The sequence below is a fragment of the Cyprinodon tularosa genome, unplaced genomic scaffold, assembly GCF_016077235.1.
Source record: "Cyprinodon tularosa strain WSP-4 unplaced genomic scaffold, ASM1607723v1 ctg772, whole genome shotgun sequence".
NCBI classification, from domain to species: Eukaryota; Metazoa; Chordata; class Actinopteri; order Cyprinodontiformes; family Cyprinodontidae; genus Cyprinodon; species Cyprinodon tularosa.
In genome coordinates this window covers 1-452,069 of record NW_024039532.1, presented here as the reverse complement: position 1 = coordinate 452,069, position 452,069 = coordinate 1, and the positions used below count along the sequence as shown (strand labels likewise).

Below are 452,069 nucleotides of genomic sequence, written 5' to 3'. Positions count from 1 at the left end.
TGGTTTGTCTGGATTTACCAAGCTCAAAACTGAGATTTTTTGTCTTTTTTATTACAAACAGGAAGCAAAAAAAAAAAAAATGCTGTATTTTAGTTTTACCCCACCAATGAATATAGCCTCTCATATTCAAAAATCCATAAATCACTAAAATGCTTTACGGTAAAATGTCAGCAAGCAACAAAGTGCCTTTGACTAATTAGTCTGGCCACTCTACCATGAAGCCTTTATTTGTAAAGTTTTGTATGGTCAACCTTCCTCTTAATATAGCCAAAAGAAACCAAATAGAAACTAAGGAGGGGTTCTAGTATTCTTTAATGGGGACTGGGATAGACAAAACAACTCTCTCTGGTCAGGCGTAAAAAGTGTTTTTGCAGATATTGACTGCAAAAGTTTTTTTTTTAATAAAATGTAATTTTTATCTACAGTCTAGTTCTAACTTTGTCTTAATTTCCTGATTTTTCTATAATATGGCTGTGATGGTAAGACCTTACAATTCTACATTGTTTCCTTTTAGTGTGAGACAAAGGGCATATTTCTATCTATTCCATTTTATTCTATTCTATTCTATTGGGTTCTATTCTATTCTATTAAATTCAGTTTATTTCTATAGCGCCAATTCACAATTCATGTCATCTTAAGGCAATTTACAGTTCACCAGATCATACAGTCAATCTGATTCAAAGTTTTCTATCCAAGGAAAACCAGTTGATTGTATTGACTCATTGACTTGAAGGAAATCCCTGACACTAAGCATGCTTTTAGCGACAGTGGAGAGGAAAAACTTCCACTTAACAGGAAGAAACCTCCAGCAGAACCAGGCTCAGTGTGAGCGGCCATCTGCCGAGGCCGATTGGGGTTCAAGGAGACAGAAGCAGAGATACAAAAAGCAACTGTAAAATGCCCCGTCCAGGAAACACACAGCCAGGCAGACGAGCTCCAAGCCAACTCCCATGTCAGAGGATAGAGAGAGCACATCCAGCCAATCGCAGTCAGAGAAAAAGGACTACACTGGAAAACAGACCGATCTCCAACATCTATAAACAAAGGTGTTGATGGCAGCAGCACAGTTGATATTTCTCTCCAGGATGGTGTCTATTGTATTCTGTTCTATACATTGGCAAAAATCAATGTTTAACTTAAACTCACACATGTCCAGTGTACATTTATATTTTTACCCTTATTGTATGCAAACAAATAAAGTTCAGATGGCTAGATGTAACACAGTAGGACTTCAGTCGCAGAACAAGTTTAAGGAGGAGCTGAGAAAATTAGATGCACCGTGGCTGAATTTTGAGAGTTGAAGAAAAGCTATTGAATACATAATATAATTATTATGATAGAATATTATAAATATTTGAAATTTAAAAATTTGCCAAAATGTGAGGTAGTGTAAACACTTTCATGTGGTAGGGAATGTTTTAGAAGATTTTGTTGTTTGCAATGACTGTTTCAATAGCTGAACACAAACATACATCTTCATAAGCTAAGTGAGCATGTTTTTAGTCACCTGAAAAATGCTAAGTCTAAAGCAAAGTATAATAGAACCAGAATCCATTGATTGTTTTTATTTGTTTTTATCATTCTAAATGATCTAGACCAAAGGTCATCTCTGCACAATGTCTTCATTTTAAGTTATGTTATTTGCCTGCAGGCAAGTTGTATGATTTATGCAAAAGTGGCAGGTACACTTGTTGGGTTAATTAATTGTACATAAGTTATTCTACTTTAATCATATTATACTTACACATTTTGTTATCTCTATCTTACTCATATTACAAAGAGTGTTAAAACATTTAGTTTTGTTTGCTGTGTCATTAATGTTTTTTAAGTCTGTGCAGGAGGGATGTTGACTGCGACTGCTGTTAACAGATGTCGTTAAGGGTGTGGAGGAGAATGGAGAACTGTGCAACTAGATAAGGAGAGGGGTTCTCCTTATCCTCTGATGTTGTATGATGTTGTACGAAAATTCTGGTTTCAACTGGGTTCTGTTCCCTCCCCCTTTAGCGGTTGAAACCACATTGTAATCAGGGCGTTTCTTCAATAAAGGGCTTGGAGAGCAGATACTGCTTCAGAGTGGGTTTGAAGTTGTAACTGAATGCAGTTTCTGATCCCCTCTCCTTGCAAGTAAAATATATTAAATTCTCTGTGTCATTCTTTGTGCAGGTTGCTGAATAAGGTGTTTGGTGTTTAAACCTAACATTAATTGGTCCTTCGAGCCGGATTGCAAGATACCCGACGACCCCCAGCAGGTGAGTGAGATCCAGATAAGCCTGCGGCCGCAGCAAAGAGACCCTTTACGGGACTGGTCTCTCCCTTACAAGCTGGGGTCCGACGGTTGAAGCATTTCGAGGACGCAGAGAATTGTGAGTAGTTTTTCTTTTAATAAGGAGTGAGTGAATTATTGGAAGAAAAATATATAAAATATAAAAAATTTATAAAAATATAATAATATAAAAAAAAAGAAAAAAAGATCGAAGTGAAGGGCGTGGGGTCACGAGATTCCCCTTTTGAAGTCCTCTCAGCGTGGGGTCACGAGATTCCCCTTTGCAAACAGTTTAAACCTCGTGAAGGACGGCGGTGTCCTCTATCTTAAATAGTTAAATTCCGCATGGGGTAACGAGGTCCCCCTTTTGTACTAAAACCCTGACAATTCTAGACTCTATCAGGTAAAATAGAAATTTTAAAACAGTTAAAGTCCGCGGGAGGGCAGGCTCCCCTAGTTTGTAAGGGCAGGCTCCCCGAGTTGTAAACTAGTTAAATTCTGCATAGGATAGCGGCGTCCTCTGTGTTTAAAATAAGTAAACAGAAATAAAGTAAAAGTTAACTGCGCAGTGAGTGTGTGTGTGTGTGTGTGTGTGCGTGTGTAAGGAAATATAGATATCACTAGATATCTGTATTTCATACCAAAAAGACAAGGGTTAAATGGTGAGCTTTTGTGGATGTTTGTAGACAAGAAAACTCCACCTGTAAGGGTTGAAGTGAGTTTTACCACAAAAAGTCGTTGATCACCATCTTGTCTGAAGCCCCAGTGTTTAGAACACGACAGGTGTTGAAAACCCACTGGGCCCAAATTTAGTTCAAAATGGGAAAGGGGCAAAGTAAAGAAAGCAGGAGTGTTGGTGGAATGTGCAGATTCTCCCTGTAACACACCAATATTTCCTGTTAAAAAGGCACCCCCATCAACAGGATGGCGAATGGTTCAGGACTTACAAGCAGTGAACAATGCAGTAATACAGAGATCACCATGTGTTGCAGACCCTCACACATTATTGAATTCCCTAAATCCTCAAGCTAAATATTTCACAGTAGTGGACATTAGCAATGCTTTTTTCTCTGTTCCAGTACATAAAGACAGTCGGTACGGGTTTGCTTTCACCTTTAAAGGGAAACGATATACATATACGCGTTTACCCCAGGGATACTGTGAAAGTCCTACGATATATTCCCAAGTGATCTCTTCCAGCTTGTCCTCCTTTGAACCACCTAGACAAAGCCAACTATTAACATATGTTGATGACATTTTGATAGCATCTGAGACTAAAGAAGGTTGTGAAATTGATACAATCGCATTACTGAAACATTTGGCAGATGAAGGCCATAAAGTTAGCAAAAACAAGCTACAATTTTGCCAAAAACGTGTAAAATACTTAGGACATCAATTAAGTGCTGGCGGCAGAACCATAATGGAAGAAAGAAAAGCAGCAATACTGCATGCGCCTAAGCCACTTACAAAGAAACAAATGATGTCCTTCTTAGGACTCACTAATTATTGCAGAAGCTGGGTACCAAATTATGCAGAAATAACTGCACCGTTAAACTTACTTATGTATAAAGAGGAACTGAAAATGTCAGACAACCTAAAATGGACATCTGAAGCAGAAGCGGCCTTCTGTAACATTAAGCAGGCTATGGTGAGCAGTTGCACGTTAGCACTCCCAGACTATGAAAAAGAATTTGTACAAATGGTGGACTGTAAAGGTCATTTTATGACCTCGGTCTTAACTCAAATGCATGGGAATAAATTACGGCCAATAGCATACTATTCTACTAAATTAGATGCTGTAGCATGTGCACTTCCACACTGTGTGCGAGCAGTGATAGCTGCTTCATTGGCAGTAACGTCCAGTGCTGACATAGTATTATTCCATCCACTGACATTAAAAGTTCCCCACTCGGTGTCTGCTTTGCTTTTACAAACTAAAATGACTTTTCTATCCCCAGCCAGACACCTCTCATGCATGTCTTTACTTCTGTCACAGCCGCATTTGAAAATAGAACGCTGCACGGTGCTGAACCCAGCAACACTTATCCCCACACCAGATGATGGGGAATCTCATGATTGTGAGGCTCTGGCTGAACAAACTGCTAAAAGTAGGCCAGATTTGAAAGACACTCCTTTGTCAGAAGGAGAAACATTATTTGTTGATGGATCCTCTAAAAAAGATGAAAAAGGGAAAACAAGAACTGGTTATGCTGTAGTGACACATACCGCTGTGCTAAAAGCGGAAGCTTTACCACAACATTACTCTGCACAAGCAGCAGAACTGATTGCTCTTACTGAAGCATGCAAATTGATGAAAGACAAAATAGTAACTATCTGGACAGATAGTCAATATGCTTATGCTACAACACATACCTTTGCACAACATTGGAAAAACAGAGGCATGATAACATCAACCGGGAAACTAGTGACCCATGCCAATTTACTGAAAGAACTTTTACAAGCAGTACAGCTGCCAAAGCAGCTGGCAATATGCAAATGTGCGGCCCACACATCGGGAAAAGATGCTGTTTCAAAAGGGAATTCCTTTGCAGATAAAATAGCAAAAGAAGCTGCTTTAAAAGAAATAACAGTATTAACATTAACAGACAATTCACTAAAAGACGACATCTTACAAGACATGCAGCAGCAAGCTCCTAAACAGGAACAAGAACAATGGAAAAGCAAAGGAGCACGATTAAAGGAGGGGATTTACACCTGACCAGAAAATAAACCAATCCTTCCAAAAAACTTATACAAATGGGCAGCTATGTTGACCCATGGTAAAACTCATGTGTCAACCGGAGGGATGGTAGGATTGGTAAACCAAACATATACGACCTATGGTTTTAATGCTTATTCAAAAATTTTTGTAGAGCATGCTTAATATGTGCAAAGCACAATGCTCAGGGGAACCTAAGGCCTAAAAGAGGACAATTCCCAAAGCCAAACTACCCCTTTCAACATATACATATGGATTTTATAGAACTAAGCCCTAGTGAAGGTAAAAAGTTCTGTTTAGTAATAGTTGACTCGTTTTCTAAATGGGTAGAACTGTTTCCTACAAAACATCCAGATGCACTAACAGTCGCAAAAGCATTATGCAAAGACATAATTCCCCGTTATGGGATTCCAGAGAAAATTTATAGTGATAATGGCACACATTTTGTAAATCAGATAATAACCAAAATAGGACAAGCCTTTCACATAGACTTGAAAAACCACTGTGCTTACCATCCACAAAGCGCAGGCCTTGTGGAAAGAACGAACGGATTCGTTAAAAACCGACTTAGGAAATGTATGGAAGAAACGGGAAGATCATGGACTCAATGTTTGGATTTAGTTAAACTACACATAAATATTACAAGTACGCCCGGGTTGACCCCTTATGAAACAATATTTGGCAGACCATATAGACTTCCCTATTTTAATAATAGCTGGGAAACAGATGATGAAAGTACTCTAGCAGACTACATGAGAAAGATGCTGGAGCAACAAAAGCAACAGCTGAACCAAACTGACAGTGTCCCACCCTCTGTGTCTCCACAGGAAAACCAATTAGTTGAACCAGGTGATTGGGTCCTCATAAAGAGCATAAAGAGGAAACATTGGTATTCACCTAAGTGGGAAGGACCCTATCAGGTTTTGTTGACCACTCCAATTGCATTAAAAATAGCTGAAAGAAGCACATGGATCCACTTGTCACACTGCAAGAAAGTGATAGATAGATAGATAGATCAGATGAGTAATGTGTAAAATCACTTTCTTAATTATTCTGTGGAACCTTACCGTACTGCTTAGCACTCTAGTAATTCTACTGTGGTACCTGTTATAGAATACGCATTTGGTCTCCTTCACCGACCTTCAGAGGAAGTCCATCGTACAAAGGGGGTTGTATTTTTTAGCATACAACCATCTCAAACTGGTGAAGGTTCAACAACTCTGCCGAGAGGTCATAGGAAGTAGACCACTGTGTAAAAGATTACCCATAGGAAACTTTTTGAAGTTTGAACCTAGATGATGTTGCAACTTTTCATATTAGTTTTGTTTTTAGCTCTCACTCAGGGCAAGGATTCTTGTTGCCCCCATGAGCCAGCTATTTGTAAAAGGGACGTCTATCTCTGCTATAACTCTACTAGAGTAATCAGTGTAGTGACTATTCCTTTTCAAACATTCTCGCAAAGATTTAAAATTGACCCGGGAGATTGGCGAGGTTATGATTTCTACCTATATCCCCGTGTAGTTCAAAGAACTCAAAAGAGTTGGGGAGACGTTTTCAGAACCACTGGACAGTGGAAAAAAGGATCGTATGGATGGACATCTTTAGCTAAGAAATGGATGAGTAGAATATCAGGGTTCACTGTTAACCATGCCTCCAAAGTTTTCACTATGACAATAAACTCCACAGCAGAACCCCTTGAGAAGGAAGGCTGTTCTTCCTCATTTATATGTGCACGGTCTAGTGAAACCGATCCGTGTTGGACATTGTATCTGTGCTCTGCAAATGTTACACAAGAAGAAAATGAGATACAAGGGATTCTTACTTCTGCCCAAGGTGAACAGATAAAAATTCAAAATATTAATGACCCGCTTAAAACGGATGAACTGTTTCAAGTCACCACTGGAATCTCTGGGCAAACAAATAACTGGCTTTTAATGGCAGAACAAGCAGCTAAAACAGTGTCTAATGATTGTCTTGTGTGTATGGGAGCCAGACCGCTGTTAAGTGTGGTTCCTGCCACCATAACTCCTCAATGTCTTCTAAATATAATGAATTATACAGTTCCAACTGATAATTGCACCTATTGGGATAAGATCTATCCCCTGACCACAGATGAGAAGAAAAAAACAATCTTTTTGAAGAAAGTGGCTGTGGCAAATTTCACCTGTGTAAACAGGACCAGAGTGGGCCCAAAATTGGGTACACTAAATGAAAAACAATGTGCAAGTATTTTACTGGTATCCACCTTTTTTAAACCTCAATCCCGCAGTGACATCTGGTGGTGGTGTGGAGATGACAGATTGTTTGACAGACTTCCATGCAACACCACTGGATTGTGTGCTGCAGTCACCTTGATTTTACCTGTTTCTATTACTTCACTCACAATGGATGAATTGTTAACGACTGTAAACAGTATTTTACCACATACATGGCATACTAGAAGAAGGAGGGCATCTGAAAATGCGTGGAGTCCAGATGACCCTACTTATATTGACAGTATTGGAGTACCCAGAGGTGTTCCAGATGAGTATAAACTAGTGAATCAAGTTTCTGCAGGATTTGAATCTTTCTTATGCTGGTGGTGTACTATAAATAAAAATGTAGACAGGATCAACTACATCCATTATAACGTCCAGAGGCTGGGAAATAAAACAGAACAAGGCTTCTCCGCCGTCCATGAACAATTGTCAGCTACCACTCTGATGGCTTTCCAGAACCGTATTGCTGTTGACATGTTGTTAGCTGAAAAAGGTGGTGTGTGCTCTATTTTTGGAGATCAGTGTTGCACCTTTATTCCCAACAACACTGCTGCAGATGGCAGCCTCACAAAGGCCCTTGAAGGCCTTCGCTCTCTTAACAGCAAAATGAAAGACCATTCTGGAGTTGACACAAAAATGTGGGATGGATCTGGAGACATTTTTGGTAAATACAAACAACTGGTACTTTCTATTTTGATGTCTGTAGCTATATTTGCCGCCATCCTGACCTTATGTGGATGTTGTTGTATTCCATGTATTAGAGCGCTGCTAAATAGACTAATTACCACTGCAATACAACCCATGAAAACAGAAATGTATGCCCTTATGTCCACTGAGGAACACCTATCGGATGATGAAGACAGCGAAGAGGATGAATTCTCTTTACACTTTCCTGACTTTTATCCTAATCCCAACGACAATAACCCACCAGTTTAAAGTACCTCTGAGTGTACCCTTTACAGCTAAAAAAAGAAAAAAGAATGATTTCTTAGTTGAAAATCTGAAAAGAAGTAACTATTGAATGATAAAAATAAATAGCTTAAAGTGAATAAACAGGAGGGAAATGTTGGGTTAATTAATTGTACATAAGTTATTCTACTTTAATCATATTATACTTACACATTTTGTTATCTCTATCTTACTCATATTACAAAGAGTGTTAAAACATTTAGTTTTGTTTGCTGTGTCATTAATGTTTTTTAAGTCTGTGCAGGAGGGATGTTGACTGCGACTGCTGTTAACAGATGTCGTTAAGGGTGTGGAGGAGAATGGAGAACTGTGCAACTAGATAAGGAGAGGGGTTCTCCTTATCCTCTGATGTTGTATGATGTTGTACGAAAATTCTGGTTTCAACTGGGTTCTGTTCCCTCCCCCTTTAGCGGTTGAAACCACATTGTAATCAGGGCGTTTCTTCAATAAAGGGCTTGGAGAGCACATACTGCTTCAGAGTGGGTTTGAAGTTGTAACTGAATGCAGTTTCTGATCCCCTCTCCTTGCAAGTAAAATATACTAAATTCTCTGTGTCATTCTTTGTGCAGGTTGCTGAATAAGGTGTTTGGTGTTTAAACCTAACAACACTGCTGCAGGGTTTTCTATGCAAACCTGCAAGAGCAGAGCAGGCTGCATAAAACAGGCAGTATGAAGGCAAATATGTATAACTACAACATAATTTTCACTAATGGGGAAAAAGCCTCAAAATTATTTCATAACAATAAAAAGGAGATCCACTGCAGTTGCCTAGACAACCCTTATAATCATAGGATTCAACAGCAAAACATTTTTTGTGCACACAAATAAATAAATGTTTAATCTAACATTTATTACAGTACATAAGGGTTAACTTTATAAATAATATGTTATCATTTGTATTTGTGAAGTACTGTAACAGTTAAATGCATTGTAAAAAACTCAAAATACTTAGTTTTTTCAAGTGAACATTACTTTTTTTGGAGTTGAGAAAACTTGCAAAAACTGCAACAGCCCTCCTGAACACCTACTGCAGTTCTCTGTACTTATTTTTTAAAAGCAATCTTAAATCAACATTATTTGCATTTCTGTATAAGCACACTCAGATAAAAAAGAAATGAAAACCATAATAACCAGATTAACATCATTTTACAGTAACATGCAGTAAGTCATTAAGAATCCGAACTGAGGGATATTATGTAGTATCTTTACAGTCAGTCAGTGGTGGACGAAGTATTGAAGTAAAAGTATTGCTACTCATAGTTAATTCTTTCTCAACTACAAGTAAAAGTTACTCAGTCAATTTACTAAAGTTAAAGTGTTGAAGGACTCACTTTTGAAAATACTTAAGTATGCAAAAGTACACGGATATTCAATAGTGCAATATACATAATCTAATATCAGTATTTTTCTGTATAATTCTCAGATTATTTTTAAAGAACTTCCTGAAACCACCTCATATACTGATGCCTAGAACCACTCTATGCTACAAATTCTACACCACTTCTAAAGAACTTCAGCATGAAAATGCCACAAAAAATAAGGACAGATATTTTGATTATTAATTCTTATTTGAAAATAAAACAAAAATAAAACTGGAGAGTCTTGATTCTCCTCACACTTTCTCTATGGAACAGAGGTTTAAGGTTGAATCTATTAGAAACAGCAACTCTGATTTCAGAGCTCATCCTTCTGAGCAAATTGGCCACATGGCATCAGCTAACGCCTTGATAAAATTATAAACTACTAATAATATCTGCCCTGAATTTCTAACATTTGTGGAATTTCGTGCACATTTCTGAACCAGTGTTGTGCAAATCTAGCCCTAATGCTATTTTCCATGTTGAAATTGCATTTTTATAGAGAAAAACAACAAAAGCAGATTGCAAATCTAAACTCAGCCAGCAGGAACAAGGAACTAGCAGTTTCCCTGAAATGTAGTGGACTATAAAGTACAACATTTGACTTTGAAATGTAGTGGAGTGAAACTTATAAGTACATCCACCAAAAAATTACTCAATTAAAGTAAAGATACTCAATAAAGGTACTTACAGTAAGTACAGTAACCAAGTGAATGTACTTTACTTTCCACCATAGCAGCCAGCTGATTTATCTTCATTTTTTAACATTATTTTTCTGGTTTTATTTTATATTACATTATTTGCTACATCTGATAGTTTTTTCTAAATCAAAACTGATTTTTTCTTTTTAATTAATTTGTGATTTATTGACATAAAACTATGCATATTTCTCAGGATTCAAAATGGTAAACAGAAAACCTTTCAAATTAGGGGACTAATCCTTAAATAAGGATAGTTTGTCCTTTTTTCAACCAAACTGCATTTTCATTATCATATCTCTGTGTCAGTCCATTGCATTCTTAAAGAAATATGCTGAGCTCCCTCCTACATCCAGTGTGACAAAAAAGGATGCTAAGAAGTGCCAGCTTCAGATATGAACAGATTGCGGCTAATTAAATGTGGGGGCTATGCATGAAACATACAAACTACCAACACCGAGGGTAACGTGCATGAAACATAACAATAGTGACTTAAAGCTGAGATGAAAAGCTGCCTTGATATGCACTCAAGACTGTCACATATTGATAAAAGGTTTATAAAAACGTGTATGTTTATGTCTGTATATACATACACGACATACATGACACATAAACAAGAGCATGCAAAAGCAAAACAAAAACACAGAACGTAAAGAAAGTAAAAATACAAATAGCTCAAACAAATTTCGTACCATACCTCTGAGAATCCAGCAAGTCTTTGGGTCTGATGATGGCCTTGATAAGGGCATCCGGACGCACCGACTTCTGAGGTGATGTCTTTGGGCTGGAGTCTGATTCCCCACTCTCCTCATCCCCCATAGCTTTAACATAGCTGCTACTCCGCATTCGACGACAAGGGATCTCATCATCCTTCCCACCGCTGGGATAACCAGCCCACTCATCATGAGGTACCTGTGGGATGAATAAAGAGACTGAAGTTGGTTTGTTTCCCATTTCCCTAACACACAAGGATATTTGCGGTGCCCTTATTACTGAAAACAAATCCTTACAGTCTATTTTAATTTTTTTATTGGAAAAAACTATCCTACTAAAATCCTTTCACAACATAGAATAGAGATGTTTGCCCTGATTGCGTGTAAAACAAAATATTGTTTTGCATTATATTTAACTATGTCAATGTCTTCTGAACTTAAGATGAGTAAAAATGTAAAGAAAAACTGTTTTACAGCAGAATTCCATTCTGAGAAAAAGTTGTATCTAAGAATGATTTTTTTTTTTTACCTATTATTGTCATAATCTTTCTTTATTTTGGTATTTATATTTTGCTGTCTTGTTCAGCCATTGGTTCAGCCATTTCTAGTTCAGTAACACCCCACCCCAATCTCTACCCAGCTGCTCCCAGTTTTTAATCTACCACTTTCTCATTGTTCAGTGATCAACTCCTTAGTTTAACTATCTCTCAGTATATTGCTCTTGTTCAGATCACTCTGTTAATACTCATCTCTGTTGCTCCAGTCACTTATCATTTTCTATTTCCTCTTGGACCTTAGTTTTTGGGACTAAACTGTTGATTCCATGTTGCTGATGCAGCCAAAGTGCACACACTGGCAAAACAAACAACAAAAAATATATACTACCAAAAATATATACAACTCATCATGCTTGGGACCTTTCAAACCAGAGAAGAACACTTTAACTCATTAAGCCAGCACACATCTCAGTGTCTGGTGGGACCGAACTGATGTTTTTTTTTTTTTTTTTATATAGTATTGTTTCATAAGCTGAATGCTTTTGTTATGCAATTTATTTTGCCTTACAAAATATCAAATCTGTGTTGAATATATGAAAACTCAATTAGACATCAAACGAGCCACAAATTCATACTATATAACATAGGTATTTCACAGACCAAGAGTGGCTATAGTCATATTTTGTCCACCTATATCATTATCATGCAGAAATAACTTAGAGTCATTCATACAGAATGAAAACTTAATGAGAACAACATTCTTTTAGGTCCTATTACTTCAAGACTTCAAATCAAAGTTCTCTTATTGTCTTGCAAATGTTTCATACCAAGTAACGGCTGGACCTGTGTGATTAATAATAATAATAATAATACATTTTATTTCAAGCGCCTTTCAAAACACTCAAGGTCACTGTACATATAAAAACAATAAATGGTAGAAAGCAGTCGTCATAATTAAAAGAAACAACACAAATTACACAGAGGAAAGTAATATAAAATCATAATGAAAAGGCAATCTTGAACATGTGGGTTTTGAGTTTGGATTTGAATACGGGTAAAGACTCGGTTTTGCAGATGTCAGAGGGGAGAGAGTTCCAGAGTGTGGGCGCAGAACGTGAAAAAGCTCTGCTCCCCATGGTTTTAAGACGGGCTGAAGGAACAACTAAGTGAGTGGTAGAAGAAGATCTAAGAGTGCGGGAGGGAGTAGAAATTTGAAGTAAATCAGAAAGGTATGGAGGGGAGAGATTGTGAATAACTTTAAAAGTAAGTAGGAGGATTTTGAACTGAATTCTATACTTCACAGGTAGCCAGTGGAGCTGCTGCAGGACTGGGGTGATGTGATGAAAAGAAGGGGTTCTAGAAATGATGCGGGCTGCTGAGTTTTGTACTGACTGAAGCCTGTGAATGGATTTTTGAGGAAGACCAAAAAGAAGAGAATTACAGTAATCAATGCGGGAAGTGACCAGACTATGAACAAGAGTGCAGGTGGAGCTAGTGGAGAGAGAGGGGCGAAGGCGATTGATATTGCGTAAGTGAAAGTAAGCGGAATGGGTAAGGTTGTTAATGTGAGAGGAGAAGGACAAGGTACTATCAAGGATGACACCCAGACTCTTGACCTGAGGTGAGGGGGAAATTATGGAGTTGTCAAATGAAAGGGAGAAACTGTCAGCTTTGGATAAAGTAGATTTTGTTCCCACTAAGAGGATTTCGGACTTGTCATTATTCAGTTTAAGAAAGTTGGAGGTGAACCAGGATTTTATTTCGGTTAAGCAGGAGATTAATGAAGGAGGTGGGAGTGAAGAGTTTGGTTTACAGGAAAGATAGAGCTGGGTGTCATCCGCATAACAGTGAAAATTGATGTTGAATTTCCTAAAGATATTGCCAAGGGGGAGAATGTAGATGATAAAAAGTAGGGGTCTTAGAACAGAGCCTTGGGGAACACCGGTGGTAACTGGAGAGGAGTTGGAACGATATGACTTAATCTGAACAAACTGAGTGCGGCCAGAAAGATAGGATTGAAACCAGGCTAGGGGAGTGTGAGTGATGCCAATTGTATAAAGTCAATGGAGTAGGGTAGAGTGTGAAACTGTGTCGAAGGCTGCACTTAGATCAAGAAGAATGAGAATGGAAATTAGACCAGAGTCAGCTGCTATTAAAAGATCATTGATTATTTTTAAGAGGGCGGTTTCAGTGCTATGACGGGGACGGAAGCCAGACTGGAACTGTTCATAAAGGTTGTTGTGAGTTAAGTGAGAATGAAGTTGAGAAGCGACTGTTTTTTCCAATATTTTTGAAATAAAAGGTAAATTTGAAATTGGCCTGAGATTATTGTAATTGTTGGGATCTAGTCCAGGTTTCTTCACAATAGGAGTGATAATAGCAGTTTTGAAAAGAGATGGAACAATTCCAGAACCAAGAGAGGAGTGGATGATGGCAGTTATGAAGGGGAGGAGAGCGTGAAGGCAGGATTTAACCAGGGCAGACGGGATGGGATCAAGTGGGCAGGTGGAAGATTTAGATTTGTTGATAAAATCAGAAATATCGGAGAGGGTAGGGAGATAAAAGCTGCAAAAAGGCTGGCAGGGTGAAGGGGTTATAGGGGAAGGGGGTGACAGGATAGGAGGCAGGCACTGGTGAATTATCTTGATTTTATCATTGAAAAACTGCATAATCGAATTGCAGGCGTCGGTTGAGCATAGGTGGGGAGGAAGAGAAGCTGGGGATTTCAAAATATTGTTAAACACCAAAAACAGAGTCCGAGAATTACTTTCGTGTGAGGAGATCAGGTTGGAATAGTAAGTGGATTTAGTTATAGTGATTAGTTCTTTATATTGAGTTATCTGAGTTATATACATTTCACTGTGAATTGTTAAACCGGTTTTCTTTTTAAGTCTTTCAAGTTGACGGCACTTAGCCTTCATGGTCCGGAGTTCAGGGGTAAACCAGGGGGCGGAGTGGGAAAAGGTGACAGTCCGGGATTTTGTTGGGGCAAGGAGGTTCAAAATATCATTTAAGCAGTTATTGTATTGAGATGTCAGTTCATCCGGTGAGGAAGAAGAATCCAGGATTAAAGTTCTTAGGATGTGTGAAGAGAGAGTGTCCAAGTTAATGTTCTTAATGTTCCGGTATGAAAGGAGCCGTGGGGTCTTTGCTGTGAAGAGACAGGGGGAAATGCTGAATAAAAGGAGGAAATGATCAGATATGTGAAGATCCTCAGCTGAACAGTTAGAGGGGGTAAGACCAGAGCAACAAATTAGGTCAAGAGTATGACCTTTAGAGTGAGTTGGAAAATTGGAAAACTGATCAAAACCAAAATTGTCCAGACAAGATAGGAAATCTCTGCATTAACATGAAATTAACATGCATCTTATCTAAAAACATGCAAATCTTTGCATTGTATGATTTTAAACTTGAAGCTCATGCAAAGTAATACCTTTGCATGCAGGCCACCCTTGGTAGACAATATATGCATATGTTAAACTGACTGAGAAGAAGTGTGTGAAGGACTTAGCATGCATTTGTGGAGGAAAAAAAAGGAAAACAAGACATTGTCTGAAAAAGAAGACCGTAACTCTAAAGATTTCCTGGCAAACTACTAGCCAGAATACCATCTTAACAGGCTGCTGTAGAACAATATGGCATTCTTTCTAGTTTCTGATAATTAATTAGGCATTGCCTTATGAGATGTGTCAAACCTGGGATATTTTCTTGAATCCAACCTGGATTTAAACCTCCACACAACTTTAACCCTGACCAGTCAGGTATGCTCCTTGGTCTTGATGGGGTTGCTGGTTAACACATTTTCACCATTAAACATCTTAGGCCTTCACAGACTAACAGACTACAAACAATACACTTACTATACTGATCCTACACTTAAGCTAGCTCTGTTTAAATTTGAGGGGACCTAAACACTTGTTTAATAACTAATTTCAAGGTTCTTAACACCTGTGATGCTAATTAGTGTACACACCTTGATTTACACATACCCCTCTGGTCACATTATTTTCTTTTATAAGGGTACCATCATTTTTTGCCCAGGCCTGTTTTTAAAAATCATTCTATTTAACCCTTTAAAGCCCGATCCAAGAATAAAAAAAAACAGAAAATTACTTTTTTTTGGTTTGAAGTCCTTATTTGGCCTTTTAACAAAATATGTTAAAAGAAAAAACAGAAATAAATTTTTGGTATTAATAATTCATTACTATGCGATAAGTCAAGATAATTTTTTTGTGTAGTCTTCTGCCCTCTGTTATCAGGTAAATCTGATTGTGTACAACAGAATTTTGAGCAAAGTTTTTACTATTAAATTATGCAAAAGGTGTCAGACGCAAAAAATTTCAGAAACCGTATGTATCAAATATGATACATTTGGCATTACAGGGTTAAATAAGGGAAACCTAAAATCTTGTCCATGTGCATATGGAGGTAATCCAGTCCACTTTATTGCTTTAACACATTTCTTCAGCATGACATTTTTCATAGGGTTGCAGTACCTAAACCAATATAAAAATTATAATGAATCAAACACACTCTAATTCTAGAAAATCTAAAATTAAAAGTAAAAATATGTGGAGAACCACACAGCTCATGCAATGATAGAAACCAAAGAATAAATGAAGGATTGGATTTTATTTTGGAATCTGAATTAGAATAACCAAATTTAACCAAACTGGTTTACAATGTTTAACTTGCTAAATAAAATACATCGACCCTTGTGGAGGCAATACTTGATCTTAATCTAGAATAGAATAGATTAAAACTATACTTCTCAATGAAACGAATCCCTCCTGCTGACCTGCACACATACATTTCCTTCATTAATGAACAAAAGCTGAAACATCCCAAACAATTTCTGCAGCTGATCATTATACAAAATGCCATCTATTTTGTCCAGAGTACAAGCTGCTGAAAAGGTGAATTCAATTATTTTTCTGGGTATCATTTCTGATAGATGACTCTCAGACAGGAATAATAGCAACCATCTTTGCTCATGCTTTTGCAGCTTTCACTCCTGCCATCAATACTAGCCATGCGGTATACAAGTTGCACTTTTCCTCCAGTCGTTAGAACAGGTGATTAAATATCCAGAAGTGAGCATCACTATTTTCCCATTTACCATGAGGACTGGCAAGTCTTCCCTTTGCTCCTATTTGCACTTGCTTCCTTTCTCACATGTACATGTCACAAGTACATTTTTCACTGGGCATTCACGAGATGAAGCTGGTCTTAATTTTTAAACCATGGGACAAGGAGGACGATAAAATATTTTGAATGTAGGTGCACTACATGTAGCACCAAAGGAGATTAATGTGCATTAGCATTATGTATGTTTTTATTGTGGAAATCAATTACAAAAGAGCTCATTTCAATGGCAACAAAGTGTGCTGAGAATACAAAGTGAGTCATGATCACAAAGGAGGAAAAAAACATCTGAGTTTTTAATTCTACATGCCATTACACCACGTGTAGTAATGTTTTATAGAATTTTAATGGGTTTCTATAATGACAGTGGTGGTGCAGCTTATTAAAAGTGGGAGACCAACTTACACATTTACAATGAACCAGTGATGTTTGTTTGTTTGGGATTCCATTAAATAACACTGCATGAAAAGTGAGATTTTCGTCCCCGTAAACCCCCGTAAACTCCCGCAGATCTGCCTGATTTTCGTCAGTTTCCGACAATTTGCAACCCGTGCTTGTCCGCGTTTGTCGTGCCACAAATTGTCGGAAACGTACCGTGACGTATGTGGAGAGCGATCAGCTGTACTAATGGCCCTAATTAGCATATGAATGCAGCAAACCCGCGCGGCTGGCCAGGTCTGGCTTGAATAACCTACTCAGTATTGGCTGAAACCACTATTCTCAAACAAATGAAATCGCTCGTGATTGGCAGCAAAACCACACGTGGCCACGCCAGGCTTTAATTTTTGTTACTGAGTATTGGACGGAACCGCTTCTTTTTAAACAAGTAAAGTCGCTCGTGATTGGTTGGCATATATATATATATTTACATATATATATTTATTCATATATATATATATATATATTTATTTATTCATTCATATATTTATTCATTCATATATTTATTCATTCATATGCTGTGTATTTATGTTATCCTACACTACTACACAATTATTATGCTACCATCAAGGACATAAATTAATTTGTACAGGAAATGAACATTTGCCAGGAAGCTGTTTATGCAAAGAAAGAGCTTTATTAAAACACACACAACTATATACAACGCGTATCCAAACACATGCGTTTCTAAAAATTAAAAGTCCGTGAACGGTCCGTTTGCTTCCTCGGGGTTGGAGGTAACGGGCAGCATTCCCTCCGAGGCAGGTCCGATGTGCAGACGCCTACTGTGCGTGGCTCTGTACTTCGGCATCGCTTCTAACCGGGACTGCAGCTTAACACAGAGTTCAGAGGGATCCGGCCTACGAAATGGTGGCGACCGTACAATCCATCCAGAGACACCGCTGACGACGGCGGACTTCCAGAGTTCCACTTCCTCATCTGCTAGCACACTCTCCCTCGCTTTCAGCAGCTGAAAAAAAAAAAACAATGAATGAGCGCACTGCGTATGGACACAACACATCTATTAATGCACCTGAAAAATAGTCACCAAATAAAGTCTTACCCTCTTTCTTCTGGCCCGACTCCGAGCAGATTGCCTCCGCACGCAGCGTGTTGGCTGGCTGCGTATATCTGAAGCTCCTGCGTACCGTCTGAAAATACGTCTTACAGGCAGCTGGAAAACAATTAAATGAGAGTGGTATAAATAAAAAATCAAACGCAAGTCACAGTAACAAGGAAGGAGAAAACATTAAAACAAGTCACTTACACACAATGTCGTCTTTATCATCATCGTGCAAATCTGGACTTGCTGATTATGGCTCCGAGCAAAAAGGAGGTCTGTGAAAACAAAATGTAAAGCTATGATCGGTATCCATTACCTTTTACCGCAGAATGAAAGCATATTCTTACCCTTGCTCCGGTTCATAGCGCCTGCAATTAGTCTCCGAGTTGTTAAGACGGCGTACTGCTTCCTGTAAATCACAAAAAATGCACTTTAATAAAGCTTGTTCTTGCAAGGCTAGGCTAGATAGGCTAATAGCTAGGCTGCTATTAGCCATAGCTCAGGCTAGGCCGCTTTTAGCTTAGCAGGCAGTAATCGAACATATATTTACCGCTAGCATCTCTTCTTTGAGTTCGTCTTGTTCGATGCAGAGTCGCCATCGCGTCCAAGAAGAGTTTTACCCCGAAATCCCACATACTCCGTCTGCGCTCCGCTCCGCTCCGCCCCGCTGCGCTCCAGACCGCCTGCACAAAGCAAAGCCTACAGCCGCCGCTGTGGCTCCGTCCCCTCCTCTCTGAGTTCCTTGGAGATCGTAGAGGGCATGCGCCAGATGAACCAGGGTTTCCGCGGATCATTAAAAATAATTACAATTCATAATTCTTTTTTTAATCAAGGCCTTAATTGGCACTAAAATTAATTAAATATGTTTATCGTTGCATTTATGATTCTTTAATAAAAATGCTTCTAAAAACAATTTCGTCAGATATTATATCGCTATTAATTTGCGTGGAACTGTTTATAAAGCCGTATGTTCGGAAAGGAAGCTCGAGGCGGAGAAAAAGCTAGAGAATATATATACGTATATATGTGTGTGTGTGTGTGTGTGTGTTTACATACATACAGGAGTCATGGAACTCTGCTTGCAGCTCCTTCATATTTCATGTACACTAATAACTTGTGTACATGGTTCTTGTTGATGGCATTAAAATCATTTCTAATAGCATTAAAATAGCATTAAATTAGAGTCACTCATTCCTGTATGAACCCTGTGAGCGCTTAATTTAATATGACATATTAAAAAAATCCCACCATCATCCAGCATATGTTCAGTTTCTGCCCAAATATATATATATATATTTTTGTAGATTTTTGTAACAGAGATAAGGATAATTCAAAACTGCTTTTTTTTTTTTATGAACTTGTTCTCTACAACTTAGCATCTCTTTTCATTCCTGTAATAAGAAGTTTCTTTTAACTGGATTTGATTAAACTTTAAGTCCCTCGGTATAAAATAAATATTTTAATGGAGATGAGAAATCTGCTTCCTGGTTGGTGAATAACCAATAGTTTGGATCCAATCATTTAAATAAACGGTGTTAGTTTTTTTTTTTTTTTTTTTAGATATTTATAAGAATTGTGCTATAATTTCTAGTCACCAATCTGTTGCTGCTATATTTTAATTTGACGAACCGGAATTTGTCGATGTTCTTTTTCCTGTTTGGTGCAATTGCAATTGCGGATCTTGACCTGGCCGGACCTTATGACCACAGTGTACCAATCTTCTGATGGCTACTTCCAACAGGATAATGCGCCATGTTATAAAGTGAATCATCTCAGACTCATTTCTTGAAACTTTTCCACTTAAGTAATTGTGAATTGAGCATATTGACAGACAATATTTTATTTTTTATCTTAAATGCAAATTTTTTTTAAAATAATTACTGCTCTAAAAGTATTGCTCTGTCAGCTAAAGATCTGTTTTGGTCTCTATACTTTAATTAAATAAATCAATTCAAGCTAAAATGTGAGAGGCTATACTAAGCCTGATCTCTTTGTATCAGAGATTTTCTTCCTTAGAAAGATGTCACTTGGGGTAAAACCCCCCCTGCAAGCCTGGTTTGCATTTGTATAGCTCACAGCATGTTCATTTACATGTTAAAGCCTCCCCTAGAATTCCATGGGGGGGAGGCATGGGGGGAACACTGCCTAAGAAATTCCACGTCAATTTCTGACAATTTACGGGAGTTTTCGACGAAGCCTGCAAATTGCCGTAAACTGCCGCTAACCTGAAGTTCCACGACAATCTACAGTGCCGTATATTGACGAAAATCCCACTTTTCATGCAGTGTAAACTGGTTGTTGCACTCATTCTCACACATTTATTATTCTATTAGCCAAACGTACAGAGTAATTTTCTGCAAGAGCTGAGTCATGATTTTAGGTTTTCAAAGGACACAAAGACACAGATACAGTTAAAACAAGACATTCACTGGACATATATTGTACATGAAGACACAGAATTATAATTTTTCTTTGTGTCTTATATTATATAAAACAGAAATCTCTCCTTTTTGGTCAGTTAGGATTAAAAAAAGCTAACTTTATTTACTATATCCAAAAAGTAATAAGTTCAAATTCATTAGTTTCAAAACAATGAGCTAAGTATGCCTTTAAAACATTCAACAAAGCCTAATGTACAGTAGGATGTCATGGTATTGTTTTTTGATTGTCAGGTAGAAATAATATGATCAGGTGAACTGGATTTTATGGTGTCACAAGCTACAAATCAGAGTTTCTCATTTTAAAACCTCTGTTGATGTTCGAACCAGAAATGGCCACCTGGATTTATGTCATTTACGTCCCTTGTTTTGACCATGTTTCAAACAATCAGGAACCCCCCTGCAGTGCCGTCAGTAAGAATTGGTGCCTCTCTTTTACCTATTATGCAAGTGACCGTAAGTGACCAGAAAATGATAAACTAAGCCTGCCAAACTTCTATTGTTGCCCAACATCCACACACATTTCTAGAATATCTACGGTAAAAATAGAATGGGATGCAGATCTTTTAGTTATCAGGCTCCTCTCCTGTGGAACCAACTACCAGTTTTAGTCCGTGAGGCAGACACCCTGTCTACTTTCAAGGCTAGGCTTAAAACTTTCCTTTTTGATAAAGCTAATAGTTTGAGCGACTCAGGTTATCCTGAGCTATCTCTATAGTTATGCTGCCATAGGTTTAGACTTTTCGAGGACATAGCGACCCCCATTTCATCATTCTGCTTCATTCTCTCTCTATTCTCCTATTCTGCAGAATCTGTTAGTTCAATCTCTAACGTCATGCCCTCTCTGCTTTTCCTCAGAGTAGCTTTGCCTCGTCTGTTTGGCTGTGACGCCATCCTGGAGAGAAACATCAGCTGTGCTGCTTCCATCAACACCCTTGTTTATAGATGCTGGAGATCGGCCTGTTTTCCAGTGTGGTCCTGTTTCTCTGACCGTGACTGGCTGGATGTGCTCTCTTCGTCCTCTGGCATGGGAGCTGGCTCGTAGCTCGTCTGCCTGACTGTGTGTTTCCTGGACTGGGCCGCCTTTGGCAGCTGCTTTTTGTGTCTCTGCTTTTGTCTCCATGAACCCCAGTCGGCCTCAGCATATGGCCACTCACACTGAGCCTGGTTCTGCTGGAGGTTTCTTCCTGTTAAAAGGAAGTTTTTCCTCTCCAGTTTCGCTACAAGCATGCTTAGTGTGAGGGATTGTATTTGAGTCAATGAGTCAATGCAATCAACTGGTTTTCCTTAGATAGAAAACTTTGAATCAATTTGACTGTATGATCTGGTTGAACTGTAAAGTGCCTTGAGATGACATTTGTTGTGAATTTGGCACTATATAAATAAACTGAATTGGATTGAAATTGAATTTTAACAGAAAAAGTCAGATTCCTGTGTGGTTCTTTGAGAAATCTTCTCAGCTTGGAAGATCAGACATGGCAGCATCATGATATCTGATTTACTTCTCAAAATAGATACATACCATGAAATTAGATATAATGTAGTGGGTATCACATGGCTTCAGACAAATGATCACTACTTTTCACTCCCCGTTGATCAAGTGAATCCGGCACCCCACAGGAAGTCTGCAGCATCTTTGTTTTCTCTCACACCCAAAACAAATCCCATGATGTTTTGCGAGGAGATCTCTCACAAAACATTCTGGGACATATCTATTTGTTTATTGACAATGGTTGCACACTACTTTTCAAGGTGCATGTGGGAAATTTTGAATCCACTCCTTTTTCATCCGCTAGACATTCGAACACTCAATTAAAATGGCGTAACCACTATATACCTCTCTATATAGGGCTTAGGGCGGATGTTCAGACACAGATGTGTGTAAACCAGGCATACTACAACTATACAGTAGCATGAGAGCAACTGTTCTGTTTCTCAGTTCTGCCTAGCTGTGTGTTTCCGGGACGCAGCCGCCTGTGGAGCCTGTTAACAGTTGTATCTCTATATCTTTCTGTATGTCCTCTTCTGTCTCCTTGGACCCCAGGCGGCCTCGGCATATGGCCGCTCACGCTAAGCCTGGTTGTGCTGAAGGTTTCTCCCTGTTAAAAGGGAGTTTTTCCTCTCCACTGTCACTACAAGTATCATTAGTGTGAGGGATTGCCTTAGAGTCAATGAGTTGATGCAATAAATAGGTTTTCCTTGGATAGAAAACTGAATCAATTTGACTGTATGATCTGGTGAACTGTAAAGTGCCTTGAGATGACATGTGTTTTAAATTGGCGATATATATGAAGAAACTAATTGAATTGAATTAACAGGCAAAATTGGAAAATGTTCCAGAAAACACTTGTGGATGGAAAAGGTCTTTAAAAAATAGGTTATATATAGTGTGCAAAACTTTAAAAATACTGAAAGTATTTACAATACTTAATGCTTAATATAATATCCTGGCACTGAGCAAACAGAAATAATGTTTGTAATTCTGACTGATCTAAACATCAAAAGGTCAGGCTGTAAAGTTAGACCGTATAAAGAAAAGGTTTCTCTGTGTTCTTATGCAATTCGTATTGTCTAGAATTTTCTTCTTATTATTATTTTAGATAATTTGGCTAGGTCATGCAGTCATTATTAAATTGTCAGTAGCAATTGGAACTTTTTGAAGGAATTCTTTCCTAATACCATATTTATTTATCACTTGAATATCCTGAATAGCTGATTAGCCCTGAAGCCCAAAATTTCCCCATTGTTGGACAATAAAGGGATTTTCTAAGCAATTTGAGTCCTTCTTCTTTTAGGACACATGCTGAATTCTATAACCCTAGACCTCAGCCACTTTTAAAAGGATCATTTTAGTCATGTAAAATCCTAACTGATAATAAAAAGATGCAACAAATGTATCTCTCTAGTAAAAAATTATAATAATGTCATTTTTTTCCTCTCTGTCAGTGACTAAATCCCTGTTTACAAGTTCACAGCAAAATGGGCGGCAGTAGAGACTCTTGCAAATGTCAGGAGGAGTGTGGCTACATTCAAATGTCACTGATGTCTCAGACTCCTCACTGCTGATACAAAAGTAGAATAAAATGGCACCATCTATAAGAAAAAAAAACAAGTATACAGAGCTGCTCTTTTACTTTACATGTTTAGATTATTTAGATTTAGCAGTCACCCACTCTGTTTTCAATTAACTATTTCTAATATATACAGATTTGTTTGAATAGCTTCAGCAGGAAAATATTATTTAAAGTTAGAGGTATTCTACCGTCATTATATTTATGTGATTAACAAAAAAATATCCCTGCTTTTTTTAAAGGTAAAATAAAATAAGGGTGTCACTAGGACATCAATCAATAAACATGATTTACCCTTAAGCTAAGGTAAAGAGTTTAACTGAAATACTGCTCTATTGCATTGCTAAACATCCATCCATCCGTCCATCCATCCGTCCGTCCGTCCGTCCGTCCGTCCGTCCACCCTCTTCTACTTTTTCTGGGCTTTTTCCAGGCTCGGGTAGTGGAGGCAGCAGTCTACCTTGAGAACCACCCTTCCCAGTCCACACACACCTCCTCCAGATGCTCTGCGGGGAACCAAGGCGACACCAGGCCAGCTCAGAGACAAAATTCCTCCAGCGTGTCCTGAGCCGTCCACGAAGCCTCCTCCCAATAGCATATGCCTAGAACACGTCCCGAGGGAGACGTCCAGGAGGCATCCGAAATAGATTTAAGAACCACCTCAGCTAGCTCCTTTCTACGTGGAGGAGCAAGGACTCTACTCTGAGCTTCTTCCGGGTAACTGAGCTCCTCACATGATCTCGAAGGGTGCGCCCAGTCACCCTGCGAAGGAGACTCATTTTAGCCGCTTGTATTCGCGATCATGTCATTTTGGTCGTTTGTTCTTCGTCATGTTCTTTTGGTCATGACCATAGGTGAGCGTGGGAACGTAGATCCATCGGTACATCGAGAGCTTTGCCCCCCGACTCAGCTAATCTTTTTTTAATCCCTTGTTCTGCAAAAATTAAACAATTATGAATCAAATACTGAATTAATGCCAAAGGTAACTGGTAAATGTGTAGACGTGTACTTTTATACTTTAATTTTTAACATGGATTGGGATCCAAACTCAAACAGACCCTAATAAGAGTCATTCATCTCCCCTTCTGAGTGAGACACACACCATCTACCAAACGGAGTCGATGGGTTAATTAAGTCTTGGAGGGATTTGATATTTTTAGACATCTAATTAATGAGCAGAACACCAGAGGACAGACACAGGCTGTGGTGACATTTGTTTAATTTGGATTTACTGATAAAGTGTGTAAATTGAGGGGTGTCTCCTTGTACCCATAATAAAAGAAACAGAAAGCAGTGCAGGAAGCATGTGCTGACTGCTGTGAAAACACATATATCACCCAATTATTCTGAAAGGACCAGAACAAGAGGGTCCATTAAAAGTTTTCACATTATTACAGTTTTAGATTGGTTCCAAACTATTTCAAGATATTGAAAATTATGCTCTGAATGAATTTGAACATCTCTGTTTGCTCAGATTCAAAAGCTGAATACCTCTTTAACAATGACCAGCCACTTTGATGTGTTGCAGTCAGGTTTCTATTTTTGTGTTTGTGTTTCCGGTTTTGCCAATATAGCTCTGGGAATAGATGTCACAGAGGTAGATGATAGGCCAACATATTTGCTTTCACAAGCAGACCGTTATGACTGTTGCCATAAGGTTGGTAGTTGTATATGAAATTATATGAAAGAAAGAAGAGATAGAATTAAGGGCAAGAGATAGAGAAAGGAAAGAGCACATGAAAAGAGAATAAATAACAGCAAAAATAGACAACACAGAAGATATTGTGTAACTCTTAGAAGTCTGCTTCCACATTTATTAGAGTCGAGAGCAACAGAAAACAGAGAACATAACAACAGCAACATAAAGAAAAGCTTTAAAAGCAGCGGGTATCCCTTAGATATCCATGGGTGTGGAAGACAAAACCTATGGTGATTAAACAATATTATTCAGGGTGGTATATTTCTGTAATTGCAGCTTAATATTTAGTATTAGTGCGTATCTAGGTACCAAACTCCCATGGTATCTATGCATGGACATGCTCCTGTAAAAAGGATTTACAAACCTGCAGAAGAATAATATGCTTAATAGCAGGTGTGGGCGGCCTCAGACTTGACCTACAGGACCCAGGATTGATAAAGAGGCCTGGAAAAGGGCAGACAAGAGCAACCAGAGCCTGACCCCAAGCAACAAAACTATTGGCAAAAATATTTGATTCCTCTCTCATTACTTTGGCAAATAATGATTTATGATCAAATAATGATCCACAGAGTTTGTTGTTGTGGAAGAAAGGAAGAAACACAGTTACAGACTTGCAGGTAAATTCATTTATTCCCATGTTATGGAGGGGGAATGTTATGTGTGATAGCATCTAGTAGACTAGAAATTTCTTTAATCCAATAATCTGTCATATTTTACATTAGAATGGGATTTACAAGAATCTTCATCTTCACCCTCAGGGTTAAGCCCCTGTTTTCCTAAAATCCTAGATCCTCCCCTGGTTCTTCCTATATCAACATGAGAAAGCTCTAACTATACATGTCTGTGGAGGCTGTATGAAACTTCACAGAGAAAGTGTGAAACTCTATATTTAACAGTCGATTTTTAACAATAGCGAATGCCTTATTCTTTTTAATTGCCTGGATATATTTCAAGAACTGTAAGACATCTCACGGGGGGAAGAATTATTTTAATGAAGCTACTCTTGAGGAACCCCTTGCAGCTCTGCTGCTGCTTCAAGCATTTTAGCAATTACATAACCCCTGTTTCCCATTCACAGCACGACTGGATAGATTGGGGAAGTAAGTGGTGTACAGAAGGTCCAACTTGAGCGCTTGGATTTGTGAACATAGGGAATATGGTCAGTGGACATGTTGTGTCTGGTAATATAAAATCTTACCTGGGATCTTACAGTGCAGAAATACGTTTCAAAGGGCACAGAGGGAGTGAGGATCTGGTAGGGGGTATAGTAAAAGTATGAAAAATCGTTTGGGACAGAAAATAGATGGATAACAGAAATAGAAGCTCTTAAAGCCTCAGCCCTTCAACTTGCAGTTTGATTCTTTCCAAAAGACACATTGGATGTTGAAGGAGGTGTCCTTTTTTCCTCTCTTTTACTCTAAATACAGATCAAGCACTTATCTCTTCTGTTAAATGAATTCACTCAGTCAACATAAAGAGGTTTGAACATTGATCTTATTCACTGACATTTAATGTTATCAGATCTTACTTTGGAAATATTTAGCAGTTGTGTTAAAAGGAAAGATCTGCATCTTGGACTTTAGGTTTAAATGTTACCCTTGAATCTATATAATTTTTTCATGTTATAACAGCAAACGTATTTTGGGAGTAAATAACAGATCAAAATAGAATTGTGCATGATTTAGGAGGAAAGGAAATTATACATACTTTCAAAATTTTTTTGACACATAAAAATGTGTGATAAATAACCAGTATGTGTGATACTGGTTATTTTGTTATAGATCTGATAATAAATAAATACCGGGCAAATATAGAAGATATTGATATCAATACTGATGCCTTGAATATTTAAGTTTCACATGTTATCCAAATTCTGACCTTGAAATGTTTTTGTTGTTTTTCTTTTGTTGAGCAATTGGACGAAGTTTATAGATGACTAATTACATAACAGTGGAAGGGATGTCCCCTTTAGGGCTGAGACAAAGTAGCATCCCGTTTTTTGCACTTTCTGATAAAACAGCAGCAGTGCTTCATAAAAGAATAAATCCAAAACTAAACTGTCAATTTCACCACGATAGTTTCAATCCGATACTTAAGATACTAACTTATTAATATTTTTTATTAATTAATTAATTATATTAATATTAATATAAAAACTGAACTTTTTACCTATTCTTTTTTGTAACATAGCTTATGCTTAATCAGATCATATACAGTAGAAGGTTTGTATGGAAATCTGTTTTTTATCTTAGATTAAGCTTATAATTTTGACTAGGTGATTTAACACATTAAACTTCCCATTCAGTTTTAGCTCTGGCAGTAGGACTAGGTAGTTTAGGGCATAGGTTTGGTGAATGCTGAACCTGAGGAGCCTCGTATGGGCGCTGTTGAAGGAGTTAGGGTCCTGTCTGAAGTGCTGGCTAATGGCAAAGGGTTAAATTCTGAAATATTGGAAGAATTTTATGAACAGGGTTCACAGGTTGAGGTACACTATATTGCCAAAAGTATTTGCTCACCTGCCTTGACTCACATATGAGCTTAAGTGACATCCCGTTCCTAATCCATAGGGTTCAATATGACGTCGGTCCACCCTTTGCAGCTAGAACAGCTTCAACTCTTCTGGGAAGGCTGTCCACAAGGTTTAGGAGTGTGTTTATGGGAATTTTTGACCATTCTTCCAGAAGCGCATTTGTGAGGTCGCACACTGATGTTGGACGAGAAGGCCTGGCTCTCAGTCTCCGCTCTAATTCATCCCAAAGGTGTTCTATCGGGTTGAGGTCAGGACTCTGTGCAGGCCAGTCAAGTTCATCCACACCAGACTCTGTCATCCATGTCTTTATGGACCTTGCTTTGTGCACTGGTGCACAGTCATGTTGGAAGAGGAAGGGGCCAGCTCCAAACTGTTCCCACAAAGTTGGGAGCATGGAATTGTCCAAAATGTCTTGGTATGCTGAAGCATTCAGAGTTCCTTTCACTGGAACTAAGGGGCCAAGCCCAGCTCCTGAAAAACAACCTCACACCATAATCCCCCCTCCACCAAACTTTACACTTGGCACAATGCAGTCAGACAAGTACCGTTCTCCTGGCAACCGCCAAACCCAGACCCGTCCATCAGATTGCCAGATGGAGAAGCGCGATTCGTCACTCCAGAGAACGCGTCTCCACTGCTCTAGAGTCCAGTGGCGGCGTGCTTTACACCACCGCATCCGACGCTTTGCATTGCACTTGGTGATGTATGGCTTGGATGCAGCTGCTCGACCATGGAAACCCATTCCATGAAGCTCTCTGCGCACTGTTCTTGAGCTAATCTGAAGGCCACATGAAGTTTGGAGGTCTGTAGTGATTGACTCTGCAGAAAGTTGGCGACCTCTTCGCACTATGCGCTTCAGCATCCGCTGACCCCGCTCCGTCAGTTTACGTGGCCTACCACTTCGTGGCTGAGTTGCTGTCGTTCCCAAACACTTCCATTTTCTTATAATACAGCTGACAGTTGACTGTGGAATATTTAGGAGCGAGGAAATTTCACGAATGGATTTGTTGCACAGGTGGCATCCTATCACAGTTCCACGCTGGAATTCACTGAGCTCCTGAGAGCGACCCATTCTTTCACAAATGTTTGTAAAAACAGTCTGCATGCCTAGGTGCTTGAATTTATACACCTGTGGCCATGGAAGTGATTGGAACACCTGATTCCAATAATTTGGATGGGTGAGCAAATACTTTTGGCAATATAGTGTATGTGCAGCCCCCCAGAAGCCCTCAGCCAAAACAATTAACTTGTCTGCCCCTGCTGTGCAGTCACCACAGGCCCTGTCCAGTGCTGAACCTGTTTTAACCTGGGGTGGTACTGTCCAATGCTGAAATGGCTGGCGCCTTGTCTGCCCCTGCTGTGCAGTCACCACAGGCCCTGTCCAGTGCTGAACCTGTTTTAACCTGGGGTGGTACTGTCCAATGCTGAAATGGCTGGCGCCTTGTCTGCCCCTGCTGTGCAGTCACCACAGGCCCTGTCCAGTGCTGAACCTGTTTTAACCTGGGGTGGTACTGTCCAATGCTGAAATGGCTGGCGCCTTGTCTGCCCCTGCTGTGCAGTCACCACAGGCCCTGTCCAGTGCTGAACCTGATTTAACCTGGAGTGGTACTGTCCATTGCTGAAATGGCTGGCGCCTTGTCTGCCCCTGCTGTGCAGTCACCACAGGCCCTGTCCAGTGCTGAACCTGTTTTAACCTGGGGTGGTACTGTCCAATGCTGAAATGGCTGGCGCATTGTCTGCCCCTGCTGTGCAGTCACCACAGGCCCTGTCCAGTGCTGAACCTGTTTTAACCTGGGGTGGTACTGTCCAATGCTGAAATGGCTGGCGCCTTGTCTGCCCGTGCTGTGCAGTCACCACAGGCCCTGTCCAGTGCTGAACCTGTTTTAACCTGGGGTGGTACTGTCCAATGCTGAAATGGCTGGCGCCTTGTCTGCCCCTGCTGTGCAGTCACCACAGGCCCTGTCCAGTGCTGAACCTGATTTAACCTGGAGTGGTACTGTCCATTGCTGAAATGGCTGGCGCCTTGTCTGCCCCTGCTGTGCAGTCACCACAAGCCCTGTCCAGTGCTGAACCTGTTTTAACCTGGGGTGGTACTGTCCAATGCTGAAATGGCTGGCGCATTGTCTGCCCCTGCTGTGCAGTCACCACAGGCCCTGTCCAGTGCTGAACCTGATTTAACCTGGAGTGGTACTGTCCATTGCTGAAATGGCTGGCGCCTTGTCTGCCACTGCTGTGCAGTCACCACAGGCCCTGTCCAGTGCTGAACCTGAGGAGCCTCATATGGCCGCTGTTGAAGGAGTTAGGGTCCTGTCTGAAGTGCTGGCTAAAGGCAAAGGGTTCAATTCTGAAATATTGGAAAGAATCTGATGGACAGGTTTCACAGGTTGAATTATGTGCAGCCCACCAGAAGCCCTCAGCCAAAACAATTAACTTGTCTGAGGTTAACTTGAGGTTATGTGCAGGTTTAGTTTTCCACTATACATTTTCGATGTAAACCAATAATTAAGATTTAAATATGCATGTTCTTCCTTTAGTTTGTTGTGTTCTCTAGATAGTCTGTGCAAACCTTAAAATGGGATATATAAGTACAGTAATAGCTACATTTGGCATCAAAGGATATCAGAATAAAATATGTGGAGAAAATATTTATGAAACATTTCTTCAGTCTATGAACTCAAACGCTGACGCAATGGAGCAGAAATTAGTAATTTTGTGTTTCTTAGGAGCCTGACTTGAAAATAAAATTGAAAACATGTGCACTTGAGGGTAACATATCTTAGTCACTGGAAGCCAATGACAATTTAGAGTTGTTAACTCATCATGATGAAAACTGTTACAGGTGCTTTAGCCTGAAACTTCTTTCAGCTGAGATCTGCTCTCATCATCCACAGCACCTTGCTGACCTATGCATTACATCTTAAAACATCCATGGGTTCCTTCCCTTACAAATTTGTTTTCATTGCACTCATTTTTCTTTATTGTATGGTTATCAAAATGCTCCAGTGTGATTTTGGTGATTTTGAATAATTTGGCATATTTTGGAGAGGTTTGGAGACACTGATGACTGCAGAAGTTAAAAATCCCATATCTGTAGAACTGTGATACCTAGAAGTCTAAATATAAAACAATGACACATGCCTGTTCTCAAGCATGTCTTTGTTACTGCTATTCAAAAAAATACCTATCATTTTTGAGAAGAAAAAAAACAAGTTTGATTCATGTTAGAAATTATGCAGTTTAGGCTGTTTTTAGTCACATGGTTTTATTGTTCTATTTCATAGTTATATATTCAGAAAATAGAAGATTTTAGCTTTCAAATGATGTATCACACATGTAATTTGGGCTTACAGTTCCTTAGTTATTTGCTTTTCTATTTGGTTATGCACAAAGGTGAGGATTACTTAAAATTAGGTGGATGTTAAGAAGATACCACAGTTTAAACATGTGCAGTGTTAATTTTTACTAAATATGTCAATATTTACAAAATATCTTCTCATTTAAGTGTGATGAAAACAGCTGCAATAAATAACAGGAGAAATTAGATTATTTAACATATCCTGCACCAATAAACTACCAAAGAAAACAGATTTTAAGAGGGAATAAAATTAGAAAACAAATAAATAAATGATGTGATCAATGATTAGCATTTTATACGTCTCCCCTGCTTAGCCTTGTCTTTTTGAAGGATGAAGATGGGATCATTTATCTGCATAAAATTGGTTATGTAGAAGATAGCTGCATGTGAAATCATGCTTGTTTCTGATTTGTAAACTCAGGACATTGTGAAAGTATCTCCATCTGTATGACTGCCCTTTTCACTTCTTATTCACACCTGGAGCTCACTTGAAATATGTAAATATTATGATCACTATAATTACAATTTTGACAAGCCCAACTTTTTTGGTGCCTCATTCAGTACTTGATACTCCAGGCACAGTGTTTGATGCTGTTGCTAGGTAAAATGAACTGTATAAAGTGGAAGTGGAAGTGGAAGCCAGGCCTAATACTGGGAAAAAATAAATATTTCACAGAAAGAAAACATATTGAGTATCTTGAAATCTTAAAGTTGACCTTGAAGTTGATAAAAGTGGATTCATGACATTTTGAACTTGGCTTATATGGATTTAATTTAGATCTGGCTTTGTTCTTTTTTTCATATTGGAATAGAGGAGTAGTAGCACCTTTTTCCCACTTAATGTCTGGGTTCCTGTGTGTTAGTGAGTGCGAGTTATGCATCTCTACCAGAGAGGATCTTTGTGCAGAACCTGGGTAGCCTACACAGGTGAAGATAGTCTTTCTAATCAGAGTGCTGGGCTTAAGACAGCAGCAGAGCCTTCACTCAGCGCTGGTTTCTTGTCTCAAACTCAACGCTATTTCTGACATTTGAATTAAAAAAGCTTCCTGGATGGGAAGCGAAAGTGTATTGTAGCATCCTTCAACTTGATGACAGGGTGTTAATTTCTTTGGCTCAGGTAGACTATGTTAGAATTAAATTACCTTATTAGAAAACCTGCTTAAAAGGGTAAGAGAGCCAAATCTTATGACCACAGTCTAACATAGGAGGCAGCCAAGTATAATATACATTTACAATAAACTTTTTATTTTATTAGATTTTTTAAAATTACAAATCACGGAGCAGTGGATCATGACTTGGATGTGAATGACAAACACCTTTGAAAATGGTTAGAGAACCCCCTGTTCTTACAATGGCCGTTTATTTTTCCAGGTCAGTCTTTCTTTTTGCAGTTTAGCAAGCATTTTATATCACTCTAGCATTTCACCTTTGGCAAATTAACTTGGCAGTTAATTGGCTAATTAAATCTCAGTATAAAGCGCTATCAGCAAAACTATTGCAAGTCTAATCCTCTCTTTCTGAAGCAGCAATAAACGGACCCTCTTTTGTGCAAGCAACTAATGACCAGGGGATAAGATTTGTCTGCAAAAACGTTTTGGATTTTTTTTTTATTTTTACTTCATTTCGTTTATTAAAATCCAGTGAAATGTGAAGATGCACAGAAAATTATCAGTGTGGAAAATTATATAAAACATATTTCATTTTTAACCTAACGTGTTAAAAGGCTTAATATTCATGCAACTTCACATATTTTAAAGCACATCCCCAGCATTTTTAATGGGGTTATGTCCGGGGCCAGTGTAAAGGCTTAGTGCTCATTTTATCTACTGTAAAATCAGTTTTAATATATCTTTAGGATGATGATCCTGCTCTAAAGCCCAATTGTTCCTTGGTATCAACAAGGAAATTAATCAGGAATTTTAGAAACAACCCACTAGACTGCCCTGAAATGACAAATGCTGGAACACCAGTTTCACAGTTCGCAGTGAGTGAAACAATTGATCAACATGGAGTTAGACGGTGCTAACAAGCATGCTTCAAAACCGACACCTTTAAGCTCAACTGAACCTTGCAGTTGTTCAAAAGGAAAACGATATTCTGCAGACAATTTTTTTTTTTCAGTATTTCTAGTTCATATAAGCATCTTTTTCCCACTGTGACTAATTGGTTTAAAAGTCTAATTATAAGCTGAAAAAATAAGGATAAAGTACCTGCACTGTATTTTTCTTTTCCGTAGCACCTTCAAAGGCACTTTTACTTTTCAAAACATATGCACAAACCCTAACCCTCGGTATGTCACCTCTCTATGTTGCAATCTCATACTCTGGTACCACTTCAGAAGTTTTTCATTTATGTGTCATCAGCCAAGGACGCAAACAAGGTGACTAGCATATCATCAAGCCATCTGGTGTGCAATAAAAAGAAATAACACTTGCTCACTCACTAACACAGGGACAAGCATTTAGTACACACATCCTCTGAGTGCAATTCATGTTGATAAAGTTTAGACAGCTGAGGGTAATCCCAATATGATGACAGCAGGACATGAATACTTCTCAATGTGACCCCTCAGTTTTGTGCAGCGACTTCCCAGGATATCAGTCTCCTCTTTAAGCAGTGCTCTATTTTAAAGATCAACGGTAAACAAAAGGGAGCAAAAACTGACAACTCATTTGCTTCTTTTCTGCCTCCTTTTGCATTCTGGAGTATATGAGCATCAGAGAGGCACAAACCTCAGCAGTATGCATCTCTAACTGCCTTCTGGTTCAATACATCTTCTGTGAGAGGTCCCTGAGTGGGCATTGATTCTCCTCCAGGGAGGGAAAATGTGTCTCAACCTTTGTGGATTGGATTGATAATGTTAAGCTAAATATAGCCCTGCGGCAAGGAGCAAGAGCTAAGGTTTATTTTTAGAAATGTTTTTATAGTGCTGCAACTTGGACAATACTTTAGCTGGATAAACAAATGGATGGAAGTAAGTAAGGAAGGTAGAATGGCAACTCTGTTCAAGAGTTGGATTATACTGAGTATAATTTTTTACAAATTGGATTAAAAAGTACTTAATGTTTCTGTTTCAGAATAATGGATTTTGAATTATAATAATATATATGCCATGGTTCATAGAGTTTTGACTTTGCAGATCATACCCTCTAGCTATAGAATGGGGTCTTTTCTTATTTCACTCAAGGAATTATTTTGTCTGCAGACATTTTGCAAACTTAAAGTTTAAAATTTGAGTTATGAAAAAATATGTAAGTCGTGATACTGCTGGAAAATGTGCTGACTCCTTCTGCATTTACTTCCACACACCTACATGCAGGGTATGAGCTGTATAATTATGCTCATAACTGTAATCCATGCAAGAACAAAGGTACAAATGTACACTGATAGGTGCTGTTTTGATCTTCCCTGTGGTCAAGATAACACATGCTGTGTTATTGGACAGGATCACATTGGACTATCTAGAACAAATTTCAATGCGGCTAAGAAAATAATTTTTTTCTTTTCTTTTTCTCAATAAAGTGATCCGTAAAAGGTTTCTGAGACACTTGATGTACATACACACAATTGGTGTGTATACAAATGCACTCTCTGACGCAGAGAGAAAGATAACCATATTTTCTTCAGTTACTTTTTTAAAAACAGGGCAATGCCATTCACACCAGAAAAATAAGAATAAGAATAATGAACCAGCAAAATAAAAAAAAACATCTTAAAATGTCAGTTTAGAGAGGTTAAAAAAAGAAAAACAGGAAGTATATGATGCTACATCTAGACCACATCCATTTGCAGTATGCGTTTCTGTGTTGAGCCGTAATTATTTATAAGCGGAGCTCAAACCATTACTATGGAGGAGAAACTGGGAGGTCACTAAAAACAGCTCAATATTTTAGTAGTGTTCAATTTTATTACAAGCTAGACCTGCACAGATATTGACCTTTTAAAAGCTGCCATTTAATAGTTGTATTACCTATTAGCAAAATAAATAGTTTATACGTACTCTGAAGCAGTTAGAAGTTAAAACTTATATTATCTATGAGGGACTCATAAATAATCTAATGTGTAATATGCTCCTCTTCATGTTTATTCCTAATTAATCTGACAAATCTTAAATAACATATTTGATTTAGTTTAAAGAAATGAATCACTTTCTATATTTTTGTAAAATCAGTCTAAACAAACTTTTATCATATTTTTTTTATGTTCTTTAGTTCTGAAGTTGAAGTTTTCCTTTTTCCAGATTCATTTACAAAGCTTGTCTCAATTTGCCTGCGGAGTGGGATAGTTTGTAGCACCATTTCCTTTTAGCAAAAAGGTTTGATTCCTGTGATTGTTAGGTTAACTGAACATCTCTAAATTGTCCCTAAGAGTGACTGTGTGTATGGTTGTGTGACTTTGTGTTGTCCTGTGATTGGTTGGTGTCCTGTCCAGAGTGTACCACACATTTCACCCATGGGCTGCTGTAGATAGGCACCAGCTCCACCATTACCCTGACAGATTAAGCTGGAGATTTCTCAGGATACCTCAGTTTTTACATCTTTATTGTCCATGCTGCTATTCTATAGTAGTCACACCAATCACAGTGAATGGCACCATGTTTGTTTAGTCTACCAAATCAAAGGTTTACCAAGAACAATAAATGTTATGTCTGCAAAAATAAAATCAACTGTAATGCTTGAGTAGAGGTGTTACATTGTTATAGGTACTACATATCTAGAGGAAAACAGCAATGGGGCGGTAAAGTGGATCAAACTTACCTGTAGATAGTGACAGGGTCTCAAGCTGGGTTTAAGGTCAGTGGGTGTCATAGGCTTCTCCAGGTTGAGTGATGACTTCCTGTAGGCTTCCTTGGCTTGGCTGACGGTTAATGTTGACCAGGAGCTCCTTTTCATGAATTTGCCCTCAGGGGCCATGCTAATGCTCTCGCAGGCTGAGCATTTGACGTCGTTGTTGCTCTTGGAAGTCTTTAGCGACAGGTCCCCCGCCATGTGACTGTGCATTGAATCTGGGTAACAGTGGCTGATGTGGTCAATAGGATGCCGTGACATGATGCTCGGTGTCCTGTAGGTGCTGTCACTATCGAGATTGTCGTCCGAACTCCACCAACCCGCATGACGCTGCTTTCCTCCACCATCAGATTTACGGTCTTTGCTCTTGCTGCGTTTGCTGTGTTTGTGGTGGCCTTGGTGGTGGTGATGGTGGTGGTGCGAGCCATCCCTGTGTGAGTCACTTTTGGTACCATTCATCTTGGAAGATCCCTCTAAGGAGTGGGACTTTGTGAAAAGTTTCTGTACTGAGTGAACTAAGTGGCGAATTCGGCCGGGGCTTTCATTGCGATGTTCAGTAGTTGTAGTTGTTGTGGAGGTTCGTTGGTACTGCAAAGTGTGGAAGCCATCTCTGTGCAGTGGTATTTGCTTTTCAAACTGATCCAAAAGATTTGCAGGGATCCTGTTCATTTTGCCACTGCCACCATGTGAGGAGGAGCCACCGTCATCCCGAGAATCCCTACCACCAGAACTGTTTCCACCTCCATCTCTTGAAGCACTGCCATAATGCATACGAGGAAAAGTGCTACTGGATATTGAGTGATCAGTGGTTGATAGGGACACCGGCATCATCATGCATTCAGAGTGGATGGAGCTCCGGGGGGAGCAGCGGTGATGACTCTCAAGGGCACAACTGTCAGTGGGGCTAAGGAGGTAGGTGGGTGACCGCGGGTCTCCATGGTGAAGATGGTGATCCAGCGAGTGGTCACATTCGGCCAAACCACATGCATGAGGTGAAGTAGGTGACGTAAGCTGGAGATGGGCAGGGCGGCCACCAGAGAGACCCTTCATGTTCCTGGGTAGAGGGGAGTAAGTGTCCTCATCGAAATACTGTGATGGTGACCACGAATACTGCTGGTCTGTGAAAGAAGGAGATAGAAAACAAAGGAAATGAGTAAAAAACATTTATTCACAGCAGAACAATGGGATCTTATCACGTATACATTGAGCATTATCAACAACTTTTCCTCATTTCAACCAGTGGGCACCACCGAAAAGTCCATAACTGTGGACATGAAATCCACAGGCTGTAAGGACAAAACCTCAGGAATTTTATAACACCTTTCAAATCACATCTGTGGTGGCATAATCCTGCTACGAGCAAGAAAACTATGGCAGTTATAAAAGGGAAGGGCAGAAGCCTGCAATGCCAATTTTTCAATGCAAAGTGAAATAATAGCCTATCACTTCACTGTATCGGCATCATCTGTCAAAGCCTGGAAGAATGCACTTCGAGGCATACGGCCAGATAGGAGTCCTTGCAAAGCAATCACCAAATCTACTATCCTTCACTTTCCCTGGGTGTCCTGTTGTTTTAGATGGAAAACTAACTCTGTGTGATCTGCCATCAAGGGCAAACATGCTATAATAACATTTGTTTAATTATAAGAAATGTTTAAGTTACCATTGAATCCTATTGGAATCTTCTTGCTATGATGTTAGAATATACACACTTTAATTCGGGATTAAAAAAGATCAAAACCCATTACTTCAGTTCTTCATGGAGGATTTTATATCACGTGAATGGTTTTCAAATCATTTTATACCACAACATAAAACTATTTGTATTTTATTGTGTTTTTTGAGTAAGAACACCAATACATTCACCATCTTCCTACAATTTCCTTAAACAAAATTCAGAAAGTACAATTAGAAGTAATCTAGATAGATTCCAACTGTGTGGAAATAATAATAATAATACATTTTTATTATTCAGAATTTTATAAACATTAATAATAAATCTAGAGTACTTAGAACTGCAGTTTTTCTGTGGTCTCAGGGTTGTTAGAGAACAACAGAGACCAAAACTGCTCATGAGAAAAGGCAAGGATTATAAAGAACATCAGAAGCTTAGGACATATTCATAAACACTGTCCATCATTTTAAAATGGAAAGAATGCTTCTAATCTTCCGACCTGCCAGTACAAGGCTACCCATCTGAAGTGTCACGTTGGGCAGGGGGATCATTAAACATAGAAGCAGCTCAGTTGGGAAAATCTGTCAAAGTTTCAGGCAGAAGTAACCCTACACATACAGCTATAAATGAATGTTATAGATCAGACCTTATTTGTGTATTTTTATCTGTGTGAAGAAAGCAAAAACGGTTAGAAAATGATATTCAGAGATGCAGGTTTTCCAGTCTGAGAGGCAATTCAATCTCCAGACAATCAAAGCTAATATCTAACAAAGGTAGCCCTACAACATATTGATTTAGTGTGGTTAATTATGAATGCAGCTGCTCAGTGGAACAGTTGGCAGCACTGCTGCCTTGCAGCAAGAAAGTTCAGGGTTTGATTCACGGCTCTTTCTGCTTAGAGTTTGCATGTTCTCCCTGAGCATGCGTGGGTTCTTTCTGGGTACTCCAGCTTCCTCCCACAGTCCAAAAACAAGGCTGTTAGGTTAATTGGCTTCTCTTAATTCTCCTTAGGTGTGAGTGTGTGCATGAATGGTTGTTTTGCTGGAGATAGGCACCCGCACCCCTCGCAACCCTGCTTGGGATAAATGTGACGCAAAATGGAATGGATGGATGATTACAAATTCAGGCTATATTTTTATTTCCGTTTTAAAAAAACACCCATAGATTCCAATCCTTTTAACTATTATGGACTGTTTAAAGCTGGGCTAACACATACAATGTTAATGAAGTAGGAAAAGTTATATGGTTGCCACATAACAAAATGTTGAGGTAGTATGAATACTTTACAAGGGGTTGTGGAGTTTTGTGGTAGTAACATGTTTTGAAAGCCTTTTTACCTTGTTCTTATGAAAACGGGAAGAAACAGGATAAAAAAGCTAAGCTTATTTGCCTCGGAAAGATATGCCTCATAAAAACCATCGACACTCAGGCTGTAACCTCATAAACTGAAGGAGAGTTTTTATGAGCCATGCGTGGGAGGGGTTCTGAAAGGAGACCGACTTTAGACAAAATTGTAGCACTTTTAGACCACAAAAATTACCCTCACTACCAGCTCCAACAAGCCCAAGGCTGAAAATTCAAATAAAACCAGAGAAGAAAAGGTCAACCCTCAAATCTTAGTGTTATATTAGAGCCAAATAGCATGTAAATATTTGCTGCTTTTAATGCCCTACAGCCAAACATTTATAAAGAGAAATATGTAAGCTTTTATACTGTCTTATCTTTAGCCTTCTCCAGAACAACAATGTTTCTCATTACCTTTCCAGTCATGTTGAATTACAGTACCACCAAGTCATTTAAACCCATTATGTGGCACCACCGCCGAATGCAGTGTTGAGAGGGCCCCACACGTCTTAGCCATTTCCTTGAGACCGAGCTGACCCTGGTCTTTTGTCAGTGTTTGCCACTTCCTGTACTTTGAATGTTGGCCTCAGATGAGGTCACCATAACCAGAACATGTGCTCCCCGTATTTTCCCGTTTTGTGTCTACATACAAAGGAGTAAAAGCTTTACTGCAGAATGAAAGCTATAAAAATGGTGAATGTGGCTCCTCTGGGCCATGTCACTGCTTCACAGTTTTGTGGATTGAAGATTTATCTGTTGGTTATGTTAGGTCTGACAGGATCTCAGATCAAAGCCGGTGTTTTATCATAAAGTTTTTTTTTTTTTTACAAAAACATGACCGTGGTAAAGAGCATTCTTTTTGTCAGTCAAGTGGGGCTGGATTCATTCAGGTATAGACTAGTTTTCAATGCAGTCATTGAATCTGCAGTGCAGTGTATCTATTCCTACTGTTCTCCAGCTGTGATCAAAACAAACAGATGTATTTACCAATCTTATGAGGATCACTATTTGGCAGCCTTTATAAATTTAATCCAGAGCACTCTGGCGAGACATGTTGACTCAAGAGGGACTGGATTACTAAAGGCACTCTGCATAAACTTAAACGCATTTAAAAATATTATGAATTAATGCATTTAAACAGGGCAAATCCTGAGAACATTTCAGCTCTGACTCAGACCTGCTCAATGTTTCAACCAAAAGGGTGATGGGATATTACTGATTCATATAATGTTTAATTCCTGCCTTATGTTAAGTCACTCTCTTACTCTAAGGCCTTACTTTGACAGCTATCTACTCGCTAAATAAATCATCTCCCTACACAGTTGGGGGATTTTCTGGTAATATACAAAAGATGTCTACCATCTTTTTCGTTTGTTTTACTTTATTATAGCTTTTTTTTTTTTTTTGGCTGCTTCACATTTTGACATTACTGACAAAACATGTATTTAGAAAGATTTTAAGGATTTGTTTATATTTGCATAATGGAGACGTAGAAATTGAGCTCTATCATAGATTGGCATATAAAAAAACAAAGAGGAGGGCAGTCATGACTAGCAAACAGCTGAGGTCAGAGGTTTACAAGATTACAATAATGGGGATTGGCATAAATTAAAATTTAGATTTTATTTTTTTAGATTTTGTTTTTGTTTTGTTGCTTACAGTGAATTTATAATACAACATGAAACTGCAAAAAAAAAAAAAAACCTAGAAGAACTTCACACAGAAGTACGGTAAACATTTCTCATGTCAGGACATTTCTCATGTCCACACTAACTAAGGTACCAAATACTAGTTATTTCTGCGTTCAGTTTGCCAGAAAACTGGCCTGATCTTAGAACCCTGAAAAATAATTGGAGTACCAGGGTGTAATATTGTACAGAAGCCTGGAGCTGTCGTACTCGACTTTTTTTTTTCCTTTGACTTCTCGAGAAAACAACATAACTATCTCGTTATCACGGTTAAACCATTAATTGTTTTCTCAAGATAACAAGATAATTGTCTCATTATCATGAGAAAACAGTTATTGATTTCTTGAGATAACGAGATGATTGATGAGTAATGAATGAGGCTGGCCAACAGCATTCCATCTATGCCTGCAGTATCCATAGTTGAGCAGTTGTGGTACTGTGTGGGCGCAAATAATCCGTTTTTTTCCCCCTTGTTCTTTTCAGTCATTGTCAGGTCATGGTGAATGATGGATTACATATCTTTTAAGATATGTAAATAAATACATACAATACTTTTCAAACAAATATATAATGGTTCAAATGCTTTCTTAATTAATAATGTTTAAAGTGTGGTGTGCATCTTTTTGTATCCACAGAACACATTGTTCAAAATCATGTATTTGTCACAGTTTTGGTTCTGATTCAGTTTTCTTTTTGAGTTTTCAGTCTCACTTTAAGTCGTGTTTTTCTTTGTTTTCTAGTTTTATTGGTTTTATTTCCATTTCGTGTTATACTAGTTATTTTTGATTGTATTTGAGTTCTTAGGTATTTCTTGTTTGCCCTCTTGTGTCGGTCTACTTTCCCTAGCTCTTTTGTAGACTCCTATGTTCACACGTGTTCTCAGCACATGAGCAGATTAGCCTGCTCTTGGTTTCTCTCTCCCATATATGCACCTCCTGCTCAGTCACTGTTGCTGGTTTGTTGTCATTTCTTTACCCCCTTCTTGTTCTGGGTATTCCTGGTTTTCACCATTTTTGGATTGTGTGGATTTATGTTTTTGTATTTTTGCTTCTGTTGAACCTTTTTGAAAAATAAATCTGCAAGTAACATCCTTTAGCTTCAGTCTGTCAGGAATCCAGTTTTTGTGTTTCCTTTCCTCCTCCACCAGGTGGTGCCCCGTCCTCATTGGGTCTCCCTGCACACCTGCAGCTCATTGCCTCATTACCTGTGGAGTGTTCTTAAGCTGCTGACTGCCACTACCTCGACGCCAGAGTGTTTGCCAATACTGGGCACTCTAGCCATGCTTAGCTTAGCAGAGACTAACCTGGGTTTTTGTTTTTGATTCTCTAGCCAAGCTGAGTTTTTCTGAGTCAAACCTAGTTTTTGTCAACCTGAGTCTTAACTTTGTTTTTGTCTCTCGGCAGGAGGTCATCCTGCAAACTGGATTTGTTCTGACCTTCTCTCTCTGGAAGGTTCAACTGAGCTTCTAACTGAGCTGGGGTTCCAAACAGGAAGTTTGGATCCACTTTCCCCAAGAGGTCGTTTGAGCTTCACACCAAGCAAAGGTTTCTTCTGCACCACAGCCCGTTCTAGTACTGCAGGAAATCTGAGTGGCAGTCAGCTTCTCCATTCACCAAGGAACAACCGCAGTCTGAGTTACCCAGTCCGCCCATCACCAAACAGGTCAATCTCTGGTACAATCCCCACAGGCTGGATTCCTTAAAGGACACCTTTTCCTGGAGAAGTGAGTCTGCACCCTTTTCCTCCTATTCAAAAACAAAGATTAAATTTTCCCACTGAGCCTGAACTAACCGCAGTGTCTTCCCAGGGGCGGATCTAGAAAAATATTCATGGGGTGGCAAGAGGGGGGCAGGAATTTTTTAGGGGTGGCAGCATATGGCATTTGTTTACACTGAATTTAATCACAGTTATCACAGTTTGGTGAGAATAGTATGTACAGTACTAGTGTTTCATGTGAAACAGTTCATATTAATAATACATCGTACAATGAGATCTCACTTAATAGGAGAGAGAAGAATGATAACACTACTTCTAGAGGGGCCTTATGACAGGAAAGGTATTAAGGTAAGACACAGGTGCTGAGTAGTAGATGTGTGAGATTGACTGTCAGAGAAGCAGCTTTACAGCATTTGCACAAGAAGAAACTATAGAAAGAAAAAGTTACTGATCAGAGATCTATGGACTGAGCTGGAATAAAGTGAGCAGAACTACACAGTAGAAATAAATGGGTCAAGGCACCAACCAAGGTACCGGACATCTATGTAATGTTTACTCTGAACACACATTTACCCCATTTGTTCCTCAGTTACTTGACATACAGCAGTTAAGGCAACATGAAAGGGACATTTCATGCATGTAAATATGCTGTAGATAGAGCTGTATATGGAGGACCAACTCTGCCATATTTAAAAATAAATACAGAAATAGATAAATGCTCAATAAATAAATAAGCATACAATTAATTGCCACCAAAAATACAATCAACAAATAAATGTAATTAGATATTATATTATAATGGCAGGCAGAAATGTTAAAAGGGCAGGCAGAAAGAAATAGCGGCGAAGAAATAACCAGGGTAAAAAAATACAAAGGAAGAATAAAACAGACAAAAATATGATAACATGCACATAAATAAATACTTAAAAATATAAGTAATTAAAAAATGAAGTTGAAGATAATAAATGACAAAAAAATAAATAAGGTAAATATTAAAAAGGCAAAGAAATAAAGAAGCCAATTAAAAGAGTTATATACCTTTATGACTAGCTGTATAATTTAATTTCTACTTGCATTTATTTGTTGTTTGTATTTTTGGTGGCAATTAATTGAATGCTTATTTATTTTTTAAGCATTTATTTATTTCTGTATTTATTTTTAAATATGGCAGAGTTGGTGCTCCATACTGCTGTATCAACAAAAAGGCAGGTTCTGTATGTTACATCAAAATCTCCACAAATCTGAAAAGAAGCAACATAAAAATAAATTTTGCTTGTGAGTAGGTTCATACAGGTCATTTCTGGATAGTTTCATATTATATATACAAAACAGAAACAACAACACTGCTTCATATTAAGCAGGATTTACACCAGTATCACATTTTTAACTTTTAACACTTTTGGTTTTATTAAAGGAAATATCAGATTTTCTCAGGTGCCAAAACAAAACATAGCAGCTCTGTAAAGGCTCACCAGAGAGCAAAACATAAAGTTAACATGACTATAACAGCTGAATGCAGCGATTTCCATGTTGCTCAGCAAAACGCTTCACAACTTTATTTAGATCCAAAGCCTTTGTGCGTTTTGATTTGAGTTCAACCAAACTTGATCGTCTCTTTTTTGTCATAGTTGACCGCAAATATGTCTTTATGAGGCTGAGACGTCAGGCCTAACTTACATCATAGTTAGAGGAATAACGTTCTGCAACCTGATTTTTATCATCTGTAAATCAGCATTGCAGCTATGCTAGCAACATTGTGCTTTCATTATGATTTTATTTCTCTATAGATAGTTGATCAGTTTTTACCTGTTTCATCCCGTGTCTCCTCTCCCCATCACCCCTGGCTCCCTCGCTTTGCCCCATTCGGTTTCAAAACAATCAGTCTCAGTCGCTCTCGCGTCATCTCGTGCTGCATTCACTGCAGTCCGATATTGGAAATTAGCGGTCGTAATTCTCAAATTATCCATAATTTATAAGCCTCGCCACCCCTACCACCAACTGGGGTGGCAGCAGGGGTGGCAAGGCTGTCATTTAGGGTGGCATTTGCCACCCTATGCCACCCCAGTAGATCCGCCTATGTGTCTTCCCCTCACCTTCCAGTTCCGGTTTGACAGTGTTCACTGCACTGCACCCATATCATTCTACTCTGAGCAGCACTGGTTTCATCACATTATTCCTAAATAAACCTGTTAAAACTTTTCCCTGGTCTCTCTGTTTGGTCTTCTACATCTTGGGGTCAGATCTTTAAATCAAATCATGACACAGCCTCCATTTGGGTCCTCCTTCAAACCTCCACCCAACCGTGACAGTACAAACCAGCCAGAAATGGAAACAGCAGAGCACATCCAGGAGGAAGCTAAACTGAGCTTTTTTAAGGATTTGAGTCCTGTGAGTTGAAAGAGGTTTGTGAGAGACAATCTGAGCTCCTTGCTGCTATATAAATAACTGGGCTGTTCTAGGAGATTGAATGGAACTAACACGCTGCTGCAGCCCAGTTCCTCAACCAACCTCCTCCACCAAGACCACCACTGACCTCCTTACCTGTTTCTCCCTTTGTCATCTCCATCCCTGCTTATCCTCCTTCTCCTAGTGCTAAACCTCTTGTACCACCTGCCCTCTGCAAGCACAGGAAACGCCACCAGCAAAAAGTGTAACGGCCTCCCCAGTGGGTCAGCCTGACACTGTCCCTTCCTCTCCAGTGGGTCAATCTTAGCCTGCCACTGTCTCCCCTAAGCGTCAGCGTCAGCTAGCCTCTATCCACCAACAAACCAGGTCAGTCCTCCCTGTGGTCTCAGCTGGCACCTTGATGACTCCCAGCTGTCACCACATCTTAGGGTTGTTAAAAAATTTATTTCTCCCAGCCATTCTCCATCCATTCTTTTAGACCTTTTCCCTTTCCTTCCAGCTCATCAGCTCCATGCCAGCCAGCCTTTCCTGAGTCATGACCCCTTTACAGGCCAGTTTCTGGGCTAGATTCCTTTAGCAGGCCAGCTCCTGAGCCAGCCCTCCCTTCTCCTGACTTAGACCCCTCTAGTTTTCCCTCTCCAGGCTCAGTCCCCTCTAGTGGCCCCTCTTCAGATTTAGACCATATTTCTGTTCCCTGTCCAGAGCCCCCTGAGCCCCCTCTGTGCCGTCCAGAGACCCCTGAGCCTGCTGATGAACTGGTCCCTGATTTTAAACTCAGTGAGAATTTCTTCTCAATGCCCGTTAGCATGCGCTCCTCTCCTCCAAGGCCCCTCAGCGGGTGTTCCTTCTCTCCCTCCTTCCTGGTTCCCCCTCCACTGGGTGGAATGTTTTTTGTTTTTGGACATTTTAGCTCTGGGGGTACTGTCATGGTTTTGATTCTGTTTTAAGTTTTCTTTTTGAGTTTTCAGTCCTACTTTCATCCATGTTTTTCTTTGTTTTCTAGTTTCATTGGCTTTAATTCCATTTTGTGTTATTCTAGTTATTTTTGATTATTTTCTTTTGGTTTGTTGTTATTTCTTTGCCCCCTTCTTGTTGTGAGTATTCCTGGGTTTCAGCATTTTTGTATTGTGTGGATTTACGTTTTTGGATTTTTTTCTTCTGTTAAACCTTTTTGGATAATAAATCTGCAAGTAACATCCTTCAGCTTCAGTCTGCATTTGGGTCCTCCTTCAAACTTCCACCCCACCGTGACAGTTTAAAAAATATATATATTCTCCATTATATGTTTCTGTCTCATGAAAAGTGTATACAGAAATTAGTCAAGAAAAGCCATGTATAGAACAGAGCAAAGTTCATACTTGGTGCAGCTCTAAATTAGAAATATAAAACTATCAATTGTGTATTGTGCATTGACTATGTCAAAGCATGTAGGTATTGAAGTTATAGCATGATTGTAAAAACTGTTCCTAGGTATATAAAACCTCAGTACTCTGTTTCTGAGGCCCAAAAGCAGCAACTAGAAAACCTAGTGTCCTTGGTGTTAGGATTATTATTATTGATGATGTATGAGTCTGTTAAACCCTAATAATACCTTCTTCTTATGTGTTAATACTACTACTATCTAACGTGACAGCTGTTCTGTCCAGACATGAAGTTATCGTCATTATGTATGTAAAAAAGATTTGGAAATAAAATGAGAGTATACAGAGTGAATGGATGATTCTTAACAGCGAGCTATCTGTCATGGAGCATGCGGAATGGCCTTAATCTAAAAGAGCAAGGAATTATTTTGATATGGCTGGAGCCAGGGATATATCCACATTTGCAAATGTTTATGATATAATGTGACACACCCTGATGCTGGAGTTGTATAACTGTTTTGTATAACTTCTTTAACAGTGATTCCGGGCTGACTACAACAAAACGCGAGCCTGCTGCCATCTGTAGCCTAAGCAATTGCTCTGGTCTGAGTAAGATTACAATTTCCGTTGTAATTTCGATCTAAAATATGTTATGTCTCATGGCTACATAATAGATATACATTATGAAGTGATATTTAGGGGAGTGGCAGCCTAGTGGTTAGGGCATAGAGCTTGGAATCCTGAGGTTCTGAGTTCGAGGCCCACTCACACAGACTGCCACTCTGGGTCTCTGAACAAAGACCCTTTAACCCCACACTGCTCCCTGGGCGCCACACAATGGCAGCCCACTGCTCCCCAAGGGATTGGATAAATGCAGAGAGTGAATTTCTCCAATGTGCGATCAATACATTTAAATTAATTAATTAATTAATTATTATGGGAAGTGTATTGACCTTCACTAGTTGCTTCTTGTGCACCATGGTACAGTTTTTAAAGCAGCAAGTTTGCACAATCTCAATGGAGCAGTGGTAAAAGTCTGCAGCTCCCGCCTTTGGCTGAGACTACTGTAGATTTCAGAGAGTGGAAATGTTTCTAGTCCCTCTTCACAATCACCATAGCATTGGAGCTCCATTGAAAATCCGCATCTATCCACACTGAAATGAGATGCACACAACCTGTTCTGTGCAGTGTTTGCAGTTTACCCCTACTGTACCCAATATGTGGGTTGACTCTAAGGGATAGAATAGAGCTCCGACTGCAAGCCTACACCCAACTAAATGTAAAGGCAGAGAGAACAGTGGATTACAATTTTTCCAGTTCCTCTTTATGTCATCCTAGAGTGCAAGTGATTAGTTTCCAAGAACTGTTCGCAGTATGTTGATATTGGTGATATTTATTGGCTAAATAATGGGGTGTTTAGAAATTTTTATGATTGCAAACCCTCTCAAGCAGGAGATTTTGCTCATTCATCATGTTCTTCCACCCTTGCCCTGCAGATGCATGGTGCAGAGATATCAGAGATCTGAATGCTAAAATTATATAATTCGGCTGAGCTGACGGGTAACTACAAACCATCCTTGAGCTATGTCCTTTGCATCATCAGCAAACGAGTTAACAGTGTTGCTAGGATGGTTGCTGGTATAGCCATTGATGTATATAGTTTACGATAGAGTACTAAGTACACATCCCTGTGGAGAACTTGTAAAGCTGCAGAGATATACAGTAGGGTGCAACTCTCTGAACCAGGTAAAACAGACAGTCCAAAACAATTTATCTATTTAAGATCTGATCTAAAAATTGTCATAAAAATCTTTTTATAGTAATTATACAAAAAAAGTATATATAAAAAAAAATAAAGACAAAGAGACCCTCATGGTTTTACCCTGTGTTCTAACTACCAACTACCAACTATCAGTTTTAGTCCGTGAGGCAGACACTCTGTCTACTTTTAAGACTAGGCTTAAAACTTTCCTTTTTGATAAAGCTTATAGTTAGGGTGGCTAAGGTTATCCTGAGCTCTCTCTCTATATTTATGCTGCTATAGGCTTAGACTTTTGGAGGACATAGGGACCCCCATTTCATCATTCTGCTTCATTCTCTCTCTGTTCTCCTATTCTGCAGAATCTGTTAGTTCAATCTCTAACCTTCTGCTCTCTCTGCTTTTCCTCAGAGTAGCTTTGCCTCGTCTGTTCCTGTTTGGCTGTGACGTCATCCAGGAAAGAAACATCAGCTGTGCTGCTTCCATCAACACCCTTGTTTGTAGATGTTGGAGATCGGCCTGTCTTCAGGTGTGGTCCTGTTTCTCTGGCCGTGGCTGGGTGGATGTGCTCTCTTCATCCTCTGGCATGGGAGCTGCCTTGGAGCTCGTCTGCCTGGCTGTGTGTTTCCTGGACGGGGCCGCCTTTTACAGCTGCTTGTATCTCTGCTTCTGTCTCCTTGAACCCCAGTCGGCCTCGGCAGATGGCCGCTCACACTGAGCCTGGTTCTGCTGGAGGTTTCTTCCTGTTAAAAGGGAGTTTTTCCTCTCCACTGTCGCTACAAGCATGCTTAGTGTGAGGGATTGTATTTGAGTCAATGAGTCAATGCAATCAACTGGTTTTCCTTAGATAGAAAACTTTGTATCAATTTGACTGTATGATCTGGTTGAACTGTAAAGTGTCTTGAGATGACATGTGTTGTGAATTTGGCGCTATATAAATAAACTGAATTGAATTGAATTGTTCTTTCAATGGTATTGATTTTTACTTATAAACTAAATCTGTCTGAGAGTTTTCAAAGCCTCAGGGGCTAAACTGTGACAAACCTGCCACACACCTGACATAAGGTGTGCAGTGGGAGCCAACTGTGTAAGAGGAAGATGCTCATTTATTAAGGGCTTCTGTTTGGGGCTGCCGCTCTGCTCACATGCAGGTTGAAGTAAAGGTCGTTTTGCTCCTCTTAACACATTAGCATTTAAATAGCATTATATCTTCACTGAGTATCACTGACAGCTCCCACTCTTACCTTGGCTGAGACTCTAACTGGAGTTGAAAACAAAGTTAAAAGATAATAAAGCGCTGCACTAGACTGAGAGATCAAAGGCATGCGACCTTCAGACTTGGCAGGGATAGCTTTGCACCTAACTACGCCACCTTACTGCTGTTTATGAGAAGATTTAGATAAAGGTACAGTAATAGTGACTCCTGGCATTGAGGCAAGGCACCAGGTGTTTGTCAGTAAGAGAATGTGTCAATCCTTTGTTGGCTGGCACCGAATATCCAAAACGCCACAGGTTTCAATGGGAAAAAAACCCAAATATATATAATAATGGAGAACTTCATAGCAGTAAAAAAACATCTATTTAGATATATTTCCATTGAAATCACCAGATGTGGAAAGCTGTATGTCCACAGTTCTGGATTTATTTTAGAAACTAAAAGGAAGGAATATGTCACCTTAAGCCTTAAATTAGAAATGTCCCGAGCTTTCAGATTGGAAGAGTTAACAACTAAAGTAATGATTCTGTCAGCTCTGACCAATATTAGCACTGACATCCAGAATGTTTTGGGGAGATATCCTTCTCACTTGTCCACCCAGGTGACAGAACACAGCACATCATGCACATATGTCAAGTTTGACACATAAGGTTAAACTGCTGTCACAGTGCCTCTCTGGCTAATGTGATTTTCAACCAACAAGGAGAACAACTGGAATCTAATCTGATGTTAGAGGTTGTTATTTTTCTCTTGGGGCGAACAGCCCCTTGACAACCAAAAGGGAGAACAAGACAGTGATCATTTCTTGAAAGGTGATTGACAATATACTGGAAATGGCAACAAATGTTGTCATGCTGCATTTGTGACATATTTGCATGGCTTTAAACAGCTATCAGAGCTAAACGCTATTTAAACCTTGATTTCTTCTGTTTGCGGAGAGGCTGATTGTTATACAGAAGGGAATTTATGTCAAAACAAGGTTTTAGTGACACGCTGTTTGTAACTATAGTTAATACACTTCAAAATGTAGTTGTCTGTCAAGAGACATATGCACACTTCAGTCATTTGCATTAGAATAATCCAAAGAAAAAGACATGAAAAGTCTTCTATATACAACACATCAGTATGTATCAAAAGGGTTAATTTTTTAACCATGAAAGAACTTCTTTTGTTACCCAAGCCTATTTTTTTTTGTTTTAGACTCAGACTCAGACATACTTTAATAATCCCCAGTGGTAAAAGTGGTATATATATATATATATATATATATATGTTTGTATATATGGAGCATGTAAAAAAAAAGTAACAAAAGTATAATATCTTAGTATAATATCTGAAAGTTTGAAAGAAATCAAACTCTCAGATATTATACTGTTCTAATAAAAAAATCCTCCTTTTTATTAAATTCGGCTAAATTTTATATTATATTATTTCTATAATCTTTTTTCTGTTGTAAACACCATAATTTCCACATTGTGGGACAATAAAGGGATTTTCTGTTGTTTTCTATTCTATTCTATATATAAAAAAAACTGTTGGAATAAAAGATTTAAGTCTAGTATGTCTTATTTTTTGTGTTTAGCTAGTGTCTTGGTAAGCATGTGAAAAAAAAAAAGATTTCATATTTTTAGAGTTTATAAAGAATATTTTTTGTTGCCTACAATCACATTTAGCCTGTTTTTTTTTTTTTTTTGCCCATGTTGCAACAAGTTTGGACATCATTGCTTTGAACAGATTGAAAGGTCTCCCTGCTCACAATTCCAGCCAGTAAAATGACAATATGACAGTTTGACTCTACACTACTTTCAAGAGTGCCTGTTGTGCTCTTAAAGGTCTCTCAAAACAGAGCTCTATGAAGAGAAAATAGAGCTGAAAGCTGATGTTTTGTCTAGTAACAGAGGAAGTTTGACCTGCAGGAATTGTACTCAACCTAGAGAAGGATAGGTTTAATATAGAGCCATTAAAAATAAATAAATAAAAAAACTACAGAAACACATTTTAGATAAGAGGTAGTGTGAATTGTAAGACTGAGGGTGAGAAAGGATTTCTAAGGGTGAGCAGAGTGACTCCTAAGAATAAAAATAGGTAATAAAGCAGACAAGGGGAAAACAGAAAAATAGTTCTAAAGTTTTGAATTCAATTCATTTATATAGCGTCAATTCACAACACGTCATCTCTAGGCATGTTACAATTCAACCAGATCATGCAGGCAGACAGGTTCAAAGTTTTCTATCTAAGGAAAACCAGCTGATTACATAGACCCATTGACTCAGAGGCAATCCCTCACACCAAGCATACTTATAGCGACAGTGGAGAGGAAAACTTCCTTTTAACAGGAAGAAACCTCCAGCAGAACCAGACTCAGTGTGAGCATCCATCTGAGAGGCCGACAAGGGGTTCAAGGAGACAAAAGCAGAGATACAAAAGGAATCTGTCGACGAGCTCCACAGGCGTCCCAGGAAATACACAGCCAGGCAGATGAGCCAGCTCCCATGTCAATTCATTACAAAAAAAAACATTTAAGCCTCTAAAGTAATATATAATGCATTCATTATAGTGTTGTGCCACAGGCAGATGGTCTTTTTCTCATAAATGTATAATTAATAGATACTTTGCTGTTTAAACCATGAATGCATCTTTCCTAAAATCAATTCAAGAGGAAACAAACAGGCTTTTGAACTGTAAGAAAATGTATTACAAATGTATTACATTATTAGGATAAAGAAACAACTGACCAAGAGGAAATGTTCTAACAATATAAATGCAAAAACATGCACTTTTTTTTACTATACATTTGAAGATTTGAGAATTTTTTTAAAGTTATTCCAATATTTTCAAAGATTGCTTCTAGTCTAAAGCAATTCACATTAGTTGTAGTTTTCTGTTCTGTATTGCCTGGTTTGGTGATCTGGTCTGTTTCAGGTTACTTTCTTTTCTGCTCTGCAAACCTAGAGTGAGTATCTAATATCACACTTGTTTTGGGTTAGATTTTCGGCTTCATCAGAAAGACTGTTTACTCTTTTTCACTCTTTTAGTCCCTTCTTTTGGTTCTGTCTGCCATCTCCCTAAATGTTGTTCATCATAAACAGTGTCTGATTGCAAGTCCTCTTGGCTGGGATTTTGCTTCCATAAACAAGGGTGTCATACTCTACAAAGTAAAATATGGACTCTGGTCTTTATTTGCACGCTCCTTTGACACCACCTCCAGGCGACATTAGCACCATCACTTTATATGCTTACTGTTGTACCAGTCTGCATGTGATACTGTAATGCTAACACACATTGTAAGCACTGGAAAGAGAACACTGCCGTTCCCATTCTTGCTTGGCAATCAAACATTACATCCCACGGTGTTTCTCACAGTAGGTTCGAAGTATGTGGTAGAGCATGGAGGAATAGATTAAAGCAAAGAGGACCTAGCAGAGGCAAGTGGGAAGTGTCTAGAGTCAACATCAATGCTTAAGAGGAGACATTTATACGTGGAGCTGCATTTACAGGGGGGAGTTGATAGATATAACACCTTCAAGAGTAGAACTAAATTAGCAGATATGAATAGTCCTCTCTATCACTCTCTGCACTAATCTATTCACATTTTATAAGGCAACTTACAGTCTTTTGAACAACAATTGTATTTTTCTTCTTTAGCACGCAATTTGACATATGCTGAGGTGAGTTGAATGCCTCCATAAAGTATTTAGGAGAAAAAAGATTACAGCGGCTCGATAAAGAAAAGCTGCTGAGCTTCGAAATACTTATCGTAAGTCAGCCAACGTTGGAGTGTGTTATCTGTGCTATGCTCAGCACTCCTCCTTACTCTCCTCTCTGTCTGCCAGTCAAAAAGGGGATGGAACGATATAGTGATGAAAAGTTTGAAAACAATCTCTTTAGAGTTACAAATTTTAAGGCTACTATGTGCCCTAACTTCTTAGGGCTGGAAAACTTTTGACCTCAATATTTGGTATGATAATTTTATCCCACACATCTTAGCGCTGCCAAAAACGATGTGCTATCTTCATGTTCTGTGTGATTCAACCAACAGTCTAAACCGCCTAATTCCTTTAAAGCCCTCTTTCCCATCAAAGCAAATGCAGAAACAAACCGGAAGTCCAACAATGCCTCTGCTCCCCCCACGCAAACCCTGGTTCAAACAAACTGCTCTATGGCGGGGCGGGGGTTTGCATTTACATGATACAATTGTAAATCTGGCAGAGCGATCTAGCTATGAATAAATCATGCTGAATGGGAAATTCTGCCCCAGGAAAAGCCCCACAAGTGTGTGTGAGCGAAAGGAAGAGAGAAAATCCCGTCTTATGCAACAACCCGGACTGCATTCTCATGCAACTTGTTAGAGGATGCCTCAGAACTGCTGTTGCCTTAGCAACGCCCTCTGAAGTTCACATCTTCCACTGTATTTGCACCAGCTCAGGATTCCGACAAAAGATCTGAGATAAATTGAGATTCTCACCCTGCAGCCGGTTTAAATCTAAATTCAGTGGCTTTATAAAGGGCTATTACCATAAAGCTAGTTTTTGTCAGTAATTTAAAATTGAGATATAAGTAATACACACAGAAAAAAATATTTCAAGTATTATATTATTTCCAAGTATGAATATTTTAGACAGTAAAAGGAAGGAAATTGAATAAAAAAATGTAACCCTAATGTAATGTACTTAGCAGCATATGTATTCAACAGGTGCTTTCATACAGTAAAACATTTTCTGACCAGCATAGGCCTTTTGCTATTGTACCTGATTAAAGATTTCCTTAAAATATAAGAGACAATAATTATTTTTTGGGAAAAAATCAATGTGCAGCCCCCCTACCTGCAGCCCATTCCTCCAAGCTTTGAACATGCTTGCTGTCACAATCATATCAATGTAGTGCTTATCTCTGTTGCAAGGGCACTATGTTCCTATTACAACTTACGACTATGTGTCTTACTAATAATTTGAGATAATCCCATGAATTCAATTAGTTTAGTTGACTGTTTAATTTCCACTTTAAGCTTTCAATTGTTTGACGTAGTTCCAAAGCTGCAGACTCTGGAGTTGGAAAATCTGAACTTTCTCAGCTCATTACAAAGTGTCAACGAATCAGAGAAGTAGATCCAGAAGTGAGCTATGCACCCCGGCCCTGGTTTCTCCTTCTTCAGAATTGTATATTCCCCTTCAGCCCCGACGAGTGGCAGTGGTAAAACCCTGAGGGCCTGGTCATTTTCGAGCCAGCTGTAACTTGGATTCCTATTGCTACCGCTAAGCTATAGGTGGTAACAACTGAAAAAATATATATTTAAAGTTGGGATCATAAGCTTGATGAACTGACTGTCTGGATGACGTTTTGAGAAGTATCTTCTGAGAAATTAAAACTGAGAAATAACTGTATAATATATTTTATTTAACTTTATTCATTCACCTTTAAATTAATTAACTTATTCATTTAATATGTTTACAATGTTTGTCTTAATTGCTTAATTAGTCATTCCGATGCCTATCTCTTTCTTTGTATACTTTTATTTTCTTATCTGTTTTATTTTTTCTGGGGTATAATGTTTGAAAATGTTTGCCCAAAATCTGGATAATCCTAAACTCCATTTAAGTAAATAGCTATGTGGTTATTTTCAGATGCCTGACAAAAATACTACAGTATGTGCAAAAGTTCTATGCTAAAGAGCAGCAACGATGGCAGGCTGTTTTGACATATATTAGAAGTGCTGCTGTTCCATTTGTTGATCTCTAAAATAAGAGTCTTCCTGGTCAAAACTACATTCCTACTAGTCAGAACTGTACATATAGATATCCTAAATCAGATTTTTGCCAGCAAAAATTTAATTTTAGGCTGAAAAACTATAAATGTACAAGTAAGTAAAAACTTTCAGATACCTTGAAATCTTTACAAATTTTAAGTGGTCCTTTTGACATTTATTAGCTGGAAAATAATCCAGATGTCTCAAATGCATTTCTTCCTAGTCAAAATGACATTTCAGATATCCTAAATGTGATTCTTATTAGTACAAAGGTCGGCACATTTCCCATTCACGTGTATTGGGCTTTTACTTACAGATATCTTAAATAACATTCTTCCTATTTAAAACTGAATTCTGACGAGGATGAATTCTAATTTCAGATTTCAATAATAGAGTTACTGCTAGTCAGAATTACTATTTCAGATATTAAATAATGAATTTAACATTACAGATATCCAGAAATCCAATTATTGACAGCAAAAATATATTTCTACTAGTAGAAATATAATTAGAGATATCAACTATTGATATATGACTATTTAAATTGGAATTTCAGATATCAAAACTTTAGTAATGCCTAAATAATATGCAGTTTTAGGTACTAAAAAACATGTTTTGAAATACATTCAAAATAACAATGAGGCTCTATCTTTTGATATCTGAAATAGTAATTTTGACTAGCAGTAACTCACTCTTATTTTGACTAGGAAGAAATGCATTTGAGACATCTGGATTACACATTCAGTCAAGCTAATAAATGTCAAAACAGCCTGCCATAAGCACTAAAACATTCATTAATTTATTCCATAACCATCTTCATACTTTTTCCCCACTCATCACAGCAATTAAAGGCAAAAACAGGGTTGCTCCTCCAAATAAATGAAAGACACACCTTTACAGACCTTTTGTTTAATTATTACTCAGTATTTCATTTATTTCAAATACAACTCAATACATTTCTTAAATCAAAACTACTCAAATACAGTTGAAGTTTGGCTTTTATAAATTGTGAGGATAGCAAAAAATATCAACTGTGAGTTATTCAGTTATTTCAGTGTGATGCTTTGTTTTGCGTTCTTATTCACTCAGGATGTAACAATCTAAGGTGCTGCATTTGAAAGTGACTAAACCTCTTCTCTTGTTTTTGAAGATGTCCAAAAGTTTTTTTTCTGATCTGAAAATGGGTGGAAAGTATCAGGCTTTCAGATGGAACAATCACGTTAAAAGGACCATTGTGGTCACTATTGGTGCCATTAAGATTAAAAGGGCGGCTATTTCTACCCTTTTTCAGTTCAATTGTTAGCTGAGGATACAAACTTGTCACTTCCAATGCCAATATATCAGTCATGTCTCAAGGCATGATTGTCCTCACTACAGTTTTTAAGCCTGATACTGTTGAGAGCAGAAAAAAGAAACATTATGACTTCAATTTAAGCACCGCGAATCCAGCTTAATGATGTTCTTGATAATGTCTGTTTTTTTAAAGATTTTATTTCAAACATATTCCTTTGTACTTTTTTTTTTTTTATGCGCTATTTTTAGGTTTATAAGGGTTTGTTCAAATTTCACAAAAAAACAAAGATTTTTCACCACAAAGTTATTTTTGTGTGTGAACCAAAATGATTATGCAAAGAAAGAAAGATTGAATATCTATATCTAGATATTACTACATGAATTAAAATCTGCAAGAAAACATAATGTTAACTAAAATGTCGTTTTGAGTTACTGTTTTGTGTACTGTAAGTAAAGATTGAGTTGCGTTTAAAGATTTCTCATTACATTACTGATCTTCAAACAAGGTACACTCTACAAAAAGCAAGATTAAAGACCTACCCTTCCTAACATAATCTTCATCTCTGCAGCCCAGTAATCGGAGGGCTGGTGAGGCCAATGCTATTTTTCTGGGATGGAGATTGGAGCGATAATGACAGTTCAGATCCTTGCCTTTTATTCCTCTAAAGTCAAATAGCACACCAGAGAAAAAATTTCAATCAGAGTGTTAAAAGATTTTCTGATCCTAATCTAACCAAAATCAGATTCGCAAATATTAGGCCTATTAGCAACATTTAAAGGTTGCTACTGATAAGCGTAATTGATTAAATAACCTGTGAATGATCTGTGTGCCATCAGAGTTCAATACACAGATGAACACAAAAAAACAGGTTGACATGAAAATAGGAAACTCCCAGGTGGCTCTGTGGGGTAAAAGGACATCAGACTGTGAATGGATTTATGCAAGATAGCATAAAGGTGATGAGGACTTTCCAATAACTTCCATTCACTTTGCATTCATTGCTATTGGCCTTTACCCCAACCAATAACAATATATATCTTACCCTAAATCTTTGGGGAGAGGTGGCCTAGTGTTTCGGGCATACAGCTTGGAATCCTGAGGTTCCGAGTTTGAGCCCCACTCCCACAGACTGCCACTGTGGGCCTCTGAGTGAGACTGTTAACTCCCCGGGCGCACCATGGTGGCATCCCACTGCTCCCCAAGGGGAGGGGTTAATGCAGAGGAACATTTTCCAATGCGAGATCAATAAAGTTCAATTATTTTTTCTTATTTATTACAATATTAACTCAAATCACAGCGAAGTCCTTAAACTGACCCCCCCAAAAAATTTACCTCATGGGATGAGTGGTCTCTCTCTCTTGATGCAGTGAGATTGGTTAAGTTTTCTAACTGAGGAAAAACAGCTGATTGCATCAAATCATTGGGCCATATTCAACACATTTTTCATATTCATTTTGTAAATTTCTCGTACTTTTTCTCCCACTGTGGGTTCCTACGAATGCACTACATAAGATACAACAAATTATCTGAACTGCAGTAAATGTCATAAACATGATGCATTCCACCTGTGCATAAGTGAGCGTGTTCATAAGAATTGCAAATCTTCATAGATACTGCCTAGATAATGATACAGATATATGGCTTAACGGCAGTCAATGTAAACTACTGGTGGAGTCAACAGGTGCAGCATATGATGTAACTCTCATACGATGCAAAAATATAAAGATGTTAACTGCAAAACTCTAATTGTCATGATCTTGACACTGGTAACTCATTTCACCTGCCTAACTCCACAATTTTGTCATTACCGTTCATTTTATCCAACTGCTCCAACTTCTATTTAGCCAGCCCTCTAACCATTCACCAGGGCCACTGATGGTGTACAACAATGTTTAGTGTGTTGTTTACATCTAATGCAAAACTTTTTGCCAGGCTTAAATAGGACTGGGTAAAGAAAGCCTTTATTTGAAGATGAATACAACTTTTTTGTGTTTTATACTGGTACAGCTGGTGACTTTGGAACCAACCAGTTCGTCTAATTATATAACTTTTTTTTTTAATGTCTGTTTAGATTGGGTTTTTTTCAATACATACGCTATTCCATAATGTGGCACCCCTTATAGATATTTTGAGAGGCGTTGTTTACACCGGAGGAAACCTGGAACTATAATAAAAAAAACTTTGTTGTCTTTATGTGTTCACCCATAATGTCTTCTTATTTCATAAATTTTTCATCACATGGGTCACATATTTAAAGAGGCAATTATTTTGGTATAACTGTCATGATCTGGCCTGTTTGCTCTCCCTTAATTGGTTATTTCTTTCACCTGTCGTTTTCCCTCCCTGCCTCAATTATCATTTATTGCTCTCACCTGTTTCCTTTGGTTTGTATTCTGTTTAGCCAGAGCATTTGGGGCCAGATCATTATTTGTTTTTCTGTTAGTCTGTCCAGTTCTGTTTAATTGATACCGGTTCTTGTCGTGGATCCTGGCGGCCAGTGGAAAGAGGGGAAAAAGAGTTTTGTGTCTGTCTCGTCGCCTGATCGTCCACTGTTCCTCCCCTCTAGGTTTATGGCTCTGTACGCAGGTAAGTTCAGTTTTTATCCAAGTAAGCCTGGCTCCAAGCTGGAGACCGGTTTAAAGGTCCTGCATTCAGTTCTGGTTCCACGTCCTGTCTCAGCTACCCTCTTACACTGAGCCCCCCGTCTGCACCTGATCCTGTCTGCTCTCCCTAAATACTGGGTCCTTCTGTCCTCGCTTCATGACAATAACAGTAGCAATAAATAAGAGAAAAATGGTTTTTGTTTCCTCTCCTGTGGAACCAACCAGCTTTAGTCCATGAGGCAGACACTCTATGTACTTTTATAGGTAGGCTGAAAACTATAGGCTTAGACTGCTGGAGGAAATAGGGGCCCCGTTTTTCATCATTCTGCTTTATTCTATTTTTATTCTCCCGTGCTGCAGAATTTGTAACTTCAATCGCTAAAGTTATGCTCTCTCTGGTTTGTCTCATAGTAGCTTCATCTGGTCTGTTCCTGTTTGGCTGTGACTCCATCCTTGAGAAAAATATCAGCTGCGCTGCTGCCATCAATACCTCTGTTTATAGATGTTCAAGTTCGGCCTGTTTTTCAGTGTAGTCCTGTTTCTCTGACTGTGACTGGCTGGATCTGCTCTCTTCATTCTCTGACATAGGAGCTAGCTCTGCCTGGCTGTGTGTTTCCTGAAGCTGGTTTACAGCTGCCTTTTGTTTCTCTGCTTCTGTCTCCTTGAACCCCGGTTGGCCTCGGCAGATGGCCGCTCACACTGAGCCTGGTTCTGCCAGATGTTTCCTCCTGTTAAAAGGGAGTTTTTCCTCTCAACTGTAGCTACAAAGGATTTAGTGTGAGGGATTGCCTTTGAGTCAATGAGTCGATGCCAGTGGCGGCTGGTGAAAAATATTTTTGGTGGGGCTGATATAGCCTAGTGTATGTCTCCAACTAATCCGGAATAAGAATTCAAATAAACAATTGGACAATACATACAATTTAACAGTAATGATTTAATTTACTATATAATAACAGTAACAGTGATGATTTGGGTCACTGTGACGGGGTTCTTTGGCCTCCAAGAATCCAGTCTCAGTCGGGTTACCGGTGTTGGTGATTTATTGAGCTCAAAAACTCAAAACAGGGTGCAAAAGAAACTAAACATATACAAGATACTCTGGGCCTCAGCCTCCCTCCAGTTACCAGCAATATAACAAAGAAACAGAAAACAAAAATTGCCGCTTTTCTTCCCACAGCCCTCATTAAATAGTTTAAGCCCCTCACCTCAGGCTCTCTTATTTCTCATTTCTTCTCATTAATCAGTTTTGTCCATATATTACCTCCACAAACAATTGATGTACAAAAACAAACAAATAATTTTTACAACTTAATTCTTTTACACAGATTCATTGACTTATTCAATTACACCAAACTGGGTTTGAACCCAGCAAAGACGCAGCCAGACTGAAGATGACAAGTCCCCATAGCATAAACACGTACACACCCACACACCCACACACCCACACACACACACACACACACACACACACACACACACACACACACACACACACACACACACACACACACACACACACACACACACGGCTAACCCCACTGAAATATTAAGTGTGCACCCTCAATATGCCAGCAGGTAACCAGGAAGAGCTTGTGTGTTTTAAGTTAATGGAGCTACTGGTCTCAGCGCGAGTGTATTGGTCCTCACAAACACAGTATAACAGGAATGTGTGTGTGGCGCGCAAAGTTAGAGAGGTTGTTTTAAGCGACGAGGTGGATTCGTCACAGTCACAATAACCATGACATGAAATGTTCATATCCTACAACAGGGATGTTCTTCTGGCAAACGGGTAGATAAATAAGGATCTCACCGAATTTGGTGGAAGCTGCATCTCGTTCGTTACATTCGCCATCTTCCCTTTAATTGTCTGCACCTGCGCTTGGGTTCAGAAGCCTGTTAAAGTGCAGTATTTTCAGAGCCCCAAGACCATAAAGTTCCGAGACGCTGATTGGCCATTAAATTCACCCAGCAATAGTACATGATTGACAGATTCTCTGCAAATGTGGGTCAGTCTGATCACAGCCCCCAGAACAGAGACGGTAGGAGTCTGTCTGTGGAAATCCCCAAATTAATGACAGTAGATAGGGAAATGTAGTTTATATAATTTGTTTTGCTTATAGGTACACACTCTAGAGAGTAAAACTGACATTTATGAGTTAATTTCTAAAAATATATTTTACGTTTCTCTCTTCTTATCAGGGAGGGCGGTGCCCCAGCGCCCCCTATGGGCCGGCCGCCACTGGTCGATGCAATTAACTGTTTTTCCTTAGATAGAAAACTGAATCAATTTGACTGTATGATCTGGTAGAGTTGTAAAGTGCCTTGATATGACATGTTTTTTGAATTGGGGCTATATGAATAAACTGAATTGAATTGAAAAAGGGCTAAAATATACACACAACTGTATACAATCTAAAGATTACTACATTTTAAAAGTTTAACAATACAGTATCAGAATAAAAAGACAGCTAAAAAATGAAAACAAACTATGTAAAAAATCTGTTACGGTTAACGCTAGAAATCTATAAGTTCAGCAAAAAAGAAAGAGAAGGGGAGTGTTGGTCCAGTGGTTAGAGCAGTGCGCTTGTGCTCTGAGAAGGTTGCAAGTACCGGGTTCGATCCACACAGCCGTCCCTGTGCAAGACCCTTAACCCCGCATAGTGGAAACCACTGCTCCCCAAGGGGATGGGTTAATTGCAGATATTTAAAATCAATAAAAGTTCAATAAAAAAAATTAAACAGCTGTCAGTTTTTACAGAAAGAATAGATTAACTGAAAATAGCGTGTAGAAAAAAAGATGTGCGTTCTTCATTTTTTTAAGCACACTTGCTTTCATCATATAAATGCTAAATCAGCTTTAACAATCAACATCAGTGCAAAATGATTCCATTGGGCCCCTTACATTCATCAGGCAGTTAGTTACTAAAACACATAATTTAGGCAATAATTCAAACGAGACAAATGGATGATTGAGCCATTGGCTTCATAAATCCATCAGGGTGAGCTGCAATATGATGAGAGGAAACGCAGAAAACATGGATATCTACTGCAGGAGTGGATTAGGAATGCTGGGAGGAACACGCAGTAACAGAGGAAACACATTGACAGCAGGTGTTCCAATTGATTGATGACAGGCCAACCAAGTTGCCCATTTTCAGCTGATATCCCTACTTCACGCTATTTTTACTCTCACCCCCAGAGGTCTCCTGGCAGCCTCTTCCACTGAATCTTGTCAATATGCCATTTTTGAGTCTCCGTGAGGTGAGCTGGTGTAATTCATCATGTCAGACTGCCTAACACACGTGTAGTTATGAGAGAGAATCTGTGTGTTGTCAGCTTGAGAATGACAGGTATACTGAGGGAAAGTGGTTTAAAGATGTTTCATCATTCAGCAAAGGTACCGTAAGGTTTTCTCACCAATATGTTGTTTAAAAAGTAAATACAGACATTGAGCGTATTGGCCCACAAGTAGAGTATGACCTTTCCCATGAAAAAATAATCTTTCCATCAATAAGGAGTCATTGATCATTCCCCTTTGTATTGTTTTCTGTATTTTTTTTTAGACTTTTCTCTTTAACTCTTTGACAATGTTTTTAGATTGTTATCCATTATGGAACACTTATGTACATACTTTTTCAGTTTTCTGACAGATTTCTATGCTGTTTCTATTCTACGCTGACATTTTGTTACAAAGGCTCACAGTGACTTAGGAAACATGCTCACAACATAATCCCTATTTTATATTGAAAACAGCTTTTTTTATTTTTTATTTTATAAATGTGCTATTTTCTTTTTAAAACCAGCTCCATAATGTTGCCAACATAAAACACTTAATTTTGTAATGGTAGCGGGGAAAACTTTTTGGCATGCTTTCTAACCTCTAATACAAGTAACAAACAGCCTAGTTTGACCTTGCATAAAGAAACTGAATCCAACTGAATCCTAAATCATCCACCACACACTATAAACACACTGTGAAGAAAAGAAAATAAGTTTATATCTTCAAATGCTTATGTCAGCTATTTTTACCTGTTAGATGTGTTTATGTTTCATTATTTGTTAAAGCAATACATACCAAATGGATTTCTTTAACACAATTAAGCCTCCCTTATTCATAGATCATCAGCCACTACTTTCTAGTATGTTTATGTTTTTGCATTTGCTTCTCTGTATTTGTTATTATTACATAATTTATCTTTTGTAGTGCTTTTCTTTGCATGTTTTGTGTGTTATTTTTTGCATTTTTTTTGTGCATGCTCGTCTAATTTTTGTGTTCGCAGTGCCTTTGCATCTCTCAGCCACTGTTCAAAAGCAGTGATTTAGTTGAGACATACAGGTATAGTTGCATAAATGTTACTATATAAAAAGATGTAGGGTTTATAACACCAGGATGACACAAATGCATCGACATTTTGAAATAAAATTTTCTTTTTATCTTTTTAAACTAGGCACAATTGTCCTTTTCTTATGATAAGTAACTTTATGATATATAAAAAAAAAAACTAAATTCCATTACAGTAACCTTAAGTTTGTAGTTTTCAAATGACAAAATGTGAAAAAGTTCAAGGCATATGCACAGTTTTGTAAGTCACTATAACAGCTCTGTTATTGCTCTGCACTTGTTCCTGATCGATGTCCAATTTCGGTCCAGCAAGTCTGATATTTCAAGATGTGCACACTGACTGCAAATAAGAACTTAAAAGATCACTTTATGAACACTGGGGATTTCAAATAAAAGAGGAACAAAACTGTTTCCTGAGCCATTTCATCCTTGTTCATTTCTTTTCCTCTTGTTCTTGTCAGCTAGATTACACAAGTCTAGGAAAACATGAATTACAAAGAGTTCAATATTTGCAGGTAGACTCAGAGTCAACAGATTGTTGCGTTAGGGAAATCTGTGAGAATATGTGATCCCACTGTAAATGGGAACAGGTGGCTCTGAAAAATGTGACCCATTGGAGGAAAACAGAAGTATAAATTAACATGGTACAGGGTGAGACAAACATGCAGCCAAGCATGCATAAGATGGATTACTGCTGTTCTGCATGAATTAACATATGATATATGAAACATGCTGTGAATCTGTTTCACTCAATGGTCAATTATATACAATTTAATACCTAATTATGTTTCACCTGTCATACTTTCCACTGTACAAATGTGAACAGGGTGAGGTTGTGACTTAATTGATGCTTGTTCAGTTTACTGGTAATGCCATGGGTTTTGTCACTAGATAAAGTCAATAGATAATAACTAATTACCTTGTGTTATTAATGCTGCACACTCTCAGAGAGAACAGGGCATCACTCACTAAGTCCTATAAGGCTCCTTAGAACAAAACCCTGATAACAAACAAGATTAAGAGGGATGAATGTGCAGCAACTGACTCTAAATCAGCTACATTTGTAGCAGCCAAGGCGTAAAGTGCTACCGCTGAATACAGAGATGTCTGAAGTTAGAAGTAAAATGATGCTAATAAATGTTCATTTTTTCCCTCTAGGACTGAAATATAACTTTAGGGTTACATGATATATCTGGATAAAGTCAGTGCTAAATGTGAAAGTATCTTTACTGTAGAAGTCTATTGCTTCTTTCAATTATTCATTTCAAACTCTAAATACTTGTTGTTTTACTTAAGAGGTAAAAATACTTTTTTGGACTGTGGGAGAAGTGAACAGAACCTCAAACGTTTGTATGCCGTCTGCAACTACAGCCTCAATGGTTATGTTAATCCTAGCAGCATTGTGGTGGGTTTGGTGTGAGCGCCAGTCTACAGTAACAGCGTAAAGACGACAACCTAGAATACATTATCACACTTAAGGTCCGGTAAGATTTGTCTAGTGAAACAAACATGCAGGGTTTTATTTTTTTTACTCTGGGAGGAAGCATTTTTAGAAAACCCGTGTTTGCTTTGGATAAGCATAAAAAGACCACTAAGAAAGGAAAAGCTACATGTCAGGAATTGAAACATGTTGCAGCAAGGTAACAGGGCGTTATTTGTTAGCTTGAACTGCATCCACAGCAAATTTTTTTTAATTAAATCTTACTTTTTTCAAAAAGACGTTTATTTTAAAGCTTTTCACTTATTTTGAAGCGCCAATGAGTGTGGTGGAGTTGTAAGTGATATTGCAAATTAGACTTTAAATGTTTAGCTGCAGGGCGGACATAAATCTGTGTTAGATACTTGGAAACAGCTAAACAGTTTGGACATTTAGCTTCATAGACTGAAAACTTAGGGAGTATTTTTTGAGAGACCACCTTTTAAGTGCACTACTGCCCAGTAGTGACCCCTGCAGCCAAATAGTAAATGTGCAGCTACCTATGCCTTTTGAATAAAAATGTAGGAAAGTTTGATAAGTCATATCCTGAGATAAATCTGTTCCAAAACGTCATGCTACATAAAAAAAAACAAAAAACAAATTTTGCTTCATTTTTTACTACAGAAGTAGCCATTCAAAAATGCCCCAACTTCCTTGGTGAGCCCTTGGCTGGTCCCCTACAATTCCTTTTTAAACATCAATATTTGTGCTAAAATATTCTTTGTCTTAATTTGTGGATATTAAAATCTAAAGAGAAATGCTTTTTCCTGGTCAGACCCTGTAATTCAGTGAAAGGGTGGAGTCAGAGTAAAAAGAATATGCATGCCCAGGAGAAGGCATGTGTCTGGAAGTTTGAGGGGATTTTGCTGGGATCTGTAGGGAAGTGGGCTGTCATTCAGCTGGTGTTTGACTGGGAAGGGCCATTATGAATGGCTGCAACTGTAAAGGTTTCATAATCACCTCTTAAGACTCTAGATTCTTATAGGTGAGAGCACAGCAAACACTATTAACCCTTCAATCCTGAATGTTTGTCAGCCCATTGCTTCTTATCATACACAGCCTGACCAACATGTCACAAGGTTATGTTAATTGATCAAACACATTCACAACCTACAAAAGGCAACCCACATGCATCTTCTAAGAGGCAACTGAACAAAGACAGCCAGTCGGAAACATTCTGACATGTTATACATGACTCATGCCTCTTTGTCTGCTTAGTCTGTAAATCAGCTTAAAAAAAAAAAAAAACTGTTTCAATACATTTCTTTTAAAGCTGATTCCCAAACAAGCCTCTTTGTCAACTAATGTGGGAAGAACAGGATATTTCAAAAGGGAAGGAATGAAGCCAGGAGAAACTGAGAAGTTTTAGCTTGAATGAACAGAGTTTTACTATAAGTTATGCTGAAAGTACTGACACCTTGAGCAGTTGTTGCAGAAAACATTGCTATTTCATTAGATATCACCATTTAGAGTCTATAAGAATGGAAACATGGAGGAGTATGAAATATTTTCAGTATGGCATGGTCCCACCTCTGGGGGTATCTTTATCCTGAGTTATTATTTGTCATCATCATCATTATTTTATTATATTCAATTTACTTATAGTTCTCACTGAAAATAAAATCATTACTCAAAGGAGGCACGGTCACAAAAGACGGTACATTTACAGCAACTGAATACAACAATGTCTCAAGAAACAAAATATCTATTAATGACAGATGTGGCAATTGTATTGTAAGTTTATCAAGTGAACGGCTAAACCATACAGAAAAGAAACCTGAGCAACATCATCAATATAAAAAACAATCATATTAACATTAAATTAGAGTTAAACTTCTAAAGCTATCCAGCAAAAGCAATTTCTACTTTCTTTTTTACAGGATATATGCTGCAAGATACATGATTATATATTTAACCCCCTTCAGTGTTTTGAACAAATATTTGTAAAACTGGAAAAGGAAAGACTGGAAATAGACCAGTATAATTTTTTTAACACAATTAAGGAATTAAGCAACTGTTCTGCATTTACTAGCCCCTTTGCCTTACAGCAATAAGGTCCTGGGTTTCCTTCTGTAGGTTGTTTGCATTTTCTGTATGCTTGTGTGGAATCTCCCTGGGTACCCTGGCTTCCTTCCATAGTACTGTACATAAACAATACTGTTAAGTTAATTTGCATTTCTAAATTACCTTAGGTGTGTGTGAGTGTGTAGGTGTGTGTGTTCGTGCATGATTGTGTGTCTCTTTGTTGCCCTGTGATAGACTGGTGACCTGTCCAGGGTGTGCGTTTGATTTCCCCATAGACTGCCGGAAATAGGAACCAGTCCCCCATGACCCAGCCGGCTACAGCAACAGTGTTGCAACTCAGTGCATTTAAACACAGATGTGGTGAAGAGAACCTGGTCAAGTTCAAACTAAACATACTGACCAAAATGGGAGAATTCAGATATACAGAAATATCTGCTGTTGTGCAGAGGTAGTCAGAAGAGAAGAGCCAGATTGGTTTAGACGCATAAAAATGACAAGTAGCTCAACCAACCACTCATGATATGAAGAAATATGATCTGTAAAAATTTTAAGTTTAATAGATGTTTTGTCATGCTTTGAATCTAGATCAAGGAGGAGAGTAGGATTCATTGTTTGCATCATCATCATCGTCATGGCTAATGTGTTTAATACAGTAGCAGGCATTCAAAATGGCCCTAGCCAGTCAAACGCCAGCAGAATGCCAGCCCATTTCCCTCCAACACCCAGCAAAATCCCCTCGAAATTCGAGCCACTGGAGTCACTCCATCTTGCATATTTTTTTTTACTCTGACTCCACCCTTTCACTGAATTACACGGTCTGTAATGACCCTGTAATACAGGGTCAGCAAACATGAATGGTGCAAACAACAACAATAAAGGCCAACTTATACCTCTGACGCATCTGCAGATTTGACGGTTGCCTCTTCACTGGAAATTGCTGTGCGTCCCTAGAAAATTCCAGTCCGACATTTCAGAGCATACCAGCAAAACTGATTCCGCCTCTTAAGTCCAGAACTTGAGGGGGGTTAAAATAACAGCAGTCTACCAGTAAAAGCACCAAAACCAGAGCCATGTCTCAGTGAGGTAGAGAAAATCTCATCATAAGAGGTAAAGAAATCCTTCAGAATAAAAGTTTTATTAACAGCGATCTGGCAATAACTAGGCCAATCCTGGCTGGAGTTGGGATGGGGTTGTCGCACTGAGGTAGTGTACCCATCTCAGTGGCTTGCATGTCTTCACAACATGCTTGGTGAGCTGTTTCTCTGACTGTGACTCGCTGAATGTGCCCTCTTCATCCTCTGACATGGGAGCTGACTCGGAGCTCGTCAGCCTGGCTGTGTGTTTCGTGGATGGGGCCTTCTTTTATAGTTTCCTTTTGTATCTCTGCTTCTGAACCCCAGTCGACCTCGGCAGATGGCTGCTCACATTGAGCCTAGTTCTGCAGGAGGTTTCTTCCAGTGGAGTTTTACCTCTCCACTGCCGCTACAAGCATGCTTAGAGTGAGGGATTGCATTCGAGTCAATGAGTCGATGCAATCAACTGGTTTTCCTTAGATAGAAAACTTTGAATCATTTTCACTGTATGATCTGATGAACTGTAAAGTGCATAAAAAAAATCTGATAACATCAGGAAAAACTCACATTGGGAGCCAGAGAGGAGGAAGCAACTAAAAACAACAAGGAACCAGTAAACAGTGACTGAACATGAGGTGTATAAAAGGGGGACCAAACAAAGACCAGGCTAATCAGTAGATTGGGAGCAGGTGTGGACAGAGGAGCCTAGAAGGGAGCTATGGAAAAAGAGACTTACAAAAGAGGACACGCCGCATTGAAGCAGTCATTTCTGCAAAAGGATTCCCGACCATGTATTGAGTACATAACTGTATAGAATTATTTGAAGGTTGACTTTTTTTGTATTAAGAACAGTTTTATTTTATTGGTCGTATGAAATATGCTCTTTTCATGAGATAGGAATTTTGGGTTTTCATGAGCTTTATGCTAAAATCATCCATATTAAAACAATAAAAGACCTAAAATATACTTCAGTTAGTGTGCAATTAATCTAAAATATATGAATGTTCAAGTTTAATCATTTCATTAATGAAAATAATTAACTTTATCACAATATGCTAATATTTTGAGAAGGACATGTGGTTCTTAATGTATTTCCATTTTGCAACGGACAGAAAATGGAAGACCCATAATTCAACCAGATGCAAAAAACGTTAAAACAGTTTATTAAAATATGAAACTGCTGCAGGTCAAGATGGATTCACCAGAGTCAACAACCATAACTTCTGAAAGGAGATTGGACAGTTGTGTGACAGGGCAGTAACAGAGGGCAATGTTTCCAATGTTGAATTCTGGTTCATTAACCTTCTTGGAGTTTGATGACAAACTTTGACAGTTTCTGAAGAAATGGATGTGACGTCACTAATGAATCTCTGAGGATTCTTGAAACTGTCCAGGTTGCTTTGGAGGAATTCTTCCTTCCTTGGCAGGTAATCATTGGTCCAGGGGAATGCACAGGGTCAGATCCATGAGAGCAGAGACAGGCAGAATGATCAAAGGGACAAACCAGATTATGGAATCCGAGCGTCGGTCCAGAGTCAGAGTTACGGAAACAATACAGAGGAGAATCCTGGAGCAAGGTCAGGGCACAGAAAACAGGTCAGAGATCCAAAAACACACTGTGAAAAGTCTGATTGATTTCAGGCAGGCTCAGAGAATTAGGTGGCAGAATCAGGTCAGAAACAGGCAGAGAGACAGGTAAAAGGAATGCTTAGCAATGGCTTGTAATAATGTGGCACTAGTGAGAGCTGGTTAGATAGTCAGGCAAGCAGGTGAATCTGATGGAGGCTGTTTGAAACAGGGCAGAGCAGATGGGTGTGTTGAATCTTAATTCAGACCAGCAGTAATGCCAGGAACCATGACTAATATATCAATAAACCATAAAAATACCATGTAAAACTTTGCTTGAGAAAAAGCTACAAAATGCATGAAGCACAGAGTTTAATGACAATTTAATTGGAGACTGCATTTGGTTGTCGACCAGAATATTAGCAAAGGTTTAATTATGCAAACTCTAATTTTGTCACTGTGTCAATTTCCTTGGCATCTTTTAATCATTCTATCCAATTTTTCTGTCCTTTGAGCATATGTGGGTTATGTTCCTACTAGCACTTAGCTCGCAAGAGCAATGATGTCTGGGCCGAGGGGAAATCTCTGTGACTTGCAGAGCTCATTTTGTGTTCACTGAGGTTAAGAGCTAATAGAGCTTTCACTGGGTAGTGACCAAAGTATTACAATCCCAAGATCTCTGACAATGGATATATAGGTACCCACGCACACAAATATTATTAAGAAAAAAATCATGTTTACTTTCATAAGATCAGACCAGATAGAAAATGAGCTCCGTTTTGTGCAGGCCGATGTGATTTTAAGACAGAAAATTCTTTCCCTAGAGCCGCTGAGTCATAGCATGATAATGCGATTTTGGAACAAGCACATGAACTAGAGAGCAAACAACATGAAATGACGGATAGTGTTTGGGCAGATTCCAACTGTGCAGAAAAATATAATGCTGTAATACTAATATTGTAAGATGTGTGCTTTATTCATTATCCCTCACGTCATGGCCATTCAATGTCAGCATCTGTCAAAGGCCACCTATGAAGGACTGAGATTCACTGTTCAATAAAGGGACAGTTTCTCTGTCCCCACAAACTGTTAAAACCCATTGAGTTGTAAACATATAGCCCAAATAAACTGATGAGCGCTGTGCCATGTCAGGAGTCTACTTGCAGATCAAATGTTAACTTGGTTAAATCCTCACGATATCTCTTTGACAGCTGCATATCAGTCTCATATCATCCAAATTCATTCACCTTTGCACTACCAACACACTCTTTATACAGAAACACGGGATAAGATTGATTGATTATGAAAATATATTTTTAATATCATACAAAGATAATCTGAGTACGGTAAATATAAAATTCAACTAAACTCAGTTTTTGAAAAAAAGCTATAAAAACCCACCCTGAAAAATGTGGAAATGTTTGGTTGTCCCTTGATGAAAAACAAGTCAGGTATGATGAAGATGTTTTCCATGTTTTGATAAGGGCTCTTTCCGTGGTATGCATGAGTACTCAAGCTTTAGACGTGTAGACCTTCAGTGACTTGGTTATAACGTGGGCATTTCTTAATATGGTTTACATATGTGGCAGCAGTAACCCTTGAACTGACTGGTGAGACTATCTCACCTGTTTAGCCAAGCCAATAAGTCCCCCTATCGACCCCCTTTCAGAGACATAGAAAGGTATTGGGTATTGCAGACTAACAAAGAACCCAAACAACTGCCCTTAAGGGATGGACCCGGTCGTCCGGTTCATTTTGCATGTTTTCAAAGGCAAAATAAGACTTTCTTTTTGATCCACTCTATTAAGCCTCAAACTAAACGCTATTTCTGCCATTTTGAATTGAAAAATCCTCCTAGACGGGTAACGAAATGTCTTCAAACTTTGAAACAAAGTCCAGGGGATTGTTTTTTTTTACTTTTTTTTTTTCCTCCAATAAAAACTATTGTATACACTGAGGGTATACAAAACTAATGAAGTTGCTTACAGCTTCCAACAGTGTAATGGACATAACCATTTAAAGTGCAGCAGTGATCATCACTCCAAGGATGCATTGAACATGTCCAAGAATCACAAAAGAATCTAGAGCAACCTCTAAAATTATTTAGTTTAAAGTCATAGTTTAAGATTCAACAATAAGAGAGGAAAAATGTGGCACTGGGGGACAGGGGAAGTTGAAAAGCGCATCTGAAAAACAAACAAAGCTAAAAAAAAAAAAAAACAGAAAATGCAAAACTCTGTTCTGATGACTTGTGTAATAACATTCTTTTAATGTTTTAGCTGACATTAAAGAAAAATACTACCAAATAAAAGGGTGGTATGATGGTCTGGGCTGCTTTGTACGACGGAGTATTAGGGCCACACATGAAGAGAAAAAATATTTTTGCCATGACGAGATTAAACTCGACATGTCGACTTTAAAGTCGACATGCCGACATTAAACTCCACATTTCGAGAATAAAGTTGAAATGTCATGTTGAGTTTAATCTCGACGTGTCGACAATAAAGTTGAAATTAGTTCGAGAGAGCCAACCGCTGCACAGGTTACATGCACAGAATCCAGAATCAGACATGCCTTGTGTAGATGATTTGGTCAAATTGTACTTTCTGTGATGATTATACAGTTATACAGTTGCAGCACGTCAAAGACTACATTCACTCTTAAAAAGCAGACTGCAGCTGTGGAGCGCGGTTGCTCTATTCTCCAAACTTTGGAATGTCGAGATTAAAGTCACCACGATATATCAACTTTATTCTCGAAATGGCAAGTTTAAAGTCGACACGTCGAGATTAAACTCAACAAGACATTTCAACTTTATTCTCGAAATGGCGAGTTTAAAGTCGACATGTCAACTTTAAAGTCGACATGTCGAGTTTAATCTCGTCATCGCAAAAATATTTTTTCTCTTCATGTGTGGCCCTAATACTCCGTCGTAGCTTTTCTACTTCGGGTCTTGAAGATGATGATGAGGAGTTACTTTGGCTGCTCCCTTGTTCGGGGGTTACCACATCAACTTGATTATAAAGCTAGCAGTTTTTTTTTTTTACTTAAATTACTTCATAATCAGGACATTCAGTTCAGGACCTGAACAATTCGATAATCAATGTAAACCTGACCCCTGTATGATCTTAAGCACCAGCACACTTGGGTTATGCACCAGGACAACAATCAAACAAGGTGAATATTTTTTCACACCAAAAAAACTGACATGGAAAGTCCGACAAGTGCAGCTAGAATTACTCATGATTTATGAATGCTGCCGTCTGGCAGTAGCCATCGCTCTCAAACTCTTCATATTAATTTCTCTGAGCAGTGGCAGTATAGCAACATAGTGCTGGTGATTCAGAGGCAACACTGTGAATCATCTGATATCCATCACCTGTATGCCGCTTGGCTGGCCAAGAGGAGCAACTTGAGAGATTTCACCAATAAAATCAAGGGAAGAAACTTTGATTATAATCAAAAACGTTACTAGAACGTAAACACGGCAAATTTATTATCGTCTATAATCAAAAGCATTTTTAAGGTGTCATAATTTCAGGGAGCAGTGATTCTTTTTTTAGAGTGACAAGTTACTCAATAGGAAGATTAAATGAAGTGACGGTAGTTCTGGGTAATCCAGTGAGTTTATGTCCTGTAAGTCTAAATGGTTATTGCTGCAAATGTAAAGAGTTCATGGGTGAGACACCAGGCTTAAATTTTCACCTTATCCCAAAGCATGTGCGTTTAAAGAGAAAAGGGAAAAAAAAGTTTGGGAGCAGTAAGAAAACGGTGAAAAGCACACAGAGAAAAGGTTTGGATTTTTAATAAGATACTCTGAGAGAAGCAGAGTCCTGAGGGAGAAGACCAGAGCTCTGGTGGAGAAGGCAGAGCCAAGTTAAGGACACTCATATTAAATAGAAGACAAAATTATGGGAAATTGAACTAAAAGAAAGAAGATTGGTAAGTGCACAGTACAAGTTTGAGGATGTTTAAACTTCTATTAATAATAGCCAAGCTAAAAGAAGGGAAGAAAAAAAGAAAGAAAAAAGTCGAAAAGCTAACAAGGTATCATAATGATCAAGGAACATTTCCTCTTTAGAGATAAATTTCATTCCAGATTAAAATGTTAATGACCATTCAAAGCTGACCCTGTATTTGACCCTGTGCTCTGGGTAAAATCAAGAATAAATGTTTTAACTTAGGTCATTATTATCTAATTCACTGTCACATTCCTCTCCTTTATTGCTTTGACAGCTGCTATTCCTGTATCTGATTATACACATTGCACATATTGTTTCAAATGGACGTCCTATAACAGTCCATTTTTCTAACAGTTTATTGTAGGAGTGGAACTCTTTCTCAAAATGTTCTTACAAGTTTCAGCTTCACTGTTTACTTCACTGAGACTTTCTATAACAGACCAGCCTGTATAAGGCATTAATGTGAACAGAAAGCAATATGCAGTTTTTAGATTTTTTGTTTTTACAATTTAATACATAGAATTTATGTATTAAATAGAATTTATACATAAATACGATTAGTAGCAAATTATTTTATTGCAGAAATAATCTAATCAGTAAATGGTTTTCGTCACAAACGGTAATGTTGCAAAAGCTAATGTTGCAAAAGTTCTCTGGATAGATCGGACCAAAACTGAACCTTGTGAAATACACAGAAAATGACAAATATATCAAATGTATTTATTTATTCTAATCATTTTTTTGTGTTTCAAACCTCAAACATGAGGCTTTAAAATACCAGAGACTGGAGCAGAGGCACCTTGCAGCGGGAAAGCAACTTGAAACAGTCACAACAACGATGGAGCAGGATCAAGGCAAAATGTATTACAGTGATGCACTTGGTCGAAATATGATTTGGATTTTGCAGCAAGACATGTTTACAGATGCTTTCCACTAAGTCTGACAGAGCTTAGAAATTTTGCAAAGAAAATGTAAAATAATTCAAAGTACAATGCACCAAGTTAAGCAAAAATGACTCAAAAATACTTTAAGTAAGTGCTACAGTTAAAGATAGTTTAAGTTTTGCTTCTCAAGGCAAAATAAATCTCTGAAAAAGACATTGATAAGTTCTTCCCTATTTATTAGCATGCATTACTTCATCCAGTTCATGTGCATAAATCTCAGCAATATTACTTGTATATCATCATATTCTGGTAGATATAATCCTGGTTTCCTCTTTTTTTCAATGCTTCCATTAGAAAGAATCTTAAGAAATTCCAAATGATCAGGATGTGGACTGATTTTTCTTACAGCTGTTATTTGAATTTTAGGTTGTGGTTATAAAACGATCATGAAATGTAGACCTAGGCTATTTATAAGTTGAAATCCAACTTTTAGAAAAGCAAGTTATCTTCAAACTCCCTTGAATGAAGTTACTGGATTTTCTGATATTATGGTCTTCATTAAAACAGGCGAAAAGAAGCTGTTGCCATTTTAAGTGTAACAATTAAATTTGTTGGGCAGCAAAATTCCATCATACTTTCTCATGAATTCTCAAGGCAAGACAAACAGACCTTACCTGTGTTGCAGATAAAAAATCCATCTTTAAGAAAAATATAATGTCATTGGATCAAATCTTGACATATTAGTAAAAAATACTGTAGAAAAAGAAAAACAACAATGGGAATTGATGGCCTCATGACATTTACTATCCAAACCAACATAATTTCCCAGAACTTATTCTAATGGCATACAGTATATATATGTAATCTAATAAAATTAAACGTACAAAAATTATATAAAGATTGATGGTCCCATTTACATCAGAGGTATGTTAACATGGGCACAAGATATCATCCTTTACATAAAATGGCACAAAAGTCAATAAAATGACTAGCAGTGATTAAGTTTTGGTTAGAGTACCAAAAAAAAAAATGTAGATTTGTAGACTTCTCTTGGAGTTGCCCTTAAAGGCACCAAAAACCTTTATTGTTTTTATTTTAACCACAGAAATATGAGTTTTCTTTGCATTGTCCCCTGGCATTCCCTTGCATTCTCTTTGAAGATATGCTTTTGCCCCCATCACATCTATGTCTTTGCAAGGAATTAGATAGGAGATAAAGACCTTCAATTGGGACTCAAATTTTGCAGGGCACCATAGATGGAAGTGTTGGAGTTTCTTATTTTATTGCTTTTATCAGATATAACTGAGAGAGAGTGGTGGAGTGAAAAAGATAAAAGGCAGCTTTTATTTTAACTTCGGGTAAGACTGTAGGAAGCTCATCCACAGAATCTTTGGCTCCTCATTACTCCAACCACTGATTTGGCACTTCTGGTGACTCAGAGGCAGACAGATCGATGGCAGTATAGTGTGAGAAACTGAGAGGTGTTCCATTTCGGTCCTCGGAACGGCTACATTCCCACACATTTGTCATGCCTGTACTCAAACTCAAGCCAGAGTAGATGGCATAAAACATCTAAGGCAGTGCCAGCCACCTGCCGTAACATTTTCATCATGGATTTCTTTATTATGCTTGCCTGATAAGATTTTATGTCAAATTTGTGGAAAGCTCCCCCAAAGCCATTAAAATCAACCTCAAATGCAGTAAGGGGTAGTATTAAGTGTGAAAGTGTTAGAGGCAGAGAGAAAAGAGAGTTGAGTGACCATAAGTGGCACTTTTGGGATTTTATGTATGTGTGTCACTCAAGAGAACTGCTGGTGAAGAAAGCAGACAGAGCAACTTTGGTTACTTGTAATAAAGTCAAAGGATTGACTGCCTGCTCCAATCCTTTGCTTCTGGCTGGTGTAAGGAAAAAAACAGCTTAGGGTTTTATATAGCATGATATCTAAATACCCCCGCACACACACACAGAGTCAGCTGCAGGCATTTTTTGTTGCAATTTTCTCTCCACTCACTCCATCCCATGTACTCTCTTTAGTGACAGAAAGCTACAGCTTTGCCTTCACCACAAATACTAAGCTGCTAAAACAATCTGTTGGCCTCCCAGAGCTGAGAACAGCACTGACTATGATGCTGCATTGTTTCCTGTGAACGAAGTATAGGATGAAGCAAAGTCAGAACCGCCGGAAAAGGCCAGGGAGGCTGTCATCCATATTCTAACCATCTGCCATACATGTCTAATATATACAGTAGTAGCCATTCAGAATTTCCCCACTTTAACTCATGGGCCTTTGGCTGGTCCCCTACAGGTCTCTGCTGGATCTAAAAAGTTTCCCAACAGTAAAATCTGGGAAACTCAGAGTTTTCCGTTTCATGAGGAGATTTTTTTCATACTATGTGTCTGTTAGAGTACTAACATTCTCCACAGAGCTAATCTGGGCATGAGCATAATGACCTCAATAAACTCGGAGAGTTCTCTTTCTTGGCTCTACTGAAAGCCAATCATGTTTCTTTTCCTGATTCCTGAGAGTTCTATCATAGTTCTTTGCTAGAAATAAAATATATCTGATATTAATATCGGATGATAGCCGAAAAACTAATATCTGATTATATTGGCCTGCATCTAAAATCTCAGCTATAAAAGCTCTGCTTCCCTTCATTCCCTTCAGGTTAGTATCACACGGGTCAGTTATTCTTGTATCTTTAGTTGTTAACTATTGTTATCTGTTTTAGCAATATCCATTGATCAAGTCTTTTCTAGCATTCTACAGTACAAAATAAGTAAGCATGTATTATTTTTGCTGATATCGTATCAGGTCAACATGGGCGTTGATCAGTCACTAAAGCATAGATACCTGTATCAAATTAGATGTAAAGAAGTCATATCGGGACATCCCAATAAATGGAAAATCCCCACTAATCAACAGATTGTGGAAAAATTGCTGAAAAAATATTTTTGTGCCTACGAAAAGCCTTTGAAAAAGTTGTAAAAAGCTATGTTTCCTGCATCCTCATTTATCACGCATTACCCAAAACCATAGTGTCTGATCTCCAAACCCAAGTTTGTCTACCGGTTTTGGATGTAGCACTGATTTATGCTGGAAATCTCCATCAGCCCATCCTCTGTCTTTCAACCACAATCTGATGATGAAAAAGAAAGGGCCAAACAGGAGGTTGAAACAAAACTTTGCACTTGGTGTCATTCTGATCCGTTTAAGCCGTCAGAAAATCTACAATCTAATCTTTTATACAATCAAATAGAATCTAAAAAAATAATGGCTGCAATATTATGACTTGCTTTAAAGTAAATTAGCCTGCAAAAAGACATGAGGAGGTGCCTCTTTTTGTAAGTTATTTTTTTCTCTCTTGATATAATAGAGACAATTTTTAATGATCACTAACCTGATAGCTGACCTAATTGCTCATTTAACTCACCTCCCTAACTCTGTCAGGTTACCAATTATCACTCATCTTATCCACCTGCTTCTACTCCTTTATATATGGCTCAGCGCAGCAATCGGGGCCAGATCTTTTACTCTGATGCTGAGATGACTTGCAGATCAAGTTTGCTGAGTTTGACTTTGATGCCATAATTCATGTCCTCGGAGGTCAGTGGTGAGAGAGGTTTTTCAAAGAGTTCCTGATAATATCAGTTTTAGCGTACCATAGTTTTTCTGTTATCATGCCTTGTTCTGCCTCTCAACTACTGAGCTTGCCTGTTCCCATCCGAAAGTTCTGCCTGAACCCTCTGTCGAACTCTTGGAACCCTGAACCTGCCTGAACTCTCTGTTGGACTCCTGGAACCCCGGATCTGCCTGTTCCTGTTCTGATTGGAACCCCTGACCAGGCTACGGACACCTGGACCTTTGACCTTCCTGTTCTGAACTGTTTCCCTGACCTGGCTCGGATTCATGCTTGTTCACTGGGGCTGCGGCATCTGGTTTACTCTTGGCAGCATCCACCGCATCTTGCTGGCAGTCCATCGGCTGGATCCTACCTCGCCCTAAGGAGTTGTACTGTTAAACCAGGTAAGTGACTCACATGAATAATCCCCTGCCGTCAGATTATCGTGGTCACTTACCAGTGTTTCTCCTTAACCAGAGTTGCCAGTGACGGGCGGTGCCCCACCTACCCCTGCTGCCGCAGCAAATCCACAGTATTGCGTTCCTATTTTAATAAACATTTTGAATCTTCCCATTGTCTGTCTCACCTTGAACATTGGGTCCTACAGTAGGTTCTGAGCCTATGACAAAATGATTCTCTTTATCTTTTGTTTGCAATTTTATTTAGGCATGGGGTGCACTAGCAATAATATTTTTTAGTATTATATTTATTCCTTTTAATATTTACTAGCATTATGTCTATCTCCATGACTTTGAACCTCAACGTACTTTTACCACCACTGTCAAACTGCCTGCAGAACACACAGAACCAAACCGGTTTGTATTTCTCAACATTTGTGCCACAGTCTTGGTAGATTACATGCAACATGCCTACTTATTGCATGTACAAAAATAAAAATTGTACATGCAATTTAGCCCCCTTTTTAAAATCTTTGAAGGTCAAGCCCTTAGAGTGTTGTTCCGACTCTCTTACAGTGTTAACTGTTTAACATGATCAAAATTGTTGCTTTAACTTAATCTAGTGTGGATAGATAGATAGACACTTCAAGAAAGGTTGAATTTAATTCCCAAGGTGTTGACTGGACACTTCCAAATTTGCTGAGTATGTGCTGATTCACATCATCAGTACTCAGATTTCTTACAGCAAACACTGATGTAGGCCAGCAACATCATATTTACCTAGTTCAAGTACAATGTAAATGGTTTCCTAAAAATGTTAAATTCATGAGACCCAGTTTAATAAAAGACAAGTTTTCGGGAAATGTGTGGGATGTTAATTAGGACCTAAAAATATTAACTTTAACTCCAAGATGCAGCTTGGTCTCTCAGGGATATAACCAGACACCAGGCCTGCACAAACAACTACACAATATTGACAAAAACAAAAAATAGCAATTTAGAAAAAGAGAAGTAGGTGAAGCATGTAAAAGAAGAGTGACTTTTTATCTTAAGATGTCATCATTTTACCTTCGAAATAATGATGAATGCAGCTATAAATCCTATTTCAATGAAAAAAAAACTAAACAAGCCTGGATTGGTGTCCATACTGCGAAGAACATAGTGAGTGACAACCCTTAATATATTTTAGATGTAAACTAATGTCTTTAGTGTTTAGTATATATTCAATCCTGTTCTCTTTAAAAACCCTGATACATAATTAAAAAGACTCCATCATCATTAAATTTCAGTTAATAAAAATCCAAACAAAAATTCCCAACACAAGCTCATGCTCAGCCCCCTATTTTTCCTCTTTCCTTTGCGCCCCATTGCATTCCAAATTCATTACCTCCCTCTGCCCTTCTCTTCTCTCTAATCTTCTTTTTCTTCTCTTAGTGAAGTTCAGGGGCTTTGTGAAGGTCTGGTTAATGATGAAATGCTCTTTGCCTCATTTGATGCCAATAAAGGATCTGTTATGCCTCAGTGTTGCATCAGTAGCAGGATGGGTGTCTAATTATGTATAAAAACAGCTTCTTTTCTTGCCACCACATAAGTAATGTAAAACGACTGACAAAAAATTCCTGCCCTTAACTGAATCTTTTACTGCTTGTCTTCAAAGGTTAAAGCTCTTACGTTCATAAGTTAGGAGTTGAAAATCAGGTAATGTCAGCCAAAGAAAGCAGTTTATCTTACTTTATTATAGTTAGGAAGTCTTAGTTTTTCAGATCAACATTTACCATATAAATCTGTTGTACATGATAAATGCTTTTCTTCTCCAATATTTGTGGTCATTTCTTCCAAAATTGTGAAGCAATTTTTTTTAGCCACGATAATTTTTTTTCCAGCAGTCCAAGGAAATGCTGTCATCAGATATAAACAATTCTTTTGGCCTCATTGCATAGAGTCACCGCATAATGAGTGACCTGAAAATAAAGTAATTCTGTATGTTTACTGAGCCATGCGTCTGTGCAAAATGTGCATTGTTTGGAAAGAAACCTCTTGAAAAAAAGCAATGAAGAGATCAGTTGACAAAAACAGTCACTATATTCTAGAGCAGGGGTTACCAATAAAAAATCAAAGAGTCCAAATAAAGAAAAATCATCAACCAGTAAAGGTCAAGAGACATCTTTAATTATAATCCGTTACTTTAAACTTAATTTAGAACTGAAATAAAATGATGTGTTCATTCACACATGTTATACATTGACCTTTTATTAACAAAAAAAAATAACAAACAAAAAAAAAATAGAACAGGTTTTCAAATAGAGAAGAACAATCATTCAGTTTGGTATATAGACAATTTCCTGATTCACATATTTTATAAAACACCTGAACTAACCATTTGTTTTGTTTTTTTCTTTCTTTGTTCTGGCTTAATGAGAGCAGTGGGCTTTAGGCTGCCCTGCAAGGCTTTAATCCTGGGTTTGAATGGGGACAAAGCCATTCTCAAGCACATATCAAAGTGCTCATATTAAGCCTGGATCAATATTTATTTTTGATTATGTTCATGGTGGAGAATCCTGCTTCACAGCAGCAGGTTGATCCAAACATACTCAAAATGTGTAGGGTCATCTCTGAGAATACCATTTCACTTTTCTTTCACCAGTTCACCACGGTTCTTCCAGCAGTCCACACTTTCTCTGTTCTCTTTGTCTCATCGTCTTTTCCTTATTTCCCATCGCCTGGCTTGCCACAGGTTTGCCTACTGTGTCTAAAAGTAGCTTGCAGCACCCAGACTGACACAGCTCATTGGCTAATATGTATCACGTGTATCCTGGTCCCAGAAGCTCCGGAGCTTTACCATATTACCAGGAGAAGAAGTGCAAGTGAAGTTACAGTAGACACTTTTGTCGGACAACATGCAGTAATTTATAAATGTTTTAAATCAGGTTGTTTCCTGATTAGCCAGCAGGTGGGTCTGGACCCTGGTCTGCTATTCCTTGATCTCTGTTCTAGAGTTTTGATGTTCTTTAAAGAATAAAAAAACATTTGCATTCCCTAGATTAATCTAAATTATAATGAAACATGTATCTATTTTTATACTAATCTGTGAATACATGCATAAACAGATGAAAATATAGACCAATGGGTTGAAAACATGAAGGTTCAATTCCTAAGAATTTTATATAGGATCGAAAATGAGGTCACACGCTCTCAAAAGAATAACGATTTTAATTAAATAAATATGATGTGAATATCCTTAACCAATAAGTTAATCTTCATCTCATAGCACAACTTAAAACACTTTTATCACTGCTAAAATGTAAATATAAGTTAAAGTCAATTTTTTTCTTGAATTGAGGTGCTGAGACATTTTGTCAGTGGAATAAGACAATTTAAATTTAAAATAAGAAAATAAAACATCTGCAGGCTTTCTTTTCAAGTGCATAATATCATATTTAAAGAGTAAAAATTGTCATTTTATTGGTACATCATCTTCATACTATAATTAGGGATGAATACACTTATTTTAAGTAATTTTTACTCATTTTCAGTACGTTCTTTTTGCAAGACATAATTTTTTGAACACAGCACAATAAAACTGCATCTTAAAAATACTTTGAGATCTGACTCCCAGTCACCATAACACATTTTCCAAGTAAAATAATCTATACATGCACACACGGCCTGTACGGTACGCAGAGGCGATTCTAGAGTCTGTGGGGGCCCCAAGCAAAAAATCCTAGGGGGCCCTCCTGACCAGTGTTCATCACCATTATGTTAGGCTATAAATAATCTGACACCAAAGAAAAATGTATTAAATAAAACTTTTTTTATTCCAAATGTTCTAAACATGAACAACCTTGTTATGTTGGAAAATATAAAAGAATAAAAGTAAAGAATAAACTAATAAATTAAAATAAATGTATAATAAAAAAAAAAAAGTAAATTACTTTAAAACCCCAATATAAACTTTGTACAAAACATAAAGTATAGTAAGTGTAGTGAAATTATTGGGGTCCTAGTGTTAATTTTAGCAGCCATTTTTAAAAATTTGTTTTAGTCTTAGTCCAGTTTCAGCATCGTTTGTTAGTTTTTATCACATTTAGTCGACATCATCGCATTTAGTCTAGTTTTAGTCGACTTAAGTCAGAGCATTTTAGTCTTTATTTTAGTCCAAGAAAACATAATTTTATTAGTTTAGTTTTAGTCAACAAAAACTGTCAACATTTTAGTCTAGTTTTAGTCAGGACATAATTTTAACCTTTTACTTTTTTGTCAGCAGATAACGTTTAAGATTTCCTAAAATTATTTCAACATTTTCTCTCATCTTTTTAATAAAAAACACAATTTTAAGGAACACATGCAGACATGGAAGATGTTCTGACAATATTTGCATATTTATTTTGAACACTGTTAAGGTTCAAAGACACAAACACAAATGCTTGCATTAAAACAAATAAAACACACCTGGCAAAGGAAACAAATAAATAAAATAAAGTGTCTTATGAACTTTACACAAGTGCTGGCTGTTTAAAGCTAGTTCACATTGAATAATAAAATAAATAGATTTGAGGTCAATGTTGTTAAAAAAGTGCTTTCCTTCCAGCTTTAGCTGGCCTGTCATTGTTTCTGGGTGGCTGGTAGGTTGTTGTTGTTGTTGGTGTATCTTCAATCTGGAACAGAAATTAATACAATGTTAGGATAGATGCACAGCATAACACGAATTCCAAGTGTATAAGTATCATATAGGTCTCTTTTTTTCCTTAACAAAAACTAAGTCTCTATAAAAACTACATTTGACCATCCATTTCAAACTCATACAAACAACCTAACTATCATTTAATGCAGGAATAAATTGCAGACATTTTGCATGTGCATGGTGTGCATGCATTTTGGTTGTATTAATATTGATGCCAATTCAAATCAAATGTCCTTGTAATAGTAATATGCAGATAAACAGAGCAGCATTTTATGTCACCAAATAAAGACATCCCTGCAGTGGTTCCCCTAGCAATGACTATTTTGTATATGAAAATCTAGGTTAAAGTTGCTCTGAATTATGTGTGGCATATTATTTTTATTTTGTCTTATCCTGATAAATAGTTTCAGTTCCTTTTAGCATTTAGCATACATGTGTAGCTGCCGAGGTGTTTTCTGTTAACTATAGTTCACTTGCAGCTCCTAGATTACCTAAAACGTCTGTCTGCTTTAATCAAACTTGCAATTTAACTGAAACTATAGTTGCCCTGCCAGTATAACATATCCAAGTTAGCATAAATTTAACTTTACATACAATGCTATCAACAAGTGGCTACCGTCGCTACGTGCTAACAAGCTAACGTAAAGTAGCCAGCCTGGATACTAAATGCTATGAAAGTTAGCCAACATCAGTTAGTTTATCATTGGGATATTATAGCCGTTGATTTAATGTTACATTATAAACAATCACCACCAATCTTTCTGGTAACTTACCGTAATGTCTTTGTGGTGACCTGCGACGTGTCTCTTCAGGTTTGTTGTGTTTTTTCCAGCTATCATGTGGCCATATTCCTTCCCTTCCACTAAAATCAAGCATTTGGGTTTGTTCTCCACTTAAAAGCGAAAATGTGTCCATATAGCACGTCTCCTCTTTCTCCCGAGTCCCGGAGTAGGCTACTCTGTGCCCGCTCCGGGTTTGAAAGTGGGTGTGTGGGAGCTGACGAGGAGGAGGAGGAGGAGGAGGAGACGAGACAGGATTTGAAAAAAACCGAAAATAATAATATATAATTTTCGTCTCGTCTTTGTTCGTGAACTAAAATGTCCATAGATTTTAGTCCAGTCTTTATTTACCGAACTGCATTTTCGTCTCGTCTTTATTAGTCCACGAAAATGATTTCTGATTTACTCCCAGTTATTGTTTATTAGTGGGGATTTTCGTCTCGTCTCGTCTAGTTTTCGTTTGGTGAAAAATGTGCGTTGACGAAAATATTTTCGTTTAGTTTTCGTTAACGAAATTAACACTAGGTCCTATAGGGCTTGGTCGTCGTGACGTAGGCACTTCGCGTCGCCGCCATGTTGAATGCGTCTTTTACCGCGGCTCAGACTACTGCCTATGACTACTGGGTACTGTACTCCCTCTCAGCCGTGTTTTAATTTGATTAATTTCACCTTAACTTGATTTCAACCATGGTAAACCGTTGCTGTATTGTGGGCTGTAACAGCTCAACGCATGATCGCCATGGAAACATAGAAAATGGGTTAACTTTCCACCGCTTTCCTGAATGGACGCGTAACCATGGAGACCAAGCGTCAGAGATAAAGAGTCGCCGGCTTGCTTGGATCGCGGCTGTAAGACGACCGAACATAACTTTCCACAGTATTCCAATGTCATTGAGAGTGTGTTCCCTGCATTTTCATTCTGGTAAGTTAAAGATGCACGGTTTTATTTTATAGCCTACTTTGTTTCTTTCCTTCAAAGTTGGGACCTTTTACGGGAAAATAAAAAAAACGGCAGTGGGAAAAGGCTCAAATACGTGAGAAACCCGGAGGGTTGGCAGTTAACGTTACTAACTACACCTTTGAAACACACAGCAGCTAGTTAAAAGTACATTGCATGCGTGAATGGTTGTTAGCATTAGCGGTTAGCAGTTGCTAAACTAGCAGGTTCCAGAGCCCGTCTGATCACAGCTTACCTTTGTATGGATTACTGTGTTCCCACTGTTTGCTGGCTTTATGATCTGCAGCTCCTGAACCCATCCATTCATGAACTGCACATGAGACTCCAAGGACTTGTAGCTTCGGAACTGTTTTGAAGTATAGGCGCTCACTCATCGGCGCTCCACTCATTGTTTGGAACTTCATATGGATCCAAATTATTAATAATGCTGATTTTGTCACCATACCGGTCCCTGGCTTCTCTATTTAATGTGTCCCGGTAAATTCCAGATCTTTTTCGGGATTTTAACATCTTTTTTCTCTCTACTTCTGTCTCTTCTTTCAACAACAACGTTGTGTCAGAGCTATGTTTTACGTTTGCGTAGCCGTCAATATGACCGCGACGTCCCACAATGCAACGTGGATCCCGAGCCCTATACTGCTTCCAGAATTGCTGCTTACAGGCCTTGGCTTGTGCAAATGCAGACACTAAGTCCTCCAGATCCAAAGACCTTCGCACGCTATACTCTATAGAAATAAGCGCCAGTCCTGAAAGTCTCTCTTGAGACATGGAAAATGAATCATTTTCCTTCAGCTTAGTTACATTATTGCTTTCCAAATTACTGAACAATAGGCCTACAACGTCACCCATTCGCTAGGCTACGATCATTTTTATTAAGGGATGTCATCCACCTGGGCTGGGCTGGGCTGGATTTTGACTGGCCAAAGCCAATGTCAATCAACATTCCATCCAATCGGAATTTTTTAAATGCAGTTGTGCATCTCCTCAGTCACTATAGCGTTGCGACTTCATGCTCGCCTGTTGCTGTTTATCTACCGGATGTACAGTAGCTGGCTCTCGGGGGCCCCCCAGCGGCTCGGGGCTCCAAGCAGTTGCTTGGTTTGCCTGTTGACAAGGTGCGCCTCTGACGGTACGTCTCACTGGCTCCCCTTTTCCTCTGCATGTCTTTGTAAGAAGGTCAAACGGACACAGTTATCATGCTCAATTTGGTTACGTCTTAATCCAATCAAGCAAAGCAGAGGCAGCCCCATTGATTCTTAAAACCCAGAATAATACTTATTGGGTTTAGAGGCACATGGCTGATTGCTGGACAAGGTTAAGCTCATAGAGAAATATCACATTTGCAACTGAGACTATCAGGAAACAGCTTTAAGTTGTATTTATTTGCTTTCACCTGCTTTAGTCAAAGGCAATTTCTGGTCAAGTTCAGTCAAACACAGCACAGATTCAAAACAAATCCCCTCCTTAAAATGGAAGAAGAAAAGACTTTGGAATAAAACTGAAAGAAAAAACATATGGGAATGGTGGTGCAGAATGAGGCCGTGTCAGAAGTATAAGAGCCTTTAATCTAGTGGCAAACTCAAGAGCTTTGCAGCTTTCCGGCTTTGAAACGTATTATGAGAATGTGTACACAAACCGAAGCATTGAACTAGATATAAAACTGAAACATTTGCAGTTTGTGACAACTCTGAAGATGTGTTCTTCAGCCTTTATGCTGTCAGTGAGCATGCATACAGCAGTATGCTTAACTTTTATCACTTTGCAAGGATAAACTTAAATCTATTTTCTTAGGATTTTGGGTGATAGCCAAACAGAATGCAGTGCATCAAACAAAAATGGAAGGAAAATTATGTATGATTTAAAAATTTTCTTTGCAACATCAAAAATTCTACCTCTATCTGACAGCTATTTTCCAACCTTGTGACAGATACTCAATTAGATTTTTGTTTTTTTACAGGTAGGCCATCTTAAGACCTAGAGATGATTTGGTCTAAAGCTACTCTACAGCTCTGAATGTATGTTCATGTTGTCTCCCTGCATCCCAGTCTCAAAGCCCTTTTCATTTCCCACGTTTTCCTCCAGGATTGCCCGCTATTTTTCTTTCGTCATCCACCATTCAGCCCTGACCAGCATCAATGTCCCTACTGAATAACAGCCTCCACAGAATAATGCCTACAGCACCATGTTTCACCCCAGAGCCATATGTTCAAGTTGACTGTTGGTTTTTAAACAGCACTTCTCATTGCTTTTTATTCTTGTCATTCTTCCCTGAAGGCCAGATTGTTGGAGTACATGAGTAATAGTTGCCATGTCGATACTCTCGCCCACCTAAAACATGGAACTGTTTTGCAGCTCCCCCAGAGTTATCATAGGCCTTACAAAAGCTATTTTTAAAAATAATAAGCTGATAGCTTTCCCTGCCAGGTAATGCATGAACACGTCTTGAAAGGTTTGATTTCTGAGAAACATTTTTTATTGTGAGACTTTTTACTGAACCTTGCTCTGCTGAAACCACAGACATGATTTTATAACCTTAATATTTTCTAAATCTCTGCCCTTATTCAGCCCCTGACCTATTTTTTTTTTTGTAAGTCCTCATAATGCTGTTTAAAAGATGTTGTTGTTTTTCATACTTTTCAAACTTTTTGGGGGGATGTTTTCCTACTTTAAACAACATTTAACACTGAAATAAATTAGGTGTTTATGCATCCATGTTATAAATTGACTTTTTAAATAAAAATATGAAAAATAGAATTTTTTTCCATTTTAAAATCTAAATTGTTTTTCAAGTAGAGAACAACAATTTTTCAGTATGGTATATAGACAATTTCCTGATTCACATATTTTATAAAACACGTGAACTGACCGTTTTTGTTTGTTTTTTTCTTTTTTCTGGCTTAATGAGAGCAGCGGGCTTTTGTCAACAATGGGTGGTGAGGTTGCTTAGGACCCAGATGCAGAGACAAGGGAAGCAGGGATGAGTTCTGAGAGGTTTAATTGTTGACCAAAAAGCAGCAGAGGCAGAAATCCAGAAATCCAACTCAAAATATAAAACAAACCAAAATCATGGAGACATCAGGGTAAAGACGAGTCTGAGGAGCCAGGGAGAGACGAGCAGAGTAGAAAACACAGCTACAAGAAGGAACCAGCACTGAGTGACTGCAGAGGTGGAGTATTTAAGGACAACCAAACAAAAGGATGGACTAACGAGCTGAATGGGGAGCAGGTGTGGGTGGAACTGGCAAGAGGGAATCCAAGGGAAAAGAAAACAATCACAAGGGGGCAACAGAGAGTAACTAAAGAATGCTTGAAGATCATGGAAAATAACAAAACAACTGATAACAGAAAACTCAGAGTCAACAAATTTTCTTCTCCTTCTTTCCCATTGCCTGGCTTGCCAAAGGTTTGCCTGCTGTGTCTAAAAGCAGCAGCAGCAGCAACCCAGACTGACAGCAGCTCATTGGCTTACCACACTAGAAAAAAATCAAAAACTAGATAAGTAATTTTTTTCTTATAATAAGTGCATTTGTTCTTGAATTGAGGAGGTAAAAGAGACATTTAGCCAATGTAACAAGACAATTTACACTTAAAAAAGGATAACAATTGGTTTGTCTTATTTTAAGTGCGTATTATCTAATTATCTTATTGTAAGAGTTAAAATACTCATTCCATTGGCAAACTATCTAATTTACCTACTAAATTTAAGGGTAAATACAATAAATTTAAGAACATTTTACTTATATTTAGATTGTTTTTCTTGTGCATACAAACAGGGGAAGCGGCGCAAGTGAAGTTTAGAAGTCATCGGACAACATGCAGTAATTTATAAATGTTTTAAATCAGGTTGGGTCTGGATAAGCCAGCAGGTGGGTCCTGATCCGGACCCTGGTCCACTTATCTCTGAATATAAGTTTATAATGCAATAAAATGTCAAAAAAGTTTAGAATCTCCTTAATTACATTTTGTCCAGCTATACCACATGCACATTGCTGTTAAACTCTGTCTTTAATGAACCAAAAAGCAGTGGGATGGAGTCTAAGATGACGAAGGGAGAACTGCAAAAAGTGTCGCCCTCGCTCTGCTTCCCACTCTACCCTAGCTGCAAACGACAAGCAGGCGGATGACGGTTACATGAGCTTTTGTGGAATGGTGAGGCCCACTGACCTTCTGCTTCACCACACAGCGAACACTGATTCTAAACAAGGACCAAAAACAAGAGATAACGGGAGATTAATAGAGGCGACACATATGTGAATGACTGAGCATGTGTGCAAGAACAAACACGAGTGCCTCCACACACTGTGGGAAAATATCAGCTGTTATTCATGATTCAGCCTCTCTCTCCTCTGCTCTCTGTCAACAACAGAGGGGGAATGAACAAAGAGCAAGCAGCTACAAACTATTTTTTTTTTCATTCTTGAAGTGTGGTACCCATGTGCAACATATTGGAAAACTAGCTACCATGCATAATATGAGCATCAGCCACATGCAGTAGCATAAAAGGACAAAAGGATGCAGAGACAAGAATCAAAAGGAAAGGATGATTAATCATGTTTTTATCCATTCAACACTGTAATGATTCTTAGATGGAAGAGGTGAAACTAAGAAGACAAGCCAGAATAAGGCAAAATATTTATATAATGAACACGTCTGTTACCGATTTCCTTGTTTTTTTGTGGGAGCTGGCTTCCCATAAAAAAATGTAGTTCAGAAATTACCTGCTATACCTCAAGCTCTCTTTATCACTATTCTTTTGTAAAATATTGCTCTTTACACTGTGATTTTGAGAATATCCAAAGCAGTAAATTCACAATAAACCATCAGCACTTGAATATGGTGCATAGCAGTGCAGGAAGCTTCCAGAAAGTGTCCCATCATTGCTTTAAACAAACACAATTATTAAAGGGGTTTTGATGTTCCGTTGTGCTGGCAGTGGGCGTAATGAGCTGAAGAGTGATGAAAATGATTGTTATTTCCTCCGGCCTTGTGTTCTGCAGATGCCCTCATCCCTCCCAGAAAAACAGCTTTGGTGTGTCAGTTTTTGTCTCTCATCCCTAATGCGACCAAAAAGAGAGGCCATGTTGTGTTTAATGCCAAGACTCTCCTTCATCTAATCAATGCTAATTAGGAGCTTAATTAGACCAGAAGCAACCTTGGCTTGACATGTTTTGGTAAAAACACTGAGAAACTGTTTGCTTTTGTTGTTTTTTTTTCATCTTTGAGGGCACAGACACAAGAAAACATGGCTGAAAAATGCGTCAAGCTCTAAGGTGCAGCAATTCCTCCCAGGTTTTTCCCTGAGATGACCTCAGTCAGTCAGAACAGCTTGCAGAGAGAAGTGGTTGAATGAAGGTGTGCTTTTTCAACAGCTGTTTTAAAGGCTTGTTCTTGCTATCAGTGTGGGCTGGTTGTAAAGTGTCACAGCCACGCAGCCATCTCATCATTTAACTGCCTCTGGTACTTCCCTGGGAACCATGTTTTTTGGCCAAGACAATTCCCTGCTAATGTTTGCCATTGTCTAAAAACTATTGCTAATAAATAAAATGTTTACCTATAGGTACAGTAGTAGCCATTCAAAGTTTTCCCACTTTCCTTGTTGGGCCCTTGGCTGGTGCCCTAAGATTCCTGTTTTAAACTTTAATCTTTGTACTAAGATATTCTTTCTGTCAGGATTTGTGGACATTAAGATCTACAGAGAAGCATCATCTCCCGGTCTGACCCTGTAATTCAATGAAAGGGTGGAGTCAAGAGTAAAAAAATGTGCACACCCAGGAGAAGGCCAGTGGCTGGAAGTTGGAGGGGATTTTGCTGCCATTCAGCTGGCTTTGACTAAGAAGGGCCATTTTGAATGGCTGCTACTGTATATTTAACCATAGATAAGGGATTTAAGTCAGAACATTTCTTTGGCTGCCTGATAATAACTAAATTTCTGGTGTGTTCTACTGCATCAAATTCACAACAGCTGTCTGTAGCAGCCAAATTAATAATTGCATAAAAACAAATTAGAACCATTTTGTCCATCATATTTGATAAAGTTAAATCACATCGGAACGACATTTGAAAATACGAAGAAATATACCAGAAAGGGGCAGATAAATCAGTCAAAATGTGTCCACTCTATTCCCTATCATTGTAAGTAAACATCAGCAGGCCTTATCCTAACTGATTGCCCATAAAAAGCTATCTCATTACCAATGACCTGTACGAGAATGATCACATCATGGCTAAAAGCAAAACACTTTTATTAAGACCTTCAACAACCTTATTGATGCTCAATTCTAGTGGCACTGCTTAAGAATACCATAATACAGAAGTGAAAAGGACAACATCAATATTTTACCATAAACCAACAACATCTAGGTGCTCCTCATTAAAATTTCAAAAGGATAGTATTTGAAGGGCAATCTAATGGGCAGCTTTAAAACCTGGATGGAGCAGAAACTGTTTATGGATAAAACCAGAAAGCAATATCGGTTACTACATTGACCTGTATGGGCATTTACTCCACAGGACTTCCTTGTAGAAAAAAAGCCTTTTGAGTTTAATGCAATGTTTGCTTCAGAACATTTGACAAATTTTGCTTTTGTCAGTGAGCCTTAGGGCAGCTGAGGCTACTATGTAGCTTCATCAGTGTGTGAATGTGTGCATGAATGGGTGAATAAATGAGTGTAGTGTACTGTAATCAGTGCTATTTAAGTACACGTCATTTACCATGTAGATGAAATACTGTAAGAAAATATATGCTAACTCTTTTGACTCAATGAGTTTGCATGTTCATAGATTTTCTCTGGATTCTCCTGCTTCCTGCCACATTCCAAAAAACTGTCTCTGTTACCCCTTCAATCAGCAAACTTTCCAACAGATCAGCAGGAGCCCTGTGAAACCCTGCAAGAAAGTAGCCGGATGTCAATCAATACACAGTGTTGAAAGGAAAAGTGGCACTTTACATAACTCTTAAAAACATCAAACCAAACTAATATTTGGAAATAAGAAACATCATCATCATAATTTCCATTGTTCCATCAGTACAATGAGAACTAAGACTCTGCACACTGTTTCTTCAGCATGGATTAGACTGCAGTAGTGCTTGATATTGCCCACATTGAGTTGTATGGGGCAATTTACATTAAACAAAGAGAAATCTTCTTATGCAACTTGCTATTGTTTTTAAAATCACATTTGATTAGTCTTCAATTAAATCCAGTTGAATTAAAAGTTTATTTAATTGTATTGTATTGCATTGGAAAAATGACTTCACAGGATGAATTGAGAACTTACAGGTGCTGGTCATAAAATTAGAATATCATGAAAAAGTAGATTGATTTCAGTAATTCCATTTAAAAAGTGAAACTTGTATATTATATTCATACATTACATACAAACTCATATATTTCAGATGTTTATTTTGTTTAATTTTGATGATTACAAATGACAACAAATGAAAATCTCAAATTCATCATATCAGAAAATTAGAATATTGTGAAAAGGTTCAAAATTGATGGCCTCTGGTGCCACACTCTAATCAGCTAATTAACTCAAACCACCTGCAAAAGCCTTTAAATGGTCTTTCAGTCTAGTTCTATAGGCTACACAATCATGGGGAAGACTGCTGACTTGACAGTTGTCCAAAAGACGACCATCGACACCTTGCACAAGGAGAGCAAGACACAAAAGGTCATCGCTAAAGAGGCTGGCTGTTCACAGAGCTCAGTGTCCAAGCACATTAATAGAGAGGCGAAGGGAAGGAAAAGATGTGGTCGAAAAAAGTGTACAAGCAAGAGAGATAACCGCACCCTGGAGAGGATTGTGAAACAAAACCCATTCAAAAATGTGGGGGAGATTCACAAAGAGTGGACTGCAGCTGGAGTGAGTGCTTCAAGAACCACCACACACAGACGTATGAAAGACATGGGTTTCTGCTGTCGCATTCCTTGTGTCAAGCCACTCTTGAACCACAGACAGCGTCAGAAGCGTCTTGCCTGGGCTAAAGAGAAACAGGACTGGACTGCTGGTGAGTGGTCCAAAGTCATGTTCTCTGATGAAAGTAAATTTTGCATTTCCTTTGGAAATCAAGGTCCCAGAGTCTGGAGGAAAAGAAGAGAGGCACTTCATCCACGTTGCTTGAAGTCCAGTGTAAAGTTTCCACAGTCAGTGATGGTTTGGGGTGCCATGTCATCTGCTGGTGTTGGTCCATTGTGTTTTCTGAGGTCCAGGGTCAACGCAGCCACATACCAGGAAGTTTTAGAGCACTTCATGCTTCCTGCAGCTGACCAACTTTTTGGAGATGCAGATTTCATTTTCCAACAGGACTTGGCACCTGCACACAGTGCCAAAGCTACCAGTACCTGGTTGAAGGACCATGGTATCCCTGTTCTTAATTGGCCAGCAAACTCTCCTGACCTTAACCCCATAGAAAATCTATGGGGTATTGTGAAGAAGAAGATGCAATACACCAGACCCAACAATTCAGAAGAGCTAAAAGCCACTATTAGAGCAACCTGGGCTATCATAACACCTGAGCAGTGCCACAGACTGATCGACTCCATGCCACGCCGCATTGCTGCAGTAATACAGGCCAAAGGAGGCCCAACTAAATACTGAGTGCTGTACATGCTCATACTTTTCATGTTCATACTTTTCAGTTGGCCAACATTTCTATAAATCCTTTGTTTTTATTGGTCTTCAGTAATATTCTAATTTTCTGATATGATGAATTTGAGATTTTCATTTGTTGTCATTTGTAATCATCAAAATTAAACAAACTAAACATCTGAAATATATGAGTTTGTATGTAATGTATGAATATAATATACAAGTTTCACTTTTTAAATGGAATTACTGAAATCATTCTACTTTTTCATGATATTCTAATTTTATGACCAGCACCTGTAAGTGGGAGATTGAACTTTCAATACAATTTGAAGGAGTTTATTCTGGAGCGATGTTGACAATGTCAGTGTCTAAACGTGGATGTTTTTGTTTGAAAATGTTTTTTATTAAAGGTTTTCAATGCGTCGTCACCCTTATTTACTCATAACTTATTATGCAAACTCCTGTTCTCGTTGATTTTGGTTTTTCAATGCCATCTGGTGTGAATTAAGATCAATGGACCTTTAAAAATACTGGTTGAAGATTATGAGCATGGTTCAATGATAGAAAGAAACCTAACAGTCTGGATTTTATTGGGCGTTTTTAGCTGCTTAAAGGCTTCACACTGTGAGGTTGAAGACTGAAGTGGCACAGGTGCAGCAGCAGGCAAAAGAGGCCTAGAGAGAATTTACTGGTTTAATTAGCACTTTCACTTCCCAATCCCCAAAGTGTAATTCCACAGAGTTGAAGCAATTGGCTCTGTTAGTTTGTCCTGACCGTTGAAATTTTAAGGGGTCTTGAATTTCCCTGCATGGAGCAAATATTGATTTTACTCAGGCTGTTCTTACAGTAGACTATGAAGATGGGGGCCTGGGGCAATTTTCATTAGCTTGCCAGTTAAATTTAGGCGGAAAGTTAATAAATTGGTGGTAATTTAATATGTAGAACAGAATAGAATAGAATAGAATGGAAAATCACTTTATTGTTCCCCTAGGGAAAATTTTGGTGTTTACAGTAGGAAAATGATAATAGAAAAATTGTCACACAAATGTGGACCTTAGAGAAATGTAGAAGAATAACATAATAGTGAAGAGTTAAAAGATAAACAATAAAATACTGTACTGCAAAGTGTTTTAATAATATAAAAATTGTGCACCTCAAGAATAAATAATCAATATATAGCTATGAATATCTTTTTTACAGTAATGGATATTTGAAAATTGTAGCAACATCAGAGATGTGCAAAATGACAGAAGCATGTTATTTAACTGACTAAGGTAGAAAATGTGCAAAATCAGCATGAATGTAACAACTTATTGAGGTTGTTGGGAACAGTGCTGGTTATAGTCTTACAGCTGCTGGGAGGAAGGATCTGTGATAACACTCCCTGGTACATTTAGGGGTGCAGCAGTCTGTCACTGAAGGAGCTCTCCTGATCTGCAACAGCTTCATGCAGGGGGTGGGAGACATAATCGAACAGGGATGTTAATTTAGTTAGGATCCTTTTGTTTCCCACCTCTTGCACTGAGTCCAGAGGGCATCCAATCACAGAGCTGGCCTTCCTGATCAGCTTATCCAGCAACTGTCTCTCAGCTACAGATAAGCCACTGCTCCAACAGACAGCTCCATAGAAGATGGCTGGTGCCACAACAGACTCATTGAGGGTCTTTAGGAGCGCCCCCTGCACTCCGAAAGACCTCAGTCTCCTCAGCAGAAAGAGTCTGCTCTGACCTTTCTTATACAGAGCCTCGGTGTATATCATGAAAGACTAAAAAATCTTTTTGGTATCTTTCATTTTGTTTTAAAAGGTAATAACTCATTAAATGTATGTCCTGACCACAAGTCGTCCATAAAAAGGCCCTCAAATGCAGTTTGAGAGTGTCATCCTAAAATGCAAAGTTCAATGTAAAATGCAAATCAAGCATTCAGTTCATGTAATAATATTGTGACTGTTCATATGTTGCATCTAGCAGGGTAGTTCCACAATATTTCATTTAATGTTAATTTTATCCACAGATCAATTTTGTTGCATCCCGAAAAAACAAAGTAAACATGTGAAGTTTTCTTTTTCTAGTATTTTATCTTCTATTACATTTTCTGTGTGCCAAAAAGACGAGGATCCATTACGACGAAAAATCACATTTGCAGTTAAAAATCAAATATTTATCCCAAACGAGTGACTAAAAACGCAGATCTCATTCTCCATTAAGACAAAAACACTATAAGGAATTGTTCAACCAAATCAAATCAGTGACTTTAACCTTCTGCAGAGCTTGTAATTCATTTTAGGAAGCTCAAGGAGTAGTTTTATGGCTCTCGATAAAATTATCAGTCAATAAATGCAATATAATAGTCATATTAAGCATGAAGATTGAATGAAAACTTTATTCTGACTTGTAAAAGAACTCATAAAGATATGTTTGTAAAGATCTGTCTGTGCAGACGATTTCATATCAGCCAATCTCTAAACATAACATAGGCTGTACACATTCTTAAACCTGATCTGATAATTAATTCATCTATAATTAAAGTCCTGATTTCCATATCAGCACCGCTTGATCACACCTTCTCTGGTAGCTGATCTTTTTAACTTAACTTTGCCTTCTCTCTCTTACTTGCAGTCATATGATGAGATTCAGGTGTTAATTAGGTAGCGTTATGTTTCACCACTCACTTTTTTTTTTTTTTTTTGCAAGAATGCAGCTTTTCTAAAGAAAGAAACATATGGTTACATAAGATAGTGTTGAAACCTGAGCTATAAACCCTATTCAGCAAGAAACATTAGATGTTAGAGCATTAAGAAAGGTCAGTCATGTAAGTAAATAAACAAACATTGAAAAGCAAACAGATCTAACTTGTTCCTTCTTGTTCAGATACACTGAGAATATGAGATAAAAGCTTAATAAAGGTTCAGTTAAATGTGCTTAAAATGAGTTGAATAAAGATAAATATAGTAAGATAATTTTTTTATCCTACTGTTTGATTTCAAAATTAAGCAGTCACATTAATGGCAAACATTACCATTTTAAGAGAGAGAATCTGTGAGAGAGAATCTGTGAGGGAAGAGAAAGATGAAGGTGATTGGATAAAAGAAGAGCCAGAAAACACCAATTCTGGAGGCTGCCATACACAGGAGCCACCATGCCTCCTAACAACCATCAGAAGGCAATGAGGGCACAGTGCCTTGCCCAAGGACACAATGACAGAGACAGCCAGAGCTGGGGTTTGAATGGGCAACCCCTACAGGGTGCACTCCTCCATCAGACTCCACCTTCATCCCATACCCAGCAAACACATGTGTGTGGGCCCCACATGGGATTTACTTGGTCAATGGGGGATCCAAGTGGGCATGGGCTGTAAATGGGCATCCAAAGTGGGACCCACTTGGGTGATCAATGTAGGACCGATATGAGCCAGCCCAGATGGGCAATACTCTATGGGCACCAGATGGGTAACAACTGGGAAATAAGTGTTGGTATAGCTGACTTAAATATAATTTTTAAAAATGTTTTAATTTGAAAATAATTAATGGAATAGGCCCTAATGTCTAATAAATTATGCAGGGGCGCCATAATTTAAGATATTAAAACAGCTATGCTTAAATCAATATTTGATTAATAAAAGTATAGAATATAATAGTGATCCACATAAAAAACATATTGTAAATTGTAAGATGCTTCTAGGAAAAAAATTATAATTCAAAACTGAGTTAAAGATATTTTATATCTAGAGGTATTTTTTTTATGCGCGCGATATTTCTGGAAATATCGCGAGTTGTTTTCAACCCCCTCCCCTCTGGAAGATTCTTTTCGCGCCTTTGGACGGAGTGAACGTTAAGAGAGCTGGTATTTTTCCTGGACAAAGTGGAATAAAAGAACAAGTTTTCTGCTGTAAAGGTAAGTTGTTTTTTTTTTTATTTCTCTTGAATCTATGTATATCAGAAATTATTGAAACGTGCTAAGGTTGTAAAGAAAGGTATTTTTATTTTTTATTTTTTAACCTATTAAAAAAAGGGAGGATTCGTAGTCAGAACATGCACGAATTTGTTAGGTCCAGGCTTATCCATAAATGCTTTTTCATGTCTGAGCATTAAAGTTTGTGCTGGTTACCTCCTAGAAAATTGTGATTTTCCCCTTGAAAAATATAATCATGGAGTCTCTTTTTATTTGGCATCTTCTTCAATCTGTTCCTTATTTTCATCCATAAATGTCTATCCGTTGCACTCAAACACATCACCATTAAGCCTAGCAACAATAAAAGAAAAAAAAAAAATCCATCCCTCGTTTCCGTTTATGGATGGGGTCGAGTCGCGCAGGTGGCAGGGATTATTAAATCTAGCAAAATGGCGGGAGCTGATCGGGCCAGTTTATGCGCTGCTGTGAATGTTGCCTACGAACAAAGTATCGCGCACCTGCTGGATCAGATACACTACAACAGCGTTAGTAGTGAAGAGGTAAATTCACTGAACAGCTAGATGGGTATGAGTACTAAGGAAATGATAGATCAGAGTGTTTTTCAGTGGCACATTGTGGGCTGTTTAATGGTCTTAGAGAAATGTTAAATGTAAGATCAGAAATACCTATTAAGCCGTCTGTCCAAAAACCTCTAGAGATGGATTTAGTAGGGTTATTTTAAATCTGTTGAACGATTGATTTGGTATTCAACATAGATATAAATGATGCAAGAGATAAACAGTAAATAGACAAAATGCATTCCCATAAAACACACACACATATATATATATATATATATATATATATATATATATATATATATATATATATATATATATATATATATATATATATATATATATATATATATATATTTTTTTTTTAAATAAATACATTTAACAGATTAAAATTGCATTCCCAGAAAAAAAAAATAAATAAAAAAAAATATATATATATTTTTTTTAAATACATTTAACAGATTAAAATTGTTTCTAAGATCTGTCTATGTATTCCAGTTTGAAACGCTGATTTTTTTGAGGAATACAGTGTTCTAAGTTAATTTAAAAAAAATTAAGGACTAAGGAGGTGGCTGTACCATAGAAAATGCATATCAGGCTGTATAATTTATCCAGTAGAGCAGAATGTAGTCCAGACTGTTTAATATTTAATGTGCATTTTATCACCTTTGCTTATAATTTTATACCCATATGTTAGAAATGAATAGGTTGTTATAAAGAACCGAATGGGACAAAGAATTTTCTGTATTGTTCTTTTCAATAGCAATGTTGACTTTTCCTGGAAAGCAGTGGTAATTTGCTTGTGAGATGGTGTTGTTGAAAGTTCCAAGCCTGTTTGACTTAAAGACAGGATGCGGGGGTTTAGAACAGCTAATGAAAGGACAAAGAAAATCTTTAGAAAAAAAAATGAAAAGAAACCCTGAGCTGGAGGAAGAAAAATTAATTGATGCACTGGACAGCTTTTTTTTATTTCAATTTATAAATGATCTGTGCCCAAGTTGGCATCTGAGTTTTTTTTTAAACCAACAACAGCAATAACACCCCCCCCCCCCCCCACCACCAGAAGCTGGTTGTTTCTTTATGTCTAAAACACAAGTAATGCTATACATTTGGACAAAGAAAATATGATTACATGTAAATGTATGTCGATAGTGTTCATGATTAAAGACTTTGTGATAGTGTAACTTATGGAGGTTGTTACCAAAGTGACCAAAACATTTTTGCATTTTACCCCTTTCTAATTCCACACCCTTTGTTTTCTAGAAAAAAAATGGAGCAGTCTGAGAGGACAAAGAGAAGAAAAATAGCTGCAAAAGTTGCTGAACATTTTTGGCTTGCTTCCCAGCAGAATGAGGCAGAGCATGATCTAGACTTTGATTATTTTGTAAATGAACCGCTTCAGGATATACATCATGATAGCGAAGATACTGAAGTCAGTTCACAGAATGAACAATCTACAGATATTTTTTATGATGCTTTGGATTCTGAAATATTTCCAGAAGACTTTGAAACTGAGGGGTGTCATTTTAATGAGTTTGATCTGGATGATAGTACAGATTCAGATGCTTTTTCAGACACACCAGATGATACAAAAGAACTTGCTGAGTGGGCTGCAGAACACAATGTCTCACATAATGCTTTGTCTGCCCTTCTTAAAATTCTTAGGCAAAAAGGTCTTAATGTACCATTAGATGCTCGAACATTGATGTCAACTACACGGAAATGTAATGTGATAAATGTGGCTGGGGGATCATACTACCATTTTGGAGTGAAGAATTCAATTGTTGCAGCACTGGAAAATTTAGATTTTGATCTAAAAGAACTAACGGATACTATAACACTTAGAATAAATGTGGATGGTCTACCTTTATTCCGCAGCAACAATGTAAGTCTGTGGCCTATTCTTGGTAGAATCAAGGAGATTCCAAATTCTGATGTTTTTGTGATTGGCCTTTACTCTGGTATGACTAAACCCTCTAATGTTCATGAGTACTTGAAGGAGTTTATACAAGATCTACATGCAATTATGCAAGTGGGGGTTCAGTATAATGGTGTTCATTTCACTGTTGCTGCTCCAGATGCATTCATTTGTGATGCTCCAGCTCGTGCTTTTCTTAAATCTGTTAAGGGACACACTGGCTATTATGCATGTGAGCGTTGCACTCAAAAAGGTGTATATATGAATCGAAGACTATGTTTTCCTGAAGTTTCTGCTGAGCTAAGGACTGATGAGGCCTTTTGTGCTATGGCCTACAAAGAACACCAGGTTGGCGTGTCACCTTTGAATGAGATAGGCGTGAAGTTAGTATCCGGTTTTGTGCTGGACTACATGCACCTTGTGTGTCTGGGGGTAATGCGCAAGCTCATCTATCTTTGGCTAAAGGGTCCAAGAAACTGCAGACAGTCTATGCAAATTCTTACAATGATATCAGCATTTATGATTTCTGTCAGGCAATACTTGCCTAAAAGTTTTGCAGGGAAACCAAGGTCTCTCCTTGAAATTAGCATGTGGAAAGCAACTGAACTGAGGCAATTTCTACTTTACACAGGTCCAGTTGTTCTATTTAATAAAATACCAAGCCAAATGTATAGACACTTTATGCTTTTATCTGTATCTATAAGAATAGTTCTAAGTCCGAATCTGTGTATTAATAACTGTGATTATGTAGAGGATATTTTGAAGCTGTTTGTGAAAGACTTTGGTTTAATTTATGGTCTTGAATTTGTTGGCTATAATGTACATTCTTTAATACACCTTTCTCAAGATGCACGAAAGTTTGGCCCCTTGGACAGCATTTCCTGCTTCCCATTTGAATCCTTCCTGGGAAAACTGAAAAATTGTGCGGAAACCTCAGAAACCAGTGGAACAAATTGTCAAACGCATCTATGAAAGACAAAGACTTTTAAAAAAAAGAAAAAATATTTCTGTTTCCTCTCCTCTTAAACAGCCTCATAACTCTGGACCAATAACAAGTGATCTTGGAACCTGTAAGCAGTTCAGGAAATACACTGATGGACAGATATTGGTGTGTTGTTCCAAGGGTGATAACTGTTTCAATATAGGAGGAAGAATTGTTATTGTGACAAACATTTTACAGGATGGTCAAGCTGTCAAAGCACTCTGTCAGGTCTTTGAAAACTGTAATGCTTTTTTCACCTACCCATTGGACTCAACATGCCTTGGCATTTACTTTGTTGCAAATTTGTCTAAAAACATGCATGTTGTATCAGTTGATAAGTTGAAACAAAAAATGGTGCTGTTGCCACTGAAGTCTGGATTTGTAGTTTTGCCACTGCTGTTCTAGATGTTTCTTTTTCTTTCCCTCCAGCGTGCTGCCATTTGCTGTTGTTGATTTTCTGGATGGTGGGGGTGTATCCATTGTTCCTTGCAAGTGGTTTACAGGACCAGCAGAAGACTCTTGTTTCTGGCCACCAGGGAGAGTAAATATCAACAAGGTGGTAAGGGATGAAATCTCTCCAAATACAGACTGGCCACAGTACAGAGTTCGCATCTTGGGGAAAGCTGGTGAGAAGCCTCATTATCTTCAAATATTTCTTCATTAAAGGTAGAAGAAGAAATGTTGCTGTAATTATCAACAACATTCTGTTTTGTATTGTATGTTATTCTTTTACAGAGAGCTATGAAAGTGCCAGAGTGAAACTGCGGAGGTCTGAGACAACATCTGATCTGCAGACTGAGTCAGATTCTGGAGGGAGATTGGGAAAAGGAAAGCGAAAGAGGAGGTAATTATTTCCTTTTTAAAAGCACCTAAAAGAAACAGTGTATTATCAATATTATAAAAAAAAACAAAACACTAACATCAGATTTAAGTTTTTTGCTGTTGTAGCTCTAGTAAAAAAATGGAAATATAATTTCTACAAACCAGATGTAGCCCAATGTAGTGTTGCTTTGCCGGTTTTGTTTCAAACTAGCTATCTCATCCACGGTGTCTGTCACAGCTACTTTATCTTTATACCTATAAGCAGTGCCTAAATGCATTCAAAATCTCATGGTTTTTAAATAATTTTCTCATTTATTTAAAGGCCAGTGGTTCTGTCCAGCTCAGATGAGTGGGACGATCCTGCAGAACAACAAGAAACCTCAACACTGTCATCAGCAGAGGAGAGATCTTCAAGGATAACTCCCCACCCGAATGTCACCCATCCATTTGTTCAGCCACCAACACCCACAAGGCCTTCCCCTGTGGTTACACAACCAAATCCACGACGACTTGCACAGGACACAAATGCCAACATGTTTGTACGTGTTCTAACCCTTTTGGAGGACATCAAAGACACTCAGAGGGTTCATAGTCGAATGCTACAGTCTCTGCTGAAACAACGCGATGGACCAGTTGCTGCTGTGTTACCCGAGGGTGCTCGGTTTCCCCTCCAGACAGTCCAAGATGTGGAAGCACTGGAGCAAAAGTTATTAGATCCTGTCTTCCTGAAAGAAGTGGTAAATATGAATTATTCTGTGCCTACATTTTTTTAATTTTATGTGCCTAAATTTTTTTAATTTTACGACCACCTGTGTATAATCAAGGAGAGTTGCTGTTTATTCAAACATTTTCAGTGGAATGAAGGAGTGGATAGAGATGTACAAAAGTTGATTTTTTTTTTTTATTATTTCTGTAAATGCTACCTAGTCATTAATGCAATGCCAAAACCAATCCTTTTTTTTTTTTGGTTCATTATCATTTAACTCATTGCATCAGACTTTTAGACTTGACACTCAACACTCTAATTGAGATAATTTCAATATTGTCATGACTGTGTAGATGAAGTTTTGTAATTTTAGCTGACTGTAAGTACGATTAGTAAAATTTATTTAATCTTTTGTCCTAAGGTTGCTGTTGTGGCAGAGATTGGAGGAAGTACAGTTGATGAAGCTACCAGAAGAATGATGGCTTTCATAATGGATAATCCCCTTTCTAGGGAATATAACTTTATTGGGCGCCATGGAAAGCGGGAATTTAGAGGCCTTAAGCTTTTTGAAGTGCTATATGGTAAGCTTATGAATTATATTTTACAAAATCTTGATGTTCAAAAGATAGATTCTCACTCAAACTTTAGTTGTAATTCCAAACAATTTCATCATTTGCTAAAGTTTACATGCACAAAAATGCTTAATTTTTTAAGTATTTCTAGATTAAAAGAAGTACTCAAATTACACTGTTTACATTAGATTAGCAGAAGTTAACAATCTTTGAATGACATGCTTTTATTTACACCAGGCTTTGTTGAGAATAAAAACTTTCTAATATGTACAGAGTAGGGCTGCATAACATATAATAAAATAATGCATTTTATTTAAAAGCGTCTTATCAAAACACACAAGGTCACTGTACACAGACATTGAAAACATAATAAACATTAAAACAACAATATAAAATAGAAATGCATCACAATATTAGTGTGCAGAATATTCATATTGCAAAGGACTCCTTAGAGCAGCTGTTATCTTATAGTAATATATAATTATCTTATTTTAAAAATGCTCATTCCATTAACAGATAATCTTATTTACCAAATTAAGGCAAAATACTCTTATTTCAAGAATATTAAATTCATGTTCTACTTATTTTTAATAAGTTATTTACTTATGTTTAGTTTACTTTTTGTAGTGTAGAATATAGTCTCCTGTTCTTTGTTCTTTTCAGGCAGTTTGAAAAGAAATGCTCTCACCAGCCAGATTACAAGAAAAGAGGCAGAAAAGGCAGCATCCAAGTGGCTTATTGGTGCAAGGGATAGAGGAGGAAACCGAATGGCAAGGGCTAAGTCACATAATGCATGACAGGTATAACTTGATGATTAGGTTGAGAGCAGTGGTTCTGCAATTTTTTTGCTCTTCTAACAAAAAAATTGTTACATTTTTTAAACTACTAATGAACAAATTATCACAGAACAAAAGGTATTGTGCCTGGCCAGATTCTGTGCATTTTTTCATGTGATACCGGTGGCGGGGAGGGGGGGCTTAACATTATAACTACCATGGAAAAGGGGGACCTGCAGAAAAAGTTTAAAAACCACTGGTTTAGATAGACGGTACAAATTGGAGATGAAATTAATACTTTATTATTCAGTTGAAGTCAATTGTTATGGTTGTTATGGTAGGTCTTTTGGTTGTGTGTGTTTCCTCTTCTGATTCAACAAAAGTTCTGGAGGATAATGGCTGTTGGTAGGAACCAAGCTGGTAGTGAAAACTTTGTATGGATCACTGAGAAAGATCACAACTGCTGCATCATTGCATATATAGAGGTCTTTAAAACTTGTATGCCTACGGGTGTACTTCTTACTTTACAGTGCAGGTTGAATTATTTTAAACACTAAAGAAATGTAACATGGTCCTCACTGTGCTGATTTCCACAGAAATTGATCTTTCATTTGATACAGATATGTTGATTCTGCAAGGAGCAATATACAGGTAAAAGCCAGTAAATTAGAATATTTTGAAAAACTTGATTTATTTCAGTAATTGCATTCAAAAGGTGTAACTTGTACGTTATATTTATTCATTGCACACAGACTGATGCATTCAAATGTTTATTTCATTTAATTTTGATGATTTGAAGTGGCAACAAATGAAAATCCAAAACTCTGTGTGTCACAAAATTAGAATATTACTGAAGGCTACAGTGTGTAACTTTTAGCGACATCTAGCGGTCAGACTGCAGACTGCAGCAACATGAACATCTCCCCCCCCACCGCTTTTTCCCCCCCCAACAGTAAGGGGACGTTACCCGGGACAAAAAATTTTTCCCCCACTTCCGCATCACCACCTTCTCAAGTGTTTAGGGTTTTTTTACAAAAACCCTTCCCTAAAAATATAAAAAAAATCCACTGGGCCTTGGGTTTTTAAAAATTTTTTAAAAACGTTTTTTCCACCTCTCCGGGGAAACTTCCTCCCAAATTTAAATGTCTGGACCGCAAATGAGTTTGGGGTCTTATATAGGGGCAAAGCCTTGGGATTTGCTGGGGAAAAATGCAAAAGGTAACCCCATGAAAAGGGGCGTTTAGTCCCCCCCCGTTAGCCTGTTAAAAATCTGAACCTGTTTCAAATCCTTTAAAACCCCGTTTCCGTGGATATTTTTATATTTTTTTTGGAAAGACTACGCCGGATGATGAGAACCTTCTCAGCATTTTGTTTTCTTTGATAATTTTACAGATAGTATTTTTATTAAATCTGTGTAGGGTATAAATTTCATGAAAACCCTTTAAAATAATAAATATACCCCGTTATCCCTTTTTTACGTCGTTGTTTACGTTTTTTGGGGGATTTTCGGGAATTCCGATTTGTTTTTGGCTCGCCTGCCGTAGGCCCAAAGGGGGGGGTGTCTGCCTCCATTGGCTGCCGAGCCCGCCCCATTGTAAATTTTTTAAAAAACGAATTCTAAAAAAGCAAATGTTAAGGTTAAGAGGCTGACTCGAGATGATGAAAAAATAACATAGTTATTATAAAATATTACATTTCTGGCTGTTTAAAACCCTTTTAATTATTACACCCCGTACCCTTTTAACTAAATACAAAAAAAGGGGTTTTTTAAAAAAATTTGGCCAAATGAAAGTATGAAAATTAAAAATAGAGCTTTTACCCAAAACTCAAAACTGGGTTTGGGGCTCCTTTTTTCCTTTAAATTTTCTGGGATTAATGCGGCGTTTGGGATGGAGGGGGATGGTTTCTGGCCCCTTCCCCAAGGGGTTATAAAAGGGCCCCGGGTTTCTCCCGATAGTGGCCTTTTAACTCTTTTGCGTTTTTTTGGGGCTGGCATTCTGCATCTTCCTTTTCACAATAAAGCCAAAGATTTTTTTATGGGGCTAAGGGCAGGGGGGCTGGCTTGGGCCAAATTTTGAACAGGGAAAACCATGGTTCCCTAAACCAGGCCCCGGGGGGGAGATTTTGCGCTGTGGGGCAAAAGGCGCCAAGTCCTGTTTTGGGAAACCCGAAAAATTCCCCTCCCATAAGCAGGTCAAAACAGCAGGGGAAACATGAAGTGCTCTAAAAAATTGCTTTGGTTTGACGGCCCGCGTTGACCCCGGATCTCAGGAAAAAAGAGTGGAAACCCAAAACCAGCTGAAAGAAAGGCACCCCAAAAACCCTCACTGATGGTGGAAAATTTACACTAGACTTCAGGGAACCCTGGGTCCTGTCCCCTTTCCTTTTCTTTCCCCCAGACTCTGGGGGCCTCGATTTTCCAAAGGAAATGCTAAAAATTTCTTTGGGCAGAAAACAAAACTTTGGACCCCTCGCCCAAAATCCAGCCCCTTTTTTTTTTCCCTTTGGGCCCGGTGAACGTTTTTCGCGCTGGTTCCTTGGTCAACATTGGGTTTACACGAGGGGGTGCGGGGAGGGTTTAAACCCAAAGTCTTTCAAGCGTCTCTTGGGGGGTGGATCTTGGATTCACTGACTTCCAGCAACTGGTTCCACTCCTTGTGATCTCCCACACAACCCTTTTTTAATTGTTTTTTTTTTCACAATCCCTTGGGCTAGGGCGCAGTGATTTCCCCATCCCCTTGTAAAACTTTTTTTCTGACCACCGTTTTTTTCTTCCCTTTGCCTCTCTAATTTTAAAGTGTTTGGGGCACTGAGCTTTTTGAGAACAGCCAGCTCTTTAGCAATAACCTTTTGTGTCTTTCCCCCTTGATAATTTGTCGTTTGGGCGGCCCTTTTGGGCAGCCCGTCAAAAATTTAAGTTTTTCCCCAAAAGTTTTTTTGTCGGTTCCAACTGGACTGGGGGAGACCATTTAAAGCCCCCTTTTTTGGTGTTTTTAGTTAATTTAGGGGTATTAATTTGTGGCACCTGGGGGTCTTCAAAATGTAACCCTTTCCAATATTCTAAAATTTTGGGGACATGAATTTTGGATTTTTATTTTTTTGGGCCCCTTTAAAAACACAAAAATTTAATTTAAATAAACATTTGAATGCCTCAGTCTTTGTGCAATGAATAAATATAATGTACAAGGTTTTCACCTTTTGAAAGCAATTACTGAAATAAATCAAGTTTTTTAAGTATTCCCAAATTTTTAGCTTTTAAACCCGTAGTTGTTTTGACTGGGATTATTTTTTTCCCCCTTCAATTCAGATGGGGTTAGGTACAAATATTTTCTCTTTCATTATTAGGTTTAAGGGCTTCATTTATTGATTTCCCGTTGGAGAAATGTCCCTTGGGCCCTGGGATACTTTAAGTCTTTTAAAAAAATTCAGTTTAGGATGTCAGGGATACTCTGATTACAGTGGTACTCGAGAGTATTAATAACCTCCAAATAAAGAAGAGAAAAAAAAATCTGTCTGTAAAATAAGTTGAAATTGACCAAAGTAATAATAAATAAAAGTTCTATGAAAATCATGACACTGAATTTGAATTGTGTTTCAAAAGAAATGTTAAACAAACATTAAAAATCTGACAAGTGAACAAGCATGATAGGGCTCTGAAACAAACATTTTGTTGAGCAACCCTTTAAGACAATCACTGCTCTGTTTTTTTTCTGTAAGGTATAAAAGGACTTACCTGTTAAGAGGCGTTTCATTGTACATTTCACAGGAAAGGTGATCTAATGTGTCTGACACAGTTTTACTTTGATTATTTTTTTTTAACCATTATTTCCAACCGCAATTTAAAAGCAACATTTTATTTCACTACATTATGATTTTGTAAAGTTGTATTTATTATTGCTTTTTTCAATTTTCTGTTATAATTGCTACTTTGAATTTAGCATTTTCTTTAATTGGAGGCTGTTTGTAATCTTGAGCACGACTGTAGGTTTTATGCTGCTGATCCCTGATACTGATCACATCGATTCACTGTTAAGATTTTGATTTAGTTATAAATGGTGCTGCCAAAATCAAGGCAAATGAGTTTTTAAATTTTGACAGATCCTTCTTATGCTATTCTGCCACGGATGGTGAGTTTTTAAAATGTAACAAACTAGTTTTTAAAAAGTTACCAACTGCAGCTTTAAGCAGACATTTGATGTGAAAGTGGAGTATACTGGAGCTCGAAATACTATATTCCAGTAGCAAGAGCAGTTAATTTTCAGAGGCTGATTGTCTAGCCCAGTAATAAATCTGATGCTATTTGCTAAAAAAAAACAAAAAAAACAAAACAAAGTGCACTAATTTTTTGTTTTTCCAGGACCGACAGATCGGAAGATGAGTGATGAGTGGTTTGCTGTTTCTTTCTATCAAAAAAGCTCATACTTACATATTTTGAATACTTTTGCATCTCTGTAACCTTTTTGTCAACATGTTCTCTATACAAAATATGTTGTTTCATAAAACTGTTTAAAAATTGTATATTAAGCATTCTTAATAAAAAAAAAACAAACAGGCTTTGTTGTACAAGTTATTTAAATCAGAATAGTTTTATCAAATTAGGACTTTTACTCTAGGCTTTGTTAAATATTGAAGAATGGATAGCCTTTCTAAAAAGGCATAAGAATTTGTGTTTGTGGTCCACTCTTAAGGAAATGGAGGATATTTTGTACCCATATGGTGTAAAAAAAAAACTATCGATCCACCTTTTGGATTAAGTAGGTTTTCACATGAGATCCATCCAAATCCCATCATAGGCACCTTGGGGAATGGAGGTCAATTTTAAAAAGGATAAAAATAGCCGGGTCCCATGTGGGGAATCCAAGTGGGCCCCAAATATCAGCCTTGCTTCCACCCATCTGGACCCCACCTGTGTTTGTCAGGATATAAGCTGGGGCCCATTCAATGCCCATCACAAACCCAACTGGGCAAACACACTTGGGGCCACCATGGAAACTGAGGACAAAAACAGCTGGGTCCCAGGTGGGTAGCCCGAGCAGGCACCACATATTAAACCCAGTTTTACCCATTTAGCTCCCACATGTGATCGCTGGCTAGGAACAATGTAGGGCCCATCCAAGGCCCATCATAAACCCAACTGGGCAAACACACTTGGGGCCACCATGGAAACTGAGGACAAAATTAGTTGGGTGCCAGTTGGGGTTCCCAAATGGGCCCCTAATATTAGCCCTGCTATGCCCCATTTGGGCCCCAAATGTGTGTGTTTGCTGGGTAGACAGTGACATGGCATAGCATGGTATGGTATAGTATATTATGATATAGCAGAGTAGATTTTAGAAGAGTTATATACCGTAGTGCAGGCTTAACCAATTAAAAATCAGCGGGGTCTGAATAAAGAAAATCAACAACTAGTAAAGGTCTGGAGACATTTCTAATTATAATCCGTTACTTTAAACAGAATTTAAAACTAAAATGAAATGCAGATGTTTATTCATCCATATTATACATTGACTTTTTAAATAAAAAAATTGAACGTTTTAAATTTCAAAATCTAAATTGATTTTGAAATAGAGAACAACAATCTTTCAGTTTGGTATAGAGACAATTTCCTGACTCGCTTTTTTTTATAAAACACTTGAACTGACCGTTTTGTTTTTGTTTTCTATGCTTAATGAGAGAAGTGGGCTTTAGGCTGCCCTGCAAGGCTTTTAAACCTGGGTTTAAAAGTAATTTTAAAGCACATATCAAGCATCAACATTTATTTTTGATTATGTTAATGGAGGGAAATCCTGCTTTACAGCAGCAGATTGAGCCAAACATATTCAAGTTAAACTGCAGTTTTACTTGTATTTTAAATTGATTGTTTTGAATTATATATATATAAAAAAAAAAACTTTCATGAAGAAACAATTTGGATTGTGCCCGTTGTTATTTATTGATTAGTTCCAGATTTAACCAACATTAACCAGAAGAGACTGTTGAGTAAATAGTTTGTCCAAGAATAGCATGAATAATTCTTACAAAAACATGACATTTGATTAACTTTTCATTTATCTATATGAATGGGCACAAGATCTGATCTGGTTTACCTTCCCGTGAAGCAGTATAATTCATCTTCAGTTTAGCCATGTGGAAACTAGTAGTCCTCCCCCGCAGCTGATGTAGCACATAGGAGAGGAGATAGTGTGCTGAGTGCAAGGCTGGAGACTGGCAGTAAAAACCCAGCTTGCCTCTCAGAGCCTAATTAACCTGCAGTGACACAAACATTTATGCTATATGCAGTGTGTATACAACTCCTATTAATAATTTATGGGTCATTTTATATATTATATATTAAGAATGTCATTAGAGTGCTTTAAAAAACATAAAGGAATTACAATGTGGGTGCACTTTTAACTATAGTACCTTGCAGAGTTATATTTTGTACAATACAGAAACTACAATGTATGGTGGATTGTACTAACTTATCAGCCCTTTTCTTCCTGGGATGTACTAATATATATTTTTTTATACCTTATAAATGAATACTCATGAAATAAATGTTTTTGTTACTCTGCTATGAGTAAATTATAAGCCTGTCAAAGCCCTTAGCTGATCCAAGTAATCACCATTAAAGGAGTGGCTGGCGGCAGGCGGAGCCCATGGGCTCGTCCCCGCGACTCCTGGGGGCTTTGTATTGCGGTGGCTGGGGGATTTCCTCTGGGCCGTCTTTCCCCTTCCCTTGGTGGGGGGAGCAGATTTCCTGGGTTGGCCTCTCTTTGGCTAACCTGACTCCGCCAGATGGATATGCGGAGCAAATCCATCTGGAAACCTTCGGTTGAAGTAATTTTGGGAAGGGGCGAAAATACTGGTTAGCTGATTGGCCTATGTTGGTGATAGACGGGCCAAATAAACCAATCAGATCAACGAAGCATATGATGTACTAACAGCCAGGCTACTCTTGCCGAAACCAGTCGGGAGAAGAGCAAAAACATCTTTTCTTCTGAGAAAAGCCTCCAGAGCAGTGTTTTGCTCTTCTTTCAGTGAAGAAATACTCTGTAATTCCGATAAAACTTGCTCGATAGCCACGCTAACGCTAGTTTCATTGGCTGAAGCAGCCATGTTCTTTGGACTGAACTGTCGCGCTTCTCGTTGCATCACACCTCAACCCGCCTCAAAGCCAATGCTGATTGGATGTTTGTTTGGTGAACGGCTCCAAATTTTCTTCTACGGAGAGTCTCCAGACTGATTAGCGAGTGACATCTTGAAAGCTTGCGAGATCAGGATGGTCTCACAAGGCTACTCTTTGGCACCTTTGCTCTGGGGTTCCCTTTGGGCATCTGGGTTTTTGGGTCCCCCAGTGCTTGCCTCTGCGCTCTCGGGGGGACGCATCATTGGCTCTTCAACCACTATTGAGCATTTTACACTCTCAACTACAGGTTCCAGGTACTCAGAGATTCACCCTCATACAGAAAGCCGATATTCTTATCTTCAGTTACCACAGTATAAAGATCAGACTAAATAATATATTTCAGCGATGGTATCTAGGTGCTGGTTTATTGGGCTCTTTTTGGCTACAAGAAAATTATTCTTATTGCCAAACAGGACACTGTAAAAAAAAAAAAAAAAAAAAGAGTAAGAGTAAGAGAAAAAGGTTGTTCTTTTAGATAAAAAGAAGTAGGAACACAAAAAGAAATGTTTTGGAGAGAACATGGTATGATGATACACAACATGTTTTACATATGTCTGTTGTTGACGAGTGGGCTAGCCCAGCATGTACAAGTATGTTAGTAGTTGGTTTACCTCTTCCATGCCAAAAGATTGCAAAGTATTTTTGAAGCAAAATGGCAGAGAGTGCATCTAAAGAAACAAAAATGTAACCAAAAGATGATTATTTGTCAAAATGAAGTTCTAAATAAAGGTAAAAATTACTTATTTCTTCACTAGACACGTCCATCCAAAAGGTTATGCTATTTTGCTGCCCTCTGCAAATGTGCACATGCTGTGTGGGGCGTCCGGTAGCGGTCGCAAAAGGTTGCAAGTGGATGCGAAGAGATGCATGACCTGTCACACATCTTGCTTTGGTCTATAGAAATAGCCCATCTAGGGGTAAAAGTTTGTTTATTTCTACTTCAAAAAAATAAAAAAATAACTTTTTATGATGAATTTAAACTTTATTACAGAATGCCAGGAGAAACATTACTGTTAGAATTCCATCATCATAGTGCAACATAAAATGTTTTTTATTCAAAACGAAAAATATCTTGTCGTGAATTAGATGGCAAGTGTTTTAAGTCAAACAACTATTTGTCTTTTTAAATAAATACACTAACTACTGTACAGGCAGCTGTCCTGGAGTGATTTCCTTAAAAAAATAAAAAGTTTTTATTTGGTTCCTCATACTGGGAACTGAAAAAAGCTGTAGACAGTTTGGTTTGACAAACAAGCGATCTAAGCTCGACCTTCAGTTACAAACAGTGTCATTTTGTTCGAAGTAAAGAGACGTTACATGTTAAGATGAATCGCCTCCTGTCTGTTTTGTCTGTGTGGGTGCAGAAGCAGCAGTAGGGTCACTTATCCCAATGCAACATCTTTCAGCAATAAGATTATAGTATGAGACTGTTACTATAATCCACACGTAGCAGTGGATTATTTCCAGATATATTTGAAAAACAAGGTTTGAACTTCTTTTATAACTGAAAAGTGGATTTATTAAAAAAAAAGAGTGGTTGGCTTCATTAAGATTCACTGTATGAAACTGTTGAGCTGTAGAGTAAAAAAAAGCAATTAAACAGTTGATTAGTTATCAATTGATTGATAAAAACATATTAACACATTAGTAAGCTTCCTTTTAATTGATTGTTTTCAGAGAAACAAGAGACTTGACAATAGTCAAGTCTCATGTTTCTCGGCTGCATAAAAGTACAACCAACAAACAATCAAGCAGTCTGTTTAAGCGACACTAACTGACACTACCCGAAGTTTAGATGCTTTGACTTATTTGGGTTTTATTTAGTGAATTTCATCTTTTTACTTATTTATTTATTCATTTATTATTTTTTTTTTTATTTATACAGGCAAACTAGCAAAGGTGGTAAGAATGAGTAGAAAATTGTTGTAGGACAGAGTCAGGTTATACAATCTATATTGGAATCATGGACTGATAACCTTTTAAAATAAATCCATTTGATTTAAATTTAAGCGGACAATTTGAATAATGATCTCCTCTAATTAGCCTGGAGTAACCTGCATTTAAAGCACACTTTACCACCTTTTTTTTTTTTTTCCTGAACCTGTGCGTTAGTTCCTCTCATTTCTTTCTTGTGCTCTGTAAAATTGTCACACTTTGCAAAAAGCCACACCTAAAATTGACTTTTATTTAACTGAAGCCTCATATAAGTAATTTATGATCATCTTGAGCTATTTATTGCACAGTGTGTCAGTTTTTGTTCCCTGACTTTTGGGTGGGATGGACAATTCAATATGATTTAAAAAAAACAGCCGATATTCATACGACCCAATAACCAAGTTTTTCTGTTATAACAGCTCTAAGACTGAATAATTAGGTTGTTTATACCTTAAGGAAAATAAATAGTTTAAAGCTTATGAATTTATTATTGTTCCAGCAATGCCCCATTTTGTCCCATTTTTTCACATTCTAAAAACTCCTTAACTCCAACTAGCTTTCCTATCCTTTATACTGAGGAAAGAAATCCCACAGCATGATCCTACAAACACCATGCATTACTGAGTGTATGATGCATTGAGGATGAGTTGAGTTAATAGTTTTCTGCCACATCTTTTTTTACATGTATACAAGAAAGTACTTTTTCATCTGGAAAGCGCACCATGTGGCAAAGCAGAAACAAGCACCTCCATGGACCACCTAGGGGTCGCTGACCCCCTGTTGAAGACCTCCGCACTAAACCATTCAATCATGTCAAAGTAGTGGATTATATGACAAAACACTAGTAATTGAAAATTATCATTTCTGACTTACTATTTTGTATGTTACCAAAAATGGGATGTTTTTGTATTTTTGTGTTTTAGTTTGGTCAATATTTTTCAAAGTACTTTATAATAAAAAGTACTATTGCATTAAATTGTAAAAGATTTTTCTGATGACATTAATTCTCCTGCTCAGACTGCAGCAGATTCACAAAGGACCTATATTTTTTCCTTTCTGATTACTGCCTGACAAGTTAATTGGGGTTCAAAGCTCTGTCTTTAGATTTACAGTTTAAATGCTGATAAATGGTAACCAACCAAAATCTTGGTTTCATTTGGGGGTTTCAAAGTACAGCAGGGATACAAATGTCTACCTTCTACTGCTGTGTTTTAAGCAGGAAACATGACAATTTTTTTCATTTCACTGTACAATATCTGCCGCTTTTATGACATTTATTAAATGGTAGTTTGCAAATAAAGAAAGGTAAATGGACAGTATGAGATTTATCTCAGAATGTCAGAGTGTGTGTGTGTGTGTGTGTGTGTGTGGGTGGTGGGTAATTATGATAATTAAATTTTCTTATAGCTGTTTCATATATTACCTGCTTTATGTCAAGCCTATAGCATTCTATTAAAATCTGTTAAATTATGGTAAAGTAACTTAACAAAAAGTGAAAGCACTCTAACAAATGTTAATACTGTTTGAAGGGACAGTCTTTCAGAGAAATTGAGTGCATGCTGTCTTTGGTAATTTAGTGACTGCATGGACAAAGTGTCTTCTCACTGTGCATGTTTTCACTGGAGAAATAAGATCTCGGTTAACAGTTTGCTTCCCATGTCAGTCCCTGAGCTTCTCACATTCACCAACAGCCCTCCTACAAATATAAAAAGTGAAATGTTGGAAATAAACTGTGTCTGTTGAGGGTGTGGGTTGTTATGGTTGGATTTTGTGGCTAAACGGAAGTGAAGGTCAGTATAAAGGGAAAGCGGTAAAACATTCTGTCATTTTTCTATCCACCTCAAGGCTCCTGGATCAGATTTATAGGTGGTTTCTTCTGACTCCCAAAGGGCAAAAGAAGTGGAAAGTCAGAGGGAGATAAATATTTCACAGAGAAGACTGAAGCATGAGGGAGAAACTCTATTTGAGATATTTGATGATTCTCAACTATTCTAAAGAGAAGATGATGGAAAATTGAGAGAGGTAAGCACTCTGAAGAAAAAAACAAATGATAAAAGGCCATCAAAAAGACAGGCATACATACGTAGGTTAAGGTTGTGCAGATTGTATTAGTCTGACCTTCTTCACTGCGCAGCAGCTCTGCATCGAAGCACAGATTATAATACTGAAGCCAACTAATGGTGTAATAAAGGAAGGGGCATTCACTTCTAATTCCATTCCACTGGTATATTCTGTTAGCTCAATTCAACATCACTTAAATATGATCAGTTACAGTCAGGTCCATAAATATTGGGACATCCACACAATTCTAATCTTTTTGGCTCTATACACCACCACAATGGATTTGAAATGAAACAAACAAGATGTGCTTTATCTGCAGACTTTCAGCTTTCATTTGAGGGTATTTATATCCAAATCATGAATGGAGTAGGAATTACAACAGTGTGTATATGTGCCTGCCACTTTTTAAGGGACCAAAAGTAATGGGACAATCTGCTGCTCAGCTGTTCCATGGCCAGGTGTGTGTTATTCCCTCATTATCCCATGTACAAGGAGCAGATAAAAGGTCCAGAGTTCATTTCAAGTCTGCTATTTGCATTTGGAACCTGTTGCTGTCAACTCTCAATATGAGATCTAAAGAGCTGTAGCTATCAGTGAAGCAAGCCATCATTAGTCTGAAAATCACAACAAACCCATCAGAGAGATAGCTAAAACATTAGGTGTGGCCAAATCAAGTGTTTGGAACATTCTTAAGAATAAAGAACGCACCGGTGAGCTCAGCAACACCAAAAGACCCGGAAGACCACGGAAAACCACTGTGTTGGATGACCGAAGAATTCTTTCCCTGCTGAAGAAAACACCCTTCACAACAGTTGGCCAGATCAAGAACACTCTCCAGGAGGTAGGTGTATGTGTGTCAAAGTCAACAATCAAGAGAAGACTTCACCAGAGTGAATACAGAGGGTTTACCACAAGATGTAAACCATTGGTGAGCCTCAAAAACCGGAAGGCCAGATTAGAGTTTGCCAACAACATCTAAAAAAGCCTTCACAGTTCTGGAACAACATCCTTTGGACGGATGAGATCAAGATCAACTTGTACCAGATTGATGGAAAGAGAAGAGTGTGGAGAAGGAAAGGAACTGCTCATGATCCAAAGCATACCACCTCATCAGTGAAGCATGGTGGTGGTAGGGCATGTATGGCTGCCAATGGAACTGGTTCTCTTGCATTTATTGATGATGTGACTGCTGACAAAAGCAGCAGGATGAATTCTGAAGTGTTTCGGGCAATATTGTCCACTCATATTCAGCCAAATGCTTCAGAACTCATTGGAAGGCGCTCCACAGTGCAGATGGACAATGACCCAAAGCATACTGCGAAAGCAACCAAAGAGTTTTGTAAGAAAAAGAAGTGGAATGTTATGCAATGGCCAAGTCAATCACCTGACCTGAATCCGATTGAGCATGCATTTTACTTGCTGAAGACAAAACTGAAGGGAAAATGCCCCAAGAACAAGCAGGAACTGAAGACCGTTGCAGTAGAGGCCTGGCAGAGCATCACCAGGGATGAAACCCAGCGTCTGGTGATGTCTATGCCTTCCAGACTACAGGCTGTAATTGACTGCAAAGGATTTGCAACCAAGTATTAAAAAGTGAAAGTTTGATTTATGATTATTAATCTGTCCCATTACTTTTGGTCCCTTAAAAAGTGGCAGGCACATATACACACTGTTGTAATTCCTACACCGTTCATCTGATTTGGATGTAAATACCCTCAAATTAAAGCTGAAAGTCTGCAGATAAAGCACATCTTGTTTGTTTCATTTCAAATCCATTGTGTTGGTGTATAGAGCCAAAAAGATTAAAATTGTGTTGATGTCCCAATATTTATGGACCGGACTGTATTTACCTGCATGTTGAAGATCATTTTTGACCATCCACAGCTTCTGCAGGATTCACAGATGTTGGAGTGAAAGATATGTGACAAGGGCAAAAGTCAATTTGATGGCAAATAGGACAAACTTCTGTAAAATTATTTCATGAGAAGAAAAACTTGTGCTGTTCTAGGATACAGGGTAGTGCGACTTGTGTGCCTAACCATCTGAATCATAATGGGAATGCTCATTATTCAGAAGGAAAAGCAAGCAACTCACACAGTGTTATAGACTCATCATCGACTCAAGAGAATGACAAATGGCTTTTGGATTTGCATTCTGGAAGTGATTAGCAGGATGGGCCGACATTTGTGTTAAATTCGCTTTAACTATTGGTTATTGAAGTTGTAGATACCAGATTGACAATGGATTGCCTCACTTTGGAGATGCCATAACCCAAGTCACTGAGACTTTGCACAGGTATAAAGCACTCTTCAACCAAAGCATGACCCTGGAGATGGTTTGTGTGTTTTGTAAGACCTGGTGCATTAAAAGACCTCTAGAACCAAAGAAAGCTCAGTCATCAATCTTTAATGACTTCAGACCGGTTGCCTCAACATTCTACATTAGTCGTGTTTCCATTCATCTTTTTTTAATGCCCATTTGGAAATATTGCATCACAAAAGGTCTACAGAAATAGTAAAATAGAAGTCTGAAGTGTTTCTTCCTGAATGTTTCTTTTATGCACATAAACATAGCTGGAAGCAACAGACTTGTGTGGACTGATGAAGAAACTTGAGTTTTTCAAAGTCTTATCCATGAAAAAACATCATATTGATTTTAGATAGAAAGCAACAAGGCAATGTTAAAAAAATATCAGGATTTGTTAGCTTGTCAAATGCTTGCCAAAGCATGGAAGAACTTAAAGCAAGGCTACATGAAAGGAGAATGTCTCACAGAGGTCCTGGAGGGAAAAACCGAATAAAGTTAACCTTTTTCGGAGAAGAAGAAGAAGATGACTTTCTCAGCCAGATAGTTTAACACTTGCAAGTTCTTTGAGCCATGTCATAAACAGGTAAGAGTTCTAAATGTTCTCACAAGTCATCATGTTATTTGCATTAAATATCCAGTTTCGTAAAAACATAGCATAAAAAAGTACATCTGCAAGTCAAAGTTATTATTGATACTTTACGGTGAGCTTTTCCGATGGGGAAGGAGAAGTGCCGATGGACAATGCTGCAGCAGAAGATAATGATGAGGGGAACAATGCTACAGAAGGTAGGCTAATATCTAGCCAGAGTCCAGTGTGTGTTTTTTTTTTTTTATAAACAAACACTCCTTATACGTTGTTTATATCATCTATGATAGAAGCCTTGCTTTTTTGTCTTAAAAATTTCAATGGAACTGTACAATACCTAATATGATTTATTATTAATCAACTATTCCAATGAGTACTTGCCTAAGCAGATATTTAAACTTTGATATTTGACTTAGAATAGGCATTTAGGCACAGAGCATTTTTCTTATGATTGATGTGTTATTTAAAAAAAAAAAAAAAACTCCAAAAGCCATGATGTCTTACTTTGCATAACAAAGCTTAATTCTAGTGATAATTAATAATTTACAGCATAGGATTCATCTACAGTTAAGAAAGGCCTACTAAATATTACTATCAAGGTCCTAAAGAGAGTCAGAACTCCCTGTAGTTTTCTCAAAACTGCAGAGATGCTATTATATTTTGCATCAATAAATCTGCTGTCATTTAGAAAAGGCAGACAGCACTGTGAGGATTATGTTCTTTGATGTCTTCAGGGCATTTAACACGATTCATTCTTAATTGTTAGAATCTACTGAAGACTCAGTTGAATGCCTCAATAATCAGCCATAGCTTGTGGACTAAAGGTTCAGATTACTGTAGGAATAATAATTGATTCAGGATTAGTTGTTGATTATTGGTTTATTGGATTAAAATATTTTCTATCAGATTAACTGATAAGGTCCACTTAGATCAACATTATTTCACTTTTGTAAGTGTTGTCACCGTTCTGATGCAGCAGTTCATACTAAAGTAAAACCACATCCATAGTTATGAGATAAATAGTGATAATCTAGGTTTGCTAGAATTGAAACACATCTTTATGCAGGATTGTTTTACAGCATTTAATTGTGACAGAGATACAGAATGGACTTTATGCCATCTATTTGTAAATATAACTCCATAAGCTCTTCAAGTTATCACCAAAACAGGGCCCATTCAGCTGCGCTAGATGGCAGAAAAGCTTAAAGTTCTCGACAAAAAAACTATTAATGTGCGAGAAAGGTGAGAATGCGATGACAAAAAGTGGAAGGCATCACCAAGTATATTTTAACATGAGAGGAAAATACATGATACCAATAACCACCATGAGATTGTGAGGTCTTTTGTGTTCTACATCATGGAGCCAAGTTTTAAAATCGTCTGAGAGCAAAAGGAATTACCAACAATGAAAGCAGATTTGAGGAGAAACCGGTTAAACACGACAGCCATGGGAGAAATGAAGGTTGTGGACGAGAATAAATCCCTAGGTGCTCACCTAGACAACAAACTGGGCTAATCAGAAGCTGGGAAAACAAGTTTTCTATAAGAAGAGCGGACTGTATTTCTTTGGGAAGCTAAGGTCCTCCATTGTTTGCAGCAAATCATCTGAGGAGAGTAAGATCTCTTCTGCTATCATCTGTTAGGGCGACAGTATCACGGCCTAACAGGCAAATAAGGAAGGTCAGCTCTGCTTTGGATACTCCTTTACAACCTCTTGAAATTAGTTAAAAAAAATATATATAAATAAAAAAATATATATAATAATAATAATAATAATATATATATATACAGTATATACACACACACACTACCGTTAAAAAGTTTGGGGTCACATTGAAATGTCCTTATATTTTTAAGGAAAATCACTGTATTTTTCAATGAAGATAACTTTAAACTACTCTTTACTTAAGAAAAATACACCATATACATGAAAAATAAATATATAAATGACTATTCTAGCTGCAAATGTCTGGTTTTGAGTTCAATATCTACATAGATGTATAGAGGCCCATTTCCAGCAACTATGTGTTCTAATGGTACAATGTGTTTGCTCATTGGCTCAGAAGGCTAATTGATGATTAGAAAACCTTTGTGCAATCATGTTCACACATCTGAAAACAGTTTAGCTCATTACAAAAGCTACAAAACTGACCTTCCTTTGAGCAGATAGAGTTTTTGGAGCATCACATTTGTGGGATCAGTTAAATGCTCTAAATGGCCAGAAAAAGAGAACTTTCGTCTGAAACTCGACAGTCTATTCTTGTTCTTAGAAATGAAAGCTAGACCATGCAAGAAATTGGTAAGAATTTGGAGACTTCCTACAACGGTGTGTACTACTCCCTTCAGAGGACAGCACAAACAGGCTCTAACCAGAGGTGGGAGGCCGCGTTGCACAACTGAGCTAGAAGATAAGTACATTAGAGTCTCTAGTTTGAGAAAAAGACGCCTCACAGGTCCCAAATTGGCATCTTCATTAAATAGTACCAGCAAAAGACCAGTGTCAACATCTACAGTGAAGAGGCGGCTGAGGAATTCTGGGCTTCAGGGCAGAGTAGCAAAGAAAAAGCCATATCTGAGACTGGCCAATAAAAGAAAAAGATTAAGATGGACAAAAGAACACAGACATTGGACACAGGAAGACTGGAAAAAAGTGTTGTGGACGGATGAAACCAAGTTTGAGGTGTTCAGATCACAAAGAAGAACGTTTGTTCATGACGCTACGGAAACCGCGGCAGACCAAACCAGATGAAAGTGCGCATTCAGCTCGGCAAAGAAATCATGCTCTTCCTCAACACTGAAGTCCTCAGACATTTTTCTTTCGTTGTTTCTTTCTTTGCACAGGTAAACAGCACATTTCTTCTTCTACGCTTGCATTATCGGCAGAGCAGACGCTGAATGCGCACTTTCATCTGGTTTGGTCTGCCGGTTTCCGTAGCGTCATGAACGCGCCGGCGCACGCTTTCAGGAAATCCTATACACTACTGTTTATGCTCTAAAAACATTCTAAATGACTTCGTTTTGAGTAAATTCTGGATGCTACCCACTCAGGACACTTGGAATACATTGGACGAGCAGTATGGAGGAATATTGACACGTTTTTGTGGACTTTTATGGACCTTTCTGTCTCGGGCACCATAGACCTCCATTATTTGAATGTCAGCAGACAGCAAGAAGCCTCCCAGATCTCCAGATGCATTTGAGATATCAAAAAAGTACTCCAGAGTGTTGTTCAGCATGGGGGTGAGTAGAAAATGAAGGCTAATCATGTTTTGGGTGTACTATTCCTTTAAGCATGGTGGAGATAATGTGATGGTCTTGGGTTGCTCTGGTGCTGGTAAGGTGTTTGTACAGGGTAAAAGGGATTCCAAATAAGGAAAGCTATCACTCCATTTTGCAACGCCATGCCATACCCAGTGGACAGCGCTTGATTGGAGCCAATTTCATCCTACAACAGGACAATGACCCTAAACACACCTCCAAATTGTGCAAGAACTATTTAGAACAGAAGAGGGCAGCTGGTATTCTATCGGTATTGGAGTGGCCAGCGCAGTCACCAGATCTGAACCCTATTGAGCTGTTGTGGGAGCAGCTTGACCGTACGGTACACAAGCAGTGCCCATCCAACCAATCCAACTTGTTGGAGCTGCTTCTGGAAGCGTGGGGTGCAATTTCTCCAGATTACCTCAACAAATTAACAGCTATATAAAATATATAAATACAAATCATTATTTCTAACCTTGTCAATGTCTTGACTCTATTTTCTATTCATTTCACAACGTACAGTATGGTGGTGAATAATTGTGACTTTTCGGCAAAACACAAAATTGTTTGGGTGTATATATTTAAATATATATTTAAATATATATATATATATATATATAAGAAACTTATGGCAAAACCCAACATCCCCTTTATCAGAATGTTTTCCACCAACATCCATTCAGTCGAAGACTTCTCCAGGCCAGATGTAGGACAGACCATCTATAACTACATCCAGTCTGCAATTACAAAACCAGCTTATAATATGAGTTACAGCATAGTTTATATATTCTAATCTAAAGTGTCCTCTTTTAATTTGCTTTAAGTAGGAAATTATCATTATAAACAGAAATAAAGACTTGAAAACACAAGGCTGTGTCTAACTAATCAATATAATGTGCTTCACTTAGTAGACCCTTAAAGAAATTAGCTATTCAAAAACATTGTAATTTATTCCATATGACAGTATATGCAATTGATATTTGGTCAGGGCTCCTTTTGCATGAATCATCCTTTGGCAACCAGTTCTGTAATGGAAACTTGGGTTGGTTTTATAGCAACCTTCAGCTCATCTGCACTTTTGCATCTAATCTCTTTCATCTTACTCTTGGCATGCCATAGATCTTCTTTGGGTTTTAGATCAGAAGGGTGTGCTGGGAAATCAAGCACAGTGACACCATGGTGATTAAAGCAGGTATTGGTACCTCTGGCAGCAGCAACTGGGCAGGAGGCAAGTCATGCTGCAAAATTACACTAGCATATCCATAAAACTTGTCAGCAGAGAGAAGCAGAAAGCGCTTTTAGTAGATGATTGCGTTGACTTTGGACTTGATAAAGGAAAGTGGACCTACAGCAGAAGATGAAATAGCACAACAAATCATCACTGACTATAAAACAACCATAAAACTCAAGCTGCTTAGATTTCATTCCTTATTTCAAAAATATTTATATTAGTCCTACAAAATGCAGACCATTACAATTGCCAGAAACAAAAGAAAAATAAAAAGATTTAAAACTTGAATTTCCTTTTGGGTTCAAATGAATGTAACACATCTTATTTCAAAAGATTTTCTGATTTTATGTAAAGAAAAGAAGCTCATGAAATGTTTGTCTTCATCCTTTATACCCAGATATATTAGAAGGAATTACTTGTAGATGCAATTAAAGGAAAAGTCCGGTAATATTCAGAATTCAAACTCCTGAAAGTACTTTAAATATGATATAATTACATACTGTTTAATACTGGAGGCATCCATGTTTGTCAAAGAACACTACCACTTACCGGTTTGTGATGTCACAGTGCGGTATCGGCTGTTTGTTACAAGACGCTATCATCCAAGTCATCTTGACAACATTCTTTTAAAAATTGACTACATTTTACGTGCTTTTTCTCTGGCCAGAAGTCCTCTCTCTTCAAGTTGGCAATCATTTATGGAGGATCATGAATCAGAGAGGTAAAATAACTATTTTTTTTTTACTTTTACCCAATTTATTGCAACATCCAACTGCCATGCACGTAGGCATTGTCAGTTTAACTATAGCTCTGGTGAATTTCAGTGGTGAAGTTCTCTCTAAATCTTCAATAATCGTTGTTGATTATAGATGTGTCCAGTAGCTGCCATTGACTTTGCTTGTAAAGCGGGAAGAATGGCGCTAGGCTTACCGCACCGTGACGTCACTGCCGGAAGGTGTCAGGAGTGAGGTGTTACTATGTTTGGGCAAAAATGGCCGCTCCTGGACTCAGTGATTGCGATGAAAATAATTTTTTTTTTTTACTGATTAACGCTACATTCATTAAATCACCGCAAACTTATTAGTTTTAGGTATAAATAATGATCGACTGATTATTCCATGCTGACCGGACTTCTCCTTTAAAAAGGTTTGGCCAGTAAATGATTAATGCCTGATAATTTCTTATTATTTTAAAATTTTATGTTAATCACTGCAAGGCTACAGAGCAGCTTAATTAACCAACCAGCTTTGAGGTTAATGAAAGCAAATTTAAGAGAAAAGAAGCTTCATTAACCATTGAAATAATCAGTAAAGTCGGTAAAGGTAGGGCTACTTTCTGTTATTCATATCCATTTATTTTTTTATGGAGATATAAAGCATAAAACAACAAAAAAAGGAAATCAGGGAGAAGCACAGAAGACCAAAAGAAATGTTGGATATTATGGCTTTTCTTCAGCGTTACCTCCTGATTTTGTGAAAAGAAATAAAAAAAATATAATTTTTTGTGTTTTGTTCTTTTTTATGATTAGCGGGGTAAAAAATGATATTAATTGAATAAAATGTAGGTTTTTAGTTTGTCTTTGTTTTTTTGGACAATGCTTTTTGGACAATCCTTTTGTCAGTCCGTCTGTCTTAATGTACGTCCGTTCGTCTCGGTCTAAAATGAAATGAGCTCTAATGTAAACTGTTATGTAACATGACTAATAAACTATTTTTGTAAGACAAAAATAAGTAATTCTACATTGAATGTGGTGCGTTATCAAGTAAAGCTCAGATGATGTTTCTAAATCAGTCAATTGATATATATATATATATATATATATATATATATATATATATATATATATATATATATATATATATATATATATATATATATATATATATATATATATATATATATATATATATATATATATATCCTCACTTCCCCAAAGGCACCAAGCTTGGCTGGAGGCCAATTGTTATAAGAGGACCAACTCTCATTATCTCTTGTGCAGATTTATAGTGCAACTTTGCTCATATTTTACTCTGAGGGACATGCCGGGGCAGAGGGAAGCAGCTGAGCAGGAAGGGGAAAGGATGCAAAGATGGAGAGATGGGAGGTTTTTCCTAATAAATCATGCTGCCTGGCTGTTCACTCTTTAAAGAAAACTTCTGGCTATCAGCGCCCTCAGATAATAAACTGAGTGGATGTGTGTTAGTTCTTTTGATACTATTTGGTGGCACTCTAAAGAGGCTTCTGTTAACATTGCAAAGAAAAAAAACATACTTTAAATCAAAATATATTTTTTTACCCTCATCATCATTAAATGTCAGAGGTACAAATGATCATACTAGGTAAAGAATCATCTTAGTTTTGGAATTACAAACATATGTGACTAATATTCTGCTTAACTACTCAAAATGTTTAAAAAAAAAACCTCCTACCTAGGTGTGATACAGATGAAACCAGTACATATATATATATATATATATATATATATATATATATATATATATATATATATATATATATATATATATATATATATATATATATATATACTCTCTTAAAATACTCTCTTTCCTTTGCATCTTCCTCCCTCCTGTTTCTTTGACTGCGAGGCCATCATGTTGTATCATTGTTCCACGTAATTTGCTCTTGGCCAGCAGATGGGAGATCAGCAGCTGGTTTCTGCATACCGTAGATTTTAGCACCTGTTTGTCTCTTGCTTCGTCTGGGGAATGTTGTTCTTGTGGATGTAGTGTGTGGATATTTCTGTGTGCATGTTTGTTGCTTAACAACTACTGTCCAGGGTATTGCATTATGCTCTGACTCCTGGAATGAACCTAATGGGCCGTGAGGAACAAGCAGATGAAGCAAACCCAGAGGCTGAATGGGAGGTGTCTAACACCTGGTCAACCGTGTCACTAGGTGGCCATGCTGGAGCTGTGCCTTGTTGTTCTGTCTCTTGGTTAACTGGTGAATGCATCTTGGGGAAAAAAACTAAACTAAACTAAGCAAAAAAAAAATAAATAAAACCATCAAGGACATACAAAAAGAGAAACAAGCATCCAGTAATGTAGATGCAGTGATATAGATGTTCTTACCATGGACAAAGTTAACCACCAAACAGCTACAATACGCTAGCAATATTTATTATTTCCTTAAACCTACCTCTCTTGTCATGCATAATGCAATTCGTTTAGTTCAAAACAGTTGCCCTCTAGCACTCATGATAGGAGCAAACAAAGGCCTGCTTTTTGTCTATTCATCCATAAATGGTAACGAGGTAAATTTAACCCCCCACTGACTTTTATCTAGAACTGCACATCTCCCTCTGGAGTCACAAAAGACCTGCAAGAGATATATTTTCTCCTCTTCATTGTACTGACTAAAGACCTTTAAACTGAGTTTAATTTAAAGATAGAAAGGAGTTAACATGACCTGGAATGCAGGGAGTTTCACAGATACCATTTCAATTTATCAAGCCTTTAATTATTTAATCATGTCTTTTCTCAATATGTTATTTTAAAACATATAAAAGCTTGTGTTAAGTCTTGTATTTCTTATTTTTTCAGGCTAGAAACCCAACGACTAAAGGCTTTCCTTTTTTTTTAGCTTAACGAAGATAAAAATACTAATGAAGCTTAAGCGAAAATTAATTTTGGAAGACTCTTATCAGCTTCAGCTGAACCACCTGAGATGTTCCTTGTTCAGCTACAGCCAATCAGTACTGGAACTGCACCTCTTCCAAAACCAATCATCTTTCAAGATCCCCTTTATTTAGCTCCTAGCACTGCATGAAAAGTGGGATTTTCGTCAATATACGGCACTGTAGATTGTCGTGGAACTTCAGGTTAGCGGCAGTTTACGGCAATTTGCAGGCTTCGACGAAAACTCCCGTAAATTGTCAGAAATTGACGTGGAATTTCTTAGGCAGTGTTCCCCCCATGCCTCCCCCCCATGGAATTCTAGGGGAGGCTTTAACATGTAAATGAACATGCTGTGAGCTATACAAATGCAAACCAGGGTTGCAGGGGGGGGTTTACCCCCCCTGCAACCCTGGGTAAGAAAATCTCTGATACAAAGAGATCAGGTATAGCCTCTTACATTTTAGCTTGAATTGATTTATTTAATTAAAGTATAGAGACCAAAACAGATCTTTAGCTGACAGAGCAATACATTTAGAGCTGTAATTATTTTTTTTTTAATTTGCATTTAAGATAAAAAAATAAAATGTTGTCTGTCAATATGCTCAATTCACAATTACTTAAGTGGAAAAGTTTCAAGAAATGATTCTGAGATGATTCACTTTATAACATGGCGCATTATCCTGTTGGAAGTAGCCATCAGAAGATTGGTACACTGTGGTCATACGGACATAGGTCAGCATGCTAAATTGGTTTTAAGTGGCCCAAAGTGTGGCAATAAATATCCCCCAAATAGATGGTAGAAATAGATCAGGCTCAGTATAGCCTAATTATAGACTCTTACATTTTAGCTTGAATTGATTTATTTAATTAAAGTACGCTAGATTACTGTGTATGCAAATGTTATGTAAAAAAAAAATACACAAAATAATTTACTTCAAAAATTAGTTTTAATCAGAATCAGTTGGCTGTAATGGTTAATTTTTTTTTTTAGATTTCCACTTTTTTTTTTTTTTTGTTATTGAATATATAAGAAAACAATAACAATCTCAAATAACAAGTCAATAACAAATATTTCAATACAAGAAGAAATATCACAACTCCTGCTTTTGAAAAATAAAATTAAATGCACAGGCTGGAAAAAAGTATAAAATAAAATAAAATAAAATAAATAAAAATAAATAAAATAATAATAGTAGTTAAAGTAAATTAATCAGTGGGGACTACCAACTGAAATTCTTCAATTAACTCAAACAATTTAATTGTATTTAAATTCTGCATCTTTCTCAGACATCTTTTGAAAAGGAAAAGTTCATTTTTGAGAGCAGAGATTGAGAGGGAGCATTTTGCATAGCAACATTTATGGATATAATACTTTGTTACAATTATTAGAATATTAATTAAAAATTCCAATTTTTTTTTCTTTAATGGATAAACCGAATTAAATGTCTTGCCAGGAAATAAAATCTAAATTTATTGTTTTAGAAGACAGAAAGGTTCGAAGTTGATCCCATAAGTTTAATACTTCTTTACATTCATAAAAAAGATGTTTAGTTGTTTCCAATTGAGTTGTACAAAAGCCACAATTCTCAACATTAAACTTAAATCTCTCTCTTAAAAACTCATTTGAAGGAGATATGTTATTTATTATTTTAAATTGTAATTCTTTATATTTAGGAGGAATTGGGAATTTCAAGTAATTTGTCCTAATTTTGACTATCATAGATTTCTTAAAATTTTGTAAGAGAGCTGTGCTTTTTGTTCTTCCTGGGTACATATTATTTATAGAATATTGATTCAAAAACTTGTTGTTGCATTTATTATCTCTAATGTCCACCTGCTCAAATTCAATCTTATGGAGACAAACAATTGCAATTGCAAACAATTTATAGGTGCATTACCGCCACCTTCCAGAATGGAGCGACGCGAGCTCTTCTCGCGAGTCCTTCCGTATAACAATGACGTCGTATGTGATTGGAGGAGCCTGATGAGCCTTCGGCCCCATCGTCCAATCACGTGTGAGCTTTTGTGCACTACGACTTCTCGCGAGACCAGCATATTAGCAGACATGTTTGTGTTACTATACTCAGAAGAGCTTCATCTCCAGTTACCGTGTTTGTATTTTGTTGTTACGTGAACAATGGCTGCACGACGTCTCGCGTTCAACTCGCCTCCAACTGCTCTTAGTCCACAACTTTCGGCCAGCCCGCAGACTGACGAGAAGAAACTGCTGATTGCTATCAGCGGACTGTCTCGTCAGCTTGCCCAACATACTGCCGACATGAATGAGCGCCTCACTCAGCTGGAGAATTCGATGCACTCCAGGTTGTAGTCCATAGAGGACAAGATGGCGGCTCTGCAGTTAGGGTGGCCATTTCTATAGCACCAAAAAGGAGGACATTGTGCGGCATATCAATAAATTACTAAGGTGTACATAAGAATCGGGTAAAGTCACATTTATAGCACAATTCTTAGTAGTTTAAAGAGGATGCTTGTGTAGCTGAATAGAACAAAATATTAAAGAAATGTAAAAAAGAATTGGTTCCCAGCATTTGTATTTATTTAATACATTGTGGTGTTTAAAAAGTGACCATTTTTTTAACACAATTAATTTGCGCAGAACTGCTGCAATTGATCATAAAGCAGTTGTTTGGAAAAGAAGCTCGAGAAAGAGCTAGAGAATAGGACGATGCAAACTGCAAAAAGTGGCTGGAAAAGAGGAATTCATGACATGGCTGCAGCCTGTCGAGAGTAAAGATGATTTCACCATGTTCTCTATCTATCCATATCTATCTATCTATATATCTATCTATCCATATCTATCTATATATCTATCTATATATCTATCTATCTATCTATCTATCTATCTATCTATCTATCTATCTATCTATCTATCTATCTATCTATCTATCTATCTATCTATCTATCTATATATCTATCTATCTATCTATCTATCTATCTATCTATCTATCTATCTATCTATCTATCTATCTATCTATCTATCTATCTATCTATCTATCTATCTATCTATCTATCTATCTATCTATCTATATATATATATATATATATATATATATATATATATATATATATATATATATATATAAACTTGAATCATGGAACTGTGCTTACAGCTCCTTATTTCATGTAAACTAATAACTTGTGTACATGATACTTGTTGATGGCATTAAAATTATTTCTAATAGCATTAAAAGAGCATTAAATTAGAGCTCCTCATTCCTGTATAAAACCTGTGAACGCTTAATTGAATCTGACATATTAAAAAAATCCCCATCATCATCCAGCAGATGTTCAGTTTCTGCCCAAATATTTTCTTTCTGTTGCCGATTTTTGTAACAGGGATAACTAGGATCATACATAGTTTGTATGAACTCTGTTTATTCTCTGCTTCCAAACTCATCATCTCTTCATCCATTCCTGCAATAAGAATTTTCTTTTAAAGTTGTGAGATTCACTCTAGAATCTCACAACTTCTTCCTGGTCTGTTGAAGCACCAATAGTCTGCATCCAATTATTTAATTAATTGCTCTTAGTTTTTGGGAATATATACAAACTATGCTCTAATTTCTAGATACCGATCTGTTTTTACTATAATTTAATTTGACAAACCGGGTCTTCTCTACATTCTTTTTTCTGTTTGGTGCGATTGCAATAGCGGGTCTTGATCTGGACGGACCGGAGGGGAGCAAAAAATAGCTCAGCTCCGTATTTTGACGGTGAAGGACGGAGAAGACGTACGTGGGCAGTGACGAGCGGAGGATGTGGAACAGCTCTCATTGATTTACATGACAGACAAGTACTCCGTACGTGAGCGGGGCGGAGCGCTGACGGAGTATGTGGAATCTGGGGGTAAAGGAGGACAAATACACGTCCGGCTGGGTGCAGCGCCGGACGCCGGACAGTGCAATGAAAATCCGGACTGTCCGCCCTAAAGCCGGACATCTGGCCACCCTATCTGCAGTCGAGCAACTTTGCGGGATATACGAACTCGAGGAAGAGAAGACGGGTGCACAACGCCACGCTAGCGGTAAATATATGTTCGATTACTGGTAGCCATTGATAGATGTGTTGTGTCCATATGCAGTGCGCTGATTCATTGTTTTTTTTTCAGCTGCTGAAGGCGAGGCAGAGTGTGCTATCAGATGAGGAAGTGGAACTCTGTAAGTCCGCCACCGTCGACCTCATGTCCGACGAAGAAGATGGCGTCGTCTGCGGTGTCTCTGGATGGATTGTACGGTCGCCGCCATTTCGTAGGCCGGATCTCACTGAACTCTGTGTTAAGCTGCAGTCCCGGTTAGAAGCGATGCCGAAGTACAGGGCCACGCACAGTATGCGTCTGCACATCGGACCTGCCTCGGAGGGAATGCTGCCTGTTACCTCCAACCCCGAGGAAGCAAACGGACCGTTCACGGAGTTGTAATTTTTAGATACGCATGTGTTTGGATATGCGTTGTATATAGTTGTGTATGTGTTTTAATAAAGCTCTTTCTTTGCATAAACAGCTTCCTGGCAAATCTTCATTTCCTGTATAAATTAATTCATGTCCTTGATGGTAGCATAATAATTGTGTAGTAGTGTAGGATAACATAAATACACAGCCTATGAATGAATAAATATATGAATGAATAAATATATGAATGAATAAATATATGAATGAATAAATATATGAATATATATATATATGAATGAATAAATATACACTATATTGCCAAAAGTATTTGCTCACCTGCCTTGACTCACATATGAGCTTAAGTGACATCCCGTTCCTAATCCATAGGGTTCAATATGACGTCGGTCCACCCTTTGCAGCCAGAACAGCTTCAACTCTTCTGGGAAGGCTGTCCACAAGGTTTAGGAGTGTGTTTATGGGAATTTTTGACCATTCTTCCAGAAGCGCATTTGTGAGGTCGCACACTGATGTTGGACGAGAAGGCCTGGCTCTCAGTCTCCGCTCTAATTCATCCCAAAGGTGTTCTATCGGGTTGAGGTCAGGACTCTGTGCAGGCCAGTCAAGTTCATCCACACCAGACTCTGTCATCCATGTCTTTATGGACCTTGCTTTGTGCACTGGTGCACAGTCATGTTGGAAGAGGAAGGGGCCAGCTCCAAACTGTTCCCACAAAGTTGGGAGCATGGAATTGTCCAAAATGTCTTGGTATGCTGAAGCATTCAGAGTTCCTTTCACTGGAACTAAGGGGCCAAGCCCAGCTCCTGAAAAACAACCCCACACCATAATCCCCCCTCCACCAAACTTTACACTTGGCACAATGCAGTCAGACAAGTACCGTTCTCCTGGCAACCGCCAAACCCAGACCCGTCCATCAGATTGCCAGATGGAGAAGCGCGATTCGTCACTCCAGAGAACGCGTCTCCACTGCTCTAGAGTCCAGTGGCGGCGTGCTTTACACCACCGCATCCGACGCTTTGCATTGCACTTGGTGATGTATGGCTTGGATGCAGCTGCTCGACCATGGAAACCCATTCCATGAAGCTCTCTGCGCACTGTTCTTGAGCTAATCTGAAGGCCACATGAAGTTTGGAGGTCTGTAGTGATTGACTCTGCAGAAAGTTGGCGACCTCTTCGCACTATGCGCGTCAGCATCCGCTGACCCCGCTCCGTCAGTTTACGTGGCCTACCACTTCGTGGCTGAGTTGCTGTCGTTCCCAAACACTTCCATTTTCTTATAATACAGCTGACAGTTGACTGTGGAATATTTAGGAGCGAGGAAATTTCACGACTGGATTTGTTGCACAGGTGGCATCCTATCACAGTTCCACGCTGGAATTCACTGAGCTCCTGAGAGCGACCCATTCTTTCACAAATGTTTGTAAAAACAGTCTGCATGCCTAGGTGCTTGAATTTATACACCTGTGGCCATGGAAGTGATTGGAACACCTGATTCCAATAATTTGGATGGGTGAGCAAATACTTTTGGCAATATAGTGTATATATATATATATATATATATGAATAAATATATATATGTAAATATATATATGCCAACCAACCACGAGCGACTTTACTTGTTTAAAAAGAAGTGGTTCCGTCCAATACTCAGTAAGAAAATGAAAGCCTGGCGTGGCCACGTGTGGTTTTGCTGCCAATCACGAGCGATTTCATTTGTTTGAGAATAGTGGTTTCAGCCAATACTGAGAAGGTTATTCAAGCCAGACCTGGCCAGCCGCGCGGGTTTGCTGCATTCATATGCTAATTAGGGCCATTAGTACAGCTGATCGCTCTCCACATACGTCAGAGTCCGTTTCCGACAATTTGTGGCACGACAAACACGGACAAGCACGGGTTGCAAATTGTCGGAAACTGACGAAAATCAGGCAGATCTGCGGGAGTTTACGGGGGTTTACGGGGACGAAAATCTCACTTTTCATGCAGTGTAGGCTAGCCTCTATTCTGCACATAAATTAACTTTCACCCACCTCCACCCCATCTCATCCCTCAATTTTAGATTATTCATTCAGTCCCACTCACCCACTGCTTTATTCCACCACCAGTGTCAGGGCCCCAGGGGGGGAACAGACTACTCTAATCCTTTTCCTTGGTTACTGAGCCATGCAAATGTCAATTTTCAGCATTAAAGTCTTCTGCCAGGGCCCAAGCGCCAATGATCTTATTTGATTTTTGTCAATATCTGTTTATCTTCTTCCATCTCCTTGAACTTTTTAAATTGCAGCTCTTTTCTGTTTGGGTCTCTCCATGTTTTAATATAAGCAGAATATAAAATCATTGAAAATATTATATTTTAATAATTAATAAATAAGTAACTCGAACTACTGATTCTCTTCAAACAAAGATTCGTCTTTTTTTCTGTAAGTTTTGCCCTACAGTACTCTGTACTTAGTAAAGAGCTTGTATTGGAAAAAATACTGTATTAATGTAGGGTGGCACGGAGGACAGCAGGTTGGTTCAAAGGAGCAAAAGAATAACATCCAGTGTTTAAAATCATACCAGCAAACTAATGGGTACTGGTACTTTTAAAGGATGACAAAGCTTTTTTAGGTTTGTTGAGAATATTTCTGGTCCGCTTCTTTCTCTGAGTTGTTTTTCCAAAAGGCTGTTGCTCTTTTGGAAACATAAAATTACAAAATGCCCCATTCTGGCCAAAACACTGTACCAAAGTAGTTCCCCACGTACCTCGAGGTTTGAAATGGGAAAAGCTTAACTAAGACATTGTTGAAGAAGGGGAACTACAGTTTACAGGGAATGCTACTCCCATCACAATGGAGAATGATTTTGGTTAAATATGGAGTCAATTATTAATTTATTGCTGCTTTAATGGTGACCTTCATCTCGTCTGCATGTTTTCATAACTGTTATCCTTACATGATGCTTACCCATATACGTTGTGAGAAGCTGCTGTCAGGCAGATTAAAACATGAAACTACCAAGCTTTGAATAACCATGACTGAGTCAAAACATTTTAAAGGCATAGTGTGTTCCTAATATGTTATCAGCTTCGTGGATTGCAATTACAGCTAAAATTTGCCACAATTTTACCAACAGAACAGTAGTGAAAGCTTTGTGTCACATCCAGACTTTTAAATCAGGCAATTTGCCTGCATGTAGGACAAACATGAAAGAGAGAGTGCATTTACATCCAGCGATGGAACAAAAGATTTTGTTCTATGTATATGGTCTCCTGGGTAGTGAAAGCTCACAAGCAGTTGTAGAAAAAAAAATATATTAAGCAGGTATAACATAAGGAGAGAGGTGTCATTTGCTATTATCCAACCAGAAGATAATACATGCCTTATCTTTAAAGATTCAGAATAAATAGAGCTAGAATTGCACATGTAGTTTATTTTTTAGACACATGCAATAAGTGATTGTGTTGAAGGTGATCTACAAAGACTGCTGCACAAATGTTTTGCACAAATGCTCCTGGCTGTCTGGAGTTCCAAAAAGGATGCTAAAACTGCGGCTATAATTGAGTTTCAGATTTGATCAATTGTTTTGAGGATGGCAAATGTTTACATTTGCATGTCCTCCTCTAATTAATTTCCAGTTTGGTTATTAGAATATGATCAGCATGTTGATGAAAACAAACATAAATTGCAGACTCAAACCACTGTGCGCCTTCTTTGAAGATCCGCTCTGCGTGCACAAACTCGTTTGCATCTGTTTAAAGGGACGCAAACCTTCTGATGATCAGTCTGGGGTTCAAAACTCATAAATGAATCAAGCAATATTAAAATACCGAAAAATATATAGATTGAATAGTGCCATACACGTCCTTAGATAAAATGTTTAATGTAGCATTCAGTAAGAGGATGTGGAGGGGGTGGTCATTGTTCAGCATTTACACAAGTATATGTGATTATGTAAAAACTTCGATGACATTCATAGCTGAGTATTCCAAGAAGGAAAAACCTGCTAAACCTGTTTAAAAGCAGAGAATGTTCAAAATTTGAAAATGAAATGTTCTGTATGAACAGAGCTTTAGATTAAGATGCAAAAGTGTGACACTAATAATTACAATCATTTTGGTAGGTGGTCTGTCTGTTAGTTTTAGGGTTGCCAACTGTCCCTTAAAACAAAGAGCTGGCCAATATCGAGAAATAAAAATAAGTGTTGTTTGATTCAGGCTTGATTTAAATGTTTGCAAATTCAATTCACACACACACACACACACAATAAAAAGTTAGTGGGGTGAAAGAAAATCCATGACCTAGAAGTGTTTATCTAATTTTCACAGAGTTGGCAGGATTTTGGACACAAAGGACATAAAACAGTAGATAGTATGAGTCCTTGAATTTTCAGTGGCTGTGAAAACATCACTCTACTTCCCCTTAAGTCTTAAAATTAAATGTAAAATAAATTTTTTATTTGAAAAGAAGATTACAGTTCTCTTTCTTCTCATCCCAGGTAAGATAACTGCAATGATGTTTTAGGTTTAGCAGCAGTGACTTAAGAACAGAAATGCAAGATTGCTGTCAAACGCTTTGTGGATTTAGCCGCAACCCTTAAACCCAGTTTGACAATCTCCTTAATGTACTTATATAGCACCTTTACTCAAGTCAGGAGACTTGACCAAAGCACTTTACACTACATTCATTCACCCATTCACACACACACTCACACACTGATGGTGGCAAGCTACATTGCAGCCACAGCTGCCCTGGGGCTCACTGACAGAAGCGGGGCTGCCATACACTGGCGCCACCGGGCCCTCTGACCACCATCAGTAGACAATGCAGGTGAAGTGTCTTGCCCAAGGACACAACGACACTGAAAGTCGGAATCTGGGCTTGAACCGTTAACCCTTCGATTTAAGGGCAAACTCCTACATCCAACGCCTCTGTCGCCCTTAAGGTTGCAGTGATCCCTGATGTTTCAAATATAATTTTTCCTTTCATCCAACTTCCAAAATTGGTGTTTAATACAGCACACTGTAAAAGCCAGCTTTATTTTCTGTAATGTCTGCTGCACCATTCTTTCATTGTTTGATGCCATATTATAGTTTTCAGTGGCACTTATAATTTTTTTTTATTTTATTCCATGATTATTAAAATAAAATAAATAAATGCTGGAAAATTACCCTTTCATATTTTTTTCATTTAGTAAAAATGTAGTAGAAATGATTTGGTTCTGTGAAGTACTTAATTTTTTTAAGATTCAGATGTTAATTCAATTAAAAATTAAATGTACCTATGGAAAATCAAAAAATTTTCAAATACTCACTATACTGCTCTATTTGAGCTCTTTTTAGTTGACATCAAGTATTTAAGATCAGAGATCTGAAAAGCGACAAGATATGCCTGTTTTTCAGCCCCAACCAAAGCAGCGAGTGAAGATATACGTATAGAGGAACGACGCAGCAATGAAACATTTCAGAGATGTGCTATTTGTCCTATGTTATATATAAAAAAAAGGGTGAAACGCCTCTCAGCATCATTTCAATTCAAGGTAATATTGCTGTCAGCTGGAATGGGACTCAGAAAGAATCTGCAATAGAAGTTTAGATCAATACGAACTTGACAATTGCTTCTGGCAGTGAGGAAGACTGAATGAGGAAACACATCTGGGAGCCTCACATCCACTGATATAAATCACAATCCAAAAAAAATCTGTTTGTTTTGACCATATTGCATGTCTGAAGCTGTTTTAAGACATTAATGTTTGGTGAATAAAAGCAAACATCACTCTGTACGCAGAGTTTTCGCTAGTTAGTTGTTGCCTCTGTGACATGTTATCATGGCAATGGCTGTATGCACTTTCCTCCCTTATGACTCTCTGGATATAAAGCATGAATCTGTGTTTGCAGCTTGATAAGATGGGGATATAGAACTACTGTTTTCTGCACCATAACTGCTTCGCTTCCTAAAGGGAACCTCCCAGGGGCAAATCGTTGTCCTGTTAAAGCAAAAAGGCTAGAAGAAAGCTCACAAAGCCCAAGTCACTGTTATTTAGCTCTTCTTTGAAACCACAGACACATTGAGAGGAATAATAAACACTGCAGTGGATGTGGACCAACTTTACTTTCCTCTAGATGTGCATCAAAAGGTGATAACTTCAAAACATTCCTTAATGCCAGAGGCCATCTAGTGTGACAACTCATTATGAAGAAATTCCTCACAATGCTTTATCTGTCTCTGTAGCCTGGCAACAGAATAGTACATGTCTCTCTGCAGAGCCAAATGTTACAGGAAAAAGCAATGCTACTGCCTTCCAGGAATGAGAAGAAACATGAAATAACAGAAACTCCACCTTACAGACTACTCAGAGAGTTAATGAAAGAAATATAGAGACACACTAAAAACTAAAACTGGCATCCAATATGGTATGGCTGAGAATGACAAAATCTGGTACATTTATGAGGAGTGATTAAACACCTGAAAAGAAGACAAATTAACTAAAAATACATAAACCGAAACCTCTTGTGTTAAAAGACTTCCCGTTGCCATGGCAAGGAGGGAGGAAAAAAGAGGGGGCTGAGGAGTTTGCAGTTTTGCCTTCCTGTGTGCAATGTGTTTTCCCTTGCAAGCTCATGCGTAGAGCAGATGCATAAGCATAAAGCTAATCCGCAGTCTCAAGCAAGGCTGATTCACTGTGGCCCACTTCCAGCCCAGAGAGGAAGACACACAGAGGCAGAAGGCGTTTTCCTTCCCTTTTTCCTTCTACTTGCCTGCTCCAGGGTCCGTTGATTATGCTAAGAGTCAGAGGTTGAACCGCTGAGAAAAGATTTTCTTTTGACGGAAAGATGAATATTGCATGATGTCTGGCCATCTTCAATGGATATGCTTATGAGTTCTGCCGTCTTAGCAGACCTGTATTTGCAAATCCAATAAATATTACATAAATGGCGTTTTTTTACGTCCACCTCTCTATAACATCTATCTCAACTTATGTCATTCATACTCTGATGTAGGGAAACCTGGAGAGATTACATTGTTTGTTTAGTCATGCCAGCCTTTATTTTTGATTCATACAAAGGCTTATTATGATATAAAATAAGTGAGGGGTAAATGTGGATAATCATGCTGTTCCAAGCATAACGTTCCCCTGAGTTTCCACTGATGGCTTGGAAGCAATGATTAGGAGGTGCTGCGGATAGTTGGGTACTGATGTGCATTGAGCCGAGCATTACCAGATGAACCCACGCTCAACGTGTTACTAATATGGCCAGAAGAGCATAAAGGTTAAATCAGAGGCAAAGGTATGACAAGGAACCCCCTCAGAGCTGTTTGAATAAGCATAGATTTAAATAGAGCAGTTTATTCAGCTTTGGTTCTCAGAAGACTGATAGAACTCTGAAATTACTTCTGGGGTATATTAGCCCTGACCTTGTATTCAAAGTGTCTAGATTAACAAGCCTTAACTAGCAGGCTGACAGCAACAGAGTCCATCAGAGCTGTCTTTAAGTAACCATGACTAAGTGGTAGCTGGCTGCGAATGGAGCTGATTCAAGTTTTAAAAGGGTGCTGCACAGTTCACATGCCAGACACAGAAAATTTATCATTAATGGTCACCTGTACTGGAGTCTGTATTAAAACATCATTGTGTTAAATTAAGCTATGTTATGATGTACACAGCAATGGGCAGTTAACTTGACAGGGAGCCTGCAGACACTCATTTGTGAGCCACAAAACACTCTGCTTTCACAGAGTGCTACTAGAATACGTATAAAAGAAATAGTGGAAGGAAAAAGTGTGATATAAAAGGATTTGATGATGTCGCAGCCATATACCAAAACTATATTGGAGAAATTAATGGTCACCTCTTCTGACAAATTCTATGAAATAATTTTCTCGCGGGATTTGGCTTCTTTACGGAAGCCATGAGCAATTGTACTAAAAAAAAATTTCCCGAAGCGTTCTCGGGATAACAACATAACTATCTCATTATCACAGTTAAACCATTAATTGTTGTTTCAATAACGAGATAATTATCTCGTTACTGATTTCTTGAGATAAAGAGATGATTAACTTGTATGAGTAATGAATGAGGCTGGCCAACAGCCCTGGATTCCCAGTCCATCCATGCCTGCGATGCCCATAGCAAATAATAATTTTTTTAGTTTCCTTTTTCTTTTCACTCATTTTCAGGTCATAGTGGATGGCTGGATTGCATGGAATATAGCACAAACAAATCTTTAAAATAAAAATCTTTAATCTAGACTTATTTTTGGGGTTAATGGATCATATATCTGTTACATGAGTAACACCGGGGCTGTTCAGAAAACACCCAGCGCTAAGGCGCACTAGACATAGGTCTGATTGCTTATGAATCAGAAGTGGAAGCAAATCATCAAACATACAACGTTGTCTTGTTGCTTTAACGTTAAACACAGTATTATTTACAGAATTACACATAGGCTGCCATGACTTATACTTATAAATCCTCTCCCGCTGTTGTACTACTTAAGGATGTTATCAGTTTTAACAACCAGTCATCTCATTATTATGAGTAAACTGCTTTTGTTATCTTTAGATAATGAGAAAATTAACTAGTTTTCTTGAGAAAACTACCGTGAAAAAGTATCGGAGGGACACGACCGCTCCCGGCTTCCGTACATATTCAACACCGATGGGCTTTTCTTATCAAACTTTACTCAGTGAATACTTTATGACAAATTGTCAAGAGAGAAAGAAAGACAACAGACCCGACTTGAATGCTGTCTCACTGCATTCATTATCATCTCAAAAGAAATTGTGCTATGCAACAGAGCAGCAAATATTTTAGCATTCAGAAACATTCAGGTCAGAAATATCATCTAGGAGTCGTTTATGACAGCAAACATGCTTTTCATGTGCTAGATTTTTTTCTGTTTCTCATATAAATACAGATGCCTCTCCTGTTCCTCCCCTCTGAAATGAAATTAACAACATATACTAATCTGAACTCAAATCTCCTTTACTTAGCCTTATCCCATATTTTTTTCCCTGAGATTTAAACATTTAAATTAAACTCTGATATGAAATAAAGCTGGATACCATCCCTTTTAAATGAACAAATGCACTTAATGATATTTTAGTCTACTGAGATACTCATGCAAATCTAGGAAAATAGAACATAAAATGTGGTATTTATGTGACGGAGAGAGCTGATAACCATCTTACGTAATATCTCAATTTTTGTATAATAAAATGAATCACATTCAGTCATACTACTAGGCCACATTAATCAGAACACTTTGCAGTTAGTCTGATGTTGTAACCGGCCTGTTATGGCTTTTTGTGGGTGGAAAATGCTGGCAGCTGTGACCACCGCGAGGTGTTTTCACACTACTCTGCTGTTATTTTTAAATGTCACTACCATGTTTGCCGACAATTGAATGCTGAGTGGCCATGGGTTGAATGAGGCAAAAAGAGAGAACTTTTATATCCAAGATCTGGGCAAGTTTAGCCTCACCTTTTGCCCTCAAGCTGGTAGAAAGTAAAGGAAAGGATGTATTTTATGTACTAAATACAGCTAACATATACTGAAGGAACAAATGGAACATAGTAGAAAATACACAATAAAAGTACTGCTTATGAGGTAAGATAACTGTCAGTAAAGTAGTATGTGTAGATGTCTGAATTTGTAAATTTAAGATTTATATTTCTTCCTTGTTATAATCTCATAGATACATCTGACATTAGATCTCTTTATCTTAAACATTACGGGTTTAGCACCTGTAAAAACAAGTTACATTGTTAACATAAGTAAAAACCACCAATTTAGAGTCACAGACCTGTAACCCCTGATGAAGTTGTTTTACTCCTAACCAATTGATGGCCAAAATGCACCTTAAAGTTGTTAGCCTAAAACAACAAATGGCAAACAACTTTAAGACAAAAACGATATGCCAAACATTACATCATAAATGCACTAAGAGCAACATTAAAGCAAGAAAATAACATACAATTGATTAAAAAGACCTAAAAATAAGTTCACTAAAGGCTAAATAAAATGATTTGTTTCAATTTAGAATATGGGTGATAAGCCCTGCTGAATTTCAAATATTGGTGCTTAACTCAACAAAAGTAAATCCCACTCTAATGACTCTTAGTGCAAACCTCTCTATTTAGATATCTACTCATTAATAAGTACTAAAGAACTTTCAAATGTGGCCTATCTTGCCTCCCCCCTGTTGACAAAAGCTGTGTCATTTTGCCTGAAGGAAGACAGCATTTCTCATGAGGACCAGCATGGTAAAGACTATAGCGTGGTAAAATCTGGATCTGCCAGTCACCTGCTGTTGGTTTGAACCATATTTCTGTTTCCAGCGGCTTTGTGAAAGATGAATAGCAATGATGTAATGAAGGTAACTGTGGTGAAATGTGGTGAAACTGTGGTAACTTATCAGCAATTGATATGCAATGAGTTTAGAGCCTTGAAAAGGTTATAATATTATTATGTTCTATAATTTCACAGGATCCCATGTGGATCCCAGTACGAAGGAGACCCATTGCCTGAATATGGATATCAACCCTGCACAATTTGCACAAAAAATGGTCTCTAGGGGAAACTTAGACTCATCGACTTCGGTCTTTAGGATAAATTGGGAAAGGGGGAAGAGATGTACACCGTAAAACTGCACATGTGTAGTTGTTTAGTTGCTTAGTGAAACTGATACTAACCCCTTCGAGCCATAACAGAGGTGTTATTCAACTAGTTGTAAGTCGCTGTGTAATTACAAAAGTTATGAAATGCTTTGTACAGTGTTGGTTTAAAATATTTTGAAATGATGTTTAAATTCCTGCTTTCATTTTGCAGCAATGCAATACTTCACACTGATGCATCATATTAAATCTAAATATGGGAGCCTGGAAGACCATACCAAGCCTTAGCTGATGTAATCTACATCTAACTCTACAAACCTTCTGCTCGCCAAACTTTGTAAGCAGCATACAAGACTCATTGTGGTTCATTTTGCTTTCAAACCAAGCTGCAACCCAACTCCACCCCTTACCCACCCTGTTGTACCTCCTTTTTCAATCAGCTCCCTTCCTCCTTCATTTCCAGTTCAGGCCACAGGGAAAAAAAAAACCTCTCTTAAATCTTTTCTCATCATGAGTAATGCTCAGCTCTGCACACCAAAAGATTTATATTAATTTATTTCAATAAACTTGATTGATTGAATTGAAGAAACTTGGTTGATTGATTGATTGACTTTATTGAGCTCACAGTGGAGAAATTAACTGGTTACATCAATTCAAATAGTCAAAATGAGAAGAAGAAGGTGCCAAAGGAAGAAAAGGTGGTTGGTGTTTACGTGGGTATTTATATAGATGGATATTTATATATATAGTTATTGCATTGGGTGTCAAATATATAGAAACAGGTTATTGCACAGCTTATTGAATAGTAATTGCACATTATACATTGCACAAGTTATTGCCATTGTAGTGTCACATTGCAGAGTCTGTTGGCAGCAGGGATGAATGACCTGCAGTAGTGCTCCTTTTTAAAGCTGTAGAAGTCTTTCACTCTAAGGAGCTGCTAAGCTCCTCTACAGTCTGGTGCAGAGGGTGAAAGGTGTTGTCCATGATGGATGTAAGCTTGCACAGCATATGTGTCTCCTTGTGAGTCTCACCAGGTGGAAAAAAAAATGTGATTGCATGCCATGCCAAACATGCTTGCATGCCAACAAATTGTGTACAAGTTTATGGGCTGTGAATATGTTTGCAAGGAAGTATTATAAATCAGTTTTGATTCATTTTCAAGGTTTCTAATAAATATATTTCTAAAAATCTCTAACCTCTTATGTCTTTTTTCATTATTTTCATAATTTATCAAAGGAAAGAATTGTAAATTCTTAAACAAAGCTTTCAAAATATATGTAAGAAATGTAAACAGGTGACAAACATGCTGTATGTTTTATTACATGAATATCGATCAAATTGGATAGCAAGACAAGTACATACAAGTGCACTTTTAATATTTTACTCCTTTTATATGTAAAATAATTTAGAAATAAAAGCCACATGCATACAGGGTAATCTATATGATAAGATTAAAGACAAACCTGTAGATAAATAAGAAACAATAAGGGGAAAAAAAACACATTTCACAAATAGTTTTCTTTTGGCTCTATGTTTAGCTGTTCACACATCACTTTCACAGCGAGAAAGAGATTAAAAAAGAAAGAAAGCTGCATCTCCATTACTCTGTTGTCTGTTTGGAGACAGCAGCAAGAGATTTATGGCCCAGCTAGAATAAACAGCTGGAACTTATGGGATCCGTTTTTCTTTGTCAGAATCAGCCTTGAATTTCCAAGGATAAAAGTCAAGTCACGATTGGGCAGAAGAGGGTCAAAAACATGCAATGATACACCAGTCCATCATACACGTTCCAATGCGACCATGGGACAAATTATTGACTTCAGGACTTAGGGGAAGTGTGACAGCAAATCAGAAAAACATGTGATCATGTGATTTTAACAAAGGTCTTCCAGGGAAAACCCTTAATATACATGATGCATTTGTATGAATGTTCGTTGGATCAAAATGTATTGGTGCTTTCAGTCATAAAATATACACAAAGAACATTTTCTAGCAGTTTAGAAGAGTGTTGGGAGCTGGAGAAATCCCATCTTTCTCCAGCAGAGTCCGCCGTGGATCCTCTGAGGGAGCCCCCTGCACAGCTGCAGCTCGTCAAGATCATCAGAGGATCCACTACTTAAGCTGTCTTCAGACCTTGCCTCAACGCCGCAGTGTTGTTCCAGTTGGTCAGCGCTAAAGCCTAGATCCTCTGAGTATCTCCATGACTTTGAATCCAGTCTGGATTCTAACTATTATCTCTGTCTTCCAGGAAAATCTGTGCCTCCTCTGAGAAAGCTCTGGAAGAGCTAACCTGCCGAGCCGACCCTCTGAGCCAAACCCTGAAGATCCCTCTGAGAAACCTCAAGCAGCTCAGGACTGAGCTGGGACTTCCAAGCCAAGGTCTGTTCTAACAAGACGTGAGACGCTGAAGCAGCTAACGGCCTCTGCTGATGAACCCTTCTCCAGAACCAGCAGTGACTCTCCCAAAGTTAACCTCAAGAACCCTCAAGGTACAATCAGTGAACTTCTGGAAGTAAAACCCTGCCAACAAACCGCTAATTGTGCTGTCTCTCACGCAGACTCCGGTGAACCAGTATCCAGGCCCCGAACCAGAATCAGTACATTCTGTGTGTTTGTGCTTTAATAAACTGTTGAACTTTTCATCCTTGTGTCCGTCAGTGGTGTTCTGCATAACTGGGTCGCCTTCAGTGAACCCATCATGACAGAACACTGCGGCCAAACTCAAGGCCCAGCAGATCACCTCACCCGTCGACTGGAGGAGCAGGATGCCCAAATTCAGGGACAAACCCAAACGCTCCGTGAGTTATATCGTCTAGTTGGCACTCATGACCAAATGCTACAGAGCTGTGCTAATTTCCTGAACAGCGCTAATGCTCCACCACAACTATTTCCGGGTCCAGTTCCACCTCCGAGGTCACCGGCGGTGACGTCATCAGAGTTCCGTCCTAGTCTCCCAGAAAGATTCTCTGGTAACATGAAGGATTGCAAAGGATTTTTATTTCAATGTCGGTTGATTTTTCCGAACTCCCCTGGCTGTTTTTCCACTGATCACAAGAAGATAACTTTCATTCTCTCTCAGTTAACAGGAAGGGCCTTGGAATGGGCTCAGGCAAGATTTGCCGCTGACGATAGTTTAAATTGCTACTAGTCTGATTTCATTTCTGAATTTACCCAGGTCTTCAACCAGGAAACTGACCAAACTATTGATTCTAGAGCTCTTTTCAACCTTAAACAGGGAAACTCTTCGGTGGCTGAATTTTCTATTAACTTCCGGGTTAAAGCGGCAGCTTCCGGATGGAACCAAAGCGCCTTGAAAGGAGCCTTTTTCATGGCATTAAACGAGCACATTAAAGATGAACTCGCAACCCTCGACGAACCTGCTACCCTCGAAGATTTAATTCGCCTCTCCATCAGATTAGATAATAGAATTCGAGCCAGAAACAGTTCTAAGAAGCAGGGTACAATTTCTTCTGCCTCTCATAACATGACTGTTTGTTCTCCCTCTATAGAGCAGTTGCCCATTCAGAGGTCTAAGCCCCAGTCTCTACCGTTGCCTGTTCAGGCCTCACATTCGGGCGAAAGGGATGTCGAACCCATGCAGGTGGGACACACCAGGCTCACTCCAGAGGAGAGACAAAGGCGTTTTCTAAGCAAACTATGTATCTACTGTGGTGAGATTGGACACTTCATCGCTTACTGCCCGGCAAAATCAAAAGCCGGGGCCCGCCAGAGGATCTGAGGCGTCTGGCGGGCCAAATAAACACAAAGAAATCTCCTCGACTGTTACTGCCTGCCACGCTTTTCTGTGCTAATCAAAGCCTCTCTTTTTCTGCTTTCATCGACTCAGGCTGTGAACGTAACCTAATCGACTCTAACCTCGTCAAGCAACTCCAGATTAAAACCATTCCCCTTTCTCAGCCTCTCAGTGTATCCGCCATAGACGGAAAAAGACTCCATCGAGTTACCCACCAAACTCAGCCCCTCGAGCTACTTCTGTCAGGTAACCACCGAGAGACAATAACTTTTTTGTTTTTCCCTCTGCATGTTCCCCGCTGGTGCTCGGGTTCGAATGGTTGGAGAAGCATAACCCTCACATAAACTGGACTGAACGTCATCTGGAATCATGGTCCACTTCATGCCACGAAACATGCCTTCGTTCTGCTGCCCCCGTGGTGGGGTCTCCTAGAGGTGGGGGGGAGATGGACTCTCCTGACCTTTCTTCAGTTCCCCCTGAGTACCATGACTTAGCCCCTGTCTTCAGTAAGGTCAGTGCGACGTCCCTACCTCCACACAGACCATACGATTGCGCCATTGAACTTTTACCTGGTGCTCCTCTTCCTAGCAGCAGATTGTATAACATTTCCAAGCCCGAAAGAGAAAAGATGGAAAAATACATCAATGAATCATTAGCTGCTGGAATAATTCGCCCATCATCCTCTCCATTGGGCGCCGGGTTCTTCTTCGTGGGTAAGAAGGATGGTTCCCTGAGACCTTGTATTGACTATCGAGGTTTGAACCAGATTACAATTAAAAACAAATACCCACTGCCTCTTCTCGCCTCTGCTTTTGAACCAGTACAGGGAGCAACAGTGTTTTCTAAGTTGGAGTTAAGAAACGCTTATCATCTCCTTAGGATCCGTGAGGGCGATGAATGGAAAACTGCCTTCAAAACACCCTTGGGCCAATTCGAATACCTTGTAATGCCCTTTGGTCTAACTAACGCCCCAGCCTGCTTCCAGGCCCTAGTAAATGATGTTCTCAGAGACTTTCTCAACGTGTTTGTTTTCGTGTACATTGATGACATTCTCATTTACTCCAAGGACCTCGATGAACACAAGAAACATGTCCGTCTTGTCTTACAGAGACTACTGGAGAATAAGCTGTTCGTGAAAGCCGAGAAGTGCGAATTTCATCAATCTTCAGTCACCTTTTTGGGGTTTGTGCTCGAGGGCGGCCAGGTAAAACCTTCAGAGGACAAGATCAAAGCAGTCTTGGACTGGCCAGTTCCAGAGAACCGCAAACAATTACAGAGGTTTCTAGGGTTCGCTAACTTCTATCGTCGGTTTATTAGAAACTACAGCCAGACCGCCCTTCCATTAACCTCCCTGACTTCTGTTAAACGCACTTTTCAGTGGACTCCCGAGGCTCAAGCAGCATTTGAGAAACTAAAATCCTTGTTTTCCAGAGCTCCTGTCCTCATGCAACCTGATCCTGCTAAACAGTTTATCCTAGAGGTGGACGCTTCAGATTCTGGTGTTGGAGCTGTCCTGTCCCAGAGGCTCGATTCAGACCAAAAGATACACCCTTGTGCTTTCTTCTCCCGTAGACTTTCTTCCGCTGAACAAAATTATGATGTGGGTGACCGAGAGCTCCTGGCTATCAAACTGGCGTTGGAAGAATGGAGGCATTGGCTGGAGGGAGCTGAGCACCCGGTTCTTGTTTGGATAGACCACAAGAACCTGGCTTACATCCAGTCCATAAAACAGGCTAATCCTCGCCAATCCAGGTGGTCAATCTTCTTTTCTCGGTTCAACCTAATTATCTCCTACAGACCCGGATCCAAGAACGTGAAGCCCGATTCTCTCTCTCGTCTCTACTCCGTCGATCATCCCGAGACACCTGAACCTGTCCTTCCAGCTTCATGTACTGTGGGAGTGGTCAACTGGGAAATAACTGACCTCATCAACTCAGCCCTGGCCACTGAACCCGATCCAGGTAACGGTCCATCTAACCGTACATATGTTCCATCTTCTGTCAGGTCCCGTCTTATCCAGTGGATGCATGCCGCCAAATTCTCTGCTCATCCTGGAGTCAGTAGAACAGTAGCTCTCATCTCCAGACGCTTCTGGTGGCCCTCTCTCCACAAGAACGTAAAGGAGTATGTGTTGGCTTGCCCCACATGTGCCCGTAACAAAGCCTCACACCAACCTCCTTCTGGCCTGCTTCAACCACTTCCTGTTCCCTCGCGTCCCTGGTCCCATATCGCCATTGATTTTGTCACCGGTCTCCCTGTCTCTCGAGGTATGTCCACTATACTCACCATTGTTGACCGCTTCTCGAAGTCCTGCCACCTTGTTCCCCTCAGAAAGCTTCCCACGGCCTTCCAGACAGCTCAGCTCCTCATTAAACATGTTTTCCGGCTTCATGGCATCCCCCAAGAGATCTCTCGGACAGAGGTCCTCAATTCATCTCCCAGGTATGGAAGGCATTCTGCTCTGCGCTCGGCTGCAAACCCTCTCTCACCTCAGGTTACCACCCCCAATCGAATGGTCAGACCGAGCGCATGAACCAACAGTTGGAATCCACCCTTCGCTGCCTCACATCGAACAACCCCGTGGATTGGAGCCAATTTCTCCCATGGATTGAATATGCCCATAACTCCCTCAGATCTGCATCCACTGGACAATCCCCATTCCAGGTCAGTCTCGGGTATCAACCGCTTCTTTTCCCCGCAGATGAGAGAGAGATATCGGTGCTGTCCGTCAATCAACACATCCGCCGTTGCCAGAGGATTTGGAGGGAGACCATCGCCACACTCAACCAGTCATCAGTGTCTGTTAAACGCTTCGCTGACGCCAGGAGACGTCCCGCCCCCGAGTACTCTGAGGGCCAGGAGGTATGGCTCATCCCCTCAAGGGGATGTCTCGAAAACTCTCCCCAAGATTCATCGGACCCTATAGGATCACTCGAGTCATCAACCCCTCAGCTGTTCGTCTCCAACTACCTCAGTCCCTCCGAATCCACCCTACATTCCACGTGTCCCAGATCAAGCCTGTTTCTTCGAGCCCTTTGTGCCCACCGTCCGACTCCCCACCACCCGCCCTGGAGGTCGATGGCCATCCGGCCTTCGCAGTGCGCCGCATCGTGGACTCCCGTTGACGAGGTCGCGGATGGCAGTACCTCGTCGACTGGGAGGGCTACGGACCGGAGGATCACCAGTGGGTCCCAGGCTCGTACATCCTGCACTCATCGAGGAGTACGAGCGTTCCCCCGCCCATCTACCTCTTCCGGACCGCCAAGGGGCGGTCGTTGAGGGGGGGGTACTGTTGGGAGCTGGAGAAATCCCATCTTTCTCAGGCAGAGTCCGCCGTGGATCCTCTGAGGGAGCCCCCTGCACAGCTGCAGCTCGTCAAGATCATCAGAGGATCCACTACTTAAGCTGTCTTCAGACCTTGCCTCAACGCCGCAGTGTTGTTCCAGTTGGTCAGCGCTAAAGCCTAGATCCTCTGAGTATCTCCATGACTTTGAATCCAGTCTGGATTCTAACTATTATCTCTGTCTTCCAGGAAAATCTGTGCCTCCTCTGAGAAAGCTCTGGAAGAGCTAACCTGCCGAGCCGACCCTCTGAGCCAAACCCTGAAGATCCCTCTGAGAAACCTCAAGCAGCTCAGGACTGAGCTGGGACTTCCAAGCCAAGGTCTGTTCTAACAAGACGTGAGACGCTGAAGCAGCTAACGGCCTCTGCTGATGAACCCTTCTCCAGAACCAGCAGTGACTCTCCCAAAGTTAACCTCAAGAACCCTCAAGGTACAATCAGTGAACTTCTGGAAGTAAAACCCTGCCAACAAACCGCTAATTGTGCTGTCTCTCACGCAGACTCCGGTGAACCAGTATCCAGGCCCCGAACCAGAATCAGTACATTCTGTGTGTTTGTGCTTTAATAAACTGTTGAACTTTTCATCCTTGTGTCCGTCAGTGGTGTTCTGCATAACTGGGTCGCCTTCAGTGAACCCATCATGACAAAGAGACAGAATCTATATCATATAGACAGAGCCATGCAGGTAATTTTCTTCCATAAAACCCAAAGGAAAGGCATCATTTACATTTTCCCTCTGAAAGCTGGTGATTTATGCTGAATTGCAGGGGGTTTACTGACATAAATGTGAAATACTATCTATATGTATGTTACTTATCATCACCTATGAATTGAACATATTAATCTTTATGTTTGCCTTTCCTTAGAAATTGCAATTTATAACTACATAATAGTGGGTTCTCATTTGTGGAGGCAGATATCTTTTGTGGCACGGCAGCGCAAAGCTGAAAAACTAGTGGATATAGAGATCGTCGTTATGTTCTAATGGGATAGCGACAATATAGGCCTACATACAATCCTATACAGACTAATAAAATAACATGTATAAAGTTATCTATGTAAAATACACTATATTGCCAAAAGTATTTGCTCACCCATCCAAATTATTGGAATCAGGTGTTCCAATCACTTCCATGGCCACAGGTGTATAAATTCAAGCACCTAGGCATGCAGACTGTTTTTACAAACATTTGTGAAAGAATGGGTCGCTCTCAGGAGCTCAGTGAATTCCAGCGTGGAACTGTGATAGGATGCCACCTGTGCAACAAATCCAGTCGTGAAATTTCCTCGCTCCTAAATATTCCACAGTCAACTGTCAGCTGTATTATAAGAAAATGGAAGTGTTTGGGAACAACAGCAACTCAGCCACGAAGTGGTAGGCCACGTAAACTGACGGAGCGGGGTCAGCGGATGCTGACGCGCATAGTGCGAAGAGGTCGCCAACTTTCTGCAGAGTCAATCACTACAGACCTCCAAACTTCATGTAGCTCAAGAACAGTGCGCAGAGAGCTTCATGGAATGGGTTTCCATGGGCGAGCAGCTGCATCCAAGCCATACATCACCAAGTGCAATGCAAAGCGTCGGATGCGGTGGTGTAAAGCACGCCGCCACTGGACTCTAGAGCAGTGGAGACGCGTTCTCTGGAGTGACGAATCGCGCTTCTCCATCTGGCAATCTGATGGACGGGTCTGGGTTTGGCGGTTGCCAGGAGAACGGTACTTGTCTGACTGCATTGTGCCAAGTGTAAAGTTTGGTGGAGGGGGGATTATGGTGTGGGGTTGTTTTTCAGGAGCTGGGCTTGGCCCCTTAGTTCCAGTGAAAGGAACTCTGAATGCTTCAGCATACCAAGACATTTTGGACAATTCCATGCTCCCAACTTTGTGGGAACAGTTTGGAGCTGGCCCCTTCCTCTTCCAACATGACTGTGCACCAGTGCACAAAGCAAGGTCCATAAAGACATGGATGACAGAGTCTGGTGTGGATGAACTTGACTGGCCTGCACAGAGTCCTGACCTCAACCCGATAGAACACCTTTGGGATGAATTAGAGCGGAGACTGAGAGCCAGGCCTTCTCGTCCAACATCAGTGTGCGACCTCACAAATGCGCTTCTGGAAGAATGGTCAAAAATTCCCATAAACACACTCCTAAACCTTGTGGACAGCCTTCCCAGAAGAGTTGAAGCTGTTCTAGCTGCAAAGGGTGGACCGACGTCATATTGAACCCTATGGATTAGGAACGGGATGTCACTTAAGCTCATATGTGAGTCAAGGCAGGTGAGCAAATACTTTTGGCAATATAGTGTAGATTTATACGGCCACGACCAGCAACCATCTGGTTATAATGAAACGACCTATTTCAAGTGGTGGTTTGGGTTTTTCTTTTTCTGAGGGGACTCAGAAAGGATTTTTCTCCTGCTCATGGTCCATGTTGGTTTCGGGTCACAGTTCCCATCAGTTTGGGTCACAGCTCCATCACAGGGACGAGAAGGTCAGGTATGCCGCCCTCTGTGGATAAGGAACAACAACCGCAGAGGCAGCAGCTTGAGAGACCCAGGAGGACGTGAGTTAGATCAGAGAGCATTGGTATGTTGTGCTGGAGAGAAGGGAAGGTAGGCAATGAAGACTGGAAACTGCTGCACACAGGTAGGATCTGTTCCATAAGGATTGGAGATGAAATAAGGTTCACAAGAAGACATATTTCAAGAAGAAAGATATTCCAGGTTTGCGTCTTTGGCTGGAATACTACCAGAGGTAGTCATCCAGCGAAGAGAGAGATGATCTTTCACCTCCTTATATACACTCTAGTCATCTCTTGTACTCAAGTGTACAACATGAGTTGGCCCTGCCACCAGAAAAGATCCTCTCTGTAACAAGTAGCTCACTCACACCAGAAAAACGGCAAAACCCCAGAGACCTTAAAGTGCTAATGGCCTGGAAGAGGCTACGGCTGGCCCGGGCTAACTAGAGGCTTACCATGGAGGATCGAAGCAGAATGGCGGAAGATCGGATTAGTCAGGCAGGCGGAGAGAGGTCCAAACGCACGTGGGAGGATGGTATGACATCGTAGGAGCCCGCCACAACGACAGAGCAGGAAGAGATGATGGAAGGCCAGGTCTAGGCTTTAGAGCAGGGGGGCCCAACCAGTCGATCGCGGTCTACCAGTCGATCGCGGGCGGAGTTTCAGTCGATCGCGAGTTTTACAATGTAGACCTATTTATGGCTATGTAAAAAAAAAAGAAGAAAAAAACACTTTAAAAAAACACTAATCAAATCATTGATCAAGAGAGTCCAAAGTGTATTTTCATGAAATGAAAAATAAAAAGTATGCAGGGAACCTTTTTTTATGCATGCTGATTGCTGGGCATGGTTTGCCACGGTTGCTAGGTTGTTACCAGGGACTCTAAAGTGCGAAGAGGAATCTGAAGAGATAATGAGATAATGGCATCTATTACAACTGATGGGAATCCATCTATGGTTGGGCGCACTACTGGATTCCTTGCTCTGTTCAAGCTGCCTGAAACTTTCCCGGATTTTTAAAGCTGCATCGTTCATCAACAAAAGCTGTACGGCAATATTTTAAATAGGAAGCATGTCATGGACCTTGCGATGAAGATTGCTTGCTCTGTTCGGGCCAGGAGTTTTCAGAGGCGTGTATTCCGTGCCCAGCTCGAGGAGGCAGGTGCAGACCACTCTGATCTGCTGCTACACACCGACGTCAGGTGGCTGAGCCGTGGCAAATCTTAGAAAGATTTTTGAAACTTTTGCCCGAAATTAAAGAGTTTCTGAAACAGTCAACAACCCATTCTGCTGTATGTTACATCTTCACATCCACATAGTTTGTACTTAGTATTTTTCTATTTTTAGTTGTTTTTTTTTGTTTATCGTTCTGAAATAGTGGACTTTCCTTCTACTTCTTCCTGCTTTGAAATGATCTTTGACAGATTTTATGTTGGGATCTGGAGAAGTTCCACCTTTCTCCAGCAGAGTTCGCCGTGGATCCTCCTGAGCTGAGCCTTCGACACACCTGAGGCTCATCTCATCATCAGAGGATCCTGCAGTATATAACCGGCCTTCAGACCTTGCCTCAACGCCGCAGTGTTTATCCAGTTTGGTTAGCACCTGAGCCTAGCTTCTTCTGTGAACCTTTGTTGCTTCTGTCTCCTGGTTGGATCCTAATCCCTCTTTGTCTCTGCTTACAGGAATCCTGTTTCCCTTGTAAGCTCTGGATGAGCTTAACGTGCCGAGCCTGCCCTCTGAGCCAAACCTGAAGACTCTCCTCTGGATTCCCATGCTGCTCTGGACAAAGAGCTGGAAACCCAAAGTCAAGGTCTGCTCTCACGCTAGATGCAAGACGCTGAAGCGGTTACTGAACTCTGCTGAACTAAACAGTCTCTGGACCCAACAGTTCCTCTCTCAAAGCCAAACCCGGACTTCTCAAGGTAAAAATCAGAAACTCTCAAATCCAAACTCATCTGCTGCCAAGCTAACTGAACTGTCATCCTCACAGACTCCAGTGAACTTGCCCCCAGGCCTGAACCAGTTCCTGTGTGAATTCCATGTGCTTGTGTTCAAATAAACTTGTTAAACCTTTCATCTGTTTCCGTGGTGTTCTGCATACTGGGCTTTTCTGAAACCCATCATGACATTTTATTTGTCATTTTGTTTACACGGGTTTAAAACAAAAATAAATTTAGTTTGGAACAGCTCTCTGGACAATATCATCTTTTTTTTTAAGTGCAGCCTTGAAAAGGCATAATATATAGCGAATTTTCAAGGCTGCACTTTTTACAATTTTTTGATACAATTGATAATTTCCTTGTTTTTTGGACTTACTGTTTCTTCTCCACCTGTGCAAATAAAAAACAAATACTGCCCATCCCTTGTGTTTGGCTTGGTAGATCTCGGCATGCCATCAACTTCAAAAGTAGATCTTAGTTTAAAAAAGGTGGGGCACCCCTGCTTTAGAGGCTAACAGCTAGAGATTGACGATGGATCGCTGAGGATCAGAAAAGCCTGTGGCCAGAATCCACAGCGGAGCTGGATGAGAGAAGGCATCAACTGGTCCGTGTCTGTGCTGGAGGTAGGATACGAAACAGTCTTTCTAGGGCTAAATTAAAAAAGACAATTTTTAAAAGCCGTTTACAACCCTCTTAAGAGCATTACCCACTTTATCCTTTGTCAATATTATTTTCTGTCTTCCATTTTGAGTTGAATAAGCTTGTCTCTGTGGCCTCCTTCATTAAAACAGTAATCAATTCCTAACCTAATCTCCTAATTTGTCTAGTTAACAATGTACATAAGACAACAGTAGAATTTATTTGATATTTTAACGTGAAGAATTTATGGTTTTGATGCTGCGATCTAATCTAAATTAACCTCATTATCACTTTACAAGATAGGTAAAGCAGACAAAGCTCTATGCTGGCCTCCGTATTGTTGGAGAGGAGAGGAGGGTGTAGGGGGGACTGTAGCTTTAAATAAAAGCTAGAGTGGGTTTCTGGCTCAGACTGATTTAATTAATGGCAAGCACATCAACTCCCATATGTGGAACATGCCTAGGAGTTTGCTTGTCGATCAGCATATGCTACCATTGCAACAAAATATGATTCCAATCAATGCTGTAATGTCTCAGAGGCTCTGGTCCTAATTGGCCTGGCGGCAGCCGAGTCTGCCGGGGTAATTATTTCTGTTTTGTGAATACTAAGGATGTTCCTTTTATTATTTAAATAAAATGATGTTTGATAATAAGCTTGCTGGAATGATTTAAACATGGATAATAATAACCTTAGATGTGAGTCTGAATAATACATAAAGAACAAAAAAATGGCAGGGGTAAAGTTGGGAGGGGTGTTTAAACCAAACTGTTCAAGGATATTTTTTGGTGTGAATGTAAAAAGAATATGGAACTGCAACTGAATATGGGGAATTTCTTCCAGTGTTACATAACAAGTAACATGACTTAGAAATAGTAGATTACAGTTAACTATACACATAAAAAAAAATATATGTTGATTTAAATAACAATTTGAAAAATCCCTTGCTATTATTGAAGTTTAGAATGCTTTCCAATGGCTTCTTGCATGATGTACTGTTGCAAAGAGACATCAAGATGAAGGTTTCTAAGATTTGTTTTAAAAATGTTGCACAAATGTAAAAGAGTAATAATTACACATAGTATTTAAAATTGGAACAACATACAAAACACAACCCCCCTCCCCCATCCTCCCCCCGGTTTGAGAGTGTCATGCAGTTTGCCAAGTCAAAAGAAATGAGAACGAAGCACAGCTAAATTAAAGATGGCTGGTGAAGATGTTTCAGCCACATTTCACTGTTGTGCAAACACATTTGAAGGATGCTTCTTAGGTATAGCCAAGATTATGTTTGGTCTGTTTCTCACTGGCTCCCTAGTAATTCTTGTAAGATTGGCACAGGCAGAGGCGTAGCCAGAAAATTTTTATAACGGTGGCCAGGTAATAACCAATGTACACCGAGGGGTGGCCGAAAGTGGATAGGCCCCAGAACCTGAGGGTCAAGCCAAATTTTGTTTTTTTTTTTTTGTTTTTTACAGGACTAGTAGGCTGACAGAAAAGGGGAATGAGAGACGGAGAGATATGCGGCCAAGGACCACAGGTCGCCCACGTCAAGGACTGATGCCTCCGTATATGGGTGTGAGTACTAACCACTGCACCACCTGCATGCCGGTCAAGCCAAAGTTAAGACTAACTATACTTTCCTACAGCCTTTGCTGACAAATAGATGCATATATTTAAACATCCGTGCTTTCTAGATAAAAGGTATAGTGGATACAATTCTTTCAGGTTTAAGTTCCGGGGCAAACATCTTTTCCTTTTTCATTACTTACCTACTTTTATCAACAATTATTCTGCATAAAATTAACATTTACATGTACTAATATCTACATAAATTGATTATTTAATACGTTTTTATAAAAAAAATATTTATCTATCATTTCACTGAAGACTCCTAGATGACTTGGAGAGACACATTATTTTCTCTTCACCCCATATTACACAAAATCTAATTTTGAAAGAGCATGAATTCTGTCTTTATCATCTTTAATGTTAGTATATTGATGTGTGTTATTAATCAGTGTTTTTGTTGTCAAGTAATTGTGATTATATGAAAAAATAGAAAGTAATACATGAAAGATAAAATTAATATTCCACTTGAGAGTATTACTGCTGCTAACATCTGTATTAAAGGGGGGAAAAATGGTAAGGGTGGCCACAGGGGTGGCCATGGATGGCCCCCCATCTAGCTCCGCCCCTGGGCACAGGAATTAGGAAGTCTAACACTACACAACAATGCACTTACGTACTTCCGTATTGTACCTCTTGCTTTGAAAGGACAAAAAACTTTACTAAGGTGTTCTTGACAGAAAGGACTAATTTACTACTCTAAAGTGGACACAAACAATTGGATATAAAGCCTGATTTGATAAAAAATGTCTCATATAAAGACCTCAGACTGAAGGTTTTAATTTTATTAAGTTTGGTCGAAAAGAAACTTAATTCCGAAAGAGAGAGGTGGTTTTTGCCGATTGTCATTCCAACTGGCGTCCATGCACACACCTTTTACCCTAGGAGTAAAATAATCTCCACTGCACATGTATGCAACACCAGCGGGGCATTTTTCTCCCTACTAACCTTCATCCACTCAGCGAAAGTCCATTATGGAAAAAAAAATACATAAACAGACAGGAGTGAAGAACCGAAGAAAAATATATTTTAGTGTGAATCAAAAAGGGTAGATAAAGTTGATGATAAGCGGACAAGAATGGGATTGTTTACAAAATAGACAGTTTCTTCTTCTACAACTACTACTGTAAAACCTTAGCAAAAATTAGACAGTTCATGGTCGCATCATTTTATTTAGTGTCCATTGAAATACAGATTTCAATTTTCAGATCAAACAAGGTCTAGATAGGATCGGGGAAATTTTGCGCATTAGGGCTACTAACGATTATTTTGCAAATCGATTAATCTTTTGATTCATTGTTAAATAATCGGACAGCAAAAGGCTCCTTAAAAAATAGCTTTTATGAAATTAAACCGCAGAACCTGAAACTCTTCCATTTGAGGAGTTCTGATATAGCATATTGAGACAGTTTTGGTATAATTTCTGCTCTAAGTGGGTTGCTCTGTCAGCTAAAGGTATGTTTTAGTGTCTGTACTCTCCTGCTAACAATGAATCGATTACAATCGAATAATAACGATTATTCCGAATAATTGTTTCAGCCCTATTGTGCATGAAAACATGACAAATGTTTATAGGAAAGTTGTTGATATTTGCAAAGGATTTTGGTTAATTTCAATGTAGATTTCTTAGTTATTGCTCCTTTAAGAATTTTTTTTTTTCCCCAAAATGGTATTAGAAATAATCAATAAAAAAAGAGAATAATATGTAATAGGAAATAGCAAACATTAAAAAGAATTTAGGCAAGAATTTAGCATACTTTTGAACATTTATGCCTATGATATATTCAAATTCCTTATCTTTTTAAAAATCTACTGATACAAAATGATTAATTAGATGGGTATAAAATCTGTTTAAGGTTATGAAATAAAAACATTTTGATGAATTGGTGACCTGTTATGATGATGACCGACTTGAGCCAGATTAGGCACAGGTTGTAGCTTTAAATTTGATTGAGTGTATTTTTATATATATATATTTTTTTTTGTGTGTATCTCTAAGAACAGTTTATGCTGTAGGGTTTATTAGTATTTAACTTTTTTATTCTTTAATTTAAAAAAGGTTTGAAATATAAGTAGTAAAAATGTCTGTCTTGATTTTCCAACATTGTACATTCTTAGCCATCCAAGACCGTACAACCATTGGTTCTCAAAAAGAAAGTAGCTTTTCGCTTCCTTAAGGTCTAATTTCTCTTTTAAAAGGATTTGGTTGTGGACATCTCTTGAAACACTCAACACACGACAAAAAAAACAAACACAATCAACAGCCCTATTAGAAATCCTGTTATCATGCCTACAATCTGTTAGCCTGGCACTTAAAACCAACAAACTAATGGAAGAGAACATTTTGCAAGATACAACAGAAAATGAATTGCTTTTTTTAAAGCACTAAGGACTTATGCAAAACTTTTATACAATCCCAGCTTTAATCAGATGCAAATCAAACATAATGCTTTAGTACTTGGAAAACGAACAAATAAAAACAATAGGGAACCAATTATACGATGCCTTTGAGTGCTCCTAAACATGGTATGTTATAACCCTCCAGCTAACCATTTAGATTAAAGGATGGATTGGCAAAGTAATATGACATCCTACTGATGAGATCACAGCCTCACGGATACCCAAATTATTCAGACAGACACAAAGTAATGAAATTCAATCTTCTGTCTCTCATATTCATTAAGAAAATCTGAACTGATGTCCTTTGAGAGTCCTACCTTCAATACATGGATACTTGAATTATTAATCCCAATTCTTGATGTGCAGCTTCGAACTTTGTGATTTAAAATGGTTCAATATGGGTCCCAAAACACCTCTAAAATATTATAGCTTTTAACACTCTGCTTGGCAGCCTGAATAGTATTACAAACGCAAGTCTTTCTGAAAGCCCTGTGGAAACATTGAGATTTGGTGTCGTATGCTTGCAAAAAAAAATAAAAAAAAGGAATTGAATCCAACCCATCTGCACAGTGCATCTGTTCCCTGATATCACCCATCATTTTCTCTCTGATTTACAGATTGGGTTTACTCTTCGGTGTCCAACAGGCCAGCTTCATATCAGGGAGTTGCAATGATCTAGGCAAGTAAAGGCAGGTCAGCACATGCACTTCAAGGTTAAAACCAAGACATCTTATTGTAAATACTCTGTAAATTATATGTAAGAAAACAAACAAGGTTCAAATTGAGCTTTACTTAAATATTGATTAATGATCCAATTGTACTAATATATTGTTATGTCTGCATGTGATAATGCCAGACATGTGGTACACAGTGGGTTTCACAGCAGCATGTGTCTGGCCTAATGACCCCATCTCTTACTAGTCAGCAGGTCTCTGGCTCACAATCCTGCAGATCAGGTAAGTGAGAAGAGGAAGAACGTGGGAGGTGGGGAAATAGCTGAAGATTTGTTTATCCTCCATACACACACCAACCTTGAAATGAAGTTGCCAGATAGCCATCCCATCATCACAGCGGCGCAGCATTTCTAGAGCCCTACAACACAGAGGTGGTAATGTGGAAATTGGTCGTGCTGTGCAAAGCACTTTTTTGATGGCAAAGCAGCAAAGGGAGTTTTGTCATTTTCTATAGTATTTTAAATTCACATCTTGTTTAGTGTTTTCAACTGTTTTTTTTTTCATTATTCATCTGCAACCTTTACTCTAAAATATAATTTTCCAAAATAATTAATACAAATATTATTCAGTCTAATTTAGCAATAATTCAATCCAGCTGGATAACACAGGTTGCATGAACCTGTCCATGATGAGCAAGCATGGAGCGACAGTGGAGAGGAAAAACTCCCCTTTGGGAAGAAACCTCTGGCAGAACCAGGCTCAACATGGCTGTCAGCTGCCGGACCGGTGGGGATGAGACAGGGAACGCAGTAAGTCTGGGAAGAATGGCCCTCTGATGAAGCTTGGCTACGATGGTGGAGAAGGGGCAGGAGATGGGTGAAACAGGTCATCTCAGTCAAACTCCTACATAGTGCAACTGCTGCCAAGGCTTGGAAACAGACTGAGATGTGGACTTGGCGACCTTTTAAGATGAGCGCTGGATGCTGATTGGCTTTCTTGGAGGTGTGGTTCAGAACTGATTGGCTGAGATGGAGGCAGGCATGGGTGAGTAATCGTTTATTCAGTTGAACTTCACCCTAGGCTCCATTCAAATAATTTAGACATAAGCATTGCCTTAACTGTCTCTTAAAAGAAAAACTACTTGACTGTGTTAGTCATGCATTTTTATACCAAAGAATATTTTTTTATGTTTTATAAAAACTTGTAGCAGACTTAAACAACTGCTCAAAACTTGCATTGTTTAAAGGAATGCAACCTGATTAGTGGGCTACTAATAAAGTGACAGTTCACATTTCTTGAAATATCAGATATATTCTCCAAACAGTCAAATGTATTAATCTTGTAAATGAGAAAAAAATTGGGCTGAAAGTTGCTGCCAGATTTATTTTCTCATTTACAAGTTGTTAGTATCCTGTAGTGATTGGGGGAGAAACAGCTGAATAAAACTCTGAACATTTCTCTTCAATTTCATTAGGTTAACTTTAAAGTGTGTTTTTTTTTACATTTTTTATCATTACTTTTTAATACTTTGTTATACCCTGACCATGTTAACATGCCCTTTTCATAACATTATTAGACTCTTTTTTACATTCCTGATTAACACTGCTGGCAGGACAGAGTTCTCTGGAAATCTATGCCTTAGAACTTTATCTTCTTCAATCATTACTTCTTTTGGGTTTACCTAAACCAGCATAGAAATTATTTTTCTGACAAAAAAAATCAGTTTATTAATGATGAATCGAAAGCTGTTTAAAAAGCAGATATTTTAGTTATAGAGATTGTCATATATACTGTGTAAAATGCAGTTGATTCTTTAGATTTATAAAGTTGATTAGTGGTTTGCAGACTAATCATCTACCCTTTGATAAATTTTAGACTTTTATTTAAAAGTTACTTTGTTGGCACAGTTTAAGTCATTTTACAGCACTTAACATTTTTTTTCATGATTCTGTCCATTGCGGCACTATCTTTACTGTTTGTACTAACCATCCACCCTGGCATCTCCAAGGAGCATGTAGGGCTCGATAACGGAAAAAGGTCCACTACAGCTCAATGCTTTTGTAATAACTAGCACTCAGCCTCTGTGCTATAGGTTTGTAAGGGTCATTCAGTGCAATCTAAAGCAAGATTCATAGTGAACATTCATTGTCCCTGTGAGTGAGAGCTAGTAATGCTAACAGCACGGTCTGCCTTCTTTGTTTTAACCCAGGTATTAACTTTGTTTCACACAAACCATTTGGCCAACAAACTCAGTCAGCCCACTAGGAATTTCTCTATATCTTCCAATTATCCACCCGGAAACTGCTTATTTCTGCTGGTCCTACAAATGTACTTTCAGTTGTTCTCCTTTTCTTCAAATAGAAAGAACTATCCCCTGGTCATGCAACACAGTCTCAAAAGAAATGTCTTTCATTCTTTTAAGATGGACATGAAAATAGAAATCTAAAAACCCACTTCAGTTAAAGCTGTAGCTGTCTTGTTATCTTTTCTTTTTACATCAAGGATTTATTTGAAAAACAGCATTATTAGTAATCTTCTACTTTAGTTTACTTGGTGAAAAAGTATGCTGAAATGAAAACACAGCAGTAAAAGAAATCCTTCAATGACCCTCAATCCTTTGAAAGTACTATCCGTACAAGTCACCGACAAAATTTAGAAATTGTGTTTATCTGAGTGAATAAAACAAAGTTGGTTTCAAACTATTACATCACATCATTTAATATTTATGTTGCAGCAGGAAAATGTTCTGCCAAGGATTATTATTTAAAAACTTGCCATTGGATAGTCAATGCATGATACAACAGAAACTGCCAGTTTCTTTAGGTCCAATATGGGAAAATCTGCACAAAAAAAGTAAGACCCTGCATATCTACTTTTGCATAGTCAGTCAGAAGGGTACATACACTCATTAATGGCATGAATGGAGGATTTTTTTATTTATTATTTGTTTTTATGGAACAAACTCCCATGACTTATATAGAAAACCAGCTTTTCTATATGATGCTCCGTAAATGCTGCAACGGGACACTTAACAAAAAAATTACTGTATCATAAATAGAAAACAGAAGAGATAAAGTATTTGTCCCTATTTATTATTATTTAGGTGTATTGCGGTGAAATAATTTTCCTGAAACAGCTGAGAGAAGGCCAAACTAAATCCACTTTAGGGGGGCATATTCATGGTAAGACATGAATAAAGACTGAGTAAATTCTAAAGATGCAAAGGGTAACTCTCCGCAAGTAAACCCTTCACTTTGCAATTTCAGCATTGATGACACTCTCTCAGACAGCAAAGCTTCACCTTTAAAATATACTTTTCCAGATTTACCTGTGTAGGTACCTTGACTGCACAACAGCAGATCAAAGTAGGTGTTGCTATTTGTTACAGATCCTGGCCTCTACGTACAGCCCAAGGCCAGGCCTTCTGTAGCAACAGAATTTGTAAAGAAGTGATTTCCTAAACCAGTTATAAGAAGGCTATATATTCTAATAAAAAGGTACAACAAAAATTAGATTAAACAAAAACATACTTTTAAAAGGTAATGTAAAAGGTTACAACCTCACCTATGGTCAGTTTTCTATTAAACGTAAATCTAAATAATTGATTTTCTGGTTGTGCATAGAATTGACAGATTGTCCTTCACATCTTTGTGATGGTTGGTACACGGTGTAATTTTCTATTTCTTCACACTTTAAAATCCTTGCAGCAAACTAAATTATAATAAAACTAAGTGGGCCGGAGTAGATGGAGAAATGCCAGGGCCGGAAATCTTTCTCAGTCCGAGCCTGGCAGAACTTGTATATTTGTTAGAAAGTGGAGCCATTGTTGGGCTTTTTTCACTAAGTGAGAGGTATTCTCATTCAGGAGGATGTAAAAGAAACTGTCAATACACAAGATATGTATTATCTCCAAATGCTTCATTTTGATGCACTCCTGCTCTGAATAGTGCTTGCATACAGTATTTAGATTAATGATAAGAAATTCCAAGTCCTCTGCTGCAATGTGAGCAGGTATGTTAACTTCCCATGATGTCACAGTATTATTTAATTATTCATTAGATCAGGTGAACGTCTCAGATGGACTTTACAAAGAGCTGAAGGCTTGAGATTTGTCTGATAATAAAGCAAATTAAAATCAATTAAAAAAATCTATTAAAAAGCAAATCAAAAACCTCATGACCAAAGTAACACTTTAAGTTTCGGGTATCCAGCAACCTGAGGTGAGGGCAGGATCTGAATGGCTTTGCATGAGTTAAAGTAAAGTTATTAAGGCAATGATATTTTTGTGGCCATTGCGTTGGTCTTTGCATCCGTAAATGGGTTATGTAAGTTAATGCAACAAAACATTTTAATGTCAAATAACATCTTAAAATGTCAAAGTGCTATAGAGTAGCGGGGGTATGAGGGTGAACTTCAATAACGTTGATCATTTCTCATATCCAACAGTGACACCTCCAGACGAAAAATAACAATACACAGAAAACTGTTGGGTATACAGCAAGGAATTTGGAAACAATAAGTAGACTGCTGTCATAACTGAAAAGAAATGGTGCATTCCACAGTCTATGTACAATGAGAGACTATTTTGAGCTTGAAGTATGTCTAATACACATATCCCTAAGAGAAATCAAGACCCTTTCTAGAATTCAAAATCTCTGGACTCAACAACAGAATATCATGCCATGAAATAATGAGAGGCAGTCTGTATTTGGCATCAAGCTGTGTGAACCGCTGTGAAGTAATGCAGTGAGAACCCCTGTGAGAGAGTTGCAGAGATCAAACCGTAGGCAGAATAAGCTGCACTGTTGCGGCATCCCTCCACCCACACATTCACCCTGCTCACTCACACGTGCGTACTGTCATCATCCTCTGTTGGAAAATATGTGTGAACATGTAATGTAGCTCTGATCATAGCTTATTAGTTCCACATATACTCATCATTAATTTATCCTCATGTCATTCTCTTCCCTATTTATTTATTTTTCTGTTTATTATCACACATATATTCCTCCCTTCTTTTTGTGGTATATTTCATCCCTTTCTCTCCTATTCTCTCAGAGTCGGGAAAACAGGCGAATGCTCCCATCTATCCGCCCACAAATGTAGTTGGCATGGCTGAGCCACCAACAAGCAGGACGGCTTGGCATGGGGCTATGCAAAGAAACACAAAAAACATTGAGGAACCACTGCCTAATGCTGTCTCCATGGCAACCAGGGGAGATGAGCCATGCAATGTAGTGTCAAACAAACATAGGATTTTAAACCTAATCAAAATAATAAGCTTTAACTATACCACTACTGTAACTGTACAACCCACTTCACTGCATGATGTTATGCATGGAGAATATTCGTTAATCTATTATTCTCTTCCTTCCATTGAATGAGATTTCTGTTGTATTAATGTTTATACAGCATTGATAACTGCATTTCATCAGAAGAGCAGAGGGGTAGAAAATCTGGGACGTGTGGAGCAGTAGGTGGATGTGCTTTTCACAACAAAATTTCACCTTAACATTAAATGATATACTGCAAAAACAGATCCATGGTATTTCCTAATCGGTGCTTTCTGTCACAAAAATAGGTGACTGAAAAAGAGTATTTTTCTATATAAGAATGAGTCCAAGCCTTATAATGGATGGATCCTCACCTTTTCTGTTAAAGGAAAAGTCCGGTCATTATTTATACCTAAAACTAATATGTTCACGGTGATTAGATGAATGTAGTGTTAATCAGTAAAAAAAATAAAAACAATAATATCCGTTGCGATTACTGACTCTAGGAGCGCCCATTTTTTCCCCAATATAGTAACACCATCACTTCTGACATCATCCGGCAGTGACGTCACGGTGCGGTAACCCTAGCGCCATTCTCTCCGTTTTACAAGCAGATTCAAAGGGAACTATTAGACACATCAGCAATCAACAACAATTATTGAAGATTTCCAGAGAACTTCACCATTGAAATTCACCAGAGCTATAGTTAAACTGACAATGTCCACGTGCATGGCAGGTGGATGTTGTAATACATCGGGTAAAAGTGAAAAAAACATTAGTTATTTCACATTTCTGATTCATGATCCTCCACAGACGGGTTCGTCATTGGATTGCCAACTTGAAGAGGGGGGATTTGCCATCGAACTTCTGGCCAGAGAAAAAACACGTAATTTGTAGCTAACCGGATGATACCGCAACGTGACGTCACAAACCGGTGGGTGACAGTAGTGTTCTTTGACGAACATGGATGTCTCCAGTAAAGCACATTCAAAATTACTCTTAATTAAAACACATCATTTATTAAACAGTATGTAATAATTTCATATTTAAAGTACTTTCAGAAGTTTGAATTCTGAATATGGCCTGACTTTTCCTTTAAACCAGAAAGCCTAATAATACTGTATAAATAAAGATATATATAACTACACTCAAATGTTGAGATTTAATTTTTAAAGCAAAAACATAATCTCATCCATCCCTTCTGATGCAAAGGAATCTTTTTAGTCATGCCCTAAAAAGTAGATTTGCAGTTCCCTATATGGATAAAGACATAATGAGTTTAACTACAATTCCCTGAAGCAAGTCATTTTCTGTGGCGTTTAAAAGGGAAGAAAATTTACAAAAGAAAAAAAGATAAATTTCCATTAAAGATTTGAATGGGATGAATTAATCTGTATTTGCTTATTCAGGACACAGAAGAATAATCAAATTAGCACCTTTGTATACAACATTATCAAATGTAGGAATGAAATATAAAAGTAAATAAAACCAAGGCACCAGTTCCTTATCCATCATAAATGGTTTCTATGTTGGTACATTATTTAAGGAAAATTCCGGTCAGCAAGGAATAACCGATGGTTCATTATTTATACCTACAGCTAATACATTCACGGTGATTTAATAAAGCGTTAATGGCCAGAGAAAAAATACCTAATATGTAGCATTTCGAAGAAGAATGTTTTCAAGATGACTTGGATAATAGCGCATTGTGACAAACACCAGATACCGCACTGGGACTTGATCAACAGCCGACACCGCATCGTGACGTCACAAACAGGTAGGTGGCAGTAGTGTTCTTTGACAAACATGGATGCCTCCAGTAAAGCACATTCAAATGGAAATTACTCTTAATTAAAAAACCTCTAATCATTTATTAAAAAATAGTGTAATGATTTTATACTTAAAGTACTTTCAGAAGTTTGTATTCTGAATGTGACCGGACTTTTCCTTTAATGTATTGAGTACAAAGCAAACTTTCACATCCTGTCACAGTTTTCACTTATAGTTATTCTAATAGCCTTATCAGCCTTATTTTTGTTTCCTTTCATCTTCAGTAGGTCTGTTTACAATGCTGGTCACTGAGGCAGAGGCAGTATAGCAGAACTCCCAGATTTTATTTATCCTTTGACAATATACCAGAGGAATGAAAGTGTTTCTTAAACTACTGTTTGAGGTAAGGTAAGGTAAGATAAAGCATCACACCAAGGGAAGTTTTTTCAAGTGTAACTGTTAAGAAGCTGGGCCGAGTGGTGCTTTCAACTGGCAAAGAGGATGTTCTCTTTCAGCTCACGAGTCATTTGGCTTTAATCTTTTACCTGTGGCTTAGGAGTTCAGCTTTGGCAGCGGCTCAGGGTGCAGTGCAACTTATTGACTGCCCAGGGATAGAGAAAGAAGAGGAGAAAACGAGTGCAGGTGAGTGGCAGACCGAAAATGAGGAAAGCGTAGATGGCTTCTGTGACAGCAGAACAAGGGAAAGTCTTCTTCTCAGTCTTTGGTTTCGGTTCAAGATTCCCATCAGGAAAGAGCTCTCTTCTGAAGAGTCAGCTATTTGGAGCCTCAGTTACACACATTAGAGTTTGCTGCTGGTGTATGCATGTTTTGTGCGAGCTCTCTAGAAAGAGATGGGCTAAAAGAGCCATTGGGTGAAGTGAAAACTGTTGCACCAACAGACAGGGAGAACTAATTTCTTGCCTGAGGCTCACACAAGCACAAATGCTCCCAACAATTATAGAATACAAAAAAAACTAGCAGCAGATGACTAATGTTAAAGGTGAAATATCTGAACACATTGGAACATTCAACTGATTTAATAGGACAAAATGTGTAACATAAATTTTTCTCCATTCCTCTGAAGGAGTGCATATTTATTCTTAACAAGTAAAAAAATATATATATGTTGGTAAATTTCATTTATCTATTCTGTAAGTAAATACATTTTTCAATAAGTTATTTTATTTGACTAATTTAATTTGAAAAGTGAAATACATATTTTACTCACATTTAATACTCTGAGTGATATCTTTAAGGTGGTTATGGGGAGGATTCTATTATCCTGTCTTGCAACTTGTAAAATTCCAAATTCCAGTTTCTGAGAAAATTTGAATATTATCATCAACATCACCATAAAACTAAACCTAAAAGCTGAATACTGCTGTGACTAATATGGATCTTCATAGAATGAGGTTCCTTAATGAGACGCTTAGTCAAAGTAAAAAAGCTTTAGAAAATATCAAAAGAACAACAGTAACTTCAGGCTTAAAAGAATAATGATAATTATATTTTGTTCAAAAATCTGAGGGATTTTCAGGAGGTGTGAACTGGAGCTGGTGTCTCAAGAGCCTCAACATATAATGCAAAGGGCTGTAACCTTCAAATGCATTATTAAAGAAATATTTTGCCTGGGCTAAGGACAGAAATGACATAACTGTTGCTCAGTGGTCTAAATACATTTTTAAAATGAAAGGAAACTTAGCACGACATTAGCAAATATAGGTTTATAGATTTAGTAGGAAGAATGAAAAGACAAAAGAGTTCAAGTTGCCTTAAGAGCCATGTAAAGTTTCCAGGTCAATCATAAGTTGAGGCGTATATCTTTGGTTTGGTTTAGACCACCATGTTTTATCAGTTCCAGCGTTGCTCCAGACATCTAACAGGGGAAATTTAAAGCCTCCCATCTGCTGAGAAGCTTTATGAAGATACAGAAGCAGCCATTAACAATGGCCCTTCCCTGTCAAATGTCAGCCGAATGGCAGCGAACTTCCAGCCACTGGAGTGACCCGCTCTTGCATATCATTTTACTCTGACTCCACCCTTTCACTGAATTACAGGGTCTGACCAGAAGATGACGCTTCTCTTTAGATCTTAATGTCCACAAATCATGACAGAAAGAATAATTTAGTACAAAGATTAATGTTTAAAAAAGGAATTGTAGGGGACCAGCCAAAGGCCCATTAAGAAAAGTGGGAACATTTTGAATGGCTACTACTGTATTAATTATATTTTTCCAGTAGGATGTGATATTTGATCACATTCTATATTAATCGTGGTATCCCTGAACTTCATTGTCCAACAAAAACTGGCTTAACCTGGGAACTATGGAGAGTCAATGGATTATTGTCATTAGGAAGATAAGAGACACCAGCACCAGCAGTACAGGTGAGGTGATGCCACCACTAAAAGGAACTTTGGCTTTTCTAACAGATGGGCCCGTGGTTGATGGCCTCCAGACCCCACAAAACTGATGCATTAATTCATAAACAAGGCCCACAGACAGATTTTTAAGTGGATATACTAAACAACACATGGGCATTATTTTTCCACGATGGGCATCGTTGTAACTGTTTCCCTACAACAAAGATGTCTTTAAGCATGGCCCTGTATCCTTCTGTTTTAGCCTTGTATTTTCTTTCTAGAAACTTATGTTATTTTCTTATAGTCCAAAATTATACATGAAGTTTAATTTTTAAGCTGCCCTAAGGTATGAGTGTGTAAGTCTATTTCTGCTTCTTCTAGTACCAGGCGATATCAGACACTGGAGATTTTATATTACTGTCACATGTTCCTTGTTTAGAGCTAAAAAGCGTTTTTATCTTTTCAGCATTTCAGTTTCCGCGGAGATTGCCATCTAGGTCGTTACCCCTAATTCCAGCATGAACCACCAAGGCCACCTACATAGGACTTTTACATCTGTACTTTTGTTAAAACACTTTTATTTTCCATTTCTCAGTCTTCATTGGCAAATACTGAAAAAAAAGTGTGTGCCTAATTTATTAAGCACTGCATCGAACATAAATAAAAGAAGTAGGTAGGATACAAACCAACATGTGGACCATGATGAGCAGTGACAGGAAAAGAAGTCTGTTCAATCAGAATTAGCCAATTCAAGTATGGTAGTATTTTTTGAGAATGTCTTTTTTCTGCTTTATTTTGGTGCATTTATTTTGGTGCATGCAGAAGGGCAAAAAGAGACAAGCCCAAGAAGTAGGTTTCTGACAAAACACTACTGGACTGTTGCTGTCACTGGGGTTAATGTAGACTCGGGTCTTAAAATACCACACACGCCAATGGACAGATAGGGTAACACTTCAGGTATGACAGAAAAATAAATGAGGTCACCAGCCAGGGCCTGTGTAGATCATCTAAGATTAAAGCTCTGTGTCTTTGGGAGACAAATGCGACTCTCGATGTCACTTACACCTCAAAGGCGAAATTTATTACCTCAGTCCAGTTTTCAAACATAATGTCATATCATCTTTTAAAACTGAAAGATTTTGACATAAAGCGCTGAAATTACAATTTATAATATCTTGCAAATGACTCATACCCCTTTCAAACTTTTCACATATTGTCCAAATCAATTGATAAACCTCCTTTGCATTGTGTACAGTATCCAACCAATAAGAGGTGATGTATGACTGTGAAGCACAACAATCATGATACATAAATTCATACACAGCATACAAAAAATATTGTATGTACTCGGATTATTCTAACCTTTTTTCCCCAATGTCCTCAATGTGTGTTTTAACATCGTATTTTATAAAACCTTCAGTTTAATTTGATTTTACTTTACAGATCAATTATCTTAATTAGCAAGAAGAGCCTATCTGTCCTTGATTTAAGTTCAGTTTAAATTCAGCTGCTCCTTTAAGGCTTGGGGGTTTGTTAGAGAATATTATTGAACAAACAGCATCATGAAAGTAAAAGGAATACAGCAGACATGGATCAATTTTAAAGAAGTTAGCTTGTAAACCCATCATCTAAACCTTGGCACGTCTCATGAAAATCAATCAGAAATAGAAACAATATGGCTAAACATGGGTCTGTTTTCATTCACCAGAACCATTTCAGCTGTTCAGGTGCTGTAGAGATCTCACAGGTTAGCAAAAGAATTAACAGCTAGGCAACCCACATGTTTGACCTTTATTTTAGAGTTTTAAGTGAAATTTAAGACGCTCCTTATAAGGATCAATGTTCCCAAGCGTGCAAAAACTGCAAACCTGAACACTTATCATGATTAAGAGCAGCAACCATGAGGCACATCAGTCATGCAGTCCACTAATATATCACCCTGAACTCACCATCTCAGGGTTAATGGTAGTTTCGCAACATTAGGCTATAAGCCTTTTTTTGAAGAAGAAGAATCAAGCCCCTGCACACAAATGCAGGATAGTTTTTAAAATTTGTTTTTTAATTCCAAAAATTCCCACATTTATTTTAAAACATAAAAATTTGCCTTCGTCTCTTTTAGATTAGAGACTATAAAATTGAATACATCATATGGAATTTATATAAGTATACTGTAGGTAGTTTTATGTTTTCCCCTCCATCACTGGGATAATGCCTCCATAGGATCTTAGGTTTGGTTTGTTTTAAATGTGTATCAGTAGGCATTAGTAGCTTGCACTGACTGCATTGGAGGCGGGAGGCATGGGGTTGTGGTTTTAATGTAAATTTACTGTATGAGAGTACACTACAAACTATATAATACTTTAAAAACACCTTTTATTTGTTCTCAAATTTGACAGTTACGTACTGGTTTGTGTGTTTTTAATGAGATGAAATCCAAATCAAAACTAATGCTTAAAGTTGTGGTAAAACAATGAAAATATTTTTTTTAAAGCACTATACAAATATTTTTTCTCTTGAAGCCATGAATTCTAATGGGAGAAAAAACCCAAGAAATATCTATAAATGTCTACCCATTGCTATTACTATCAGGAATTTTGGTTGGAAAGGGCAAACTAGAATTTGTTCAAGCTGGTAGCACAGTTTGGATCACTCTGAGAGATCTCAATTAATCCGCAACCCAGATACAGTGGAATACGGTATTACTCCATCAGGTTCTGGTTTTTCCTTGGGTCTCCTCCTAATGGGGATTATCCAGAACCATCTAGAAGGCAACTGGACCAAAAGCCCGAACCTCCTTAATTGACTTATTTCACTGCAGAGGCGTAGCAGCATTCTTAGGAGAGTGGATACTCTCACACTTTCTCTTTTTTATTCCAATTTCCAGTATTAGTTCATGTAGATTTCAGTTTAGACTTAGACAGATTTATTTTGTCATTTTGCATACAAAAGTGTAAACAAAAAGAAATTTTGTCAAGAAATGTAGAAATGCAGTTTGTATGCTCAGGCAGAGAACATAAGAAGCAGCAATTTAAAAGAACCATGAATAGACTTGAATTGATTGGTGGTGCTTAGATTTTCTTTTTTGAAATTATGGAGAGTACGTAAAGAAATGTTGGTAGGTGTCTCTGATGTAGGCTAAAAAATTTTGATTCATTACATTCTAATGAGTCATTGACAATTTTCAACATTTGAACAAGTCAATTAATTATACACTTTTTAAGAAAGCCCCAAAAGTAAAAATTATTGATTTCGCCCCCATCCCTCTTTTATTGTAGCCAAGACTGAAACCTTTTACGATGCAATTGTAAGTTCAAATTACTACTAACACATTTAATTAATTACAATGTTTGTTTTAATAAAGTTCAAAATAAATAAATCAAAATAAAACAAATGACTGAACATGAATTACAAGGTGTAATATAATGAAATAAGATAATATGAGCTGAAAGGTCAAGTTAAAAGTTTATGCCAGCTTTATCGCCCTTGCACTCAAACATATGTTGTGTATATTTGTGAAAATTATGATCCCCTGAGGAAATTTGGACAAGATGTCAGTTTTTGGAAAATGCACATTCCTTATCAGAAACGCTTTAACAAGGTGTTTTTATTCATTTTGCAATGTTTTTACTGAGTTTAAAAGATGTGGCTTAGCTGACTGAAATGAACCCATTCAAACAATGGGAGCTAGCTTACTGAGTCCTTAGGATAAAATTCAAGACACCCAAACTCTGTGTTTGGCATTAGCATCGAAATTGCTCAAGTATGAGAATAATCCCAAACGATGCAAAACCCATCACCTAGAAATACATCCAACAGACTTGTGGAAGTTGATTTGGATTACAACAGTAAACGAAGAAATGATGAGCCTCTCAAATCAAGCCATTGCTGTATGTGCCAGAAAAGAGCTTGGCCTCTTTGCAGATTTGGAAGGAGAGACTCTGCCTGCAGTGCAGCAATGAACATGAACATTCAAACATCTCCTCTGACTGACTGCAGCGCTTCTGCGCTTCACAGCCTCAGTAAGCATAGAAACTGGTGTAGAAGTGACTATTTTCAATGAAACATAATTTAGTACCTGAAAGAGCTGCCACTGCGCTGCACTCAGGTGTTTCCTAGAAGAGGGAGAATGCTGCTGACGTGTGTGATTGCAAACCGAGATGAAACAAGCAACGTTTATAGAGTTAAAAAGAAAAACACATATACACAAACACAAAAGTATTCTTGAATGCATACTAAAGGCACTTCATTCACAAAACAACGCAATAGCTGCCCACGCAAGAGCTCACCTATTCCACTTTTTATGAGAAGCATGCAAACGCCCACACCAAGGCTGCACACTCACACACACAAACACAGAGTGGAGCCCTTGATGCACAAAGCTGTCACAGAACCTCACGGAACTTATCTCTGGTGAATTACTCCAAGTGTGAGGTCCCTCTGCAGGGTTTCCCCCATAAAGAAAACATAACATAATTCTTTATTTTCTTCAATCTTAAGAAAATACCACTCCCTGTTGCTTAATTCCTATTGGATCACTAAAATTAGAGTAGCATTAAAACCATGCCCAAACGCAAAGGCACTGACGTTTCGAAAGAGTTAATATTCTTAATTTGGTGCAGTCAGAAAAGGATTTATTGCAAAGCTCTTTGGCATCTGACAGATGCTTGACAAGACTGTCAAAAATCACAGCAGTGCAGATCATAACATAAAAAACAAATGCATATTGTGTCATGTTAAATTATTATTTTGAACTTTGCACCCAACTTCAGCAAATACATCTACTCATCAGATCATCTTAACGCGTATAGAAAAGGGGGAAACAAAGATTCTTTGCATAAAAATAACAAAATTAGGCAGGAGAACTTACCTCACACTGATTCTACCACCAGGAAACATCTATGAGGACAAGATTTTCGATCCACAGACAGCAGAAGATTTTAAGGGGAAAAGTCTTCTTGTCTCATCTATCCTATGACTGCAACCACTACATTCATCCAAACAATCTGATTACGGACATGTGGGAGGTGGAAAGATGATTGCTTAGGAGGAAGGGGATACGGCTGGGGTAGTGAAGGAGAGATTCTCGGGTCTCCTTCCTCCACGGAGACGAGTTGTGAGCGCACGGTGAGGATCATCCACTGCAGTAGAGCTGAGCAGCATGCAGCAGAATGGAGAGAGTGGAAGAGAGAGAGAGGAGAGAGACTGAAAAAAACAGCCATTTACTGCTGCTGGTTCCACAAGCTTGGCGGGAGCTAAAATCTGGGACTGGAGTCTGGATCCTTTTGTTTCTGCTTTATTGAGCATTTACCTGAACAAATGAAGAGTGATGGAGACAATAGGTAAACAGAGTAGATGGATAGACCAAGATATAACAAGAGGCTTATTTTTTCATAGATTTACTGTACAACCCTATTTTCTCTACCATTATAGTATGCAATAGGGTTTTGTTTCTATTCCTGGAATACTTATTGGGGGAAAAAAATAAACTTTTCTCTTTTTCTCTTTACTAGCTATTTAGCTATTCACTACTTTGATAGAATCTCAACAACTGACATGGATTTTATAATCTCATTTTCTTGTGTTCAATTGGGAAATACTTGACACAGTCCAATTAGGTTGTTTAATCCTTTTAAGATTGTTATTCACGCTGGCGGTAATGACACCCGGTTACGCCGATCGGAGGTCACTAAAATTAGTGTTGCTTCAGTGTGTAAGTTTGCCAAAACAATGTCTCCGTAATTTTCTCTGGTCCCCTCCCTGATCTGACTAGTGATGACATGTTTAGCCACATGCCGTCATTCAACCACTGGTTGTCTAGGTGGTATTCTGAAAACAATGTGGGCTACATTAATAATTGGCAATCCTTTTGGGGAAAGCCTGGTCTGATTCGGAGAGACGGCATCCATCCCACTTTGGATGGTTCAGTTCTTCTTTCTAGGAATCTGGCCAAATTTATTAGTCCTCCAAAACCCTGACCACCCAGGGTGCAGACCAGGAAGCAGAGTCATAGTTTAACACACGTCTCTGCAGCTTCTCTACTGTTACCCACTCATTACTCCATCCAGACAGTGTCTTGCCCATGACCAAAATTAAATAAGTTAGCAAAGATTCCCAAAGGAGTAAATCATGATAATCTAATTAAAATTAAAATAACTCCAATTGGGGAAAAAGTTAAAACGATTAAATGTAGTCTGTTTAACATAAACAAAAAATATGCTAGTCAATGACTTGATTTGTGATAATCACATTGATTTATGTTGCCTTACAGAAACTTGGCTGCAGCAAGAGGACTATCTGAGCATACTGTAAATGAGGCAACTCCTTCTAGTTATTTAAATTTTCACATACCCAGAAGTTCTGGGCGAGGAGGAGGGGTAACAACAATGATTCAGCCTGACTTACTGATTACTCCAAAGGCAGTTAATAATTACAACTCTTTTGAACATTTAACCCTTAGTTTCCCTCATCCAAATTGCAAAGCAAGAAAACCCCTTCTTTTTGTAACTTTGTATCATCACCAGGTCCTTACTCTGAATTTTTAGATGAGTTTTTGGAGTTCCTTTCTGATTTGGTATTAAATACTGACAGGGTCATCATAGTGGGGGATTTTAGCATCCATGCTGACATTGAAGGTGATGGCTTAAGAGCCTTTAATGTTATCTTAGACACTATTGGCTTTGTTCTAAATGTGAATAGTTCCACACACTATCATCTTCATACTTTGGATCTTGTGCCGGCATATGGCATAGAATGTGAAGAAATATCAATATTTCCTTACAACCCTGTCCTTTCTGACCACTTTTTAATAACCTTCAGAATTACTTTATCAGAGTTCTCCTCCCCCAAAAGAAGGTTCCACTTTAGCAGATCATTATCAGATAGTGCAGTTATAAATTTTAAAGAATCTGTTCCACTTTCTCTCTCCTCTGTGTCGCTGAGCAGTGCTGCAGAGTGCAAAAGCTTAGTTTATTCCTCTTCACAGGTTGATGATTTTGTTGATGGGGTTGCTAGTTCTCTGCATACTGCCTAAGACAACGCAGCTATTTTGAAAGAGAAAAACGTTAAAAATAGAAAGCTGGCTCCCTGGTGCAACATGGTTTTTAGACGTACAGTGTGAGCAGGCAGATCGCATCAGAGCATCGTGTCGCACAGTGTGAGAACATACATCATGAGCTGTGAACTTACTCTGTACGATGAAACCCTGCGGTTTCGTCGTTCAGTGTATCTGACGATACAGCTCACACTACAATGATATAAAAAATCCCGGCTTAAGGAAAGCAGAATACCCTCCTAAAAGCCCTCAATCCTTCTCAAAATGGAAGAAGTAAGCCAGACAATTCTAACTATTTACAAGTCCTGCAATTTGAATTATGAATTCTTAAAATGCTGCCAGAATTACAACTTCTGGCTTGTCTGAAATTTCTAAACATCCTTAAATTCAATATACAGTAGTAGTAGTTTTAACTTATCAACTATCAGCAGCCCTATATATATATATATATATATATATATATATATATATATATATATATATATATATATATATATATATATATATATATATATATATATATATATATATATATATATATATATATATATATATATATAAAAACTGTTTTCTCATCCCTCGTGGGGTGGTATGTGTCATCCTCAAGCTTGGGTCCTCTACCAGAGGCCTGGGAGTTTGAGGGTTCTGCGCAGTATCTTAGCTGTTCCTAGGACTGCGCTCTTCTGGACAGAGACCTCTGATGTTTTACCTGGAATCTGCTGTAGCCACTCTCCCAGTTTGGGGGTCACAGCCCCCAGTGCTTCAATTACCACTGGCACCACTGCTGCTCTTACTTTCCACATTTTTTCTAGCTCCTCCTTCAGTCCTTGGTATTTCTCAAGCTTCTCGTGTTCTTTCTTCTTGATGTTGCTGTCGCTGGGGATTGCCAATATATATATATATATATATATATATATATATAATCCATAACATACCTTTCCTGTATAATCTTCATATAGTTTATATATTTATTTATTATAGACCCTTACAAGTAATCTTTGTTCATATATACAATTTATAGTCCATACATATATATCCTGTAGAGCAATTCTGGATAAATGCAAACTACATTTCGATGCGTTGTACTTCTGACAGTGCAATGACAATAAAGGTGAATTCTATTCAGTTCAAGTCTTCTTGAAGAGATGCTGTATAAATATATGCAGCTGTGTAATGCAGAATTTTGTCCATAAAGACTTGTTTGATAATTAGTATGCTATAATATTTTAGTATATATACTGTAATCACCAATCAGACCCTTCTAGTCTGCTTTAAAAGTCTGTAACAAGTCTCTCTCAATCCCAGCAGGGCTCAAAGTCACCTGGTAGAACCTCTTGCTGGCAACCAAAAAGCTTCTGTGACAAAAGATGGCACAAGGGATTGGCTTGACAGGCTGTCAATCTAAATCTGTAGCCTTGGGGAATAAATCTGGCTGTCCAAACATCAGGTATTCTTGTAGCACACAACCAGTTGGACTGGTAATTTATGAGCCTGCAGAGAAGTATTCATTCCTCTTCAGAAAACTTGGATGCATTTATAATACTGATGTTGTTTTCTGTCACAATAAGATGAGAAAAAATGTAGAGGGAAGAAAATGATAGAAATGGGCTTTCAGGATACATGATGTGGCTGTAGCTCATCTCAAATCAAATGGTTAAAAAAATTCACACCTGTAGCATTATTTTCAAAGCACTTTCATTTTTTTTTCATTTTTGTTAGCTTAAATTTTGTCTACATCCATCCATCCATCCATCCAGCCCCAGCGGTATGTGGGTAAAATGGGGTGCAGCATGGGCAGGTTAACGGTTTATCATAGGGCAACAGAAACCTTCAGTACCTCATGCATCCATGAAGAGAACATGAAAATACTATGCACAAAGTTTTGAATGATCTCTCCTAGACTGGGATCAAAAGGTCCTGGAATTAAAAGGACAACGACAAAAGTAAAAGCACTATAAACTTTCCTACTGTGTTGCCCCATGGGTTCTTTTAACAAATTAATAAACAGAATGTGTATTTAAAAAAAAAAAACATGTAACTAACATGTTGAGAAACTAGTCCATGCATTTGTTACTTCAAGGCTGGACTATAGTAATTCTTTACTATCAGGAAGTCTACAAACTGTAGTTAAAATCCTTCAGCTGATCCAAAATGCTGCAGCCAGAGTTCTGATGAAAATTGAAAAGAGAGATCATATCTCTCCTATCCTGGCTTCTGCATTGGCTTCCTGTTAAATCCAGAATAGAATTTAAAATCCTCCTTCTCACATATAAAGCCTTAAATGGCCAAGTTCCATCTTATATCAGAGATATGATTGTTCCTTATGTCCCTAGCAGAGCACTACATTCTCAATCGGCAGGTTTACTAGTGGTTCCTAGAATTTCTAAAAATAGAATTGGAGGGAGATCTTTTAGTTATCAGGCTCCTCTCCTGTGGAACCAACTACCATCTTTAGTCCGTGATGCAGACACCCTGTCTACTTTTAAGACTAGGCTTAAAACTTTACTTTTTGATAAAGCTTATAGTTAGAGTGGCTCAGGTTATCCTGAGCTATCTCTATAGTTATGCTGCTATAGGTTTAGACTTGTGGAGGACATAGGGACCCCCATTTCATCTATTCTCCCAATCTGCAGAATCTCTTAGTTCAATCTCTAACGTTATGCTCTCTCTGCTTTTTCTCATAGTAGCTTTGCCTCGTCTGTTCCTGTTTGACTGTGGCTCCATCCTGGAGAGAAATACTGTATCAGCTGTGCTGCTTCCATAAACACCCTTGTTTATAGATGCTGGAGATCGGCCTGTTTTTCAGTGTAGTCCTGTTTCTCTGACCGTGACTGGCTGGATGTGCTCTCTTCATCCTCTGACATGGGAGCTGGCTCGGAGCTTGTCTGCCTGGCTGTGTGTTTCCTGGACGGGGCCGCCTTTTATAGCTGCTTTTAGTATCTCTGCTTCTGTCTCCTTGAATCCCAGTCGGCCTCGACAGATGGCCGCTCACACTGAGCCTGGTTCTACTGCAGGTTTCTTCCTGTTAAAAGGGAGATTTTTCTATCGCTACAAGCCTGCTTAGTGTGAGGGATTGCTGAAGAGTCAATGAGTCGATGCAATCAACTGGTTTTCCTTTGATAGAAAACTTTGAATTAATTTGACTGGATGATCTGGTTGAACTGTAAAGTGCCTTGTGATGTAAATTGGCGCTATAGAAATGAACTGAATTGAATTAACACATTTCCACAGCAATGTTTAATATTTTTCCTTCATAAAGAAATTATATCTATTTGATTATGCATCCAGATAGTATTCAAAGCACTGGACTTTTTCAACATTTAGCTATATTACAGCCGTATTCCAAATGGCACTAAATGAAGCTTTGTCCTTAAAATTTAACACACAACACCAATTAGGACACTGTGAAAAAAAAATTTGTATTTTGAATTTTGAAATTTTTATAAAAAGGCTAATTGTGCAATAAATGTGATTTGTAATAAAGTTGTTTAGAAGCATGCAGGTTTTGACATGATAGTGTTTCCATACACATTTGCTCAGGCAATTTCACATTTCTAGGCCTTTGGTTCCACTAAAGACCTAAAGCCTTTTCTTTTCCCTTATACCAAAAAGAATATACATGTGAACTAGACAAACCAGACATATTGAATTACGCTCTATGTAATTCAGTCTGGTAAACCACCATTGACTCCGGTCAGATCTGGCTGGACCAAAGTTTCTTTTACAGCTTGCATGTTTCACAGACACAAATGACAAAAACAGATCACCTCTCTTGGAGTTCTTGCTTTACTTCTGTAGTTATCTAATTAGTTCCAATGTAATTTTCCCTTATAGTCTGCTTTTGCTCATGTATTATTATTTTCCAAGCTGTATATAACTCATACCAATTTTTGTCCCTCTGAATCACATGAGTTTTGGCTCAGTCAGCTTGAGAATTAGGGACTCATTTTATTAAAATTCCAAATTCACCTTAAATTTGGCAGCACCTGTCAATCAGTCCTTGATGCTCGTCAGCAACTGACCAATCAGTGATCATGATTTGTCCCATAGTTAAAACGACCTCCCCTGCAAGAGCAACTGCGTCTCTCTCTTTCTCTCTCTCTCTGTCTCTCTCTCTCTCTTTCTTTCAATCAATTTTATCAGCCTTTTGCATAAGGGGGCCAAAGCGGACATGACAAGGCAAGACAAGTTTATCTATAAGGCACACTTCAGTAGAAAGGTAATTCAAAGCTCTGTACATGAGAAGAAAAAAAGAAAAGTGCATTACTGTGGTACAGAGAGTTTAAAAGCAGTGGTGGTTCTAGCCAAAATTTACCAGGGCGGCCAGGGGTGGGGGACGGTTCAGAACAGAAGAATAAAAGTATAAAAAAAACAGGGCAAGAACACATTATTTGGTATATAAAGCGAGCCACAAACTGTTAGACAGACCCTTAATCTAACAGATTAAAGCTGTGATGCTATCTTAATATGGCTGGAGTTTAAATGTATAGTGTGCAATAATTACAGGGATTTACTGAGAGAGATTATTTATTAACAACTTTGAACTGAAAGTTTTTTTTATATTTACCCTGCCGTATAAATTGTTATGTAGAATTACATTCCAATGAGTCAGTTTGCATTTGCAGCGGCAAACATCTTTTGCATTATAACGACGCAGAGCTGACTAACTAGTAACTGTAGAGGTTGCAATTACACTTGAATGGGATGCGGCAGGTAAGGCCAACAGTATATACAATCCTACACAGACTAATAAATTATTACTTATAAAATTAACTAAGTAATTTTAAATCAAAATTTAAAATATTTAAAAAATATTAATATATATTTTTTAAATATGCAAGAAAAATATCTAATCTTTAATGACTAGTAAAGCGTCATTCCGTTTTTCGTCAGATTGGTGATGTATTTCGGCCCTGTGCAAAAATCTTTACCAATTCACCCACGCCACAGAGTAGACTTTTTTTCAGGTGATAGACAGGTTGAGTTGCAGGAGTTGGAGACGCATCGGACAGAGAGAGAGAGAGAGAGAGAGAGAGACAGAGAGAGAGAAATGGCATAAGAGACGTCCTTTTCCAGGACCCGGTTTAGCAAGAAGACTTGGCTGACTGCATGTAGCGAGGCTAATGCTGTATTCTGCTTTACCTGCCTCCTTTTTCAAACGTCAGGATCTGACAGTTCATGGACAAAGACAGATAGGACTGATTTAAAACATTTTTTAGAAAAGGCAAAGAAGAATTAACAATCTGGGATTCAAATGGAAAATAATATAATATAGTGTACTTTTTCTAGATGTTTGTTCATTTGCATAGTTGCACTTACATAAACACATTCTCAGAAAATAGTTTTTATATATTAAAAATATATATGTATAAATCTGACTCATAGCTTCTCTATTATTAAACTGGTACATTATTTTTTTAGGTTTCTGTCACCATATTGGACCATGGAAAACACAGATTTATCTTCACAAAGTCTCACAAGGGAAAATGTATGTACAAAAAGTAAATTTGTACATGAAATTTTGTTTGTTTTTATAAAGTGTTTTATTTATAATGTTTTTTGTTGTTGGCATTCATATGAATGTACTGGTGTAATAACTAAAACACGTTTTGATTGGTTTTTGGTATAGGTCCATTTTGAATTTATAACCCCCCCTGGAGCAAACTCTACCTGCCACCACTGCCTTCTATGACTAAATTAAAGTGGCCTTTTTAAAAGCCAACACTGCTACCTTTCTTTGCATGTGGAGATTTACATGTTTGGGCTGGGTACAGGAGACTTTAGTATGGACAGTTGCTGGGGTCCAGTCGGAGGGGAGATGCTATTTGTTGGGGTTGTAGGAGTGGTCATTGTGCTCCAAAGCAAAGACAATGACCTATATTTCCCCATTACCTCATTGACTTGTTACCTCATCGTACTTTGTTCAGGTAGTAGACAATGTTGAAACCCAAGAGTTTTGCACCTGATATATTCAAGTGAAACCCATCTCTCTTGAAGAGGGGTCTCTTTTCCCAGCATATTTCAAAGTTATCAATGAAACCAAATGATCTTGCAAGGCAGGCTTTGATCCGTTGATTCAGGTAGAAAACTCTGCTGAAGGTGGCCACTAATGAACACTTTAAAATCTGTATGATCTGCAGTGTATATTGATGAAGTTCTTGAAGGTTGGATTTAATGTGATTAGTGTTATCCTCTGAAAATTCAGAAAGCATTCACTACTTCTGTGTTTTTCTTGTTGCAAAAGTGTAAAGTCTCATTTACAGCATCATCAGTTACTATTAATGTTCTTGGCTTAGCAGCTGATTTGTTATGATGCTGTTTGGGAGAAAGCTGAATGTCATCATATCTTATTGTTTTGTCTGGAAACAGGGTGTTCTCTTTAAGGTCATCTTGTAAGGCAGAAAATCTGTTTTTTAGCCGAATCCCAATATTTTCAGCAATCTCAGTTGGTGATTCCTAATCTTTTGTTGTAGGAGCAAATGGCCTTTTGAACCGTTGATAATTGAGGTAAAAGACATCTCTCTTTGAAGTACTGGGCAGGTTTTGTCAAATATATGTGGAGTTCACACTGCTGGCGTTTGACTGAGAAGGGCCATTTTGAATGGCTGCTACTGTATTGTCTTTAGAAGCAGCACCTTGTTTGTGTTTTGAGACACAGATAAGGTCAGTACAAGCAGGGTTGTATCGTTTTCATAACCAGCATTTACTTCCTCATTCAATTCCAGTCGGTTAATCTTCATCTTCACGACAGGCATCCCTTTTAGAAATACAAAAATGAAAGGCTGGACTAAAAACTTTAATAATAGCAACCGGCCATGCTAATGTGATTTTAATCGCAATTGGAAGCAGCTAAGTTTACTGTGCTTTTACAGTTTTCTAGGATCTTTCAGGATTAGAGGAGCATAAGAACCACACACTGCTTCGCCATGTTGGTTCTGGTTATTGGTATACAGAGTAGATTTCAGCCAGAAGACCAGAAAAGTGTGGTTCAAAATTTCTTAAAAAAGACAACTTGTAAAAGGCTAAATCTTGTTAGCATGGAATTTAGACATGCTTATTCTAGATTGGAAAAAAAAAATGAAAATATAGATAAGTCATTTTTTCTTAAAACATGTGCATTTTTTCCGGAATTGAGAAGGTAAAAAGAGACATTTTGCCAATGGAACAAGACAATTTACAATTAAAAAACAAAACGCAATTGCATTGTTTTATTTTAAAAGCATTTTATCTAAATATCTTATTTTAGGAGTAAAAATACTCATTACATTGTAAAATTATCTCATTTACCTTCTCAAATTAAGGGTTAATAAGCTTAATAAAAAAAAAAAAATTACTTGTTTCTAGATTGTTTTTACAGTGTAAGAATTTAACAGATAGAACACAGATAATTATATTTCCAAACATAAAAAAGGGAATCATTTAAAAGATCAACAGAAGCTACTGGTTGTTTATTTGTTTTGAAGGAAATAAAAATAAATTGCATTACACTGTTTGGTTATTTTTAGCTTTGAAAAAGCTCTTCTCCACCAGGTATTTGTAACTGCAGTTACAAATAATACCACTTCACTCACAGCCAGACCCATTTGCCACCTTGTTAATATTCCTTTGCATGTGCAAAGTGTTGGCTTTAATGTCGATTTTTCCATTACTGCCTTGAAATAACTTGACAAACTTGATGCGCTGTGGATAGGAGACGCCATTAGGGTTTGCTGATCAGCCAAAATGCCTCTTTAAATGTTTCAGATAATGTTGTGCTTCACTATGTCACCATTAGAACTATCCTGATAGTCGGAGCTATGCTTACACTGGATGTCAGCTGCTTATGTGGAGAAATGTTGCAGTCGGCATCAGATCAGTTGAGGACCATTTCCATAAAATGAGAATATTTTGGTGGTACTTACTTTATTTTTTTTTTTTAAACGCTAGCTTTAGGACTAAGATATGAATTAAGTTTATGTTAGAAATAGAATCTGGTTAGCACCAGTGGAGGTTGGGGCAAACCTCCCCGGGGTGGGGGGTGGGGTGGGGGGGGCTATAAATTCAAAATAGACATATTAAAAAAAAAAACAATCAAGACTATAACAAGTTATCACCCCATTTTATTTATATGAATGCCAACAAGAAAAAACATTATAAAAACACTGTACAGATTTACTTTTTTTTATATAAATGGTTGTCCTAAGGCTTTGTGAAGTCAAATCTGTGTTTTACATGGTGCAATATTGTGTCAGAAATCTAAAAAAAAATTTACCAGTTTAATAATGAAGAAGCTATTAGTCAGCCATATATTTTTTTAATATATAAAAACTATTTATTTTCTGAGACAGCGTTTATTAAAGCGCAACTATGCAAATTAACAAAGATCTAGAAAAAGTTCACTATATTATAGTATTATCCATGTGAATCCCAAATTGTTCATTCTTCTTTGCCTTTTCTAAAAAGTGCTTAAAATCAGTCCTACCTGTCTTTATCCATGCTGGGTCAGATCCTGACATTTGAAAAAGCAGGCAGGGAAAGCAGAATACATCATTAGCCTCGCTGCATGCAGTTAGCCAAGCCTTCTTGCTAAACCAGGTCCTGGAAAAGGACATTTCTTGTGCCATTTCTCTCTCCCTCTCTCTCTCTCTTTCCAATGCGTCTGCAACTCCTGCGACTCAACCTGTCAATCACCCATAAAACATCTGCTCTGTGGCAGGAGGTAGTGAGCAAATACAATTCCTGTCACCTCTGGTCACAGCTTAGCTGCGCCCTGAGCTCTCCTATACCTTTGTATTGCAGAGGAGCTACTGCACATGTACAACTTTTAAAGCTTCACTATTCATTAAACATTAGATACTTTTATTGCATATCTTATATATATATATATATATATATTAATATATTTCAAAATATTTTAAATTTTAATTAAATATCATATTTTCTTTTATGTCTTAATCAGTGTCATTGGGTTGGTGGGGCGCTGCCATAGCACACCCTCTATTGGCCAGCTGCCACTGGTAATCACAGGTAATAGTTAAGTTTAGGGTTATTGTCAGGGTTAAAGCGTAGAAAGATTTGAAAATGACAGAAAATCATTGGAAGACAATGGGAGTCAACACATGGTTCTCACATGACAAAGCAAGACAGAAATATGTTTTTTTTTTGTGGCCATGTATTTGTTGCATGTTGCAAGGCTAATTTCACAGGAATATGCTATATTGTGGGGTCTTACAGGTACTTCTGGGGACATGGAAAAGGTCCCTTCTTGGGTTGGGGTTTAGGTTTAGGACTAATGTGTAAATTGAGTGTAGGTTAGGTTTAGGTCTGTAGTGGTAATGGTTAGGGGAAGCACCTAGGTAAGGCCATAGAATTGAATGTGAAATGAATGGAAGCCAAGGAAAAGCCCCGGTAAGGATAGCGGGACATAGAGTGTTTGTGTGTGTGTGTGTCTAGCCCACTAAACTCATCTCACAAAGATATTAATTTCACGGGTCGCTGTCCCGTACAAGCCGCCATCCACGAACAGAAAAGCATTAGGCATTCTTCCCTTCCATATTCAAACAGCAAAGAGGAGCCATCCCAGACATATCAACCATTGACTATATGCAGTTTGTCCTTGTGATGTTGAAGCCACTGATAACTATTCATTTAGGTCATTCACCGGCAGGGCTTATGGGGGCTGCTGTCGAATGACTTTTGCTAAATGATGTGCAAAGGAGGCATGTCTCATCTGTCTTGTTGCATTTGCCTGATGTGCACTGGGCAGTTTGTCAGCATTTAATGATACACATGCCAAAACCTATGAAGGCCACCAACTGCTGAGGGAATGGTTAATAGAGAACAAGATCAAAATGTTAAAAAGTTGTTAACAGAAGGAATGTAAAACAGGGAAAAAGTACTGAATCAAAAATCTCTCCTTGTCTCTCACTGCTGCTCAACTGTGTAAATGCTAAAGGACATATTGTTATGATTCTGCCCTTTCTGGAAGTTTTGTTTCTGTTTAAAGTTTTCCTTTTGGATTCTCAGTTATGCTTTATATAATGTTATTCTGTGTTTGTCAAGATCTATATCATTTTTGTATTTTTAGGTTTACTCTCCCTTGTTATTTAATTCAGTTATCTCTTTTCAGCATTTTTTGTATTATTATCCCTTGGTCTAGTTTTAGTTGTACTTATTACTTTTATTTCCATTTATCTTCATTTAAGTTATTTACTAGTTACATAAAGGACCTGTTGTTTTCCCTTGTTACTCTGTTGCCCCCTATCAGAGCATATGAACATAGCGGAGCATCGTGCAATTCATATTCCCCACTCAGGAGGATGTTTGGTCATTCGAACGCTGCTTAAAGTTGTGCCAAGACGCCCCGCTCAAAATCTGCTCCACGCTCACCCTTATTGTCCTGCCGCTCCGGCGAAATCGCTCAACGCTCGTTGAGCGATTTCGTCATTTTCTGGCATTTTTCCTTTATGTCATTATACCAGGGCCCTGGGACACACAGCGTTTGATTTAATGATGTGACCGATACATGTGTATTATCTTATTTAACTGGCTGTTAAATTATCGCGCAGTTTCCCAGCTGTGAAAGTAACACCTGGCTCCCTTCATGTTGCCCCGCGTTTCCTATTTAATTATCAATTTATTTTACTAGACTACATAAAAAAAGGTCACTTCGCATCCCATTGCAAATGAGATAATAGTGTATAATGCATGTTTGCGATCAATTTCAAAAACAGGCTCTTACCACAACCATAGCATGTGAGCGCATCGGAGAGAACTGGAGTGGAGCGAAATCCTCATTCCGGCCTCCAAATTGAAAACCGCTTTGCACTCCACCATATTTCTTCCGCTCCGCCTCACCTTTCCCCTTCTAGCTGTTTCTGTCCACATCTGCTCCCTATCAGCTGATTAGTCCACTCATTGTTCTGTCTCCCATATTTACACCCTCTGTGCAGTTCCACATTGCTGGATTGTCTTCATTCTTATGTTTGTTTCTCCCAAGCGTCTCCTAGTTTTGATTCCTGAGTTCCTAGTTGGTAATTCCTGGATTAATGCTTCTGAACCAACTACCTCTTCTTGAAACTTGTAAGAATCTCAGCCTTCCATCTCTGCATTTGGGTCCTCTATAAAACTCCACAGTACCTGACATACATTTGAGAGCCAAAAATCCTAAAAGATTTTAAACAAATAAACTACAACTCCCGTCCTCCCTCCCTTACAACCACCACATGTGCTTTATTAGCTTCTGAGGGATATTTCTAATAACAAAATAAAATTAATAGACAATTGTTTTTTTTCTTTAATCTTTCAATCCTGAGAGTTTATGATAATTTGCATGTTCTGAAAGATTAAGTTTTTTAGATTTTAATTAAACAAAATACAATTTTCCCGCATCTTTACATAATCAACATTTGCCCCACATACAATCTGAAAAACTACTTCCTATACTACTATAAAGACTATCACCTCTACCTTATGGTGTGGACAGTAATGCTTGGGAAGGTATGGCTGTATTAAAGATGCACCATAGTGGGGCTGACTTAAAGGACTTAAAGGACTCTCTGCCTTGTAAGTCTTTCAGAGATTATTTTCAGAGGAAGTAGCAAGCTAAAGCTTCCTTTTTGCAGTAAATATTTTAGGGACGTAAAATTATATTATAAAAATAAAAACTCTGAGTGAAATCTCCTAATGCATTAAAACCAGTTTTGGTGATATAGGGGAATATATGCTCTATTAATTAAACTTAGCAATAACACTATAACAATGTAGATTTGGTCAGCTGGTATGAAACTTAGCCATTGTGTTTATGTCACATGTGACTCTATTAGCTCCTAAAAATATTTTACGCAAACCACAAGGAAATAATCATATTATTACACTCTAAAATACTATGGTTACGTCAAACTGCACGAATAGATATGAAAGTGCAGGGCAGCAGCAAGCTCTTACTTTGAGCTACACGGAGGGTGCCCTGCCTGGTTACAGGTGTCCAAATGTTGAGCTACTCCGTGAGGTCGGGAAGATACAGTAAAGTCTCTCATGAGTTGATGAATCTGAAATTCATTTCTGTGCCATATTTCCTCCTCATTTCTGTCATTAGACTATGTACATTTACTAGTCTGCTGCGGCTACCACTAGCTTGCTTGACGTCGCCATGAGAATGTAACTTCCATGAACTTGTGTTGATTAGGCCACAAAATAATTTAATTAAAATCAAAATACACATAATAGTAAAATAAAAAAAAGTCATAAGAAATGTTTAAATTGTGCAAAGTATTTTTATAAAGCTCCCTCTCGCCACTAGGGGGTGCTGCAAGCACCCCCAGCATCTCAGCTTCCTGCGGCCATGTCCCCGGGCATCACAATGACAGCCCACTGCTCCCCAAGTGAATGGGTTAAATGCAGACTTCAGTTTGTTGATCTGTACTTGTGACAGTAAAATGACAATAAAACGCTGGAAAAAAACAAACAAACTAGGTAGCAAAGTCCAACATGAACAGACCCAAAAGACCCGGAACCCTCTGCTATCACCTGCACAACATCAAAACAGCAAAACTAATGTGACATTAAATACATCCAAGAGGAAACCTCTAGGTCTATCAGACAAATCAAATCCAGAGGTAATTTGATTCTGTCCCTGTATTCCTGGCATATCTGGGCCTGCTAGCAAAATAATGGCTCTCTGCATCTATCTGCTCTCTCTGATTTCATTTACTTTTGTTTTTGCAGAGGGCGTGTGTCTGTTATGAAACAAGCCCATCCACTGCTGCACTGTAGAGTTTCAAGGTGATGTCGCCCGCAGCATTCAAAGGGGCTGCCTAATACAGACAAACCTCACAAGCTGCTAATACATTGAGATTACAGGGTACAGCATCGATCGACACCTAAGCAGCTTGTAGCACATGGGGAATGACTGCTGTACAGCAGCTACATGATGGCTGAATTATTCACAGCAGCTTCTAAACACGATAGCTGAAGACGTCTGGAGGTTCCGCTCAAATTCACAGCCTTCACTAATTATCACAATATTCAGATGAACAATTTTAAATGTGAAGTCCTAATTACTGATTTAACCACCTGTAAAAATGCTTAAATTATGTAAAACACACGAGCGGGTAAAAGAAAAGGAATGGAAGAAAATGTAGGATTTGACTGATCAAGCAGAGGGTGAGGTTTTTCATTTAATTGCTGGAATTTTTGATCCATTCATTCGTCTATCATCAATGGCTTGTCCTTGTAGAGTCTCAGAGGTTGGCGCCTCTTTCCAACATTAATAGAGGGAGGTGGAGTACACCCTGGAGAGGTCACCAGTTCATGACAGAGCAAGAGCAAAATAACATTTCACACACATACACACTCCTATCTAAGGGTAATATAGAGAGGCAAAACCCTCAAATTGGAAAATGAACCCAAAACCTTCCCACCATGCATCCACCTGCTATAATGGTACATGGATTAGATGTGGAACAGTTTGTACATGGTACATGACATCTTGACTCAGAGAATAAGATAATTATTTGACACCTTAAGACTAGACAGAAAGGTAATACTCATTACTAATTTAAATCTGAGGACTATTATATTTTTTTTGTATTCTGGTCCATATGGATACAGTCCTTTCACAGAGCAAATTCACTGTAAAATTATAGAACTGAACTCATTATTACTTTTAAATCCAGGTTATTTGTATTTGAGTCTGATACCAAATCTCATTAGCACATGGTGTTTATTTTGATGCCATTGTTTTAACAGAGACGTTTGAAGATTAGCAGGAAAACCTGAAACTGAATGTGTTGAGGGATGGAAATCAAGGTTCTTACAAAAAGAAATTATCTATGTTGAATAGGAGTTGATGAGGATAATTTCTGGATGAAGTTACTACTACTACTACTATTTACGGGATAGTGTAGTTGAGTTAAAAAAAAAGTAAGTTCTCAATAACTGACAGGAATTTGGCAGGTTACCATTTTAGCAGAAATTTAGGTCTGGGTCCCTCGGTATAGTGGCGAGATAAGAGTCTGGAATAGAGAATAATGTGGCCAGAGGGGAAAAAGTAGGAGGATGGAAAAAGAGGAGAAATGCACAGAATCCTGGGAAACACCTATGGAGAGAGAAGCGAGTCAGAGGGAGGACTTGTTTGAATTAATTAATTGTTATCTGTGAGAGAGATGTAATCAAATCAGGAGAGTAGAGCCATTAAAGCTGAAGGAGAAATCCAGATGGGTCAAAGAGTCATCTCCAGGATGTAGGAGAGGTCAAAAGACATGAAAAGAACCCAATGGTAATGTAAAGAAGGGGTGTGATGATATTATGGTGTAAACTAAACTCCATTGTTGGAGTTCAGAAAGATCGTTTTTGATGAGATGAGTCTGCAACTAATGATTATTTTGCAAATCAATTAATTTGTCAATTATTTTTTAAATTAAAAATAGTAAAAGTCCAATCAGCAAGGTACAATCAATGGATCATTATTTATAACTAAAACTAATATGTTCACTGTGATTTAATGAATTGTGGGTTCATCTGTAAAAAAATAAAAATAATAATTTTCGTCTCGATCACTGAGTCTGGGAGTGGCCACTTTTACCTAAATATCGTAACACCTCACTCTTGACATCTTCCGGCAGTGACGTCACGGTGCGGTAAACTTAGCGCCATTATCTCCGCCTTACAAGCAAAATCAATGGGAACTACAAGACACATCTGCAGTCAACAACAATTATTGAAGATTTACAGGGGACTTCACCATTGAAATTCACCAGAGCTATAGTTAAACTGACAATGCCCATGTGGTAGTTGGATTTTGCAATACATCGGGTAAAAGTAAAAATTTTATATTTCACCTTTCCTATTCATGATCCTCAACGGACGGGCGCCAACTTAAAGAGGATTTGCCATCGAACTTCTAGCCAGAGAAAAACACGTAATGTGCAGCCAACATTTGGAAGAAGAATGTTTTCAAGATGACTTGGATAATAGCTTCTTGTGACAAACACCAGATACAGCACTGGGACTTGATCAACAGCTGATGCCTATCCATGCATCCATGTCTGTCTGTCTGTCTGTCTGTCTGTCTGTCTGTCTGTCTGTCTGTCTGTCCGTCCCTCCGTCCGTCCGTCCGTCCGTCCAAGTGTGGAGACATGAAAAAATACAAGATACAGTATCATCAATGAGTTTGGAAGATTAAAACATGGCCTTTTTTAAGATGCTGCTATAAATGCATCAGCCTAACTCATCAAAAACGTTGAAGAGGAAATTTTTTAAGGAGGTTGCTATATTTCTGTAAGATTAAATGAGATGCATTAAATAGAGGAACAATTGTGATATCGCAATGCAAGAAGATGATAGTAATTCTAGAACCAGAGGTAGACCTAATGAAAAGAAAGCACTTGATGCCTGTAAGTTGGATTTGCTCTGAAAATAATACAGCTCCATGCTCATGAAATGAGCTTCAGCGTATCACTGCAAATACTGTAAAGAGGGTGATCTCATTTAGATTTGAGATGAGGACTTGTGGGCTTAATGAAGGGTAAGTCAGGGAGATTAGACCTTATAGGATCCTACTGTCATAGGTTTGATTACTTCCCACACTGGTTCTCAGTGGAAAATGAAATGAACTGAATAAAAAAGGATTGACAATAATAAAATATATCATAAAAATATAGGGACTGTAGCTTCACAGGATAAATAAATTGCATTTTTTAAACAAAGTCTTTTCAACTGTATAATCTAGTTTTTTTATTAGAGTGTATGAATATAGAAGGTATAAAATTACTGTTTTATTCATATGTAAAGTCTGGATTTAGATGCAGCCTGTGAGTGCCCCAACATGGTCCAACAATAACTAGAATTAATCAGAAAATAGGTCATGCCATCGTCAGATGGAGCCAGTATGACGATTAAGCAAATAGTTAAAACTCATCATTGCAGGCAGACAGTCTGCATAGTACATAACAGGATCAATCATTTTTATAATTGGATAATGACTCTGAGATACCTAAATATTTCAGGTCAAATACTGTTTTGTCAGAAATAGATAATCTGAGGAAAAAAAAGGCAGTTTTAAAATTAGCAATATATTTATCAGGGTAAGAAATACAACCAAGCACGAAAGACAACATCAACATTACAGTATTAATTAAAGGTTTAACAAAATGGCTGTTGTTTCATTATTTCTTTCTAATGATACAATATGCTACAGTACTAAAGAAATATTTACACGAGACTGTGTATTTTCATTATACATCATTTATATCAGTATGATGGGCTATTATTTATCCATCAGGCATCTTCTAAGGGATTCTCTAATTAATCCAAGTGGGTTAAACTTGATGACAATATGTCAACCATTTTGATCAAATATTTTCAATAGCAAGAATGAGAAAAAATGTCTGCCTATGATGTGTATCACTTTATTTAACAGAAACTGAAAATAAATGTGAGACTTCTTTGACTACCTTTGAGGGAAAAGTTGGATTATTGCACTTTTTAATTAAAAAATCCCTGGTAGAAAAAATGTTAGATGAAAAAAAAAAACATGTCATAGATGTAGAAAAAGTTTTTTTTTTATTAACATTTTCAAATGAATGTCAATGTCTTTCCTCAGACTTGTAAGTAGCTAAAACCCTGAATGCAAAGCACCTAAGATAGTATTCTGGTCTATATTAAAATTAAGCATGATTAAGGCTTCACACAGATTTATATCTCAATGTTCCTCACTTAACAAATGAAAACGTCTTTCCTTATTAAGATTTGTTCTGAACTTGCTCAAAGCACCAATTAACTGATAATTAGCATGTGATTTAAACTAATTTCACAGGCCCTCTTGCAGAACATTCTGCCTGCAAATGTTAAACCCTGCATCTGGTGTTTGCTGCAGAAAGAGCAATTAGGGGGTCACTTGTTGATGGAGAAGCAAGGAAAATGAAAACAAAGTGAGCACACTGTGAGGTAGAGGTTCACATTTGGCTCATTTAGCATCAGGTTTCCTCTTTGCAGTTTGAAATACATAAACAAACACAAAGTGCCTGATCTTCAGAAGGTTTGCACGAGCAGAGCAAATTCTAAAAAAGGTTTAAAGGGTTTGGTGTTTACAATTAAGCAGGCATCATGTGCAAACTGTTTTATGCATAGGTGCATTCATCATTAAACAGCTCACATTCAAATGACCAAACCAGTGAAATTCATGGGTGGAGAATATATAAATATTTACAACTTGCAAGGCAATTTTTCCAAATCAGAAACTCAACTGATTCGCACAAATATCTGCAGTCATTGTTGCCAAAAAGGAGACAGTGGTACAATGCCTATAGTGCATGTAAGCATATTTGGGCTGTCAAAAATAAGTAAGTAGATCACTAAGTAGAAAAAAAGTAGAATAATAGTAAAGAGAAAAAGGTAGGTACCAGATCTGCTCGGGTGGTCAGATCTGCACGGGTCCCGCGCATGCCAGTGTTGTTACACTACATGATTGGCTCAACGTTGCCACATGATGTAAAACTCTATGGTTGCCCAGACAACGTAATAACATCACACAGCGTCAGTGTGCAGAGTCGGGAGCATCCGTAGTGTTAGGGTGTCGAAAGAACAATTAAGTTTTACCTGATTAATAACAAAACGGAAAAAAATCTGTTTATGGTGAACAAAGTAACTGTAAGATGATGATATAACGGGGGAGAGCTGGGAAGTGCTGTGGCTAACTGTGCTCAGGTCTTAATAAAAAGAATAAAAATAAGCTGAGACTTTTGTCACCTTGTTAAATGGCAGAACTTAATCTTAGAAGGCAGTACTTTCCTTCAAGACTGAAAATAATTGTTTTCTACTTTCGGCTAATTTTGGATCGCCAATGAAATGTGAAATAATAGCAAATACAGGTAATAATATGTTAAAACTCAAAAGGAGGTTTGATTCTTAAGAAACAGGTGGAAAAAAGTTTGTCCAAGTGGGGTTGCCATATGTTGTTGTCATTAGAAGGGACGGGGCCCTGAGTAGATCTGGTACCTAGACCGGCAGGTCTGACTGGAGGACAGCAGATAATCTTATTAAAACTGAACTGTACACGAAGCAAGGTTACTTTTTAATTTCCTTTATATTTGTTTGTAGTGCTTTGAGGTGGGTTAAGAGGTACACATTATCCAATGTTATCAAAATAATTTTTATTTATCATTATTACTGTTATATATAATTATTACTATTTCCTCACAGTCTAAGCTTTATTTTATGACCACTCTCAAACTGTCTGTTGAACACACAATTGGCTCATTTTAATGGGTGGAAACAAATCGCTTTGCACATCCTAACATTTGTGCAGCAATATCTGTAGACCAACCACAAGATACCCAATTATTGCATGTACAAAACCAGCTGCTTTGAAGATCAGGTCTAATTCATTTCTACAATTTATGACAAGGGACATTATTATGTATACTAGCGGTAAAAAAAAACAACAACAACAAAACTATATGCAAGCAAAAAGAATGAAAAAAATCACAGTTTAAAACCTTCAAAAGATCCCTTCTACTTCAGAGTGTTGCAAAGCAATATTTTGCTACAGCATTTAAAACCTCCCTCATCATTGTAAATCTTATGTATATTTGCAGCTTATTGGATATTAGCAGCAGTGCACAAAAGGATCACAATGGTTTATGTGAAACAGCTGGTTATCAGATCTGACAGACTGCAGGAGCTCATGGCTGTTCAAACACACAGAGATGAAGGTGCTGTTCACTGCACAACAGAGAGCAGAGTTAGCCAAAATACAGGTTTTAATTAAAGCGTGTTTCAATATCTTTTTATTGTTTTACTTTGTAAGGAAATCCTAGGAAAAATGGTTCTAAATCTTACAGCAGAAATGGTACTTTATGATTAATCCATTTTTCATTGGAAGTAAAACAGTCTCCATTTTATCTCCTTTTTCTTTTGTCTTTTCTTCTTTTTTTCTGTTCTTCCTTTCCTGTTCTACTTACATAAATCCATGAAATCACTGCATAAATTATAATAAAGCAATTTATATGCATTAATCAAGCAGAACACTATGGCGATAGCCGTACTGCTCCACTTGTGAAAGCAAAATATGTTGGGCTCTCTTTTTGGCATCAAGACAATTATTCTTAATGCTACATCGCCAGACAGGATACTGTGAAAAAAGAAAAAAAAAAGGCAGAAAAACAGTTAGTTAAAGGAGGAAATGAGCGTCACATGTATAAGCCTAAATTACAGGCTTAACGAGTAAATTCTTATATGTGTAATAAGTTAAAGTACTAAGCTTTTATATGCAAAATTGAAGATCTTTGATTTTCAAAACCTCTTATATCACAGACAACATAAATAACCAGTTAATGAACTTAAAGGTATAGTGGAGGATGTTATTTTTCCAGGTGGATCATCAAAATAAGTGGTCCTCCTAATTGTCAATAATTTGAGTGATATATTAACGTACAGTAAGGCCCTCCTACGTGCTCGTCCCTAGTTTGAGTTACCAGTGGTGAGTCTGACATCTTATTTTGGAAAGTAAGCTTGCATTAGCGATGCAAACAGCAACTTTTAAACAGAGCATGCACAAGCCTATTCCTCCCAGTGCACGCTTTTTTCCAAAGACGTTCCCTCTTTGGATTGGGTACAGGGTTGTGCATGTAAATTTGTTTTTCAAATGGAGAGGGTGGGTGTTTTCAAAAATGTGCGAAGATCCTCCACAATACCATTAAGAAGAAGTTGTTGATGGATACTAACACAATGTGGTCGAACTGATAAAACAGTTTAATGAACAAAAAAGAAAAAAAAAATCCTATAAAATGTCAGTTAAGCTGAGGACCCGCATTTTTGAGGTCATTGATAGCCTCCAACTGTATAACAACTTGATAGTTAATAATCGTTACTGAAGAAAACTTTTAGATAACATATTTTAGATTTTAAAAATAATGATTGGACAATTTAATAAAATCACTGACACCAAGCAAGTAGATTCTGGGAAAACAGGTCCAGTGTGTACTTTTAGAACATAAACTAAAGTCTCAGGACTTTATATTTTGGCCTATAGAATAGGATGTATCTATTTTATGAATCGTGGGTATTTAAAATACTGCTAGTTCAGAATGGTAGATGATACAAAGTTTTGGGTTTTAGATATCAAGATTTTTGGAAAATTAAGGACCAGAGTCTTAAGCTGTCAAAAAGAGATTAAAGGCTTCATCAATCAGAAAAAGGTTAAAAATCTAAAAGAAGAGTACACAGATGGATGAAAAATTCATGTAGTTCTGTTAGCTATTTTTAATCATGTATATTTATATAAATTTCCCTAAAGATCTTTTCCCAGAGGTTGTTGAAACACACTGAATTGCAGATTGTTTGCTTTCAGCTTCAAGTGATCATGAATTTAATATTGACCTATTCAATAACAAGTGTATTTTCTTCAATTATCTATCAATCATTCCCCATTCAATTGATTTATATCAAAAGCTTAGACTAAAACTGCAACGTTTAAAATGGATTGTTCTAGAACATTGCAAGACCTTTTGGCAGGGAAGCAAATAGACAAAACATTATGGCTGACATTCAAGTTGCATTTAAAGGAAAAGTCCGGTCATATTCAGAATACAAACTTCTGAAAGTATTTTCAATATAAAAAATATTACATACTGTTATATAAATAAGTATATTTAATTAAGAATAATTTTCATTTTAATAAGCTTTACTGGAGGCATCCATGATTGTCAAAGAACACTACTGCCATCTACTGTACCGGTTCGTAACGTCACGGTGTGGTATAAGCTGTTGAGCAAGTCCCGGTGCTGTATCTGGTGTTTGTCACAACGCGCTATTATCCAAGTCATTCTTCTTCGAAATGTTGACTACAACTTTCATGTTTTTGTCTCTTGCCAGAAGTTCGATGATAAATCCAACGACGGACCCGTCCTTGGAGGATCATGAATCGGAAAGGTGAAAAACTTTGATGTATTACAACATCCAACTGCCATGCACGTGGGCATTGTCGGTTTAACTATAGCTCTGGTGAATTTTAAAGGTGAAGTCTTCTGGAAATCTTCAATAACTGTTGATTGCAGATGTGTCTAGTAGTTCACATTGATTTTGCTTGTAAAGCGGGGAGAATGGCGCTAGGCTTACCGCAATGTGACGTCACTGCTGGAAAATGTCAGGAGTGAGGCGTTACTATACGAATCAAGGAATCGCTAGGCGTTACTAGCGATTCATGATCCTCCACGGGCGGTTCCGTCGTTTGATTTACAACTTGAAGAGGGAGGATTTGACATTGATTACATTTGATCACAAGCAAGCATAATAAGAAATGACTGCCAATTCAAAACAATTATCTTCAGGATATGAATAACACTATATATGCTATATCTACAATATTTAACATAGCATCTGTTTCTGCCTGGTTACTCAACTGTCCAGGCTCCTTCCAGAAGTTCCAGTCGCAGATTCTGTGTAAGTCCCTCCCAACCTGCGTCAGTTCTATTTTCCAATAAACTGTTTAAACATGTCTCGTTGTATCTGGCGAGAATATGCGTTTTGTGCTTTCTGGCCATTACAGTCGGTAATGTCTGAAATATTTTTGAGACCTTTTTAATCCAACAGAGAATGAAAAGTCTTGCTTAATGAATAAAAGAAATGAGGGCCCTTCTGAACTAACATACACAGTTCAATTGAAAACACGCAAAATATAATTTTTTGTGTCAAATAAGTTTAAAAAGTTGGATGGATTTCCTTACTGTTTAATAAAACCAAATAAATCACCTTTTAAGGAAAACGACAGACGGCACAAGGGAACACCTGACTGTACACAATATAAATACAAATTTGAGTAAAATGAGCTTTCATAAACAAAAAGCAACTCATAATTTAAAACCCTCTGAAAGTTAAAAAATATTGAAGGTTAATTAATGACCACACAGCCATCTCACACCTTTTGTGTCACTTTCCTTGCTGCCATTTTCCATTTTGACAAGCCAAAGGAAGGATGCCCCCTCTAGTAATGGGCACATTGCTAAACTGAGATATTAACAAATATAGGTCAAACACCAGTTTATAAAGTAGTAGCCAATCAAAATGCCCCCTCTTTTCTTGATGGGTTCTTGGCTGGTCCCCCACAATTCCTTTTTAAGACATTAATCTTTGTACTAAAATATTGTTTCTGTCATTATTTCTGGACATTAAGATCTAAAGAGAAGCGTCAGACCCTGTAATTCAGTGAAAGGGTGGAGTTAGAGTAAAAAAAAATATGCATGCCGAGGAGAAGTAGGGGGTCCCTCCAGTGGCTGGAATTTGGAGAGGATTTTGCTGGGAGTTGCAGGGAAGTGGGCTACCATTTGGCTGGCATTTCACTGGGAAGGGCCATTTTGAATGGCTGCTACTGTATCATAACAGAAAAGTAGTTGGAAATGTCTGTTAATCTTGGTTCATACATTGCTTTGCAGTCGGGATTACTCAGTAAAAGCAGTCCCTCCTAATCCTTGCTTATTACTTTATCTCTTTTAAAGTATCTTTATATGATGATCTTTTTATTACTTATTGGATTTTAATATTTGTCCGGGTTTTATGTCATTTTATCTTAAATTAGTACAGCAGCTTAAGTAAACATGTTATGTTTCTAAAAGTGGCTCCTTTCTCTCACTTTTAGTCATTCCTTTAGTTCACTTTATTGGCAATTACATTATATACGCTGATGACACCAGTATATCCCTTAATAATCACATGACTATAAGACCCCTTATTGTCAGCCAGAGGCTGTCCATGATTGCATAAAATAAACTAGACTTAACGCAGAAAAGCAAAATGTTATGTATGAAACCCAGCTGTAAAAACAGAATAAAACTTGAAATTTAAAAAACACTGTGAACTCCATTACTTTTTTTGTGGGTATGTACCATCACCTCTGCTTATGAGTACAATGATTAAGCTGTTGGACGGGTGGTACAGTGATTGTGACCATGTCTGTGCTCCAATTATAGCTGTGCAAATGAGCTTTTAATGGGTTCAAAGAATGACTACAAGCAGCAGTTGTGTCTGCTCAGTAAAACTGTGCAGGCTAAATGCAGTGATATTATGGTCAGTACACAAAGCCCTGCAGGTTCAGATTATAACACCATTAACAGACGGCCCAAAATCAAAAAGTAGTTACAATCATCTCACAATCCAACTTTTAGAACGAGGCAGAGCAGATCCACGTATTTTTTTATCCATAAGCCAGAAACTGTGAGAAATCAACTGTTCAAAATAAATATTGGCCTCTGGATGATTTATTGCACTGTTGATGTTATGATTTCTAGGTTCATGTCTTTCAGCCTCTTCTTTACTTTGTTATGCTTAATATGATTAGCTTTACTCTGTTATTTTATCATTTGGGGTTTGCCATATTTTTCTGTATTTACCCTTAACGAGGTGTTTCCTAGCTTATTTCTTGATTATTTCTTAGTGTTGCTCTTAGTCATCCCATTTGTTTTCTCAGTTATTCTTTCAGGATATATTCTATTATCCTCTTTGTTGCTTTTGGAAGGTCGACTAATTAGTAGAGTTTGTTCACCTTTGTCTCCTCATATTGGCTATTCTTTTCATGTCATTTAGGCCTTCGTTTGTTGTCAGTGTTCTTTGGGTTTTCTGTGTTGTTTGTTTATCCTGAGCTATCTCTATAGTTATGCTTCTATAGGCTTAGACTTCTGGAGGACACATGTTTTGCTGTGACACCATCCTGGAGAGAAATATCAGCTGTGCTGCTGCCATCAACACCTTTCTTTATAGATGTTGGAGATTCACCTGTTTTCCAGTGTAGTCCTGTTTCTCTGACAGTGACTGGCTGGATGTTCTCTCTTCATCCTCTGACATGGGAGTTGGCTCAGAGTTCATCTGCCTGACTGTGTGTTTCCTGGACCGGGCTGCCTTTTACAGGTGCTTTTTGTATCTCTGCTTCTGTCTCCTTGAACCCCAGTTGGCCTAGGCAGATGTCCGCTCACACTGGGCCTGGTTTCACTGGAGGTTTCTTCCTGTTAAAAGGGAGTTTTTCCTCTCCACTGTCACTAAAAGTATGCTTAGTGTGAGGGATTGCCTTCGAGTCAATGAGTCGATGCAATCAACTGGTTTTCCTTAGATATAAAACTTTGAATCAATTTGACTGGATGATCTGGTGAACTGTAAAGCGCCTGGAGATGACATGTGTTGTGAATTGGCGCTATATAGATTAACTGAAACTGTTTATGTTGTATGTTGCAGCAGAAATCGAGATTCATCAGACCAGGCAATATTTTTCCAATCTTTCAAAGTCAATTAAATCCCCTTCCTTCCCCATCTTGATGTTCAGTTTGAATGGCAGCAGATGATCTCGACCATGTCTAAATGCATAAATGAATTGAGTCGTTGCCATGTGATTGGCTGATAGAAATGTGCATTAACAGGGGGGAGTGTTGGCCTAGTGGTTAGAGCAGTACGCTTTTGCTCTGAGAAGGTCGCAAGTACCTGGTTTGACCCCCACAGCCTTCACTCTGGGTCCCTGAGCAAGGCCCTTAGCGCCCCACTGCTCCCTGAGCGCTGCACAGTGGCAGCCCAATGCTCCCCGATGGGATGGTTCAAATGCGGAGGTGAATTTCTCCAGTGTGAGATTAATAAAGTTCAATTATTATTATTATTATCATTATTATTATTAACGAGCAGATGGACAGGTGTACCTAATAAATTGGCATATGAATATGTATATGAATGGCTTTATTATAATTCATGCAGGGAGTATTAAAAATTATATGGACACTGCAATGTAAGTAGAACAGGAAAGGAAACCCAGAAAAAAAGGAGAAAACATGAAAGAAAGAGGAGATAAATAAATAAATTTAAGGTGAAATTTAAACTAATTCTATAATATGAAGGACACATTCAAATGATCCATTTTTCCCTTTTAGGAACTTTTCTTAAACATGCCTTTAACCATGATTTTGGTTCAGACTTTTAAACACTGGTGAAACAGATTTCATTTTAATTTCATTTGAGTGAATAACATCAGTGATCTCTGCTTGGCTGAAATAAATCCAGCTACATTATTTATTTACTTTAAGAATATTATGAGGATAATACCATTTTCATTAATGCCTATTGTTTACATATGGTGCCCCGTAAAAATATTCAAAAATCTTTTCAAATATTATAAAATTTCTGAATGGTATTTGAGGAGGATTTAAACAACACAAATTAGTGCATAACTGTTAGGGTTTAAGGAAAACTGTACATGGTTTTAAAGGAATATAACGACTCCTCACTCTTCTAACTGATTGGATGTAGAGGTAATGGGATCTAAAGAGTTGATCTAAACTTTTCATGTCTAAGACAACTTTTATTGTCATTTTTATACACAGAGGGCCGGATCTATCAAAGGTTTGCGTGTATTAAAACGTGAGCTATTTCACTGCGCACGCTAAAAAATGTACAAACTGATCTATCAACAGCGTGCTAAAAGGATTTGGTCTTTAAAATGTGCTAAATAGCGCCTCTTATCCATTTAGTACTTTTTCTGCAATGAATATGCAATATGGGGCGTTTACACGCAAAAGTGCGTCTTGTGGGAGGAGAACATGTAAATATATTAATTTAGCACTCGCAAAGTGATTTATCAAACCTGAAAGCAATTTTGCTAACGGTATCTGACTCTATATTTAACACGTTTCAAAAGAAGGTGCAAATGGTCTGTATGCGTAATTGCGCACACATGGCAGCGGTTATTGCCGCAAGAAGGAGACATGGAAATGAAGCAAGGAGACGCAGAGAACGCATTTTTTCACTCCGTGTGAATATTTTTGCAATGAACGAGGAAACAATCATCAAAACATTTCGTTTATCCAGCATTGCCATTTTGGAGCTGCAATTTCAGTGATTTGCTCTTCACAGAGCGTCAGCTGTACTTGTTCCTCAATGCTGGTCAGAGGCATCTCATCTACTGTGCCCCCTCCTGCTTTGTTCGCAGATGTTTTGTTATATGCCAGTTTTTCTTTGGTTCGCCTTCTAATATCCTGGTATCTTCTTTTTACTTCATCCACTGTTCGCAAGGTTTCACCGACAGTGTTTTCTTTATTACAGATTTGTTCACATATATCGTTGCTCTGTGTGACAGTCACACTTCTTTGCTGTAGCTCACTTAAATGTTTGTTGGCTTCATCCACCAATACCTCCATTTCCATGGGGTCGAATTTCCTTTTGCGCTTTCTGCTGTCCAAACTCGCCATGCCGCAAACCACCAAACGCGCAAAACCATCATTTAAATAGGGCGTCTCCAACAGTTTTGCACCTGCCACCAGTTACGCAATCGCTCTTGTTAAATCACCCGCAAACCATGGTTCAGCCCCTCGCGCAAAATTCCAGTTTGCGAGCGCAAATTACTGCACGCAAAATTGGATCTTGATAAATCCGGCCCAGAGTGCATACAAAATTACATTTCGTTTTGTACAGCTTTCAGAACATTTCCAATCCATAAGGTGCAGCAGTGATCAAATGTAAACAGTGTGGGAGAAAAAAACATGGTGAAAAAACGCACTGATATGGAAGTTCAGAGCATATGCTGCCAATATGCAGTATTTTTCATTTGGTGTTATCAGTGTGATGCAGAGACTGTGACATGATTTAGAGTCCTCTCAACAGTTCAGCTGCCTGATGGCAGTGGGGAAAAAGCTGTTGCAGAATCTGCTGGCCTTGCATTGAATGCTGCAAAGCCTCTTCCTGTAAGGCAGCAGGGAGAACAGTCCATGGTGGGGGTGTGAGGGGTCATTACTGATGTTACGGCCTCAGGACATGCGCCGCTTGGATGAATGTCTTCATCCAATTGTAGTTTTTAGTGTTCCTTTAAATTCCACACATTAAATTGGAGTGATTATAACTTCCTTTGTACAGTTACTACTGAAAGTTCTCAGCTGTGGCTCTCTCAAGCTCTTCCAGGGTTACCATACATTTCTTGGATGATTTTCTGATTGCTGCCACTCCCTGGTGGAAAGCCATTTCTGTACTAAATGTTGCAGCATGTTCTTGATATGTTAGTTTCTAAAAAAAAAATTTATTCAATTCCCTTTTGGGATGAATCAATTATTTTTTTATTTTAATGAATGATTACCATTTCAGCACTGAAAAATGTTCATCTTTAACCTCCGAGGCCCTCACACATGCATTCTCAATGATAATAATTAACACAGAGAGAGTGGTTATTTTGTAATTATTGTCTTCTGATGACAATTGGTCGCTCTGGGTCTATTTTTTAGCATCTAAAGAGTGGGACCTGCAAAAAATGGATGCAACTTTGTAGGATTTCATGTATCCTGTTTCACGTGTATGTATTAGCCATCCTCTATAAAATGCATTTAGGTTAGTGTCTGTAGTGTAAAGGAATGTAAAAAAGGTATAAGAGTATTGTAAGGCTGTTGAGTTGCAGTTGTTTAATCCCATTGCTGCTTACAGTCAGTTTTCCATTCTACTGTCCAACACAATTGACTGTGCTCAAGTGGCCTCCCTTCCTCAACACTGTCATTCCAATTTTTATTCATTCTGCTGTTCTCTATCTCTCTACTTTTTTTCTTTTATCTGTCACTTTCTTTCACAGCCGAAGCTGCAAAAGCAAACTAACAAGATGACTCCACTGATATTAAGACAACATATTTCAATCAGAAATCCGAATACTGTTTTATAGGGTAGATGTGCTAAAAAAAACTAATATACTGAACATATTTTCCTGCTCTAGAGGAAGTAGGCATGCTGAAATCCATGTGACAGCAGTAACGGGGGCAGCTATGCTGCTGGGGTTTAGTTTAATCCTTCAATTTTATATTTTAGCCAGGTATGATAACAGAGCCACTCTATCTGCTGAACACTGCTAGCTCTGTCAAAAAAAAAAAAAAAATCAAAGACACTCGGTCAAAAGATCACTCTCCTGTAATTAAGATTTCACCTTCAGAGGTCAAAAGTAATATATGAGAATAAATGAGCCTGGCTGTACAGGACATTAACCTGCATCGTTTTTACGTGACCAGGAATAAAAGATCCCCGTAGCTCTACATAAAGAAAATATATAATTTTGCATTATGGGGGTCATGAGTGAAACAGAGAGTTTAAAAGGAAAATTCAGGAAGTCTTGTCAGATAAGTCAGCCAGTCAGTCAGCCAGCCAGCCAGTTAGCCAGTCCATCAGCCAGTCAGTCAGTCCATCAGTCAGTCAGTCAATCAGATATGTCAGTCAGTTAGCCCATCGGTCAGTTACCCAGTCAGTTGGTCAGTCAGCCAATCAGCCAGTCAGTCAGTCAGCCAGTCCATCGGTCTGTCGGTCAATCCAGTCAGTCAGTCAGTCAGTCCATCAGTCAGTCAGTCAGCCAGTCAATCAGATATGTCAGTCAGTCAGCCCATCGGTCAGTTACCCAGTCAGTTGGTCAGTCAGCCAATCAGCCAGTCAGCCAGTTAGCCAGTCCATCAGCCAGTCAGTCAGTCCATCAGTCAGTCAGTCAGTCCATCAGTCAGTCAGTCAGCCAGTCAATCAGATATGTCAGTCAGTCAGCCCATCGGTCAGTTACCCAGTCAGTTGGTCAGTCAGCCAATCAGCCAGTCAGCCAGTTAGCCAGTCCATCAGCCAGTCAGTCAGTCCATCAGTCAGTCAGTCAGTCCATCAGTCAGTCAGTCAGCCAGTCAATCAGATATGTCAGTCAGTCAGCCCATCGGTCAGTTACCCAGTCAGTCGGTCAGTCAGCCAATCAGCCAGTCAGTCAGTCAGCCAGTCCATCGGTCTGTCGGTCAATCCAGTCAGTCTGCCAGCCAGTCACTCATTCAGTCAGTCAACCAGTCAGTCAGATATGTAAGCCAGCCAGTCAGTCAGCCAACCAGTTAGTCAGTCAACCAGTCAGTCAGATATGTCAGCAAGACAGTCAGCCAGCCAGTCAGTCAGATATGTCAGCCAGTCAGTCAATCAGTCAGCCAGTCAACCAGTCCGCCGGTCAGTCCATCAGTCAGCCAGTCAGTCTGTCAGTAAGCCAGCAAGTCCGTCAGTAAGTCATTCAGTCAGATAAGTCAGAAGCCAGCCCGTCAGTCACTCCTTCCGTCAGTCAGTCAGTCAGTCAGCCAGCCAGTCAGCCAGCCAGTCAGTCAGATATGTCAGCCAGTCAATCAGCCAGCCAGTCAGTCAGATATGTCAGCCAGTCAGTAAGTTACCCAGTCATTCAGTTAGTCAGTCAGCCAACCAGTCAGTCAGTCAACCAGTCTGCCTGTCAGTCAGTTAGCCAGCCAGTCCGTCAGTAAGTCAGTCAGTCAGATAAGTCAGTAGCCAGCCCGTCAGTCAGTCAGTCAGTCCTTTCTTCCTTCCTTCCTTCCTTGAATCCTTCTTCCTTCCTTCCTTCCTTCAGTAATGCAGTAGCTATACAGAGGAAAAAGAAGCTGCAGGGAAAGTAAAGAATGAAATCAGCTGGACATCGCAGACAGAGAAAAGGAAGAGGAAGTGACTTGGAAAGAAGTTTGATCAGAGAAAGTTACAGATCTGCATCACACTGTGAAAGGCCTGTTTGTTGCTAACAGACCCCCCACCTCCTGAAAAAAAAAAAGCCAAATCCAAAAGAAAACATAAAAACCACCAACCAATGACAGAAAGCATTGCTACTCTTCACAGGAGGAAAAAAGAAAGAAATAGAGGGACACACATTCCAGTGAACACCTTTTATCGGTGTTCCTTCCTCCTTCTGGGCCTCTGGCCAGCATGGATGAATGGCAGCTTCGGCCTTCATGTTCCCTCTGCATGGTGGCTTGCTCCTTTACAAAGACTGGACAAGAGATGAGATGTGAGTCCATGTCTATAGACCACACTGCCTCAAATAACTCTTCACACTTCAACAGTTTTCCAAATTCCCACACGAGTAGCAAACAACACAGAGCTCTCCTGGCTGTGGACTTCTTCATCGTAATATCATCATATAAGGATTGTTCTTTTTGTCAGTTATGAAACAAAATGCTTATTTCTTACCAAATGTGAATTTGAGGATCAAAATAAAAAACTCAAACAGCCAGAAGAAAGCTACAACAGCACACACCCTGAACATTTTCCTATGTTTCAATGTAAAAAAGCAAAAACTGCAGTTTATCTAAATGGGATTCAGTGTGGCATACCTACAGGTAATAGTGATTAATCATGAGGTTATGTACATGGAAATAAAAGCCACCTATTTAAGAAATCTGAAAAAATGTGGCATTTATTTCTACTCTGCTTGATTCTGTGACCGCTTACTTAACCAATGGCTTAGAGAAAGCCATCTACATGTATCGTTAATTAAGGTCAACCACTGCGTAATCTATTTTCATTATAAATTCTGCTGTTCTGAAGTCTTTTCCTTAGAAAATGTGCAGAACACAAACCCTTATTTAAGGCAACTTGCAAACCAAGGTATAATAATGTATTTAAAAAATCCATGCTAACAATAAGCGACTATCTTTTTTTCCATGTGGATCATCTAAATAAGTGGTCCTCCTAATTGTCAATCATTCTGGTGATCTGTTTACTTAAAGCCAACCTATGTGGTGAGCTACGGTTTCAGACATTTATTAAAGCTCACCTTTCTCACCGCGGTTCTTTGAAAATCGCAGCGTGTCGTAAGAGAATAAGTGTCTCCGAAGTGTATGAGAAGAAAAGAAAGGCCTCAGAAGATGCAGATATATCCTGGAATGCTTTGTGCAGAGAGCTCTCCTCGCAAAGCATTATGGGATTTGCTGTGACGGCGGCCCGCTGTCGCCATAGGCTGGCGCAACATGACAGAGGCTACTAATAACAAAGATGGTGCATGAGCTATGAGAGCAGCAACTTTGAAACAGAGCGTGCATGAGGAGAAATGGGCTCATACATGTTCTTGCGCGCATTTAATAGGCGTTCCGTCTCGGGAGCCAGTAAAGGGTACTAGCATTTTTTTTTTTTTTTTAAGCGGAGGAGGCAATTTAAAAAAAAATGCAAAAATCATCCACAATACCTTTAAAGATCAATCCCAGATTGTTTTTTTTTTTTTTCCTCGGTTTTTATGGCACTAGTAGCTCGTTTAAGGTAAAGTGAGCTGACAGGAAAGGGGCTACAAGAGAGGGGGAAGAGACATACGATATGGCAAAGGACCACAGACCGGATTCAATCCCAGGTCAGCCAAGTCGAGTACTAAGGCCTCCATACATGGGTTCTGCGTGACAACCACTGCGCCATCAAAGCACCCCCACAATACTATATCGTTTAAAGCTACAGTGTGTAATTTTCAGCGACATCTAACATCCAGACTGCAGACCGCAGCAACATAAACATCTCCCCCCCACCGCTTCTCCCCCCCCAACAGTACGGCGAGCGTTACGGGACAAAATGTCTTCCACGACGTCCGCATCACCTACCTTCTCAAGTGATGAGGTTTGTTTACATAGATAATTTTACAGATAGTATTTCATTAGTCTTTGTAGGGTATAGATTTCAGTTCATCTCTCTCAACTTGCCGTAGTTACTTTCGAGCATAATGGGCGATCTCACAATCGCTAGTTTGTTGGCTCTGCGCTGCCGTAGGGCAAAGATGTCTGCCTCCATGGCTGCGAGACCCGCTCCTATGTAATTATAAATAACGAATTCTAAGGCAACGCAAATATTAAGGTTAAGAGGCTGAGCTCGTAGATGATGATAAATAACATACTGTAGTTATGTACTGTATAACATATTACATTTCTGACTGTATATTCCTGTAATTATTACACACTGTAGCTTTAAGGGGAACAACAAGTTAAACGTGTTGAGACAGAGCCATTTTTTTAATATTTTGATGAGTTGTATTTTTTTTAGATAGAGGTTCATATACGCACGTGAAAGCCTGGATTTACTGTAACTGATAGTGTTACTGTTGATATTTATGACAAGTAGTCTGAGATCTGCCCTAAGTCTATTTGGTTCAATTCATTTAAAAAATACTTTGAATACAGTTGTCAGATAGGAATGACAAATAGAGCTGGGTATTGTCAAAACAGCTTTAGTATACAAAGCCATGGGACAGCATCATTTAGCACAGTGAGGTGGCAAAGAAATGGCATCCCGCTTCAGTGGGTGACCCCTGTACTGAGGTTGCACTAAGGTGTAAAGAAGCCCCTCACTGTTAGACCTTCTGCTTGCAGTTTGCCAATAGTCATGTAAAAATAAATAGAGCTAAATGTCAGGTCATCCTAGAAAGCAAAAAAAAATATTCTGGTAAATATTTTAAAACCTTTGAGGTTTACCTTATCTGAAATAACAACGTAAATAACCAGAACTACAATGTAATGATTCAGATCAAATTATATTCATATATTAGATTAGCTCAAACTCATGCATAATTTCAGCATTTTTTTAAAGACCTTTTTCTGCCCCAATCTGACTGAACTTGAACTATTTAGCAAAGAATAGTGGACATTATCAGTAGAAACGTAACCCAAAAGACAAGCAACTATAAATGCAAAAAACAAACTGCATGCAATTTGTTTTTGTTATTTAAAAATGCAAACCATGTACTCTTTATCTTTACAATTATGAGACACTTTGTGCTGTCGGTAAAACAAAATGCTGAAGTTGGAGGATTTTATCTTAGTAAAATGTGTTTAAGCGGAATAAATACTTTCTCAAGGTGTTTTATGCTTTTCTGCCTACATCCATAAAATACACAGATCACAAAAGCATTAGCACTTTACCTCTGGTATCTTTGTGAGAAAATCCCCAGTTACAGGACTTAGGCTTAAGATAGCTTTTTAATAATTAAAATATTTAAATGGACTCCTGTCGATATTTGCTGACTCAGAACGCTTACTGGCAGAGTCTAATGGCAATAATGTGTGTCCCAATCATGATTAATTGCTTCAATTTTGCAAGTGCCTTAACTGCACCAACAGTGAAAAATGTAATGTTTGGTCAAAACACTATGAATAATAAATAAGGAACAGTGAGCATTATATGGGAATACGGGTAATTACACCACATCTGTGTACAGATTAGAAAAAGATCATTTTAGATTACCATTCTCCTGCGTATCAATTATCCTCTTAGCCATTTAAATGATGCCCCTTCCCTGCTAAAAAGGAACTTTGATGTGTCTGAGCAGGTTTTTAAAATATGAAATGTTTTCTAGATGCATTGCTTTGAGCAGAACAAACTCAGTAAGATGCATCCTTATGTCTCATAGCAAAGAAAATGCTACATCGCGCCCCATTCTGCTCTGATAGCCCATATCCCAGCACCATTTCCTACCCAACCCACTGTCCCATGAAAAAGTGATGACAAAAATCTATAGCAACAGCCCGTTCACTGAGATTCAGGCTCTCAGTCTTTCAGACTGAAGATAAGCTGACTCATAGTCCATGACAGGTGAATGCTAAGCAGTGCGGGTGAATCTTATTATGAGGCTGGGGAGGGAAAAAGTGGGTAAAAGAGCCACAGCTTCATACGTCCTTGTAAAGCCCTTGACCCACCAACCCTAAAAAAACCACATAGAGCATCTAAATGAATAAGCTCCAGCCATTAATCAGCATTGCTCAAAAAAGAAGTGAGTAATGTTATCAATATATATTAAAGTAATTATTTTCCAAACGGCAAAGATCTTATTTTAGACACATAGCACCATCTCATGGTCTATCAGAGAAATTCATCTGTAATTACAAAATAATAGCTCACATACATTTTATACAACAGGTGTTGTATTAAGCAGTAGTGAAGGTTGTTTTGAAGCTTTAAAACACACATTTTAGGAAAATAATCCTGTCAGGATGTCTTAAAGGAATAGTACACCCAAAACATGATTAGCCTTCATTTTCTACTCACCCCCATGCTGAACAACACCCTGGAGTACTTTTTTCATATCTCAAATGCATCTGGAGATCTGGGAGGCTTCTTGCTGTCTGCTGAAATTCAAATAATGGAGGTCTATGGCGCCCGAGCCAGAAAGGTCCATAAAAGTCCACAAAAAACGTGTCAATATTCCTCCATACTGCTCGTCCAATGTATTCCAAGTGTCCTGAGTGGGTAGCATCCAGAATTTACTCGAAACAAAGTCATTTAGAATGTTTTTAGAGCATAAACAGTAGTGTATAGGATTTCCTGAAAGCGCGCACCTGCGCGTTCATGACGCTACGGAAGCCGGCAGACCAAACCAGATGAAAGTGCGCATTCAGCGTCTGCTCTGCCAATAATGCAAGCGTAGAAGAAGAAATGTGCTGTTTACCTGTGCAAAGAAAGAAACAACGAAAGAAAAATGTCTGAGGACTTCAGTGTTGAGGAAGAGCATGAGTTCTTTGCTGAGCTGAATGCGCACTTTCATCTGGTTTGGTCTGCCGCGGTTTCCGTAGACTCGTAAACGCGCTTTTAGGAAATACTATACACTACTGTTTATGCTCTAAAAACATTCTAAATGACTTCGTTTCGAGTAAATTCTGGATGCTACCCACTCAGGAGACTTGGAATACATTGGACGAGCAGTATGGAGGAATATTGACACGTTTTTTGTGGACTTTTATGGACCTTTCTGGCTCGGGCGCCATAGACCTCCATTATTTGAATGTCAGCAGACAGCAAGAAGCCTCCCAGATCTCCAGATGCATTTGACATATCAAAAAAGTACTCCAGAGTGTTGTTCAGCATGGGGGTGAGTAGAAAATGAAGGCTAATCATGTTTTGGGTGTACTATTCCTTTAAGGTTGATTCTTTAGAAATCAGAAAATAAAATGCATCTTTGTTTGCATTCTTGGTTTAATTGTCCTAATGCAAACATTGGAAGGCTCAACATAATTTCACTAGAGCTTTATTTGTTTTTCTTTACTTTCCCTAAGGCTGCAACATATGTTACATGTGCAGATATGTATAAGGTTTATTTAGGATGAATCAAGACAAAAGCACGACAACTGTAAAATCTTTATATTTCTGTAAACCTATATTATTTTTCTTAATTGTTTAACTTAGACATATTCATTACCTTGTTTTCTCTACCATATAAAATGACATCTTACTTTAGAAAGAAAAATATGAATGAGAATTGAACGATGATAAAGAGATAACACTTTCTTCTCTTTCTCTGTCTTCATCCAAACCTAGAGCCACTAATCACCTGTAACATATTAACACAGTCAGTATCAAAATAAGTGATTAATTTTGTGTCAAAGGTACAATGCAAGTTAGGAGTTCTGAATCACTTTTAAAGAAGAATTAACTAATTGTGTGTGTCGCTGGAAAGTAAGGGAAGGATACAATCATTGCTGTCCTCAGAAGACCCTAGTGCATGTTTGCACCAGTGGTTGTTACAAGAGGGCCTTGTTTTGATCCTCACGGTCAGGTACACTTAATGGTTAGACAAGATAACAACTATGTGTCTTCATGACTGTCTGTTCATTTGGGTGAAAAGGCCTGTTGAAGTCGGTCCTCTTTTTGGCCAAAGGCAACAAAAGCTGTTTTCCTATCCATAAAAGTACGATTTTTTTTTGTGTGCGTTTTGCACTACAAAAGGTGGCAAAGTATATGCAAGATGCTTGTCTAATTACAAAATAAAAAAACAACCAAAATGATAACAAGTAGTCTGGTCTCAAAGTCTGCATTAGTGCAGAACATAGAAAGAAAGTTGATGATTTTGTCTTTAAATGAATGTACCTCTAATTGTCAGTAGCTGAATTGTGTTTACATTTCTTACAAAATGTGCCTGCTTCTGCTTTCTATGATTATACCACCCTTTATTAATCTTTATCAACATTTAACAGTCTTTGGAAAGAACATGTTTATATTCCTGACAGAAAATTGTATTGAATGCATTTGTTGAAACAGAAAACACATCTGAAAAATGTGTATTAGATAATATTAGTTATGATCCACAGTTTCTTTAAATTTTCTATATTCAAATTAAATGCCATTTCTGACTCAAATGTAAAGTCCTTTTCAATAAAATAAAGGAAGCAAAGTCGTTGGTTCCAAAATTCATGAAACAACACTTGCTGAGGTTTTCATCCGCAGTATCTGATCACATATTGGGTATCTCTGTTTTGAAATGTGTAGCTGTAGAACCTGATCTTAGCATTATAAGTGTATCATTCCTTTTTAGATCAATCTAAAAAAAAAAGAATATTGCAGGTGCAAAAACTGGTCAATTTGCAATCTATCAGGTAATACTGGATGTGCAAAAATTAACATGTGCAAACAAGTTTGTCCGCCATCTTTAAATAAGGCTAATGTGCTTGCTATTTGCAGTTTAAAAATTGTTTTAATTTCTTTTATAATTGCAGAAAATACTTTTACCCATCTGTGCTAGCCTGGGCAGATTTCCTAATCATAGTAATTGTACAAATGCCTTCTTTGTAGCCACAATAACCATAAAATTATATATATGTATATACATGTATGGGGGCAAGGCGAAGAGAGAGGAGCATGAAAGTTAAGCCATCTCTTTCATCAATGATTGTGGCCGATGTCAGGAAATAAGTCAGAAAAACTCCAAACCCTAGCAAGGTCCCAGCCAGAATATCAATAATGCAGCAGTATGTGTTTTACTAAAACGTAGTTGCAGGGTCATATTCTGGATTCTAGCATCTCTCTGCTAGGTTTTCTTACCATATGAGACAAAAAAGATTTAAAGAAGACTTGAAAAGTCAAAGAGGGAGACAGTGCTTGTAAATATATGGTGTGATATAAGACATGTTACTGTGAAGATTTATCACTGCAGCCCAAATAGTGAACACTCATATACATTTGTGTCACAAACTGGTGATTTCAATCATTTCTCACTTGCTGCTACACTACCAGCACTCAAAAAAATTGTCAGCTGCTGTACCAGAGAAAACAAACCGTTAGACTTGTTTTATGCAGATTTCAGGACTCATACATCTCTATAGAATTAACCTCTTGGGACATGGAATAAGAATCTTGTTTTTTTTTTCAGCTTAGAGTAAAACTCAGTTTATAAGAGATCATCTCCATTAAAAAGAACTGTAAGAAGATGGTCACAGGAAGCCAAAGAAGCTCTGCATTGTTGTTTTAGAGGCGACAGGCTAGGATGCAGTGTGTCAGCCACATGGAGAGGACATCAATGCAACGACTGAGTGTGTGACTCACTACATTATCTTGTAGATAATGTAGATAACACCACCTTCACAGCAACAGTGAAATTCTTCCCATAATAAACCTTGGGTAAGTAGTGATTTGAAGGAAATGCTTAAAAAACAAAAAGCTTTTAGGAAAAGAGACAGGGAACTATTAAGCATTTAACATTAGGATATGATCGCACTGGAGAAAAATCTAGATAAGTAATTTTTTCTTTAAAAAAGTGCATTTTTTCTTGGATTGAGGAGGTAAAAGAAACATTTTGCCAATGGAACAAGGCAATTTATCACATATTATCTTATTTTAAGAGTAACAATACTCATTCCATTGGCAAACTATCTAATTTACCTACTCAAATTAAGGGTAAATACACCTAATTTAAGAAATGTTTACTTATTTCTAGATAATTTTTCCAGTGCAGAATACATGCTATAGCTAATAGAAATATTAAAGCTATAAAAATAAACATGCTTTAGATGTGCACACATGATAACTTAAAAAATTTCATAATTTGGTTGTTTTTGATCCCTGCAAAAAAATGTCTAAACTTATTATGTTTTGTTGATAACTGAATGTAGATTTAGGCTCGTCATTAACAGTGTTATCTTTTTATTTCCAGTGTATAATTTGGTGATTTCACTGATTGCAACCACATTATTGCCTCCCATCAAAACGTATATATTTCCATTTCTAATTGACTAATCACTAATGGCTTTTAAGCATTTTCAACAAAATATATTTATGAAAATTAAACCCACACATCAAAGGTCTGTTTTGCTTTTTTAACCTTTGGAATTAGTTTTATGCACCCAAATAGACCTCTGTCCTTCGCCCCAAGATGTCTAATGATCTGTGAAATGAGTCTGACACTGGTCATCTTTTATCATCTCACCAGTTTGAGGCATGGTTTTGGCTGTAAGTGGTGCATTCAAGCAGACAAGACATAATTACTGAAACAGCAAGAGTCATACTTTGCCAGGTATTCCTCTTATGGCTGTGCTGCAAAAATACCATACATGTTACAAAATACGTAACTACTTGGCATTTTCTCATTTCTTTGCAACTGCAAACTGTGTTTACAACATAATTTATGATGGAAAAACAGATTCAACTTTCTTTGAGCATTGAATGTCACATAAAAAATGATGAGGGAAATTTTGATTTTTTTTTTTTTTACAACTGTAACCATATCACATGCAAATATTTAGTCAGTGGTTGCATGAAAACCGAGTCCTACAACGTCTGTTTACAGGATGTCAGTAAGAATTAGACTGGGTTTTAGCTCTCTAAGGCAGCTTTTGGGCATTAGCCTTGTCAATCTCACTTCATTTTTATAAGAAAACAAATATACAACAAATAGACTATATACTAATGTACAGAAATGTAGTTGGAGGTGCCTAATTTGTACCAATCCAATTTTGTGTCTTAATCCTAACCTTTAAGTAAAGGTAGGTCTGATCCAAAAAAGCCAAGGAAATAGTCTTGTTTACGTACTGTATGTGGTGCTAAGTAACTGCAATGCAGATCTACAACAAATAGGGCATGCATGTCATAAACGTTATGTAATGGCTCCAACTGTAAGTGTTACCAGGAAACTTCCAGAGAACCTCCAAGTTCAAAAAGATAAAAGGTTTTTACAATTTAGCAAATCTTTGCAATCCGAAAAAACATAAGATTAAAAAAAAAAACCTTTTATCATAAAAGCTTTTGAAAATGTGAACAAAGTTACACAATATTTGAGGTGCATTAAGTTTATTAACTCCACCTTATGTGTTTTTAATGAAACTGAATTAATATAGTGTTTCAAAATAAGGAAGAATCACATTTGAAATTATAAATAACAGCATATGGAGTCAGCCTAAAACAAAGAACCCTGAAATTCTCCTATGTGTAAGTATTTCAATTTCTAATTTAGCTTTCCTGCATATAATAATTACTCTATATCAACATTGAACAGTTGACCCATTTGTTTTATTTGATATATGTGCAAGAGTTAAAATCAGAGAAACAATGTACAGTAAGTTTTTCCTATGTTAGGAAAATCCAATTATAGTTGCATCAGCTTCTCCAGACGGCCAGTTGCCAGACCACAGGCTGCAGCTCTTCCACAGAAAAAGTCCTGAAAACAAACGGATGTTGGAAGCTGCTATTTGTCACAATAATAACACCAAAACTAAGTCTGAGGAATGGCAAACACTGCAAAGACAAAAATGCATGCTGACAGGGAGAAAAAAATGTTTCTTTCTCTTAGAGGTGATACTGTAAGTATAGTTGACTGTATCAGGAAGCAATAGTTTAAATGGAATAACAAATGCAAGACTAATAAAAACATGTTTGTGTTTGTGCATTGTTTGTGAGCTTCATAAAAGAGGAGATATGTTCTGCTCTCCTTGTCAGGTGTCATGAACCTTTTGGCTACTATATGAGTGTCATCTATTCAGAACTGCTGCTGTGCTAATTATAGGAGATGGAATAAGCAGACTTGCTTGAGCATAATTGCAACAGTGGGAGAAACATGGTCAGGACATTGAGTACAACAACAAAATAGTCTGCAGGCAAACCAGCAGGAAGAAGAATAGGAGGAAGTAAAAACTCAGTGATATCAAGAAAGGAAACATCTGCTTATCCAAAACAAGTCTATCAAATGTATGATAATTTGAGCTGAACTGCTGCAGTCATGAAATATCGTCAATGTTTTAAACAGCTGAAGGTCTGACATCAATCTGTTGATACGTAGTATAGTTTAAAGAAAGCCTTACGTTTTGTTCTCTGGTGTAACACAGAGGTTTTGGTGCAGTTACTTAATAAAGGAGCAGCTGCTTTAGAAGCATGGTCTTTCCCTTTAGGTAAAGCCCAGACAAATCATTTAACATGATCAAGTTCTTCATGTGTTATTTGGTTTATAACAGTTTCTTTTTTAAACATAAGCATCTCCCTGAAATTAGTTTTTGGAACTTGGGATGTCTGCAAAATGTGGAGGTGCGCTGTCACCAATGGTTCCATTTTTCTGTGTGTTAAATGTGATCATATACTACTGAGAATTGCATAATTCTATCTTCTTGGCCGATTTATGGAACTGTTGCCGTATCCTGAAACTTTAACACGTGTTGTACTTCATATGGGGCCCCCCCAGATAATGTTGCTTACAGGCCTATTGTTGTGTCATTGCTTCAATACCTCCATACAGAAAAAGTCCCAAAAGTTGAATCTAAAGAAGTCAAATAAAAAATGACAACAGAAAATAAAAGAAAAAGAAAAAAAAAACAGCTACAGTTACAGAAGTATAGGTGTCTAGCCATCGAGTTAGGTGAGCAACCAATCGTCCCATAAAGGTAGGAATCAACTGCCACATACATCTTTTTAAAAAGAATTTTCAAATGTATTTATCATACTTTTAAAAAATCTGAGTAGAAAAAAATGTTAGACTCAGACTTAGACAAACTTTGTCATCTTGTATACAAAGAGTGTATACAAAGCAAAATTTTGATCCATACAGCTTTAAACAGTGAATGAGCAGTAATACAAAGCAAGCTTTGTATTATTAGAAGTAGTTTAATAAGTTTTAGTCTCATCGTTCCCCAGATTAATTCACCCTGTGTGCTGTGGTCCAATTTGGAAACACAAGTTGCTTCATCTCAAAGTGATCTGGACTTTAAGAACCCAAGGGGAAGGGAAAGCAAATTAATCAAACTCTGAATCTGCTTTTACAGGTTATAAAAGCTATATCCCCTTCATTAAATCAGTGCTAAAAAGTGCTAAACACTGCTAAATATTTCCAGAGTTTGGGACATGATCAGGCCTGCTGGTGAAGTGTACTGCATGCAGTCATATTCACCCCCAAAATTGTAACACTTCTTTATGAGGTTTTATTTAGTGTAAATATAAGAATCTGTGGGAAATAATTTTGGGGATTTCTTTTTATTTTTTAATGTGAGGCAGCTTCAATAATCTTTAAAGAACTTTTAATGAACTCCCTTCATTATTAGTGCAGATTAATATTTACTATTTATTACTTTTAAGTGCAGAACCATTTTCATGCAACTTGATGAGCAAAAGCTATCCAACTGGTCAACTATGCAAGCGATGGATAAGCTTTCACAATCATCCGCCTCCTTCACCTTTCAACCCCAATTCTATCAAGCTGTTCCATGAAAGTGAGATGTATTAACATGCAAGTAGCATGCTGCAGCTTCCTCTTGGCTCGCCTCAAAAAAAAAAAAAAAAAGTATTCTTCTTTTCTGAATAGAATGGAAAAACCTTTTTTATTCCCTAGTAGTGAAAAAAATGTGTAATACAGTGGCAAAAACAAGTAGACAGAGGACAAGACTTACACGTAAGGTTAAATATGAAAAGGAAATTTAAATAAATGTTAAGCTTTATAGCACAAGAGAAAAATAATACTTTAATAATATTAAAAAGCTTGTTCAGGTAAAATAAATAACTGGTTGTGTGAAAGAGAAGAAAAAGGATAACAGCAACCAGTTTACAGAGAGAAAGAAAAGCTGCATGAGTGTAGAAATAAAATCACATCAAGAGCTGATCAAAAGAGTTAAAAAGTCATCTGTTCTCATTAACGTCTGTAAGATATATACTGTAGTGAGCGAATAAGAAACAGAACAGGCCTGCACAAGAAATGTGCAGAGAAAAAATGTACTGGGGCCTTTTTACTTCCTTTATAAAACTTTTACCAAATAAATTAATTCATACATTTAAGATTCTAATATTATCAAGTAATTTTCCAGTTTTGACAAGTTAACCCTAGAGTCATTTGCAAAAGTAACAATAAACCATTTTTTTTTTTTTAGATTTTCTTAAATCATAACAATTATTCACAAAGTGTTTTATTTGGATTTTATGTGAGGCCAAAATGAAGCGGTGCATAATTGAGTGACAAAAGCAAGTTGAGTGGCGGCCTAGTGGTTAGGGCATAAAGCTTGGAATCCTGAGGATCTGAGCTTGAGCCCTGCTCTCACAGACTGCCACTCTGACTGAGCAAAACCCTTAACCCCACTCTGCTCTCTAGGCACCGCACAATGCTCACAAATACTGCTGGCAGTATTTGTTGAGTATTGATTGCTGATGAGTGTAGCATCCAGAAACACAAAGATCCTGTGTTTTAGAAAGCAAGCTTAACCTACTCTAAGTATAGGGAACATAGGGAATCCTATTTCATCATTCTGCTTCATTCTATCTCTAATCTATGCCTTCTCTGTTTTTTCTCCAAGTAGCTTCACCTCGTCTGTTCCTGTTTGGCTGTGACCACATCCTGGAGAGAAATATCAGCTGTGCTGCTGCAATTAACACCTTTCTTTATAGATGTTGGAGATCGGTCTTTTTTCCAGTGTAGTCCTGTTTCTCTGACTGTGACTGACTGGATGTGCTCTCTTCATCCTCTGACATGGGATCTGGCTCAGAGCTCGTCTGCCTGTATGTGTGTTTTCAGGACGGGGCCGCCTTTTACAGCTGCTTTTTGTATCTCTGCTTCTGTCTCCTTGAACTCCAGTCGGCCTCGGCAGATGGCCGCTCACACTGAGCCTGGTTCTGCTGGAGGTTTCCTCCTGTTAAAAGGGAGGTTTTCCTCTCCACCGTCGCTACAAGCATGCTTAGTGTGAGGTATTGCCTTCGAGTCAATCCAATCAACTGGTTTTCCTTAGATAAGAAACTCAATCAATCTGAATCAATTTTACTGGTGAACTTGAGATAAATAAACTGAATTGAATTGAATATGTCTATGTCCCCTACATTATTTACAGGAAAAAAATGAAAGTATGTTTAGCTAAAAATAAACATCTATGAAACTATGAACAATAAAACATAGCATTTTCTATTGACTGAAGGAGCTGTGGATGTGATTGCAATCTATGGAAACCACAAATGGCAGCAATGTTTTAGTTGTGGCCACAATGGAGTTATGTGCCTTAATTCTGTCTCTGTGACAATAACAGCAGCTCTGCTTTCTTTACAGCAATATATTTAATTTACAGTATTGCATTTACATTTCAATATTATATATACATGTGTACAGACACACATATGTATGATTAAAGGTTCTTAGATGGTCAGATGAAACCTAAACAGAACTTGGCCTACATGCCAAATTGAATGTGGTGGGAAAAAGAAAAGGGTGCATCATCCTCTGATATGTGATGAGAACAGAATCATGCTGTTGGGATTCTTCTGCAGGGACAACAGTAGTCTTTTAAAAGAATGCTTTATTATCTACAGTTCACAGATTTTAAAGCTACTGTAACCATCTCAAAAGAGAGACAACTGCCTTGATATGAGCTACAAAGATGGAAACTAAACATTTAAACTTTTACATAAAGCAGCACAAAACTAGAAATTGGGGATCAGATGCTCTAAGGCATTGCACACATCTCTTTCTTTTTTAACAATATACAAAAAATGCATTCAGCTGAAAACAACTACAGTATGGATAAAGCAAAGACCTTAACATGAAGAATTTTCAGTTTTCTCCAAACAATACCCTGCACAGACAGTGTTAGGCATTGGGAAGTTTCCATATGAGACACTGTTTCTTTGGGTTTACTGCTAATTTGGAGGTGCTGTTTTCTGTATACTGAGTGGAAAAGCCCCAGAACAGAAAATAAATAAAAGTCTAGCTCCAAACCTACCCGCTCTAAACAGTTCAGTAAGCATGTTGCTGTGGTGCTGGAGTGAATGCAGATGAGCAGAGGGCTGGAGACACTGATGAGCATGTTGTCAAGGGTAAACACCCACTGCTGGAATAAAAAAAATTACACTGACAGCTCTCATTAATATGCTCTTCCCTCTACAAGTAAAGTTAACACAAGTTCTAAATATTCTTTATATTTCTGTGGTAAATTGTCTGAAATGCAGTAGAGGATGTATTGAGAGTGCTCACTACAATACAACTGAGAAAAGCGACAGCCTGCCCGTTAATTACGGGAGTTAATATAGCAGCTGCTGATTCATTCTCGTGTCGGAGGGATTCACAGCAGGGTAAAGAGGCTCAGGCAGGACATGTGAAGCGTTAAGATGGGCGTGTTGTGACTTCTGACAGAGGCTCCAAAAGGCAGAGGAGACATTAAAACAAACCTAGTTAGGGGACTTCTGTTGTCGCTGAATGGAGACAAATATAAAACTTCTCTAAATGTAGAGATTGAAAAGGGAGAGTTGGTAAGAAAAGGGCTAAAACAGCCTCCTACATGAGGCTCTGTGCTGCTCCCTCTCCTCACTACCTCTCATATGAAACCCCCAAGTCCTTCAGGCTGATTTGTTTTCATGGCAACATGTCTCCAGACAAATTTGACAACATAAAGCAGAAACAAAACACTTGGCTGTTGTAGTGAATAAGCTAATTAATGGTTAAGTGTGTAGCAGAACATCTAAGTAGTTGTGTTAAATTAAAAAATCTATTCACTGTCTTCTAACATGGGAAAACATAACATCTGGTACCTGACTTTTCTCTTCTGATGTGAGGATAAGTGGTATAAACTGTGCATACAAATACACAAGCACAAATGTTTTCACTAGGGACTTGCATTTTTCAATTTGGATTAATTGGAAAGATTTGAATATGAAAAAAGAAAATATATGATTATATATTTTTTAGACATTAAAATCCTAAGCAGTTACTTTTGTATTTTGCTTTTTTTGTACATCTGTAAAACTAAAACACAAGCAGCTCTCAAGCTTTGGTCCATGTGGGATATTGAAGCTTATCCTAATACCTCAAGTGGGTAAGGACACTTAAAGTTAGAGTGGAGGATGTTCTTTTTCCAGGTGGATCATCAAAATAAGTGGTCCTCTTACTTGTTAATCATTTTGGTGATATTCTGATGGTAGGCCGTCCTACGTGCTTGTCTCCATTAACACTTATCGGTGGTCAGTCTGACATAGTGGAATTGCAAATCTTCTTTTGGAAAGTAAGCTTGTATGAGCGATGCAAACAGCAACTTTTAAACAGAGCATGCAAAAGAAAAATGGGCTCATGCATGCTCTCGCACGCATTTAATAAATGTTCCCTCTCTGAAGTGAGTACAGGGTTGTGCATGTGCACTATTTTATTAAAGGGGAGACGGCGGGACTTTTCAAAAATGTGTAAAAATCCTCCACTATACCTTTAAGCCACGGTGGAAGTGCATACATTATCACCATACTAAGTGAATATCCAAATAGTGCTGGCAGTAAGGAAGGAGCTAGGACTCCAATGCAGTCAGCAAAGTGACCACCTGTTGTGCCAAGAAACTAAATGGTTCTCTACAATCCTTTGTGTGACAGACCTTATTTGCACAACCGACCTCACTAAGTTGATCAAGAATTCATTATTGTGTGACATGAACTCTGTGTGACACATATTTGAACAGTGTCATTTATGTGCATGTCCAAAACAAACAAACAAAAAAAAAAAAAACGTGTCTGTCACGAATGAATGTCATGAATGCAGGTTGAAGGCTGTTCGGATTCAGCACAGCAGTCGGGAATTCCTTTCCTGCTTGATGGTGTTCTTATGTTTGACCTCATGAAAGGTGGAGGGATAGGAGCTAGAAACAGGATGTACAGTTGTAAGGAGCCAGACCTCGAGGACTGGGATTGAAACCTCTGCTCTGCTGTATACCGAAAGCCTCTTCTCATCTAAAAACAATAGATACCAATATTTTTATGGCATTGGTGTTGTTGGTATCCCTCATTTAATGAAATAAAAACACAATGGTCACAGGAATCTCCTGACTTGGACAAAAGTAATACGAAATAAAAATCCTGTGAAAATGAGTAAATGAAAATCAGTGATTGCTTTCCAACCATGCTTTAACAAAATGATTTTAAAAAACAAACTCATGAAACAAGCCTGGGAAAAACTGATGCTACCCTTTTGTTGCACAACACTGACTGCAATCAAAATGATTGCATGATGAATTCCTTTCCTTCCCCTGTTCTTAGTGTTGATGAGGACATTTGCATGTGTCACACGAATTAAATGTCACAAACTAATGTATTTTTGTTAAACTCTGTAGGGTGGGCTGTGCCTATAGGCTCTGCATGCAAATGATTGTGGGAAACCATATAGTTCTTTACAGTAGCCGGGGAAATCTGGGGGACCCTGTATTAATTGCAGTGCTTTTTCAGTTAAAATGGGACATCATAAAGATACAAATTAATTTATGTCGGTTCTCTCAAATGCATTTTGTGTCAAACAAAATCTATTTTATGTAGAAAGCTTGAAATTATGGTCTTTTTTTTTTTTTTTTTTAAGAAAACTTGTGGTAAAGCAAGTTCTGTGGCTGACATCTAAAGATTTGTTCTTCTGACAAATGTAATTTACATGCATCAGCCCGTAGAAGTGCTTTTTGAAAGGTGTGCAACCCACAAAATCTGTAGAGACTGACCATCAAGGCCATTAGTCAAACATTGCGGTGATGGTAGTATGAATGTCTGGGGCTTCTCTGCCTCACTCCCAACTCCTCACATATTGATGCTCGGTCAATTATCAGCATGTGACCCGTTGTGAGTGAGACTGTAAGGTATCTGCTGCTTCAGGATATAGATTACAAGTTTCTGAGGTGCCAAGTCCAATAATCGAAAGCTACCATCTTGCAGCTTATATGCATCGCAGTTTTTAAAGACCTGACTCAAATTGCTGAATTCCCTAAACAGCATGCCATACCGTTCTACAGAGGCCTGTTAAGACATTCTGGCAAGTAGTTTGCCAGGAAATCTTTAGAGTTGCAGTCTTCTTTTTCAGACAAAGTCTTGCATTCTTTTTTTTCCCTTCATAAATACATGCTAAGTCTTTAATACACTTATTAATACACAGTTTAACACATGCATGTATTGTCTAGTAAGGGTAGCCTGCATGCCAAGGTATTACCTTGCATGCCCTTTCAGTTAAAAATAATACAATGCATAGATTTGCATGCTTCTGACATGAGTTAAAATAAATATTGATCCCAAAGGTCAGGCCATTTCTTAATATAAAAAAATTGCAGGACAATAGAAGAAATTTGCAAAAAATCAAAATACCAACACATATTAGATCTGCACGCTTGCATGTGAGTATAAAACCACCAGAAGTTCAAATAACTGTAGAATGATAAAACAAACATTTAAAGCTACAGTGTGTAATAATTACAGGGATATAAAGTCAGAAATTTAATATATTATACATAACTATGTTATTTATCATCACCTATGAGCTCAGCCATTTAACCATAATATTTGCGTTGCCTTAGAATTCGTTATTTATAATTACATAGGAGCGGGTCTCGCAGCCATGGAGGCTGACATCTTTGTGCTACGGCAAGCGCAGAGGCAACAAACTAGCGATTGCGAGATCGCCCATTACGCTCGAAAATAACTACGGCAAGTTGAGAGAGATTAACTGAGACGGTACTGAACAGTAGATGGCAGTACTATGCCTGAGAAGCGTTTAGTCTGCCTGAAACCAAAGAAGAAGAAGAAGCAGGTATACTGCGCCTCAGTAACAAGAAAGGTGAACAAGGCGGCAGGCGTGAGTGACTTTGCAAACTGTTTGGCACTGTGTGGCCAAACATCAGACGAATGGAGGATCATGCCTACTCTGTATCACAACGAAAAGCGGCGGGCACCGAACCCCCGTCATCTAAGAAGCGGAAACACGACGAGAATAAACGCAAGCGTGACAAGAAACGACAAAAAACACGGATCAACATTGGCACGGCATTTACACGATGGAAGTCACTGATGGAGGAAAAAGGTTTTCAAAGTGACGCTCAAGTTGCCAGTTTTCTCTTGGACAGGTAATTAATCCTACACACACAATTGTCTAATATCACTGCAGTTTTTGGAGTACAGGATGCTCAGACCTGTCTAAAACAATAACATGCTGCGTGATGATGCTGTTACTCTCCAGTATACTTATTCAGCAACGTCCCTGACGTTTCACAGGTAATGATTCAGTAATTTTCTGTAAAATAATTTTCTGGATATATACCTCGGTTACTTCTCTCCGGCTCCTTTGGAGATCTTCAAGCCTTTCTTCCTCTGCTCTCACCCCGCTGGCTCCCCTCCCTCGCCTGGCCCTAGCTGCACGCCCACCCCGGCCTCTCTGCCCTCGCCCTCTTCCTCGCCTTGTAACCCCCGTGCCACAAACAAGACTTGGACTCTGTAAACGGGGAATATATATTCTTCCAGCGAACACAATCTTGCTGTTAAACTAATGACTACAATTCCTTCGTCTGTTTATATCACCATGCAAAGCAGCTCACCAAAACGTCACAACGATGTAGAAAAAATAACGGGTATATTTATTATCTAAAGTCTACATGAAATCTATACCCTACACAGACTAATGAAATACTATCTGTAAAATTATCTATGTAAACAAACCTCATCACTTGAGAAGGTAGGTGATTCCGACGTCGTGGAAGACATTTTGTCCCCTAACGCTTGCCGTACTGTTGGGGGGGAGAAGCGGTGGGGGGGAGACGTTCATTTTGCTGCAGTCTGCAGTCTGGACGTTAGATGTCGCTGAAAATTACACACTGTAGCTTTAATGGAAACACTCCCTATAGTTTAAAAGGACAATATTAGAAACCCCGTCATAGTACCCTGAAACCTAAATGAAGACCACAGAGTCTGCAAAACATGAACTTAATATCTGCAGCAAAAACACTCTTACCCTCATTCAGTGAATCTTAACACATGCTAATGTATTTTTGCATCACTGAAATAAAAGGATTTGGCTTCGACCAAGGAACAGGAAGAACATGATGGCAGGATGCATAAAATATAAGTGCTGACATCAATGATCAGATTTTCACAAACCGATTAATGTCTAAAAATAGGGAGAGCCAGTGAATGGGGAGCATATAAATGCAGAATGCTCATTAGCTCAAGTGTTTCTACATATGGATCCATTAGGAGCAGAGGGGGCATGTTAATGACAGTGAGAGTCTTCCTTTCAGTTTTTGTGCAAATGCTGTTGAAATATGGAACAGAATTCTAAAACCAGATGGAAGAATTTTTAGTTCAACAACAAATTGTGAGCTCAGGGATGCTGGCCAGAAGAGGGCACCCTAGGTTAAATTAGTGTATCAGCAAACCACATAAACATGGAAATAGGGATTCATGTGATGCAATGCAGCATATAATCACAGTCCCAACAGATTACGTAGATATTTTTTATGAATTTTCATCCATTTTCTAACAATACATTTTTTAAATTGAACCTAAAAGCTTAACTCAAAATCTGATGTGAGATCAGATTAATGTTCTTACATATCAGCATCACCAGGGTTAAGTATTCAGCTGAAGCTTCTGGTTATCACCCTTAGAACCGGGACTCAACAACAATGCAAATGAGTTTTGCTTCTAAGACATGGACTAAGCAACAGGCTGGCGGCTACAAGCTTTGTTGCCATGGCAACGGGATGCCAAGGTAAATGTTATTTTGCAGCAGCCTTAGCTGTAATTTTGGTTTCATTTGGATCAGCAATCACAAAAAAAAAATTCACAGAAGCTTTTTCTTCCCCATCCTTTTAGGTGAAATCCGGTTTCTCAAGTGTCGAAATGATGGGCTGTGTGCTCTTTTTATAAGTATAATCAGTCAAAATAAGGATATTTCCATTGCTTTTTACAACCAAATTGAACATGCAAGCTTACATGCAGCCAAACTAATTTTACTATCAAGATGCTTTCACATGCTTCTAAAGAACTGTGTACATGAATAGAGATGCAGAAGATCTAAGATAACACTAAGGTTAGATCTGTCTAAAACATTTTTTTCCCAAAATATCCGTGGAAAGGTTAAAAAAAATTTTGAAAAAAGGCAAAGAGCCTTCATCAGTATCAGGCCTGTTAGAGACTTTCCCATTTTCTTATAACAACCTACATCAAAATACATTTTGATAAGATTGACACCAAATGTGCGAATTCTCTACAACTTGAAGCTTATTAAACTCACCTTATATGGACACAAATCCCAAAGATCTTTTGCATTCAGAGAGTAATTCTGCACACCTGACTAATTTATTCCAACTATAAATACAACAATACTTTTCTTTTTTTTTTTTTTAAGACCAATAATAAGCACAGCCTCATGAGGAGCAAAGAACACAGCAGATCAACAATGGACAGTGGGTAGAACTATAAAGCATCTTTACCTAATAAAACATTAATTTAACTATCAAATAATAAAAGGTGGATAGCCCTAAAGTGACACAACTGTTAAATAGGAATATACAAACAATAGGCCTCATGCAACAAAAGTTTTGGATTCTTGACATTAATTTCTCCTACCGTGGGCTCTTACAAAAGCGCCACATAAGATTCAACAAATGTTCTTAACTTTAGTAAATTATTGTAAATGATCCTCGTAAACCTAATGTAGTCCAACTTTCATCAGAAACATAAATCTGCATAATTACCAGCCCAATAATACCATAAAAGGCTACATATAAGTAGGAGGGCTCTGACTTCCCACGCTTGTCAGAAGGCATAGGCTGTGTTCAAATTTATGGGATGCGTCTTCCAAGGACGCGGTCTACCAGGACGGGATACTTAAAAGTCCTTGAAAATAAGGACCTTTAGAGTTCCTATTATCTAGCCCTCGGTGGCTTTCTCCACCGCAAGCTCTGTACCAAACATTTTTTCTTTTTTTTTATTGTAAAGTGAAAAAAGACTACACTCATGAGAATACAGAGTGGAATAAAGATAACAACCACCAGGAGCATGAGAAAATCAAAAGCAAATGTAATTAAATAAACCTTAGTCAGTTAAATAACATGCTGCTATTTGCAAATATTAATTACTGTAAAAATATCCATTGCTGTATAATTGTTATCTATTCTCCAGATGCACAGTTTTATATTGTTAAAACACTTTACAGTACAGTATTTTATTGTGTAGGACAATAAAGAGATTTTCTATTCTATTCAATTCAATAAAAGGGGTAGAAAGATATGTCAGTCTAAACACTATATGTATAAAAATACGTCTGCAAAATCTCCTATATTCAACAGCAAAAAATAGTTAAGCAAATTGTGCAAAATAGCAATTAAAAAATAAAAATCATATCAGATTTATAGTCCTCACACTGAAGATATATTAGAATCTATACGTAAATTACAACCAAACCCATTTACACAGTAAAAGATAAAAACCTTTAAATGAATTAAATTTCAATTCAGTTTATTTATGTAGTGCCAATTCACAACACGTCATCTCAAGGCACTTTACAGTTCACCAGATCATACAGTCACATTGATTCAAAGTTTTCTATATAAGGAAAACCAGTTGATTGCATCGACTCATTGACTCGAAGGCAATCCCTCATACTAAGCACGCTTGTAGCGACAGTGGAGAGGAAAAACTCCCTCATAACAGGAAGAAACCTCCAGCAGAACCAGGCTCAGTGTGAGCGGCCATCTGCTGAGGCCAACTGGTGTTCAAGGAAACAGAAGCAGAGATATAAAAAGCAACTTTATAAGGCAGCCCCATCCAGGAAACAGACAGACGGGCAGGCAGACGAGCTCTGAGCCAACTCCCATGTCAGAGGATGAAGAAAGCACATCCAGCCAGTCACAGTCAGAAACAGGACTACACTGAAAAACAGGCCGATCTCCAGCATCTACAAAAAAAGGTGTTGATGTCAGCAGCACAGCTGATATTTCTCTTCAGGATGAAGTCACAGCCAAACAGGAACAGATGAGGCGAAACTACTATGAGAAAAAGCAGAGAGAGCAGAACGTTAGAGATTGAACCAACAGATTCTGCAGAGTGGGAGAATAGAGATAGAAAGAAATCAAACATTACCCGCCACATATCTGACTCAATAACCATTAAAACAACTATTTTTATTCATTTCAGACAGAAGAATTCATACTTATATTATATTAAACTGAACCTCCAATATTCACCACTGTTCAGCGCCATTTCCCTTTTTCCCCTGATCTCGGAGCAGCTGGCTTGCTTGGTCTCGCAATGAATCCTGGGATAACTAAGGATAGTGAGGATACATCGGACCCATCCTTCAAATCAGGCAAAAAGGACGCATTTGTAAGCAGCATAACGAGGAGTCTTGGAATCCGACCAGACCTGGGGACCGCGCAATAACGTAATCGGCCTTTGGAGGACGCGTCCCATAAATTCAAACAGAGTCATTGATTCATTGAAATGAAGATGAAGAAGAAGACCTCTGTTGGGTTGGAAGGTGAGGTTCTGCTGACTGAGGGTTCAGCAGCAGAAATAAAGAACCAGTAAATAAATCACAAAGGCTGGAGATGCTGTTGTTGCACTGTTGCACAAGTTAAATTAACACAAAAACAATAATCAAAGAAAAAGTGATTTGATCTGAAAACACTGAATGAAACTACTGGCAGGGGTCAGAGGTGCACCATATGATGTAAATACTTAAATATGAGTTTGCTATCAACGAACCACATTAGGAAAAATTTCCTTTCAATAAACATGTTTACCGTACATCTCCAGATAACACCTGGCATCCCTGTTGAAGATGAAATGTTAACGGTAAAACTCTAAATTTGATAAATTAAGATAAACCCAAACATTCCACATTTTATATAATAACAAAGCCACGCAGCTGCCCTGTGGTGATTTAAATGCATATTTTGCTGAACTTTCGATCCATTTTCTTTCCCAGATGTTATTTCAATAGTAACTTGTTTTCTGACAGTTTTTTTCTTTTGATGAAATAACAAATTAAACCAGTGTCCTCTGGATCCCTACATGTCAGCTGCAGGTGTAGTGGCAGACACTGCAGTTATTAGCAAATAAAAATGTAATTTATAATTGCAGAGATGCATATTATATAATGATGTAGCCTAATAAAATGGAAAAGTTCTTCGAAGTAAAACTAAAGTAGTCTTTTAATGAAAAACTGGGTTTGGATAACTGCTGACTGATTGCGCAAGACTCCTAGGTCAAATCTGGATACCTCGTGAAATTTGTTTCTATCTGAGAAAATATTCGAAATAGTAGAAAAATGGTGAATGCAACATTTTCCCCTAAAGCATTTGTACAAATGTTACTTGCATGTGGCCCAATCTTCCAATTGGCACATGATTTATCTGGGAAGTCATAGAAGAGAGAGAACCTCCTGAGCTCAGGTTGGACATTGTAATGTGTTCTCAACATTTTGCCGTAATACAAGAATGGAAGGAGGGTATCCATTTAAAAAAAAAAGCAAAGCAGACCTCCTGCTTCCAATTTTTTATAATCCACATAGGGGGCAGAGGCTTACAATAGAGAAAGGGAATCTGGCAAAATTGCATTAGAATATGGCAGTAGCTAAATATTCCAAAAAAGAAAATTAAAAACATGCAAATCGAACCGGACGAAGTGTCCTGATCTGCCGTGATAGGTGGCCTTAATTTTTCATGCCTTTCGCTTGCTTAACTCCACCTGATCTCCAATTATCACTAATCTCATCATGGGCTCAGTTTTAGTTAGTCCAAGGTTAATGTACTTGTTCCAGTGAGGAGATTATTCTGGAGCCAGTGACTTCAGGCGAGTTCATTCCCTAGCCAGTGGTGAGAGCATTTCAGCGTATTCTGGTGATTCTAAACTCCTGATTCTGTTCCCTCTCAATTCTGGCTGTCTGTGTGCATTTTTTTCTGAGCTGGTTAGTCAACGCACAGGACTCTGAACCTGCCTTGGGCAGTGCTCCTTTCTGCATCTGTGCATGTCCGACTGGGCATGCTTCTGGACCCATCTGACTCTGAACCTTCATGCTCTGAGGATTCCTGGAAGCCTGAATCCCTCTGTTCCCATTTGGGTGGGACCTGAGACCTCTGAGTGGAGGTCTCCTGCATTCCTGAACTGTTCCTACCTGCTCTGTCTTCCCCTGACCTGGATTGGCTGTCTTCATGTTCTCCGGGGCCGCAGCATTGGGGACACTGGGTGTCTGCATCTTGTTGGCATTGTAACGGCTGATCATGCGAATTATTGAGAGGATGGACTGAACTGTTAAACCAGGTTAGTGACTCACTCTGATAATCATCTCCTGTCAGATGATCGTGGTCACTTACCTGTTTTTCTCTATACAGAGTCAGAGATGGGTTGCACCTGGCCTCTGCAGTCGCTGCAGTCACAGTTCCAGAGCACCCACTTCAGTTCTGTCTTTGTTTTAACAAACATTTTGAACTTTCCTACTGACTGTCTCACCTTGATTACTGAGTCTATCTGTCATCGTTTTATGACACAAAGGGGTCCACCCCTTTGGAATGGAAGTCGTTTGGCTTCTCTTGCCTGCAATGCCCCATACTCGGGTATAGGGCATTGCAGGCTAACAACAAACGTCTTCAAGGTTGGAAACAAGGTCCAGTAGATTGTTTGGTAAATACAGTGCTAGTTTGGAAGAAAACCTTCATGCCTCAGAAAGCTTGAGACCAGGGTGGCGGTTTAAAGGATGTTGAAATTAACTTAGTTTTACTTATCAGACTATGTATCAGTTTTCTTTCACTTCACAACTGAGTGTTACTTGGTGCTGTTTTCTTTTCTTTTGTTTTTTGTTTTTACATGAAATCTATACAAATTACTTTGAACCTTTTGGTAAGTAAGTAGCTTTTTGCAGAAAACTGCACAAAGACACAAGGTTCAGAAATGCATCCTGGGGGTTAAATTAGGAATGTATGCAAGCAAAAAAGAAAACTCTCCCTTAAAGCTACAGTGTGTGATTTTCAGCTACATCTAATAGTCTGACTGCAGCGAAATGAACTGCTCCCCCTCCAATACAGAGGCTGTCATGGTGGCTTTAGCAACGTCAACATCACCTGTCTTAAGATAGGATTAATCTAAAGATAGGTGAACAATCTCGTCAGGATGAAAAGATTTCTTTCCATTGATAATTTTATAAATGTTACTTTATCAGTCTGTTTAGGATATAGGTTTTATACAGTATTAGCCTAACTTGCTGTAGTAACATTTGAGCGTCATGGCCATCTAAGTCACTAGTTTGTCAGCTCTGTGCTGCTGTAGAGCAAAGATGTCTCCTCCATACATTTTGAAAACAGCTCCTATGTATTTAGAAATACCAATTTTTAACCCGACAAAAAGATAAAGATTGAGACTTTCAGATTGTAGATGATAATAAATAACAATTATGTGTCATATATTAAATTTCTGTCATTAAATCCATGTTTTTGTTAGACACTGTGGTTTTAATCCTTTAACTGATTGCTTTTCCCAAAAAACGGCATTTTAAAACTTATACAAATCCAGTACTCTTTCATGTTTCTGATTACACTGAAACAAGTTATTTGAACTTTAAGTAAGTTAGTCTGGCTTTGATGAGATGTCAAACATTGATTCCAAACTGTGAAGTGACTAAGTTCTGCTATGATATTAAGTTTTAAAGTATTTTATTACATTCAAGGTTGCAGCTCCCCCTCCTCTGACAATATGCAATTATAACGACTAAAAAACTGAACAAAGCGCCACACATAGACCAAGGTTATCATCAAAGAAGTATAATTAACATACCAAAATTGACATAAGATTGAATAAAAAATCCCCAGAGCAGCATCTGAAGCTTTGGTTATGAGATGAATGGGCCCCAATGCATGCAGTCTTATTGCAATTGAGAAATTACCAGAAAAGCAACCTTAAATAGATACAAAAGAATTCATCATTAAGAGAACTGCAGTCGGGTACCTGAATATATTTCCCTGCTCTTCAATTTCATCAGCAACCTCTTCATACCTGCAATGATGTGGAGAAGTGCATCATCATCACAAGTCACTGCAACTACTTCCAAATGTTGTTCTCCTTTTATCATTTAAATGTGCAAGTAAGCCAAAGTTTACAAAACTGGAGTTTTGTGGTGATTTTTTAGAGGTTATGTCTGCTGATACCCATTTATTCAGATTTCTCTAAAAGAACTACAGTTAAGATTTTTATTCTGACATTTATCCCCAACCACCTCTTAATAATATCTATTAGGAAGAGTCATGCTAACCAAACACGGGCTGTTAGAACAGATCTTATTATTGTTTTAAATTAAAGAAGTTTAGTATCTGATGAGTAATTAGTGTGGTCAACAGCGATCATTAACACACTGGTTTTTGTTCTGTTTTTCCTTTATTCAAAAAAAGTGTAAAATACAACTTTTATTCTGTGTTTTTCAAAAAATCTCCCATAATTTCTTAATGAAGCATATTGTGTAAAATACATTTTACTCAATATTTTGAATTAAGAAATGACTTTAAAGTGAAAAAATATAAAACAAAGAAACTAATGTAAAACCTTTAGAGTTCCTATTATCTGCAGATGTCTCTTCATATCCACTGACACCTCAGTAAGTGAAGAATTTAATCGCTGTCACTAAAAGCTCTGATTTATATAATGGCCCATTTAGATGCAATTATGGTAGATATGGTATAGAGGTAGGAGAGTCAAATCTGTGAATTTATTTAAAGCTTCACATTCAAAGTATTTATGTTTTTTATTATCTACTTTTATAATTTCGTGTAGTTTATAGGTTTTATGTAGTTTCAAATTTAGGACACATGAAAACTCTTTGTATACAATTTGCATAAAATAAAAAGTGATACCAGCACAAAAAAAATGATGTCAGGAATTAATGTGGAGTAGTAGTTTATTCAGGGAGAGACAGTCTTACATTTACATCCTGCTCTCACTGTAAGGGGATAAGCCAGTCACAGATTTTTCCATAAAGGATACATTATCAGTGTCGATAAAGAGTAAAGGGAGCAGCTCTGAGTGCAGCTGGAAAGAGCTTCAGATGAAGGAATTTGGCCCCTGCATGGGTTTTAACCCTTTATAGGGCACTCAAGACAATAGTGTTATTGGAATCCAGGACCTTATTACCTTTGTAACGTTATAAAAATATGGATATTTTGATGGCAAAAATGAATGTTAATGTATTAACAAGAAACGCCAACTTGCCCGAATATATTAAGAAAAATAACAAAAGTGTTTCTATAAGAAATTAATGAAAAACACTGGAAAAAACACTTTTTTTTGGGTACAATATAACCTTAGAGGCATTAATGCTGATACTGGCACTTACATTTCTTAGGTCATAAACCTAAATATAATTGTTAACTAGACTTATTAACTTTTGAACTTTACTTTTTAACTTTATAAATAGCTTTTTGACTTGTTAACTCTTTCTTTTAACTTAATTTACAGTAGGTAGTATATCATTCAAGGGCTCATCTAATTGGTCAAATGCCAAAATAAGATGTGCAGCCATGTAGCAGGATCTATGCTGCATGTCTGGGTATAGATCTTGTGCTTCTAGACCTCACTGAAGGACGGGGAGGAACTCTATTTGTAAGGGGTATGCAAGTGATTAAAACGCTAACTTGCCCTATAAAGGGGTAAGGACATAGGAGGAAAGCACCTTATGTTCTTAGGAAAAGTATAAACCATATGTGGTTTTTCTATTATATTGTCTAGGAAAGTGTCTATTTAAATGTTTCTTACACCCCAGTTTTAATAAGCCACTTTGGTCATTTTCAGCCTAGTAATAGTATCTGCACTGAAAAATGCTCCTGTCATCACATGCTTGTAGCTTTTAAGTAACATTCTTGCATTCAAAAAGCAAGGTCAGACCTTTTTTCTGCTACTAGCACAGGTAAAGTTGTCTTACTTCTGAAATCATTTGATTATGTTCCTTGGCTGAGATTTTGATGCATCTCTCAAAATGAGATTAGTTTTGGACATGTTTGAGGTTCAGTAATAAGGTTAAAGTCTGGTAGTAGTGGAAATGTAATGAAAATACTAAAGCAGGAATGACGATAATAACTGATATAGCTTTTGTCCAGACAAAGAGTAAAAACCGAAAGGATAAAGGTTATAAGCAATAAAGATCCATCGGGCTTGGGAGCATGCAACCCAGTTGAAAACAGTTAAATAAAATATGCAATCTCCCCACCTCCCTCACTTTCCCATCTCATTATCCAAACCTCAGCATCACTGTCTACTCATTAAAATCCTAAATGACTCTGCGTCGGTGTGTTTAGCTGTTCTTACCTATTTTCTTGTCCGGTAAGATACAGCAATGCCTCTGCAGTATGCCTGGCAACACCTTCCAGGAAACAGAATGGAAGGGAAGGGAGTGGGGGTACAGAAGGGGGTTGTAAAAGAAAGAAGAAGGGAAGATATTAATATCACAGAAGCTCAAAGCACATAAACAAGTTGGAGTTCTGAGACGCACTGATGCATGCTGAGATTTTCATTTACAGAGCAGAAACAGATCCCCATTTCTGACACCATTTGCATCAAAGCAGATGCCTCCACAGTTGTCTATGACTTTTCTCATGCACACTGATCAGAGCAGAGGGGCACAGAATGATAGCTGTGGCATGGATGTGTGCATGGAAGATGTATCCAGAAACTCTCAACTTAAGATTCAAATTCACATGCAGTCAGTGATGGGTAAAGTGGCATGTGAATACAAATAAATATCTAAAAATCCACTAAAACATTACCGTTACACAAAAAAAAGGCTAGTAAAGCAAACGTTTGTTTCTATTCATCAACACTTTTGTTATTGAAGAGAATATTAGCTCCAAATATAACAGGCATTTATTGCACTACTTACACGCCTGAGGTGGTCACATTGATCAATAATGCATGCTTACAGTATATCCCACAAGGCCTTCACTGAATTTTTTAACTGACCTGAAGTTAAATTTGAGCTGCAACAGTCATTTTCTCAACAAAAAAACACCACAAAAAAAATCAACCAGATGATTTACATATGAAACAGAATTTGCAGTTTAATTTATTTGCACAATTACACTCAACCTTCTAACCATTGGTTGATATTCAAAGGTGGGAACAAATGTAGACATGCAGGTGATTTTACAGCTCTTTGTCCTTGCAGGTGAGTGGCAGCTTCATCTCCGTCTCTAACCACTGTTTTGACTGATGGCTCTGCCACATTATGTCAAACTAATTTTACTTTCCTCAGGCATTGAATAGGAAACATCAGATAAGCATTCATTTTAATCAAAGAGAGAAGACATATGATGGTGCTTCTCCAAAAGAAAGATATTCAAAACAGAAATTAGCTCATATGAATAAATTTATCAACTCGTTCTTGGAGGTATTATAAAAAAAAAAACTTTAAAACATTATTTCTATTCAACTTTAATTCTAAAAAGTAATAAATAACATATTTTGGTGGAATTGTAGGAAATATGATAAACAGAATATATTATATGAAACTTTAGTGAGCTCCAAACAGAGGTGCCAAGTAACGAAGTACAAATACTTTGTTACTGTACTTAAGTACACTTTTTAGGTATCTATACTTTACTCCATTACTTTTTTTTCTTCCCACTTCTGACTTCTACTCATTACATTTTCACACAAGTATCTGTACTTTCTATTTCTTACATTTTTAAAACAAAGATCACTCGTTACTCTTGGCTTCGGTTTAATGTTTATAAATATTTATTTCAAGTCATGTGCACCCTCCAATGCAGATGATTGACGCCATCCACATCTAGTGAAAACTAGTGTAATTGGATGAGTCATATAACTCACTGGTTAGCTATTCATCAAATGTGTGCTGTCGGCACCAAAGGAAATCATCAGAAGCAAGCAGGTGTTCTTCAAACTGCAAACGTGAATTGTCTATGCCATGCAACAATTTTGGATTCAGAAAAAGATGTTGAAATTAGGGATGCACGATATTAGGATTTTGGCCGATATCCGATATGCCGATATTTTAAGACTCATGTAGTCGATAACCGATATCGATACTGATGTTAATGCTGGACAAAAATAAGCAGTCATTGAAAATAGCAGTTTTGTTATCCATTTCTGAGACTTTGAAAAATAATATACTCAAATATATTTTCATATGCGGATATCAAATTGATTTTTAAAAACGCGGTATCGATCTATTTTACTTTCCAAATCTCGTGAAATTTCATCGTTCTGTTACAAACTCTCGTGATATTTTTGCAAATTCTTGTGAGATTTTGTTAGTAAAATAGATCGATACCGCGTCAATATATCAACATATAAAAATATGGCAAAATTTCGTGAGTTTTCGGGGGATTTCGTAGCATAACGAAGACATATAGCAATATTTCATTAGTAAAAGAGATTGATATGGTGTTTTTAAATGGCAATATATCAGCATATGAAGATATTGTGATATTTTAATGTATCAATATTTTTTCTTTTAGAAATTTTAAAGTCTGTGAAAAAGAAGTTTTTGAGGAAGAAGAAGAAGTAGTATTTTTTTTTTTAGACTTTAGAAACTCAGAAGCTGATCAAATATCGGGTTAAATATCGGTGGGGTGGCCGATGTCCGATATTCAGTTTTAAGGCCGATATAGGCCGACACCGATAGGGGGCTGATTATATCGTGCATCCCTAGTTGAAATGTCTGAAAGGTCAGACACAGACGAGAGCGTATCTGGAGATGGAGACGGAGACCAACAAGACCTCCCTCATCCTTGGCCCTATCTCAAAGAATTTTTCAAAACAGTTGAAAAATTAAGCTTTCAATTCATATAGTGGCATCTGGCTGTTTTTTTTTAAAGGTTACTTTAGACTTATACTTTAAGTAGTTTTTGGAGCACATACGTTTTCACTTTTCCTTAAGTAAAGAGGTCAAATTGATGCTTCAACTTTTAGCAGAGTGTTTTTAAACTGCAGTATCTATGCTTCTACTTAAGTAACAAATGTGTGTACTTTTACACCACTGGTTGCAAAACAATATAAAATTATACATATATTCATTTTGATGGATTTTACAGTTTTTTGGCCAGTTATTTTCAAGATGAATAGTTTTTTATTCTCAAATTCAGATTATGTAAATATAAAAAAAACACACACACAAATAGGGGTGTGCAAAATAATCGTCATATCGATGCATCGCAATTCTAATTCTTGTGATCTACTGCATCGATTCTTGATGGCAAAAATCGATTCTTAATAAAAAAAAATTAACAAATAAAATACATTAATGGTTGGCGCACATCAGCCAAATCAAGTGGAATACAACTTCCAGTCCAGCAGATGTCGCTGCAAATGTGTTGACGCCCGCTGCTTTGTGTCACAAGCATGTCCGGCCGCGGGATACTGAGATGAGTCATTCGTGAACAAAACATGGAGGTGCCTGAGAAAATTCGCCCGGCTCCATATCATTTCAAGTCAGATGCTTGGATGCATTTTGGCTTTAAAAACAAAGAAGGTAAACACGAAATTGATATGACGCACATAATTTGCAAAAGGGGAAATGTTATACATTTGAATGTTTTCATTTCATTGGTTTAAAGGACCACTGAGGCCATTTAAATGGCACTGATTATCCTTATTTTGTTATTTTAAGTTTGATGAATCCTAAGATCTTTTTGTCAGTGTGTCCACGCCAGTAATCGTAATATTTCTGTCCAGTATTTGTTTTCATGGCAACACCTCCAAAAGTCGTTTCAATAAATACAGCTATGTATGAATTCAGTTGCTTTCAGTTCTGTATCAATTAAAGACACGATCCAGATCATACCCAGCCAGTCAGCCACTGGTAAGGGCTGGATCTTTTTCTTACAGTGTTCAGTGAAAATATCGCGATGCATCGCAATATTTCAAGTATCGTGATGCATTGTGATAGAATCGCATCGTGGCATGTGAATCATGATTCGAATCGAATCATGACTTCTTTGCCAATACCCACCCCTACACACAAACAGATCTGTCTTTCAGATGAGACCTAAACTGAACTGATAGATATCTACAATAATTAGAGGCAAGGCAATGCAAGGCAAATTTATTTGTATAGCACAATTCAGTACAAAGACAATGCAAAGTGCTTTACATGATTACAATATGGGAAAATAAAACAGAATCAAAGCAAGTAGGAAAAAAAATAAAATAAAAAAATACAGAAACAAAAAAGAACATTAAAAACAGTTGGACGAAAGAAAATAAAAAAGTTGAACTAATGATGTTTCAGTTTAACTGTTTAACTAGAACAGTCGAAGGCAATCCTAAACAAATGTGTTTTTAGTCTTGATTTAAAGGAACTCAGGCTTTCCGCACTTTTACAGTTTTCTGGAAGTTTGTTCCAGATAAGTGGAGCATTGGAACTAAATGCTGCTTCTCCATGTTTAGTTCTGGTTCTAGGTATGCAGAGCAGGCTGGAGCCAGAAAACCTGAGTGGTCTGGAGGGTTGATACACTGATAGCAAGTCTGTGATGTTTTTAGGTGCTAAGCCATTCAGGGATCTATAGACTAACAGAAGTATTTTAAAGTCTATTCCCTGAGATACAGGGACATTATATAGAGACATTTTTTATGGCTCTAGTCATGATTGTAGTTCTTTTAGGATAGAATAAAGAGTAGAAATACTTACAAATCAGACAGCATGTTGATTTACAGCTGTGTGAAAAGTATTATGGTGATTCAAAGGTGCAAACCACATCAACATCATTTAAGCAAAAGTACTAAATAAAAAGAAAAACAACAAAATTACTGAAATTACCACAAAAAATAACAAAAACACTTCAACATTTACCTTCCAGATAAGCCACGCATCAGTGGGGAAAATAAGACCTGACTGATTGAACGACAGCTTATGACCTTTGACCAGCATGTTATACTGATTGTGGCATGATTTTAAAAATATGGATTTTATCAGCGAACCCAACGCTTTTCAAAGGAAAAGTCCGGTCATATTCAGAAATCAAACTTCTGAAAGTACTTTAAATATAAAATTATTACAAACTGTTCAATAAATGATAAGTTTTTCAATTAAGAGTAATTTTCATTTAAATGTGCTTTACTTGAGACATCCATGTTTGTCAAAGAACACTACTGCCACCTACTGGTTTGTGACGTCACAGTGCGGTATCGGCTGTTGATCAAGTCCCAGTGCTGTATCTGGTGTTTGTCACAACGTGCTATTATCCAAGTCATTTAGAAAACATTCTTCTTCCAAATATTGGCTACATATGATGTGTTTTTTCTCTGACCAGAAGTTCGACGGCAAATCCTCCCTCTTCCAGTTGGCAATCCAACGACGAACCCGTCCGTGGAGGTTCATGAATCGCAACGGGGAAATAACTCAAAAACATGTTTCACTTTTACCCGATGTATTACAACATCCAACTGCCATGCACATGGGCATTGTCAGTTTTACTATAGCTCTGGTGAATTTCAATGGTGAAGTCCTCTGGAAATCTGCCGGAGGATGTGAGGAGTGAGGTGTTACTGTATAAGTGTAAAAACTAATGTTTTCCAGCAGTTTATCTAATTAAGAGAGATCTTCTGTCAGGACAAAAATGTAAACATCTTCATTATGTACGTAACAAGGCTTTGGGAATTAAATGTGAACACAAAAAGAGTGGACTATTCTTAACATAGTTTGATATGGCTGGAGCCAGTGAGTCTTGTCATGCACAAACATGTATGGGGCAATGAAGTAATGATGTGATGATATGGCAGGCTGTGTGTATAAATGCTTCTTTAACTGGTATTCTGAGCTGACTTTCTGAAAAGGCGAGCCTGCGGTAAGTGCTGCCATCTGTAACCCGAGCCTTTTCTCTGATCTGAGTACGTTTACAGTTTTTATCTAAATATGTTGGCATTTCTCAGAGTAATTCAATAAATAAACCTTATAAAGTCTTATTGAAAGTGTTTTTAATCTTTTTTCCCCAATTGATCTCTTCTCAGGAAAGAATCGGGGAGAGAAAGCTTAAAGATGTAAACACAGCGCTTTCCTTTCCAACACCAACCATGACAATCAGATGTAACTAATGGTGCTGACAGATCTGCACACTTGTAACAGATCCAGTGTGGAAATCTAGATGTCAGTGACACCCATGCTAATTGCCTTTCATTCACGCTTTAAAAAGACTGTCTAGAAAAGAGGCCTTTCATTGTTGCATGCTAAAAGCTGTTAGGTATTCACTTCTATTTAAGGGAATAAACACAAAAGCATGTTTGTTGTAAACTATAAAAAGCTTTATAAACACACATCAAGTAATGACACATAGACAGATATTGAACTGGGACAAAGATATTAAAATTAGAGTTGCGTTAAATGTCATGGTTATTTATGCAAACTTTATTATGAACATCTGTTGATATGAATTGCCAATTCCACACCAACAGTTCTGTATTATAAAGGCATAATAAAGCTAATTTTTACAGGGTATAACACATTTTCCTCTTTGATTAGAGCAGAGGCTATATTACAACAATTAGCTTCAAGAATAAAAAAGGATATATAATGGAAATCCAAGTTTCATGCTTTCTACTGATGTCCATTTATCTTTTTTTTTTGGTAGATTTCAACATAATTTTATATTAAACTATCTGTTTAATATCTATCTGTCTATCTATCTGTTGTTGTACATGTTCTATCTGTCTAAACAGATATAACTATCTGTTTTTTATGGTTTAATATGAACACCGGTGATTAAACCCCCAGGTCGTTGTTAGAGAAAAGGGACCACAGCATCACAGATCATCCACGCTTATGAATTTTGGGCACAATAGTTTTATATATTCTTTCAGCTAGGCCTAACTACAGTTTTGGTTCCTAAAAACAGTACTCTTTACAATTCTGAACTCAGATAAGATGATTCTAGACCTAGGGCAAACCTTTCACACAATCTGTGTACATATAAAACAATCTTTATTCTGGATAAATGCAAGATGCCACTCTTTGCTGTAGTTCTTTAGTAAGCTTTATAGCTGCATTTTTTTCTCTGTTATCTTCTTCCTAAAGTGAGATTTTCTGATATATTTAGTTGGAAAATGTAATGTGTGGAAACATGATATTATGTTTAATACAGTATATTTCTTGGCTCACTGCTTTGTGCTTCTTAAGTAGTCAATTTGTCAAGATTAAAATGTAAAGGGCCTTAAAGGCAATTTAGTGAGGAGTCGTAGTATTTAATAATGAAACCAAAAAATTAGCTGCTGACATAAAAATACAACAATAAACAAGGAACAACAGGAGCAGAAGGATGAATAGATAACAAATTTATAAAGAGACAATAAAAAATTAACCTTAATGCTGAGGAGAAATGAACATTAACAGAATAAAAAACAGCTGTTTATCTGGCTGTGCTGGTTTATGTTAAGACTATTTTTGATATATTTACTAACCTTCTGAGTACCAACAGGCTTTGTCAGTCAGTTTGGAGGTATAGGTTGAATTAACTTTGGGTTAAGGTTAGGTTTATATTGGTAAATATCCATGTTAAACATAAATGTAGTAAATAAAATTAATCTAAGTCAATGGAAAATTCTATATGGACAGAAATACAAACTTGTGTGTGTGTGTGTGTGTGTGTGTGTGTGTGTGTGTGTGTGTGTGTGTGTGTGTGTGTGTGTGTGTGTGTGTGTGTGTGTGTGTGTGTGTGTGTGTGTGTGTGTGTGTGGTCCTAAGGGTTTTTATTAAGTCAACTCCAAAACACTCCCACTGCAATCAATTGCTCATCCATCCATTCATGCACACAATTATACCATGTTACCATGGTGTAAATGTGTGAATGAATGTGTGGTAAGCTATATTGTCATCACAGCTGCCCTCTCATCCATCCATTCATGCACACATTTACACCATGGTAATGGTGAGCTACATTGTCATCACAGCTGCCCTGAGTTAGACAGATATGACTGGAGCTGCCATGCAATTCGGGGTTCTTAACAGCGCAATTCCACTCTGCTGAATTTAGTTTTTTTTCTCATCAGCGTATCTGTTCTTTGACCGGCGGCATTGCACATAGCAGCCTTACACCTGGTTTATGCTCAGAAAACAGGTTGTCTGTGTGTGTGTCGCAGTTAATGCAGATATGTGGGGCTAGTTATACCCCCGCACCAGTGTGTCGCAGTGAGCTTGTCGCAGATATTTTTGATTTATGCCCAATTTTGGAGCGTGGTCTGCAATATGTTATTCAACCCCACAACCCAAAAGGGACAATCAAAAACTAGCTGTGGGTCTAGATATGGCCGAGGCAGTGAGGAAATGGGGGCAAGAATTGTGCGACAACGGAGGGACATGAGGGCGAAAAAGAGCCCAGTTGGAAATAGTGTACCAGTATTCAACACACCTCGCTTTTCCAGCTGGTCCAACTTCACGAGTCGTTTTCCACAATGGCGGTCATACAAACAAAACAAGCCAGTAAGGTACCAAACAAGAAATACACATATTATAGAGCGGATGTAGATTTGACCAATCAGAGGCCTTCTGTCTGCAGCACTGTCTGCAGTCACCTACAATTTTGAAGAGGTGCAGCAGAGTGTCTGCGGAAGGGGCGGGAGCACATCTGCGACACACATGCAGAAGACCTGGTTTCTGCACATTAACCCGCCTATATGCTACAAGCTAAAGGGCTGTGTATCCTCCCGCGGCAGTGTTTCGCATTTAGCTTTTCGCAGGTATGATGCAGATATTTTTGATTTATGCCCAATTTTGAAGTGTAGTCTGCAGAATATTATTCCACGCCACAACGCAAGAGAGACAATCATAAATTAGCTAGGATTGTGGGTGTCCGTGTGTCTGTTTGAAGACTTTGTTTGCGGTCTACAATCCCTCATCCAACGGTGGACGACACACAGTTCATCGGTGAGTGTTCCCGAAAGACTGACTGAGTGTTTTGGCTTTATGTGCAAACCAACAGACCGTCGCAAAGAGCTACAAACTAGCGTCCAGTACGATGTCTGGGATCCCCATTAGGTACCAAACAGGAAATACCCATAGTGTAAAGAGAATGTTGACCATCAGAGACCTCCTTCCTCTCCTCCCTTCGACGCTGTCTGCAGCACTGTCTGCGGTCAGCTACAATTTTGGGGAGGTGTGCAGAGTGTCTGCGGAAGCGGGGGTGGGATATCTTTTCGACACACACACAGATGACCTGGTATCTGAGCATAAACCAGGTTTAACTGCGACACACTGCTGCAGGAGTATGCCCAGCCTTTTACAGTGGATGCAGGTGGATCGGAGCAGCAAATGACTGAGTCACTCATAGTTTTTATAATAAGAGGAGATGGGAACAATGCTACTAACATGTATGCAAGATTGAAAGGAAAAGTAGAGGGTTTAATTAGCAAAACAGGCAAACACAGGTGCAGCAGAGAATAAAATAAAGCCCCCTCTTTCTGCTTCAGTGTTCATAACTTATTAAAGGTCCTCTTACCCACAAAATGCTCCAATTGCAGGCATCCCTTCAAGCTATGACAGGATTTCTTCAAAGCCGATACACTGTCATCAGATGGTCTCTTAAGAGACCATGGGACTCGCAAGACCAAACATTCATATGAGAGTATGCACTGAGAATCCTCACATCACAGAATAAGCTGGAGATTTATAAACACATGCTGGTTTATGAGTAAACACAATACTTCGTTTGGTACTACAACATGCTCAAAGAATCAGTTTCACTTTGGAGCTAAATTGCAAAATGTTTATATTATTTTTTGTTTTCCCAAAGCAGACCTAATATTTCTATGAAATCTGAGTGTTGGTCCAACTAAAATAGACCTCTGGGACCATAGGGACATGTCCCTATCAAAACTTTGGACCGACCAAGTTGTCCCTACCAACAATTGCATGTGAATAACATGTTTATAATTTACAATACAGCATTGTTGCAGCAGTAGAGGAGTTCTGGATGGAGAACATTGACAAACGAAAACATGTTTAATCTAAAAAATGTAAAAAAAAATTTACAATTTTGTTATAATTCCTGCTCTAGGAGAGTCGCTCTTTGAGCTAAAGACATGTTTTAGAGTGTCTATACTCCAGTTAGTGATTAATCAATGACTAAATCTGTTGATATTATTTCAATAATTGATGCATCCAATGAATTGTTTCAGCCCTAAATAAAATACATGAAATGGGTTGAACAGAGTAACTACAGCCCATATGTACAACTTGTAGAGGGAATTTAATATATTAAATGCTCAGTGTCAGTTCTTCTTACAGTTCCAGAGCTCATGTAAATACAAAACATTTATTTGCTGTCCATAAATCTATTATTTCACTTTGTTTCATGATACCGAGAGAACATTGAAAAGACAAGATTGGGTTTTACCTCTGCACAATTCTATATTTTCAAAATTAAAAAAGTATAAATCCACATATAGCAGACATATTTAGACTATATTCTGTTAAATAGGCACAGATTTACCTACTGTCTTAGTCGCTGGTAATTTCAAATGCAAAACTTTTCAAAGTGGAAAAAAGTCCTAATTCCTCATTCATCAGAGCCAGTTAAGCTTCAGTCATTGATAAACAGCATATAGTGTGTGTAGTGCTTATATAATGTGTATAAATGTATCAAGAAATGTCGCTTTTCTCTTTAAACAAAATACACCCTGATTTTCACGTCAAGCATGAAAAAAAACGACGATGCATATTTTTGCAAAGGACCAATGGCATCAGACAAATAGTGTCCCAACCATAGTTGAAAAAAAACCTACGCCCTTGCCTCTGATCCATCTTTGTCACACCACCAGAGGTACAGAGATTGGCAGTCATTCTGCAAAGCAGCATGTATTTCAACATATTATAATCCCAATGAAAACACAAAACACTATTTTTCTATGCTATTTTTATATAAGCTACAATTGATCCATATTGTTTTGGGGATTATTTTCCTCCTTCCAACAGAGTTGGACTGGGCATCTTTCCCCCCACAGAAGGGCAATAGAACTATTTGAGACCATGTAAAAATATTGGTTTCATGTAAAAAAAACATGTTGAAAAGAAAAATTAGGGCATGCTTTGGTGGCACAGTGGTTAGTGCACGCGACCCATGTATGGAGGTCTTAGTCTTTGATGTGGCCGACCCGAGTTCAAATCTAACCTGTAGTCCTTTGCCGCATGTCTCTAGCCTCTCTGATACACCATTTCCTGTCAGTCTACTGTCCAAAAAAGAGGCACTAGTGTTGTACAAAAACAGGGACATATTTTAGACTTGATCATAACTTCGGGTCTAAATATCTGACAGTAACTAAAGCTGACCTATCACACCACTTTTTTGTTGTTGTTTTTTAAGTATTGTTTTGCAGTTAGCCAAAGAGACATCATAAGAAAACATTGTGCTAACGAAACCTCTAACCAAATGTTCTCATCTACTTCCCATTTGCCCTCTTGTTCTGTGGATTAGCTAATAAATAACTTTCATTCTAAAATCTCTGACATCACTGATTCAATTGCTCCAATTAAGGAGAAGGTCATTGCTTTGAAAAATGTCTCTGTGGAGAAGTGCCCCGCCACAAGTCATAAGTTAAAAAAGGGAATGTAGAAAAGCTAAAGGCAGATGAGAAAGAACTTCACAGAGGCTGAATTTATTTAGAACTTTATTATGTTGAGGACAACTTTAAGTCTTAAGAAGCCACCATATAAACTCTCAACACTAAGCACTTTGCATTGTCTTTGTACTGAATTGTGCTATACAAATAAATTTGCCTTGCCTTGCCTTACAGGTGGGAGGCTTGATCCCACCTGTAGCCTCTGTTACGGTCTAATACATTCAATGTATTAGACCGTAACAGAGGCAGATCATCTTATGCTCACATATTGCCCCATTTACACTACCCTGCTGAAACCGATCAATGCTGAGTTCAGACTTCAACCATTAAGCCCCATCAGTCCCCTCCAGTCCCTCTACTGAAGGTTAACTACAGTACTACATGTGTCTTTTAGTGAATAAAAAGGGGCATAAAGGGAAAGAATACACAAGCAAACAAAATTAATAAAAACAAATTACAAATAAGACTAAGAATAGTGGGAAGCAGCACCTTTGTTTTCAGTGAATGAATAAGAAAAAGACCCTGCTGAATAAAACCAGTCAAGTCTGAAATCACATGCTGTCAACATTGCAATCAGCACACACTTTAGCAAATGCTTTACGAATTACAACTAAGTATTTTACATGAATTGTATGATACAGCAATGTCACTTTATTTGTGCAAAGCAAGTAGAGACATCACAAAAAGAAATGTGGTTCCAAGCAATTTCAATCTAAGCATTGGAAATATTAATTTGTGAAGAATTTTCAAAACCATGTTTTGCTTTCCTTGCATGTTACTTTATGTACTACTTCGTTTTGGGTATTTCATATAAAATCACAAGAAAGCAAAGTGAAGTTTGTGGTTTTTGGTTTGACAAAATGTAAAAATGATTAACTACAGCAGTATTCATTCTTTTGTGAGGCACTGTAATTAAGGTTTCCAGTTAGATGTGCATCATCACACAGATTCAAAGAGCTTAATCTTGCCACATCCAAGTAGGCAAAGTCCAGGCAAGCTCTTTTGTTAGTGTGAGAGTACATGTCTGCGGAAGCTTTTACAGCCTTGGAAAGCAGCTGAAAAAAGCAATCTTAGGGCTTTAAGTCTTTTATCTATTCACCCAAAGTGGTATCTTTTAATTAGTCTTCTTTTTAGAGAAGCAAAATGCTGAGAATTATGAGTGAAATAAGCTTCTTTTTAAATCAATCATGTACCTTTTAGTGAAAGTATGAGTCGTTTCCTGGTTAAGCTGAGGAAGCTTAAATCTGACAAGAGATTTCTTTTAGTCACACAAGGATGTGAAATGGTGAGTGGTACCTGTCAAAGTTAACTTTCACATTAAATATTGAACATTGCATACTTTAGTATTTTCAGATTTAGTCTCAAAGCTAAGGAGCCCGTAAAAAACCACAAACTTTTGTGATTTTTTTTTTTTTTGGGAGGGAGCTTAACTTTTTTTTAATGTACCCCCCAAAAAATAAAGTAGCATGCACTTGTATTAACCCCTTCGAATGCAGCAATGTATAAAAAAAAATTTTCACTGCATAAACATATATATATATAAATCTATATCTATATACATCTATATCTATAGATAGATAGATAGATAGATAGATAGATAGATAGATAGATAGATAGATAGATAGATAGATAGATAGATAGATAGATAGATAGATAGATAGATAGATAGATAGATAGATAGATAGATAGATAGATGATAGATAGATAGATAGCCATTTTGAATGGCTGCTACTGTGCATACAGGTAAGTAGTATCCTGTCCCTACTGAGCAGGCTCGAACTGGGAACAATTTTTGGCCCTGGCATTTTCATAAAACGCCTGGATATATGAAATCTCGCAGAATTTGAACCAAAGTCTGCCAAAGTTGCCAGATTGGGAAACATCCCAACCTAGCAACAATGCACGTATGACGGGAAATTTAAGTCTTTAGCAAAACCCCATCATGCAACGCAACATATTTTTGCAAAATAGTCAAACATACATTTGCCAAATATAAGAGGAACATTGTAGTTTGGTTTAAAGAAAGCATTTGAGTTTTATTATAATTTAAATTGTGGCAAGGATTTCAGAGTTTTTAGAGTTTGAAGAAATAGAAAATTACACAATATGCCAACTGTCACAAGGATGTGCGTGACAAGGAAGGGCGATTTATACTGCATGCATCATTTAGGTAGTTAACATTGCATTACTTCTTGAGCTTCTTGAGCTCCTTGAGTTATTTACTGCCTCAGGTAGGTTTTTCTGAGGTTTTCGAGATTTAAGGAGGGCCGGCCCTCGCACGCTGAAATTAGGAAGACCGGCCCACCGGGCAAATGCCAGGTATCACAGTTTAGCAGTCCGAGCCTGCTCCTGAGTCATGGATGTCACAGTTCCTCCAAAGTTACTGTGGTTCTCTAGGATTCTCAGTCAAGTGCTCCCTTGAGTGGCCTGTCAGATGTTCACATTGCTGATAAATATTTACGTTTTTCACGTTATACTCTCCTTTTAAAGAGACTTTCATGTCTTCCTACTCCAAAATTCAATCTGTAAAGGCTGATCAGTTCGAAATAAAAGAGGGCAACGTGAAATTAAAAGGTATAGACTGTGATTGTGGTCAACAAACTAACAAAAGTCAGCATAAAAAAAAGCACACCCAGTAGAAGGCCACTGACTGGAAGTTGGAGGGGGGTAGGCTGCCTTTCGGCTGGCGTTTGACTGTGAAGGGCGATTTTGAAAGGCTGTAAGATCCTTATTAAAACATACAGGGCCTGCATTCTACAGGTACAATATTGACTGATTTTCAATGCATAGTTTAGTTAAAGCCTTTTAAAGTGTAGTTTCTTTAATGCAGCTGTGTTTTCTTGATGAAGAGCTTTCTGACCCAAAGCATAAACAATACAAGCTTGAACAGATCGAGAGCACAAACTGAAGAAGCAGCAAATTCACGGAGCTTCTGGAGAATTGCAATGAATACAGAACTCTATTTTTAGTTTGTCTCTGATTATGATGTCTGACTATGCGAGTGCTGCCAGCAAGCACTTTGTCACTCACGGCTCGTACTAAGTGCCGTGCATTTGTTGTGAATTTGGACGAACTGTGCTGAAGAAGGCAATCTATCCAACATCCTTCTTGTATCACTTAATCAGAGGAATCAGCGGGAGCTGAGCTTTCAACACAACTGCTTTGAATATTCAAACACAATTTGTCACTGTTTTACAGCTGATGCTGACAGCAAAACTTATGTTTTAGGTCTGCTACTAACAACTCTTGCCCACACCAGTCATATGCTACTATTTCAAAACAGATCTCAAATCAAATGGTGCATGGGGATCTTGCAAGGTGTTATGTAACATATTTCCTATAATTTCTGTAGTTTTGTATCTGTAGAGCTGCAAGAAGCACCACTTTCATTCACGGCTGTCAGAACTGGTCACGGTGCTTTGTCAGAGACTCTGTGAACTTATCCACCCACTGAAACTACAGTCAGCACATCACTTACTGTAGTACATGATTTGCACAAAAAGTACTTGTAGTTTGGATTAAACGTGATGCATAATTCATTTTTATACATCTATGGAATCCAGACTCCTCTCATACATGCCTTTTTTCTAACTTTAAAGGGTAGTTGTATACAGATGTCACGTGCATGCAACAAATAAATAAATTGTGCATTAAAAGTGTAAACAAGCTGATGCATTATCTAAATCCCTTGCACAATAACCAAATAGCCCACAGCCATGTGAAATACGCACAGTTGTCTTTCATGCATGGTGTATGTATTATTATTTACTGTAGCAATAGTGTAGTAGTGTGTGTTGCAAGAATAGAGAGAGGAGAAAGAGGGAGGAGGGGGGATTACCTTCTTCAGAGCTGACATCCTGGGCTGATTCTCCTCCTGCAGAAGTGCGCTCACATCCTGAGGTCCTAAGTCAAGTTTGATGGGTGCGCAAATCTCAACTCAGCCCGGTGCTGACACGGAGCCACGAGGAGCCTGCTTTGTATTCTCATCTCGCTTCCATCCCATTCTACAGCAGAGCTTGGTGTGTGCACGCCCCACGTCGCTGCAGTTACAGGAAACAAACACACGAGGAGCTCTAGCCTGATATTTCTCTTTGTAGAAGAAGATGTTGGCCATTTAAATCAACCATCATAGATAAAACAAACTGATTACTAAAATGTATTATTTTAAAAGTTTTAGTCAACAGATTAATTCTTCTCATACTAACTTTCTTTTATTTATTTTATTTATTTATTTTATTTCTGTTATAAACGATAATTCCTAACAGTTTATATGAAATTATCGCTAAGTAAACTAACCCACTCTACCTGGAGGTACTGTATTTAATATGCAATATAGTAATGCCGATTTGCGGAATTGGTTTGATGGTTTCGTATTTGGGTGGACTTTATGATATAAGGCTGTTATATCTGCTATGAACCCATCATATACTTTAAATTAGTATGAATGTGAACCGAGTTTGGCGCAGTGGGTGGAGCTATCCAGATATTGTTAGGGTTGTCATTCAAATGGATGAGCGGTAGCGAGGTTTTAAATGTTAGGGAGGTTCATTTTAAGTTAAATAAACTGTATGACTGTCGCAGATGGGTTCTAATATGTCTATAGTTTATTTGAAATGCCTACGAAATAACCAGCGTGGAAAAGCTAGCGTGAGACTTGTAGAAACTTGCTAATGTTAGAAGCATAGCTAACTCGCTGACAGCTTAGCCTTCAGCTAAGATACTCCTGCCCTTCTTCATTTGAGGCAGTTGGAAATGTTTACATGGCACACAGAAAAGACGGTAAGCTGATATAATCGTCGTATCTTATTGCCAAATCCAAAAAACGTCTTTGTAATGCAGCTAGCTTGTGTATTACCCTGCTAAATTGCTAACTAGCCGTGGTGTAAACAAATGCACGCGGTATCCCAATGCATTCTGGTAAACTCTTTCCTTAACCTTTCATCTTGTAGCCTTGTTAAAACCCCTTTTTATTTTTTTGAGCCTTACAACTACAGATATATATATATATATAGAGAGAGAGAGAGAGAGAGAGAGGATCTATCTATCTAAGATCACTTGGAGAGTCTTCAAGTCTTGTTTTACTGCGTTGTTAGGCATGATCCAGCTAGGTACTATTATCAGTTTGTTTCTCTTCTCTACTCCTCTGTACTGTTACAATTCATCATCTTTGTCTTCGTCATTCACAGCAGCAGCAACCAGTGGCTTTGACCAGAGATAATTTTTCCTTTGGCTGTGCAGGGAGCCTCAAAGTGCATATTTACACATGCATAAGGTAGACTCAATCTGTGTGAGCAGATGCTTTGTTTGTGGTCTGGATTGACATATAGACTCCATTCTGCTCTGCCTTTAACCCGGTTACAATGGGCTCTAAGGGTGAAACCTATACACTTACCCCTTAAAGTTCTGATCCTCACTTGTTTCTGTTGCAGACAAAGTCAGTGAAACCATGATGGGCCATCAACAGGTGTTTTTGGAATAAAATGTAGTCATTGCTGTGCTGCACCAAGGATGGAAGTAGAGCAGAAAAATACATGACTTTAAACTCCAAAGGGCATTTTCAAAGATGGAATTAGAAAAGGTTTTTTAACGACTAAGTCTATGATTTGTAGAAACTGTTTTTGCTGAAGTAAGTTTGTAGAGCTGGAGTTTTCAGTTCCAGTCCTTCAGGTCTGGCGTTCTGCACTTTCCTGCTTCTACACCTAAATCAAATGGCTGTTTAATCTCATTTCTATACAGTTGTCTGGGGTCCTGCTAATTATTATTTGGCTCAGGCATGTTGAATCAGAGACACATCTAAATTGATTTTATTTATTCATGCAATCATTGAGATGGCTCAAGCTCAGTCAAAACAGATTGATCAATAGTTTTTGATACTAAGGCAGTCTAGTCTGTTAAAAATGTGTGTTTGTAAAAGAGGAAATCAAACAAAAAGAACCCATATCATGTTTTCGGTCCTCTAAACAGTTCTACCATGTATTAATGTTGGCGTATCACAACTCTTTTATATAAGTTTACAGCCGTAATGAGTGTTATTGGGAACAAGTTCAAGATAATTTGACTCTACTCCAAGGCTGTGTATACAGGAACACAGCATTCTCCTGATCCAGGAGAGACACAGGTGTTCCATCAGCAAGTCCCTTCTTGGTCTCAAAACAACGGACTAATATTCGATTTAGAAGAAAACAAAATACTTAATGAGGTTATGCTGACTTTTTCATTTCTTTTTTTGTGTCATGTTTACAGTTTTTAAATCAAAGGTTCTCCAGAAGCTCTATCCTGCAGTTGTCACTGTTGGAAAGGAACAAAATGCATCAGCCGTCACAGACGACCTGCCCACAGCAACTGGTGGGAAAATCAGAACAGGTGGAGAACATGGTTCAAGTGGTACGCTGACATTAGCAATTCAAACTTAAAGGTTTTATTCCATATATTTTCTTTTTATTCTATTAATAATTTTTGCCACTTTTTTTACAGGAGATGCAGGGAAGCTACAGAATGCTGCCACTTCAAGCAGAAAGATGTACACAGTTCTACCTCCTCCCCCAGACTATAATATGCATTTAGAGAAATCTGTCATACTTCCCCAGATTGGAAGCGTAAACAATGCAGAAGATCCTGCTGGTAAGACGACAGCTATAGTCTTTACATTTATGGACTTCTCCATGCACCATTTCACTTGCAGAGATTTATGACCTGGGGTTTCTCTAGGTTGGCTCTACCGAGCCTGGAAGTCATTCATTCTAAATGTCATTACAGCTCTAATGCAGGGAATCCTTGGTGATTATATTAATTTTGCTTTTTTTTTTCTCCAACTGAGTTCAACTTCATTACAGTGCAGCTGGTGGTTAATCTTTTTGGAATAAATATATATATACCTTTTTTATATAGCTGTATTTTTTATGGGATTCGCATGTCTGAAACGGCTTGATAATATAATGTAGGGAAAAATCCCAAACATTCTTTTGAGGAGCAGAATGTTCACATTTTGGACAAGACAATAGATGATTTGAGAGGGGCGTGAAGGAAGCCATCTATGTTAAAAAAAACAACAACCTTAAACAGTTTGGGTGGACCCTAAGGCCCCGTCCACACGAAGTCAAAACGAACACGAAACGCTAATATTTTCCAGAACGTTTGTCGTAAAGACGGAGACGTAAAATAAATGTGATCGTCCACACGAATACATGAAAACGCTGCAAATGTATGCCAGGCCTGTAAGTGGCGCTGTGGTGCCAAAGCAAAAATAGGCGACGAAATGTTGGGCATGCGCACTAATATTTATACATGGTTGCCCTGCGGGTCCATTTTCGTGGTTCAGTCAAATTCAGGTGCTGAACTATGTCGTCGATATTGCTCTGTTCTTCCTGGAGATATTCCAGAAGAAGAAGATTCTGTTGTAAGCCCGACAGCAGGGTGAGTAGCATGAGCAGCAACCATTCAACACAGTACGGCGCCATTGTTGTTGTGATACTGTGTCGCGCATGCGTGTTTAGAGGCGACGCTATGACGCATGCGTGTAAGTAAAAAAATGCGGTTAGAGCTTAAAGATGGAAACGCGAAAACGGCGTTTCAAAATCTTCCCACTCTGAAGGCTTAATAAAAAAAAGATCGTTTACAGACCCCCGAAACGCCGGCTTCGTATGGATGAGAGGCTGGTTTGGTGAAAAATTTGTGCGTTTAGGCCAGGGTTTGGCTTTGTGTGGACGGGGCCTAAGCTTTCTAAACCTACAATGCATCCATTGAGTTGATCCGTTCACACTATCTTCGCAACCCCCCACCCCTTTACAGGTGAACAGAAGACCTCCCCTGTTCAGCCAGGCCAGCAATTACCTTTAATGACCGCCCTTTCAGAGACATAGACGGGTATAGGGCATTGCAGGCAAAATAAAAGAAGCCAAACGACCCCCAGTCCAAAGGGGTAGACACTTTCACCTGTTTCAATTTGCATGTTTTCTAAACAAAAACAAGACTTTGATGGGCTACTGTATGAAACCTTGAACTCAACTCTATTTTTGACAGTTGAATTGAAAAAGCTTTCTGGATGAGAAGCAAAATATCTCCGAATTTGGAAACAAAGTCCAGTGGATTGGGGTTTTTTTCACCTTTTTTGGGGTGACTATGACCTGGATGACTGAGAATCTTCACCACCATATAATGTTATTTTCTGTATTTTCCAAAGTTAAATAAAATGTTTATTATCATGCAAGTAACAGGAAGACAAAACAGAGCTGTAGCCTTACTAAAGTTTAGAAAATGCGACATAAAAGTCATTGCTTCAGGGGGGTCAAGCAGAGCTGTCCGGAAATGTAGGAACAAACGTTCAAATCAATGACAAAAGGAAGATTTTGCAAGTCTTTAGGAAAAAGGCGTAAAGAATAAGTCTAAATTTAAATCTCGAAGTCTTTAAAATGAAAAGAAATCTCTGTTTATTACATCTGATGCCCTACATACTTGGACTGTCACTGTTTCAGCTGCCAGCTGGTCCTCAGCTCATTGATGTTTATGGGTCAGAATTTAATGAGAGCTGGTTTCCCCATCTTCTTAGTGCTTTTAGGTACAGAAAGCAGCAGAGATGCAATGAAGCGAGGAGCAATGATTTAGTGCCTTACATACAAAAATAGATAGAGAAATAGAGAAATTTTAGAACAAAAGTAGCCATTGCTAATTTGGTCGATCAAATCATTCAACCATTTAAAAAAAATTATGTCATTTAACACAGAAATCTGAGAGTGCATCTGATTGTGATTAGAAACAGCTCTTCAGGAAATAATAAACAATCAGGAATGAGGAGTTAAGCTGATGATGACAACAGTCCCTGTGTTTAACTTTTTATTAACTATCCATAATCTATAATTCAACAGTTATTTTATTTTTTGACTGTCACAAAAATTAGAATATAGACTATTTATGCTGTGAGCTGTAGTTACACATAGAAATGGATCTAATGAGCAATACACCCTTGTTCCTATCAGAGGGATGTGCCGATAAGGGAGGTGAAGAGGAAGATGGAGAAAAAGAGGCAGAAGATCAACAGTGTAGAAGAAGAAGAAAGAAGAAGAGGCCGGCTGTTCCTCAGGACTGTGGGAAAGATGGACCTCCAGTGAGCGACGAATCAGGTCCCAGTCCGGTGCCCGTCAACGAGAGAGGCGAGCAAATGAGCAGGAACAAGAGGAGAAAGCTGAAGAAAAAGAGGCACAAAGAAAAGTTGTTGTCCTTGGGTCTGATGCCCCGCGCTGCTGCACTGGAGTTCACTTACAGTAAAGATGGAGAGGAAGATGAGAGGAAAGCTGCTGAGCTGTCAGAGTTCATGAGCACAACACTGGAAATCTATATGTCAGACTGTAAGTATTGGCACCTGTACTGCTAGTGGGTCGTAGACATTGATTATGCTCTCTGCACCCAGATCTGTACTCCTTACCTAAGCAGCTCTGAGACTTAAGGGTTATAAATGATCTTTACTCGAACATAAATCTTACACATGTTTCCTTAGTGGTAATTAATGTAATTAGTTATTGTGATGTTGCCGTAGAGCGGTAGGTTTTTAGTGGGGGTCACCAGGGGGCGCTGGAGGCTCAAACCTTGAAAGAAAAACTATTGAAAACAAACAAAAACAAACATTATTTTAGAATGATTTTTAGGTATGTATTATGATTATTATTATTATTATAAATATAAGGTAATATATCATACTAACATAGAAAACTAGGGGGTTTAAAACTGAACTACCCCCCATGTGTGACAGATCAGTACAATGCCTTTTTTGCATCAGCATAGCTTTTTAACTTTAAATGTAATCAAAACATTTTGTTGAAGCATTTGTTATTCATTGGGAATACAGCAGTGTATATATATATATATATATATATTTATTGAACTTTTTTGGAGTTTATTGAATTTAACCTATCCACTTGGGGAGCATTGGAGCGCCCAGGGAGCAATCAGGGGTAGGGTTGTCACGATACTAAACTTTTCAACTCGATACGATACTAAGTAAAATATTCGATACTCGATACCCTTTTCGATACCACAAGAATAAAAACAAAGATTTTAAAATTCAAAAGTAATATTTTCATTACTAAAAAAAAATACAAGAAATAAATAAAAAAAACTATAAGAATACTATTTTGTGGTTGTATGCTGTGCACAATATTAAGCAAGCTTGATAAAAAACTTAAAATTAAAATTAAGTGTTCCTTCCTTGACTTTCTTTTGCAGACATAACAATGACACTGGCCAAACCAGTTAAGCAAAAATTATTCTCAGCAGCTGCACCTGTTACAAAAAAAGTCTGAAACTGAAAAATGCACAGAATTATTCAATCACACAGTGATTAGAAAGTGCATTTTCCACTATTCTGCACTTTAGATGGCTGTATCGATACTTTTTTAAATGAGTATTGTATCCGGATACAAAGTTTCAGTATCGATACTTTTTTGATTATCGATACTTTTGACAACCCTAATCAGGGGTTAAGGGTTTTTACCCAGAGTGGCAGTCTGTGGTAGTGGGGCTCGAACTCAGAACCTCAGGATTCCAAGCTCTATGCCTTAACCACTAGACCACCACCTCCCCAGTATGGAAAAATGTGTGTTGGTCTTCTTATGTTACACAACTGCAATAATAGAATAGGGATAAAAGAAAGAAAAGCATTCTATAATTTGATTCTTTATGTTTTGAAGCATTAGCTGTTAGTTTGCAAAAGAGTTCCCTGACCAGAAGCTAACTCTGTGGGGGTCCGTAGCATGGAAAGGTTTGGGAACCCCTACCTTAGAGTTTTGTTTTATTAATCTTAACAAAATAATAGAAAAAAAGATATGAGAAATGCTGTAAGAAGGGTAGTAAAGGCATTCCTGGAAACCAGTAAGTTATATACATTTACATCAACCATTTTAATTCAATATTTTAATCCATATTTCAAAGATCTTTGGGATGCGTTCTTCTTTTAAAGTTCTCCAATGCAGATAAAAATAAAGAGCAAGTACATTTCTGTGTATTTTAGTTCTGAAACAATTGAATTAATTGTAATTGATTATTTAAATAATCTTCAACTAATTTAGTAATTGATTAATCGTTAACTGGATTATAGAGACTCTAAAACATGCTTTTACCTGAAAGAACAACCCACTAAGAGCACTAAATTCTACCAAAATTGTAAAAAAAAACACACAACATTTTGCATTTAAGAAAGAAAAATATTGTTCATCTGTCAATGTGCTTTATTCAGTACTCCTCAACTTCTTTAATTTGGCTAAGCCTTCCTTCAAGAATCTTTGTGTATATGATTATTAAACGATTAATCAAAAAAATTATCGTCAGATTTATTGTTTTACAAAATATGTTAGTTGCAGCCCTAGTTTGTTTTAATGTGTAATATTTGGGTAGGATTAGCTTCAAAATTATTTGTTAAAAAAAGCTGCATTTACCAAGGCAGCTCTGTTCAATTAAAGTTAATCCTACTACACAACCCATTGCTAAAAGAATGAATTTTAGTGACTAGGAGGTGAAATGTTCAATTATTCCAAATTTATCAGGAGCTTTTTTAAATTTTGTTAATTTTGGATTTAATGAATCTAAATTTGATGTCTAATCTCAGCCTTTTTTCTGAAAGATTGTAAAAGAGGAGAGATCTATCACACACCTGCATTTGAATTTTTCTTAACCAAAACCATGAAACAATTAACAGCCTTGATGTCTAAATCCGGATGCTGTTGGGCTGTTCATAGAAAAAAAGAAAAATATAGCGTAGCTCATGATGCAAGCAAACAAACATTTATTGAAGCCTTTTTTTGTATCTTCATTGTCTTCTGTTTGTGTCTTTATTTCAAGCACCTTTACTCTTCTGTTTAATCTCAAAGAACTTTGTAAGGAAACATTGATTTATTACATAATGGCTCCATATGTTAGTCCTGTATGAACTAATGCTAAATTTGTATTGATGCCTTATGTAACAAGCCACTTTCCATTTGCTGTCTTTTCAGCCTCTCCTCATATGGTCCAGACTCCTCATCTTTGTGCTACAGTGGATGGGCTTTTAAAGGAACTAGCTGGTGGATCGAAACCCAACTCTGTCCTCAACCAGCTGTACAGTCTTAAAACATTAGTACAACAGAATATGGCTGGCAGTCTAGAAAAGGCATTATCAGAGCTGAACAACAGTCCCGATATGTCTGCAGGTGGGTGAAAATATCAAGGAGGTGTAATTAAGGGAAGTCGTTCAATCCTGTCCCTGCAGGTTAACGCTTGCCTGAGTTTGCCCTTCCCTGCTAAAACCTGTCCTAACTTCAATATTTGTTGCTCAGCTGATTAAACCTGCCCTTACTTGCCTATTTCAGCCTTTACTTGCACCATCTTTTCCTGGTTAGTTGATAGCATTGTTGCCGGTTTTAGAACTTATGCTGGTGGTTTAGCAGACTTGTTTGGGCTTGCATTTAAAGGAATAGTACACCCAAAACATGATTAGCCTTCATTTTCTACTCACCCCCATGCTGAACAACACTCTGGAGTACTTTTTTGATATCTCAAATGCATCTGGAGATCTGGGAGGCTTCTTGCTGTCTGCTGACATTCAAATAATGGAGGTCTATGGTGACCGAGACAGAAAGGTCCATAAAAGTCCACAAAAAACGTGTCAATATTCCTCCATACTGCTCGTCCAATGTATTCCAAGTCTCCTGAGTGGGTAGCATCCAGAATTTACTCGAAACGAAGTCATTTAGAATGTTTTTAGAGCATAAACAGTAGTGTATAGGATTTCCTGAAAGCGCGCTCACGACGCTACGGAAGCCGGCAGACCAAACCAGCGCATTCAGCTCGGCAAAGAACTCATGCTCTTCCTCAACATTGAAGTCCTCAGACATTTTTCTTTCATTGTTTCTTTCTTTGCACAGGTAAACAGCACATTTCTTCTTCTACGCTTGCATTATTGGCAGAGCAGATGCTGAATGCGCACTTTCATCTGGTTTGGTCTGCCGGCTTCCGTAGCGTCGTGAACACGCATGTGCGCGCTTTCAGGAAATCCTATACACTACTGTTTATGCTCTAAAAACATTCTAAATGACTTCGTTTCGAGTAAATTCTGGATGCTACCCACTCAGGACACTTGGAATACATTGGACGAGCAGTATGGAGGAATATTGACACGTTTTTTGTGGACTTTTATGGACCTTTCTGTCTCGGTCACCATAGACCTCCATTATTTGAATGTCAGCAGACAGCAAGAAGCCTCCCAGATCTCCAGATGCATTTGAGATATCAAAAAAGTACTCCAGAGTGTTGTTCAGCATGGGGGTGAGTAGAAAATGAAGGCTAATCATGTTTTGGGTGTACTATTCCTTTAAGTCATCAGTCAACAGAGGGAAAGCAGGTTGTGTAGTAGCAATAGGAAGAGCAGGGAGGTTGATGTTAATTAGAAAGAAGCTAAAAGGAGTTCAGGTTTCATGTGGAGGATTCAGATTAGCGTTACATCTGAGGTCACAGATTGACAGTCGTCTTTATCATGGATTCTCTATGAAATGTCTGGCTTTTTGCTCAGCAAGAGAATCCTCGCCTGTTTTACAGCTGCCTCAGAGCTTTTTAAACCACAGCAGCTGTCGTCCTACTGTATGAGTCATGCTGCTATTCACGGGTAGAAATGTTTTTTTTTTTATGCAAGTATATGATAATTATAAGTAGAAATACATCAATACATACATTTTTATACATTTTATCTGAAGGTTTAGTGTACGTCTAAGGACATTTTTTTTTATAACAAAGTAGCTGAAGATCAGCAAAATTGGAAAGGCGGATTTTCAGTTAGATTATGGTCCAGACCTTTCCAGCTATTAGGTAAACTTCCACTTCAGTTTCTAGTCCTTTTGTACTCTCTCCAGAACTATAGGAAAAGTCCGCTCATATTCAGAATACAAACTTCTGAAAGTACTTTAAATTAGAGATGTCGCGATCCAGGTTTTTGCACTTCCGATCCGATACCGATATTGTTTTTGGACTTCCGATCCGATACCGATACTGGCCGATACCAGCCTATCCGAGCATGTGTTTAAGTTAAAGTATTTAGGCTTAGTTGTAAGACTCATGTTGAAAAGGGTTTTAGTACTCTTGATAACATCTAGCCAGCTGAATTAGGTGAGATTGAATAAAACACAATGATTGGTAACAACAAACTTACCTGTTTATTAAGAGATAAATACAAACTGGACAAAATTATGAAAAGCAATCTGAAATTGCACAGTGAACAGTAAAACCGTAAACAGTTAAAGGTGCAAGTATTACTGTAAGTTTTAATAAAAATGCAAAACAGACAAGAGTGGAAAATAGTCTATTAACTTAGAATCAGGACTCTACTCTTGAAAAAAGACAATGCTTAAAGAAAAAATCAGTGCAAATAATAGTGAACTATTACACAAAAATGCCTTATACTCCCCAATCTCCTCCACACCTAGTCTCCATCTACACATCGTGCAGGATAAGATAATCCCACACGGCTGACATTTTCCCCGCTATCTTCCAATTCACCTGTTTTAATGGTTAGGCCGGGAGACAGACCCAAAAAGACCTGTGGGTGTGTTGAAGGTGTTCTGAAAAATGCGGAACACTGGCACAAAATAGTGGAATGGATCGTTTCAATCGGCGAAAATGTAAAATACGGACCGGATTGTTTTTTAAAAAATGGATCGGCAGCCTGGATCGGCATTTTTACATGCTTTGCCGATATGCATTTTTTTGCCAATATCGGCGTCCGATCCGATACGTGGATCGGATCGGGACAAGCCTACTTTAAATATAAAATTATTACATACTGTTCAATAAATGATAAGTGTTTTTAATTAAGACTAATTTTCATTTGAATGTGCTTTACTGGAGGGATCCATGTCAAAGAGCACTACTGCCATCTACCGCTTCGTGACGTCACGGTGCGGTATCGGCTGTTGAGCAAGTCCCAGTGCTGTATCTGCTGTTTGTCACAATGCGCTATTATCCAAGTCATCTTGAAAACATTCTGCGAAATTTAGCTACACATTACATGTTTTTTCTCTGGCCAGAAGTTCGATGACAAATCCTCCCTCTTCAAGTTGGCAATCCAATGACGAACCCGTCCGTGGAGGATCAGGAATCGGAAAGATGAAATAACTAATTCGTTTTCACTTTTACCCGATGTATTCCAACATCCAACTGCCATGCATGTGGGTATTGTCAGTTTAACTATAGCTCTCACGAATTTCAATGGTGAAGTCCTCTGGAAATCTAAAGTAGTTGCTGTTGATTGCAGATGTGTCTAGTATCTCCCATTGATTCTGCTTGTAAAGCTGGGAGAATGGTGCTAGGTTTACCGCACCGTGACATCACTGCCGGAAGATATCAGGAGTGAGGTGTTACTATATTAGGGGGAAAAAATGGCCACTCCTGGACTCGGTGATCGTGACGAAAATCTTTGTTTCTATTTTTTTACTGATTAACGCTAAATTAATTAGATCACAGCAAATGTGTTAGTTTTAGGTTGTTTGTATCTTAACCCACCTTCTGTGCCCATTATGAAGAAAAGCATCCCCACGATGGGATGCTGCTAGCTGTTCATTTTCAAGATTGATATGGATTTAGTGTTTGTTTTCCGACACAAATGTCCTTTTAAATCTTGTCCAAAACATTCAGTTTTGCTCTGACAACCATAAACCTTCTCCCTACTGATTGCTATGTTTTTTGCAACCTATGAAAATTTGAAGTAGGATTTATGTTGTTTTTTCTTTCATCAAGGCAATTCTGTTTGTATAGCACCATTCAGTACATGGACAATACAAAGTGCTTTACATGAATCAGATGATAAAGCTGATTAAAAGCAAGTAAAAAAACATGATAAAAGAAGGTAGAGAAGAAAATTATACTGTTAGATCAGAACCTTGACCTAATAATACCTCTAAAAATATAGGTTTTTAACTTTAACTTAAAGAACTCACGCTTTCACCCCTTTTCCACTCTTCTGGAAGTTTGTTTTAGGTAAGTACAGCATAGAAACTAAATGCTATTTCTCCAGGTTTGGTTCTAGTTCTGGGTGAACAGAGTAGGATGGAACTAGAAGACCTGCATGGTTTGAGAGGTTGAAACACTGACAAAAAATCTGTTATTATTGAGCTGCTGATCCATCCAGTGATTTATAGACTTACAGAAGGATTTTAAAGTGTATTCTCTGAGCTAAAGTGAGCCAATGGGAGGACTACAGAACCGGGCTGATGTGCTCTACTTTCTTGGTTTTAATGAGAACATTAGCAGCAGCGTTTTGGATCAGCTGCGGCTGTCTGATAGACCTGTAAAGACACTGTTGCACTTGCTTGTTTCTTGACACTTTCATAAAATACAGATTTATCCTCTACACAACTTATAGTTGTCTTCATGTCAGGAGATTCCCTCTGAGCAGTGGATCACTGCTGCTCCTCTAAAGTAACCACCTGCTTCTTGTCTGCTTGTACTAATCATTTATTGCAGAGCTTATCAGGTGTGGTATAGAGTCTTGGAAACTTACATTAACAACAAACTAACAAAAGCTTGGCTATCTACCTAAACTGTGCTTTTTTAGATAATCAGGTATTTATTTGTGAATTGGGGTGTGTTTTGCTACATGTTCACATATTTAGAAATTACTGAATCTAAATTGCACAATGACTAATAAGTAATTCAATTTTTAGAAACAAAACTTCTCTCAAGTGTATTTGACTTTGGAAATATAACTGTAACCAACCAGTGACATAAAACAAAGGTGAAATGATGTTCAATTGCATATGCGATCATTTTCACATGATCTATTATCAGAAAGATGCTTTTTCTGAAATACCCATGAGGGTGCAACAGCACTACATGGAAGGCTTCACACCCTAAAGACCAAGAAGCTGTGCAAAAATACCAGGGACAAAGGTGCTGAAAGAAAGCCAGGGTTCGGTTGTGAAGAATACCCAGTTCCTTAATTTCCCCTCGGAGCATTTTCAAAGGAATAAAAAATAAGAATCATATTGAAGAAGGGGCGTGCACTCAGATTTTAGCTTCCAAAAACCTTCAATGCAGCAATTGAGTTGATTCCTTTCCACTATTATCGCAACCACCACCCCTTTACAGGGAAACAGAAGACCTTACCTTTTCAACCAGGCCAACAGTTCCCTTTAACAACCCCCCTTTCAAAGACATAAACGGGTATGTGGCATTGCAGGCTAAAAAAATAAGCCAAATGACTCACATTCCAAAGGTGTGGACCCATTCATCCGTTTCAATTTCAAGTTTTCTAAAGAAAAACAAGGCTTTGATGGGCTACTTTATATAACCTAGAATGTTATTTCTGACATTTTCGATTGAAAAAGCTTCCTGGATTTGAAGGGAAACATTCTCAAACTTGGAAACAAAGTCCAGTGCATTTTTTTTTATTTTTTTTATTTTTAATTTTTTTTTGAGATTGCCAAAAGACATGTGGGTGACTGGAAACTAAACAGTACAATGTCAAAGTGGAGAATATGTAAATTAAATGGGGAAAACAAGTTTGCAAGGAAACAAAACATGAGGAATGCCTTGATATAGAAACTTCATTCCTGCAGGAAAGATAAAAACATTTCCTTCCCTTAAAATGGGCACTCTTTAGGATTTATTTAGCTTTCCAAACACAGTCACCTTATTGAGGCAGCGTCTTAGTTGAACACAGATTCTGCGGCATGCAGGAGATAATCCAGGTGGGTGCGTGCTTTTAAAGCTCTTCAAAAGAAGTTTCTAAAGCTCTTCTCATTCTGTCTACCCCCCAGTGGTAGCAATTAGTTGACTTCAAGGCCAGATTTAAAGCAGATTTCCTTTAAGCATGTTTTGATTCGCCCTGGGAGTCTTTCTGTAAATAACACCAGCTCAACTACACTGTCTGTGTTTACTTTCTGCACAGGTTAAACTTGAGCTTCAACTTTATAAAAAATACATTAGAAAAAAGGATTTGGAAGAAGGATGTTTCTAAATAAATGTCTGGGAAGCAGATTTTTAATTATGTGCTGACATGTCTTGTGGTGGGACAACCATGATTGTTGGTGTTTTAGGGTTGCTGTCAGCAGTAACTGATGTGTTTTGCTCTGTCTTTTTGTTTCAGAAGAAGCCAATGCTGTTGTTTCACTGTTCAGATACTGGATCACAGAGATACTTCCCATGCAAAGAGACAAAACAGCAGGACTTTCTGCCACGCAGCAATAACACCATCTGTGAGCGAAAACAGACTATACCCAAGAAATATTTCTGCTTTCTTAGAATTTTTTATTTTTTCATAAATAAAGAGGTTGAACTTCATGAATGCAGCTTTTTTTCTTTATTCATACAAACATGACAAACTTAAAAAAAAATATCTTCAGTTAACTTGAATCTAACAAACATCTGTAAAGAAACTGATTTTATTAATTAATAATTTAATCAAGCAACATATCTGCTCCCTTTCCCCTTTAAAAAGAGTCTGATCAAAGCTTGTTTTGCCAGCACCTTGTAACTGAAATATGCACCGCACCATAAAAACCCAATGTTCCCATTTCTTTTCTTGCTGTTAAACACCAATAGTTAAATATGTAAATTAAAAGTGCTGTATACACTGTTTTGAATCATAATTGGTATTGATATAAAAAACCAAAACATTGAGTTATCACCATATCTGACTGCACACTTTTTAGACACTGCAGGTATAATGTATACCCTAAGGTCTTAGTCTTATTAGGAATTTCAAGTAACAACAATACCTCAAAGAAATTGATCAAATCTTTCAGCATCTATTAAGCACCAGGATAATGGGTCCTTGACACTGATTAAAAGTTGGGATAAACTTAACATTCCTGTCATTTAATTTGGTCTGAAACAATAAGATTAATCGATTGTTGAAATAATCAACTTATTTAGTAATTGAATTTCATTTCAGTTTATTTCTATAGAGCCAATTCCCAACACGTCATCTCAATGCACTTTACAGATCAATTCAGTTTTATACCCAAGGAAAACCTTGATTGCATCAACTCATTGACTCAAAGGCAATCCCTCACACCAAGCATGCTTTTAGCAACAGTGGAGAGGAAAAACTCCCTTTTAACAGGAAGAAACTCCCAGCAAAACCAGGCTCAGTGTGAGCGGCCATCTGCCAAGGTCGACTTGGGCTCAAGGAGACAGAAGCAGAGATACAAAAAGCAACTATAAAAGGCGGCTTCATCCAGGAAACACACAGCCAGGCAGACAAGCTCCAAGCCAGCTCCTATGTCTGAGGATGAAGAGAGCACATCCAGCCAGTCAGAGAAACAGGACCAAACAGAAAAACAAACCGATCTCCAACATCTATAAACAAAGGTGTTGATGGCAGCAGCACAGCTGATATTTCTCTCCAGGGTGGTGGATTGGATTGATTGATTTCAAACCTCTAAAACATGCTTTTAGCTGACAGAGCAACCAAGTAATTCTACCAAAAGTGTAAAATGAATATAATAAAATTTAGCATTCAAGATAGAGAAATATTTTTCTGTCAATATGCTCTATTTAAAACTCAAGTGGAAAAGTTTTAGTTTCACCTGGTTTAAGTAAAAAGCCTTCTTTAAGGAACCTTTTGCTATCGGATTATTAATCGATTAATCAAAGAAATTATCTACAGATGAATCGATTTGCAGAACAATCTTCAGTTGCAGCCCTGCATTTAATAAACAGTTTCTGCCAAGCATTATTTAGTAGTGCATCATTTAGTAGTATTTAGTAATGCATTCTATTTAAAAGCACATTTGTAAAAACAGATCTTAAAGTGCTACAAAGGAAAAGCTAAAACATAAAATCACACAGTGTCAAAATAGAACAAATTCAATGGGACACATGTAGTCGAACAATATAATTACAATCCTAATAAAACATTTCATCAAAAACAGTTAGAGGTACCTCAAAAATAAACGAGTATTGAAAAGTGTTCACAGTTGTTCATTTTATGAAATTATAGTTATTACTTTAAGCATATTGAAGCCAAACCTTAGTTCTTTATTACTATTTAAAGACCTGTAATCCAATAATGTTATGAATAGAATACAGAGCTGTATTAAGTTTAGTGGATGACAAAGTGTAGTAGAAAAACTGTCTAAAGGCATGAAGAACAGCTGGAGATTGTTTTCTTAACAGCCATGAGTCACTCATATCCAGGGCATAAGCTACCTTTGTCATTTTTCTTATATAAGGTGCTCCTAGAAATATATAATCTCTTCATGATTGGTCCAAATTCCTCCTCAAAGAACCTGAAGGAAAATATCACAGACAGCGAATCCAAATTGCTAGAGATCCCATGCAGTCTTTCAGCAGTGATGTTTTTAGGGGTCGTTTCATCTGACATTAGGTTCTGTTATGACCAAGTTTGCCATAGAAATTTACTGAGAGCCCTGATTGTTTCTCATTTCTGATGAGATTTACTGATTTAATTTTCCACTTAGACTTGACACCTGCCCACACTGTCAAAATGTATAAAAAAATAATAAATAAATAAATTATATATATATATATATATATATATATATATATATATATATATATATATATATATAAAATTAGAATCTAATAAACGGTAAGTTTTCCTTTTCATATTCTCCACTGTGAGTGAGGAGAGGTTGGAAACAGAGCTGACCTCTCCGTATAAAAATCACTTTTAATCTCTGTCTTCAAGGCGCAGTGAGGTTTTCGTTACATAAAAACCTTTTGCACAAACCATTAAAATCATCTGTGCTGCATCATTACTCATCCCCCTTAAACTTTTATTACTGGGAAAACTTAAGCATTGTCTGTAAATCTGTTGTCTTTGTTGCTGATTTTCAGCCACCCTGGCAACAATGGCAACATGCATTCTTGTTGCTTAACAGTTTTAACCTATACCAAATAGGGATTTAGCACTGTTTCCGTAGAATGTCTGTCTGCTGCTATTTTAAAACGGTTTCCCACAGCTTACATGCCAAGCAACAAGTTCAGGGAAAGGCTAACCAATTATCCCAGCTGGAAGGTGATAGTTTGGTGCCTTGAGCAAAAGCTGCTCGCCGCTTATAAACCTCAGTGAAAGGGTAGTTCTAGAAATGGCACCCACCAGTGTATAACAGCCGGTTACGATTCACAAGCCTGATGTGTGTGGGAGATGACTGAGTAGAGGGGCAGATGAATGGAGATCAGGTGCTGCTGATGGGACCTTAGACGTTCATTGTTATGTTACAAAGGAGAAAAGAAGGGCAGAGGCTGTGAGATTATGTAAGATCAAGCGAAGGTGATCATTTGCAGATTAATGAACCTGTTTTAGACTAGCTTAATGGATCCAGAGATTTCACTGCTGGATCAGCCGCTTAAATATCTTTTCAAAAAGTGCCGGTTTGTTAGTGTTGTTGTTAGTTTCTATATTCCTTCATACTTTTAGTTCTCATGTAGATACATACATATACATATATACATGCAAAAACATTCTCAAATGTGTTAATTGTCATTGATTTTAAGTCCTTTTCAACCCTTTCTATGCTATAACCCTAAACGTAACCATACCTAACCTAAACTGTTCTCAACTTTGTCCTAAACCTGTTAGAAAAACATAAAGTGAGAAACAGAAAATACCTCCACTTTGAATCAAACAACCCTTAATTTGATTGTTAAATTTTTTTTAAATGACTTTGATCTGGGCACAGTGGGTAGCACTGCTGCCTTGCAGGGTTCGATTCCCGGCCCAGGGTTTTTCTGCATGGAGTTTGCATGTTCTCCCTGAGCATGCGTGGGTTCTCTCCGGGTAGTCTGGCTTCTTCCTACAGTCCAAAAACATGACTGATTAGGTTAATTGGCTTCTCTAAATTCTCCTTTGGTGTGAGTGTGTGTGTGAATGGTTGTTTTTCCTGTTTGTCTCTGTGTTGCCCTGTGATGGACTGGCGACCTGTCCAGGGTGTACCCTGCCTCTCACCCATTGACTACATTTTCTATCTCAAAGATGATGGTTCCTCATTATCCTTTCAGTGGACAGCCATCAATTCAATTTTTATACAAGTCCTTCTCGAAATATTAGCATATTGTGATAAAGTTCATTATTTTTCATAATATATATATATATAAAAAAGCTCGCATAGCTCGTTTAGAGACCCTTTTCATAAAATGCTAATTTTGTGAGATAGGAAATTTGGGTTTTCATGAGCTGTATGCCAAAATCATCCGTATTAAGACAATAAAATAGCTTAAATATTTCAGTTAGTGTGCAAGGAATCTAAAATATATGAATGTTCCAAGTTTTATCATTAAATTATGGAAAATAATTAACTTTATCACAACATGCTAATATTTTAAGAAGGACCTGTAGTTGTGTGATATTCTTAGATGTTTTCTGTGCTTGGTGCATGACATGTAACCCTTCTTAAGACACTAGGACCTTTTTCACAACCACAGGATATGTTTTTCACATGGCTGTTTAAAAAATTACAAGCTACTTGTTGCCAGCTGAAAGATGATCGCCAGTGCATTTCTTATGCAATAGGTGGCTTGTACCTCTGTTCTTAGTTAAATCCTGTTGTAAGTCCGGATTTTATTTTAGCCAGTCAATTTTTTAAATTGAAAATTTTGTTTATCATATAATTAAACTCTATTAAGTGGGTAATAGCAGCCTAGTGGTTAGGGCATTGCGCTTGGCCCCCAGAGGATCTGAATTCAAGCCCCACTCCTGCAGACTACCACTCTAGGTCCCTGAGCAAGACCCCTAAACCCACACTGCCCCCCGGAAGACGCACTGTGGCAGCCCACTGCTCCCCAAGGGGATGGGTTAAATACAAAGGTCAATTTCTCCAGTGTGGGAGTAATACATTTCAAGTTAATTCCAGGAATATATTAAGTGAATCTATTTGAGCATCTACATTTTACTGAAGCTGTACTTTTATTCTGTTGATTGTATTTTTTCAAGATTGAGACAAAAATAAGCCTGTTTATGGTTGCATTAAATGTGTGTTTATCTAAATTTTGTCTCAAGAGAAATATAATTATATTCCAAACCCATATATCTAAATAAAAAGGAATATTATAATTAGAAGTTTGAATGCATACCATTATAAAATTATTTTAAATCCCTCAGCATTCCTTTTCATATATAAGATATTATGAAAGAAAATGTGAATCTATTTCTCTTTTTATCATAGCATAAAGTGATGTTTTTAACCAGCACAATTTCGCAGTATCTCATATTTATTTGGTTTGGCGTAGATTTCCCAGTTTTCCAGGAAGCAAATTTCACTCTTAGTTTATGAACCCATTATATTCATATTTGTGGTTTTGAGGGAAAAAGTCTCCTTAGCTAATACAATATTACACAGCAGACGTTTGGATCTGATTCGTCTTCTACATTAGTTTTATATTCTTCCTTTCTGAGCAAAAATAACACCCTACTGGCATCAAAGACGTAATTATAACACGACTTTGCAGGATTATTGTCACTCTGAGGCTGATTACAAGGAGTTAAGAGGCAGATTTGAGTTCTATCACCAGTGATGAGAAGAGACTGACTGCAGGGTTCTCACACTGGAAGCACTTTAACTTGACCACAATGAAAGATATACAACAAAACAAGGCTTACTCATTATAATATTTGGAATGGAAGACTATGCAAGGCGGTATGAACAGATAGTAAAGCTACAACAAAAACTGCTGATTCAGAAGGATAAGCATGGACATAATCAATTTATATAGCATATTTAAAAGCCTTAAAGGGCACTTTGCTGGTTAATGCTTTTGGTAGAAGGCCGTTCAGTGTATTTGTAATAATATATGTTTTTTGTTGTTCATTTCTCTTTTCATTTCCATGTGTTGCATGAAAGTTTCCTGTTCTCTCTGCTGTATTCCATGGTGTCTGTGATGTTATTTGATAACTGATGCTCACAAACTTTCCTTTGGTACCATCATGTAAGAATAGCTGTATATATTCATACTGAGGGCTCTGTTTACTAATTAGGTGAATTAAAAGTTGTATGGTTATGATAAAACGTTTTATTTTTGTCTTCCTTTCATTTCTTCTTTCTTTCATCTTTTCTTGTTTTTCTTGTTTTTCCTTTGCTGTTCTACTTTCAGTGCAGTGTCCATATAGTGTGTAATACTTCCTGCATAATCATAATAAAGTTATTTATATGCATAAATCAAGCGGAACACTATGGCGATAGCCGTACTGCTCCACTTGTGAAAGTAAAATCTGTTGGGCCCTTTTTTAGCATCAAGACAATTACTCTTATTGCCACATCACCAGACAGGACAAAAAAAAAAGCTGCATGGCAGCACTTGATTTTTAAGGATATTACAGTAAATCAGAAAATTTAAATTTAGCTCTGGCTTTTCAAACCTTTATAGATAAAAAAATGAAAAATCATAATTTTACATCCTTTAAAATTATGCAGTCCCTTTTTGTATTTCACATCAAGAACCAACAGGAGATACTAAAAGCTGTGGCATTATTGCGGTAGAATGTGCAAAAATTTTAGGGGATTTTATATTGTTTTTAATCGATGACATTCAGTTCTACAATATAATCCTCCCTTAAATGTTAGTATTTGTATTGTCAAAGCATTATCTAGCAAACCTCTTCAAATACTTTTGTTTGCAATGACCTCTTAGTTTGTGTCTTCCAGCTTCTTTAATCCCCTTAGTCTCACCTCCTCCAGCCTTCCTGTTATGCAAACAGAGAGCGGCGACGGTATAAGGGCTTACCAGGAGGTCCCATTTCAGACCGCAGGACACAGGTTGGGCACTCAGCAAGCAGGTCATCTGTCAGAGGGAGTTCCCGTTCAGGGAGTCCAGGGAGAGGAGCTTCAGAGAATAAAGCCAAACGTGATCTGGCCTTTAACTCTGATTTCCATCGGATTTTAAAAGAAGTCTAAGGTGGAAGGCTCCACAATGTTTTTCAGACTCCCATCACTGACTCCTGGTTACATCAGGCTGCTGCAGGTAAGAAGAGCACATCTTTTCCTTCAAACTTTATTAAAAAAAATCACACAGTTCATGTTTTACATGCATATATATCTGCACTAGAAAAATCTGCAGAGAATCAAAAGTCTTGGATGTAAACTAGATCCTATGATTTGACTTAATCCTGCTCTATTTAAGGAATTGTTGCTGCAGCTCCTACAGCAGAATGATTTCCCCTAAGCCATATGGTGCCATAATGCAAACAATAGATTTTAGCTTATTGCCTCAATAAATTGCATTTTGACAAAATGATGAAACACAGCACTTTCTTAATATACACCCATAAGCCACAATTAGGAAACGTTTCCTGCCTGATTTGCCTGTAATTTTGAACTGGTTGTTTGTTTCTCAAACAACTGAGAAATCCAAGCCGTGACAGTCCATTGAACTGTAAGCAGACATTAGAAAGAGATGATTGAGCTTCAGGAATTGCTTCTTAACTGCCTGTGGTACAGCAGCTGTAGAGAGAATGAAGGTTTCATGATTTACTCATCTTATTGTCTCATATTTTTCAGCGCATAGCATAAAGGAAACCGTTCATGCCCCATAAAAGACAACTCTTTAGTGTGCTATAAGAAGCAAACTAAATAACAAGAATTTATATGAAACGTGTTTAGGATTGGAAGAAAGTCTTCAGGGTTGAAAGTGTTTTTTTTTTTCTCTAACAGATGTTATAGTTGTCCCCTTTTCTCTCCCATCAGACCCAGGCGTTCCATAACATTCCTGTGACACCCCCAGCGGAGAAGACTGTGCCCGGTATGGCAATGCTGCTTGGGGCTGTGGGGATTGGGATGTGCGGCTACAGCTCCAGACAGTTGGCCCTTAACCACAGGCCCTCCACTCGTGTGATGCACTGGATCGGCACCCACACTGACGCTGGTGGCGCTGGCATGGCAACACATAGGACCCCTGTCCTGGATGTAACCCGCCGAGCTCCCACTACTCAGGAGATCCCGCCTCCTTCCTTTGTGGGCCAGAAATTTCCTTAGAATTATTGCAACTAATACAGAATATGTAGCATTATGGATTAAGTTTTTGTAGCTACACTTCCTCAGGTCTAAGATTGTAGCTATGCTGGCCCATTGCAGCTGCAATGAGGCCCATGTGCTCTCTGATGATGAGTAAGTGTAGATACCTGACTCAACCTAAATGCTACATGTAGTTAAACTGAATTACTTAGAGCAATAGATGTATGATAATTAAAATAAAAAAGCACTGGGAAGACACTAAGTTAAAGGAGTGAATGGAGGGATATACTGATGCTGAAACTTCCCAGACTTCATAAAGTTAGAACATTTTTCACCATCTAATGCCATGATTTTAGAAATTCAGCAAGCTTGGCATCGTCTCTCTTCCGATGATTGTTACAAAGGAAGACAGTCATGTCTAAGTGCTTAAGCAGCTCATTGATGGCTATGATTTCAATGGATTTCTTCTGACATGGACAAGTGAAGTCCATTCAGCAAACAATGTTAACATAAACTATATTCTCCATGTGAAATAGAATGAAAGAAAAAGTTTGAAATCCAGATATATATAAACTTTTAATTCAAGCACAGCAACATGTTGCAGATAATGATTGTTAGGGTTGTATGTCTGAGACCTTGTTGGTGGCAGTCTGGCAAAGCAAAGTAGTGACTCCTTTAGGATAAACCGTGTGCTTGTGGGATTAACTCTGCAGGAAAATCAACACATGCTTATTATCCTAATCTGGAATTAGAGATACAAAGACTTGAGGGACGCAGGCAGTCCCTGTGTGACCAAACAATGTGCCATTCACCCTGCAGTGTCCACCATTCTTCTCAGAGTCATACACAGAGTACGGAAAATTGGACCTGAGATCTGGCGAGGCGCTGAGTGTGGTTGAGAATGTGCGCTGTGCCTTATTTGTTGCACAGGATTACACTGTCTTGACACGAAGAGAGAAAGTTCTGAGAATAGAGATAGTTGACTGTCTGATCAGCTGGAGGTCAGACACACTATGTAATCTCTTTTTAAGCATCTGAAGCACCAGCCTTGTGTGACTGCCAAGCTGGACGAGTGGCAAGTTGTAGCAGGCTGCAAGCGTTTTAGAGCCCCAGCAGGTCTACTCCAGAACACCAGCAGGTCACCACCACGACAATCATAATAGACTCAGCAGAGCAGAATAATGGCTTCAACTGGCATCAGATGCTGAATAATGGGCCTGGAGGGAGGCTGACATCCTTTCGCAGCTATATGATAGGATTACAGTGGAGATACAATTTTAAAAAAATATGGCAAAAAAATGCCTGAAAGAACAATTTTCCACTTGTTCTAAGATTAAAAGTGGTCTAAATGTGTATATCTTCCAACTTTGCTTGTCGTAAAAAAATTGGCAAAAGAGGCTGCTTACCTCTTTCTCACTTCCCGTCACCTTATTGCAGAATGCTGGTGCATTAATGAAGAGTTTGCTCTTGAATTACGAATGTAGGGGGTGATTGAATGCATCATATTTATCCATTCAGCCTGCTTTGTGTCACACATCAGTGCTCATTGAATCAATTGTTAACTTTATGTTGAATAAAGGAGACTCCTCTTTTCTCTGTAGAAGTTCATACTTAATAAATCTATATTGCACAAGATCCTTTCTGCTGTTGCACTTTGGTCACAAATGTTAGCGATACTGCCTTTGCAAACATTTGTGGGGTTTTCTAATTTTTTGTACAAAGAAATAAATGTTTTTAGTTAAATTACAGTTCATGTTGTTTTGCTTTGGTGTGAGGTTGGGAGGATTGAGAGTATTTCTACTGCACTAATATTCTTATATGTTAGAAAAACTGGTTCAAAAGTTCAGATTTTAGCCGTAAAGTTTAAAATAGGTGCACGAATATGTCTGAAGTAATTTTTACCGTGTTGTTGTATAAAACCCACCATTTTCTTTTCGACTTTTTCTGATGGAATAACACTAAGTGTTTACAGGGAGTAAGACATCTGCATAGCTTTTAAAGTGACATGAACATTGATATTTGTTTTATTAAGCCCACTTAATCCAGCCTTAGTAACTGCTGGAGGATGCTACTCCTTAAGCTTTAATGGCAGAGACTCAATTATCTGCATATTTAAAGTAGTAACGTACTATACTGATTCATTGATTGATTGACTCACTTTATTGATCTCACAGAGGAGAAATGTACTCGTTACATGAGCTCAAATTGTCAAAAGAGAATAACCCAGTGCCAAAAAAAGAGAAAGGTGCATTGGATTTATACAGTATATATATAGTGCATCCTCATATGACAGCTTTTTTAAAATGTATTTATTTAACTATTTATTCATTATATTAATATAATATAATGAATAAATAAATAATTATACAGGGTTATTGCACAGGGTGTTTATATAGGTGGATATCTATATATATAGTTTTTGCACTGGGTGTCAAATATAGAGAAACAGGTTAATGCACAGGGTATCAAATAGTAAATTGCAGGTTATACATTGCACAAGTTATTGCTGTTGCAATGTAAAGTCTGGTTGCAGCAGGAATGAATGACCTGCGGTAGCGCTCCTTTTTACAAACAGGGCGTAAAAGTCTATCACTAAAGGAGCTGCTCAGATCCTCTACAGTTTGGTGCAGAGGGTGGAAGGTGTTGTCCAAGAAGGATGACAGCTTGGACAGCATCCTCCTCTCGGCCACTTCCTCCACTGAGTTCAACGTGCAGCCTAGGACAGAAGCGGCCTTTCTCTCAGTCTCTTGTGGGATTAACTCTGTTAGACGATTGATTAAAGGGGCTATTAACATATGTAAAGTTGATATGAATTATTTACTGGCTTTACATCATCATGAATGAATTATGAAAGTAGGAATTAAATAAATTTGGCTTTTTAATCAGCCATTATTTGTACAGGTAGTCTCATTAATATCCCATATCTTGCTTTGAAGAAGTACCTGTTTTATAATACAAACACTACAAAACAAAAACAATAATATTTTACAAACATAGTAACAATACAAGGGATTAAAACACTCAACTTAACTAAAAAAGCTTAGAAGCTATGGATTTAACAGAAAAAAAATTGCATAAAAAGAATTATGTTATTTTCTTCAATTAAATGAAAATTGTCTCAGACGGATGTAAATAATTTCAGATTGTCAGGAGCATTTCATATACATACAAGGCAGAGTAAAAATTTTTTTTTTCCAAATTTTTTTTCCCAAGAACTTTGGATATGTTTTGTCCAATAAGCTCCAACAATCTCTGCATACGTACTCAAGCTTCACATTCATATCAACAATGAGGATTAACTGGAGCAAACATCTGAAAAATGTCAAAGGTTTCCAATTGATTCAGGAAAAAAATACAGTCTTATTTTACTACATTTCCTTAAAAAGTGCTTCTAGGGAAAGCGTTGGTACTGAATATACAAACATCCACCGTGATGAACTGATGCAGACAGTGGCGGAGCTAGATGGGGGGCCAGGGGTGGCCATGGCCACCGTTAGCCAATCATTGGCCACCCCTATGGCCACCCCTACCGTTTTTTCCCCCTCTAATACAGGTGGTGGCAACAGTAATACTCTCAAGAGGAATAATTAAAACATTTTTATTTTTTTATATATTAAAAATTACTTAACAAAAAAAACTCTGTGGTTAATTCTGCACATCAATATACTAAGATTAAAGATGATAAGTACAGCATTAATTATTTTTTCAGAACTAGATTTTTTCTTATATGAGGTTAAGAGAAAATTATGTGTTTCTGCAGGTCATCTAAGAGTTTATTTTAATAAAATGTATTAAATAATCAATTTATGTAGATATTAGTACTTCTAAATATCAATTTTATGCAGAATGATTATTGATAAAAGTAGGTAAGTAATGACAATAGAAAAGATGTCCGCCCAAAACTCAAACCTCACAGAATTGTATCCACTAACTTTTATTTAGAAAGCACAGATGTTTAAATATTTATCTGTCTATTTGTTGGCAAAGGTTGTAGAAAAGTACAGTTAGTCTTTATTTAGAAAATATGGATGTTGTGCCCATTCGTTTTCCTGTTGTAGATTGACCCTGAGGTTCTGATGCCTTTCAACTTTCGGCCACCCCACAGTTTACATTGGTTATGGCCTGGCTGCCCTTATAAAAAAATTTCTAGCTACGCCTCTGTTTGCAGACTGACTTAGAGAGAAAAACAAAATTCCAGGACGATTCTGGCAAAGCAAAGCATGTTGGAAAATTCAGCGTAATCTAACTTCCTTTAACCCTTATATTATGTTAAGGGTCAATTTGACCCATTTCAGTTTTTGTGTTGATCAAAGTACTGGTTATCTTTTTTTCTTCTTCATGAAATTTGGTGACTTTTCCTCATCTGGGGTCATGAACATGTATGTAAAATCTGGCCACTCTGATGTGTAGTGGAGTGTCTGTGCAGAGTATGTATACAAATATGATGTTAGGGGTAATTTTGACCCGGACACTTTAATGTGGCTAAGTAGCCATTCAGGTAAATAAAAATGGCTCTTTGATGTACTTTACTCTTTTCATTTGCCTCTGAGACCCAGACCCAGGTGTGGTAAGGGAGAGAACTTTCTTACACTAGTTCTTGTCACTGCTCTCACATCATCTATATGAAAAAACTCACCAAAAACTTAGCTCCTGAAGGATTACAGCTGAGTAGTCTTTTTCACAAATTTTGAACTTGGATAGTGATGTAGAGCAAGAGTTTTCTAAGGCAGAGGATATTCCAGAATCAGAAGACAAAGTTATTGTTGACCCACATGATCAATTCTCCTACTATGAGATGGACTCAGAGGAAGATTCTTCTATTATCCCCCGAACAGATGAAAGCCCAGGAATGAGGCAATCATCTTCTGCAAGAGTGACAACATCACAACACCAGAGTTGATGCAGACTATCATCAGCTAATTTGATAAAAACTCCTGGTCCTACCAGATTTGCAATCACATGAATTGAAGAGATTCAATCAGCATTGCTCAGAATGCCCATATCATAATATGGGCAACCTGAGGTGCAAAATCCAGCTATGCATGGAATATGCAAGTATACTGTATACTGGAAAGCTACCTGGAGGAAAAGCTTAGAAGAATCAGGGGATGTTTTTGATGCTGGAGATGAATGAAGGGCTGCAAGTCATAACATCACTTGTGACAACCTCTATGTCCTACCTGTTTGGAGAAGAACTTCAGAAAAGAAAGCTGACCATGTTAGGAACAGAAGGTTCTTATCATGAATATAATGCAAGCTGATATTTCTCTGAGCACAAAAAAGGACTTGAAGGCACAAATGATCCTGGATTATAACTCAACCAGAGGAGGAGTTGACAATCTGGACAAAGTCACAGCAATATACAGCTGCCAGGGAAGACTGCCCGCTACCCAACCAACATAAAGTGGAGACGGGTGAAGAGAAGAGGAAAAGATCACAGCTCTGTCCCTCCAGAGAGGACAGTAAAACAAGTACATCTTGTGTGAAATGTATGAATTCCATCTGCAGAAAGCAGTTACATTCTTCCCATCATGTGGAGAACTTTAAAATTGTTGAATGTTCAAAATATTAGTAATTAGCGAGTTTTAAAGCTAAATTTCAAAAAACAAAATTTGTGAAGAGGGAACATTTTAAACCTAAATAAAGTGTGTGAATTAAAACTGTATGGTTTGTCACTTGACTTAATGTTTAAGTAATCTAAAATAAATTGGTTATTGGTTTAACCTGTTTTCTTGACTATTTTGCTTGTATTTACACAGTGCGGGTCAAAATGACCCGCAACATAATGAATGTAATTTTTTTTCAACATAATATAAGGGTTAAGGTGTAAACACTTCTATGCTTACTGTGGAGACTGCTTATTTGGTGGGATGCAAGTAAAAAGATATGTGACATCTTAGGACACCGTGTGGTCTCATCCAAGTCCAGTTTCAGGTTCTTTATCCTGTTAGAGAAGTCCTGTGAGTTAGCAATGTGACATGTCTGACTCACCTCTCAGATACACAGAGGTCATCTGCTCATGAAGAGAGAGAAATAGAGCCGACAGAGAGGAAATGCAGTTATGGGGCAGTTTAAAGATGGGATAGGTCGTAAATTTACAACCTTCATTTTTAAACATCTCACAGTCCATAATCTAGAAATTTAAAGAATAGGACACAAATGCTAATTATTAAGACACCAAAGATGACAGGCAGGGCGTTGATCAGAGAATCAGGCAATAGCTCAATGGTTACTGAGAGGAAGCAGTTTGATTGCTATTCTTGCATTCCTTGATATAAAAATACCAGAAAGTTCAAATGAGGCCATAATAAGTCCTGTTTAAAGTTGGCCATAACCAGGAAATGGGACACTAGAAACAAGAAAATGTTGTGGCAAATTTTCATGCGTATAGAAATCCTAAAATTTGCCATAATGCTGATAGCTTTAGATGTTAATCATGCAAAGATGGATTGAGTAAACTACAAAGGAGTTCCAAAATTATGTCGATTGGTGGCCTTGTGGTTGGGAATCCAGAGGTTCTGAGTTCAAGCCCCACTCCCACAGACTGTCACTCTGGGTCTCCACACTACTCCCTGGGCGCCCCGTGATGGCAGCCCACTGCTCCCCAAGGGGATGGGTTAAATGCAGAGGTATCTATTTCCAGTGTGAGATCAATTAAGTTCAATTATTACTATTATTATGAAGATTTTCATTTAAATGCTTCTTATGTAATAATAGCCAACCTTAGTTATTTCCCACTTAGTAATAGCATCCATAGTTCATTTAGTTGCTCTGTACTTGTGACAGTGGAATGACAATAAAAGGCTTTAGAAGGCTTTATGCTGGGGCAGCGCTTCATCCAGATCAGGAAAATAACCCTAAACATACAGGCAGATTACAGAATTACAGCCCAGCCAAACTACCGACTGTAATCCAAGCAAGGTTCTTTATAAAGATTTGAAAAATGCAGAACCGCAGCTTTCTTTGATCAGTCAGGCAGACCTTAAGCTATTTTGTGAAGCACAAAAAAAAGGATACATCCCCAAACCCTGCAGCTATAATTAAAGCAAAGTAATTTTAGAAGGTCTAAACAAAGAGGGACTAAATACAAACACGAGATGTATGTTTCAGTTTTTTTTGTTAAGAATTTTCAAAACCAATCATGTTTCTTCTACTTTACTCCCTTGAGATACTTAATCAGACCTTTCTCTGTCCCCCAAAAATATACAGGTGCTGGTCATAAAATTAGAATATCATGAAAAAGTAGATTGATTTCAGTAATTCCATTTAAAAAGTGAAACTTGTATATTATATTCATACATTACATACAAACTCATATATTTCAGATGTTTATTTTGTTTAATTTTGATGATTACAAATGACAACAAATGAAAATCTCAAATTCATCATATCAGAAAATTAGAATATTGTGAAAAGGTTCAAAATTGATGGCCCCTGGTGCCACACTCTAATCAGCTAATTAACTCAAACCACCTGCAAAAGCCTTTAAATGGTCTTTCAGTCTAGTTCTATAGGCTACACAATCATGGGGAAGACTGCTGACTTGACAGTTGTCCAAAAGACGACCATCGACACCTTGCACAAGGAGGGCAAGACACAAAAGGTCATCGCTAAAGAGGCTGGCTGTTCACAGAACTCAGTGTCCAAGCACATTAATAGAGAGGCGAAGGGAAGGAAAAGATGTGGTCGAAAAAAGTGTACAAGCAAGAGAGATAACCGCACCCTGGAGAGGATTGTGAAACAAAACCCATTCAAAAATGTGGGGGAGATTCACAAAGAGTGGACTGCAGCTGGAGTGAGTGCTTCAAGAACCACCACACACAGACGTATGAAAGACATGGGTTTCTGCTGTCGCATTCCTTGTGTCAAGCCACTCTTGAACAACAGACAGCGTCAGAAGCGTCTTGCCTGGGCTAAAGAGAAACAGGACTGGACTGCTGGTGAGTGGTCCAAAGTCATGTTCTCTGATGAAAGTAAATTTTGCATTTCCTTTGGAAATCAAGGTCCCAGAGTCTGGAGGAAAAGAAGAGAGGCACTTCATCCACGTTGCTTGAAGTCCAGTGTAAAGTTTCCACAGTCAGTGATGGTTTGGGGTGCCATGTCATCTGCTGGTGTTGGTCCATTGTGTTTTCTGAGGTCCAGGGTCAACGCAGCCACATACCAGGAAGTTTTAGAGCACTTCATGCTTCCTGCAGCTGACCAACTTTTTGGAGATGCAGATTTCATTTTCCAACAGGACTTGGCACCTGCACACAGTGCCAAAGCTACCAGTACCTGGTTGAAGGACCATGGTATCCCTGTTCTTAATTGGCCAGCAAACTCTCCTGACCTTAACCCCATAGAAAATCTATGGGGTATTGTGAAGAAGAAGATGCAATACACCAGACCCAACAATTCAGAAGAGCTAAAAGCCACTATTAGAGCAACCTGGGCTATCATAACACCTGAGCAGTGCCACAGACTGATCGACTCCATGCCACGCCGCATTGCTGCAGTAATACAGGCCAAAGGAGGCCCAACTAAATACTGAGTGCTGTACATGCTCATACTTTTCATGTTCATACTTTTCAGTTGGCCAACATTTCTATAAATCCTTTGTTTTTATTGGTCTTCAGTAATATTCTAATTTTCTGATATGATGAATTTGAGATTTTCATTTGTTGTCATTTTTAATCATCAAAATTAAACAAAATAAACATCTGAAATATATGAGTTTGTATGTAATGTATGAATATAATATACAAGTTTCACTTTTTAAATGGAATTACTGAAATCAATCTACTTTTTCATGATATTCTAATTTTATGACCAGCACCTGTATATAAAAGTTTGTTCTAGCAATAAAACTGAATTCTGTGAAAAGTTAAATAAAAAAAATCAGTGGGTCAGTAGGTCATCTGCCTCATCCTGGGGTCTAAAGCTAAATGAGGGCGGTTCAAAACTTTTTCTGAGGATTCCCCCCCCCCCCCCCCCCCCCCCCACCAACTAACTGTGCCCTCCAGTGGATAGACGCCGCAGCTTCTTTGGCTACTTCAGCGCACAGATCTTTTTACTTTATATCTATGGATATAAATGGATTTTTCAGGGTTTCCTCTGATGGATTTTGCTTAGATGAGGGAAGCGTTGCTTGTTGTTCAGTTTGATCGCTTGGATAAACGCGGCTGTCATCGCCTCCCCAGTGAGGAAACCAGAAGAGGAAGCGCGTCTGTTTGAGAACTAGCAGGAGGACGGTTCATCAGGCGGATCCAAACATTTAGGATTTATTTATTCACTTTTAAAGGTTTGCATCCAGTTACCCTGTAATATTTTACTGAGCTCCGAGGCGGAGGAAGAAAAGTTAGTTACTTTTTTTCTTTACACTCTTTTGCGCTTTGGTGGATAACGCGTTACAAGTTGTAAAAAGCTCGGACAGCTATTTTAACGCGTAATGGCTTTGTTTGTGTTCTTTTTATTTTATTTTTTGCATATTATTCTATTTCCTTTGCCAAAACTTGAAAATATTATATTTGCTGATTTTGTTTTCTGCTTTGATTGCACCAGGCTAGACCAGACTAGACCGTCTAGGTTCAGTTCAGGTCAGGATTTCATTAATGTAATTACTGTCATTTAGCCTCCTAATGTCAGCATGGTTATTTTCTCAGCATGTCCATTATCAACATTGTACAAACACACATATTGACTGTTTGCTTCTGCATAACCTCATCTAATAAATTACTGGATATGTGCAGGTTACCTCCTCACTGGTCTGATCTAAGTGCAACAAGTACCAGCAGGGCCGCATCTAGGGCCCAGTGAGCAAGATGGGCAACTTTACCACAAAGGATAACCATGGAAACACAGGTAGGTCAGCAGACAAACTAAAGCAGATATTAGCAGGGCTGGTTCTTGTATACTGTAATCAGGATCCTGGTGGAGCCCCTCATTTAGCCCCCATGGGGCCAAACTTAACTTTATTTTTTGAAATCCAAAAGATGCTTCTTTTGGATTACAAAAAAGAAAGGTAAGTTTGGCACCATGGGGGCTAAACGAGGGGCTCCATGGGGCCAAACTTACCTTAATATTTGTAATCCAAAAGAAGCATCTTTTGAAATACAAAAATAAAGGTAAGTTTGGCCCAATGGTGGCTAAATCAGGGGTTCCATGGGGGCAAACTTACCTTCATTTTTGTAATCCAAAAGATGCTTCTTTTAGATTACAAAAAATAAAGGTAAGTTTGACCCCATTGGGGCTAAACAAGGGGCTCCATGGGGCCAAGCTTACCTTTATTTTTTTTATCCAAAAGATGATTATTTTGGATTGCAGAAAATAATAGGTAAGTTTGGTCCCATAGGGGCTAAATGAGGGGCTCCATGGGGCCAAACTTACCTTAATTTTTGTAATCCAAAAGAAGCATCTTTTGGAATACAAAAAGAAAGGGAAGTTTGGCCCATTGGGGGCTAAATCAGGGGTTCCATGGGGGCAAACTTACCTTCATTTTTGTAATCCAAAAGATGCTTCTTTTAGATTACAAAAAATAAAGGTAAGTTTGACCCCATGGGGGCTAAATGAGGGGCTCCATGGGGCCACACTTACCTTTTATTTTTTTATCCAAAAGATGATTATTTTGGATTACAAAAAATAATAGGTAAGTTTGGTCCCATAGGGGCTAAATGAGGGGCTCCATGGGGCCAAACTTACCTTAATTTTTGTAATCCAAAAGAAGCATCTTTTGGAATACAAAAAGAAAGGGAAGTTTGGCCCATTGGGGGCTAAATCAGGGGTTCCATGGGGGCAAACTTACCTTCATTTTTGTAATCCAAAAGATGCTTCTTTTAGATTACAAAAAATAAAGGTAAGTTTGACCCCATGGCGACTAAATGAGGGGCTCACATGGGGCCAAACTTACCGTACCTTTATTTTTGTAATCCAAAAGAAGCATTAGCTTCTTGTTAATTATCAAATATATTATGAACTGAAAACCAACATGATTCAGTTTTAAAGCAAAATAAATAGATATAAAAATATCAGAAATATTTTAAAGCACAAGGAAATAAAACCTTAGTTTTTCCCTTTGAAATTTAAATTTCCCAAAGTGTTTTAGGATGCATTCACAGCTGAAATGAAGATAGATGTGTATTTTATTATTCATCTTTTTGTCTTGTTTGTTTGGAAGGGGTAAATGCTCAATCAAAACACCTACGTCATCTATTTCAATCGACTTGTGTCGTATTTGATCATATTCATTCTTTTGTAATAAGAAATTAGATTTATGACTAATAAGTCATTAGAAAAATAAACATAGTCGATTATGGGAAAGGACAAGAGGAGAGCAAGCAACAAATTCCACTTAAAGAGTGGGTGTCTTGGATGGGATTGTGAAACTGAAGGCAACAAAGGGAAAAGCAAGGGTGCAGCTGAATGTGTGGGACTGGAGGAATCTTGGCAGCGTTCCTGTCCATTGCTCAGTGAGTGGTCATTCTCCTTGTGTCCCTATGTTATTCGTCCTGGGCCCGTCAAGCCAGCTGTGATGACTCAGCAGAAATCCCCTGCTCAATGCAAGGGCAGTGGATTAATCATAGGAGGCCTAATGCTGTCTGAAACACACGTTCACATACACACTTGAACTTTTTTCAAATCCATCTCAGTTTATTGCTCCATCCAGCCACTTCACCACCCATGCACATTTTTGGGAGAGGGTTGGAAGGAAAGATAAAAAAAAAGTGTGGCGTTTCATCTTTATCAGACAATCCTGTCATTCTCCTTGAGTGAGTTTGGCCTTGAAGCAGGAGGTGCATAACTTTACTAATGTTAAAATGCAACTCTTACATCACTTCAGGAAAAAAACCAATCACTTTGCTAGTAGAGTTGCTTTTGCCCAAACATGGGAAAGAAAGAATATGCTGTTCTCCCGTTTTTATAGTGTTTGTAAAAGTGTAATTATTGCTTAGCCAAAGAGTGGAAATAATGTGTGCTTTTGTATCAAACCTTATAATTTATAGAAAGCCTAATGCTGCAACCATGTCTTAATACTCAAAATGTTGCCCCTGTGTTATTTAATGTGGGAAATGAGTGATGCAGCTTTCAACTTCAGGATAATAGCCTGGCTTTTTTGTGAGAGTCACCACTCTAAATAATGTTTTCATTGTCAACACGAAGGACTATAGATGACTAAAGATATATTTATTTCTTACTGTGGCCACAATTCAGTTGTTTTTATTGTTTTTTGCTGTGTCCTGCAGCTGCTTGCAGAATCTTTGATGTTCACTGTTGGGAAATACTTGTCTTGCAAAATTATTAATTCCCTTTGGAGCATACTTTACATTTTGTCATGTTGCTAATCACCATGTCAAGAAGCAGAATGAATATTTTTATGGTTTTCAATGTGTTTATTGTTTGTTGTTCAACTAACTGGTGATTAGTGTTTAATACATTTGAGAAAATACTTTACCTTTTGTTGCAATTAGAGCTTCAATGTTGTTTGTGCTAAACCTTTCCCATTGTTTTTTACAGTTCAAGCTCAATCAGACTCAATAGCTGATTGTTTAGGTTTTTAGTTGAAGTTATGTCTGAACTCCTTCCATACTTTTCTGGCCAGATTTGCTTTGCCTACTAAAGAATCACATCCCTACAGCATCATGCTTGCACGGCCATGTTGTGTTCAGTGGGATGTGCAGTTTATTAAGCACACATAGGGCCTGAGTTTCAAAAGGTTTTCACGTATTAAAACACTTGCTGGTGAAGATTCTCAGTCATCCAGTTCACTCCCAAAAAAATAAACAAAAACAAGCTACTTTGTTTTCAAGATTGAAGACGTTTTGCTTCCCATCCAGGAAGCTTTATTCCAGGGAAGTTTGTCCATTTCAATTTGCATGTTTTCTAAATGCTTTGTAGGCCTACTGTGTAAGAGCCTTGAACTCAACGCTTTTTCTGACATTTTGAATTGAAAAAGCTTCCTGGATGGAAAGCAAAACGTCTTCTAAAATGGAAACGAAGTCCAGTGGATTACATGAAATGGCCACCACCATGTTTCACTGTGGAAATTGTGTTCACAGGATGTCAGCGTTCAATATTTCACCACACATGATGTTAAAGGTTAGAAGAAACAGACTTGATATTGGAACACACTTTCTCATAATTTTTGCTTGTCGATCAGTGAACCCAAGTGTGTGCAAAAATATGATGTACTATGGACGAAATACAATAGTTAAGACCGATGCAAACAGTGATAAGAACTTGTGTTTAAGAGGATGCAAGTTGCATTTCCACATGGTAGACATGTCAAGCATAAACCAACCTTTACGCTTTGTGAAGATCTTTAGTTTTGCCGTAAACTTTGGAAATAATCGGTAAAATACAGAACATTGAAAGTGTAATTGTACATTTGCATGTTTTCTTCTTAGGTGCACCTTTGTACAGTTTCCACACTCCTCCTTCATCTCCACAGAGCACTATTCCTCAACTTCCACCTCGCACATCCTCTACTTTATCGCCAGCACCGGCTGCAACCATCACCTCTACTTGCAGGAAATCCCAGCCATGCTCTCCAAGGACCCTCATCCCCCCTCCTGACTGGAGACCTCCCCCACCAGTCAGTTCAAACAGCTCTGCAATCAGTCCTGTAATAAGCCCAGCCCTCAAGGAGACAGGCAAAGGCCAAGCATCATCAGGGAGAAACGGGGGACTACTGACCAGTACATCCAGGACTTCAGGCTCCCAAGTGAAGAGTGTAGCTGTCAGTCCTATTAAGAGCCCCTCGTCTGTGTGCAGTGTGCCTCCTGCCACCAGCTGTGTGGAGCAGAGCAAAAAAGAGAGAGACAATGGCCTAAATGAGTCTCTGCTGCCAGGTAATGAAGACAGAGACAGACAGAGCAAGGAAGTAGCTGACCTATTGGAGGAATTTATGACAACACTGGGTGTCACACACAGACAGGATGGGACAGCAAACACAACAGGCAAGAATTGTCTTATTCTGTAGTAGAATCCTTTATCCTGTTTTTGAAGAAGTCATGTTACAAGGTTGTTCTGAGCAGCAGGGGTTTTTCTCTGAAACGTTTTCTTTTCTTGATTTTCAGCTCATGACTAATAACATTTGTTTTCACCTCCCCCAGAGATTCTTAAGCAACTACTTACTGAAGTGAAACGTTTAAAGACTACGTTTCAGGTAAGCAATGGCTATACGTATTAGTTTTGGGCTTTATGATAACTGAACTTACAGTATATTTGGAGACTGAATAGTCATTTTAGGGCTTCACTGACAGATACATCTGTTATTCAAAGATTATAGTTCCATCTACAGCAGGCAAGCTAACATTTTTTTCAGTAGATACATTTTGAATTGAGTTATAGACAGGAGCATAGTAGCCCCCTTTTAACTAAAAGCCCATGGATTTAAAGTCCAAGGATATGTATTGTCCAGGTAGAATTAATCCTGGGTAATTTGTCTCTGTGCTTTCCCATTATCCATTTGTCCGTCCATCCGTCCCTCTATCTATCTGTCTGTCTGTCTGTCTGTCTGTCTGTCTGTCTGTCTGTCTGTCTGTCTATCTATCTGTCTATCTGTCTATCTATCTATCTATCTATCTATCTATCTATCTATCTATCTATCTATCTATCTATCTATCTATCTATCTATCTATCTATCTATCTATCTATCTATCTATCTATCTATCTATGAATAAAAACTCTTATAAAATGCTGCTATAAATAAACAAATCTGACTTAAATAGTTTTTATTTTTAACATCTTTTTACTTTTCCAATAGTTTTCCAAATATGCCACTAGTAGATTTCTCTGTGCTGTTTTTCCATGGTTTATTGAACTAAATCATCATAATCAGCACTGGATGTTTAAAGTGAAGCACAAATATCCACAAGCTGTGAGATTTCCTTTAGCTCCCCAAATCTAAGTGCTGCTGCCATCATGTCTGAGGATATGCTGACTTGACCCTTGTCTCTTTATCATATAGGCTACTTGAATTTAGCAAAAAAAAAAAAGAAGTGACTGAGCTTTATGCTGCATTCTTATAGTGTATCCAGCTGGCTGAGATGTAAATAGAGCCCATACTAAATAATATAAAGATAAAGGTATTCCCTATTTTTTTCAGTTATTATTATATTTAATGAAGCAAGCAAGAACTCTTCTCTTTTTTTCCACATTATGTAAAAAGATTGCATGGGGTGGGGGAGCAAGAGTTGTTTTTCATATTTTCTTTGTTGGTTTACATTTAAAACAAATGATGCATGGATTTAGTGATACAGAAAGAAAATTATTGGACTAATTGATTTATAGTTTGATTTTATTTCATGCGCTGCATAGATTTTCTTGTGTGCTGTGCTCGACAGCAGTCCCTCAAACCAAGCAAGCGTGTAGTGACAGTGGAGGGGAAAACTTTCTTTTAACAGGAAGAAACCTACATCCGAACCAGGTGCAGTGTGAGCAGAAATCTATGGAGGCTAAGTTCAAGGAGATAGACGCAGGCATACAAAACGAAGCAGGGCTACAACAGATAACTGTTACTTGGCTCCACAGGTGGCCCCCATCCAAGAAAGATGCACCCATGCAGATGAGCTCCCTCTTCAAATAATGAAAGAGAGCACATACCATTATTTATAGTAAGAAAACAGGATTACACTTAAAAACAGGCCAAGCTCCAATATCTATAAACAAAGGTGTTGATGGCAGCAGCACAGCTGATATTTCTGTCCAGGATGGTGTCACAGCCAATCAGGAACTGGCCAGATTACTCCTCCAGATATTGATTCAACGAGACGCAGGTGTGCAGGGAGGACCAACAAGGACAGGGCGTCACCTGGTGGTGGAGGGAGACAAACACATACAACAGACCACACAAACTGGATTTCTGACAAAAGGTTGAATTAACAAATACCGTATAATGGGAGAATAGAGAAAGAATAAAACAGAATGATGAAAAGTAGTCCCTATGTCCTTCAGAAATCTAAGCCTATATGTGCATAACTATAGAAATCAAAGCTACTTTTTGAAAGAATATGTAATTTGTCATTTTTAATATGAAATGACTAATGACGGATTAGTTACGAAACAATCTCCACACCACCCAACTCTAGTTCTAAGCATAATATTGACCTATTCCCACAAAGCTGTCTTGCAACATTAATAAAGCTTACATGTTTTCTGACTTTCAGTTCATTCTGTAGATATTGTTTAGTTAGATTGATATTTCTTGGATCCGAAATTTGGGGGCCTAAAAATATCAATCTAATTGTAATCTTTTTTTCCCCAGACAATTGATAAATTACCTTTCTCAAGTAAACAGGAAGCCACTGAGAAGACAGGCTGGTGGTTATGACCCTTTAGCTGTGAGTTAGCGCCGACACACAGTCTGTCACCTCCTTGCTCTCATACCACAAAGGAACTTTGGAATGAGACCTACTTTGCCTGCTGGAAACCACAGATTTGTTAATTAAAGCTTTTCCTGTCCTATGCTTCTCCTCAGAGGCCTGAGAGAGAAAGAAATAATCTGAAATCATCTTTTGCAAGATATGTTGACAATTTTCCCCTCTTTGATGTAGAAGCCTAGAAGTCTCATTTTCATAGTCACGTTTTCTACTAAATTCTCTCTATGTTCAAACTAAGCCCAACATGAACAGCCTGAGTACAATGAGAACAAAATTAAATTCCTTTAAGAATTCCAGAGTCATATTTCTAAAGCTCTCTGTCTTTTCATGAGGATGGTGATGTTCTGTGGTAATTTCCTGTCACTCACTTATTCCAATTCCTGACCCTCCCTTATGAGCTTTGGAGCCAGATGCTCTCAGTTTGCTCTATGTCTGCCTCAGATTACGACAGATGGAGATGACCTACGGTCCACCTCCCTCATCTGCATTCAGTTCCTCCTGTTCTCTTCTTCCTTCATTTGTAAATTAAAAGCTGACTTTTCTGTACTTCAAATCTCACTGATGTGATCAGTTTTTTAAACCCAAGCTTTCTTGTAATTGCTTTTACAACCTGCTCTCCGTTTCTTTTTATTTATTAAAGAAAGAAAAGATGCTGCTGCTATTATCTTCTTTCTATATACCATAGGTGTTGTCTGAGCTGTTGAATTGCATGAACAAGGAAAACAAAAAACAAAGTCCAATTCATTGTGCACACAAACTTGGTCATCAAAGTGGAATCTGATTCCGATTATAGTTCAAATGCAGCTCACATCTTTTCCCCTGATTTTCATTTCTAAAAAGAAAGGGAATTATGTATTATGTAATTCTTTTAGCACATACAATACAAATTTATTATCACTCATATTTGTGGTACCGTATTTAAGTAATATATGAAAAAGATCCTTGGATGGGAAATCTTGTGTTTTGTATTTCTGGTAATTGGCTGGAAGTGCATTAATAAATAGAGCAAGAGTGTATGTTTTTATTAAGGCTTTAGCAGCAGGGTTCCCTTCTAACTGATCCTCCAGTTCCTCCTCTTACTTCTATATTGTCTCACCTTCTCTCCTCCTTCATTAATCTTTTTTATCTCAACTCAACTTTGAATTTGTCTTTAGCCGATCTGACCCCATTGCTTAACCTTTTTTCATTTCACTTTAAGACCCCATTACTCCTCCTTTAACATTTTGAAAGCAGCACTCTTCTATATTTAATTCAGTTTATTTATATAGTGCCAATTCACAACACATGTCATCTCAAGGCACTTTACAGTTCACCAGGTCATACAGTCAAATTGTTTCAAAGTTTTCTATCTAAGGAAAACTAGTTGATTGCATCGATTCATTGACACAAAGGCAATCCGTCGCACTGTATAGTTTCTCTTTTCCCCTTTCAAAAATTTTCCTATCATAGTCTGTCTCTCCCAGACGCAAAATGTTTTCCCATTGATCCCTTTGCAGCGCCCCATCTGTCTGGGTTCAAGAGTTTCAATTGCCTTAACTAGCAAAAATGAAATCGGGCCATTCATTGTCGGACAAATGCATGTATGTGCTTTGCTGCGTGGGTGGCTGGTTAGATTTGTGTTCCCACCAGTCCCTCTCAAAGCTAGGCTTCAGAATCAGTTCCAGGTGAACGCTGCTGGAGATTTTTTAGAATGATCTGCTGGTTCTCTTTTCTCTGCTCGCTACACTGCTCCTGCAAACAAGGCTTAAAAAGGGCCCCTCTACGTGGAGGAAGGAGGTCATGTAGGCAGGTCACATGTTGAAAGAAGTCTGTTCAACAACCAGGATTTTTTTTTTTTTTTGTGCTGCTCTTTTTTTGCAGTGTTAGTTCATGGTGATTGCAGCTGTGGGCTCCAAAACATTCAGCTTGAAGGCTTCCCCAGATTGTTTCACTTGTGGAAATCAACTGTTTATGATGCATTGGGCAGCTTGGACTGTAGTGAAATACAGTTGAGTGCATTTTGAATGTTGTAATGACTAACATTTGGGTATATATTTTTAGGATGTAATGGGAAGACAAACACTAAATAGTGTGTAATTGTAAAGTGGAAGAAAAAGTACAGTTTTTTAGATTTATTGCAGTATACCAATGCTTTGGAGAATCACATTTCCTTGTAATTACAGCTCTTTTAGGGTCAGTTTTAAAAACAAGAAACTATAACTTGCGTTTCTTTTTAGATTGTTTAAAAAATGTCTTAATTAACAATTTCTTAATAAATCAAAATAGTTTCTTAATTCATCTAACAGGCTTTGAAAAAGGAGAAAACTGTAGAAAAGAGCTGTTTAGCTGTTGGGACATTTCCCTAAAGTACGTATTCCAAAAACTGGGTGTGGAGGTGAACAACGGATAGATGGGTGGAGCAATCTCAGAGGACAACATTTCCAAGTGAGCTGGAGCTTTCCCAGTTTCTGTCAGTGGTTCAACTGTGCCTGGACTGTCAAGGTTGGACACTGCATCTGGTCTTGGGGGGGTGGACACAAGGTTAGGCCCTCTTGGGCTGAGTCAGTTTGTTTGGAAATCCGTGCTGTTATCTTATGAACTGAGGAGCACCCTTTCCTGTTTCCTTAAACAGACATGCTCTAATTGGTTCATCCACATAGATAACAAATACTGTGCATAGACAAGATCTTTCAGAAATAGCATGGGGATGGCTGTCCTTAACATAGAACTTGCTCAGCTTCAAACAGAATATTTCTGTTCATTTCATGTTGTCAGTCGGAGTAAAGCTAACACTGAGGTTTGATGTTGAGTTGGAACATAAATGGGGGTGCATGTGTGGGAGAGGGGAAAGGAATATGATATTATGTGTGTGTGGGTGTGTGTGTGCATGCATCCAGTGTAATCGAGGCCAGCTGCGGTCTGGAGTCACCGGTCAGATGAGGGAACATGTTGGCTCAGACTTCCCCTCCTTCTTAAATCTCCATCCATTCTTCATCAAATCCCAAACCTTCCTGACTGCTCTGCTCCTCAGTCCCAGTTCTCTGTCTCATGTAGCTCTGCTTTAAACTTAAATTAGATTTAACCCTCCCCCCCCCGAACACACACACATTCACATTTACTTACATTTATTTTTAGTTTATGCATTTATGTCTAACCCTGACATTTCAACTAACCCTAACTATTATCACTATGTTCCTAACCCCAACCTTACCCTAAAGTTAATTCAAATCCTACCTCTAAGCTTATGCTCTAAGGTGAAACATGGGGGTCTAGCACATTAGGAACAGCAGCCTTCAGTCCCCATAAGGCCTGTTGGTCCTCAGTGGTTTATTAAATATACAAAAAACTGTCCTAAATAGGTAACATGAACAAGTACACACACACACACACACACACACACACACACACACACACACACACAGTCTCTTCTTATAGTGCTCATTGTCTTGAATTTCACAATACTCTGTTATCATTTACGTCTTTGCTCTGCTAGTTCAGATTTCCTCGTTTGATCCTGTTTGTTTGATGTTTTCCTCTTTTATTATTTCAGTATGCTAGCCTCAGACATATAAAAACCCTTTTTCTTTTATCCTTCAAGATGTGAAGCAAGGTCAGTTTCATGAAAATGGTACTCAGAAACTGTGTGGCTTGCATCTTAAAATATGAAAGAAAGTTTTGGGATTACAGCCCAAGGAGTGAAGACATAGTTTCACAATCTAACAATGGAGTAAAAAAAAAAAAAAAAAAAACTTGTGACCCATTAAGTAATGCCTGTTGTTGCTCAGCTCCCTTCAGCTTGCTGAGGCTTGCTGTTTAGTTTTGATTTTACTTGTGTGGGCCAAATGGATTTTTGATTGCTCATTTTCGCAACCTAATTTCTTCTAAATATGTCTCCAGGACAAATGATTCACATGTAAGTCCTACTTTATGTACTGCAGGAAATAGGTTTCAATCTAAAAAAAATCATCCTTTTTAAAATCGTAAATGTTAGGCAGAATTTAAGATAAGAAGTTGCTGATATTTTTTTTTTCATTATAACTTTTCCAGGAGAGTTTCTGCAAAATTATAGATGTTTAAATATTTTATCATTTATTATCTGCTAATTTTAATTATTTTGTTGTTGTTGTTTTTTTACCAGATTTACGATGTAAACCATGAAATTAGTGGTAATTCGCACATGTTTTTGCATGTAGCAGACCCCCCCTTCCTTTTTTTCCCCACTCATGTTCAAATTTGCACCAATTTTCCCTATATTTCCCCCAATCTACAAATAATAAACAGTCTTTGATATTTGCTAGGGCAATTTTTAGTATGCAGAAGGCTTCATTTTAGCTTTAACTGTTTATTTGTGAATTGTTTAAGTATGGACATTTTTTTGGCTTTGATTTCTTCAAGCCATTGCTTTTAGGTTTTTACGCTGTGAGTAATCCTACTAACAAAAAGCAGAACTGTTACCTACATTTATTAAAGCAACATGGTTGAGCCTTTGTGGAAAAATGAACACTGGAAGAAATCAAAACATTTCTAACAGAAATTATTCAAATGCTAACTTTGTTTAGCATTTTTGTGGCTTTTAGAAATAACCATGTTTAAAATGTTAAAACTAAGTTTAATTCTTAGCACTCCTATTACATTTGAAGTCAATTTGACCCTAGTCTATGTTTACGTCTTCAAAAACCTATCCAACATGATACTTTTGGATTCTTATTTAGGGAATTATTTGAAATAAAATGAGGGCATGTGGTTAAACAATAAATTAACATGACAGTGTTTATTCAATGCCCTGCACAATTTCAGATCAATTCAAAATTCTTAAATACTTTATTAATCCCAAAGGAAATTTTAATGTTGCAGTAATTCATAGGTTTTTTTTTTCTTTTCATTGAGCTGTGAGGAAGGATCTTCTGTATTGGTCTATGTCCGCATCTGGAAAAGCCTCTCACTCTGTTGTTTAAAAAACTTCTGAAGAGGATGCTCACTGTTCTCCATGATTTACTTCACTTTATGAAGAATTATTCTTTGTGCAATAATCTCCAGAGGTTCCAGTGTAACATAGCCAGCCTTTTTAGGTTGTTCGCTCTGATGCTGTTACCCCAGCAGACAATGGAAGACGAGATCAGTCTCCACTACAAACTTATAGAAGGTATGCACCATCTTGCTAAAACCCTGAAGGACCCAAGCCTCCTTAGAAAGTCCAGCCTGCTCAGTCCGTTCTTGTGGATGGCCACACAGTGGTGTCTGAAGTCTAGTTTGTTGTCCAGGTGAACACCAAGGTATTTATACTTCTTCACCACCCCCACATCTTCTAATAGTATGGAACGTGTCATCTGTAGATGAGAGGATGACAGGACTCAGTCTGGTAGTGGAAGTCAGAGGTGAACAGAGTAAAAAGGAAAAGTGAGAGGACTGTTCCTTGTGGTTCTTCTGTGCTGCTGACTACTTGATTAGACAGTTGACCCTTCGGTCTAACAGACTGTGGTCTGTTTCTCTGGTAGTCTTTAATCCAAGTGATTGTTGAGGCCTTGATCAGAGTCTTCGAAAGTTTCCCACAAAGTAAGTCAGGCTGAATGGTCTTAAATGCTCTGGAAAAAAAATCAAAGAACAGAATCCCAACAGTGCTTTCTGTCTTGTCTAAATTATGGTGAGTCTGTTGAAGCAGGTGTATGATGGCATCTTTAGCTCCAACAAGCAAACTGCAGGGGGTTCCTTATAGCTGCTTGTTTGTTTGAATTGAACCAACAGAAGTGTCTCTAGGACCTTCATGATGTGTGATGTCAGGGGAACAGGTTTTTAGTCACTGAGGACTGATGGCTGAGTCTTCTTTGTATTGTAACAATGCAAGAGGTCACATCATCTGAATTGTCTCTTTGGTCAGGCTAAGGTTGAAGATGTAGCTGTAGAATCCCACAGAGCTGCTCTGCACAGGCCTCCAGGACTCTGGTGCTAACATCAGCAGGACTTAATGTCTTATCACGATTCACTCTCCAGTTAGCTCTTCATTTGACTTTTAGAGACAGACATGTGAAAGGTGGATGGATGATTTGGCTCACAACAAACTCATAAAAGCAGCGGAGTCAATGGCAGAGGAGGGCAGAATATCAATGTTGCTGTTATTTTTGTTTCTCAGCTTTTTATTGTCGTTACACTGTCACAAGTACAGAGTAATGAAATGGACTCTCTGCATTTAACCCATCCCCTTGGGTAGCAGTGGACTTCCTTTGTGCTGCCCTCGGGGAGCACTGTGGGGTTTAAGTGTCTTTACTCAGGGACCCAGAGTGGCAGTCTGTGGGAGTGGGGCTCAAACTCAGGACCTCAGGATTCCAAACTGTATGCCCTAACCACTGAGCTGCCACTTCCCTACACACACCCTCTAACTGAAGCGGTTGAAGAATTTATTCAGTTCATTGATTTTGTACAGACATCCATCTATCTAATCATCCTTCTGCTTGAGGCCCGTGATCTTCTCCATGTCTGATCACGCATCACTGATATTGTTTTTTTTTAAGTTTGCCTTCCAGCCTCTTCCTGTATGTTTCCTTGCTTCCTCTCATTTCGACCCTTAAGTTACTACTGTATATTCTTAATTTATTCCCTCTACCCTTCTTAAAGGCCTGTTTTTTTTTCCTTTTTGAGCAGTTGGTTCAGATTACTTGTGATCCATGCTTTATTGTTAGGGAAACATTTCACTGTTCTAGTAAGGATGGTGTTAACTACACAGAAGTTTACGTAGTGAGTGTAACACTCAATCAATATATTAATGTCCTCTCCATGTGGCTGACACACAATTGCACAGTACATCCCAGTCTGCAGCCTCAAAAACAACCTTGCAGGGTTTCTTTAGCTTTCTGTGACCATCTTTTGTTTAGTTTTTATTTTGGGTTTTTAGTTACACTTTTATTTATTTAATTCTGTGTTAAATGTATATCATTTTTGTATTTCTTCCTTGCTGTTTCTTTCAGTGATCTATTTTCAAAATTTGTGGTATGTATTTATAGTTTGGTATAGTTTTTCATAGTTATTCTTTCTGTTATCTTTAGCTTATGTTCTCCTGTTGCTAATTAGTGTTCTTGTTTATCAAATCTGCTTCCTATAGTCTAGTTTTTTACCTGGTCATTCTCACCTACCATCTTTCTTTATTTTTGTTCCTGTGTTCAGTTTTTCTTTTGGATTAACCCTTCTGCTACCATCAACAAAATAAAGCTATAGGAAAACTACTAAGTCTACCTTTCTGCATTTTGGATCCAACTATAAAAATTGTACAACTCTAAATTTTGATCTGATTTCCTGAGAGGAGGTCTAACTTTTGAGATATATGAATCCTTAATGTCTGCATAAAACAAGTCCAAAATGTTGTTTTCTCCAGTACAGCAGCTGACAAATTGCTGGAATATTGGCAGTGTAGCAGAGAGTGAGGCATGTTAAAAAACACCAGTTATTGCTACAAAAAGCTTGTAACAACAAAACTGATTACCTCACATGCAGTGTTGGCAACAGCAGAAGGTTGAATGTAAACAGTTAGTAACAGAAAACTGGTAAACGCAAATAGCATGGCCAAAAAACATCTGCCGACCATTCAGTACTGTATCTTGGCTGCAGTGACATTTTCACAGTAACACGTCCTGAATGATGCCATCTGTTGTTCACTAGCCCTGCCGACCAACCTTCCAGTCTTCTTTAAATCTCTGGCTGCTCATATGATCAAAAAGCCTGGCAGAGAGATATTGGAGTCCGAGATATGATCCTGTACCACATTTCAGTAAAACCAATGGTGTTGCTTTGCTAATATTCTGTTCTGTCATGATGAGCTTTAAGGATCTGACCCACATGCAGAAACACACTCAGAAGCCAAGGGTAAAACTTAACAGGTTTTGCAAAAACACAGACTGAGAGATATACAGCTGGGTACTACTGTCTGACCTCAGCAGACTGGTGAACCGGAACCGGAAACTCTGAAGGGGAGATCACAATGATCAGTTCATGGACCGTAGGAAAAACGACTGAGGCTTGTAATTTACAGGAGATGGACTCACTTTTAGGGGACTCTTGGTTATTCCTTGGATCCAGTTTGTGGAGTCGAGGTAGTGACAGCCCATTGCTCAAATACTCCTCTGGTGATGAACCAACGTGCCGCAGGTGTGCGAGGAGGTCCAAACGAGGACCATCTAGTGATGGAAAAGGAAAACATAAAAACAACCCAAACAAACTGGAATCCTAACAGATTCTTGCTAGTGCTTGGAGTTCTTCTAGCTTATTTCCAAAATATCTCACATTGCTCATGAGGATTGATGGAAGGCTTAATTTATTTTCCTCTCTCATCTCCTTGCTCCTGTTCTGCCACCTTTTCAACTCAGCCGGTACTCGTGGAACGAGTTAATGTGTTATTGCAGCATTAGAGATGTTAATTAGCTGCTGAAAAATCAACTTGGTATGGTTGCTGGGGTGAAAGATTGTTTTTCTCTACTTCAAAATCAATTTAGATTTTAAAATTTAAAATGTCCTTTTTTAATTTAAAAATTCAGTGTATAACATAGATGCATAAACACCTGCATTTTATTTCAGTGTTAAATGCTGTTTAAAGTAACCCATTATGATTAAAAATGTCTCTGGACCTTTACTGATTGTTGATTTTCTTTATTCGGACCCCGCTGATTTTTAATTGGTTCTATAGGTCAGTTTAAGTCCAGACACTTTCAGAAGCACAGAACATCAACTTTTCACCAATACTTTTTGTATTATGCTAAGGTTATGCTAACATTGTCTTATTTGAAGTGCATATTATCTATTTATTTTATAGTAAAAATACTCTATTGGCAAACCATCTTATTTACCTACTCAAATTAGGGGAACTACAGTTAATCTAAGACATTTTTACTTACTGTACAGTAGTAGCCATTCAAAATGTCCCTACTTTCGCTGGTCTTTTTAAACATCAATATTTTTACCAAAATATTCTTTCTGTCATGATTTGTGGACATTAAGATCTAAAGAGAAACATCATCTCCTGGTCAGACTCTGTAATTCAGTGAAAGGATGGAGTCAGAGTAAAAATAAGCAAGAAGGGGTCACTGCAGTGGCTGGACGTTTGGAGGGAAGTGGGCTGCCATTCAGCTGCCGTTTGACTGGGAAGGGCCATTTGAATGGCTGCTACTGTATTTCTAGATTATTTTGCACTTCGGATGTATTTCCAGCATCCATGCTTGCATTGCATTGCAGGTCATAGGCGTTAACAACAGACAAACACGGTAGGGCCAGCGAACGTGTAACAAAATGGCAGCAATACACACTTTTCTGGCTGAAAAACTATTTTTATTTTTATTTTCTTAAACTGGGGGGGGGGGGGGATTATTACACAATACGCAATAATTGGCTGCTCAGTATTGTAGTCGGTGACACTGCTGCCTTGTTCTTCCTGAGCATGCGTTGCTTCTCTACGGGTACTCCGGCTTCCTCCTACAGTCCGAAAAAATGACTTTTAGGTTAATTGGCTTCTCTAAAGTCCCCTTATGTGTATGTGTGTGCGTGAGTGGTTGTTTGTCCTGTTTGTCTCTGTGTTACCCTGTAATGGACTGCCGACCTGTCCAGGGTGGACCCCGCCTCTCGCCCGTAGACAGCTGGAGATAGGCACCAGCACCCCTCGCGATCCCACTTGGTACTAAGCATGTTAGAAAATGGATGGCTGGATGGATACACAATAATTACAGTAAGTCAGTTCAGAAAAGCAGGCTTGTTGTAATATTTAACATTATTGAACGTGTGGCTGTTACTTAAACCTTTAAAGTTTCTGGTTATTTCAGTAGGTGGAAGTTCTGGTAACTTCTGCGTTTTTTTGTTTTGAAATGCAGAAAAAAAGAAACACTTTTAGAGTACACTTTTGATATAAACCTCCAGGTTTTCTCAGTGCACAATTTTAACAATACATAATGCTGTGAAAGAGATGCTACCAAAGTAAACAAAATTGTACGATCTTTACAAAGGTATGTCAGGGCTTTCAAACCCCTGCTGTTACTGTCCGCTAAAGAAAAAGACTGCAATAAAGACACAGAGACAAATAAACCCCCTGAGTGACAATAAGCTCTGAATAAAAAGTATGACTCCTTTCCCCAAAGATAAAAGATGTTAGTGAAATTGAAGGTCAGACCAAATCAAACAAATATTATTGGTTCGATTTTAACTGTATTGTCACATTCTAATTTATCATTTGCTTTAGATAAAAGCATCTGACATTTTCTAAATGGCAGATATCTCCTGTTTACCTCCAGACAGAGCGTGATGAATGGCAGCAGTTCCAGGCAGACTTTCAGGTGGCCGTGTCGGTGGCTGACCGCCTAAAAGCCGAGGCAGAAGAAGAGCTCACAGCATTACGAACGGCCCACAAGGAAATCGAGATGGAGCTGGCTGCAGCTCAGCAGAGACAGAAGGAGGCTGAAAATCAGCTTCTCACCCTACAAGGAGAGCTCAAAGAAACCAGGCAAAAATTGGCAACCTTTACTGACGCTCAATATAAAACTGATGTCCATGTTCGAGAGGAGCTAAAGGGGTCCAATGCAGAAATTATTATGTCTGAAAGCAAGGAGAGCACAAATAGGGGCAGGTTAAGGGGATTGTACAAGCTTGGAGGCGAAAGGACGGAAAGTAAGAGTCAGAATCAAGTAACTAAGAATGTTTTTGAGAATAATTCAAAAGTGGACTTCAAAGGTTTTACCAGACATTCCCTGAAAAATGTGACCAATGAGGACAGAGCAGATGTCCAGCCCAATGAATCCCAAAGGGTGAGAACTTCAGAGAGGTCAAGGTGAGAGAAATCATCCAGCCCTTTGATCTGTTAAAAATGCAAATTAAATATATGTATTTTTTGTAGTTGATGTGATTTTTTAAGTTTTTAAGTAAAGTTTCTGCATCCAATTTATTTATTTTTTTGCACACAAAGATGAGTACCAATTACAGAGTCCTGGAACGCTGTTGTGAATTTACAGTACCTCCAGACTCTAATCTGGCCATATGAGGACAGCCTCAGGAAAATAACTCAAAGCTGAAGCAGAGTATAAAAACAGTTGGTTGTTATGTCCTGTTATGTTTCAGAAGCCTTTCTAGATTGCCCGCTTCTTCTGACACTGATCCCATACGAAACGATGCATCCCAAACTAACCTTCCTTCAACAGTGGGGTCAACAAACAAGGTGAGACCCTGTTTATTCAGAAAAGCTACTTCAATTATATTGTTTAATTAACAGTTAAATTCTATCCATGCTGTCAGTTACAGTAACCTTATTTTTCTAGAACTTGGGGCAACTAAGAGGAAGAAAAAGTTCAGAGTGGCAAGACACCAAGTTGCCAAAGGATGCAGGTCAGACGTTCTGTGAAATTTCTGCACATGCTGATTGTAGATAGGGGGATGGGGGATTTTGGTTTTATCTACTGTAATATTTAAAATGTTTGTTTTTTTATCGTAAAAAAATTTGTGCTTTTAGAAATGTATCCATAACCCTTGATTTTTTTTTCATGTTTCAGCTAGAGGTAGATCAATACAGATAGCAAAAGAGATATTTGGTCAATATTTGTGTTTTTGTCTCGAATCAGTATCGACTGATAAGTGCATGAGCTGACTGATTCATAAATGCATTCAGCAGCCACTCCTTGAGTTTATGTGAGGGACATGCATTGCTGCTCTCTCCATTTGTTTGCCTTTTTAAACTCAGTCTTGTTTCAACATTTGTTAACATTTGATCATTTTTATCATCTAAATGGAGGTATAAAAAAGCAATATTGGCTCTAAAAATAGCCCCAAGATATTAAAATATCAACAGCATGTATTGGTAAGACTTTTTGGTTATACTGAAATACTTCCTTTAAAAAGGACTTTGGTGTTTTTAGTTCAGATATTACAACCTGAGACTGATGTGGAAACCAAATAACTGATTGTCAGATTATTTGGTTTGAATCTTCACTCAAGTTTGTACAACTTGAGTGAAGATTCAAAAGATATTCAGCTACATTAAAAGTCAAATCCACTTTGTTAATCTTATGACTAGATGCACAGCTTGGCCTTCATTTGCCTATACAGATTTTCAACTTTTTTCTCATCTGCTAATTTGGACTTTTTAGTTAAATTTTAGTTTTGCCTAAATGTTTTCACATTTATTTCCTCTCCCTATATGCATTTCTTTTTAAATAGACAATAATAGGAGATTATGTCTATTTGAATTTTTCTAGTTGAATTGGGGTAAAATCGTGTTAAAATTCAGTGTTGAATTATATAAGGACAAGGTTATTTTAACATACTGTGCGAAAAGTTAAAAACAAAGGAAATTTTGGGGGAAAAAAAGAAACATCAGATATTTCCATATTTGATCTGCCAGCTGCTGAAATGTTGGCCTGTTTTGATGACAGGAATATTGAGTGGCTTCTCATCATCCTTCTCTTATCGTCATTTAGCAACAACACTTCATATGACGTAAAATACAATATCTCTGACTAACCAATCCATAATGAGCCTTTGAAACTTTACAGTGGAAGGGCAAAGTTTTCTGTTTATTTTCTTTTTGGTAGTAGATAAAGTCCACTTAAAAACAGCAAAAGGTGAAAAGCTCTGGACAAATCAATTATAATGTTTCAGTGTGTCTCCTGTATTTGAAACAAAAACATTTAAATCTGAAAAACTCACACACAGAGAAAAAACATTAAAAAAATTAGAAGAAATTTACTGATATAATTACTTTGTCTTTGGTGCTCAGACCTCGGCAGGAAACATGGTGCTGAATTTTGATAGATATGCATGAAGAGGAATAAAGAACAGGGCTGTTTCCCCCCCCGGCCTGAAACTGGTGGTAGAGTGGAGATAGATTTAGTTGGTCAGTCTATAGACTGCTGGTTAGTGAGACGGTCTGCTGAGCTTTATGGGGAGATCCAGTGAGTTGCATGAGCTGATACTAGAGCTTCACTCAGGGACCTGGAAGATGGAAGTCCAGTTTGGATAACACAGGTTGAGAGAACCTGTCCATGATGAGCAAGCATGAAGCGACATTGGAGAGGAAAAACTCTCCATTGGGAAGAAACCTCTGGCAGAACCAGGCTCAACATGGCGGTCTTCTGCCGGACTGGTTGAAATGAGATGCAGAATGCAGAAAGAGTCAGGGAGGTATTAAACTCTGATTAAGTTTTGGCTACGATGGTGGAGGAGGGGCTGGAGGTGGGTTGAAACAGGGTCATCTGAATAAAGTTACACAGCACAACCACCGACTGCGCACAGGAGCAGACAAGTGCGGATCGGAGGCCTTTTAAGATGAGCTTTGGAAGCTGATTGGCTTTTGTGGAGGTGTGGTTCAAAGCTGATTGGCTGTGTCGTGGTGGATGTAGAAGAGCAGTGTTTTCAGTTCAACTTCCGCCTAGGCTCCATATTATACTGGCCAACTTGCCAGTTTTAACATAATACCGTGCAAAGCTTTTAAGATCTATTTATGAATATAGTACCGGTAGTTTTAATTTATGTGGGTAAATTATTTTATCAAAAAAGGAAATATATTAAAAAGTGGTCGGGTGTTTTATGGTGAGAGATTTTAAATATGTGTTTACTTTGCAGGAAAACGTGAGGAGTCTCTGAACAAATACAACTCAGCCCTTACTGAACTGCCTCCCACCAAGTGAGTTAGTACACATATCAACCTACCTTTCCGATCTAAAGGCCAATGTAACTGCCACATCCGGCTAATATTGGTTCAGTTTGCTTTATCCAATTTGTCTAATCAAGTCTCCATTATAAGGACGATAAACGTCCCCCTGCTGTAAAGGCTGTTTTACCTAATTTCCTGCTTTTTACAAAATCTGTACAAAAACAATATAAGAAAAAAAGAAACAAGCTCATTAGTCTTTTTTTTATCTTGCTGTCAGGTCCCAGGATGGTTTTAACCTACTGCTGCGTCGCCATGGAGGTTCAAAGAGAAACTCTCTGCTTCGTTGGTGTCAGAGCCGAACACAAGGATACGAGGTGATTTTAAAAGAGTTTCTGTGTTTTTCTGGATTTCAAATGCCGTAAACATAATTCAGGGCCACTAGAAGTAATTTTCAACAGGCGGTGCTGTGACATTTTTTTAAATCTTTTTTTTAGACAAAAGGCCTATGAGTCTATACAGGTGCTGGTCATAAAATTAGAATATCATGAAAAAGTAGATTGATTTCAGTAATTCCATTTAAAAAGTGAAACTTGTATATTATATTCATACATTACATACAAACTCATATATTTCAGATGTTTATTTTGTTTAATTTTGATGATTACAAATGACAACAAATGAAAATCTCAAATTCATCATATCAGAAAATTAGAATATTACTGAAGACCAATAAAAACAAAGGATTTATAGAAATGTTGGCCAACTGAAAAGTATGAACATGAAAAGTATGAGCATGTACAGCACTCAGTATTTAGTTGGGCCTCCTTTGGCCTGTATTACTGCAGCAATGCGGCGTGGCATGGAGTCGATCAGTCTGTGGCACTGCTCAGGTGTTATGATAGCCCAGGTTGCTCTAATAGTGGCTTTTAGCTCTTCTGAATTGTTGGGTCTGGTGTATTGCATCTTCTTCTTCACAATACCCCATAGATTTTCTATGGGGTTAAGGTCAGGAGAGTTTGCTGGCCAATTAAGAACAGGGATACCATGGTCCTTCAACCAGGTACTGGTAGCTTTGGCACTGTGTGCAGGTGCCAAGTCCTGTTGGAAAATGAAATCTGCATCTCCAAAAAGTTGGTCAGCTGCAGGAAGCATGAAGTGCTCTAAAACTTCCTGGTATGTGGCTGCGTTGACCCTGGACCTCAGAAAACACAATGGACCAACACCAGCAGATGACATGGCACCCCAAACCATCACTGACTGTGGAAACTTTACACTGGACTTCAAGCAACGTGGATGAAGTGCCTCTCTTCTTTTCCTCCAGACTCTGGGACCTTGATTTCCAAAGGAAATGCAAAATTTACTTTCATCAGAGAACATGACTTTGGTCCTGTTTCTCTTTAGCCCAGGCAAGACGCTTCTGATGCTGTCTGTGGTTCAAGAGTGGCTTGACACAAGGAATGCGACAGCAGAAACCCATGTCTTTCATACGTCTGTGTGTGGTGGTTCTTGAAGCACTCACTCCAGCTGCAGTCCACTCTTTGTGAATCTCCCCCACATTTTTGAAGGGGTTTTGTTTCACAATCCTCTCCAGGGTGCGGTTATCTCTCTTGCTTGTACACTTTTTTCGACCACATCTTTTCCTTCCCTTCGCCTCTCTATTAATGTGCTTGGACACTGAGCTCTGTGAACAGCCAGCCTCTTTAGCGATGACCTTTTGTGTCTTGCCCTCCTTGTGCAAGGTGTCGATGGTCGTCTTTTGGACAACTGTCAAGTCAGCAGTCTTCCCCATGATTGTGTAGCCTATAGAACTAGACTGAAAGACCATTTAAAGGCTTTTGCAGGTGGTTTGAGTTAATTAGCTGATTAGAGTGTGGCACCAGGGGCCATCAATTTTGAACCTTTTCACAATATTCTAATTTTCTGATATGATGAATTTGAGATTTTCATTTGTTGTCATTTGTAATCATCAAAATTAAACAAAATAAACATCTGAAATATATGAGTTTGTATGTAATGTATGAATATAATATACAAGTTTCACTTTTTAAATGGAATTACTGAAATCAATCTACTTTTTCATGATATTCTAATTTTATGACCAGCACCTGTATACCAGACCAGGAGAAAACTCTTCTCTTTAGATCTTTATGTCCACAAATCATGACAGAAAAAACATTTTAGTAGAAAGATTGATGTTTAAAAAGGAATGTAGGAGATCAGCCAAGGGCCCATAAAGGAAAGTGGGGAAATTTTGAATGGCTTCTACTGTAAGTTTCAGCAGAGTTACCCGACAGCAATCAGGAGTCAGGCAGGAGGTGGTGAATTTTGTTTTGAAAGAGAAATAAATTGGATAACAACGAATAATCAGTGCCAATAAGTGAATAAGAAGGAGAACTAAGTAAATTTATCATGTTATGTTATTACTGAATATGGCAGCTGTTGCAGAAAAGCTAGTTTCTTTAATAAAAAGAGGAGATTTGGCTGAAGAATGATATGAAAAATAAAAGAAACAAAGGGAAATTAACTAAATATGATTAACTTCCTAATTTACCAACAGAAAACAATAATAAAAGATAGAGATGAAATCCAAAAAGTGAACCCAAACACCACATATTTATTCCTGTCTTACTAAGGTTTTAAATTTTAACAAACCAGTACACATTTATTTTTTGTAAAAACTGCAGATTAGGGTTCATCCATTAAATTGAAGTCCCAATTAGAGGAAAAAAATGTAGGCCCTGTTGATTTAAAACAACATTGTTTTTTTTCTAATTGGGCAGTTTCTTATTTTCGGAGTTACGTGGCAGCCCTAAACTAAACGGACTTTTCTTTTTCATGCAGAATATCGACATCACAAACTTCAGCAGCAGCTGGGCAGATGGTCTTGCTTTCTGCGCTGTTTACCACACCTACCTCCCATCGCACCTCCCTTACAGCAGCCTCAGTCCTGAGAACAAGGTACCAAAAGCATCTCTGAATAATGCACAGACTCAGGCTATATTTCATGTTCATCTTATCAACTTTCCTCTTTTTTTAGCGAGCGAATCTCAACTTGGCATTCAAAACAGGAGAGACTGTGGGGATTTCACCCACATTGGTAGGAATCATGTCTAAATTATGCGCACAAAGCAGAATTGATTCATGTTTAAATTTAGCATTTTTGTCCAACAGACAGCTGATGACATGCTGCGAGCTGGGGGACCTGACTGGCAGCGGGTCCTGGGTTATGTGGAGAGCATCTACCGTCACTTTGAAATGTGACCACAGGAGATTCTGATCATAAAAACAAAGCAGACACTCTAGAAATTACACATTTTTGTAATGATACCTCCAGTCTTGCCAAGTTGTAGAAATAGTTGAAAGTTAATGGAAACTCTTGGCCTTTTGGTCCAGAGAAGACCAACCCTGAAAAGATCAAAACAAGGGTCTATAACTTGCATACACAAAAAAGTAGATGTGTATCACTGATCATTCGGAAATTCTGTTTGCTTTTATATTCCCCCCTGCAATTTTTTCCACTAATTGAAATGTCTTTAAACACATATTAACACAAATTCAACACACTGTAGTAAACAGATGGAGGCAGAAGATGTCTTTCAGTCATCAATGAACACATTCAGCGACACACAGGAGCTCTTTCAAGCTGGACACCATTTCATTCACAACACCTGTCCCATCAACCAGGAATCTGAATCAGAAATACTTTAATAATCCCGGGGAGACATTACTTTCGTTAAATTACTCCATCTGTAATAGAGTGACAATAGGACCAGCTTGATATAACCCAATTTCATACCATATATATAATTAGGGGGTCCCTGCTCCATCTCGCCATCAGTTTGGGGGTCCTTGGCCTGGAAAATGTTGAAGAACCTTACTCTAAGGGATACTTGTTCTCTTAATAGAGTTTAGGGAGGAACTACACAAAATTAGTGTATAAGGCTAAATCCCAAATTGGCCCCCAAACAATAACCTGCTGAGGGTCCACCATATTAAGGACTGTACAGAAGCCTGTATGGGAGGGTGAGTGGATCCAAATGTAAGTTCCGCTGGAAAACCAGCGGAACTTACATTTGGGTTCCGCTGCATCTTTGTCACACTAACAGAAAATCAAAAGTTAGGTATAAAGAAAAAACACATAATTCATCCCAAAAGGGAAGGTTCTCTTTGAAATGGTTTTATTTTACCGTACACATTTGCTATAAGAAAGCGGCAAATGTTTAATTTCATGTCAGCGTGCATCACAGAGCTACAGCAATGCACATGAGTAGTCACTTTGTTTCCATAGCAATGACTACTTTCTTTTTCCATTGGAGGGAAGAGGTTGTCCCATATCCCCCCACCTTCAGTCACGTCGCCTTCCATAGCTATGAGTGTGACTTCATTGGGAGGGACACTGGATAGTGACGGGCTAGTGCTTAGGGGCGGTTTGGGATTCAGCCAAAGTGTGACCAACAAAAGAAAAACAAAATACTTACAGTATACCGAATAATAAAAGATTTTTATCTTTTTGGGAAAAAAAACGATGATCAAAGGGCATATTTTTTGGCTTTTAAAGATATTCTTTTTACTAGTATATTTATTTTCAAGTTCAGTAACCAAAAAGATAAACCAAAAAAAGCGCAAGGCAATTAAGAAAAAAGCTGTTGAAAAGTGATGAAGCCATTTGTTGAAAAAATCTGATAATGGTCCCTCAAAGCAGAGAGCAGCAATTGGGAAGCCTTCAGTTCAACTCTAAGCTCCTAAAATTATTCTAATGGTTAAATGTGCCAACAAAAAAAAATGTTTTTTATTTTTTTCAGAATGACTCATCTGCTTTGAAAACAGGCCGCGTTGTGATTTATTTTGTTTAATAATCTACATATGTGGGTTTTCGGACCAAGATTTAATGAATATGCTTTTAATATTCAGAAATGTTAAATATATTTTTGTCAAGCATTCTTTTGTGGAGAATGCTAGGTTACTGTGAGCAAGGGCGTAGGTTTGATTTGAACTTTGGTAGGGACACAATTGGTCTGGTGTCATTGGTGCTATGCAATATGCATGCCCTTTTTTATGCTCGATGTGAGCATCCGTACTGATAAGAGGAATTCATTGTTAAAAGAGAAAAGCAACATTTTGCTCCATTAATAAAAATGTTATAAGCTCTACACTCATTAGATGCTGTTTATCAATGTTTGAAGTATCACCGGCTCTGATGAATGTGGAATTAGGACTGTTTTCCACTTTGAAAACGGTTTCATCTGAACGACTAAGAGAGAAGGTAAATACAGTATTTTCTTTTGAAGATATAGAATTGTGCAGAGTTAAACCCCACTCTAATATTTTTACCTACTATTCTCTCTCTGTATCAAGCAAAATAATACATTCATTAAAATATTAACTTCACTATAAAAGTTGAACATCTGGGCTGTAGTTACTCTGTGTAGCCCATTTCATGTATTTCATCTGGGGCTGAAAAAAATGAATCATATTAATTGATTATTTCAATAATCGTCAACTAATTTAGTAAGTGATTCATCATTAACTGGAGTATAGAGACTTTAAAACATACAGTAATATAAATGTAAAATGTGCCTTTCCCCACAGAGCAACCCACTTAGATCAGTTATTATATCAAAATTGTAAAAATAAAAACAAAAAAATGAAAACAGTAATATCAACTAAATATCGGTAAAAAGGAAACCCTCACATTTTCTTTTTTAGTTGGCTGTGGCTACGAATCAGAAATGTTGATGGCTTACAGCCTTTATTTGCCCATTTTTCCAGCAGTCTTCAGAACTCCTGGCTATGGAAGCCCGTTTCCGCCACTCTGTAAAAAAAAAAAAAAAAAAACTATCTCAATATAATGAGATAGTAACTCAATATAATGAGATAGTATCTCATTATAATGAGATAGTATCTCATTATAATGAGATAGTATCTCAATATATTGAGTTACTATCTCATTATATTGAGTTACTATCTCATTATATTGAGTTACTATCTCATTATATTGAGTTACTATCTCATTATTGAGATAGTTTTTTTTATTTTTTACCAATTTTTTAAGTTAAAATTGAGTATTTTTGGTCAATAGCTCCCAGGTCATGTGACCTATTGATGCAAAATTAGTGTGAAATTGTTCTACTAGTCTCTGTAGATGGGGCACACTCATTTGTTTTTCATTTTAACTCTTTTTTTATTTTGTTATGTTCAAGCATAAGGGTGTCCATATGTGGTAAAAAATAAAAAAAGAGTTAAAATGCAAAACAAATGAGTGTGCCCCATCTACAGAGACTAGTAGAACAATTTCACACTGATTTTGGGTCAATAGGTCACATGACCTGGGAGCTATTGACCGAAAATACTCAATTTTAACGAACAAAATTGGTAAAAAATAAAAAAAGAGTAAAAAAGAAAATCAAATGAGTGTGCCCCATCTACAGAGACTAGTAGAACAATTTCACACTGATTTTGGGTCAATAGGTCACATGACCTGGGAGCTATTGACCAAAAATACTCAATTTTAACTTAAAAAATTGGTAAAAAATAAAAAAAGAGTTAAAATGAAAAACAAATGAGTGTGCCCCATCTACAGAGACTAGTAGAACAATTTCACACGGATTTTGGGTCAATAGGTCACATGACCTGGGAGCTATTGACCAAAAATACTCAATTTTAACTTAAAAAATTGGTAAAAAATAAAAAAAAAAACTATCTCAATATAATGAGATACTATCTCATTATATTGAGTTACTATCTCATTATAATGAGATAGTAACTCATTATAATGAGATAGTAACTCAATATAATGAGATAGTATCTCATTATATTGAGATAGTTTTTTTTTTTTTTTTTTTTTTTACAGAGTGGCGGAAACGGGCTTCCATAGAAACGGGCTTCCATACCTGGCTGACTCAGAATATTTCGTTTTATAAAAGAAAAAAAGGGTTTTGTTTTTTAGTGTACATGATATTCATTTTTTTTTCCATTGGGACTAGTTTTGTAGCCTAATATTAATTGTAGTAACCGCTGCATTCTAGTGTGAATAAATTTTCAATGTTGTGCTCCAAGCACACGTGGACTAGAAAACAGCCAATCAGAGAGAGAGAAGGCGGAACTTAAGGCAGAACAACCAATGAGAGTTGAGTTAACCAGCGCAGCACAGTTCCATGCGCTGCTACATGAAAGGGACAGGAGAGACCAGGCAGAGGAGCTGCGAGAGGAAAAGAAGCCACTGCTGCAACAACTACTGCTGTAAATTATAAACATGTTGCTCACATCCAATTATTGGTAGGGACAATTAGGTCTGTTCAAAATTTTGGTAGGGACATGTCCCTATGGTCCCTATGCAAACCTACGCCCATGACTGTGAGTGTCTCCACACTGGTACTTCACTGGTTCATATGTTCTTAATACTAGCCAACTCTGTAGGCATATACCTGTGAAAACGCAGCATTGGATGTGCGCTTCAAGATGTATTTGCTGTGTGTGACTAATCTGGGTTCTTTCAGAGGCTTTAGGTTTTTGCTTGTTCACAGGAAGCTATTCCTTTCCACTGTTGGAACATGCTTGCTCAAGATGAGAGATTGCTGCAATGGTAGCAACATATTGCATTTTAGTCTCCACGTTTGCTCAGGAAGAGTTTCTTTGAAGTTAATAACTTCATATAATTGCTGGGCTTCCTTACACAAATAACCTTTATCCAGTTTGTTTCCCATATGCATTGAACAAAACAAAACTTCAGTTAAATTAACATTTGTGGCCCCTAACTTAAACCCATGTTTATGCATTGACTGATTTGTCTATATATTTGTGCATATAAATAGTATTTGTTCGTCTTGTAAAGTGCCTTGCGATAACTTTTTGGAGGAAATTGTCACTTTAGGGATAAACTGTATCACACAGGATGAAACTGACTGAAATAATGGTTCTTAACTGGTCTAAAGTAACGATAAATTACAAATGTAACTTAAAGTAGAAAATGAGATCCCCATGTGATAACACAGGGCTGCCAGATTCAGTTCACTGCTGTGAGATCTGAAATACAAAAATGCCAACATAGAAAAGACAAATACTTGCCCTGACAAGCTTTTAAATCCAGTTTCAACACCATCTCACCTTTTTTCTGCTTTTTCATTTATTCAAAATTGCTGCCGTTCCTTCAAACCTCAGCTGAGTTTATTGCCAAAGTTTTTTTGTGTGTTGAAATCTGTTATACTTACTGTAAAATATGTCAATATGTAACTAGTGTGAAAAATATCCATTTATGGTCTTTAAGGCTTTTCAACTGGAGCTGGGTGGACCTTTGTCTTTAAAAGGCAAACCTTTACTACCATCTGCTGGCAGAATTAATGTACTACATCAAACTCTGGCATTTCCTGGTATAAAATCATTCACTCCCCCGGTCAATAACTTCATCATGCTTGACTGTCAGCTCCTATTCTAATGCAGCTGTTATTGTGGCAACAGCACCAAAATTTTATTTTTGAATTCAAAAAGTTTTTATTTAAAGAAAGTCATTAAGGACATTACCTATGTCCACTTTACTTGTTTTCATTTTAAGACTACAAAAATGTGTTTTATTGGGATTTTATTTGATAGATTTGAAGAAGAATTCATGCATCACTGTGAAGCTAAGGGTAAACCATAATTTCTTTTTTTTATTTTAATAACAATTTGCAGAAGTAGATTGTAATTTTTCACAATCCCTTTACTCTGATACAACAGAATGATATGCATCCAATTTTCTTCAGAGGATTTCACCTGAATCTAATTTAAACTCTGTCCAGTGAGGACAGATGTCTGTTAAAACTGTTTGCAAACAGTATCATGAAGACCAGGATACCAACCAGATAAAGTGGGGAAGTCATGTTTAAAGGGGTGATAGAATGATTCTATAGGGTATTTGGTGCTGGTCCTTAAGGTCTCTGAATAGGGTGTGTAACATTGGTTGGGCTGAAAATTGCATATTTGCTGTTCTATGAGCCCTAATGCAAGCCTGGTTAAAAGCCCTAGAATAAAATAAGATGTTTTCTTCCTTTTATTGTATGCTCATGAATATTTAGATGAGCTGTGAACTGATTGATTGGTTTACAACGAGCGAAGCTGTTGAGCAAAGACGCATCATAGCAACAAGCACTCACTCACTGAAACATCGAGGTAGTTGATATGGTAGGGTGACTAAACGTCCGCTTTTCCCCAGACATGTCCTTCTTTTCTTTTTTTTTGTTTGAGTTTTTACAGCACTAGTGGCTCATTTTTCTGACAGTAGGCTGACAGGAAAGGGGGTATGAGAGAGAGGTAGACACATGCAGCAAAGGATCACAGGTTGGATTTGAGCCCGGGTCATCCGTGTCAAGGACTAAGGCCTCCGTTGGGTGGTGCGCACTAACCACTGGGTCACCTGCACGTCCAGACACGTCCTTCTTTTCATACCTAAAAAAATGTACAGGAGGAATTTCAAAATCGTCTGGTGCAGCACGTAGTCGAAACACACCAGGCGCTCGAACCAAGTTATCAGCTCCGGGGCTGGTCCTGGAACCCCTGCGGACGGAGGCAGGGAGCAAGCGGGGGACGGAGCTACCGAAGCCGACCCAGTGGTGGTAACCTGGACACCGGTGGCACCGTGCTGCTTCCCCTTGGTTCTGGCTAATTTTTAATAGAGAAACTGCCTGCTTTGTAATTCTCGTAGAAGTAAACCAAACTGTAGGCTAAACAGCTAAACTGGTCCCTTACATCTACCTCTATTCATGTTCTTGGGCCATTGAACCAGTGGGCTGGTCTGTAGGTCAATTTCAGGGCGTGACAAAAGTACAGGCCAGAACCAAATAAGGAAACATCCCAGAGTTTACGTCAATTTTGGGCTTCGTTTGGATTCGCCTGTTTTATGGTGGAAATCTAGAATTGTGAGATTTGCAGAGAAAGGAGGTGTTGATGGGGTTTGAACTCCTCTGTACGTCTACTTTACCCACTGAACTATCGTTATTCATCTATGACAATGTAAACTCGGTTTTGCATTCTATGACCCCTTTAAAACATGGATGTCACCCTAAACCAGAGGTCACCAACCTTTTTAAGGCTGAGGGCCACTTCAAGGGTACCAAGACGTAGGAAGGGCGACCATTACTGAGCCATGAGCTGCAAGGGTTAGCGTTAGCCTAAACTTTGTTCATTATCAACATATTTTTATTATTTCTGTTCATTTCTAAGTTTATTTAGACATTGTCATTTTGAAATCTCTATAAATGATTAAAAAGAAGAGCAACAGAATAAAATAAAATTTCAAACTTAGCCCACTGGTGGGTTGTTCTTCATTTGGAAGACTCTGAGGGCCCCCCATGTGGTCCTTGAGGGCACCGCGTTGGTGACCCCTGCCCTAAACAGATAGGTTTGGCAAGAAAATCAATCCCCGGAGCAGCCAATAGGAAGATGGTAGCTCTGAGGGAGCTGCTGAGATCTACAGCTCAGAAGAGAGAGTAGCTAAACAGCCACGCACTTCATAGATTTGGCCTTTGTGGACTAAAACCAAGGAGGATTGTTGACTAAAGGCAAAAGTCCAGTTTTGAGTTCCCCATTGCCAAGAGGGGGCATTCCAATAACGATGGTGCTGCTGTTGAATGAGACCTAAATCAAATTCTGGCTACCTGGAAAATGCGATATGTGGCTGAAAATAAAAGCTGCAGATTGTCATGAATTCATTACTATGAAACATGGTGGCATCATCATGCTGTGAGGATGATTTACCTCTGCTAGGAAAAATAATTGAATTGATAGCAATACTGCTTAATATTGGGCATTCCCACATTTCATTGTTTTATATTAAATTATGTATATTTTTTATTCAACATAACAATTATTTACTAATTTTGATCTTGAAGAGTCTCAACATGATACCATGAAGCTCATGGCTTTAGAAGGGACAAAAGAGAGGTGAGTTTGTGGTGACATAAATATTTACTATATCCAGACATAACTCACCAAAAGAAGGTGTCGTGACACATATCTTGTAGAAAGCTGTGTGTTTTAATACATTCATGGTGTCTGACATGGATTATTCATGAAGTAAGGTTTAGGCAACAGTATGAATGGCCAGAAACATGAGACATGTCCCTCTGGGCAAAGGAACTAACAATATGAGGACATCCCGGTCTGCCTGTCAGTTTGTCAAAGAATCGTTGTGCAACAACATGAGTGTGACTTGTGGTGAGCGTTGGGGCAGGTGTTGAAGCGGTGTCCCTCGGAAGGTCAGACGGGTTTTCTTAAACACAGTTAGGGAAAGAGAAACTGAAGTTGAAATTGTAAATGAGATCGACATCGGCAACATGAAAAGAATCTGGACCCTCCTTCTATCTTTTGCTGTTTCTGGCTTCACCCAAGATACACACAAGTGAGTAGCTTTGTTGATTCTGAATTCAGTTTTATTGCCATTAAAGTCAGCATGTTTCATAAATACATTTTTCTTCTTTCAGTTTTGGTTCACCACTGTTTTTGATCTCTGGTCCAGAGGTCCTCCATGCTGGTGTACCCACTTCCTTTGCTGTCACGGTTTTTACCGACTTCCCTGGTAATTTCACAGCTGAGTTGGCACATGGAAACACTACAGTAACCAAAACAGAGGACTTCCAAGGAGGTGACACTACAGTTTTACAAACTCAAGTTTGCATTGTCTATAACTTTTTTAAATGAGAAGTGAAAACTAAAATTGTGTCTCGTTGAAGGTGCCACCTTTGTCCTCATACTTCCACCTGTGAGGGTTACTTTTTACTTTATTTTATTTCATTCCCCAAGTCAAAATAAGCAAAATCCTCTAAATGATAAGTTTGATTTTGTTTTTCTGAACAATTTTACAGTTTCCTGGCTCCTTACCACAAAATTCGCTATTAAACTTAACAGTGTGGGGTTACAGGGAGAATCGCCTCATTTTTACAAACACTACTACCCTCCTCTTCAACCTGCGGACGGTTACCTCCTTCATACAAACTGACAGATCAAGCTATGAGCTTGGGGACACTGTCAAAGTCAGGGTGGTCTCTTTCCATCTGGATAATAAACCATACACAGGCAAAGTGGGAATTTCACTACTGGTAAGTTTTCCGATCTCCAGAAAAAAAAAAAAAAAAACAGTTTTCAGTCAGGTGGGAAGCTTGTGGAATGTTCCTTTGTCCCATAGGATCCCAGGGGGAAACCTGTTGATGACTGGAGCTCCTCTGGGAATTTCGGGATTGTCTTCAAAGAATTTACTTTACCCCAGTCCTCTCATCTCGGGCAGTGGGTGATCACAACAACAGTGAATGTAGGCTTGAAAACTCAAATGATTTAGACAACTTTTATTGTCATTTTGTAAACACAGAGTGTACACAAAACAAAATTTACTTAAGTGCAGCTTTTCAGACCGTATATGAACATTTCCTTTCCATAAAGTGCAGCTGTGATCAAATGAAAACAGAGTGGGAGAAAAAATATGATGCAATAAAAACACATTATTATGGTATGGAAGTTCCGAGCATTAATATACATGGTGCAAATATGCAGTATATTTGTTTGGTGTTATTAATGTGATGCAGAGTCTGACAGGATTTAGATATATACATATATATATATTTTTTTTTTTCAACAGTTCAGCAGTTAAGAAATTAAGTCTTTTTTTTAGCTTTACTCTACTGCATTAAAGTATTGTGCTCAAAAATAAAAAAAAATGTGCCCTTTTTCATGCTTACAGGGAATAACGGATGAGAAATCCTTCGTTGTTGAGCATCACGGTAATGACTCTTCCTATTACAATATTACTTGTTAAAATCACCAATTATACTTTTGACAACATTCAAAGTGTTTTTTAATCAATTTAATTTAACTTATTTTAGTTTTTTTACTTTTTAACTAACCTAAATTATTGATTGTAAAATGAAGAAAGGCAACATCGTGCAATTTCTGCATCAACTAGTGGAAAGCAGAGGAGAGACAATGTTAGAATGTCAACATGTTTTTAAATGTAACTTATTTTGGATTTATGACACACAATTGCTGAGAAAAACAACAGAAATGAAAAGTTAAATACAGATTTAAACATTGATCTGACTGCTATTTTTACATTATTATAATGGAAATACCATTAGTTTCAGAACTTTCAATGATGAAAAAATGTAGAATAATTTTAGTTTCAACATAGAGAACATGTTTACCCATTCAAAAGAATATTTTCAACAAACACAGGTGAGCACATCTGTTAAAAACAGTGAACATATCAGACGTGTAACTTTCCTAATCTCATGTCTGACAGATGCGCAGCCTCGTCCATTTGATGTGATGGTAAAAACATCCTCTCGAGTCCTTCTTGGTGATAACATCTCTGGATCAGTGAGAGCACTGTGAGTTTATTTGGAACAAATATTGTTATGTCATCGGTTGCTCTTTAAACTCTGTTTCAGCATCAGCTTGAGGTTTCTTCCCAATGTTTTTTTGCATTGCATTCTGTTAGAATTGTCTTAGAAACTGTCGGTTCTGTTCATACTGAGTCTAGGCAGCATGGAAGTGGGCTTTTTCTGCATATCACAGTTTCTAAAATGACAGTATTCGTTGCATTATCTGACAATCAGGTTAGCTGTAGTGTTTAAGCAATACTCAGCTTGTATGAAAGGACTCAAAGTGGGCCCAGAAAAACACCCTCATCCACTAACACAACCAAGAGCCTCTGTAGTTTACACAAGGCCGGTTTGGATCCATGCTTTAATGTTGTTTACCTAAAAGTATGAATTCGGCAATTTGAATATTAAGAAACTTAGACACGCTATGCCGGGTGATGTTTGTTTAATCTTCCCTGCTTTGGAGAAATACAAAGTGAATCCAGTAGAATTTTTTATTGCCTACCTGGAATGGGTGACAATAGTTGAATACATTTTTGGCTCTCAAAATGGTATCGGTGCCCTATTTGTTGGTACTCGCCGATACCGATGCCACCAGTGCTGGATCGGGGCCCCACCCGATACTGGTATCGGTGCAACACTAGTATTTACCCTTAATTTAAGCTGGTAAATAAGATGATCTGCAAATGGAATGAGTATTGTACTCTTAAAGTAAGATAGTTAGATAACATGCGCTTGAAATAAGACAATGCAATTGTGTTTTCTTATTTTAAGTGTAAATTATCTTGTTCCATTGTCAAAATGTATCTTTTACCTCCTCAATCTAAAAACAAATGCACTTATTCTAAGAAAGAATGACTGATCTAGATTTTAATTGTTTCCAGTGTACATATATGCTTTCTGGTTATATCTGAAAGACTCCTAGATGGCTGCAGAGACTCATAACGTATACAGAGAAAAGACAAAGAAACAACTCTAAAAAGAGCAGGAATTCTATATTTGTCTATATTTGTCTTTATTGTTAGTATGTTGATGTGAACAATTAAGTACTATATTGTTGTCGTCATTGTATGGTCAATCTAGTAAAACATAACATGTGTAATTAGTTCTGACGTTCTACTCTAGAGTATCACTGCTGCCATCCTCTGTTCTAAAGGGGAACTGCTTTTGTCTGATGTGGTGAATTACATCCACACGCTAACAACAAGTCACCTGGAAGTGGGGGCCACAGGGGCCATAGCTCTACCCTCAACATAGTGTTCCACATACTAACAGGTTGCTTGGACTACCTGTGCCACGCTTTTTACACAAATCCATCTACCTGTTATCTGATATTAACAAGGAATCTTCATAAGACTTTTGCATATCAGAAATGAAATTGTAACATGGTTGTGCTTAAACTCCCAGTAGAAATTCCATATAAATGCACCTAAATACCCTTTTTTTTCCATTTTCATGTTTGTTTTTCACTTAAGCATGTTATTTTCTCTGTGTATCCATGTCTTAATACACAGATTTGCTCCAGTGTGATTGGCTTATTCCCTACATAAGTAGGGAATAAGCCAATCACAAGCAATTGAATGAGTGCTCCTAATAAGTGATTTTTTTTTTTATTTTAGTTATCCTGATGGACAACCTGTTCGTGGCACATTAGTTGTTACCCTGAAGCCTTTTATAAGCAACAGAACCTCTCCATCTCTGCAGACCCAAACCAAGCAGGTGTGATTTTAACTGATTATCATCTATGCAAAGTTAAATGTAAACCAATGGAAGTTCAGAAAATGATATATTTACTGCACCCCTTTCAGATCTATGGGTCAGCACAGTTTTTATTCAGCAGAGATCACCTTCAGTCTCTGTACTCCTCCTCAGCAACTAGCAATAGAAGTCACGTTCTATACATTGCTGCCCAGATCAATGATAACTCCACAGGTACATTTCGTTTTAAGCTTTAATTTTAATACAATTCTGTTGCATTAATACAGCATTTTTGTTTCTGTTGCTGTGGCTGCAGGACATACCGTGGACAAAACCATGGAAGTCCATATATTGCAAAACAAATTCCAGCTCATGTTTCTCAACTTCCCATCAACTTTAAAGCCATCCCTAAACTTCTCAGCAAATGTAAGTTGACTCATTTCTGAAATTACATATCATCACTGTTTAAACTGTTGTAGGGGGTGTAGGCCTAGTGGTTAGAGCAGTGTGCTTGTGCTCTGAGAAGGTTGCAAGAACCCGGTTCGATCCGCAACGCCTTCACCCTGGGTTCCTGAGCAAAAACCTTAACCCCACTCTACTCCCTGGGTGCCGAAAAATGACAGCCCACTGCTCCCCAAGGGGATGGCTCAAAATGCAGAGAGTTAATTTCCCCAATGTGGAACAATAAAGGAATTTATTATAATTAGTATTTGAAACCCCTGCATATTATTCTTCCCTTGCATTCCTCAGCTTCGGATTGTCAGATATGACAGAAAGTCTCTCAGCTCGTTGGATTTGAAGCACTCTGCTGTGGTTCAGATCACACAGAAAACCTCTTCAATAAACTCAACAACCATGAGTCTAACTCTGCCTGTGCCTGAGAATGGCAATGTACTCATCCAGTTTAAATTACAAGATCGAGTAGAGATGCTCTACTTACAGGTGAGTACTATAAGTCATAGTTCATAAAACTGGGCCAAACAGGAAAATTAATATTTTGCCATTTTTAATGCTTCAGATTCTGAAAACGATGTTTGTCAGCTAAAAGAGCAGATAAATTTAACTTCCTTGCTACCGTTATCCTCAGGCTCAATTCCAGTCCATTGTGGAGACCCTGACGGTGTACACCAACTACTCCTCTCCTACTGGCTCATATGTTCAAATCCGCTCTGTCAACAGATTTCCCACACAGGTCATTTAAACACATTTTGTACTATTGATGCCTTAACATTACATCAGAGATTATATTTTTTTGGTTTATCTCATTAACTCTCAGGTTGGATTGCCACTTCGGCTTAATGTGGAGAGTACCATCAAACTGGAGAAACTCCATTTTGTGGTATGATGAAACTTGTCAAATATTGCATTAAGTACACCAAATCTACCTATTTATTTAATGGTAATAGCATGTAATCAGACATACAGTGAAATGCAAAAGTGTTTATACCTATTGGACTTTTCTTAAGGTTTCCATTAATACCATTACGAATGCACTGGTGAGACAAATTACTTGCACTTATTCAATTATATTACGATAATTTCAAACCTTACATTTCTTGTCTTCCCATTAAGCTAATACCCTAGTTTTATATCAACAATTTGACTGTAGCTCTGGCTTTATAAAAATGGTCACTATATAGAAGGAAAGTTAACCTTCTCTCTAGACCAAAACTTTGTGCTTTGGTAATACAATGTGTTTTGAGCTTAAGAGTTATCTGAAGAGACCATCTTCTTCCTTCAGTATTTATCCTCCATAATAGAGTGTCTCTGCAGACGTAATCCTCCACCTGAGCAGCGCATCTTTGCAGCTCCTCATTACTTACCATGGCTCTACTAGCTTCTCCTCTGATCAATGCTATCGTTTTATTTTAGCTTGTAAGACAAGCCTGTAAAGCCTTTATATAACTGCTGCACTTATAGTGACTTATAATATACATTACAGAAATGCCTGTATTTCCCTGTTCAATAGATTTTTGATGTTTTTGGGTATTGTATTCAATTCACCTAAAACTGCTCATTTTGGTTTGTAAGAAATGTTTAAAACCATGTATATTCTATTTCAAAAGAATATTTATGTGATATTGTTATTTGGATATTATAAGAAATCCTGATAAAATACACAAAGATTTTTGGTAGAAAATAGTCAGAATGTGAAACTGGGGTGTCAATTCTTTAGCCAGGCACTGTGCGTTTTGAACTGGGAACAAAGAAGTCAGGATAGTTTGTGATTGGTTCCATGAAATATGATGCCTCTTTTATCTTGTTGTAATTCTAGGTGTTCTCTAAAGGTCAGATGGTAGCTGCTGGGACTAAAAGCTTTTCTTCGTCCATTGCTCTCACGCCAGAGCTTTCCTGGTACCCTGAGGCCTGTGTCATGGTCTACTATAACACCTCAGATGGGGAAATTACCAGTGACACAACCTACATTTCTATCCAACAGTACAACCATGTGTGAAAATATGTTCCTTTAATATTATTATTATTATTATTTAAGTAAAATACAAAACAGTACTCTTTCTCAAAGTGCTGGTGATGGAATGTTTACTTCGTTTTCCCAGGTAACCCTAAACTGGAGCAGTAAGTGGGCCAAACCAGGTGAGCAGGTATCGCTGACTGTGACTGCCAGTGAATCCAGGTTTCAAGTAGGAATAACAGTCACAGCGATGGAAAATGATGCCCTGCAGTCTGATCTGGATCAAAGAGCTGAAAAGGTAGAAGGACACTTTGGTTTTGCATTAAATTAAAAGGTTAAAAATAGTTTAATGCTGGGGTCAAAACCAAGAAGTAACATTGAGGCCATTTCAAATTGTTGAGTGGACAGAAAGAGAAATCTGAAATCTGACCTACTTTCAAACTTTCTGATTAAGTTACTTTCACAGTGTTTGCTTAAGGCTTTTTTCATTTTGATTACAAAGAATTGTCTCTAGTTATCCCAGCCCTTTGTAATACTGTTACTCCAAGATAATGTAGGGGGATCGTCAGAGCAGCTCACCTGAATGTAACATATCTGACTGCTTTGTTGGGAGGTGACTTCTTGTTCTAGCAGATGGAAACTGTTCCGTTTTTTTGCTTCAGAGCCTGAATGGGATTAATAGCACCATATAAAGAAAACAAAGGTATCTGGTGACCTGTATGGTGTGAAGAATAAATTATTAAATAAAAAAAAGTTTGGTGATTGTAAGCCAGAGATCGTGTGTATTTCATAAGCACTGACACAAGCAATGCAGAAACAACTTTAGGGTTGAATAGTGTTAAGCTGTTAAGAAGTTAGTATTTTTATGCAGCAGGTTGCAGACAGGACAATCCAGTTGTTAAAAGTCTCAGGAAAGCGTCTATATTCTCATAGCATGACCAGTTCAAAAGCACTTTAAGTCACTTCAAAGCATTCTATAGTAAAGTATAACTTCTGTAATAAACAGTTCAACTTGCTCATATGGTGATACCTTTATCTCCTGAGAAAAGGACACAAAAACATTGCTTTTATTATCATCCAGCTACAGTAATTATTGTTTTGAGGAGCTCTGGAATCCTAAACATACTCCCCATCAACAGTGGAATTATTTGGTTCCACTGTGTTTGAGGCTCCTATCATTCTGTTCCTGTGCTGATTCAGATGAACTTTGATTTTTGATGTCTCTAATACATGCTGTGTTGTAGATCATAAATCTGAACCATTCTTGGTTACAATAGAACATACGCTGCAGTAGTAAGGATCTATGAGGAATTCACAGAAGCACTGTTCTTAAGTTCATATGAATGAAATAAGTTGATATCATTTCAAAGAACTTTGCTTCTCGTGATGAACTTATTTCTCAGCTATTGCTGTGCAGACCTTAAGTCATTTGGAATCCGTGGCAGAAGCCTGATTTGAAGCAATTATTCTCAGCAACTTAAACCATTGTGTGATTTAGAAAAATCTTGGGTTAATGTAAAAATAATTTCTTATGCAAAAGTAATAACCCATGACACTGTTCACGCTGACCACTCTTAGTTAACGCTTTCAATAACACTATTTAACTGTCAGTTGCCCACCATTGGATACTAGAGGCCTAGATCCAATAGGTTCTAGCTGAAGCTAACTGTTACGGGGTCGATAAAAACAACTAGTGTATGAGACTAGCGTATAAATTGGCTTAAACCACCAAAAAAAAAAAAAAATTGGTTTATGTAACTAACACCTGCTGATATAAGTTATTTTTTGCTGTTGGTGGAGAATAAAAACATTTTTAGAAATCTACACCAAATAATTTTTTCTGGGCTGTTTGCTGGTAGAGAGAGAAAAAAAGGACAGCCACCAGTGAAGGGCAATGGTTTTACTCAAGTCCCTCTAGTGGCAAAGTAAAGTATTACAAAGACTTAAAATCAATTTATTTTATTTTTTTTTCAATTGCCTTTCAAGGCAGGAAAAAAAAAAAATAGAACTTTTCTTATTTTGATTTTTTCTCACTTACCCTTCAGGGCTTGCATAAGTTTTTATAGTTTTAGATACATTGTCGTAAAAGGTAAGATTAGTAATATTTCTTAGTTCTTGCAGAGATGTAATCCGAAGACGGTGACCAATGCAAGATTGTTTATGAAAAGCCAAACAGATGCTGCTAAAACTGGTAAGAATTTATCTGCATACATACTAAAGTTATTTACAATAGACATTTTATTACATACCAGTATTTAAAATTCTTTCTCATAGACAGGATGTCATTTTCATTTCTTCTCTCTGGTCTTGCTTCCTGAAGGTGCACATAAAAACAACGGGTTAATTTTACAATACTGGAGGCACTGGGCGGAGTTTGCTGAATCTCTGCTTTGGTTGGACAGAAATGTCAGGTAAGAGCTTAACAGGACTTATAGGAGCAGAGAATGTGGTAGAAAAACAACAGTACAGGTAATGTTATTATGTCTTTTAGTGATAAAAGCTGGACCACTGGGAAAATAACAGTACCTGATGGTATCAGCTCTTTAGGAGCTGTAGCGCTGGTAATGTCAGAAAAGTTTGGTTTGGGTTTCACTCCTGTCCCAGAAAAGGTAATAAAAACACAAATTTCATCATTTGTACCTGAGTTCACCCAAGTTCAATTCTATTAATTCTTCTGTTTGTGTCGTTGGTCCGAATACTCGTAGCTGACCATATCCAAAGATTTCTCTCTGTCCCTTGTTGCACCGTCACAAATCATCATAGGGGAGGACTTTGTGCTGGAAGTAAACGTCATCAACCATTTAGAGCAAGACATTGAGGTAGGCTGAAAGCATTTTTGGAGCCATGGACACATATTCTTTATATCTTTGACAGACCAATCCAAGAAAACAAGCCTGGGTTTAGTGTCTGTTGGTTGCGTTTCTTTTTTTTTTTAATGCTCTATCTTTTTCTTGTAGGTGATTGTGTTGGTAGCACAGAGTGAGGCTTTTCAGTTTCCTCTAATGGAGCGCAGGGGAGCATCCGTCATCAATGCCCAACCACTTAACCTGAGGAGTCATAAGTCTGCCTCAGTCTTATTCCCTATCAGGGCCGTGGTTGTTGGCGAGATAGAAGTATCTGTGGACGCTGTGTCTGCAGAGTCTTCAGATAGTCTTGTTAGAACAATATTGGTGAAGGTACGACTTGTGAAAGCGAAAGGCTGCAAAGAACAAACATTTTTCTGTTTACTATTGATGCAAAAGTAAAAGTTACAATGTGGCATTTCATCAGTCCAATGAAAACCATAAACTGTGTATAATCCTATAGAATAGAGGAGTTGAACAGACCTTCTCTCACACTCTGTTCCTGGAAGTGGCACCAAGGCATCTGAACTCTTCTACGTCCGTTTCCTTCTCTTTTCCATCTAATCTAGTACCAGGAAGCCAGAGGGCTCATATAGCACTAGTTGGTAAGTCTATAATTAGTTCTGTGTACATTCAACAGTTTTTCATTGTAGTTAGAGTTGAATAAGTAGAATTGTTATGATAATCTAATTTTGTCCCCTAATCCAGTTGGAATTTTTCCAAAATCAACATAACTCAACGCCCTTGGCAGATATAAAACACTCGAAATGGAAGGGCAAGGCTCAGGCTCTTCATCAAAATACATAAGAAATCTATTATACGAATCTATGAACTCTACAAAACATAAATAAAGCTAAACTTGATACAGGACATTGTGTTTAGGAGTACTTTGCAGCAAAACGACTTACTAAGAAAACAAAACTACACTAGAATTTATACTAAGAATAAACAAATAGCAGGTGGTCTGAATCCTCAACTCTGTCTTCCTGTTCTCCTTCATCACTTTTCTTCTTTGTTTCCCTTTAACTGCAATGTTCACCACTTATGTTTTCAGCATTCTCCCCATTTTCACTCTTTCTTCAGCATTTGCATTTTTAGGGGCCTTTTGTTTTTTTTTATCTTCTTCCAGGTTTTTCATTCTTCCCTCTTCAAATCTCACAGCCTTTGCTTACTTCTCATCACTCACTTTTCTCCAAAGTAACTAAAAATGTCTTCACTTTAAATAAATAATGTTTAATTTTAATGCTGTAAGGGGATACAGCATTAAATATTTTAGTGACATTAAAGTAGGGAGGCCAGGCTCTACAGCAGAGAGGAAGTGTTTTGTCAACTGTTTTGTCATGACCCTGACACAGTTCCAGATGTTTGATCAAGCTGAAATTTTGCATGTGACATTATTCCAATCTCTATAGATTAAGTATCAAATTGCAGCTCCGAACTTTTTGTGGTTTCTGACTTGCAGGTGTTTGAACTGAGTAAAGTCTGAAATGGAGCCTATTGAGTGTCAAGCAGTCATCTGGTTTTTCTATTGGAAAGGACTCACACCTCTGATGAAATTAAAGTAACTTATGGTGATGATGCCTGTTATATGACCTTGCAAAATGTTTTACAAGGTTATTATGGGACATTATCAATATAAGTTACTTTCATTTGATCAAAAGTGTCCCGTTGTGTGCGTCCTTTCAAATGCAAAAACTCAGACTTGACTCGGTTTCAACACCAGTAAATCAGAAACCACAATTAGTTCAGAGCTGTAATTTGCTATTTAATCTATAGAGATTTAAAATACTTCACATGCAAAATTTCAGCTCAATCAAACATCTGGAAGTGGGCCAGGGGCATTGAACGGCCCTCGTATATATATATACATATGTATACTTATATATGTATATATATATATATATATATATATACTTATATATATATATATATATATATATATTTTTTTTTATACTGAGGTTATCTTCTAAAAACATCCTTATTATTTTGAACAATTTTTCTATGCTTTTCATCTCATCTTCAAACAGGTGATATCTTGGCATTATCAATGGAACATTTGGATTCTTTGGTTCAGCTTCCTACGGGGTGTGGAGAGCAGAACATGATCCGCTTTGCTCCGAGTCTCTATTTTCTCCAGTACCTGGAGAAGTCAGCCCAGGATGATGCAGGGATACGCAGCAAAGCTCTTAGCTACATGATAGAAGGTAAATTAGATCGCAACTCGATTTGTGTCATGGAATAACAATACCACACATCTATTTGCACTTAATACATGATTCACCTATATTAAGAGCAGTCTGATTCAGGTAAATGATGCATAAATTAGATAGATAGATAGATAGATAGATAGATAGATAGATAGATAGATAGATAAACAGTTTGATCAACAAAACAAAACGTACAGTTTCAATGCTTTGTGATTTTGCTTTATGTGAGTTTTCTCCCAGTTGTTCTGACATCCTTGAAAACATTTTATAAATTAAGAAATTAGACTGACTTTAAGAAATTTTGAAGATAAAGTTGTGTCACACAAATAAAAATGCCCATTGGCCAGGTTACTAATGTTTATCTGCAAAAAAGTTTATTCTGAAATGAGTTACGCTTTAGGTTTCAAAGCTTTAATTTATTTGGATTCCTTATAAATGTTTAGCTTCAATAAATGTTTGCATTTATGCAGTTATGGATAGTTTTGTTCAAGGTTTCTTTGCCATAGGTTATGAGAAACAACTCTCTTACCAAAGAGATGACGGTTCATTCAGTGCTTTTGGAAAAAGTGACATGTCAGGTAGCATCTGGTAGGCCATGATTTCTTTACATTTTAAAATAATACATTTCCAATAATGACATAATTTTTTTTACGATGTCTTCCTATAGTTTATCTATGCTTTGTGTTTATGAACCAGGCTGACAGCCTTTGTGCTGCGATGCTTCCTCCAGGCTCAGTCCTACATGTTGATAGATCATACAGTCTTAACTAAGGCCACAGCCTGGCTCTTGAAACATCAAGGTTCCCAAGGAGAGTTTACTGAGGTTGGCAAGATTATCCACACCAACATGCAAGAGGGGCCAGATGATAGCCCAGAGGCTCTCACTGCTTATGTACTTGTGGCATTTCTGGAGGACAGGGACCATTCTGTAAGTCATTGGGGATTTGTGTTATTTAAAATGACCAAATACATTAGAGAAAACTTAGACTTTATTTTTACCAATAATGACACTCATTTGTGTTGTTTTTGTGTGAAGGAAATGTATGCAGATGAAATTTCTCTGGGTCTAAGATACCTGGAGAGTAAAGTGTCCAGTGGTGTGGTCAGCAACTACAGTCTGTGTTTGGTGGCTTATGCTCTAGCTCTGGCCAACAGTCCTGTTCTGGAAGAAGTGCTCTCAGAGCTTAACCGGAGAGCTGATAAGAAAGGTGACTTAAAATGTGTTTAAACATATCAAGTATTAAAAATATCCTGGAAAACTGTAGGTGTTGAGATCACATTTCCATTTTCTCCTAAGATGGTGTGATGATGTGGACAATCTCTGAAGCCTTGCTATCCAACAACCAGCGGCAAAGTTCAGCACAGATTGAGATGGCCTCGTATGTGCTGCTCGCTCGGTTTATGCGCGGCAACTTCCTTGAAGGTATCCCACTCATGAAGTGGTTGAGTACTCAGAGGAACCATCTAGGTGGATTTGGAACGACTCAGGTGAGAACAGGTTTAAGAAAGTTGTATTTAATTGATTACCTCTCTTTTATGGCAGTTAGAGAAAAAACTCAGGTGTTTTTAGTTTTTTTTTTTCTTCTATTTTCTGCAGGACACAGTAATTGCCCTCCAGGCCCTTTCTTATTACGCTGCATTCAGTGGCGCAAATGCCATCAACCTAAGGTTTAACGTATCGTCGCCGTCATCTTCAACTGCAATGTTATTTAACATTAACTCAACTAACTATCGGGTTTATCAAAGCCAAGAGGTAACAAATGAGCATATATAACTCTTGTTAACAAATATTTTGCTTCACATGTCCTATAAGTAATCAAAAGTTTCCACTCATCCTTGTCATGAAATGATTTTGCTCTTTAAATGTAATTAATTACTTAGATCTACCATTTTTAACTTAACTCATACACCATACAAGAGCTGCTAACTTCAGTTAATTTAATGCATTTTGTTTCTAAACAAAACATACTCTAATTCAGAAATACCTAAACCAAGATGTCGAGGGGTATGATAACTTTTCCATGCAGCTCTTCTCTAATATAACTAAATCAAATGGCTTAATTTCCCAATCAGCATGTGACTTGGTGGGGCATATTAATGTATATATTATTTGAATATTGATATTCAAAACTGTAATGTTTACATAAGCTTTGTCTCCAAAAGTGACAGGAAAAGCATTTATGATTAAAGGGATAAAAGGGGCTTAATCATGCCAAAATCTTTTGCTCTACAACGGTGTATTGACTTAGTTTATGTATGCTTGAGTTCAGATCGAAATAAAATAATATTTTAAATAAATAAAATAAAAAAAGCTGTCATATGAGGATGCACTATATATACTGTATATATCCCATGCACCTTTTTCTGCCTTTGGCAACTTCTTCTTTTCCATGGACTATTTGAGCTGATGTAACAAGTACATTTCTCCCCTGTGAGATCAATAAACTCAATCAATCAAGACCTGTGCACGATTCTGTGTATAGGGATGACTAAAACAGTATTTTTCTAGAAAAACTGTTTAATATAGCATTCATGCCAATGACAACTGTATCTAAACCTTGGATTTCTATTGTGCATATGCATTTAAAAAGCTAAACTGTTGTTTCTTTTTTCATCTATTTCAATATCATCAGATTAACCCTGACAATGAACTACCTTTGAATATTTTCATGGAAGGAAGAGGGTTTGCCATATTTCAGGTAACGTTTGCTGTTTTCATTAAAACAGTTATCGCTGAAATTATCATATGAAACTGATCTTAGAGTTAAACAGCTGCAGAACAACAGTAGTGTTTTCCTCCCTCCATTATGTCTGGCTCTCCTGACAGACTGTTTAAACACAGAAACATGATCAGAATAAATTAAAAGCAGCAGCTGTGAATGATCAATGTCTGAGCATGTCTCACATTAAAAACCTGGAATCAAAACAACACATGCAAATTTAGCTATGATGACCAACACTGAGCAGCTAACATCTGGTCTGCAGACCTAGATAAAAGGGAACTAAAAAGGATAGCATCTTTACTTTTTTTATCTATTTTTTTCTAATTCCATGATTCCATCCAGCTGAACATCTTTTACAACGTGAACAGCACACACAACACCAAGCCAATACCAGATGATGATGCCTTCACATTAGATGTTAATCTCTATAAAAGGGAGCCCGGTGGTGTAATGTTGTCTGTATGCACAAGGTAACCTCTACAATACACAATGCTGATAGAATTTGTATAATTTGTATAAAGCTAGTGTATTTTCATATGTGTTTTTTCATAGGTTGAAGGAAAATCAGCCAATAGATCGTACAGGTATGGCTATATTGGATGTGGGGATACTAAGTGGTTTCATTCTTGCTCCTGAAGATGCGATCTCTGATACTTCCATTATGAAAGTGGACAGAACACCTGAAGGTGTCATACTGTACCTGGATTCTGTAAGTCCTGAAGTCTGTATATTTAGTGGCTTAGACTGCATGTAATATACTGTGTGTAATATATTTAAAACTCATAAAAAATGCATTTGATGCTGCAAAAGTTCAGCAGATGATTATTTTTCTTAAAAACAAAAGAAGTTTGATTTCATTGTGTGTAGATTAGTTTATATATTTTATGCAAGGCCAAATGTCGAAGCACATAAAGACTGATCCAGGTTTAATTAAACATGTCTAATTCAATAATTCAATAATAATTCAATTCAATTAACATACTACTCCTTTGAAAAACAATGTAGTCAAGTTCAGGATGCTGCGTTAAACGGTGAAAAAAAGTTGGCAACTGCTTTCACTCTCTAAATTTGCACTAATAAATCCACCTGAACAAGTCGGCTGAGGTGAAAGTGGATGTTTGACTGCATTAAATGTAGCAATGGTGGAAATAGTAAAAAAAAATGGTGGAAATAGTTAAAAACTTATTTTTTAATGGAAGTCAAGTGTTCCTTCTAAGCTATGAAAAAGGTTAACAGTAACTTTGTCTGGAGAGAACTAATCAAACACACATAGAAAGATAACATTGCAAAAACGTGTAATACTTAAACATTAAAACTGGGCAAAAACCTGTATGAGGACTAAAGAAAGGAGCATAAAAAGGTAACGGCTGCACTAAATATAGATAATTGGAGAGTATTAGTAGAAATTATGTGTGAGTTCAAGGAGGCTCAAGTAACTCATCAGTGTCAAGTTTGGTGGAGGTTTGACAGGGTTCCAATTGCAGACACTGAAGGTGGTTACTTGCAGATTTAATTACCCTAAGGCCAACAGAAGCAAAAATCCCAAAACATTAATCCTCAAAATCCATAATAATACAGAAAAACCAGGAAAACTCACTTTAAGGGGATGCAATGATGACAAACCAGCAACAGCGACTAAGCATGAGGTGCATATATGGCAGAGAGAAACAAAGACCAGGCTAATCAGCAGATTGGGAGCAGGTGTGAACAGAGGAGTCTAGAAAGGAGTGAGGGAAAAGGAGACTGACACAGGAGGGCAACAGATGGCAAAAAAAAAAAAGGAATACCTAAGAACTCAAATACAATTAAAAAAAACCAGTACATCACAAAATGGAAATAAAACCAATGAAAACTCAAAGATAAAACTTAAACAGAAGCAAAACCATGAAAATCAGGATGCCTGCTGGAGGTCTATCTAGGAGGAGATTCTATGGCTGACCAAGAACCAAAGGTCTTCATGTATCTTTGTTTTGGTGTGAAGATGTCCAAGAGCCATAATGTGATACATAATTAATCATACACAGCCAGCAACAGAGGCCTTGGGATACTTGGGATAATTTTCATGCACTTCACTTTCAAGCATTGATGATGTTATGTCCTATTGGTGTGTTACATTGTAGAGACAACATTCTTGTATCATTTATAGGTCACCAAGGAAGAGATTTGCTATAAATTTCCTTTTCTAAGAAACTCTAAAGTGGCCCGTGTAAAGGATGGGGTGCTGCAGGTTTATGACTACTATGAACCAAGTGAGTGTGACTGCAGATAATCGTATTACCAAAGCTGTTTCTCATTTTATCCTTGATTTCAAAGTCTTCTAACGATACCATTATTTTGTTATATCTTTTAGCAAGGAAAACTGTAAGAACATACAATGCAGATAGTCTTCGTGACCTGGACATCTGCTCTTTCTGTGGCAGAAACTGTGAGAAATGCACTCCTGGAATCACCATCGCTGTGACTTCCCCTCTGTTATCTCACTCAAAAAGCTCTGCTTCTTGCAGCTTGACTTTCCAGTTTGTTGGAATAATTGTTCTGCTTCTCTCCATCTGAAAAGATAAATGTTAACATTCATCCAGTGCATGTTTGTGTTAGACAAACACTGGAAAGTTGATTCTCATATTGAAAGAACTGTTTGCAAGCTGCTGTTTTTTTGCTGCATGCTCTTGCACCCTCTACTGTTTTCAATCGGCTTTGCATTTATTTATGAAAAGGAACAAATCCATGACAAATAATGAATCAAGGCAGCTCATCTTTTTAGTTATTACATTAATAAACAGAAAAAAATCTTTATTGCATGGTTCCCATTTACTGTTTTGGTGTATTTTTCTACATGTGTTTCAGTGTTTTGACTGTCATACAAGATGTAATGAAGAACACATGTGTAGATGGCAAAAGTGCACATGAAAGAGGATTTATTTCAAAACTCCATGTGTGTCCTGTTGTCAGTCTTCTGGCAAAAAACATCAAGCTAACTGGGGATATATAAAGTCTGAAAAGGAATTATAAATAAAATCTGCTTTTAATGAGAACACTTAAAAAAATACAGACTTCTTAAAAGAAGCAGACCTACTGGAGACACCCTTAAAAGTAACATTAAGGGAAATATGCTTTTTGAAATCATCTGAAGTGAGATAAGGCCCTCTGGCTTAAAAAAACTTAGTGAACTAAAGGAATGCATGACCTAGGGAAATATGCAGGGTGTCCGCACACATGGAAGTCATCTACAGATTGGAGACAGGTTTGACATCACTTGTAAAATGTGGTACTTTAGCCCACATTGCTCAAATAATTTGTTATATTATCTCTTTTCATGTGATTGCATTGATTCTTTTTTTATATTGGACAATTTCCTGCTTTTTTGGCAAAGTATTCACCATTTTGGAGGACAAAATTATTTTGCACAGAAGACAAAAAAGATTTTAAAGAACTGTATAAGTTTACCCTCTTCTTTTTTTCAAATGTCATGTGGCCATCCCTACATAAAAGTTAAACATTTATTAAGATTCACTCTATACCCATTTTGACTAAATCCTTGTTACTCTCTGCTCTATCACCAGTTACATTAAGCGTGTACATACATTTGGCCTGAGGTTACAGAAGCATGTTGCTGCAAATTTTATACTTCAAAACAATTATAAGAGGAATTTGTAGCAGAATGTAGGCAAAGCTTAACAGCTACCCATAGGCTATTTCTATGATGTTCTCATAAAATGTGTTATAGCCATTGTTCAGCATTAACAAACACTAGATGGCAGGCTTAGCCTTACAATAGTAAAGGTTTGAAAGCTTAACTGGGAAATGTTAGATGGCAAAAAGCTGATACATCCAAAAAAAGAGAACATTTTCCATATATTTTCAATATACTTGATATTCTTGCTGCAATGGACATATATATATGGATATATACTCATATATTTCTACATATATTTTTGAGGAATGTTAATTTGCAGATGTTCTGATGAAAGAACACAGCAGAAAGTAAGACATAAGTTTTTTGGTCTGATTATGAACAAGACTCCATGTCTCTAACATCTCATGGAGCGCTTTTCAAGTTATCATAAGATGGAAACAATATAGCTCTGGAAATGGTTAAGAAGCTCTAGCAGGAAAATATAGGGAAGCTCTATAGAACCACAACACCAGACATCCATAAGTTGTACATGCGACAAATCTGGCCTGTATACAGGAGTTATAAACAGAAAACATTTAAAATGTGTTTAAAATGAATGAGATGATGAAGCTAATGTGTAACTGTAAATATGCATTGTACAAAATTAGCAGCAAATCTCCCTGAACACACCACTCCCTATCACGGTTGGATGAACTTTTTGAGGACCCAAAGGCAGAGATCAGGAGAAAGAGTTGAGTCTTGCAGATTTAATAGTTAACTGAGGCAGAAATACAAAAATACTGTCAACCAAAATACAGATGACCAAAATGTCGGGGAGAACTCACGTGGGGAGCCCGAGATGAGGAAGCTACAAACACAACAAACCAGCACTGAGTGAATGTAGAGGTGAGGTATATATAGGGAGACTGAACCAAGACAAGCTAATCAGCAGATATGGAGCAGGTGTGGGTAGGACCCACTGAGAGGAAGCTAAAGGGAAAGGAAAACAAGCACAAGGGGGCAACAGAGGATAATTTAAGAACTCAGCACTGGTAGAAATAAACTACAAAGACACAGAACACAAATAAACTTAAAAATAAACCTAAGCAGAGGGCAGAAGCCTGACACTCCCCAGGTGAAACATAGAGGTGGCAACATCATGGTAATGCAACTCTTTTCTTTAGCAGATGCAAACAGCTAGTCAGAGTAGATAAAAGTTGAATATAACTGAAGGTAGGATTATCTTATAAAGCAAAATAATTACTTATTTTATTTAGAAACTGCTAATGTGAAGAACTCTAGGTATTGTTAGGTTTATACTTTATACATCATGTGCATTGTTATTTTGTTAGTCAGATTAGACAGAGCAGAAGGCCTTCCTTCACATTGTGGATTTCACGGTGTGTACGGAGGTCATCTAATTGGGACAGCCTTCGTGTCTTTAAGAATACACAGGATATGGGCACATCTTGGAGCTGGTCTGATTGGTGAGCTACTGTACTGTATCTGTAACCCTAAGGCATAGAAGCAAGCTGCATGGAGTTAAAGACATGGATGGCGTGTCAGTTTCTGATACGGACAGCTAAGCATCCACATGATGCAACACAGACTCAGAAGGTATAAGAAGCAGGAGATGATGTTGTTCGGGGCTCAAACTTTGCCGGACGCTTGCGGGCGTGATTTTTGAGACCACAGCTGTGCAAGCTCTAAGCATTTTTCTCTGTCCTGTAACGACCTGATCTGGAATAAACTCTGTTACTTTTTTACTCCTGTTTTTGTAGTCCCTTTTTGCATGGTTTTACCCAGTTTGAGTTAAGAGTAGTAAATAACTTGCTCCCAGGAAAAGAACCGGTGAGAAGGCCCCTGGGGCGCTACAGCCTTCCTTACAATGGGACAAATCCTTCTCATTTTAACAGTATCTTTCTAGAAGGATGATGGTATGACATCACATACTTTACCTTGGAGTTGTTCTCCAATCTCTTGTATACAGGCTAGGCTGACCACCTGTGCATCTGCATCCATGCAAATAGCTTGCTTACCCCTCTCTGCCTACAGACTAAGGTGGATGTTCACCCTCCATTAGAAGAACAAGCAAATTGAACATTTGAATGGTTCAAATCAAAGCTTATAAAGTTTTTGCAGTGACCCGATTATAGTCCAGACTACAGTATGTCACTTGATTATAGTCTGAAAATTGATGCTTGCAAACACTGTCTAACCAGGTTGAAAAACTTTGAGCTATTTGACTGATATGTATTGGCCAAATAGCTTCTTAAATTGCAAAAATGTTCAGTCTTTTCCTTTGTAGAAACCAGCAGGGGCTTATCCCAAAAGACTACAAAATTATTCTATTTTTTATTTGATCTCAAAAGCTACAATAATGTTATTAATATAAAAAACATTTGTGTGTTTATTTTTTTGGTGTCTTCCTACTTGTAGGGGCCTGTTTGTCATGAAAGGTATTTAATCTGGGTTCTGTTTTTAAGGTCAGTGGTGAGGTTAAAGAACAGATGGGACATAAAGTGAGATGATTTAAAGCCAACAGTATGCCTTCAGAGAAAAATCATAAGCACATTGTATCAAGAACAACAAATCTTGTGCAAACTTGTGTATTTTTAACTGCTCCTCTGAATCTGGTCTCTACACAGGGATGCTGCATGCACACACAAAGGTCAACACAAATAACCTTTACTAGCCTGAACCCTGCTGAGGGTCAAACTAGGGGCCTGAAATTGTAACCTGTTAGAGGCTAAAAGATACTTTGTAACTGTCAGGTAGGTTTCAGCAGGACAGCTTAACATTTAGGTAAAATAATGGGTTAAATCCAAGCATAGCCAAGGGTTAGAAGGATGCAGTAAAAGTCAAAATCTGGGAAACTATCGACAAACTTAACAAATACTATTCAGAGATGCTCTCCACACTTACTGAGAAAATCAATTTATTTATTTTTAATATATTTATGATGTTTAAAGTTTTGAAAACGTAACTTTTTCTAAGAATTACACACTGTTTTACGCAAGAAGATTAGGGCCACTGAAAAATAAAAAAGGTAACTGATTATTTCAGTATAATATGGGGAAAAAAGTCAGAACTCTGACTTTAATCTCAGAATTTTGACTTTAATCTTAGAATTCTGACTTTTCTCCCAAAATTCTGACTTTAATCTCAGAATTCTGACTTTTTTCCCAGAATTCTGACTTTAATTTCAGAATTCTGAACATGAAAGAAGATATTATAGTACGGAAGAGGATTAGGGCAACTGAAAAAAATTATTTAACAGATTTAAAAAAAAAATTTTAGTATAATATGGGGAAAAAAAATCAGAATTCTCAGAACAAAGGTCAGAATTCTGATATTTACGTGGAAATTCTGACTTTTCTCCGGTTTTACTGAAACAAAAAATTTAAATTAGTTACCTTTTTTTATTTTTTCAGTGACCCTAATCCTCTTCCGAACTATTTGGTGTGGGTCTGCAACATAAAATCCTCAAAATGCATTGAGGTTTGTTTTTGACAAAATGTAAAAAAAAAAAAATGTAAATGCGAAAGAATACTAAGATATTGAATCATTTGTTCAGCACATTTCTGTTATTTAAATACATTTAAGTATATTGTTTTATAAGACATATTTTTGACAAGTCTGCTGCTTCATTTCAATGACTCATTTATCAAAATTAGCCAATCCCTTACGCCACCTGGAATTCACAGCACTTCTTAGCACTCTGAACCAGACAGAACACGTAGAAACATTTTAAGGGATAATTTAACAACAAAAACAGAAATTGGAAAATAGCTCCCTGGGGCCTGCTGCCTAATACATCAGTAGGAAAGAAGCAGTGATCCAATAGAAAACTTTCTTCTCTTGGAATCATTGAGCAGCAACAATGACAAAGACCAATCGATAGAAAACTTTTTAAATCTCCTGCTGTGCTACCTAAACAGCTCCCTGTGTCGATTTGGACCAGCGTTATGAGTTTACTTTGGCAAAGCATGCTTCATTCACTGGGGTGAGTCATGGAAAAATCCCTTTAAGCTTACATCGCACCAAGAGGGGGAGTATATTTTCACAACCTCTGTGTGACCTCAGGGCACCACGGCCAGACAGAAAGATCTGTGAGTATCACAGGGGACTCCAGAGCAATATTGTGATATTGATGATTCTTCCCTTCAGTTTTCTTTTATTCAACTATGATGGGTCCATTTTAACTAGATAATATTTGGCTTATCATCCCAAAATATTATATTTTTTAATGAGTAATGTTTCTGTGTGCATGCACAGGTGGATGTCTTCTCCTAATGAGTCACTGTCTGTTGGTGTGTCTGCAGCTATTCATCAACACTTACCTGTGTCTGCATCTTTGATATTTGGAAAATATCACCAACATTACTGTAAGCCAAACAGACAGATTAAGTGCTTAAATAAAGCCATAATTAAAATAATAGTGGACATTTATGTGAAACTGAGGTGTTTGAATCATTTGTTTTTGCAGTATCGCTTGCTGTTGGCTGGGATCAGCAACTTGATTTAGCGACTCAGGAGAGACAATGGTTACACAGAATAAAAACTATTTAAGATCACAATAAATAATACTTCTAGGCACAAGCATAAAAAGTACGCTTTATTAGAACCCTTTATGTTGCACCAGTTAGCGATATTTGATGCAACAATAGCATCAGATATTTTCATAAATCTTCACATCTTCAACCATTAATACATCATAAGTGAAGACCATAATGATCAAGGACCAGTGTGAGCTTTCAGAGATGACCCCACCAGGATGGGAGAACCTGTTGTGTGGTGTGCCATTAATGTCCCTAATCTGCATACATTCTAATTGGGGGGGTTTCTGCTTGCCATATTTTCAACATTTTTGTCAGACAAACTCAGTGTATCAATCTTGTTGGACAAGCAAATGCTTCCAATCCTAAATCTCAACTAATATTTTTATTGGAATTTGTTTATAATTCTTTACTCTTTTGGATACTATAGCTGGCTGGTTGCATAAACCATTTATACACTTTTTTCAGTCACAAACCTTTCTCCTTAACAAGCAATCTTGTTACAAAGCTTTGACCTCTTAACATGGTAGAGTCAGCCAGGTAACATAGTTAGGCTGATTAATACCCACCCATTTCAATAAGAGGACTGGCAAAAAAAAAAATGCATTAATCCTTTCAAAGGCCTTTTCGTGAAAGGGGCAAAGGGAGCTTAACCTTATCCAAGTGGCAGTTACATTTGGTCTTCCCTGAATCTATGGAGATATCAGTTTGCTTAAATCTGTTCGTTATTGAAGATTCTCAGTGATCCTGGTCATAGTCATTCCAAAAAAAGAAAATTAAAAACAATCCACTGGACTTTGTTTCCAAGTTTGAAGATGTTTCGCTTCCCATCTAATAAGCTTTTTCCAATTCAAAATGCCAGGAATAAAGTTGAGTTTAAGGTTTTATACAGTAGCCCAACAAAGCCTTGCTTTTGTTTTGAAAACATGCAAAGGGACGAAGGGGTCCACCCTTTTAGAATGAGGGTTGTTTGGCTTTTTTGATTAGCCTGCAATGCCCATCTCAAACGACCTATTTTCTTTTTCCAAAATGTGAACATTCTGGTCCTTTGTCTATAAGGTGAGGATGTACCACAGAGTCTTGTCCCAAGGAGGTGGCTCTTCTGTGTTGGGCCATGCGTCTGTGGAGAGGTTGTTTGGTTTCTCCAATATAATGATCGGAGCATTCTTCACTGCATTGAACAGCATACACTTCTCTGCTCATATTTTGTCTGTGTGCTTTGTCCTTAGGATGTACTAGCCTCTGTCTAAGGGTCTTATTTGGTTTGAATTGTACTGGGATTTTGTGTTTAGAGAAAATCCTCTTGAGTTTTTACAGAGAATCCAGCAACATATGGGATGGAGATGTTTTTGTGTTTAATCTTCTAACGTTATGTTCTGCTGTGTGTCTTTTGGATTTCCTTGCTGATTTGATAAAAGCCCAGTGTGGGTATCCGCAGGTTTGAAGAGCATCTTTGATGTGTTTTTGTTCTTTGTGTTTCCCTTCTTTTTTTGTAGGGACATGCTCAGCACCATGTTGTAAGGTTCTGATGACTGAAAGCTTGTGTTCCAGTGGGTTGTGTGAGTCAAAAAGAAGATATTGGTCTGTGTGAGTGGATTTCCCGTACACTTCAATGTTGAGGTTTCCATCTCTTTCCATGCTCACCAAACAGCCCAGATATGGTATCTTCTCTGGTGAATTTGATGTCCTGGTCAACCGAGTTGATGAGTCATGTGAAAGCTTCCACTTCTTTTAGTGTGATTTTGACGAATGCGTCATCCACATATTTAAAGCAGTGGCTTGGTGGTGTTCCTCTGAAGGTGTCCAACGCTGTCTTTTCCATTTCTTCAATGTAAAGATTGGTTACAATTGGTGACACAGCAGATCCCATGGCACAACCATGATTCTGTCTGTAAAAAAAAGTATCCCTGAACTTGAAATAGGTTGTGGAAGGACAAAGGTCCAATAGGATGCAGATCTGGTCCGGAGTGAAATCAGTTCAGTTGTTGTAGTCACTGTCTTGTTGAAGACGTTTCCTGACTGTTTCCACTGCCTCTGATATAGGTATGCATGTTAAAAGAGAAGTAACATCACCATGGCACCAGGGTTTCTCCTGGTGCCATTTTTAAATGTTTGACTTTGTTTGCAGTCTTTGGAGTTTTCTATGTGGTGTGTTTCCCACCAAGGGGGCTAAAATATTAGTAAGCTGTTTAGCGATGTTGTATATTACTGAGTTGATGCAGCTGACAAAGGGTCTGAGTGGTGTTTCTTCCTTGTTAAGTTTTGGGAGTCCATATAAGCATGGAATGTCCTCCACTGGATATAATCTAAAATAAACTGAATGGTTAATTACCTTGTCTTTTTCTAGTTGTTTGAGGTAGTCTGTGATTTTCTTTTTGTAGGCGTTGGTTGTATCTCTTTTCAAAAATTCATATGTGTTGGTGTCACTCAGTAGAGTGAGAACCAACAGGCTTTGTGCATTTACCAAGCTGCTAAATGGTAAATGGCATGTACCTATATACCTCTTTTTTTTCCAAGTCAGAAGACTTGACCAAAGAGCTTTACAAAACATTCAGTCATTCACCCATTCACGCACAGAGTCACACAGTGATGGTGACAAACAACGTTGTAGCCACAGTTGCCCTTGGGCTCACTGACAGAAGTGAGGTTGCCATACTCTGGCGCCGCCAGGCCCTCTGACCACCATGCAGGTGAAGAGTCTTGATTAAGGACACAACAACGTTGAAAGCCAGAGCCAGACTCAAACTGACAACCCTCCGATTGCAGGGCAAACTACTGCACCCAACGGCACTGTTGCACTATTGTTACTTAATGACGATATAATTCAAGGAATTATATTTTATCCCTTTGAGTAGCTGGACTTTTCTTTTAAGTGTGCAATGTAAAACCAGTACTTCTACCTACATCTTCGCCTGACTTCTTCATAGTTTGCAGCTTGTAATATTTGTAGATTAAAACAGACTATTAAAGAAAACTTATTACTGACACAAACAGTTTGTGTACATTTATGTGGCTGCAAGGGTTTTGGATTAGTAGGGAAAAGTAGAGAAAATAAATGGTCACAGCTTTGATATTTACCTAGCTGTGAAAAGAACTTGAATAAACTGGAGCAGAGTTAAATAATAGCAGCAGATCTCTGAACAGTCCTCCACTACACAAGAAAATAGAGGTCAGACTGTGGAAGCTAGCAATTGAGCATTCATAGAAAAAAAAAAAAAATGCCTGTAAATAATTTCAGATAAAAAATAAGAGCTGGGTAATGGTAGCTATTCGAAGGTCCTAATCCCAACCTCCATATGAAAAATTATAAAGCAAAAAATAAATATACTTATACACAGCAGATATTTCCTAGTCTTGTACATGTCAGGGTTTTTTTTCTTTCTTTTAGATTTACACTTAGTGTGTTACTGTCAAAATTGTTTTGGATGTCAAACAGATGTAACACAAATATTGTACTGTTGTGTTGTAAAATACCTTTATATAGAACAATAGTGCAACTTTTTCAGGACTTTAAAATAAATTAAAACGATAAACTTGTTCCTGGTTTAGCCATGGCCAATCACATATGTATAGTTTAACCTACGTAGATATAAATGTCACTTCCATGGGAAGGGCTCAGAGTATAACAATGAAACATGGTGGAGGCAACATCATACTCTGGAATGGCTGTCTTCAGCAGGGGCAGGGGGGCTGGTTAGAGTTGATGGGAACATGGAGGAACCTAATTATGAGAAAGGCAGTCCAAGGTGGAAAAAACAACTAAGTCGCTGCTATGGGTCCATTTATGATCTATAACTTATTTGATTGTTTTAGGATAGATATATCACAGTTTTTGTTGGGATCCTCAGGCTTGCCCACCAGAGGGCGCCGAGGATCCTCTTCTGCTCTTTGTATTTTTTCCTTAGGGCTGGAGTTACTGTTGGGACCTGGAGATTACCCTCTGTCTCCTGCAGAGTGCGCCGTGTGTCTCCTAGGGCTGGAGTCTTCCTGCACACCTGTTGTTAATTTACCCATCAGGAGACCTCCCCTTTATAAGCTCCTGCCAGACCTTGCTTCCACGCCGCAGTGTTGATCTTAGTTGGTTAGCTTCCTGAGCCTTCTGTTACAGATTGAATCTTGGTTGTCTCTAGTGTGAGATCTGATTCTAATCTCTCCTTTGTCTGTGCCTCACAGGAAACCTGTCTCTGGTCTGAAGCTCAGGAAGAGCTGCCTCACAGGAAACCTGTCTTTGGTCTGAAGCTCAGGAAGAGCTGCCTCACTGGAAACCTGTCTCTGGTCTGAAGCTCAGGAAGAGCTGCCTCACTGGAACCCTGTCTCTGGTCTGAAGCTCTGGGAGAGCTGCATCACAGGAAACCAGTCTCAAGCCTGAAGCTCTAGGAGAGCTTAACCTGCTAATCTGCCCTGGTGAGCCAACCTGAAGGTTCCTATGTGGAATCACCCTGAAGAATCCTTTGTGGATATTCCCTGTTTTTCTCTGCAATGAGCTGGAAGCTCAGCCTGAAGAATCCTATGTGGATATTCCCTGTTGTTCTCTGAAGTGAGCTGGAAGCTCAGATCAAGGTCTGCCATGCTAGCCTGAAGCTAGATGCTTAGCTTCACATGAACTCTGCTAACCAACAGTCTCCGGTCCCAGTCAAGACTTCAGTTAACCAGCCCAACCCTGTTTCAGAACTCATTCATGATTCTTGTGTTTGTGCAACAATAAACTCTGTTTAACTTTTCCCCCGTTTCCGTGAGTGTTCTGCATTTTGGGCTTTACTCAAAGACCCATCATGACAGAACACTGCGGCCAAACACAAAGCCCAGCAGATCACCTCCGTCGGTGGATTGAGGAACGGGACGCTCAGATCCATGGACATACACAAACCCTCCGTGAGTTACAGCTGAATCAAACATTCGCTAGCCACTTGGTTAATGCTAATGCCACGTCAGCGGCACGTCCTGCTCCGAATCCACTTCCGTTTCCTAGGTCACCGGCAGTGACGTCACGTCCTAGTCAAGATAATAATCTTCCTTTCTGGTCAGAACCCAGCCCGTCGTTTTCTGCACTCAGCCCTTCTCTGCCTGAGAGATTTTCCGGCAATCCGAGTAAGCTCAGGAGATTTCTATTTCAGTGTCAGTTATTTTTTGGTTTTCATGAGTCTAGTTTTCTTTATGATAAGGATAGGATAGCTTTTGTCGTTTCTTTTCTGTCCGGTGAAGCCCTTGAATGGGCGGAGACCAGATTTCCGCCTAAAACTAGAGTTAACTGTACATATGAGAAATTCATCCAGGAATTTGAAAGGACCTTTAATCAGGTCACAAATAAATCCAGTGTTTCATGTGGACTTTTTGAATCTAAGCAGGGAAATAGATCCGTAGCCGAGTTTTCTTCCGAGTTCCAGGGAAAAGCAGCCGTTTCCGGGTGGAACGACTCTGCGCCAGTGGCGGCTGGTGAAAAATAGTTTTGGTGGCGCTGATATAGCCTAGTGTATGTCTCCAACTAATCCGGAATAAGAATTCAAATAAACAATTGCACAATACATACAATTTAACAGTAATGATTTAATTTACTATATAATAACAGTAACAGTGATGATTTTGGTCACTGTGACAGGGTTCTTTGGCCTCCAAGAATCCAGGCTCAGTCGGGTTACCGGTGTTGGTGATTTATTGTGCTCAAAAACTCAAAACAGGGTGCAAAAGAAACTAAACATATACAAGATCCTCTGGGCCTCAGCCTCTCTCCAGTTACCAGCAATGTAACAAAGAAACAGAAAACAGAAATGGCTGCTCTTCTTCCCACAGCCCTCATTAAATAGTTTAAGCCCCTCACCTCAGGCTCTCTTATTTCTGATTTCTTCTCATAAATCAGTTTTGTCCATATATTACCTCCACAAACAATTGATGTACAAAAACAAACAAATAATTTTTACAACTTAATTCTTTTACACAGATTCATTGACTTATTCAATTACACCAAACTGGGTTTGAACCCAGCAAAGACACAGCCAGACTGAAGATGACAAGTCCCCGTAGCATAAACACGTACACACACACACACACACACACACACACACACACACACGCACACACACACACACACACGGCTAACCCCACTGAAATATTAAGTGTGCACCCTCAATACGCCAGCAGGTAACCAGGACAGCTTGTGTGTTTTAAGTTAATGGAGCTACTGGGCTCAGTGCGAGTGAATTGGTCCTCACAAGCACAGTATAACAGGAATGTGTGTGTGGCGCGCAAAGTTAGAGGTTGTTTTAAGTGACGAGGTGGATTCGTCACAGTCACAATAACCATGACAGGAAATTTTCATATCCTACAACAGGGATGTTCCTCTAGCAAACGGGTAGATAAATAAGGATCTCACCGAATTTGGTGGAAGCTGCATCTCGCTCGTTACGTTCGCCATCACCTGCGCTTGGGTGCAGAAGCCTGTTAAAGCGCAGTATTTTCAGCGCCCCAAGACCATAAAGTTCTGAGACGCTGATTGGCCATTAAATTCACCTAGCAATAGTACATGATTGACAGATTCTCTGCAAATGTGGGTCTGTCTGATCAGCGCCCCAAGACAGAGACGGTAGGAGTCTGTCTGTGGAAATCCACAAATGAATGACAGTAGGTAGGGAAATGTAGTTTATATAATTTGTTTTTTCTTATAGGTACACACTCTAGAGAGTAAAACTGACATTTATGAGTTAATTTCTAAAAATATATTTTACGTTTCTCTCTTCTTATCAGGGAGGGCGGTGCCCCAGCGCCCCCTATGGGCCGGCCGCCACTGCTCTGCGCTCAAGACCGCTTATCTCCTAGCTCTGAATGAATCCGTTAGAAACGAGCTTACATTTTACGATGAGCCAGCTAACCTTGAGGACATCATAGAGCTAGCAATAGGGTTAGATATTGAACTGCAAACCAGATCCAGACCCGTCCAGCATCAGACTCAGGATTCCAGTTCCCTTCTGCGCCAGGTTAGTCTCAGCTCTCATTTACATGATCGTCATATTTCTCCTTCCACTAAGAAACTTAAGATAGGTCCAGTATTTTCACCCTGAAGCGTAGGAGCTCCCCACATCCATGAGTCAGATCTTTGGACTTATTTTTATGGGGATAGAGAGGATATCTTCCCCTTCAAGTCACCACATTCAGCTCCACACCAGCCAGATCCAGCTCCAGAACCAGAAAATAACCCAGTTAGACTTCAACCTGTTCCCATGCCTGATTCTCTAGCCACTGAACCAGTAATCCATTCAGGAACTCTAATCTTTCAACCAGTTAGCCTTTTGCCAGAATCAGCCGGTAATCCTGTTAGTTTAGCTCCAAAGACCCCTCGGCGTAAGAAACGGCGTCGCCTTAAATCAGCCCTGTGCCGTCCAGAGACCCCTAAGCTTAAACTTAAGAGGGTTTCAGAATTTGGTGTTGGTGAAAATGTGCCTCCAAGAGCCTCTCAGCAGGGGCCACAAACTGCCAAGAGCCCTCTACAGACGCTTCAAGCCACCTCAGAGACTGAACATGTTAATCCATGGGTGGTTTCCCCTGTTCCTGAGACGGAACCACAGTCGGTGGTTTCTCCAGTTCCTGAGGTGGAACCACAGTCGGTGGTTTCTCCAGTTCCTGAGGTGGAACCACAGTCGGTGGTCCTTCCAGTTCCTGAGGTGGAACCACAGTCGGTGGTGTCTCCTGTTCCTGAGGTGGAACAACAGCCGGTGGTGTCTCCTGTTCCTGAGGTGGAGCCACAGTCGGTGGCCTCCCCAGTTCCTGAGTTGGAGCCACAGTCGGTGGCCTCCCCAGTTCCAGATGTGGAGCCGTGGTCGGCGGGCTCCTCAGTTCCTGTCCAGGAGCCGCAGGTGGCGGACTCCTGTGGGCCTGTTCCTGGGACTCGGTCGGTGGTCCTCCCTGTTCCTGATCCGGAGCCGCAATCGGCGGGTTCCTCTGTTCCTGACCGGGAGCCGCAATCGGCGGGCTCCCCTGTTCCTGACCGGGAGCCGCAATCGGCGGGCTCTCCTGTTCCAGACCCAGAGCCGCAATTGGCGGGCTCTCCTGTTCCAGACCCAGAACCACAATCGGCGGGCTCTCCTGTTCCAGACCCTGTTCCAGAGCCACAGTCGGCGGTCTCCTCTGAGCCTCCTCCAGAGCCGCAGTCAGCGGTCACTACTGAGCCTGTTCCTGAGCTGCCGAGGAGGGGACGGGGTACCCCGTGGGGGTACCTGCTGAAGTTTGGGCGTCATCCTCCTGAGAAGCTGCTTCGCCTTTGGCCCCGCGGCCGGACCCCGGAGCGTCAGCTTCGCCTCCGGCCCCGCGGCAGACCCCCAGAACGTCGGCTTCGCCTTCGGCCCCGCGGCAGACCCCCGGAGCGTCATCTTCACCGCCGACCCCTGTGGCAGACCCCCAGAGTGTCAGCTTCGCTCCGACCCCGCAGCCGGCCACCTAAGACTCTGCTCCGTTACCGGATCCTCGGCCGGCCCCCAGAACCTCTGCCATGCCTCCGGCCCGGCGGTGGTCCCCCTAAGACGCTGCCTCGTCCCCAGCCCCGTGGTCGGCCTCCTGAGCATCTGCTACGCCTCCGCTGCCGGTTCCTCGGCCGGCCACCTGAGACTCTGTCCCGCTGCCGGTCCCTCGGCCGGCCACCTGAGACTCTGTCCCGCTGCCGGTCCCATGACCGGCCACCAGAGACGTTGCCCAAGAAATTTTTTGTGTTTTCTTTTGTTTTCGTCCACCATAAGTGGATCGTTTTTTGTTCTGGACTCTGGTTTTGTTTTCTGCCCTCCTGGCCTGTTTCCCCCTTCGCCCACCCTGGGCTGGTTGTTTTTTGGACCTTTTTTTCTGTTGGTTCTTGCCCTCCTCGCCCTAGTGCCCCCTCCGCCCGCCCTGGGTGGGTTGCTTTTGTTTGTTTTTTGGACTTTTTTTTTTTTTCAGGGGGCGTCTGGAATCCGCCCTTGAGGGGGGGGCTCTGTTGGGATCCTCAGGCTTGCCCACCAGAGGGCGCCGAGGATCCTCTTCTGCTCTTTGTATTTTTTCCTTAGGGCTGGAGTTACTGTTTGGACCTGGAGATTACCTTCTGTCTCCAGCAGAGTGCGCCGTGTGTCTCCTAGGGCTGGAGTCTTCCTGAGCTTAAACTTCCTGAGCTCAGGAAGAGCTGCCTCACAGGAAACCTGTCTCTGGTCTGAAGCTCAGGAAGAGCTGCCTCACTGGAACCCTGTCTCTGGTCTGAAGCTCAGGAAGAGCTGCCTCACTGGAACCCTGTCTCTGGTCTGAAGCTCTGGGAGAGCTGCATCACAGGAAACCAGTCTCAAGCCTGAAGCTCTAGGAGAGCTTAACCTGCTAATCTGCCCTGGTGAGCCAACCTGAAGGTTCCTATGTGGAATCACCCTGAACAATCCTTTGTGGATATTCCCTGTTGTTCACTGCAGTGAGCTGGAAGCTCAGATCAAGGTCTGCCATGCTAGCCTGAAGCTAGATGCTTAGCTTCACATGAACTCTGCTAACCAACAGTCTCCGGTCCCAGTCAAGACTTTAGTGAACCAGCCCTGAACCTGTTCCAGATCTAATTCTTTATCGTGTGCTTGTGTACCACAATAAACTCATTCATGATTCTTGTGTTTGTGCAACAATAAACTCTGTTTAATTTTTTCCCAGTTTCCGTGAGTGTTCTGCATTTTGGGCTTTACTCAGAGACCCATCATGACAGTTTTTAGTTGTCTCATATTAATGAATCAACAGGAGTTGTAAAATGTAATTAGTAAAAGTACAACCACTCTGTTGCTTGATTGTTGTGTTAATTTTACAACCTGATGCTGTCAGTATATAAGTATTCAAGATCACCTATTTTAAAGATTACAGCTCAGCCAATAATAACTAATTTATCATGACTGCATTTTAGCTCAGCAATTGCTCCCCTTTCCCAGATTTCATCAAATCTGTATGGAAAGCTTTATTAGTGGTGATGCTCTTAACAGGAAAATGGGCCTTAAATCAAATACTGTACTACATATGGTCCAATTAAAAGTTGGGCCAGTGCTTAGCTAATTACAAGGAAATCCTTAGTGGCCTGTTAAAGGGTAAAAAAGACTTCCAGCAGGATGACAAGCCTTAAAACACAGCTGGTGCATTGCTGGAAAGGATTTGTTCAAACCATAAATTTGTTTTAGAATGGCCTGGTCAAAGTCAAGATCTAATTGAGAATTGGATGCAAAACCTGAAAGCTAATATGGACAGACTCTCTTCATCTAATTACTATTTTTTTTAAAAGCATCTTGAAAAACTAAAATTTCTGTGAATAGCCTAACCGTTTTAATTGCAAAGCTGATACAGAAAAAGCCCAATAGACTACTATGTGCAAATTGGCCCATCTACTTTAACCTATTATCTCAGCTGTGGCCTATGCACTACCGTTGTGATATCCTAGCAAATTACTGCCTCCCTTCTTCTCTAACCTTAATGCTGCTCATGGAAACAGAACAATTGTTCTGTTCTGTTGTTTGCATTATTGTGAGTCTGATTCTTATTTCATCTCATGCTATTTGGCATCCCTCGATGACTCGCTATGATATTTAGTTAGATGTTTATTAAGACTAAAATACCCAAACTAAAGTGATCTTTATCCGCTAACAATAAAAATGGAACTCTGGCATTACCTCTCTTAACTAAAGTAGGCCTACTCCTCTGGTATTTGGTTCAATTTTGCTTCTGTAGATTCAGCTGGTTAATATTTTCCTGAAGTTGTATGACCTATCACAGTAATCAGAAACATGCCTAATTAGATTTATTGCCCTACTCCTACATACAAGACTGTATGCATATATAAGGCAGAACAGACATAAAACAAGATGGTCTATGTACACAGAAAACTTGTGACTGCTGTGTATGTGCTTGCACAGACATATCTGACTGACATGGGATTATTTTGTGTCTAAGCCACAGGGAGAGAGGGAGTTCCTGCCGTCTGATTAGGACCAAACACTGTCTGAGTCGTCTTGTGAGATGAGCTACTGTACTCTCATGAGTCTTTGAGGAGGAATCCTATGGTTTAGTCATCCTCAAGGCAAACTAGTGTGAGCAGAGCAGCATACACAGTAGCAGGGGATTAATAAAGGGAGACAGCAGGAAAATAAATACACCAGTTGTGTTTTTCCATAGACAAATACTTCAGTGACTATTACTGGTAGACATGCGCAGATTAAAGATTGCTGGGAATATTTTAGTCATTGCAGAAAAAGAATGATGAATCAGACATGAGCTTTTGTGTTTAGTCTAGTACATCTGTATTAATAGATTTTTTATCTAAATCACATTGTTCATCACAAGATGAAACTGTTTTTAACATAGTTGTTGCCCACCTCAGTGGTGGTGGTAAATATGTTATGTAATAAAGACTGTTATATATTGTAATGTGAACATGCCCAACTGGCTGTATGTTGGAACAATAAATAAAAGTGTGAATCAAACTCAAATCATGGCCAAACAGATAACTGCACTTGTATAGAATACATTTACCACAACTTCCATTCAAAATATGAGGGTTTTGTAACAAAATTATTCAAATCCAAGTAAAGCATATTTCCACTAAAAAACTCTTGACTAAAATTCAACAAAACTAAGCTACTATGAAGCTATTATGTAGTGATGAAAACCATATTCAATACTATAAAAGCACTTTGAGAGAACAGACCTTCGCCAAGCAGCAAATTTTGCCCCAAATTGTTACCTAAATGTTTCACATGATCTGGATCATTACCATGTTTAAATTACTTGTTCCTGGGCATCAGGCGCACCTCTGGTAAAAAAAACAAAACATCCATAAAATCTGTAAGTTTTCAATTTCACACCTTGACGATTTAGCCAGCGTATGAATGACGTACAAAAAAATCTGACAAAAACACTGGCATATATTGGATATGTTTTTGGTCAGTTTTGTATAAGTTATGAGCACGGTGGAGCATGCTGACACACGTCGACATAAGTACGTCGAGTACATACCTTGATGTATGCCAGCATATGCTTATATGTGGGCCATAAGTTACAGCTAAGTTTAGTTACTCATAAGTCGTGGTGTCTAGCTTATCCAAAACCTATAAGTAACTTGTGTGTAACTTATGCGTAACTTATGAAAAACGTATCTCCACATTTTGAGTATGTTTGGCTCAAACTGCTGCTGTGAAGCAGGATTCTCCACCATGAACATAATCAAAAATAAATATGGATCCAGGCTCACGAATGAGCACCTTGATATGTGCTTGAGAATGGCTTTTTCGCCATTTAAACACTGTTTTATAAGCCTTGCAGGGCAACCTAAAGCCCACTTCTCTCATTAGTTTGCCGTGTAAGCAGCTGTCGGCAGGGGCAGTAAGGGCAGTTTCTCTTTCGCTGGTGGCTGTCGCTCCGCCATGACTTCCACGCGCGTCCTCCTGACTGCGCAGGTTAAGCGGTGGGGGTGGGGGGGTGGGGGGGTATCAGCGTGTGTGAGCGGTGATTGACACTCCTTCAGACGCTCCTCTGGCTGTGATTGGTTGTTTTGACTCGTCTCAAATTTTTTTCTCCAGATTGAAATACAGGCAGTAGGCGGGACCAATTGAAGCAGTTTTTTTCACAGGTTACATATCACATGTACTGCTGTCTGGGCATAGGGACAGTTTTAGCCAATATGACAAAAAAGTGATTTTTAAAAACTTACAGACTTCAGCTTTAAGCTATAAAAAAGAAAGAAAGAAAAAAACGGTCAGTAAAGGTGTTTTATAAAATATGTGAATCAGGAAACTGTCTATATAAAAAGCTGAGCGATTGTTGTTCTCTACTTAAAAAAACAGATTCTAAAATGTAAAAAACATTTTCTTGTTTTTTTTTCCCTCTATTTTTTATTTCAATAGTCAATGTATAGCATGGATGCATAAAATCCAGCATTTTATTTCAGTGTTAAATTCTGTTTAAAGATATAGATTATAAATAAAAATGTCTCCGGATCTTTACTGGTTGATTTTCTTTATTCTGTCCCCACCCACTGATTTTTTATTGGTTACCCCTGATAAATGTGATCAGACTGTAGCTGATGCTCTTTTTCATGACAGAGCCTCTAAGGACATCCTGTGACCCAATGGGGGTCCTCCATGTAAAATTGCTGTTCCCAAGAAGCTAACCCACACGGCTGAAATAATGCCACATGCTGCTGGAAAGAGGAGTGAATCAATTATCTTATTGTTTGGTGGTTTCTGATTATTCAAATCATTCTTGAAAATATCAATTTACCAAAATAATGCTTTATCTACTGGTACCCCTTTGTTTCATGAGTTGATCTGAACACATTACAGTTTTTTTTTTCCACAAATGAAAGAAGGAATAGACAATTAACAGATGAATAGGATTTTAAGTTTTATATTTCAGATGAGCATTCAGATGCATTGTGTTTTATCTTGTGTTTTATTATGTTTTTCAGGTGACACCTCCAAGTGATTATAAATCATACTTGGAGTATATCAGAATATGTTGAAGTGCAATGTAGAGTCATTAAGGTTCAAAGGAAAATGTTATATCCAGAGGCAAAAAAAAGAAAAGATAACATCTCTAGAAAATATTATCTTTGGCTCTGGCAACCTTTTTATCTGTCGAGATTCTTCTTAGAACCTAATGGGGCTTGTAATGACTTTGACAGTTGTTCTCTCATCACTTCTCCTGTGTCCTATTAAAGCAGTTTATTGGTGGAAGCAGGCTTTCTGGATCATTTCGGTTGCCAAATATGCCTGTTCACTAAGTCCCAAATCCAATGTAAGGATGCTTTTCCCATTATCCTCAGATGAAACAATGCAGGCCATGTTTGCTGTATTATTTCAACACATGGTTTCTTTTCTCTCCCTCTGTGTGTCTGTTAACAATTCACAGTTGGGCAACACAGGTAATACAGTCATATTAATTTAAAAAAAAAACATTAGGAAATCCTAGCCAATCATCTATTTGGTGATCTGTGTCATCAGTTGTTTTTCTAGGACCACTGTCTTTATTTGTATGAAGAAGAGAAAAAGCAGTCCACCCATGTGGATGATGCTGACCATTAAACCCCCTTAATGGAAACAATGAGACTACTACAGTCTTTCCATTATTTTCATTTCTATCTGTAAATCTGGCTACTGTTGATGGATTTGGATGTTTGGAGACAAGTTTAGTTCTGATTGTGACAGTCAAGGATTATTTGTTATGGTGTGAGGGGAAAAAGGGAACCAAGTAGCTCAGAATCTGTTCAACAAGATAACTGAGGCACTGCAAGTTTTTGTTTACCTTTAATTAAAAATCAGATATTAAAAATCTTTTAAGACTTTTCGTACTTTTCCATATTTTGTTATATGTCAGCAAATTGCATCGTGATTAGGGAGATTTTTTTAAGGAAGACAAACACAAAAGGGTACATAATAATAATAATTGCCATTATTTTAAACATTTTCAATAATTTAAACAGTGTCAGGTGCATCTAGCACCTGACATTGTTTAAATAATGACGAAAAAATCAAAAGAAAAGTCCTTCAAAAGAGTCAAGCTGGTTAATTTAATTGTGGGATAGACACAGCTGTTTTGTGAATACCTCAGGGGTTTGATATAAACATTAGCTAACAAACAAATACAAAAGAGTGATAAACATATTTGAAAGGTCGGCAAAAAAGATATGGTTACATTTAAAGAAGAGTTTAGTTATTAGCACTGTTCAAGCCAAGATCCATCTGAATTTAGAGAGGTAGCCAAGAAGCCCATGGCTGCTCTACAGGTGTCATGTTTGTTTGTAGATTTCTTTTACCCACATGCATAATCACCTGGTGAATGAATTTTAATGTTTTATTTACAAAAGCAACAAGAATCTGGAGATGGAGAACTGCAGGAAATCAGTTGAGCTTTCTTGTTGGTCCATGGTGAGAAAGCAGACTGATCAGTAAGGAGACTGGCAGGACTGCGCTGTCCACGGGTGTTGCACACCTTAGCATGCTGCTGCACACCTGGGAACATTTCTCAATCAAGATGACTAGCGTTTTGTCATCCAGCAAAGGATCACATCTCCTCCAAAAATCATCTGATACCAATATAAACAGGAACTTGCTTAAACTTATAAAGAAACAGAATTTGTTGAAAATGTTTTCCAATGCAATATAAAACAGATTTCCTTTCAGTAATGTTTGCTGTTCACATTGAGAGTTTAATTCACTGTACAATACCTCATTATCTAATTTTCCTTTTGTAGTTATTTAGATTATCTTGAAGATAGCTCTATCTGATAAGTTCAAGCAAAGGTTAGTAAAGTTCATGCTGTATTTTAAGCCTCCAGTCTATACCCTTGCTTTGCTGCAATGGAGACCCCATTGCTTAAATTAAAACCATGTCTGTTCTCAGAAAAGTCGGTCCTAAGTTTACAGTAGGACCATAACCTTCCTGTGCCTTTTTTCCCTGATTCTAAAATGACCTTCCTGCTAGGCCATCCTCCCCATAACTGTTAGCCATGTTCATCTCACCTACCAACCCTGTCAGACTGTTTTATGTCTACCCCTGATGAATTATTGCCTGTACTCTGTGGAATTCTCCTTTCTGGTAGTTTCAAACATCTGAGGTCCACATGAGGCCAAACGGTCATCTGCCAGAGCTCCTCCTCAGCAGCTGCCTGAAGCTAAAGTATGAACTGTAACTCCAAACACAGTCAGTCTGCGATTCACACACAATTTGATTCATGGATATTACAGAAATACACAGAGGATACCATGAAAGCACATCTCTCTTAGAGTAAGAGTAAGACGGAAACCATAAATATCTAACGAAAAAAAAAAATATTTTTTTCAAAATAAGTTCTAAAATAAATGTAGGAAAAGGTAACAATGTCACACCCATGGGATAAATAAAAAGCTCTAACGTGTTTATGCGTACATGTAAATTAAGCTAATATTTTCAACATGACCCTACAGTTTGTCATTTACTGTACGGTATGTGCCAGTGCTTAACATACTACTTAAGAAATGGCAGCAATAAATATTTTTTGGACAGAGTACATAGTTGGTTTAGTTTCCAGTTGTTGGGGCATTCCTACACGTAAAAGGAGTAAAATATAATGTAAAATATTTTCAGTGCGTGATGGAACTCGTTGGACACCTGACAGATAAAGCTTAGTCTGTTATGCTTCTTCACTGCATTTTTGTGGATCTTTAAATGACACATAACAGCAACAATATGATGACTGTAGAGGGCCGACAGCATAACTGAAAGTGTGATTCTGTGTTTAAATACTGCAAACAAACCCTTAAAGTTGCAACATTTCACCAGTAAATGTTTAAACATTTTGTTCTCAATGAGTGGTTCTTAAAGTTAGGGTCAGGACCCTACTTAGGTTCATAAAGCTAAATGTATGGGGCCTTGAGATCATACAATGTTCATTAAAAAAACAAAAAAATTACTTTGATTTATCTGCAGATAGCCATCTAGGAAAGGCTTGGGATTTGTACCATTCAAATTTCATTTGAATGATACAATTTTGATGTCCCCAACCTGGGAATAAGAGTCAGTATTCAAAAGTGCCTGTTTTAGGTACCATGCTAACCTCATCTTAAACACTAGGCTTATTTACCTGTAGTAAACGATGATGATGATGATGAGTCGGCTACCTAATGTTGCTAGCTGCTGACAAGGAGAAACTAAAGGAAGGTGCCAAATGCATGAGCTTTTACTTTGAATATAAAGCTATAAAAATGTGCAATCATCAGCTTTGAGAAAAATCTTAGCTTAACCATTAATAGCATTCTTGTCACTGGCTATTGCAGGGACTGTAATCTCCATCCAATTTTGAAAAGTTAAGCACTGGGCTTATTGAAAACACCGCAAGTTTGAGCTCCTACTTCCTACTACCTTTGGTGGGGTCAACAGTAAGAACAATAGAAAATAGAAACTGATTACATGATGGACATGTATATTCATGATGCTGTTCAAATTGGGACTACAGCTTTCCAGTAAAAATCTACAAAAACAGTCATAAAAAAATTAAGAAAACAAACAAATATTTAGAAAACCCCGAAAATATAAAGGTGTGTACATTAGTATGTGTCACACAGAGTAAATGCGAAGAAATAATGGGTTTTTGACAAACTCTGTGAAGTTGGCTGCGCCTATACATGCTTTATGCAAAGGATTTCGGGCAACCATATCACACCTGCCGGAGTGATATAGGAGGTGATACACAGCAGTTTCCTTGACGGGCTCTTGGCTGGTCCCCTGCAATTCCTTTTTAAAAATCAATCCTTGTACTAAAACTTTCTTTCATGATTTGTGGACATTAAGATCTAAAGAGAAACGCCTTCTCCTGGTCAGACCCTGTAATTCAGATAAAGTTTGGAGTCAGAGTAAAAAAATATGCATGCCCAGGAGCAGGAGGGGGTCACTCCACTGCCAGGAAGTTGGAGGGGAATTTTGCTGGGAATTGTAGGGAAGTGGGCTGCCATTCGATTGGAATTTGCCCGGGAAGGGCCCTTTTGAATAGGTGCTATGTTAATTAAATTGGCGATAAGAAGCATGCTGCTTCCATGTTCTTATCGATTTGGACATCTGTTGAATTTGGACTCTAGTAGGGTTAATGTGGACCAACAGTTACAAATGGTTATCTCCCCTATTAAAAGGACAAACTGGGGTTAACTTGGTAAACAAGTTTGTCTTATTCAGCTAAAACATTTGTGGTTTGAGACATCAGTTGTAACCTGAAACATAACATGATTTAACAGTGTTCTTATTTGCACATATAAGCAATAAACATACTTTTTGCCACAGGCAACTATCAGACCTTGAAAATTTAAGTAAGCCTGCATGTTTAACGCAGCCATACTTCAGACAGAGAATCTTTCAGCTTATAGCAGTAATAGCTTACAACTGGAAAACTTGTTAGCCTCAAAAGCAGAGACAAGAAAACCCTCTTTCCTTCTGGTCTGGAAGATTTGTATGATGATGTAGGGCCAAAGGTCAAGGCTGTAACATGTTGAGGTGAGGTGTGCCAAAAGCTGTAAAACAGTCTCCAACTGTTGGCCTGTATTCACATTGACAGTTGCCAAACAAATGTTCCTTGAAAGTGAATTAATTTATGGTTTTGTCAAATTGGGTTTTTTTTCACATTAGTTTAACATTATATACATTTTGCATCTTATTTTTTTTTTTAAATCGACATACTGTAACAATGAAAAGATTTTAACGTGTACAAAGAAAAATCTGAAAAATGTGCCAGTACATTCTTACTTCACACAGTAAAGTCCTACAAACTGCTTTAATAGATCACTTAAACAGAAAATATAGTAATTTGCATGTTGTTTAATCCCAATATACATGGAACTGTTTTATAAAGGCTTCATAAGTTCTTTAGAACACATTTATAAACACTGATTATCCTTTAAGAAAAAGTTGAAAGAGATCAGTATCACTGGAAAATCTATCAAGACTCATCATCTACCCTAATCTACAGACAGGACAAGAAGTGGATTAAATGGACGATAAGGGCATTGTCAGGGGCCTGCGGTGATTCTGGGACCCGCATTAATTCAAAACTTAAAATTTTTTTCTTACCAAGCTACAGAGACCACAAAGCTAAACTGTAGAAGGAGGAACTTAGGTCAGGAAAATGTTCAACTTTTCTTTCCTAAAGACAAAACAATGCTGTTTTTATTTCTCCTTAACTTCATCACTTTTCAAGTGAATATTAATATCTTACTCCTCTTTATTTTAAAATAACCATTTCTAACATATACAAGTTCTAGACTCATATGAAACAAAATAGAAAACAATTAATCTTTGAAAGTTACATTTAGATTGGACAGCATGGTATCCATTAAACTGGTAAAATCAGGCCTAAACCTTCATGTTTTTATAAAAGGTAAATCCGCAAGGATCTGCCATCTTGGTGATGAGAACCAAATCAAAGGTGTGAGAAACCGGATGAATTTTAAGAGATTATAAAGTGAAATGCACATAAATCCCGACTTGGCCTTCTCAGATCCTTCAGGCTTAAATATAAATGTTTTCCAGATTATACTCTGTGTTTTATCAATGTTCTTTTATTTTCTTTAAAACTATGTTCCATAAGACGTAGAAACATTTAGAAGATAGAGTTGTGGCCCCAAGAACCCCCCTTAAATTGCTGAGGTAAGGAACAAGGGTTGAAATATAATCACTTTGACCCAAATAGATTTAGCAGTTACTCTGCCTCAGACCAGGGACTCAACATATGCAAAAACCATCAAGAAGATTTGATCATCGTCAGACATGATCTTTCTCCTTCCTTTGCACAGAGTCTGGTATAAAGAAACACAGTTGTGCAACACTTATTGCCATGCAATTTGTAACCTGTCTAAAGCAGGTGGGAGCTGTGAAAGTGTTACATAACAATACCCAGACAGGCTGTGTTGCAGCTGAACCTGAGTTCACATCAAAGTCCTCATTTTTCAGGTGAAGTCTTGTTTTATAGGAAGATACCTTGAAGAAGAGAAAATTACTAGTACAATGTTGGAAAAAAGACACTCAAAGTAATAAGCAAGGATAATGCCTATAAAAGAGATCATGCTGAACTAAAGAGGAAGAGGAGGGGACTTTGGAAAACTGAAGACAAATGCGTACTGCAAGATCTCAGGGATGCAGGAGCAGTTATAGGTTCTTAAATTCCATTGTTTCGCGACTGTTAAAAAGCAAAGCTTGCACATCTACAGTATCAGTCCCAGAAACAGTCCTTCTCCAGGAGACCCTGCAGAGCCTTTATGTTGAAGACCAAAAGCTGCAGAGATGAACTAATGGAAAATCCAGGCCCAGAAGCTTGTAATTGCTTCATTTGATAGCCTCAATTCTTTTCTGCCTCCAACCTTCTTTTCCTTCTCTGATGACAAACGCTGATGGGAACAAAAACCAGAAAATTCTAAGAGGTACGCATGCATAGGTTTTCCGGCTTGTGCAATTTTTCCATCTTTCCCCTTTAGACCACAAGGCTCACACACTGGTATGCTGATCTTGCAGCTAAAGGGGGAGGTGAGGGCAAACGTGTGTTTAAATGTTGTGGGGGAGAAATTTGTGTGTTATGTCTGGTGACTGTTTCTCCGCCCATTAATGGCCTTTAAGGGTCGGAACATGTTTCAATGACCAATCCTACAAAGCGGGTTTAAAGCATACACATGCAAGCGCATGACAGTCTCTGGCTTACTTTTAGGCTATTGCTAAAAAAACCATAAACACATTTTTGTTTTCTATGGTGGATTTAAACAACACATAACTTTAATACATTTTAGTATATAGATTGGTTGCAAAAGTTTAAGTCACAAGAATTCTCTAACTCTCAAATGGTAAAATTATTCATACACATTTTAAGTGTAAGGAAGCTCAATTTGAAGAGTTTGCACTGGTTTGTAGCCATAAACAAGCTTCAGACAATTTTGGCTAGATATTTACCAGATCCACTTCTCAGAACTATGTAGAGGTAATTTAACTCAGTCAAGTTCCTACCATGTAAGGGCTTTTTTTTTCCATATAACATGATTCATTCTCAAACCAGTTTGAATGTTTTCTAGGTTCACGGTCCTTTGGAAATCCCTTTCCAGTCCAGATTCCTCCACCTAGTAGTTGCTGTGAGGTGAGAGTTTTATTATTTTTTCTAGAATTTGAGCCTGGTGCAGGATGCCGCCTGCGCAAGAACCAATACTACTCTGGTGTATTAACTCATAAAGCAGTATTATTTAAACATTATTCATCTGCATTTGTACACCCAAAGTACGCAGTTTCTTGTGTGCAGTACAGAACCACTAAACCAATTTCCACAAGAAGACATATGATATGTCTTAGGGGACACTGTTTTACTGCATTCAGTCTAATCATAACATCAACACGTTCCTTGCTGGTAAAACACCTAAGCAAGCAACGTTCCTGGCCAAGTCATTATACCAAATCAACAGAACAGGAAGTCCCAAGAGGCGGAAGGTAAGGCTTTTCTGATATTCCTGAATGGAAAAAGAGAAGAGGCATATATATTTATTATCCCATGGAAGCTGATATAAGATAAATAAGAGTTCTGTTCTTGGGAATCATGATTTGCCAAGAAATATGGTTCTAGAGACTTCTCAATTTCTTGTAGTTTGCAATGAGATTAACTTTTGCCTTTAAAAAAAAAGAAAGCCTTTCTCTTTTAGATCTGTGTTCTTTTGATATGAAAAACTGAAAAGCTCTTGCATTCTTGATAACTGATCAACAAAAAAATCCTCCCACAAACTTCCAATGGGGAGCTATTGGACAGATGCAGACACAGTGAAAAATTTCCTCTTAAATTATATCTATCCCTGTCAGCAAGGTCATTTCACGCATCACTGCTGATCCCATAATTGTGTTAGGATTTACGCATCAGATTTAAATCCCTGCTGCATATGGAAAGCAGGGCAATGGCCTGACCAAGTACAGTATGCCTTAATTATAGAAGTTGTTTTCCCTGCACTTTGGAAGAACCTCCAGCTATCTTTAACATTTTATGCACTGTACTATAACTTGCTGGAATTTACAATTTAAGCACCCTAGTCCTTTATCTTCTCTTAGCTTGTAAATGGGACAGCAGTTGGGTTTGATTTAAGTAATGAACCACTTCTTTTTCTTTCTACATGACTTATTTTACATCAGAAGCTTTTCCTCACAAGGCACGGTGCTTTTGTTTTATATAAAGATAAACAATACTTTTTATGAAAAAAAAATTACTTTTTTCCGGTGTCAGACCTTCCAGGCAAAAATAAGCAGCCAAACTAAAGAGACATTTACAGGATGTTTGAATCCCAGCGTTGTTATCTGTTTAAGTCATAACATTTTATATTGATATGCAATTTCCTTGGTCTACATCAGTGTTTATTAAACATCAGGGATGTTTTAGAATTACTATCTTTTCTGTTCCAGTCTCTTGCTTACCCACTATTATAAGATGATGATTTTATGAATATTCATTTAAGACAGGGACATGAAATTACTGTACATAAAATACACAAAACAATCCCATACTACATAAAAAGTATTCACAAAAGTAACACAAGTTGTCTGCAATGTTAGTTTACAATAATGAAATAGCTTATAGGTCTAACTGATACTAACTAAAAAGTTTGAATGACTGTATATAATGTAAGAAACTGAGCAAAGTCTAATATTCTACTACCCCTGAAAAAGGGGCATTCTGAAAGGACTAATTACCTTTCTCTGTGAGCTTGTAAATAATTGGCTACAAATCAGTGAAAGATAAAGTCGAATTAACTCAACAAGGAGAAGGTGCTGCTATTGATTGTTGGCTTTGAATAAAGTCTAATCTCACTGAGTTGGGAAGATTGTGTGATCACTGACTGGAAATTAGACAAATAGATTGGATTATACTCCCAAACGGATAGACAATTTATATTTTACTCAAACACATCTCTTATGCAGTTATATATATATATATATATATATATATATATATATATATATATATATATATATATATATATGTGTTTTGAACTATTTTAGGAGACACAAATTAAAATAAAGAACATCCAGTACAGCCCTGCATTTTTGAGACAGACGTATGAACCCAGCAATTCTTCCTTAACAACAGTAGGGAACCAAACTTTGTCTGCTGTTGACAGCATTTCTTTGTACCTAAAACAGTTACGCACTGAATGTAAGTATTTAGGATACAGAGAATAAATCAAGTGAATTTAAAATCCAGCTGCCTGCAGCATTCAAACAGTCCAAAACACTGCAAACAATCGTAAAGCAGAAGGTATGCAGCATACTGTAACCTGCATGACCTGAATGTGTCGCGCATTAAATCCAAATTGGTAATAAAGGAGTCACTCTGGATGCAGATTGGTTTGAAATATAATGGAGTAAGACAACATCTGGAGGAAAAAGTATTTTCTTTGATTTCACCCAACAAGAGTAGCATAATCGTATTACATCATAGATTTGAATTTAGGAAACCACTTTTAACTACTTGTCCCTTCCAATTTCTCTCACCAAAGTTCCTCCTTGGTGCTTATTGCTTGCAACATTATCTTTTAATTAAATAGTGGCCAATTCAACATGTAATCTCTTACAGTTCACCAGTCATCCAGTCAAATTGATTCAAAGTTTTCTATCTAAGGAAAACCAATTGATTGCATCGACTCATTAACTCGAAGGCAATCCCTCACACTAAGCATGCTTGTAGCGACAGTGGAGAGGAAAAATTCCCTTTTAACAGGAAGAAACCTCCAGTAGAACCAGGCTCAGTGTGAGCGGACATCTGTCGAGTCCAACTGGGGTTTGAGGAGACAGAAGCAGAGATACAAAATTAACTGTAAAAGGCGGCCCCATCCAGTAAACACAGCCAGGCAGACGAGCTTCGAGCTAAATCCCATGTCAGAGGATGAAGAGAGCACATCCAGCCAGTCACAGTCAGAGAAACAGGACTACACGTGAAAAACAGGCCAATCTCCAACATCTATAAACAAAGGTGTTGATGGCAGCAGCATAGTTGATATTTCTCTCCAGGATGGAGTCACAGCCAAACAGGAACAGACGAGGCAAAGCTACTATGAGAAAAAGCAGAGAGAGCATATTTTTAGAGATCAAAATACCAGCTTCCGCAGAGTGGGAAAATACAGATAGAATCAGTACATTAAACTAACTAACAATGATAATGAAATCTGAGCATCTTTAAGAGCAAATGTTTGATCAATTATTTAAAAGAGCTATATCATGCAAAAACAATCTTTTTGCATTTAACTATTTTTTATACTATTCCTTCATTAAAGCAATGCACAAAGTAGAAATTTAATTAATTAATGCATCTCTGTCTGTCTAAACAGCTGCTCCCTTTTAGCTTATGCTTTTTAGTAAATGTTATATATTAAAAATATGTTGGCCACAGGAGGTCTCTGACTTTGTTCAGTATTTAGCAGTGGTGTGCTACAATGGTGACAGAAAATGGGTGGAAGATGGGAATGAGGCTTTGCTTTGAAGGCAAGTTTTTTCTTTAAAGCTGAAAGAAACATATTTATCTGATAACAAGAAAAAACATGTAAGGCTAAAGTGATTAATTAATCATTTATTTGCCTTTAGGTGACGTGGAAAAGCCTAAAACAGCATAATATTGGGCATTTAGCATGAGTTGCCAATGCACAGCTTTGTTTGCTTTAAAAGCTCTTATAAAAATTGTTTTGTACTTTTCTTTTTTCCTTTTTGGGTTACTCTACAATCTTGTCTCGCAATATCAAAAAAGACCAGTCGTTTATTGGCTTGATTTGCTATGAATTAGTCACGCTTCATACTTCATACACATTCACAGTGTCTCAGGGATTCTAATGTGACAATGAGTTAAACATGCATATTTTCCTCTCACTGGAAAATGTGCAAGGAAAAAATCCCATGATGTTATGATCTCAATGGAGCCCCACAGAGTAAAACCCATTAACAGCATGTGCTTGCCTAAAGAGTGAGTTCATTCCTATTTTAACACATATTCAACAACCCTAAAAAAGGCAATGATAGTAGAATTCACCAGTGACACCATATGTTTTTTGCCTTTTGCCATGAACATCATGCTTAAACAGTTTCCAATACCTTTCTGCAATATTTAGCTACTATGTCAAGTTTTCTACACAGTTAAAAGATTTTGCTATAACTTTACTTTGGCCAAAAAGAATCACTCTGGTCATCATCACACAAGAATAATACAACCCTACGTTGACTCAGCACTTGTTCTCAATCCCTCACTGAAACAAATGTACAGGCTTGTACTTTTTTGACTGACTTTTGCTTAGAAAAATAATAATAATTTTAAACAGCTTTAAAAAAAGAAACTGTGTATATGACACCAGCAAAAGATCTTGGAATTTGTTTCTCATCAATGAGATTTACTTAGCCCATGTTGCTTTCACAAAGTTTTGGAATTACCATAGGGTTTGGGATTTTTAAGTGTTGTTGGGATTTTTTTTTTTATTGTGACATACATCATTACCACATTTTCTACTATCATGGTGAAGATATACTTACTATTATATATCAAATTAAGGCACCTTAGAGTCACTTAAATTATTAATGCAGTCACAGCCAAACAGTAACAGACGATTTGAAGCTACTATGAGAAAAAGCAGAGAGCAGAACATTAGAGATTGAACCAATAGATTCTGCAGAGTTTGAGAATAGAGATAGAATGAAGCAGAATAATGAACAAGGGGTCCCTATGTCCTCCAGCAGTCTAAGCCTAAAGCAGCATAACTATAGAGATAGCTCAGAATAACATGAGCCACTCTAACTATAAGCTTTATCAAAAAGGAAAGTTTTAAGCCTAGTCTTAAAAGTAGACAGGGTGTCTGCCTCACAGACTGAAACTGGTAGTTGGTTCCACAGGAGAGGAGCCTGATAACTAAAAGATCTGCCTCCCATTCTACTTTTAGAAATTCTAGGAACCACTAGTAAACCTGCAGATTGAGAGCGAAGTGCTCTGTTAGGAACATAAGGAACAATCAGATCTCTGATATAAGATGGATCGTGACTCCATGCTTAACTCTTTATTAAAGCAACACATAAATACAAACCAAAGATTAGAGCAATTTTCTGAAATTCTCAAAGATCTTTACCAAACACTTGTTCCTGCAGATCCGTATCCCACAGGTCCATCTCCGGTCGTAGTGCCACCTCTTATCTAAAGCCAGCGCCTCTGCTGGTCCAGCACAAACACCCTGTGTCCCCGTACATTTCAGAGGAGTCTCTCCACCCACACCTGAGCCCTATTCAGGAGAGATAGGTAAATGTGTTTTTTTTTTTTTTTTTGTTACAATGCTCTTTTGTTTTTTTCTTGTTCACCCCAAAGCTTCCAAACAGATGCAGCAAAAATCTCTTAAGTCATTGGCTTATTAAGGGGAAGAGTGCTATAATAGGCAGATGCCAAACTTGGACAGTAAGTCCTTTTTCAGGGCACTTATGACTCGTTTGTGTCTGCATTTAAACAGACATTTGGGTATACTGAATCACGGTCATATATTACAAGCATGTTGTGGAATTTAAGGCAGGGTCGTCAAGCGGTAGCAGATTTTGCAATTGATTTTAGAACCCTGGCTGCCTCTTCTGGTTGGAACACAGAGGTATTAGAAGGAGCTTTTCTACAAGCACTAAATAAGAACATAAAGGATGAACTGGCTTACCAGGGTCTTTGGAAGATCTCATTACTATAGCTATTAGGATTGACAAAAGGATCAGAGACAGAACCTGTTGTGCTTTCCATAATGAGAGTACTGATAATAAAATAAAAAATATCTGGCTTCTGAAATTTAAATGTGATAAATAGCCCTTTTGATGTATAACAGCTATCAAAGCCTTTTTGAGTTGATCGTTATGTAATTATGCTACTGTATAAACTACTGTATAATACTGTTCTTTGGGCAGTTTTTGAAAAAAATATGAAAATATTAATATTAAAAGGGTACAGTGCGTGCTACTGCAACAGTTCCTATTGTTGTGTTTATACTCTAAAATTGGGAGGAGATAGTTGTTCTATTGTAAGTATTTTATAACAAACTTCAGTTACGAATTAATGCAATAAGAACACTCACTCAAAGGTAGTTCTCATAACTATCCAGCCGATGACACCATCCAAATCTGTAATATGCTGGATACATACATGCTCTATGTATCCAGCATGGTGTAGAGTTTTGTCAAGCTTTGTCTGATCGGTTCAATGGTAACTTTCCAAGGCTTCAAAATTGTTCAGAGGGCTTGATATTTTCACTAGGGTTACCAGTCAGGAATCAGAGAGCTGGTAGCAGGCTCCTCTTATACCCTTTAGCTGATGGGACTAGTTTCCCGCAGCTGTGAATGATCAGCTGCAGGTCAACCCAGCCCATTATCTCACCGATTTCATCTGGTGGGAAGCTATAAAAAACAAAAACTATAGAAACTGAATATGTTCCCAAACCCCAATAAATGTAGGTTAAATCAGATACAAACTACATAAATAAATATGTAAAAAGGAAATCAGTTAATTTCAATCAACTAAAAAAAAACAAAAAAAAACATAAAATAATATAATGAATTCCATAAATACACAGCTCCAGTCTAAACTATATACACACCTAAAAGCAGGAATTACAGTAAGTACATTATAATGGATATTTTAAATACAGCAAGTAATAGATCAAACTTTTTTCCTGGGCCAATACACTCAAGTAGTGAGGCCTTCCTACTGAAACCAGCAGAGTCTGAGGGGATCTATTAACAAATGGAATAGTATTGAATGAAAGAAGGTGATTTTTAAAGCCAAAAACAGTGGCACAAACACAAGGAGCTGAAACTAACAATTACAAAACATTGAAAAGAAATAATAGGAAAACTAAATACTGTTAGGAATCCATTTGTGTGGGTTGTTTGTGGATTTTTTTTCTCCCTCCACCACCAGGTGGTGCCCTGTCCTCATTGGCTCTCCTGCACATCTGCGGCTCCTTGGATCATTACTGAGGAGTATTTGAGCAGTGGACTGTCACTACCTTGACACCAAAGTGCCAGTTTTGGGTACTCTAGCCAAGCTGAGCTTAGCTGAGTCTAACCTGAACCTTTGTTTCTCTGAGTCTAACATTGTTTTTGTCTTTGCCTTTCGGCAGGAAGCCTTCCTGTGTAACTGGATGCCTGGCCTTCTCCCCCTGGAAGGATTACACTGAGCAGGGGAAAACATCCACATGTGCCGTTCAAGTCCCTTTCGAAAAAAAAGTGACAGTCCGCTCCATTGCTCCCCCCGGGTCCGACGAATGTCCACCTGTCCAATGAGTTCCCTCTTCTCTGGATAAACCCACACTGACTGGATTCAAAGATTAACAAGAACCCCCTCAAACGTGAGTCCCGCCTCCACAGAACTCAAACCTCAGTCTGTTTTCCAACGGTCCCTGAATTGATCACTGTGATCTCCCCTCCAGATTTTCCAGTTCCGGTTCACCAGTTCACTGAGTTCCAGATCCATCTCCTGTACTATTACCTCAATAACCCTGTTTGACTTTTCCCGTGTTCTCTGAGTGGTTCTCTGCATGTGGATCAGATCCCTTAAAACGATCATGACAAATACAGAAATGAAACAATGTACAGTTTAGTGATACAAAGGCTGTCAGAGGGTCATCAAGGTTAGATCTGTGTGCTTCTGTTAGCCAGAGTCACTTATCCATGAGTGGCTCATCATTCTGCTTCCTGACTACTTACAATCATAAAAAGAAACACAACAGGAAGAAAACATCCACAGGAAACATAAGTTGCACTAAAGTTTTCATTGTTTTTCACAAATTTTCACTGCACTGTTCTTATTATTGTTTGGCATTCCTGGTTTCAGCTTACATGGAGAAACAAGCATAAATGGTAGTTACCAGCTTTCCAGTGCTGATCAAGCATGCCTAAAGGGTTATTAACAAGGATTGTTTAACAACAGAATTTTAGACACAATTACATTCCTTCACTTTTTATTGCATTTAATATTAAGAAGTATTTTACCATAATTTGATAGTTTGTACTTTATTGCCTGTGGCCTTTTTTCATGTGAATTATAAAGAATAAAAACAAGACAGATAATTGCTTAAACCCATGACATTATTGCAGCTTTAGAGCTGTAATAGTTAAAAAGGCCTCTCCAGAATGAAGCTTAAGCCATTAACAACAAGCTATAAAACAGTTTCTCAGAAAGAATTGCTGACAAATCATATTTGGCAAACAGCAGTTAGTAGAACAGACATTTCTAAATATTTACTGCCACTGTCCTATTAATGGTCTACTTTTATTCCAGGCCTCACAGGAAGGAATCTCAATAGGTGCTGCTGGACAAGCCACAAAGTGAAGTCATAAAACTACACAGTCATGGTCTGGACATGAGACAGATTTGGATTTCTTTTTCATTAGTCAACAATTTCCGTTACATCAAACCTAAAACAGGATCCCACCCACAATTCTCAATCCTAAAGAGTTTTTCTGCTCATGTCATTATGTCAGAACTCAGGGTTTGTCTAATAATCATTACTATATACACTTTTTTTTAAGTACAGAATGTCAGAATGAATTGTTTAAACTCAAGGAAAAGGACTCTGTTGTGATACCATATTGTCATCATCTAAATTATTAGAAATGGACACAAAAGAATTCACCATGTTTAAATTCGAAAAGTGTGCTCGCCATAGTTTTAGCTGTGGGAGATTGCTGACAGCTCCCACTAGAGACATGTGCCTGCTGGCTACGTTTTTTTTTTTTCTTAACTTATAAAGAAAAAATAGCCAGGGATGGATTTCATTTCATCAGCTGTTGATAGAAAATAAGTGAGTACTTTGTAAAGTAAGTTGAGTAAGTTAAGGTTATGATGTTGAAATATTATGGTACCATTATATTTTCTTTAATATTTAATGCAAAATTTCACAAAATATTAAAAAAAGCTTTTAAAAAGTCCCTGTAAATGACATATTCAGGGCTCTCACGGCTAATAGAGATCAACCAAAGGTGGCAGGAATGGAACTCAAAAATTGGGATGGACAAAAGCCCTTATTGATATTTGGTATTGACATTTGTCCTGTCCGATTGGCTTTCACATCAGAATTCACATGTCATTAAAATCTTTCACAAATTATCACTCCTCAAAATTACATACAATAAATCTGTAACCAAACACTTTTATGCATAACCCCCCTGCCCATTGGTTTCTACTCTGTATCTAAAATAGAACCTTTGCATCATACTTCTCATTGAAATGGACCTAACTGTAGAGACTGACTGTGGCATAAACAAAATTTTTGAAGATAAGAAATAAGAACCTACAATGGAGAGCAAAGGAAATGAAGTTGAATTAATAATGGCGAAAGCAATAACTATGTATATAGAGCAGTTTAAATGAAAAAGCAGGGAAATAATATAAGAACTGAAAAAAAAAATGTATACTCAGGGAAAGTAAATGATTGTAATGAATGCAGATGAGTTAAATAGACATATGTGATGCTCCCTAAGATAAGTACAGTGAGACCAATGAGGTGTGCTAATTAACAAGAATTGACCTGAACAGAAACAAAAAGAAACAAAAAAAAATCTGACAGAGATCTAACAGACACTAATACACAATGAAAAACAAAAGATCACACCAAAATAAATTAAAAACAACACACACATAAATGAACCAATTAATCATGCCTAAGAACATAAACAAGAAAATAAAAGAAAATAAAGATACCTGATATTATTTACAATCCCAAGGATCATTACAATTTAATGTATAAATATATCCTTGAGTTGTTTATGTTTGTATATAAAATTTGTGGACTTTGCTAGAGCTGCACATAATGCATGTAAAGTTACTAAGGAATGAGTGTGAATAAAAGTAAGGAGAAAAATCACAAATGTTCTAAGCACAGTACAGATTTAGAGTGTTGTCAATACCTTGAATAATGGCTATCAACTGCTATTTTTCAAATATAAAACTTATAATGGAAATGCTGGAAAAAAGTCAGTCTTATTTAAGGTTTTAAAACATAAAATATGGAAATCATGTCTTATTGTCCTCCAAGTGGTGGTCTGATAATGCATTATTTTGCAGTACTTTTTTATTCTTTTGTTTTCAAAACCTTTAAAGGGATCAAGGGTCAAAGGGACTGCCAGGGGCAAGAGATGCAGGCCGCTGATTACACTAAAAGAAAAGGAGACACATCACAGACTCCTCACGGGAAGAGAAGACCAGAAAATGGTTATGGGAGCCAAAGTGGTGAGGGATGATGTCATGAGGAAAGACAGGCGGGCAGCCAGGGCGGGCGGTGTGTCGATGGATGGATGGAACAACAAAACTGAGGACAGGTCGTAATAAATGATGAAGTGTAGCAAGAGCCAAATGTTGTTTTTTTTTGGCTGGTAAATGTCTTTTCAGCAAACATGCTGGATGGGATCTTTTTCTGAGCAAATTTTGTCTAAGTGCAAATAGGTAGGAGTGCAAAGCTGGCTTAACGCCTTTCCCTTTCACTGGGCTTTGGCACTACTTTTTTTTTTTAAATAAATTGTACTCTAATGTATTAAATAAGTTTAACAGCATGATCTTTTTTTTTTTTTTGGTTTTCCTTTTTGTGTTCTCTTTGTGCAAAAATATCCAGTATTCTTAAAGTAAAAGAAACCTGTGTTCTGTCATGAATAGCTGTTTTCCAACTTCTATAAGAAAAAACTATTGGAATATATTGTTCTTAAAAGTAAAAGTCTAATTAAATCTATCTGTTACAAAAATGAATTAAAAATACATTATGAACCAAAAAAGTGTTCCCCAGTTTTGCAGAGCATAATACTGCCACTCTAACAATTTAAACATATAAGAACTTAAATGAATAGGGTAAAAATAAATATTCAAAGATATGAATTCAAAATTCGAATAATTAATCAATGAATTAGTAAAAGATTTTTGGCAAAAATTTTACATCCTGGGGGGTGGGGTCAAAATTGTTGGGGGGGGCACAAATTTAGCCAGTAGGTGTCAGTGTTCATCTTCTACACCTCTTTGCTGAATTGTTGCACTTTGTCAGAAAGAAAAAGTTCAGAGCTTGGCTCAGATTGCATCAAACGTCCTGATTGAAAATTTTATCTCTAAAATGGCTGTCTAAAAATGTGGGAAGTCTGAGCAATAAATTCCTTCAACAGAAATTATTGTAAGGGCTAAATAGATCCAGATCTGCCTTGGGCCTTTTTCTGATTTGAAATGACAGAGTCCATCATTCTGCCTTTTAGCTGTCCAACTTTTCATCTTTTTTTCGGCACCTTTTAGAATATCTTTCAATTTAAAGTTAGTGACAAGAGACAATTTTAGTTTGTAACTGAAAGTATAGATATCTTATACGGAGGAGACAGGAAGCTCATCATTCATACTTAGATCATAAATTATTTCTAACTTATTGGTTAGTGCTAAGTTGACAGAGTTGAATGTGCCATTTCAGAGACCTTGACACCTAGTCTAACAGACACATGCTCATAAATCAAACTCAACATGAAGTTAAAGCTGTTAATTTATTAGACTGAGCTTAAGGGTAACCCCATGTTTTAAACAAGAAGGGTTACGAAGGTGGACTTCCTGATAAGTCAAAGCATGCATGCATGGCTGGAGATGCAGAAACTTGCTTTGCAGACTTTCCCTCCTAAATTCCAATATTTTACTGGGAACACCATGTAATAAAAAAAGAACACTCCAGGTTTTAAAGATTAATTCTTTTTTTATTTATTTAAATACAAGTTTTTACATACAATTTTAAAGTTTACTTAAGCCACTTTACTATGTGGTGCATTTTCCAATACTGTACATTGTCCTTGAAGAAATTAAAGATGTGGAACTAAACTATTCTCATCAAAGTATATAATTCCCATAATGTTACACACTCTCCCCTTAGCTCTCTTTGGGCTCTCTGGCCTTTGGCTCCCATCATATGGCTTAAATGTCTTGTCCATCTGCTGGGATGGGGATGCCGTTTCCTGGTCTTCGGGTGGGGGTCTGGGACGTCGGAGAATTTGCTGCTGTCCTTGCAGGGGGTGGGGGTGGGGGGGGGGGTGTTTTATGTAAAAACCATACCTGAATGCATCTCAGCTTGTGTTATGGGTATGCCTTGCTGCCTGCCCTGACCCTGCACGAGGGACGCTCAGGGGCGTTTTCAGCTTGGCTTGGGTGGCTGGCGTGCTGCACTTGACCTAGGGAGGTGGACTACATGGATTGTGATTGCCTGGCAGCCATAGGTATGAAGGGAAAATATGGGGTGTGGGGGCCTGTAGAAGCTGTGTCTGGCTGGGGGCAAGGTGGGCTCTTCAGCTTGTTGGCTACTTGCTCTACCGTCTGTGGGTGCAGGTGTGGGGATTGGCCCGGGATGATAGTTTATGTATGAGGAGTGTAAGAGTATGTTTAGGGTCTCCCCCTGTGTGTATCTCTGTTGATCGCTTGTATATGTCCATATGGGTGTATGGGTGGGAATGTGTGAATATGACTGGATGAATGTGAAGTTGTTTCTGTCTACTTTTTAGGTTGGGTGTGTGCCTCCCCTGCCCACCTCCTGAACATCCTAGGCCCCAATATGAGCAGGGCGTGCCTCCTCCCATTCTTATGCTGCCCGTCACTGACAGGTGCCTGTGGCTTGCTGACGATGCAGGATTTGGTACTTCAGTGGGCATTGTCTCATGCCCTGGCGGCTGCCCGGCTGTGTCTTCTGGTTCTGTGGGGTCCCCGTTGGGGGATGGTGCTTGCTATTTTGGCCCAATGGGGCCATAAAATTCTACTTGAGTTTCAAGTAGAATATTATGGCAACAGTCATAATGGTCTGCTTGGTAAAGCAAATCTGTTCTGCTATCATCTGCCTACGGGACATATATTTCCAGAGTCATATTGGCAAAACAGGACACAGACAAAAAAAGATAAATAAATGAAATAAAATGATGCACCCTCTAACAGGTTTTCTAGTGCAATGGACTTCATTCCATCCATCCTTCCTGTCTCTGTTAAAGAAAAGTCCCATAGCATGATGCTGCCACTATCCTGTTCCATTATGGGAATCATGATGAGCAATGTAATAATTCTTCCACAAATATAGTATTGTATGTCAGCCAAGAAGTTTGATTTTGGATACCGCAGAAACGAACCTAATCCCCTAAGACCCTTTCTTGTTCTTTGGTCTTCCTGATACTATTTTTCCACACTGATCTTCAACAAACCTATGTTTTCCTTTCACCTTATACTGTAGTTACGATCTACTTTTACAATAATATATGAGATTTAAAAGATTAACTAAAGGCTTTTCCATTTTTGTATATACTTGCTCTCCAAGTAAGCTCAGTCAGGATGGTTATCAAAAAGATAGATCAGGGAATCACAAGGGAACGCCTCTTTAATAGCTAACCGCTGAGACTAGGTTTACACAAATGCTCACAGATTTCCTTTTTATCTCCTATGAAACCATTAGATTAAATGATGATTACATTTTAATTATGAAAGGCCGCTGCTCTAAAGCAGACAAACTTCCAGATGGGATCTCCTCAGGATATAGGTGACTCATTTTCATCATTATTTTGGATGCCTGGCAGGGGAGCGTTTCAGACTGTGCATGTGAAAATGGTTTAGTCACACATTCTCTTGATCTCATTCTGAAACATTTCAAGCTGCTTCTGTCTCTGCGTTTTTCTATAAACAAAAATTTTTCCTAAGTCTCATGTGTTTTGAAGTTTCACCGTGTTTTGTATAAAATGTGGGTGGACACTCGAATGTTGTCTTCACCGTTTGAGCTCCAAACCCACAGGCCACATTAACCCATGTCTCCACTGGACATACTGTATCTGTGGCATCTGGAAGCTGCTAGATATGCACATTTGCACACTCATGCACAACCAGAAAATCATACCGACAAGTTCCCAAACACAACCATGTGTCCCCCAGAAAACTTTTACAATAATAAAAATATTTAATATTTAAATTTTTCTAATATTTCTAATATTTATTTAATATTTCAATACTATTATTGGGGAGTGGCGGCCCAGTAGAGCTTGGAATCCTAAAGTTCTGAGTTCGAGCCCCACTCCCACCGACTGCCACTCTGGGTCTCTGAGCAAAGACCCTTAACCCCACACTTTTCGACGGGTGCCCCATGATGGCAGCCCACTGCTCCCCAAAGGGATGGGTGAAATGCTAAGGTAATGTGAGATCAATAAAGTTCAATTATTATTATTATGCAATGAATTCAAACATCTAATAATTCTCAATGAGAAAAAAGACTAATGTAGTTTTTTATTACCAAAGAGGATTGCCCCTAGCTAAAGTATTCCCAACTATTAAACCTTTTAATATAGTGTATTGATCAACACGAGTGTTTGCTTTGCAATGAAGAAAAAAGCAAACAGTTTCGTCTGACAGCATAAGAGCTTTCATTTAATCTTTGTCCAAAGCTAAATGGGAATACAGTAAAGAAGTCAAAAAACTTCTCTGGACAGATGAAAATCAAGATGTAATTTCTTGGCCTCCAGCAAAAACATAATGTATAGAGCAAAACTTATTCTCTGTAACCCCGATAAAAACCTTTGTTCGTCCGTCCGTTGATACGTCGAGGACCATCTATTCATCCTATGGTTTGGGATGTTAGGGGCAAAGGGGATGGGATGGAAGGATGATAAATGACTTGCGCTATGACTTTGTTTAAAGTGAGGAAGAATTGTGTCAACCTCACTCTCTTGTCCGAAACCATCTAGATCCAGTGGCAACACAGGTCAAGACGACTAGAGACAGGAATGGATGCAGTGGATGGCCATGACGTCCTACGTGTCATGTCACGCCCTGTGCGCTCGACGACGCATTGCTGGCAATGGCTCTTCAAGCCCGTTGATCACAAGAAGTAGTTTCTCCACACTGTCCGCTGAATCCAGACTTCACACACTGGGTGGACAATCCCCTAACAGTTGGAGATCAAGGATCAGCAACTACCACATACCATGCGGTATGCTCGCAAGATAGCCACACACTCACACCTAAGGAGAATTTAGAGAAGCCAATTAACCTAACAGTCATGTTTTTTGACTGAAAACCATTAAAACATGGTGGTGGAAGCCTTGTGTTATGGGGATGTTCTTATTAAATTGGGTCTCCAAATCTGTTTAGAGTTGTTGACGATGGATGGAGCTAAATAAAGGGCTTGCTTGTAAGAAAACCTGCAGAGGCCACAGAAGACATCAAGCATAAACATTCAACTAGAGCCACAACAGATGGTTAGATCAAAGGACTGACATGTGTAGAAGTGATCCTACCAAAGCTCAGACCTAATCCTGAAATCCCATTGAAAAATTTTGAAATATGAGCTCAAAGACACTCTTGAACCAAAATAAATTAGTTTGATTTATTCTAAATTGAAAAAGAGAAAAGATTCAGAATCTAATTGCACAAAATAATTGTGAATAGACTTGCTGCTTTCATAATAACGTTTTTTTACTACCACACATTCATGCACTTAGTGTTAGTTAATCACATGAATTGTAGTTACTGTATTATAACTCTGTGGTTGTAATGATAAATTGCAAATTTCAATTGATAATTTCTCTTTTCCATAACTGATGGAGGGCTTATAGTTTTTTAAGCTCAATAGAACTTAACACAATAGAAAAATCATGGGCTTTAGGATCTTTTAAAGCTCCTTAAATGACAATTTTCCAGAGGTCAACAAATGTGTCAACATGTTTAAAGTAAGTATGTTTGAACCTGAATGGAAACTTGCGGGTTGCTTAATGCTTCTGCACATCGACAACAGGAATTTTATTTGGGTGAGCTGGAACACTGCTGTACCGCTCCCAGATGTTTTCCTTGCTCTTTGAATGGTAAACAAGTTGAAAAGCTTTAATTAGTCGACAGAAACAAGAAGAAGGGGCATTCAGGCAATAAGAATGTAAATAAATAATCTAATGTTTAAGCTTCTTTCGAGGTGTTTACATTTTTTAACATAGTTTTTTAGAATAAGAGCAAGTGGTTAATTTTAAATGAACATCAAAGTGACAAAATATTCTTTCTCAGTAGACCTGTGATTTAAAAATCTTTACAAAAATCACGAGGCATTCATTATGATGCCTGGTGTTTGCTAAACTCTATAATAATGGCCCAAGGGAAACCCCTCCTCTGTGTTTCTATATATATATGTATCAATCCATACTTGCAACCAATCCAAAGAGGATCTGTGGCCATTCTGCTTTTAGTTGTGGCAGTGAAAGGGGTTTCAAGAAATACCACATCCACAGAGCAAAGACAAACCCTAAATTTTGCACCATGTGCGCATCTTTTTCTGCCTGCCTGGCAGTTTTGTTCACAGCCTCAGATACTGGCATCGTAATGGAACAGATTTTGTGTGGCCTAGGTGCAAAATAACATTTTTCATGCTCTGTTCATTCATCTTATAGAGAGAAGTTGCTCCTTCAGACTTGCCTTGAAACTGTTTATTGCATATTCATTCATCAGGAGTGTGGTTTAGACTAAGTAAATGCAATTTAATCCTAGGGATCTACACAGGACAGCTTAAGCTGTAATCAGGGGATATAGGCCATACTTTGATATTGGCTTGTCAAAAGATATTTTCCAGTTCCTCTTGACTATAGTGGTTCCAGCTACCATAGGCAAAACCTACCACATAAATGTAAAGCTTGGTGTCACATTGGTCTATGCTGTGATCACCTCAGCATATAGATTTAGAAATTCACTCTTTTAATGCAATTGGCTTATTAACACAAGATCTGATGCAGCTCACCTTTGTAATGTGTAAGTACAGTTATTTCTGTTCAATACTTCCCAAATGTGTTCATTATCCTTGAATCATTTCATATTATGTCATGTTAAACCCACAAATGTAATGGTTTCCCATGGTTTTCAAAGCTTTTTAAGGATTAAGTATTTTCAGAAAGTTTCAGTTTTATTTAAGTGTGGACTTTACCTTGTCTGTTTTAACATATAAATGTGCTTTGATTGAAACCATTTCTGGGCACATCAGTGTCTGAATCTGTGGGGCTATTACACCATGGAAGTTAACCTCTGATCTAATCTCAAACTCTTTTTTTTTTTTTTTTTTTAGGCTTTTTCTATATTTAGCTTAATCCATTCAGTGACCAGCTAAACAGCCCTAACCCTTCTGAAGAGAAGTAACTCCATTACATGACACTGCGACCACTGTATGTTAAACTTTTTTTTATGAATTATTTGAGTTAGGACAATGCAAATTTATCAACATGTCAGCTTAAGATGAACTGAATCATCTTACAGAGTGCTGTAACCCCACAACATAGATAACCACTTCAAGCATAATCCTTAAAGAAGAGTAGCTTGTCAGGCTTTAGCATATTGTAAGACAACTTATCTTGTCAACAGTAGATAGAGATTTTTTTTTCCAAAACTCTTAAAGCTACAGTGTGCAACCTTTAGCGACATCTAGCGGTCAGAATGCAGACTGCAGCAACATGAGCATCCCCCCCCCCCCCCCCCCCCCCACCGCTTCTCCCCCCGAACAGTACGGCAAGCGTTACGGGACAAAATGTCTTCCGCGACGTCCGCATCACCTACCTTCTCAAGTGATGAGGTTTGTTTACATAGATAATTTTACAGATATTATTTCATTAGTCTGTGTAGGGTATAGATTTCATGTAGACTTAAGATAATAAATATACCCGTTATTTTTTCTACATCGTTGTGACGTAATGGGCGATCTCGCAATCGCTAGTTTGTTGGCTCTGTGCTGCCGTAGCGCAAAGATGTCTGCCTCCATGGCTGCGAGACCCGCTCCTATGTAATTATAAATAACGAATTCTAAGGCAACGCAAATATTACGGTTAAGAGGCTGAGCTCGTAGATGATGATAAATAACATAGTTATGTATAATATTTTACATTTCTGACTGTATATCCCTGTAATTATTACACACTGTAGCTTTAATTGATGCTCAGGGACAAATAAGTAAATGAAAAACTGACATTTGTGCAGTGCTGCCTATCAAATTCACATTGGGTTATCAAACTAAAATTTACTTTTTTTCTTTTTTTTTCTTCAATTCCAACACCAAAAATAATATCCCATAATGCGGTAAAATAAGTGAAAAAAAAAAAAAAAAAAAAAATATATATATATATATATATATATATATATATATATATATATATATATATATATATACACACTTCAGGAAAGTAAAAGAAGTGAAGAAGATTTATTATGAAATTAATCCTCCAGGTGAAACTAAATCTTTCCCACTTCAAGCATATTTACAGCATTTTACAGACAAAAACGTTTTTTTTTTGTTAAATCCCAAATGTTTATCAATTTTCTTTAAATGTTGTTATAATTACTGTTCTAATTGGGTCGCTGTTAGCTAAAGGCATGTCTTACAGTCACTATCCTCCCGTTAATGATTTATCGATTACTATATTAGTTGACAATTAATTCCGAATAATCCAATTACAAAGCCAGACTGAAGGACACCACAGAGGCACTCATCATGGTTGCAAAGGAGCAGGCCCTGAGCACCAGAGCAATAGACGTCCAGATCTACCACACCAGACAAATCCCAGGTGTAGACTGTGCATTAAGGCCCCTGAGACAATCCAGCATATAACTGCAGGGTGCAAGGTGCTGGCAGGGAATGCCTACATGGAGCGCCATAATCAAGTGGCTGGAATAGTATGCAGGAACATCTGTGCAGAGTATGGGCTGGAAACCCCAAGGTCAAAGTGGGAAAAACCTCCAAAGATTGTAGAGAATGACCAAGCCAAAATCCTGTGGGACTTCCAGATACAGACGGACTGAATTGTAATGGCAAACCAACCAGACACTGCGATTTTGGACAAAAAGCAGAGGAAAGCTGTTTGGTTGACATAGCAATATCAGGAAAAAGGAACACAAGAAACTAGAGAAAAACCAGGGGCTCAGAGAAGAGCTGGAGAAAACTTGGAAGGTCAAGGTTTCAGTGGTGCACATGGTCATTGGGGCACTCGGGGCAGTCCCCCCCAACTTGAGGAGTTGTTACAGCAGGTCCCTGGAAATACATCAGATAAAGATACTGCGCAGAACCCTCAAGCTTCCAAGCCTCTGGTAGAGGACGGAGCTTGGAGGAAAAAAGGGAGACATATATTATGCTTACATTATTGAAAAGTGTTTTTGGAGGTTGCCACACAAATGGGTGTTCTACAAAGAGGAGATTTATGAGTTGCCATATTAAATAAGCAATGTTTCTTTGGAATAAATCAAAGGCGGATTTTGACACCATGGACTTTTGTTGTTTAAATAGACTCAATTAGTATGTGGTTAAGATAAGGCTGCCTCAACAGCTCAAGAAAATACTTGCTATGGCTAATTCTGTTGTGGGTCTAAATAATACTGCAAAATACACATGCAAGTTCATGGGACCAAATGTCTCATGATATTAGCCACTAGAATTATTCGTATTCTACACTGTATTCAACTATAATAGGTAATGCACTAATAGGTATAATAGGTAATGTCGTAAACTACAATTCATCACGGTAAAGCTTGCTCTGTCATTGGTTTAAATCTCTCAAACAGGGAAAAGCTATACTTCATAATATGAAGCCTGGGACATGTTTTTGTCTAGTCTTTATGATAAGACAAAAGACAAAAACATACTTAGACTCAGAGAGACAAGACTAAGGTTAGACTCTGCTAATCTCAGTTTGGCTAGAGTACCCAATACTGGCAAACACTCTGGCGTTGAGGTAGTGACAGCCCACTGCTCAAATACTCCTCTGGTAAAGACCCAACAAGCTGCAGGTGTTCGAGGAGGCCCAACGAGAACCAGGCACCATCTGGTGGTGGAGAGAAGAAAAAACACAAAATCAACCCACACAAACTAACTTAACTTATAAGTTCCCCATTGGTTATATTACTTGGACTGCATAGAATAATTAATAAACACAGTTGTGAAATTCTTAGTTTACAGTACATTTAGGAATGAAGTGTTTTAGTGAGGCCCATTCTTCTTTACTTCAGGTCTGTAAAAATCACCAGAATATAGAAAATGATGTATATTGCCTGAAATTTTTTCCACATAACTACAGATCATTTGTTGTTACTCAGTAAAATTTACTGTGCTATAAAAATTCAACATTATGCCCATTTGTTTCAGTTAAAGGTACACTATGCAACCGGTGTTGATGTTCCAGCGAGGCTCCCCCCAGAGGGCAAAAGTAAAAGTGCACTGTCGTAAATATGCACAGCTGTTCTCCTGGTTTCTCCGTCAAGCCAGGCGCGGTTGTTTTGAGCTTAGCAGACAGGCGAACGCAACTAATGACTAATGCTGCGTTCACACCGGACGCAGCTGGCGCGACAGAAGCAGCGAGTTTACGTGCAAAGTCAATGGTTGACGCGCGTCAACGCGCAGCAAAAGGTCCCGCGGCGCGTTTTGAGCAGCAGGCTCAGCACGTCTGAGCAGCTGAAGCAACGCGTCGGGCGCGTTTAATCATCTGACGCAGGGAGAGAGACACAGCGCTGATGATCACTCCTCTTAAACAGTTTATTGACGCCTAAATTAACTTAAAATGCAGAAATCTGCCAGCAGAATATGTTGGCTTTTATTATCCTGCTGCCTGCAGTTTGGATTATTTAGATGAAAAACACCTACCAGCTGCCGCGGTGAACCGTGAGGAGGCGACCTGGCCAGAGGCAGTAGGGTTTCCTACTGTCGGCGCACCGCTGGTATGTGGGGGTCTGAGAGGTTCCGACAGAAAAAATATTGAAGGCAGGATGATAATCTGAATGAACTGACTGCACTGATTACGTTTTCAGGTGTATTTTCTCACTTAAACACATATTAAAACTACTTTATTCCCACTGATCACAGCAAATATAGCTGCAAGGCAGAGAAAGGATAGTGAAGCTCCGCCCAACGCGCTTCAGACACACTTTTGCACCGCGCAGCCAGAGCAGCAAAGCTGCTTCAGCCCCGCGTCAGAACTAACTGGTAGAAACAGCAAAAATGAAGCAGCAGACGCGATTATGCTGCATCCGATGTGAACGTAGCATAACTGCACAAAGATCGCCACTGTGCTAGCAACGAGCATGCTTTTAACTGGGGGCGTGTAGCAGATTTCGCCGTAAAGCAAGACTGACTCTCTCGAGACTTCTGAGCCTGTGGGTGCGGGTCGGTGCTCCTGCAATTGCAAGTGCGGTATTTCCCCCACAGACCACCAGGGCGGCCGTGAATACCTTTGTTCAACCTGAAATGACTCATTTAATCATCCAAAACGTTATGGAACACATTAATTAACTGAAAAATGTTGCATAGTGTGCCTTTAAATACTCTGAAAACCTACAACCTATAGCTGCATCTATCCTTATCTAACCCTTTCAAGGGTTGCCTGTCCAAATTCTTTAAAAATCTCACTCCAAAGTTTGGTGAAAAGTTGGCAGCTCTGTGTGTTTAAACGGTGAGATCGATCTTTGGACTAGTCAGTGTGACAAACAAAATGAACCACAGTTTAGAATAAAATGTTTTTATTATTAAGTAATTGGGTTTCCAATATCCAAAATATTTATCAGGTTAAGTCTTAACGCTTCTATGCCTTCACATTCATGGTTCAGTTTTTGTAAGCACAGCTTTTCAGTATCTTATTTCAGAAAGCATAGCCAATTGGCATTGATATTAATTACTAAAGCAGTGTTTTGTGTTGTTTGTTTTGTAGTCCAAAAATTAAACTGCATGTAATCTAATCTGTTTATCAAGTGCAGACATGCATCCAGTAATGATTGTTAATGTCTCCTTTTGACATCAGTATTATGTAATGTATGATGTGTTAGGGCCATCCAGATGAGTCCGTTTAAAGGGAATCTGGATGTTGGTGTGCATTACCTTGTCCATTCAGTAAATAATACTCAGTAAGAAAAGTAACATGATATTTTGCAACATTTTATCTCCTCTCATGCTTAATTAATACTAGTATATGCTTTTGACAGAGAAAAACAGATGCAGAACAATTGATTTTATTCAACTTGGCATGAATCCCTGTGCTGAATTTATTAACTTTTGTATGATGTCTACTCAGTTACCTGGTGCCAGGCATTTTGATAAATCCACCATTTAGAGCATTGGCACACAACTGTGCTGTGGAAGCAATGAAAAAAAATGTGAACTTTCACATTAATCTTTCACAGCTTCAGACTGATTTTATTCATAAAATCTTCAAAAACACCAGATGTTTACCACATGCAAATCTTGCCAGGATTAATCAGCCGTTCTTTATTTTTCTTTATTCTCTTTTCTTTGTTGTCTTTTTTACTTTTCTACCAGGCCCAGATGGTTTAAATTTGACACGCAAATTTTTTAAATAAAGAAAAATAAATGTTCAATAAATAAACAGTAGTGCTGATTGATAAAGTTGCATAAGACTGAGAAGCCTATACATGTAGATGATGTGGAATCCACTTTTATAAAATTCTAGGTAAATAGTGGCCTTTACTTATTTTATCTTAACAATTGACAAAGAAAAAAGGGGTGAGGCATAAATCGAAGGTCCTGAGGTTGGGATTTGAACCCTGGATGGCTGCATCAAGGAAAAGAAGTCTGTATAAACCATACAGTACATCAACCCATCAACTACTACTTCTGTACTGTAATTACTTAAAATAAATACAACAGCTGTGAGTAGGTTTTTTTTTTCTTAAAAACAAAATTCACTTAAAGTTATTTATACATTCATTGATGCAAAAGGTCTTATTACATTCAAATGTAAGGCTAAGTAACGTTCCTTAGAGAAAATTTTGCTGAAAATATATTAAGACTTTATTTTCTACAGTTTTTGCATTTGTTTAACGTGTACATTTTAGTGTCAATATATTTGCATTGTAGCACATTCAAAAACAACTTAAAGGCATACTGTGTAATTTTGGCTTATAGGGGTTGCTGGACCTGTAACTGCCGATATTTTGCTTCTACTAAACATCTGTCATGGTCCTTTCTTTTCAGACCCACATGCAGAACACTCCGAGGAGACAGGGAGGGCAGATTTGAGATCATTTATTTAAAAAAAAACAAGGACGACACAGCGAGTTTCTGAGGCACACTGCAACGGAAAGCAAGAGTATGTGTACGATGAGAATGACAGCACTAAAAGGCTTACCATGTGAGACGTACAGTAATTGACCAACCGGGGGTAAGTGATTGGGGCTGTGGAGGTCCATAGGTGCTAAATGCTGGAGCTTGCAGCGGGGAAGGTGGCTGCAAAGGGGGAGAAGGCTGGTCAGCGGAGGTTAGACAGGGCTTGGCTGACCAGTCTGCGGGGTGACCACAAGTGACTTTAAGTTTCAGGGCTCAGAACATGGGATCAAATATTCAAGGCAAACAGACAGTAGGATAATTCAAAATCGTTTATTTAAAAACACCAGATCTGCAGGTACTGCAAGGACATCTAAGGAAGGAACCTCTGCAGGAGGAAAACACAGGTTAGTGACCATGTTAATCTGACATAGGATGATTATGAACTTATGAGTCACGAACCTGGTTTTATAGTTCAGTCTATACCCAGAAAATGTGTTTAATTCCAGCCGGTCGGTTGCTATCAAGATGCAGCAAGTGTCGCCCAGAGAGTCGCAGATGCTGTAGCCCCTGAGGGTGGAAAACAAGTAGGAGATCAGGTCCGAGCAGACAAAGGAAGGCAGGATAACCCAGAGGGCAAAGTCAAAGCCAGTGTCGAGGACATGCTCAAGATTCAGAACTAGGAGATCAGAAGTCCCAAGAGGTTCTGAAGGGAAATCCAGGTCATGTCAGGAAGCAGTTCCAAGTTCAGAATTCAGCAGGAGTCCAAAGATGGGTCAGGCAAACAGATCAGATGGGAACAAACAGGCCCAGTAGTTTAGAGGCAGAACAGGTCAGGATCAGGTAAACAGAAAAACTAAGGTAACAATTGAACATTCTCACCACTTGCTCGAGAATAATCTGGCACCGATGACTAGTTAGAGAGCTGGTTAAATAGAAGCAGTAGCAGGTGGAACAGATGAACGGAAATAAGAAATCGGGCAAGCTAGGCAGGTGAATGAATGAGTAATCTAGCCAGTCATCAGCACCAAAATCATGACATTAAGTTGACCAAGCTCATACAAGCAGCTCATATAAGCTTACTTTCCAAAAGAAGATTTGCAATTTGTCCATTATGTTGGACACACCACCGGTACGTAAAAATGGGGACGACCAGGTAACACAGCCTTAAACTTACCACCAGAATGATTAACAATTAGGAGGACCACTTATTTTGATGATGGATCCAGAAAAATAAAATCCTCCATTTTACCTTTAATTAATCATATATGTAAAGTGGTATTTCACTTGAAAGTATGGGAATGCCATTTATTAGCCCGCCTATAAGAAGAAGAAACACACACTAGAAGAACAACCATGCATTCTTTCTTCATCCGCCACAGTGAGTTAACTACATAGATTTATGGAGTAATTAATGCCCACAGAATGTGTTTAAATAGAAGCATGTGCTACTTACTAGGTGGCGCCTTCAAAGACAAAAACGAAAAAAAAAATGCCTTTACAATATTATTTGTTGTTTCTCTTTTGCAAAGTGAGCTAAGGGAGTTTTTTATTTTTATTTTCCTATCTGCCATATTCCTTCCTGCTTCACTTCTTACAAAAAAATAAAAAAATACATACAGTATAGACTATTTACGAACAGCAGACAAGACAAAATTTCCTCATGGTTGCCTTTAGTCTTATGTGTATTTATAAAAGAGAAAGATGGTGACAAGACTTTCAACTGAGAACATCTTAAGAGGAGGCGAATTTGGCTTTAAAGGAAGAAACATTAACCAATGTTCACATAAAAACTTATTTGAGCAAAAAAATTCTGAGCCCATCTGCGGATTATTGCATAATGAACAAAGCTTCTCCAGACCAGACGTAATAAGGGGGAGTTTTAGACAACATCACATTGCTGTTATATATTAGTTATTTGGCTGAAAATTAATCCTTAAAAGAGAGGAAAATACATGTGTTTCTTACAAAGAATGTAGGACCAACGAACCAGGTAAATTAAAACTATATATAAGAGACAAGTTTATCAGATTTATCCATCACATCTCCACAACAGCTGCTGTCACACTACTTGTACTATATACTATATTTGTAATGAAAAGACAGATTTTAGAATCATTCAGTTGCTCAGTCATCTGGGTCATGCCAGCATTGACACATGCTTGATCAATTAGCCTCTGATCCCTCATTTTGTGTTAAAATCAAAAATGCCCTTTTCAAGATTCACTCCCAACCTGTACTGTAAAGTCAGATTCCCCAAGGAGACCTGAAGTTATAAACCAAAACAAGCTGAAAAAGGAAATAATGCTGGTAAGAAAAGCATTTTTTTTGTCACACATGTTTTCTAAAAGTCTAGTCTTCCTCAAAACTTTCCAATCCAAAGCTAATTCACTTAGATTGGTTTTCCTAACATTTAAAAAGAAAAGCATTCCTCAGTATGATGCTGCAACCATTATGTTTCAGGATGTGGATGATGTGTTCAGGGTGTCAGCTTCATGCCATACACAGAGGTTTCCATTTTAACCAAAGAGTTTAATTTTGTGCATTTTACTGTTTTTGACAAACTGCAAATAGAATCTGTCATGCCTGTCTTCAAACAATGGCTTTCTTCTTTTCATTCTCCCACAAAGGTCCAATTAAAGAAGACAACAACAAAGGCCAAAACACACCCGATTCAATTTAGCCTCAGATTTGATGGAAAATCAGCTCATATGAGGTTGTAGCAATTAGTATTCATTAAAGATGGGGCTGGTCAGACTGTACAAATTTATTCTATTTAACAGTAATGCCAATAATATTGCCCTTTCAACATTTGGCAGGCTGTGGGCTTACGAGTAGCCTGAGCAAAATAATTAAAATCAAAGAAGTGGCCAACCATGACTATGAAGTTGATCTCAATGGGAAATTTTTCCTCTGCATTTGTCCGTAACTATGTAGGGGCAGTGATAGCCATGCCAGTCCAAGGACTGACTGCAGCTGTACTGTAAGGTGCCTTTGTCAAGATCAAAGACCGGCATACCTGACATGTCCATGCATATTGTTTTAGGTTAATAGAATATATTAATTAGCCTATGCATGCTTAAAAAATAATAATAATAATAATAAAAGCCACCATCCCCCTTCTTTCTTTTTTACAACTAGACCACTGGCTCCAACTGAGGTAGACCCCTGGCCTATTTTGGCTGGACCTACGCAGCAAGACTGCAGGTCATGAGTTAGACAGGAAGAGAGTTGCAAAAATCAAAAACAACCACTTTTGGGAAAATGCAAAGTTTAATCTCAAAATTACTGGGCAGATCCAAAATACACAATCAATAAAACATTTTAATAAACAGTGTACTACTATGGAGGAAAATCAGCAGAACAGAAAATAGATACAGTGAAATAGTGCTTTGTTGTTTCCCCCTCCATATGTAATAGGGGGTTTTCAGTGACGTCACTGGCCAGCTTCCGGTCCGCCATCTTGGGTGGCATATTATCGTATATCATATATATCATGTCGCGAATGGATAAGTACGCCAGCACGCTAGAGCCACCAGATCATGGAACATATCCGAGGAAATGTTCCGTGATCGACCATATGGACCCCTATGCCCTCCACGGTGCCTTGTTTAGCACTAATCCAGATGATTGGCCAAATGTAGAGCATGGTGACATAGTTCATTACCCGGTGTTCAGTGAAAACCCTCTGCACACTCTTGAGGAAATGAGAGCATACAAGGGTCTAGAGGCTCACAACCAGTTCACATCAGGTTGGGTACGAGATGTCGAAGTGATGTACATGAAGGAAATCGCCATCATACGTGGACGGGTGAGTTTTAATAAGATGGCAAAAATGTAAACAATCCGACGCAGGGCTCGCTATGCTAGGTGGCTAACGGCCGGCGGTGCGCGAACAGTTCCAAAGCTACAAGTCCTTGGAGTCTCATGTGCAGTTTACGAATGGATGGGTTCAGGAGCTGCAGCTCATAAAGCCAGCAAACGGTGCTAACAGTAGTGCTAACAACCACTCAGGCATGTAATGTACTTTTAACTAGCTGCTATGTGTTTCAAAGGTTTTGTTAGTAACGTTAACTGCCAAACCTCCCTAAACCCTCCGGGTTTCTCACATATTTGAGCCTTTTCCCGCTGGTTGAAATCAAGTTAAGGTGAAATTAATCAAATTAAAACACGGCTGAGAGAGGGAGTCCAGTACGCGGTAGTCATAGGCAGTAGTCTGAGTAGCGGCGGCGGAGACAGTCGACATTGCGGCCACGGAAAGTAATACGTCATTATGCCCAAGCCCTATTATTAATATATTTTTACATGTTTTAAATGCTTGACAGTTAATTACCTGTGACAAAGTGAGCACTGCAGACTCTGGCGTATTCCAGCTTAACACCGTCCAAATCGGACCTGGATATCCGTGTCAGCCATAGGTGACGGCGTTGTTCAGATAGCTGTTTTGTTTTTTCACATTGATTCACGATTACGGCTGGTATGCGATAGAAAGAGCGTTGATCTCCACCTCCACAGGCCGTGCAACCAACAATTACACACGATTTCACCATTTTTCACTGTCAATACTGCCTAAGGCTGCCACCCAATATGGCGGACGCGCTGAGTAGTCACGTGAGCGTGACGTCACCTGAAAACCCCCTATTGAAATATAAGAAGCAAGGTTCATAAAAAGCTGTCTGGCCTCACCTACTTTCAAAGTGTTTCACATTCTTGTTATAGTTTCGATGTAACAAAATCCTCTACCTGTTTTATTTTAAGTGCATCTTGGGTAGGTTGGTCGTTACAAGGGGCGCAGCATTTGTATTTTGATTGACAGTCGGCAGGGCTCTGTGAAAATGAGTCCTCTCTTTGCATTTTAGAGCAGGTGTCAATTTATATATTTATTTATTTGATGCTTTTAATCTATTGACCCAATGAAATTCTGGAAATTGTTTATAGATTTTATGTTGGTAGATTTGCTGATCTGAAGATCTCTGCCCTTCTGGTGCGTATGGTGCAGCCATACGCACCATTACTGGTGCGTATGGCTGCATCTGTGCTGTGGTGTCCTAAAGCTGTGGATCTGTCCTTTTCTCTTTGGGAACTAATTGTGTAATCCTAAACCTTTAGATACATTTTTATTAAATACTCCTGCTTAAGCTTTTTTATCTTATCCCTGGGATGTCTGCTATTTTCATCAGATTTCATGATGCTGATTTTTCTAATACATATTTACAGAAGATTCAGATAAATCTCGAAACACTCTGCAATCTACAATAAGGAGACTGGTACGTTTGATATAATTAATATATAAAAAGGGTTTAATCATATCTAAGATTTTCAGATTTTGCAGTCATATTGTACTAACGTGATGTGCAAATCTTAATTAGATCAGTGGTTAAGGTAACATAATGTGAAATATATTTTTATAGCACTCTACCTCAGAGAAGCTTAGTCCACATTTTATCAGAAATTAAAATGTCATATGTCAAGGTATGAAAATACCAGTATCTGGCAAAAGGTACAGCAGAAAACCCTTGTGAAGAACCAAGATAGCATTCCAAACATTAGTAGAGTAAGCGCACATAAACTAACTTCATTTTTTACCTTTAATAGATGATTTCCCAAACCTAAACTCCTCAGTTAGTTTGTTTATTTCACACTCATTTACAGTTGCCATTACAGAAATGGGAAACGTCAGTTCCTAGTAATCAAATATAACTGCGCAGATGTGCAGCTATGTAATTAAAATGTACACGAGTGCACTGTAATCATCAGACATTCCAGCAATTATATTTCATGCTTACTCCCAGCTGCAGAGGCTGATCAGTGTTTGTTGTGGAACAGCCACATCCTCATGTGGACAAGCTGTTAAAACTCACTTGATGATTGACACCCAGCAATCAGAGAAAGCCTGGGGACCCAGTTTTTATGCCTGGTACCAAAAATAAACATGTGAAACTCAGCTGAGAGGGAAAAAAAATTGAAAGTTCGGAAAGAAAGCCCACTGCATGGCAGGCATCTGGTAATTTAAAGTAAGGAAACCAGTTATTAGATCTAGGCTTCAATTAGAAGTTCAGATTGACTTCACAACCATTGGCAGGGTGACACCTTCATGTAACACTGGTACAGTCTGCGTTTAATGTAATTTAGTTCATTTGAATCAATAGAAAGCACATTAATTGATCCAGGATACTATTTCTTTTTTTCTGCAAAGAACTTAGCATAAATGCCAAACACCTTGAAGCAAAAGTGCAGTAAAAGTATTTAGTTGCATGTTCTCAAATCTTGGACCTGACAGTACATGACCTTTCTGTGATCTGTCTGCCATGCATTCCATTGATTGTAAATCAGAGCAACATGTCAGGTTCTGCATTAAGGGAACTCCCTCTTTGAAGTCATCTTAATTATCCATTCACGTCCCCATAATGTTCCTGTAGAGTCTGTAAAACAACAAAATCTAAGACATACAAAGCGTGTTTTAACTTGGATGGGTTTTAAACTGACTGCAGCTGCACAGACCAGACATGCAAACACCCCAACCTGCATTTGAATGTTTTTACAGGTATCTTTACAAGTACTGCATGTCTGATGCATTGCCAAGAAAACTCAGCAGAGATTAAATTGAAGATTTGCTCTACAAGATAGCTGTAAAAAGTTGTCAGAACAAGCTTTTGCTATGAATAACATAATCTTTATGTTATTTAATGGCTTTCAGAAACCTAAGGAGTAGTTTTTGCAATAAAAATATTTTAACTGTCTAATGAACAGCCTGAAGTGTTAAGGAGATGACAGAAAATACTTAAATATTACAATACAAAAAATGTTATCTAAAAATCAAAGCTCTTGATCCTTATTGTTCCTGAGCTATAGGTAAGTACCAAAGAGAGCTTCTACAGTGCATTTGGAAAGGTTTCACAACACTTCCCCTTTTCCACATTTATGTTTCAGTCTAATGAAATAAATGTTTTTCCTTAAAGTTATAGTTTCTTACAAACGCTATAATTATTGTAATGTTAAAAATGTTTTTTCTGTGATTTTTGCAAATTGATAACGGATTGAAAAAAAAAAAAAAAAAAAAAAAATATATATATATATATATATATATATATATATATATATATATATATATATATATATATATATATATATATATATATATATATATATATATATATATATATATATATATATATATTCCAGCCATTATCAATTTGCATATAGAGGCTGGTTTATACTTTGAAACTATGTCGTCTGCGTGTGTGCCGCAGTGAACACAGGGATGTCCCCGCCCCCTCCACAGACACTCTGCTGCACATCTCCCAAATTGTAGATGACCGCAGACTGTGCTGCAGACAGGAGGCCTTTGATTGGTCAAATCTACATCCACTCTACACTCCTGTTTGGTACCTTACCGACTTGCTTTGGTTGGATGACCACAGTTGCGGAAAATGACCCGTGAAGTTGGACCAGGTTGAAGAGCGAGGTTACTGCTGGAAGATGTCAGGAGTGGGGTGTTACTTTTGTTTAGGCAAAAATGGTCGGTCCTAGACTCATTGATCGTTAGGAAAATTATAGTTTTTATTTTTTTTTACTGATTAACGCAAAATTCGTTAAATCACCACAAACGTACTAGTTTTAGGTATAGATAATGATCCATTGATCATTGCTTTCTGACTGGACTTTTCCTTTAGATTCTGGTCTACAAAGATTGTTTGGTAGCTTTAGCAGTGTATGTAACCTGTATAGTAGTGTTTCTTTAGGTTCTGTGGTTAGGGTTAGGGTAAGGTATTGGTTAGTGCAGGCCTGCCTAAAGTCGAACCCTCGAAGGTTGCTGTCCTGCATGTTTTAGAGGTCTCCTTAAAGGTACACTATGCAACCGGTGTTGATTTTCCAGCGAGGCTCCCCCCAGAGGGCGAAAGTAAAAGTGCACTGTCGTAAATATGCACAGCTGTTCTCCTGGTTTCTCCGTCAAGCCAGGCGCGGTTGTTTTGAGCTTAGCAGACAGGCGAACGCAACGAATGACTAATGCTGCGTTCACACCGCAGCTGGCGCGACAGAGCAGCGAGTTTACATGCAAAGTCAATGGTTGACGCGCGTCAAGGCGCAGCAAAAGGTCCCGCGGCGCGTTTTGAGCAGCAGGCGCAGTGCGTCTGAGCAGCTGAAGCAGCGCGTCAGGCACGTTTAATCATCTGACGCAGGGAGAGAGACACAGCGCTGATGATCAGAGGTTATGATCACTCCTCTTAAACAGTTTATTGACGCCTAAATTAACTTAAAATGCAGAAATCTGCCGGCAGAATATGCAGTTTGGATTATTTAGATGAAAAACACCTACCAGCTGCCGCGGTGAACCACGAGGAGGCGACCCGGCCAGAGGCTTCTGATGAAGGGTTTCCTACTGTCGGTGCACCGCTGGTATGTGGGGGTCTTAGCGGCTCCGACAGAAAAAATATTGAAGGCAGGATAATAATCTGAATGAACTGACGGCACTGATTACGTTTTCAGGTGTATTTTCTCACTTAAACACATATTAAAACTACTTTATTCCCACTGATCACAGCAAATATAGCTGCAAGGCAGAGAAAGGATAGTGAAGCTCCGCCCAACGCGCGTCAGAGCCACTTTTGCACCGCGCAGCCAGAGCAGCAAAGCTGCTTCAGCCGCGCAGAACTAACTGGTACAAGCAGCAAAAAGGAAGCAGCAGACGCGATTTTGCTGCGTCCGATGTGAACGTAGCATAACTGCACAAAGATCGCCACTGTGCTAGCAACGAGCATGCTTTTAACTGGGGGCGTGTAGCAGTTCTCGCCGTAAAGCAAGACTGACTCTCGTGAGACTTCTGAGCCTGTGGGTGCGGGTCGGTGCTCCTGCAATTGCAAGTGCAGTATTTCCCCCACAGACCACCAGGGCGGCCGAGAATACCTTTGTTCAACCTGAAATGACTCATTTAATCATCCAAAACGATATGGAACACATTAATTAACTGAAAAATGTTGCATAGTGTGCCTTTAACAGAGAATTATAGTTCAGCAAAGCCTGTTAATCTATCAAAGGAAATCAGCTTTTATGTAGCAGAAATACATTTAAAATCTGCAGGACAGCAGCCCTTGAGGGCAGACTTTGGGCAAACCTAGGTTAGTGGTATGTTTTTACTTTACAAATTTTTGTAACTTCCTGCTACAAACTGTCATGTACTGTAGCCAAGTGACAAGAGGGGTAGGTCTGCGATGGGGACTTGACGATGTGTGGATATTAGTCCAGTTGAGAGTGGTAGTATATTGCCCAACTAGCCTACCAGTTCCTTTTGCTGAGACTGTGGGGACAGTGTTGGCCCATTGATAAGTAATGCCTTTGATGCATGAGATTCAAACCCAAGAAGTTTAATCTTTTTCTCATCAGAAAAAGAACCAAAGAAGTTTGTTTGTCATGGTCTGATAGTCTATTATGTGCCTTTTATGGCTGCCATGAAGAAGTGGCTTTTTGTTGGGATACTCTGTCATATAGGCCTGATAGATCTATTTCTCCAGAGATTGCTGTCATTCTGGAAGGTTCTCCTCCCATTAAAGAGGAATTCAGCCCTGACAGAGTGATTATGGGATTCATGATTTTCTACCCAAGGCCGTTTCCCCAGTTTAGTAGGCCAACTAGTCTTGTAAGGGGGTGGTTCCAATCTTCTTTAAATTTCCAATGGAGGCCATCAATAATCTTCAAGTAAAAAAATATATATATTTCTTTATCTTTCCCCATATTTGTTCTACAAACAAATCCTGTCTCACAAGTCTAGACAATTAATTTGACTTCTTGCTCTGTGTTTGAGCTCTGCCATGCTCTCTCAACTAGTATTACACAGACAGATATTTCTCATTTCAAATCATGTCCAATTGTCTTAATTTACCACAAGTGAACTCCTTCTAAGCTATAGGAAAAATTTTAATGATGATCAATGGAAACAGAATGCACCTCAGCTTTGACCATAATGGTAAAGGCTGTGAGTATTTATGCTCAGGAGATTCTAGAGTTAAAATTTTTTTTTTTACTTCCAATAATAAAAAAAAAACTGTTTTCATCACCTCCATTACTGGGTATTGTGTGTAGAATTTCAGGAAACAAGTTTAATATAACAGTATTCATAATTAGGCTGTATAATAACTGGTTCCAGAAAAATTTGCTTTAAGGTGAATCTTAATAGGGCTAGGGAATTCTACTTTAGCTACAGAAGGAGGATCTCTGCCAATTTAAGTTAATTGTAACCTGTGCTCTTCTAGAGGAGGAGTCTGCTAAGGTGGATAAAGAATCTGATAAGTTCTGGTGTGCCAGATTTTTTGGTTATATTCCAATTTGATAAGACCCAGAATCTGCTGTAGAAATAGTGTATACCTTACGGCCATGAAGAATAACCTAACCTGGATCCGCAGAAGACAATGGTTGGATGATTATCTTGGATTCCATTTTGGAGCATGCTTTCGACTTTATAGGGTCTGCATATCTATCTAAGAATAGTTCAGTGAAGCCTGCTAATAAAATATTAGATCACAGACTTTTCACAAGAAAGGCAGTTTTCACCTAACCAGGTAAATATCTGCAGGGATAGGAACTGCAAAAGACCTGATAAGATTGTTCTCTTTTAATTTAACATGTTTCAAATAGGTTGAAGCATCTGGAAATCCCTTTGCCTGAAGAGGAAATGCTGACAACTACAAGGTATTGCATGCAGCCAAGGAAAAGTCACCCTGACAAAATACAGGACTCTTTTCCAAGAGAGTGCTCTTACTCCCAGTTTTAATATGTAATGAAATATGAATGTGAGCAAAATGCCCTTTAGAGCAGACATGTCCAAAGCCTGTCCTCGAGGGGTGCTGTCCTTCGGTATTTCAATGTTCCTCAGCTACAGCAAGACTGATTATGATAAATGCAGGTCAGCAAAAGCCTATTAGTCAGCTATCAATGGAAATCAGCTGTGTTGAACAGGGAAATCTCTAAACTTTGAACATATCTGTTTTAAAGAATGTTGTTAATTCAGTCTCAAATAAAACAGTAATGTAGTGGGTTATTAACCTGGTGAGCTAGACTAACTTATACAGGGGGTAAGTCAGTCTGGTAAGGCTTAGACACTGGTGTCTTTTAGGCCAATCACAGCTAAGCAAGAAGATGTTTTTGCTTGCCCCAGAAACTCCCATAATACCACAGTGCTTTTGTAAGAGTCACAATTGCCACAACAAAGAAGTGTTTTACTTATGGCTAGTTTAAAGCTCTAAAGTCCTGGCTCTTATCCGCTGAGTGTACTTTGTTCCTATTTTGGCTCAGCAGAGGGAGCTAGTTTAAAGTTACGCAGTTTTCCTAGTGTCAAATCTTTTTCTGCCTCTCGTCTGCTGAGCCTGCCTGTTTCCATTTGAGGGTGTGGACCTGAACTCTCTGCTGGACTCATGGAACCCTGAATCCTGCCTGAATGCTCTGTGGATCCCTGGAGCCCTGGATCTGTCTATTCCTGTTCAGATCGGAACCCCTGGCCCGGTTGCGGACTCCTGGATCTCAGAACTGTCCTGTTCTGACCTGTTTGCCTGACCTGGCTCGGACTCCTGCCTGGTCATCTGAGGCCGTTGCATCTGTGACACTCTGGGCGGCTCCCGCTGCATCTCATTGGCAGTCCATCGGATGGATCCTGCCTTACTTGGAGAGGATGGACTGAACTGTTAAACCAGGTAAGTGACTAATATTGATAATAATCTTCTGCAGATTACTCTGGTCACCTACTAGTGTTTCTCCCTATCCAGAGAGTCAGTGATGGGCGGTTCCCCCGCCTCCCCCTGAAGCCACTGCAGACCTGCAGATCCACAAATCCACGTTCTTTTTCTGTGTTTTGTTAATAAAGTTTTTGGAACTTTCCCACTGTCTGTCTCGTCTGAATACTGGGTCCCTTTGCCCTGGTTTATGACAATTTACATCTATTTCTACCTCCAAGGTCAAGAAGTGAAGATATTATTTCTGTGTAATGCTCACACTGAATTTTTTTTTTCAACACAGTCTTTCCAGTAAAAATTATTATGTGTTTGTCAAAACAGAAAAACATAAAATAATTTTGTTTATACATGTCTTTTTGAAAGTGGGACCTCGTAAGAAAGTGGGACCTCATAAGACGTTCCATTGGCTGCTAAGCATGAATGTACTTAATAGACAGTCCTATCCCAGGTGTTATCAGTCTTCTGTTTGTAATTATTTGTCCTTGAGCATTCAGGAAATACTTAGAGCAATTCTTGGCTTGATCTTAAAGCATCCTCAGGTCTCACATTTGTTAAGTGCATCTTTTATTAAAATTCCAGGAGGAAAAAATATGACTTGGCAAAGATTTGATTTAACTATAAAGGTGAGTATGAAGTTTATAGATTCAGACAAAATTCCAAGCTGCTTTTGGTAGAAATTAGAAACTTCTTCCATTCCTACAGAACGTCGAGTTACTACCCGCACAGCTACTGAGCTGCAAATACCAGGCTCTCCAGCTGTCTCCAAGATAATGAGCAACAGCCGGTATACTCTCTGCTGATCGCTGGTTGGAAGTTGAATTTTTGCCCTAAGCTATAAGCAGACAAATATTAGTTTTTGCCATCTGAAACAACAGAAGTATTTTAGAGTTGGACACATGGGGAAAGTTCAGTCAGGTATTACTGGTCAAACTGTGATTAAGGATTAACAGGGAGGCTGACAAATCTCAGCAATGCTTCCCAATATGCTTCCTTTTCCTAAACACGTTACGCAAATGTTTGAAAAGTAAAACAGAAGAACAAAGGATTTAGAACATATGCAGGCTTTACTTTTTCTCATGTATGTTTGTTAAAAACATTGTCTATCACAGTGATTTTTTTCTTCCAACTAGCGATTTAGAAGACTGACTGCAGCGTTGCAAAAGCCTGCAGGGAACAAGCTGTACAGCATCTGCAAAAGCTGCATGGACTGAGGGATTTAATCTCAGATGGAAACACGTAAAAAAAAGTCAAAGAGCCATGCACTGTGATCAGGCTTTACTGCTGGCAGAACACCACTGAGGTGTGCAGTGTGTTTTCATAAGTGGTAAGTCACATTATGCCTAAAGCATGGAGCAGATTGTATTTCTCTCACATCTGCAGAAACTCTTACATGTACTCTCCCAAAGTATTTTGGATATCCAAAGAGAACAGTACCACTAAAGCCAAACTAAGTCATTTATTTGTCTTGAGATTATCTCTATTTAAAGGTTACAATCAATAAGATCATATGCCTCTTAATTTGTCTGCACCAAATTACTGCACCAAATGACTTGTAAGTGCAAACCTACTTGGTAATAAACTTGATTCTGATACTGATGGGTTTTGGGGAGGTAGGTGACTTTGAATAATATTTTCATAACTGTTAAAAACCTACATCCTGTTTTAAAGCATTTTTAATAGTTTACATTTTGGAAAACTTGCCTTATAATTATGAATATTTTTAATAACAGAGTATTATGGGTAATGTGTTCAATTAAATTCAGGTACGGTATATATAGCGCAAATTCACATCACATGTCATCTCAAGGTACTTTACAATTCACATAATCTTATAGTAAAATTGTTTCAAAGTTTTCCGAGGAAAACTAGTTAATTGCATCGACTCATTGACTCAAAGGCAATCCCTCAAACTAAGCATGCTTGTAGTGACAGTGGAGAGTAAAAACTCCCTTTTAACAGGAAGAAATCTCCAGCAGAACCAGGCTCATTGTGAGCGGCTATCTGCAGAGGCCGACTGGGGTTCAAGGAGACAGAAGCAGAGATACAAAAGGCAACTTTAACAGGTGGCCCCGTCCAGGAGACAAACAGTTCCTGTTAAATAAAAGTAGTTGAAAAATTTATCAATTTCAAGCCATAGATAGACGCCCTACATAAACTACATGATAACAATCACTGGCAAGGATGATTTGACTTTACTTGTAAAGTTGTAGTATAATCAAGCTTGGAATACAAAAAATACACAAAAACTCCTAGCTGTTGAGCATACCTGTACTTTGTGAGCGTCTGGTTTCAAAAATGCACATAATTCACGTTACATGCCCAGTGTATTTGCAGCTGTACTGTTGCTTAACTGATACTGGGCTACATTTTTTAAAACATACAATTCTTTGTAAGGAAACAACTGAAAAATGTAAAAAGAATATTGGTTAAATAAAAATCTAAAACTTGTTGTCTGCCAAATCAGAGATTAAGATGATCCTTTTCCCTGTGCATTTTTGGGTTTTGATAGAGCAATTATTTGCTTTTTGCCACCCAGTCAAATCAAGTCCATCACCAACAATGCTGGGTTATTATTTAAAATCCAGTTCACATTTTTTCACTGTTGTATTAAAGCCTCAAATAAGCCTTTATATAAGCCGCAGGACGGGAGGTTGGGGAGAAATGTTTTAGCACATGTCTAGTTTGGATTGGGGAGAAGAGGTCTGACTCTTAAAAATATTTGTCTTAGCTAGTCATGGAGTTTAGGATTTTGTCATATTCTTTATTCATAGGTTATATTTATGTTGTGCTATTTAGTGTGATCTTTCAAATGATTTAAAGCACTGCCCATGCTCTACTGGAAACTAGCTCTTACTAGATTTTCACTTAAGATTTGTAGCATAATTCATATTTGACTTTTCACAGAGTCCAGATTGTCCCTTGGTTTTTTGCTGGTTTAGTCAAGTGCATGATTGTTGTAAAATTAGGTAAAGTAAATTAGCTGTAAATCCCACTTTTTCTTTTCTGGACTGGCACAAACAATAATTGAGTTTCTTGTTCGATCGCTTCACTTAGTCAGAAAATTGACTTTTTCAGATACCTTATCTTGAACGTTATGCACCAATGGTTGTTATACAACAGGGTTTCTCAATTCTGGTCCTCAAAGTCCAATGTCCTGCAACTTTTAAATATGTCTGTGCTTTGTTCTTTTTTATTTGTGTGCTGTTTTGCCAACATAGCTCTGGGAGTTGATGTCCCAGAGCTAGATCATAGCCCAAAAAATGTACTTTCCCCAGCAGACGTTTTTTGTTTTTGTTTTTTTGTTGCCAAAAGGTTCCACTTGGTATTTACATATGAAACTTTATTTAAAGTAATTCGTGGAAATAAAATTGTGCACTGCAAAACTTCTTCAGAAGGAAATATGCTCAATGCTGGTGAAGATTCTTAGTCATCCAGGTCCTAGTCATTCCAAAAAAGTTTTTAAAAAAAAAAACAATCCACTGGACTTTGTTTCTAAGTTTGAAGACATTTCACTTCCAATCAGGAAGTGAAATGTTTTGACGTTTTGATGAGGAGCAAAACATCTTTAAACTTAGAAACAAAGTCCAGTGGATTGTTGTTGTTTTTTTTACTTTTTTGGAAAGAAATATGCACAATAGCCGTTTTGGGCAAACCCAGACTCCTGTAGGGCCCAGGACTGATAAAGGGGGTAACTGAGCCCTATAGTAGATATCCAAAGGCACCACAGATCACTGGGACACAGTTAGGGCTAACATAGGAACGGCTGCGCCCAATAACAAAGGGCAGACAGCTTGAGGGCATGCAGCTTGAGCTCTGAAGAAAAAAAGAACTGTGACCAGACACAACCCAAGAGAGGAGAACACAAGGGTAGCCCAGGTCTAGACCCAGACGCTGCCTAAGCCCCCCCTCTAGGGGAGAGATTATTCCCGGTCCGGAGTCTTTCTACATGGATTTTGCATGTTCTCCCTGAGCATGCGTGGGTCCTCTCCGGGTACTCTGGCTTCCTGCCACAGTCCAAAAACATGACTGTTAGGTTAATTGGCTTCTCTAAATTCTCCTGAGGTGTGACTGTTTGCGTGAATGGTGGTTTGTCCTGTTTGTCTCTGTGTTGCCCTGCGATGGACTGGCAAAGACAGTTGGAAATAGGCACCAGCATCCCTCGTGACCCCGCTTGGGATAAGCAAGATAAGCAAAAATTGATGGATATATCTTTAAATCTGTTACGTCTGCCCTTATATGATGAAAAACTATATGTGAAGAAAGTTAGCTGAATAACAATAACTGTTACATTTTTGGGGGGGTTACCCTTCTTCAGTTTTCTTTTGGTACAAATCACAAACTTCCTTTTCATTTAGCAACAGCTAAATGGCCCAAGCAGACTTTTTCTCTCTACGATCAAAACTTGGCAGAAAGTCTGTGTCCACTTACTGTATGTTGCATAAAAAAGCCAAAACTGACCTGAGAGAGAAACAGGTCAGTGACAATTAGGCTGCTGATGTGGAGCATGACAGCGCTAACACCTAAAGGCAATGATCAGCTGACACCCATTCCTGTTTTATTTTTGTTTTTTGTTGATATTGTTTAATATCTGTTTTTATCTTTAATTTAAACACCAACAAAATAGCTTAGTTTAACAAATATCAGCACATTTTCTTTCTCTTCATCAACACTCCTCCCTTCTACATGTGCATGAGGTGCGTATAACAGGCATATGGCAAACTGTGAGACTATAAATCAGACATTTCTCAGAAGCACACTGTGATCTTATCCCCTACCACCTCTCTTGAATCGGATTTATTCCCCCTGCTGCTTTATCATTTTTACAGAGCAACTTGCCAAATACAATTTACTTCTTACAGCAGAGAGGCAAACAATCACTACTTGATGAAGTGTGACATTATATTGTATATTGCAATGTATTTTTATTAGACTCCGAATATCCACCAAATTAAAACCACATGCCTAATTTACTTCACTTTCCTTCCTCTGTTCAAAACACCGACTCCCAAATTCCTCAACAAATGTCCTGATGTATGTATCAAGATATCAACAAGGGATCTGTTTCTATATTCTATTTTTTTTATTTTTGCACAAAAAAGTGTGCAGATATTGCAGAGAACCATAATTTTACTACTTTCAACCCTTGTGGCCTTTAGGTGACTGACCAGGTGTCACTTTGGACACTGTGGCTGGTCTGCGTCAATGTGGCATTTCACCTTTAAAAAAAAAAAAAGGAAACATCTACTGTTATTTGTTTTGCTATATTATTTGTATGGTTCATATTTTAATGGGCTAGTGGACACGACCTGTTCTAATAAAGAAGATTTCCCTGATCATTGATGAAAATGTCTTAAAAATATAATTATTTAATTATTCTATGGGAGATATTGAAGTAAGTTTCTATTATCTCATGTTAACGAGCTCATATCTACTTGTTATGGCAAGGCTTAACATTATCAACTACCAAATGTGGGTGAATTTTAGCCTTGGTGCGTAGAATAGCCACTCTGATTAGCTACTAAAGCAAGTGTATATATATATATAATATTTTTATTTTAGTTTTCTGAAATGGCATCTGAAATAATAAACACATTGAAATGGGAAGTTATGACACTAAAACTTCCATGAGCAGCGCCTGCGCATAGTCTTTGCTCATTGGTCAGTGTTAGTTTAGACAGGTCGTTCCTGTCGAGAACACAGTTGTGAAGCAGTCGGGCCGGTAGTGTCATGGCACATTGAAGGTGTCAAAAAAACAAAACAGAAAGTATACAAAAGGAAAAACCTGACAATGAAATGAAGGAAGGGCAGACAAGGAAAAAGAAAATGCATCTTAATAAAAGTGGAGAATGGTCGGTATATGACCCACTGGAGAATGTCATGTACTGCACTGACTGTATTTATGCATTTTTCTGAATTTTTCCTCTTCTTAATATTCAAGCTCTGTTTCTTATATTTTTTCCAGTTTAGCTTTTATATTTCAAATAATAATTCTACTCTTATGCACCCCTTTTAATATGCAATAAAAGCACACTTTATATTGCTTTATAAACTGCATATTTTATTATAAAAGGAGTATTACCCAAAATATTTTATTAATTCAGTACCAATTATATCATATGTTTTCTTTTTTATGTATTTATAGCACTAGTGGTTTAGTTTTTCAGACAGTAGGCTGACAGGAAAGGGGGTATGAGAGAGGGAGAGACATGCACAGGTCAGATTCAAACCCAGGTCAGCCACATCACGGACTAAGGCCTCTGTACATAGGTTGTTTGCACTAACCACTGCACCACTGAAGCACATCCCCTATATCATGTATTTTTAATGAGATCTGATGGATTATTTTTCTGAACCTACCTACATATAACTTTGCACTTCCAATAGCTGGCTCAGAGAAGGCTAACTAACATTTGCTGACTCCAAAAAATTAACAGATGGCACTTTGGATACATTTCTGGCTGTAAAAATCCGTGAATAAACATAAAAAAGAAAGGCAAGTATAATAGTGCTTTGTGTATAATGCAATCTATTCTACAATTTTCAAAAAAAGCCATGATATATAGGTCTATGCATAAACAAAGGGGACTTGAAGATCATTAAGTCGTGTTACATCTTGAAAATGTAAAATATTTGTGTTGATTACCTATTGCACTAATAGACGCTAAAATTGAGCAGGACTATTTTGCACAAAATGATCAGTTGGGATATACATTTCAATGCTTTATTAGTGCTTCCTCATGGTCAAAAAGTGTTCCAAAAATATTATTCAATCGTGTGAATATTAAAATATTTAAAGCCTTTATTCTTTTTGAGCTTCAGTAAAACTAAGGCTACACAATAGATTGATTGGGGTTTAAAGTTGCTTCACCTGGTAGCATCAGCTTTACTAGTTAATATTTATGCTTTTTTTTACGGTACCAAATAATTAATTGTAGCATTGTTAGATTTAATATCAATTTTTGAAGCATTTATTTTATTTAATATGCTTTTTCAATCATGCCAAATTTTTGTCTATGTAATCAAAGCAGCAAGGCGCTCTGGTATTACTTTACTGTCTGTTGTAAATTTTTGTAAATTGTACTGTAGCAGATGTGCTAAAAAATAAGCAAAACAAACAAGTGAAGAACAACATAAATATGGTCTCCTGAAGATCATATGCATGAAGTATGAAGTATCATATGAAGTGTCTGCAAATCTTATTTCCAGAAATAGCAAAAATATAGGGAAGGATCTTGGAGATAATTATACATTCTTAGTAGATAATCTAAGTTTCCATCCGTTTTAGCAAAAAGCTTTTTGACATAATTTCGTAAAACACCATTCAATGTCTAACAAATTGTTAAAAGTTGTTTTTTTTATCATTGAGTCATATTTTTCACTGTCCCTGCCAGTAAGAGCCTAAAACTAAGAACCTCTTCTTAAGAATATTTACGGATCAGACCAATTATTCAGGGGGATGGGATGAATCATACTTTTAGATTCTCAGAAAACCTAAACCTTTTTCCCAAAGAGTAGATTAAGATACTTAATAAAAATGTAACTTTTGTCCTTAGAAATCATGACTAAGATTAGAAAATAACGACTTGATGTCAGTTATCAGGTCAGACTGACCGACCAAGATAAGACTGGCAGATTTTTGAGTTTAAATACACGGACATTTCCAACTCAGAGAAAAAAAAGGAATTAAATGTTATTAACATGGAAAGGAAAATGTAATGCTATGGTTTATTTATTTATTTTACATACGTAATTACTAAGCTTTAAACATTAATAATCAAGTATAACAGGAGGAATGTGGCCCTCAGTGTTTTTAGCAAATTATACTGGGGGAAGGAGTGATTTATTATGCATTCCAGCTTGTACATCATCCCTTTTTTGTCCTTCCAACACTTGCCTGCTTTCTACCCCCTCATTTCTTTATCTTTCTATTGATCTATTTTTTTTTTCACTTTCACTTTCATATTAAATATAAAAGACTGGGACACAGTCATGACGGCAGATGACAGCTTTGTGAAAAGAGATTTAATACGGAGGAGGAAATGTTGAAGGGTGAGTAACCTGAAAGGAAGGAAGAAAAAACAAGATTAACATCAATGAAAGGGTTCAGATAAAGAATGCAAAAGGTGCAAGTGAGGCTTAGAGGGAAAAGGTCTGGGAAGAGATGAGTCTTTCCACAGAGAGCTGAGATTGGCTGGTTTTATTGAATCCTTTTTCTGGGTTTGGTTTTGCAGAGGGATCAGTTTGGGAGAATGGATAACATTTAGAGGGTCAACAGGGACATAAGTTGAAAGGAGCAAAGAAAAAGGTAAGTGTACCGAGCACCAATATGGATATTTGAAAAAAACAAAGGAGGTGGCTTGTATATGGAGATCCAGAGATGCTCCAGAGAGTTCAGGGAGAGAAGTACAGAAGACTTGGGTTTCATGAGCTGCCCTGATACCTCACCTTAATTACTCATGCCTTTCACCTGCTTAACTCTGTCCAGCTCATAATTATCACTAATCTCATCCACCTGCCAGTTTCCCTTATATTGGGCCCAGTTTCAGCTATCATGGCCAGATCATTGTTCCCTGTCTGATTTCTGTTTCTCCTGTCTGTCGGTTTATTCCGTAACCAGTGGTGAGAGCGAGTCAGCATTTCCCGAGTGATTGTGATTTCCTGATTCCCTTCTCTCACCCACTGGCCCTGTCTGTCCCTGTCTGATCTGCCCACCTGAACCTCTGTTGGATTCCGGTTGGATTCTGCCTGTCTGTACGTTTCTGTCTGAGCTGGATGCTCAACGCACGGGACTCTGAACCTGCCTTCACACTCTGATGGATTCCTGAAACCTTGATCTGTCCGTTCCTGTGTGGATCGGAACCCCTGACCAGACTGCGGACTCCTGGATTCCAGTACCACTTTAGTTTGATCTGAATCCCTGTCCTGGTTCGGAGTCCTGTCTGCTCACTGGGTTTGATGCATCAGGGATGCTCTGGATGGCTCAGGGCCGCTTCTCATTGGCAGTGCATCGGCTTATCCTGCCTAAGATTGAGAGGATAGACTGAACTGTTAAACCAGGTAAGTGACTCACTTTGATAAGTCCTAATCTCCTGTTGATGATCAGCAGCTCGCTTCAGTTCTGTCTTTTTGTGTTAATAAATGTTTGGAACTTTTCTACTGACTGTCTCACCTTGAATACTGGGTCTATCTGTCCTATTTCATGACATTGGACCCTAGAGGGATAGTAACAGTGCTTGGAGCTGGATGGCAGAGAACCAAAAGACAATCCTGGGAGGAAAGGATTAAAAGACAAGGATAATTTACAAGGAATAGACAATAATCAGGAGAAAGGGGGAGGTTACTCTGCTAAGTAAACTACAGCTCTGACCCCTTCATCCATGGGCGGTCTGTTCCATCGCAAATAGAAGCCATTCTAGTTAATAGAATGGCTTCACTGGCTGAGTATGACTGGATAGCCTACCTGTTATCTGTCAAATTTACAGATTGAGTCTTTTCTTCATGGTTGACCCGGCAAAAAGTGTCCATTTCTAAAAACAGAGGAGCAAAAAAGGATGTCTTAAAGTGGAAAAGTAAAGTGAATCTGATATCCACGCGAACAGATATGAGAAGCACTGAGTGTTGATAGCTGAACTTCACATTTTGAGAGTGATGAAGGAGCAGACACAGACTGCTGTGTGAAGTCAATCTGATACCTTCCCTATGTCTCCTGCCTCCTTTTGAAATCTCCAAATCAGCACACTATGAGGAACACCCGGGAGCTGCAGCCTGCCAATCACATCCTTAAAAAACTGGAGAAGGAGCATCGGCACCAACTTGCACTCATATCTGTGGATATCACACACTTTTCTACCAGTGTGTGGTCTTTTCTTTATCAGTTTTGTTAGTCTTTCTCTTTTCCTCATCTCTTTTCTATTTGTCTTTCTCTATTCTAGAATGAGACATCATATGATCATAATCCCCTCAAAAAACATAAAAAAATTGGTCTTTACAATACCTACTTTGTTAATATACCTGTTTCAGACACAATTTATAAATTTATTATTTTGAGATGTGAGCATCAGATAATCTTAGTATGACTATGAATATAGAAACTTTTTAAATTTACATTTAAATAGTTCCATAGCCAAAGTTAGCTCAAAAACCAACAGTTTTGAGTCTGAGCTAAAAAGCTGATACAGCACAAGAAATGAAAGTTTAATGGGATGATTATCCCTCACTTATTACCATTTTCAGATGGATTCTTGCCACTTTTACACCTTCTATCACTGAATCCATTTGTTCATGACCAACTTTCAAATGTCCAGCCAGAGAAAATAAACACCTGAGTCAGTCTGAATCAGTTCAAAAATCAACATAATGATATGACTACTGATAACTAGATTTGATACAAACTAGAGGCCACCAGTCATTGTCATGATTTTGTTACTGATGGCTGACTTGATTGCTCATTTTATTTACCTGTCTAGTTCTGCCCTGTTTCTCATCACTGCTGATCTGATCCACATGCTCCTGCTTTTATTTAAAAACATTGGTCCCAGCCATCAGCCAGATTATTCTTGAGCCTTTGGTGTAGAGAGTTTCGAGGGTTACTATAGTGTTCTGTTTCCTTGATCCTGGCCTTTTTCTGTATTCTGACTTTTGAGCCTGTCTACCCCTGTCTGATCTGTTTGCCTGACCTGTCTTTGGACTCCTTTTGTATTCTTTTGTCGACTGAACCTGGATCTGCCTCTTGACTTGGTCCTGTGGAATCTACTGCCTTCCTTTGTCTGCTTGGATTTGATTTCATGTCAGTTCTGCAGCCCTCTAGATTTCTGCATCTGAAACTCTCTGGCAGCGTCCGCTGCGTCTTGTCAGCCGACCGGCTGGAATCATCATGGTTCTTTGGGCATGGACTGAACTGTCAAACCGGGTTAGTGACTCATGCATTCATAATCACTGTCGGTCAGATTATGTTAGTCCCTAACCTGTGTTTCTCTCCTTGAGACGTTCCTGTCTTAGGTCACTGGGACAAGTTATCGCACTGCCTGTCTTGCCTGAATACTGGATCTCTCTGTTCTGAGTCATTACAGTCATCACTAAATGGTTTTCCTTTGTATGAACCCTTATTGACACTGAAGGTAGCACTTTTCAATTTTTTTCCATTAAGTATCCTGTTCCAGTTTCTATCTCTCACATGCACTCATGCTGCAGCCACCTCTTTGCTCTAGTGTTGCCTTTAGTGGTTCTGATTTTTATTGAAAGCTTGGTTTATTTTGCACTTCCAATCTTTAGTAAAAGCAAACAGATCCCAACCATACTTTTTTACCTGGACACAGTAAATGTCCACATCACTAGTAATGTTTCCTACTGCAAAGCATAGTTTTATTGCAGCAAGGCTCATCCAGGTCAAAATCATTTAACACATATCATATCACATCTATTGTGAAAAGCACATGCTACAATCTTTAATTTAGGGTCTTTTTAGTGGCATAATAGTGCTTTCTACACAGCTACCATAATGACAGTCTGAACACATTTGTTTTTAGTTTATCAGAAGTTAATATTTCTGGAGACAACTTTGTTACCAGGAACATGTCCTCCAAAACAACTTTGCAGTAAAGTGATCAGACATCCCCAGTAGCGGCATCAGCAGAATCAGCACGTGCCCCAAAGGGCTGGTGCTCCGTGCAGCAGTGTGTCGCAGTGAGCTTCTCGCAGATACTTATGCCCAATATTGAAGTGTGGTCTGCGCTATGTTATTTTATGCCACAATGCAAGAGGAACAATCACGAAGGGGACATGAGGCTGAAAAAGAGCGGGGATCCTGGGAGAAAAAGGGACCAGTTAGAAGGCTCTTCTAGCTGATCCAACTTTACGAGTCATTTTCCACAATGACGGTCATAAAAACAAAACAAGCCGGTAAGGTACCAAACAGGAAATAGGCATAGTGCAGAGCGGATGTACATTTGACCAATCAGATGCCTCCGGTCTGTGGCACGGCAGAGTGTATGTGGAAGGGGCGGGGGCACATTTGCGTTCGCTGCGACTCACACGGAGAGGACCTGGTTTCTGAGTATAAATCAGCCTTTAGAAGTTTCCACACAAGTCTTAATTTTGTCAAAACTTGAATCATTCTTACAAAGTAACAGAGAGCAGCCCTTTTTTTCCCCCTGCAAGCATTGAGACCCTGAGTCTCCAACTGGTCCTCAAGATGTACTGCCCTGCAGGTTTTAGGTGTATCCCTGCACCAACACAGCTGAATTAAATGAATGGCTTCATATGTACCAGACCTTTGTCAAACTTGATGGCATGCTGAGGAGGTAATTCAGTCATTTCACGTTTGATTTCCTACTGTTAACAGTAAACTGTCCATTGCAGCAGATAGGTAATCGTTAAATTTAAGGTAACAATAATTTTGATAATTTCCCTGCATGACATTCAAATAGAAATCCTTTTTGACCATGGTTCTCGGTTTATTGAAGGTGTATGGAAACATATGTGTTCAACTTTTGTTCCCACAGTGGCTTTGATTTCTGGTTTACACCCTCAGATTAAGGGCCAAACAGAACAAATAAACCAGGAGCTGGAAGATATGCTCAGGTGCCTGTGTTTTGCTAACTCTTTGACCCCAAAAATATCATAACCCCTTCTGCTGTAGGTCTCAAATTCCCTGATTCTCTTACGACCCCACTTTCCACGTCTATTAAATCAAATGTGAATTATCTATAACACATTGCTAACTCCTCCAGGAAAAATGAAGGTCCTCCCTTTGAAACAGACTGGAATTTCTCCCTGTGAGCCACATTCAACCTTCAGAGACAATAAGTTTTAAATATTGCTCATGTACAGAAATCCCCTTTAGTCACACAGTAACTATTTAGTGCTAGCATACTAGCTTACACCTGGAGCTAGTACCAAATCGTTATTTGTTAGTAGGAAAAACCTCAAATCCATAATTCAATTACATTCAGTTTTATATAGCGCCAATTCACAACACATCTCAAGGCATTTATAGTTTATCAGACCATACAGTCAAAGTGATTCAGAGTTTTCTATCTAAGGAAAATCAGTTGATTGCATTGACTTGCTGACTCGAAGGCAATCCCTCACACTAAGCATGCTTGTAGCGACAGTGGATAGAAAAAACATATTTTTCACAGGAAGAAACGTCCAGCAAAACCAGGCTCAGTGTGAGTGGCCATCTTCAAGGAGATAGAAGCAGACATAGAGAAAGAAGCAGAGATACAAAAAGCAACTGTAAAAGGCGGCCCCATCCAGGAAACACACAGCCAGGCAGACGAGCTCCAAGCCAGCTCACATGTCAGAGGATGAAGAGAGCACATCCAGCCAGTCACAGTCTGAGAAACAGGAGTACATTGAAAAACAGGCCAATCTCCAAAATCTATAAACAAAGGTGTTGATGGCAGCAGCACAGCTGATATTTCTCTCCAGGATGGAGTCACAGCCAAACAGGAAGAGATGAGGTGAAGCTACTAGAGATAGAATGAAGAAGAATGATCAAATAGAGGTCCCTATGTCCTCCAGCAGTCTAAGCCTATAGCAGCATAACTATAGAGATAGCTCAGGATAACCTGACCCACTCTAACTATCAGCTTTATCAAAAAGGAAAGTTTTAAGCCTAGCCTTAATAGTAGACAGGGTGTCTGCCTCATGGAATAAAACTGGTAGTTGGTTCCACAGCAGAGGAGCCTGATAACTAAAAGATCTGCCTCCCATTCTACTTTTAGAAATTCTAGGAACCACTAGTAAACCTGCAGATTGACAGTGAAGTGCTCTGTTATGAACATAAGGAACAATCAGATCTCTGATATAAGATAGAGCTTGGCCATTCAAGGCTCTATTGTGAGAATGAGAATTTTAAATTCTATACTGGAATTAACAGGAAGCCAATGAAGAAACTAGGATAGGAGAGATATGATCTCTCTTTAATTTTCAGCAGAACTCTGGCTGCAGCATTTTGGATCAGCTGAATGCTTTTAACTACAGTTTGTGGACTTTCTGATAGTAAAACATTACAATAGTCCAGCCTTGAAGTAACAAATGCATGGACTAGTGGACTAGATGGAGTAGATAAGAAGAGTTAGCCATCTTGTCACTTCCAACTGTCACTTTATATTACAGCCTTGTTTATGCTTACCTCATGTACTGCAACATAGTTTTGGGGAGTGTTTAGCCCACAACTTTATACCAAATTTTATTTACCCAGAAATGCTTTGTTAGAATAGCATCTTAGTCTATAACAAGTCTATTCTCTGCACTGTTGTTTTAAAGCTCAAATATTCTAACCTAACCCTTTGTGATATAAATATATTTCAAATATGCTTTTTAGTTTATTAGATCTATTATACTGAAGAAAAATTCCGACTGTGTAATGTCTACTTTACAGCAAATTCATCACTTCATTTAAATAATACACGCCAGTCAAGGGACCTCCATCCTTCCAAATATCTTACTCGTTGTGGCCACTTCTTTATGTAATTCAAGGGTGTGCAACTTTGGAATCGTTCTCATTTAGCAACCCAATATTTTGCTGCAGAAAATATTAAATGTATTTTAAAAATCTTGTGTATGTAAGGGTGTACACAATATTAATGTATATGAATTCCTTTTTGTTTTATTACTATTGTATTTAACATTATTACTTTGAATGTGCATGTTTTAACTGTTTTTGGTGGAGGCTTTAGATAAGCCACACTGGCTTTTTGCCTGTTCCTGCACCATATTCCTTTTTTAAATTCTTTTCACTGTGTATACAATCTATTCTTTTGTGCAAAATGAACTAAACTCAACTAAAATAAACTGTACTACCTAAAGAGAACCAGAAACCCATCATTGAATTATATTCTTTCAAACAGCCTTTCTTGTTGTGGGAGGGTATCCCTGCCTGTGGGCAACAAAATTACACCAGACCCTTACACTTGAGTCCTAAAAATGACTCTTTTAATCATTGTACTTTATTTTTTCTTTGCATCCTTTGTTTTTTTGTTTTTACACTTAGAATCTAACTTGTGATGCAATTATTTCATTTACTTGATTTTAAACTAACCTTTATTCTGGACCATCAGTTTTTAAGTGAACCAGTGTGCGAGCTGAAATAGTCATTGAACCATTCCCTATCCACTGCTCCTTTCTTGGTATTATTGCAGCTTGTGTAACATTTTAATTAGTAAACTGGTATGTGTCCTGAATGAAAGCATATGCTCAAACTTGTGTTGGTTTTATAGAGCTGCTACCTGGTCAAAAGTCAATGTGAGGTTAAGCTCTTGTGTAAGAACAGAAATTCTCCCACAACCTACAAACAAATCACTGAATCTCCTCCATGCAAGGGGGAAAATACATCTAAACTCAACTTTTTTTTTCTTCTTTTTTTTTGAGCATTTTCTTACACAGCTCACAGTATGCTCAGAGTATTAGCAGTTACGTTTAAGACCATGCAAGATATCCGAACAGAATATCCCATTTGGCAGATGCAAAGAATTGTACAATCATTTCATCTCTGAATATGGCTAACCGCAAACCAGAAACTGCTTGTTAGCTTTTCTGTTGCTAAATGATGTATTCTTGATGTCTGCTTAGACATGTGGTAACAGTTAGAAATCTTTTTCCAATGGCTGCAAAATTCTGTCATGCAATGTTGCCCTTTCCTCACACACAGCTTAAAGCAGCAGGCTTTACTAAAACGTATGGAAACATAAAGCTTTGCATTCTAAATAGGAGTTGTTTATAGAGACACTGCCACTGTTGCATAACTTTATAATCAAGTAGAAGATTTAGCCTTTGAAAGAGATGCAGGAGATGGCTTTGCTTTTTTTATTCTTGGCAGTGTTATTGATTAAATGGTTGTTTCTTTTTCATAGCAGTTCCTACACTAAGAACATTTTCTTTTTTAATTAGGTTCACCAATATTTAGTTATTTTCAGTTCTTTTTTTGTTTTTTCCCCCATTTATAAGATTAGATCTACATGTAAGCATCAGTTTTTACTGTTAACCTGAGGGGAAAAGCTCATATGGTAGTAGTTTCTCTACATACTTTACTCTCAGTTTGGTTGTGTGTTAATTTGCAACTTTCTCAAACCTTTGCTAAATTCGCCATAATTCATAGCAATCCAAATTGCTTATGCCAAAAAAAAAAAAAAAAAACAGAGAAAGTAAACAAAGGTCTTAGTTCCCCTTTCTGCATTATCTCTTCTCAATCAAATTGCCAATGTTTCCTCCAGAGACCTTTATTTACTGTTGTTAAGATACAATAAATAGGCTGGCTTCCTCACCTACGAATCCTTTGGAAAAAAAAGAAATTGCTAAATATGAGGCTAAACTAATTAATGATAGAATGATTGTTGCCTAATCCTAACATTTATGTGAATGATTATAATTACAGATCAGATATTATAACCTGTCATGTCTTTAATGGAAAAAAAAGTCACTTAACATTCTGGGCAGTAGAGCTAATTTCAGAGAATCCTAAATCATTCCTTCTGATCACTTCTTTTGCCAAGCTTTTGATGTACTGCCATTCATAGACATGCAGCAGCATGACACAAAAACATGTGCAAAGTGATTTAAAGCTGCACAGATGAAAGTGTGTGGAAGGCATTTCAGCTGTGGACATTATGAGTCACAGAGCCTAGACAGTTCTCACATCTTTTCCTCTACAGGTAGTAGGACCTCAGTAGCACTGGATTTCTGAGAAGTCAGCCCTATGGAAAGTGTGGTTTGGTGGTTCATTTGAAAGCACAGCAGTACACAGCAAAGAAAGGAAACTTTGGTCTACTGCATCTTGGTAATTAATATCAGGTTTGGTAGCATTTGTTTCATTAAAGGAAATTAATTTCGTTTATGAATAATTTCAACTTTTTTTTTTACTAACAATAGGACTAATAAATCTCTGCTTCAGCTCAATGTGGCGATGCATAGATTTCAACAAAAAAAAACTTTACTAAGATACTGGTAACATTAATACACAGAAATGAGCCATGGTGCTTAAATTTTTACTGAACTGTCAATTTCCACAGAGTAACATTAAAAGCAAAATTTCAGTGAAATATAAAAATATATAACTTTGTATAATATTTGGAATAAAGTTTTAAAATAAAATAACTTTAAAATAAAAACAATTTTTGGTTTGTGTCCTGATTTGCTAATATGGCAAAAAAAAAAAAAGGGAGGTGAGACAGAAAGAGGGTACAAGAACAAAGGAGAGACAGAAAGAAACAGGAAGGAGTGCATGACAAGATAGTAAATAAAACAAAACAGAAGATATAAAGTAACTCATAAAAGTCTGCTTCAACACCTGTATAAGATCAGAGGAACAGAAAACAGGGAGCATAAAAACAGCAAAAAGAAAAAAACAGACAACCAAAATAAACATAAAAAAGCTTTAAGGGACAGCAGGTACTTCAGTACATTTGTACTGAAGGCAAAACCTAACTTTCGTGGATATGTATACATGGGCATGCTGGTGTACTGTAGAAAGGATTTATAAAGGAAAATATGCTTAGTATCAGGTCTGGGCAGCCCCAGGCCCTCTCTGCAAGGCCCTGGATGGAAAAAGAGGCAACACAAGCCTTAGATATCCAGAGGCACCCCAAATCACTGAGACATGAAGAGGGCATATATAGGGATGGCTACATCCACCAAAGAAGTGCAAAAGAGAGCAACTGGAGCCTGACCCCAAGCTGCCAAACTCCAAAGGGAACCAGTCCCTGAGGGGCCCGACCCTGGAGGCCATAGAGCTGAGTCCCACAGTGCCTTGGCAGCAAGCCCATGGGCCCGCTTGTGGCTGGTCCAACCGATGATAGCTTTGAGGTCTGGGGGTGCCCCATCCCCCAGTGAGGACCCCATAGGGCCAGGATGAATGAAACAGAATCCACTGAAGTATCCAACCCCACATCTAGAGAATCATCAGAATGCCAGCAGACACAGGCACCTGTCACTGCTGGAGAGCTTAGGAGGAAGGAATGAGGAAGGCCCTACCCATACTTGGGGCCTAGCATGTTCAGTAAGTGTCTCGGGGGAAGCAAACACCCAACCTGACAAGTAGACAGAAGGCGGAATTGTTCAGCCAGGCCAACAATTCCCCCTAACAACCCCTTTTCAGAGTCATAGACCAGTATCAAGAATTGCAGGCTATTAAAGAACCTAATGACTCCCCATTCCTAAGGGGCAGACCTGTTCTTTCTGTTCGAATTTCATGTTTTCTTAGCCACTGTATAAAGCCTCGAACTCAACACTAATTCTGACATTTTGAATAGAAAAAGCTTCCTGGATGGGAAGCAAAACATCTTCAAACTTGGAAACTAAGTCCAGTGGATTGTTTTGTTGTTGTTTTTTTTTTACTTTTTTGGAATGAAATACAAGGTTTGTTGTCTGCTTTATAAAGTAGAGTATTAGTTTGGGGTATACTAGCATAAATAGTGTCATGATGGGTACACTAAGAGTGACCCAAATATGCAGAACACCACTAGACGGACACAGGAGTAAAAGTTTAACAAGTTTATTTTGTCACAAGCACACTGATTTGACTGGTTCTGGTTCGGGCCTGGAAACTGGTTCACCGGAGTCTGCGTGAGAGACAGTTCGGTTAGCGTTGCACCTTGGAGCTTGCGTTCTTGATTGTAATTGATTGTACCTTGAGGGTTCTAGTAGATGACTTTGAGAGGGTCACTGTTGGATCTGGAGAGGAGTTGATCAGCAGAGTCCGTTAGCTGCTTCAGCGTCTTACTTCTAGTTCTGAGCAGACCTTGGTTTAGGGTTTTCCAGCTCTTAGTCCAGAGCTGCATGGAAGTTCACTGAGGTTCTTTAGGTTTGGCTCTGAGGGTCGGCTCGGCAGGTTAGCTCTTCCTGAGCTCCAAAAAGGAGAAACTGGTTTCCTGGAAGATAGAGACAACAGTTAGAATCCAGGCTGGATTCAAAGTCACAAAGATTCACTGAGAGTCTAGGCTTAGGCGCTGACCAACTGGATCAACACTGCGGCGTTGAGGCAAGGTCTGAAGACAGCTTATGTAGTGGATCCTCTGATGATCTGATGGGCTGCAGCTGTGCAGAAGGCTCACTCAGGAGGATCCACGGCGGACTCTGCTGGAGAAAGGTGGAACTTCTCCAGCTCCCAACAAATAGGCCTACTTAAAGCCCTGAGAACCTTCAATGTTTGTTCATAAATAACACAATTCGGCCCCCTATATATATATATTATTATTATTATTATCAACGAAAGAAAAAAACTACTTGAAAAAAGCATTAATGTGGATATTAGTCAGGATAGCACTGCGCAAAGGGAATTCTAGCAATCCAGCAAATGTCTACCACCATAGTGTATTAAGTGTGACAAGAAGTGTGTCGAGTTTAAGCCAGTTGTGTCTTAGTGGTTAATTGGTTCATGTGGCTTTGAAATTGACATCACTAGCCATTGTGCACACAAACAAGGAATTTGATTTCAGGTTTCCACCACAAACATTGTAACCAACAGTTGCCAAACTGTCAGTATACAGTTTGTAGAAAGACACTGAACGTTTAAAAAAATGTGAATCCCTTCATTGTACCGCAATGGGGAAATTCACTCTTGACATTTGACCCATGCCCTTGGGGGGCAGAGGGCTGCAATTGTGCGCCGCCCGAGGAACAGTGTGGGGTTAAGAATACTTGCAACCTTCTCAGAGCACAAGTGCACTGCTCTAACCACTAGGCCAACACTAGGCAAGATATGAAATCCCTTTATTTGCAAAAAGAAATAATTTTAGAAGTACAAAACAGACAGCATTTGAAAAGGGCATGATCTGAAAGAGAATCACAAAAAGGAAATTTAAGCTTCCTTCTCTGGACCATGCTGCTCAGATATACACCAAGGTAAAACACACAAAAATTTCTACCAAGAAAACAGTTTCTTAGTTCAATCTATTAAGAATCCTAAGTAATCCAAGCTTTGACAGAGCACAAACAGTACACATGCAGCCAACTGGCAAATAAACCAGTTCCTCTCCCAGCTTTATACTCAGCTTGTGAAGGGCAAAGTGCAACCAGCTGTGCCCTCCTGGCTGCAGGACCCTAACTGCAATAGAAAACAGAACAATCATGTGGGAGAAGGAACCATCCACTCACATGCAGACAGCATGAAACAGAGAGACCGGTTTAAGTTTTACTTTCAGAAAATGCTCATCTTTCTTCATCAGCTCAACACAAATATAAAATTTACATTGAATTTTTATTGGATAATATCATTCATATTTGCATATTGTGGCTTGAACATTTTTATTTAGTTTGCAAAGACATAGTACACTAAAAAATACCTTTAAGAATTCATAAAAAATGTCTTTTTCATCAAAAAGGGGTAAATTTCATAGAGACTTAAACAACATTATGTGTGTAAGCATGTTTTTATGTCTCTCAATCAAACTCATCACATTTTAAACTTGCAATGTATTGTTAGGTATGGCCTTTCAATGCAGGCCAAATTCTAACAACTTAATTAACTTACAACCAAATTGGATATTAGCATTTTAAAAATTCCTCATATTAAATTGTAGTTGTTATATAAGCTCAGTTGGAAGTTGTTTTGTTGACTTTATTTGCATGTTTCAACATGCTTTTTTAACAAGGTATACTGTTGCACCTTCCTCACCACTACTTCTCATAGTTTTGCTTCACCAGTCTTAGAGGCAGTCGTACGGTTGTGTCATGCTCTGGGAGACTTTGGTTTAGGTTTCTCCCTATGGTTTAGATCACTGTGTCATTCTGGGTTTATTTTGCATTTTAGTGATTTTTCTGTTATGTCTAGTCATTAGTTTACTCACCTCTGTGTTTTCCCACCCTTATTTTTCCCATCCCTATTTTGTTCTGTTATTTCCGCTGGGTTTCTGGGATGGGATGAATGTTTACTTGGTTACTGTTTTATTTCCAAGGGAATCATAATAGAATCAATTCCATAAAGCCTTTGTTTAGTCTCCCTGACAGCTGATCCACATCAAGATAACCTAAATTACCTGTTCTTTGTCCCAGTGATCACTACTCCAATTTTATTGTCATCCTGCTGCTTTGCTTTAAATCAAATTTAACCCCTGGGTTAGGCTTCTTATTTCCTGTTTTACATATCGTTGTGTTACCAACATTTTTTATTTCATTATAATTCTTTTCTCTTTCACCATTATATTGTGGTCCTTGTATAATCTAACAGTTTAAATACTACTTCAGTAGCATGACAAAGTTAAATAAAATAAATCCCAAAATATTTTGTTTTTTTGTGGGTAGTAACTTTTCTCAGAAGAAAATCAAGTAATATAAACTTCTAATAATTTGTCAGTGAAAGGATTCAAATGTTGATGAGCTTTGAGATTCAACAGCAGAGATCTCAATTTAGTCCAAAACAAAGAATAAACAGCACCTTTTCCCAAGCCAAGAATACTAAACACAGTAACTGTTATTGTTCCCACTGACTGCAGGGTTCGAGTTTTCATGGCAGTTTCAACACAATTGACTCTAAGATTGGTTTTAAAGACCAAACCATGAAAACCAAAGAAATCATGACTAGACATTCCTCAAGCCACAACTTTGGGCATGGAAGCCAACTGCGTTTGCCTTTAACTTGAGCACAAATAGACTGGTGTGTGCTATTTCGGTGTTACAAGCTCCTTCCTAATGTTAAATTACAGAGTGAGTCAGGATGTTACATTTAAGCAGGATAATGAGAAGCATTCCCCGACACTGTAGTTGTGCGAGAGCCAGCAGACAGCTAACCGCTTTTTGTATGTATACATGATGTCATGTGTGGACAGATTCGATAATCAGCATCTGATGCTTGGACTCAAGCCTGCAACCACTCAGTGATTGAAACATGCTGTAATATAGGTCCTGAAAACATTAAAACCACAGCTATAATACACTGTATTATTTTATTGTAGCAAGAACAAGAGATGCTATAAAAACTTTCTAATGGTAATATTCAGGTCAGGTGATTTACTGGTGAGATTTCTCAGACGAATTCGTCAGAGATACTGCCAGGTAGCTTCTGTCACTTAATAAAACTACTTTGCAATGCGTTCAATTACATTACTAACTAATCCGGAACAGAAAAGTAATACCTTTCCTCATACCCTTGCTGCTGCCAGATATTTTCAAAGGAAAAAGATTACACTTTTGGTAACAACGACCTGATGGTGGTCCTGTGAATTAGGAAAAGGATCCAAGTGGAATTGTTCTTAGTCCAAAAACAAAGCTTGATCCCCTTTGGATTATGCTGAGTATCTTCATTTTTCTTTGTAACCATTAAACTTGAAGTTCAAGTTACAGCTGCCTTGTGTCTCACATCTTGCTCAGTGGCACTTTTGTGGTTGTGGTTAATGGGTACATGATGCTCAGGGAGATAAATATCAGCCATGGTTCTCATTCTCATTGCTTACTGCATCTGTCCTGTGTGCTAATTCCTACATTTTAACTGCCCAGTTAATGGCTAGTAATTTAGAATGCTGGTTGGTTGTTTATATGAACTCGTTATCAATAAACTTTTGTTAGATGGTTTATTTAGAATGGCCTGACAGCACCTCATATATCCAAAATGTCTGAAAATAAGAGTTCTTCTTCTATATGTTATCTTATGTATAAAGGTTAAAAAATACTTCTCTCCGAACAAATAATTTGGTAAATCTCCTCTATAAAGTTTCAGAGAAACTATTTGTTTCTTTTTCAGCACTTAAGAAGTTTATAGAAAACTTATGCCTGGACATTTTTTTCTTCTTGTTAGTAGAATTGGTTGTTTATTTATTTGGTTTGGTTTCTTTATCTAGTGTAATGTTAGATCACATTTTACATTCTAACATCAGCGTGTCTATGCTATACAGTATTATATACCTCAACAGGGAGTGTATTGAATTAAATGGGAGGGGATGTATGTATGTTTGTATGTATGTATGTATGTATGTATGTATGTATGTATGTATGTATGTATGTATGTATGTATGTATGTATGTATGTATGTATGTATGTATGTATGTATGTATGTATGTATGTATGTATGTATGTATGTATGCATGCATGCATGCATGCATGCATGGATGGATGGATGGATGGATGGATGGATGGATGGATGGATGGATGGATGGATGGATGGATGGATGGATGGATGGATGGATGGATGGATGGATGGATGGATGGATGGATGATAGAGTATCAGTTTTGCAGCAAGTAATTAAATTTAAATTAATTTAATTGTTTTTTATGAGTCTGCTCTACCAAGTTACTGTCAGGCTTTTCTTCCCACAAACATGGGAATGATAAATTCTATAAAAGCTTCAAAATCTTTTACCTAAAGGCTGGCTATGGTGAGGCCCCATACAATATATTTTTATAGGGCCCAAAATCCCTTGCAGCACCATTGCATATTTAATCTGCAACCTCATTTGTGTCATCCAGTCATGAAAAAAATTAAAAAACCCCTTAAAGCTTTTTTTGTTTTTGTTTTTTTTTTGTTTTTTTTAGCAGCACTAAAATGTCAACCATTGATGAAACAGCTTAATCTAAGAAATACTTAAATTCTTTGAATAAATAACACAAAAGCAATTGTTGATCATATGAAATTAAATAGCATTGATTTCCCATTTAATGACTTTATAAATGATAGATTTCATATATATTAAATGATTAGGTAAAGAATAATGGTGAATACTGTAAATGGAGCTGCTTGGGCTTATTCTCCTGAAAAGATCACACACATAAGGAATGCTAATAGCCTTGTTCGGTAACGGTTCTGACCAATATAAGTAACTCAATGTCTTACAGCAAACCAAAATAGCTGGACAATTATTATCTAAAAAAAAAAAAAAAAAAAATGCATTTTTTTCTCTGGATGCATGTCTTTGTATGTTATAGGTTAACCTTTCATTATCAAGTTAAAGTATAGAAAAGTCACAAAAGTTACAACGATTATTTTAAATTCCGATGTCCGTCCTTTCACTTCTGTCTTCATGTCCATTTGCATTTAAGATGATCCCACATTATTTTCTAATAAAGTTTTCTTTGTATATATAAGAAGTGGAGCATAAGCTGTAATGTTTCATTTTATGTTTGCAAATCTGTCAGGTTCTCCTTGGCACGCAGACAACATTTTTAAGTACAACAAAAAAGAGAAAAACTATAGGAAGTACAATTGCTAGAGGCACGGTCTAACCAAAAGAATCATAGTTGTCACTACAGTGAAACAAAGTTCATTGACCAAATTACCTTACATGTGTGATTTAAGGTACCAGTAGTAGAGAGAGGTTAGGATATCCACCCATGCAAACAGTACTTTAATCACTGAGCTTTACATTTGATAAACAATAATAAAAACCATGTGTTTTCAGTATGTGCATCAGAGCGTGAGAAAGTTATACATCAAAGGAGAAATCAGCGAAAAACAATCTTTCCACAGTTCCGTTGCTGAACTGAAACCAAACCCAGATAATACAAGCTTTCCAGTCCAGTTTACATCATTTTATCACACTTTTGCCAAGGAAATCTTTGCTTCTAAGCTATTCCTGCCTTTAAAAACCTTTTACTGGAAAAGTTGTGGGGGGAAAGAAAAAAAGTTTTCCCTAACACTTTCCAATGATTCTAGATTACTCTATGCACAAAGGGTAAGATGGTAATGATGAAGCATAATAAACACTTAGGGTCGTGTTGAGATGATAAAGAGGCAAATATATGCATTATCAGGGCACCTGCAGGCAAAGCCTAAATAAAAGAATAGCTCTGCATGGTTACATCATTAATAAATACTTTCTCAAGCAGTGGAAATGATCTATCGCTGCTTTTCTTTTGTTACATATCCTTTATTCGTTACATATCCATTATTCCAACATTTTAAGAAAGTATGAACTTGTGAATTTTGAAAGTTGTACGATAAAGTCTTTGTTCCTGGATGCTTGTCTTATTTTAAAATTATTAAATGGGCTTGCCCTTTCTCCTTAAAAAATAGTTTTAACAGCAACAAAAAAAAAACATAATACTGAAATAAAAACCAGAGCAAAATCAAGAGGTGTCTGTTATTTTCAAAGAAGTAGGACTAAATTTAGATGGTCCAGGTCAAGGGTAACCAATTTAAAATCAGCGTGGTCCAAATAAAGAAAACCATCAACCAGTAAAGGTCCGGAGACATTTTTAATTATAATCTGTTACCTTAAACAGAATTTAACACTGAAATAAAATTAGGTTTTTATGCATCCATGTTATACATTGAATTTTTTAATAAAAAAAATATTTATAAAAAAAAAAATTGGTTTTAAATTCGGAAGTGTTCTTTTTAAGAAGATCATTTAGTATGGTATATTGACAATTTCCTGATTCGCATATTTTACAAAACACATGAACTGACCGTTTGTTTTGTTTTTTTCTTTCTTTTTTCTGGCTTAATGAGAGTAGGGTTTGACCTGGGTTTGAATGGAGTCAAAGCCATTCTCAAGCACTTAAAAAGGTAGTCATGTTGAGCCTGGAACAATATTTATTTTTGATAATGTTCATGGTGGAGAATCCTGCTTCATAGCAGTACGTTGAGCCAAACATGTTCTTCCTGCAGTCCACACTTTCTCTGTTCTTTTTGTCATCGTCTTCTCCTTCTTTCCCAACAACATGTGGTAATTTATATAAATGTTTTAAATCAGGTTGGGTCCAGATCTGGACCCTGGTCCGCTGATCTATGGAACAGTCTGTCAGAGCATCTCCAAAATTGTGGACACCACTCAACTTTTAAAATAAATTCTGAAAATTTGGTTTAAAGCTAACCAGTGATGCTCGAACAAAAAAAAATCATTTATTTTATTCTTAATATTTTTTTCATAGTTGTTATGTGTCTGCTGTCCTTTAAAAATGTTCGTTGTTAAATTTATAGTTTAAAAGTGTTTGTACCCGCCTTAGGACAATGCATGAAATTTAGCTCTAGTGCTAACTCTGGCATATTGGTGTTGAAACATTTGCTGATGTATTGATTAGAGTATAATGTCCTCATTCAAGTAAAATGAAAATAATAAATAATGTATAATTTCAATGATTATAAGGAACTGATAAGAAGGTAAAAATGTAATGTGCTGTGAGAAAATTTTGCAGACTTTAAGTATCTGGAAGAAATGTTGATTGTAATGTATAAATTACTTTAAATAATAACTTCGAAGTTGACTGCACACATGATTGAGTCTCTTACTTTGAATGTAAAAAAGGCTCATGTGTCTGGTGCAGGGGGCGGCCCATCTCTGCAGACAGCCTGATGGTCTACACAGGTAACAGTAACCCTAAAGTAGGTCATGGTGGGACAACTGGACATGAAGTTTTCTATTGCAAACTTCACGTCTAATTGCCTAAACTGGACTTTTCAAGCTTGACTGTGGCATGGATCACTGAGAATCTGCACAGATACGTCTATTAAATGCCTTTCTGTCAAACAAAGAACAACAGCTGTCTTCAAAAACACAAATATTAACAATGTTTACAAAGCTCGAGTATGACCTTTGTTTATATTACCGCAGCGGATGCAAGATGGGACTTTTCCATTCATGAGGAGGAATCAGTGCTCCTACATTCAAAGGAAAAGTCAGCTCATATTCAGAATTTAAACTTCTGAAAGTACTATAAATATGAAATTATTACATAGTTTTCGATAAATTATAAGTGTTTTGAATTAAGAGTAGACATCAATGTTTCTCAAAGAACACTTCTGCCAACTACCGGTTTGTGACGTCATGGTGCGGTATCAGCTGTTGATCAAGTCCCAGTGCTGTATCTGGCGTTTGTCACTACGTGCTATTATCCAAGTCATCTTGAAAACATTCTACTTTAAAATTTTGGCTACATATTACTGTTTTTTTCTCTGGCCAGAAGTTCGCTGGCAAATCCTCCCTCTTCAAGTTAGCAATCCAACGACGAACCCGTCCGTGGAGGATCAGGAATTGGAGAGGTGTAATAACTCATTCATTTTTCACTTTTACTCGATGTATTCCAACATCCAACTGCTTTGCACTGCTATCGGCATTGTCACTTTAACTATACCTCTCACGAATTTCGATGTTGAAGTCCCCTGGAAATCTTCAATAATTGTTGTTTATTGCAAATGTGTCCAGTAGCTCCCAATGATTTTGTTTGTAAAGCGAGGAGAATGGCGCTAGGCTTACCGCACCGTGACATCACTGCTGAAAGGTGTCAGGAGTGAGGTGTTACTATATTTGGGCAAAAATGGCCGTTCCCGGACACAGTGATCACAATGAAAATTATTGTTTTGTTTTTTTATACTGATTAACACTGAATTCTACGATGGAGTATTAGGGCCAGGCTTTATTTCGAGAATAAAGGCGTAACATTAGGAGAATAAAGTTGTAACATTATGAGAATAAAGTGGTAAAATCATAAGAATATACTCATAACATTATTAGAATAAAGTCATAAAATTACGAGTTTATTTTCGTAATTTTACAACTTTTTTCTTGTAATTTTATGACTATTCTCGTTGTAACTTTATTCTCGTAGTTTTGCGACTTTACTCTCATAATGTTACGACTTTATTCTCGAAATAGAAGAAAACAAATCTCTAGTTTAGTTTAGTTTAGTTTAGTTTTATTAGGATCCCCATTAGCTGCCAAATAAATGGCCACTAGCATTGCCCTAATACTCTGTTCCATCATGAAATTCATTAAATCACTGCCAACGTATTTGTTTTAGGTATAAATAACGATCTATTGGTTATTCCTTGCTGACCAGACTTTTCATTTAAGAAATTTGTCTTAGGCTTAATGGCTAAGATGATTTTTCCCACAGCCTAGAGATTTTGTGAAGTTTGGGTGATATTAAGCAGCAGTAGCACACCCTCAACTACATGGGAGATTTGAAAAAAAAAGTTAATTAAAAAGCAAAACAAAATCATTTAAAAAAAGTATTTTTTACAGACTCTTGAACAGAGTGTTAATTTGGTGTGAACTCATGAATTTGCTCCTTTGGGCCACCAAAGGTATCAACATTTTAAAAACATGCGTTTATAAGTTGTCATATACTCTGATTTTGTGACTTTCTTTTTTCATGGAAGGAAAAAAATAACTTCAAAAAACTTAAATGCCATAGGAAAAAAAAACATATGTCCACCCCTTAAACTGCAATATTTGTGGTGTGGTAAGTCTAAGTGATGACTTACCCTTTAATGAAAAGTAATACTAGCTAGAGGAAAATTAAAACTAAAACTAGAAACATATGCTAAAATTTGGCTTTATATTAAGTTACATCAATAAAAATAACTACAACAAACATTGTAAAATGGTTAACACATGGGAAAGGAGTGTGTTCTCATGTATAGACTGAAGAAAGGACCACAATGGATTGATTAAATAAATGATGATTTCAAAAAGGGCTGCCTTGAATTTGCTGAAGTGCAAACAGTGAAAATATTGACCAAAACCAGAGCGCCAGCCCAAGGCTCAATCTGTAATGATCTAGCTCTCATCGACAACATGGTGGCCTAAATCTTAGCCATGTTTGCCAAAAAGAATACAACACCCCTGTTTAAATGTAACTGCTGCTTTTATTCTGGCAGCATCCTCAAATCGAACAGCCAGGAATCCCAATGATAAATGTGACCCTCTAGGGATAGAGGAATACTTTTAGAATTGGCAAGACCCTTCAACCACTAACACACTCCAGCATAATGTCACATTACACTTCACACATAAATAAGATGTCATTTGGAATGATCAAAGCAGACTCACACCAGTTCTTCATTTAGTCATCAAATAATTAAGTTAATGGGGTATTAGAAGCCATTCCCAACAATGGTCTTTAAATAGGTGGTTTTCAATAAAACAAGATACCATTTGAAACGTTACTGACTTCATTAATTCAAATAAAACGTGTTAGTCATTGTGTATGTTCTATACAGAGACTGATGTACACTCACCGGCCACTTTATTAGGTACACCTGTCCAACTGCTCTTTAACTCTTAATTTTTAAGCAGCCAATCCCATGGCGGCAACTCAGTGCATTTAGGCATGTAGACATGGTTTAAGACAATCTCCTGCAGTTCAAACCGAGCATCAGTATGGGGAAGAAAGGTGATTTGAGTGACTTTGAACGTGGCATGATTGTTGGTGCCAGAAGGGCTGGTCTGAGTATTTCAGAAACTGCTGATCTACTGGGATTTTCAGGCACAACCATCTCTAGGGTTTACAGAGAATGGTCCGAAAAAGAAAAAACATCCAGTGAGCGGCAGTTCTGTGGGCGGAAATGCCTTGTTGATGCCAGAGGTCAGAGGAGAATGGCCAGACTGGTTCGAGCTGATAGAAGGGCAACAGTGACTCAAATAACCACCCGTTACAACCAAGGTGGGCAGAAGAGCATCTCTGAACACACAGTACGTCGAACTTTGAGGCAGATGGGCTACAGCAGCAGAAGACCACACCGGGTGCCACTCCTTTCAGCTAAGAACAGGAAACTGAGGCTACCATTTGCACAAGCTCATCAAAATTGGACAATAGAAGATTAGAAAAATGTTGCCTGGTCTGATGAGTCTAGATTTCTGCTGCGACATTCGGATGGTAGGGTCAGAATTTGGCGTCTACAACATGAAAGCATGGATCCATCCTGCCTTGTATCAACGGTTCAGGCTGGTGGTGGTGGTGTCATGGTGTGGGGAACATTTTCTTGGCACTCTTTGGGCCCCTTGGTACCAATTGAGCATCGTTGCAATGCCACAGCCTACCTGAGTATTGTTGCTGACCATGTCCATCCCTTTATGACCACAATGTACCCAACTTCTGATGGCTACTTTCAGCAGGATAATGCGCCATGTCATAAAGCTGGAATCATCTCAGACTGGTTTCTTGAACATGACAATGAGTTCACTGTACTCAAATAGCCTCCACAGTCACCAGATCTCAATCCAATAGAGCATCTTTGGGATGTGGTGGAACGGGAGATTCGCATCATGGATGTGCAGCCGACAAATCTGCGGCAACTGTGTGATGCCATCATGTCAATATGGACCAAACTCCCTGAGGAATGCTTCCAGCACCTTGTTGAATCTATGCCACGAAGAATTGAGGCAGTTGAAGGCAAAAGGGGGTCCAACCCGTTACTAGCATGGGGTACCTAATAAAGTGGCCGGTGAGTGTATGTCAAGTTTTCTTTATAATTGACGAATATAATCGATTGAAAATGCAAATGTGGCCTTTAGAGAAATTTTGAATATTGCACAAAATGCATAAAAGGATAATAGAAAAGAAATGTTAGAAATCTGAAATAGGTCCAGTGTATTATCTTAGTACTTGGTTAGGAGTGATATGATATGATTTACTACATCAGCAAAGTTTGTCTAACAGGTGCTGATCTCACTAATAAATCTCTTTATTTGTATCTGTTTAAGCACAGCAGGTACTGGTGCTCCTGACACCAGGAACACCAGCCAGTGACCCATCTTCCAAAATATGCACTGATAATATGTATCTTACGCTGCACCTCAAGCAGCATGGATTCTGTACGTTTACGCTCTTCTTCTAGACACTTGGCCATTGATCTGAAAATAAAATGCAAGCCATCTTTTTGATTTAACAGAAAACGTTTCTCTTGTAAGTGACTGCTCCGTGCTTTAACTTCTTAACGCATGCCAGGTTCAGAAGAGGATTAATACAAAGAAAGCCACTGAGTGCAGTCGCTTTTGAAGCACTAACTGAAGTGAATGCCTTGTAAATCTCTCCTAAACATCTGAAAAAGCTTTTCTTGAAAATCCTCTCAAGGTATTATGTAATATCTTAATAGCTGTGAGCCATGATCAATAGCATTAACTGAAAAAAGTCCTATATTTGTCCAGATTTGATGTTTATCATTTTCTATTCAGTTGCTGAAATGCACCTTGAATGGTTTTTGATCTACTGATATGCACCTGTCTAAAGAAAATCCCTGGTTCATTTTATTTCAGTCTTTATTGAAGAACATGCGGAGAACATATAAAATAAACAACCTCTGATTATACCTCAACATCACAAGAAAACAAATAAAATCAGCTTCAGTTGGCTGGTTCTGAAAGAAATGTCTGTGTAACAGATTTAATAATTGACCCCAGATAAAGTAATAAACCTAAAGCATAAACAAAAGGTTGAAAGAGGGTTATGTCATTATAAAATTCATTGAACATTTGTCAGAAAATGGTGACCTGTGTCCAAATGCATTAAGGCAATGAAAACCTCCTGAGCTAAAACAAGAACACCATGCCATTGCATGGTTTGGCCTGGTTCTAAGCTTTAAATCCCGATGATCAGGGAAAGTATGGAACATTTGACAGAAAAATGTGTCTATTTTAAAATGTTTTAAATGTTATAGGAATAGTTTGATCCTTTTAGACCGAAAGTTTGCTGGGAAGTTTTATATAGTGAAAATTTAATTGTAATCAGGGGATTTACCATTAGCTAGTATTAGGCAGTTGCCTATGGCCCCAAGCTCCTGGGGGCCCCATAAATTTCTATTTAATGTTTAATGTATGGTTAACACAACTCTTCCTTATTTGTGCACATTATGTTTTTGATAAAAATCCTTTCACTAAAATGCCATCAAAACGCTTTATTAAGTGTGTCTCACCCCCCCAACTTTGCAGACCCCTCTAACAATTTTATTTCAAAAAAGCGCCTAGTGCTAATCTAGCAACTTTCAAAATACATATTTTTTAGATGTGCAAGATAAATATTTAATCATTAATGACTTGTAAAGCGTCATTTCATTTTTCGTCGGATCTGCGATGTATTTCCTCCCTAGGGCGACAAAAATCTTTGCCCATTGACTCTCGTTAAAAGTTGTACATGCGCAATAGCTCCTCTGCAATACAAAGGTATAGAAGAGCTCAGGGCACAGCTCTGGTGCGCCCCGAGGTGACAGGAAGTGTATTTGCTCACCACCTCGCGCCACAAATCAGACGTTTTTGTGGGTGATTGACAGGTTGAGTCGTGAGAGAGACGCATTGGAGAGAAAGAGAGAGAAAGAGAGAGAGAAATGGTGCAAGTAACGTCCTTTACAAGGACCTGGTTTAGCAAGAAGGCTTGGCTAGCAGAATTCTTCTGCTTTCCCTGCCTCCTTTTTCAAACGTCAGGATCTGACGTTTCATGGATAAAGACAGGTGAAGACAGGACTGATTTAAAGCACTTTGTAGAAAAGACAAAGAAGAATGAATAATCTGAGATTCACATGGAAAATAATATGATATAGTGTATTTTTTCTTGATATTTGTTCATTTCCATAGTTGCTCACATATAAGCCCTTTGTCAGAAAAAAAATAGTTTTTATATATTTAAAAAAATATATAAAGCTGACTAAAAGATTCTTCATTATTACGCTGGTACATTATTGTTTTAGGTTTGTGACATACTTTTGGACAATGCAAAAAACACAGATTTGCCATCACAAAGCTTCAAAAGGGCAAGATATGTGTTCAAAATGTAAACATGTTCATGAAATTATGTTTTGTTTTTATGTTTTCTGGTTTTGGCATTCATATAAATATAGTGGTGTTATAACTTAGTGTATGTTTGACTGCTTTTTGGTTGATGTCTATTTTGAATTTATAGCCCCCCCCCCCCCCCCCCCCCCCCCCCCCCCCCCCCCCCAACTCACACTGTACGACCAATCCCTGCGGTTTAATCGTTCAGAGTGAGCAGTAGCTGCGTGCACCGATTTAAAAAATAGCACAGTGTACGTCCGTCCGGCTTAAGTGAGTTCAGTGAAAAAATATTTTATTCCTTTTAAGACAGCATGAAAAGTCAGCTGAGTACTAAGGACAGAGAGGAAAACAACAAGAAAATTGAAAAGAAGAGGGGGACAAAACATAGAACAAATAATGGATGCACTGCATGAAAAGTGGGATTTTCGTCAATATGCGGCACTGTAGATTGTCGTGGAACTTCAGGTTAGCGGCAGTTTACGACAATTTGCAGGCTTCGCCGAAAACTCCCGTAAATTGTCAGAAATTGACGTGGACTTTGTTAGGCAGTGTTCCCCCCATGCCTCCCCCCCATGGAATTCTAGGGGAGGCTTTAACATGTAAATGAACATGCTGTGAGCTATACAAATGCAAATCAGGGTTGCAGGGGGGGTTTTAATCCAAGTGACATTTTTCTAAAAGGTAAGAAAATCTCTGATACAAAGAGATCAGGCTCAGTATAGCCTCTTACATTTTAGCTTGAATTGATTAATTTAATTAAAGTATAGAGACCAAAACAGATCTTTAGCTGACAGAGCAATACATTTAGAGCAGTAATTATAAAAAAAAATAAATAAATTGCATTTAAGATAAAAAATAAAATGTTGTCTGTCAATATGCTCAATTCACAATAACTTAAGTGGAAAAGTTTCAAGAAATGAGTCTGAGATGATTCACTTTATAACATGGCGCATTATCCTGTTGGAAGTAGCCATCAGAAGATTGGTACACTGTGGTCATAAGGTCCGGCCAGGTCAAGATCCGCAATTGCAATCGCACCAAACAGGAAAAAGAACATCGACAAATTCCGGTTCGTCAAATTTAAAATATAGCAGCAACAGATCGGTGACTAGAAATTATAGCACAATTCTTATATATTAAAAAAAAAAACTAACACCGTTTATTTAAATGATTGGATCCAAACTATTGGTTATTCACCAACGAGGAAGCAGATTTCTCATCTCCATCAAAATATTTATTTTATACCGAGGGACTTAAACTTTAATCAAATCCATTCAAAAGAAACTTCTTATTACAGGAATGAAAAGAGATGTTTGGGAGAAGAGAACAAGTTCATTCAAAAAAAGCAGTTTTGAATTATCCTTATCCCCGTTACAAAAATCTACAAAAATATAAATATATATTTGGGCAGAAACTGAACATATGCTGGATGATGATGGGATTTTTTTAATATGTCATATTAAATTAAGCGTTCACAGGGTTCATACAGGAATGAGTGACTCTAATTTAATGCTATTTGAAATTATTTTAATGCCATCAACAAGAACCATGTACACAAGTTATTAGTGTACATGAAATATGAAGGAGCTGCAAGCACAGTTCCATGACTCCTGTATGTATGTAAAAACACACGCACATATATACGTATATATATATCCTCTAGCTTTTTCTCCGCCTGGAGCGATATAATATATCTGACGAAATTGTTTTTACAAGCATTTTTTATTGAAGAATTATAAATACTTCGATAAACATATTTAAATAATTTTAGTGCCAATTAAGGCCTTGATTTAAAAAAAATGAATGATTTTTTAATTATTTTTATTGATCCGCTGAAACCCTGGTTCATCTCGCGCATGCTCTTTACGATCTCCAAGAAACTCAGAGCGGCGCGGTGTGCAGCCAAAGTGGAGGGTGTATGCTTTGCTTTGTGCAGGCGGTCTGGAGCCTCTGGATTTCGGGGTAAAACTCCTCTTGGACGCGATGGCGACTCTGCATCGAACAAGACGAACTCAAAGAAGAGATGCTAGCGGTAAATATATGTTCGATTACTGCCTGCTAGGCTAAAAGCAGCCTAGCCTAAGCTACGGCTAATAACAGCCTAGCCTAAAGCTACCGCCTTGCAAGAACAAGCTTTATTAAAGTGTATTTTTTGTGATTCACAGGAAGCAGTACGCCGTCTTCACAACTCCGAGACTAATTGCAGGCGCTATGAACCGGAGCAAAAGTAAGATTTAAAGAATATGCTTTCATTCTGCGGTAAAAGGCAATGGATACGGATAGATACCGATCATAGCTTTACATTTTGTTTTCACAGACTACTGTCGCCTCACAATGAGGCGGTGACCTCCTATTTGCTCGGAGCCATATCAGCAAGTCCAGATTTGCACGATGTTGATAAAGACGACATTGTGTGTAAGTGACTTGTTTTAATGTTTTCTCCTTCCTTGTTACTGTGACTTGCGTTTGATTTTTTATTCATATCACTCTCATTTAATTGTTTTCCAGCTGCCTGTAAGACGTATTTTCAGACGGTACGCAGGAGCTTCAGATATACGCAGCCAGCCAACACGCTGCGTGCGGAGGCAATCTGCTCGGAGTGGGCCAGAAGAAAGAGGGTAAGACTTTATTTGGTGACTATTTTTAAGGTGCATTAATAGATGTGTTGTGTCCATACGCAGTGTGCTGATTCATTGTTTGTTTTTTTCAGCTGCTGAAAGCGAGGCAGAGTGTGCTAGCAGATGAGGAAGTGGAACTCTGGAAGTCCGCCGTCGTCGTCGGTGTCTCTGGATGGATTGTACGGTCGCCGCCATTTCGTAGGCCGGATCTCACTGAACTCTGTGTTAAGCTGCAGTCCCGGTTAGAAGCGATGCCGAAGTACAGGGCCGCGCACAGTAGGCGTCTGCACATCGGACCTGCCTCGGAGGGAATGCTGCCAGTTACCTCCAACCCAGAGGAAGCAAACGGACCGTTCACGGACTTTTAATTTTTAGAAACGCATGTGTTTGGATACGTGTTGTATATAGTTGTGTGTGTTTCAATAAAGCTCTTTCTTTGCATAAACAGCTTCCTGGCAAATGTTCATTTCCTGTATAAATTCATTCATGTCCTTGATGGTAGCATAATAATTGTGTAGTAGTGTAGGATAACATAAATACACACCATATGAATGAATAAATATATGAATGAATAAATATATATATATATATATATATATATACATATATATATATATATATATATATATATATATATATATATATATATACACTATATTGCCAAAAGTATTTGCTCACCCATCCAAATTATTGGAATCAGGTGTTCCAATCACTTCCATGGCCACAGGTGTATAAATTCAAGCACCTAGGCATGCAGACTGTTTTTACAAACATTTGTGAAAGAATGGGTCGCTCTCAGGAGCTCAGTGAATTCCAGCGTGGAACTGTGATAGGATGCCACCTGTGCAACAAATCCAGTCGTGAAATTTCCTCGCTCCTAAATATTCCACAGTCAACTGTCAGCTGTATTATAAGAAAATGGAAGTGTTTGGGAACGACAGCAACTCAGCCACGAAGTGGTAGGCCACGTAAACTGACGGAGCGGGGTCAGCGGATGCTGACGCGCATAGTGCGAAGAGGTCGCCAACTTTCTGCAGAGTCAATCACTACAGACCTCCAAACTTCATGTGGCCTTCAGATTAGCTCAAGAACAGTGCGCAGAGAGCTTCATGGAATGGGTTTCCATGGTCGAGCAGCTGCATCCAAGCCATACATCACCAAGTGCAATGCAAAGCGTCTGATGCGGTGGTGTAAAGCACGCCGCCACTGGACTCTAGAGCAGTGGAGACGCGTTCTCTGGAGTGACGAATCGCGCTTCTCCATCTGGCAATCTGATGGACGGGTCTGGGTTTGGCGGTTGCCAGGAGAACGGTACTTGTCTGACTGCATTGTGCCAAGTGTAAAGTTTGGTGGAGGGGGGATTATGGTGTGGGGTTGTTTTTCAGGAGCTGGGCTTGGCCCCTTAGTTCCAGTGAAAGGAACTCTGAATGCTTCAGCATACCAAGACATTTTGGACAATTCCATGCTCCCAACTTTGTGGGAACAGTTTGGAGCTGGCCCCTTCCTCTTCCAACATGACTGTGCACCAGTGCACAAAGCAAGGTCCATAAAGACATGGATGACAGAGTCTGGTGTGGATGAACTTGACTGGCCTGCACAGAGTCCTGACCTCAACCCGATAGAACACCTTTGGGATGAATTAGAGCGGAGACTGAGAGCCAGGCCTTCTCGTCCAACATCAGTGTGCGACCTCACAAATGCGCTTCTGGAAGAATGGTCAAAAATTCCCATAAACACACTCCTAAACCTTGTGGACAGCCTTCCCAGAAGAGTTGAAGCTGTTCTAGCTGCAAAGGGTGGACCGACGTCATATTGAACCCTATGGATTAGGAACGGGATGTCACTTAAGCTCATATGTGAGTCAAGGCAGGTGAGCAAATACTTTTGGCAATATAGTGTATATGAATAAATATATATATGTAAATATATATATATATGCCAACCAATCACGAGCGACTTTACTTGTTTAAAAAGAAGTGGTTCCGTCCAATACTCAGTAAGAAAATTAAAGCCTGGCGTGGCCACGTGTGGTTTTGCTGCCAATCACGAGCGATTTCATTTGTTTGAGAATAGTGGTTTCAGCCAATACTGAAAAGGTTATTCAAGCCAGACCTGGCCAGCCACGCGGGTTTGCTGCATTCATATGCTAATTAGGGCCATTAGTACAGCTGATCGCTCTCCACATACGTCAGAGTCCGTTTCCGACAATTTGTGGCACGACAAACGCGGACAAGCACGGGTTGCAAATTGTCGGAAACTGACGAAAATCAGGCAGATCTGCGGGAGTTTACGGGGGTTTACGGGGACGAAAATCTCACTTTTCATGCAGTGATGTCTATTCTATTGAATTTTCTGTATCCATACATGGGTCTGTTTTATGTGTTGTCTTCTAAGTGCAGAGGGCCCCATGCCTGTTTTTGCCTGGGGCCCCATATTTCCTAAATCTGCCCCTGATTGTAATGAAACCATTCAAAGTAAAAAATCTTGCTGGTTCTTTTCCCTGAAAAGAGATCACTCAGGACAAACTCTTTAAATAACACTTCATAACCTATATGTATTAAATAGATTCTGATAGAAATTGTAATCTTACTCAGATCAGAGAAATTGCTTAGAATGTACAGAAGGCAGCTGCTCACCTCCGGGCTCGCCTCTCAGGAAGTGGCCACGATTAACAGTAAAAAAGGCATTTTATATATCTCGAGTCTGCCATATCATCATATTTTACATCATACACGTTAGCAGATGAGAAGACATCCATGGCTCCAGCCTTATCATAATATCCCACTTTGTTCTTAGCTGAAGGAAACCGCTCTCATTCCATTTCCAAATCTTTGCCACGTACAGAATGATGATTATTACTGTATATCCAGACAGAGGAACTGTCCTAATTAGATTAAAACGTCAGTTCCAACATGCAATGATAATTATCCTAACAGAACAAACCTATCAGCCCAAGTTTAGAAATGAAGAAAAAGCTTTCATCCCTTATCTCAGTGTCTCAAAGGGAAAAATCCAGTAAGATCTATTCATCAATAGCTTAACAAAAGCCTCATAACAGTTTATAACAAAATATTATTAAGAGGTAAATATACAGTAATATCTAAAAGTATTTAGTCAACCACCGATTGTACAAGTTCCCCTCGTAAAAAGGTGAGAGAAGTCTGTAATATTTGTCATCAGTATTCTAACTAAAGATTTTCAGTCATCCAGGTTATGGTCAAGCTTGAAAAGGTTCAGTCTCGGCAGCTTGACGTAAAGTCCAGATGCCTGGCTTTGGTCCCTCCCTCTGGGAGGTCACAATGGGCGGTGTTAATGGTCTTTAGGGTGTTCTGATAGGTCTTTAACTCCCTCATCAGAGTGGTTTTGGTCATATGCTTTATAATAAGTTTTCTTCAATTATGAGAGACAAATTGAAAAAAAAAATAAAACAAAAAAATTGAAATCACATTGTTAGAATTTCTAAAGACTTTATTTGTAAATTATTGTGGAAAAAAAAGTATTTGGACATCCATTATCAGGGAAGATGTCTGGCCCTCACAAAACTATAATTTCTTAATTAAACAGAATTCTTGTCACCTGCTTGAACTACTACTTGAACTCAAACTTGTTTTACACATGCAAGAGAGTCACATAGTTGATGTGTACCTATTATAAAAAAAATACAGACCTCTCTCATCTTTCTAGGAAGGAGAACTTGCACCTTCAGTGACTACAAAAATGGCCAAGTCCTCGGAAGAAAATTTGTGTTTTGCTCAATTTAATATCCGCTAAAATATGCCTGTTTTCATGAATATGCTGCACATTCATTCTGTAACCCCCTCAAAATGTGGGACCCAGAATTCAGGTGAGACAGACAGTGGGAAAGTTCCAAACATTTAATGGCACAAACAGAACACACATACGCAGGGCTGTGGATCTGCAGTGGCTGCGGAGGGGAGGCGGGGCACCACCCATCAATGGCACTGTAGTTGGAAAAAAACACAGGTAAGTAATAACAATAATCTAATTTAAGATTATTTTTGAAGTGAGTCACTTACCTGGTTTATCAGTTCAGTTCAACTCCTAAGAATGAGGAAGGATCCAACCGATGGACTGCCAAACAAGTTGCGGTGGGATATACCCAGAGTGTCCCCGCTGCAACAGCCTCCTTGAACAGGCAGAAGTCAGAGCTAAACCAGGGAAACAGTTCAGAACAGGATGGTTCTGAGATCCAGGAGTCCATAACCTGGTCAGGGGTTCCGATCAGAAACAGATAAAACCAGGGTTCCAGGAATCCGCAGAGCGTTCAGGCAGACTGAGGGTTCTATGAGTTCAGCAGAGAGTTCAGGCAGACACGCTCAGATGGAAACATGCAGGCTCAGCAGTTGAGAGGCAGAACAAGACACAACACCAGGGAAACTGCAGAACTTTAAACTAGCTCCCTCCACTGAGCCAAAACAGGAACAGGGCATGCTCAGTTGAGAAGAGCCAGGACTAAGGAACTTTAAACTAGCCTCATCCACTGAGCCAAAACAGGAACAAGGTACGGTCAGTGAATAAGAGCCAGGACACGATCAGGAAACAACACGAACACACTAACAACACTCTCTAACCACTGGCCTAAGTGAACAAAAACATGAACCATGGAAATCAGCCATGATCTCCAATTAAAACTCAATAATCTCACCCCGATAGCTGGGCTGAGCTGTATATACAGCATCAGGAGCAGGTGGATAACATGAATGATAATTAGTAACCGGGGAGGGTTAGGCAGGTGAATGAAAGTAGCAATTAGGTTAGCTATCAGGGCCGCAATCATAACACATTAGATGTTTACTCCACTCCCAGATGAGATCTCCCCTCCATTCTGGAGCATTAGGACACTGTCTGTCAGTCTCAATTGAGAGAAAAAAAACTGTTGAGGTTTGAGCCTCAATCTACTGAAGTAAAGTAGTGAGAAAGTATAGCCCTAACTTGATAACACACCAACATTTGACATCACTTCCAGTGAAGCTTAACCTCTTAGTGGGTCTATGGAGCAGGGGCGGTTCGTGAAGCTAGCTGCTCGAGGCTGATTGGCAAACATTCTTAAGGATTTCTGACTGACAGTGGCCAGACAGCAGGGAGTCGAGAGGGAAAAGAGATCATGTAGTCAGAACAGTCATCTTGTGCTGAACTGGTTTCTGGTGTTAATTATTTCAGAACAGCTTCACAACAGCAATTTTCCCCCATTGTAATAAGGTGTTTCAACATTTATTTGTGCAATATGTGATGCTTGTGTAAAACTGCTTCGTGTCCCCTGTTACAGAGAGCATTAGCCTTGTGTTTCAGGCTGCTTTCTGTTTGGTGCATCTCATTTTCATCATTTGTATCCATTTCCATGAGGTCTACGGTGCCTATTGCGGTGAGAAATCTCCAAACCCAGCGGTGGTGACCAAAAAGACAAGATTCCTGATACAAGAGTCTAAAATGAGCTTTCTCTGCAGGGTGCCTGGGCACTCACTTAGATATGTGAGTGAGGAGCACTGTCAGCCTGAAAAGGCTAGCTCTCTCCTCCACATTTAGAGGAATCAGCTCAGACATCTTTTTTTGATACCCCCTGGACATCATTTAAAAGCACTGAGGAGTGAAACCTCTGTGGGCGTCTAGTTGCAATGATATTTTTTTACAACTTTGCATCTGTCTGAATGTTGTTGAAAGCTAGTTTTTTTGTTTTTTGTTTTGTTTTTTGAGGGGGGGGGGGGGGACACAAATAGTTAAATAAGTTGCCTGTTCTTAAAGCCCTTAAAGTTGCTGCAGATGTTTCTACTAATTTCCTCTTTAGAAGAAATCACCATAAAACTTTCCCTTCCGATACTCAAAATGGAATTCTTACTATCATTGCTTCTCACTTCTTTTTTAGTCACATACCTATACCCAAGTTTGATGTTGTAATCCTAGCACCATCACACCTTTGTTAAAATGTGGTTGTTTAGTTCTTGCTTATTGTCTTTCTGACTTCTTGCAATTCTGTTTTAGAGATGGAACTTTATACAAGTATTTTTAAAAACATCCCTGACAGCTGAAATAAAAACAATGTCAATTTCTTTCATATAAATAGATTCCACATTATTTTTGCATATGCATCATATGAGTAGTCGAAAGGATAGAAGAAATTCTTCCTGTTGTCATCCGGTTTCTCAGCAGACAGTGGCCGTCTGGGAAATCCATCAACGATACGAACAGGATGATAAAACGACTATCATCAAGTTGGAATGCTGCTCCCACACGAATGAAAACCATCAGACTTCCAGCCCCCTCAGCGTGGAGTCCCCACTTCCCTTTATTTAAGATTCATAAAGAGCAAAGAGATTAGAAACAGTGAAAGATGGTAAAATCTCAGGTGGTGAAAGTAGGATAATGATTAACAGATATACTGTTTTGAAATATCGTGGGACCATATGTCATCATGCAGACAAAGTGGGTGGACCAAACCCTTTCCATCTACTGTGTTCTATAACTTTAACTTACATTTTCCTCTGAGGCATTCAAAATGCTTTCAACATGAAGCTGTAACTTGCCATCAAATGAGGCTGAGGGAGAAATGGTATGGCGTATATTTTCTCTCCTCTCCTCTCTCTATCTAGAGCAGTATATTGATGATCACTGTGGTGAGAAGAGTGTAAGTGGCTGAAAACAATTCAGATGTTGAGGGAGCACCGCCTGAAATTTACTAACCTTCTCATAAAGCCGGCCATACACTGTACAATATTTTCAATCGTTGTACTGAGCTAGAGCTGGTGAAGATTCTCAGTCATCCAGGTTATGGTCATTCCAAAACAAGTTAAAAACAAACCACTGGACTTGGTTTTCCAAGTTTGAAGAGGTTTCGCTTCTCATCCTGAAAGTTTTCTTACCGTAATTCAAAATGTCTGGATTAGCGTTGAGCTCGAGGCTTCATAGAGTAACTCAACAAAGGCCTTGTTATGGCTTAGAAAACAGGTCCACCCCATTGTAATGGGGAGACGTTGAGGTCGTTGTTGACCTGCAAATTACCCCAAAACTGGCCCATGTCTCTGTAATGGGGAGTCGTTAGGGTCATTGTTGGCCTGGCTTAACAGGCACTTCGTTTTTGAACACCCGCATGGTGATGAGGATTCAGATGATAGCAGGATGAAATCAACTCTAACGCTGCGTTAGCGCTGACTTAATTTCCTTGGACTTAGTATATTTAGATAATCATTATGTTTAATTAAGCAATCTGAATACAAAATATAAGCTTCTATTTCTTTGTTTCTATAGAATGTATAATATAAACATGATAGATTTGTATGACAGCATCCTGCAGTCAATATTCTTTCTGCATTAGAACTAATCCGCATTATCATTTACCATAACTGTAGACAGAAGAGATAATTTAAACGACATTAAATATCCTTTTTGATCATATTCTTATTTAATATTGTCAGAAGAAAGGAGAAAATCACATCATACCCAAAAGATGGATGCCATTAGCTTCTAAAGTTTACTAGCTTTTCCCAGAATGGTAGACATTTATTTTTTTTTTTTTTAGCTATGACGTACTTTCACTGTTCTATCTTGTAGCTAAGTCATGCAGATCTTTCCTCTGTTGGGGGTTTACACCCCCTGACAGCTGTTTGCCCAAAGGGGAAATTGGACTGGATTTTCTCTAAATTACTCCACATGGAAAGAGTGACACAGCCCTTTGTTGAACCAAGTGAGCATTTTTCCTCCCTCTTTGTTGGATGGCAATGAGAATTCAAGCCCACACATCCACTTCCTTGCTCTTTCACCCACATGAATATCTCAACTAAGCCAATGTGAAATATATTCTCTGAAATATATTCCAGCTTCTCTGATATAAAACTGAAAACTCTAAATCTTCAATATTACAAAAAAATTGATTTTTTTATTTTTCTTTATGTGTGGAATCTTAAAGGTCTAACCAAATTCTCAAAGATTCTCAAAGTGTATATATCTTATTTTCAATTTCTCAAATTTTTACTTGCATTTCAGTTGATATGTTGGTAACCAGTTATTTACTTAACTATAGCCAATATACTATGGTCAAAATATTCTGGATATGTTCCTCTCCCCTGGTCAAGAACTGTTTTCTGTGACACAGCGCTGCTGTTAAATGTCAGATGTCATTATTGAGAAATGCTGAGAAAAATCCCTCCTACTGCATATAAAAACCTCATGTTCAAAGAGGCCCACTGAGTGTCACCTTGTTAGCCTTTTCAGGGAGGACAACAAAAAATGTGAGACCACTCTCATCTCTAAATAAACACAACCATGGATCAATATGTCATAAAATTGTTACAAACATTTTTTTCTTCAAATATGGTAATCATTTTTTAGGAACAGCAGGAGGGTAAAAATGCATGTCGGCTTTTACTCAGTTGTGCTGTGTGTGCATTGCTTCCTGCAGCAGAGAGGTGGGCTGTGTACAGGATTTTTACAGCCTTGCTTGCCTTGTGAAATAGTTAACAGCATGGGACCTCAAGGGCAAACAAGAGTCCACACCCATGCTCCCTCTGATCTCTGCTTGGCTTGTGTGCATAGTGCTGCTTTGAACCAAGCATTGGATGAGCTGTTTAGTCTTAATTGCTCAGAAAAATGCATGTTAACTTCAGAATCAATTTCAAACTAGTGAAATGTATTAATGTATTGCATATTAAGAATTTAATTTTTCTGCAGAAAGTCCCTGCGTACTACTACTATTTGGTCTGAATGTTACAGTCCCTATTTAGAAATGTTAGACTGCACTGAAGTTAGTCTCTTAAGTTCTTAATTCTTAGAATTCCAGTTACCAAAGAACCTCATGGTGGCACTAAAGAAGTACAGGTGCTGGTCATAAAATTAGAATATCATGAAAAAGTAGATTGATTTCAGTAATTCCATTTAAAAAGTGAAACTTGTATATTATATTCATACATTACATACAAACTCATATATTTCAGATGTTTATTTTGTTTAATTTTGATGATTACAAATGACAACAAATGAAAATCTCAAATTCATCATATCAGAAAATTAGAATATTGTGAAAAGGTTCAAAATTGATGGCCCCTGGTGCCACACTCTAATCAGCTAATTAACTCAAACCACCTGCAAAAGCCTTTAAATGGTCTTTCAGTCTAGTTCTATAGGCTACACAATCATGGGGAAGACTGCTGACTTGACAGTTGTCCAAAAGACTACCATCGACACCTTGCACAAGGAGGGCAAGACACAAAAGGTCATCGCTAAAGAGGCTGGCTGTTCACAGAGCTCAGTGTCCAAGAACATTAATAGAGAGGCGAAGGGAAGGAAAAGATGTGGTCGAAAAAAGTGTACAAGCAAGAGAGATAACCGCACCCTGGAGAGGATTGTGAAACAAAACCCATTCAAAAATGTGGGGGAGATTCACAAAGAGTGGACTGCAGCTGGAGTGAGTGCTTCAAGAACCACCTCACACAGACGTATGAAAGACATGGGTTTCTGCTGTCGCATTCCTTGTGTCAAGCCACTCTTGAACCACAGACAGCGTCAGAAGCGTCTTGCCTGGGCTAAAGAGAAACAGGACTGGACTGCTGGTGAGTGGTCCAAAGTCATGTTCTCTGATGAAAGTAAATTTTGCATTTCCTTTGGAAATCAAGGTCCCAGAGTCTGGAGGAAAAGAAGAGAGGCACTTCATCCACGTTGCTTGAAGTCCAGTGTAAAGTTTCCACAGTCAGTGATGGTTTGGGGTGCCATGTCATCTGCTGGTGTTGGTCCATTGTGTTTTCTGAGGTCCAGGGTCAACGCAGCCACATACCAGGAAGTTTTAGAGCACTTCATGCTTCCTGCAGCTGACCAACTTTTTGGAGATGCAGATTTCATTTTCCAACAGGACTTGGCACCTGCACACAGTGCCAAAGCTACCAGTACCTGGTTGAAGGACCATGGTATCCCTGTTCTTAATTGGCCAGCAAACTCTCCTGACCTTAACCCCATAGAAAATCTATGGGGTATTGTGAAGAAGAAGATGCAATACACCAGACCCAACAATTCAGAAGAGCTAAAAGCCACTATTAGAGCAACCTGGGCTATCATAACACCTGAGCAGTGCCACAGACTGATCGACTCCATGCCACGCCGCATTGCTGCAGTAATACAGGCCAAAGGAGGCCCAACTAAATACTGAGTGCTGTACATGCTCATACTTTTCATGTTCATACTTTTCAGTTGGCCAACATTTCTATAAATCCTTTGTTTTTATTGGTCTTCAGTAATATTCTAATTTTCTGATATGATGAATTTGAGATTTTCATTTGTTGTCATTTGTAATCATCAAAATTAAACAAAATAAACATCTGAAATATATGAGTTTGTATGTAATGTATGAATATAATATACAAGTTTCACTTTTTAAATGGAATTACTGAAATCAATCTATTTTTTCATGATATTCTAATTTTATGACCAGCACCTGTAGATAAGTTTGTATTCAGATCAAGAACTGCACAAATCTGGAAAGTAGTATGCAGAACATATGTGATTCTGGAAAGCATATATATATATATATATATATATATATATATATATATATACACACACACACACAAAAGCATAACCATATATATGTGTGTGTGTGTGTGTGGGGGGGTCTTAACCCATGTTGTTGTCACAGGAATACACAAATAGACGACACAAGCCTAAGTACCTTTTAGATGTAAAATGAAAATTACTTTGCTTGGTGATTTTGTGAAGGGCTAAATGAGGTCATGGTCTTTTTTCTAGGAAATAATGATTTTAGTTTTTGCAAGGTAAACTAGGGAAGTGCTGGTTCTGCCAAACTAAAGGGAGTACTCCTTCACTGCTGCTTTTGGCATCTCAGCAAGTGGAAACCTTATGTCTGTGCGGTGAAGGAATATTTGCCCTCTGAGGAATCAAACAGTCTTTTAAGTTCAAAAGGAGCGTTTCCAAGGGGTTTCAGCTGGCTATTCCAATTAAAGCCATTCCATCATTTTATGTCGCTGCTTTAGCTGTGTCAGGTTGGGTGGAGGTTTAAAGAGGACCCAGATGCAGAGACTAAAGCTGAAGTGGTTCCTTGCAGGTTTAATAACAAAAAGGGTAACAGAAGCTAAAATGAATTCACAACATATGTCATCTCAAGGCACTTTACAGTGCATCAGATAATACAGTCAATTCAGTCTAATTCAGTTGATTCAAAGTTTTATATCTAAGGAAAACCATTTGATTGCATCGACTCATTGACTCGAAGGCAATCTGTCACACTAAGCATGCTTGTAGTGCCAGCGGAGAGGAAAAACTCCCTTTTAACAGGAAGAAACTTCCAACAGAACCAGGCTCAGTGTGAGCGGTCATCTGCTGAGGTCGACTGGGGTTCAAGGAGACAGAAGCAGAGACACAAAAAGCAGCTGTAAAAGGCGGCCCCGTCCAGGAAACACACAGCCAGGCAGACGAGCTCCAAGCCAGCTCCCATGTTAGAGGATGAAGAGAGCACATCCAGCCAGTCACAGTCAGAGAAACAGGACTACACTGTAAAACAGGGCGATCTCCAACATCTATAAACAAAGGTGTTAATGGGAGCAGTACAGCTGATGTTTCTCTTCAGGATGGAGTCACAGCCAAACAGGAACAGACAAGTCGAAGCTACCATGAGAAAAAGCAGAGAGAGCATAACGTAAGAGATTGAACTAAAAGATTCTGCAGAGTGGGAGAGTATAGATAGAATGAAGCAGAATGATGAAATAGGGGTCCCTATGTCCCTATTCTTAAGCACTTTTCTAAGGTCCATATTTGTGTGATAATTTCTTTATATTCTTTTTGCTGCTGTAAACACCTGGATTTCCCCATTGTGGGAAAATAAAGGGATTTTCTATTCTATTCAATTCTAAGACTCTTAACGCCCGATTGCTCCCCAGGCATCTCACGATGGCAGCCCACTACTTCCCAAGGGGATGGGTTAAATGCAGAAGTAAATTTCTCTAATGTGAGATAAATAAAGTCCAACTATTTGCAACGTTATTTGCAATCAATAACTCTGCCTTGCCAGTATGATGGGTTCATGAGGCGTCATGAAACGTTTCGACACACTTTGGCAAACTGTATTGATATTGTGTCGATACTGTTTTATTGAATAATGACAGCTAGCCTTTCAAGATTTCACTCGCTTATCAGTCTGGAGACTCTCCGTTGAAGAAAATTTGGAGCCGTTAACCAAACGAACATCCAATCAGTGTTGGCTTTGAGGCGGGTTGAGGTGTGACGCAACGAGAAGCGCGACAGTTCAGTCTAAAGAACATTGCGGCTTCAGCCGATAAAACTAGTGTTAGCATGGCTATTGAGCAAGTTTTATCGGAATTACGCTGTATTTCTTCACTGAAAGAAGAGCAAAACACTGCTCTGGAGGTTTTTCTCAGAGGAAAAGATGTTTTTGCTCTTCTCCCGACTGGTTTCGGCAAGAGATGATCTATCAATTGGCTCCTCTTCGTCGTCGCTCTGTTACATCATATGCTTCGTTGATCTGATTGGTTTATTTGGCCCGTCTATCACCAACATAGGCCAATCAGCTAACCAGTATTTTCGCCCCTTCCAAAAATTACTTCTACAGAAGGTTTCCAGATGGATATGCGGAGCAAATCTATCTGGCGGAGTCAGGTTAAATGACAGCTGCCATACATTTAAATTCACAGTGTCAGTTTACTCTCTTTGACAGAGTAAACTGGCACTGATTTAAATGATGACCTATAATATGATTTAAGCCATATTTTGCCATAATGTGTTATTTCATATCTTTGTTTAAACTGAAAATATGTTTGATAATTTTAGATGCCATTCATAAATGTGGACATATAACGGGGACATTAAACTGAACATGTTAATAAGGATGTCTGCGGACTTTAATTTATTTATTTAAAATAATAACTATAGCAAGTACGGCAAACTAAGATTTAATTTGAATTCATATAAGTTGAGCGATAACTGAGAGTAACAGGATGATAAAGGAATATTAAAACAAATATGACATCAAAATGGTCCCACTTTTTTAGCATTCAGGCTGCTCCATATTTCTTGATTCATTTCAGGATCAACCGCAAAAGATCAGAGATTTTTTTGGCAGATGCCCTCTTCAACACAGATTAGATTGTAAGTCAGTTCAAAACAGCTCCTGTATCGGTCATGTGACTTTCTTGAAACGATACGTGCACCTACACAGAGTTTTGTTATTCGAGCTTGACACATGTGCCGGTGCATCGGTGTTGCTGGATCCATCACTACTTGCCAGTAATCAGATACCTTGCTGAGGTAATATGTTAGACAAAGGAGGACATTTAGGCTATTGATGTTAAACACAAAAGCTACTCACCATGCATTGTGGATTCCAGCCCAAATCCAGTATTGACAGACTATGCACTAAACCCACAGAAGAAGGTGGACAGCTAGTGAGCATCAAAGACATCACTGAAAATAAAACATCTGATTTCCAAGAATAAATCAGCAAGATGGACCTAAGGGATAAAGTGCTCAAAGAATGTCTGAGACAATGGGAGATAGGAGGAAAGAAACCAGAGGAACGATTATTTAAGAACACACTGCATAGGATATTCCACTGATTTATAGCTGAATTTGCTGATATGACCAATGTTCAATGGCTATAGAGAGTCAGACTGAAGGCCTGGACAGAAGCCCTGATCATAGCAGCACTGGACCAAGCCTTGACCACACTGGACCTCAGAAAATACAATGGATCAACAGCAGTAGATGGCATAGCTCCCCAAACTATCACTACTTTAACACCAGACCTCGAGCAGCATGGATTCTGTGCCTCTCCACTTCTTCCAGGTGATAGAGTTCAGACCTTGATTTCCAAAGGATATGCAAAATTTACTGTACTTTCACCAGAGAAAGTTTTCTTCAGCACCAGTCTAGTTTTTTTGTCATTTACCAAGGTCATTTATTCTCAGTCCTCTCCAGGGTGTGTTTATCCCTATCCCTATTGAGTTTTGTCCTCCTTGTACGTGATGTGAGTGGTTGTCTTTTGGATAATGCTTTGTTCAGCCTGCACTGCGCAGAAGCAGCAGAAGCAGCTATTTTACATGCAAAGTCAATGGTTGATGCTCATCAAGGTGCAGCAAAAAGTCCTGCAGCATGTTGTGAGGAGCAGGAGCAGTGCCTAAAGAGCGTCTGAGGTGGCTGACCCGCTATAGAAGCAGCATCTCCTGGAGTTGGAAAAATTGAACTTTTGCTGCTCGATGCACCACATCAACCAATCAGGGAAGCTGATCTGGGAGCTTCCAGGGAGACAGAAACCTCACTGCTGATGCAAATCGTTGTGATAACTCCCATTAAACAATTTATTAATGCCTAAATTAACTTCATATGTTTGATTTTATTATTCTGGTGCCTGCAGTTTGTATTACGTACATGAAAAACGCCTTCCAGCAGCCGCGAACAGTAGTGGAAAACCATGAAGAGGCGATCGGGCCATAGACTACAGTTAAACAGGATTCCCAGGCACATAGCCCCGCCAGTGTATCTGGGTCTCAGTGGCTCCAACTGCGAAATAACATTTGAAGGCAAGATCTAAATCTGGATGAACTTACTGCACATATGAAGTTTTCAGGTGGACTTTCTCACCTAAAAACATATTAAAACTACTTTTACCCTCTGATTACAGAAAATATAGCTGCCATTGTTACAGGCATAGAAAGGATAGGGTAGCTCCGCCCAACGTACCTCAGACCCACTTTTCGACCGTGCAGCTAGAGCAGTAAAAATGCTACAGCTGCTCGTCAGAACTAAACTTGTACAAGCATCAAAAATGAAGCAGCGCGCGTGTTTTTGCTGCTTCTGATGAGTGTGGTCTGAACGTAGCATAGCTCTCGAATCAGCGCTCTCCCCCATGATTGTGTAGCCTACAGAGCAAGACTGAGAGATGTTTGAAAAACCTTTGCAGGGGTGTTTAGTTAATTAGCTCATGGTATGGCACATGGTGTCTTCAGTATTGGACCTTTTACTATATTCTAATTTTATAAAATACTAAATTGAAGGTTTTTATTAGTAGTCATTTATAATTATCAAAATGAAACGAACTAAACATAAAATGTATCAGTCTGTGTGTAATGAATGAACATAATGTAAAACTTTAAATTTTTGAATGAAATTACGGAACAAAATAAACTTTTTCATGCTTTTACTGTAAATAACTGTATGTGCTCCTTTTGACCTCAATATAGTCTAAGAGTTCATCTGCTTAATGTTTTTTTTTTCTAGACAGAGTGATTTATGGAGTTTGGTTAATGTTACCTTCTCCTTGTCCTCACTTCTATTCATTGACTACCCGTGTATTTTAGACTTAATTTTAAAATTCTATTGTCCTTCTTCAATGTTTTAAACATCCTTGCCGCAACATACGTAGTCTTGTAGAAATTTTTTTTCACTGTAAGCATTATGGAATTATATTCTGTTCTCTATATACTCAAGAGTCAGATTTTCCTGAGTTCCCAGGCTTAAGCATAAATGCTTGATGAAATCAGCACTCTGACCATGAAAGAGTGAGCCTCCAGAGCAACAATGAACATATTATTTGTCCTATTCTTTGGTGGTCTACTAAAATAGAACACCAATCTCGTTTTGCTAATAGTATTTAGCTGACACAAGAAATAACATATTCCATGATTCACTGACTTGCACTGACCAATGGAGGTGAGTTTTTGCACTTCATTTGGTGCAGGTTCACTTCACTCTGAGTCTTCCAGACCTAAGACTAGTAAAAAGGGGAGTGGTGACCTAATGTTTAGGGCATAGAGCTTGGAATCCTGAGGTTGTAAGTTTGAAACGCACTCCATCAGACTGCCACTCTGGGTCCCTGAGCAAAGACCCCTTAGTCCACACTGCTCTCTGGGTGCCCTACGATGGCAGCCAACTGCTCCACAAGGGGATGGGTTAAATGCAGATAGTGAATTTCGTTGTCCTGTACTTGAGACAAAGTAATGGAAATAAAAAACGCTGAAAAAAATAAAAATAAAAAAAGAATAAAAAGAATCTTCTGGGTGGGCCGGATCATTCCAAAACTATTTAGCTCGTTGGAGGTGAGACATGTGTAGAAATCCTCTAGGGGTGGCAGTGGAGAGCCACAGAGGTGGTTTTTCCTTAGAGTCAGAGCAGCACTGTACATCTATTGGTCAGGATGTTCTCTCTTGTACATTTATACTATTTTTACACAGAGATTAAGGTTTGTTTTTTTCCTTCTCTGCGTTCTCATTAAGATAAAATGTTGCTCTGCCTTTTCATTAATGTGGATGGTGTTTACAATAGAGCCCTGGTCCTCTTTAGTGCAGTTAGGTAAATTTAAATGTTTGTGAATAGCTCTATCTCTTCTCGTTAATTTTCAGCTATAAATGTAGTGTGGTCCTTGACTTACAGAAAGCTATAATTTCTTGTGTGTTCTTGGTCTGGTGCTCACGGCCCCCATGGCTTAGACCTCCACCCTTAAGTTTAAGAAATTAGTAAATTCTGCAGCATTTGGTATTGTGTTTATTTTGATTTTCTTGTAAGCTCTTTTCTATATGTATAGTAAGCTAATAGCTGCATTTTGTGTGCAAGGATCTGTCAAACTTTCTCAGTTTCTTTGGGCAAATCAGGATACAGCAGTTGACCACAAAATGTTTTATTTTTCCAGGGTGTTTTTATATGTCCAGTTGTTGTGGTGATCTTAACCTCAGTGTCTAACTCCCAGCTTTAACCTCTGACATTTGCAAAGATCTCTTCAAGCCTGTTTTTTTTTCTCTCTTTGACATCTAAGTAAACATCTTGCATTGGTCCTGTAGCACCACTAGATGTGTTCATTGGAAGATCAGTACATCATAGGTATCTGTTGAAATGTGTGTAGAGTTTTTGTCATAGAAACTCAGAATATAGTTCTGATGGGATAAAATTCAGACTATATAAAATCTTCAGTTTGTGTAATAGTAGTTCCTTAAACCTTTGTTGCTGTGGCACAACCTGACTCTCTGGGAAGCTCAAAATAAAAATATCTTTAGCTGTCAAAATATATAAAGGTTAGAACTTCAAAGCATATCTCTGACGGACTTATGGTGAGAAAAATCAGGCTTGTCGCTCCTGACCAGATGAACTCATTCAGAGGAATTCAGAATCAACAGCAGCTGTATTTCTGACGTTTTGATGGTCTTGGCAACAGTGCTTTGACTTTACACATCATTTACTATAGTGCTTTTCACATTTTGTTATGTGAAAACTACAAACTTCAATGTATTTTATTAGAATTTGATGTGATAGATCAGGGTTCTGTAAGCCTTTTTTTTCAAAGCGTCCCTTTTTATTCTGTTGCAACAATATAAAATATGCCAAGAGCCACAATAAAGATGTTTTTAATTATTAAAAGCCTCGAAAAATACACCAATATTTTCCTACATTGTTATTAAAATAGAAATAGTAATAGAAGAAAATGTAAAATTATAATTCAAGCCTTACAAGAATCCTTACAAAAAATCGTTATTTTTTAGCATGAGACAAGCTGAGTGGTCTTTCTTAAATATAAAGGAGGCAGAACAATGGTTAGCCAATCTGCAAATATAAAACATCTAGTTAAAGCTAAAAACATAAAATGACTTTTAAAATCTTGTACCCCTTTTGTTTTTGATATTCTTTGCAGATATAAAATAGAAACATATAAAGCTGTTCTTATTGCCTTTTAGAATTAAAATAATTTCTTATTCAGTGTCATTACAGCTACACTGAAGGGGCAAAAAAAAAAGCCACATGTGGCTGTGGAACTGCAGGTTTTCATAAGTCCAAAAATTAAAAAGTGCATTTGTATTAAGCACAATTTTTGTAATGAAATAAGCAAACTAAGAATGATGGATTGAGCTCAAATATGGAAATTCTGGAAGAGAAAATTTTTAGGGCAGCAAAAGACTGTGGCAAAGGCAGTGAAGTTAAACACCCAGCGTTTCAATGGAAAAATTCAGACCAACATATATTAATGTTTTGCAATCGCTGAACCTAAATCATTGACATTCTGATGTTCTCAGACACTTAGCATCCAGTTTTACTGAGATTGAGCTGTATATAGGAAGATAAAATATGTCTGGATGTGCTAAGCTGCGCCAGTACTGTACACAAATGTAACCCCTGTGTAATTAGGTGACTTCTAAAGGCAGTCATTTACATTGAGTTTAAGTTATGGCTATAAGGGTAAATTTTCTTCTTTTGATAGGTTTTTATTTGTAAAATCTATTTAATTATTTAGCTTGCATTGTACAGTCAAAAGCTATTTTTTGTTGGTCTATCATTAACAATAATATGAACTGAAAAGTAATTAAATTAACCAATTTTTACTAAACTAAATGTTAAAATCTTTTAGAGGTATTAAGGATTTTGCAAGCCACTGCCGACAAATGATAACATCAATTCATAAAATGACACATTTTCCAGACATGTATAACATTTTCAGTAGTTTTATTGAAAAATGCCTCTTCCGTTTCAGAAATAAATAAGAAAATACGGCTGTGTGTAAATTCACAAAATGTGCAGTTGAAACAGTTGAAAAATGCAATCCTATATCCATAGTTTTGCCACCAAATCCAAACTGCCTTGACAGAAAAAAAAAAAAAAAAAAAAAAAACTATATTCTGACCACAGTAAATATACAACATAATCATGCAATTTAACATTTGGTAACAAAATAAAGAAACAGATTTAAATTGTTACAGTTAGTCAAACTATCTTGTTGTTTACAGGCAACAAAAATAGCACAATACTGAATTTGTGTGGCATTAAATCATTTGCTTGAAACCATTAAAGGGTCTGAAACTGCTTAACATCTTGAAATTGGACTGAATCAATATGGACATTTTGTTACTGTCTACAAAACACGCATACTGAACTACTTTGTGGGTTTTTTGAGATGCTTGGTGCTTTACAAACTGGAGTCTGATGAACACTTGCAGATATATTACATGCAGACATAAAAGGGGAGAAAAACACTTAGCAAGCACACAGGTTTGTAACAAAACTTTCTATTCATCTCGCTATATTTTTTGTGTCAAAAAAGAAAAAATATATATATATTTATAATATATATGTTCAACAGATCCAGAGGTATCAAACCTCATGTAAGTATTAGTTTGTTCTGGGTATCCTCAATAAATCGTTCGGTGATTATTAATTCTGCAAACTCTTGTTTGTAGCTATGATGCCAGTCTTCCTGTATTGCCTGATTGTAGTGATCTCTGCCTTCGCTGGGCTCTGGAGTCACCGCGTGACTGTATTGTCTCAAATGCTCCGACTGGCTCCACAGGTATAGATTCTACCTCAGGTGCAGGCTGGTAACGGATGTCTAAAAGAACATTTGGCCATTTTAAAACAAATACAATTTCAACAAGGGGTGGCTTCAACAATGTTTGGCAAGAGTTACACTGTGGAGTTAACAAATATCCTTATTGAATATAGAAATGATTGCTTCCTAGAGTAGAAGAACATCTGAAAATAAAAACAGCTTTAAATTCATTTTTGAATTCTTACAGTAAAGTCCAACATGTTTTTTTTTTATCATATAGTGGTAAAATAACCAGCTTATACCACTCCGAAAATATTAACTGGCAGGAAAAAGAAAACATTTCGCTGAGTTGACCAATGCTACAAATATGAAGATATTCAAAAGAAAAAAATGAAACATGCTTTAGTCTGAAACGGAGCTCCAAAGGTCACTAAAGCGTCATAATCAAAGGGTTATGCTCATAGTAAGTAAGCAGAGGGTTATGAGGCTCAAGCTCAATGAAAAGGTTAACGTGATTTTTGTTCCCTTATTTTATTAGTAAAATGTCCCGATTCAGTCACTTAAAAAGCAAAAAAAAAAAAAAAAAGGTTTATTTACACCTTTGTATTAATATATGATGTCCTCTTTGTTAGTAGCTGCGTTGGCTTGTGTTTGTACATGCTGCGTCCTTCGTAGAAAATATTCAGTCTCTGTTGCTTTGTTTATTCATTTCCCATCAGTTTGTGGATTAATATGCAAACAGGCCAGCGGGTTGCCATCCCTGTAGCTTGTAGCTGTGACATCATGTTAGTGCCAGCACACTCCATTTTCTCACTTTTTTTCCTTCTGTCATGTTAAATATGTCCATGGTGATTATTCTTACAAGCTCCAAAGCAACTGGGCATCTCAGAATGTAAATGGCACAGAGGACTTAGGAGAAAGGGTACTATGCCAAACCTGAAAACAGTTCAGAAAGGGTGTGGGTTATCAGCATCCCGATTAATGCAATGCAAGTTATCATACATCATCAACACATTGCTTACATGCAACTTTTTAAAACTGAACATCAAATGTATGGAGGCATTAAAATGTTGCATTTCACAAGGGTTCCCCCCACTATCTCCAAACCAGCTGTTGTGAAAATCTGCAAAGCTAGCCTGCCAACGTTTACATCAGAAATGGTATTAAAACATTTTGTGCTGTACACAGAAATGCAGTAAGTGTGGGTTTTTTAAGGAAGACTGTTTATTCCAGCCTTAAGTAAGACATGAGTGTTTCCCTTTAGGGGGTGCTAAAGAAAGACATCCATTGTCAAGAGTATCATTCTATCCTGAATGCTTGTTGAAATGAATTTACACTCTACCATATGCAAGTAATATATCTTAAAACAGGCTATAGTCCCAAAATGTGTAGTTATTGACTGTCTAAAGCTGTGAACCACATAAGAGTTTCTCTACCATGGCATTTTGGTATAAGAACCATAACTTTAAGTGAAGGTATTGGTGGTTGTACAGTTTTTATCTATCTATCTGACAGAGATAAGACAGAATTTAACAAAATAACAGCTTATTATTTACATAAACATGAATATTACTTTGGTATCTTAGCTAATTTAGCTGACAATATAAAATGTTTTACTCTCTAAAATCCCTTCCTTTTATGTTTTCTGTGACCTCCTCTTCATACTTTGATACTCATATAACTTAATAATAACATTTAAGTTCAAAGCAGAGCACCCGTTTTTTTGAAGTGGATATTTTTTTTATGAAATCATCTAATTGATCATAGTGTTCGCATGGGGACATCAGTATCCTTGATCACTATTTTGGACTAAGCTCACCAGGTTGTAGCATCTCTTCCACTATGTTTTAAGGCTTAATTCTGGGGATAAATCTCACAATATAATTGAATGCTGTATTCATCTTTGAAAGAAGTAAAAAGTCTGAAAGGTAACTTAACACTGAGTAAGGAAATTTATATGGGCAAAAGTTTTTTTTGGAAGGACATTAACAATCACAGACAGTAATTCCTGGAGTTGTAGAATGACAAACAAAAAAAACAACTTAATTCAACTAATTTAGTTTTATTTCACTCCTAACTAATCATACTTTCATTTTCTAATCATAGACTTTTTGAGTTATTCTTCAAATTATGACTAATGATAACTTTTTTTCAGTCTGAACACTTTCAGATGTAATTCATGACTGAGAAAAACAATCAATGCCATTTTTAGTAATGTATCGTACGTGCTTAGTTAGCTGGAGAGAAATAGGCCAGTTTTTGTTTCTCTCACAAATTCGTGCTATTTTGTCTTGCCATAAAGTACATGAATCAAATTCTGCTCTTCGTTTTTTTTAGCAGTTTATTTTTTGAGTTTGAATTTAATCTGAAAGCGCTCTAAAATCTTTAGAGAGGCTTCAGATAATTTTCTCAGACATGTAACCAAAAATGAATTACAGCACTTTCCTCTAGACAAATGTTTGGGAGATGTTTGTCACTCCGCTTCCTGTGGATCCATTAATCATTCAGACATTAAATTGACTTACAAACTAGAAATGAATGTCAAATCTAAATGTGAGACAACTTGCAGAGAAAGAAACTTAAGATCTTAGCATATTTTAATCATTTGTGCTTGTCACAAACATATTTTATTTTCATATGTTTGCCTTAATCAAATAAAAATGTCAGATAAGCATAAGAGTCACAAACCACAGTCTGTAAGCAGCTAAATCAGTTGCAAAAAGCTTTGGGTTTAAGTTTGGAATACAGTAAAAACATCTGTTGATATTATTCCTCCTATTTCTTAAAGAGGAAACTTAAAAAGAAAGGAGGAATGAAAATCACCTAAAAAGGATAAGCACCCCAGAGTCCTTTGGAGGAAGGTAAGATAGGGGTGGTCTAAATTTATTGCACAATACTGTTTATTAAATCGATTTCCTCTTTAGCAAAGATCTTCGTAGGAAATCCACTTTAGTGGTGTTGTTTAATAGTTGGACGTTTGTTTTGGTTTTTATAAAGCAGATCTGTAGCACTCTCAATATTCTGTGAAGGTTCTTCTACCAGACATATTTATCCTACTCCATAAGGCTGGATCTGGAATGGGTTTAACTTAACTAAATTAGGAACCTGTACATAAAGACGTCCATACATCATCAGAGAAGTGCAGCAATAAGTTCCAAATGTCATTAGTGTGCCATCTTTTTCTATTTTCTCAAGCCAAACCATGCAGGACTTATATATATATATATATCTATACCTGTGTATCCTTGTCCATTGTAAGGAATGCCAACACACTGAGAGGAGTCACAGTATCCAGGGGGTCCTGGTGGTCCCCTCACACCTGGAACACCTTGACGGCCTGGGGGCCCACGAGGCCCAGACGAGCCAGAAGGACCTGGAGGACCTGTTCTAGATTCTCCTGGTGGCCCTGAAACAGAGAGTGAGGCCCGTTTAGGAAAGGAAGTCCCTCTGGGGTTCTACTGACATCACCTATGAGCTTTCTGTGGAAACAGTAGGGGTTACGGATCCACAGCTTCCACTTTTCAACTGCTTAATTAGAGAATTTGGCTAAGAAAAAACAGAAGAGAGCAGGCAGGGGCTGAGTGGAGTTACCCCCAGCCCGTCTGTCTAGACAGAACAAACTCAAGATGGAATTTTCTCCCCCTTTTCCCCTCTCCTCTAAGTGAGTCCATGTGTTGTCAATGAAGCCACCAAAGAAAGCTCATTCTACAACAATCTGAAACTCCCACACACACAACTGAGTCATCAGTGTGGACTTCCTCCCACTGGTCCATGGTGTTTTCTCACTTCATTCAGAAACAGTCTTCTGTGTTTGCTTTTCAGGGACAGACATAAATAAAAGGTTTCTGTTGCTTCCAAAAACATTCTAAGAAGATGTTTCTACAACAGCTTCTAAGCTTTGAGTAAGAACGGACAGACGAAGTCCATGTAGTTTAAATCAGAACCTCTTGTCAAAACCACCAGGATTTACTACAGAAAGTCGAATGGGAATGTGGAAGTATGATATAGATACGGCATAAACGCTTGAAGAAAAAAAAAAACATGGGAATTACGTAGTGGAGCTACCCAAAATAAAGTGTTGAATTATGTGTACAGTCTTAGTGCGAATAAAATACAGCAGAAGATGTTTTATATTACTGACTGGCTGCCGGAGGATAGAATTAAGTGCAGACGTTTAATCTGATTTGGTGAACTTGGCCCTGTGAAATGTTTTAGTTAGAAATGGCATTCTTGTACAGAAAAAAGGAGAATAATGATGACTGTATTACCTGGAGGTCCAGTTGGGCCTCTTTGTCCTCTAATATCATTTCCTGGAGGTCCTCTTTCTCCTTTCTCCCCTGGTAATCCTGCAAAAAATACTGTATTAAACTCAAACTTCTTTATCATACTATGACCTCCATGAACAATGGAAGCTGCAGCATCATGCCAGGGAGATGAAGATTTAGCATTATTTTTTTAAAGATTATAAATGACTTACAAACATTTGTTGCACAAGATATTTTTTTTTTGTAAGTAGTCTAGCATTGCAATCAATATATCCTGATGACAACAGAAGTTCACCTCTTTCTCCTTGATTTCCGGGTAATCCAGGGCTTCCGGGGAATCCAGATCTCCCGGGCTGCCCGGGTTCTCCTCGGGGTCCGGCGTTTCCAGGGGGCCCCGGAAGACCGGGAGGCCCAGGGGTGTTGCTGCGATATCCGGAGGGAATCTGGTTAAGCATCGAATTAACTCTGCTCATCTGGCCTGCAACAAAAGCACAAGTTCAGATGGATTTAATCAGATTTTCATGGTCAAGGATAGTTAAACTGTCAGAGGCTTGAGAGATTGTTTTGCTCACTGTTCACAAGCTGTTCACAAACTTGTCTGGCAATGGAACGCATCATGTTTTGGGATGCAAAGTCTCCCTAGAAAACCAAGACAGTTTAATGAGGACGAGCATTTATGATTTTTTTTAAGTAATATATAAAATGTTGAGTGCATTACATGCCTTTTCGCCCTTTTCTCCTTTAATGCCAGCAGGTCCCTGGTGAATAACACAATTAGGACAAATTAAGTTTCAAACCTTTTTTTATGTTGTACAATTTAATCTCTGTATTCAGTACTCACTGGGCTTCCTGGGTCTCCTGGTTTGCCTGGTTTGCCAGTAATTCCTGGTACACCTGGATTCCCAGGGCTTCCCTAAACAGTGAAAATCAAATGAAAACCACGAATCACCTAGATTTAAAGGCAGCATTCAACCTCTGCTCCCAGTTAATAGTAGTATAACAGGGATTGAGTTGGGATTTGTGTTCTGATAGCTGCAGTGGGGAAAACTGGCAGCCAAGAACAACGCAGTACATGGAAGTGCGTGTACACCAACCATCACACTAATGGCTCCTGTGGTACTCTGGATGCTATAGACCATATGTGCTCTGTTAACATGATGGCTGGATTAAGCAGATTCAGACCCCAAGAAACCGCAGCAAAAGGGAAAATGTGAGATGCATGCATCATTCTCCCAACAGTGGGGGAGCCAGTCTGTTTTTTATGTGCTGTTCCAGCAGAGTGGAAATATGGGGCCAGAGCAGCAGATTCCTAATTATTTTATTTTTTCAAAATATACAGAATCGGTAAAATAAAACATTTAGCAATATTTATTTGGCATACGTAGACACTTACCATGGGCCCTGGAGGGCCTCTAGGTCCAGATGGCCCCTCCTTTCCTGGTGGCCCCTTTTGAAGAAACAACATGCCGTCACATGTGAGTTACAGCTCCTTGGGGATTATGTTGGTTTAATACATCAATGTCATGATGTAAGTTTGGTTTTGCCTTAACTGTACTTTTTTAGATTAAGCAGTAGCACTTTTACAAACTAAAACAAATGTAAATGCAGTAAAACACCAAACCCATATTCTGACTTAGAACCCCCATGCAAACCATGATGTAAATCCACTTAGGGGCTTCTGACTTCGTTTATCGAGTATCCAAATGTGGAAATCTTACCCGGGCTCCATGTTGTCCCATAGGACCTGAAGGACCGCGTGGCCCAGGAGGACCCTGGGAAAAAAGACAAACACTTCATCATGATTTGATCATTAAAACCTTTCAACATTTTTGTAGCTCCCTTATGCCTCTAAACTCTTTATATATAAACTGAAAGATGTTTTTACTTTTGTTTTTATTAAGCCAATGATAACATATCATTTTTGCTTGTAAAAACTAGAATAAGTCTCCAGGGTTTAATTAAGTTTATTTCTCTTCTATGATAAACTGCATTCACTTAAACTGCTAATAAGATGCTGCCAGTATGAACATGGAACACAGAATGGGACCTTTGGCCAAATTTGTTCATTTCAAGTCCAAGCAATGGTGAAAGACGGACCAGCTGAGTGCTGGTAGTTAAATAAATGATATCAGCTGGTATGAAGAAAAAAAACACAACCTTAGACGCATTATTTTAAACCACTGCAAATTGGATTCAATGTTAAATGCCAACTGAAGTATAAATTGTGAACTATGGTTGTTGTCAAGCTTAATGTTTCTTCACAAGGTAAAACTACTGGATGAAAACCGAACTCCTTAATGTCAATTAAAGCTTTTTTAATTCATGACCTTCTTCACTTACAAGGATGTTCCATTGCCAATTGTTAGGATAATTATCATTAATGATGCATGAGTTAATTACACCAGCTAATTTTAGCTGCCTGTTGCATATCAGAAATTATGTTTTCCACAATAGTTTATCTAATTAGGCCAGCTTCTCTGTCTGGATATACAGTACAGTTATAATCTTCATTCTGTACGTGGCAAATATTTGGGAATGCAATGAGAGTGGTGTCCTTCAGCTAAGAACGAAGTGTAATATTTTGATAAGGCTGCAGCCATGGATGTCTACTCATCTGCTAACGTGTATGATGTAAAATGTGAGGGTGTGGCAGACTGGAGATGTATAAAATGCCTTTTTAACTGTTAATCGGGGCCACTGCCGCAGAGGTGAGCGGCTGCCTTCTGTAAACTCTAAGCAAATTCTCTGATCTGAGTAAGATTACAATCTCTATCAAAATCTGTTTTCATGTCTCATGGTTATTCAATACTTGTAAGTTAGAAAGTGTTATGTAAAGAGTTTGTCCCTAGAGATCTCTTTTCAGGAAAAAGAACCGGAGAGATAGAGCTCCAAGGTGCATACTTTTGCATCTTTAACACCATAGAAACATGAATCTAGTCTTTGTATTCATTTCAGCATTGCTTTCTCTTGGAGCATTTGTCACTCAAGAGGACTATTAAGGAGGATGGATTCTCCCTAAAGGTAGGCCTGATAAAGCCACAAAACTCTATGTGGTTTCAACCTGATTGTCGAACTGAACTTTGAGAATCAACACTGCTTCCTATGAAGAGTTTCTAGTTTCCCCATCATTAACCACAAATGACTGAAAAGTCTTACTTGCAGACCAGGCATGCCTTGATCCCCGCGATCTCCCTTAGGTCCTGGGCGACCCTGAGGAAGTAGGAAGAGGAAAAGAGAGGACTGCAGTCAGCTCTTTATTCTTCGCTTTGCCCATTCATTTCCTCTGTATTTGTGATTGATGGCATATTTTAACTAAAAAAGTTTAAAAAATAACAAAGCTCTCAGGGTTTCTGGCTGGAAGAAGAAGGGAGTGTGATGTGTTTTGACATCAGTTATAAATCTCACTCAGCGCTGATGCGCAGAAGAAATCAGGCTTTCTAACCATTCAGAAGGTAGATGGTGATTGCAAAGGGAGCAATTAAAAGAATAAACGTTCCTGCTAACATGAGTTATCTGCATAAAATATCTTACAGGTTCTCCAGGTCGAGAAAGTCCTGCAGGGCCTTGTGGACCTGGTGGTCCCATCGCTCCTGGAAGACCTGGATCACCACGTGGACCCATTGGACCCTAAAACACAAGGTGTCAGAAAACAAAAAAAATTGGAAGGAGGATAGAGTAATATTTAATTAGCCCTGCATCTTTAATGACAGACATTTCATTATTCAACAATGTAAACGGACCTTCAAAATATTTGACAAGGGTTTCATTAAAGTCCATCATTGGAAAATATTTACTTTGAGACTTATATAGACTGTTTACCTTTTATCTAATTGCTGCTTCCAGACAGTGCATTGCAAAACTACCAATACCTCAAAAACTTTTATAGGTTCGTTACCATAAACCTCAAAATGCTCTATCGTAATTTTATACTATTGTCAAACAAAAAGTTGTGCATTATTCTAAAGTAGATGGAAAATGATAAACGATCTAAATAACGTTACTCTTATTAAAGCTGTAAGTGTTATGGAGTTTGTCTTTTTACAACTTTGCATGTGTAAAAACTGGAATGTTTGCTCATTCATCTTTTTAAAATGTGTCAGTTTTAGTTAGATTCAACAGAAATATAAAAGATTTTTTAAGTCTTACCCAAATTTAACAAAAATATTTAAGCGTTGTACATTTTAACACAAGGAATACAGTTTGAACTAAATCATTCCACTGCTTTGGCTGTATTTTGGGGGGTTTATCCTTTACATGTAGAAGAAAAAGACTGATTCAAATCTCATCTGAGCACATTTCTTACATGTTTTTTTATGTTGTACATCTTTTGGTGACTCTTAACAATTCAACATCTTTGCCACACTTCTGTAAGGCAGGATCCATCCATCCATTTTTCGTCATGATTTCCCAAGCGAGGGGTGCTGGTGATCTCCAGCTGTCTACAGGCGGGAGGTGGAGTACGCCCTCAACAGGTCCCAGTCCATTGCAGGACGTAAGGCAAGATGATATTTAAATTTCTTGCTATGGCATAATACACCTTTTTACTTCTTTTCTTTCTTATGCTCTGTAACCTTAAGAATTTTGGGCAAAGTAATTTGTGTTTAATGTGTGCATCTGCTGCCAGGTGACTGTTGAACACGCTAAATATTATACTATCCTTTGTATTTACACTTCCAAACATTTGTAATATAATAGCCAATAACTATTAAACCCCAAACCTCCCTTTGTAATAAGAATATTGTACAAACTGATATTGTTATGAGAGTATATTTGCTTTTACTCCTCAGTAAAGTCCAGAGAGGATGTATGTACTGCACACCTAACGGTCCTGTTGACATATCTCTGCAGTTCCTCCCACAGGTGGATTTTATTTATTTATTAGATTACCTTGAAAGAGTATTAATGCTTTTGCACGGAACTGAATGAAAGGCTTTCACAACAGTAGTATGGTACACAGCAATTGTAGCTGCTAGTAACAAACTTCAGTATGGTTTGCGTGATGTAAAGTTGGACTCACAGGGTTTCCGGTTGTTCCTCTATCTCCTCGAGGTCCTTTAGAACCTGGGCTACCCTGAAAAAAGTGAAGTTCCAGAAGCACAAAGTGAGTGTAACACCAGAACCTAATTGTAAAGACCTAAACCCGAAAGCATTAAGAATTCCCTGCTGGGCTTAAGTAAGTTTACTCAGCACACATATTCAAGTGGGAATGCTTATGCATTCCCACTTATTGTTTTTCTGTTTCTCTTTATCAAGTGGGAATGCTTATGCATTCCCACTTATTGTTTTTCTGTTTTTCTTTATTATTATTATTATTATTTTTCCGTACGTTTTTGGTCGTTAAACTACTTCAACAGTTTTCAGCCGACTTAAACAAATTTGGTATCAAAACGTTCAGCTCGTTCAGGAGACCTCTGCTATATCTTTTGGTAAAGATATTTCTTGTAGTTTTCGCGATATTCAGCTTTTTCTGCGATTTTTGGCCCCATTGAAATGCATGTAGAATTCTCAGATTTAAGCAAAATTCAGCTAAAACTTTAACATCTTTGACCTTTAACTACTTCAGCATACTTTCACCTAGAAACACCATTCAACTTTTAAAATGTTTCTGTATCTTTCTGCTATTACTGTTTAACTCAGCTTTTTGCTAACTTTTACAGTTTTACTTCAGTGAAGCTTCAAACTTGAAAAGAAATTTTAACGATTTTCAGATTTATAATGGAAGTCTATGGACGGAATTCTTCAACTGCCAGAGTGCGTGCTCTAGCTTTTGAGCTGTTCTGGTT

General features: G+C 38.2%; 7 protein-coding genes and 1 long non-coding RNA gene across 10 annotated transcripts; 6 read left to right on the top strand and 2 right to left on the bottom strand.

Moving 5' to 3' along the window:
- Nucleotides 1-10,940: 10,940 nt before the first annotated feature.
- Nucleotides 10,941-247,255, bottom strand: LOC119773631 (disks large-associated protein 2-like). Its single transcript, XM_038270691.1, has 4 exons — nucleotides 247,063-247,255; nucleotides 231,969-232,023; nucleotides 35,972-37,119; nucleotides 10,941-11,177 (listed from the first exon to the last, which is right to left on the bottom strand). The coding sequence occupies exons 1-4, from the start codon at nucleotides 247,078-247,080 to the stop codon at nucleotides 10,941-10,943; spliced, it is 1,458 nt and encodes a 485-aa protein (XP_038126619.1). The 5' UTR covers nucleotides 247,081-247,255.
- Nucleotides 97,523-107,976, top strand: LOC119773626. Its single transcript, XM_038270686.1, has 6 exons — nucleotides 97,523-97,614; nucleotides 100,962-101,158; nucleotides 101,268-101,376; nucleotides 101,677-102,091; nucleotides 102,482-102,641; nucleotides 107,766-107,976. Exons 1-6 carry the CDS (start codon nucleotides 97,544-97,546, stop codon nucleotides 107,861-107,863), a joined length of 1,050 nt encoding a protein of 349 aa, XP_038126614.1. The 5' UTR covers nucleotides 97,523-97,543; the 3' UTR covers nucleotides 107,864-107,976.
- A 488-nt stretch (nucleotides 247,256-247,743) lies between the features above and the next one.
- On the top strand, nucleotides 247,744-261,515 carry LOC119773627 (glutamate-rich protein 1). Its single transcript, XM_038270687.1, has 6 exons — nucleotides 247,744-248,003; nucleotides 249,468-249,608; nucleotides 249,699-249,845; nucleotides 252,197-252,565; nucleotides 255,203-255,397; nucleotides 261,322-261,515. Exons 1-6 carry the CDS (start codon nucleotides 247,985-247,987, stop codon nucleotides 261,420-261,422), a joined length of 972 nt encoding a protein of 323 aa, XP_038126615.1. The 5' UTR covers nucleotides 247,744-247,984; the 3' UTR covers nucleotides 261,423-261,515.
- A 6,381-nt stretch (nucleotides 261,516-267,896) lies between these two features.
- zgc:193593 (uncharacterized protein LOC564090 homolog) lies at nucleotides 267,897-269,180 on the top strand. Its single transcript, XM_038270688.1, has 2 exons — nucleotides 267,897-268,157; nucleotides 268,880-269,180. The coding sequence occupies exons 1-2, from the start codon at nucleotides 268,107-268,109 to the stop codon at nucleotides 269,165-269,167; spliced, it is 339 nt and encodes a 112-aa protein (XP_038126616.1). The 5' UTR covers nucleotides 267,897-268,106; the 3' UTR covers nucleotides 269,168-269,180.
- A 9,516-nt stretch (nucleotides 269,181-278,696) lies between these two features.
- Nucleotides 278,697-302,363, top strand: LOC119773629 (cytospin-A-like). The gene is made up of 11 exons (XM_038270690.1): nucleotides 278,697-278,721; nucleotides 278,875-278,986; nucleotides 282,526-283,077; nucleotides 283,234-283,286; nucleotides 295,740-296,272; nucleotides 296,560-296,656; nucleotides 296,757-296,823; nucleotides 299,056-299,116; nucleotides 299,364-299,460; nucleotides 301,928-302,044; nucleotides 302,124-302,363. The coding sequence occupies exons 2-11, from the start codon at nucleotides 278,947-278,949 to the stop codon at nucleotides 302,361-302,363; spliced, it is 1,857 nt and encodes a 618-aa protein (XP_038126618.1). The 5' UTR covers nucleotides 278,697-278,721; nucleotides 278,875-278,946.
- A 7,852-nt stretch (nucleotides 302,364-310,215) lies between these two features.
- On the top strand, nucleotides 310,216-327,102 carry LOC119773624 (CD109 antigen-like). 2 transcript variants are annotated; one of them, XM_038270685.1, is made up of 32 exons: nucleotides 310,216-310,457; nucleotides 310,540-310,700; nucleotides 310,789-310,817; nucleotides 310,921-311,154; nucleotides 311,241-311,363; nucleotides 311,790-311,829; nucleotides 312,348-312,435; nucleotides 314,049-314,148; nucleotides 314,238-314,361; nucleotides 314,444-314,553; nucleotides 314,878-315,069; nucleotides 315,215-315,319; nucleotides 315,404-315,466; nucleotides 316,403-316,576; nucleotides 316,686-316,838; nucleotides 318,662-318,731; nucleotides 318,861-318,951; nucleotides 319,032-319,149; nucleotides 319,246-319,359; nucleotides 319,498-319,716; nucleotides 319,847-319,988; nucleotides 321,411-321,587; nucleotides 322,097-322,178; nucleotides 322,287-322,518; nucleotides 322,627-322,798; nucleotides 322,888-323,078; nucleotides 323,188-323,343; nucleotides 324,224-324,289; nucleotides 324,656-324,783; nucleotides 324,866-325,022; nucleotides 326,460-326,562; nucleotides 326,664-327,102. In XM_038270685.1, exons 1-32 carry the CDS (start codon nucleotides 310,393-310,395, stop codon nucleotides 326,864-326,866), a joined length of 4,182 nt encoding a protein of 1,393 aa, XP_038126613.1. In that variant the 5' UTR covers nucleotides 310,216-310,392; the 3' UTR covers nucleotides 326,867-327,102. The 2 variants fall into 2 exon arrangements, with proteins under 2 accessions (XP_038126613.1, XP_038126612.1); XM_038270684.1 differs by having other exon boundaries at nucleotides 318,653-318,731.
- Nucleotides 327,103-331,826: 4,724 nt separating this feature from the next.
- On the top strand, nucleotides 331,827-360,483 carry LOC119773630. The gene is made up of 3 exons (XR_005279439.1): nucleotides 331,827-331,932; nucleotides 360,091-360,318; nucleotides 360,400-360,483. It is a non-coding gene; the product is annotated as an uncharacterized LOC119773630 (long non-coding RNA).
- An 80,701-nt stretch (nucleotides 360,484-441,184) lies between these two features.
- On the bottom strand, nucleotides 441,185-451,439 carry LOC119773632 (collagen alpha-1(XII) chain-like). 2 transcript variants are annotated; one of them, XM_038270692.1, is made up of 12 exons: nucleotides 451,304-451,439; nucleotides 449,818-449,913; nucleotides 449,443-449,496; nucleotides 448,005-448,058; nucleotides 447,680-447,733; nucleotides 447,128-447,199; nucleotides 447,009-447,044; nucleotides 446,859-446,925; nucleotides 446,582-446,764; nucleotides 446,290-446,367; nucleotides 445,257-445,427; nucleotides 441,185-442,081 (listed from the first exon to the last, which is right to left on the bottom strand). In XM_038270692.1, exons 2-12 carry the CDS (start codon nucleotides 449,905-449,907, stop codon nucleotides 441,933-441,935), a joined length of 1,008 nt encoding a protein of 335 aa, XP_038126620.1. In that variant the 5' UTR covers nucleotides 449,908-449,913; nucleotides 451,304-451,439; the 3' UTR covers nucleotides 441,185-441,932. The 2 variants fall into 2 exon arrangements, with proteins under 2 accessions (XP_038126620.1, XP_038126621.1); XM_038270693.1 differs by having other exon boundaries at nucleotides 442,056-442,957.
- Nucleotides 451,440-452,069: the final 630 nt, after the last annotated feature.

Coding starts and splice junctions, on each gene's coding strand:
- LOC119773626 (XM_038270686.1), top strand. CDS start 97,544: ATGTTGCCTACGAACAAAGTATCGCGCACCTGCTGGATCAGATACACT. Junction 101,159..101,267: donor TCGCATCTTGGGGAAAGCTG/GTGAGAAGCCTC, acceptor ATTCTTTTACAG/AGAGCTATGAAAGTGCCAGA. Junction 102,642..107,765: donor GCTTTTTGAAGTGCTATATG/GTAAGCTTATGA, acceptor TTGTTTTTCCAG/GACCGACAGATCGGAAGATG.
- LOC119773631 (XM_038270691.1), bottom strand. Junction 37,120..231,968: donor CTTACCGGACAAGAAAATAG/GTAAGAACAGCT, acceptor CTTCTTTCACAG/ACCAGCAGTATTCGTGGTCA. Junction 11,178..35,971: donor GACCCTGTCACTATCTACAG/GTAAGTTTGATC, acceptor TTCATCCCACAG/GTACCTCATGATGAGTGGGC.
- LOC119773627 (XM_038270687.1), top strand. Junction 252,566..255,202: donor GGAAATCTATATGTCAGACT/GTAAGTATTGGC, acceptor CTGTCTTTTCAG/CCTCTCCTCATATGGTCCAG. Junction 255,398..261,321: donor CAGTCCCGATATGTCTGCAG/GTGGGTGAAAAT, acceptor TTTTTGTTTCAG/AAGAAGCCAATGCTGTTGTT.
- zgc:193593 (XM_038270688.1), top strand. CDS start 268,107: ATGTTTTTCAGACTCCCATCACTGACTCCTGGTTACATCAGGCTGCTG. Junction 268,158..268,879: donor GTTACATCAGGCTGCTGCAG/GTAAGAAGAGCA, acceptor CTCTCCCATCAG/ACCCAGGCGTTCCATAACAT.
- LOC119773629 (XM_038270690.1), top strand. CDS start 278,947: ATGGGCAACTTTACCACAAAGGATAACCATGGAAACACAG. Junction 278,987..282,525: donor GGATAACCATGGAAACACAG/GTAGGTCAGCAG, acceptor TTTTCTTCTTAG/GTGCACCTTTGTACAGTTTC. Junction 296,824..299,055: donor CAAGTTGCCAAAGGATGCAG/GTCAGACGTTCT, acceptor TTTACTTTGCAG/GAAAACGTGAGGAGTCTCTG.
- LOC119773624 (XM_038270684.1), top strand. CDS start 310,393: ATGAAAAGAATCTGGACCCTCCTTCTATCTTTTGCTGTTTCTGGCTTC. Junction 314,554..314,877: donor CCCTAAACTTCTCAGCAAAT/GTAAGTTGACTC, acceptor TGCATTCCTCAG/CTTCGGATTGTCAGATATGA. Junction 324,290..324,655: donor GAGGGTTTGCCATATTTCAG/GTAACGTTTGCT, acceptor GATTCCATCCAG/CTGAACATCTTTTACAACGT.
- LOC119773632 (XM_038270692.1), bottom strand. CDS start 449,907: ATGGGTCCACGTGGTGATCCAGGTCTTCCAGGAGCGATGGGACCACCA. Junction 446,368..446,581: donor CGGAAATCAAGGAGAAAGAG/GTGAACTTCTGT, acceptor TATTTTTTGCAG/GATTACCAGGGGAGAAAGGA. Junction 442,082..445,256: donor CAATGGACAAGGATACACAG/GTATAGATATAT, acceptor ATGTTCTTTTAG/ACATCCGTTACCAGCCTGCA.